The sequence below is a fragment of the Asterias amurensis genome, chromosome 15 (assembly GCF_032118995.1).
Source record: "Asterias amurensis chromosome 15, ASM3211899v1".
In the NCBI taxonomy this organism is placed as follows: domain Eukaryota; kingdom Metazoa; phylum Echinodermata; class Asteroidea; order Forcipulatida; family Asteriidae; genus Asterias; species Asterias amurensis.
In genome coordinates, this window is record NC_092662.1 from 1379607 (window position 1) to 1840912 (window position 461306).

Consider the following 461306-nt stretch of genomic DNA (forward strand, 5'->3'; position numbering starts at 1 on the left):
ACATCGGCAGTTGTGGTACCTTCAGCTGTTGTAGTTACATCAGCAGTTGTTGTAGCTTTAGCTGTTGTAGTAACATCAGCTGTTGTGGTAGCTTCAGCTGTTGTCGTAACATCAGCAGTTGTGGTAACCTCAGCTGTTGTAGTTACATCAGCAGTGGTGGTGGCTTCAGCCGTTGTAGTTGTATCAGCAGTTGTGGTAGCTTCAGCTGTTGTCGTTACATCAGCAGTTGTGGTAACCTTAGCTGTTGTAGTAACATCAGCAGTTGTGGTAGCCTCAGCTGTGGTAGTTATATCGGCAGTTGTTGTAGCTTCAGCTGTTGTAGTTACATCAGCAGTTGTGGTAGCTTCAGCTGTTGTAGCTACATCAGCAGTTGTGGTGACCTCAGCTGTTGTGGTTACATCAGCAGTTGTGGTAGCTTCAGCTGTGGTGGTTACATCAGCAGTAGTGGTAGCCTCAGCTGTTGTAGTAACATCAGTAGCTGTGGTAGCTTCAGCTGTTGTGGTTACATCAACAGTTGTTGTACCTTCAGATGTTGTAGTAACATCAGCAGTGGTGCTAGCTTCAGCCGTTGTAGTTACATCAGCAGTTGTGGTAGCTTCAGCTGTTGTAGTAACACCAGCAGTTGTGGTAGCCTCAGCTGTGGTAATAATATCAGCAGTTGTGGTAGCATCAGCTGTTGTAGTTACATCAGCAGTTGTAGTGGCTTCAGCTGTTGTAGTTACATCAGCAGTTGTTGTAGCTTCAGCTGTTGTGGTTACATCGGGAGTTGTGGTAGCTTCAGCTGTTGTAGTTACATCAGCAGCTGTTGTAGCTTCAGCTGTTATAGTAACATCAGCTGTTGTGGTGACCTCAGCTGTGGTAGTTAAATCGGCAGTTGTTGTAGCTTCAGCTGTTGTAGTTACATCAGAAGTTGTGGTAGCCTCAGCTGTTGTGGTTACATCAGCAGTTATGGTAGCTTCAGCTGTTGTAGTAACATCAGCAGTTGTGGTAGCATCAGCTGTGGTAGTTAAATCGGCAGTTGTTGTAGCTTCAGCTGTTGTAGTTGCATCAGAAGTTGTGGTAGCCTCAGCTGTTGTTGGTAACATCAGCAGTTGTGGTAGCTTCAGCTGTTGTAGTTATATCAGCAGTTGTGGTAGCTTCAGCTGTTGAAGTTACATCCGCAGTTGTGGTAGCTTCAGCTGTTGTAGTAACATCAGCAGTTGTGGTAACCTCAGCTGTTGTAGTTACATCAGCAGTTGTGGTAGCCTTAGCTGTGGTAGTAACATCAGCAGTTGTGGTAGCCTCAGCTGTGGTAGTTATATCGGCAGTTGTTGTAACTTCAGCTGTTGTAGAAACATCAGCAGTGGTAGTAGCTTTAGCCGTTGTAGTTACATCAGCGGTTGTTGTAGCTTCAGCTGTTGTAGTTACATCAGCAGTTGTGGTAGGCTCAGCTGTTGTAGTTACATCAACAGTTGTTGTAGCTTCAGCTGTTGTAGTAATATCAGCAGTTGTGGTAGCATCAGCTGTTGTGGTTACATCAACAGTTGTTGTAGCTTCAGCTGTTGTAGTAACATCAGCAGTTGTGGTAACCTCAGCTGTTGTAGTTACATCAGCAGTTGTAGTAGCTTCAGCTGTTGTTGTTACATCGGCAGTTGTGGTACCTTCAGCTGTTGTAGTTACATCAGCAGTTGTGGTAGCCTCAGCTGTTGTAGTAACATCAGCTGTTGTGGTAGCCTCAGCTGTGGTAGTTATATCGGCAGTTGTGGTAGCTTCAGCTGTTGTAGTTACATCAGCAGTTGTGGTAGCTTCAGCTGTTGTAGTTACATCAGCAGTTGTGGTAGCTTCAGCTGTTGTGGTTACACCGGCAGTTGTGGTAGCTTCAGCTATTGTAGTTACATCAGCAGTTGTTGTAGCTTCAGCTGTTGTAGTAACATGAGCAGTTGTGGTAGCCTCAGCTGTGGTAGTAATATCAGCAGTTGTGGTAGCATCAGCTGTTGTGGTTACATCAACAGTTGTTGTAGCTTCAGCTGTTGTAGTAACATCAGCAGTTGTGGTAGCCTCAGCTGTTGTAGTAACATCGAAAGTTGTTGTAGCTTCAGCTGTTGTAGTTACATCAGCAGTTGTGGTAGCGTTAGCTGTTGTTGTTACATCGGCAGTTGTGGTACCTTCAGCTGTTGTAGTTACATCAGCAGTTGTTGTAGCTTTAGCTGTTGTAGTAACATCAGCTGTTGTGGTAGCCTCAGCTGTGGTCGTTATATCGGCAGTTGTTGTAGCCTCAGCTGTTGTAGTAACATCAGCAGTAGTGGTAGCTTCAGCTGTTGTAGTTACATCAGCAGTTGTTGTAGCTTCAGCTGTTGTAGTAACATCAGCAGTTGTGGTAGCCTCAGCTGTGGTAGTAATATCAGCAGTTGTGGTAGCATCAGCTGTTGTAGTTACATCAGCAGTAGTGGTAGCTTCAGCTGTTGTGGTTACATCAACAGTTGTTGTACCTTCAGCTGTTGTAGTAACCTCAGCAGTGGTGGTAGCTTCAGCCGTTGTAGTTACATCAGCAGTTGTTGTAGCTTCAGCTGTTGTAGTTACATCAGCAGTTGTTGTAGCTTCAGCTGTTGTGGTTACATCGGCAGTTGTGGTAGCTTCAGCTGTTGTAGTAACATCAGCAGTTGTTGTAGCTTCAGCTGTTGTAGTTACATCAGCAGTTGTGGTAGCTTCAGCTCTTGTTGTTACATCGGCAGTTGTGGTACCTTCAGCTGTTGTAGTTACATCAGCAGTTGTTGTAGCTTTAGCCGTTGTAGTAACATCAGCAGTTGTGGTAGCCTCAGCTGTGGTGGTAATATCAGCCGTTGTGGTAGCATCAGCTGTTGTAGTTACATCAGCAGTTGTGGTAGCTTCAGCCGTTGTGGTTACATCAACAGTTGTGGTAGCTTCAGCTGTTGTAGTTACATCAGCAGTTGTGGTAGCCTCAGCTGTTGTAGTAACATCAGAAGTTGTGGTAGCTTCAGCCGTTGTAGTTACATCAGCAGTTGTGGTAGCTTCAGCTGTTGTAGTTACATCAGCAGTTGTGGTAGCTTCAGCTGTTGTAGTTACATCAGCAGTTGTGGTAGCTTCAGCTGTTGTGGTTACACCGGCAGTTGTGGTAGCTTCAGCTGTTGTAGTTACATCAGCAGTTGTTGTAGCTTCAGCTGTTGTAGTAACATGAGCAGTTGTGGTAGCCTCAGCTGTGGTAGTAATATCAGCAGTTGTGTTAGCATCAGCTGTTGTGGTTACATCAACAGTTGTTGTAGCTTCAGCTGTTGTAGTAACATCAGCAGTTGTGGTAGCCTCAGCTGTTGTAGTAACATCAGCAGTTGTTGTAGCTTCAGCTGTTGTAGTTACATCAGCAGTTGTGGTAGCTTCAGCTGTTGTTGTTACATCGGCAGATGTGGTACCTTCAGCTGTTGTAGTTACATCAGCAGTTGTTGTAGCTTTAGCTGTAGTAGTAACATCAGCTGTTGTGGAAGCCTCAGCTGTGGTCGTTATATCGGCAGTTGTTGTAGCCTCAGCTGTTGTAGTAACATCAGCTGTTGTGGTAGCCTCAGTTTTTGTAGTTACATCAGCAGTTGTTGTAGCTTCAGCCGTTGTAGTTACATCAGCAGTTGTTGTAGCTTCAGCTGTTGTAGTAACATCAGCAGTTGTGGTAGCCTTAGCTGTTGTAGTTACATCAGTAGTAGTGGTAGCTTCAGCCGTTGTAGTTACATCAGCAGTTGTTGTAGCTTCAGCTTTTGTGGTTACATCAGCAGTTGTTGTAGCTTCAGCTGTTGTAGTAACATCAGCTGTTGTGGTAGCCTCAGCTGTTGTAGTTACATCAGCAGTAGTGGTAGCTTCAGCCGTTGTAGTTACATCAGCAGTTGTTGTAGCTTCAGCTGTTGTAGTTACATCAGCAGTTGTGGTAGCTTCAGCTGTTGTTGTTACATCGGCAGATGTGGTACCTTCAGCTGTTGTAGTTACATCAGCAGTTGTTGTAGCTTTAGCTGTTGTAGTAACATCAGCTGTTGTGGAAGCCTCAGCTGTGGTCGTTATATCGGCAGTTGTTGTAGCCTCAGCTGTTGTAGTAACATCAGCTGTTGTGGTAGCCTCAGTTGTTGTAGTTACATCAGCAGTTGTTGTAGCTTCAGCCGTTGTAGTTACATCAGCAGTTGTTGTAGCTTCAGCTGTTGTAGTAACATCAGCAGTTGTGGTAGCCTTAGATGTTGTAGTTACATCAGCAGTAGTGGTAGCTTCAGCCGTTGTAGTTACATCAGCAGTTGTTGTAGCTTCAGCTTTTGTGGTTACATCAGCAGTTGTTGTAGCTTCAGCTGTTGTAGTAACATCAGCTGTTGTGGTAGCCTCAGCTGTTGTAGTTACATCAGCAGTAGTGGTAGCTTCAGCCGTTGTAGTTACATCAGCAGTTGTTGTAGCTTCAGCTGTTGTAGTAACATCAGCAGTTGTGGTAGCCTCAGCTGTGGTAGTTATATCAGCAGTTGTGGTAGCATCAGCTGTTGTAATTACATCAGCAGTTGTGGTAGCTTCAGCTGTTGTGGTAACTTCAACAGTTGTTGTACCTTCAGCTGTTGTAGTAACATCAGCAGTTGTGGTAGCTTCAGCCGTTGTAGTTACATCAGCAGTTGTTGTAGCTTCAGCTGTTGTGGTTACATCAGCAGTTGTGGTAGCTTCAGCCGTTGTGGTTACATCAGCAGTTGTTGTACCTTCAGTTGTGGTAGTAACATCAGCAGTTGTGGTAGCCTCAGCTGTGGTAGTAATATCAGCCGTTGTGGTAGCATCAGCTGTTGTAGTTACATCAGCAGTTGTGGTAGCTTCAGCCGTTGTGGTTACATCAACAGTTGTGGTAGCTTCAGCTGTTGTAGTTACATCAGCAGTTGTGGTAGCCTCAGCTGTTGTAGTAACATCAGCAGTTGTGGTAGCTTCAGCCGTTGTAGTTACATCAGCAGTTGTGGTAGCTTCAGCTGTTGTAGTAACATCAGCAGTTGTGGTAGCTTCAGCTGTTGTAGTTACATCAGCAGTTGTGGTAGCCTCAGCTGTTGTAGTTACATCAGCAGTTGTGGTAGCTTCAGCCGTTGTAGTTACATCAGCAGTTGTGGTAGCTTCAGCCGTTGTAGTTACATCAGCAGTTGTGGTAGCTTCAGCCGTTGTGGTTACATCAACAGTTGTGGTAGCTTCAGCTGTTGTAGTTACATCAGCAGTTGTGGTAGCATCAGCTGTTGCAGTTACATCAGCAGTTGTGGTAGCTTCAGCCGTTGTGGTTACATCAACAGTTGTGGTAGCTTCAGCTGTTGTAGTTACATCAGCAGTTGTGGTAGCCTCAGCTGTTGTAGTTACATCAGCGGTTGTTGTAGACTCAGCTGTTGTGGTTACATCAGCAGTTGTGGTAGCCTCAGCTGTTGTAGTTACATCAGCAGTTGTGGTAGCTTCTGCTGTGGTGGTTGCATCAGCAGTAGTGGTAGCATCAGCTGTTGTGGTTACATCAACAGTTGTGGTAGCTTCAGCCGTTGTAGTTACATCAGCAGTTGTGGTAGCTTCAGCTGTTGTAGTTACATCAGCAGTTGTGGTAGCTTCAGCTGTTGTAGTTACATCAGCAGTTGTGGTAGCCTCAGCTGTTGTAGTTACATCAGCAGTTGTGGTAGCTTCAGCCGTTGTAGTTACATCAGCAGTTGTGGTAGCCTCAGCTGTTGTAGTTACATCAGCAGTTGTGGTAGCTTCAGCCGTTGTAGTTAAATCAGCAGTTGTGGTAGCTTCAGCCGTTGTGGTTACATCAACAGTTGTGGTAGCTTCAGCTGTTGTAGTTACGTCAGCAGTAGTGGTAGCTTCAGCCGTTGTAGTTACATCAGCAGTTGTTGTAGCTTCAGCTGTTGTAGTAACATCAGCAGTTGTGGTAGCCTCAGCTGTTGTAGTAACATCAGCAGTTGTGGTAGCTTCAGCTGTTGTAGTTACATCAGCAGTTGTGGTAGCCTCAGCTGTTGTTGTTACATCAGCAGTTGTGGTAGCTTCAGCCGTTGTAGTTACATCAGCAGTTGTGGTAGCCTCAGCTGTTGTAGTTACATCAGCAGTTGTGGTAGCTTCAGCCGTTGTAGTTACATCAGCAGTTGTGGTAGCTTCAGCCGTTGTGGTTACATCAACAGTTGTGGTAGCTTCAGCTGTTGTAGTTACATCAGCAGTTGTGGTAGCATCAGCTGTTGTAGTTACATCAGCAGTTGTGGTAGCTTCAGCCGTTGTGGTTACATCAACAGTTGTGGTAGCTTCAGCTGTTGTAGTTACATCAGCAGTTGTGGTAGCCTCAGCTGTTGTAGTTATATCAGCAGTTGTTGTAGACTCAGCTGTTGTGGTTACATCAGCAGTTGTGATAGCATCAGCTGTTGTAGTTACATCAGCAGTTGTGGTAACCTCAGCTGTTGTGGTAACATCAGCAGTTGTGGTAGCTTCTGCTGTGGTGGTTGCATCAGCAGTAGTGGTAGCATCAGCTGTTGTGGTTACATCAGCTGTTGTGGTTACATCAACAGTTGTTGTAGCTTCAGCTGTTGTAGTAACATCAGTAGTTGTGGTAGCCTCAGCTGTTGTAGTAACATCAGCAGTTGTTGTAGCTTCAGCTGTTGTAGTTACATCAGCAGTTGTGGTAGCTTCAGCTGTTGTTGTTACATCGGCAGTTGTGGTACCTTCAGCTGTTGTAGTTACATCAGCAGTTGTTGTAGCTTTAGCTGTTGTAGTAACATCAGCTGTTGTGGAAGCCTCAGCTGTGGTCGTTATATCGGCAGTTGTTGTAGCCTCAGCTGTTGTAGTAACATCAGCAGTAGTGGTAGCTTCAGCTGTTGTAGTTACATCAGCAGTTGTTGTAGCTTCAGCTGCTGTAGTAACATCAGCAGTTGTGGTAGCCTCAGCTGTGGTAGTAATATCAGCAGTTGTGGTAGCATCAGCTGTTGTAGTTACATCAGCAGTTGTGGTAGCTTCAGCTGTTGTAGTTACATCAACAGTTGTTGTACCTTCAGCTGTTGTAGTAACATCAGCAGTTGTGGTAGCCTCAGCTGTGGTAGTTATATCAGCAGTTGTGGTAGCATCAGCCGTTGTAGTTACATCAGCAGTTGTGGTAGCTTCAGCTGTTGTGGTAACTTCAACAGTTGTTGTACCTTCAGCTGTTGTAGTAACATCAGCAGTGGTGGTAGCTTCAGCCGTTGTAGTTACATCAGCAGTTGTTGTAGCTTCAGCTGTTGTGGTTACATCAGCAGTTGTGGTAGCTTTAGCTGTTGTAGTTACATCAGCAGTGGTGGTAGCTTCAGCCGTTGTGGTTACATCAGCAGTTGTTGTACCTCCAGCTGTGGTAGTAACATCAGCAGTTGTGGTAGCCTCAGCTGTGGTAGTAATATCAGCCGTTGTGGTAGCATCAGCTGTTGTAGTTACATCAGCAGTTGTGGTAGCTTCAGCCGTTGTGGTTACATCAACAGTTGTGGTAGCTTCAGCTGTTGTAGTTACATCAGCAGTTGTGGTAGCCTCAGCTGTTGTAGTAACATCAGCAGTTGTGGTAGCTTCAGCCGTTGTAGTTACATCAGCAGTTGTGGTAGCTTCAGCTGTTGTAGTTACATCAGCAGTTGTGGTAGCTTCAGCTGTTGTAGTTACATCAGCAGTTGTGGTAGCTTCAGCCGTTGTAGTTACATCAGCAGTTGTGGTAGCTTCAGCCGTTGTAGTTACATCAGCAGTTGTGGTAGCCTCAGCTGTTGTAGTTACATCAGCAGTTGTGGTAGCTTCAGTCGTTGTAGTTACATCAGCAGTTGTGGTAGCTTCAGCCGTTGTAGTTACATCAGCAGTTGTGGTAGCTTCAGCCGTTGTGGTTACATCAACAGTTGTGGTAGCTTCAGCTGTTGTAGTTACATCAGCAGTTGTGGTAGCATCAGCTGTTGTAGTTACATCAGCAGTTGTGGTAGCTTCAGCCGTTGTGGTTACATCAACAGTTGTGGTAGCTTCAGCTGTTGTAGTTACATCAGCAGTTGTGGTAGCATCAGCTGTTGTAGTTACATCAGCAGTTGTTGTAGACTCAGGCTGGGTTGTGGTTACATCAGCAGTTGTGGTAGCCTCAGCTGTTGTAGTTACATCAGCAGTTGTGGTAGCTTCAGCTGTTGTAGTTACATCAGCAGTTGTGGTAGCTTCAGCTGTTGTAGTTACATCAGCAGTTGTGGTAGCCTCAGCTGTTGTAGTTACATCAGCAGTTGTGGTAGCTTCAGCCGTTGTAGTTACATCAGCAGTTGTGGTAGCTTCAGCCGTTGTGGTTACATCAACAGTTGTGGTAGCTTCAGCTGTTGTAGTTACATCAGCAGTTGTAGTAGCTTCAGCTGTTGTAGTTACATCAGCAGTTGTGGTAGCTTCAGCTGTTGTAGTTACATCAGCAGTTGTGGTAGCTTCAGCCGTTGTAGTTACATCAGCAGTTGTGGTAGCCTCAGCTGTTGTAGTTACATCAGCAGTTGTGGTAGCTTCAGCCGTTGTAGTTACATCAGCAGTTGTGGTAGCTTCAGCCGTTGTGGTTACATCAACAGTTGTGGTAGCTTCAGCTGTTGTAGTTACATCAGCAGTTGTGGTAGCATCAGCTGTTGTAGTTACATCAGCAGTTGTGGTAGCTTCAGCCGTTGTGGTTACATCAACAGTTGTGGTAGCTTCAGCTGTTGTAGTTACATCAGCAGTTGTGGTAGCCTCAGCTGTTGTAGTTATATCAGCAGTTGTTGTAGACTCAGCTGTTGTGGTTACATCAGCAGTTGTGATAGCATCAGCTGTTGTAGTTACATCAGCAGTTGTGGTAACCTCAGCTGTTGTGGTAACATCAGCAGTTGTGGTAGCTTCTGCTGTGGTGGTTGCATCAGCAGTAGTGGTAGCATCAGCTGTTGTGGTTACATCAGCTGTTGTGGTTACATCAACAGTTGTTGTAGCTTCAGCTGTTGTAGTAACATCAGTAGTTGTGGTAGCCTCAGCTGTTGTAGTAACATCAGCAGTTGTTGTAGCTTCAGCTGTTGTTGTTACATCAGCAGTTGTGGTAGCTTCAGCTGTTGTTGTTACATCGGCAGTTGTGGTACCTTCAGCTGTTGTAGTTACATCAGCAGTTGTTGTAGCTTTAGCTGTTGTAGTAACATCAGCTGTTGTGGAAGCCTCAGCTGTGGTCGTTATATCGGCAGTTGTTGTAGCCTCAGCTGTTGTAGTAACATCAGCAGTAGTGGTAGCTTCAGCTGTTGTAGTTACATCAGCAGTTGTTGTAGCTTCAGCTGCTGTAGTAACATCAGCAGTTGTGGTAGCCTCAGCTGTGGTAGTAATATCAGCAGTTGTGGTAGCATCAGCTGTTGTAGTTACATCAGCAGTTGTGGTAGCTTCAGCTGTTGTAGTTACATCAACAGTTGTTGTACCTTCAGCTGTTGTAGTAACATCAGCAGTTGTGGTAGCCTCAGCTGTGGTAGTTATATCAGCAGTTGTGGTAGCATCAGCCGTTGTAGTTACATCAGCAGTTGTGGTAGCTTCAGCTGTTGTGGTAACTTCAACAGTTGTTGTACCTTCAGCTGTTGTAGTAACATCAGCAGTGGTGGTAGCTTCAGCCGTTGTAGTTACATCAGCAGTTGTTGTAGCTTCAGCTGTTGTGGTTACATCAGCAGTTGTGGTAGCTTTAGCTGTTGTAGTTACATCAGCAGTGGTGGTAGCTTCAGCCGTTGTGGTTACATCAGCAGTTGTTGTACCTCCAGCTGTGGTAGTAACATCAGCAGTTGTGGTAGCCTCAGCTGTGGTAGTAATATCAGCCGTTGTGGTAGCATCAGCTGTTGTAGTTACATCAGCAGTTGTGGTAGCTTCAGCCGTTGTGGTTACATCAACAGTTGTGGTAGCTTCAGCTGTTGTAGTTACATCAGCAGTTGTGGTAGCCTCAGCTGTTGTAGTTACATCAGCAGTTGTGGTAGCTTCAGCTGTTGTAGTTACATCAGCAGTTGTGGTAGCTTCAGCTGTTGTAGTTACATCAGCAGTTGTGGTAGCTTCAGCTGTTGTAGTTACATCAGCAGTTGTGGTAGCTTCAGCCGTTGTAGTTACATCAGCAGTTGTGGTAGCTTCAGCCGTTGTAGTTACATCAGCAGTTGTGGTAGCTTCAGCCGTTGTAGTTACATCAGCAGTTGTGGTAGCTTCAGCTGTTGTAGTTACATCAGCAGTTGTGGTAGCTTCAGCTGTTGTAGTTACATCAGCAGTTGTGGTAGCTTCAGCCGTTGTAGTTACATCAGCAGTTGTGGTAGCTTCAGCCGTTGTAGTTACATCAGCAGTTGTGGTAGCCTCAGCTGTTGTAGTTACATCAGCAGTTGTGGTAGCTTCAGCCGTTGTAGTTACATCAGCAGTTGTGGTAGCTTCAGCCGTTGTAGTTACATCAGCAGTTGTGGTAGCTTCAGCCGTTGTGGTTACATCAACAGTTGTGGTAGCTTCAGCTGTTGTAGTTACATCAGCAGTTGTGGTAGCATCAGCTGTTGTAGTTACATCAGCAGTTGTGGTAGCTTCAGCCGTTGTGGTTACATCAACAGTTGTGGTAGCTTCAGCTGTTGTAGTTACATCAGCAGTTGTGGTAGCATCAGCTGTTGTAGTTACATCAGCAGTTGTTGTAGACTCAGCTGTTGTGGTTACATCAGCAGTTGTGGTAGCCTCAGCTGTTGTAGTTACATCAGCAGTTGTGGTAGCTTCAGCTGTTGTAGTTACATCAGCAGTTGTGGTAGCTTCAGCTGTTGTAGTTACATCAGCAGTTGTGGTAGCCTCAGCTGTTGTAGTTACATCAGCAGTTGTGGTAGCTTCAGCCGTTGTAGTTACATCAGCAGTTGTGGTAGCTTCAGCCGTTGTGGTTACATCAACAGTTGTGGTAGCTTCAGCTGTTGTAGTTACATCAGCAGTTGTAGTAGCTTCAGCTGTTGTAGTTACATCAGCAGTTGTGGTAGCTTCAGCTGTTGTAGTTACATCAGCAGTTGTGGTAGCTTCAGCCGTTGTAGTTACATCAGCAGTTGTGGTAGCCTCAGCTGTTGTAGTTACATCAGCAGTTGTGGTAGCTTCAGCCGTTGTAGTTACATCAGCAGTTGTGGTAGCTTCAGCCGTTGTGGTTACATCAACAGTTGTGGTAGCTTCAGCTGTTGTAGTTACATCAGCAGTTGTGGTAGCTTCAGCTGTTGTAGTTACATCAGCAGTTGTGGTAGCATCAGCTTTTGTAGTTACATCAGCAGTTGTGGTAGCTTCAGCCGTTGTGGTTACATCAACAGTTGTGGTAGCTTCAGCTGTTGTAGTTACATCAGCAGGTGTGGTGGCATCAGCTGTTGCAGTTACATCAGCAGTTGTTGTAGACTCAGCTGTTGTGGTTACATCAGCAGTTGTGGTAGCCTCAGCTGTTGTAGTTACATCAGCAGTTGTGGTAACCTCAGCTGTTGTGGTTACATCAGCAGTTGTGGTAGCTTCTGCTGTGGTGGTTGCATCAGCAGTAGTGGTAGCCTCAGCTGTTGTAGTTACATCAGCAGTTGTGGTAACCTCAGCTGTTGTGGTTACATCAGCAGTTGTGGTAGCTTCTGCTGTGGTGGTTGCATCAGCAGTAGTGGTAGCTTCAGCTGTTGTAGTAACATCAGCAGTTGTTGTAGACTCAGCTGTTGTGGTTACATCAGCAGTTGTGGTAGCTTCAGCTGTTGTAGACATATCGGCAGTTGTTGTAGACTTAGCTGTTGTGGTTACATCAGCAGTTGTTGTACCTTCAGCTGTGGTAGTAACATCAGCATTTGTTGTAGCTTCAGCTGTTGCCGTTGTCTCTGCAGTATAATATATGAGCAGTACAAACTTTGTTTAACCAATTAACAAGGGTTTTTGTGTGGTTTAATGCTTTTGTTTTATTAAATTAGCTCAGGTTTACAACCATTTACTACATTATGTTTAACTGCAATCTGTTTAGACAACAACTGATCCTCGTGTTTAATATTAAGTTGTTTCTTGACAGTAAGGAGCATGGATAAACTACTTCATGGGCATGCCCGCGATTCGACGAGTTCCTTGAAGTGACAACTCAAACAAAAGAAAACCCGCCAAGCATTCATTTTCCTGCAATTGCCGGGTCTCCAGGGAAATCACTGTTTAACCAAGGAACAATCGTATTGGCCAGTAATACCTCTGTGTAGTGTGGGATACAAGGGCTAGACCTCAAACATTAACCCTTCACTCCTCTGGCGCTACTTAAGCGCTGCCTTGTCCGTGTAGTCTGACCAACAAGGGGCACCAACAATAATGAGTTCGATGATGAGGGAACTTTAAAATCACTAGCGTGCTAAATCCATCTGGCACAGGCCCATGACAATTTTGGAACGGCGACCCTGTTCTTAATATATCCATGGTCCTTTACTGATTAAAGGAAAGACACATGTTAGGATACAACTGTTTAATTAATGCAAGTTAACACTTACTTGGTTAGAAGTACAGCAGCCCTCAATCGTACAAATAAAGCTCTTTCAGAAGCTTTTCACTTCAAAGTAATGTGGTAAATGACAAATATTTTCGGATTTATTTATTTAGGATAAAAACAATGGACGGTTCAAAAAACCAATGGTTCATATTTTCTTTAAAGGATTGTCCGGTAGCCATTCGAACGATCAAATTTCAGCAGTGACTCAACATAATAATTGATGTTAAATATTATTGGAGATAAAAAGTACTACTTGTAATTTACTTATACACCATTGTTCAATCGTAGTTTTCAAGAAGTGTCACATGGTTACACCACAATCAACTGCCCCCCCCCCCTTAATTAATGGAATGACCTATGTTTTGGTGAGTGTGAGGAGCTTACAGAAGAGCCCTTGTGAGGTCTTTAAAGGTTGCATGTATTTTTTGTAGGACAAAAAACACAATGTCCACAGATTTACACTAAACTTACACAGTTTGAAGATAGTAGAAATCTTCCCTGAAAATATTACGTGCTAAGGTGCTGTAGTTTTCGTGAAATGAGTAAAACAATGTCATGAAAATTATTCTAAGCATGTACAAACGTAATTTCATGACATTGTTTTAATATTTGAAGGGAAGCTTTCCACCATCATCATCTTCAAACCCAGTAAGTTTAATGTAAATCTATGGACATTTTGAAAAAGTACCCAAATCCTTTAACACAATGGAACAAAAGACCTAACAAGAAAAATCTTTGTTGAACTTAGACCAAAGAAGAGAAAATCCTTGAGGAAAAAAAAACAGCTGATGAAACTTTGTTTTCCCTCTTTGTACAAAAGTAGGCACAATGACAATCATCTCTTTTAGTCGCAATTCACCAAAAAATGTGTACCTTTCTGCGGAATGAAAACGCAGTGCAAAAAAAACTAACTTATTTACTCAAAGCATATTGTGCATGGACTTCAATGAAAACTTTCAAATTGGTAAAACATGACAGTCATATGGGTTATGTGAATAGTAATAAAAACTTATAAAAAGCTGGTGTCAAGAAAGACAAGTGACTGCTGTACCTAGAGGAGATGGTTAATAAAGGTCTGTGTGAACTGGAGATTCAGTGTTTACAAAGTAATACCAGTGTGTAAAACGGTATAAGTTTTTTTACAAATGGGCAGTTCCTGGTGTTTTTTTTTTTAATTAAGTAAAATGTTTTTATTTCATTTATTGAGGAATTTTTTGGTAATTCATCAAGTGTGCTTTCTATCGACTCTTATCTCTCACCCATAACAAATTCAATCAGAAACTGCCCCCATAAAATTTCAGTTAGTAGCTGACAGTTAGGCTGAAAGGCAGCAACGTTAAACATAATTTTAGTTTAGAGTAAGAAATGCAAAGAGAGGTAAATAATGTTAACTTTAATAACGTGCTTCAGAGTTAAAAAGAATGTTGATGTTAATATTGGTGAAGTATCGAATCATAGTGACACTGCATTTTTGTTAGAGGTGTTAGTCTAAAGATTTTTGTCACAACGAAGGTTACTTTGCAACTTCATAGTCAACCACCACCAAAGGAAATCGATAAGGTTGCATAGTGGATTTTGTCTTCATTTGCTTGGTTTTTTTTTTTTTTTGCTTTGTTTTCACATATTTATGTGTTCTTTAAGCGCAAACAGAATTCAGAGACACAAAAACAGTGTAAATCTAAGCAAAACTATTTCAAACTGAAATTTCAGAAAACGGGTACATAATACTTGAACACCTGAACAATTAAAAAAAATGAATATGATTGACTATAGAAATTATATCAAAGACCTACAAATCACTCTGATAAAGTCAGTTAAAACAATTAACACTCTAGTCTTATTTGATGTAGAAACAATGACAATGTCTTTTATATCACCAATTTACCAAAAAAACTACATCACCAAAGAGAGTTTCTGGCTAGTGGGCAGTTTGAATTTCCAACATCTATCCTACTATAAGTGTTATTAAGTTAACATCACTAAAATTCAAACCTCCACTAGACCAGCTCACTTTGAGAAGTTTGGGTTTTTTGGCATTGCCAAAGAGCATTCCATTAGGATAATATTTATTTAATGAAATCTGTTTTGACAAATATTGCACACATACGAATGGATTGTTGCTTGCTGTGATTAATGAACTAATAAAATTTTGATGTGTGTGCTATTATAACAAACTATTCGAACAAGCGTAAAAAAAACTCACCTGAGCTAACAGAAATGGTGGTAGGTTCAGCTGTTGTAGTTACATCAGCAGTTGTTGTAGCTTCAGCTGTTGTAGTAACATCAGCAGTTGTGGTAGCCTCAGCTGTGGTAGTAATATCAGCAGTTGTGTTAGCATCAGCTGTGGTAGTTACATCAGCAGTTGTTGTAGCTTCAGCTGTTGTAGTAACATCAACAGTTGTGGTAGCCTCAGCTGTGGTAGTTATATCAGCAGTTGTGGTAGCATCAGCTGTTGTAGTTACATCAGCAGTTGTGGTAGCTTCAGCTGTTGTGGTAACTTCAACAGTTGTTGTACCTTCAGCTGTTGTAGTAACATCAGCAGTTGTGGTAGCTTCAGCCGTTGTAGTTACATCAGCAGTTGTTGTAGCTTCAGCTGTTGTGGTTACATCAGCAGTTATGGTAGCTTCAGCTGTTGTAGTTACATCAGCAGTGGTGGTAGCTTCAGCCGTTGTGGTTACATCAGCAGTTGTTGTACCTTCAGCTGTGGTAGTAACATCAGCAGTTGTGGTAGCCTCAGCTGTGGTAGTAATATCAGCCGTTGTGGTAGCATCAGCTGTTGTAGTTACATCAGCAGTTGTGGTAGCTTCAGCCGTTGTGGTTACATCAACAGTTGTGGTAGCTTCAGCTGTTGTAGTTACATCAGCAATTGTGGTAGCCTCAGCTGTTGTAGTAACATCAGCAGTTGTGGTAGCTTCAGCCGTTGTAGTTACATCAGCAGTTGTGGTAGCTTCAGCTGTTGTAGTTACATCAGCAGTTGTGGTAGCTTCAGCTGTTGTAGTTACATCAGCAGTTGTGGTAGCCTCAGCTGTTGTAGTTACATCAGCAGTTGTGGTAGCTTCAGCCGTTGTAGTTACATCAGCAGTTGTGGTAGCCTCAGCTGTTGTAGTTAAATCAGCAGTTGTGGTAGCTTCAGCCGTTGTAGTTACATCAGCAGTTGTGGTAGCTTCAGCCGTTGTGGTTACATCAACAGTTGTGGTAGCTTCAGCTGTTGTAGTTACATCAGCAGTTGTGGTAGCATCAGCTGTTGTAGTTATATCAGCAGTTGTGGTAGCTTCAGCCGTAGTGGTTACATCAACAGTTGTGGTAGCTTCAGCTGTTGTAGTTACATCAGCAGTTGTGGTAGATTCAGCTATTGTAGTTATATCAGCAGTTGTTGAAGCTTCAGCTGTTGTAGTAACATGAGCAGTTGTGGTAGCCTCAGCTGTGGTAGTAATATCAGCAGTTGTGGTAGCATCAGCTGTTGTGGTTACATCAACAGCTGTTGTAGCTTCAGCTGTTGTAGTAACATCAGCAGTTGTGGTAGCCTCAGCTGTTGTAGTAACATCAGCAGTTGTTGTAGCTTCAGCTGTTGTAGTTACATCAGCAGTTGTGGTAGCTTCAGCTGTTGTTCTTACATCGGCAGTTGTGGTACCTTCAGCTGTTGTAGTTACATCAGCAGTTGTTGTAGCTTTAGCTGTTGTAGTAACATCAGCTGTTGTGGAAGCCTCAGCTGTGGTCTTTATATCGGCAGTTGTGGTAGCCTCAGCTGTTGTAGTAACATCAGCAGTAGTGGTAGCTTCAGCTGTTGTAGTTACATCAGCAGTTGTTGTAGCTTCAGCTGTTGTAGTAACATCAGCAGTTGTGGTAGCCTCAGCTGTGGTAGTAATATCAGCAGTTGTGGTAGCATCAGCTGTTGTAGTTACATCAGCAGTTGTGGTAGCTTCAGCTGTTGTGGTTACATCAACAGTTGTTGTACCTTCAGCTGTTGTAGTTACATCAGCAGTTGTTGTAGCTTTAGCTGTTGTAGTAACATCAGCTGTTGTGGAAGCCTCAGCTGTGGTCGTTATATCGGCAGTTGTTGTAGCCTCAGCTGTTGTAGTAACATCAGCAGTAGTGGTAGCTTCAGCTGTTGTAGTAACATCAGAAGTTGTTGTAGCTTCAGCTGTTGTAGTTACATCAGCAGTTGTGGTAGCTTCAGCTGTTGTTGTTACATCGGCAGTTGTGGTACCTTCAGCTGTTGTAGTTACATCAGCAGTTGTTGTAGCTTTAGCTGTTGTAGTTACATCAGCAGTTGTGGTAGCCTCAGCTGTTGTAGTTACATCAGCAGTTGTTGTAGCTTCAGCCGTTGTGGTTACATCAACAGTTGTGGTAGCTTCAGCTGTTGTAGTTACATCAGCAGTTGTGGTAGCCTCAGCTGTTGTAGTAACATCAGCAGTTGTGGTAGCTTCAGCCGTTGTAGTTACATCAGCAGTTGTGGTAGCTTCAGCTGTTGTAGTTACATCAGCAGTTGTGGTAGTTTCAGCTGTTGTAGTTACATCAGCAGTTGTGGTAGCCTCAGCTGTTGTAGTTATATCAGCAGTTGTGGTAGCTTCAGCCGTTGTAGTTACATCAGCAGTTGTGGTAGCCTCAGCTGTTGTAGTTACATCAGCAGTTGTGGAAGCTTCAGCCGTTGTAGTTACATCAGCAGTTGTGGTAGCCTCAGCTGTTGTAGTTATATCAGCAGTTGTGGTAGCTTCAGCCGTTGTAGTTACATCAGCAGTTGTGGTAGCCTCAGCTGTTGTAGTTACATCAGCAGTTGTGGTAGCTTCAGCCGTTGTAGTTACATCAGCAGTTGTGGTAGCTTCAGCCGTTGTGGTTACATCAACAGTTGTGGTAGCTTCAGCTGTTGTAGTTACATCAGCAGTTGTGGTAGCATCAGCTGTTGTAGTTACATCAGCAGTTGTGGTAGCTTCAGCCGTTGTGGTTACATCAACAGTTGTGGTAGCTTCAGCTGTTGTAGTTACATCAGCAGTTGTGGTAGCCTCAGCTGTTGTAGTTACATCATCAGTTGTTGTAGACTCAGCTGTTGTGGTTACATCAGCAGTTGTGGTAGCCTCAGCTGTGGTAGTAATATCAGCCGTTGTGGTAGCATCAGCTGTTGTAGTTACATCAGCAGTTGTGGTAGCTTCAGCCGTTATAGTTACATCAGCAGTTGTGGTAGCCTCAGCTGTTGTAGTTATATCAGCAGTTGTGGTAGCTTCAGCCGTTGTAGTTACATCAGCAGTTGTGGTAGCCTCAGCTGTTGTAGTTACATCAGCAGTTGTGGTAGCTTCAGCCGTTGTAGTTACATCAGCAGTTGTGGTAGCTTCAGCCGTTGTGGTTACATCAACAGTTGTGGTAGCTTCAGCTGTTGTAGTTACATAAGCAGTTGTGGTAGCATCAGCTGTTGTAGTTACATCAGCAGTTGTGGTAGCTTCAGCCGTTGTGGTTACATAAACAGTTGTGGTAGCTTCAGCTGTTGTAGTTACATCAGCAGTTGTGGTAGCCTCAGCTGTTGTAGTTACATCATCAGTTGTTGTAGACTCAGCTGTTGTGGTTACATCAGCAGTTGTGGTAGCCTCAGCTGTTGTAGTTACATCAGCAGTTGTAGTAACCTCAGCTGTTGTGGTTACATCAGCAGTTGTGGTAGCCTCTGCTGTGGTGGTTGCATCAGCAGTAGTGGTAGCATCAGCTGTTGTGGTTACATCAGCTGTTGTGGTTACATCAACAGTTGTTGTAGCTTCAGCTGTTGTAGTAACATCAGCAGTTGTGGTAGCCTCAGCTGTTGTAGTAACATATGCAGTTGTTGTAGCTTCAGCTGTTGTAGTTACATCAGCAGTTGTGGTAGCTTCAGCTGTTGTTGTTACATCGGCAGTTGTGGTACCTTCAGCTGTTGTAGTTACATCAGCAGTTGTTGTAGCTTTAGCTGTTGTAGTAACATCAGCTGTTGTGGAAGCCTCAGCTGTGGTCGTTATATCGGCAGTTGTTGTAGCCTCAGCTGTTGTAGTAACATCAGCAGTAGTGGTAGCCTCAGCTGTTGTAGTAACATCAGCAGTTGTTGTAGCTTCAGCTGTTGTAGTTACATCAGCAGTTGTGGTAGCTTCAGCTGTTGTTGTTACATCGGCAGTTGTGGTACCTTCAGCTGTTGTAGTTACATCAGCAGTTGTTGTAGCTTTAGCTGTTGTAGTAACATCAGCTGTTGTGGAAGCCTCAGCTGTGGTCGTTATATCGGCAGTTGTTGTAGCCTCAGCTGTTGTAGTAACATCAGCAGTAGTGGTAGCTTCAGCCGTTGTAGTTACATCAGCAGTTGTGTTAGCTTCAGCTGTTGTAGTTACATCAGCAGTTGTGGTAGCTTCAGCTGTTGTAGTTACATCAGCAGTTGTGGTAGCTTCAGCTGTTGTGATTACACCGGCAGTTGTGGTAGCTTCAGCTATTGTAGTTACCTCAGCAGTTGTTGTAGCTTCAGCTGTTGTAGTAACATGAGCAGTTGTGTTAGCCTCAGCTGTGGTAGTAATATCAGCAGTTGTGGTAGCATCAGCTGTTGTGGTTACATCAACAGTTGTTGTAGCTTCAGCTGTTGTAGTAACATCAGCAGTTGTGGTAGCCTCAGCTGTTGTAGTAACATCTGCAGTGGTTGTAGCTTCAGCTGTTGTAGTTACATCAGCAGTTGTGGTAGCTTCAGCTGTTGTTGTTACATCGGCAGTTGTGGTACCTTCAGCTGTTGTAGTTACATCAGCAGTTGTTGTAGCTTTAGCTGTTGTAGTAACATCAGCTGTTGTGGAAGCCTCAGCTGTGGTCGTTATATCGGCAGTTGTTGTATCCTCAGCTGTTGTAGTAACATCAGCAGTTGTTGTAGCTTCAGCTGTTTTAGTAACATCAGCAGTTGTGGTAGCCTCAGCTGTGGTAGTAATATCAGCAGTTGTGGTAGCATCAGCTGTTGTAGTTACATCAGCAGTTGTGGTAGCTTCAGCTGTTGTGGTTACATCAACAGTTGTTGTACCTTCAGCTCTTGTAGTAACATCAGCAGTGGTGGTAGCTTCAGCCGTTGTAGTTACATCAGCAGTTGTTGTAGCTTCAGCTGTTGTAGTTACATCAGCAGTTGTGGTAGCTTCAGCTGTTGTGGTTACATCGGCAGTTGTGGTAGCTTCAGCTGTTGTAGTAACATCAGCTGTTGTGGTAGCTTCAGCTGTTGTAGTTACATCAGCAGTAGTGGTAGCTTCAGCCGTTGTAGTTACATCAGCAGTTGTTGTAGCTTCAGCTGTTGTGGTTACATCAGCAGTTGTTGTAGCTTCAGCTGTTGTAGTAACATCAGCTGTTGTGGTAGCCTCAGCTGTTGTAGTTACATCAGCAGTAGTGGTAGCTTCAGCCGTTGTAGTTACATCAGCAGTTGTTGTAGCTTCAGCTGTTGTAGTAACATCAGCAGTTGTGGTAGCCTCAGCTGTGGTAGTTATATCAGCAGTTGTGGTAGCATCAGCTGTTGTAGTTACATCAGCAGTTGTGGTAGCTTCAGCTGTTGTGGTAACTTCAACAGTTGTTGTACCTTCAGCTGTTGTAGTAACATCAGCAGTTGTACCTTCAGCTGTGGTAGTTACATCAGCAGTTGTGGTAGCCTCAGCTGTGGTAGTAATATCAGCCGTTGTGGTAGCATCGGCTGTTGTAGTTACATCAGCAGTTGTGGTAGCTTCAGCCGTTGTGGTTACATCAACAGTTGTGGTAGCTTCAGCTGTTGTAGTTACATCAGCAGTTGTGGTAGCCTCAGCTGTTGTAGTAACATCAGCAGTTGTGGTAGCTTCAGCCGTTGTAGGTACATCAGCAGTTGTGGTAGCTTCAGCTGTTGTAGTTACATCAGCAGTTGTGGTAGCTTCAGCTGTTGTAGTTACATCAGCAGTTGTGGTAGCCTCAGCTGTTGTAGTTACATCAGCAGTTGTGGTAGCTTCAGCCGTTGTAGTTACATCAGCAGTTGTGGTAGCCTCAGCTGTTGTAGTTACATCAGCAGTTGTGGTAGCTTCAGCCGTTGTAGTTACATCAGCAGTTGTGGTAGCTTCAGCCGTTGTGGTTACATCAACAGTTGTGGTAGCTTCAGCTGTTGTAGTTACATCAGCAGTTGTGGTAGCATCAGCTGTTGTAGTTACATCAGCAGTTGTGGTAGCTTCAGCCGTTGTGGTTACATCAACAGTTGTGGTAGCTTCAGCTGTTGTAGTTACATCAGCAGTTGTGGTAGCCTCAGCTGTTGTAGTTACATCAACAGTTGTTGTAGACTCAGCTGTTGTGGTTACATCAGCAGTTGTGGTAGCCTCAGCTGTTGTAGTTACATCAGCAGTTGTGATAACCTCAGCTGTTGTGGTTACATCAGCAGTTGTGGTAGCTTCTGCTGTGGTGGTTGCATCAGCAGTAGTGCTAGCATCAGCTGTTGTGGTTACATCAGCTGTTGTGGTTACATCAACAGTTGTTGTAGCTTCAGCTGTTGTAGTAACATCAGCAGTTGTGGTAGCCTCAGCTGTTGTAGTAACATCAGCAGTTTTTGTAGCTTCAGCTGTTGTAGTTACATCAGCAGTTGTGGTAGCTTCAGCTGTTGTTGTTACATCAGCAGTTGTGGTACCTTCAGCTGTTGTAGTTACATCAGCAGTTGTTGTAGCTTTAGCTGTTGTAGTAACATCAGCTGTTGTGGAAGCCTCAGCTGTGGTCGTTATATCGGCAGTTGTTGTAGCCTCAGCTGTTGTAGTAACATCAGCAGTAGTGGTAGCTTCAGCTGTTGTAGTTACATCAGCTGTTGTTGTAGCTTCAGCTGTTGTAGTAACATCAGCAGTTGTGGTAGCCTCAGCTGTGGTAGTACTATCAGCAGTTGTGGTAGCATCAGCTGTTGTAGTTAAATCAGCAGTTGTGGTAGCTTCAGCTGTTGTGGTTACATCAACAGTTGTTGTACCTTCAGCTGTTGTAGTAACATCAGCAGTGGTGGTAGCTTCAGCCGTTGTAGTTACATCAGCAGTTGTTGTAGCTTCAGCTGTTGTAGTTACATCAGCAGTTGTTGTAGCTTCAGCTGTTGTGGTTACATCGGCAGTTGTGGTAGCTTCAGCTGTTGTAGTAACACCAGCTGTTGTGGTAGCCTCAGCTGTTGTAGTTACATCAGCAGTAGTGGTAGCTTCAGCCGTTGTAGTTACATCAGCAGTTGTTGTAGCTTCAGCTGTTGTGGTTACATCAGCAGTTGTTGTAGATTCAGCTGTTGTAGTAACATCAGCTGTTGTGGTAGCCTCAGCTGTTGTGGTTACATCAGCAGTAGTGGTAGCTTCAGCCGTTGTAGTTACATCAGCAGTTGTTGTAGCTTCAGCTGTTGTAGTAACATCAGCAGTTGTGGTAGCCTCAGCTGTTGTAGTAACATCAGCAGTTGTGGTAGCTTCAGCCGTTGTAGTTACATCAGCAGTTGTGGTAGCTTCAGCTGTTGTAGTTACATCAGCAGTTGTGGTAGCCTCAGCTGTTGTAGTTACATCAGCAGTTGTGGTAGCTTCACCCGTTGTAGTTACATCAGCATTTGTGGTAGCCTCAGCTGTTGTAGTTACATCAGCAGTTGTGGTAGCTTCAGCCGTTGTAGTTACATCAGCAGTTGTGGTAGCTTCAGCCGTTGTGGTTACATCAACAGTTGTGGTAGCTTCAGCTGTTGTAGTTACATCAGCAGTTGTGGTAGCCTCAGCTGTTGTAGTTACATCAGCAGTTGTTGTAGACTCAGCTGTTGTGGTTACATCAGCAGTTGTGGTAGCCTCAGCTGTTGTAGTTACATCAGCAGTTGTGGTAACCTCAGCTGTTGTGGTTACATCAGCAGTTGTGGTAGCTTCTGCTGTGGTGGTTACATCAGCAGTAGTGGTAGCATCAGCTGTTGTGGTTACATCAGCTGTTGTGGTTACATCAACAGTTGTTGTAGCTTCAGCTATTGTAGTAACATCAGCAGTTGTGGTAGCCTCAGCTGTTGTAGTAACATCAGCAGTTGTTGTAGCTTCAGCTGTTGTAGTTACATCATCAGTTGTGGTAGCTTCAGCTGTTGTTGTTACATCGGCAGTTGTGGTACCTTCAGCTGTTGTAGTTACATCAGCAGTTGTTGTAGCTTTAGCTGTTGTAGTAACATCAGCTGTTGTGGAAGCCTCAGCTGTGGTCGTTATATCGGCAGTTGTTGTAGCCTCAGCTGTTGTAGTAACATCAGCAGTAGTGGTAGCTTCAGCTGTTGTAGTTACATCAGCAGTTGTTGTAGCTTCAGCTGTTGTAGTAACATCAGCAGTTGTGGTAGCCTCAGCTGTGGTAGTAATATCAGCAGTTGTGGTAGCATCAGCTGTTGTAGTTACATCAGCAGTTGTGGTAGCTTCAGCTGTTGTGGTTACATCAACAGTTGTTGTACCTTCAGCTGTTGTAGTAACATCAGCAGTGGTGGTAGCTTCAGCCGTTGTAGTTACATCAGCAGTTGTTGTAGCTTCAGCTGTTGTAGTTACATCAGCAGTTGTTGTAGCTTCAGCTGTTGTGGTTACATCGGCAGTTGTGGTAGCTTCAGCTGTTGTAGTAACATCAGCTGTTGTGGTAGCCTCAGCTGTTGTAGTTACATCAGCAGTAGTGGTAGCTTCAGCCGTTGTAGTTACATCAGCAGTTGTTGTAGCTTCAGCTGTTGTGGTTACATCAGCAGTTGTTGTAGCTTCAGCTGTTGTAGTACCATCAGCAGTTGTGGTAGCCTCAGCTGTGGTAGTTTTATCAGCAGTTGTGGTAGCATCAGCTGTTGTAGTTACATCATCAGTTGTGGTAGCTTCAGCTGTTGTGGTAACTTCAACAGTTGTTGTACCTTCAGCTGTTGTAGTAACATCAGCAGTGGTGGTAGCTTCAGCCGTTGTAGTTACATCAGCAGTTGTTGTAGCTTCAGCTGTTGTGGTTACATCAGCAGTTGTGGTAGCTTCTGCTGTGGTGGTTGCATCAGCAGTAGTGGTAGCATCAGCTGTTGTGGTTACATCAGCTGTTGTGGTTACATCAACAGTTGTTGTAGCTTCAGCTGTTGTAGTAACATCAGCAGTTGTGGTAGCCTCAGCTGTTGTAGTAACATCAGCAGTTGTAGCTTCAGCTGTTGTAGTTACATCAGCAGTTGTGGTAGCTTCAGCTGTTGTTGTTACATCGGCAGTTGTGGTACCTTCAGCTGTTGTAGTTACATCAGCAGTTGTTGTAGCTTTAGCTGTTGTAGTAACATCAGCTGTTGTGGAAGCCTCAGCTGTGGTCGTTATATCGGCAGTTGTTGTAGCCTCAGCTGTTGTAGTAACATCAGCAGTAGTGGTAGCTTCAGCTGTTGTAGTTACATCAGCAGTTGTTGTAGATTCAGCTGTTGTAGTAACATCAGCAGTTGTGGTAGCCTCAGCTGTGGTAGTAATATCAGCAGTTGTGGTAGCATCAGCTGTTGTGGTTACATCAACAGTTGTTGTACCTTCAGCTGTTGTAGTAACATCAGCAGTGGTGGTAGCTTCAGCCGTTGTAGTTACATCAGCCGTTGTTGTAGCTTCAGCTGTTGTAGTTACATCAGCAGCTGTTGTAGCTTCAGCTGTTGTGGTTACATCGGCAGTTGTGGTAGCTTCAGCTGTTGTAGTAACATCAGCTGTTGTGGTAGCCTCAGCTGTTGTAGTTACATCAGCAGTAGTGGTAGCTTCAGCCGTTGTAGTTACATCAGCAGTTTTTGTAGCTTCAGCTGTTGTGGTTACATCAGCAGTTGTTGTAGCTTCAGCTGTTGTAGTAACATCAGCTGTTGTGGTAGCCTCAGCTGTTGTAGTTACATCAGCAGTAGTGGTAGCTTCAGCCGTTGTAGTTACATCAGCAGTTGTTGTAGCTTCAGCTGTTGTAGTAACATCAGCAGTTGTGGTAGCCTCAGCTGTGGTAGTTATATCAGCAGTTGTGGTAGCATCAGCTGTTGTAGTTACATCAGCAGTTGTGGTAGCTTCAGCTGTTGTGGTGACTTCAACAGTTATTGTACCTTCAGCTGTTGTAGTAACATCAGCAGTGGTGGTAGCTTCAGCCGTTGTAGTTACATCAGCAGTTGTTGTAGCTTCAGCTGTTGTGGTTACATCAGCAGTTGTGGTAGCTTCAGCTGTTGTAGTTACATCAGCAGTGGTGGTAGCTTCAGCCGTTGTGGTTACATCAGCAGTTGTTGTACCTTCAGCTGTGGTAGTAACATCAGCAGTTGTGGTAGCCTCAGCTGTGGTAGTAAAATCAGCCGTTGTGGTAGCATCAGCTGTTGTAGTTACATCAGCAGTTGTGGTAGCTTCAGCCGTTCTGGTTACATCAACAGTTGTGGTAGCTTCAGCTGTTGTAGTTACATCAGCAGTTGTGGTAGCCTCAGCTGTTGTAGTAACATCAGCAGTTGTGGTAGCTTCAGCCGTTGTAGTTACATCAGCAGTTGTGGTAGCTTCAGCTGTTGTAGTTACATCAGCAGTTGTGGTAGCTTCAGCTGTTGTAGTTACATCAGCAGTTGTGGTAGCCTCAGCTGTTGTAGTTACATCAGCAGTTGTGGTAGCTTCAGCCGTTGTAGTTACATCAGCAGTTGTGGTAGCTTCAGCTGTTGTAGTAACATCAGCAGTTGTTGTAGCCTCAGCTGTGGTGGTTGCATCAGCAGTAGTGGTAGCATCAGCTGTTGTGGTTACATCAGCTGTTGTGGTTACATCAACAGTTGTTGTAGCTTCAGCTGTTGTAGTAACATCAGCAGTTGTGGTAGCCTCAGCTGTTGTAGTAACATCAGCAGTTGTAGCTTCAGCTGTTGTAGTTACATCAGCAGTTGTGGTAGCTTCAGCTGTTGTTGTAACATCGGCAGTTGTGGTACCTTCAGCTGTTGTAGTTACATCAGCAGTTGTTGTAGCTTTAGCTGTTGTAGTAACATCAGCTGTTGTGGAAGCCGCAGCTGTAGTCGTTATATCGGCAGTTGTTGTAGCCTCAGCTGTTGTAGTAACATCAGCAGTAGTGGTAGCTTCAGCTGTTGTAGTTACATCAGCAGTTGTTGTAGATTCAGCTGTTGTAGTAACATCAGCAGTTGTGGTAGCCTCAGCTGTGGTAGTAATATCAGCAGTTGTGGTAGCATCAGCTGTTGTGGTTACATCAACAGTTGTTGTACCTTCAGCTGTTGTAGTAACATCAGCAGTGGTGGTAGCTTCAGCCGTTGTAGTTACATCAGCAGCTGTTGTAGCTTCAGCTGTTGTGGTTACATCGGCAGTTGTGGTAGCTTCAGCTGTTGTAGTAACATCAGCTGTTGTGGTAGCCTCAGCTGTTGTAGTTACATCAGCAGTAGTGGTAGCTTCAGCCGTTGTAGTTACATCAGCAGTTGTTGTAGCTTCAGCTGTTGTGGTTACATCAGCAGTTGTTGTAGCTTCAGCTGTTGTAGTAACATCAGCTGTTGTGGTACCCTCAGCTGTTGTAGTTACATCAGCAGTAGTGGTAGCTTCAGCCGTTGTAGTTACATCAGCAGTTGTTGTAGCTTCAGCTGTTGTAGTAACATCAGCAGTTGTGGTAGCCTCAGCTGTGGTAGTTATATCAGCAGTTGTGGTAGCATCAGCTGTTGTAGTTACATCAGCAGTTGTGGTAGCTTCAGCTGTTGTGGTGACATCAACAGTTGTTGTACCTTCAGCTGTTGTAGTAACATCAGCAGTGGTGGTAGCTTCAGCCGTTGTAGTTACATCAGCAGTTGTTGTAGCTTCAGCTGTTGTGGTTACATCAGCAGTTGTGGTAGCTTCAGCTGTTGTAGTTACATCAGCAGTGGTGGTAGCTTCAGCCGTTGTGGTTACATCAGCAGTTGTTGTACCTTCAGCTGTGGTAGTAACATCAGCAGTTGTGGTAGCCTCAGCTGTGGTAGTAATATCAGCCGTTGTGGTAGCATCAGCTGTTGTAGTTACATCAGCAGTTGTGGTAGCTTCAGCCGTTCTGGTTACATCAACAGTTGTGGTAGCTTCAGCTGTTGTAGTTACATCAGCAGTTGTGGTAGCCTCAGCTGTTGTAGTAACATCAGCAGTTGTGGTAGCTTCAGCCGTTGTAGTTACATCAGCAGTTGTGGTAGCTTCAGCCGTTGTAGTTACATTAGCAGTTGTTGTAGCTTCAGCTGTTGTGGTTACATCAGCAGTTGTGGTAGCTTCTGCTGTGGTGGTTGCATCAGCAGTAGTGGTAGCATCAGCTGTTGTGGTATCAGCAGCTGTTGTGGTTACATCAACAGTTGTTGTAGCTTCAGCTGTTGTAGTAACATCAGCAGTTGTGGTAGCCTCAGCTGTTGTAGTAACATCAGCAGTTGTAGCTTCAGCTGTTGTAGTTACATCAGCAGTTGTGGTAGCTTCAGCTGTTGTTGTTACATCGGCAGTTGTGGTACCTTCAGCTGTTGTAGTTACATCAGCAGTTGTTGTAGCTTTAGCTGTTGTAGTAACATCAGCTGTTGTGGAAGCCTCAGCTGTTGTAGTTACATCAGCAGTTGTGGTAGCTTCAGCCGTTGTAGTTACATCAGCAGTTGTGGTAGCTTCAGCCGTTGTAGTTACATCAGCAGTTGTGGTAGCTTCAGCTGTTGTGGTTACATCAACAGTTGTGGTAGCTTCAGCTGTTGTAGTTACATCAGCAGTTGTGGTAGCATCAGCTGTTGTAGTTACATCAGCAGTTGTGGTAGCTTCAGCCGTTGTGGTTACATCAACAGTTGTGGTAGCTTCAGCTGTTGTAGTTACATCAGCAGTTGTGGTAGCCTCAGCTGTTGTAGTTACATCAGCAGTTGTTGTAGACTCAGCTGTTGTGGTTACATCAGCAGTTGTGGTAGCCTCAGCTGTTGTAGTTACATCAGCAGTTGTGGTAACCTCAGCTGTTGTGGTTACATCAGCAGTTGTGGTAGCTTCTGCTGTGGTGGTTGCATCAGCAGTAGTGGTAGCTTCAGCTGTTGTAGTTACATCAGCAGTTGTTGTAGACTCAGCTGTTGTGGTTACATCAGCAGTTGTGGTAGCCTCAGCTGTTGTAGTTACATCAGCAGTTGTGATAACCTCAGCTGTTGTGGTTACATCAGCAGTTGTGGTAGCTTCTGCTGTGGTGGTTGCATCAGCAGTAGTGGTAGCATCAGCTGTTGTGGTTACATCAGCTGTTGTGGTTACATCAACAGTTGTTGTACCTTCAGCTGTTGTAGTAACATCAGCAGTTGTGGTAGCCTCAGCTGTTGTAGTAACATCAGCAGTTTTTGTAGCTTCAGCTGTTGTAGTTACATCAGCAGTTGTGGTAGCTTCAGCTGTTGTTGTTACATCAGCAGTTGTGGTACCTTCAGCTGTTGTAGTTACATTAGCAGTTGTTGTAGCTTTAGCTGTTGTAGTAACATCAGCTGTTGTGGAAGCCTCAGCTGTGGTCGTTATATCGGCAGTTGTTGTAGCCTCAGCTGTTGTAGTAACATCAGCAGTAGTGGTAGCTTCAGCTGTTGTAGTTACATCAGCAGTTGTTGTAGCTTCAGCTGTTGTAGTAACATCAGCAGTTGTGGTAGCCTCAACTGTGGTAGTAATATCAGCAGTTGTGGTAGCATCAGCTGTTGTAGTTAAATCAGCAGTGGTGGTAGCTTCAGCCGTTGTAGTTACATCAGCAGTTGTTGTAGCTTCAGCTGTTGTAGTTACATCAGCAGTTGTTGTAGCTTCAGCTGTTGTGGTTACATCGGCAGTTGTGGTAGCTTCAGCTGTTGTAGTAACATCAGCTGTTGTGGTAGCCTCAGCTGTTGTAGTTACATCAGCAGTAGTGGTAGCTTCAGCCGTTGTAGTTACATCAGCAGTTGTTGTAGCTTCAGCTGTTGTGGTTACATCAGCAGTTGTTGTAGATTCAGCTGTTGTAGTAACATCAGCTGTTGTGGTAGCCTCAGCTGTTGTAGTTACATCAGCAGTAGTGGTAGCTTCAGCCGTTGTAGTTACATCAGCAGTTGTGGTAGCTTCAGCTGTTGTAGTAACATCAGCAGTTGTGGTAGCCTCGGCTGTTGTAGTAACATCAGCAGTTGTGGTAGCTTCAGCCGTTGTAGTTACATCAGCAGTTGTGGTAGCTTCAGCTGTTGTAGTTACATCAGCAGTTGTGGTAGCTTCAGCTGTTGTAGTTACATCAGCAGTTGTGGTAGCCTCAGCTGTTGTAGTTACATCAGCAGTTGTGGTAGCTTCAGCCGTTGTAGTTACATCAGCATTTGTGGTAGCCTCAGCTGTTGTAGTTACATCAGCAGTTGTGGTAGCTTCAGCCGTTGTAGTTACATCAGCAGTTGTGGTAGCTTCAGCCGTTGTGGTTACATCAACAGTTGTGGTAGCTTCAGCTGTTGTAGTTACATCAGCAGTTGTGGTAGCCTCAGCTGTTGTAGTTACATCAGCAGTTGTTGTAGACTCAGCTGTTGTAGTTACATCAGCAGTTGTGGTAGCCTCAGCTGTTGTAGTTACATCAGCAGTTGTGGTAACCTCAGCTGTTGTGGTTACATCAGCAGTTGTGGTAGCTTCTGCTGTGGTGGTTGCATCAGCAGTAGTGGTAGCATCAGCTGTTGTGGTTACATCAGCTGTTGTGGTTACATCAACAGTTGTTGTAGCTTCAGCTGTTGTAGTAACATCAGCAGTTGTGGTAGCCTCAGCTGTTGTAGTAACATCAGCAGTTGTTGTAGCTTCAGCTGTTGTAGTTACATCAGCAGTTGTGGTAGCTTCAGCTGTTGTTGTTACATCGGCAGTTGTGGTAGCTTCAGCCGTTGTGGTTACATCAACAGTTGTGGTAGCTTCAGCTGTTGTAGTTACATCAGCAGTTGTGGTAGCCTCAGCTGTTGTAGTTACATCAGCAGTTGTTATAGACTCAGCTGTTGTGGTTACATCAGCAGTTGTGGTAGCCTCAGCTGTTGTAGTTACATCAGCAGTTGTGGTAACCTCAGCTGTTGTGGTTACATCAGCAGTTGTGGTAGCTTCTGCTGTGGTGGTTGCATCAGCAGTAGTGGTAGCATCAGCTGTTTTGGTTACATCAGCTGTTGTGGTTACATCAACAGTTGTTGTAGCTTCAGCTGTTGTAGTAACATCAGCAGTTGTGGTAGCCTCAGCTGTTGTAGTAACATCAGCAGTTGTTGTAGCTTCAGCTGTTGTAGTTACATCAGCAGTTGTGGTAGCTTCAGCTGTTGTAGTTACATCAGCAGTTGTTGTAGCTTTAGCTGTTGTAGTAACATCAGCTGTTGTGGAAGCCTCAGCTGTGGTCGTTATATCGGCAGTTGTTGTAGCCTCAGCTGTTGTAGTAACATCAGCAGTAGTGGTAGCTTCAGCTGTTGTAGTTACATCAGCAGTTGTTGTAGCTTCAGCTGTTGTAGTAACATCAGCAGTTGTGGTAGCCTCAGCTGTGGTAGTAATATCAGCAGTTGTGGTAGCATCAGCTGTTGTAGTTACATCAGCAGTTGTGGTAGCTTCAGCTGTTGTGGTTACATCAACAGTTGTTGTACCTTTAGCTGTTGTAGTAACATCAGCAGTGGTGGTAGCTTCAGCCGTTGTAGTTACATCAGCAGTTGTTGTAGCTTCAGCTGTTGTAGTTACATCAGCAGTTGTTGTAGCTTCAGCTGTTGTGGTTACATCGGCAGTTGTGGTAGCTTCAGCTGTTGTAGTAACATCAGCTGTTGTGGTAGCCTCAGCTGTTGTAGTTACATCAGCAGTAGTGGTAGCTTCAGCCGTTGTAGTTACATCAGCAGTTGTTGTAGCTTCAGCTGTTGTGGTTACATCAGCAGTTGTTGTAGCTTCAGCTGTTGTAGTAACATCAGCTGTTGTGGTAGCCTCAGCTGTTGTAGTTACATCAGCAGTAGTGGTAGCTTCAGCCGTTGTAGTTACATCAGCAGTTGTTGTAGCTTCAGCTGTTGTAGTAACATCAGCAGTTGTGGTAGCCTCAGCTGTGGTAGTTAAATCAGCAGTTGTGGTAGCATCAGCTGTTGCAGTTACATCATCAGTTGTTGTAGCTTCAGCTGTTGTGGTAACTTCAACAGTTGTTGTACCTTCAGCTGTTGTAGTAACATCAGCAGTGGTGGTAGCTTCAGCCGTTGTAGTTACATCAGCAGTTGTTGTAGCTTCAGCTGTTGTGGTTACATCAGCAGTTGTGGTAGCTTCTGCTGTGGTGGTTGCATCAGCAGTAGTGGTAGCATCAGCTGTTGTGGTTACATCAGCTGTTGTGGTTACATCAACAGTTGTTGTAGCTTCAGCTGTTGTAGTAACATCAGCAGTTGTGGTAGCCTCAGCTGTTGTAGTAACATCAGCAGTTGTTGTAGCTTCAGCTGTTGTAGTTACATCAGCAGTTGTGGTAGCTTCAGCTGTTGTTGTTACATCGGCAGTTGTGGTACCTTCAGCTGTTGTAGTTACATCAGCAGTTGTTGTAGCTTTAGCTGTTGTAGTAACATCAGCTGTTGTGGAAGCCTCAGCTGTGGTCGTTATATCGGCAGTTGTTGTAGCCTCAGCTGTTGTAGTAACATCAGCAGTAGTGGTAGCTTCAGTTGTTGTAGTTACATCAGCAGTTGTTGTAGCTTCAGCTGTTGTAGTAACATCAGCAGTTGTGGTAGCTTCAGCTGTGGTAGTAATATCAGCAGTTGTGTTAGCATCAGCTGTTGTGGTTACATCAACAGTTGTTGTAGCTTCAGCTGTTGTAGTAACATCAGCAGTGGTGGTAGCTTCAGCCGTTGTAGTTACATCAGCAGTTGTTGTAGCTTCAGCTGTTGTAGTTACATCAGCAGCTGTTGTAGCTTCAGCTGTTGTGGTTACATCGGCAGTTGTGGTAGCTTCAGCTGTTGTAGTAACATCAGCTGTTGTGGTAGCCTCAGCTGTTGTAGTTACATCAGCAGTAGTGGTAGCATCAGCCGTTGTAGTTACATCAGCAGTTGTTGTAGCTTCAGCTGTTGTAGTAACATCAGCTGTTGTGGTAGCCTCAGCTGTTGTAGTTACATCAGCAGTAGTGGTAGCTTCAGCCGTTGTAGTTACATCAGCAGTTGTTGTAGCTTCAGCTGTTGTAGTAACATCAGCAGTTGTGGTAGCCTCAGCTGTGGTAGTTATATCAGCAGTTGTGGTAGCATCAGCTGTTGTAGTTACATCAGCAGTTGTGGTAGCTTCAGCTGTTGTGGTGACTTCAACAGTTGTTGTACCTTCAGCTGTTGTAGTAACATCAGCAGTGGTGGTAGCTTCAGCCGTTGTAGTTACATCAGCAGTTGTTGTAGCTTCAGCTGTTGTGGTTACATCAGCAGTTGTGGTAGCTTCAGCCGTTGTAGTTACATCAGCAGTTGTTGTAGCTTCAGCTGTTGTGGTTACATCAGCAGTTGTGGTAGCTTCAGCCGTTGTGGTTACATCAACAGTTGTGGTAGCTTCAGCTGTTGTAGTTACATCAGCAGTTGCGGTAGCCTCAGCTGTTGTAGTAACATCAGCAGTTGTGGTAGCTTTAGCCGTTGTAGTTACATCAGCAGTTGTGGTAGCTTCAGCTGTTGTAGTTACATCAGCAGTTGTGGTAGCCTCAGCTGTTGTAGTTACATCAGCAGTTGTGGTAGCTTCAGCCGTTGTAGTTACATCAGCAGTTGTGGTAGCCTCAGCTGTTGTAGTTACATCAGCAGTTGTGGTAGCTTCAGCCGTTGTAGTTACATCAGCAGTTGTGGTAGCTTCAGCCGTTGTAGTTACATCAGCAGTTGTGGTAGCTTCAGCCGTTGTGGTTACATCAACAGTTGTGGTAGCTTCAGCTGTTGTAGTTACATCAGCAGTTGTGGTAGCATCAGCTGTTGTAGTTACATCAGCAGTTGTGGTAGCTTCAGCCGTTGTGGTTACATCAACAGTTGTGGTAGCTTCAGCTGTTGTAGTTACATCAGCAGTTGTGGTAGCCTCAGCTGTTGTAGTTACATCAGCAGTTGTTGTAGACTCAGCTGTTGTGGTTACATCAGCAGTTGTGGTAGCCTCAGCTGTTGTAGTTACATTCGCAGTTGTGGTAGCTTCAGCCGTTGTAGTTACATCAGCAGTTGTGGTAGCCTCAGCTGTTGTAGTTACATCAGCAGTTGTGGTAGCTTCAGCCGTTGTAGTTACATCAGCAGTTGTGGTAGCTTCAGCCGTTGTGGTTACATCAACAGTTGTGGTAGCTTCAGCTGTTGTAGTTACATCAGCAGTTGTGGTAGCTTCAGCTGTTGTTGTTACATCGGCAGTTGTGGTACCTTCAGCTGTTGTAGTTACATCAGCAGTTGTTGTAGCTTTAGCTGTTGTAGTAACATCAGCTGTTGTGGAAGCCTCAGCTGTGGTCGTTATATCGGCAGTTGTTGTAGCCTCAGCTGTTGTAGTAACATCAGCAGTAGTGGTAGCTTCAGTTGTTGTAGTTACATCAGCAGTTGTTGTAGCTTCAGCTGTTGTAGTAACATCAGCAGTTGTGGTAGCTTCAGCTGTGGTAGTAATATCAGCAGTTGTGTTAGCATCAGCTGTTGTGGTTACATCAACAGTTGTTGTAGCTTCAGCTGTTGTAGTAACATCAGCAGTGGTGGTAGCTTCAGCCGTTGTAGTTACATCAGCAGTTGTTGTAGCTTCAGCTGTTGTAGTTACATCAGCAGCTGTTGTAGCTTCAGCTGTTGTGGTTACATCGGCAGTTGTGGTAGCTTCAGCTGTTGTAGTAACATCAGCTGTTGTGGTAGCCTCAGCTGTTGTAGTTACATCAGCAGTAGTGGTAGCATCAGCCGTTGTAGTTACATCAGCAGTTGTGGTAGCATCAGCTGTTGTAGTAACATCAGCTGTTGTGGTAGCCTCAGCTGTTGTAGTTACATCAGCAGTAGTGGTAGCTTCAGCCGTTGTAGTTACATCAGCAGTTGTTGTAGCTTCAGCTGTTGTAGTAACATCAGCAGTTGTGGTAGCCTCAGCTGTGGTAGTTATATCAGCAGTTGTGGTAGCATCAGCTGTTGTAGTTACATCAGCAGTTGTGGTAGCTTCAGCTGTTGTGGTGACTTCAACAGTTGTTGTACCTTCAGCTGTTGTAGTAACATCAGCAGTGGTGGTAGCTTCAGCCGTTGTAGTTACATCAGCAGTTGTTGTAGCTTCAGCTGTTGTGGTTACATCAGCAGTTGTGGTAGCTTCAGCCGTTGTAGTTACATCAGCAGTTGTTGTAGCTTCAGCTGTTGTGGTTACATCAGCAGTTGTGGTAGCTTCAGCCGTTGTGGTTACATCAACAGTTGTGGTAGCTTCAGCTGTTGTAGTTACATCAGCAGTTGCGGTAGCCTCAGCTGTTGTAGTAACATCAGCAGTTGTGGTAGCTTTAGCCGTTGTAGTTACATCAGCAGTTGTGGTAGCTTCAGCTGTTGTAGTTACATCAGCAGTTGTGGTAGCCTCAGCTGTTGTAGTTACATCAGCAGTTGTGGTAGCTTCAGCCGTTGTAGTTACATCAGCAGTTGTGGTAGCCTCAGCTGTTGTAGTTACATCAGCAGTTGTGGTAGCTTCAGCCGTTGTAGTTACATCAGCAGTTGTGGTAGCTTCAGCCGTTGTAGTTACATCAGCAGTTGTGGTAGCTTCAGCCGTTGTGGTTACATCAACAGTTGTGGTAGCTTCAGCTGTTGTAGTTACATCAGCAGTTGTGGTAGCATCAGCTGTTGTAGTTACATCAGCAGTTGTGGTAGCTTCAGCCGTTGTGGTTACATCAACAGTTGTGGTAGCTTCAGCTGTTGTAGTTACATCAGCAGTTGTGGTAGCCTCAGCTGTTGTAGTTACATCAGCAGTTGTTGTAGACTCAGATGTTGTGGTTACATCAGCAGTTGTGGTAGCCTCAGCTGTTGTAGTTACATCAGCAGTTGTGGTAGCTTCAGCCGTTGTAGTTACATCAGCAGTTGTGGTAGCCTCAGCTGTTGTAGTTACATCAGCAGTTGTGGTAGCTTCAGCCGTTGTAGTTACATCAGCAGTTGTGGTAGCTTCAGCCGTTGTGGTTACATCAACAGTTGTGGTAGCTTCAGCTGTTGTAGTTACATCAGCAGTTGTGGTAACCTCAGCTGTTGTGGTTACATCAGCAGTTGTGGTAGCTTCTGCTGTGGTGGTTGCATCAGCAGTAGTGGTAGCTTCAGCTGTTGTGGTTACATCAGCGGTTGTTGTAGCTTCAGCTGTTGTGGTTACATCAGCGGTTGTGGTAGCCTCAGCTGTTGTAGTTACATCAGCAGTTGTTGTAGACTCAGCTATTGTGGTTACATCAGCAGTTGTGGTAGCTTCAGCTGTTGTAGACACATCGGCAGTTGTTGTAGACTTAGCTGTTGTGGTTACATCAGCAGTTGTTGTACCTTCAGCTGTGGTAGTAACATCAGCAGTTGTTGTAGCTTCAGCTGTTGCCGTTGTCTCTGCAGTATAATACATGAGCAGTACAAACTTTGTTTAACCAATTAACCAGGGTTTTTGTGTGGTTTAATGCTTTTGTTTTATTAAATTAGCTCAGGTTTACAACCATTTACTACATTATGTTTAACTGCAATCTGTTTAGACAACAACTGATCCTCGTGTTTAATATTAAGTTGTTACTTGACAGTAAGGAGTATGGATAAATTACTTCATGGGCATGCCCGCGATTCGACGAGTTCCTTGAACTGACAACTCAAACAAAAGAAAACCCGCCAAGCATTCATTTTCCTGCAATTGCCGGGTCTCCAGGGAAATCACTGTTTAACCAAGGAACAATCGTATTGGCCAGTAATACCTCTGTGTAGTGTGGGATACCAGGGCTAGACCTCAAACATTAACCCTTCACTCCTCTGGCGCTACTTAAGCGCTGCCTTGTCCGTGTAGTCTGACCAACAAGGGGCACCAACAATAATGAGTTCGATGATGAGGGAACTTTAAAATCACTAGCGTGCTAAATCCATCTGGCACAGGCCCATGACAATTTTGGAACGGCGACCCTGTTCTTAATATATCCATGGTCCTTTACTGATTAAAGGAAAGACACATGTTAGGATACAACTGTTTAATTAATGCAAGTTAACACTTACTTGGTTAGAAGTACAGCAGCCCTCAATCGTACAAATAAAGCTCTTTCAGAAGCTTTTCACTTCAAAGTAATGTGGTAAATGACAAATATTTTCGGATTTATTTATTTAGGATAAAAACATTCGACGGTTCAAAAAACCAATGGTTCATATTTCCTTTAAAGGATTGTCCGGTAGCCATTCGAACGATCAAATTTCAGCAGTGACTATGCAACATAATAATTGATGTTAAATATTATTGGAGATAAAAAGTACTACTTGTAATTTACTTATACACCATTGTTCAATCGTAGTTTTCAAGAAGTGTCACATGGTTACACCACTATCAACTGCCCCCCCCCCTTAATTAATGGAATGACCTATGTTTTGGTGAGTGTGAGGAGCTTACAGAAGAGCCCTTGTGAGGTCTTTAAAGGTTGCATGTATTTTTTGTAGGACAAAAAACACAATGTCCACAGATTTACACTAAACTTACACAGTTTGAAGATAGTAGAAACCTTCCCTGAAAATATTACGTGCTAAGGTGCTGTAGTTTTCGTGAAATGAGTAAAACAATGTCATGAAAATTATTTTAAGCATGTACAAACGTAATTTCATGACATTGTTTTAATATTTGAAGGGAAGCTTTCCACCATCATCATCTTCAAACCCAGTAAGTTTAATGTAAATCTATGGACATTTTGAAAAAGTACCCAAATCCTTTAACACAATGGAACAAAAGACCTAACAAGAAAAATCTTTGTTGAACTTAGACCAAAGAAGAGAAAATCCTTAGAAGAAAAAAAAACAGCTGATGAAACTTTGTTTTCCCTCTTTGTACAAAAGTAGGCACAATGACAAACATCTCTTTTAGTCGCAATTCACCAATAAATGTGTACCTTTCTGCGGAATGAAAACTCAGTGCAAAAAAAACTAACTTATTTACTCAAAGCATATTGTGCATGGACTTCAATGAAAACTTTCAAATTGGTAAAACATGACAGTCATATGGGTTATGTGAATAGTAATAAAAACTTATAAAGAGCTGGTGTCAAGAAAGACAAGTGACTGCTGTACCTAGAGGAGATGGTTATTAAAGGTCTGTGTGAACTGGAGATTCAGTGTTTACAAAGTAATACCAGTGTGTAAAACGGTATAAGTTTTTTTACAAATGGGCAGTTCCTGGTGTTTTTTTTTTTAATTAAGTAAAATGTTTTTTATTTCATTTATTGAGGATTTTTTTGGTAATTCATCAAGTGTGCTTTCTATCGACTCTTATCTCTCACCCATAACAAATTCAATCAGAAACTGCCCCCATAAAATTTCAGTTAGTAGCTGACAGTTAGGCTGAAAGGCAGCAACGTTAAACATAATTTTAGTTTAGAGTAAGAAATGCAAAGAGAGGTAAATAATGTTAACTTTAATAACGTGCTTCAGAGTTAAAAAGAATGTTGATGTTAATATTGGTGAAGTATCGAATCATAGTGACACTGCATTTTTGTTAGAGGTGTTAGTCTAAAGATTTTTGTCACAACGAAGGTTACTTTGCAACTTCATAGTCAACCACCACCAAAGGAAATCGATAAGGTTGCATAGTGGATTTTGTCTTCATTTGCTTGTTTTTTTTTTTTTTGCTTTGTTTTCACATATTTATGTGTTCTTTAAGCGCAAACAGATTTCAGAGACACAACAACAGTGTAAATCTAAGCAAAACTATTTCAAACTGAAATTTCAGAAAACGGGTACATAATACTTGAACACCTGAACAATTAAAAAAAAATGAATATGATTGACTATAGAAATTATATCAAAGACCTACAAATCACTCTGATAAAGTCAGTTAAAACAATTAACACTCTAGTCTTATTTGATGTAGAAAGAATGACAATGTCTTTTATATCACCAATTTACCAAAAAAACTACATCACCAAAGAGAGTTTCTGGCTAGTGGGCAGTTTGAATTTCCAACATCTATCCTACTATAAGTGTTATTAAGTTAACATCACTAAAATTCAAACCTGCACTAGACCAGCTCACTTTGAGAAGTTTGGGTTTTTTGGCATTGCCAAAGAGCATTCCATTAGGATAATATTTATTTAATGAAATCTGTTTTGACAAATATTGCACACATACGAGTGGATTGTTGCTTGCTGTGATTAATGAACTAGTAAAATTTTTATGTGTGTGCTATTATAACAAACTATTCGAACAAGCGTAAAAAAAACTCACCTGAGCTAACAGAAATGGTGGTAGGTTCAGCTGTTGTAGTTACATCAGCAGTTGTGGTAGCCTCAGCTGTGGTAGTAATATCAGCAGTTGTGGTAGCATCAGCTGTTGTAGTTACATCAGCAGTTGTGGTAGCTTCAGCTGTGGTGGTTACATCAGCTGTTGTGGTAGCTTCAGCTGTTGTAGTAACATCAGCAGTTGTGGTAGCCTCAGCTGTTGTAGTTACATCAGCAGTGGTGGTAGCTTCAGCTGTTGTAGTTACATCAGCAGTTGTGGTAACCTCAGCTGTTGTAGTTACATCAGCAGTGGTGGTAGCTTCAGCCGTTGTAGTTACATCAGCAGTTGTTGAAGCTTCAGCTGTTGTAGTAACATCAGCAGTTGTGGTAGCCTCAGCTGTTGTGGTTACATCAGCAGTTGTGGTAGCTTCAGCTGTTGTGGTTACATCAGCAGTTGTAGTAGCCGCAGCTGTTGTAGTAACATCAGCAGTTGTGGTAGCTTCAGCTGTTGTAGTTACGTCAGCAGTTGTGGTAGCCTCAGCTGTGGTAGTAACATCAGCAGTGGTGGTAGCTACAGCCATTGTAGTTGTATCAGCAGTTGTTGTAGCTTCAGCTGTTGTAGTAACATCAGCAGTTGTTGAAGCTTCAGCTGTTGTAGTAACATCAGCAGTTGTGGTAGCCTCAGCTGTTGTGGTTACATCAGCAGTTGTGGTAGCTTCAGCTGTTGTGGTTACATCAGCAGTTGTGGTAGCCGCAGCTGTTGTAGTTACATCAGCAGTTGTGGTAGCTTCAGCTGTTGTAGTTACGTCAGCAGTTGTGGTAGCCTCAGCTGTGGTAGTAACATCAGCAGTGGTGGTAGCTTCAGCCATTGTAGTTGTATCAGCAGTTGTGGTAGCTCCAGCCGTTGTAGTTACATCAGCAGTTGTTGAAGCTTCAGCTGTTGTAGTAACATCAGCAGTTGTGGTAGCCTCAGCTGTTGTGGTTACATCAGCAGTTGTGGTAGCTTCAGCTGTGGTGGTTACATCAACAGTTGTTGTACCTTCAGCTGTTGTAGTAACATCAGCAGTTGTTGTAGCTTCAGCTGTTGTAGTTACATCAGCAGTTGTGGTAGCTTCAGCTGTTGTGGTTACATCGGCAGTTGTGGTAGCTTCAGCTGTTGTAGTTACATCAGCAGTTGTTGTAGTTTCAGCTGTTGTAGTAACATCAGCAGTTGTGGTAGCCTCAGCTGTGGTAGTAATATCAGCAGTTGTGGTAGCATCAGTTGTTGTAGTTACATCAGCAGTTGTTGTAGCTTCAGCTGTTGTAGTTACATCAGCAATTGTGGTAGCCGCAGCTGTTGTAGTAACATCAGCAGTTGTGGTAGCTTCAGCTGTTGTAGTTACGTCAGCAGTTGTGGTAGCCTCAGCTGTGGTAGTAACATCAGCAGTGGTGGTAGCTTCAGCCATTGTAGTTGTATCAGCAGTTGTGGTAGCTCCAGCCGTTGTAGTTACATCAGCAGTTGTTGAAGCTTCAGCTGTTGTAGTAACATCAGCAGTTGTGGTAGCCTCAGCTGTTGTGGTTACATCAGCAGTTGTGGTAGCTTCAGCTGTGGTGGTTACATCAACAGTTGTTGTACCTTCAGCTGTTGTAGTAACATCAGCAGTTGTTGTAGCTTCAGCTGTTGTAGTTACATCAGCAGTTGTGGTAGCTTCAGCTGTTGTGGTTACATCGGCAGTTGTGGTAGCTTCAGCTGTTGTAGTTACATCAGCAGTTGTTGTAGTTTCAGCTGTTGTAGTAACATCAGCAGTTGTGGTAGCCTCAGCTGTGGTAGTAATATCAGCAGTTGTGGTAGCATCAGTTGTTGTAGTTACATCAGCAGTTGTTGTAGCTTCAGCTGTTGTAGTTACATCAGCAATTGTGGTAGCCGCAGCTGTTGTAGTAACATCAGCAGTTGTGGTAGCTTCAGCTGTTGTAGTTACGTCAGCAGTTGTGGTAGCCTCAGCTGTGGTAGTAACATCAGCTGTTGTGGTAGCCTCAGCTGTTGTAGTCACATCAGCAGTAGTGGTAGCTTCAGCCGTTGTAGTTACATCAGCAGTTGTTGTAGCTTCAGCTGTTGTAGTAAAATCAGCAGTTGTGGTAGCCCCAGATGTGGTAGTTACATCAGCAGTTGTTGTAGCTTCAGCTGTTGTAGTAACATCAGCTGTTGTGGTAGCCTCAGCTGTTGTAGTTACATCAGCAGTAGTGGTAGCTTCAGCCGTTGTAGTTACATCAGCAGTTGTTGTAGTAACATCAGCAGTTGTGGTAGCCTCAGCTGTGGTAGTAATATCGGCAGTTGTGGTAGCATCAGCTGTTGTAGTTACATCAGCAGTTGTGGTAGTTTCAGCTGTTGTAGTAACATCAGCAGTTGTGGTAGCCTCAGCTGTGGTAGTAATATCAGCAGTTGTGGTAGCATCAGTTGTTGTAGTTACATCAGCAGTTGTTGTAGCTTCAGCTGTTGTAGTTACATCAGCAATTGTGGTAGCCGCAGCTGTTGTAGTAACATCAGCAGTTGTGGTAGCTTCAGCTGTTGTAGTTACGTCAGCAGTTGTGGTAGCCTCAGCTGTGGTAGTAACATCAGCTGTTGTGGTAGCCTCAGCTGTTGTAGTTACATCAGCAGTTGTTGTAGTTTCAGCTGTTGTAGTAACATCAGCAGTTGTGGTAGCCTCAGCTGTGGTAGTAATATCAGCAGTTGTGGTAGCATCAGTTGTTGTAGTTACATCAGCAGTTGTTGTAGCTTCAGCTGTTGTAGTTACATCAGCAATTGTGGTAGCCGCAGCTGTTGTAGTAACATCAGCAGTTGTGGTAGCTTCAGCTGTTGTAGTTACGTCAGCAGTTGTGGTAGCCTCAGCTGTGGTAGTAACATCAGCTGTTGTGGTAGCCTCAGCTGTTGTAGTCACATCAGCAGTAGTGGTAGCTTCAGCCGTTGTAGTTACATCAGCAGTTGTTGTAGCTTCAGCTGTTGTAGTAACATCAGCAGTTGTGGTAGCCCCAGATGTGGTAGTTACATCAGCAGTTGTTGTAGCTTCAGCTGTTGTAGTAACATCAGCTGTTGTGGTAGCCTCAGCTGTTGTAGTTACATCAGCAGTAGTGGTAGCTTCAGCCGTTGTAGTTACATCAGCAGTTGTTGTAGTAACATCAGCAGTTGTGGTAGCCTCAGCTGTGGTAGTAATATCGGCAGTTGTGGTAGCATCAGCTGTTGTAGTTACATCAGCAGTTGTGGTAGTTTCAGCTGTTGTGGTAACTTCAACAGTTGTTGTACCTTCAGCTGTTGTAGTAACATCAGCAGTGGTGGTAGCTTCAGCCGTTGTAGTAACATCAGCAGTTGTGGTAGCTTCAGCTGTTGTGGTTACATCAACAGTTGTTGTACCTTCAGCTGTTGTAGTAACATCAGCAGTTGTTGTAGCTTCAGCTGTTGTAGTTACATCAGCAGTTGTGGTAGCTTCAGCTGTTGTGGTTACATCGGCAGTTGTGGTAGCTTCAGCTGTTGTAGTTACATCAGCAGTTGTTGTAGTTTCAGCTGTTGTAGTAACATCAGCAGTTGTGGTAGCCTCAGCTGTGGTAGTAATATCAGCAGTTGTGGTAGCATCAGCTGTTGTAGTTACATCAGCAGTTGTTGTAGCTTCAGCTGTTGTAGTTACATCAGCAGTTGTGGTAGTTTCAGCTGTGGTAGTTACATCAGCAGTTGTGGTAGCCTCAGCTGTGGTAGTAATATCAGCAGTTGTGGTAGCTTCAGCTGTAATGGTTACATCAACAGTTGTTGTACCTTCAGCTGTTGTAGTAACATCAGCAGTGGTGGTAGCTTCAGCCGTTGTAGTAACATCAGCAGTTTTGGTAGCTTCAGCTGTTGTGGTTACATCAACAGTTGTTGTACCTTCAGCTGTTGTAGTAACATCAGCAGTTGTTGTAGCTTCAGCTGTTGTGGTTACATCGGCAGTTGTGGTAGCTTCAGCTGTTGTAGTTGCATCAGCAGTTGTGGTAGCTTCAGCTGTTGTCGTAACATCAGCAGTTGTGGTAACCTCCGCTGTTGTAGTAACATCAGCAGTTGTGGTAGCTTCAGCTGTTGTAGTAACATCAGAAGTTGTGGTAGCCTCAGCTGTTGTAGTAACATCAGCAGCTGTTGTAGCTTCAGCTGTTGTAGTAACATCAGCAGTTGTGGTAGCCTCAGCTGTGGTAGTAATATCATCAGTTGTGGTAGCATCAGCTGTTGTAGTTACATCAGCAGTTGTGGTAGCTTCAGCTGTTGTGGTTACATCAGCAGTTGTGGTAGCTTCAGCTGTGGTGGTTACATCAGCAGTTGTGGTAGCCTCAGCTATTGTAGTAACATCAGCAGTTGTGGTAGCCTCAGCTGTTGTAGTTACCTCAACAGTTGTTGTACCTTCAGCTGTTGTAGTTACATCAGCAGTTGTTGTAGCTTCAGCTGTTGTAGTTACATCAGCAGTTGTGGTAGCTTCAGCTGTTGCTGTTACATCGGCAGTTGTTGTAGCTTCAGCTGTTGTAGTAACATCAACAGTTGTGGTAGCCTCAGCTGTGGTAGTAATATCAGCAGTTGTGGTAGCTTCAGCTGTTGTAGTAACATCAGCAGTTGTGGTAGCCTCAGCTGTGGTAGTAATATCAGCAGTTGTGGTAGCATCAGCTGTTGTAGTTACATCAGCAGTTGTGGTAGCTTCAGCTGTTGTGGTTACATCAGCAGTTGTGGTAGCCTCAGCTGTTGTAGTAACATCGGCAGTTGTGGTAGCTTCAGCCGTTGTAGTTAAATCAGCAGTTGTTGTAGCTTCAGCTGTTGTGGTTACATCAGCAGTAGTGGTAGCTTCAGCCGTTGTAGTTACATCAGCAGTTGTGGTAGCCTCAGCTGTGGTAGTAATATCAGCAGTTGTGGTGGCATCAGCTGTTGTAGTTACATCAGCAGTTGTGATAGCTTCAGCTGTTGTGGTTACATCAACAGTTGTTGTACCTTCAGCTGTTGTAGTAACATCAGCAGTGGTGGTAGCTTCAGCCGTTGTAGTTACATCAGCTGTTGTTGTAGCTTCAGTTGTGGTAGCTTCAGCTGTGGTGGTTACATCAGCAGTTGTTTCAGCCTCAGCCGTTGTAGTTATATCAGCAGTTGTTGTAGCTTCAGCTGTTGTAGTAACATCAGCAGTTGTGGTAGCCTCAGCAGTGGTAGTAATATCAGCAGTTGTGGTAGCCTCAGCTATTGTAGTTACATCAGCAGTTGTGGTAGCTTCAGCTGTTGTGGTTACATCAACAGTTGTTGTAGCCTCAGCTGTTGTAGTAACATCAGCAGTGGTGGTAGCTTCAGCCGTTGTAGTTACATCAACAGTTGTTGTACCTTCAGCTGTTGTAGTAACATCAACAGTGGTGGTAGCTTCAGCCGTTGTAGTTAAATCAGCAGTTGTTGTAGCTTCAGCTGTTGTGGTAATATCAGCAGTAGTGGTAGCTTCAGCCGTTGTAGTTACATCAGCAGTTGTGGTAGCCTCAGCTGTGGTAGTAATATCAGCAGTTGTGGTGGCATCAGCTGTTGTAGTTACATCAGCAGTTGTGGTAGCTTCAGCTGTTGTGGTTACATCAACAGTTGTTGTACCTTCAGCTGTTGTAGTAACATCAGCAGTGGTGGTAGCTTCAGCCGTTGTAGTTACATCAACAGTTGTTGTACCTTCAGCTGTTGCAGTAACATCAGCAGTTGTTGTACCTTCAGCTGTTGTAGTAACATCAGCAGTGGTGGTAGCTTCAGCCGTTGTAGTTACATCAGCAGTTGTTGTAGCTTCAGCTGTTGTGGTTACATCAGCAGTAGTGGTAGCTTCAGCCGTTGTAGTTACATCAGCAGTTGTGGTAGCCTCAGCTGTGGTAGTAATATCAGCAGTTGTGGTGGCATCAGCTGTTGTAGTTACATCAGCAGTTGTGGTAGCTTCAGCTGTTGTGGTTACATCAACAGTTGTTGTACCTTCAGCTGTTGTAGTAACATCAGCAGTGGTGGTAGCTTCAGCCGTTGTAGTTACATCAGCAGTTGTTGTAGCTTCAGCTGTTGTGGTTACATCAACAGTTGTTGTACCTTCAGCTGTTGTAGTAACATCAGCAGTGGTGGTAGCTTCAGCCGTTGTAGTTACATCAGCAGTTGTTGTAGCTTCAGCTGTTGTGGTTACATCAGCAGTTGTGGTAGCTTCAGTTGTGGTAGCTTCAGCTGTGGTGGTTACATCAGCAGTTGTGGTAGCCTCAGCCGTTGTAGTTATATCAGCAGTTGTTGTAGCTTCAGCTGTTGTAGTAACATCAGCAGTTGTGGTAGCCTCAGCGGTGGTAGTAATATCAGCAGTTGTGGTAGCCTCAGCTGTTGTAGTTACATCAGCAGTTGTGGTAGCTTCAGCTGTTGTGGTTACATCAACAGTTGTTGTAGCCTCAGCTGTTGTAGTAACATCAGCAGTGGTGGTAGCTTCAGCCGTTGTAGTTACATCAACAGTTGTTGTACCTTCAGCTGTTGTAGTAACATCAGCAGTTGTTGTAGCTTCAGCTGTTGTGGTTACATCAGCAGTGGTGGTAGCTTCAGCCGTTGTAGTTACATCAACAGTTGTTGTACCTTCAGCTGTTGTAGTTACATCAGCAGTTGTGGTAGCTTCAGCTGTTGTAGTAACATCAGCAGTTGTTGTACCTTCAGCTGTTGTAGTAACATCAGCAGTGGTGGTAGCTTCAGCCGTTGTAGTTACATCAGCAGTTGTTGTAGCATCAGCTGTTGTGGTTACATCAGCAGTAGTGGTAGCTTCAGCCGTTGTAGTTACATCAGCAGTTGTGGTAGCCTCAGCTGTGGTAGTAATATCAGCAGTTGTGATGGTATCAGCTGTTGTAGTTACATCAACAGTTGTTGTACCTTCAGCTGTTGTAGTAACATCAGCAGTGGTGGTAGCTTCAGCCGTTGTAGTTACATCAGCAGTTGTTGTAGCTTCAGCTGTTGTAGTTACATCAGCAGTTGTGGTAGCTTCAGTTGTGGTAGCTTCAGCTGTGGTGGTTACATCAGCAGTTGTGGTAGCCTCAGCCGTTGTAGTTATATCAGCAGTTGTTGTAGCTTCAGCTGTTGTAGTAACATCAGCAGTTGTGGTAGCCTCAGCAGTGGTAGTAATATCAGCAGTTGTGGTAGCCTCAGCTATTGTAGTTACATCAGCAGTTGTGGTAGCTTCAGCTGTTGTGGTTACATCAACAGTTGTTGTAGCCTCAGCTGTTGTAGTAACATCAGCAGTGGTGGTAGCTTCAGCCGTTGTAGTTACATCAACAGTTGTTGTACCTTCAGCTGTTGTAGTAACATCAGCAGTGGTGGTAGCTTCAGCCGTTGTAGTTAAATCAGCAGTTGTTGTAGCTTCAGCTGTTGTGGTAACATCAGCAGTAGTGGTAGCTTCAGCCGTTGTAGTTACATCAGCAGTTGTGGTAGCCTCAGCTGTGGTAGTAATATCAGCAGTTGTGGTGGCATCAGCTGTTGTAGTTACATCAGCAGTTGTGGTAGCTTCAGCTGTTGTGGTTACATCAACAGTTGTTGTACCTTCAGCTGTTGTAGTAACATCAGCAGTGGTGGTAGCTTCAGCCGTTGTAGTTACATCAACAGTTGTTGTACCTTCAGCTGTTGTAGTAACATCAGCAGTTGTTGTACCTTCAGCTGTTGTAGTAACATCAGCAGTGGTGGTAGCTTCAGCCGTTGTAGTTACATCAGCAGTTGTTGTAGCTTCAGCTGTTGTGGTTACATCAGCAGTAGTGGTAGCTTCAGCCGTTGTAGTTAAATCAGCAGTTGTTGTAGCTTCAGCTGTTGTGGTAACATCAGCAGTAGTGGTAGCTTCAGCCGTTGTAGTTACATCAGCAGTTGTGGTAGCCTCAGCTGTGGTAGTAATATCAGCAGTTGTGGTGGCATCAGCTGTTGTAGTTACATCAGCAGTTGTGGTAGCTTCAGCTGTTGTGGTTACATCAACAGTTGTTGTACCTTCAGCTGTTGTAGTAACATCAGCAGTGGTGGTAGCTTCAGCCGTTGTAGTTACATCAGCAGTTGTTGTAGCTTCAGCTGTTGTTGTTACATCAGCAGTTGTGGTAGCTTCAGTTGTGGTAGCTTCAGCTGTGGTGGTTACATCAGCAGTTGTGGTAGCCTCAGCCGTTGTAGTTATATCAGCAGTTGTTGTAGCTTCAGCTGTTGTAGTAACATCAGCAGTTGTGGTAGCCTCAGCGGTGGTAGTAATATCAGCAGTTGTGGTAGCCTCAGCTGTTGTAGTTACATCAGCAGTTGTGGTAGCTTCAGCTGTTGTAGTTACATCAACAGTTGTTGTAACCTCAGCTGTTGTAGTAACATCAGCAGTGGTGGTAGCTTCAGCCGTTGTAGTTACATCAACAGTTGTTGTACCTTCAGCTGTTGTAGTAACATCAGCAGTTGTTGTTGCTTCAGCTGTTGTAGTAACATCAGCAGTTGTTGTAGCTTCAGCTGTTGTGGTTACATCAGCAGTGGTGGTAGCTTCAGCCGTTGTAGTTACGTCAACAGTTGTTGTACCTTCAGCTGTTGTAGTTACATCAGCAGTTGTGGTAGCTTCAGCTGTTGTAGTAACATCAGCAGTTGTTGTACCTTCAGCTGTTGTAGTAACATCAGCAGTGGTGGTAGCTTCAGCCGTTGTAGTTACATCAGCAGTTGTTGTAGCTTCAGCTGTTGTGGTTACATCAGCAGTAGTGGTAGCTTCAGCCGTTGTAGTTACATCAGCAGTTGTGGTAGCCTCAGCTGTGGTAGTAATATCACCAGTTGTGGTGGTATCAGCTGTTGTAGTTACATCAGCAGTTGTGGTAGCTTCAGCTGTTGTGGTTACATCAACAGTTGTTGTACCTTCAGCTGTTGTAGTAACATCAGCAGTGGTGGTAGCTTCAGCCGTTGTAGTTACATCAACAGTTGTTGTACCTTCAGCTGTTGTAGTAACATCAGCAGTTGTTGTTGCTTCAGCTGTTGTAGTAACATCAGCAGTTGTTGTAGCTTCAGCTGTTGTGGTTACATCAGCAGTGGTGGTAGCTTCAGCCGTTGTAGTTACATCAACAGTTGTTGTACCTTCAGCTGTTGTAGTTACATCAGCAGTTGTGGTAGCTTCAGCTGTTGTAGTAACATCAGCAGTTGTTGTACCTTCAGCTGTTGTAGTAACATCAGCAGTGGTGGTAGCTTCAGCCGTTGTAGTTACATCAGCAGTTGTTGTAGCTTCAGCTGTTGTGGTTACATCAGCAGTAGTGGTAGCTTCAGCCGTTGTAGTTACATCAGCAGTTGTGGTAGCTTCAGCCGTTGTAGTTACATCAGCAGTTGTTGTAGCTTCAGCTGTTGTGGTTACATCAGCAGTTGTGGTAGCTTCAGTTGTGGTAGCTTCAGCTGTGGTGGTTACATCAGCAGTTGTGGTAGCCTCAGCCAATGTAGTTATATCAGCAGTTGTTGTAGCTTCAGCTGTTGTAGTAACATCAGCAGTTGTGGTAGCCTCAGCGGTGGTAGTAATATCAGCAGTTGTGGTAGCCTCAGCTGTTGTAGTTACATCAGCAGTTGTGGTAGCTTCAGCTGTTGTGGTTACATCAACAGTTGTTGTAGCCTCAGCTGTTGTAGTAACATCAGCAGTGGTGGTAGCTTCAGCCGTTGTAGTTACATCAACAGTTGTTGTACCTTCAGCTGTTGTAGTAACATCAGCAGTTGTTGTTGCTTCAGCTGTTGTAGTAACATCAGCAGTTGTTGTAGCTTCAGCTGTTGTGGTTACATCAGCAGTGGTGGTAGCTTCAGCCGTTGTAGTTACATCAACAGTTGTTGTACCTTCAGCTGTTGTAGTTACATCAGCAGTTGTGGTAGCTTCAGCTGTTGTAGTAACATCAGCAGTTGTTGTACCTTCAGCTGTTGTAGTAACATCAGCAGTGGTGGTAGCTTCAGCCGTTGTAGTTACATCAGCAGTTGTTGTAGCTTCAGCTGTTGTGGTTACATCAGCAGTAGTGGTAGCTTCAGCCGTTGTAGTTACATCAGCAGTTGTGGTAGCCTCAGCTGTGGTAGTAATATCACCAGTTGTGGTGGTATCAGCTGTTGTAGTTACATCAGCAGTTGTGGTAGCTTCAGCTGTTGTGGTTACATCAACAGTTGTTGTACCTTCAGCTGTTGTAGTAACATCAGCAGTGGTGGTAGCTTCAGCCGTTGTAGTTACATCAACAGTTGTTGTACCTTCAGCTGTTGTAGTAACATCAGCAGTTGTTGTTGCTTCAGCTGTTGTAGTAACATCAGCAGTTGTTGTAGCTTCAGCTGTTGTGGTTACATCAGCAGTGGTGGTAGCTTCAGCCGTTGTAGTTACATCAACAGTTGTTGTACCTTCAGCTGTTGTAGTTACATCAGCAGTTGTGGTAGCTTCAGCTGTTGTAGTAACATCAGCAGTTGTTGTACCTTCAGCTGTTGTAGTAACATCAGCAGTGGTGGTAGCTTCAACCGTTGTAGTTACATCAGCAGTTGTTGTAGCTTCAGCTGTTGTGGTTACATCAGCAGTAGTGATAGCTTCAGCCGTTGTAGTTACATCAGCAGTTGTGGTAGCTTCAGCCGTTGTAGTTACATCAGCAGTTGTTGTAGCTTCAGCTGTTGTGGTTACATCAGCAGATGTGGTAGCTTCAGTTGTGGTAGCTTCAGCTGTGGTGGTTACATCAGCAGTTGTGGTAGCCTCAGCCGTTGTAGTTATATCAGCAGTTGTTGTAGCTTCAGCTGTTGTAGTAACATCAGCAGTTGTGGTAGCCTCAGCGGTGGTAGTAATATCAGCAGTTGTGGTAGCCTCAGCTGTTGTAGTTACATCAGCAGTTGTGGTAGCTTCAGCTGTTGTGGTTACATCAACAGTTGTTGTAGCCTCAGCTGTTGTAGTAACATCAGCAGTGGTGGTAGCTTCAGCCGTTGTAGTTACATCAACAGTTGTTGTACCTTCAGCTGTTGTAGTAACATCAGCAGTTGTTGTTGCTTCAGCTGTTGTAGTAACATCAGCAGTTGTTGTAGCTTCAGCTGTTGTGGTTACATCAGCAGTGGTGGTAGCTTCAGCCGTTGTAGTTACATCAACAGTTGTTGTACCTTCAGCTGTTGTAGTTACATCAGCAGTTGTGGTAGCTTCAGCTGTTGTAGTAACATCAGCAGTTGTTGTACCTTCAGCTGTTGTAGTAACATCAGCAGTGGTGGTAGCTTCAGCCGTTGTAGTTACATCAGCAGTTGTGGTAGCTTCAGCTGTGGTGGTTACATCAGCAGTTGTGGTAGCCTCAGCCGTTGTAGTTACATCAGCAGTTGTGGTAGCCTCAGCTGTGGTAGTAATATCACCAGTTGTGGTGGTATCAGCTGTTGTAGTTACATCAGCAGTTGTGGTAGCTTCAGCTGTTGTGGTTACATCAACAGTTGTTGTACCTTCAGCTGTTGTAGTTACATCAGCAGTTGTGGTAGCTTCAGCTGTTGTAGTAACATCAGCAGTTGTTGTACCTTCAGCTGTTGTAGTAACATCAGCAGTGGTGGTAGCTTCAGCCGTTGTAGTTACATCAGCAGTTGTTGTAGCTTCAGCTGTTGTGGTTACATCAGCAGTAGTGGTAGCTTCAGCCGTTGTAGTTACATCAGCAGTTGTGGTAGCCTCAGCTGTGGTAGTAATATCACCAGTTGTGGTGGTATCAGCTGTTGTAGTTACATCAGCAGTTGTGGTAGCTTCAGCTGTTGTGGTTACATCAGCAGTTGTGGTAGCTTCAGTTGTGGTAGCTTCAGCTGTGGTGGTTACATCAGCAGTTGTGGTAGCCTCAGCCGTTGTAGTTATATCAGCAGTTGTTGTAGCTTCAGCTGTTGTAGTAACATCAGCAGTTGTGGTAGCCTCCGCGGTGGTTGTAATATCAGCAGTTGTGGTAGCCTCAGCTGTTGTAGTTACATCAGCAGTTGTGGTAGCTTCAGCTGTTGTGGTTACATCAACAGTTGTTGTAGCCTCAGCTGTTGTAGTAACATCAGCAGTGGTGGTAGCTTCAGCCGTTGTAGTTACATCAACAGTTGTTGTACCTTCAGCTGTTGTAGTAACATCAGCAGTTGTTGTAGCTTCAGCTGTTGTGGTTACATCAGCAGTGGTGGTAGCTTCAGCCGTTGTAGTTACATCAACAGTTGTTGTACCTTCAGCTGTTGTAGTTACATCAGCAGTTGTGGTAGCTTCAGCTGTTGTAGTAACATCAGCAGTTGTTGTACCTTCAGCTGTTGTAGTAACATCTGCAGTGGTGGTAGCTTCAGCCGTTGTAGTTACATCAGCAGTTGTTGTAGCTTCAGCTGTTGTGGTTACATCAGCAGTAGTGGTAGCTTCAGCCGTTGTAGTTACATCAGCAGTTGTGGTAGCCTCAGCTGTGGTAGTAATATCAGCAGTTGTGATGGTATCAGCTGTTGTAGTTACATCAGCAGTTGTGGTAGCTTCAGCTGTTGTGGTTACATCAACAGTTGTTGTACCTTCAGCTGTTGTAGTAACATCAGCAGTGGTGGTAGCTTCAGCCGTTGTAGTTACATCAGCAGTTGTTGTAGCTTCAGCTGTTGTGGTTACATCAGCAGTTGTGGTAGCTTCAGTTGAGGTAGCTTCAGCTGTGGTGGTTACATCAGCAGTTGTGGTAGCCTCAGCCGTTGTAGTTATATCAGCAGTTGTTGTAGCTTCAGCTGTTGTAGTAACATCAGCAGTTGTGGTAGCCTCAGCAGTGGTAGTAATATCAGCAGTTGTGGTACCATCAGCTATTGTAGTTACATCAGCAGTTGTGGTAGCTTCAGCTGTTGTGGTTACATCAACAGTTGTTGTAGCCTCAGCTGTTGTAGTAACATCAGCACTGGTGGTAGCTTCAGCCGTTGTAGTTACATCAACAGTTGTTGTACCTTCAGCTGTTGTAGTAACATCAGCAGTGGTGGTAGCTTCAGCCGTTGTAGTTAAATCAGCAGTTGTTGTAGCTTCAGCTGTTGTGGTAACATCAGCAGTAGTGGTAGCTTGAGCCGTTGTAGTTACATCAGCAGTTGTGGTAGCCTCAGCTGTGGTAGTAATATCAGCAGTTGTGGTGGCATCAGCTGTTGTAGTTACATCAGCAGTTGTGGTAGCTTCAGCTGTTGTGGTTACATCAACAGTTGTTGTACCTTCAGCTGTTGTAGTAACATCAGCAGTGGTGGTAGCTTCAGCCGTTGTAGTTACATCAACAGTTGTTGTACCTTCAGCTGTTGTAGTAACATCAGCAGTTGTTGTACCTTCAGCTGTTGTAGTAACATCAGCAGTGGTGGTAGCTTCAGCCGTTGTAGTTACATCAGCAGTTGTTGTAGCTTCAGCTGTTGTGGTTACATCAGCAGTAGTGGTAGCTTCAGCCGTTGTAGTTACATCAGCAGTTGTGGTAGCCTCAGCTGTGGTAGTAATATCAGCAGTTGTGGTGGCATCAGCTGTTGTAGTTACATCGGCAGTTGTGGTAGCTTCAGCCGTTGTGGTTACATCAACAGTTGTTGTACCTTCAGCTGTTGTAGTAACATCAGCAGTGGTGGTAGCTTCAGCCGTTGTAGTTACATCAGCAGTTGTTGTAGCTTCAGCTGTTGTGGTTACATCAGCAGTTGTGGTAGCTTCAGTTGTGGTAGCTTCAGCTGTGGTGGTTACATCAGCAGTTGTGGTAGCCTCAGCCGTTGTAGTTATATCAGCAGTTGTTGTAGCTTCAGCTGTTGTAGTAACATCAGCAGTTGTGGTAGCCTCAGCGGTGGTAGTAATATCACCAGTTGTGGTAGCCTTAGCTGTTGTAGTTACATCAGCAGTTGTGGTAGCTTCAGCTGTTGTGGTTACATCAACAGTTGTTGTAGCCTCAGCTGTTGTAGTAACATCAGCAGTGGTGGTAGCTTCAGCCGTTGTAGTTACATCAACAGTTGTTGTACCTTCAGCTGTTGTAGTAACATCAGCAGTTGTTGTTGCTTCAGCTGTTGTAGTAACATCAGCAGTTGTTGTAGCTTCAGCTGTTGTGGTTACATCAGCAGTGGTGGTAGCTTCAGCCGTTGTAGTTACATCAACAGTTGTTGTACCTTCAGCTGTTGTCGTTACATCAGCAGTTGTGGTAGCTTCAGCTGTTGTAGTAACATCAGCAGTTGTTGTACCTTCAGCTGTTGTAGTAACATCAGCAGTGGTGGTAGCTTCAGCCGTTGTAGTTACATCAGCAGTTGTTGTAGCTTCAGCTGTTGTGGTTACATCAGCAGTAGTGGTAGCTTCAGCCGTTGTAGTTACATCAGCAGTTGTGGTAGCCTCAGCTGTGGTAGTAATATCACCAGTTGTGGTGGTATCAGCTGTTGTAGTTACATCAGCAGTTGTGGTAGCTTCAGCTGTTGTGGTTACATCAACAGTTGTTGTACCTTCAGCTGTTGTAGTAACATCAGCAGTGGTGGTAGCTTCAGCCGTTGTAGTTACATCAACAGTTGTTGTACCTTCAGCTGTTGTAGTAACATCAGCAGTTGTTGTTGCTTCAGCTGTTGTAGTAACATCAGCAGTTGTTGTAGCTTCAGCTGTTGTGGTTACATCAGCAGTGGTGGTAGCTTCAGCCGTTGTAGTTACATCAACAGTTGTTGTACCTTCAGCTGTTGTAGTTACATCAGCAGTTGTGGTAGCTTCAGCTGTTGTAGTAACATCAGCAGTTGTTGTACCCTCAGCTGTTGTAGTAACATCAGCAGTGGTGGTAGCTTCAGCCGTTGTAGTTACATCAGCAGTTGTTGTAGCTTCAGCTGTTGTGGTTACATCAGCAGTAGTGGTAGCTTCAGCCGTTGTAGTTACATCAGCAGTTGTGGTAGCCTCAGCTGTGGTAGTAATATCACCAGTTGTGGTGGTATCAGCTGTTGTAGTTACATCAGCAGTTGTGGTAGCTTCAGCTGTTGTGGTTACATCAACAGTTGTTGTACCTTCAGCTGTTGTAGTAACATCAGCAGTGGTGGTAGCTTCAGCCGTTGTAGTTACATCAGCAGTTGTTGTAGCTTCAGCTGTTGTGGTTACATCAGCAGTTGTGGTAGCTTCAGTTGTGGTAGCTTCAGCTGTGGTGGTTACATCAGCAGTTGTGGTAGCCTCAGCCGTTGTAGTTATATCAGCAGTTGTTGTAGCTTCAGCTGTTGTAGTAACATCAGCAGTTGTGGTAGCCTCAGCGGTGGTAGTAATATCAGCAGTTGTGGTAGCCTCAGCTGTTGTAGGTACATCAGCAGTTGTGGTAGCTTCAGCTGTTGTGGTTACATCAACAGTTGTTGTAGCCTCAGCTGTTGTAGTAACATCAGCAGTGGTGGTAGCTTCAGCCGTTGTAGTTACATCAACAGTTGTTGTATCTTCAGCTGTTGTAGTAACATCAGCAGTTGTTGTAGCTGCAGCTGTTGTGGTTACATCAGCAGTGGTGGTAGCTTCAGCCGTTGTAGTTACATCAACAGTTGTTGTACCTTCAGCTGTTGTAGTTACATCAGCAGTTGTGGTAGCTTCAGCTGTTGTAGTAACATCAGCAGTTGTTGTACCTTCAGCTGTTGTAGTAACATCAGCAGTGGTGGTAGCTTCAGCCGTTGTAGTTACATCAGCAGTTGTTGTAGCTTCAGCTGTTGTGGTTACATCAGCAGTAGTGGTAGCTTCAGCCGTTGTAGTTACATCAGCAGTTGTGGTAGCCTCAGCTGTGGTAGTAATATCAGCAGTTGTGATGGTATCAGCTGTTGTAGTTACATCAGCAGTTGTGGTAGCTTCAGCTGTTGTGGTTACATCAACAGTTGTTGTACCTTCAGCTGTTGTAGTAACATCAGCAGTGGTGGTAGCTTCAGCCGTTGTAGTTACATCAGCAGTTGTTGTAGCTTCAGCTGTTGTGGTTACATCAGCAGTTGTGGTAGCTTCAGTTGTGGTAGCTTCAGCTGTGGTGGTTACATCAGCAGTTGTGGTAGCCTCAGCCGTTGTAGTTATATCAGCAGTTGTTGTAGCTTCAGCTGTTGTAGTAACATCAGCAGTTGTGGTAGCCTCAGCAGTGGTAGTAATATCAGCAGTTGTGGTAGCCTCAGCTGTGGTAGTAATATCAGCAGTTGTGGTGGCATCAGCTGTTGTAGTTACATCAGCAGTTGTGGTAGCTTCAGCTGTTGTGGTTACATCAACAGTTGTTGTACCTTCAGCTGTTGTAGTAACATCAGCAGTGGTGGTAGCTTCAGCCGTTGTAGTTACATCAGCAGTTGTTGTAGCTTCAGCTGTTGTGGTTACATCAGCAGTTGTGGTAGCTTCAGCTGTGGTGGTTACATCAGCAGTTGTGGTAGCCTCAGCCGTTGTAGTTACATCAGCAGTTGTTGTAGCTTCAGCTGTTGTAGTAACATCAGCAGTTGTGGTAGCCTCAGCGGTGGTAGTAATATCAGCAGTTGTGGTAGCCTCAGCTGTTGTAGTTACATCAGCAGTTGTCGTAGCTTCAGCTGTTGTGGTTACATCAACAGTTGTTGTAGCCTCAGCTGTTGTAGTAACATCAGCAGTGGTGGTAGCCTCAGCCGTTGTAGTTACATCAACAGTTGTTGTACCTTCAACTGTTGTAGTTACATCAGCAGTGGTGGTAGCTTCAGCCGTTGTAGTTACATCAACAGTTGTTGTACCTTCAGCTGTTGTAGTTACATCAGCAGTTGTGGTAGCTTCAGCTGTTGTAGTAACATCAGCAGTTGTTGTACCTTCAGCTGTTGTAGTAACATCGGCAGTGGTGGTAGCTTCAGCCGTTGTAGTTACATCAGCAGTTGTTGTAGCTTCAGCTGTTGTGGTTACATCAGCAGTAGTGGTAGCTTCAGCCGTTGTAGTTACATCAGCAGTTGTGGTAGCCTCAGCTGTGGTAGTAATATCAGCAGTTGTGGTGGCATCAGCTGTTGTAGTTACATCAGCAGTTGTGGTAGCTTCAGCTGTTGTGGTTACATCAACAGTTGTTGTACCTTCAGCTGTTGTAGTAACATCAGCAGTGGTGGTAGCTTCAGCCGTTGTAGTTACATCAGCAGTTGTTGTAGCTTCAGCTGTTGTGGTTATATCAGCAGTTGTGGTAGCTTCAGTTGTGGTAGCTTCAGCTGTTGTAGTAACATCAGCAGTTGTGGTAGCCTCAGCAGTGGTAGTAATATCAGCAGTTGTGGTAGCCTCAGCTGTGGTAGTAATATCAGCAGTTGTGGTGGCATCAGCTGTTGTAGTTACATCAGCAGTTGTGGTAGCTTCAGCTGTTGTGGTTACATCAACAGTTGTTGTACCTTCAGCTGTTGTAGTAACATCAGCAGTGGTGGTAGCTTCAGCCGTTGTAGTTACATCAGCAGTTGTTGTAGCTTCAGCTGTTGTGGTTACATCAGCAGTTGTGGTAGCTTCAGCTGTGGTGGTTACATCAGCAGTTGTGGTAGCCTCAGCCGTTGTAGTTACATCAGCAGTTGTTGTAGCTTCAGCTGTTGTAGTAACATCAGCAGTTGTGGTAGCCTCAGCGGTGGTAGTAATATCAGCAGTTGTGGTAGCCTCAGCTGTTGTAGTTACATCAGCAGTTGTCGTAGCTTCAGCTGTTGTGGTTACATCAACAGTTGTTGTAGCCTCAGCTGTTGTAGTAACATCAGCAGTGGTGGTAGCCTCAGCCGTTGTAGTTACATCAACAGTTGTTGTACCTTCAACTGTTGTAGTTACATCAGCAGTGGTGGTAGCTTCAGCCGTTGTAGTTACATCAACAGTTGTTGTACCTTCAGCTGTTGTAGTTACATCAGCAGTTGTGGTAGCTTCAGCTGTTGTAGTAACATCAGCAGTTGTTGTACCTTCAGATGTTGTAGTAACATCGGCAGTGGTGGTAGCTTCAGCCGTTGTAGTTACATCAGCAGTTGTTGTAGCTTCAGCTGTTGTGGTTACATCAGCAGTAGTGGTAGCTTCAGCCGTTGTAGTTACATCAGCAGTTGTGGTAGCCTCAGCTGTGGTAGTAATATCAGCAGTTGTGGTGGCATCAGCTGTTGTAGTTACATCAGCAGTTGTGGTAGCTTCAGCTGCTGTGGTTACATCAACAGTTGTTGTACCTTCAGCTGTTGTAGTAACATCAGCAGTGGTGGTAGCTTCAGCCGTTGTAGTTACATCAGCAGTTGTTGTAGCTTCAGCTGTTGTGGTTACATCAGCAGTTGTGGTAGCTTCAGTTGTGGTAGCTTCAGCTGTGGTGGTTACATCAGCAGTTGTGGTAGCCTCAGCCGTTGTAGTTATATCAGCAGTTGTTGTAGCTTCAGCTGTTGTAGTAACATCAGCAGTTGTGGTAGCCTCAGCGGTGGTAGTAATATCAGCAGTTGTGGTAGCCTCAGCTGTTGTAGTTACATCAGCAGTTGTGGTAACTTCAGCTGTTGTGGTTACATCAACAGTTGTTGTAGCCTCAGCTGTTGTAATAACATCAGCAGTTGTGGTAGCCTCAGCGGTGGTAGTAATATCAGCAATTGTGGTAGCTTCAGCTGTTGTGGTTACATCAACAGTTGTTGTAGCCTCAGCTGTTGTAGTAACATCAGCAGTGGTGGTAGCTTCAGCCGTTGTAGTTACATCAACAGTTGTTGTACCTTCAGCTGTTGTAGTAACATCAGCAGTTGTTGTACCTTCAGCTGTTGTAGTAACATCAGCAGTGGTGGTAGCTTCAGCCGTTGTAGTTACATCAGCAGTTGTTGTAGCTTCAGCTGTTGTGGTTACATCAGCAGTGGTGGTAGCTTCAGCCGTTGTAGTTACATCAACAGTTGTTGTACCTTCAGCTGTTGTAGTTACATCAGCAGTTGTGGTAGCTTCAGCTGTTGTAGTAACATCAGCAGTTGTTGTACCTTCAGCTGTTGTAGTAACATCGGCAGTGGTGGTAGCTTCAGCCGTTGTAGTTACATCAGCAGTTGTTGTAGCTTCAGCTGTTGTGGTTACATCAGCAGTAGTGGTAGCTTCAGCCGTTGTAGTTACATCAGCAGTTGTGGTAGCCTCAGCTGTGGTAGTAATATCAGCAGTTGTGGTGGCATCAGCTGTTGTAGTTACATCAGCAGTTGTGGTAGCTTCAGCTGTTGTGGTTACATCAACAGTTGTTGTACCTTCAGCTGTTGTAGTAACATCAGCAGTGGTGGTAGCTTCAGCCGTTGTAGTTACATCAGCAGTTGTTGTAGCTTCAGCTGTTGTGGTTACATCAGCAGTTGTGGTAGCTTCAGTTGTGGTAGCTTCAGCTGTGGTGGTTACATCAGCAGTTGTGGTAGCCTCAGCCGTTGTAGTTATATCAGCAGTTGTTGTAGCTTCAGCTGTTGTAGTAACATCAGCAGTTGTGGTAGCCTCAGCCGTGGTAGTAATATCAGCAGTTGTGGTAGCCTCAGCTGTTGTAGTTACATCAGCAGTTGTGGTAGCTTCAGCTGTTGTGGTTACATCAACAGTTGTTGTAGCCTCAGCTGTTGTAGTAACATCAGCAGTGGTGGTAGCTTCAGCCGTTGTAGTTACATCAACAGTTGTTGTAGCTTCAGCTGTTGTACTTACATCGGAAGTTGTGGTACCTTCAGCTGTTGTAGTTATATCAGCAGTTGTTGTAGCTTCAGCTGTTGTAGTTACATCAGCAGTTGTTGTAGCTTCAGCTGTTGTAGTAACATCAGCAGTTGTGGTAGCTTCAGCTGTTGTGGTTACATCGGCAGTTGTGGTACCTTCAGCTGTTGTAGTTACATCAGCAGTTGTGGTAGCCTCAGCTGTGGTAGTAATATCAGCAGTTGTGGTGGCATCAGCTGTTGTAGTTACATCAGCAGTTGTGGTAGCTTCAGCTGTTGTGGTTACATCAACAGTTGTTGTACCTTCAGCTGTTGTAGTAACATCAGCAGTGGTGGTAGCTTCAGCCGTTGCAGTTACATCAGCAGTTGTTGTAGCTTCAGCTGTTGTGGTTACATCAGCAGTTGTGGTAGCTTCAGTTGTGGTAGCTTCAGCTGTGGTGGTTACATCAGCAGTTGTGGTAGCTTCAGCTGTTGTAGTAACATCAGCAGTTGTGGTAGCCTCAGCCGTGGTAGTAATATCAGCAGTTGTGGTAGCCTCAGCTGTTGTAGTTACATCAGCAGTTGTGGTAGCTTCAGCTGTTGTGGTTACATCAACAGTTGTTGTAGCCTCAGCTGTTGTAGTAACATCAGCAGTGGTGGTAGCTTCAGCCGTTGTAGTTACATCAACAGTTGTTGTACCTTCAGCTGTTGTAGTAACATCAGCAGTTGTTGTAGCTTCAGCTGTTGTACTTACATCAGCAGTGGTGGTAGCTTCAGCTGTTGTGGTTACATCGGAAGTTGTGGTACCTTCAGCTGTTGTAGTTACATCAGCAGTTGTTGTAGCTTCAGCTGTTGTAGTTACATCAGCAGTTGTTGTAGCTTCAGCTGTTGTAGTAACATCAGCAGTTGTGGTAGCTTCAGCTGTTGTGGTTACATCGGCAGTTGTGGTACCTTCAGCTGTTGTAGTTACATCAGCAGTTGTTGTAGCTTCAGCTGTTGTAGTAACATCAGCAGTGGTGGTAGCCTCAGCTGTGGTAGTAATATCAGCAGTTGTGGTGGCATCAGCTGTTGTAGTTACATCAGCAGTTGTGGTAGCTTCAGCTGTTGTGGTTACATCAACAGTTGTTGTACCTTCAGCTGTTGTAGTAACATCAGCAGTGGTGGTAGCTTCAGCCGTTGTAGTTACATCAGCAGTTGTTGTAGCTTCAGCTGTTGTGGTTACATCAGCAGTTGTGGTAGCTTCAGCCGTTGTAGTTACATCAGCAGTTGTGGTAGCCTCAGCTTTGGTAGTAATATCAGCAGTTGTGGTGGCATCAGCTGTTGTAGTTACATCAGCAGTTGTGGTAGCCTCAGCGGTGGTAGTAATATCAGCAATTGTGGTAGCTTCAGCTGTTGTGGTTACATCAACAGTTGTTGTAGCCTCAGCTGTTGTAGTAACATCAGCAGTGGTGGTAGCTTCAGCCGTTGTAGTTACATCAACAGTTGTTGTACCTTCAGCTGTTGTAGTAACATCAGCAGTTGTTGTACCTTCAGCTGTTGTAGTAACATCAGCAGTGGTGGTAGCTTCAGCCGTTGTAGTTACATCAGCAGTTGTTGTAGCTTCAGCTGTTGTGGTTACATCAGCAGTGGTGGTAGCTTCAGCCGTTGTAGTTACATCAACAGTTGTTGTACCTTCAGCTGTTGAAGTTACATCAGCAGTTGTGGTAGCTTCAGCTGTTGTAGTAACATCAGCAGTTGTTGTACCTTCAGCTGTTGTAGTAACATCGGCAGTGGTGGTAGCTTCAGCCGTTGTAGTTACATCAGCAGTTGTTGTAGCTTCAGCTGTTGTGGTTACATCAGCAGTAGTGGTAGCTTCAGCCGTTGTAGTTACATCAGCAGTTGTGGTAGCCTCAGCTGTGGTAGTAATATCAGCAGTTGTGGTGGCATCAGCTGTTGTAGTTACATCAGCAGTTGTGGTAGCTTCAGCTGTTGTGGTTACATCAACAGTTGTTGTACCTTCAGCTGTTGTAGTAACATCAGCAGTGGTGGTAGCTTCAGCCGTTGTAGTTACATCAGCAGTTGTTGTAGCTTCAGCTGTTGTGGTTACATCAGCAGTTGTGGTAGCTTCAGTTGTGGTAGCTTCAGCTGTGGTGGTTACATCAGCAGTTGTGGTAGCCTCAGCCGCTGTAGTTATATCAGCAGTTGTTGTAGCTTCAGCTGTTGTAGTAACATCAGCAGTTGTGGTAGCCTCAGCCGTGGTAGTAATATCAGCAGTTGTGGTAGCCTCAGCTGTTGTAGTTACATCAGCAGTTGTGGTAGCTTCAGCTGTTGTGGTTACATCAACAGTTGTTGTAGCCTCAGCTGTTGTAGTAACATCAGCAGTGGTGGTAGCTTCAGCCGTTGTAGTTACATCAACAGTTGTTGTAGCTTCAGCTGTTGTACTTACATCGGAAGTTGTGGTACCTTCAGCTGTTGTAGTTACATCAGCAGTTGTTGTAGCTTCAGCTGTTGTAGTTACATCAGCAGTTGTTGTAGCTTCAGCTGTTGTAGTAACATCAGCAGTTGTGGTAGCTTCAGCTGTTGTGGTTACATCGGCAGTTGTGGTACCTTCAGCTGTTGTAGTTACATCAGCAGTTGTGGTAGCCTCAGCTGTGGTAGTAATATCAGCAGTTGTGGTGGCATCAGCTGTTGTAGTTACATCAGCAGTTGTGGTAGCTTCAGCTGTTGTGGTTACATCAACAGTTGTTGTAGCCTCAGCTGTTGTAGTAACATCAGCAGTGGTGGTAGCTTCAGCCGTTGTAGTTACATCAACAGTTGTTGTACCTTCAGCTGTTGTAGTAACATCAGCAGTTGTTGTAGCTTCAGCTGTTGTACTTACATCAGCAGTGGTGGTAGCTTCAGCTGTTGTGGTTACATCGGAAGTTGTTGTACCTTCAGCTGTTGTAGTTACATCAGCAGTTGTTGTAGCTTCAGCTGTTGTAGTTACATCAGCAGTTGTTGTAGCTTCAGCTGTTGTGGTTACATCAGCAGTTGTGGTAGCTTCAGCCGTTGTAGTTACATCAGCAGTTGTGGTAGCCTCAGCTTTGGTAGTAATATCAGCAGTGGTGGTAGCTTCAGCCGTTGTAGTTACATCAACAGTTGTTGTACCTTCAGCTGTTGTAGTAACATCAGCAGTTGTTGTACCTTCAGCTGTTGTAGTAACATCAGCAGTGGTGGTAGCTTCAGCCGTTGTAGTTACATCAGCAGTTGTTGTAGCTTCAGCTGTTGTGGTTACATCAGCAGTGGTGGTAGCTTCAGCCGTTGTAGTTACATCAACAGTTGTTGTACCTTCAGCTGTTGTAGTTACATCAGCAGTTGTGGTAGCTTCAGCTGTTGTAGTAACATCAGCAGTTGTTGTACCTTCAGCTGTTGTAGTAACATCGGCAGTGGTGGTAGCTTCAGCCGTTGTAGTTACATCAGCAGTTGTTGTAGCTTCAGCTGTTGTGGTTACATCAGCAGTAGTGGTAGCTTCAGCCGTTGTAGTTACATCAGCAGTTGTGGTAGCCTCAGCTGTGGTAGTAATATCAGCAGTTGTGGTGGCATCAGCTGTTGTAGTTACATCAGCAGTTGTGGTGGCTTCAGCTGTTGTGGTTACATCAACAGTTGTTGTACCTTCAGCTGTTGTAGTAACATCAGCAGTGGTGGTAGCTTCAGCCGTTGTAGTTACATCAGCAGTTGTTGTAGCTTCAGCTGTTGTGGTTACATCAGCAGTTGTGGTAGCTTCAGTTGTGGTAGCTTCAGCTGTGGTGGTTACATCAGCAGTTGTGGTAGCCTCAGCCGTTGTAGTTATATCAGCAGTTGTTGTAGCTTCAGCTGTTGTAGTAACATCAGCAGTTGTGGTAGCCTCAGCCGTGGTAGTAATATCAGCAGTTGTGGTAGCCTCAGCTGTTGTAGTTACATCAGCAGTTGTGGTAGCTTCAGCTGTTGTGGTTACATCAACAGTTGTTGTAGCCTCAGCTGTTGTAGTAACATCAGCAGTGGTGGTAGCTTCAGCCGTTGTAGTTACATCAACAGTTGTTGTAGCTTCAGCTGTTGTACTTACATCGGAAGTTGTGGTACCTTCAGCTGTTGTAGTTACATCAGCAGTTGTTGTAGCTTCAGCTGTTGTAGTTACATCAGCAGTTGTTGTAGCTTCAGCTGTTGTAGTAACATCAGCAGTTGTGGTAGCTTCAGCTGTTGTGGTTACATCGGCAGTTGTGGTACCTTCAGCTGTTGTAGTTACATCAGCAGTTGTGGTAGCCTCAGCTGTGGTAGTAATATCAGCAGTTGTGGTGGCATCAGCTGTTGTAGTTACATCAGCAGTTGTGGTAGCTTCAGCTGTTGTGGTTACATCAACAGTTGTTGTACCTTCAGCTGTTGTAGTAACATCAGCAGTGGTGGTAGCTTCAGCCGTTGTAGTTACATCAGCAGTTGTTGTAGCTTCAGCTGTTGTGGTTACATCAGCAGTTGTGGTAGCTTCAGTTGTGGTAGCTTCAGCTGTGGTGGTTACATCAGCAGTTGTGGTAGCCTCAGCCGTTGTAGTTATATCAGCAGTTGTTGTAGCTTCAGCTGTTGTAGTAACATCAGCAGTTGTGGTAGCCTCAGCCGTGGTAGTAATATCAGCAGTTGTGGTAGCCTCAGCTGTTGTAGTTACATCAGCAGTTGTTGTAGCTTCAGCTGTTGTAGTTACATCAGCAGTTGTTGTAGCTTCAGCTGTTGTAGTAACATCAGCAGTTGTGGTAGCTTCAGCTGTTGTGGTTACATCGGCAGTTGTGGTACCTTCAGCTGTTGTAGTTACATCAGCAGTTGTGGTAGCCTCAGCTGTGGTAGTAATATCAGCAGTTGTGGTGGCATCAGCTGTTGTAGTTACATCAGCAGTTGTGGTAGCTTCAGCTGTTGTGGTTACATCAACAGTTGTTGTAGCCTCAGCTGTTGTAGTAACATCAGCAGTGGTGGTAGCTTCAGCCGTTGTAGTTACATCAACAGTTGTTGTACCTTCAGCTGTTGTAGTAACATCAGCAGTTGTTGTAGCTTCAGCTGTTGTACTTACATCAGCAGTGGTGGTAGCTTCAGCTGTTGTGGTTACATCGGAAGTTGTTGTACCTTCAGCTGTTGTAGTTACATCAGCAGTTGTTGTAGCTTCAGCTGTTGTAGTTACATCAGCAGTTGTTGTAGCTTCAGCTGTTGTGGTTACATCAGCAGTTGTGGTAGCTTCAGCCGTTGTAGTTACATCAGCAGTTGTGGTAGCCTCAGCTTTGGTAGTAATATCAGCAGTGGTGGTAGCTTCAGCCGTTGTAGTTACATCAACAGTTGTTGTACCTTCAGCTGTTGTAGTAACATCAGCAGTTGTTGTACCTTCAGCTGTTGTAGTAACATCAGCAGTGGTGGTAGCTTCAGCCGTTGTAGTTACATCAGCAGTTGTTGTAGCTTCAGCTGTTGTGGTTACATCAGCAGTGGTGGTAGCTTCAGCCGTTGTAGTTACATCAACAGTTGTTGTACCTTCAGCTGTTGTAGTTACATCAGCAGTTGTGGTAGCTTCAGCTGTTGTAGTAACATCAGCAGTTGTTGTACCTTCAGCTGTTGTAGTAACATCGGCAGTGGTGGTAGCTTCAGCCGTTGTAGTTACATCAGCAGTTGTTGTAGCTTCAGCTGTTGTGGTTACATCAGCAGTAGTGGTAGCTTCAGCCGTTGTAGTTACATCAGCAGTTGTGGTAGCCTCAGCTGTGGTAGTAATATCAGCAGTTGTGGTGGCATCAGCTGTTGTAGTTACATCAGCAGTTGTGGTAGCTTCAGATGTTGTGGTTACATCAACAGTTGTTGTACCTTCAGCTGTTGTAGTAACATCAGCAGTGGTGGTAGCTTCAGCCGTTGTAGTTACATCAGCAGTTGTTGTAGCTTCAGCTGTTGTGGTTACATCAGCAGTTGTGGTAGCTTCAGTTGTGGTAGCTTCAGCTGTGGTGGTTACATCAGCAGTTGTGGTAGCCTCAGCCGTTGTAGTTATATCAGCAGTTGTTGTAGCTTCAGCTGTTGTAGTAACATCAGCAGTTGTGGTAGCCTCAGCCGTGGTAGTAATATCAGCAGTTGTGGTAGCCTCAGCTGTTGTAGTTACATCAGCAGTTGTGGTAGCTTCAGCTGTTGTGGTTACATCAACAGTTGTTGTAGCCTCAGCTGTTGTAGTAACATCAGCAGTGGTGGTAGCTTCAGCCGTTGTAGTTACATCAACAGTTGTTGTAGCTTCAGCTGTTGTACTTACATCGGAAGTTGTGGTACCTTCAGCTGTTGTAGTTACATCAGCAGTTGTTGTAGCTTCAGCTGTTGTAGTTACATCAGCAGTTGTTGTAGCTTCAGCTGTTGTAGTAACATCAGCAGTTGTGGTAGCTTCAGCTGTTGTGGTTACATCGGCAGTTGTGGTACCTTCAGCTGTTGTAGTTACATCAGCAGTTGTGGTAGCCTCAGCTGTGGTAGTAATATCAGCAGTTGTGGTGGCATCAGCTGTTGTAGTTACATCAGCAGTTGTGGTAGCTTCAGCTGTTGTGGTTACATCAACAGTTGTTGTACCTTCAGCTGTTGTAGTAACATCAGCAGTGGTGGTAGCTTCAGCCGTTGTAGTTACATCAGCAGTTGTTGTAGCTTCAGCTGTTGTGGTTACATCAGCAGTTGTGGTAGCTTCAGTTGTGGTAGCTTCAGCTGTGGTGGTTACATCAGCAGTTGTGGTAGCCTCAGCCGTTGTAGTTGTATCAGCAGTTGTTGTAGCTTCAGCTGTTGTAGTAACATCAGCAGTTGTGGTAGCCTCAGCCGTGGTAGTAATATCAGCAGTTGTGGTAGCCTCAGCTGTTGTAGTTACATCAGCAGTTGTTGTAGCTTCAGCTGTTGTAGTTACATCAGCAGTTGTTGTAGCTTCAGCTGTTGTAGTAACATCAGCAGTTGTGGTAGCTTCAGCTGTTGTGGTTACATCGGCAGTTGTGGTACCTTCAGCTGTTGTAGTTACATCAGCAGTTGTGGTAGCCTCAGCTGTGGTAGTAATATCAGCAGTTGTGGTGGCATCAGCTGTTGTAGTTACATCAGCAGTTGTGGTAGCTTCAGCTGTTGTGGTTACATCAACAGTTGTTGTAGCCTCAGCTGTTGTAGTAACATCAGCAGTGGTGGTAGCTTCAGCCGTTGTAGTTACATCAACAGTTGTTGTACCTTCAGCTGTTGTAGTAACATCAGCAGTTGTTGTAGCTTCAGCTGTTGTACTTACATCAGCAGTGGTGGTAGCTTCAGCTGTTGTGGTTACATCGGAAGTTGTTGTACCTTCAGCTGTTGTAGTTACATCAGCAGTTGTTGTAGCTTCAGCTGTTGTAGTTACATCAGCAGTTGTTGTAGCTTCAGCTGTTGTGGTTACATCAGCAGTTGTGGTAGCTTCAGCCGTTGTAGTTACATCAGCAGTTGTGGTAGCCTCAGCTTTGGTAGTAATATCAGCAGTGGTGGTAGCTTCAGCCGTTGTAGTTACATCAACAGTTGTTGTACCTTCAGCTGTTGTAGTAACATCAGCAGTTGTTGTACCTTCAGCTGTTGTAGTAACATCAGCAGTGGTGGTAGCTTCAGCCGTTGTAGTTACATCAGCAGTTGTTGTAGCTTCAGCTGTTGTGGTTACATCAGCAGTGGTGGTAGCTTCAGCCGTTGTAGTTACATCAACAGTTGTTGTACCTTCAGCTGTTGTAGTTACATCAGCAGTTGTGGTAGCTTCAGCTGTTGTAGTAACATCAGCAGTTGTTGTACCTTCAGCTGTTGTAGTAACATCGGCAGTGGTGGTAGCTTCAGCCGTTGTAGTTACATCAGCAGTTGTTGTAGCTTCAGCTGTTGTGGTTACATCAGCAGTAGTGGTAGCTTCAGCCGTTGTAGTTACATCAGCAGTTGTGGTAGCCTCAGCTGTGGTAGTAATATCAGCAGTTGTGGTGGCATCAGCTGTTGTAGTTACATCAGCAGTTGTGGTAGCTTCAGCTGTTGTGGTTACATCAACAGTTGTTGTACCTTCAGCTGTTGTAGTAACATCAGCAGTGGTGGTAGCTTCAGCCGTTGTAGTTACATCAGCAGTTGTTGTAGCTTCAGCTGTTGTGGTTACATCAGCAGTTGTGGTAGCTTCAGTTGTGGTAGCTTCAGCTGTGGTGGTTACATCAGCAGTTGTGGTAGCCTCAGCCGTTGTAGTTATATCAGCAGTTGTTGTAGCTTCAGCTGTTGTAGTAACATCAGCAGTTGTGGTAGCCTCAGCCGTGGTAGTAATATCAGCAGTTGTGGTAGCCTCAGCTGTTGTAGTTACATCAGCAGTTGTGGTAGCTTCAGCTGTTGTGGTTACATCAACAGTTGTTGTAGCCTCAGCTGTTGTAGTAACATCAGCAGTGGTGGTAGCTTCAGCCGTTGTAGTTACATCAACAGTTGTTGTAGCTTCAGCTGTTGTACTTACATCGGAAGTTGTGGTACCTTCAGCTGTTGTAGTTACATCAGCAGTTGTTGTAGCTTCAGCTGTTGTAGTTACATCAGCAGTTGTTGTAGCTTCAGCTGTTGTAGTAACATCAGCAGTTGTGGTAGCTTCAGCTGTTGTGGTTACATCGGCAGTTGTGGTACCTTCAGCTGTTGTAGTTACATCAGCAGTTGTGGTAGCCTCAGCTGTGGTAGTAATATCAGCAGTTGTGGTGGCATCAGCTGTTGTAGTTACATCAGCAGTTGTGGTAGCTTCAGCTGTTGTGGTTACATCAACAGTTGTTGTACCTTCAGCTGTTGTAGTAACATCAGCAGTGGTGGTAGCTTCAGCCGTTGTAGTTACATCAGCAGTTGTTGTAGCTTCAGCTGTTGTGGTTACATCAGCAGTTGTGGTAGCTTCAGTTGTGGTAGCTTCAGCTGTGGTGGTTACATCAGCAGTTGTGGTAGCCTCAGCCGTTGTAGTTATATCAGCAGTTGTTGTAGCTTCAGCTGTTGTAGTAACATCAGCAGTTGTGGTAGCCTCAGCCGTGGTAGTAATATCAGCAGTTGTGGTAGCCTCAGCTGTTGTAGTTACATCAGCAGTTGTGGTAGCTTCAGCTGTTGTGGTTACATCAACAGTTGTTGTAGCCTCAGCTGTTGTAGTAACATCAGCAGTGGTGGTAGCTTCAGCCGTTGTAGTTACATCAACAGTTGATGTACCTTCAGCTGTTGTAGTAACATCAGCAGTTGTTGTAGCTTCAGCTGTTGTACTTACATCAGCAGTGGTGGTAGCTTCAGCTGTTGTGGTTACATCGGAAGTTTTGGTACCTTCAGCTGTTGTAGTTACATCAGCAGTTGTTGTAGCTTCAGCTGTTGTAGTTACATCAGCAGTTGTTGTAGCTTCAGCTGTTGTAGTAACATCAGCAGTTGTGGTAGCTTCAGCTGTTGTGGTTACATCGGCAGTTGTGGTACCTTCAGCTGTTGTAGTTACATCAGCAGTTGTTGTAGCTTCAGCTGTTGTAGTAACATCAGCAGTGGTGGTAGCCTCAGCTGTTGTGGTTACATCAACAGTTGTTGTACCTTCAGCTGTTGTAGTAACATCAGCAGTGGTGGTAGCTTCAGCCGTTGTAGTTACATCAGCAGTTGTTGTAGCTTCAGCTGTTGTGGTTACATCAGCAGTTGTGGTGGCATCAGCTGTTGTAGTTACATCAGCAGTTGTGGTAGCTTCAGCTGTTGTGGTTACATCAACAGTTGTTGTACCTTCAGCTGTTGTAGTAACATCAGCAGTGGTGGTAGCTTCAGCCGTTGTAGTTACATCAGCAGTTGTTGTAGCTTCAGCTGTTGTGGTTACATCAGCAGTTGTGGTGGCATCAGCTGTTGTAGTTACATCAGCAGTTGTGGTAGCTTCAGCTGTTGTGGTTACATCAACAGTTGTTGTACCTTCAGCTGTTGTAGTAACATCAGCAGTGGTGGTAGCTTTAGCCGTTGTAGTTACATCAGCAGTTGCTGTAGCTTCAGCTGTTGTGGTTACATCGGCAGTTGTGGTACCATCAGCTGTTGTAGTTACATCAGCAGTTGTTGTAGCTTCAGCTGTTGTAGTAACACCAGCAGTTGTTGTAGCTTCAGCTGTTGTAGTAACATCAGCAGTTGTGGTAGCCTCAGCGGTGGTAGTAATATCAGCAATTGTGGTAGCTTCAGCTGTTGTGGTTACATCAACAGTTGTTGTAGCCTCAGCTGTTGTAGTAACATCAGCAGTGGTGGTAGCTTCAGCCGTTGTAGTTACATCAACAGTTGTTGTACCTTCAGCTGTTGTAGTAACATCAGCAGTTGTTGTACCTTCAGCTGTTGTAGTAACATCAGCAGTGGTGGTAGCTTCAGCCGTTGTAGTTACATCAGCAGTTGTTGTAGCTTCAGCTGTTGTGGTTACATCAGCAGTGGTGGTAGCTTCAGCCGTTGTAGTAACATCAACAGTTGTTGTACCTTCAGCTGTTGTAGTTACATCAGCAGTTGTGGTAGCTTCAGCTGTTGTAGTAACATCAGCAGTTGTTGTACCTTCAGCTGTTGTAGTAACATCAGCAGTGGTGGTAGCTTCAGCCGTTGTAGGTACATCAGCAGTTGTGGTACCTTCAGCTGTTGTAGTTACATCAGCAGTTGTTGTAGCTTCAGCTGTTGTAGTTACATCAGCAGTTGTTGTAGCTTCAGCTGTTGTAGTAACATCAGCAGTTGTGGTAGCTTCAGCTGTTGTGGTTACATCGGCAGTTGTGGTACCTTCAGCTGTTGTAGTTACATCAGCAGTTGTTGTAGCTTCAGCTGTTGTAGTAACATCAGCAGTGGTGGTAGCCTCAGCTGTGGTAGTAATATCAGCAGTTGTGGTGGCATCAGCTGTTGTAGTTACATCAGCAGTTGTGGTAGCTTCAGCTGTTGTGGTTACATCAACAGTTGTTGTACCTTCAGCTGTTGTAGTAACATCAGCAGTGGTGGTAGCTTCAGCCGTTGTAGTTACATCAGCAGTTGTTGTAGCTTCAGCTGTTGTGGTTACATCAGCAGTTGTGGTAGCTTCAGCCGTTGTAGTTACATCAGCAGTTGTGGTAGCCTCAGCTTTGGTAGTAATATCAGCAGTTGTGGTGGCATCAGCTGTTGTAGTTACATCAGCAGTTGTGGTAGCTTCAGCTGTTGTGGTTACATCAACAGTTGTTGTACCTTCAGCTGTTGTAGTAACATCAGCAGTGGTGGTAGCTTCAGCCGTTGTAGTTACATCAGCAGTTGCTGTAGCTTCAGCTGTTGTGGTTACATCGGCAGTTGTGGTACCATCAGCTGTTGTAGTTACATCAGCAGTTGTTGTAGCTTCAGCTGTTGTAGTAACACCAGCAGTTGTTGTAGCTTCAGCGGTGGTAGTAATATCAGCAATTGTGGTAGCTTCAGCTGTTGTGGTTACATCAACAGTTGTTGTAGCCTCAGCTGTTGTAGTAACATCAGCAGTGGTGGTAGCTTCAGCCGTTGTAGTTACATCAACAGTTGTTGTACCTTCAGCTGTTGTAGTAACATCAGCAGTTGTTGTACCTGCAGCTGTTGTAGTAACATCAGCAGTGGTGGTAGCTTCAGCCGTTGTAGTTACATCAGCAGTTGTTGTAGCTTCAGCTGTTGTGGTTACATCAGCAGTGGTGGTAGCTTCAGCCGTTGTAGTTACATCAACAGTTGTTGTACCTTCAGCTGTTGTAGTTACATCAGCAGTTGTGGTAGCTTCAGCTGTTGTAGTAACATCAGCAGTTGTTGTACCTTCAGCTGTTGTAGTAACATCAGCAGTGGTGGTAGCTTCAGCCGTTGTAGGTACATCAGCAGTTGTTGTAGCTTCAGCTGTTGTGGTTACATCAGCAGTAGTGGTAGCTTCAGCCGTTGTAGTTACATCAGCAGTTGTGGTAGCCTCAGCTGTGGTAGTAATATCAGCAGTTGTGGTGGCATCAGCTGTTGTAGTTACATCAGCAGTTGTGGTAGCTTCAGCTGTTGTGGTTACATCAACAGTTGTTGTACCTTCAGCTGTTGTAGTAACATCAGCAGTGGTGGTAGCTTCAGCCGTTGTAGTTACATCAGCAGTTGTTGTAGCTTCAGCTGTTGTGGTTACATCAGCAGTTGTGGTAGCTTCAGTTGTGGTAGCTTCAGCTGTGGTGGTTACATCAGCAGTTGTGGTAGCCTCAGCCGTTATAGTTATATCAGCAGTTGTGGTAGCCTCAGCTGTTGTAGTTACATCAGCAGTGGTGGTAGCTTCAGCTGTTGTAGTTACATCAACAGTTGTTGTACCTTCAGCTGTTGTAGTAACATCAGCAGTTGTTGTAGCTTCAGCTGTTGTAGTTACATCAGCAGTTGTGGTACCTTCAGCTGTTGTGGTTACATCGGCAGTTGTGGTAGCCTCAGCTGTTGTAGTTACATCAGCAGTGGTGGTAGCTTCAGCTGTTGTAGTTACATCAGCAGTTGTGGTAGCCTCAGCTGTGGTAGTAATATCAGCAGTTGTGGTAGCTTCAGCCGTTGTAGTTACATCAACAGTTGTGGTAGCTTCAGCTGTTGTGGTTACATCAACAGTTTTTGTACCTTCAGCTGTTGTAGTAACATCAGCAGTGGTGGTAGCTTCAGCCGTTGTAGTTACATCAGCAGTTGTTGTAGCTTCAGCTGTTGTAGCTACATCAGCAGTTGTTGTAGCTTCAGCTGTTGTGGTTACATTGGCAGTTGTGGTAGCTTCAGCTGTTGTAGTTACATCAGCGGTTGTTGTACCTTCAGCTGTTGTAGTAACATCAGCTGTTGTGGTAGCTTCAGCTGTTGTGGTTACATCAGCAGTTGTGGTAGCTTCAGCTGTGGTGGTTACATCAGCAGTTGTGGTAGCCTCAGCTGTTGTAGTAACATCAGCAGTTGTGGTAGCTTCAGCTGTTGTAGTAACATCAGCAGTTGTGGTAGCCTCAGCTGTTGTAGTTACATCAGCAGTTGTAGTGGCTTCAGCTGTGGTAGTTACATTGGCAGTTGTTGTAGCTTCAGTTGTTGTAGTAACATCAGCAGTTGTTGTAGCTTCAGCTGTTTGGGTTACATCAGCAGTGGTAGTAGCTTCAGCTGATGTGGTTACATCAACAGTTGTTGTAGCCTCAGCTGTTGTGTTTGTTTCGGTCGTTTGTTCTGTCACTGTTGTGACAGAGGCCGTTGTCACCTTTGCTGTTGATACATCAGCAGTTGTGAAATATGTTGTTGCTTTGACAGAAGGAGATGATTGGATTGTAGATGTGGTAGATGTGGTCTCAGTTGATGTAAAAGCATCTGTGGACAAAAAAAACCATCATTAAACCGTTTGAACATAACTTTATGTATATACTTCTATCTTGGACTGTAGAAAACTTTTTTGTTGTGTTTGTTTTTCTGTTTTGTGGTTTTGGGGTGGTAGTTTTTCGCTTGGGGATGTTTGTTGAGTTTTTAAGTTGAACTCTTCAATTTAGTTTGTCTCAAAACTACACACATGTGAAAGTTTAGGCTTTGTTGATCATGGAAGTTTGAAGAAATTAATGAAAGAGAAAACACACATGCATAGAAAGGCTTCGGGTGTTGATTCAAGTTCAAAAGGATGACATTTTTCTCCATTCCTTCACAGTGGGTCGTTTCTAATCGTGTTAAGTTTCTGATCCTGTTTTGTAATGTCAATAGTTTCCACTGCTCTTTTTGTAATGGTCATTCATAATTACCTAAGACAGTGTTTATCCATTCGGATGGTCGAGAGGGCATCACGCGAGGGGTTGTTTGAACTGATGGTCAAAAGGGGCGGGGACATTGACAAGAATGAAGTAATGACCATTTAAGGTTGTCATTGCTTTATCTCATTCAACTAGAACCAGTAATTTTGAATTTTATGTTTTCATGGTATAAGTAGTGGTATACATGTAAGTTGCAATAATTATTTGATTTGTGTTTTGCACTCTTCAGTGATGCACTCTTTGAGTTTTTCGTTTCATATGCATCTTTATGTCAGTACATCATGGCAAAAAGGAGTTATTTTCTATTCAAGTTGTTCATTGTTTAAGCTCATTCAACTGAAATCGATGATTAATTCTTTAAGTTGTATCTTTTCATATAAATTTACATGTCAGAAGCAATTATTTGACTTAAAGCCATTGGACCCTTTCGGTAAACAGTATTGTCCAAGGGCCACACTTCGTGTATCACAACTTATATATCAAATAACAAACCTGTGAAAATTTGGACTTAATCGGTCATCGGAGTCGGGAGAAAATAACGGGAAAACCAACCCTTGTATCCGCGCGTTTCGCCGTGTCATTACATGTGTTTAAAATAAATCCGTAATTCTCGTTAACGAGAATTGACATTGTTTTACTGTTTTCTCAAAAAGTAAAGCATTTTATGGAATAATATTTAAAGAGAAGTATTTCACCACTACCTTCTGTAAACCCTGTAAATTATTTGTAAATCTGTGAACTTTTTCTGTACCGAAAGGGTATAATGGCTTTAAGTTTCAGGTCAGAACATCATTGCAATAAGGAGTTATGACCATTTAATGTTTTTCATTGTTTAAACTCATTCAACTGAAACCAGTGGTTAATCTTTAGTTTTATATTTTCTAATGAATCTACATGTAAGTAGCAATATTTGACTTAAGTTTCAAGCCAGAACATCATTGCAATCAGGAGTTATGAACATTTAATATTTTCATTGTTTCAGCTCATTCAACTTGAACCAGTGACAGAGAGTTTGATTTTTGTTTTAACAAATTATTTCAAACTTTAAGATTCTATTGAGTTTGATCTTTTAAATCCAGATGTCAATGTTTGAGCCTGACCAAAAAAAAAAAAAAAAAAAATCCAAAAACTTCAACATTATTTGAAAACATAGGTGTCACTCAAACATTGCACCCTGTCAATGACTATTGTGTATGAAAAGGAAATGCAATGACCAATCATTCCACATTACACTTTTATATGAGATTTGAGTATAATTTCTTATTAACATAAACATTGAATGCTAATGGATTGGCTTTCAATGACCAAGTAGAACTTACAAACTTGTCGGTGCCCCCCCCCCCCCCTAATTCAATCACCCTGCCCCTTAAAGACATTGGACACTATCGACAAAGACCTGGGGCCAATTTCATAGAGCTGCTTAAGCAAAAAATTTGCACGAAAATAGCTCGCTTATTTTACACATGTTACTGGCCAGAACTTCCTGCCATCACATTGCTTATGACTAGTATTAAGCTGTTGTTTACTTAGCATTACAATTGAGTGGGTCTTGGCCGGTAATCTGATTTTACTAAGCAATTATTTTTTTGCTTAAGCCAAATTTTGTGCTTAAGCAGCTCTGCTTAAGCAGCTCTATTTCATAGAGCTGCTTAACCACAAAATTTGGCTGAAGCAGAAAAAAACCTTGCTTAGTAAAATCTGATTACCGGCCAAGACCCACTCAATTGTCAAGCTAAGTTAACAACAGCTAAATACCAGTCACAAGCAATGTATATGGCATGAAATTTTTGCCAGTAACATGTGAAAAATAAGCAAGCTATTTTCGTGCTTAAGCAAATTTGTTTGCTTAAGCAGCTCTATTAAATTGGGCCCTGTCCTCTAATTTGGTGTATCTCAACATTGCGAGATAATAATGAAAGAAAAAACACCCTTGTCACACGAAGTTGTGTGCGTTTAGATGGTTGATTTCGAGACCTCAAATTCCTAATCTGAGGTCTTCGAAATCAATATCCTGGAAAATTACTTCTTTCTCGAAAACTATGGCACTTCAGAGGGAGCTGTTTCTCACTTTCATGCTAATAATTAATTTGAGTAATTACCAATGGTGTCCACTGCCTTTAGGATTTGGGGTTAGACATTTCCAGAGCAGAATGTTAAATTTGAAATTTTTTTAATATGATAATGTTGCCTTTTTTTTAACTGTTTTTATATTTACATGCAGCATGCAGACAAAATGTACTTCATTGTTACAATCACACCAGATCGTCTTATAAAACATAACATTTGAAGGCAGTGGACAATATTGGTAATTACTCAAAATAACTATCAGCATAAAACCTTACTTTGTAACGAGTAATGGAGAGAGGTTGGTAGTATAAAGCAATGTGAGAAACGGCTCCCTCTGAAGTGACGTAGTTTTCGAGAAAGAAGTAATTTTCCACGAATTTAATTTCAAGACCTTAGATTTAGAAATTGAGGTCTCGAAATCAAGCATCTGAAAGCACACAATTCCGTGTGACTATACGTTGTTTTTTTTCTTTCATTATTATCTCCCAACTTTGATGACCAATTGAGCTCAAATTTTCACAGGTTAGATATTTTATGCGTTCGTTTAGATACAGCAAGTAGGAAGACTGGTCTTTGACAATTACTAATGTCCAGAGCCTTTAATAATGGCGCTGAAACGGCAACGGAATTTTTGCAAAAAGAGCCCCCCCCCCCCCCATCGAAATAAATGTCGACCCCTTGTGCCTACAATTATTCCCTAGTTACGGCGCTGTATACATATGCAGATAGAGATCAGATACAGTCCATTTATGTCATCAATATAATTTAACTTGTCTTTTCCGTTTTCCCTACTTATTGACAGACACTTATTAGTTTGGATACAAAACAAACTAAAGAAAAGCACTAAAAACAAACTATGGGCATTCACTTGGTCTATACGTTGAGACGATCAATTTAAAACGAAACCCACCTGAAGTAATGCATCGTGGAACAGATAGACCCGTCAAAATGGCAAGGAAAAGGGTGAATTTCTGCGTAGACATTCTCCAACTTTCATATCTCCTCTAAGTTCCGGCCTCCATGGTTTTTAGATTATATTACTTTTTGCGATTATTTTGTTCTAAATGCAAGGCTGTACCGAACTGTACATTTAATACAAGGTTAACCTCTGTATTGATACAGTCCGAGGCTATTGAACGTCTTGGGTGTGGTGCATTTTAATGAATGGCCGTTACGTAAATGTATTTGTTCGTATTGTCCATCCGCTTAAGTACCTCATAAAAGATCATTCCTCTGTGGTCATTCAAAGCGCGGTTAAAGGAAGACCATGAAACTGACAGAAAAAAAAAGTGGGAAATGTTCAGTTTGGTTCTCATGTTGAAATCATTAGTTGGCCAGGAAGTGAACAAAAAAATCCTTTTCTCCAAGTGATTTTTGGGGGACCAAGAAGCTAAACCAGAATGACCCGACTATAACTTGTTTCAAAGGGAACCGTTGCCTTTATTTCCCTTGTTAATGCAAATCCATATTTCAAGCGGATTTAAGCCAGTGTATGTTGTTTATTGGAATGGCAGAAACAGTTCACACTTGTTGAAAGTTTTTAAAATTTGATGACCAACAGTTCAAAACTATTTTACAATGCATTTTTTTTAATGCCGAGCAGATTTGCTAACAACACCGCTTTTACCTTATTGTACATGAAATATTGACAAATTACTTCTTTGGAAATGAGTTTCCTCACAACAACAATTGCTGCGTCATTCTGTGTACGCATCTGTTTAATACGCATATCTTTGATGTATAAAGTAACAAGAGATTCGTATAGATTGTATTCGAATCTGCATGCGGAAAACTGTTTCAAACTACCTTAGCAGTCCCGATTTCTACCTCCATGGTTATATAGTTAATACTAGTACTCTTATTTGGTACCACGTGACGGACATTCCTCCAATCAAAATGACAAGGATCTACTAGGGTGTTATACAATTTATATTAAAATACAGTCGTGTATTGTCAAGTTAAATATTGCAATTAATTTGGCGCAAAAAAATATGTTTGTAAGAGAAATAGACAGTTTTTAGAAAGTCAGTTTACAACACAATATATGAAGAAAATAATCAAGTTAAATGGATGCAGTTGTGTACAGCTTTTTGCATACACATTGTACCTATTTGCGAACCTATACACCGTGTCGTCAATACTCATAATACAACAGTAGTCATCATGATCTTCAGAGGGAAATAACATTATTGGTCATTCTTGCTTTTTCGAGAAAGTGTGGATTTGTGGGGTAGGATTTATAATATCCGTTCCAAAATATGCTGCACGAGTGACTGCCGAGAAAAACACAATGATGGTTACGACGTGAAAAGGCTGACATTGTATCAATGAAACGCACAAGCTAAAAACTCTGGTCGACCATCGACTGACCATTGCTTCCAAATGATGGGGAAATTGCATACTTATTTAAAAAAGACAATAACTGTCGAAACGATTTCACTTGATACTTTGAATAATATTTATCTACAGCCAAAAGTTATCATGTAAGATCTTCGTATTCGTTTTTTGTCCATGTCTGCAAGTGATGCAATAACTAATCATAATAATTTATTGGTTTTCTTACTCTGGTCTTATATTGCGCTCTCTCCGGGACCAGCCTGTTCGAGGGCACATTGTTAAAGTAAAAATGGCATCAGAAAAATATGTACATGAATTCTCTACCTTTAAGTATGCTGGGATTGCGTTAAATACAAGATTAGCCCCAGCTCAAAGGATTTACAACACTGTTCGTTAAACACTAAACCCAGTAGAGAAAATAGGATTTGGTTTACTGCCTCCCATTCTTTGATGTACACGGGTTTTTTCAAAGATACACCAGCATAATGCCGACACCAGTGGAAATAATATTAAAGAACAAAAGAGTGTATAAAGCTCCCGTCTCAGTTATGTGAGTTTACACGTACACGCAAGGTCCGTGATCTATTTTATGATGATCTTATAATCTTGCAAAAAAATCTGAAGAGTAATCATTTCATTAAAAATCATTATGAGTAATCACTGAAATCGGCAATCAGTACAAATCAGAAATCAATCAGTTATCATTAAAAAATACTCATTTCGTAATGATTCCGAATTGTATCGATTTTGGTGGCGTTTCTAGGATATAGATCATAAAGCTAGGCCCCTACCTCAAGGTTTTGAACAACTGGAAACATTCTGTCAACGACTGCATGCGTCAACATGACAGTACTAACTAATTATTTGTTGGACCTACTGATGTTGCAACAAAACGGCTGAAACAAAAAACTGAGCTTCAATATTGGCGAAGTAGACAGGGCATTTCGCGAATAAAAGCACCAGAAGGATATTCCAAGGGATAGCTTTAAGCAAAGATCACTTGTTGCCGTGGACGTACAGTTTTTAATTGACTGTTTGTGAACAAGTTTTTTCATAAAATATATACAAATTTCAAACTTCTAAGTTCCCTATTGAAACTTACAGCTAATAAATAGCTTGTAAAGATCGAACCATAGAGCTAGGACCTAGCTCTATTGAACTATCCTGGGTTGAAAATTACATAATTGGCCTCCCCTTAGTTCACACCGAGCCGTAAGTTTATTATACTCTTAGCCTTGGGTTGATAGCCTGGTTGTCTGTTTTTAACAATATCTTCATCACATGGCTTACAGATTGTTTGAAGTCTTATAACTAAAGTTATTAGGTTCAAAGGCTACTATATGATGTTTAAGAGTGTTATAGATTTAGTTCACCTGTATATGATAATGTATTTGGAATTGTTACTAAATATTACAAAGCACCACACAATCATGACTTGCACTATTTCCCTTGGTACCACCATGGAGGAGGTACCACCAAGTGAAGCGAAAACGGACAGTTAAAATAACTAAAACTAACAACTTATGTCTCAGCTTTAATAATAGCACTTCCCAGGGTTAGGTCTAAGTGTTCTGATAAGAAAGGACACACACAACTGATAAAAAAAAGTTGTCTCAGTATTTCATAAGCACCAAAGCTTGACCTTCCCGACAATAAGTTTTATAGTACTTCAATATCATGCATTTGTATTATTTGAAGTTGTATTGTTATTTGCTCCAATTTTACAAATGTTGGAGATAAACCAGCTTATTTATTCAAGGGTAAGCTTGTATAGTCTAGTTCATTGTTCCACTGTTAGCGGGGGGGGGGGTGTGAAATATCGGACGGAGCGGAGGTAAAACAAACTAGGCTATGACAACAATCTACGGGGTATACAAAATCAATTTGTAGTAGTACTTTTAGTTTTTGTAGCGTTAGTCAAACCGCGCACTTGCTCTGTATTTTTTACTTTTCTTCGTAATAAAATTTCAAAGAAAATACATCAAACTTTGTTTTGATCGTTTTAAAGTCTGAAAAGATTAGACAATCATGGCCTTTGGCCTAAAGCATTTGCAAAAGATTAAAAAAAAAAATTAAAAAATACGTTGTCACTCTTCAATTATGTCTGCAATTATTCTAGTTCCACGCAGGAGTCCGTTTTACATGACCCATTTCAGAACTGAAAAGTAGCAGTATAGGAACTCAGAAAAATGTACTCCGTGGAAGAAGAGTATAGTTCTCAAGAGAACATATTCTACCAAGCAAGTACGATATACTTAAATCCCATTCGTTTCTTTTACGAATTCTTTCTTCAATTTCGAAAGTGTTTGGCACAACCGGACAGACATGCACAAATTAAAAATATTATCATGTAAAAAAAATTCTATTGTTTTGAGACATTTACACCTCCATAAACTTATCGAGATCAACTTAGCCTTTTTCAGTGATGAGTTTCTTGGTGTAAAGTTGTTGTTTAAGCCGATTGGTCATGTTACACAACTGCAATCTTCAAAAACGCCATTGGGACATACATCCAGCTTTCGTTTATGCAAGTAATAATTAGTTCGTTTTGAAGATAAAGATTTCTCCATGGATTTACCTTCTCCGTAAACTTAGTCGATCTTACACAAGTTACTTTGAATAATTACTGCTTAATTCGGTTCCATTATGCTGCCGCTCATTTTGTAATTTTCGCTGGCTCGTCAGTTTTGCACTATAAGACCACAAAAGATTACTCTGCACGTCTAATATTTGCTAAGGTGCTTATATATTTGCTGACTTGCCGTTACCTTTCACTTGTAGGGTGTGTCTTTAATCAACACTGCGAAAAGTTTGTTCAAACGATTAATACACAATCATGCATAGCGCGCACCCCCCAAAAAATGCGATGAGTGCAAGAGTTTTTCAAATGAAGTACCAGATAATCCTGCTTCGCTGCAAATATTGTGACTGATAATCTTCAAGGCAGCGTAAAGAGAAAAGTGAGCTTACAAAATCTGTGAAACTAAATGTTACGACATTTTCCAGAAAGAGTTTTGCGTAAGCATATTTTTCACCACCGTCACTCTGATGGAGTAGAGCGGGCAGGATAAACCCTACCCCTCCCCGCGGCTTAAAACCATTACCCCCCTCCTCCCACCGTCCACCACCAAAATGAAAAGGCTTGAAATATTACACACCAAACAGACAAAATTATGCCTTTGCCCCCTGCTTCCACCCCCCCCCCCCGATTGAAAGTGTTAAGTTTCGCCACTGCACCACTCGTTAGGAACGAAAATAATAGTAATTATTCATCATGCGACAATATTTACTAGCCCACGATTCCATAAAGCTGTACTTGAATCGGGGGATTTGGTTAAAAATCTTGCTGCACAAAAAGTGTCATAATTATAAGAAAAACTCGATGACAACTTGTTTCATGAGTCTTAGGTCAGTCTTGCCAATTGGTACACGACGGACAGGTTTTGTAATTGTCAAAGACCAGTAATCTCACTTGGTGTATTTCAACGTAAGAGATTAATACAAGAATAAAACAAACTTGTTTACAATTAATTTGTGCGCTTTCAGATGCGAAATTAAAGGAATCAGCTGAAGTAATTATTGTTGAAATAACCTCTTTCTCAAAAAAACTATGCTACTTCAGAAGGGGCCGTTTCTCACAATGTTTTAAACTATCAACAGCTATCCATTGCTCGTTAATAAGCAATGCTTACATTTTTGGTAATTACCAAATGCCAAAAACCAGGAAATAATAATAATTTCTCCGTTCGACTTTAATATGATCGACAGCAAAAAACAACTAGTTTAGTTACAAAAACATGTTTACTGCTGTTACGAAAACAGACTTATATAACTCAGCATAGTTAATTATGTGTAAACCAAGCAGTGAAAGTTTAATTCAATGAGGCCTTTCCGTTTCTTGGAAAGAATTGATTTATGTTTTATGTTTCGTAACATTGTTGCTATAGCTCTATGCTATAATAGTCAAGTCTAATGTCCACTATCTTGGCATATATGTACACGCGGGCATTGTCGGCTTCGGTTCACGATAGATTTTGGAGTTAACCATGTAGGAATATGATGTAATTGGGTCATGTTTAAGAATGATAAAGGAGTGCTCGGACGAAAGCCCGAGACCGAGCTGAAGAACAACTGACTGAGGAATTCAAACAGTCCTTGAGGATGCAGAGCGTGTCAGTCGCCCACAAACATGGTAGTTTCTTCCCCACAAGATGGTTTCAATTATTTACTATAGTGTTATTCCAACTGATGTATGACATAGGTAAAATGAGAAGCATGATGACTTCTACATGCGTAAACAATTTGGTTTAAGGTATGCCTGCGTATTGCGTCTTAAACAATCTGAAACACTATGTTTATTATGCAATGTAAATGCCCACAAGTTATATGTTTTAATAAATTGGAAAAGTACACTTGAACACCGTACACTTACCATGTTGTGCTGTAAATTGTAGTGATGTCAATATAATAAATACTATATACAAGATCCCCATTTGATGTACTCTGACGTTTTGTCTCGGGTAGTGTTGGGGTTATATCCGCCGTCCACGGATGTCACACTGATAAAATTAATTTTATAAGTTTCTCTTCATGGTTTAAGTTATAGTCCCGAGATGCATGAAGTAATACACAAGCGACGGCTACGTAGACCGTAAGTCAACTGATGCATTGAAGGCCGCTTATGGGGTTCAAATAGGATCGACTGGTATTACAAAAGCTGACTCTGAGTATTCGGGTACACGCCTTTCTTAGCAAACAATGTTTCACCATTAGAGCAACGATGCCTTAGCATATCAAAACCTATTATACCCAGAGTACGTAGGGCTTATTGTGCAATATCACGCGTGTTCTTGAGACGCCCATTGTGTGGGCGTATACGGTGCTCACTGGAGCATTTGGTCTTAAAGAGGTCTGCACAAAAAAGACGGGAAACTATGCAATCATGCAGCTCGGAGAACAGAAAATGCAAAAAGATCTTATAAAACAGTTAACCTCTATGCACACGAGCTGAACACACGGTGGACCTGCACCTAATGCAGTTCTGCATGACTTCATGATAAAATAGTGTCCCATTGTCAGATTTTCCCCCCTTGATGTGAAATTATTACTAACTGCCATTTTCTTTTCCTAACAAATCAACATATGTAATGGTTGTTTACGGCACTGGACACGTTTGGTGATTAAATACCAGTATTCTCTATAATTGGCGTTTCTCAACTAAATTATGCATACAATACAAAACCTCTGAATTGGCTCAATTGATTATCACCGAATTTGTAAGAGAAAATGATGAAAGAAAAAAACACATTGCTGCATTTTTTTTGTGCAGTTGAAATACTAAAACCATAAGGCTTCAGCTGAAGTATTTTATTTCAGAAATTACCTCTTTCTTAACATAAGTTACTTCAGAGGGAGCCGTTTCTCTCGTTGCTCGTTACCAAGTAAGTCTTATGCTAACAATTACTTTTAAAGGCAGTGGACACTATTGGTATTTACTAAAAATAATTTTTGGCATAAACCTTCCTTGGTAACAAGTAATGGGGAGAGGTCGATAGTAAAAAACATTGTGAGAAACAGCTCCCTCTGAAGTGACGTAGTTTTGGAGAAAGGAGTAATTTTCCACGAATTTGATTTCGAGACCTCAAGTTTAGAACTTGAGGTCTCGAAATCAAGTATCTGAAAGCACACAACTTCGTGTGACAAGGTTTTTTTTTTTCATAGTTATCTTGCAACTCCGACGATTGATCGAGCTCAAATTTTCACAGGTTTGTTATTTTATGCATATGTTGAGATACACCAAGTGAGAAGACTGGTCTTTGACAACTACCAATAGTGTACACTGTCTTTAACTAGTGTCCAGTGCCTTCAATTGATACCTCGTCAACCTCTTCTCACCCCCGGGTGCCCCCCACTCACTCTAAAAGGCACCGTCAGTCCGAAACGTAAACAACTACTTGGTGACGCCCTGACTCAAAATAATTCTTAAACGGACAAACAGTTCGGTTATGAAACCAGCCAAGTGCTTACTGAAGCCGAAAGCTCAATTTTGTGCTTTCAGTGAGGAAGAAAATGGAAAAAGCCTTGTAGATAAAAGATGCATGGACAATATTCCTCTCATATTGTGTCTGATGTCCTTCGGCGATATGGACACGGTCTTATTATTATTGTGTCCATGCACAACACTGGTGTTGAAGACTATAAAGACAAGCCAGCATCAATGTGTCTTTGTTGAAATTTCTTGTTAATATCATGCATTCAGAATATACACGGGGGAATGACACTGCCATTTTTCAACTAGGTTTCAGTTCCAGTCAAAGATCAAAACTCACTTTTTTACATTGTTTTCTTTATATTTTTGCCCTATACTTAATTTAAAGTCACCACACATTGCCACGAAGAGCTACAGCTCACCGCGCCTAGTACGGGCCCAGATGTAGATAGATAGGGGCCATACAGTATTCTATGGTTTGTAATGTACATGCTAGAGGAACATGTATCTGGAGGTGAATAATACAAAATTATGAGCATCGACAGGAACCTGTTGAGGCGGTGTCACGGGAGCGCGAGTCCCGGTGGAATTCTGCCGGTGTGGCAAGAGATTCTGATAGCGCCCTCTTTTGATTCATACTCCTCAGCCCATGATAATTTCCCATTGGGGACCAAACCAGAATTCACTGGGAGGAGGATTCAAAAGAGACCACTATCAGATTGAAGCAAAAGAGACTATAAATTCGTAATACATGTAATAGTAAACCTGCGGGTGTACAACCATGTACAATCTTTTGAGGGAGTGTTGGCTCTGAAAGAGCCGGTGTCGCATGCGATTTCGTCCTATATGCAATTCTATCCGGAGAACATTATTGCATATGCAATAATGTTCGCCGGACGGTTTTGCATATGCAATCGTGTCCGCCCGGACGCCCTGCTGCTAATGCAAGTGTGTCCGCCCGGACACATTTGCATAGACAGTTAAGTCCGCCCCGTGCAAAACCGTCCTTGCAGTGAATTAAACGCCACTGGTCGACGGAATACGTTCGCAATTTTTGTTTACAAGCTAAGTGCATGTCATGAATGACATGAGAAATGTTCGGCCGTTGGGTATTCGCTGCAATCATAAATACGTGAATATTCATGCTGCATATAGCAGTAGGTTCAGTTCATGCACGCTCATGTACAGTCATGTCCACCGGACGGTTTTTGCATAGCCCCGGACACGATTGTATGATGCAAACCGGGTCCGGAGCGGACAGTATTGCATGGCAGACACAATTGCATCTGACACCGGCCCCTGGACGTTTCGAACAGTACTCTGATGATTGATAGATCCCCCATGACCCTGTATGATACGAAGTACATTTTCAGTCAGTTGTGTATTAAATCCGTATAGGCCTAGGATACCCACGATTTAACTGGTTTGCATTAATCGAAACGTGTTCCCGGAATTTCTGTCTCAGCATAATAATGGACAATAATGCTGAATTATTGGAAAAGTTAGTTCAAAAGAGGGCGCTATCAGAAGAAGTTTGCGAATGGTAAGGGGTGGTAGCAAAATCTCTGAGAAGACAGAACCACACAGTTCGAAACAATCAATATTGTTAAAACCTTATGTATTGCTTTTACGTTTCCGACGGCTTCGGCTTCCCCTTTACCTGTTTGATGAGGCCTCTATACGAACCGCAAGCTCAAGCCGTGCAAAGAACAGCCCAATTTGTATATTGGGGGGGGGGGGGGGGCGGGATTGTAAAATCACTATTGTAATTGAGGGCCCTTTTCCCCAGTTCAATAGATGAATGTGAATAATTATAACTCGCCCCCTTTTTTACACTTTCTTCCCGTTTCATGGTATAATAGCTTTATCTCTGTACTCACTATTTCAACATGATTTCGAATTAGGCTGTCTTCCATGGAAGGGCCGTATGTGGCAGGAGATGTTGTCCACCCAGACTTTGTGGGTTTCTCGATGTTAAAGGAACACGTTGCCTTGGATCGGCCGAGTTGGTTTATGAAAAGCGTTTGAAACAGTTTGTTATGAAATGCATATGGTTAGAAAGATATTTTAAAAGTAGAATATAATGATCCACACAAGTATCACTCAAAATTGCACGGTTTTTATTTTACGTCGCGAACTAACACGGTCGGCCATTTATGGGAGTCAAAGTTTTGACTCCCATAAATGGCCGACCGTGTTTGTCGACGAGGTTAAACGAAAACCACGCAATTTCGAGGCATGTTAATTTGTGTAGATCATTGTATTATACTTTTACAACATCTTTCTAACCATATCGATGTTATAACAAACGGTTACAGCGAGTACTCGAATTCAAGAATCTAAAAGCATTTTTGTAATATTCTTTTCATTTATCTCTCGCAACTTCGACGACCAACTGAGCTCCGATTTTCACAGGTTTGTTATTTTTATGTAATATGTTGAGATTCACCAAGTGAGAAGACTGGTCTTTGACAATTACAAAAGGACAGGTGTCCGGTGCATTTAAGCAGTTCGCAACAACGTGATAGTAAATACACTGGGTGTCACAGACGTTTTTTTTTGAAATTTATTCTGACAATTTTAAAATATTTAGAGAGGGAAATTTCAGGCGATGTACTACAAAGTGAGGTTTTCCTTTTATATGACGGATATACTGTACCTACAATTTATTATATAGACTTATACTCATGGTGCATGTATATTTCTTATTTATGTACAACTTACTTCAATACTCATGCATGGTGTTTCTCTTTTACAGATTTGTTATTTTCAATAAAATGTTATGACCAGATACGTCTACATAATTACAAGTTTGAAAATATTTTTTGTTTTACAGTGTACGTACAAAAACTTCCACCAACGCCTGTGGCTGCATTTAATAAAATAAACTTAGCAAAATGGTGCAAGTTATTACTTATAACATGTACATGTACTTGTATTCATCTTAAAAGCAGTGGACACTATTGGTAATTACTCAAATTAATTATTAGCATAAAACTTTACTTGGTAACGAGTAATGGAGAGAGGCTGATAGTATAAAACACTGCGAGAAACGGCTCCCTCTGATGTAACGTAGTAATTTTCCAAAAATTTGATTTCGAGACCTCAGATTTAGAATTTGAGGTCTCGAAATCAAGCATCTGAAAGCACACAGCTTCGTGTGACAGGGGTGTTTTTTCTTTATTTATTATCTCGCAACTTCGCCTACCGTTTGAGCTCAAATTTTTACAAGTTTGTTACTTGTTGAGATATGTTGAGATACATGTACACCGAATGAAAAGACTGGTCTTTGACAATTACCAATACATGTAGTGTCCAGCGTCTCTAAAAAAGAAGATTACATAAAATGACATGGATATAAGTTTCAAATGAAATCAAAGATTTTAGGTTTCCGGGAAATCAAGAACTATATTTCTGATTTGAGACATCGCATGGTTGAGAAATGCAAATAATAATCCCGGTATTAAAGGGATGTGTGGTAACGAACGTAAAATCTATCCGTGACGGACTTGGTTGGAAAATTCTTTTTTAATTTTACAATGGCTACATTGCTCCCACTGCGTTGAAGCCATGATTAACAAATCAAAATGTCAAAAAAAATAACACGGTTTTCTATCTACATGTACATGTATTTTTTGCCACACGTAGCAGATAAACAAGACAAGTTGTTATCTGATTTATGTAGACCACCAGTTTTCACTATCTACTCTGTGGCGTGTTGTTAAAAAGTAGGACAATTTTGCACATTAATACTTTCTCATGGCAAACTAATGTCTTATCACATCATGTAACCCCAAACCAATAATAATCATGTTATAGCTCGATTACTGTTGCAAAATTACAAACAAATGATTGTCACATGAAAATGTTTAATGTGCTTTACAACAAAAAAAGGGCCTTGTAGCCTCATTTGTCATGTTTGCCATAACTTGTTTGACAAGTTGTCTCTTACGATGAATTTGGAGAGAGCCCCTCGAGGGGCAGTTAGTTTGTATAGCAAACACAGGAACACAACAAAAAATTGATAAAAGACCACAGCAAATTTCCAACTAATTAACCTTCCAAACAAAACTACAATTGCCTCGATGGTCTAGATTGCCTTGATGTAAATATCAGTAAAGTGCAAGATGAAATTGAGTCAATCTAATGAACAATAGAATTAAAACATTAACCTCATGACAGTTCACAGGTGATCATGTGTCAAAGATAAACTCCAACTAATTGTGTTTACTGTTTACATGTATATTGATTAAATGCTAATCTATCCAAACCAAAAATATTTTTACCCTCAAAAAGGATGCCATCTTTCATTATTTTTTGTTAAACTTCTCGAGCTCCTTGTTTAACATGCAATGTAAGATTGGTAATTACAATGTTGATACCTATTTATATCTTTTACAAATCATACATTTTGAAAAAGGAAATCAAAACTGTACAAACTAAAATTATAAGCTTTACAAAACTAATAAGATTGAAAGAAAAATTCATTTCTAGAAATGAGTGCCCACTGTGCTTTCATTTGATAACATTAATTGTTTTTTTGTATCCTCCTGCAGTATAATTGACATCTGATCTAATCAAGGCCACATTTTATTGTGTTTTTTGTTGTTTCCACTCAATTAACTAACACATCTGACCTGTTGAATAGTGTGTAAAACGTTGATTGAAAATCTGGAAATGATCTACTCTTTGAAGTTCTACTAGCAACTAACAAATATAAATAAAGCGCCTCTGAAAAGGAAATCAAGTAAAATATGATTAAAATAAACTACTTTAAATTCGAACAAATTTTATGTTACCTTGATTACTAATAATATTATCTACACCATTCTTACAAAAACCCAATTCATACAAATTTTGACTTACAAATCACCCAATAATTAATTTCTATACATAAAAATCATTGTCTGGTATCCCTGTATTGTTCTTGAACTAAACGCAGGACTAGAGAATTAAATTATATATGTTTACCGATGAAGTGCTGAACGAACACATTTACTTTTTATCTGCACTCTATTTATTTCAAAATTAGCCCTATTTCATAGAGCTACTTGCCTTGGATCGGACGAGTTGGTCTATAAAAAAGCGTTTGTTATGAAATGTATATGGTTGGAAAGATGTTTTAAGAGTAGAATATAATGATCCACACAAGTATAACTCAAAATTGCACGATTTTCATTTTACGTCGCGAATCAACACGGTCGGCCATTTATGGGAGTCAACTTTTTGACTCCCATAAATGGCCGACCGTGTTAGTCGACGAGGTTAAACGTAAACCACGCAATTTTGAGGCATATTTGTGTAGATCGTTGTATTCTACTTTCACAACAGCTTTCTAACCATATCAATTTTATAACAAACGGTTACAAACGCTTTTCAACGACCAACTCGACCGATCCAAGGCAACGTGTTCCTTTAAGCAGGGAATAATGCTTTAAAATGTTCTGCTTAGCAAAAATGAGCAGCATACCAATCACAAATGGTACATTTGAAAGGGTGTTTAGACTGGTTGCCTCTTTGTGCTGAGCATAATTTTGTTGTGCTCAGCAACTTTGTTTGTGCAGAATGAATTATCCAAACCAGAACAATTATCCTCCCACCTGACCACTGTCTGGTTCCCTTTATACACCTACACATTGTATTGGTGCTTTAGTTCCCAAAAATATGCGGGTACCCGGAGATTCAATTTGGACTCAGTCACTGGCTGAAAGTTGGGAAAGTAATCTCTCTCTTCACTGCGTTAAGAAACCATTTGTAAAAATATTTCACAACAAATAAAAAAGGCCCCATTCCATGGCTCTATTTATTATCGGATTATGTGCTTACTGACGGTGTAATCACATGCTTTTACAGGACGCCATAACACAGTAGTTATACAGGTAGGATGATGGAAGTTATAAATAACCCAAGGGCTAATTGCATTCCATTTATATTTAAAACATGATCATGGCTGAACATCCATAAAAAAGCGCAAGAGAGATTGTGTCCAAGAAATAAACATTACAAACAAATATAGGTTTCTATCCCCCACGCTGTCAATGCACGCTTTTACTGTCCCTTGCAGCATAGAAAACATAAAGACAACCAATAGATTATGAGTATGTACAAATTGACAGCTCTGATATCCAAAATGCGAGTCATGCGAATAGTTTTGATATTACGACTTGTCAGGTTCGCTTGGCTGGGACACAACCACAGTTTGTGGTAACACTGCTGTTTGAATAATTGCCTGGGGTGCTCTAGCGGGTGCAATCGCCACTGGATGTCTGGCCCTTTTGTGGCGAGCCAAATCGGACTTTCGGCTGGTTCGATAAGTGCATAGGTTGCAGCGGAGTTTAATTTTACTGTGTTGATCTTGGATGTGACGTACCAATGAGTTAGCCATGTCGTACATTTGCCCACACTCTTTACACTGGTAGACGACTTTCATCATCTTCTTCTGGGTTTGTTTGGGGGCATCATTGGTGATGACAACTTGGATGTTGGATGTGTTAGTTGTTCCATCATTCTGTAGGAGAAATTTGTGAGAAACATGTGATGAGTAAGAAGAAATGTTAATGTCTTTTTTTAAAGTTTTAACAATGATTTGTAGAAACTTGGTAAATCTTTGTAAGACTGAGGTCAAAGTTCGTTATCGTTTCATTTTCATACTTTTAAGTATCTGTTTAAAAACAGATTTCAATATAAACCACAAGGGAAACTGACTGGGTAAATTTTGAAATGATTTTTGGGGTTGAACAAAGAATTGACTAGAGTGGGATTCGAACCAACGACCTCCGAATTAACGTGCCGGCGCTCTACCAACTGAGCTATCTAGCCCTATATTGGCGGTGTCCCTAAAACAGATTTGTGCAACTTTTGGTTCTAATAAAAAACTTTAAACCAAAAAATTTTTGTCTTTACTTAATTGGCTGATATTCTGTACCCCCAAATTTGTGGAAAATTACAATTACACACATCTGCACTAGCATGTACATTGGGGAAAACCTAGAGAGTACAAAGAAGAAAGAAAATCGACTTCTTTTTTTGTAAATGTTTGTACTAGTTGTACAATGGTTTAAATCGTGAACCATCAAGGCTTGGAGTCACCTCTTACAGTTTACTCATTCCGTTTGGGGGAAGTTGAAAATTTGCAGGTTGGAAGTATAACTAAGAGAGGTTTTCGGTAACACCAAGTGCACATCTCTTTTGCTAAGTGTTGGTTCTAAATAGAACCAGTGATTTATGACTCCCGACTCGTGAGTCATTAACCACCGGCTCAATAATGATGCAACATGGTGTCACCGCAAACATTACATTAAAACTTCTTTATAGTTTATACTCACATTTTGATCTCCTTGGATCAAGCTTCCTTGTATTTCTCCTTCACTAATCGTCTCTGAGACCTGACCACTCGTTCCTTCCCCATCAGTATTGGGCAAAATATTCAAAACCGATATGCCTTGCATTGCAGCAGATTTAGAAATCGATATGGGGTTGACTCGTTTACTAGCAAACCACAAAGGATGACTTCGGCTTAAATGAGCCTGCATTGTGCTTGGACGCATAAAGCCCTTGTGGCATTTAGGGCAGTAGTATCTGTACCGCCCCTGGTGGTCGCGTAACTCGTGTTCTCTCAGCGTGGAGCTACGGTAGAATCCTTTACAGCATGTGGCACATCGATAGCTTGCTTTGTTGTGTAAGTCTGTGTGTTGATCTAAATGCCGGGCATGTTTGTATTCCCTATTACAGAGGACACAGTGATATCGCATGGTCTCATCACCAGGATGACTTGACTTTGCATGCTTTACAAGCTTTGCTACTGTATCAAACGGTTTCTGGCACAATGTACACTTGTAGTTCAATGAGGGTACAAAATTAAGAATTGGCGAGTCCCCTGGATCTTCCATATCGTCTCGATCTGCATCATGGCCCTGCTCTTTGACTGGCCCTTGAGTGTTTGCATAAATATAGATATGCTGCTGAAGCTGGTCATCGTTCATGTTGTTTGTTTGATTGAGTACATCAAGAGCCCTTGTCTCCTGGTTGACTAGTGCTGACTCAATGGCCACAGGAAATGGCAATGAGTCATTGTTCAACTTTGTCCAGTTTTCTGTTGAATTTGATGCATCTTCCGACTCAATTAACTCATGCTTGACTGCACGAGTGACTCGACGTGGTCGGCTTATTGTCTCTCCCAAGGAGCTGGAATGGTTTGGGAACGAAGAAGAATCCTCAATGGTCCCATCATTGCTTAGCTCTGCATCTTCGTCAATCACACTCCCATTCTGGTTCTGACTCTGTACACCAAGATGAGATACTGGTAGACCAGTCACTCCAGATACCATCACCTCCCAAGGCTGCTTGGATAATCCTTTGTCCATGTATTGTAGGTTGAGGGTTCTTGTGGCATAGTACTGACACCCAGAGTGGTCAACACTGTCTTGTAGCTTCACAAGAACTTCACAACCGGTTTGTACAGACAGCTTGTGAGCCTACAACAAGGGAAAGAAAAGTAAAGGAAGATCTTATAAGGTTATTTTTTAATTGAACACTTATTTTAACAAATAACAGTAGCAAATATGGCAAGGTGGAACTTTACATTTTCTTTAAACCATTGTCGTGGTTGATTTTTACATTATCTTTAAACCCTTGCCTTGATGACAATTCTAGACTATAACAAATCTTGAACCTATTGGTCAACTGCCATCGATCATAATTAACAAGAATTCTTGTCAGACAACTTTAAGGCAAGTAGGCAACTAACTCAGCGCCGTGCTGCATTTGAACACCTTGGGTGAACAACAGGCATTATTTATTATCAGTATCTTACTATCTAAGAAAATATTATATGAACATTCAATATAAATGTTCTCTCTTTAAAGGAACTAGACGACTGTCAAAGACTTTTAAACGGGGCACCGAGGCAAAGACAATCTTGATGAGCAACCGTGGCCATATCCTCTCCCAGGCCTCCAAGTAATTTCAGGCATGGTGTATGAACCAAAACTTGAACTTCTAAATCTTCATTACCATTTGGAATATGGAGACTCGAAGTTCTTCCTTGACCCACTCACGAAGAGCTGTGTTCTCAATATACTTCATGATGTTTCCAGTCAGTCACCTGATGCTGTGAGATATTGTGCACTGTAGATTCATTGAAACAACGGATGTTTTAAACACTGCAGATAGTTCATTCTAAGCGGAAACAAATGGTATATCCTGCCACCACTTTTTCATTTGTTAAAATAAATTGGTATATAATTTCTCAAATGAAATATTCCTTTTGGTAAAAATGTGTGAAACAGTGGTGGCAGGATGATACAGAAATCTTTCCATTAATTATGAATATGATAATAATTTCATAATGCTTACTTACTTACTTACTTACGATTGATGGGAGAAATTGTTTAGGCTTATGCCTTTGTGACCCCATATCCTATCATTGATTCCTTCCAATAGGCATCAAGCTCTTTCTTGAATGTTGACACTGTTTTGGCATTTACTACTTTGTGTGGGAGACTGTTCCAATACAATTAGTATTACAACACTAAACACTAACACTAAACAGCACCACATCCAAAAATAAGACTTGTGAACTTGTAAAAATACACCAATTATTAACTTGGCAATAATAATTGATTTAAAAAAGGATTGATCTGCACGACTGCAGGTCTGCATTTTCATTTATTTATTTTTTTGAAAAAATGAAAGCGACCTTGTTTTTCATATTTGAATAAATGTAGATTGTAGGACAACCAAGGTTTATAAAACCAGTGACCTTTTAAATTGATACTTACTGATTACTCAATTCCAACTACATGCAAATACAACAATTTGATTGCTTGGCATGCTTTTGGGCGTTAGTGTCCGGAAATTGGGCAAACCGTGTACGTTTACATACGGTAGCGTAATTTAGTAAAGCGGTAACTTTATTTGCACGTTTCATTTACGAAAAGTAAAAGTCAATGAGTTTCAGAATAAATACACATTTTGAAAGTTAGTTATTTAAAGTCCTGGACACTTACCAAATAATATGAATAGGACTGTGGTCCCACAGAAACCTCGCTAACGCCTACAAAAATGACAGAAAAATGACTTCATCGATCGTGACTTCCGTTGGAGAAACGCAAACTACTTTTTAATAAAACCGACGCACGTATCTGGCGCCCTCAACGTCCGCAGATGCTTCTTGATTCCTGCTACATTTATTGTTTTTTACTAGAAAGTGAAAACAAGTTTTGCGTTTACAAGTGAATCAAGAGCTATCAATTTTTGTTAAATGTTAGTATTTGTTTTAAGCTGACCATCAAAATCTTAATGAGCTTTTGTTAAAACAATTCCTTTTACCGTTTTTACTGATTTTTCACACTACATACAAAACAATTAACTTAAAAAAACTTCTCAACAAAACAAATTGAGACAATAGTCGAGGGTTTCTTGTTTTGATCCAATATATTTATTTTCTTCAGTGGTTACATTTAAACCAACAAAAGTTATTTGTAACATGTATATTTACTTGAATATTTTGTCATTTATTCGCCATTCGTGTTGAAACAAAACTTCACAACAATGAAAAATAGTATCCCGCTGTATTAAAAATTTCACACTCAGAAAAATTGTAAAGGTGTTCATTAATATTCATCACAAGCTTCATAAGTTCAAAGTTCATAGACTAAGGTGCCTAAAAAAATTATAACTAAACTGCAAAGGTTAAACCAAGTCTTTCCCAAGAAATAACTATAATGCTAATTTTAATTACAATCATGAATAGACCTACTAATGGTTGACAATGTCAGAGAGTTGCGCACTATATAGGCAGATTGAGCACAAATGCGTATACATTATGTTGCAGGGTTAACGCTTTAATACAACTGGCCAGCAGGACAAGTTAGTTTGTCATTTTACGTTCAATCTTTCAAATGAAATAGAGATGCTTTGCAGCACTGAACTTAGTCTGCTAGACAACTTGGAGAGAGTTCTTACTAGTCCTCATCCAAGTGCTGTTTTAACCGACATTTGGGCAGTGGTCCACTAAAGAGAGAACACAGTATATGCCACCATCAATCAGCCCCATACAAAAAGGTGCGATGATCACTCATATATTGCCAACCCGGGCCCAATTTCATATCGCTGCTTAGCGGCCGATTTTGTGCTTACTGTGCAATTTCGATTTCATAACCGTAAGCACACACAAAGGCAAGCTAACCTTCCGGTGCTTACGGCAAGAAAGTAAATGACGTCACAATGCAAATCCACGGTAAACACGCAATGTGGCCGCCCAATTTTTCTGCTAACCTGTGAAATATTAATTTCACTTATTATTCTAAGGCTTAAGCAAATTTTTCTGCTACAGTAAGCATGCAAATTTGCTTACCGTTAAGCAGCGCTATGAAATCGGGCTCAGTAGTGTTAGTATAAGCTGCATGATGTAGGCCTACATATTTCTTGGTATAGGACAAATGTTTAAGTACAGGCAGCAAGGGACTAAAACATTTAACATAAAAATCTGTAGAGAAATTAAAATTCAATTCATAAAATAAGGTGCAGGGGGATACATTCATTAAAACGTTCATGGCTACATATCAGGGGCCAATTTCATAGTACTGCTAACATTTTGGTGCTAACTGTAGCAGAAAAATATGCTGATGCGTAAGCGTATTTCACACGTTAGCAAGAAAATTAGGCAGCCAGCTTGCGTGTTCACCATGGCATTAAACTTTTACATCATTCATTTTCATACAATTAGCACAAAAATGTTAGCCCAGAAATGTTAGCCTTTAAGTAGGCCGACCGTCAAGCAGCTCTATGAAATTAGGCCCTGACAATTGACTTAAGTCGAAATGATGTACATTATGCTCATGTATAAGCATTGGAGATAGGATACACCACAGCTTAACACTCCAGTGACCCAAGTCACAAACATTTCTAATTAACGGCCTCTGACTTTTGACTTTTTCATGATCTTTCCGCCAAGAACCTTCTTGTTGTTTGTCTTAGAAGGCCTTCCTCCACCTCGGTCTTTATTCCTGAACTTTCTGTCCATTGGACCACCCTTTTTATCAGAATATTTTCCAAAGTCCCCTGATTTTCTTCCAGTTCTCATAGGCGTATCTTTCCCAAAGCGTTTCATTCCTCGAGGGGATTTATCGTCTCCTCTCCTGTTGCCCTTGTTTTGGCTCTGGAATTTGTTGTCTGGGCGTCCTGGTCGTCCCCCTGGCTTAGTGCCGTACTTGAATTTCTTTTCAGGAAGAGTTCTGCTGTTGCCAGATGATTTCCGTTTATCCATTCTTGGTGGGTGATTTCGTTTCGGAAAAAGTGCTGAAGAGAAAATTATAAAGAAACATCCATAATACTTAGTCTTTTAACACATCAGTAGGCTTACAGGATAGTCATGTAAAATTGTAATTTTAAAACTTAGTTGGTATGACACTGCTCTAGAATTGTAACGGTCATGGGTTCCACCCAGGTAATATGCCTTTGTTTTGTTTTCACAGGACTTGGGAAAAGTACCGAGTACACAGTGCTTACGTACATCGATGTATAATGGGTACAACCAAAATTAAAATGCAAATCTTGCTTTCAGATATTATTTTTTTGCTTAGGCTGTGTTTCGGGTGTTTTTTTTTTGTTTTTTTTTTGTGGGGGGGGGGGGCGTGGTTGGTTTGGGAATTAATCTCTGTACCTGGATCTGGGTCCTCTCCTACTTCTTGCCGATAATACTCCAAGTCATCATCCTCTTCTGGCTGCTTCCCTTCTTCTACAACTGAAGTTAAATACAAAACACCAATCATAATACAACTTACTTTACAGGGCATTTGAGTCACTACGTAAATCACAGAGAGACTGTTCATCCGAGTTCCAAACTTACCATTTTTTGTGAAATCATCTTTCTTCTTTTTCTTCTTGATTCCTTCTAGAGACTTGTTCCTGTTGTTAAAAAGCAAATCAAGAAATTCATAACAGTCCAACAAATATGGTGATGAACTTGTCAATTCAACTTCACAACTGATTGTGCCTGTATATCCCGTATTGTGCGCTGTTTAATTACAGGGTGTTGTTTCCTTAACATGTTAACTCTTGGTTTTTGTCTGTCCGATAGGGAAAAGTACAAAAGCTTTTGCTTCACAATTTTCCTACACACCAACCTTATAATGTTAGTTTACACTACTATCTGTTTTCTTGTTGCTGTGTTGTAATGTTGAGTATTGCTATACTACAATGTGAACATGACATGTTGTTGTCAGTGTGAAATAAATTTTGTGTTTATCTATCTAGATCAATCTATCTTAAGCGAGGGTCTTTGAAGTTAGATATACCAAAACTTGCACAGTCTATACAGCTTAATGTTTGACAATCACTACTTAATATATGTTGGTGTTTATTTCACAGCACAGCCTTTCAACCAATCTTACTGTCAACTAAGGGTCTACATTGGGCAAGTAGTACACAGAAAGAACACTCTATAAAGCCAATCAAAAGCATCTTCAGACTTACTTGTGATCCTCTTTTTGTTTGACCTTTTTGTCCAAGTTGGCTTTCTGTTGCATCTTACGAGCCTCCTTAGCTTTCCTAAAATATAAACAAAAATATTTAATTAGTTTGATTCATTCAAACTGACAAACCACAACCTTAAGAAAAACAAACAAGACCTAAGGGTTCTTCTGGTTTTGATCTCATTCTTAACATAATCATTAACAACTTAATCTATAATTGCAATCTTGAAATGTGTTTTTGCACCACAACCACTACATTTGGTAAAATGAAATAAAAAACATGATCCCAAGGATGCCTTCAATGATTTCATCACACCACACCAACAAGGATGCCCACCATTGTGCTGGAAGAGTCAAGTCCAAGAAGATGTCCTAATTCCACTTTGTGAGACAGTGCCACGAGCGCCAAACAGACTTGAAATTGAATGGGAATGTTATCCAAGGAGACCTAGGACACCTTGTCCTAAGCAACTAAGTAGTAAGTAGGTAGCAATAATAACAATAATAATAATATTGAAGTCTTATATAGCGCACTTATATACCAAACAAGGTACATGTACTCAAGGCGCTGAGTACATATACAAACTTTCAGAAAGACTGGTTATTGCAGTGATGAAACCCAATTATGTAGCACCTTATAAGGGTTTAAAGGTGCTACAGCGCATACAGCAGCCACAGCCAGGCACACAGGGGTAATAAGTGCACTGGGCTTTTTAACAAGCGTTACACAACACAGTGGACCAACGCGTTTACGTCCCATCCGAAGGACGAAGCAATGTTTAAGTGTCACGCTTAAGGACACAAATGTCACAGCTGGGGAATCGAACCCACACTCTGCTGGTCAGACATCAGAGTTTGAATTTGGTGCTTTTTTTTAAAACCGCTTGGCTGCAACACTTCCAGTAGTATCTCAAAGATTAGGTCCAGAAAAGAGCCGACTACTATTCCACCTGATCAGGAACTATTTGAGTTTGTTTACACATTTGGTTTTGTATTATATGATGAATCAACCACACTTACTTTTTCTGTATCCGGAGCTTCCGAGCTGCAGCAACCTCCTGCAATGTCTTCGTAACTGCAGACGAAAGAAACAGGCAGGGTTATAAAATATTCATTAAAATGTTTTGGATGAACAAAGAAAAATTTACTGAATGGGGACTTGAACCTGCGACCTCCAGATCAATACGCTGGCATACCACCAACTGAGCTGTCTGCCCTATAATGCAGACTCCCTATTTTGTAAATTTTTTTGTACAGGGTGCTGATCAGAAGCCAGTTAACATTAAGCTTGGGCGGTTCCTTCGGTTACCCGGTTGGTTCTACCTGGTTCCAAATTGAGAACCGGACCCGCGGGTCCACTCTTCTGTGGAACAGAGTCCCAATTTTCTGGAACTGCCCAAGCTTAGTGAACATGTATACCGCCATAATAGCCCAGGATCACACCAAAGTTTGCAATACAATCTGGAGATGATGCGTCAATTTTTTAATTTTTTTTAATTGGCAAACTGCACAGGGAAACTGGCAAAATGTTTTCTTCTGAAGTTTGATGAAAAAGAGTGTGAACTTACTGAAGTGATGATACATGACCTCTCCTTCACAGAGACCCTCTTCGATCTTAACAAGTTGCAGCTTCATTCTCGGACCAATCTGCCAGAAAACGAAATGAAATACATCAATGATCATTGATCATGATGTCAAACTGGAAAAAACAAGTGTATAAAGTTTTCATTTGTGCTTCCTGGTATGGCTGGCCAGCCAGCCTTCTGGGCCTCAATGGGTGTTGGCAAGTGCAAACTCCGTCAGCAAGTGAGGTTTGCGGTAGCACCTTGTGAAAATCTCTTTTGAAAAGTGTTCTGAAAAGAACCGGTGGTTGACAACTAAAGGTTTCGATCAATTTGCTCTGATTGTCTTCAGGAGAATGTGCTGGACTCTGTTGCTAGACGCTGCCTAAGTACTGCCTTTGAGATTAATATATATTGAGGTATAATGACCATTTATATTCATCGTACCTCTACTAGTCGAATGGCACTCTTCTGGGTAGCTATATTGCCTCTGGTGGTCATTTCCTGTGGAACAGTCACTTCATTGTGAGGGCCATCTTGCTCAGCCTCACTTTCAGACAACTGACCAGTACTAAGAGGATAAAACATTAAGAAATTGTATTTAGTCTATCAACATTTCATGGTCGGATATGCCTAAACATGTTCAAATTTATTTAACTATTTATTCGATTTGCTACCCGTCTCCACCAAAGATTTAACACAATATGTAAAAGGCAGTTGAAGCAAGAGGCTGTATGTCAACTGCACCAACTAAACCACGTAAAACTCACAAAATCTCAAAAATTTAGCTACTAAAACTATTAAACTTTAAAACACAAATCCACAAATAGTTTGTTGAAGAAATAGTCCCTACTTCATGGCTGAAATCACTTATACTGGTTGAATTTGATCAAATAAGTTTAATTTCTGGCTTCAACCAGTTTAAAAAATGCTCTTATTTTACACGACTCAACTTCTTTCTACCACTGCGAACAACAAAGGCACTTGATCAATGTGCACATTAGGCCCCATTGTTTACCAAGCACTGTGTGTAATGGCTAATGGAATAACTTATGTGAAGCTGCCTCAAAATTAATACGCAACACAGTCACATTGTCTGGGGTCGATTTCACTAGTCCTAGGAGATATACAAATTGCATGGATAGTCCTAAGTTAGGACGAGTAACTGGTCCTAACTCGAGATAAGACTAGTCCTTACTCTTTGTGAAATCCACCCCTGGTGCCTTAATACAGTTAGGATGCCTCGGATTTGTTTAGTGAAGTATACAAACCGAAAAAAAAAGAGATGGGTGCGCCATTATTTCTAAAAAGTGCCGCACCTGAACATTTGATTACACTTACTTCAGGAAGAAGTCACTGACGTCTTTGTATCTACTGAGATCTGGTACCTTGGTCTTCATAAGCTTCTTGACGCTGCGGCTTATTCCAACTGGAACAAGCTTAATGGAGCTAAACAAACAAATATTGATCACAAATTAATGAGGGTTTATGAAAATTAACATGACAGGGAAAATTCTTTCCACATTTCAAAATAGTTGAATAAAGGGTTATTTTTTTAATATTAACGTTTACTTACTAGTGTCTGAACTCAATGAGCTTTGTTTCTGGGTCGTAGTTGAACAGCACACAACGACGGATTTTATCCAGATGTACCTTGAAGAGAAAGTATCCAAAACAGTCATTAATTAATATCATAACATCTGATGAAATTTGGTTCATACAAAACCGATGGATATACTAGCCTTAAAGGCAGTGGACACTATTGGTAATTACTCAAAATAATTGTTAGCATAAAACCTTACTTGTTAACGAGTAATGGGGAGAGGTTGGTAGGATAAAACATTGTGAAAAACAGCTGCCTCTGAAGTGGAGTAGTTTTCGAGAAAGAAGTAATTTTCAACGAATTTGATTTTGAGACCTCAAGTTTAGAGTTCGAGGTCTCGAAATCAAGCATCTGAATGCACACAACTTCAAGTGACAGGGGTGTTTTTTCTTTCATAATTATCTCGCAACTCCGACGACCAATCAAGCTCAAATTTTCACAGGTTTGTTATTTTATGCATATGTTGAGATACAGCAAGTGGGAAGACTGGTCTTTGACAATTACCAATAGTGTCCACTGGCTTTAAATAATTTTCTTTCCTTATTAAAGTGAAAGTTACTTCTTGTTTTCCTTTCTCTTGTTGAGAAAAAGCTTGTGACCCAGTCATTTCTCCACATCACAGCCCTAGGAATCAGGATCAAGCTTACCTTGTGTACATTGATAGACGGGAACATGTTCTGAAGGACTGTTGCAGCTAGCTTTAGATGGGGTTCGTCTTTACTGAAGTTGTTGAGTACTAGGAGAGGATGGTGTCTAAACTGTTGTGCATACATGTTTGGTCTCTTTATGGCTGACTGGACATCTTTGACTAGAGAGTACTAAAAATGGAGAATATCCTTAAAATTTCAGATTTTATAGGCAAGCGCATAGCGAGGGAGGGCTGGGTTTTTTGGTTTTTTTCGTGTTTGGCAGATTGAAAAGTAAGAACAATGAAACCACCATTGCAACTAATGTTCTACTACATACTGCACAGTGTACAAATAACCATGACATATCAAAATTCTGCAACTGTTCGTATCAACAACCAACAGTGTGTGCAGTAACTTGACCTACAAACAAGTAGACTCTGCTGTCATTGTTGTGCCTGGCATCTAACAATGCATGAGGTTTTGCAGCTAAAATTTGATGAATTTTGCAGAATGAAGAATAAGAATTGTTTGTAAAATGCAGAACAATATATTAACAAACTTACCTCTTTGACTTTGAATGTGATAGTAGGACCCCTTGGTATTCTCATGATTCTCTGTAAACAAAAGTTTTGAGAAAAAAAAAGAATTCAAATGAGAAATATTTAAATTTTAAAACAAAGTATTTACAAGTAGTTTCAGAACAAGATTTCCATGCACACACAGCATAATCAAAATATTTATGGAAAATTGCTACAACAAAAAATCCTCACGTATTAATGCATGCTTGCAAATTACTTCAATATTATTATCTTAATATCCATGCAATCAAACAAACATGTAAAACTTACCATGTTTATGCTTTTATCTGATTTTGTAAACACCATAAAATGTGTAACACCAAGAGAACTAGCAACACTGACAAAGTCCTTCAGTATGTTTTTCTTCCTTGCCTAAAAAAGAAGAGCATTTACACAAATTAAAACAATGGAATAGTGTATTAAAACAACAGTCAAGAGTAAACATGTGAAAAGAAAAGCATTGTGTTTCTAAAACTGCATTAGGCCCACCAGACAACCCCCCCCCCCCCCCCCCCCCGGTTAAACATCGGAGGCACCACCTGAAACCATGTTGAAATGAACAAAAACAGTTTTCCCAATACAAAGTATCAGCCACACCGCCCGATGTAATAAAAACCAGAAAGTTCAAACAATTTGCTGCAATGCATCTTAGAAAACTAAAAGTTTGTTGTGCCTTTTTTATGTTAAAGTAACAACAATTTGACGCGCGACTAGTCAAGTATTAATTTTAACAGTCAGCCTAGTCGTTGTGGAGGCCACAGCACAGGTAACAACACAATATTTCTCTGCACATTAGTCAAGTCATTAACAACATACTCGTAAATTGGATGCTGTGTATGGCTCCATTGTCCGTCTCGTATCCAGCAGAAGTTGAAAGACACTCTTGCCAACTACGCCTCGGTGAAACACAAATGTGTGAGGCGCTTTGCCATACACGCTTTCTGCAGACACCACATTCTGTCTGGCTGCCTTTGTGCCTCTCCCCTGCTGTATAAAAGATACAATTGAACTTTGAAGTCATGATCATTTTTAATACATCGTGTATGTACATAGCCTTTTATTAAAAAGTACATCAAATTGATTTTATTAAATTAACAAAGGATTCCGTATGGTGCCACCACTTTTTCATTCAATATGAAATAATATAGTAAATTAGAGTTATCTAATTTACCTCAATGAGAGATTCCTTTTTGTAAAAATGAGTGAAAAAGTGGTGGTGCCATACGGAAAGTAATCCTTAAAAAATCGCTCAAAATTGGGTCTACTAAACACAGTTTTTAAAGCCATTGGACCCTTTCGGTACAGAAAAAAAAAAAAAAGTTCACAGATTTACAAATAACTTACAGGGTTTACAGAAGGTAGTGGTGAAATACTTCTCTTGAAATATTATTCCATGAAATGCTTTACTTTTTGAGAAAACAGTAAAACAATATCAATTCTCGTTAACGAGAATTATGGATTTATTATAAACACATGTCATGACACGGCGAAACGCACGGATACAAGGGTGGGTTTTCCCGTTATTTTCTCCCGACTCCGTTGACCGATTAAGCCCAAATTTTCACAGGTTTGTTATTTGATATAGAAGTTGTGATCCACGAAGTGTGGGCCTTGGACAATACTCTTTACCGAAAGGGTCCAATGGCTTTCAGCCAAGATGGCATCTGACCGTTCTCCGTGTAAGTTCGATTAATTTTTCTGGTTAAAAACTCAGATTTTTCGTGAAGTTTTGCCTTGACATATCTGTTTATGTAATTTTAAAAAAACATGTCTTTGGTTTATTTGCTGTTTTTGAGATATTTAAACTTGTTGTCGCGTGTTGTTGGCACTCTGGACTTGTTGTCGGCTTTTAATTTATACTAAAAAAAGTGTTTTAGTAAGGAGGACAGCAAAACTCAACTGACAAAAGTGTTTTAGTAAGTAGGACCGCAAAACTCAACTGACACCCTCCGCTCAACAACTCAACTCAATCAAAGAACATAACAACCACCAACCATGGAGGTAGCACCAACCAACCAATCCTCCAATAAATTCATCACATTATTTTACAACAATCCCCCATACTTTAATATTAACTACACGTACACAACTGAATCCATGGACCTGCATGCGTTCATGATCGCTTCCATTGCAGCCCGTTTTTTACATAATAATCCAATCCCCACCCACGAAAGAATCGACTGAGCCGAGTGTATCCAAGGCAAAAACAAAATGTACTTCCGAGTGGCGGGGCATTCTGCAATTACTCCAATAAAGCTTAATAATTATACGACACACATAAGCGGTATATTGCATTTGTTCTGATTTAAATACCTTTCTTTTTCTGGCCATGTTGTCGACGGTATGGTCGTTTTCCACTCGAAGGTTGAGTACGAACAACACGTGTGTGTGAAAGTGCGCCCTCTGTCGGTTGGAAGCGTTGAACTGGTGCACTTATCCAAATATGTAAAGATGCGTACATGTAGTCTGGGTTTCTGACTACTCTAAAGGGGCGGGGAGCGCAGGGAAAGCAGGGGGGGTGAACAAGCCAAAGCTCTTTGAATTGTTATTATTATTATATTGTACCCATCACCCCACCCACACTTATCTTTCTAATTATTGGCTAAGTAATCTCGCCAAATTATTTTATTTTCTCCCTTTAAAAAAAAAGTAATATTAGGACGGGATGGAGAGTGCTTCGCCATCCAAAAACCCTGTCCAGGGGTGGATTTCACAAAGGTTGTCCTAACTTAGGACTAGTCGTAGGCAATGCTTAGAGATAGGACTGGTCCTAAGTTAGGACCATAAACTCATCCTAACTTAGGACCAGTCCTAACTCTTAGCATTGCCTAGGACTAGTCCTAAGTTAGGACTACCTTTGTGAAATCCACCCCAGTGCCATTAGTATTTACATGTATTTGGTAGTTTCTCCAAAAACAAACATACAACGAAGAGTCTTTAAGAAGGAAGTCAAAGTTTGCCTATATTTAACCCGTTTCTTTGGTTTTTCAATCCACGCCCATCCCCCCCCCCCGCCTTCCCCCACATACTCCCCATCCCCATCCAACCGCACAATAATACACATTATAACAAAAAATAACCCCACCAAAAGCACAATTCCTTTTAACAACACAGGGAAATGATTTCAAGACACAGCAGCCATGTTTTCAAAACAGTTTCAGTACATGTATTTGGTAAAGTTTATTTCACACGCACTTATAAAAAATGCCTCATAATGCGGTGACAAGACAATAATAAATTATATAACTTTTCACACATAGAGTTGGTGTTCACATTTTGCAAAGGGTACACCAAATCCATGAAGACCGTACAATTTAAACAAAACACCAAAAAATTTAAAGAAAAAGACTTTCCCTCCTGCATGTTATGCATTACAATGATGATGATTATGCACGTTCAAGTTCCTTCGAGTCTATCATCAATATTCATGATAAAGCTATCAAAAAGTTTCCAGCTTTGTATTTCCCATTCTGTTCTCTTGCACTAGTCGATAACACCGGGAAGAAAAAAACATTATGGCGCCCCATAACAAATTTTCTTCTTGAGAAAATATGAAGGAAATTTGCTCAAGGAGAAAATTTGTTATTGGGCGTCGTTACAAAAAGTGAAATTGATGTCATTTTTTTCTCAAAATGTTTTTAAGAAAACATGAAGGAAATTGGGTTCCGATACCAAAAGCAAACCATCAGGCACCCTGACCCAAGGGGAAATTTAATTACTGTTTTATATAAAGTATTAACGAGTGGTTGGCTGATTTTATTGGCCAAAAGGATCAAAGATCAAGTGTTTGAAATTTGAAAAAAAGCCCATTACTTCAAATTTTATTCACGAATAATCGAATATCATTGTACATGTATACCAAAGTAGAATTTGAGACGGGCTTTCAAAATATCTAGAAATTAATCAATCTAACCAGGTCTAAGGCAAAATGCAAGAAAGAAAAAAAAGTAAAATAATTTACCTGTTTATAAATCATAAACTGTTAGATTTGTTCATCAATATTCCTAAAACATTAGGACAAGTTCAAAAAGGTCGCAAGGAGAATCCTGAATATTCAATCCAACAAAGAATGATAAAAAATGACCATAACATTTGTCAGATTTATTCCCTGCAGTTTTGTGAAATCACTCCCAAAACAGAGTTGGATCCATGGACTAAATTTTAAAGGTCCAACAAGTTTTCAACATAACGATCTCTCAAATGTTGATTAACAAAACTGTAAATCTACATTTGAAGAGAGATCTGATTAACAGCCAACAATTGGCAATTTAGGTTTCCCTTTTTGCATCAAAACAAGATCTTTACTCAGCAATTATTGCCAGTATATTGCCGTTTTTTGGGGGGGTGGGGGTTTCTTTCATTTAAAAAAAAAAAAGAAGATGTGGCAACAAATTGCTATGACACTTGCTCCTGCCGTCTAAAGACCTTGCTGATGAGTATCTCTCCTCCGATAACAATTTTTATGAGTCTCTTGGCTCGTCTAGTTTTGTTTATAACTCATCCTTATCATATTCATCTTCTCCTTCCTCACCCCCTGGTGGTGGGGCCCCGCCAGCTCCTTCGTATAATTTACTGACGATTGGTGTAACAATATCTTCCAATTCCTTTTTATGTGCTTCAAATTCTTCTTTGTCTGCATCTTGATTTGCGTCAAACCATTCGATTTGCTCATCGAGAGCTTGATTAATGGTTTCCTTCTCCTCTTCGGATAGTTTTCCTCCTAATTTTTCCTCATCTTTAATTTGGTTTTTGAGTGAGTATGCGTAGCTCTCAAGTTCGTTCCTTGCCTCAACCTTTTCCTTAACTTTAAGATCGTCATCTGCGAATTTTTCAGCATCGTTGATCATGCGCTCAATGTCCTCGGGTGTGAGGCGGTTCTGGTCATTGGTAATGGTGATCTTTTCTTTGTTTCCTGTGCCTTTGTCTTCAGCAGAAACTCTAAGGATGCCGTTTACGTCAATCTCGAAGGTGACTTCAATTTGGGGGACACCACGTGGGGCTGGTGGGATGCCGTTCAGGTCAAACTTTCCAAGAAGATGGTTGTCTTTTGTCATTGGTCTTTCACCTGTAGAATAGAGAATAAATCATTAAATGTTTTGATCTCACTCAGCCAAGGTTCTCCCTTAACAGTGGTTTGCTTGCAAAAATCCAGTGAAAAAGCCCGAGGACCAGTCAAACTATCTGCAAGTTGGCTGGCTAAGTTAAGTTACAATTGAATCAAAATTAGTATTAAAGTCGGACTAGTGAATGGCAAGTAATTAACTGGTCCTCAGGCCTGTATGCTTCGTTGTTGAAAGGGCAAGGGCACCAAGGCATTTTCGCCTTGATGAAGGGTACTCTTCAGGAAATTGTAAACTTCTACTGGAGCATTTCAAGGGAACCAAGGCAATGACCAGTGGCATGTATTGTAGGCTCAACACTTGTTGGACATGCTGGCTAGTTTAAAAAAATGTAAGGGTCAACAATGTAAGCTAAATCAAAGTTCAAACAAAGCAAGCCAAAAGTACACACCAATTCTCATGTTGAAGTCATCTTCATGATATTCAACAAGTCAGTAGAAGTTTGTATCTTTTGATGGCATACAAAACAACACACTTCATCATCTACTATAAGGAATCTAAAACTGTACACTCACACGATTAACTTTCACAACATTTTCTTACCTTCAAATACTTGGATGGTTACAGTGGGCTGGTTATCTGCTGCTGTAGAGAAGATCTGTGATTTCTTGGTGGGGACGACGGTGTTCCTTGGAATCAGTTTGGTCATTACACCACCAACAGTCTCAATTCCCATGGTCAAGGGGTTGACGTCAAGAAGAACAAGGTCACCTGAATAACAACAAAATATATCAGTTATACTAAAGATGAAGCAGATTTAGTTCAGTCGCAACTGCAGTGCCGAGGAAAAGTACAGACAAATTTCACAGGGGCAACATGATCCAGAAAATGCTTACTATGCATCTAGTGTTTACAACAATACACTTGATACATTTCTTTTGATCAAGAGAGCTACATAGGGAGTTTTGGTCAATTACAAAAACACAACTAGTAAAGGTTGCACTTGGTTTGCATGTAACCACCTAGATACAAACCACCTGTATGACTGATTGCATAATTGTGCAAAGGTAAAATTCAGGCTTGGAATTTCATATTTGAGAGGGCAGGGCCATTTTCATTTTGCAATGGGCACTTCCATTGTAAAATGATGTCTATGGGAAAGTGTTGAAAGGGCACCAAGGCCAAGACCAGGGGCAACGGAGGCCAGCCATGACTTCTGTGGCCTCCATGTTAACTCTAGGCCTGACAACTGCAGGGCAAATGTCGGAATGAAAACAAAATTTTAAGAATTATGTACCTGTGCCATCATCTCCACTAAGTACACCAGCTTGTACAGCAGCTCCATAAGCCACAGCCTCATCAGGGTTGATTCCTCGGGAAGGCTCCTTTCCCTTGAAGTATTCTTTCACGAGGGCCTGGACTTTAGGGATACGTGTTGAGCCACCAACGAGGACAATTTCGTGAAGTTCATCTATGTTCAGGTCAGAGTCATCCATTACACTTTTGACTGGTTTCAAGGTTGAGCGGAAGAGGTCCTGTGATGCAAAGGATTGAGCATGTCAGCGAATTCAACACATTGAGAGTTTGGGGTTGAACAAAAAAAAATTGACTAGTATCGTGGGACTTGAAGCATCCAGTCAGTGTCCCTTGTGTTGTATAATTTTTTTATTTTAAGTTTTTGTCGGACAATTGACGAAAAAGGCAGGCCACTATTAGGTAGCTTCGTTTTTCAGAAAAAATTTTTTGCAACTATGAAACATTGCTTGGTCTTCATTTTAAATCTGCAATGAATTTATGTACAAATACATTGTTTGTCTCCTGTTTCTTGTGAGCCAAGTCGGTATAAATCCTACTTACTGCATTCAGTTCTTCGAACTTGGCTCTGGTGAGTGTCTCAGAGAAGTCCTCGCCATCAAAGAAAGACTCAATCTCCACACGGGCCTGATGCTGTGAGCTGAGGGCTCTCTTAGCCTTCTCAACTTCACGTCGGAGCTTCTGGACGGCACGGTTGTCCTTGCGTACATCCTTCCCCTTCTTCTTCTTGTACAGTTTGATGAAGTGCTCCATGACACGTTGGTCAAAGTCCTCACCACCTGTAGAAATAATGAAAAACAAAAACACATGAAATATTTTTCACATAAAGTTTCATTTTTTCTTCATACCCCCAACAGCTTCACTTATATTTTCAAGCAACTTCAATATTTTTCACCCAATGCAAATGATGTTGCAATTTGACTTGACTAAATTCACGTCTTCAATCATTGACTCAACCAAGAAATCTGTGCACTGACCCACGTGATCGTTTTGGTTCCCTGCGTAAAAATACATTCAATGTGGCCACAATTAAGGACAGGTGTAACACTTACCGAGATGAGTGTCACCGTTGGTTGATACTACTTCAAAGACACCGTTATCAATTGTCAGAAGAGAGACATCGAAAGTTCCACCGCCGAGGTCAAACACCAGGATGTTCTTCTCTCCTTCACGCTTGTCAAGACCGTATGCAATGGCAGCAGCAGTTCTGTGTACACAAAAAAGAAATATAATGATTCACTGTGATTTATAAAAGGTGTTGGTTAGTCTGAATTGGTTTGCCCAACTTCAAAGCTGAAGGTGTCTTTCTCATTCAAAAGCATGCTGATTATCAAGTCTGGAGTTATACAAAGGCCACAAACGACATAGCCTCTGTAGCACTGGTCTTTGAAATTCTGCCAACAACCTAAGATTATCCAGCAGAAGTGTCCTTTCCAAAATGAAAATGGCCTTGCACTCTCCATACAAAATTCCAGACCTTAATTCAGCACTACGTATATCTCATTGAGAGAAGCGGGCCATTCAATTAAGGTATAAGTTTATGATATTAGTCCATTTATAAATAGCCAAGTACCTAATAAAAAGGAGGAAGTTGTTGATATTTGGCACTTGTGTAATAGAAGAGCCAAATATCAATAACTCCCGTCTTTTTTCATACTCTTATTGTAAGGTACACTTACGGCTCATTGATGATTCTCATTACATTCAGACCAGCGATCACACCAGCATCCTTAGTGGCCTGGCGCTGGGCATCGTTGAAGTAGGCTGGAACAGTTACCACAGCGTTGGTCACTTTCTTACCAAGATAAGCCTCAGCAGTTTCCTGAAAAAAGGGGCAAAACATCGACAGTCAGTGAAAAATTCATTATTGTATGCATCAGATCAACAAGTAAACAAAACAGATAAGTATGGGCACTGATCATGTAGAAATTAAGAAGCTCCTTACCTTCATCTTGAGGAGGACCATTGCGCTGATTTCCTCTGCAGCGAAGAGTTTCTTGCCATCCCCTACATTGACCTCAACGTGGGGCTTGTTGTTCTTGTTCTTGACCTGAGATGAAAATAATTCAAACAAAGCTATAAGTGACCCCCATAAATGGCCGACGTGTTAGTCGACGAGGTAAAAGGAAAACCACGCAATTTCGAGGCATGTTTGTGTGGATCATTGTATTCTACTTTTACAACATCTTTCTACCCATATGCATTTTATAAAAAACGGTTACAAACGCTTATCAAAGACCAACTCGACCGATCCAAGGCAACGTGTTCCTTTAAGCCTGTAGTTTAAGCACAAAATTAGCTTAGCACAAACGGCTTTTGCGCAGCAAAAAAAAGGTTACCAGCCAGAACACCATACAGTAACCATTGCTACAGCTTTATGAAACTGGGCCCAAAACACTCGAGCAAATCCAGCTAAATGACTGAAGACTACTTTCAACGCCTAACGTACCTTGAAAGGAAAGTACTTGAGATCATGCTGTACAGCTTTGTCGTCCCATGTACGGCCAATCAATCTCTTGGCATCAAATATGGTGTTTTCAGGATTACTAGTCAGCTGGTTCTTGGCGGCATCACCAATGAGACGCTCTCCTTCAGCGGTAAAAGCCACGTACGATGGTGTGATACGGTTACCCTGGTCATTGGCGATAATTTCCACTCGGCCATTCTTGAAGATACCAACACTGAAAATACAAACCAAGTAATTAATTGAAATTAATTGTTTTTAAATGGCCAATGGAGATATGCATTGACGTCATCTGGCTGTCATCTTAGAAGTTAAACGGTGATGAAACAATGGAAACACCAAGCTATGCATGTGTGGCTCTCAGGATTGGCCACTGATTTTGATCCCTAGCCTGGGGCAACCTACTCAAATGTTATCATGTGCACATGTCTATTGGTTCTATATTAGTTTACTTTGATGAGAAAGTTGATTTAACCATAAAAAAATCCCCTTTGTTAGTCCTAATTGGACTTTAAATTGAACATCCTTTTCCTGTGGTGAACATTCTACTTGGAATTTAAAACACCAATGCCCAAAAAGCCAGTAAGCCACCGAATAGTATTGCTAACCTGAAACAAGGTTACCAGCCAAAATAACATTAAGAGTGACTGGTGTTCGACTCAATTTTTGCTTAGCAAAGAAATTTGTCAAGCAGTATTTTCTGCTTTATTATGAAGTAAAAGTGGGCCCAGATGTCATATATGTGGAGAACTGCTTCTTGAATCATAACAACTCATTCCTAAGATTCTATTCTTACCAGGAATATGTTGTTCCGAGATCGATACCAACAACTGTTCCAATGTCATTCTCCTTTTCCTCTTCTTCTTCATCTTCCTCTGCCCTCACCATCATGAGGGCGTTGAGGCAGAACACCACAAAGCACAAAACTACAAAAGCTTTCTTCATGGTGAAAGTTCTTCAGTCTGCAATCAAATGAGAAGGTTCATGAAATACATCTGTGCACTTGACAAAGTATTTAGTTGTTTCCAATTCATTAACTGAATATTCCAAACAAAAGGGAGGAAACAGTACTAATAAAATATGAGCTATGACTGTGGCAATCACTTTTTTTCCCTCAACCTTATTTAAAATTGTGCCTACTCATGACGTTAATGTTCGTGTCAACAAAGTACTTGCTATAAAACTGCTAATTTTGTGTAGTTATGATGATGGATGGAAGTAGAAAAATAAATGAGTGATTAAAATACCAAAAACATCCGCTTCAAAATTTCAGTGAATTGACATGGTCATTAACTCATTAATTGATTTAAATCCACTCCATGTTTGCTAGTCCAAAACTTCAGACACTGACATTAAATCCAAGTCAAGACGCTGGCATTTATTGGCAAAGACCTACACTTTTTGTGACAGACCAAACGCCCAACCAAAACCATGAAACATGATTTTTTATTTAAAAATTAAAATTGTAACAAATTTTGACCAGCTGCTCAATATGCTTCAATTTAGAAGGGAATCCCCACTTTATTTCGTGTAAATCGTAATTAAGAAAACACTTACTTACCACAATTCTTCTTCGGCTCAAATCTTCAGTAAAATAGACAACTTTACTCGAATAGCGTCTAGCAAATCATAAATTAACTCGTGTTTTGAAGATCTACCTCCAACAAAATGTATGTTTAACGACTCTTGCATGCGCGTGTGTGGTGACGATGTGCTACGTGTTATTTTTGCACCGTGCACATGCTGCTATTTTACAGTGACAATCTGATCGTGGCCTTTTGTGATTGGCTAAAAACCGGCATTGTGGCTATTTCTGATTGGTCCACATGTAAATACACGTCAGTAATATGTATTGCGTCAGGGATAGTAGTGTGATTCATTATTCAGCATTGTCAAAGTTCAGTTCCGCCTACTTTTTTTCTTAGAATGAATAATAATAATAATATACAAAATCAGTCTGGAATTTTATGACAGAACCAATTAAAACCCACCCTAGTGTTTTTTCACATTTACATGCTAATAATATCACGAAATTGAACAGGCTGATGCAATAAAAACTGTACGTTCAGGGTTTAAAATGAATTGGCGATAATATTTATAAGGTTCCAACAAAAAACTAATTTTTTGATTTTTCATTCATGATATTTTATCATAATTATTCTATTAGGGACCTAGTATTCATTATTTATAGTTAATGTAAATAATTGAGTGGCGTGCCAGCTGATGAATGTGACAGTTGTGACACTGTCGGTGTCCCCCGTCGGTGTCCCCCGCCGTAGTCTATCTAGCTATAGACAAAACAATGGCGCTCTCATGGAGGTAGTCTACCTCCATGACATGACCTATAGGCGAAATTGCAACAGAAACGATTTGTTTGCCAAATTCTGTTCACATCCTCCAAAACAACATACACAAAAAACAAAACAAACCAAAAAGTAACGGGGAAGTACAATTTGCATTAGTTAAAATTTTCGCCTCTTTTTCAAAAATGTTTGTATATGTATAACGGTCGGATTTTTAACATCAAGACACGTTGCGAAATTGTCCAGACCAGTTTTCTCACTTGGTATAACAGTGTACAAATTTGAGCTCAATTGATAATCGAAGTTGCGAGAAAATGATGAAAGAAAAAACACAATTGATAGACGAATTTGTGTGCTTCAAGAAATTACCTCTTTCTCAAAATCTACGTTACTTCAGAGGGGGCCGTGTTTTATACTATCAACAGCTGTCCAATGCTCGTTACAAAGTCAATTTTGAAGTTAATATTTGTTTTGAGTAATTACCAAACGTGTACCTTCCCTTTAAAAATGCTCCATCCAACCCCTCCCCTCCCCCCTTTTTTTTTCTTCGGCAGCACCCCCCTAAAATCCCGACCCGAAAAAAAACCCGCCAAACAGGACCGCGGTCGGTGGTGGCGCCCACCACATACAAAACTGGTACTAGTGTGACTAGGCCGTGCTTTATAATCGTGAACTCGTACTTGATTAGTACACCAGTGACTCCCTATATATACGGCACACGTGGCTCATGCCAATTTGTTTCTCTGCTGTTCGTGATGTGGTGTGTTGTCCAGAGGTAAGCCCAATCGCTGAAAATAAGTGTCTTCTAAAATCCATTGACATCGGTTTCTTTTTCAGATTAAATATACAAATACACTTCTTATTGTAATTATAAAGGACTTATCATACAAGTTCATGTGAATATAGGGTGATTTGTTTGGTTTTAAGATATTTTTGCTAGGGTTTTTGGCAAGCAACTGTTAAACATTTGCGTACTTCACTTCTTTTAATTTCTGGTTATTAAAACTGTTGTGAATCATTTTTGTCGTATTGAAAGTAATAAATTCTTTACAGAGCCACTTTAAATGACCAATGCTCCCAGGATTTTGCATTAATTTGAGGGTGGAACTTGACACTTTTTTGTTCGGTGATGATGTCTGATCAATGATATCACCACGTGACCATTTTTTTTTTTTAATTATTATGTTTAAACTTTAACTAAAACAACTAACACACTGTCACTAGCGCCCTCTTTCTTTGTTTCTTTAATTGATCTGTGATCAAAAGATGCGAAAATGAGAACTGTAAAAATTGTTTTTAAAAACATTCCATTCCAATCCCATTCTGTTAGTGTTAAAGGATTTGGGTACTTTTTCAAAATAAAATGTCCATAGATTTACATTTAACTTACAGGGTTTGAAGATAATGATAGTGGAAAGCTTCCCTTCAAATCTTACTTACTGAGGTGCTGTAGTTTTTGAGAAATGAGTAAAACGTCATGAAAATCCGTTTGTAAATTATTAAAATAATTTTCGTCTCATGAGACGAAAATAATTTTCATGACATTGTTTTACTCATTTCCAAAAAACTACAGCACCTCAGCACGTAGTATTTTCAGGGAAGCTTTCTACTATCATTATCTTCAAACTGTAAGTTTAGTGTAAATCTGTGGACATAAGTTACATAGACCCTTTAAGCTTCACATGGTTACTGGTAAAGCAACAGCGGTTTCACTAATCATTTATTTTATGAATGAAAAGTTTGAAATTGCAAGTATTTAATGCTTTGGAAAGATTTCCTTATCCTACTAGTCTACCACTTTTTCCCTCTTTTTACCATCAAATTTCTTATTTGTTGAGTAAAATAGAGAAATTTATTTCCTAACTAATGAATAAGAAGTTAAGTTAGGCCTACAAAAAATTTTTATAAACCTAATTTACTATAATAAAAAAAAAAATGATGAATTTCTTTTAGTTTTCGTAAAAAAAAATAAGTGAAAATACTTGGGGAAACTCATTTCGGCTCCATTTGTGAACAGCCCGGCATTTCTTGGCTCGAACTTAATAGGTTTATTTTCCAGTGAAAAACTGATGGGTTCCTAACCGATTGCTCAATGAATGATAACAAATATGTAAATAACACGATTTTAAGGGCTTCGGCTTCCCAACAAAGGACTATAATTTTTTTCAAACTATTTCATAGCCCTACCCTAACCGTGTCTATTTTGCTTTCCCTATTTAAACTTGCACAAATGATGACTTAGATAAGATAACTGAGAGTCCATGATTAGAAAGTTCTTAACAATGGATCGATAGGTCTGATGTGCTTCCCCCGTCTTCCTTGCCCCTGCAAGGTATCTGAAGTCTGATGTTGACTTAAAAACCAACTGTTCAATAAATCACAAATTTTAAGTTGATTTGTTAATTTTGCTTTTCTCACCAAATGTACAGACCTGTGTTACTGACCAAGCTCAAAGATGTTTGTCCATACTTCTACTTAAGCTAAAAAAGGTAAGACAGTAGATCTAGCATCATCGCTTATATTATCTTGTTTTTTGTTTTTCTTTGTTCTGCAAACCCCAGCACAAATGATGATTACTAGATAGGGACACTTGATTAATCATGATGATAAACATCTTTTTATACAGTGGAATCAATACTGATGTGCTGGTCTAAATTTATGATAATACAAAAAAAATGCTGTAAATTGGCCAATTACTTGTTTATTATAAATGGTTGATGATTTTTATAAACATTGCTTTTTCTTTACTGTGTAAGTGTTGAACATGGCATTGCTCACACAAATTTCTGATTTATTTTTAAGCTTGCAAGGATGGAAGAAGTACTTTCACACAACAGAATGGGCATTTGGAGATCGACAAAGAGCCACCAAACATTGAACATGTAAGAATGTTTAAAAGCAGATCATTTATAAATAAAGTTCAAGTAACTCGGATGTAGAAGTACCCCTTGTTTGTTTTCAGTATTCCCAACTTGTGGACTAGATGCTTAAATTGGCCCATGAGGATAATACTTCAGCCAACTTAAAAAGAATGGGGGGGGGTTGTTTGATTATGGTGCTTGTGATGATTCAAGTCGCTCTTAGTTTAACAACTGTGATGACAAGTTTAAATGTAGCGACACTAGGGCGGTCTGAAGCACATGATTACAACTGCTTTTGTATGTAGTATTTGTTAAGTTGAATTTTGAATACTGACATTGATTTTTACCAAAGAAATGTGCCTGACTTTCTCCAATTGTTTTTTATCCAGTTGCAGTCACTGTTGGTTGGAATCACAAGTTCTGGTAGATGTTGTTCCTCTGATAAATAATAGAGTCTGAAGGTATGTTTCATGGTTTAATGATTTTTGTAGTGATTAATGATATATATTTTTTGTTTGAATGTGCTAGTGATGATTCAAGTCGCTCTTAGTTTAACGACTATGATGACAAGTCTAAATGTAGCGACACTAGGGCGGTCTGAAGCACTCCGTTACAGCTTTTCGACATTTTTTTTTTATTATAAATAATGATACACATTTTTATTGAATAAATGTGCCTTGTTTTCTTTCCAGTTCTATCCAGTTGCAATCTCTGATTGGCTTAATGGCAATATCTAGTTGTTTCGCCTCTGATGTAATTAATAAAGGTAAGTTTTCCTGTCATCTTTGTGGCCATAACTAGCTTTCTGTTTATTTGAACTGAAGATTGTGCTTGTGATGATTCAAGTCGCTCGTAGTTTAACGACAATGAAGACACGTTTAAATGTAGCGACACTAGGGCGGTCTGAAGCACTTAATCAAAGCTGTCGAGTTACAAAATTGCAAGTCTTTTGAGTCGTAAGTTTAAAACAAATCGTTTGGTATTTTTTGTTAGGTGCAGAGCAGACTGACGTAGGGTGTTCCCATGGTGATAGTCTAAAGAATGCAGAAATAGGTATGTAATTTATGTCATTCTAAATCAAACATTTACATTTAAAAAAAATATATAATAATAAGTTTTGAAAGGTGAGGTTTACATCATGTGTGTCGGTGATGACAATATTTGCTACTCTTGACAGTCTGGATGACGACACACATTGACTACCATCAAGATCTCTGAGACACATACACAGATGTAATCCTTTGTTGAATATGATGCACCCCCTCCCCTCTATATTCTGAACGGAATGTATTAGGTTTTATGGTATGTTTAATTTTCAATCATTTTGTTTCTTCAGGTCTATTGGTGCATCCTTCTTGAAGCACAGTCTTGCATGCAGAGAAGTCTTGAGCAATGGTAAGTCCTTGGTCCAGATGTATTTTGTTATTTCAAAAGTCTTGTGAAGCTGATTTTGAAAACAGAATCTTTTGCTATAGTTATTTCAGTTTAGATTCCGGTCTTGTTATTAATACTGGGGTTATGATGAGTACGATGATTATAAGATGCTGAGTTTTCAAACGTTGATTATATCATCATTAGCTACTAGACGGACTGAACCCCAGTGAAATCGGTCAACCAGCTGTTGCACACAAAACTTGTTATATTGTTGCTCATATCTGTACCAGAAATTAAGACATAATTCTGTTTTATTTCATACAGCCATCTTCTTTGATGTGTAATTCCAAGTGGTTGCCGTCATCTAATGCTGAAAAGGTAATTGATAATATCTTCGTGCTCACAATTGGGTTTTTTGGGGGGGGGTTGAAAAGAGGGAAAAGTCATGGGGCGAAATTTGTATGCATGGTTGGTTAAGCTTTTTGCCTTGAAGTGATGACTGCATAGTTCAGCTGATAACTGTGATGAGCTCTAGAGTAAATTAGTCTTTCGCTCCTATCTGATCCTGGTAAAAAGCTTAACACGTCCATATTCATTCATTCATTCAAACTGATATTTATTTCCATCAGCTATGCCGTGACGAAAACCCTCAACATAATTGCGTTTACTTTCTTTTTTAAATAAATAGTTGTTTCTATTTACAGGAATGCAAGAAGAGTTTTACATTAGCAACATCAAACAACCGGGATCATCTTAGAGAAATTATGTAAGTCACTATCATTTTCTACAATTTATTGCTTGTTAATTTTTTTATTTTTTTTTACTTAAAAGTTAATGCTGGTATAGCCAATATTGCCACATCAAACTTTCATCCGATGAAAGATAGTTGATTCCAGAATATGGCTTATACTAAAATGATGGTCAATGAAGCGGCAAGATGTTTAATTGATCAGCTGTGCCGTGCCGAAAACCCTCAACATATGTATCCAGCAACTAAATGAAGGTCATTGAAATGGATTATATTCATTGCGTTTACTTTCTTTTTTTAAATTAATAGTTGTTTCTTTTTACAGGAATGGCGAGAAGAGCTTAACATTAGCAACATCAAACAACCGGGATCATCTTAGAGAAATTATGTAAGTTACTATCATTTTCTACAATTTATTGCTTGTTAATTTTTTTATTTTATTTTTTTACTTAAAAGTTAATGCTGGTATAGCCAATATTGCCACATCAAACTTTCATCCGATGAAAGATAGTTGATTCCAGAATATGGCTTATACTAAAATGATGGTCAATGAAGCGGCAAGATGTTTAATTGATCAGCTGTGCCGTGCCGAAAACCCTCAACATTTATCTACATGTGCAGCATCCAGTACATCAAATGGACTTTCTGCAATACTTTTTTTTAGATTTTTATTAACTTATGGTAATTTTGTTTTGTTATGTTATTTCCAGTAATGACGGGAAGAGTGTTCTTTGAAACCGCAAAAGCACTCCAGAATCATTGCAAGGTAAGACATTTGTGACCTTTTGGTTTAAATACTAAGACATAATATTTAATTGAAAAGTTCTAGGTATTGAAAGGTTCTAGATTGACTGATGTGATGAAAACACACATTAAAGCCAGTCTTGCTTCTGACCATTACTGCTGAGTTGTGCCCTCTGATTGGTTAATATAGAACCTGATATAATTTTTATAGTGTTGTGCTATCAAGTTAAAACAATAATTTAATACTGCAAAAGTAACCTTAATTTATATATTTTCTTTAATTGTTTTCAGGAATGATGAGTATAGTGCACATCAGAGTCGCAAACGTTGTGGAGACATTGCAAGGTATGAAGTAAATTGAAAAGAAAGTCGAATTACTGAGACATTGAAAAAGTATCTAATTGATAGGTTTGGTTATATTAACCTACATGATGAAAACACACATTAAAGCCAGTCTTGCTTCTGACCTTTAGTGTTGAGTTGTGCCCTCTGATCGGTTAATAAACCTTTTATGTGCTTTATCAATTACAAGCTAACAAACGATCTCGACACTGAAAACAAATAAAGCTCGCCTCTGTTTTATTTTCAGACTTTGAAACCGCAAAAGCACTCCAGAATCATTGCAAGGTAAGACATTTGTGACCTTTTGGTTTAAATACTAAGACATAATATTTAATTGAAAAGTTCTAGGTATTGAAAGGTTCTAGATTGACTGATGTGATGAAAACACACATTAAAGCCAGTCTTGCTTCTGACCATTACTGCTGAGTTGTGCCCTCTGATTGGTTAATATAGAACCTGATATAATTTTTATAGTGTTGTGCTATCAAGTTAAAACAATAATTTAATACTGCAAAAGTAACCTTAATTTATATATTTTCTTTAATTGTTTTCAGGAATGATGAGTATAGTGCACATCAGAGTCGCAAACGTTGTGGAGACATTGCAAGGTATGAAGTAAATTGAAAAGAAAGTCGAATTACTGAGACATTGAAAAAGTATCTAATTGATAGGTTTGGTTATATTAACCTACATGATGAAAACACACATTAAAGCCAGTCTTGCTTCTGACCTTTAGTGTTGAGTTGTGCCCTCTGATCGGTTAATAAACCTTTTATGTGCTTTATCAATTACAAGCTAACAAACGATCTCGACACTGAAAACAAATAAAGCTCGCCTCTGTTTTATTTTCAGACTTTGAAACCGCAAAAGCACTCCAGAATCATTGCAAGGTAAGACATTTGTGACCTTTTGGTTTAAATACTAAGACATAATATTTAATTGAAAAGTTCTAGGTATTGAAAGGTTCTAGATTGACCGATGTGATGAAAACACACATTAAAGCCAGTCTTGCTTCTGACCATTACTGCTGAGTTGTGCCCTCTGATTGGTTAATATAGAACCTGATATAATTTTTGTAGTGTTGTGCTATCAAGTTAAAACAATAATTTAATACTGCAAAAGTAACCTTAATTTATATATTTTCTTTAATTGTTTTCAGGAATGATGAGTATAGTGCACATCAGAGTCGCAAACGTTGTGGAGACATTGCAAGGTATGAAGTAAATTGAAAAGAAAGTCGAATTACTGAGACATTGAAAAAGTATCTAATTGATAGGTCTGGTTATATTAACCTACATGATGAAAACACACATTAAAGCCAGTCTTGCTTCTGACCTTTAGTGTTGAGTTGTGCCCTCTGATCGGTTAATAAACCTTTCATGTGCTTTATCAATTACAAGCTAACAAACGATCTCGACACTGAAAACAAATAAAGCTCGCCTCTGTTTTATTTTCAGATCTTGTGAACAGATTCACCAAGAGCAGATTTTCCTGGTAGGTTCAGAAATTTGTATGATTTAAAGGAGGTTTTTGTGCAACAGATTATTTACTTCAAAGAGAGTTGATTAACCGATGTGATGAAAACACACATTAAAGCCAGTCTTGCTTCTGACCTCTAGTGCTGAGTTGTGCCCTCTGATTGGTTAATCCTTAATTTTGTTTCCACTTCCTGCAAATGGCAATGCAAACAAATGGCTATTTGACTCTAACTGTATCTCTTCTTCTGATCTCAGGGAGTACAAGATTTCCCAAGTCCAGTGATGAGTTTTTAACTGGTAAGTTGAAGTTCAAGTTTCATTTTGTGATAGTGCACAACAGTTTTTGTAAAAGCTGCCTTGTTAATGCTTCTTGAAAATAAAGTATGAAAACAACAAGTTATAGCTCATTAGCCACATCAAACTTTCATTCCATGAAAGTATCGATGCCATAATGAGGCTTAGATTAAAATGGTGGTCAAATGAAGCGGCAAGAAGTTCTTTAATCTCCTATGCCGTGCCGAAAACCACCCACAAATACCACGCCTATTATTTCCTTAAAAGGAGGGTTCCACTGAATCTTTTTAACTGTGACCCCCTTGTTTTCTTTTTTACCAGATGGGGGCAATATGGTCGAGGACTGTACTAGTGGAACAAGGTGGGCTGTGTTTCAGGGGTAAGTACAAATTGCATTTCTTGTTTTGCCTCTTGATGAAAAAAGTTTGTTCAAAGTTCTGCTCCAAAGATTATGGTTTGCATTTGTTTTGAGTATTTGTTCAATAAGTATCATTTATTAAGTTTTTTATAAATGGATTGGAGAAAAGAGTATTACATATATCGATTGAGTCACACAATCTGCTGCTGGTCAATTTTTTGGTATTATATTCCAACAAATATAACCAAAATATTAAGAAATGCTATAATGATGACAGCATGTATTATCTGATCTATTGATGAAAACAGGTCTTGTTCCACTGAATGGCATTTCTCACAACTCTACGTAGTTAGGACATTGTTATATACAAAGTCGCAAGGTGAATCACAAGACCAACATTGGAAATGCATTTCAGGGTTTATGTAATAAAATATTTCTTCTTTTTTACAGCTATCAACAAAAATGCCGAAGATCTTTAATATCAGGTTCGTTATACTTCATAATAAAAAAAATTAGGAACGATTGAATGATGTACAATGATGACAATATTGAATGCCCCAGTCTGAAAGTCATGATTGATTATTCAACAGTCAAATGCCTTCTGAGTACATCATTCATGTAGAGTTTTCTGTGTCTCCAGTTATCACTCATTTTTATGTCGACACTTAAAGACACTGGACTCTATTGATGAGATATTCATAAAATAACTTGCCTGTGAAAAATGAGCTTGTTAAGTTTGAAAATAACATTGAAACACTAGACTAGAAAACAAGTCTCCCCATAACTCATGCAAGCTATAAACACCAACAGGGAGCAACATGCAGAGTATAAGTAATTTTATCGCTTACTTGATAAAAATTATTTTGAGTGATTACCAATAGTGTGCACTGCCTTTAACCATTGCATCTATTTATCTGTTTCAGATGTTGACAAGTTGCTGTCTCCAGAGCAGAAGGGTTGTTGCCGTCTCCAACGAAGGTAAGTTTAACATAGATTTAAGTGTTGTGTTTTCTTTGTTGAACCCAACTGGACAAAGTATGCTCTCTTTTTGGTCCTTTCACTGCATTTTAATTGAAAATGAAACTAAAATTCTTTAGAGCTGCTCAAATGGTTCGTGTCGACAAACTTTTAGTTTGTTTGTCTTGTACCAATGATGATTGTTATGATTCTGCCAACCGGAGCGAGCCAATGAGGTCAAGTATAACCCGTTAAATTTCTGAGGTACAAGAAATGCATTCTTTTTCATGAGAAAGGACAAACACTAATTGATCAAAGTTTATACCTGCGGTTTTCATACTAACTTTGCTGTGTTTTTTGTTAATGCAGATTGTGTCAAAGACATCGGCTGGCTGAAAATGGATCAGTGAGATCAACTTGATATTTCAGGTGTGTGTATTTCTTTGTATACAAATGTAAATGCCAAAGAAAAATACGATTAATACCACTAAAACTAGCTTGATTTTGCAAATTGAAGAAAAAGCCATGTCAGATATTAGGCCAAAGTATGCATTGACAACCGGGGTCAACAACAAAATAAGGAGGCAAGATTGTATACCCCACTCTGATTTTGTAGTTGTTTTTGCAATACATTATTCTTCAATGATGTACAATGATGACAATATTGAATGCCCCAGTCTGAAAGTCGTGATTGATTATTCAACAGTCAAATGCCTTCTGAGTACATCATTCATGTGGAGTTATCTTTGTTGTTGGCTTAATTTGGGGTCGTTTGTTAACCATTGCATTTATTTCTTGATTTCAAAGGTTTCTGGTGGAGAGCAGGATGATTGTTTGCCATCTCCATTGCCAGAATTTAAGGCAAGTTGAAATTTGTATGTGTTTTGGTTTTTGTTATTGGGTTGCCAACTTTTGTTCAGAGTTTGTATTGTACCGATGATGATTGTTATGATTCTGCCAACCGGAGCGAGCCAATGAGGTCAAGTATAACCCGTTAAATTTCTGAGGTACAAGAAATGCAACTCATGTAACTAAAGAAAAATGTGTATCTGCTGATCAAATTTTGAATTGATATTCAAATACTAATTTTGATGTTTTTTTGTCGTGCAGTGTTGGAAGACTTTGCCGTACACAGTTTAAAAGATCATCGGGCTTGGAATCTCAGGTATGTATTTCATTGTATAGGAACCCTGTGGGCCTAAATATTTATATTGGAAGTGACCTTTGCAAAGAAAATATGCTTGCTGTTCAAAGGGCATGGTTAACTCTTCTTTTTTTTTCTACTTTTTTTTTTAAAGATCTGAATAACTTAAATTTAATAGCCAGACTCTGCCTGATATGTCTCTATAGCAAACACCATGTGTACTGGTCTTTTCTTGTACTTGATATAATATTCCTACTTTTCAAATCCTATATTTCTTCTTTTGTTCCACAAATATGATGCCTGCACAAAGATGAACATCCATGACTGTTGGTGTAATTTGTTTTGGCATTCTGAAGATGATGAGTTTGAACTTGTGGGAATCTCTCTGAAATAACCATGTAGAGTAATTTTACAATGTTCACTGATCCAGATTTGCCAGCATTGGGGTATTTTTTTACTTGATGTTTAAAAAAAAAATAACTGACTTGACTCGATCGTTGATTATAACTCCCTTTTACTTTTTATGTTAGGTTGTTTCCAGTGAGGGCAATTTCAGTCCACAAGCAAAACCATGAATTATCCCTGGAACAGGTGTGTAAAATGTCTACTTTGGTTACAAGGTAGTGGACACTCATGGTAATTACTATGAAAAAAAGTCGCATAAAACCTTACTTGGTAATGGGGAGAGATGGATAGTATAGCTCCCTCTGAATTGAGCTCAAATTTTCAGTTTTTTTTTATTTTATGCACATCTTGAGATAAACCAAGTGATAAGACCTGGCTTTGACAATTACCAATAGTGTCCAGTGTCTTTAAACTCTTAGGTTTGTTTATTTACAATTTTTCTTTTAACTTCCCAATCCCAAATCCAAATTTGTGGCATGGGGAAAATGATGATAACTTTTAAACACGTACTATTGAACTCTCTAACTGAAGAGAAAGGTTTCACAGCTAATCTCGATGTTGTGTTCAAGTTCTGATTCCCCTCTTTCAAAAGCGAATTACATAGGTATTGGTCGACCCTTCTATTGAGGATCTGCCTGAGATCAATTTAGTTGATCCAAGAAAAGCGTTTGTTATAAAATGCATGGTTAGAAAGGTGTTTTAAAAAGCGAATAAAATGGTCCACACAAGTATCAATCGAAATTGCGTGATTTTCCCTAAACGTCGTGAATTCACAGTCTGCCATTTTATGGAGTCGAGTCAAACCTTGACTCCACAAAATGGTATTCTTTGTCCCGTCTACTCCTGTCAAAAGAGAGTGGTGCGATTTTTTTCAGCGGATCTCTATGTAGCATTAAAAAATCCAATTCCCCTTGAAGATGAACCAGGCTTAGCCCCTATGCCTGTATTGAACATGGACAATGTGTATCAAGTTCGTCTTGGTAGTATTTTGTTGATATGATAGTGATGACCTTTTTTTTTCTTTCTGTTATCTGCAGGTTTGAAGCCAAAAGGATCAAGTGCAACTGAACGGTTATCTTCCCAATGTTCACTGCCTGTCATTGCTTTAATCAAAATTAAACAAATTTGAATTATTTCATCTTCAGTACATGTGTAACTTTCTGATTAGAAACATAATTTCGATTCGAGTTGCTTCAATAAAATAAAATGAAGTGAAAGTATCTGAGCTTGTTTCCTGTATGTTAATTTGTTTTGTGTTTTGACTTTAATAGGGGAGATGTATAAAACAAATGCATGTACATGTAACAGTTGTACATAATGATATTGGCTTTGACACTAATGTAGATGGTTACTTAATGATTTAAAGCCATTGGGTAGTGGTGAAATACTTCTCTTGAAATATTATTTCATGAAATGCTTTACTTTTTGAGAAAACAGTAAAACTATCAATTCTCGTTAACGAGAATTACGGATTTATTTTAAACACGTGTCATGACACGGCGGATACAAGGGTGGGTTTTCCCGTTATTTTCTCCCGACTCGATCCGATGACCGATTAAGCCCAAACTTTCACAGGTTTGTTATTTGATATAGAAGTTGTATACACGAAGTGTGGGCCTTGGACAATATTGTTGACCGAAAGGGTCCAATGGCTTTAAGTCTCAAGATGGCAACAAATATTAACTGTCTGCACATTCAGCATGGGTTTTGTAGGGGTGTCTAAACAAATCTTTCAAGGTAATTTTGTTGGGGGAGTGGGGTCATAGTGTTATCCCAGGAGGGGTGGTGCAAATCCTATAAACAATATTATCGACCTTAAAAATAATGTGCCTGTTAGGGATTGGGTAATGAAGGTTGTGTATGTTTGTTGCATGCACGTCTTATCTAACTTTCATTATCGATGAATATTTTTAGGTTGAGCAGATTAAAGAAAGCAAAATATACTTGTGTATAAAACGCAAGATTCTAATTTTTGCGGGTTAATTAGTGGCTAAAGAGGGCGCCCTTTCAAAACAATAGTTGCTGCCCTGACCTAAAAGACATGTCTGTGGTCCTGACTCATCTTTCAACAAATGACGTGTTAAGGAATAAGCGGAAATCATTTACTTGCCGAAGGAGACATGTAGTCTACGCACACGTGTTTTGAGGTCAATGTGTCGTCGTGCCTGTTTCGATCGAAGGCGGGAGGTAGGGGGAGCGCTGTCTGTGCAGTTAAAAAGGAACTTCAAGTCTGAAAATCTGCTGTGGGCGGATGGTGGAGACTAGGGAAAGATGGCATCCGACGTAGAGAAGCAGGAAATGCCTGATGAACTTATCGAGGTTTTCACCACGAAGAACAGGGGGAGAGGTGTCCGAGTAACTCGTGAAGTCAAGGCAGGGTGTCTGTTGCTGACTGAGGAGCCGTTTGAGTTTGTCGTCAAGAATGGGGAGAGGGGTTACTACTGCGACCAGTGTCTCGCAAAACGGTACGTTATGTTTAAATAAACTCAACTGTCAAGTTCAACGTTCTTCCTCCATGACCATGGGTTATTAAGTTAACTGTGTTAAAGGTCGCAGGTGACGGATTAAAATAACACACTGCAGAAACTCTTTACTGCTGGTGGGTTAGTTAGTTCCTCCATGGTAGAGCATGTAGAGAAGGTAGACCCAGCACCCAGTGACTGGGGCACTAGATTCTTTTTTTCGATATTTGGACATTTTACTAGATGACAGATAGGCCTAATGTCAAAATTTCGAGGAAAACAAATCTAGACATCTAGTGCCCAGTCACTGGGTCTAAGAGAGTAAGGTAGAGCATAGAGAAAGACTTAGACTTTTTTAGAGTACCTCTTGGTTTGGGGGGGGGGGTTACCTCCATTGCACTATGGCATGCAGTGTTCTTTTCCAGTGTCTTCCCGGGTGATGGTACTAGAAATTATAAGTCTCGAATAGAGGACGAGGTAAAAAATACAGCATGGCAGTATTTAGTCAAATGGGATTGCTTTTCTTTGGAATGATTTAGTAATGAGTGAAAAAGTGGTGGCCAGATTTGGACATTTTTCATTTTTCCACGGCGCAAAGGGTACAAAAGATCAATTTTAACACAAGTTGAAGTTGAACACACTAACGTAATGGTAAAGCACGATGGTTACAGAGTGATCGTGTACTACTAGGTTATGTGGTTGATTGATTAGACCACAGAGAAAGAACGAATGATTAGACAACCCTAACTAACCCTACCCTCTACTCTACTCTACTCTGTACATCCATAATTATGCCTAATTGATAAATGAACAGGTGTTCTGGAAAATGAGAGAACTAAACTAGGATTGTGATTAAATCAGAAAGTGATACTGATAGGCGGGCTTACTAATACTCCCAGAACTATGTTTGTGGAGACGATAACGGAATGAACCTCATATAGTTCTAGAAGTAGGCGGGGCCTAGGCTTTCAATGTAAAGAAAGTGTACTGTTTTGTTATAACTATTTTGTGGACATTGACAATGTATGATTATAAATTATAGAACTTGTGTTTTAAAAACATATAATATATTTGTTCATGACCCAAATCCTACTGATAAATGAATCTACTGATGATGATTAGATGTTTTTTTATTCTAATGAAGAATGACTCAGTGGATTCTACTAAATTAATTTCCACCGATTTGTTTAATGTACTGCAGGGATGATATTCTTCACAAGTGCTCAGCCTGCAGGTTTGCATACTATTGCAACCGAGATTGTCAGGTAGAGAAACCTTATTCTTCTTCTCTTCATTTCGACATTTAAGTTTCTTCTGTTGAACCTGTCATCTGTACATATAAAGTATCCGTTTCTTGTGTTAATCACATTTGCCTATAATGACTTACCTCTTTCAGTCCATGTATGTAATCTGTATCTCGTTATAGTATATTGTAATGTATTTAGAGAGGTTTACAATCATTGCAACTAAATTTAGTTAAACTGTCGAACAGGCCTGTATGCTTTGTTTTCAAACAGGCAAGGGCCCAAGGCATGTTTATCCTTGTTAAAGGGCACCCTATGAGGAAGTTGTAAATTTCTACTGGAGCATTTCAAGGGAATCAAGGCATTGACAAGGGGGGCACTGAGGCAATCACCTTCGTTGCCTCAGGGAAGTATCAAGCCTGGATTATTTAATTTACTTGTGACTAATTAAATCCTCTTTGGGGATAGAGGGTTCCAATTTTGGAAAATTTATTTCCTTTAGTGGAGATAGCATTTGGTGTGAAACTTCATTAAAATATTTAATCTGTGCCAATTTTATAACCCACAGAGAGCAGCTTGGTCTTCACACAAACTGGAATGTGAGGGTATAAGTAGGGTCACTCCTAACGTTCCTTCAGACCATGTCAGACTCATGTCTAGACTAAGTCGCAAAAGAAAGGTAGATATTTGAAGCAAGTTCTGTGAACATTTCTTAAACTGTTTTGGGTATATCTTGGGTTATCTGTGCTGTCGGTCGATCGCATTGTGTTATCGGTTGATCTCAATGTGCTATCAGTCAATCTTCCTGCAACTATTTTTTGTTTCTAAAAAAAATGTAAGTCCCAGATATCCTACAGAGTCAAATGATCGTGCAACACAACAACCGATGGCGTGGTTTGACTGATCGCTTCCAACATAGATATTTTTAACACATGCTAATCTTTCCAAATCTTCAAAACTATAAATTATGCTTGCTTGATCAAAGGTTTAATTACCGGTACCTAACAATTTAACTTTGTTCCCCTCTCTAGAAACAACCTGCTGCAACAGTTAATGGATCTGTGACTTTCCCTACTCATATCGACCACCTACAATCGGGTAAGATTTGAATTTTATTAGCTTCTTCTGAAAATAACAATAAACAAATAACAATACTAATAACTGTATTTGTAAAGCGCCAAATTGCCAAAGGATACAAGGCACTGAAGAAAGAAGGGGAAAAGACAGAAAAAAGACAAAGACGACCAGCTATGAAGAGGGAAAAAGGTGGGTTTTGAGAGCACATTTGAAGAGACACTGTTGGAGTTGCCTGATTGTTTGTTCAGTGACATAACTTGGGTTGGGCTTTCATCCAATTAAAAGTAGGGTGGAATTAGAGTTGATTTGAATGAAGGAAAGCCAAAATTATATTTTGTAAATTGACACAGTGTTTTTCTACAGAAACCTGTTAACGATGTGTTGGTCAACTCTTGATAAACACAAATACACACATATAGCATATATTTAAATGAATGTAAAGGTATTAATAAGTTAATGATTATATTGAAATCACTTTACTGAAACAAAGTTAAAATGTGTGTTTTGTTTTTCTCTTTGGCAGTTCCAACAGATCTCCGTGGAGACACACAGCTAGAGTTCTCTAGTTGGTTGTATACATTACGACGGTTCATGGGGGAGGAATCCAATGTCATGCTACCAGCTGAGGTCTTGGAGTTGTTCGGAAGGATGCGATGTAATACATGTGATATCTCAGATGGTGAACTACAAAGCTTAGGAATTGGATTATATCTTAAGTGAGTCCAAACTCTGTTTGAAGTTATACTATGGCGCCCTTGAATGGCATTTTCTTTGTCAGATACTGTGCGCTCTATAAGTGATGTATATTATTATTATTACTATGGCAGATTTATTGATTCAATTCTTTGTGGGTGATACTGTGAATTAATGAAGCATTTGATCCCTATTCATATATTTTGGCTGTTGGTTCTTTTTCAGTTTTGATTTCAAAATCTTTAACTTAACGCTTGAGACAAAACCAGAACTGAAGTTCAGTAGGCTAGATTCTTCTGCCTGAGTACTCAACATAATGATACATAATGCAACTACTTACAGTTTGCTTGTTTTTCTTGTTGTATTGCCACAGATTTTCCATGTTTAACCACAGCTGTGACTATAACTGTGTTGCTATCCATAATGGGACTTCAATGAGTGTCAGAGCAACAAGAGATATACTTGCCAACAAAGAGGTGAAGTTAAGAATCTTAAAAAAGAGTCAACTCAAATTTTCAAAAACCAGGAATTCTTTATCTTTCTCTTCACTTTATTAAACTGCATATTTTTACTCTTTTTTTTGTTCCAGTGTTTTGTGTGCTATGTTGATGTGTTGAAACCAACCGCATCAAGAAACGCCATCTTGAGAAATGTCTTTCAGTTTATGTGCAAGTGTCACACGTGCAGAGACACAAAGAGGGTAAGAAGCAATATATATAAACTTGTTTATGCTTAACAATTTGTTACTCTTCTTATATTTCAAGTTTTATTTAGTCATTTGGTAAGTTATACAAGGTCAGGCAATCAACTTGTCAGATGATAAGATGATTTCCTCATTTTTTTGTTTCTTATCTGTACCATTAAAATCTTAAAAACACAGACTACAAAGTTTTGTTTTGCCGGGATCTTTTCTCGTTTCTGACAAACCGCAGTGACAAACCTGCAAGGTGCTATACAAAATATATAATGTAGCTCTGCTTAACTTCTGTTCAAAACAAAACTTTTCTCGTTTGAATCATAAAGAGTTGACAACAACCATTTCCATTTAACCAACAACAAATTAGACTTTTCATGCGATTGTTGCTTTCCAGTTGTGTATTACTGGGTATATTTAATCTTTGTTTGGTTTTCCTTCTTAAAGGAACAACTTCGTCACAGTGTAAGGTGTGGTAACCCTGAGTGCAGAGAAGCTGTCCTTTTAAACCCAGGTAAGCAAAGTATACCGTTGAGCAATATTAACACAACACAGATGTGACCTCTGACGTCATCACTCGAAAACCATAACATAATTAGCGCACATACTTCCGGGTAAAACCTTTGTGTTTTGGCAGCCAGCTAGAAAGCGTATGCAATATTACCATGACTACGCATCTTTTTGCCCCGTGAAATATGACGTGTACAGTGTTTTGTCGACAGAGGGCGGTTGGAATATAAGCATAGGTCACATTGTCTATATAAACAAATTTATTAAGATTAATGTGGACAGTTGTGTCACCATTCACAAGATGGGCAGTTGAGTTGTCTTAAATGGTTTCTCAGTGTCCGAGAGTAGGAGTGTTTAACATGATGGTATGAATTTATTGAGAATAAATGTAGAATATATATCTTCCTATTTTACTCTCACAGATGGCAGTGTCAAGAGGTGCAGTCAGTGTACATTTGATGGTTTCCCTCCTGATTTCTCCGAGCAGCTGAAACTAGTGGAACAGCAATGCATGGCTAAACTATCAGCAGCTGAAGAGATTATGTCATTTGGAAATATCCTCTTTGTATAATTTTACTCTGTTTATTCTTAGATACTTTCCCTCTGCTTCTATAAACATGTTTTGTTAAAACCCTTACCACCTAAATCAAAAATCTTGTGCTTAAATTTTATTAGTACTATACCCCAAAGTACAAATTCTTAGCATGGCACAAAGCATACCTCTAATCAAAGTCCATACGTTTTTGACATTTAATAGTGGCTAGAGCTGTCCAGCCGTCGATTTCATTAAACTCTTCCTAACCTAGGATTAATCTTAGGGCGAGTTCCAGCCCCGCACTGTAGCATGCAAACCTTAAGATTAATTCTAAGTCTCGTCCTAACTCGAGATAAAATGTATCCTAGGGCTTCGTAAAATAGGCTGCAGGTCACAACCTTGTGACAGGTTTTTATTTAGAGTGTTTAAAGAGTAGGCTTTGAAAACGGCTGCTGGATCCTTCAAAGTTCTTGTTGTTATTTTGTAAGATATGATCTATTACCTCCAAACCACCCTCTGTCAGCCTTAATCCAGGCTTAGTCAATAACATCAAGAGTCCAACGATTTGGGCATTAAGGGGCGTTCCAAGAAGGTCTCTACCCAATGACACAAGGGTTAAAGTTAATGGGTTTGGGGTTGTGTCTTTTGGTTTTGTTCTTCAACAGAATTTCCTTAACTTTACATTTCACATTGGCTGAAGATTCTTCAACTGAGTGAGCAGTGTTTAACCTTACAGAAGGGTATACTCCACCCATACCATCACCTGGTACTAGAGACACTCCACTATGCAATGGATGCATGTATTCATCTTGAGAAATGGGAGCTAGCTCTTGAGTACGGGCTACGATCTATTGAACATATTGAGTAAGTTTCAAAAGCGTTCTCCTTATTTCCAAGAAAGAAATATTGCAAGAATCCATCGGGTAACAATATGATAATATCTGTCTTTGAAATGTAGTAAAGTAGACTGTGAACTGCTGGCTTTGCTTTCATGAGAAGATTGTGGGTTCAAATAGCTGGCTTTGAGGTGTATATTATTTGATCACTCTGGATCTTATCAATTATACTAATTCAAATTAAGATAATTGAATTGTATTTTGTTGCCTTTTCCAGTTTTCATTGCCCAGGTAACAATCCAAATGCTGCCATCCAGCTGATGAGAGTTGGGAAACTACAACAATACTTGAAAATGATCCCAGAAGCGACAAAGAATCTGCAGAAAGTAAGAATGATGACCAATTTCTCATGTAAAAATCAAAACAATTTCTTGCTGTGATGTTGACAAATCTATCACAATTTTTTTCAATATAATTTTGTTGGCTGATAGTGAAAGGTTGAATGCGTTTTGTAATACAAAGGACACCCGGCCCTCTTCAGTCCATATTTTATCAGGTTGCCTTACTTTTTCTTTCTCGCTACTTTCACTCATTCATTGTAGCACTGTCCTAGTGCCTTTTTCAATGGCATTACTTTTCCAGTTTCCCACATGGACATGTTAACAATAAAGACTTCCTAATACAATTTTGAACCCCAGGGTTGAACAATGACAAGTTAGTAGAGGGGAACTTGAACCTGGTGACCTCCAGATAAACGTTCCAGAACTTTACCAACTGAGCTTTCAGTGGTCTCTCTATTTCTCTATTTTGTCAACATCTTTGTTCAGGAGTGCCAGCCAGAAGCCACTCAACCTGAAATGTTTCAATGTTAAATAAATACTGTATGTTTTCTTGAGAAAATAAAAGATTGCAATGATTTGACTTTATTAAAACATTGTCAGAATGATAAGTTTTTATTTGTTTGTTTATTTAGGCAGAGAATATAATGCTGATCACCCATGGTTCAGACCATCCTCTGTTTGCCAGTCTGAAGGAGATGCTGGCTGCTTGTGCGATCGAGAAAAGACAGACGTGTAGACTTGAATCAATAGAAGAAGCAGAACCTGACCTCGAAGTTGAACACTTAAAAAAATCTATGGAAATTGTGGAGATTACAGATAAGACTGAGGATGCCTCTCAGGACACTGAAAGTGGACTAAAGGATAGTAGCGGGGGTGCCTTGAAAATGGATGATGCAAATGCTTCACAACAATTAAAGGAAAGTGCTGCAAAAAGTACTGATAATGATGCTGCAAAGGTCAGCAATGACCACACATGAAGAAATTGCCTCAAGTAAGCTGAACTTAAAAGTAACTTTTATCCTTCTAAGATGCTTTTGTGTGTTTCCTTAGGTGTAAATACGATTCTCTCATCTGCAAGATGTATATCTTATAGTTAACTGACTTTGTAAATCATGTTGAGGATTTTTTTTTTTTTTTTTGAGGAAGCAACACTGGTTACATTTGGAGTTCTTTTTTATGTACATGTTTGAAGAAAAGATAAAAGTTACTTTGAAATTGAATAACCAATACATAACTTCAAGTGTTGTGTACGAAACTCATGCAACTATAAGAAAATTACCTTCTGACTTATAGTTATAATCATGAATACCTAACCATTCACAACAATTAAAGGAAAGTGATAATTTAGTATGCTGCATGGTAATAGTGCTAATTAGTTAAAATGTCTTTTTGCTGGCCTATGAAGTAAGTTGGAATACAGCTGGTTTATAAAAGTAATCACAAAGAAAATTGCAGTCTTTTTGTGTTCCTGTTGTTCTCCCATTCCTGGCTGATGGATAAGTATTTTGAGGTCTAGCAAATTTTATAAATTATAAAAAGTTTGTTCTTTTTCCTTTATGGTCAGTCGCCATGTGAGAAATCAATTTAGTGCAAAATGCATTGAAAGTATAAACTGTATTCACGAGAAAAGTGTATAATAAATAATACCTACAAAAAATAACATATTTGGTAAAAATGTGTGGAAGTTGTATTCAATTTTGGAGAAATTTGTATGCTTTTTTACACTGCCGAATTCTTGCCCTTTTGTCTTGGAACAAAAAGACAGGCCCTCTGAGAAACATATTTTCCACAAGGTAATTTGTAATTCGGTCGCAAAAAGTATAAAATCTTAAAAAACCTTGCACCGTTTTGCATGTTTTCTATTTTACATTTGGCAGTGATTTGATTTTTTTTTTTTTTTTCGTATTAATGATATTTGATTTGAAACCATTACAGCACCTCATTGTTCATAATGATGTGATTTTGAAAGAGAAATGAAAAGCAAATGTGAAAATGGTTTTTGTGTTGTAGATATTTGTAAAGTTTTGAATCGTACATATCAATGCATGTTTATTATCATATTGATATACAAGTATAAATACTATTTTTATATATACTGAAAATATTTGTAAAAAGAAAAATTTTCTTGAGCATTATAGCAGTAAATGAAAAATCATTGACAAAAAGAGTCATTATCGAATGCATGTAAAATATTAATCCCGTGAAATAAGTTTTTGTTTTTTTCCTCTTTTCATATTTTTGTATCATATAGGGTTGATAAACAAGAATAAAGCAAAGTATTTTCTGTGCGATAGTTTTTTCTATTCTTCATAGTCATTTATTATGTTTATATGTTTTATACTAGTATGAAGTGAACCCCTCCATATCCCGAAAATAATTTCGTTCACAAACGTTAGTTTGAAATTCATAGCTCTTAGTTTATCTTGGTTGCTTTTCCTTTTGAAAGTGTCACAAATAGTTGTCAGGAGGGGAAGAAAATATGTACACATAAAACTGCCGTCGGTCGATATTGTTCGCACACCGAATGAAATAGTCGTTGGGCGCATGGGTCTGATATGGTTTGGGTTTTAAAAATTTGGGTGGTGAGACTGAACATCGTTGCAGAAAAGGATAATACTGCAACGCGTACACACGTGAATGGAGGTATTGTACAAATAATTAGTTTGTTATATTTTATTTGTCATTAAGGGCTGTCGTCTCCCCCTGGGCTTGACTATTTTTATTTTGTACAAAATATCAAAATATAAAAAATTACAGCGTTTCAATTATGTTGCATCTAATTCGTGAGAAATATTACATGCAACTTATAATATCAAAAAAAAGGCAGTAAATAACTTGTATTTACAGAAAACAACCACCCACTTTATTATTTATTGATCGTTATTTGTGTTGTGAATGATTTTTTTTTATGCCCACTCGAAACTTTAGTTATAGTTATTACTTTGTATACTTTATAAAAAATATACGGAAATACATAGTTGTGGCAAACATGATTGATACAAAGTTGTGGCATGGGGGAATTTATTCCTGCATGGTTGTGGGTGATCTGGCCGGAAAATGGCAGGGCTGATTTTGACATCCCTGGCTTAACAATATACTTGTTGTTGAAAGTTAAATGCACTCAATCTGTTAAAGATTTTATTTTAAGATAATGTCTACCTGACCAGGTGAGAATTGGGTAGCAAACTTAGCTGACACTTGTTTAGTGACACCCATAATCATAATGCATTTCATTTAATGTTCTCATTCCTACTGTTTTTTTGTTGTTGCTATTTTCAGGGTTCAACTTGTAGCTAGGAGTTCCTCCCTCCTGACCTGACCTCATCTAGTGTTGTAGAAAGGAGCTGCTCAATTGTTCCATCAGGATTGAGATGAACAAAGATTTTTCTGCATCAAAATGCGGTTTATTGAGAATCCTGAGTTAAGAGAATGGGTGAAAGAAAACTTGTGCAGGACAGTCTTTCAAAAGGTTAGTTGATTAAAAAAAAAAGAGTTTTCTAAATTGTCTCTTGTACCTCTCCAGACATGTTCAGCTTATTTCATCTTTTTCCCCCAAAGAATGACGTTGAAAACTAGGGGTTTAGGGCTAAGAGTTAAGTTTGATGTAAAAATTGTATACAATGTTTAGTACCGGTACAGACTGCCTTCACAGTGCAAGTTAGCTCTACCTACAATTTGATAGTTTTGGTTGGTTTTTGTGGGGGGGTTTTCAGGAAAATATAGTGATTTGAAAACTAAAAATATTTACGTTTGTGTGTTTTTTACTTTCTAATTACAGGCACATGAGTTGGCTGTGCAAACTGGTTGTGAAGTACTGGTCAAACTACAGGATGGAGCTAACCAATCCGGCCAGTATTATGCCACCAAGGCCCTTCATCTTTTGTACAAAGGGAAAGGATTGACCAAGCAACCATGGGAGGTGACGGTATCAGGGATCACTGGACTTCCAGAAACCGTCTTGGTGGACAAAAGCAGCCAAAGTGACGGATGGACGGAGGATGGGGGTTCTAAGGAGGATGCAGTGAAGGTTGTGTCGGGAGAGATGACCTCATCTTCATTAAACTCGGAGGACTACCAAGTAACATCTGCTTCAAGTGTCCTCAATGGTCAAAGTGTTTGCTGTATGGATAATGACCAAGCTGTAACTAGAACTATTAAAGAGAGTATAGAGGGATCTGTTATTGTGAAAGAGGAACATGAACTTGGACAGTTTGCAGAGCCCTGCTCCTCGTCAATCCATTCACATAACCATGATTTTGGAAGATTTAGAGTACTTTCAGAAAACAAGGGAAGCTTTCCTGATCAGTATCAACCAAATGATGAGTTGAACTCTCTTTGTGATTCTAACGGTAATGATAATGAAAATGGTCTGACTTTAGCCAAGTCTGATGATACAATGAATCAAACTCTGTTCCAAAGTCAAAATTGTGCAGCCTTTGTAGGAACAGATCAAAACCAAACTGAGATTCATTGTGCTGAAACTGAAACAGTAGTGCCAACTCCTAGGCCATACAAGTGTGGAATCTGTAGCAAGACATTTGGTAGTATCCAGATACTGAGCCGGCATGCACAGATAAACCATGGAATGGAGAGGCAAATGAGTTTCTTCTGTGATGTGTGCGGGCAGAGCTACAAGTTGGCACAACATTTACAGCGCCATATGCACATGCATCGCACTGTGATGCCTTACATTTGTTCCGTATGCCATAAGGGTTTCTTCAATGGGACTAGCTTGATCAAACATGAGAAGGTTCACCAAAAATTCAGTGACAAGGTTCACACAGTATTTCACTGCCAGATCTGTCCGAAATATTTTCCGCAGGTGTCCGAGCTGGTTGAACATGCAAAGCAGGTTCATGGTAGCCGAAGATGTGCTTCAGGTGCTCCATCATCTCAGCATGCTTTCCCCACACCAACAGCGATCACATCTGAACACTCTCACCTCTCACCTCTTGGTGAGGAAACAACTGATGAAATCACAGAAGGAGACACTCAAGATATTTTAGAAGAAACCTTTCAAAATGATAACTTTCTCTCCGACACAACTGCCCTGCCTCGCGGTAGTTTAAGACCAGTGTTTCCACAAGTCATTCATGACTCCTCCAAGAATTCTGGCTCTCCACATTCCAAAACAGAACATAGCAAAAAGAAAGATGACAACCAAGAAACTACCCCTGGTAGCCCCATCAGCAGCATCGCTGATATTTTTAGCAATGCCCCAAACACAAACTCAGGGATTCGTCTGGCCTTTAAAAGAAACATTGGACTGTTATCAAGCGGGAGTCAATCCTCCAACTTGTTCAGATTGAATAGACATAATTGCAATATCTGTGGGAAGAGTTACAAGTACAACTTCTCTTTAAAGGAACATCTTCTCACTCATGCCAGTGTGCCTCAGTTTTCTTGTAAGATTTGTGGAACTAAGTTTACCCGAAGACGTCAGTTAAGAGATCACATGTTCCGACACAGTGGATTGTACCCCTACCATTGTGAGATTTGTGGCAAGGGATGTATTCGGCCATCTACACTGAAAAGACACCAGACAGAACGTCATCGGATGCTCAATGAGGAACTCTAATTACAATCAACGTCAAACTCTTCTCTTGTTTTTGAACTCGATGTGCTCAGGTTTTGTTCTTTTTAGTATAGATCTTTATCATGCTGCCTCCATCTTGGTCATGTTCCTTGTATCGAATAACAATAATGAATGCTTATAATCATTATGCAAATAGAAACCAGACTATTTTGTTCTTCAAGCCTCGGAATGATTACATTGATATCAATGGGGAAATTTCAAGATGGCTGCTCCATGATAAAGGTCTATTGGGAACAAGATCCTAGTGTGTGATTTCATCTATGAAGGGTCAAATGTTAGCATGAAAGTGCACTAACGGGTATTATAAACATCATATATTGTTGCATTTTAGTCTAAAATCCTACTTAATATTATGGAGCCATATATTTGGTAAAACTAAATCTGAAAACAGTGCTGAAAATGGTTCGTGGTTTGTCACATGTACACTGCGCTATTCTGTCAGCTCTACCAATTCTGTGAAAGACATTCAATAATTGTTTTTTAGTTCAATGACGAAGAGCCCCTAGGACAAGATGATACATTTTTTTTTTTTTTTTTATTCATAAATGTGTGGGACAGTTTATCAGACAGGAAATGAAAAATTTACTTAAAAGTTTTACATCTTTTCCAACATTATTTTAAAAGCTATTCAACAAAAAGGGCATTTATGATCGCGAATGAAACTGAGTAGTAACTCGGTCTTTGGGGCGGTTAAAACCTGCAGGTTCGTGGGTGTGTGATAAAGGACCTTGACATTCACCTCAGTCCTTTATCGCTCAACCTCTACCCTTCCAGTTTTAAACAACCAGTTGTGACCTTGTTGCTACTCTTTTAGTCTCTTATTTATTTATTTATGTATTTATCAATGTATGTATTAATCAACAGGTTTTTTTTTCAGCATTATCAGCTTGTTTCTGATTGGATAGATTGCTGTTATCAAAAGAGATTGTACGGGTAGTAATTTATCCGTTTGTGCCAGGAGGCTCCCTCCTTTTTTTCTTTTACTTGAGGACTGAAATGCAGGGTTCTCAACAATTACATAAAGGTGAAAAAAGTGGGGTTTGGGGTTTTAAATTTCTTCCTTTTTTTTCGGGCGGGAGGGGGGAGGGTTGGGGTAATTTTGGGTTACAGAAGTTCTCTCTAACTTGTCACTGGGAAAAGCTTTGTAACTGACCAAATTTTAAGTGTAGTGCAGCATTTTAATTTCTTCTTTCTTGTCCTCTATATGCTGTTTTCATTGGTTGGCACACTATCTCGTCTTATGACTGGCTCACACACAGCTCTGTGTATGATGTCACTCTTCCCTCCACAAACAAAAGTTCAATGGGTTTACAACAAGGCCAAGGGAGAATTTCTTAAACCAATAAGTGCAGTATTATAAGTAATGGATTATGAAGCCAGTATTTGAATTGGAAATCAATTTGAAAATGAATAAATTAATATATTATACAACGGTCTCAATTTGTATTGTGTGTTTCTTTTCAATGTAAATACACTAAGAGATAATGTATTATATTGGCACACAGGCACTAGTAGTGCTAATGTGATGGCATGAAATATTGTAGTGTTGTTTTAAACAAAATTAGTAAATACTGTTAATAATACTAGTTATCACACAGAAAAACATGTGTATGTTTTTTTATCTAACAAACATCACATATACAAAACACAACTATAGATCTTTGCCACCCCCCCCCCCTTAAATGTCTGGTTACCCCCATTGAGCAAAAGTGGCATTGACTTGCCTCCCCCCCCCCCTTAAATGTCTGGTCACCCCCATGGAGCAAAAGTGGCCTTGACTTTTCGTTTGGAAAGTGCCAGAGTGGAACTTGAATGAGTCGGTGTGCCATTGTCATTAGTAATAATACCTACAGCATGTCTGCTGTATTATTATGGTGACATTGCAGTGGAAAACAGACTTGTGTGGTAGCTACAGTTATAGTGGCATTTTGACCTTTGGGGTGTAGTGTGCGAGTGCTGTGAGCATTGGTAGAAAGACTATACCACGCGCAGGTGTACGGTATACTGCCAAGCTCTAAAATACCATCCTTTCAGAATCCAAGTCCAAAGGTAACCATTCCTTTAGCAGTGAGCAAGATGTTCTTCAAGAGCTCAACAACTTGTCTTCTGTTTCTTAGCTCAGTCTGTGTCCAGATCCACATTTCACATGAGGAGCTGAGTACGGACGTGGACGAGGCCAGAGAGTTTTTGGCAAACTATGGAGCCACGGCTAAGGTGGTGTACTTTGCAAGTAATCTGGCTAGCTGGTCATACTCTACTAACATCACCGATTATAACCAGCAAAAAGATGTATGTATTCTTATTAATTCGTTCAAAATGCGTTTTTTTTTTACAGATCATAGAGTGTCCCTTGCTGTACTATAAGATCATGAAACCATTGATAAATGTTCATAAAAGAGTTATGTAGAGCTTTGATTCCTGGTCGGGGTTGACTGACAGGCACGATTTTAGATACAAATCTGACATTAGAGATCGCACTGGCTGATTTTTATAAACTTTTCATATTATATAAAAACTTGTTCAGCTGCTTTGTACCTCTTGAATGCATGCATGACATAGTTTCCAATTTGACCAGGGGTGGATTTCACAAAGGTAGTCCTAACTTAGGACTTGTCCTAGGCAATGCTAAGAGATAGGACCAGTCCTAAGTTAGGACCAGTAACTCATCCTAACTTAGGACCAGTCTTATCTCTTAGCATTGCCTAGGACTAGTCCTATAAGTTAGGACTACCTTTGTGAAATCCACCCAGTCTTGCCTATCAGAAAGTTCATGGAATGCAAGGTCATGTTGACCTATTCAGTCTTGGTTGGCAAACTGGTTTATGGGCAGTTGTGGTTGTGTCGGTGTGTGCCAGTGCATTATCAATCAGGAAAATAGGTGGGATAGCTAGTTCGCACTTATTAATCTTCATATACACCATGTACTGAGTTGATGGGTTTTAAATGAGAAAATAAATTGGTCGGGTTAATTTTTCAGTTGGAAGCCGGACTAGTCGCAGCTGCCTTCGACAGGGAAGCCTATGAGAACGCCACCAAATTTGACGAGACAGGTTTTCCAGATGACATCAAGAGACAACTTCAGAAACTCAAAGACATAGGATCTGCTGCATTGGAGCCTAGCAAAGTTGAAAGGGTAAGATATTGCATTAACTATGTGGGTTTTTGTATACTTCTGTTTTCATCTCCTATTAAAATTGTGATCAGAACCCGGGACTAACTTTCAGGGTCCGGGCAGGCATTATTTCCACACAAAAAGGATTTCCCCTCCCATAATATGGGAGGGGTTGTGTCAAGGGCAAAAGAGCAAGGTCACTTGACTTTATGCGGACAAATAAGTGAAACTCAAGTCCAATAAAAACGGATAAGACAAAGTGGGGCAATTTCAACTGGTGTTGTTTCACTTCTCAAAAAATTGCTTCAACTGTACCGTAATTTAGTGTTCACTTTCTCAATGGTATCTTTCTTTTTATAGTACAATGAATTGACCAGCACCATGTCTGGGAATTACGCCTCTGCTTCGGTATGCCGACCGGATAATTCAAATGAATGTCTACAGATCGAACCTGGTAAGCCCGCAGTAACTATACTTCCTCTATATTATTGTTATTTCCCTATAATTTAACAACAATGGGTCACAATAATTTGGAACTTTCCATAACACGTGTTTTTAAATTGTAACTGCATGATGCTTTCTTATCAGGTTTGGGTAAAGTCATGGCTACCTCTGAAGACTGGGAAGAGCTATTGTGGGCCTGGCAAGGATTCCGAGATGAAGTCGGGATACCAAACAAACCACTCTACAAGGAATATGTGGCACTTGCCAATGAAGCTTCTCGTCTCAACGGTACGTTAAGGCCGCGTCCAAAATGGCCGTTATGGCTACGGCTACGGTTGCTCAGGATGTATATATATAGCCCTGACGGCCCTTATACTTTCGTATTATACTACAGTATCTGTGTATAGAGGAAGAGTCATATAATAGGACTCGAAGTAAAGGAAGTCATCAGAAATGTTCACTCTTAATATGAAGAGCATCATCAGACCCGAAATTTATTATAGTGATCTCTGGTGCTGTTTTGGGGGCAACGATGACACTAAATATCCCCCGGGAAAGTAAGGTATCTTGCAATGATATAATTGATTTATGCACACAATTTCGATTTACTAAAATAATGTGTATTTCATTCTAGGTTTTTCTGACAAGGGCGATTACTGGAGATCTGAGTACGGGGGTGATACCATTGCGCAGGCGTATGAGCTTTATAATCAGATCCTACCATTATACAAGCAGCTTCATGCCTACGTCAGACGCATCATGAATACCAAACACAGCGATCACGTGGATCTAACTGGACGTATCCCAGGCAACCTACTCGGTGGATATGGCTAACATTTTTATTTTCATCATAAAGAACATAATATTTTTAACCTTGAATAGTTTATTTAAGTGAATGTACTATGCGTGTAAAGTAAAAGATGTCCAATAATCCATCTCAGTTGAAGCATTTCAACGAACTAAATAAAATGATTCGTTGTGCTATCTTGTGCAATAATGTATCATTGCTGCACAAAGTATACCGTAACCGGTATTAATCTAACCTATTTAGGTTCCCGATAGGCGACATTTTTCAAGCAACAACTGGGTTCGGCTTTGAGCCGTATAACGAGCCTTTTCTCGCAAGGTATTTTAATGTTAAAATCTTGACAAGTCACGCGGAAATTATGTTCTGAATAAACGAAATCACAAACGGGGAATATTTCCTTTAGCCTTTTATGTGTCATTTACAATCCATCTTGCGTTTTATTTTATTATGGGCACTTTTGTGAACTATTGTTTGAAGTGGACTAATCTGTTTTGTTCACAGGAGACATGTGGGGTCGCTTCTGGGGCAACATCTACAGCCAAGTTGTTCCTTATCCGGATGCCCCAAATATTGACGCCACGGACTCCCTTAGGGCAAAGGTAGTGATTGTAGTATTATAATAATACCCTCTTGGGATAGGTTCCAATAAGAGTATGGTAAGACCCCAATTAAGATATATAAAATGAGCGATAAAGTCTTCACATTTTGCTGGCTGTTCGTTACAACGGGAAGTCATTCTATAGCTGAAGTTAGGCTTAAACGCAAAAGGACAGTAAAATGTTTTTTCTTTTTCTTTTTAGAATATCACTCCACTCCAGATGTTTCAAATGGGCGATGACTTCTTTGCTTCTTGCGGATTGTCGAGAGTTAATGACAAATTCTGGATTAATTCCATGATCGAAAAGCCAACAGACGGCCGGCAAGTCGTGTGCCACCCATCAGCCTGGGATATGCAGAGTGGCGATGATTTTAGGCAAGTAACCGGGCATTTGTAATACCGGTTCACCCGCAAACTATTCGAAATGAACAATTAAAGGTCCTCGGACAAGAAATCTACAAACTCCCCGGTTTTGTCCCGGTGGGGTGAGTCATCATCTGACCCTAAAAAGGAAAGATGGGACTTTGACTCAAATTCGTAATTTTGACCCATTTTTTGTCCATTTCACATATTGACGGGTTACACTGACCCAGTATTGGGTCACACCCCATGGTACCCAGATACGCGTCAGTCTGACCCGAATTGTTTTAGAGTTAATAAATGAATAAAAAGTGTCAAAACACTGACCATATTGGCCTAAAAGTGTAACTCTAAAAGGATAACCTTTGTAAAGGATTTTCATTTTTCTTGTTCAGTATAGGATCAAGATGTGTACAGAGGTTACAATGGAGTATTTTCAAATCATCCACCATGAGCTTGGTCACACTCAGTATGACATGCAGTATAATCATCTCCCTTTCTTGTTCCATGACGGAGCAAACGGGGCCTTCCACGAGGCCGTGGGCGAAGTGATGTCATTGTCCGTTTCCACGCCTGCGCACTTGTCCCATCCGGATATCGATCTCTTGGACACCGCATCAGGGACTGATTTTGGCGAAGGTAAAAGTTATTTAAAACCAATGTGTGTTAGCACGTTAATTATGTAGGCCTACTTTCCAAATAAAAGCTCTCACGAAAAAAATAAGAGTGCAACAAAAACCCTCGCCTACGGCTCGGGCCTTTATCACACGACCGCCACCCTGCCGGTTTTAAACGGCCGTTTAAGGATCGTCACTACCCTTTTATTTCCCTTATTTACTGTTTACGGTGTTAAATTTGCATCGGGGAAAAAATGCTTTGTTTTAGGCCCTACCCACGCGTGTTTGAGTTTGTAAGGCATCCATTTCATAATAACATTAACGAGATATACTTTTGTTTATGATATTAAATAAGTATTTTATGTTGTCAGAATTTTAAAGTTGAAATAAAACACTACCGAAAACCTCCTTTCCAAATCATTGTATAACCTTTTAGAGACGGATATCAACTTTCTACTGAAGACAGCGTTGAATACAATTGGTACCCTGCCCTTCAGCCTCGCTTTGTCGCAATGGCGATGGGATGTATTCGCTGGTAACGTCACTGAGGATAAATGGATGGAAAGATGGTGGCAACTCAAGTGAGTTGAGTGTTCTGATCTTCTTGAATGTTCTTATATTAAGTAAAATCATTCGGTCCGTAATATAGCGATTTCCCTCGACATGGCACTGTGTGTTTGAGGAAAATAACAAAATAGGTTTTTGCTAATAAAACAGTTGCTTGCAGTGTGGGGCCTACGCACTTGTCCGCCATAATACATTAACTGACATAAACTGACAAACCAAACTGAAGTTTGGGATCGACCGGCTATCTGGGTCACAATAAAATAGTGGGGGGAAAACGGTTACACATTTTTGCATAACATCGATTTACAACAAAATTAGTTAAACGCTGACAATAAAACGGGAAATTAGTTTAAATTACTTCTCATCAAATATTTCAGGGATGTAAAGGGATGTTTTGTTTTATTATCATCGTTATTTACCGTGGAGGTTTTATGTTAATGTTTTGTTCTATAACCAATTCTGTAATTTCCTTAAAGCCTCTTGGTTATTATGTTTCATTATCCAGGCAGGACCTTAGTGGTGTACAGGCTCCAGTGACACGGACAGAGAATGACTTCGATCCGGGTGCAATGCACCACTTTCTGGTCGATTACCCGTTCATTGGGTAAAACAGCAGTTAATGTTTTATTAAATAATAATTTGGATGAAATATTGGCAGACCTCAAATCTTAAAACCCTCCCAATTTTGGCAGAGCCTTCTGACCTCCCCTAAGTTCAATCATCCAAAAGGGGTTAGGTTGGTTTGTTAAATGTCTGCGAGTGCACGAATATGGTGCATAAACACCATTGAAGGTTTTCTTCATTCGATTTTCTCAAACACTAACATCTGCCTAACTTATCAATACTAAGTTAGTACTACAGGAATATCTAAGGTTTGTTTCTACCATTACAGTGTGGGGGAATATAACGGGGTAAATGTTTCATGATTCTGTAAAACGTTTGGAACTAAAAGTGGGTGAATTTTTATGAATGTCATTTTCTTCTTTTCTTAAAAGCTATTTCATCCGTACGATCATCCAGTTCCAGTTCCAGAAAGCATTGTGTGACGCAGCGGGACATACGGGACCTCTACATCGATGTGACTTCTACAAGTCGCAGGAGGCAGGCCAGAAACTCAAGTAAACCATCATTATTTTCCCCCACATTTCCAAATATTCTAATCATTCAGTCTTTGACCTGTCCATGGAATATAATAACTTGTATTTGGTTGTTATTTTGTGTTGGGTTTAAATATTTATCAGCTTCAAAATAAACGATTTTTAATAATTATTTTCAGAGCTATGCTGAGTTTGGGATCAAGCAAGCCCTGGCCAGATGCAATGGAAGCCATTACAGGTCAAAGGTTAATGAAAGCAGACGCCATCAACGCCTACTTTGCGCCATTGAAGACATGGCTCGAAGAGACCAACGAGAAGAACGGAGAGAAAATTGGATGGGAGACTCAGGGTAAGTTGTTAATCAATCCCTTTAATTTTCAAGACGTTACAATGTTTTTGCGGAAAAGTTTCCGTATGGCGCCACCACTTTTTCATTCGAAATAAAATAAAATAAAATAATATAGTATCTAATTTACCTGATTGATATATCCCTTTTTGTAAAAATGAGTGAAAAAGTGGTGGCGCCATACGGAAAGTTATCCGTTTTTGCTTTCATTTTGCTAGCCCTAGTAGGACGAAAATCTCATAACAGACGAGTCAAACCTGGGCTAGGGTTTTGCTATCATGTGAAAACTACCACAGTGTCAAATGTTTTTATTGTTTTTACGACTTCAATTGTTAAAAGCAAATGCAACCGTCCACGTGCACAGATTATTATTCAAATCGTTCGTTCAAACCGTCAATGCTTTGTACTCTGTTGGTTTTCACAGATCCTGGTACGGATTCAGCTAATTCCATAGCGACGATGTCGCTGATTTTGCTGCTACTGTGTCTGGTAGCTTCACGGTCCATCCGAATGTAGTTGGTATATACTCAATGGAAATATCGGGGTCGGTCCTTAGATTTAACATAGGTCATAGAGGTACTCTGATAAAATCTTCGATGTTTACCGAAACAAGTTCGGTGAGCCAGCATTCCCAGCAAACACTCTTCCATTTAAATGTAAGAACTTATATTAAGTCTTTAATTTACAAACAACTATTAAACTTGAAGCAGACATAACGGGTCGAACAAAGAGAACATGACTAGTAAAGGAAACATGATACTGATATTAAAGGTGAATGTATTTTATTCAAAATTAAAAAGGGAAGTACTTATATTTTTAAACTGTTCACTGTCCAATTCGATCAGCACACTCTATTCGACTTGGAAAAAAGGCGATCCTGCACAAGGGGGTCGATTCAAAAGCTTAGATTCATTTTAACCTGTGTACAAATCTTAATTGCTGAGCAAAGTGTGACATCACAATAAAAATAACTTTGTGGTGATATTGTCCACCCAACATAACAAACTTATTTTGTTGCCCATTTTTTTCTGGCGCTTTTTTGTTTTATACTCGAAAGAATTTATTTTTTAAAGATATAATGTGATGAAATGATCGATTTTCAAGGACTTGCCTCGTAACCACTGAATAATTATAACTGTGTTATTCACTAGACATTAGCTTGATTAAAAAGTTTTTATTACAGGTAGGCCTAAATGGATTAGAACACTGGTGTTGCGACATCGTAGCTTAGAATTTAAATGTATTTGACAAGATTGGTAATGACATGGCTGTTTAAAGGAAGGTACACGTTTGGTACTTGTCAAAGACCAGTCTTCTCACTTGGTGTTTCCCAACAGAAGCATAAAATAACAAACCTGTGAAAATGTAATGTAAATTGGTCATCGAAGTTGCGAGAAAATGATGAAAGAAAAAACACCCTTGTTGGACGAATTTGTGTGCTTTCAGATAGGACTAAAAGACTTCTAGCTAGAAGTCTTTTAATATTTTCGTGGGAGAAATTACCTCTTTCTCAAAATCAATGCTACTTCAGAGGGAGCCGTTTCTCACAATGTTTTATCCTATCAACAGCTCTCCAATGCTCATTACCAAGTCAGTTTTTAAGTTATATTTGTTTTGAGTAATTACCAAACATGTACCTTCCCTTTAACTTTAGTTTGGAGGCTTGCCATTTGTAAAGGTTATAATAGAACCATGAGGGAAATATTTCCCTCTAAAATGAAGTCATATTCGAAATATTCGAGAAATCTGTATCTTTAAGTTACCTTTAAGTTTAAACTGAACATAACGGATTATACAATGATTTTCTGCGATGCTTTGAATTGCATTGTAAAATATTTCAGTTTCGCATGTGATGGCTGAATCTGCAAACCATGTCCTTTCGTAATAATAACTTTGGTTGGTAACAAGTTTCCCCCAGAGAAAATTATAAATATGATATACCGTATCCTTGGCAACAGATTTTGAACTGTCCATATCACCTCTTGATGAACCTGTACAGGTAGCGCCCTCTATAGGTCACCTTTTGCCAGATGATATGATCTCGCCAATTCTACCAAGAATGCTGGCAAGGAGGTCAAATGTGTACTTGGCAGACTGGAGGACCTAAGAAAAAGTTAAATTAAATTATTACTTGAGAAAATAAAGTTAGCTGTTGCAAACTGCTTATCAACCAAAATGACCTCAGTACAAAAGCAAACAATATAACTTATAAGACACAAAAAACCATAAATTGATTTCGTTGCGGTACCTGCTGCGGTACCCGCTGCCAAAACATGGATTCGAACTGCCTCTAGCTACCGGGCAACCTCGGTAGTCTAGTTCGTAAGACAATGCTCTAGAATTGCAAGGGTCGTGGGTTCGAATCCCACCCGAGTAACATGCCTGTGATATTTTTTCACAGGACTCGGGAAAGTACTGAATATACAGTGCTAACAAACATCGGTGTATGGGTAAACAAACAAAATTAATAATAATTTTATGGTATTAGTTTTAGTAGGATTTGAAATTTTGCATGGTGTAAGTACAAGTAGGTGATGTTTGCCGTAGACCATGTGTAAATATCTTTTTCAGCTTTAAAACATATTATTCAATAATGGATTTTATATAACACAAAATAATACTGTGTCTTTATTGAATGTTAACTTTGATACGTTTTTAAAACCATACCAAATTCTTATATAGCGTACAATCTATCTTCAAGGTATTCAAGGGCTTAGTATACATATACATTTATAAAGAAAGATAGGTTATGGAAGTTATTATTTCTGAGACTCAATTAGTAGCACCTTATACGGGGTTGTGACGTGCAGCTGCAGCCCGTTCAGCAGCCACATCCAGGATGGAGTAAACCCCTTCTCTTTCCGATAAGTGCAATGGGTTCTTTTGTATCATGAGAACAACTGAAATAATAGTGCCTAGGTTTAAATTGTGAAACACTTTTTTGTTTTTCTAAACCGTAAGACGATACACAGGACACTTAAGAGTGCACGCCAAGTAAGTTAAATGCCTACCTTGTATTGCTCTGCAGGGGGCATCTGAGGTAGATCCTGACCTCCAACATTTAGTTTCACTGTCATCTGTTTTTTCTCTGATACAGCTGTAATCAGAAACACATTTGTTGATCAGGAATGCTATATGAAACCATGGAGGTAGAATTAGAAGTGGGGGTCGTTCCTACTTCTTCAAATTCTACCTCCAGGATGTAACCTTGTTAGGGTTAGGGTTGGTCCAAACAATTGAATACAAACTAGACTTGTACAGTCTAATGAGAGCCTACCTTGTACTTCCGCCTGAGTTGCTTTCATCTTAAGATCATAATGAGCCTTGGACATATCTAGGCATGTATGAAGAGGTTGGAGGTAGGTGGTCTGTAGCCAGTCTACCCGGGACCAGATTCCTGTTGCATTCTTATCTGGTGTGTCTCGTAGAAACAAGTAGCGAAGGAAATTCAAGGCGCCCATATGCCTACAAACAAATCAGAAGGAAACATTTTTATCTGAAGAGCTCGCATGTCATTAATTGAAAGCGACCTCTCTGAATCCATCAAAATTTGTTTTTGTGATATTGAACTCAAAAGATGAAACAAAATACACTATGTATTATTTTAAAAGAGCAGCCATTTTGATTTATTAAACTTTAACCATGTCTGATATATTGGCATCAGCAGTGGCTTTGGCTAGAACATGTAGTAACACAATAAACTCCTACTCTTCATTGTAGTCATTACAACCAAAAGACGTAGCCGCAGCCGCAGCCATTGTTATTTGAATTAGTAGTTAGTACAACTCCATAAAATTAAATAATCTTTTTGAGGAAATCCTGTGAATTTGAACGTCTTTACTGTCTGAATATAATCCCGGTTTTCAAATAATGAAAACAATCTACAAGTGTTGTGTACTTACTTGTCTGCTTCATGCAGTAAATCCGACTGGATTCCTTCGTCCAACTTGAAGATGATTGTGAACAACTTATGAATGTGGCATCCACCAAACCATTCATTGCTCGATTCACTCTGAAATGAAACCATGTTACTGTTACTCACAACTGCAAGATGGACCACAATTATGTACAATAATTTTCAAAGATTTGCCATCTTATATGGAGAGGTTTGCGCTAACACCATGTAATGACTATCTCTGAATGAGTTGGGGCGGTTCTGAAAAGAACCGTTGGTTTCAACGTGATGTTTCAATCAGTATGCTCTGATTGTCTTCTGGAGAAACCAATTGACAAAATAAATAAATCCAACCAAAAATTAATGTATAAAAAATGAGGCTGGGAAGAAAAAACATCATGATCATCTTGTGTACTAGAAACCTGACTAGGATTGATATATGTAGGTTTACATTTTCTGATTATTGATAGCTGTACAAGAGAATGTACGTATATATGAATGATGTCCATTCAGTTTGGCAGCTCATATTTGTATACAATAAATTTCTATAAGTCAAGAGGATTTAAAGTACTGACTTCCAGTAATTATTTGTACCTGCAATGAGCAGTGGACATAATCTTTGATTTTCCCGATGAGCATTCCTCGTACACCTGAATGTTCGGAGCTTAGCAGGAGGGATCGTAGTATGTGGTAACGACCTTTCCAATTGAAACAATCGATGTAGGAAGGCAGGATGGAGACGGCTTTTCTTCTCTGATGAAAACAAGATGAAGGGTAAGAATGAGGTTTTAAAAGAGAATTGTTAAATCTCTGACGAAACTTTGCATGTTTCTTCTGCAAATAGATATTTGACATTAACCAATTTCCCCAACATTATTTAATATTATTTTGAGATATAGATTTAGAGTGAACATAATATGTATTTTGTTTGAGTAATGAACAGAAACAAAAATTGCAAAATAACCTTCTGGGTTATACTGAGCCAACTTCTCATTTCACGATGAATGACTAGAACAAAATATTGTCGTCAATTACTGAATCACAATTTATTGATTTGTGTTCAATTCATAATAATAGATGTTAAATCAATGTTTGTAAAAGAGAGATTGGCTATTGCTATCTTGGTGTTTATATCCCCTTGTGTGAGCTTTGCCAAGTTCCCTCGTTGAAAAATTATAAAAACAAGCAAACAAACAAACACTGTCTGATGAAACACCTGTTGTTTAAACACCTGTTGTTTAAACACCTGTTGTTTAAACACCTGTAAATACTTACAATTGACTTTGAAGGGCACATGACCATGATTTGTACTAAACACTGTGGGACCAGTAGCAAGTTCTGCCTTGTGTCAATGAGGCTGGAATCCAGTGATTGATCATCTAGCCTCTTCACCAGCGACGCAAGAAGCTCCTACACCAAAATAAATTTGCAAGTTTGTAAATGTTGCATACTAAGAAAACAATATATGTCAAGACTCATAATTCGGCTAAACATCAATATTGATATCTCTGAAACAACTTTGAACTTGGTTTGCAGATGGAAAAAATTGACTTAGGTTTTTCTCCCACATCTAAAGCTGAAACTTCCTTCCTTGTCTGCCCTCCACAGGCTTCTTAGCTAGTATAGTGAATAAGTTTGCTTTTTGAGAATCCTTGACTTCAATGAAATGAAAGATTTATCAGACAGTAAATACTTACAAGGCCCTTAAAGATAATAGATTCCTCCGGTCGTCTCAGCATTCCCTCAACATATGGCATTATCATCTCCAGCATATAGACTGCACTGCAGAGAAACAACATAGAATTCATCAATCAACAGTTCACAGAATGTGAATATGAGGGCACAGAAAAAGATCAACAACTGCAGAATTTTGAAGTTAGAATTTGAAACTTTGCATGGTGGAAGTATAACTAAGAGATTTTGCAGTAACACCATGTGGAGTCGTGTTTGTTCTGAAAAGTACCGGTGGTTAACGACCAAGGATATGCAAACCACCGCTTCTTTTCAGAACCAACACTACTCAAAAAGAGATATCCACATGATGTTACTTCAAACCTCCTTCATTTTTAAAAGTTATTAGAGTAGATTGATTTCATACCTGTATATACTTGGCATACGGTTTGTCTCATATCCCTCTACTAGGAGTATATAAGCAAAGCAGCCAAGACCAAGAACAGGGAGTGTCTTAACTTCCTCCTCCTCTTCCTCCCCATCATCCTGATCATCTTGCTTTTTCTTCTTTGCTTTTCTTAGATGCTGCTCTTCTAATGTGTCTAGATTCAGAGCATGTTGGTTGGCGTATAGAAGCAGGCTCATGAAACTACATCCCATGGAATCTAAAAAGAACTGTTCAACATTGATTGCTATTTGAGAAGTTGCCATCCATGCTATCTTTCTACTCATACACAAGGTCGGTGTACACATTCTTAGTGAATATCCTTAGGTCAGAATATCATCCGAGTTTATTAACCAGTGTCCAGTTTGATAGAGTTGTTTAAGCAAAAACTATATTGCTTAAACCATTTCTGCTAAACAAAAGATTGCCCATGTCCGAGCTATGGCTACTGCTTGTATACACGAGCAGTATAAATTGTATGTTATATACATTGTGCAATGTTGTTACCCCCAGTTTTACAAAGTAGGCAATAATTTACGCCCTTTGTTCCAAGTAACTCACCATACACTGTTCAGCAGAGGTCTTGCTTATTGAGTGCTCCTCATTTCTGAGTGCAAGTCTTTCTCGAGCTTCTTCATCCATTCCTTCCAATTCCTTCATTTCCTCTTTCTCATCTTCATCTGCATCATCACTGTACTTGAACTCCATCTCAACGAGAGGATGCTCAAGAAGATTCAACACACTGTCAACAACAAAAATCCTTTGAAATGTTTTTCTTTTTATAGAAGATACCCAATTGTTTCGTACTATAGAAACATCTCCTGCAAGTTTTACGGAAACACAATCTTGGGGTCAACAAGTGTTTAGAGACTGATCGACCACATTGAGAGAATATTTCACAAGAAATTTGAAAAGCCAGCTTTTAATAGATTTTTTTTTTTTTTTACACTCACAATTTCATTATCTCTGTTCTTGTGCCTTCAATTTCAGTAATTTCCTGAAAAGAAAAAAACAATTTTTTAGAAAATATATAAATTGGCAAACACAACATTAGCACACTCAAAAGCTTTTTGTTTAAAGTCAGCTCTGGGGTCTTTACAGCTATTTCCCTGTGGGTCTGCTTCTGGTCTTTCTTTGGCCTTCCCTAGGATCAACCCTTGGGTCTGCCAAGGGGTTTGTTGAGGGTTCTGTCAAGGGGTTTGTTGAAGATTCTGACAAGCCATTCTCACCTTTATAGTGTACCTTTCAATTTCCTCCTTGTCAAACACCTGCTGAACATCCCAAACTATTGGCGTAAGGAATTCCAACAGCGCCACCAAGGTTGTCTCAACCTTTGAGAAGTCTGGATCTTGGCTTAGTAGTCTCCTCTCCATTACACCCATTCCACTGACGCTGGGTACCTTCAGGACCTCCATATGGGTATACAGGGTGGATAGTAACTGCTTGTAGTACAGAGGTTTGGACAGGCCAAGACGTCTCATAACTTCAAAAGTGAAAATACAAAAAAAATTGTATAATTATTTTGTTTGCCTTTAGAGTGACTACTTCAATCACCTCAACAAGAATGTTAAATTTAGCCTTCTTTGACAACGGAAAAGCACTGACAATACAAACTGTCTGAAAAGATTTACAAATAAACTTACTGCAACATTCACTTTTGCAAATTATTACTTACAATTCAATATAATATTCACTCTTTTAACCCTCCAATTGTTTGACTGTTAAATACCATCCACTATAGTTCTTTAAAATAGATAATTTATTAAATCAATTGATGAATGTATCTACACAGTTTACACATTTACACAGTAAATTCTGTACACAATTGTGCCACCATGCACAGCCTGTAGAGTTGAATGGTTTAACCACTTCCTCCATGGTTTAACAGTGGAGGAGCTATTCAGATTCTGAACTAAGAACACTGAGCTATGCAGAATTGAAATTCAAAAGCTCCAAACACAGCCAGCCTTGTAATGGATGCCTAGGGGCAAAACAACTGCTATTGCCATTGTGTTGGTACGGTTATATTTTAGTCAGTTTGCTGGGCTTAAAAGGAGGGTTGGGTAAGTTACCTGTCTGCAATGGTCTCAAGAAATCAACAACAGTGTCTAGGAATCGATTCACCTGTTCCAACAATCCAATGAACATCTCTTTGGGACTACCAAGCTGTACGGGGGAAAATAAATCAAAACAAATAACAACTTTGAATGTCATTTGGAGAAGCAAAGTTGTTTACATTGTATAGAACCGAAACTCACACAGTTTCAGCAGTTTCCGCGAAGGGCAGGTACAGCCTAAAGTTGTCTAAGTCCTTGCTCACCCTTTCTTATTCATCCAAACAATTAGTGAACAAGAAACTCACAGAAATTCATGTCAAAATTAAGGCTTCCAAGACAATATGATTCGCACTTGTATAACTCAATTTCCATCAGCAACACCCTAAGCTGCACTGGGCTAACATAATCACAGGAGTTTAAAGATTCACAACAATTATGACTTGCTGGACATCTTATGATTTACAATACCTCTGCAAGACGGGTGATTATCTCAATGCAGTTTCTATACATCTCATCATTCTGTTCTTTCTCAGATAGATGAGGACAAACAAGAGGTAGAAGATCCCACGCTATGTACTCCACCAAACCCTGGAGATCAAGGAATCATTGAAACTTTTATGTACAAAACCAATACAAAAGTTCAACAAGATTAATGATTTAATCTATGTTCAATTTGCATCAGGGTTAAAGAATATTCATTTTGTATTTTACCCATTGTACACTGTTGTGTTTTAGCAATGTGTACTCAGTACTTACCCAAGTTCTGTGGGAAAAAATTAATGATGCATCGAGATAAAGAATTTTATTTGAATCTGCCATTGCAGCGATGTTTATTAGTTAAGCGCTGTACACTCAGTACTTTCCCGAGTCCTGTGAAAAAAATCCACAGGCATATCGCTTGGGCCCCTAGTTGGGGACTCAAACCACGACCTATGTCAGGCTGGAGCAGATGTCTTACCTAGTATTCAAACTGCCTCTAGCCACCGGGCCAGCTCAGTGGTCTAGCTGTAAGGACATCAGATTCATAGCAACCATATGCCTGTGAATAGTTTTCACATGACGCAGGGAAAGTATCAAGTATACAGTGGTACATGCTGTGAAGGTCAAAACTCAAAATAGGAAGACAAAGGAGCCAAGTATAAACAAATTACTTTCTTACAAATACAGAGTGTACTGACCTTAAATTCTTCATCACAGATGATATCCTTGAGTTGATTAGAATTTCCTTGATCCATACACTCCTTGACGGACGATAAGACGATGAATGTGTCTTCATGGCGGCTTTTCAACGACTGCACAGACAACCCTCTCTAGAAAGTGACAAAAAACAAAACATCATTTTACTCCACGTGGAATTGTTATAATGCATGGGCTCCATGAGTGCAACATTCCTTTCAACAGAATAAAACCAAAACTAAGAAGTAAGATAATAATCTTCTTACAATACTCTTATGTTTAAATTGTTTCAGTTTCTTAAACTTAAAATATCCTCTAGAGTCCAAGAGTTGTCCACAAAAAACAAGGATGCTAAAAGAAATCAAAATAAATTTTCAATTTTGTTTTAGTAAAGCTTTACTTTCTTTTCTTTTACTAAAAAAGTATATATAAACATGTATAGGGCTTAACTGATGTATGCCGATTTATTAATGTTCTAATCTAATAGTGTCCGAGTCTGACTGCTAAATCAAACTGAAACTGAGTTTTTAAAGTAAAGTTTTAATAGTTTTACTTTCTTTTCTTTACTAAATTCTCAAAAATTATAAATAGTTATATTAATGTTCTTGTCTTGTGTCTGACTGCTAGTGCTATGTATTGTTATTAATGTCTATGAAAATCTAGTAGTACTAACACAACAGCACAGTTTGATGATTATAAATATAATGCATATCCGTTCTTTGGTGGATGCTGTATGGTATGGTATGGTAAAACAAATGTATTCGTCCGTCCGGAATCTAGGCAACATATCTATTTTAGTGCTATACACAATGAGATGAGAGCGATGGTTACAACTTGAATAACTCTACATCACTTGATTAATTATGCCACTTTGTAATAGAAAATACCAAACAGCGATCCGTTAAATAACGTCAAAATAACTTACGAAACCTTCAACGGAATCCGTCAACATGTTGACAATTGTAGTTGTACGCAATTAAGTCAATTGAGGGCGCCCTTCTCAGATTTTTAGAGGCTGTTGGAGCAGCTGTCACGAGCTGAGCGCACCGGGGGTGACCCCGCCCACCTCCCTGAAACCATTGCCTAACATTAGTTATGATCATGAGGAAAACTGAGCAGCCTTTATATTTGCAGAACTATTCATGTGACAGGGAGTTCAGCCACAGGCCTACTAAAACTACCCTATGACGATCCGCTGCTAGACACAGCATCATGAGCTCCCCTAATTACCACCTCATCTTCCTAGTTGGTGATGAGGCGTAGTATAGCGTAGCCAACATCTTGATGAAGCAGACGGGCGCCAGCATGAATTTTTCTAGACTTGCGATCCTTCCAGCAATTACACTGAGGGATACCTATCCACTGTATTTGGGGGGGGGGGGGGGCTGCGAAATTGAAGCCATCAGGCAAAACAGTCACCGTGGTCAAGTGGTTAGACTGCAGAGAACTTGCAATCACAAGAATGTGGGTTCGAATCCCCAGCTAACCGCTGATTTCACAATGACTAGAATGATATATTGTCGTCTAGCTACTGAATCACAATTTCTTGATTTGTGCACTTCATAATCATAGACGTTAAACCAATAATAGTATGAGAGAGATTGGCTGTTGTCAACTTGGGGTTTATATCCCCTTGTGGGAGTTTGCCGAGTTCCCTTGATGGGAAGATCATCTATTACAAACCAAAACCAACTGAAACCCAATACTTTTACCCTCCGCTGTGTCACAGTTTTGACCTCTCACACCAAGTCTGCTTTTCATTAAAGGCTTTGGGACCAGATGATCATTATTAAAAAATTACTGGTATGGAAAATTTAATTATGGCACCATTGAGATACGAAAGACGAATGTGTGTGCGCAAGGCTCTTATGACAGCAATAAACTTGTGTAAAGTTCAGTTGGTTGTTATGTAGCCTGTATTAGACTTGTGGCCATGTCGTTTAATGTTCGTGCAGCAGCAGTAGACCAGTACGGGACCAGAAGTCTTGCGAGCACGGTATGAGGCTGCAGGAGGAGCTGTTACGCTACACTGCGATAAACATTTAACGACTTGTTCACAAGTCTAGGTCCGTGTCAATTGAACGGAAAACCAGATACCCGCATGATCATGAGCACTATGCAAATAAACACATTGTCGGACAAAGTCACAACCTAACCCAACATCTGGCAGCTTCGATTTTAGGAGTCGGGGAAGGTTCCATACGCAGGAGCCAACAAGATGTTTTCCTACTATTACTGTACTTATATCCTCTTTATTTGTGTAGTCTCTTTACAAGTCAACCTATCACTTGGAGATGAAGCGCTTATAACGGACATTGATGAGGCGAGGGCGTTTTTATCCCGCTACGAAGAAAGTGCCAAAGTGGTATACTATGCCAGCTCTCTGGCTAGTTGGAAATTCAACACAAATATCACCGATTACAATCAGCAAAAAGATGTAAGTAAACACACGCATTGATTGTTACATTTTGACAGTGTATGACTAGACCTATAGTTTACTGCTTGTATAGACCCGGGGAATTCGGCCTATAGTCTATGTCAATCTAAAGCATATGTTGTATGTTGTACGAAAGTTTGGAACCTCCCTATCATCTTCTGACCCATTGGTGCCCGGTCCAACATCCTTTAAATGAGCAGTCAATATAGCATTTCTTGTTCATAATACGCACGGTACTTTAAAATTGGCCCTTTTTTGATACTTGAATATTTTCGACATTTATTTTGTTTGAGAGGGTCTACTGGCTTCAAGAGACATTTGCATGAAAATTTGATGTGACAATCAATTCTACAACTATCAGGGCGTGTGCACACATTTACATTGGTAAAAAAAAATAGTCGAAAACGGCAATTGTTAATTTAAGCAAATAATGCATACGTCCCGTACTTCCTTTTTTCTACTTTTTGATATGATACTTTGTTTTGGAGGGTTTATAGAGACTTTTGCATGCAAATTTGATGTTAAAATTATATCAAGTTCACTATAACCAGGGCGTATGTATACAAAACATTAGTGGGAAAAAGAGGCGAAATATACTCTTTTGATATGTTGTTTTGGAGGATGTGAAAAGATTTTTGCAAAAGAAAAATCGTTTCTGTTTCTGTTTGCAATTTTGTCTAGGTCAAACCATAGATTGACTAGACGTCTATGCCGGAATACACATAGGGAGCCTACCTGTTCTTTTTACAAATTTCTGATTGACTTAGTATGAATGAAAACAAATTCATAACTCAATAATATGTAAATTGTTGTATTCTAACTCCATTTGAAACGAGGATTGGCTTTAAAGGCTCTGGACACCTTTGGTTAATGCCAAAGGCCAGTATTCACTTGGTGTATTCCAACTTGCAGACAATAACAAACCTGTGAAAGTTTGGGTTCAATCGGTCATCGGAATTGCAAGAGAATTTTGAAAGAATGACACCCTTGTTGCACAAATTTGTGTGCTTTCAAGTGCATAAGAAAAGGCTTGGAGTCTTTTGTTAGAAATTACCTCTTTCTCAAAAGCTACATTAAAGAGTAGGGAGATGTTATGCTATCAGGCTATCAGCAGCTCTCCATTGCTCGATACCAAGTAAGTTTTTACAGTTTTGTTGAGTAATTACCAACAGTGTTCACAGTGCATTAAATGCAATTTGGCTTATGTGTCCTTGCTCTATGCTGTGACGGAAAGGTTATTGGCATGGTATAGACTTGTGGACAAGTCGTGAAAGTCGAGTTGTGGAGGTGCTCTCACGAGATCACTGCTCTCGCGCGAACTGCTGGTTGCCCGACTTCTGCTCCTCACTCATTAACGGGAATAGAAGTCGGGCAACCAACAGTTCGCATGAGAGCAGTGATCTCGCGAGGGCACGCCACAACTTGACTATTTCCACCGAGTGGGACCATTAACGACTTGTCCACAAGTCTAGGCAAGAACCAGTCCAAAAGGTGGCTCCTGTTACCCTGGACCTTCCCCTCCCAATTTATGATCGAAATAATTCATTCCTCTCGATGATAATCATGAAGTATCATTCTGATACATGGGTCATTATGTCAAACTTGATCAAACAAAACCAAAATAAGCGATCTCTTATGTAAATAGCGCCTACAAAGTTTGCTGTTTGCACAATCCCGACTACCTTTTTAGTTGAAATTAAAGGGAAGTCACGTGAAAGATAATGCAGTATATGACGCACCAAAAGGTCGCAACCGCATTAAATCAACCAATTCACGACTATTATCTTATCTATCGTGTTTTATGGTCGAAACTAAAGGGTTTCATGATAATAAAGTTCGGGTACTTGCATATCAGTTATCGACACTTAAAGTAGAATTTTAAATTGAACTGTAATAATTTATTGCCACTTCATTCCAACGCCTCCTCCCGATCCCCATACTGCCCACAAATTGTATTATGAATAATATTTTGATTTATATTATACCCCTCCCTTTTCCTGAGTGTACCCCTGAGATTCAATTTCAGCCATAAGTAAATAATGACATTAATTTTGTGTCGAGGCTTGAACAAAACAATCGTTTATATTCTTCCCAGCTTGAAGCCAGTCTCGTTTCAGCCGCTTTCGGAAAAGAAGCTTACGACAATGCCACCAGATTCGACGAGACTGGTTTTCCAGAAGACATCAAGAGACAGTTCCAGAAACTCAAAGACATTGGATCTGATGCACTGGAGCCTAGCAAAGTTGAAGAGGTAAATATTAATTTCTTGCCCACTTATTTACACCTTTTGAAACCTAATTGCAGAATGTTCACTTTCCTTACTTTTGTTTCGTATTTAGTACAACCAGGTCATTAGCAAAATGACCGACAACTATGGCAAAGGTACGGTGTGTAGACCGAATGATGCAAGCGACTGTCTTCAAATTGAGCCGGGTAAGCCTGTACTAGTGCAGCTCACTTTTTCCATTTTTCTTGAAACTCGAAACACACTTTTGTGATGACGGTTCTAATGATTTCAATTTTGGACTTTGTGTCGCAAGATTTGGTAAAGTCGAATTTATAAAATTGTTAAAGTAATACGTATGTCCTGTAGCTATTGCTTACCGGGCCGTTGTTTATACCCATGTTCACTGTAATTAAGTTGTGTTTGTCCCGTTCTGCAATGGTTTTCCAGGTTTGGGTAAAGTCATGGCTACCTCTGAAGACTGGGATGAGCTATTGTGGGCCTGGCAAGGATTCCGAGATGAAGTCGGGATACCAAACAAACCACTCTACAAAGAGTATGTGGCACTTGCCAATGAAGCTGCTCGTCTTAATGGTATGTGCTTTAAAATTTCTCATCATTTTTATTATTATAATTGAATGCTTTGCTCGAAATAATGGGAATAACCTTTAAGATCATTAGCAATCTCCGTTCAAACGATGGTCGGCCAACCATGGCTTTAATAAAATGATTAAATAATATTGAATTTTTCTTTAAAATTAGCATCTAGCGATACTTTGGAGTATTTTGTACCATGTGCTTTCAACCAGTAAAGGACTGTCCTATGCCTACTTCATGCCTTACCAAACATAGGCCTATATCATAGTCTGCTTGACTGAATACGTTTCAATTCTCGTCTTTTCTCCAGGATATTCTGACATGGGCGAGTACTGGAGATCCGATTACGAGAGTGAAACCATCATTGCGCAGGCGTATGAGCTGTATGATCAGATCCTACCATTATACAAGCAGCTTCATGCCTACGTCAGACGCATCATGAATACCAAACACAGCGATCATGTGGATCTAACTGGACGTATCCCATCCAACCTACTCGGTGGGTTGATTTATTACCACAAGTTTGCCTTCAGAATGATGCAAAATCGGCATATTATAAATAAAAGTCATTAAAAAATATAGGCCAATGGCGATATTTGTTAGAAATTAACACTTTGTGGCAAACCCCACTGATTATTATAGTATTATGACGCACAAAGAAAACGACCGTCGTCATCACAAAAACCTTGGTTCATAATATTAATTGGGGTAAAAGAAAAACTGTGTGTTATATCATGGAGGTAGGAAAAGTGTATGTGTATGGAGGTAGGAAAAGTGTTTGTGCGCATTTTGGGCGACGTGATAATACATCACAGATATGGTTTTTTTTTAAAGAAATTCCAAAGTCTGAAACTTTACCGTTTTCTTGTAGGCCATTTATATTGCTAAGCTGTATTTCATGACTAAACTGCTGCACTTTCTTTACAGGAGACATGTGGGGTCGCTTCTGGGGCAACATCTACAAACAAGTTGTTCCTTATCCAGACGCCCCAAATATTGACGTAACCGATGCTATGATTGCAAAGGTAAATAAAAGTAGTCAAGTGCCTTGAACTCAAGTTGGTTATGTTCCAAACTATTAATAATAACTGGTTTAACATTATTTGAGAACCGATCGCAAACCTATTGCAATATTTTCGGAAACTACTTTACATTTTACCCTGCACTCCCAGGTCAATGGACCCAACTAGGGTCACGATGTGCCTTGTGCATTTTTTGGTCAGGCTGCCCTGGAAACTGGTTTTAAAGGTAGAATTAAACTCGTAGTTAACGTCTTTTGAGCCATTTCTGGGTCATTTTGACAGATTCTGCGTTATACTGACCCAGAAAGGGTCGAGCCCACGGGTCCTGGAATTTTGGTCATTGTGCCGGGCGGTGTCCCGAAATTCTGTCCACCTGAGATTTATGCCCCTCGGCGAAAATGTACGTTGCCTGATGGAGGAGAATTCAAGAGAGGGCGCATTCAAAAGGGGTTTGTACACAGCCTCGACAGGGGTCCAAATCTCCGGGGGGGGGGGGGTGGGGGTCCTGCCATACTAGTGTTATAGTGTGGTCAACAGCATGAATTGATTCGATGGTTGAGGCAATAAACAGAATCGACATGAAATCTAAAATCTGTGTTTTATACTGTAGGGGTTAACTCCCTTGGAGATGTTCGAAATGGGTGACGATTTCTTCGCTTCCTGTGGCCTGATACGAGTCAATGATGCCTTCTGGAATAATTCAATGATTGTTAAACCTACTGATGGCAGGGAGGCTGTGTGTCACCCAACAGCATGGGATATGGGCAACGGTGAAGATTTTAGGCAAGTGAACAATGTATACTTGGTTCATGCTTGATTCTTTAGCTCATACCTCTCATAGAATCGAATAATGTGCCAAAAAAAAGATACCCCAGGGATTTTTGTAAACAAAGGAAATTTTTCAAAGAAGTTAAACAGCTGAGCAGGCCGAACAGAGTTGCCCATCATACAAACTACATGTTCCTGTTTGCCTGAATAATGTGATTAAATAATACCCCAAAATCGATATTCAAAGTTCTTTTAAACTATGTATCTTTTTTGTCAAGCGTTTTTTGTTTTTTTGTCAACAGAAAGTTTCACAAATTTCTTTTATAATAACTTCAAAAATAATTAGGCCTAGCCAGGTTTAATAAGTGATTGTTTTACGCCTTCATTGTAGAATTAAGATGTGTACCGAGGTCAACATGGAGTATTTTCAAACCATCCATCATGAGCTTGGCCACATTCAATATTACATGCAATATAAAGATATCCCATTGCTCTTCCACGGTGGTGCCAATGGGGCCTTCCACGAGGCCGTGGGCGAAGTGATGACACTGTCTATTTCTACGCCTGCGCACTTGTCCCATCCTGACGTCGCACTTCTTCCCCCAGGGACTGGTGCAGATAAAGGTAAATAATGACATTATTATAACTTCGAAGCCGGAAACAAATCTCTTTGTTGGGCAGAAAAAAAATGTGATCGCCAACTGGGCATAATTATTATGTTATTTTATGTACATGATTCTGAAGTAAGCAAGTTTGCAATATACGATGTGACCTGTGACATCGCATGTTTACAAGAGAGCCACAGAGCCTGGACTTCCTGCAGGCATGATTTGTACACACCTCAAACATAAAATCTTGTATTAATATGGAGATTGCACTGTCTAATTCCTATCAATTTTTGATATGATGAAAGGGGCTCATCTCAAAAATTGTCAAGCTTTTACTTTCAGGATTTTATGTGGAAATATGACACAGTATGTCAACTTTCCCATTACCCATAGGGCCATTGTAGTATACTGCCTGCCAGAATACTCAAAGAATGCTACAAGTTCACACTTATTGTAAACAAGGTTCACATGGTCTATACTCTCAGCAAACCTTTTGTGCCCATTACCTGCTCATGGAAATTGAAATAAATACAATTTTGCATGAATACGAAAATAAGTCACTACAATTTACTAACGTCGATCACTCTATAAAGTACCCAGATGGGGGATTTCTTTTAGATAAAAAACTGACACATTTATTTTCCTTAAAATTAATACATTCAGAGACTGATATCAACTTTCTACTGAAGACAGCGTTGAGTACAATTGGTACCCTGCCCTTTAGCATCGCTTTGGATCAATGGCGATGGGATGTGTTCGCTGGTAACATCACTGAGGATAAATGGATGGAAAGATGGTGGCAACTAAAGTAAGTTGAGTTTTCTGAAAACAACTTTATGCAACTGTCATCCATTTTCGTTTTGAGCAAAGTAGGTGGAAGGTTGCAATAGCTTATTCAAAACTTTTTTATTTACTGGTGTATTGACTTTCTTGTCATACTTTCTCCAGGCATGATCTTGTTGGTGTAAAGGCTCCAGTGACACGGACTGAGAATGACTTTGATGCCGGTGCAATGTATCACATCGTCGTCGCTTACCCGTTCCTTGGGTAAGTATAAGCTGCGTCAATAGCCCTTTTTGAAATCACGGCTTCGGCTTGGGTTCCGGCTTTAGGCTCCGTTCTCTCGTGTGAAGCCATGCGCGTACGCAAAGCACGTACAACTGTCAAAACAACCGCACGGGGCCAAGCTAGCCTAAGCCGAATCTGGAGCCGAAGCCGTTGATTCGTAAACTTTACACCCTTTACGGTAGGGTGTGTGATTTATAGTTTGGTAGTTCTGTAGGCCCCTGTGGCGTGAGCAGCTTATATTTACATACATTTTATTCTACAGGTATTTCATCCGTACGGTCATCCAGTTCCAGTTCCAGAAAGCATTGTGTGACGCAGCGGGACATACGGGACCTCTACATCGATGTGACTTCTACAAGTCGCAGGAGGCAGGCCAGAAACTCGAGTAAGATTGATAAGTTTGTTTTTATCCTAAACAAGTTGCTATTACTGCAATCGCAGTAGGCCTACTGCTGTAGCCTCGGTATTGTCTCTTTCGGGTAATGACGTCATATCTCTTTGAAATCATTCTACCTTGTGATTACGTTTAAATTTAAAAAAAAAATCTTCTTAAATATATTGAAGTAATTTCTATTGCATTTTTGTTGTTTTTAACTAATTTTGTTATTTTTTAGAGCTATGCTTAAGTTGGGAACGAGCAAGCCCTGGCCAGATGCAATGGAAGCCATTACAGGTCAAAGGTTAATGACAGCAGACGCCATCAACGCCTACTTTGCGCCATTGAAGACATGGCTCGAAGAGACCAACGAGAAGAACGGAGAGAATATTGGATGGGAGACTCAGGGTAAGTTTAGGTCCCGGTCAACATTACATGGTTTGAAAAAATTAAGTTTTCATATAACGCACTTACTTTTGCATTTATCATTTTTGTGTTGTTGATCTTTTGTTTGCCTTTTTTAGAACAAGTAATGTAAACGCTGACAAGAGTGTTAGTGGGTAATGTGAACTGTTTTTGTGGGTTCTGTGAAGGTTTGCATGATTTGAAACACAATAAAATACGTTTGTAATATTCCTATCACAGTATCAACTTTGTTTTATGGAATCCTTTGGCACGGTTTCAGTGGAACCTGTCGATCGTTGGACCTCTGTGCCTGGCGGTGCTTAATAAGTAAAGCACGAATATAAGCATGGAACCTGTTTGTGTATTTGCCATTATATTTTCTCAATCCATTTCCTTTTAACAAAAAATGTTGGCACTTTATTTTTACGTGTATGTTGCACATGGCATGGCTAACTAACTATCCACTGCTATTTTTCACTCTGGTTATAGCAGCTTCACACTCGTCCACGTACATGCAACTGTTTTTCAAATTTTCCAACTGAATCGATCAATAGCGCTTATGCATAAGCGTATCCTTTAAACAAAATATACCGCAAATCATCACAGGAAACCGAGTACAGTTAGAATAAACTCAGCTGCCCAAATGGATGCCATGTTTGAAAGCTGTGTACGACCGTGGTTCTCCGTTTCTAGCTTGGACTCGGATTTCACCCAGAATCCTTTGCACGCCGATCATGCGCAATGGGAAATGTGGGTCATTTCTCTCTTAAGTACATGCACGGTTCCCTTTTTAACTGTCTATAACAAGATGTTGTTTTTGCTATACACAGAACCTGACGCTGGGGATGGTGCTTATTTACTACCTGGTGTATCCATGCTGTTGCTGGTCTTATGTCTGATAGCTACACGGTTACAAATGTAAAGCAAATGTGGGGCCAATAGTTTGATAAGGGTTCTACACTTTATCACTTCTACTGAGGGTTGATCCGGGTCCCGTGGGCCTGACACACTTCTGGATCACGTGATCCAAAAATGGGTCAAAATTGACCCAGAATGGGTCAGGTCCCATACGACCCGGGATCCGGGTCAATTCTTAACAGGGAATTCTAGAGTATATCTTACCAGAGACAGTTGCGGGAACAAAATTGAGCCAGTGATGCAATCTTGTAACTTCATTTATTTTAATCATTTTAGTCATTGTTGCTCCTCATTTTATCTACATGCCAATTAAATCTTAAGATGACTGTGTTTGAACTGCAATAATGTACACGAATTGGTTTTGACTTTGTTTGGAAGCATACCTCATTTATTTCCACAAATGATGCTAGTTCAGTGTATCAGTGTGCATCTACCGTTAGTTTTAGCTTCATGGCAAACACAGCTCCCCTACCATTATTAGTTGATTATAATATCTGTTACATGATACTGGAGCCCGTAGAGGGCGTGCACAACAGCTCACCCGTGTTTTATTTCTATGGTTTAAAACTAACTTTGAATAACACAGGACTCCTATCAGACTAAGGCCACAATACAAAATAAGTCCAACTGTTAGTAGATGATCACAACATAATAATTAATGAAAATTAGGAAGTTTTAGTTTCATATTTGTCACAATAGTAGTGTCACAACCCTAAAACGACTCATGGTCACATTGCTGCATGCTGAGCATAGTATGCTTTTATCTGTTCAGATTACACTAATCAATATTGCAAACTATTAACTATTAGACGGTCCGATTTAATGATTGATGTATTCCTGTAACACATTAAATCTTGGCTGTTACTTAATATGTAGTTTTGCCTATAGTGTAACACTATAGAGCCACCTAGTCGCCTATATCAGCTCCGTTGCGCATTGAATTTTAATAAAAATGGAATAGAATTATTTACCATTATAATGTAGTCATGGAGCGCTAGTCAACACCGGCTACACGGATAAAAACAAAACCCTTCGGGGAAAGAAACGTACAACCAACGCGGCAAAATTAAAACAGTGTGTTTTACTGAACCCTAACGGTGCAACCAAAACGGTGCAAATGTAAAGTATAACTTTGATATTTGGAACTTCCTACACAATCTGAGAAACGATTCGGCAAGAAGCGTTTCTCATATTATTTTGTTTTTAATCCCTTACTCTAAAACCACAATTCCTTTGAAGAGAAACTTTTCTCAAAATGTTGTACATTATCATCAGCTGCGGTGCTTCTTATATAAATGGAACCTATTATGGCGATTCATTTATGTAGCAATTACCAAAGGTACAGTCCCTTTAAGCTTGATCTGTAAGTTTCCCGTTTCGGATGAATACTGAATGCTGTATTAATTCTCCACATGAGTTCATCTGAATCTGAGGAATGGATACAGTTTAGGTCTCGTACATCGTCGTCTTCTTTTCGCCATGGGGAACTTGATTAGAGGAGGCAGGCGATCCTTCCAGTCACCCTGGTTTTAAGAAAGAAAACGAAGTTAGAAAGATATATCATAATTTTTTATGTAAATACATGGTTTCTGTCATCACACTACAAAAAGGTTTACATGCTTATGTTTTCCTATTATCAATATACACACATATTTTTTTACTACACAGTAGAAAACGGTTGCATATATTACGAGCTTTTGTAAGGGTTGAATACATTAAAAACAGCTGTTTTCATGACGTTGATAACTTATGCACGCATTTACCGTTTAATTTGTTTAGGCTATCTGTAGTGCTAGGATTACCCTAAGGAGGAATTGTGATCAAAATGTGAATTATTTGACACTCGACAAGAACACCAACTTTCGAGAAAAAAAATATCTGACTGAAACGCAGATCCTCCCAATCGATTTGCAGTAATATTATTGGTTAAACGTGACTCACATGGAATGGTTGCCCAGACGACCTGAGGCACTCCATGTCTATTGGCGCCTGATCTATGACGTATTGCCATAGCAATTTGACACTCGGTGTCCAAGTGATACTTTGAAATTGCCTGGCCACTGCTGCCGGAGAGAGGGCTTCAGAACGTTTGTTGTTTTTACCCCTGGTGAGTTCAATTTAAAAATCAAAGTAGATTTAAAGTATAACAATGAAAACCAATCGGTTATTATCAAGTTGTTTAATTATTGTTAGGTTTGTACACTTGCCTTTACATCAAGTTCTTGATTTACGTAAAGGTTTTAATGTTAATTTATTTAAAATTACGTTAAGGATGACTAGTGGGTGTGACACAATAATAGTGTCCAGAACCGTCCATGTTAAAGGAGTTCTCAATTGAATTTTCTTACCCATTTACGAATGTGAAGAACGCATCCAGTGCTGTATTGGAAACAGTACTTTTGCAAACCTCCAGACCACTGCTAGGATAGTAGTGCATGTAGTTAACACACATCTCGTCTTGTATCCCGAATCCACCCTGATGCAATACACAGAATATCAATGAGAGTTTAGTTTAGTCTGGCTACAGACTCACTGTGATCATGACGACAGTGCACCTTTAAGCAGATGGGTTATGTTTGTTTTTCTTTCTTAGAGAGCCTTAAATAATCTCGTTTGTAAATCATGCTGTACTAAATTTACAAAGGTTTGGTAATGATGCTGATTATCATGAAAATGTAATAAGCTCTTACAAACACATCACTTAATTGTTTTAAGTGAAAATTCATTGCTGACAAAAAGTCTGAATCATAGGATCCACATTAATTGTTATGAGATGTGTTAAAATAGTGGCATTTTCACCTTTTGGTAACCCTTTACACTAAATATCCTCAGTATTGCAGAAGATCAAGAGCAAGATTTATGTATAATTTGGACAAAAAGTTTGAATTCAGACAAAAGTATAAAAATACTAAAAATCTCTTCCCTGTTAATATTATTATAATATTAAGGCGTTATCCTTACCAGTGTTGTGTTTCTTCGTGATGATGTATCATACCTGCATGTTGTAATCAGAGCATCTCCCTACGGTAAAAACCAGAAACAATACAAAGATTACAAACCCACCCAAATCTCATTCATAGTACATCTAAATTTAGATCGATAAAACGGCATGTTCTAAGTTGACATTTGTCCTACGGTCATCGATTTCACACTTGCTGGTGGATGTTGATGTAAATCGGTTGCTATGGTTACACACGCACTTACAAACCCATCCCTAGAGAAGTTACAGCTTATACGGAGTGCGTTTGCGATTCAGGTTGAGAAAGTGAATATAGATTGAATAAGAGTTACCTCATTACAAGATGTGAATATAAAAAAGAAATATAACGATTTCTTGAACCAGTCCAATTCTCCTAAGGTCATTCTATACATAAATTTCTCTCGATTCCCCCTCAGTTTGTTTCTTATAAATACTAAAGTATAGTCAAAGGCAGCTTACCGGGTAAACAGTGACATCTTCTTTGAGTAAACGAATTTCCTGAACAAAGAGGAAAATCACATCTCATAAACTTATTAAGAAAATTTAACTAATGCAAATTTATTTGATTTTTAAAGGGAAATTTTGCGATTGGAATTGTTTGGGGAAAATAGTTTATTCCATCCTCTAGTAAGTTCTAGGTTTGTTTGAATGTCTGTGTTAATTGAATTTAATAATTATTTTTAAGGGGAAACATTGGTTTTGGATTGGAGGTTTGGGGGAAAGCAGTTAATTTGTCATCCTTTGGTAAGTTCTATAATGGTTTATTTGAGTATGATATATTTTACCTGAAACATTGAGTCGTAATGGTTATCTCTATTGAGTTCGGGTATCTCTACTCCATTTCGGACATGTTTGGTCCAGACCCCGGTGCCGCTAAGATGAGTGTGAAGCTGGGACGCAAACACATGGATACCTTCTCTGGGAATTCCCTAAAGAAAGATTTGCAAACACATTTAAAAGTTGCCATCCTGTAAGAAGGGGATTTCAAGTTTCTTTGGACTATTCTGATGCAAAAGGAGCCAAGACGGAAGGGCATTCATGCAGCAAGTGACTTCAGTGGCATGTTTAACTGTTTGACCAACTTGTCCACCACATAATGTCTTGCGTATTGTTGTAACAAAATTAACTACTCTAGAATTATGAAGTTTAGTCGTCAATACTTATAACTTTACAGTGGATTAGTCTTCTTTATTCAGTGATGGCTTCTTGATTTCTTAGGTTGATTTGGCGAGTACATCCAGGATGTTATAAAAGTATGACGCAAATTACGTGTGGTTAAGGGTTTATTCGAAACCACGTCTTTGCTTTGGAGTCCTGCTTTTTAGTGCGAGGTTTCATACAGGCAGACGGGGTCTAGGCCTGAGCCTGTAAGCCTAAGCCATGGTTTCGAACATGCATGCAATTCACCAACCTGGTGAGTGCAGTCTGGGGCACAGTATCCAGTGAGATAGAAACTAGTAGATGTAGGAGGTACGGAGAGGTTTGGTGAGTAGGTGGCTCCAACTTCTAGGATACCGGCATCGTGAGGTCTTAGAAATGGCGTGTAGTGAAACCGGATTCCAGAGCTGTCCAAAACCCCTAAATGAGCAAAAATGAGTAGAATTTCGTCATTTCATCAATAAACATTTTGAGTGAATCGTTGCTTTGTGTTGGCCAAAATATCATTTTACAACGGTTTTAGTGGTTTGTGCTTGTGTGTGATCAGTTTGATAATTTCCTTCCTCCATGGTTTGATTTACGAAGGGGGACAGTCCCGTAGGAAAGACCTTTTGATTGACAACATGGATAAGATTAAGAAATAAAAAAGGACGTATGTTTTTCGCATATCTAATTACTAAGATATATCTGAGCCCGTTAATTGACTTACGACCGTAGACCTTATCTTCAACATGCCTTCTACTTTACCACCCCCCGCCCCTCCTTTATAAATCACCCTTACCCCGACCCTTATCTACCTTCTCTGTGTCCGAGGTTATTGTAATGAACTTGGAGCATGACGTAGCTGGACTTCCCAGATCCACCAATCGGCACGCCGGCCTCTTTCGGGTACGAAAATGCCTGCCATATATAAGAGATAACTGCTATTATTGAATCGTCATCATAACCATTTCAAAAACTTTGTTACATCTTGGAAATTGACTTTATATTGTTTTAAATTGTTTATTTTTATGTAGGCCTTTATTAACTCAGGTTCGTTAATATGGAGTCCCGCAAAAAGAACTTTCATGTAGGTTTGTTTGTAAATTGACTCTGTGTTAGGCCGTATCCGAACTGTCGACATCTAGGACTGGTGTTAAGGGTGTTGCTAAGGACCATATTAAGCTAAGGACGTCATATACTGCAACCATGGAGGTAGAAATAGACTACCTCCATGCTGCAACGCACGTGACGCAAAAAGTATAGCCATTGCTAGCCGTAGCTTCATCAACCGACCATTCGGACACGGCACGACAATATGCTGGATGGACCTACCCCCCTAAAAACATCCACAAGTGGGTAATAAAATGGGCCGGAGAAAAACACAAGGGGTAAGTTTAGCATTGTTATCCAATTTGGGTCAAAAATTTAAACAATCACAATGAGTAAGTCCACATTTTGGTCTAATTTGGGCCCCCAATTTTTTTTTTTAACAAGCGTTGAGATGCAATCGAGTGGTGTTTGATTAATGTTTTTCTCACCGTTGCACCCATTGCCCATGCGCCAATGACTCTCTTACATGGCTCCAGCTCAGAAGGTTGATCTTCATCCTCGCACTCACCGTTGTAGTCTGGTACTTCGACCCCTTCTGGAACGACACAATGGAATACCTCCATGTGGTGGACGACATCTTCGTTGCCAGGGGTGATCACTGACTCGTACTAAATATAGACCACGATTTAATCACATGTAAACGATGAGGTCGTTATTTTGGGGCATTGAAAGGTGAAGATACAAGGCTTTATTAAAAATGAAGCCCCCCAGAACATGACTGCTGAAACGTCGGTAAGACAACCAACATGAACATCAATCATTGCTATAATTCTTGAGGCTCATGTTTGCAAGGTTGACCAAGTCTTCTTAAACGAATGTGCTTTATTTCTTGCAGATTGCTTGCATTTAAATCTTTGTTTAAATTTCAATTTAGCATCTATAACTAAGGCATACCTTAATGATGTGATGAATATCTTCAACATCCGGGAACTTTCTCACTCTGCACCAATACGTAGTTACTTGGTTAGGTATTTCAGTCTGAATGAAATTAGAAATAAATTTCATAACAATTAATTGGATTTAAACATTTTATTGTTTATTTTGTACATACAGTGCACTCCATTTACACTGACATCAAAGAGATTTTATGCAACTCAAAATTGTACTATTTCTTTTTGCCTTTTGAAATGATTGATCTAAAAAATATTGTGTTCATCAAACATCGTTGCCTGATAATTTCTTCTCAGCATTGATAAAATAATCATCGTATTCTATCTGGGAGTCTTAAGTTACATGTCTGCCAGCAGCATATTATTTCACTCTGTCGGTTCTCGTTCTCTGTTTTTCTATTACCTTAGTCTTGGTCTCAAGCAGTGTTTTTTCTAAAGTGGTAACATCTGACAGGTGATATCAATGCACGTGTACAGTGATGTCCACGAAGGCACGAAGCAAGGATAGATGTTTCTATGAAGGTTTCATTTCAGTGGAGGCTGATGCTCGAAAAACAATTTCAGAGGTACATCTTATCCGAAACAGAGCGTCTTCAAGGACAAGTGACTGCTCCAGACAATAGGGCAATAATGTTTCAAGATGTTTTATGCGGTATTGGACCATCGATTGGTACATTCTCAAGTGTTCGTTAAATCAACTGGTTTGATAGTTTATATTCTTTGTTCGTGATATCTATAAATTACTGTAGTTTTTCATTAAATTCTTGGGATGCACTTAGGATGTACAGTCGCATCACCTTCTAAGATCTCGGCAGTTTGAAATTGATTATTTTCTGTGGGACAAAAATATTTTAGGGAGAATGTAAAAGAAGAAAGCTCTCTCAAACGCTTGTGATCATCCGATAAAAAGAGATAATCTGTTTGCAAATTGTTATTGAAATGATTGGTATGTTACGGCTAAATTTCGGTAAATGGCAGCTTTTCATAAGATGTTATGTTAATTTTCTAGAACGGGTTAGCCCTTGTTATAATACAAGTTCTACTCACATTGTGCATGGTAATATCTGCAGATTTGACATCTGACGGTACAGGGGGTGCTCGTCTTTTACTCTTTAGAAGCTGGACCCGCCGACTAGCTAGATCAGCATATTCTGGATTGATAAGTCCCGATGAGATCGTGGAGTGGTTCCCCCGGAGATAGATTAAATCCACGGTCCCACCCTTGCAATGATACAAACCATAAAAAAGCATATAAAAGCTACTTTATATAAAACAAACTGTGATTTCCACGTTAATTACACAATTTTATGTGGACGCGTACCCCTCGTTCCCCGCATGTCAATTGAAGTGTGTTGACGCAAGAGTCGCAAAGTATAAGAACCATGTCATAAAAGAACACTTTGCTATTTCTTGGCTAAGAAAAAGAACTGTAATTGACGTTACAATTACAGAACTTTCTATGGGCATATATAAACATTGAAGTGTGATTTTGACGCAAAGGAAAGTTAGAAAGTTTACATTGATCATTTTTTTATATAATTATTAAACCGTTTTTAAATGCATAATTACATCAATTTGATAGTCATGGCGATCACACGTGTCAAACTGTCGTCTGAAGTCGATCTCAAGATGCGCGGGTGATTGGTCGTAGAGCCCACCTCCTGTCACTCTCGATCCCAGGAGAACATAGTCGTCGTTGCCGCCATCTTTAAACATCACACCTTCGCTGTTGGTATACGCTTCCTTCCAACAACAATTAATATAAAACAATGGATTTCAAACTGCCTTTCATTTCAAAAACACAGTGTTTTTGATCTCCAAACCTTAGTTGAAATAACGTGAAACAATGGAGGGGAAAAGACATTGTGGTGAATTGGCTGTTCTAGGATGAGACTCAATTAATTTTGTTTTCTTTTTGTGTTGTATTTTGATGTTTTTTGTTTCATTAGGCTATTTGCTTTTCTTTAAAAAAAAAAGAGGGCCTATAATCTGAAGCTTGGATTCATCTTGATTCATCTTGATTCATCAGATTTATAACATGATATTGTCCATAATTATATAAAAGCGCATGATTTCAACTCTTTGGTGTAGTTAATATCGTTACTTTCAAAAAGTAATTGCAAAATTCGCTAAAATAAATCATGACATTTTCCTTCTGAAATTATGCCGTTGACCCGAAGCAAGGTATGTGATATGTGAGATTCGGTAACGCCGAGAATCGATCGCTTCGTGCGAGTGTTGCTAGTTTATTTAGGCCGTCTGCCAAGTCTTCTGGCCGGGATCATATCGGCAAAGATACGGCCAAGATATTAATTTTCGCGTTAAGAGTTCATTTATACTTGGAAACAAAAAATATTATAAAGTATTGAAGTTTTAACCTGAAATACTTGTGATTAAGGTGTTCAACTTTGTGAAACGTTTATTTGAATATGCAGCACAGTCATTTTAACAAAACAACACAAACCGTGGAATTTGTTTCGTAAAAGTTAAAACAACATACCAAAATTCCACAAGGGAACTAATCGTTAACACTGTCACAAATATATTTCTTTCTTCTTCTTTTTTTTTTGGGGGGGGGGGTAATTCAGTCAAATATAAAACCATACATTTGTTTCTTTATCAAACTGTAAAATCGCAAATTCATTTTTGGAACATTTTTTTCTTTTGGTATTATGGGGTTTCAATAAATGATTATTTTGAGCTCAGATCGAGAAAAAAATTATGCATATATTATAGGGTAGCCTATAAACACCTAAATATTTAATGTATTAAGTTACACTAAAACTATTTCAACGGAAACGGTTAGTTGGTTTGGGCATACAGAATTAAAGGACTTCGAGAAGTTGACTATCGACAACTGAGCCTTCAGTAGCGTCAGTACAGATCGATTTAACACCCAGTCTGTTGGGGCCCGTTTGCTTCGGGCACGGGGGGGGGCATTAAGTCATGATGCCTGAGCCACAGTGAGGAAAAATGAAAAGGTACTGTCAGTTTTACGGGAGATCCAGAGGGTAGCAAAAGCCCCTCTGGGTTTCAGAAGGTCTAAATTAAGTCAGTATTTCTGTGACGGCAGGGCATGTGATGAAGTCAATCGTACTGCGCCTTGAACACCCAGCAGGGTGGATATGTGCGCATTACAAGTCTTATTATTATTATTATTATTATTATTATTATTATTATTATTATTATTATTATTATTATTATTATTATTATTATTATTATTATTATTATTATTACAGGTCGAATGACCATAGTCACACTATGGTCACGGTTAGGGCCTAGGGTTTATTTCAAAGGAACAGAGAAGCGATATTTGTAAATATTATTGTCATCTAGTTTCACTCTGGTTACGTCGTTGATAACTTCTCATTAGAACTTGATAATTCTTGGCAGTATGCCTCTGAAAAGCGTATGACGTGTGTATTTTAGGAGGGAAATTGCATCACAATTTCAGACAGTGTTTACAAAGTAGTCAGTTGGAAAGCAATTATAAACTTACCGTTACTTTCAAAATGCCACGTGGAAAGCAAAACACCACAAGATCTGCCTTAACCAGTGATCCATCAGGTGACATACCGAAAGCGAACCATTCTCTGTTGTTTCGCGGTCGACTCTCTCCGTTTATCAGCGGGACACTCAGCCTAAAGTCGACCGTCTCTTTCTCAAAATCGACGGCCCAAGATAAATCGGCCGCACGGTCGCTACCCTCCCCTTCCGGAACGAGTAAAACGTGGTACGGGAGGTTAGAGTGCTGGTAACCGTCTGTCATAGATAGTAAAAATCCATGTACAAAACAAAGACAAACCAAGTATGTGCTTATCATCTTTGAAATCAGTCTCGAAAATGCGGTTCAATGTGATTTTTTTTCTAAATAATGATGTTGCGACTGCCATGCACCGCCCTAAATACAAGAAATCAGTTTGCTCCGATGTGAATTCGTGAATGTAGCTTTAGCAGTTAACTTCATTCTTAATTTTCTTTTTTATCATCATGGTCACTCTAGTCACGTGTGCCGTCCGTAGTATGAAATCAGTGATCTTCGATCGTTTTCATTAGTTCAGAAAAAATACGTCATCACGAGGCGAAGACTATACGCCCATCTAATTGGGGACGGCAGGATAAAGGGGCTATGGTTACTTGCGAGATGCGTCAATGGGGAATTTTGAACGAATTGAAACTCACTTCAAGGTACTTTTATGAAATAGTTGGTTAATATTAAAGACACAGGAATATTCTTGGGTCCATTCTTAGTTTTATGTGAAGGTGAACCTTACGATTGCAACGAGGTACCAAAAGATGATATTAAATTTAGGGCCAGATATAAAACAGCAATTTCTTTAATTTCAAATTATTTACATTATCTACATTATTTTTCAATAATGAATGCAGGTGATTTGACAAAGATAGTCAAATAAGTGGATCTGGTTGGTTCTTGTATTCTTTACAATGAATCAGGCATACGTCCAGAGACCAACAGTTTGTTTCGTCATTCGATATAAGCTAAGCTGTCCTTACTCTATGATATAAGCAACATATTTACGATAAGTCTATTGATCACATGAACGAGGCGTGAATTCGTAAGTTACTGAAATCACTGTTTATAGTTTCTGACGACATAACCTTGTCTGCCATTAAAGATTCGTTAATTACTATTCATTGACTGTGGACGTTGTATGTCGAAATAATTATAAACCGTCGTTCGTGATGCATATTCCCGGCCCATGACTGACGTGACCGCCTCGCCAATTTACTTGCAATTCACTGTGGCCTGAGATTCTTTAAGTCAAGCATTAAAGACCTGGGCTTAATGACTTCGCCAGGAGATTGTCAATTACTAAGCTGACTTGATTAATTAATTATGTGATTAGTGACAATGGTAATTTTAATCATATTGTTTGTTGCGTGTTTGTGCATATTATAATTATGACGGCTTGGTTTGTAATAATCCGAACAACCGAAATTGAAATTTAAAAGCCATAAAAATAAAGTCTCACTAACACGCGTGGGTCAGAATCTACCCGGATCCCGGGTCCCGGGGTCTGATTGGTGGGTCAGGCTGACCACTCCGATTGTCCGTACGGTGGTCAGTTTCACTCATTTATATGGTCATTTTGACATGGATTCTGTGACCAAAATGGGTCAGGTCCCTGCCAAGGGACCCATAGGAGGTTTTTATTTAGAGTTTTTAAGAGTACGTATAATATAATACAGCAGCATCGTTTTAAAACTCACAGGGCACTCTAACAGGATCACCAAGGAGTATCTTCCCTCATCACATGGGCTGGACACCAAAGCATGGAAGGAGAAACAGGGGAGACAGAAGCTCAGCTATACAGATGTAGTTGCTGTGGGACATTGGGATGCTTCCAGCTGATCTTTCCAACCTAATGAGAGATCGACAGGGATGGGCAAGCCTAATTATGATTCCGGACCTCGGTCGACTATAGAGAGAGGGAGTGATACATTATTATAACTTTCTTGTGACATACAACCTGTGGTCAGACGTTCTTGTTTTTTAAGGGCATTGGCAACTCGTTCATGAGTCCGGCTTGTTTTAATAGATTGCAGGTATAGGTAAGCAACTGTCTGTGACTGGGTTTTTTCTTCAAGTTGACGATTCGAATAAGGCCTGATATTGAGTGTCGATTGAAACTATTTTATTGTATTGATTACCGCTTCTATAATTGATTGTCACTCAATCGTTTCACAAATTAATTTATCAGGACTGCCAACACTCTTGTTTTGATTCATCGTGTTCAGCCGACATTGTTTCGGTTCTAGGGATTCTTCAGACAAACTGACGCTGAGCCATCGTCCACAGCCTTGTATTGAATCTTAAGCGATACTTTATATTGAAGGCAAATATTAATTTCCTGAATGAGTTGTACTACATGGTACACGAATCCGACAGGAAATATTACATCCCTGTAACTCTTCACTAAACTAGCCTGCGGTCGTCTTGGCGGCCCGGTGCTGCCTCCAGCTCGACATGTTTGTTTAGAAGTCTCAAATTAGTTTTGCAATAAAACAGAGAAGGAGGTAATTAAGTTTTGGAATGAATGGAAACCTACAAACCACAGGCTGTCATTGTAATCTTTCCATTCGTTGAATTCCTTTAGTGTACTTTGAATATGAGTGGTGGTTTAGAAAACACTTTAGTCAATGTTAAGTATGTTCAGGGCCTTTTTGGTTTGTATGGCAATAAAGAATTGAGAACAAAAATCGTGAAGATCACAAATTAACCCCGTTTGCAAAAAAATAAGTCGTTTTTTTTCATCCGTGACCCAGATGGCGCGGCCGATCGATCTCAAACTTCTAGAGATTTGTTAGTTTGGTATGGTGGATTATTTAAAGTGTTTAGACTGCCAGCAACTGATTTGTTAGCAAATAACAAATATGTAGTATTCCGTTAAGTATCTATTTGAGGTTTACCCTGAGGATCTATCTCCCCATGTTGTAGGCAGCCCCCCCCCCCCCCACCTCTTCCCGAAATCCCGTAATTGTTACTGAGCGCCCTCTGTTGACTAAACATGTTTTTCATCTTGAGACATGTCCCCAGTCGTCATTGCACTAAATTCAACGTGTATGTACGTGAGACTGGTGTGCACACATGCTGTTATGTCATCTGTTTGACTATGCAATCATTTGAGCGTAGATGTTGAAATATAACGTAACTAGATCTGCCGGTACTTTTTGTAAAGCTGTGTGACCCAGTTGTGGATTTGCCCAGGAGTTGCTCAGCTCTTCCAGTGAGAACTCATCATGGCAGAAGATCCAAGAGTCGTAATAATCACCGGTGCCAACTCGTGAGTATTAATTTATTAATTTAATTGCCACAAGAGAGCAGAACTTGGTGTCAAAAAGGGGGAGTGTTCTTACTCGATAAAAATAAATGTTGGCCTTCATAGCTTGTACTTGTAGGCGCGGCGGGCCGGGGGTTGGGGGCGCTAAGCTCTGCGAGGTGAGGTCTCTGAACCTTGAAATGAATGGCCTTCTCTACAACTTCAAGTGACAGGAACGTCCATACCAAAATCGCCTTCAAATGATGTACAAAATCAGATGCAAGTTGGTTGACATCCCCTGGCCTGGAGCACATATCTGTCACATTCCACCACATCATCAATTTAGAGGTATGTCATGGCTAGCTCCCGATCCATATTCCTGTCCACCTCCCTGTTTATCCTTCTGTGTATGTACCGTCCCTTGACGCCTTCAAACTGGTGTTAAGGGACCCCTGGCTGAAGTAACCTCATCTCATGATCTCCAGCTTTTTACTCGCACCTTTACATAATTCTAACTTCACCTGACACAAGTCCTGTTGTCTAAGCCAACCCATGTGCTCGCACGCAGTGTGTACATCTTCAATCATTTGAAGGCTGCACTTTACTCAGAGAAAAAGAAGAAGAGCTCCCAAAGAAACCCTCAACTTAATGCCTTTCCTTCATTCAATGAAAGGGCATTATTGGACCAGGTTTGTGTTACATGGGTGTGGCTTAAACTTAAAGTGGAATTACAACACCCTAAGTGCGATAGACATTGAGTGTTGAAAACTTACTTGGCATAATTTGTTTAATTTGTTGCAGAGGTATTGGTCTGAGTTTTGCCGATCGTCTCTTGGCCATTGATCCAACAATAATCTTATGCCTGGCCTGTCGGAACCCAAGCAGAGCAGACACGGCGAGAAAAACGCTTCTAGACAACCATCCAGATGCAAAGATAGAACTTGTACGATTAGACACGAGTGACATCAAAGGAATATACGAGACTGCAAAGAGTATTAAAAGAAAGTAAGTGTTTTGAAAATGATAGACCTACCTACCAGACAAAACTGCAACTTTGCATCCTTACATTAGACCCCAAACTACATCTTATTTACCCAGATAACACAATTACTTTATTTTGTTTTTAGTGAGTGAAAAACACATGTCTTTGCCTTGTTGCCCATTATACTCTCTCGAATGGGAAAGAGCATTGCAAACTCAAAAATTGATTTCAAACTTTTGAGAAACATTTGCTCTGTAAGAGTAATCAAGATAGAACACCTTCCGAGGTCACTTACAAACTCCCCACCCCGACAAACTGTTCCTGCCTCATGATTACTTTTCTTTCTTCACCATGTGGCTCTGCTGCTTCTGTCTGGTCTGTGCTCTTTACTTAATGTACAACCTGACTGCTCGCTGTGTTTTTATTATTTATTTTCTTTTATTGTCTAATTAGATACACAAGATTGGACTTTCTATATCTGAATGCTGGTATAATGCCGGTTACACATTTGAACTGGAAGAACATGTTCAAAGCAATCTTCACTCCGTAAGTAAATCTTTACATTTTTTTCATTTTTAAAGGCAGTGGACACTATTGGTAATTACTTAAAATAATTATTATCATAAAACCTCCATTGGTAATGAGTAATGGGGAGAGGTTGATGGTATAAAGCATTGTGAGAAACGGCTCCCTCTGAAGTAACATAGTTTTCAAGAAAGAAGTAATTTTCCACGAATTTGATTTCGAGACCTCAAGTTTAGAACTTGAGGTCTCGAAATCAAGCATCTGAAAGCACACAACTTCGTGTGACAATGGTGTTTTTTTCTTTCATAGTTATCTCGCAACTCCGGCCACCAATCGAGCTCAAATTTTCCCAGCTGTGTCATGACAAATTTAAAAGATAGTAAAGTAGACTACAAAGTCATTCTGTGCCCAATACTTTTTTTTCTTTCTTTACAAGTTAGGCCTATAGCTTTATGCCTGATCTTTTGAATGTTTATTTTACTATTTAGACAACATAATTATGACCATGATTGCTCCTTCAGAAGTTTGTGTACTGTTTTTAAACTCAATTAATACGTTTGCAATAAATGGTGCAATATCTGGGAGTTGAATTTCGAAACTATCTGCTGGTACCAGAAACTTAAGGAAATATCAAAAATATAAGCTACTGTAAAATAATAAATGTGTTGTATTGTATTGGGAACAATTATTTTTTAAACCCTTCTACTGACTAACTGATCGTTCCATATCATCCACAAAATGATTTCAAATCACAGCTGTATTAAATGCCAGCCAGCCTGCAATGTGAAATCATTTGATTCATGCATCACAGTACACTGATTGTTTTGTGTATTTGCTTTACAAATATCATACACAACATATGTTGGTTAATGGTTTTAAATTCCTGTCTGGCAAAGAATATGGAAAGTAGATGGGTTTAATATAAATGTTAAATTTGCATTTTACCTTTATCACACATCAGTGTAGGTAAAACACAACAAATGGGCATAGTGATGAAATAATGTTTGATTAACGACGTAGCTGTGCTTTTTATAACATGTTATTTTCTGCTCTCCTATTAGACTAAAAATCACCCCATCAACTAAACTAGATCAACACTTAAGTGACCGTCACAAAGGTTGACTTTTTTCCCATCAAAAAAGATTATATTTGATAATAATTCAGTTGACCTGCATGTACTCCAATTGTTTATTTATAAAGAAACAACTTGATCCAAAATATAAAAGTACAAACAAAAATTGCTTCAATGCTAAAAATTGTGCCACTGAGTTTTTAATTGGATGATCCAGAAAAAAAATGTTATTAAATACAATACGACCTTTGATTTCCAAACTGTTTGTGTGTAAATTTATACATAAACTATATGGCAGCTGACTTTTTTCATATAATTTGTCTGTCTGACATTTATTTATATTGCAAACAATCATGTTTAGGCCTATTCTTGTAAATTCAATAAGTGGAAGTTCAAGCATTACAAAGTACAGCTTTTTGTTCTGGGGAATATAATACTAATTTGAATTTCTGTTTCAGAACCCAATTATTTGAGATGCTGACCACAGGGGAGGGTTTATTGAATCTTCAAGATAACATGACCAATGATGGCCTTAAGACAATATTCTCAACAAACATCTTCGGCCATTTTGTGCTGGTAAGACTTTTTTTTTTTTATTCTCCTGCTATTTTGTCTATCCTACAACCTAGACTGTTCGTAAGAGGATTATCTATTCCTCACAGCTTTTCTGTATCATCATCTTAAATTTTCCCTTCATGCAGCCCAATACCTTTATTTTTTTAGTTTAGTTTTTTTAAGCTTTACACTGGCATAAAAATATACAAATCAATAATTAAAGCAACAAAGAAGCTAAATAGATAAAATACCAAGCTCAAGAGTGGCAAGGAGGAACAGGTGACCAGCACCTTTACAAAGCCGTCCTGCCACTATATAAAATATTGTTTGGGGTGTACTTGATTACACAAATTAAGATGATACAGTCAAATATTTTTTTAGAATTTTGTATTTCATAACTTGAAACAGTTCTTTGCAAAGCAGAGTATAGGAGTTATAATTATCTTATTGCTCATATTGGGGGTCAAACCAGTGCCAATCATCCAGTCCATATGAAAAATTTTCATGAAACACTCTCAAAGTTGACCAAATATAATCTGTAGACCCCTTTTTTAATTTGATTGCCTTAAAAGTAAAAGTGCACCAAATTCATTACAATGCACAACCATTATTTAGTTTAGCTGTTTTTAATATAAAAACAAACCATTCTTTTATTACAAGTACTCTTTATTAAACCAAACGAAATAACTTTTTTATTTTTATCAAATTGATTCTATATTTATCTAGAAGTGAATGAGTTTAATCTTCTAAAAACCAACAATGTAATCTATACTAAAAATACACCTTTGTTTTTTTGTTGATTTATCAGATAAAGGAATTGGAAGATCTTTTATTTGAATCAAAAGGACGGATCGTATGGACGTCTTCCAGTAATGCAGACCAATCAAACTTCAGCCTCCAAGATGTACAACACAAACATGGGTATGGAAATATCTTTCTATTAAAAGTAATTACAGAAATATTTCAAAAATAGTTCAGTTCAACAAGTAGCTCTAGAAGCAAACAAACAAATAACATAGGAACCATTCAGCAATGCTATTCTATGAATGCATTTACAATTGACTGTTAATTCATACAGGGTTTTTTTTTTCTTCCATATGTTTTGCTTTTATCTTGGTACTTGTTGTATATTTTTCTTTTAGGGCTGGTACAATTAATTGATTACACGTTTAATCAAAAACAAACAATGAAACCCATTTCTAAATTTCCTTTTTGGTTAGACCAAGCCAAAAGTTTTAAATTGTGGTGTGTATGTTGTATTTTTTAAGGCTTTCTATGAAACCTCATAAAGAATAAATGAAACCTCATATAAAATAAATAAAAACAATAATTAATTTGTAAAAGTCTGTAATTTGTTTGTAGTTCTCAGGGATACAGCTCATCAAAGTACGCCATTGATATTCTAAATGTAGCACTGAATGAGCAGTACAACCAGCATGGTGTTTATAGCCATTTGGTGTCTCCAGGAGTTGTGGCTACAAACATTACCAGCACCTTTTTTCCAGCTTGGATGTGGTCGATGTTCTATCCGATATTTCTACTGGTAAGTCACGCTTAAATTCATTTGGTGCTTCAAACTAGACGGAAATGCTTATTAGATTATGTACACTTGAGTAACTCAAATGACTGAACAGTATGACAAAACAAACTAAGATATAACAGTGATGTCCAAGACTAGCAGGACACTCAAACAGAAACATCAATGAACCCGTCTTTCAGCTTATCACCAGGGGTTAATTTCATAGAGCTGCTTAAGCACGACAATAGCTTGCTTATTTTACACATGTTACTGGCAAAGATTCCGTGCCATAAACATTGCTTGTGACTGGTATTTAGCTGTTTTTTACTTAGCATAACAATTGAATGGAGTCTTGGCCGGTAATCTGATTTTACTAAGCAAGGATTTCTTTTGCTTAAGCAAATTTTCTGCTTAAGAAGCTCTATGAAATTGGGCCCTGGTCACCAGAACATGGTGGTAGAAATAGAGGAGACAGAAGCTCAGCTACACAGATTTAGTTGCCAGGGACATCTGAGCTCCCACTTAAAATTATGAGGGATAAACAGGAATGGTAAAATCTTAACATGATTCTGACCTCAGTCGACTAGATCGAGGGAGACTACATCATGTCATTAATGCAGATGACTTTTAAACTAACTGTTCAAAGGGAAATTAAATTTGCATTATTCAGTTCATTGTCAATAAAATTGGTTTTTGATTAACTTGTTGTTACCTTGTAGATTCGTGTATTTGCTCCAAGATTTGTCATTGAGCCTCATTTAGGAGCAGAGTCAATGGTAAATATGATTTTACTGATTTTTTTTTTCTTTGTACTGTTTAATAATAAAACAGAAATGGGTACACTGGAGACAATAATATTCCCTGCAACCCATGAACTGATTTTCCTGGAAGTTTGCCTCATAAAAACGTTTTGAATTCACAAAGGCAAAACACTCTTTTAGCTGTTGGCCAATGATGTCCCCCAATAAGTATTGAAATTTCTCTCATTAAAAACTGCATGGTTTTAACTTTTCAGTCCAAACAGTTGTTTTGTAAATATCTTTGTTTTCTCTTTTAGGTTTGGGTATTTGAGGAGGATAGAATCTGCATTCGTCCAGATCGCAAATACACAAGTTATAGCTCGGGATTAGGACATAGCTACGTTGTACCCGAAGAGGTAAATCATTCACCAACTCAGTATTTTTTGTTTGTTTACTCTGTAGACTCAGGAAAATATTTCAAGACGAACACAACTGTCATTCATTTACTTTACTCATGAACTCAGTTTATTGGTTTTCCACGGCTTGAATATTAAACTTTACTGCAGACCTAAGGCCAGTCATGCTACAGTCAGGCCAGTAAGTGCTTAAAGGCAGTGGACACTATTGGTAATAATTACTAAAAATAATTAATAGCATAAAAACTTACTCGGTATCAAGTAATAGGGAGAGGTTGATAGTATAAAACACTGTGAGAAACGGCTCCCCCTGAAGTGATGTAGTTTTCGAGAAAGAAGTATTTTTCCACAGATTTTATTTCGAGACCTCAAGCACACAACTTCATTTGACAAGGGTGTTTTGTCTTTCATTGTTATCTTGCAACTTCGACGACCAATTGAGCTCAAATTTTCACCGGTTTGTTATTTTATGCATATGTTGAGATACACTAAGTGAGCAGACTGGTCTTTGTCAATTACCAATAGTGTCTAGTGTCTTTAACCAGAATAGTCTGGCCGTCTTGTGTTTTTCAATTGGATATCAATTCATGTATCTCATTTTTTGTCTATTACAAAAATGACTTGTCCAGTAAACATTGTGAGATACAAGCCCTGTGGGATTTTTGTCCCTAAATCAAGCCCTGTTATCTGTTTAGTACAATGCAAACTTTCCTGAACCTCACAAGACTTTTTTTGTTTTTACCATCTTTGTTTATAGGTTGAATATGAATCAAAGGCCCCTATGCAGTTATACAGCCAACTTGACAAACTCTATAAGATGTTTACGGATAAGTACACAGGAAGAGACAACAGAAGTGACAACGAATAGATTTAAAATAATAGGAATGGACAAAACTAAAGCGTATAATTTTTATCAAATGGGGCGTCACATCTGTGGGTTTATGGAAGAGTAAACTCGATTGTTTACAAGAATTTGATCAAATGAAGTGTTTGTGTTTTAAACAAAGAAAATAAAAGAATTGTTACAGATATTTTACACATGATAACTTGTTATCATGGAATTAAATCAGGCAACAGTTTTGGTGTGGTTTTATCTCTTGTTTTTTTTTTTCGTTTTTTTTTTTTCTTCTCAATTTCAATATAATGAATTGATATACATGTACTCACCTCCTTATTACTCGAGTAGTAAAGATATTGGACTAAAATTAAGCCATTGCCAAATCAAAAATTATTAAATATTATATTGATATGTCAAGGCAAAACACTTGATTTTTATATAATCAGGTTTGACTGGTTTGAAAGGAAGCTATTGGGAATCAGTGCCTTTTTATCTTCAATTATGAAGTATTTTGTAAAATTTTACCATTTGTAGATGTGACAATTTAAGTCTCTCTAAAGACTTATTTTATAAATTAATATCATAATAATGCTATAACCAAAATGGAACATTCCTGTTACTATTTAAATATCTAACAATTTATAATGTGCAATGTAAATCATAAATTCTTAAAATTGTTTTAGCCACTCTTGTCTTCCAGTGACTTACATAACAAAAGTATGTATTCATTAGAAACCATAACCAGTATTCTTATTTATGAAAATGATAATTTTAGTCTGCATGGGAATACACCGATCCATTAGGCCCCGCCCACGGCGCATGTATGAGCAAGAACACATGAGCTTCTCCAATGCCATTCTGCACAACTCTGCCGCGCGCCGAGCATATGCGCTAGCAAGCTGGACTTTTTAGTGTCAGACTTTTGGTTGTGCAATGGGTTGTGATTGGTCAATATGCAATGGGGCGGAGCTTAATGGATCGGTCTATTGCATACCAGTTGTTCTTCCAAGGGTCATGTCACAACAGGCAATTTACAGGCAACCAGTTCCAGGCAATCTCCACGAAGGAAAGGCACTCACATTTGAATGTTCACATATTATTTAGGATCATAAGACATTATTTTTGAGAGGTACTCCTGTGCTACCAAAATGGTCCTGTAGCATGCACTGCAGTTGGTTGCCTCCAAGTTGCCTGCAAAAGTTACCTGTAAAAGTTGCCTCGTGTCACAAGGCCATAACACATGGATCTGGTAAACAGCTGAAAATTTGATTCCTCCAAACAATTATTCCTTTCACTGATAAATGTTTGCATTCTTTTATTCCAGTAAGTGATTTTCATTAAGAGAGGCTATCATCAAATTATAACTATTCAAGTTGGTGCTTCAATTCAAACTGAGTATATTTTGCCAATCAAATTGCAACAATTTAGCAGGTAATTTTTTAGGGTTTTGTGAGTTTGGTTTTGATACTGAAGATTTAATTTGGAATTAAAAGTGTTTGTGTGAGGAATAAACATAAATTTGAGAGACATTTTAGAACGACTTCTTAAATTCAAATAGTGGTTTTGTCTTCTCTTTGTGGATTAAACCGACTTTACTTGAAACCTTCTTACAGCCAGAAACTGAAAACATTGGCCAATCTTCTGGGATGTAAGTCATCTGATCTGCCACCCACTCTAATCGCTCCTCTGTGATTGTTAAGTTGTTTCTACTTAGGCTTTGTTTTGCACACTCTTTAATGTGAGATCTTTCAAGGGGGAGGAAGGGGATACGAATGAAGGCCCCTGGTGGCAACCATGTCCAGAAAGGATCCTGCTTGTCAAGGCTTGCTACAAGATGCTTCCAGGGTTCCTGCCAATTAGGGTGTGGGAGTGTCAGAGACTGACGATCTTGTCCTCGCTTCATATTCACTACGAGGAAATCACTGATGGATTGAGAACCAATCAATGTCATAATAATGATGACTTTGAGATGTCGAGACTGCGCTGGCGAGTCTTGGGTGTCGAGCTGTGAGAGAGTTTGGCCGAGAGTTTGAATCAAATCCTGGGGAATGTCATCTCGAAGCTCATCAAAGATGAAAAAAGAAATGCAGCATCTATTGTCCTCTTGTATAGGTCTGTTTACCCAATCTTGAAGAATCTTCATGTATGTTTCTTTCGACTGAGTTGTCTCTGATCTTAAAAACAAATCAACACTCAATAGATTAATGCAAGGCTCTTTCTTAGTATTACTCGAGATGCTCTCTGCTATTACGTCCGCAGTAAAGCTCTTACCTACTCCAGAACTGCCATGGAAGAACATAATAAGAGGTTTGTTGCTACCAGATTCTCCAGATGCATCCAACGTGTCCAAGATAAAATTCATTGCAACAGGCTGCCCAACAAGATTTCTTTCAAGTTCATTTTTGACATGAGAAATGTTCATCTTTTGACAATTCTCACTAGTACTGAAGAAAGGCACAAGGCAACCAGATGGTGACTTTGAGCACCAAACCAGTATTGTTATTGCAAGCAGAAACAACACAATGATGCATGTGAGAAAGCAGCACCAAGTTCCTAGGATACCACGAGACAGTGTCTCTTCAGGGTGGTCTTGCTCTAAGATGCCACTGTAACGATCCGCTTTGCTAAGATTCCTTCCCGGTTTACCATCTCTCCTGGTTTTTCGTTGGCCTCGATTACGAACTGTGGGGTCAAGAGAACCAGGATCAGCTATTTCAGTGCTTCCAAGGGTGTCACTGTGAAGTTTATCAGGAGTATATTTTCCTTTGCTATTTTGAATTCTCATTTCTGGTGATGTCTGCGTTACTAACGAGACATTCTGATCTCTACCCAGTCCGCCTCGCGGTGACGGAGTCGCGGCTTTTCTCTCTGAACCTACTCCTCCACCTCTTGGAGATGTAGTGTCAGCAAAAGATTTGTACTTTGAGGGACTTGGAGATCCTCTTCTTGAACTTGTGCTCTGGGTCTCATCTGATGGTAAGGTGTAGCAGCGCGTCTCCTGAAGACAGACTGTCTTTTGTCCTGAAGGAGAGTAGAAGACAAGAGCTCTGGACTGACGATATACTGAGGAATCAGGAGACTGGCCGTTTGGCAGAACATTGTCTCTGGTTGTTGGTGAAGTACTCAAACTCTGCAATGAAAAACAGGGACAAATATTTGTTATATAAATGAAATGCAATGTTAAACTTTTTTTCTTTTTTTTTCATTATTAATCTAACATGATTGCCACAACATTTCCTAATGAAAAAACTTAACCCCCTAACAAAATATAAATAAACACGTCAACAGGCAATGAGAGACCACAGATTTTGTGAGCTTAGAATTATATACTCCTTGAACGGTGACTGAGGTTCGTTCTGCTGTCATCTCCACGTGTAAATGATTGCTGAACAAAACTCATAAAATCATAGTTTTAACTTTAAGTTTTAGGAATAAGAATTGTAGTTCTCCCTTACCCCTGGCTTGTTTTGGTTGTCATTGTGCCATGTGAGAGCCAAGCATTCGTTTGGTGGACTGCCTTGTGCTGATGAAGGTAGCATGAGAACCGGGGAGTTTGGCATGTCCCTCTCTTCAAGTGCCTGCACTGGTGGAGGTGTGTTCCTTGGACTGCGATCGTATGGGAGAAACATATTGGTGATGACCACTTCTGAAAGATAACCAAACAAAATTCACAAATTGTGCATGATATTTGTTAAACTTTCACAAATTATTGGTCATCTTCAATAGTTTGAATCTACAACAACTTTACTATAGAGGTAAAATTCCCTTCCACGCAACCATGCATGGAGGCTGGAAAGAACCTCCATGAATCAGCACGCGCAGCACAGACAAAGTCCACAGGGGACATACAAATGATGACAGATGACTGAGCTGAGTAAATTATAGACAGTTAATAAAACTTTAAAAAGTTTTGAGACTAGCTAAATTGGTTGACACTTGACTTGATACGTCTAAATCTAACGCCTACGCGGTTAACGTTTCATGGTTTAAACAGTAACTCAGGCACTCCAGACCGTTTGAAAACACTCAAGTTTTATAATAGTATCAATCTTAAACAACTTAATACATTTTTGTCATTAGCAATTATGATAGTTACCGTCAATGCAGAGAGGATGAAAACACCGGTTTTCCCCGTGTGGACTTCGCAAAGTTCGCTAACCTAATCGGTTGTGAGTTAGGGCGCCCTCTTTGAATTCAATCAATTATCGAGCATTGGCAGTTTTATGTCTTTATTGACAAAAAAATAAAACAGTCGTTGGGTCTCTGCTATCATAAACAATGTGGTTGCCCGGCAGCGTTACGGTATCGTGAACTTGGATGGCAAGTTTTTACAGAATATCCACCTTTGACGTGTTGTTTTCCGATTTATATGAAGGTTAGTTCTGAGATTATATGTCATAGTAAAGTTATAACTACTTTGTATGTTTTTTTTTAATGTAGTCTAGGATTTTAATTGACTCTGACTCTGGCTGAGCCGCTGTACCATGGAGGTGGCTGTACCGTCTCGAGTGCCATTTCTTGGCCGGGGCGGTGCGGCGCGGCGCGGCGGCGAGATGGAACGAGCAACTACCGGAAAAGGGTACGGGCACAGAAATGCACGGCACGGAAATGCACGGCAATGTAAATTATGATGGAGATGTAGAAGCACGAACATCATGCAAAGGTATACTGGAAAAGATAAACCGTATCCTGCCACCACATTTTCACAAACATTTTCAGAGTTTTTCATAATGAGTGAAGTGACAGGAGTATCACTATCAGGATTCAGATCAGGATAAGAAGGATTTGAAACTTTGCATGGTGGAAATACGATATGGAAAGGTTTGCGGTAACACCATGTAGTGACTATCTCTACTGAGTTGGTTGGTTTGGACTCAACGTTTCGATCAGTATGATCTGATCTTTTCTCCAGAAGACAATCAGAGCATACTGATTACTGATCGAAATGTCGAGTTGAAACCAATGGTTCTTTTCAGGACCACCCCAACTCATTAGAGATAGTCATTACATGGTGTTACCGCAAACCATCCGTATGATTCCTACCTCCATGATAGGATAGGATACTGATATTTATCCATTGACCATGGGGGCTCATGACCTTTTTATAAACACAGTGGAATGTTGTATATGGTTTAATGATTTATCAACTCGATAAAAACTCAATGTCTTTTTCTTCAACAGAAAGACTGAAATAAAAGTGAAACCATGGACTGCTGAAACTTTTTTTCAAAGTGAAGAGGAAGTCGACAACAGGTGCCATCCTGTACGTTTTAGATCTTCAGGCCATCCTGACTGACACAGCATCCAATCAATTAAGATGGAGTTCCAACACAGTGCCAGCATGGCAAGTCTGCCGAGCATTGCTGGCTTTAGTGAACCCATAAGTGAAGCTGAAGAAATTGAAAGTGTAAGTAAAATTCATAAGATGGATGTCGCCTACTCATAGAATTATGAGGTTCGTTCCGCTCTCATTTCCACGAACAACAATATCAAACTATTGTTTTTTTCATAGGTCAAAAGACTACAGCAGGAAGGTGATGCAGCGTTCCGCAATAAAGATTTTGCTACTGCAGCAGCATGTTACGGAGAAGCTTTAGAAATAGACACAGATAATGCACAGCTACTGGCCAGACGAGCTGTCTCCAACATTGAGCTCAGAGAGTACGCTGAAGCAAGAAAAGATGCAGAGAATTTGATCAAGTTAAACCCTCATGTACCTCAGGTGGGTGTCAAAACAATTATTAGCGTAAAACCTTACTTGGTAACAAGTAATGGGGAGAGGTTGATAGTATAAAACATTGTGAGAAACCGCTCCCTCTGAAGTAACATAATTTTCAAGAAAGAAGTAATTTTCCATGAATTTGATTTCGAGACCTCAGAATTAGATTTTGAGGTCTCAAAATCACGCATCTGGAAGCACACAACTTCGTGTGACAAGGGTGTTTTTGTTCTTCCATTGTTATCTTGCAACTTCGACTACAAATTGAGCTCAAATTTTCACAGGTTTGTTATTTTATGCATAATGTTGAGATACACCAAGTGAGAAGACTGCTTTTTGACAATTACCAATATTGTCCAGTGTCTTTATCCGTAATGATGTTGAATTTTTGTTAGAGTGATAAAGGGTGTTAATTGCTCAAGGAAGTTAAATGTATTTTTAAATGATGTTTTACTTTGCATTTTTTTACAGGGACATTATCTCTTAGCTGTGAGTCTTGATAACCTGCAGTTCTATGGCTTAGCAATAAGTGCCTTCTTAAATGCCTTACATTATGATGTCAATCACCGGGATAGACTCGCAGATAATGTTGCTGTAGTCGCCGCTAATCTCTGCAACTTTCCTGAAGAGACTCTTCAGAAGTTTGTCGGTGAGTATCAATGTTTTCAGACTCAATCAATACATGGTTGCTGCATGGAGCTATAAAAAGGTTGCATGGAGCGTTGTTGTAAGGCTAGGATAGTTTGTCCTTAAAGTGTACCTTAATGAGGGAAATATACCTTTGTTCTAGAACATTTAAAGGGGCACAAAGTTCCCTAAGTGATGGGGTAATATGTTCTCTCAAGGGTGTGGAACATATTAAAGGAACTGCACTATTTTGTAATCTTTGAACTCTGTCCAATTCATATAAGGGTTTTTTGTTTTTGTTTTTTTTCATTGTATTTAAAGCCACTGATTACTGTTTTGATTTATTTCCCAGGGTTGTCACCTGCGGAAAAACTGCTAGAGGTTGGAGCCAACCTAAAACAAGCCAAACAGAATGTGATATGCATTGAGGTGTTACAGAGTGCCCTTGATCTAAAAACCCTAGATGAACACTGCCAACAGAGGGCGATATACAACATCGGAGCGGCACACGCTGGGAAAAAGGATTATGAATCCGCGAAAGACTACTACAAGCAGGGTCTGTCTATTGCGCTGAAACTGAAGAACCAAAGCTATGAGGCTGAAATCTACTGTAGACTGTCTGAAGTGTATCTCCAAGATGGTAACCTGGACCAAGGAATCGTCTACTATGAGAAACTACTCTCAATCTGCAAAGACTTAGAGTTGATGGAAAATAAAGAGGCAGAGTTTCCTGAGTATCTTGATGAAAATCTGCAACGCCTAGTACATGAGACTCTTAGTACTGCATACAATGCAGTTAGTGATTTTCCACATGCTTTGAAGCATGCTAGAGAGAACTTAAAGGTACTTGCTGCTGATGGAACTGACGGAATTAGCAGCAGTGAACTTCTCGGGAAGGCTCACTTCACTGTGGCCTCTTTATACGAAGCCACAGGAGATTTTGAACTATCTCTTGAGAACTTTAAATCTTACCTTGCAATCACAAAAGCGTCAAAAGATCGAGGAGGTATGGGGAGATCTTACGGATGCTTGGGAAGGGTCTACCATAAGTTATGTAACTATGTTCTTGCCCAGAGTCTCTATGAGCAACAACTGTTCATAGCAGAGAAATTGTCTTACCACACCATGCAGGCCACAGCTCTAAGAAGCCTTGCTAAGATTCATGAAGATTTGGGAGACTCGGACAAAGCTTTGGAGTACCTTCAACGCTTTCTACAGATCAGCCGCAAACTTGATGAATTTGAGACCGAAATCGAAGCTTTTATTTGTATGGGTGAAGTTCATCAGGGGCAAGGAAGGTCTCAACATGCACAACATTACTTTGAACAAGCTTTAAGTCTTGCAGAACGAGCCAAGGAGATCGACCTTGCTTACAGTAGTAGAGGTAAACTTGCCCAAGTATTACTCATGTCGAGAGAAGAGAAGGATCTTGAGAAAGCTCGATTTTTAGCTGAGGAAACTGTTGCTTACTGCAGTCGAGGTCTTGAAGACAGTAAGCAAAGGAAGGAGGATCTTACATGTCTTCTTCAACAGAGTAACAGCATTGTCCAAGTTGCTCTGAAGAAACTCAAAAGACCCTTTGAGGCTCTGGAATATGCAGAGACTCAAATGAGATGTGAGTTTCTTAAGACGGTAGCGAAGAACATTGCCAGCGTTGGTGACAGTAGAGATGCCTTGGATCATTCATTGAACAGTAGTGCAACAGTTGAGGACATGTGTAAAACTGTCAACAGACAATCGGCAGTGGTTGTTTATCTGTCTCTTTGTCGTTCCTGCGTTCTCAGCTGGGTCTTAAGACCTGAAGAAGGCTGTCTAACAAGCAAAGATCAGACGATGGTAGACAATTGTCCTCAGTATGTCCAAGAACTATTGTCTTTAATTAGAGCTTCCCCTAACCAAGACGGAGAGTCATATGAGACCGAATACCGAGCTCTGCCCCTACAGGACTCTAAGATTCACCAATTGAAGACTTTAAATCTTGCCAAGTCTAAAAGAAAAACCATCAAGGGTATGTCTTCATCCCCTAACAGTGAAGAAGAAAAACAAAACTCACTTAAAATGTCTCCCTCAAGAAAGTTGTATGAACTTTTGTTTTCTTCAGTTGAGAGTCTACTTAAAGGGGTCAGCTCTGTTGTGATTGTTGCAGACAAAGTCTTAAGTCAAGTTCCTTTTGATGCCTTGGAAGATGAAGAAGGGGGTACATTTGGTGACAAGTTCCACCTTACTATTCTCCCTTGTATTGAAGCTCTCAAAAATGTTAAAAGCATGGAGAGGAAAGTTGATACGCAAGTACAGACGCAAAGTAGCTCATCTCATCTGCAATCATCACCAACGCATCCCATATACTTGGATCACATGCTTAGAGTTGTCATTCCGCCTAAAGAGCGCCCCCATTCAATCATCGCAGAACGCAATCTTGATGCCCCCAAAATGTCCCAAAATAGTGCCAAACCAAGTTATGTCAGTTTCGACAGCAACTCTTACTATATTTCTAAAAGCCCGAAGAATGAAGTTGCTCTGATGGAGAAGCGATTTCTTGAGGATAGAGAGGGGACCAGTAGCACTCTTATTTCTAACACCTGGAGTGGCCTCAATCTAAACTCAGCAAACCATGGGAAGATTCAGGAGTACCAGCTTCAGAGTGTACAGCAAAGAGCTCTAGTCGTCGGAAATCCTGAAATGCCTGCAAAGTTGAAACTTCATGAGAAGGTGGGTACTTCCATTTAAGTTTTTACATTGAAATACTTTTTTTAAGCTTGTGTATCAGATTGTCAATGAATAACTTTAGCACCTTGTGCTTGTCAGATTTATAAAAGTGTTTTTTTTTTCTTCCACATTTTAAAGGATTGAGTACTTTTTGTAACACAAAACACAATGTCCACAGATTTACATGAAACTTACACCGTTTGAAGATAATGATAGTAGAAAGCGTACCTTTAAATATTAGATGCTGAGGTGTTTTAGTTTTTGAGAAATGAGTAAAACAATGTCATGAAAACACGTTTTTACATGCTAAAATAATTTTCGTCTCATGATCAGTGAGACAAAAATTATTTTCATGACATTGTTTTACTCATTTCTCAAAAACTACAGCACATCAGTAAGTAAGAATTTCAGGGAAGCTTTCTACTATCATTATCTTCAAACTGTGTAAGTTTAGTGTAAATCTGTGGATATTGTGTTTTTTTGTCCATCAAAAAGTACATAGACCCTTTAAACTTCTTTATCATCTTCTCTACAAATTTATTCATTTATATGTGTCGAGACATTGTTGAAAATTCCTTTGTTACAGTATTCAATTAGACAAAAATATACCAAGATGATTTGAACAAAATCCCAGGTTCCAAAAACCTTAAGATGGCACGACAATAAAGTATTCTTTGATTCAATCATTTTTTCCAGGTTTGGGAACCACTTTCTGAGTTGAAGAGTGCACAAGCAGAGGCTCACAAGGTTGCCCACCAGTTAGACACAGAGGTCATGGTGGGTTCAAAGGTCACCAAGGAGTCGCTACTGTCTGAGCTTCCCAAAGCAACATTGGTGCATCTTGGTAAGATATTTCAATCTACTATTTATTCATAGGAAGTTATGAATCATTTACCAATTCATACTCATGTTCAAATTTCTAGAAAATGTTATTTGAATCATTTTCTTTCATCTGATCTGACCTAGTTCACTAGGTTCTCAAAGTGAAATGCACTTTGGTGAAAAATATTACAATATAATATTTTTGTTATATGTCTATTTTCCCACTTTTACTGAACCCCACAGCAATGTATGGTTCCTGGGAACAAGGTAGCCTAGCCTGTACACCAAACCCAACCTCTCAACCACTTGCTGATGGTTCATATAACCAGAGTGCATACATGATTGGAGTAGATGACATCCTTGGTTTAAAACTCCAGGCTAAGATGGTTGTGATGAGCTGTTGCTATGGAAACCGCCACCGAGATGTCCAATTTCAACTTCCTCTAGCGTTCCTTGTTGCAGGTACTTTTTTTTATACCAATGTTGCTTATAAAGCAAATCTAAAAGGATTTATGTGTCTACTGTTATAAATATTTACTGTTCATACCAAAATCCCTCACCAAATTATGGTCTTCATTGCTTAACTTGCCTTGGGACAACTCTTTTTTCTCTAGGGGCGGAGTCAGTTATACTTCTCCTGTGGTCAGTACCGGACGTAGTTAAGGATAAGTTCTGGCATCATTTTTATGCTGCTCTTCAAGAAGGCAGCCGTGTGACGGAGGCGGTAGCACAGGCCAAGAGGAGCATCAGACAAGATGACAGGTTAGAAGAAGAAGAAATAATGTTATGCAAATATTGAAAGCAAACAAACTGATTTATATTAAGTTTCAAATGAAGAATGGTTGAGTGCAGAAGGTTAGAACTTCACAGTTTTTACTGTTGGTTTGGTAAAGAGAGATGAGAACTTTTAGGTAAAAAAATCTGTTCATTGTTCATTTCAGAAAGATGAATGGATTTTTGTGAATATGGTTGCCTCATAACTACAGCCATTGCAAACTAAAACACACTTTGTTAATGATGCTTTTCACATTTTAGTCAAAGGTTGACTCACACAAATCTTGGGAGATCAATGCCTTGGGTGCCCCTAGAAATTCTCCAGAAATCCCTCGTAGAGATGCCCATTCAAAAGGAAAACTTTTTGTCTGTAATACATGAAATAAAGATGTATCATGCTAGGGCTTCTTTTGATTTTATTTGGTTTTGTTTCCCCAGGTTCACATCCCCACGATACTGGGCAGCCTTTTGTATCCTTGGAGGTGATCCATACATCAATCTCCTTGAAGTCAAACGTGACATGCTGGATCAACTTCTTAACTCAACCGAGTCATCTTATCTCAACAGCCAAAAGACTGATGTGCTCAACATAAGAAAAGAATCAAGTCAAGGTAAGGGAATTATTTGTATCGTCGTCATTTTTGGTTTGCAAGTTCGCCCCAAACAAAGCTAAAAGCCACGCTTGGTATGGGGCTAAAAGAAGAACAGTTATTTAATGTGAAAAGAACTCGTGGAGCTGAAGTTAGGAAATGATATTCCACTCAAAACAGAATAACGCTGTTTGAATGGCTCATTGTTCTATCTCAGCAAAACAAGACTGTATGAAAGTCTGCTTTCAGAATGTGTACACTCTTTCTGAATTCATCTCTCATCCCTCCAGATTTTCAAGATTTTCTTGACGATTTCTTTTTGATGTCTCGCCCTCTTTGAACCTTCAAAAACCTTTCTACTACTTACTTCTCTCAACTTACTCCTCAGTTCTTACTCCTCAGTTACACATCCTCCCTCCCATAAGCAGTTGTTAACCTAATATCATTCCATTACCTTATTTTATTTTCCCCTAAATATTTGAATATTTCCACGCTCAAAATTTTATTCAGATGTTCATTCTCTTTCTCCTGAAGTTGGTGATGCAGCGTTTCTCTTTGAAAAGATCAGACAGCACTTGTCTGGTCTCCTGTTACATCACTCCAAACATCCGGATGTCATCTCCCAACTGGGCAAGCTGGTGAGGCCATAACATATTTACTTTATTTCTGGGGGTTTTCAACATTCAAAATGATGATTAGGCTGGTAGATTACATATAGTATCATGTAGATGTTATAAAACTGTAGGGGAGATGAGCTTAGCTTTAGATTCAACCGGACGTTCGTCAGAGGCAAAAACAAGTACATAAACGTTTAACATGTCCATTTGTAGCAAAAAGAGGAGCAAAGGATTAAGGGAAGGTATCCAGAAAAACAAGCTGGACAAAAATATAGCCATCAATCAAAGTTATTAGTTTACAAACTAGGTGGTGGCTGAAAACCGATAAGAGTTAAGTAGTGAGGACAAAGGATGTTATAGATGGTATCAACAATTTGAGTTTTCTTTTTTTTCTGCAGGTAAACCATTGCCTGAGCCTGATAGATCCACAGAATGAGCGACAACCATCACCGTCTGTACAGCCTCTCCCAGAGTCTTTCATGACATCACCATCAGCCATTCCACTCCTTAATCAGATCGGGTTTCACTTTCAGCCCGGTAGCTCTAGTACTCTAAATCCTCAGGTTGTTTACCCACAATGGGACCCTGATGCATTGATTCAACCAGTTCAACAGGCTCTCATGGGATTAAAAGGTGAATATTTCTTATTAACGAGAAAATATAATCAGCTATTTCAATCTGCTACACAAAAGATCTCCTATAGAATAAAAATAGTTAAATGCCTAATGTTTCAACCCTTGCAAAGTCTTTCTCGACACGCATAAGTAGGTAAACTAGTGGAACAGAAGCAGTCAAGTGGGAAAAAATGAAAAGAGAGAGGCAGAAAGAAGGGATGCTTTCTGTTTCTCTGTCTTTTCATTTCTTGCCTCTTGTCAATTAGTCTTCGAGAATGACTCAGCTAAGGTAGAATTGTCAGCTACTAGACTATTGCGAACAGGTTTCTGAGTTAATTTTGGTTTTCTTTTCTTTATTTCATTCAACCTGCCAAGCAGGCCCCCCAAGAGCTACAAGATACAAATTATATCCCCCTAGCAATAAATAATTGTTATCTTAAAGCATTCATCAACAGACTCTCAAGTACCAAACTTCATTTGAGATTGCTCTTTTTCAACACTGTTTGTCATCACAAAGGATTAATGAGAAATAATTTGTTTTGTATTTCATCAGATATTTGTGAGAATGGAGAGTGTGCCCACAACCTTGCCAGAGTCTTAGAAGCAAAAGAGCCTCTCCTCTCTGGCCTCATTGATGTGGTAAGAAAAAGGCAGTTTTCTTAAACCTTTTACCTCTTTCAATTGCCTTAAAATTTCCCTTGTCTTCCTGTTTTGCTTCTTTCAATGACATTCCCTGCCAATCTTTTCTTGGGCATCTTTAAGTATTTTCTTTGTTGTACTTTTTCAAGGTTGCGAGCCATAGATTATGTTTCCTATTAGATACATTTTTCATTTCACATTTCGTTCCCGCAGATAAGTTTCACCAAGCACATGCCAGAAGTTCAGCTGAAGGTCAGTGATACAGGGGTCAGCCACTTGTGGGGTCATCATCAAGCGAGGGCACTGTTGGTCAGCCTTGGTTTTTCTCAGGTCAGCCAGCTTCTGATGTTTGACGGCACAACTGCTAATAAGTAAGTCACAATGAATAATATGTGCATGGTTGTTGAGGGTTTACTATAATCAGATGATGCAGAAGTGTTCCTCGGTTATTTTCATCTTCATCATTTGGCCTAGACTTGTACCTTTCATCCTCGAGTTGTAAAGGGGCGCATTCCTGCATGGAGTCACCGCTGCTATTCTCTATTCTCGCACACTTCTACCATTCCACATTGTCTATCTATCGCAGCTTAAGGTTGTCTCTGCCGTGACTTGTAATCATCTTTAAGTACGTGGCGTAGACCGACCCCTCTGTTAATAACTTATTTTCAATCTCTTTCAGGACTCTTTTAAATGCTGCTCTTCTGGTTCTCTGTTCCGTCATGGGTGAAAAGGGACGAGCCATGCTACACCGTCTTGACATCCGTTACCTTGGCATCAGCACCAAATCACCCATCACCCGCTCCGCTCATAAGACCCCAATCAAGTCTGCAATGAGGTCAGCAAGTACGATTCGAACTCTGACCCCAAACATGTTGAGATCACGTACTCCTACAGCTGTGAGGCTGCGGACGGCACCTGTCATCAATGCTGATCCAAGTCCAATGAAATCACTACCGTCATTAAATCCAGTCCAAGTTTCCAAGGAAAAGGTGAATTTTAAAAGCTTATCTCAATCCAACCTCACCCAACCCCAACTTTAACATTGCCAGTTAAACCTAAGAGATGGCCATACTCCTTACACCTCTATGAGACTCTGAAGGGCTACAATTCAAGATGCTAAATTACCATCACTACAAACGCCTATTTTTGTTTAATAGTTAATCATTCTATAATTCAAATGATTTGCATTTTCTAGCTGGAATTTTCAACCCCATGGTGGAGCCAATCTGTGAAGTCACCAGAGATGAAGGACAAGATGAGACTAGCAAGAAGGTATGCAAGAAGACTTTAAAATGAATATTCAATTGTTATATACGCATATATAAGCTTCTTACAGTTCGTAAATATGGTAATGAGTTGGGATATTAGGCCATGTTGTATCTGTACAGGTATTTTCTTTGAAATTTTTCTTTGTTTTATTTTATGGTTTGTCATGACCGAGTGGTCTACTGCATCAGACTCAAGTTCTGATGGTTGAATCAAGTCTCTGGCATGGCACTTGTGTCCTTGAGCATGGCACAATCCATAATTGCTTCTCTTTACCTAGGTGTATAAATTGGAACCTGAGAGAGGGATGAGACAGTATTGTATTGGATTAACCTCATAGCACTAATTTAAGTAGCTTGGGGTTGTATGTTCCCAAAGGGATGTTTGCCTAATGAACAGGGATAATAATACCGTAACGTCTCTTGGGTATATAAAGTATGCCTTTGGCTATAACCAATGGGAGACTTTGGAACGCTAGGTGGCAGCAGACTTGCCAGGTAATTTCCATTGTGTACGTAGTTCTGAGCAAGCGCACATTACAGAGAACAATAAATTTTACCTGGTAAGTCTGCTGCCACCAAGCGCCCCAAAAGTCTCCCATTGAGAACCAATTATTATCAGTGTTAAACTTATTGTCAACAGCTTAAGTGATCTTCATTTGGAATATGGCCGCCACGTCAAACACGCTCGTCACTGGCAAGTTGACTCAGTCACACCACAAGCTCAGAAATCCTTATCAGCTATTGGTCGACCCAAGCCCCGACCACAGGTCGTCAAGGTCAAGGCTGGTACTACGCCATCATGCAATCGGGAACCATTAAACCAGGCGGTGGAGTTGAGCATGGAGGCCATTGATCAGAGGAGAGATTATGGACATTTCTTGTTGCATGCTCGGAATTCCGATATACAGAAACGTCATCTGGATGCTGTGCAGAAACTCTTCCAGCCTTATGTCAGTAGAAAATCAGCCCATACTAAATAACTGAATCAAATATTTTCATTACTCTATTTAGGCAAGGTGCTGTTCTTGAGTGTTTAAAGGAACACGTTGCCTTGGATCGGACGAGTTGGTCTATAAAAAGCGTTTATAACCGTTTGTTATAAATTGCATATTGTTGGAAAGATGTTTTAAAAGTAGAATACAATGATCCACACAAATTTGCCTCGAAATTGCACGGTTTTCCCTTTACCTCGTCGACGAACACGGTTGGCCATTTATGGGAGTCAAATTTTTGACTCCCATAAATGGCCGACCGTGTTAGTTCGCAAAGTAAAATGAAAACCATGCAATTTCGAGGCAAATTTGTGTGGATCATTGTATTCTACTTTTAAAACATCTTTCCAACCAAATGCATTTTATAACAAACGGTTACAAACACTTTTCAAAGACCAACTCGTCCGATCCAAGGCAATGTATTCCTTTAAATTCTCAGTGGTCCAGAGACCCTATCGGAGGAAGGGCTTAATATTGAATTATTTAAAACCCTACCAAAAGGGAAGTTTTCTCAAAGTATATTATCTTATTTTACTATTTGCTTTTATATCATGAAATGCAACAGTAAACAATTCTCTAATTCAAAACGACCAAAATAATTTGCGTATATAATATATAGTTTGTGTATTTGTTACAATGATTATGCACTTTTGAAAACCAAGCTCTGTCGAGGACTTTTTTTCACTTGGCATTTTAAATTGATTGAAAATATGTTAACTTTTTTGTATGTTCCAATTTACACCAATCATGTATACAAATTTATCAGCTTTTCTTGTGTGCACAAAACTTTATTTTTGTATATACATTGATATTTATTTAGTTGTAAAATCATTGGAATATGCAATTAATAATTTTGAAGCCAATTTCATTTGTTAATGTTAGATCATATACTCTAATTTTAAATAAATACATTCATAATAGTCATTAACAAAATGGAGGAATTTATGAGTCCACACTTATGAATGTCAAAAGAGTTACAGTGTATTTATTGAACCTTTCTTTCTCTCTTTTCACAAACCCCCCAAAAAAACAATTTTCTCCCTTATTTGAAAAGTAGCAAAATTATTCTACACAAACATTCTGATTCTACACAAACTTTGAGCAGATTTTTGTTGTGACTACATGTATATAGCTGGCCAAAACTGCCCCAAGTGGAGGGACAACCAGTAAATTTGCATACTGAACTGAGCAGATAGCCCAAAGTAGAACAAGAATTTTAAATGATCGCAATCTTGATAGATGAGTGGCAGCAGCACAGATACATTGTTCATGGAAATATTTCTAGAGATAACACCATCTGCTCTTTCCATAATCCTTAAGATATATTTTCAATCTGATGCCAGATGATAAAGTTTTTGTGCCTCTTTACTGCATCTCCATCATCTCTTTTCGCTTGGCCTTTCCTCTTAAAATGGCCGTCTTGAAGAGCTTACAATAAAGCTCGACAGCAGCGGGGGTATCATCATTCCCAGGTACAGGATATGATATCAGGTTAGGGTTACAGTTAGAGTCAACAATCCCAACCGTTGGGATGTTCATTTTAGCAGCATCAGTGACCGCTAAATGCTCCGTGAAGGTGTTTGTTAGTGTATGAAGAAAGATGAGAAGGTCAGGGAGTCGTGTACCAGGACCATATTGGATTGGTGCATTAGTGAAACAACCTCCCTGCCAATGACGTGTGTGTGCGTACTCCCCACACTCCTTAGCTATGTTCTCGGTGAGAAATGAAAACTGTGGTGTGCGATTGATGAACAGGATGATGCCATCACGGTAAGCGATATGGGCTGTGAAGTTCAACGCTTCTTGAAGAAGGTCCACTGTTTGGTCAAGATCTAAGATGCACTGGTTCTGTCTAATGCCAAAGATGTACTTCTTCATGTGTGGGTTGATTAGGCCGTCTTTATGGCCGATGTGTACCCTGGAGTCAAACAGCTCTTGAAGTTTGACAAGATCCTTCACCTTGAAGAAATCTGGGTCCTTTAACGGGTCGGTGACATCACTTGTAGGTTTAGCTCCTTCGACATCTGTGAAAAAAATAATGATACGCATTTATCAAGGGAACATTCAAACAGCAGGAGTGTCATTTATGATAAATACTTTTTTAAACGCCATGTTTTGCTATTTTAATATAAAGAATCAGATTTACCAGAAAAGTTTTGGATTCCAGGTACAGTGTACCTACTACTTTCAAATCTTAAACAAATATTTGCCAATTAAATTTTAAACCATTGACAAATTATATGACTATTACACTTTATAATGTAAGTGAAGTTTAGTTTGTTAATAATTAATAGAAGTTAAGTTCATTAAAAACTGGACGTACATTTTTCGGCTGTTTCTACTTTCAAATCAAGTGATGATATCTTCTGTGTTGAAAAACTCTTCGCAATTGAATAAACAGATCTACTGTAACTTGAAACACCACCTGCACAACATGACAAAGAAAGAAATCAAGATTAGTAACGTTATGGTTATGTATACATGCCTCTGAAGAAGGTCCAGTTTGGATCGAAAGCTAAGGCGGAAAAGTTTCCATATGGCGCCACCACTTTTTCATTCGATATGAAATAATATAGTATCTAATTTACCTCAATGAGATATCCCTTTTTGTAAAAAAGGGTGAAAAAGTGGTTGCGCCATACGGAAAGTTATCCGCTAAGGCCATCTAGCCTACAAATTATTAAATATTATTAATAATATTATAAGATTATAATTAATAAAACATGAAAAATGATTTGTTCGAATGTTCATGACCAATTCAAATTAAAAGTAAACTGACAAAATCCATTTGACCAACTCAACCATACCAGTCTTTAGAGCAATATTAAAATTCAAATGACTCATGTTGAAAACAAACCATAATAATTTTTATTGACCAAGCCAAAGATGCCAAAGCAACCCAAGCAAAATTGCAAATGAGGCAGCGAGCATGCGGATGCGCGCCCAGCCAGGCAATGTTACATCATGTTTTTAAGCTAATATTATGCTAATCAAAATATCACATTCATTTACAAAAACTGTTATTAAAGTAGTGATATGATGTTGGATAACCCATTCATGGTTAAATCCTAACAAATACATACTTTTTACACGAAAACCTTGCATCAAAATTTGCCGTACATGCCGGACGGAGGCCGCCATTTTGAAAATAGTTTCGTCACATGAGGGCGCTAAAATAAAAACTTTTTGATGTAACTTTAAGTTTCCTGATGTCATCATCAGCGTAGGGCTTAAAAAGGTATAAAGAATGAAACTTGAATTGGTTTCCTATTATAAAGTTGGTCTTCTCCTCAAAATTGTTAAGTATTTATTGTTTTTTGTTGTGTGATAATTTATTGGTTTTATAATTAAACTTTGTTAATTTTGTTGCGCCCTCTCTAGTTTGCTTTGCCACAGTTTAGTCAGGCGCGCCATTTATGAGAGAGTTTTGAAGTTTGACGGTGAGGGTATTTCCCTGAAATCTTGCAATAATGAATCTCCTATGACTGAAAAGATCATCCAGATAGTGCTTCAACTTCTTTCGTGTTGTTCATTAAGGGTAGGTTTTGATCAGGATAACTTTCCGTATGGCGCCACCACTTTTTCACTCATTTTTACAAAAAGGGATATGTCAATCAGATAAATTAGATACTATATTATTTTATTTCGAATGAAAAAGTGGTGGCGCCATACGGAAACTTTTCCTTTGATCACCTGACTCTTCATTAACAGGGTAAGCTGTAAGTGTTAGTTACATTCTGGAGATTAGTGTTGTGTTCGTGTGGAGTCTGTGTTTCTCGTTTCTGTGTTGTGTACTTTGATTGAACACAACGTCATGTTTGTACAATGTATGTACTCGTGACTGTTGAAACTTGCGGAAGTTCATTCAGCTCATGGAAACCTTGTTTAATGGCCATGAGGCTGAATTAATATGAAACGATGTGTCGACAAGAGAGAGATTGACAGATGGACTTTATTAGGTCCCTTTACTTTACTTGGTTTTTTTTGTTATCAATTAATATTAAACCCGAAAAGTACTAAGTAGACTAGACTACAAATAGTGTAAGTACTAAACTAGAATATTGGAAAATGGAATAGGAAAATACTAATTGATGTGCTGGGTCTGCACAATAATAATGTCAAATGGTGATGGTCAATGCATCAGTAAATACGAAAGTTATTAGGAGAGTATAACATACCTCATACATATTTATGACCAAGATCCAGCAAGAAAGTCATGTTTTCTTGTTGTCTTTTTTATTTTGTTTGCTCACCTGTGAATCAGTTAAATCTATGTGTATTTGTCGTGAAAATTTTCCCCTCTCAACAAGATTGACACAAATAATTTTTGAACATATCTGTAAAAAAAACATCTTTTATTGGCCCACATTTGACTAAACAAAGCTGGACTTACTCCATATGATTTTTTTTATATTATGACCTAGACCTATTTTTAGGTGGCCAAAAGTAAAACAAACAAAAGAATATTTTAAAAAACTACTAAAACCCTGTTTTATTATTGGCTCTAGTTAAATTAAACGACATCAGAAAAGACCACTACATCATTCTATGCCCTAAAATCGCACCTCGTAAATTAGTCAAAATTTAATAAAATTACCTTATGAGTTTTTTTAATTTTCGGCATATCTTTCAACTTAAAAAAAATTGCAATATCTTCCAAAATAATGCTTAGATCTTTGTCCGGCCCAGTTCGATAAAAATGCACAAGAAAAGCCTAATGAATTAGAGCCTAAACTTGCACCTTAAAAAAATGCAGAAATTTGGGTAAAACTGATGGACTGTCTTATGGTTTTTATTTTGTTTTCTTCAAATTTATACAAATTTTTCAAGTTACAAAAAATTGCACTAACACAAAATACTGGTTTTATCTTGGCCCAAGTTTAATGAAAAGGCATCGGAAAAGCCTATTTCATCAGTTTAGAGGATTAAAGTGAAGCTTCAAAAATGAGCCGAATTTTATCAAAATGCTGGACTTATCCATTTATAGTTTTTTTAACAAGTTTCGCCCTACTTTTCATGTAAAAAAAACAACTCCCTAATTACTGCTTATATATTGGATTCTGTTCCATAAAATTGCTTCAGAAAAGCCTACTGCATCATAAGAGCACAAAATTGCACCTTATAAAATAGCCAAAATTGATAAAAGTGCTGGACTTCCCCCCCCCCCCTTTCATGATCCTTTCAAATTTCGACCAATAAAAGGATGCCGTTCGTACTACGTCACGCGCATGCACCCTCTTACTCCCCGCGGCCATTTTATTTCTGAGCGCGGGCATGGTGTGTTCCACGTGTGTGTGGTGAAAAGGCTGATTTTTTGCAACGTTTTACATCGAAAAGCGACATCAAATTTCAGCAACTTCCACGACGATAACTGCACGGATGTTCGTAGGATCTTCTAAATCAGGTAAATAATTCGTGTGTCGATGCAAAAGGAGAGATTTGAGGGGTTTTCTGAGACGTCAGGGGAAATAGTGTCATGTAAATGTGGTGCACTGCTGCATGCTGTTGCTTCAGCCAATAATATGTAACAGTCAAGACCAATCGAGGAAACATAGATTGTGTTAACGGGTTTATAAAACCACTGAATTCTTGTCTTGGAAAAGTTTCCGTATGGCACCACCACGTTTTCATTCCCCATCTAATTAACCTCAGTAAAATAATATATCGCTTTTTGTAAAAATGAGTGAAAGTGGTGGCCCATACGGAAAGTTATCCCTTGTCTTGATACAAGTGAGGAAATTGTTAGGGACGGATATTTTGTTGAAACTTTGAACCACGTAGATTTTGCTGATGACACCAAATGCTTTTTTCAAGACTCTGCACTGTTTTTGTTTTTCTCCAATTCCTTCAATGCAAATGTTCCGAGTAAAATCACATTACTCCCACATATTTTCCCTTGAATTGTTTTTCTTGGGGATTTGGCATTGGATTTGAAGACATTAATACATGAAAATTAGACATCTTTTTTAAGAACCCCTGAACTGACGTAAAACTTTCCAATGCATACTTTCTGTATCCCCTCATATGTATGAACAATAATTGACATCCATACTCTAAAAAATAATTGCTGTTCTTTTTCAGAGTTCGTGAAATCTGATGTTTCCCTTCCATCAAGCGTATGCTGCCTCCTCCAGCATGTTAGCGGTCTTTCCAGCCACAACAGCAGTCACTGAGATACAAAGCCTCAACCGTTCTGTAAGGCAACCAAAATGTATGTTTCTATTAATTCTCGCTGTAGGGCCATAATAATATACCAACAAATTTGCCAAAATCTCTCTCATACTTTTTTTCATCAAAGACCCACGTTATTTATGGATTATATTTTTTGTGGGGCATCCTAAAAAACAGTTAAATTCTAGTAAAAACTTTCAATTAAGTAAGTCCTTCTCAATGAAATATTCATAACTTTTCCCTCAAGAGCCAAAGATCATGCATGTATTACAGGCTAAGCATTTTTTTTTTTTTTTCATTCTAGTTCACCAAAAGGAATGATTGCACTGTATTTCTATGGAATTACGGTTTATGAATAATATGTAACTCTACACAACCCCCCCCCCCCAAAAAAAAAAAAAAAAAAGGATTTTGAAAACAATATTAGCTTTATAATTTTGAATGCATCCTCTTAAATATAACAGTACACTTTATCTGATTATTCTGATTATCAATTTTGAGTAGTCCAAGGCAGGGTATACTTGGTAGTTACTCCACAAATAAATTACCTTGAAAACGTTAAAGCACTGGTCATGTTGATGTTAAAAAATGTTGTTGGGAACAACACCCTTTAGGGTAAAATGTAGTTTTAGGGAAAGATTTGTTTCACCCCAAAAAACTTGAATCTTAGAAAGGCTTAAAGCATGAAGCCTTTCTCATGTAATTCTATGCATGGAATGTGGGTGTTTCTTTCTTAGGTTTATTATTATTTTATATATTTCTTGTGGCACACACACCAAGTGAGGAAATGGGTCTTTGATAAATACCAAAAGTATACCCTGCCTTAATTATTTGTTTAAAGTTACTTTTAATTAGTTCATCACCACCAAGAAGGGAATCATCAAAGTTATAAGCTGTTCATAGAACCAAATATCGTCCAAATATTAGGATTCATCAGAAAATAATTAGAGCAAATCAGACTGGATTATTTATTTGAATCTTTCAATACTTTATTTGAACAAACTTTCAATAAGTTCCAAAGAAAGAAAACAGATACATCAATTAGTACATCCAAACTGTTAGAAATTACCCCACCCACCCCAACCTCCAGAACTTGATTATGCCTATGTATGTTATGTTTACTGAATTAAAGAAATGTTTGTTTTGGGGTGCTTTGGCACTCCTATTGCTTCCTTACTATTCATTTGGATAGTTGCTTAAATTGATGGTTGGAAATATGCCAGTTGATGTATAATTACTTGTTGCAACCCTCATTGAAATTATTTCAAAATGTCTGTCATTTTTTGTAATGCACTAAAATTGTATTTGTAAAATCAGATACAGCTTTCAATTCACACTTGTTTTTATTACAAATGTTGAAAATGTCAGTAGTTTCAAAATTCAACTTAAAAATAAAACAATTCAGAATTTATCCTAAAAGAAATATCAGCTGGCAAATGACAACCATAGCTAAGAAATATAAATGATCAACCAAGTAAGAAATGTAACCTGTTATTTTCTAAAAGGAGTCCACATGGCTAACAAAAAACTAGTCGCATGAAAACATGAACTAACTATTTGGTTTCTGCAAACTTGTAAAATAATTGTTTTTGTTTTTTTGTTCATCTTCCAAGAACTCAGGATATTTCCAGAATCAAAGCGGGTTTTGTTTCTGTTCAAACAAATGTAATTCAATTTGACTCCTTTATGGTTTACAGTTTACATTTCTTACTTATAAAGAAGGTACAACATTGGTATTCATTTACTGCATATATAGAGTGCGCAAATTTTGACTCAACAAATTTATCTAAAACTTCCAGCGTTTCAGAACAAATTTCTCAAGTTATTGTTTCACTCGACCAAATGTTTACATCAAGTGGACATTCCGATGAAAGTTTACTTGCGCGCTTACAAAAATTTAAGGCAATGTATGTTCACTAAAATCCTGCATTCAGTTTATAAGTTCAATTCGCAATAGCATAGCTACCAATGTTGTATCTTCTATAAAGGCCGCATCTTATAGCTTGTTCCGTGACTTTATACACCTCCATCTTGGAAAGTTTTATAAGTAAAAAAAATGGCTAAGTGTTTTGGTCAAAACATGACTAAGTCCACAAAGGGACAAAGAAAGTCAAAAATTACTAAGTGTTTTTGTAAAAGAATTACTAAGTACAAAAATGCCTGAGTGTTTTACTCAAAAAATTACTAATTCCAAAAATGAACTAAGTATTTTTGTCAAAAAATTGGCTAATGCTTTGGTCAAAAAATGACTAAGTCCACAAAGGGACACAGAAATTCAATAACTACTCTGCGTTTTGGTCTAAAAATGACTAAGTACAAAAATAACTAAGTACAAACAATGGCCAAGTGTTTTGGTCAAAAAAATGACTAAGTCCACAATGGGACTCCATTTTATTGTTATTTAAAGTCACAACAAGCTATAAGACGATACCTTTAATAAGGGGCTGCATTCCATTTTGATGTACCGAGCAATATAATCTAATGGTAATTTGAATTTGACGCCATGTATAAGTGTCATGTGCAAATTTCTAGTTGATTATATTGTTGGTGTACATTACTATGGGATACAGTCTCTTCTGCACCCCTATAGGGGGTGCACTTGGTTGATCATGATTTTAATAATAGGGGGGGTAGGGCCAAAGTTTTTACGCAGTTAATTTCGAACCGTACAACGGCACGAGAAATATTTTTGGCTGACTTAGTCTATATAAAAAAGGCATTTTTTAAGGGATTTTTTTTTATTTTTTTAAGCACCACTGAACTGTAGAAGCAGCAGAGTTGTGCAAACGCGTGTGCCAGTCAGTGTGGCCAACTACTATCTAGAAAGTGAAGCGACTTAATGATCTAAGTATTAATGGAAGGAAAGCATTTTATTAAGTTAAATCAAGTTAATGTTTCATTGATAGTCTGTTTTACCGAAGTCCTGCCTTACATGATTGACAAACTAAAAAGATTGTTTTTTAAAGTCCGAAGCCAAAACAAACTAAAGATTTTCTTTTTAAAGTCCAAAACATAAGTCGGAAAGGATTCTAAGTTGCCCGTTCAAATGTTTGATGAATCTGAATCAAGTGTACCGTCGGACGTCTCCCCCTGTTCGGGCAAACACGTCACTAAGTTTTTGGAGTAAAGTTTCAAGTTTGAATTTTGGTTGAAGTGTAAAAGGACGTTTCCACTCCGTCACCGATTGAGTCCTGTACCATCAGAATAACGAAGACTTCAACCCAGATGATGATGCGCTGATCAGAGAAACAAGATTCCAACATGGCGGCTGAACTTTACAAATTTTTTGCATTTTGTAACAAGCAACAACAAAAAAGAACAAAATACGCATGTTCTTTTCAATATTAACAGCATACTCAGGAATGTATTGGTTTCACTTGCATTAGAAGTACTACACTTCGTAAATTTTGTTTCAAATCAATCAAAGTTTTGGATTTGTTAAAACATCGCAACATTTTAACAGTGTGTGTGATTACGTGTTCAAACGACATTCAGTTCACACAAATTTCAAAGTCCAAAGTGTGGTGGTACATAAACATCAGATTTGCATCTTCATTGCACTGAGTATCATTACAGGAGATATTGCAGATGACATTGGGTTTATGAAGGAAAACTAGACTGAGAAAAAAAACTGTTTAAGAAAACCTAACCTATCTCTAAACAAATTCTAAACTCCTAAGTACAACAAAGTTTCAAATCTAACGCAACTACAACTTGCTGATAAAGTCCCAATAAAGTATTGAACATCTAGGATCAACAACTACTCCTACTGATTAACTTCATATAAATCTGCAAACCAAACACTGCACTCTAATGATTTTGTACCAATTTTTAAAACATTGTTTTTGCATAAAAATAAGTCCGACGTCAATGTCGGAAAATTAAGGTTTTATCAGTGACGATCAGATCACTGATAACTTGGTGTATTTTCCATCTAGACAGACACCTGTGATTCTGCAAACAGTTAAACAGTGCTTGAATCAAGTAACAAAGTGACGTCTTATTTAGAATACCTATTCCTGATGTGTCTCTTTGGCATAATGTTCATAACAAAATCAATCAAACAAGCGAATTGAGAAATAACTAGTTTAGTTTTGAAATTATTTAATTTAATAGTTCTACACTAATACTGGACTAGTGTGTATGCTTCCTTAACCTATAACTACCTAGCCATGTGACAAATTACTAAGGTTGGTTGTTTAACTGAATACGTCTACACTAATACCGCTAATTTGCTAATAAACACCTAGTTTGATCCATTGTACACTTCGCTGTTGTACATGTTTAGACATTCTCATGTTTACCATGAATGAATTTAAATCATTGTTAGACGTCGCACAAAATTTGTTTCGTTTGAAAGAGATCTAAAACAAAATACAATAGTTATACATGTACTGACAAACCATTTGCATTTGTTCCTAACAGTTCTACAGGTTTTATATCACAAACTTGCCTACTCTTTTTAGAACCTGTCAAATAATTAACGAGCTAGTGTCTTTGTCTCTGAAACAGCCTGAGTGATGACACCATGCAGCAAAAGGGTCAACTAGTTGAAATTTCTTTTTTAAATTATCAAATGATGCCCTGAAGGAACTAACACAACCTACTGCAGCTAAGTACTGCATAAATGCTAGGTACTACATAAATGACAAATTTATACAAATCATGCACAGCGGCAGGATATGTGACTTGTAAGAAAAAGGGGAAGTGTCTATCGGTCAACATCAGATGAAGTGTACAACATTTCCTCAAGTGATATCGTTAACATACCTACTCTAGAATCTGTCATAGAGCTGACCACTCAAAACCTATAATGAACAAACCTAGTAAAAACCTACAATGAACAACCTAGTAAATTGGTCACTTAAATAGACTAACAGTGAATGTTGTAGACTGAAAAACGACGAGCAATTCAGCAGTACAGCGATTTTAAGTAACTCTGAAATCTTAACACTATTCTAACTTACGAAGGGGTGTAAGTACAACTTACTGTGGCTGAGAACTAAATTGGTCACAAGTACATAATGCACAACAGCATCTTTCTAATGTTTCTTCTACAATAAACGGCCCTGTTTACATCCTACACAATCCCAATGTCATCTTTGATATCTCCTTTTGACACAGTCAAAACTTCTTAACGCAAGTGAAACCAATGTAAAACACCTGAGTACCTGAGTGAAATGTGAATAGCCATGTTCAGAATCTCGTTTCTCCAACCCTCGCACCAACATCTGGGTAGAAGTCTCCGTCATCCGTCAAGTTCAGAGGCTCCCTCAGATCAGAAGAGGATGTCCGGTGTACAAAAGTTGCTCAAAAAGTAGACCTGTTTACACAGGAACAGTATAGAGAGACGGGTACCAACTTAGGATAACAAAATGATCAGGTAAAAAAGTGAAAAAAAAGTGCAATGGTCCTCAGTCCTTGACACTTTTGATACAGGCCCCCAAAGACTTCAACAAGCAACTGAATCCTTTCTCTCTTAGGTTTTGATTTTTTGTCGGAGATCGAGAAGTTGAAATAGTTTGTCAATCATGTAAGGTAGGACACCGGTAAGACAGACTACCAGCGCCACATCAACAAGATTTCACTTAATAAAATGCTTACCCAACCATTAACTCTTGGATCATTAGGTCGCCACACATTCCAGATAGTAGTTGGCCACACCGACTGGCACACACGTTTGCACAACTCTGCTGCTTCTACAGTTCAGTGGTGCTTTCTATAGCATTTAATGAATGGTAACCAAATAATTTAAGAAAACAATTTTTCAAATTATAAAAACAGCCAAGTACAAGATTTACTATCCTTGAGTTGAAATGAAGGTTGTCCCCAAAATAAGATTTTGTTGCATCAGCTGATGCCAAAAACCTATATGAATTTAAGAGCTGTTAACCACTACTGTTGTTTTTGATCAATTCATTTTAAATTTTGGACAGGTGTGCATCACACTTATCCAATATTTTCCGCCGAACAAATCTGATTAAATTAATAGCAGCATGAATATGTCATAAAGTTTTATACTTTTGCCCCAACAGTGTACTTTACTGAAGATGTGTTTTGCTTGCAGAAATTGTCTAACTGTGTTGAGTGTAAGTTGTACTTGGCTTCACAATCATCAAAGTATAAATAATTTAGAACAAGAGGCACTCCCACAGTATGAGCCACAAGCAGACTTTACATTAAATGAATTTTAGTAATGTAAAGAAAAAAATGGTTTCCATTTTGAGGAAACCGATTAAACATATTCCAACTCTGGGGAATTTAGAAAAGAAGAGGTTTTATTGAGTAAAGTTTTAAAAATATTTGTACAGTAACAAACAGAAACTTGCCAAAAGAGTTTTGCAATCTTTTCTGTTTGAAAACAAATTATATTTCGTATAAAGTAATGTGAACTCATTTTGTGGGAATGTCTTGACAAAATGGAAACTTTATGTAAAATACAGAAATGTTTTGCAGTTGTGACCTAAACTGACAAAAAAGGACAAATGTTTTCACAATTTGCTATTTTCTGTCTCAAAATAAAGTTTTACAGCCAAAATTTTGAATAGTTTCGTCAAAAATTGACTTTTTGTGAGTGTGTGTGGCAAGGATGATGAATGATAATTCTTCTTCTTTTTGTCAAGTTGGGTCACATATGCACTGAATGAACAATCATGAATAAATCTATAGAAACAATTCACAACACATGGTTCAAGATTTATCATTGTGTTTTTGCAACAAATACCCCACGTGGGAAGGGGCAGAGGTAAAATGGCAGGTGGCCATTTCTGACATACACCCGCAAAGATTTACAGTAACTTTACCCCACAGAGGAAGGGTCAGAGGTCACATGGCAGGTGGATTAGTATAAAGTACCAGTCATTTCCCCAGGAAGGAAGGGGCAAAGGTCATGTGTGTACATATGAACCTCAATATAAAGTCTGCTGTGACACAATCCCTAGCATAAAGGAATGGAAGTCACGTATGATGGTGGTGCTACAACAGCAAGTAACTGAACTAAAACTTTACTAAGTTTGCTGTGACCAAATCCCTAGCATAAAGGGATGGAAGTCATGTATGATGGTAGTGGTACAACAGTTAGCCACTAAACTAAAACTTCACTTAGTTTGCTGTGACCAAATCCCTAGCATAAAGGGATGGAAGTCATGTATGATGGTAGTGGTACAACAGTTAGCCACTAAACTAAAACTTCACTTAGTTTGCTGTGACCAAATCCCTAGCATAAAGGGATGGAAATCATGGAAGTGGTACACTAAACTAAAACTTTACTAAGTTTGCTGTGACCAAATCCCTAGCATAAAGGGAATGGAAGTCATGGAAGTGGTGCAACAGTAAGCCACTAAACTAAAACTTTACTAAGTTTGCTGGGACACAATCCCTAGCATAAAGGGATGGAAGTCATGGTAGTGGAACAACAGTTAGCCACTGCTAGCAAAAATGTTAGTAGGCTTTTAAGTTTGCTGTGACACAAACCCCCCTAGCAGAGAAGGACAGCTCTGTCATGTAAACAGGGCAAGTGCAAGAACATTTCAAGGGGCACCAAGGCAATGACCAGGGGCAAGGTTGCCTCCGTAATGCATCAGGCATTTCGTAGTAACAGTATCGAGGATGACATTTGTGCAATGACCAACTCTCAGGAAAAAGGGAATTTAAGTCTTGTCATGACCCATAAGTTACAAAGTATGCCATGATCCTAACCAGAGCTGGAAGGCTTTCATCATAGAAGTTGTGCACTCAAGTGTCTTGCTCGTTCTTTCGTTCAATCAACCCACCCCAGGGGTAAGGGGAGGATCAATCAATAACAACAATTTATGAAGGTAAACAATTCAATTGATATACACTGTGCTCGGGTTTTTTAAACTAGCTATACAGCATGAGTTATCACAAAGTAATGTAAGCAACACTGACAGTTTAAAAACACCTTTAACACAGTTCGGCCATTTTGTCTGGTTCCCCTTGTACCGATCAAATTCCGCTCAAAACTCTCAAAGTTTGAAAAAAGGAACCAGACTAAATTTGATGTCAAGCCTCATTTTGTTTCTTAAGACAATCCTGATGGCACTGTTAGTGATAAAGGATCCTGATCTTATTTAAAGTACCCATACTGTGATTACTACAGACGGATGGATGCTCGGCCTCCTCGACAGTAAGACATCTCTCTGGCATCAGCTGGTCGTCGTTGTAGTCGTCGCCGGTGGTGATGTCATCTCCTTGATCCAGTGAGCTCTTGCCTCATTTCCTCTCAGTGAAGACTGATACGAAGACGTTGATTCTCTTCAGCCTCGCCATCTTAGGAGTACTCAATCTCTTGATGCCTGTAAATCAAAAATAAATAAAAACATTACAATACACACAAGATTAACCTTTGACCCTAACCATCCTGGGGTCGATTTCACAAAGAGTAAGGACTAGCCCTAACTTAAGACTTGTACTAGTCCTATCATAGAACTAGTCCTAGGAGATATTAAAAAATTAAGGCTAGTCCTAAGTTAGGACGAGTATAAGACTAGTCTTAACTCTATGTGAAATCCACCGCAGATCCTTCCAAATCCAATTGCATGTTTTGTTTGATTCTGTTTCACTGATGGCTGCATTTGTAACCAGTTTGGCTTCATACACATGTCATGTGAACAGTCATTTTCTGCTTGAACACATCCTCATGTAGCACTTCAGTCATTAAGGGACGCTCGTGGCTCTTCAACAATGTTACCCCTGATCACTGGACCATTTATTTCATTCCTTAAACCATCTCAGCTCACTTGGGGGGAAAAACTGTACTGACCTGGCTAAATAAATCACAAGAACTATCTCTGCCCTCACAGCTACTAACCCCTGTGCATTCTATGCAAGTTGCATGATAAACCTAGAAGGGTCTACAAGCCTTGAGCCTGGTCTCCATCCTTCACGCAAATGCGGAACAAATTTTGTTCTCACAAACTCACAATGAATAAATTGCATTAGTTGAACTGTGTTCAACCCCTTCAAAACATTCGCTGCGAAAAGAGGGCTGTGTCGTCAAAATTCATTTTGCATTTGCATTTGCAGGAAGTATAGACCAGGCTTTAGTAGTGATTGACTTACTTGCATGATGGGCAGAAATAGAAGACGGTTTGTCCTTCATCAGCTGATCGTGTTTGTCTGGTGTGGAAATGAAGTCCATCGTGACCGCACTTAGCACATGCTCTGTCAATCTGAAAACAGACAGATACAAAAATGAAATTAAGAAGTGATAAAAAATAACCAAGCGTTGAAAAAACAAATTTGTGATAATTCACATTAAAGGAAGGGCCATAGGTTTGTTGTTTTGTCAATGATTAATGGACAAAATATAGAAAGATGAAATAAAACTGTAAAAGTTTCAGCAGAATAAGTCTACAGGTTCTACTTGCTGAGAAAACAGAAAGAAGCAAAAAACTGTCTCAGTAGCAACGAATCCATCAATGGTAGAGATTTTGATACACATTAGCTTCGCTGCAAAAAAATTCGCCAGGGGTTTCCTTACGGGTGGCGAACCCTTTATCACTGATTTTGGCTCTTCTGTTTCTGGTTATACATAGAACCCCTGAAATAAAACGAAACTGTATATCAAAATATTTGGGGGTTATTTTTCAACATTTACCAAGTGTCACCTTTTAATTTGAAGTGGTAGAACTTTCAATTATACACATTTAAAAATTGGCCAGGGATTTCCTTATATGGGTAAAGAACCCTTTGTCACTGATTTTTGCTCTTTTTAAAAGTATAAAACCTCTGAAATAAAACCAAACTATTTCTTACAAAATTACCAAATGATAAATCGCCTTTAAATATGAAGTGGTGCATTTTTCAACTATACACTGTTAAAAAATTGGCCAGGGGTTTCCCTACGGGTGGCGAACCCTTTATCATTGAATTATGCTGTTTTCAGAGGGGTGAAACATAAAACCTCTGAAAAAAATAAACAAAGAACTTGGGGGGTAATTCTTTTAATAATTTACCAAACGATAAATCACTTTACATCAAAAAGGTTATGCATTTTCCATTCAAACAATTTTAAAATTGGCCAGAGGTTCCCCTACAGGTGGTGAACCTTTCACGTCCATTTTTTCTCTTTCTATTTTTTTTTTCTTTCCTGAAATAAAATAGAACGGTGAAACTAAATATTTTTGGGGTTATAACTTTCAAAAGAAACAATATGAAATAAATCAGTAAAATATTTTAAACAATTGTATGTTTTTCTTTTCATAAACCAATTTTAAAAATGGCCAGAGGTTTCCCTGTGGGTGGTGATCCCTTTTCACATATTTTTACATCTTTTTTGTTCATTCAGAGTAAAAAAATAATATTAAAACCTTAAAAAAATAAAAAAAAAAATAAATGTTTTGGAGGTAGTAACAATTAAACAACAATACAATACGAGCATTTCTGTATGTAAACAACCACAGTCTTGACATCTCCTAAGATAAAACGCCAGTGTTACTCACCAGTGGTCCAAGGTCTTTCTGGCTGACGACCTCGTGACGACCTTCAACATTCTTGCGAGAGTTGAGACGCAGGTACGAGTGATAGACCACACCATGTAATGCAGCTATAAATAATGAAAGGAAAGAAAAGTGGTGAGTTTTCATTCATTCAAAATTCTGCTGTTGATAAGACATTGGACACTGGATCAGGTGTATCTCAACATATATGCATAAAATGACAAACTTGTAAATTTGAGCTCAATCGGTCGTTGAAGTTGCGAGATATGTAAGAAAAAACACCCTTGTCACACGAAGTTGTTTGCTTTCATATGTTTGATTTTGAGACCTCAAATTCTAAATCTGAGATAAGTGTGCAGATAATTCGCCAAATTTGTCCTGGGGAAAAAATACGCGCACGGTCGGGGACCATCGGCATTTAGTGTAGTGGTAAAACAGAGTAGTTGGGGACTGAATTACGATAAGAATTTTATCATTTTTGACAATTTTTGAGATTGCGTAGTTGATTTTCTGTCGCCCACAGGGCCAATGAGAGTTCAAAGGACACATACATAGAGCCTAATTTTGGCAAGATAAAAAAAAAAAAAAAAAGCAGACTCGTTTTGTTGTGAGATGTACGTCTTATGAGCTCTAGGAGTAATGACTAATGAGCCACCACCAACCAATGAATCAATGCAATCATTATTATTCATCCCATGAAAAGATGAATGATGATAAAGGCAATCATTAATCCTAAAGAAGTAGGCCAATATGCAAATAGTTGTGATACATTTACAAATACAATACAAATTGAAAACTAATTTCTACTCAAACTAAAAAATCACAAAACCCCAAAAGAAGTTTAAAATAAAATTAAAACAATTAAATTAATTGCAAATTATCAGGATTCAGTCACACACAGGCCATCAGAGTCAAAAACTCAAAGTTATTGACTATTGAGCTGAGCTGAGTTTGCAATTAATGACAATCAACTTTGGTATACTGTTCTGCCTCCCCTCAACGCCTTCGGGACCACGTCCCAACCACGCCTACCCCTTTTATTACGCACAAACAAGTCAAGGGGGCTAAATTATCATTCGATCACACACAATTTACAAGCCACGGTTTCCACAAGAATTATATATATTTCAAACTTACTTTTTGCATTGACTTTGTAAGGACATGTCTTACATTTCATAACTACCGTTCCATTTTCAGGAAACGGTAAAATGGAGCCACATTGCGGGCAAAATTCTCGCGAAGAAGCAAATGATCCCTCTCCGTCCATGTTTTTGAGAAATTCTGATCCAGCATGGGTCCCTTCTGCATAGGACGCACGTGATTTATCAAGCTGGACTTCATCCGAAAGTTCAGCGTTGAATTGGTAGTAGGGTATCTGACTAGGTATTTGAATCAGACTGGCGCCCTCTGGCAGCGGATTGTAGACTCTCCCGCGCAAAGTTTTAAGTTTTTTTTAATTAATTGATGCACCTGCTACTTGATGCGTGCCAATTTGTGTAAGAGGGACACACTAAAGACAAATTGAATTTTTATTAAGTAGGGTAGGGGAAGGGATTTCTGTCTTAGATAGTGATGAGTGATATTTTTAACCTGAGCAAAATTTCATCAAGATGAACAAAAACAAATAAATTTTATATTATTTTTGTTTAGTCCGTGAAAATGCTGACAAAAATAGTTTTTGCCCGCTTCTATTTTATGTTTGCAATATTGTCTTTTATTTTGCATAAAATGCATGTTTTTTAAGTTAACCACAGGGGTAAACCATAATAATAAAAACAGAAGGGGAATAAAAAGTAATGTTTTAGTTGCTGTGGGGGATCGGCGTTTTTGTTTTCTTGGTTTGAAGTTTTTCTAATTATAGAATATTATATTGCAATTCTCGGGTATTATTTTATCTGACTTTGGTGAGCAGACAATGGGAGATGAAGGAGAACGTTGGATATAGGCATGTATAACACGCCTACTATACATAAAGCAACTTAATAACGTTTTTTCACAAGCTTCCATCCTGCGTCTTTTGAATTTAACATCACCAACTTTATGTTGCAAATTTCCCCCAATTTTTAAGTTAAATGTAAATTAACACAACACTTAGCTTAGCACTGATGTAATGTTTAGTGAATTTTAACAACGCCTTGTGATTGATTATGGTCGAATGCCTAGTTGGGACTATAAAGAATTGTCAACATTATACGAAAACAAAATGCACACTAACTGTGTTCCTGTTTTTGTCCATAATTATAGCTTGATAGCAAAATGATACGTTTAATTTTATCTAAATAATATTACCAGTGCTGACAATACCCCTTTAATAACAGACTCGGTAAACAGAAGCGGGTGATTATCAGAGTCAAGGGTGATTAAGGTTGTAACCGTGCCTTCATATAAAAAATTTTTTGTTTGCATTGTGTTTTATCAGATTACGTAAATAGCTGGTATGAGCATAACAGTCTTGACTCGTGTACTTTGTGTTTAACGTAAACCAAAATTACAGACTATAGGGTGCATTTTTATGGCGACAGCGGCATATTGCAAAGTACTATGTATTTATAGCATTGTCACCGTCATTGCAACTGAGGTACTTGTTGCTACGAAAACGCACGCATGTAGTATTGTAGGCCCGCTACCTTCCTCATTAAACTTCGAAAAGCAAACAATCCATTTTCTGCACTCAGATCAATGATTCAGTTTGCTTGTGTATAAATTATAAAGAACCACGTAGGACGAAAACATACAATACACACAGCTAAAATATCGAAGTTGTGCCTTCCCCTAGTAAAAATAATATGAGCATTGATCGAGGTGCAGGGGAACACAATGTGGGCGACTGACCGGATCGATTCTACAGCGTATCCGTTGCCATGGGACGAGGGTAACTTTTGAACCCCTTGTAGGGGAATGCAAGGATTTTGCCCAAGGCTTACTTTTTATGGGACGCACAGTTATTGCAGTGGATCTAGATCTAACCATAGCTCCATGAGCTAACTTGTTGTAGGCCTACCACACGTGAGTGCATGACCTTCAACATTAGGTTGTCAAGTTGTTTTTTTCCTACAAGAAGGGGTTAGTGTGTGGAACTGCTGTGACATTCTTGCCGTCTTGCCAACCAGCCGAGTCAGCATGGTTTTACTTGGGTTCAAGCCATACTAACAATCCACTCATTTCGGATTATGACATCAATCATGAGTTGTTGTTGGTTGTATGTACACAATACAAAGCACGGTTGAGTGGTTGGTAATATCAAAAGCGGATCGGGTGTACTTCATATCGCAGTGTGAATTACAAATTGCTGGAGGAATCCATGTTGACACTCAACACATTGGAGTTACTGCACCGTGATAAATTCGCTTCTTGTTGGGGACAGGGCAAGCACCTCGACTTCAGATATACATGTACGTTGACTTGCTGGGTGAAATGACTTATTGCTCCATGAATGACTACATGAGTTGGATTGCATGATCGTGATAATTAGGTGGTTTACTGTCGGTAGGTAGTTGACAAACATGATACTTAGTCGTGTCTAATTAGCCGAACTTCTAGCAAGATTGGGTTGTCCAAGATGCAATCAAGAGTAGTGCCAACACAGTGACGAATATGGGTTCGTAGGTTTGTGGTGTCGTCAGGTAATTAGTTCCTCACAAAGAGAGGGAAATTATCGTCTGATTGCAACTTGCAAGCTATAATAACAAGCTCATTAGACATTTTTGGCAGATGGCTACCGAAATGCCTCCTGAAGATGCCGAGCCACCATCAACAGAAGACACGGATAAATCAAGTGATGAGGCGGTAGGTTCAGATGATGAGGTACCTAAGGAAAAGGTCAAGGTGTGTCCATCTCTCATCCACGACAACCGCCTCCAGAGGTCACTTCTTCAACTTGAAGATGAGGAGGAACTGAACGAGGCAGCGGTTGAGGCTCATAGTCTCTCCCTCAACCTCATCAAGTTCATGGGAGACATGTGTGGATGGGTGCCCGATCCGAGCGTGCAACACAGACGGCAGCCAGTGGAGAAACACCCGCCAAAAGCTGGGAAGACGAAGCCGGATGGTGCTGGAAGGCTGAGCGCTTCCCGGAGGTTCCAGCGCAGCACACACGGGCAAAACCACCAGACAGCTGCTACCCCAGACTTTGAGTTTAAACATTACAGCAATATTAAGAAATACAGTGAGCAATACCGTCGGTATCACACCTGTGGTGGCCCCTTGCAGAAGCTGACACATTCTGCTTTCGGCCGGTCCAGGACTATCTACTACGCCGGGGACGCAACGGCAGATGCGGGCGTGGAAGTTGGAGGTATTGTCACCAGGACGCAGCAGCCTCCGAACCGACCTGGCCTGGGGCATGGTGCTAATGTTGCCCGTGGCTCAACCGAGGTACCGAATTCCAACAACCAACCGCCTGTCACCTACAGTGATATATCAGTAAACTCCCCGCGGTATAATTTACTAGCAGACACTGGTCAACAAAGGAAACGCCCTCCTTCGATAAATTGGACACATCTCCAGAAAAACGGAGCAGGCCACCCCGGAGGCCAGCCCTGGAATATCGGCATGAACGACCAGACACTGACCGTCTATACCTCCCGGGCCCCAGCGCTCCCATCGCCCCATCATACCCCTGCCGCCTCCTCATCCAGCCCGCCAAAGCCACACTTGCCTTTCTTTCCAAGCCAACAACCATTGAAACAACTCCAAACTTCAACCACGAGGATGACACCTCCTGGTTCGAATCCCACTAATGACTTGCTGCACAGCGGATTTTCTTTGGATAAAACACTTGGGTAAGGAATTGAATTCCCCTTGCGTGTATTTCCTGCAAGCTCACCGCACACAAATCACCCGCCAATTAATATCCGATCATCATGATATATAACAAATGATACCACATCGATATGTAATGCTAAATATATACAACCAAACAATATTAAAACAAAACACACGTGCACATGGGTATAGAATCCTATTTCAGTAAAAAAGAAAAGGGGGTTATTTTGCTGGTAATGTTCGAGAGACCGTCCAAAGTTTTCAACTTGTTGTCGTACAAAGACCACTTCTTTTAAGGACCCCCTCCCCATGCACTCCCTCCGCCAAAGTATAGAACTTATCAACATTTTTCTTTCAATGCACATTTTTATTTAAATATTAACATTAACACCCCACTTGAAGACGTAAATGCCCCCCCCCCCCACCCTCACCGTCACATACTCTTTGAAAGATTGTGAAAATTTACACAATTTTGGACGGCTCCTAGAAAGCAAAAGTATTTTGTGCTTCGCCAATAATTGTTGTGACACAAACAGCTCTATTTGCTCCCTGATCACTTGGCGCTTAATCACAATGCCCTACAATGGCTTGACCCATCCTATGGTCCACTGTGAGTGTGGTATTGACTACCCTTCACATAATAATCATCTTAATGCTTATATACTTTGCATCTTAAAGGATTCACAATCCATTGTTGGGGATATACGAATTAATCGCAGATCAATAGTCTTGTTGAATAAACATACGTTTTGAACTATCCACCTCGTCTAGGCCAGATCTAATCTCTAGACTACCTCGATCTTAAAACTAGCTGCCAAAACTTCATTTCCAATTTGAGGGAGACAAATTTGCAAATTCCTTTGAAAAATATCTGTCGGGCTTTTGCAGTTTTTTTGTTTTTTTTCAGGAAAGGTTGCATTATACTTTCTTTCAGAAAGGAACCAACAAATTCAACAGTTTAGTGTAAGAAGTCTGACTGATTAAATTTATTAGGACGTGAGACTTTTGAGATGATAGCGTTCTTCAATTGAACTGTTTTAAATTGTTTGTTTCTTTCTTAAAGAAGGGGCTATATCATGTAGCCTTCCCGAAAAAAACTCTCAAAAACTCTAACAGACTTTTCTCAAAGGGTTTGGCAAAATGTTCTGCCGAAAATGAAACCGTTTCCTTTCTACTGTTATCGTCACAACGAAAAAGCTTGTGAGTGGGTTGCTTGTTATTGTCCCCAAAGCCTCCCATGATGTTGTTTCCCACTGATGAGGTTCAAATAGTGATTAGTTAAACAATTGAATATTTTTTGCAGTGTTTGTGATTATTTTATGATAGAAAATAGACACTACTGTTTGTAAAATTCTTGTTTTTTGTTTGTGTCATGCTTGTTCAGTTTCATGCATACGAGGTCTCAACCATTACGCTTGGATCGACGGGTAATATTCATGCGCCTGTTGTTTGATGGCCACTTGTGACGAACACTGGCCACACTGATTGGCTTAAAACACTCTGGTGGTGGGCCAATGGGAGCCTTGTATCTACATCACGAGGCACATAAGCCCCGCCCCTTCTCTCAAAGGCGGGGTTTACCAATTTGTGCACACTCTGGTGCTATTGTTTCACTTTCAACGCACCTTTATGTCATGTCACATTGCTATGTAAATTTCACACACATACGGGCACGGAAGCACAAATTTCATGACAAAAGAAGATGATCGACTCAGAATCCCTGTAAGGCCAAGTAGATGACGTCAGGATGACGTATGGTAATAAAGAACCTTCAGATATTTTTTAGCAACATAAACCCATAGAATAGCCATAACAAGTTGTGTGATTTTCGAATAACAAAAATGCTAATAAACATTTACAGCTTTAGCCACGAGTTGGATACCAATATAAGAATACTAAAGATATTTGCTATTCAATGCAATGAAATATCTTACTATACAAATAGAGTAATGAAATATTTAATATGAGATTGGAAAATATATGTAGTCGTTAGACAATTTCCATTCTTTGAATAAAAACAAGTAATACAATACAGTTTGCTGTACCAACTGTAAACATGATTAACTTCCATAACTCTCTTGCAAATCATAAAAACATAAATACTTTTTCCTGATAATATAACCCAGCTAACCTTTTCGCTTACAATGCGTTGGTTGTCATGACTTTTCTCGCTATGGTTCACTCGTGTGTTTTGAATTCTGAGCTGAGCATGTCAACAAACAATAACAACTATTGTTTGAATGTGATGTTGCCGTGAAGATTTATTCTTTTTTTTGCGTGTGTGCGTGATGTCTCAGTACTAATCTATACAACTTGTAAACCTTGTTTACAATAAGTTTGACCTTGTACATTCTTTGAGTATTCTGGAAGGCACAATACTGCACAGATCATATGGGGGAAAGTTGACATTTTGTTTCATAATTTCCACATAAACTAAGAGTTATGAAAGTAAAAGCTGGACAAGCTTTGAGATGTACCCCCTTTCATCATATCAAAAGTTGATAAGAATTAGACAGTGCAATCTCCATAAAAAATATAAAATTTTATGTTTTCTTCCATTGAGCTGTGTACAAATAATGCCTGCAGGAAGTCCAGGCTCTGTGGCTTTGTAAACAAGTGATGTCACAGGTCAAATTATCTATAAAAGTATTTCCAATACTAGACCTATCAGTCTACTCTAAAACAATGCTTTATTTATTCATTTATTCTTTACCCTGGGGAAACCTCTCTGTGAAACACTGTTTTTCATAGGTGCCCAGCTTACCAAACAAAAGGACCTATACGGTGTTAACTTTTTTGATGTTTTAAAAATGTTTTTAAACTTGTACAAATCATGTATTCAGCCTCTTGACTGTACGATTGATTCTAAATTTAATACATAATTTCAAATCAAACCAAATTGTAGAACTGTAAAAAATAGTTAGGCCTAATGGCCTTTCGTTTCAACAGTAAAACAGAAGGTAGAATCTTAGATTTGTGTATTATCACTAATAAGAAGGAAACTACAAAGCATGATTTGGAAAGACAAACTCATGGATGACGAAATGTGGACGGAAGCAAAGGGGATTTTTTGTTTGAAGTTTCATTATAATTGAGTGGGACTCTTCTCTTTACCACATTAATTTTAGTTATCATGTTTTCAGAACTCCCGTGACAAGCTCTTCGACTGGAATTTCACTTAAACCGGGCCCTCATCGGGACTTCTACTCACAACTCATGCACGCTGCCAACTGTCTGAGACTAGCCAACAATGTAAGTATTTAGATTTTCATATTCAAATTAATTTAGCTTTTCGACATTGAGTTGACAATTACAAAAATTGAATAGAGTATTTGCATGTGGAATAATGCAATGAGAGTTTTGTATTTGAAGACAAATGTTTCTTTTATGCAGTATTCATCCTCAGACTTTGAGTTTGAACTTCCACGCTGGCCAACTTTCACCATGCACCATGACGTGACCACCACCGCATCACAGCATAAAACACCCGGCAAGAAATCACCACAGTCCACGCCTCCACCCCAACAGCCAAACGTACAAGTGCACATCAAGGGACGTGGGGTTAGCACCCCTCCAACACACACCACCAAATCAGCCTCGCAGCTACACGCCACAAAACGCCACACAGCATCAAGTAAGACCACACCCGTCTACACAATAGCGGATCCCACTTCTGCAACTAAAGAGACTCATTTCATTACCATTGAAGCCCCGACTTGTTCGCCATTTGATGTAAGGTCAGCTCCAGCACATGCTAAGAGGACCTCACCAGAAGTGAACAAAACATCCTATCGGGTCACACTCAAGGAGAAGCCAGTTGAAGTGCCTTCCTCCATGGTGGAAGACAGCTCTCCTGTGGACATGGTTGCCAATTCCAACCGGCCAATTGCGGTCTGCGAAGTGGTAAGTTGCAGAATGAAATGTGCAAACATTTGTGTATGCCACATTTTTGGAAAGATTTGGTTGGAGTAAAGTTGGGAATAGCTGACAAACATGATTATTATCAAGTCCTGATGAACAGTCAAGTTGTGGTCTGCCCTCCTTGCACTTTACAGTGGTGAATTGGAAATACTAACTGCATACAAATAGTTATAAACATTTTTCAAAATGAATTGCTTTTAATTTTTAAGTTTATCTTATACCTCATATCTATTGAAATTCAGCTTTGTTTTATTCTTGTCAATTCCCAAATAATTCCATTTAATACCTCATTGGTAATTCTAACTAACATATTGGTATTGCCAAAACACCAGATAAATCTTAGTATTTTGTCTGTCTTCGTATTATGTTTGGTTTAAAATTGTGGTTGCTTTTTTAACTTCAATTTGTTTTTACTGTTTGTTTTTCTTGACAGACCTGGTACTGAGGTTATTCCGTCTCCAAGCAACACAGCATTCTTGCCATTTGTTAGACTGGAATCCAATATTGCTATCCAGTGAGGTAATTTATGTGTCATAAAGACAGCATTTGGGATCACTTTATTATTTTGTTTCATGAATTTTCTACATTTTAAGGTTTCTTTCAACCATAACAAAACAAAGTTTATCGTCTATAATCTTTGGGAATTGCCAAAAATTTAACGGCCAGAGATGACACTGAAGTACATGTCTTCTACAAATATTTCTCAAGGAGAAAATCTACGAGCCCTAGCATTTCAAAGGGCTACAAACTCCTTGGGTTTTGGAACACTACATCCATTCCAATCACTGTGCTTACTTTTAAAAATTTACCTAAATTTACCTTAATCAAAGTTATGTTTACCCTTCCCCCAAAACAAGATTAGAATTTTCAAAGTTGATAATCTAATGGGAATTTGTGACCACACACTGATCATATTTTCAGTAGCCATTTTAAAAAGTAACCAAAGCTGAACCAGATGCTCATCTTGTTGCATAATTTTACCACCTGAATATTGAGCATGTCCCCTGTAAATCACTTTTATATGGTTAATCCTTCAGAAAATCCCTCTTCATGAATAATCTGGGATAATCCCAAACACTTGTACACCCTGTGGTGTCCAAAAGCATGAAACTTTCATGTTTGCAAAACTTTCCAAGTGAACTATAAAGCTGCTAATCTTTCTTTCAAAGAATGGTTGGCCTTCATAAAAGGGCAGGGAAAGGGAGTTAGGGTGTAGAATCCGATTAAAATATCCATTGTGCAAACTTACTTGGGAGGCTTAAAATGTTCGTAGAGCTTATGCACAGAAATTGAGGATCGTGTTATCGCAAAGTAAAAGTTGGTTTTCAAAATGTTATGACACAGATGGGGGTTCAAAATATATCTGACCTTAATATTTAAAACACTTTGTAAAGCAAACAGTCCATTATTAGAGAGAAATAACTTTTGACTTATCGAAAAGTTCACAAGAACAAAATCTATCTGCAATTGTGAGTTTAAGGAACGTTACAGAAATGTTAAGAAGGCAAATCGTAAAGAACACAGATTCACATAAAACTTGCATGGTCTAATGCTGATGATAGTAAAAAAAATCTCTTGAAATATTTCTTTCTGAAATGTCATTTAATGAGGCGAAACAAATTTTCAAATTTCGCATTTGGAGTTTATCGCTCAGGGAGCGTTTTTCATTTTTGTTTTTGCATCAGTGTCATGCAAAATGTGCAATCGGTTTTAAACTATTTTCTCGTGACCCAGACGGCCGATCGCTCTCAAACTTCTACAGGTTTGTCAGTTTATGTATAAGGTGGATTACATCAATTGCTTACACTTTCAGTAACTGTTGTTTGCGAAACCAATTCTGTAATGTTCCTTAAATGTTTTTATTGACTGCCTAACCCACAGGGAAACCATTTTATATATCTGTGTAGTCATTTGTATAATCTGAAATTGCTTTTCAGACAACTCAGAAGGAATGGCTAGTTTTGTCTAAAGTTTGTAAACAAAGTAGTTTTTGTTTGTGTAGATGATCTATTATGTCAATGGAACTCTGTAAACTCACAGAAGGTGATTGACTTAATCAAGTGATAATATTTTGTTGCCATTTTGTTTGATTTTGAAGGTACACAGACACAATAAATATACACTTTCTTAAATATACTTCATATTTGTAGTGTCTTTAATTCTTAGACTCGTTATTTAATTCTGTTTTATGTAACACCCACATAATACAGTTCTGAAATAAATACGTTTTATTCCAGAAAAAATACTTAATACGGTAGAGACATGTACAATCATAAAATACTTCTCTACATCATTAAGTCTTTAAGTTTTAGTTCTGGTAATTTTGAGTGTTGTCCACAAAAAAAAGGATAAAAATTCTCTGCTATTTTATTTGCATATGCTTGTTTAGCGCCCTTTATGTCAACTGTGGACATATTGCTTCTAAAGGTAACTGCAGATATGCAGAGATAAACATATAACATTATCCAGGGTTTTAATTCTTTTGTGTAGCCAATAATTATAGAGCAAAAGACAGCGCGAGATAGGGAACTAAAGGTTGAGGTGAGGTATGCATTGGACGCCATTTCAGTAAGCAAGTCTTGATGCAACAATAGATCAGTGCAGACAACGACCATTGCTATCAATATTATAACAAAAGATTTGCTTACCGAAATGGCGTCCATGCACACTTCATGTTCCTTTGATAGATAAAGCTTCAGGTCCCCAACTTGTGCCTTCCTTGCTCTATAAATCATTGGGTTCAGCCTGTAATACTATATGATACACAAGTTGAATTCTTCACAAATTGAATGCTACATAAATAATTATGTACCAACTTGTTTGTAGCATCTACAATACTTTTGGATTTGTAAAAACGAACCTGATGTTAATCACTTTAAAGTCTGGCCGCTGATACCAAAAGCTCTGGAATATTCTTTTATATTTACTATTAGCGTTTTATATTGCCCACCCTAAAGAACTTGTAGGGACAATCAGTCATTAACTGTTCATACAGACAAACCTCAAGTAAAGTTGTTGAAGTTACCCTCTGTACCAAGGCCATCAGTGTGTCATATTGCCTTCTCTACCGAGGCCATTAGTGTTTCATATTAACCTCTGTACCAAGGTCATTAGTATTTCATATTTCCCTCTGTACCAAGTCCATTAGTATTTCATATTTCCCTCTGTACCAAGGCCATTAGTATTTCATATTGCCCTCTGTACCAAGGCCATTAGTGTTTCATAATGACCTAGCTGCACTCTCATTGCAGTTCCGTGCAGTTAGAAGGTAATAACAGGAGTACCTTCCTCTTCTTATTCTTTTACAAGTTCTCCCAGTTCCTCAAGGAGTTCTCTCTTGTAATCCTCAAAGTCTCCGTCGATCTCGTTCACACCCTTGTCCTCAACAACCCAAAGCTGGCAGTTGGTTTCAGTGATGAGGCGGGCGTCGTGACTAACAAGGATCACCCCTGGAGAAAAAATACAGAGAAAAAAATAAATATCAACGCATTCCACATTTGGGCCACAGTAGTAGTATTCATTCTGACATTCTGACATTCATTGAAGTGTTGTGGTGTTTCGTGGTGTTTTGTGGTGTCTTGTTACTTACCTCCCTGAAAGGCATTGATAGCATCAGCCAGGGCATCAATAGATTCAATATCCAGGTTGTTTGTAGGCTCGTCCTGAAAGTATGGGGGAAAATATTATTAAATATTTATACTTATTTCGTAACAAAACATTTGCTTGGAAAAACTGTAGCAGATAAGACCATTTATAATGGAAGTTTTTTTTATGATGACCCAATATTTCAAAGCTATTTTCAAGTAAGCAAATGTCCACCTGCTATATGACATAGTATGGTGACTGTATCTACACAGTTCACAGTCAATCAGTCAACTCTCTGATCATTTAGTATCACCCACTGCGGTAATGATTGATAGATAAGGTATGCCAGCCTGTGGTGTGAAGGCACCAACAAAGTACACAATTAATTTTGTTCCATCATACACAGCCCACAAAGCTAAATAATTTCAAACAGTTCTTCAGCTTGCTGGAAATAAAAATGTTTCAAATGGTTGATCAACTCACTGGAAAATGAGCAGAAAGATACGAGAATTACAAAAAAGCACAAGGTGATTAAACATAACTTACAAGTATGATGACGTCCGGCTCCTTTTTGCACATGTCGGCAAACGCTACTCGAGACTTCTGACCACCTGACAAGTCCTTGATTTTAATGGTGTGAGCGTGACTGATCAATCCAAACTGACCGAGGGTCTTACGAGCCTCCTGGTAGCCGAGATTGTAGCATCTCTGAAGAGGGGGAAGGGGGGGGGGTAAAGAAATAACACTCAATCAATTAAATTGTTTGCAAGTCAGAGAAGAACAAGAGGTCAAAGTCGAGGGGAGCATCAGGGTCGAGGTCACGTGACTTATGTAGACATACTACTAAGAAGGGACACTAGGTTTGTGGCAGCAGATGAAATATCTACATGCATTTTCTCAGTTTCTGGATATGCAATAAACAGTGTCTGGCTATGATAATCAAATATCTTTGTCGTAGTGAAAACATCTCTGTGATGCTACTCTCACCTGTAGATACTCCACGGCTGTCTCATCTAAATCCAGTTGATCTGCAGAGTGCTGACTGTAAAAACCTATCCTCAGTCGATGATTCTTTCTCATCTCACCAATTTCCTGTAAACATTATTTTAAAACAAATTCTTAAATCTGAAATATTTGTTCAGAAAATCCATCCACATCTTCAAAATGTTTATAGCAGTTTATATAACACTTTACCTTCAGACATTTCAAAGTGCTCATTATTTTATCACAGGCGTGACAAGCTTTACATTTCATGTGAAGGAAGAAGCAATTCAATTTCAAACAAGATGTAACTCACCGGAACTATGTTCCCCTTTAGTAAATTCAGTAGCGTACTTTTTCCGACTCCGTTCGGCCCAACGATGGCGACTGAAAGTGAATGAAGGAGACAATATCATTATCAGTAAACTTTCAGACTAAATCTAAACAAAGGCTTGAACCTTTACCAATCCTTTTATAATATCTTTAAAATTCACCCCCAGAACAAAAGATGTGGACAAAACAGACCATCGACATAGGGCTAGACAGTTCATTAATACGAAGGTCGTTGGTTCACATCCCACTCTAGTTAAAACACATTTTCCAACCAAAAATCAAGTTCTTGTTGGAAATAAAAAATGCCAGAATAAATTGAAACATTTCAGACACTTTATTAAGTAAAGAGGACTTACTTCTGGATTCCATGTCTATACCAAAGTCCAGTTTCTCAAAGAGCAGTTCTTGACCAGGATATCCAAAATCAACAGCTATTAACAAAAAATACAAACAAAAACAATTACACATCTGAAAAGTTCCTAGTCAATGCCATTTTCAAAATCAAGGCTTTGGATACAGCTAAGGCTTAAGGTCCGTCAGCTGCTCTGAAAATGAACACTTTTAGTGACAATGCAATTGTTTTAGTACAATTCTATTTCAAATGAATCATGTGTGCGATTGGCGGTCATTACCACTGAAACAGTAATTGGTTAGACCGCCGAGGCGCAAAATGGAACGGTCAGGGGATCACCAAGGGAGTCGTAGTTTTAACCAAAGCACGAGTTACAGCAGTCAATATTTGTTTTATAAAACCCTAACAGACTATTTATCATCTTGTTTCAGATACACAGATGCACAACTGATTGGGTTTGAGGTTGGTAAAAAGACGTCTGGGTACTGCAAGCCTGATAGTCGTCAGACTATCACATGGCAAACGATGCACTATCACACAGCAAACGATGCACTATCACGCAGTCGCCGTCTAGTAAAACTCAGACATATCATGTGACGCGCTCTAAACAAATGAAAAGGCAGAATATTTGTAAGGGGTGTTTATAAAGCCACATCAAGCATTCATACTTACAGTAGAGACCAAGGATCGGCGGGTTGAGTTTTGGAGGCTGGGGGAAGGTGAACTTGACGACATACTCCCGTGGTTTTTGTAGGAGTTCCACTGCCTCAAGCTCATCCTCTGTAGGGTCTCCCTTCTTACGGTTCTTTTGTTGTTTCTTACCCTGTTGAGTCTTCGTCTCCTTTTCCTGTTTGTCAACAACAACAACAACAACAACAACACAAGGTCAAAGGGGGAGAAGAGACATTGGTCAAAAAAATGGTTTGAACTCAATCAAGAAAATGAGTGAGGATTTATTCTTACATTAAAGTGCAGCAGTCGATTTCACAAAACTCTTCTTAACTTAAGACTAATCTTAGGACTTAGGACGAGTCCCAACCCTGCACTGTAGCATGCAGACCTTAAGATTAATCCTAAGTTAGGACGAGTTACTCGTTCTAACTCGAGATAAGACGAGTCCTAACTCTTTGTGAAATCCACCCCAGGATTGAAAATGATCCAAAAACATAAAAGTGATGTCACAGACCACATGGTCTAGGTCATAAAGGGCCATTTGTCTTTTAATGTGTTTTGTAGGGTTTTTACAAAATGCACTTACTGCGACTTTTGTTGACTTCCCTCTTGACTTGAGATCCTTAATTTTCTTTTCCTGTTGACATGAAATGAAGTAATAACAGTTAAAGACACTGGGCACTATTGGTAATTGTCAAAGACCAGTCTTCTCACTCAACATATGCATAAAATAACAAACCTGTGAAAACTTCAGCTCAATCGGTCATCGAAGTTGCGAGATAATAATGAAAGAAAAAACGCCCTTGTCACACAAAGTTGTGTGCTTTCTGTGCTTGATTTCAAGACCTTAAGTTCTAAATCCGAGGTCTCAAAACCAAATTCGTGGAAAATTACTTCTTTCTCGAAAACTACATTACTTCAGAGGGAGCCGTTTCTCACAATGTTTTATACTATCAACCTCTCCCCATTACTCAATACCAAGTTAGTTTTTATGCTAAAATATACACGTATAAAAACTCATAGCCTTCTCGAATTTCACTAAACAATAGTGACTTCTTATATAGCACTCAAATTTCGATCCGAAGAGCTTTTAAGTTCTAGCAGGATTTCCTCCAGAGCTTCCAATAACGACTGATCTTATTTTTTAAAGTCAGGTACCCAGACTCTTACCTGTTTCTCATATTCCTTGAGCTGTTCTTTCCTCTTCTGCTTGAACATTTTCTTGAAGGCATCTGACCAATTTAAACGTGAAATAAAAACGTGTTAGAACCAGGCAGTAAAACATTTTTTTTGTCAAATTTAATTTGAAAATTGAGCAGGCCGAATCATCTTTAACATTATACAAATAAATTATAACTTACACAAAGTCATTTACAACTTAACCCCCCCTACTGTTTGATCATTTAATATAATTTACAAACCAGATACTTTCAACTTACTGTAATTTCCCTTGTAGTATTGTAGTTTCTGCATATCTGAAAAGCAAAACGACAAGTTCTGAGTTACAAACGGTGGCACCCTATGCCAAAACAGGGCACATCTAGGAAATAATGAAACAATACAAAAAAATGGCAACACCAAGTCATCAGCCATCAGCCATGATTTCAAGGTGATGTCTTAATATTCTAAAAGCATCTACCTATTCTATTTGAACTTATCATGGGTGGGAAAAAACCATGCCACTAGGGTGGGACTTGAACCCAATCAGAATGAAAAAACACAAAGGGTAGTCAAGTAGGATTCAAATCTACACTCCCTGTATTCTAATTCAATGAGAGAATCTTCCTTTCAGTTCAAGCTGGATCTAGAACTAACCTAGATGGATCACATCCGTACAGACATCGTCAAGAAACTGCTGGTCGTGAGAAACGACGAGAAGCGTTTTCTTCCATCCTTGTAAATAGCTGGATTGAAAAAATAGAGGACATGATTGATAAGGTGGACAAACATCAACATAAAACAAAATTAGCAAGTGTGAAATCAAAGTTTGTAAACACAGCAAAAAATATTCAATGAGTGTATGTAATATGCTCTAGTTCAAATATGCTGAACTAGAACAGAGACCTTAGGATTAATTTATGTGTATCATGGCATAACAGTTAAGAGCACTGAAGGCAAGTTCTTGAGTTTCTGACCAGCAGAGTGTGGGTTTTAATCCTGGTCAAAACACTTGATCCCTTGTTGTTCATCCCTGGGGTTCATTTCACAAAGATAGTCCTAACTTAAGACTAGTCCTAGGAGTAACTATAAACTTAAGGCCAGTCCTAAGTTACATGTAGGACAAGCAACTCATCCTAACGCAGGATAAGATTAGTCTTAACTCTTTGAGAAATTAAAAAGAAACTTACTTGTTGAGCCAGATAACAGCATTAAGGTCGAGATGGTTTGTGGGTTCGTCCAGCATGAGTAATGTTGGTTCCATGAACAATGCTCTGCAAAGAAAGAAAAACTAGAAACTAGAAACGACAAGCCACTTAAAGACATAAAGATGAGTTCATTCTCATCGTTGATCGGCCGACTTGATACCTCTTACCATAATTAAGCGGGCGCATATAGTAGACCAAGGTGGTTTGAAGGCATACAGGCCCTTATTTGGAATGCGTTAAGACAATTTATAAAGAAGGGACATCCTATATATGCAGAAAACACCAGTGGAACATTGTTGACAGTCTTCGGGATAACTTTTAATTTTTATGATATTTGTCAGTGGGTTTGGCTCACCTTGCTAATGATACACGCATTCTCCACCCGCCGGAAAAGTCTTGTGTTGCTTTCTTCTGCATATCTGGTGTAAATTGCAAACCCTGGAACAAAAAACCCATAAAACATAATCAGTGCAGTCAGGTTTTAATTTTCACCGATTATCACTAATATCATTTCATCTTATCACAGCGTGCAAAAGAAAGATCACATTCGTTGTGCCCGTAACTCCTCGAGTTAAGCTATGTCCAGTAGCCATAGAGTGTAGAAGTCATTGGTTCTAATCCAACATTGGTTCTGAAAGTTAGTGAAGAAACTAAAGTAACTCACCGCCAGTATTCTTCTAGCTCTTGCTTCAGCAGAATGGGCTCCTATTGCCTCCATTTCCTCATAGACCTAAAAAAGTCAGATTTTTATTTTTATATATAGATTTTGTATGGATTTTGAATGGATTCTTTGATGATGAAAAGAACTTAAACTTTGACCAACCTGTTTTAACCGTTCACTGTGAGTATCGTCTCCTCGTTCACTCTCTGCTATTAATTCTTTCTCCTGTGAGGTGAAAAAAAATTCCATAAAGTACTCTGTTAATGCAAAAATATTAACAAATCACCAAATGGAATTGCACTCATGAAGATGAGAACAAGATGTTTTTCAACTGTGGGTTTTGAGGCATTGCATGAACGAGTACTCGTCCTAACTCGCGATAGGATTAATCCTAGCGTTTAGTGAATCATAGCTTGTCTGGCTATGCATTTACTAGCCTCGACGCTGAATTCACCGGCCTAGGGACAGTGGTCCAATATCAATTTCAAACCCTGTCAAACAGATTGATTTTAAAGAACACAAAACCACTGGGCTTGTTTAGTCATGAATTTACTTGCCTGCCACTAAAATGACTGGCCTGGTGGCCTGTGGTCCAGTATAGTCACTTTCAAGCACTGTCGAACAGATTGAATTAAGCAAATTTAGTTTGAAATGAACCCTGCCTACTTGCCTCTTTCATGAGCTTCAATCGTATTGTGTCTGAGTTCAGAACGGCTTCAAATGCTGGTGTCGCGTCAGCTTTTACCTCTACAAAATGTAAAACGGAAATCATTGCATTACAAGACAAACAGTGACTCAACGCGAAATTTTAGTTTAATGGTTTTGTTGTTATGTGTTTATATCACTGTATCGTAATTCATGGAATAGAAGGCCACAGGAATATAAGCCACAAGATCAGAAAATCTCAACAGGTCGTCGAAGTTGCGAGATGATAATGAAAGAAAATAACCCTGTCACACGAAGTTGTGTGATTTCAAATTTTCAAAACCTCAAATCTAATTCTGAGGTCTTGAAATCAAATTCGTGGAAAATGACTTCCTTCCCGTAAACTAGGTTACTTCAGAGGGAGCCATTTCTCACACTGTTTTATACCATCAACCTCTCCCCATTACTTGTGACCAAGTAAGGTTTTATGCTAACAATTATTTTGAGTAATTATCAAAAGTGTCCACTGCCTTCAAAGGCAAACCCTGACTAGGTTGTTTTGTATCCAAATCTGCTTACCCTGTTCACATAGTAGGCAATCTATATTTGGTGGAATGGCTAAGGCTCTTGTTGCAATATGATTCAGCAGAGTTGTCTTTCCCATACTGTAATAACAAATCAATCAGAAATAGCTTCAATCAGTATAGGAAACTTTACCATTTCAAACCAGGGGTCGGTTTCACAAAGAGTTAAGACTTGTCTTATCTTGAAATAGCACGAGTTATTCGTCCAAACTTAGGACAAGCAAAACGTCAAATATCTCCTAACTCTTTGAGAAATCGACCCCTGCTCACAATTGAACATCAATATGGAGTGTTGCGACTGTTTTTAGTGTTTGTCTTATAATCTCTCTGTCCACTGGAATGATTTGCTTACCCATTAGGTCCGACCAGGCCATATCGTCTTCCTTGTGCGATGGCTAATGTTGCATTGTTAAACAGGGTCTTCCCAGCTGCAGATATTGAAAACTTCTCTATCTGTGAAATTAAAACCATTGATAAATTGAAAAGAATACAATTTATTTCTAGTAAAAGCTAAAGCTAGGTTGTTAGATTGGTAAGTCCTCCAAAAATTATTGACTTGAAAAAATTACTTGGTAAGAAGCAATGCAGCTGTTGACAGCATAAAGTATTTTCTAGAAAAGGCTCCCTCCAAAGCAATATGGTTTGGAAATGTTTTACCCTAAAACAGTTTAATCTGATTTCAAATGGCTCAACAAATAATAGCTTACCTTGATGTCTGTGGCATTCTCTAGTAATGCTCCCTTGGTCGTTTTCTCTTGTTGTGATAGCGAGAATTGTGACAAGTCATCTCCGACGCTGGCCAACTGCATCGACTGCAGGAACTCTTGCTGTCAAAGTCAACAAAGAAAATCAAGGTAATATCCATCCTTTTTATTGGTTAACCATTACATTTTTTTCTAAATAATTTAGGGTTGAAAAAAGAAAAATTTACTAGAGTAGGACCAGCCCTCTACTAACTGACCTATCTAGCCCTATGTTGGCTGTCTCCCTATTTTGTCAATATCTTTGCGTGGGGTTGCCATTCAGAAGCCATTCAACCTGTGAGTGCCCTATAGCCAGGGATCAGAACAAGGACTTGAACCCACACTCTGCTGATCAGAAACACCAGAGCTTGAGTTGCAGCTACGACAGGCCACAATTATACGCCCCCTGAACTGACTTCAAATGTGGCTATTGGTCTGCTGTTTGCATAGAAAACGTTTTTACAACTTTCTACAATAAACATAACATACATACATGCTTCTTTTGTTTCTTCAGTTCTTTCTTGCTGATCTTCTTGGTCTTCTCTGCTGGCTCTGAGGTTGGCTTCGGCTCGGGAGAAGGATCTTGACCTGTTTCACAAAGAGAATGACAAACAAATAATACAAATGTTACTTTTCAGTGTGTGAACGTAAATTAATTTGACGATTAGACTGGCTGTGATTGCTACCATAAATACATCAGAAAGAGAAAGACACATTTATGACAAAACATGTTCAAAATCTGAGCTACCAAACTTTGCTTACTAGAACAGCTTAATAGTCTGGGCACAACTTCACAGAGCTGCTTAAGCACAACAGATAGCTAAGCGCAACAAAGTTTTGCTAACCAAAATTTGGTTACCAACCAAACTACTATGCGACGTGTACAAATTGTGATTGGTATCCTGCTGATTTCTAATGAGCAAACAAATCATAAGCAATATTTTGTGCATAAGCAGCTCTATGGAACTGGGCCCTGGTAGGCTACTTAACAAAAAGTTTCAGCGCAAGGCCTGTTGCCCAATGCTATGCCTTGTCATTCAACCTATACTTCCTTACTCTGTTCTTGTGCTTCGTCTTCGCCCTGGTCGTCCATGTCATCTTCATCATCATCTTCCTTTGTGCGACCTGCAGATACAAGGAAACAATTTACCATTATGCATATACAGAATCAAAACCAACAAAATTATAGAAACATCCAATGTTCTACTCACATAGTGCAAAATGTTAACTGGTGTTTTTGTATAAGACAAGGTTTCTTTTGCAAAGTTATGCTTTTGCAAAACTTCATAGGTAGAGCAGGTCAGTTTCGTAGTACAGCTATACACCGGCTGGCAGAGTATATATTCTATCAATCAAAACCACAGTGGATGATATTGAATGGTCAAACCATAGAGGGGGGTTGACAAGTCGTCAAGTTGTACCTTTTGTCTTTTCCTTCTTGTCTCTTCCCTTTGTCTTCTTTGGTTTCTCCTCGACTTCTTCTGTCTCCTCCTCTTCACTGTCAGGCATCTCATCTTCAAGAACACTCAGAGCAGCAAAACCTCCTGCAAAAAAACCCACAACAGTATATTTTATGACCCGTCGATGAAGACCCACAAGCCATTTTGAAATATGGCGGACACAATGCTACAACACTATAAGGTTTGGGTAAATTTGTGTGTATACACCCAAACCAAACAGTACACTCCTATCACGTCCGCCATACTTCAAAAAGGCTCATTGGGCTAGTTGCCTCCCCCCCCCCCCCCCAACACAATATAGAGAGCCTTACAACTTTGCACTTAGGGCATTCAATTGGCGCAGTGTTATCTTTCCCCTGCCATCCATCTCTAGGACTCCGGTTCTAATCCTGCCAAGGGGCACTATGTGGATTGGATTTTCAGTCCCAAACTGATTGCATGGGTTTCCTTGAAATAATTCTCTACGGTTTCTTCCAACATCTAAACCTCAAACTTCTTTCCTTGTCTTCTCACATCCAGAATTAATACAAAATACATAAACTTTTCTCCATCTCTACAAACATCAGCTCATGAAATATTATCTTTATGGGAATCTAGGCAGTTTTTGTTACATTGAATGCAGCACAAAAATCACAGAGACATTTACACAATCCTGGCAGTGGCAGAATTTTCAAAGTGTCACATTACCTTTTTTATTCTTTTTCGATTTTACTGGTGTAATATCCTCCTCATCATCCTCAACAGCTAGACTCTCCATCTTCTTTTCCAGCATCAAGTCTTCCTCGTCGTCGTTATTACCTTCTCCTGTCATCCAAGACTTGTCTTTCTTCTTCTTTTCTTTTTTCTTGGCTAGATTAATTCAAAAAGAAGTGTCACTCATCTCAACTTGGGCCAAGTTTAAGTTATTTTGAACAAAATGTTGGTGCATTTGAAATGTTTTCAGCATGCAGCAGGACTCAGGATTTAGGATATATCATATAGGAGATACTAGTGATAGCCCCCTAAATCCCCCCCCCCCCCAAAAAAAAAAAATGATGTAAACACTCCCCAATCAATCAGTAGGCCCAAATAAATAATATGTACGAAGCGCCCTCCCCCAGCGGGCCCCTTGGATAACTTTCCGTATGGCGCCACCACTTTTTCACTCATTTTTACAAAAAGGGATATATCAATCAGGTAAATTAGATAATATATTATTTTATTTCGAATGAAAAAGTGGTGGCGCCATACGGAAACTTTTCCGGCCCCTTTTCTGTCTGTAATTAAACCTAAGTAAACACAGAGAGTTACAGTAGCAGCCTCAAAACCATTAGTACTACAAAATACAATAACAATGTAGGGGATATACCCTAGATCGTCGTACCTTTCTTTGTTTTGCCAGCTGCGGCAGACTTCCCATCCCCTTCTCCACCACTGCCGTCTGCTGCTTCGTCAGCCCCGTTCGCCGTTGCCTTCTTTTCCGCTTCGTCGCCGTACCATTCCTCTTCAACAGCCTTTTTCTTGTCCTTCTTTTTCGGCATTTTTTTCTGATAAAAGGAGGATTAAATGTTGGTAGAACGGACTCTGACACCTTGCTGCACAACTTTCTTGATAACAAAAGTCACTGTTTTCTGCTATTTAAGACAAAAACAGTGTGATTTCGCAATCAAAATAATACAAAACGCAGACGGTAGAACATGTGTCCTCAGAGAAATATGCAAATTCGTACGTAGATTGGGACACATCTTCCCTGGTTTGCAAATGGACTGGTTCGTCACTACAAAGTGCGGGGTACCAGCGAGCGCTCGCCCGCCCTCTTGCGATAAAAAAACCACAACTAAATTCTTGAAAAAATATCCTCTCCATAATTATGGAGGTAGGATTAATCCTAACTCCATGCCATAATCAGCATTCCTTCCCTCAATTTAGACCCTAATTAAAGCTTTGTCTTCAAATCCCTTTTAAGAAATTTTAATGATTGAAAAACTTACAAACTAAGGAACAAGATGAATATTTCATTCAGGTTAATTTATTTTATTATCATATCACTTAAAATATAAAAAAAGTAAACAATTGTTAATGCCATTTTGGATAGTGAATTTTAATGGTCGAGAAAGGATCACTTTATGTGACAGTATGGAGGACGAAAAATTGCCTTTACACCTCTGATATCAGAATAGCAGAAAAGCAAATTTTATGGGGTTTTTATACCAATTTTTCTACTATCCTACTTTTCTGCTACTTTTCATGGACCCAAATATTTACAGAGTTAGTCAGGGCAATAATTCCTGGAAAGTTCTTGAAAAGGGGCTATATTGAATATATTTGAGTGTGGCACCATCTGCCAGCCCTCTCATCACCGGGCAAGCTCTAGCGAGTGAGAAACCTGCTCTAGACTGCGGCGCAGCGCAGAGCATCACGGTGTTGAATCCCATTCACTGACTCAGTTTTTCCTGAGGGTAAACAGAGCGCCGAATACAAAACAAAGGCCTGGCATTTCATCTTTGAGAGGGCAAGGTCATTTTCATTTTGCAATGAGCATCCCGATAAAATATCTTACGATCTATTGTAAGGGCAACAAGGCCAAGACCAGGGCACATACACCCTACCCTCTGTGCATTTCAGGCTTGAGTATGCCTCGGTTTTTCATACACCAGTCAGTATTCGATGATGATATCCAAAATATTGTTCAGTATCCCTGATGCAAGTAGTTCATCATTTCAAGTTGTGATGGACTTAAACATCTAAAGACGTCTAGGGCAACGTACTCCAAAGTGTTTATTTTGTGGCATCAGGAACTTTTAACTTGTATCTTGATGCGTAATACTCCTCTTCAAGTTCAAATAAATTCAATGACATTTCATCCCGTAGCTGCATGATCTTTTCATCGACTTCCGCTTGAACATTGCGAAGAAATCGTGTACGCTGAGCTATGGCTGCATTGGCTGAAGGGAAATCATTCAAGATGAGAAATTCTTTGATGTCCGAGACGAGTTTCATGAGAGACTCACCGGCACGAACCTGAAAAAGAGTGAAACACGAAAAAGCATTTGTTAAAGACAACTCCAAATACATCTTCAAATTTTAAACAGAGAAAAGTAAGAGTTTTAAAAACAGATTCAGGTCAGTTGAACTGTTAAAGTGTTCCTCTTGAACGATCATAGGACATAGTTCAGGCTTGATACTTCACAGAGGCAACGATGGGGATTGCCTTCGTGCTCTTGAATGCTCCGTTAGAAATTTACAATTTCATCATAGGGTGCCAAGAAGAAAATGTCTTGGTGCCCTTGACCTTTTACAAAACAAAGCATATAGTGCCAACACGAAAATTCTCACATGTAGAAATTTTCTTGTAGTTTGGCACAATGTCTTTGTCCAGCAGTTTAGAAACTTGCATCATTCAAGCCAATCCATTGATAAACCTACTATATTTGCTGCTCTGACATGCATTTCATTTTGTTCTTGCTCTCCCTGGGTCTGTCTCGCTACTTGTGTCTCCTCGTCAACCTGTAAGCGAATGAAACAAGAAATGTATTGCCTTAATATCAAACACCATTTTGTGGTCAATGAAAAAACTACACTACTAAGCCATCTTACCATCAAGTACCTTAGCATTATGGGGAAATATCTTTTCCTTTTGATTGATGTATTATAATTTGTGATATAAACCTACCAAAGGAAAGATATTAATTGAGGTAACATTGCTTTTACATTTATGTTTATGTTGGTTTACTCAGCAGGACCCATTGTACTGGCAGTTATTGTTATCAACTTTTAATTAAATATTTTTTAATTGGAAAAGTTTCCATATCCTGCTGCCAACATTTTTTAATTCGTTATGAAATAAAATAGTATCTTATTTACTCAAATGAGCTATTCCTTTTTATAAAAATTGTTGGGAAAAGTGGTGGCAGGATGCGGACAATTTTCCACTTGATTATTTGAAGCACAATGCATCAGCATCTTATTTCCAGGATCAATCACATTACCGTAACCTACCTTTGCAAGTTTTAATATTTCTGTAAAGTTATCCTGAATGGATTGAACATCTCCGCGAAGCCGTCGTGCGTACGTCTTAAGGAGATTGTCTTTACTTTGTGGTAGCGCCCTCTGAGAACCTGCTTGAGACATGCTGATTCTGCTATTAAAAGATGAACCTATAAAACAACAACAAAAGAAAAATGTATAAACAAAACAACATGCAGTAAACAGCGCCCTCACTCATCCAAATCTAGCCATGTATACAAAAACGTATCACTGTGTTTATTTTGCTCAAAGGCAGCAACTTTGACAGCTTGGATGCAATTAAATATTGTCATTCATACCTGCACTCCAATTTCAGCTGGCTGTTCATGTCCTGTTGATGGAAAAGTGAAATAAATGCACAAAAACACCCGATAATGGCTGACATAAACATTCACGATGACAAGTCCATAGCAAACACGCTGAGCGTTTTTTAGTCTGGCCCCGAAGTACATTTGCTTCCCTCTTTCGTTAAACGAAGTCAGACACATGACTCTCGGGTGCTTACTAATTTTCGAACTCTCGTGATTTCACACGAGATCGTCCTCTTTCCGTGGCAGCCAAAATGGTAGGATGGATGGTTGTCGTTGTGTTGGAAATTAAATCGCCTTTAAATCTCTAACATCGTTTAAAATTATCACATTAAATTGAAGTATTATACCCAACAATGGTATATCTGCAAATACATATCATTATTTGTATTCAACTATATTTAAAACAATCGTAAAATGCTACAAATATGTAACGTATGAGTATTGCAATGCGTTGGGCCATGACAATCTTTTTCTAAACCTGTTTACGAGGGCCATAACCTTAAAATGCTGATATTATTTGTCTGTTTGGGCTTCATTCTTGTGGGAATAACTTGTTAATAAGTTTATAAATTTGTGCAGAAAGTGGAATAACGTTCATATGACGACGAAAATGTAATATAAATTATATAAAATAAAAAAAAAATATTTGACCATTTTCAATTTCATTTTCCCAAACAGAATACACATGCATATTTAAAAAAAGCCAGGGCATTTAGTAATACATTTTTCAAAATTAATGTGAAATTGAAAATGTTGACTGAGACAGAATGTGAGGGTGCTTGGCCATTGGATGGAGTGGATTGCATTTGATTTTGAAGCTGGAAAGGAAATTAATTTAATGATTGACAAAATTATGAACTTCTGTTTGGGAATGTAATTTTGGAAAGGAGTGACAAAAAGTTCAGACTTTTCTCTGAAGATCAAGCAATTACACACCAAACTAGTTAGTAAACTCACAATAAATTGCTTTGACTTTTCAGCCCAAAGCCAAGAAAGCTCCGAGGGGTAAGAAGGTGGCTCCGGCCCCTTACGCAGCTCGCCAAGCTGCCCCCAAGAAGGTTGTCAACCCCCTTTTTGAGAAGCGTCCCAAGAACTTTGGCATCGGTAAGTAAAGATCAAAAGTAAATCCGACCCACCTTTGTTTTTGTTGATTGTATTTTCCTAACCATTTGGGAAAGCTTACAAGTTTGTATTCCGCCATTGACAAGTGGAAAAGTTTACTTCAGCGTGCTTTCCTGGTTACCAGTCAAAGTTTTTATGTTCTTGAATTATTAATTGATAACAATGGAAGTTCATTTTCAATTTCCGAAGGGAACTTCAATAGGAAAAGTGTATGGGAAATGTTTAGAACATGGGGCTACAGCCCGTGTAGTTCCAAGCCGAAAGACATTTTTAAAAACGACACTCTTATCATTGTTTTCAGGTCAAGGCATCCAGCCTAAGCGTGACTTGTCCCGCTTTGTCAAGTGGCCCAAGTATGTCCGTCTGCAACGTCAGCGTGCCATCCTCTTCAAGCGTCTGAAGGTTCCACCATCCATCAACCAGTTCAACCAGACCTTGGACCGTCAGACAGGTATAAATAGAAGCTTCATCCATCCTCTGCCTTATTTAGTGAACGATTCCCAATGTCCCAGAACAAAATTCTACACAACATTAGCATTTTGTGGGCACAAAATGTTCTGTCCAAATATTTTGCCATGCTTGTTCAAAATCATTCCCTAATCAACGAACAAGCGCACAGAATATTTATTGTACCCAAAAAGGAATTCCTCTATCAGTTAAATTCTTGAATTATTCCTGCAGTGATGTATTGAATTTCTTCACCTGAAGAGCCCATGGCTTAATGTGTGGATCAAACACCGAGCTTTTTAAATCTGAGCAGGATAATCAACAAAAAAGTTATTATTTTAGGCTAAAATGTCAAAATCACTAAAAACCTAGAATTATCTGTATCGTTAACTGTTTTATCTCCTCTCGCTTCCGCCCAATAGCCACCCAGCTGTTCCGTCTGATGAACAAGTACCGCCCTGAGACCAAGCAGGATAAGAAGCAACGCCTGCGAGCTCGTGCTGCCCTGCGTGCTGAGGGCAAAGAAGATGTCCCAACTCGCCGCCCCAATATCGTCAGGTCCGGGGTGAACACAGTGACTTCTCTAGTTGAGTCCAAGAAGGCTCAGCTGGTCATGATCGCCCATGATGTTGATCCTATTGAGGTATGTATGCGTAAAGGAGTGCAGAAGCGGTGGTATAGTTTTGGAAAAAATTATATCGCATTATAGAATTCGTCCCGTGTGTTTGCTGCATGGAAAACAAGCTAGACACGTCTCCAATGTTAAGAGTTTATGGATCTTGTGGCCAATTCTGGAGTTCTTACACGATTAGTTTTAAATAGGTGATGTTTGGCGTGTTGGATGGAAAGGATTTACAGAGTCTAAGTGCAAGCAATCCTCGCACCCCTCCAATTTTGTTGATTCTTTGTGACGTCTTCGTTCTGGACTGTAGATTGTGTAAAGAACTTGGTATTTGATAATTTTGTACTCCTGCAGTGATGTTTTGAATTTCTTCACCTGAAGAGCCCATGGCTTAATGTGTGGATCAAACACAGAGCTTTTTAAATCTGAGCAGGAATAAGATCAAATCAAATTAAAGTTTTTTACATTGTTGAAAAGCCACTATTCAATTTATTTGGTTCTATCTTTGTGGTAAGTTAAAGTCAATTATATTTTCATCTTTCTTTTTGTTAGGTGGTGATGTTCCTTCCAGCTCTGTGCCGCAAGATGGAAGTGCCCTACTGCATCATTAAGGGAAAGGCACGACTTGGAGCCGTCGTTCATCGCAAGACCGCAACGTGCTTGGCATTCAGCAATGTCAACAGGTAAAAACAGTCTTCCTCTATTCTGAAAATGTGCACTTGAAAAGCTCGAGTATGCCTCATGTGCAATCTGCTAATACTTGACAGTCTGATTTATGGTGGAAGTTGAAATAAAAGTTCTGTTTCAAGTTAAAGAAATGTGTTTACATGATCAGAAACCTCAGACTTTTATCTGAATTTTGAATATCTTGTTGTCTACCTAGTGAGAAAGAAAGCAACAAGTTTTGTTTAGTTATACATTTTTCCCAGGGAAATCTATAGCTCCGGAGGTTACTAGGGAGTTGAAAACTCATCATTTCAACATGCCTCCTAAAAATTAGATCCCCAATCATATTTTGTCGTTACTGATGCTCACTCCTGTACTTATAAAGTAGAATTGTAGACTAAGACCTGTAGCTAATTATCCTCCCCTCTTTTCCCCAGCGAGGACAAGGGCTCTCTGGCCAAGATCATTGAAGCAGTCAAGACCAACTACAATGACAGATACGAGGAGGTACGTACAAAGACATCTTGGGGAATTTTCTTAAGCATAGGTGGCGTCTTGGCAAGACTGACCGTAGAAACACGTTCCTGCGATGATGTATTGAATTTCTTCACCTGAAGCAATTGCTATGTGGATCTAATCATCGAGCTTTTTAAATCTGAGTAGGAACGTACAAAAACAAAGTTTGTCAGTCAGTAAACATTTTTGGTATCTACTATTGAATCCATTGGAATTGTTGATCAACAGTGGACATAATGAAGTTGTGCTGGGAATTGTACGATTGTGCCTCAAAAAAACATTTGTTCATTACTGGGCGTATCAATCTTACCAAAATCAAAACAGTTTGGTGTTAAGTGATCATAGGGTAGTGGGAGATTGAGGGTTGCATGTCGACGCGGCCCACAGGGAGCTCTCACGTTCCTAAAAATAATCAATGAATAACATTTCTGTCTTTACCTTCACTTCGCAGATCCGTCGTCACTGGGGTGGTGGACAGCTCGGCAGCAAGAGCAACGACAGAATTCGCAAGCTGGAGAAGATCAAGGCAAAGGAGCTGGCAAGCCGGACATAAACTTTAAGAAACACAACATTGAGCGCTATAAAAACCATACACCAATTCGCCAAAAATACTTGGGAAATCTTCATGCCTTCATCCTTGGAATATCTTGGCTGGTTTTTTACATTGGCCGCCAACTCTCAACCTTTTGTTTTTAAATCTTGAAACATTTGACAAGTGTTCACGAGAACGAGTGTAAAATAAAACCAAGAGATAGTGGAAGTAAATAAAAACAAAACAGTTACCTGTGGAAAACAATGGAGCATTTGTGTTCTTTGGTGTCGTTTATTTTGTATGAAGCTACAAGTTGACTTTCCATTAAGCTCTAAGCATTATGCTAAACAGCGTCTGCCTGCCCAATAGTAATAAGTCAGACTTATAAAGCTCCCAACTTGCATTTTGGCACTTGAATAGAGTTGAACAATGAAAATGCAGTTTCATAGGTAAACTTAACACTTCGTCTATAGCTAAATTCATTATTTTTTCAAATAATACTAAGTGGATAATTTTCATCAAGTCAAAAAGAGAGACTCCAAAGGTCAAAATCAGTTTTGTGATTCACTCATTTTCCAATAGAGTTGTTATGAAACTGGGGACAAATTGTAAGTCGCTAACCTTGTGTTAAAATTCTACCATATACATGTAATTGCACTTTCAATTAAAAAATTCAATAATGTTGCATTTCAAATTACAAGGTCTTGTGTTTTTATGTACAGAGAATTCTTGGTTCATTCCTGAATTTCTGTGGGGTTAGAGGCTTGTTATTTCCCCCTTTGTGAGGATTCTTCATTTGAAATTCAGTGCATCACAAGAACTGAATTTGACTTTGAAGGCCCTTATAGCCCTTTCACACTAGTCAAGTTCTCAGGAAAATTTGGTTGACAAAACTCTCTGAAAGATAAATCAGTGAGCTTTCAGACTAAACACTGTTGTTTACCCTTATTTTTTTTTTCAATTACCAACAATTTACTTTACTAAACAATAAAATATAGCATAAAATATATACTATAATATATCATCACTAGAGCATTTGAATCAATATATTCATTACAGACACATATCCATCCACTAGAAAACCTTATACATCTCATACAACTTTTCTTAAAAGGCACTGGACACTTTTGGTAATTGTCAAAGACCAGTATTCTCACTTGGTGTATCCCAACATATGCAACAAATCTGTGAAAATTTGGACTTAGTTTGTCATCCAAGTTGCAAGAGAACAATGAAAGAAAAACACCCTTATTGCACAGATTCCTAATAAAAGACTGGAGACCTGAGTTCTTATAATATTTGAGTGACAATTACCTCTTCTCAAAACAATACGTTACTTCAGAGGGAGCCGTTTCTCGTAATGTTTTTTACAATCACCAGCTCCCCATTGCTCATTACCAAGTAACTTTTTATGCCAACAATTATTTTGAGTAATTACCAATAATGTCCATGTCTTTAAAATATTAACAGATATAAACAAGTTTTCCTCACCAATAAAAACATTCCTAATATCGTCAAAATTTAAAAAAATTCAATAGCTTAGATTTGATTCTTCCTGAGTTACAGTGTTGTCGATCCCTGAGTCATCTTTTCCTGCTTTTAGTGTGACCAGTAGTTCCTCCGCCTTCAAGGTGACTTTGTGGTTACTGCCGTACGCAATCCTCATGCTCGTCAAAACCTACGAACGATGGAATTTTTTTTATAACACACCTTTTGCTGGAGATTTGCATGAGATTTGCACCGCCGTGAAATAAGACATCGAACTTGCATAATTTAGGGATATATTTTGACTGGTTAAAGTGCCCTCTCATGACATGAGCAGTGAACAGCAATTTAAAAACTCATTCTTTAAAACGGTCCTTTAATTGTTGAACTGCTTATTGTTGAATAAAAACAGTACAGTAATAAAATCTTTAAAACTCTCCACACACAAAATTATACAAGTTAGCCAGGTTCATTCTTCCTACGAATGCAAATGCAAAGTTTGGTGACGCAACAAAAAAAAGAACTGGCTTTACATCAACAAATTCTGATAATGAAGTTCATCTTCATCTAAACTCAGAAAATTAAACACCAACCTTTTCCAGGGTGTGAATCGCCTTCGAGCTGAGACCAAGCTGGGCCTGTAGCTGCCCAACACGCCATAGAGTGTAACACATGTAGGCATCACAGTCATCTAGCTGTGTTCTATCAGGGGGAAAATCACAAAAAACATCAGTCAAACCTCAAGTTATATCCATATTTTTATTTAGAGGGAATGGGAAGTTGCAACCTGTCAAAGTATTTGGGATTTGAGATCCTGTTGGAAGTAATAACAAGTGGTTCTTGTATCAGGCATGTTTGGTCCTTGGAACAAAGTAGGGACATTTGATTGAGTACAAGGGCTGACCTACATGTCTTAACACTACGTACGAAGGTGGACCTGAGAACAAAAGAGTTCACATAATGTAAGAACTTTAGACACTATGCAAACTTACACACATCCACAGTCTTTTTCAGAATTTTCACTACATTATTTTATTTCCTCAAAACCTCCAAAAATGGAGAATTTTTATTTTATAAAAATTACATCAAAAATACAGTACAAGGGACATAAACAAGTTATATAAAATGACACATTCAAATAATTCAAGGATGTAGGTTCAAATTCTTATATGTGTTTCTTTGCACCATACTGTACAATGTTGTTATACAAACCTTAAAGCACAAACACTTCGCAGTCCGTACTTCAACGTCATCTCATGCTCAGCATCATGGAAAGTCCGCAAAGCCGCATTGAAGGCACCCTTATTTAAGTTGTAGACAGACATGTGGTGTGGCTGGTACACGGAATCAAGAAGTGACACAAGTGGACCGCATCCATCCAAGAAGAGCGCATCATGTGCAAGATATAAGTTAAGGAATGTAAAAAGGGGGAACTGGTTTGCATAGAAAAGATCTGTTGTACCGTCAGTCTCTTAATAAAGACAAGAGAAGGGCGAAACATTAAGAGCAGCCCCCTTTCATAGGCAGCGCACCATATCGATACTTTTCGTCACTGACCCTGCATGTTTTCCTTCGGGTCAAAACCAGGTTTGAAATTTACACTAAACCGTACGCCTGAGGCCAGTGGTTTTAGCCTAGGGCCAGTAAACACTGGGCAAGACTTGGTCTTGTGTTTTTTAACCGACTAAATACATGTACATGTATACCTCACTGTGCAATTAGTTTGTAAACATCTTTTAATTGTGTAGCAAAGCATACTGAAAACCATAAGTTTACATAATACAATATGTTAAACTGTGTAAAAAATCTTTTCTGTTGCTCTGGTCTTGTGAAATGAATTATGCTCCAGTAACCCAGTAAAAGATTTAAGCTACAAGCCCTGTAGTCTTTCTCCCCCTTAAAGACACTGGACACTATTGGTAATTGTCAAAGACCAGTCTTTTCACTTGGTGTATCTCAACATATACATAAATCAACAAACCTGTGAAAATTTGAGCTCAATTGGTCATCGAAGTTGCGAGATAACAATGAAAGAAAAAAACACCCTTGTCACACAAAGTTGTGTGCTTTTAGATGGTTGATTTCGAAACCTCAAATTTTAAATCTGACGGCTCGAAATCAAATTCAAGGAAAACTACTTCTTTCTAAAAAACTATGGCACTGAGCCAGAGGGAGCCATTTCTCACAATGTTTTATACTATCAACCTCTCCCCATTACTCATTTAGCAAGTGAGGGTTTTATGCTGATAATTATTTTGAGTAATTACCAATAGTGTCCACTGCCTTTAATTCAAGCCATCAGTAACAAGAAAAGGATATTTCCATGGTTTGCATCCCAGAAGCTCTTCACTTTCTCCTCAGCTTCTTTGATCTTGTCTGGAAGATTACTTGTGCTTATATCAAAACCACATGCATCACATCCTTCAAAGTCCTCGTCTAAAAATGAGAAAAGGCGCAAGAGGGAGGAAAGAGCCAAAGCATGGAAGAGGAAGATAAAGGATTATGAGGAAAAGAGGTAAGAAAAGAAGATGACAATGGAGGGGGAGAACAAAAGAAAAGATAATGTATTAACAAAAATGTCCTTATTATATTGTAAAAATAAATAATAATGAAACACCAGTGGTACAATTGGTTAAAGGACTGGAGTTTTATTTCATGGAGCTAAAAGCAGAAGACACTGCTGCAATGTTCTTCGCTTGTTGACAAAATTGCAGGTAAGCATTCGCAATCAATGTACATTACATAGATTTTGGATGGTATCCTGTTTCTGAGCGGTTGTTTTGTACTGTTTGCTTGCTTGTTGTTTGTTTGTTTGTTTGTCTGTTTGTTTGTTTGTTTGTTTGTTTGTTTGTGTTTTTTTGGCAGGTTGATGTTGTTGATGTTGTTGTTGTTGTTGTTAAGGTTTGTTTTTTGGGGGGGGGAGGAGGTTGGGGGAGGAGGTTGGGGGAGGAGGTTGGGGGAGGAGGTTGGGGGAGGTGAAGGGGAGAGGCTTAGTAAAATGAAGTGCAAAAAATCTCTGTGGATACGGCCCCTGCACCATGAAGATGCCAGGTCCGATTTTTAGTAGATAAAGAGTTTTCTGAGGAAACTCTCCAAGATGTGTAATTGTTTTATAAATTTCTCTTTTTGGGAACAGGGGTATCATACTCATAACTATTCCTGGTTGACATGGTACCACAGTCCCCAGACAGTTCATCTGCGGACATTTTATAGCGTACATTAACCTATCCTGTTGCACAGAGTAAAAAAAGACAACAGACAAAACAAATGTGGAGGGAAAAACAAATCAAAACATATATTAATATACATATTCAAAAGGTCATGCATATTCAAAGAGCAGACTGTCAAAGAGCCATGCATATTCAACAGGTCATGCATTTAATACACCACGTACAGTATGTGAGTTAGACTAGTCCAATGCTACGATGGCTTTCATATAGTTTGTAGATGCCAGCTCGCTTCAGGATTACAAATTCTTTTCCTGCTACCCATGCAAGATTATTTTTAGTCTTGAGCCCGGTTCATACTTCCTGAGAATGTGAATGCCATACAAATGTTGACGTCACAATATTCGCAACAAATTATTCGCAGCAGTTGAACTGTGCTCAAACTTTTGCGAAACATTCACTGCGAAAACAGAGTTGTGACTTTCACACCAGATTTGCTTTTCGCATTCGCAGAAAGTATGAACCGGGCTTAACACTATTTTATCTCTCTATTTCACAACTTGTTTGTTCATGAGGCTCAGTTTGGACACCCATATTTTTTTGTTAGTGCTCAAAATGGTTAATAATAACAAAAGGACCCTTAAACATCCAAGCATATCATATTTTTGTAGTTTTCCCTGGCCAATTTGAGCAAAAATTAATTAAGTTTCATTACCAAATGCATTCCAATTTATGCATGTTTGACTACTTGGAATGGTTGACCAGCCTGTTGCTGCTAATTTGTCTATAGTTAAAAGATAATTGTAGTCTAATGAATTTGAATGATCTTATTGAACCAGTGAATGCTAAACTGTTAAAATTCAATTACTACCGCAAAACGTTGATGCGACAGCATTTATTTTTTCAACAATATTTTAATGAGCCGGATGTTTTGAATTAATTTTCTGTTGAAATTGGCCGGGAGAACCTACAGCATAAAATTGTTAAAATAAATAAAAATTGGAGTTGATGATTATACCTTATTGGATCCCTGCGTGCATCGTTTGCAGTCGCATTCAAAGTCGTACCAAATCCTGAGAGTATTTTGGCGAGCAGCGGCGGGTTTCATCAGATTCAGGTAGCTAATCACACACTATCAGGTTACCAAGGAAGTAAAAACATAAACAGCAGTTAAGTTGGATTTCAAAATTTGCATAGTGTTAGTATAACAGGGATGTGATAGGCCGCTTTTTTAATTGTGACCTTTTTCATGTTGTATGGCCAGGGATATTGGAATTGAAGGCCTTCGGGCTACAGTTTTTTGGTAAACTTTTTTAATTCCAGACATATGTACCTGGCTTTTGTTTTGTTTTGATTATGTTTGTATTTTGTATGTGTTTTATGTCGAATAAATAATAATAATAATAAATAATAGTAAAAAAACATTGCCAGAATAACACAAATAATACCAACCTCTTCTCCTGGGCTGATGGACTTCAAACTTCTGACCGACAAACGTACGCCGTCGAAAACAAATGTGCAGTTTGGTCGACAGTCGTGGTTAAACATTGCCAACCTGTAATAAAAATGTAAGAACCCCGTCAAATCCATGTTTGACAATGGATCACAAAAATATGGTGCCCAAGTTTGCTTTAAATTTAAAAGAGGGTGACAAAAAAGAATTCCATTCAAAGAAACAAAACATTTGAATCTAAGAAATCACTCATGTATGAATCATGTCTCAGATTTCTAAGGGTTGGTGTCCGGTCGCGTCTTCGGCTAGAGATGCGGTTGGTATCTGTTGTCACTTCACTAACAATGGAATCAGCTAAATTCGAGGATTGATTTGACATTCATGGAAAATACCATATCAATTGTACGTGATAGTCCGTCCAGGCGATTGTACAGTAACATCCAGATCCAGTTTTTGGCTGTTTTCTTAGCTGAAACTTTCACATGAGACTTTTATTGGATCTTTCTCTTTATTTTGCCAATAAATCAGCATTACATTGACAAACACCAATCTATATGACCCTACCTTTAAAACACTAGTTACACATCACTAACCTTGTGAACAGACCCTCACCAACTCCCTTCCATATCGTCTCGTCATAAATAGAGAATGTGTTTGCATTCAGGAGTCTCAGGCAGCGATAGACGCTCTCGGTGCCGATGTCAACGCCTTTAAGACCGGACAGGAAGACCAGTAGGAATTCCATGTCAGGACCCTGATCCGACGTTTCTTTCTCATGATCTTCTTCTTTTTCTAAAGAAACCAAGATAATCAAAGTGTTGTGGAGTCCGTTTTTGACACTGCTCTAGAATTGCAAAGGTCGTTGGTTCGAATCCCAACCGAGTAATATGCCTGTTAATTTTGTTTCACAGAACTCGGGAAAGTACTGAGTATACAGTGCTGACACACATCAGTGTGTATGGGTAAAACCAAAATGAATTTTCTTTATCCCCGATGCATTTGCAAAAATTACACCCAACATCAGAAGTAGGAGGGTTCAAAGTGTTAGCCAGATGGGTGTCTGGTGTCTTTTGGACACCCTGTTTCAAATGGCATTTACATGTAAACATATTGTAAATGGACAATTTGGACACCCAGTTTTTAAACTTCCAGCAAAGTTTAACAACTTTTTATTAGAAGTATGAACGTTTCATTGAATGAAAATGTTACACCTTTGTTTTGTTTGTCAATAGAGGCGGTTATATCATTTGCAGATTATGAACGACAAACAAACACTGAAGTTACAACTTACTTTCATACAGACCCTCTGGTCTCAATGGAAATCCCTGGGAGTTGAAAACTGAATTCTTTTTGGATCGCTTCTGCACAAGAGAGAGGGGATACACAAAATTTGAAACTTATGAATGCAAACTTTCGGAATGAAAAGCCTTCATCTATAACACATTATAGTCATCAGTTATAAAAACCTTTAAATTATGTTGAGTATCACTGTCACAGTATACTTCAATCAATCAATCATTAAATGTAAAGACTAATCCAACAGTCGTTGCTCATAGCGTCTTACAGTAAGCTTTCCTGATGTTCTGAGAAAGATGATTCCACATCCTAGGTGCTGCGATAGAAACTGACGATCCCCTGTGTTTAGTTCTTTGAATGTGAAAAATTGAAGTGTGGGAACAGAAACACAGATTTCTGACAGGTTCTTTGATTGACAATAAGTCAATGAGACATAAAGGGGCTGAGGCATTGAGGCAGCGAAACACATGTAGGAGGATCATACTTGCCCATTCTGTCAAATGAGATTAATTGTCTTTAAAGGGTCTATGTAACTTTTGTAGGACAAAAAACACAATGTCCACAGATTTACACTAAACTTACACAGTTTGAAGATAATGATAGAAGAAAGCTTCCCTGAAAATATTACATGCTTAGGTGCTGTAGTTTTTTGGAAATGAGTAAAACAATGTCATGAAAATAATTTTCGTCTCATGAGACGAAAATTATTTTAATAATCTACAAACATATTTTCATGACATTGTTTTACTCATTTCTCAAAAACTACAGCACCGCAGTAAGTAATATTTGAAGGGAAGCTTTCTACTATAATTATCTTCAAACCCTGTAAGTTTAATGTTAATCTATTGACATTTTCAAAAAAATACCCAAATCCTTTAAATCTTGCTGCTTGTTCAAATAAAACAGTTTCCGTACATCAGGCATGGATTTTAGTTTTTGGGGCCCAGCAATTTTCCTCTGGTAAGGGCACTTCTAAGAGGAAATTTTTGATTTTTATTCGGACGTTGCAAAGAGCACCACATCAAGAGCACAGGGCACCCTGGCAATTGCTGTTGGTGATGTGGGTTATTTCAAGTCCTGGTACTTAATTCTGATCTTGTGAAAAAAAACTTCTGGTCCAGTAAAAAAAAAAATACAAGTCCTGCAGTCTTGTGAGCTTTTCTCGGAAATTTGAGCCCAGACAACCTAACTTACCAGTTGTTTCTGCAGACACATCAACAGTAGCCTTGTTCGCAACTGGACATCACATTCTGCACCTTTCAAGAATTTACACTCATATTGATGGTTAGCATAGTTGGAAGACTGTCAAAGAAAATCAAGTGAAAACATTTTACCAGTTACTCCTAAATTGATTTATTTAATATTTAATCATATATTTTCCTTACTTTCATAGTGGTTATAAATTGTTTTTTTTTTTAAATAAAGAATTGTTGTTAATTCAGCCTTCAGTGGTGTGCTGCAACAACACTCGGACAGTTTTTCTTTAAAACCATTTACTCGGTCAAGCACACTGTCCGACACCAGTGACTGAGTGATAGTAACAGTAACGTCCGACAGCATTTGAACAAGTCAACTTAATATCTCACCTGACATTGTCGATCACAGTAAGACACATAGTTACAGCCACCACACTTCTTCAGTTTTTCTCTGCAAAAAAAGAAAGTTAAGTTAATTGACTCGATCTCATCATTTTTTTCGAAAATACCTCCATGATTTTTTAGGCATACTAAAAAGTATGCGTTAGAAATGGAGTGTTATGGTTTCACACATGATTGTTAAAAAAAACTTTGACAGATTCCACTGCCTTCAACTAATTCACATGGATCTGGCCGTATTCTGAAAAGGCTAGTTCCACCATGGTCCGCTATCGTTTCCACGCCACAGAGACAAAACCTCGATAGGTATTATGTACAGGTTTTCTTAAAATTAGGTCTTCCTACTTCCTACGTCCTTGGCTGATATTGTTATATAGGGCCTTATCAGACTAGGTAAGACTCGAGGAGTACCCGCAGCAGTGACCCGCAGCAGTTTTTCTGAACATTTTGGAGATCTTTGAATTGATGCGAGTTTGGTTTATTGTTTTGATTTTTTCTGACCAGTCTGACCCCCCCCCCCCTCCCTCCCACCACTTTTTTAAAAGTTACTTTAGTTCCATGACCATGGTTACATTTTTACAATTACAGTTCACTAATTTTTGTTTTAAAGATGTTACAAAAAAATGACGTTATTCACACCATTCACACCAACCAAAATAAGAAAAAGTGTTAGTGTGAACTGCAGTCAAATCAAACGAGGACAGCACTTTACATTAAATAACAGACAATTCAGAAAACATGAAAACTACTTTTATATAACATAAGAAGAGAAACGCATCAATTAAAAGTCATCAATCATCAAACATATGCCAGCCCGTCCCGTTTTGTTGAATCAACAAATGATCGACATTTTCTTGTCATGCAACTTTTCGATTTTTACCTTTTCTGAAAGCAGAAACTACACCGGTTTTTCCTTTCCTTGCCGTCCAAAACAAAAACGTAAGGATCCTCCTGACACAGGATAGTTCCTGGTTCGATAATGGTTGTCGCCCGAACCCCTCTTCCTCTATTTTCTTGAAAGAAAATCTCCACTTTCTCGCAGTCCGCTTCTAATTCAGACGCCATTTTCTACACGAATCTCCACAACAGTGATTTCGCAATCACGTGTGTGCACGTGTACAGTATCTGTCATTTGTATGCAATTACGCGCGAATCCAATAAGTAATAAGTAACCAACTTTACATCTGTGTGTTATTATGTGAAGTGAAGTTGGTTACTTATTACTATTAGATTATAAAGCGCCTATTACTTATTGGTGTACAACAACAAGATCAAGAAAAAGTAGCGAAAACAAGCGCTATTGCTTTCCTATGTTTTAACTAATATTTGTTGGTAACATGACACAGTAATTTCCACAGGTTATACGCCTCTCTTATATGCATGAGTATACGCCACAATTCCAACCCAAAACGAGGCGCAGGCCACATTTTGGGCAAGAATTATGACATCATGCAAGAATACCTTTATTGTATTAAAAACATTTGTCATTTATATAGGATTAAAACAATCAAATGGTCCAAAGGACCAAAGAAATACATGCCTTCAAACAAAAGTTTGTCACATCCTAGCTAATACAGATCAAAATTTCCATTTTGTTTTAAATATTGGATAGTGGGCTTTATGGAGATGGATATTTAATTAAAAACACTACTTCATATGGCTAAATAAAACTTAAAAGCAAAACATTGCTTGAGAAAATTGTGTAAAGAAATAGATTTGAACGTAACATGTCACCAGCGTAGATGGAATAATTAAATATAGGGTCATTGGCAATTACTTTAAAAATAAAATGACCTAAAAAACTTACTTGGTGAGAATCACTGCATCTGTTGATTACAAACTGTTCTAAGAAAGTATATTCCTTTTGTAGTAATATGGTTTTGATCATTTTTCATCCCAAAAATTTGAAACATGCATGAATCATGATTCTTTTTTGCGCTATGTAATGTTTTATGTAAACTACTTCTGCTATAAATATAAATTCACTCCCAGATCTGCTTAAGGATAAATTGTAATAAAATTTACCTGATAAAAATATAATATTTCATTTCACCACATTCTAGTATTCTACTTTTACAACATCTTTCTAACCATATGCATTTGATAACAAACAGTTACAGAACGCTTTTCACAAAGACCAACTCGACCGATCCAAGGCAGCGTGTATCTTTAACTGCAAATCAATCGAATTTGCTTAGTAAAATGTGATGTCAAAATACGAATCACTATGGCGATACTGACAATGACTCATCCAACGATGAATCTTTAATAGTGTTTAGTGAAATCGAGCCCCAGGGGTCGATTTCACAAAGAGCTACAATTGATCTTCACTGCAAGTCAATCGTAGTTGCTTTGAAAGTGTGATGTCACAATGCAAATCACTGTGCGATATACTGACAACTCATCTAACGATTGAATCTTAGTGTTTTGTGAAATCAAGCCCTGGTCTTATAAATGCCACACATAGCTCTGTATACAAAGTATAAGTGCTTCAGTACTATGTAAGAATTGCGTATAATATTTCATTAATATAACTATTATGGCAAACAGTTTATACAAAGTCTAACAAGTAAAACCATTTTTACTGTGCCTGAGTGAATATTTTCATTTTTGCCTAATTAATACTGCCATCGAAGGGCGTGGTTCCACTACAAATCTCTCCACTTCTTGAGTTTTTCTGCTGCTTTATCCAAAGTATGATCTTCCTAAAATAATAAAAAGATTACACAAGAACTTTTAATTCCAATCAAGATCAGGTTTTTCTGTTCTCCCAGTATAAACAGTGATCTGCTGGCCAAACATCAATTTTAACACCGGAGGAACACACAAAATTCTCTGTAACTGGTCCAGCTGGCAAGCTCAGGATTACTTCCTTCTCAAAAACTAAATGTATGTTACTTCAGAGGGAGTCGTTTCTCACAATGCTTTATACTATAAACAGCTCTCCTTTTTACCAAGTAAGTTTCTATGCTATAAAATTATTTTGAATACTTACCAATTGTGTCTGTTTTGTTTAATATGAAGCTAAGGGAAACCCCTAACGTGACATATGACCATGGGTCACAAGTGTTAATTTTTTCCAAAGAGAGGAAAACTAAAAAGTCCAAAGAAAAAAACATGGCACAGGAGACAACTCTCCTCACATCTGGCCCCAGCCAGGAATTGAACTGGGACCACAGTGGTGGAGAGGCAGGCGCTATACGCACAACTCTCCTCACATCTGGCCCCAGCCGGGAATTGAAACAGGGCATACAAATGGAAGAATAGGAACCCAATAAGTAACTATATGTTACCTTTATGAAGCAGAAACGAATAAACTTCTCTCCGATCGACTTGTGAGCCTCAGAATAAAATGCACTGCATGGAATAGTCGCAACTCCCTAGAAATTAAAAAAAAGGCAAACATTTTGTAAATAGAAATCATGTGCTTATTCAGACAAATTTGGAGTAAAACAAAAATATGCAAAAATCATGAGCCTGAAGTTCTTACCACTTTCTTGGTCAAATAACGCACAATCTTGTAATCTCTGGGCCCATCACCAGCATCCGACAAATCCATATCTGTAAAAAAAAAAGTTCTGAACCTTCAGACTTTCCCTCCAAGATTTCATGACTACTCTCTTTCTTCGAGAGAAACAACGCCTCCAAAAGACTATTTTCACAAAGTAAAAACTCACCAAGGTGCGAGACGTTAGCCAGCATGAAGTAGGCTCCCTGTGGGATGATGGGTGTCATCCCAATCTCTCTCAGCATAGCGGCCAGTTTGTCTCTCTTCTCCTCCAGCTCCTTTGCGAGGCTGACCAGGTAGCATTCCGGTTTGTTGAGACGTGAGAACTCCAGCTCTAAGCTGATGGCAAGGGCTTCCTGGGAAGGTAATAAACTGATACAGTAAGCCCAACTTGATGGTTCCAATAAAGTCCCATACCCCCTACACAAGCCTGGCATCATACTCTCATGGAGTCCAGCCAATGCAAGAGTGTAAGTGAAAGTGAAAGAGCAGGCTAGTCAAAACTGTGAGCTGTAAGACTTTAGGCCAGCATCTCAAAGTAATAATAAGTAATTTGTAACCCCCCCAAAAAAAAAGTACATTAGACTTACAAGGTTTGAAAATAATGATAGTAGAAAGCTTCTCTGAAAATACTTCTTACTAAGGTGATGTAGTTTTTGAGAAATTAGTAAAACAAGTCACAAAATAATTGTTGTCTCTATGTTCAAGAGCCTTGAGCACCTTATACATGGATCCCTGTGCATTTAAAGGGTCTGGATACTTATTTCTAACACAAAACACAATGTCCGCAGATTTACATCAAACTTACACAGTTTGAAAATAATATTTGTAGAAAGCTTCTCTTAATGTACTACGCCATTGAAAAAAAAAAAAAAATTCAGGGCTTACACTGCAATGGTCTTGGAGGCAAATGCAAGTAAGATTTGAACGACTTACCTGGAGGGGTGTGGCTGCGTTAAAAGTGCAATTCTGATGCACTGTTCTCAGGATGTCCATCAAGTGGGGAGGAGCAATCGTCCAACCAAGCTGCACAAAAAATAAACAAGCCTCTAGGTAGACAATTATATGTGGGTTTTGTTTTATTGCTTCAAATTTATATTTTTTACTATAATGCACTTTCGTTCATAAACGGATGTGAAATTTTTATAAATGTTAAATTTGCATAGGGGTAAGTACATAGGGGATAAAGAACATAATTTGGTTTTACACTCACACCGATGTGTGTAAGCGATGTGTGTAAGCGATGTGTACTCAGCACTATTCCAAATTCTGTTAAAGAAATCACAGGCACATTACTCAGGTTGGACTCATACCCACCCTAGAGCTGATGTCTTACCAACTAGACCAGCGAGATTGCCCAGTAGCTAGAGGAAGTTCGAATCCTATATTTTTTTAGCAGTGGGTATTGCAACGACTTAAAGTGATGTTAGGTTTACATCGGTGATAAAGAGTATTATTTGAAATTGCAATTGATGGCCTTATATCACTGAGCTGTCAATTGTTACTTTTTTTTTTTTACCTTGAAACCAGTTACACTGAAGATCTTGCCAGCACTGCAAATGGTTAACGTCCTGTCCCACATGTCAGGTAGGGTGGCTAGACAAACAAACAAAGAAAGCCAAACGAATTAATCAAAACATTTGAATCTGAAAAACGATTAAAGCCCGGTTCATACTTCCTGCCAATGCGAAGCGAATTTGACGTGAATTTGACGTCACAACTCCTTTTTCGCTCTATTAACCCATACACTAGAGCCAAGAGAAGGTCAAGTATCATTTGCTTATTCTCACCTATTCTGATGTTTTCATTCCAGAGTAAAGTCCTACCTTTAAATACAGTATAGAGGCAAGAGAAGGTCAGAGGTCATTTATAATCTCACCTATTCTGATGTGTTCATTTCCAGGGTAAATCATGTACTCATACACCTCATCACTGATACACAGTACATCATGTTTCTTGCATAGATCGGCAATCATCTCAAGTTCAGATCTCTTGAACACCTTCAAAATATTAACAATAATAATCACACGTTTGTAAAGCGTTTTCTGAAAAGATGTTAAATGAGACTTGAATGAGCTGATCGAAGATGAGTCACCGATGTGTAGAGGGAGCTTTTTCCAGCAAGTTGGTGCAGCTACTGAGAATGCTCTGTCACCATAGCGGGTGTTCATGTGTGGGCCATTGGAAACTGGTGAGTATAAGTTATCGATCAAAGGCTCATGGATAAGTAGGCAACTTTTGTGAGAGGAGACTATTGATGTATAAGGGAGCGAGTGCCCCTCTCTCATCACTCCTGGGGAAACTTTTCTTTCTCTCCGTCGAGTCCTTCCCCATGACACTCACTCCCCATCAAACTGAGAAAGGAGACTTCCTTCAACACTTTCAAAAATCAACTCAAAAGCCATCTCTTCTAGCTGCTTCTCCTTCTGCTTATTTTGTTTAACTAGTTCCTAGATGTTAGCTTGGTAAGGGTTCTTGCGCCAGGAGTGTCACCTGTGACAGACATGGCGCATTATAAGTTTTCTACATCATTTACCTTTCCCAGCGGGTTATTGGGCGTGTTGACAACAATTGCTTTTGTTTTCTCATTGAACATTCCAGCCAGCTCGTCGGGATCCAAGACAAAATCACCGGCAGACTGAGGATTCTCATTTGTCTGCAGAAAAACAGAGATTACAATTTCAGTTTAAAAGAAGGCATATATTTAAGGTGTTTCTAATGTGGTTCATAGCAAACACACTCATTTCTACCATCTCACTTTTGAACAATAGCAGGGTATTTTTTAAGACTTTCTTTTAGCCTTTGAAAAGACTCTGCTATGGTCAAAACATGATGTCAATGATAATTTCTTTTGCATTCACACCATTTGTTTTTTTGGGTAGGCAGTTTGCAAAACTATTTCTACAGGTTTCCTCAGCCTTCTTAGCTTCAATGATCAAGTTCATTTTTTAGGCATTCTTGATTCCATTACCAGATATTCACAATCATTTTCAAGGTTAAAGTTGAAGAAATTTGTCTGATTTTATGAAAGTTTGAATCTTACCGGTTTTAAAGGTATATATCTTGGGGTTCCCTGGGCCATCATGACCATTGGTTCATAGCAGTCAAAGAATGGCTCAATAATAATCACCTACAAAAGCAAACGAGAAAAGGACGAATAAAATCAGAAATGCTCTCATTCGAGATATGTAACGGAGCAGCTGCTTTTGTTATGATCCAATTAAAAGATTAAACTCCACTGTTTCATAAAGGAATTACATGAAGATAGCAGGTGTGAGTTGGTAAAGACTAAAGGGATGTATTATTCTGGCCTATTTCTGAAAGCACACAACTGCATGTGACAAGGGTGTTTTTCCTTTCATTATTATCTTGCAACTTCGACGACCAATTAAGCTCAAATTTACACAGGTTTGATGGGGAGATACAGCAAGTGAGAAGACTGGTCTTTGACAATTACCAATAGTGTCCAGTGTCTTTAATGGGGCTTAATTGGTCAAACTCTGTTTCACTTACCTCATCACCTGGGTTGATAAGACTCATGAAGGTATTAAAAAGTGACTGGTAAGCCCCCACGGTCACCAGGACATCACCCATGGGGTCGATATTTCTGCTCATGTGTTTCCCGTAGAGGGCCGCTATGGCATTCACAAGACGAATATGGCCCTAGAAGGTCAAACAAACAACAACCTCTTTACAGACCACATGAGTTTTGTTTGAAATAAACAGGACCTTAGAAATTGCTGGCCATTTCAGGCAGGAGATATTTTGGAAGTGTCGTGGCTGCGCGATTAAGAGCACAGAATTCAAACTCTGGTGTTTCTAATCAGCTGAACATGGGTTTGAATCCCTCAGTCGTGACACTCGTGTCAGTAAGCAAGACACTTAAGCATTGCTGCATCCTTCAGATGGGGACGTAAAACCATTGGTCCCATGTGTTGTGTAACACATGTAAAAGAAAATAACGTGGAAACTTGGTTGGTAATCCTGTTTTTATACTAAGCAAACTTTTGTGTTTTTAGCAGCTCTTTGAAATTTGGGCCCTGGTTGCCATATATGTACTAAATGTTGCAATGTCTAAAAACAACATCTTGAGGTACTCACAAAGCCTCTGGTGTACTGGAAGTGAAGAGGGTTAGAACTGTTGGCCACATCGACTAAAGCTTTGCGTATATGCTCCGGTGCTGCAGAATCTGGGAAACCCTAAAAAAAGGGGGGCCAAATCACAAAAAGCATAATACATAAAAGGTTGTATTAGCAGAATTTGAAATCGTGCGAGGTAGTAGTACACCAGGCGAGGTTTGCGGTGACACTATGTGTAGAGTCTCTTTTGAGAAGTGGTGGTTCTGAGAAGAACTAGTGGCTTGACAACTCAACGTTTTTGATTTGTATGCTCTGATCATCTTCAGGAGAATGCTGGACTCTGTTGCGGTATGCTGCTTAAGTACTGCCAAAGAGATTAACCGGTAGTCAGGCTAAACTCAAAGGCGGGAACTTGGACGGGATAAGCTGGGATTAGCTCGAAAGGGAAGATAATAGGGAAGAAATCTCACCTGTCCAAGATTGGTTGCTTTCGTCTCCGAGCATAACTTGCTAAACTCCGTCCTGTTCATAAAAATAAAACTTAAAATAACTTTTGCAGAGTGAAAGTTAGAAACATGACGTTGTTGGATTTTAACAATTATTGGGTCTACTTTACATTCCAAGAAGGAATATCTCGTCAGTCAAAAAGTCAAATTCAAGGCCTTTCGATTGAAAGTTCGCAATGAACCAATACAAACCCAATTTTCTCAGAATGATGTCATTGGATGTTTTAGATGTTAAAACTATTTGTCCCCAGGCTGTAATGTTATCAAATGGCAAATCACACAATTTTAACTTGAGGTTAAGGGACTTCAAATTTGTTCATCACTCACATAAGGTCTCTATTGTAAACAGAGTACCTCAAAAAAATTTGACACTTCAATTCTTTGCAACAGCAGAGTTTTATACCAAGGCCCAATAACATGGCTCTGCTTACCATACACAAAGAACCTGCACTTGCAGAAGCAGGAAATTGTGAACATTTGTCAAGCATATTTCATGGGTAAGCAGGGAACTCTGGCTTGGCTTGTGCATACTCCACGATACTAGGCATTCTTCGCTTACACAGCCAGCGCAGAAATTCAGGGCTCGCAAGTGAGCAAACAATGGTGATTGTAAGCGCAGAATTTGGCGGTAATCAGAGCCATGAAATTTGGCCCAGAAGCCACCATGATCTGACCCTACAAACGACAAAGTTTTAATAGTGGATAAAAACTTACCATACACTCTCCTTTTTTTGGCCTTGAAGTCTCTTGGCTGGTCCATGAGACGTCATATTGGACTGCAACAAAATAAACATGAATATTGTTGATCGTAACACTACAGCCAACAATAGTTTTAAAAGGCCCAGTGGTCAAATGCGCACGGGAATCAAGTTCTGATGGTTGAATCAGCAGATTGTGGGTTCGAATCCGGTCACGACACTTGTGTGCTTGAGCAAGGCACTAAAGCATTATTGCTTCTCTGTGGAAATAGCACAGCACAGTTACCATATTTGGAATCTTATTAACACAATACACTTTTCAAACTGCAATAAGTCAACAGATACAATGGAAAAGTTTCCGTATGGCGCCCCCACTTTTTCATTCAATATGAAATAATATAGTATCTAATTTACCTCAATTAGATATCCCTTTTTTTTTAAATGAGTGAAAAAGTGGTGGCGCCATACGGAAAGTTATCCGATACAATGTCACTGGATGAGACAGCACCAACATTTATTATCATAAAAGTATGCTTAGAAGTTTCCAGCTTTGAAGAAGATTTGAAGAAGAGGTAATGTCTCTCACCTCCTTTGAAAAGCAACGAAGCTGCTTCCGACGATGACAATTTTGACAGGCGAGAACAGTTGAACTTGCAGCTCTTCTGGCGTTGAGGTCACTTAACAATGGTCGTAATCTACACATTAACCCTTGTGTGGACACTAGAGGGATATAATAAAAATGCAAATATTTACTTAACTTAGCTTGATAACTGATTGCATGAAATAATTTCCTTTTCTTCATTTGTTTTTAGTTTGCTTTGGTTTTAATTGAATATTAAATCATGGATGTTTATTTTTTTAGCAAACTAAAATGACACAAGAGTCAAGACCAAGTTTAAACCAGAGAGTTTAACGAAAATCCTGTTTTGAGTATCTACTCTTCTCACTCATCTTATAGCCGATATATATGTAAAGTAATGATGATGATCACAGCCTACAAACACTGGTACGATTTGACTTAGGTACAAGTTAGCCTATCTTGTTCTGTTAAGGCTTTCTTTTAATTTTATCATCTGTCTTTATTACAGTCACCATGATGATAAGACCAATGATAAGAGAAAGCCATAACAGCCCAACAAGATGGGCTAGTAGGTAGGAGTTGACTTATGTACAGTTTAACCTTGGTCGGTCCGTTGTCAATCCGAGTAGGAATTGAACCAACTTTGGTAAGGTGGAAGTTTCCGTATCACGCCACCACTTTTTCATTCAATATGACACAATAAAGTATCTAATTTACCTCCTCAATGAGACATCCCTTTTTGTAAAAATGAGTTAAAAAGTGGTGGCAGGATACGGAAAGTTATCCGACCGATCATAAACCCTCCATCCTCCTGACGATCGAGGATGGAGGGATACGATCATCGCAACTAGAGTTATCCAGAGTAAAATATTGAACTGGGGTCTGACATGACTTGGTTGCGTGTTGTCGGTATGTGAAATGACAGTTGCGATAATAATCCTCCTACCGACAGTGAAGGAGGGTTACGTTATCTCAACCAATGAAATGAGTGAACCAAATTCCAGCAGCGAAACACAGGATGCATTTTAAACCCTGTAAGTAACTGGGACACTCTGTACTCTACTTCTTGAAATGATGACTTTGATGCAAAAGCCCAGATTACTTCCTGCGAATGAGAATAATTTGATATGAAATTTGAAGTCACAACTTGGCAACAAATAAACCGCAACAAATTTTCAAACTGTGTTGAACTCCTGCGAATCATTCACTGCGAAAACAGCCATGTGATGCAAAAATTTGCCTTCGCAATCGCATGAAGTATGAACTTGGTTAAACTCTGTTAGTGTTATAAAGAAATGAGTCAGCAGGAGTCCTTTCTCTATGGTAACACTTAAAGTGGAACGTAAAGTGGAAACAATGATGGATAACTTTCCGTATGGGGCCACCACTTAGCACTCATTTTTCCAAAAAGGGATAGGGCCTACTCATTAAGATGAATTAGATACTACATATTTCACATTGAATGAAAAAGTGGTGGCGCCATGCGGAAACTTTTCCTGGCCAGATGTAAATTATAATACGACCATCGAAGCAGAATTTAAAAACTTAGATAGATAGAAAAATACAGGGCTCCAGTTCTGAGTTCATCACTGATGAGTGGTTCTAAAATAGTAAAAATGCTATGTACACTACGGTGTAAATTAAATCAACTTTTTTTGAGACTGAGTTATGAGCAGACTTACGTTAAAGATGGGTTTGACTCTCACAAATCAAAGAAAAACTAATTGCTATTGCTACTGAGCATGCTAACAAAGAAGCCGTTTGAACAAAAACAAAAGTGCACACACTTTTAAAGGAAAACTGTTTTTTTGTTGCTAATGTTCACGAACTTGTCATGCTTGTTGAAGGCCGAGTGAATGATTTTTGTAACGCAACGCCTCTTTGTTACTGTAAGTCTTTATCGTGCAGCAGGGCAAAGTTCGTTCAGCAACCATTTGTCGACTAGGCCCTGTGATAATATGGCAGGATGGAAGGAATGCATTCGCAAAACAATTATATTAATAAGTTATTTTTTCGCAGTTTTTCTTGTTGTGGTTTTCCGTGTGAGTTTCTCCCTGACGTCCATTAAAGTTATCACAGGCCGCCGCCTCTCTATAAAAAAAAATAACAGACCGGCAAGATGAAGGACGCCCTCTGCCGTCATCTTAACTTAGGAGACCGATTTGTTCATTCAAATTCAAACACGTGGACGCCTGCTGTCAGCAAAACCACTAATTAGCACTCAAAATATTGCATTTACCCCCCCCCCCCCAATCCTTTCTTGTTACTTTTTCTTTAGCTAACCCTCATCTTTTGAATGTCCACTTACCTGCAGTAGTATCAGTCAGTCTTTCAGCAAAAATAGAGCAAGTTCGATGTAGCATGAATATTCAAGTATTATGATTGCAGCGAATACCCAACAACCGAACATTTCCCATGTCATTCATGACACATGCACTCAGCTTGTAACAAATGGCGAACATGTTCCGTCGACCAAGGGCGTTTAATTTACTGCAAGGACGGTTTTGCACGGGGGCGGACACAACTGCATATATGCAAATGTGTCCGGGCGGACACAATTGCATTATGCAGCAGCGTCCGAGCGGACACGACTGCGTATGCAAAATCGTCCGGTGAACATTATTGCATATGCAATAATGTCCTCCGGATAGTGTTGCATAGAGGACATAATTGCATGCGAAACCGTATCCTATGCTATGTGCTATGTTTTGCTATGTGCGGACTATGAGCCCCCGCCACCCCCCCTCCCCCCCCCCCCCCAGATAGAATGGTCATGTTTAATAATTATGAGAAGATGTTCAACTCACTTTTGTCAACAACTTTCCATGACAAAACATTTCAACTTTGGTTTTAGAGGTGTTTTTGCATGCGACACCATTGAAACCATAGTGAAAATGGCAGTGGGCAATGGAAGTGTGAAATGATGATCGACTCTAGAGGCATCCAAACGAGTTGTTGTTGGGGCGGGGTTGGGGGAGGGGTGTTACATCTCTGCACAGGAACCTTGCTAATCAGTGGTCAACCACAGGTCCCGTGTCGACTAATAATGTGGGCTCTCAAATTTGCTCTGTTGTTGGCATCCTTTACCATGCTCTATGGTTTAGAAAAAAACTTGTAGCGCACCAATCCAAAACATGCTGTAGACTAATAGGAGACTTTCCAACGATAGGTGGCAGCAGACTTACCGGGTAAATTTCCATTGTTTACGTAGTTCTGAAGATGCGCAGAATTCTGGGAACAATAGATTTTTCCAGTAAGTCTGCTTCCCTCTATCGTCCCAGAAAGTCTCCCGTTGCATAAAACAACACACTTGCACAACAACAACACACAACACTGTTGTAGTTCACTGGGTGTCCACTCTTTGCAAAAGTTTGCACAAAATGGCTCCTTCACTTTTACTGACATTATTTTGTTTTTAATTTCTTGACTTACAGTGCTTGTGACAATTATGATGGAACGGTCAAACGGAAATTGGATCGGGCTAATGTGGCTACTTTTACAATTGTTTGCTGCTTTAAGAATCTACAATTATTATCACTGTACATAATTATTCAATATTATTAATTGATGCATATATGCTGTTTTGAAGCCCATACAAAATGGTCAATTTAAACTATTTTCCAGTATGCAGGTTACATTTTTGTCAGTAACCCCAACCAAATCAAAGTTACTCCCGAATTGGGGTAGGGGGCACCTTTTAGAAAAAGCACAGTTATAAGAATATGTGTAATTTTATCAAAATAAAGGGCATGTCACATAGGGCAATTTACAGGCAACCAGTTCTAGGCAATCTCTGATAAGAAAATTCATTCACATTTCAGTTTCTCATTATTTTCTCGGAGAAAGTGAAATACTTCGCATACACTGCAGTTGGTTGCCTCCAAGTTGCCTACAAAGTTTGCCCTATGTGACACGCAAGAAGTGTGGAGATTTTCAGAGAAAAAAAAGATGATTGGCAAAGTCTTGTATTTTCCCCAACAATTTAAGAAACCAATTTTGGTCAGTTTAGTCGAAAAGGACTTTAGTCGAAAAGTCCCATGCTTTGCAAAAAAAAAAAAAAAAATATTTTTTGTCAGCTCATCTTTTTTTTGTAAAACCACACTTGTAAAATGACATCTTAAATCAGCATAAAACATTTAAAAGTTGATCAATATAACTTAACAGGGATAAAGTAAAAGTAGATGGGGCGGACACTCAAATCTTCTGGATCATTGTTTTAGGGCGTCATATTTGAAATGAGATCAGGATGTTGCGAGGGTGTGGAAGACTGCAATACTTGACTGTACAGTGCCATGTCTTTCATGGTTATCTTCTGTTTGCAAGTTCTAGGAACCAAATCAATTTGACAAACCTTAGGCCAGAAATCCATGCGTCCAAAATGTGTTGTGCGTAATGCGTAAAAATGCAACCACACGTCAAGTAATGCATATAATAAGGATACGCATAACGCACATAGCATGATGGACACATTGGTTTCCAGCCTAATGATCTGGCAGAGATAACAGAACCAAGGCCCAATTTCATAAAGCATGTAATAAGCATTCTTCCTTAGCAAAAATAGGTTACCAGTCAAAATACTGTACATTTACCATTGCTGTGACTGGTACCTCACTAATTTCTTGCTAAGCAAACTTTTCTGCTATACAGCTTTATGACATTGGGCCCAGATTTTTCAGTTGTGAAAATAATCCCATTAGCCTATTTGAAGGATGGTGAACACTACATGGGTGCACTAGTGTTTGATTTGGGTGTATACAGACAAATTTACCCAAACCTAATGGGCCGTAGTATTGTGTCCACCATTCTCAAAATGACTTATGGTGTAGAGGTTTATTCTACTGGATTCAGTAAGTTTAGCAAAATGTTTCTTAAATTTCGGAAAATTATGAGTTTGATACTTGGGGTCACACCATTAAATTTCATTATATTTTTTAAGCGTCATTTCACAGATTACATATCTACATAAAAGAGTTCCCATACACTCAGTTGGGGTTTTCAAATTTCCCCCAAATAATTATTTACAATTTGATATTATTTCTGTACATTTTACATATAAAAAAGAAGAGAAAAAAACAAAAACATGACATTTTATAATTACTAAAAACATAATCACAATTTCAGTCCATAGGAAATATTTACAGGTTTACAAACGCTGGAATTTCTCCGAATACTTATCACAATTATTTATACAGTTAAATATACTTAATCAAAGGTTTAGTTTGCTGATAAAATGATTGTCCAAAAGTAAAACCCTCAGCCCATCAGGTTCACAAAATGGCCATAAACATTGTGGTGCTACTGTCTATGCTTATATTATTATTTGCCGACTTTATTCAGGGCCCATATTCTTACCAGCATAAGGTTACCAGCCAAACTACCAAGCCACATGTACGATTTGTGACTGGTTTCCTGCTCATTTCTGCTAAGCAAAGTATTGATGAACGACTTACATGTGTATGTGCAACCCAACCAGCTCCGCAGAAATTATTGTGGAACGATTAACCAATGGTAGCGGACACCATTCATGAATGTGAATGACATGGCATTTTATAAAGAATATATTGGAAACTGAGTCCATCACAAAACTTTAGATGACCTTGGAGAGGCTCTTTAAAAAGCGCGATTGAGAACTAAAAGTTCCTAACCATGTTTGAATACTTAAAGGTAGGGTCATAGATTGGTAATTACTCAAACAAATTATTGACCACAAAAACTTGCTTGCTGAAAAAACACTGCAGCAGTGATAGTCTTTAACTATTTTGAGAAAGGATTCTCTTCGAAAAAAATGGGTTTGGAGAATTTTATACCCAAAACATTTGAATCTGAGAAACAAACCAATGACTCTACCTTTAAAGCAGACTCCCAAAACGAGTCCTGTCTATTCTAAAATATCTACCACGACATCTAAAATTATTTCTACACCAAGTGCCTCTTTACGTCAACCAATTTAACACGATCCGTTTTGATAGAGTGGCATTCGATCCACACGTGATGCACAAGACAATATAAAGTACCACCCATGACATAACAGTCAAAAGGAAAAACTATGGAAATGGTTGACGATTGTAAGGACTAGAAAGTGTAGTAGAAACACTTGTGTTCCTGTCGTGATATGTATAACAGTAATCGCCCCATTGAGAATTTTTTTTTTTTTTTAAGTATCAGCACTGTCTACAGATACCTAGGAATGACTGTTGCATAGTTAATCATACATAGAAGTGCCATACATAGAAGTGCCATAATGCAACCCATATGTCTAGCATTACAATTAGGACAGGGCTATGGCAAACAGCTGTTTGGCCAAGAATTCAGACTTGAACCAAATCTGCTAAGCTGCAATCAGCTACTAACAAGCATTTGAGCACAAAGAATTCTTTATAATCTGCTGAGCATGATTTCCGGCACTAAGCACATTTTTGTGGTTGAATGTTTTATGAGCATCAAACATTTCTGAAATTGTTTTCTTTCTTCAATAATACAATTGATAATTTTGATTCTGTGTTCCAATTCTTTGAGTCAAAAGTCTTTGGACTCCCTCTCAAGATGTTATAATTATTTCTGGTTGTTAATTCTGAGGTAACTTAGAATTTCAGTTTATACTTGTGACATAATTACAGTTTGACGCAAGGTAAATTCCACTTCAGCAAGCCCATATGTGCATACATTACACCAACTGTACTCAATTACTCATCAACTCTTAAAACTTAAAAAATAACTTAAAACCTACCTTTAAAAACTACTTTATAAGACAGACTAAAAAAGGCACATCAACAATGTACAGTGAGTGTTGGTGCAAAGTAATTAAACTTGGAAGCAGAGTTTGAAATGAACTAACGATCAAAGTGTATAGAGAATTTCGATGGATGGATGGATGGATGCAGGATGGTCTGCTGTCGAGGGTTTTTTTTTTTGGGGGGGGGGGAGATAATCAGGGGATAGGAATGAGGAGGGGCATAAATAGACCTTTATCACGCTGTCACCATCTTCGTTATATTCCCTGTTTCCAATAACAGTAATGAATGCTAACATTCATTGTGCATTGCACCAGACTATTATTTCGTCCAGCCTCACTTTAGTTAAAATGAGTTGGAATGGAGTAAAATCAAGATGACCAGAGTACACCAGATTCCTTTGGTGTGGTTTATTTTATTTTATTTTATTTATTAAGACTGGTTTTGAAGCCAAGAATTTTCAGAAAAGGGACTTTTAAATCACTCTACTAGCCTAGTGCCCCCATGTCTTTGTTGTGTGCTTGGAATCTCAGGAGCTATTTGGAGGATTTTAGGAGGAAAATAGTGAGTTAAAGTATGGGAACATTAGGAAGGTGCCCTGCCTCTGCCTCTATAGCAGGCCTTGGTATCAAAGAAGTTATCTTGTGTAGTACCATCCTCTGCTTATTAAATATTATGTTATCTTATATTTTGTGTATGCACAAAACAGAATCCTAAAGTAGCTTGCATCCAGTGAGGTACATTGCTTCAGCAGTCACTTCTGGTGGATTATACATGTATCTAATGGTGTCCAGAGTGGTAATGTTTCAGCTCATTCTGGTTAAGAAGGTGATGTCCAGGATCTTGTCACTGCGCTAGCTCAGATAAGTAAGTTTGCACTTGACGCACAGCTTAGCTCCTGTAACATATTGCTCCTGCTTGAAGTTAAGCTTAACTCACGATTGACTCTAAGCTCAGTTCCCATATGACGGTATTTGATGCTTTGCTATGCTTCCTTTGAACAAGCTTCCACCTCATATTTAATAATTTTGTAGCTAGGCTTCCTTTTGTGGCTCAGCTGATTATACACCTGATGTTAAGCTTAGCTTGTTTCCTGCTCGATGTTCAAAGGGCGTTTACCATTTTACATGGTGCCTTCCGCTCTACGAAATGACCGTTACTAAAACGCAGCATCTAGTCACCACATCTCTTGAATGTGGACCTTTCAATATTACATAACCTTGTTCCAAGGAGGGAAGAGTGCGAGTTGGCTAAAAATATTACTTATTTCTTTTCCTTGGGGCCGTTGTCGGCTCGTTGAGCGTCCATTCGCTTGGACTGGACGCGTTGTATCAGGGCAAAGAAATCCTCGTCTGGTACCGTTGGGGCAGGTTGCAAGACTGGGGGCTCACTCCGCTGGTCATTTATTCTTGACCCCTGCAAAAGTAAACAACAGTAAAAGAACACCATCAATAATGATATCAATGCCTATATTTTACTGTAATTAACCATGAAGCCATTTGTAAGTTGCTCTGGTCTTGGCCTTGGTGTCCCTTCAATAGTTTCCCATAGACTTTAAGATTTTCCAATGGAACCAGTGCCCTTATCAAAATGAAAATGGCCTTGTCCTCTCAAAGTTAAAGATAAAATTCCAGGCCTGGACCTAAAATTGAAAAACAAAGTTAAAGACACTGCAATCCGAGTCTCTTTCACAGAACTTAAAAACCTGATGGGTTAGTCCTACTGTTATTGCCTCACTAGTTTAATATATATTAATAATATTGATGTCTGGTGCCCTGGCAGTAAGCTGTTTGTATTTCTTTCATCAACCATGAACATTAAAACAGGTGCATTATGCATGAACGATATTAAGCAATTATAAAGTATCAATACTGTGGAGTAGATGAACGTGGGGTGTACAAGGGGTACGTTGTCCTTAGATCATACACCCAGTGCGCACATTTTTGTACTGTAACAGTACTGAGGCAATTAGTCATCAAAGTTGCAAGAATATAATAAATGCAAGGAAAAACACCATTGTTGCACAGAATTGTCTGCTTCAAGATGTATGAGACAGACTTCAAGGGTGAAAATGACTTCTTTCTCTTAAAGACACTGGACACTATTGGTAATTGTCAAAGACTAGTCTTCACAGTTGGTGTATCTTAACATATGCACAAAATAACCAACCTTCAGAAAATTTGAGCTCAATCGGTTGTCAAAGAAAGAACACCCTTGTCACACCAAGTTGTGTGCTTTCAGATGCTTGATTTTAAGACCTAAAATTTAAAATCTGAGGTCTCGAAATCAAATTTGTGGAAAATTACTTCTTTCTCGAAAACTACATTACTTCAGAGGGTGTCGTTTCTCACAATGTTATATACTATCATATCAACCTCTCCCCATTACTTGTCACCAAGAAAGGTTTTATGCAAATAATTATTTTGAGTAATTACCAATAGCGTTCACTGCCTTAAAATTACAATACTTCAAAGAGGGTCGTTTTTCATGTTTTAATATCAACAGCACTTCAGTAAGTAAGTTTTGATGGTCGTTAACTTGTGGAGAAATTACCCAAAGTACACCCTGCCTTCGAGAACTGTGAAGTACACAGTTGCAGATTTTACTATTGAAGATTTGTACCAAAAATGTTCTTTTACATAAAAAAGTAAATGCAAATTTATTTTTAACCCACCCAAATGCAATATCCCTAATTAAAAAGAATGGCGCTGATAATCTCCCATTACGTTTTTAATCAGTAAATGGCAACACAAAAAAAAAAAAAAAAAAAAAAAACCAGCTATAAAAATAAACAACCTTTGAAAGCAATTACTCATTACAATCCTTCTGTTGTTTACAGCGACAAAAACCCCCATAAAAATGCATTAAAAATATTGGCTATTAGCAAGACTTACACAACAAAAAGTACAATGACTGTTACAAATTAGTTCTGGTCCATTTCATCAGTAAAATCCAAGTGTCATTACTTGTTGCGGCCCGGTCACACAGGCCCCGATAACGAGAACGAAAACGATAACGATAAAAATGCACGCCCTCGATTGGTTGATTGAGCGTGGGCATAGTCTGCGTGGAGCAATTCAACCAATCGCGAGCGTGCATTTTTATCGTTCTCATTTCGTTATCGGTGCCTGTGTGACCGGGCCTTTATTCTTTCAAATCCAGACGTCTACAAAAGAAAGGACCCTATTGGTAATTGTAAAAGATCGGTCTTTTCAATTGGTGTTTGTCAACATATGCATAAAATAACAAATCTGTGAAAATTGAGTTTAATCAGTCATCGAAGTTGTGTGCTTTCAGATGCTTGATTTCGAGACCTCAAATTCTAAATCTGAGGTCTCGAAATCAAATTCATTTGAAAATTACTTCTTCCTCGAAAACTACGTTACTTCAGAGGGAGCTATTTCTCTCATTTTTTTGTCTAACCTGTGAAATACGCTTAAAATTAAGCAAATTTTTATGCCATGGTTAGCTTGAAAGTCTTCTTTTAAATACATATTCGTTCTCTCATATGATACCTCATCAGCATACAAAAGTCATTTGAATGTGCATTCATTTCCTCACCTGACATTTCTTTTCAGAATGAAAAGTTTCCGCCATAAGAAATGTTTGTGTCTTTTGGGGTAACATTATACACAAACTGATGCCAGCTTAGGACCAGAAGTAGCAGGCGCGGGACACAATGACTTATTATCAGGATAAATAACTATAAGGCATAGTCATGTTCAAAATATTCAAATTTTCTTGCATATTCATCAACTCACCTGACACCTCATTAGCATATCGAAGAAGTCATCATCGGGTACTCCCTGGCCCCCTTTATGAAGGAGTTGCCCTAAGACTTCCTCGTTGTTGGTCTTGAGACCAGGGAGGTTGCATATGCTGGAGCGTTGCTCGTTGAGCCGACTCCGCTGGAAGCTAGCTATCTGATTCATCAGCTCCTCTTTCATCGGGTAATCTGTAAAAATACAAAAAGACCAGATGACGTTTATAACACTGGACACTATTGGTTATTGTCAAGCGAGTCTTCTCAATTGGTGTATCTCAACATACGCATAAAATAACAAACCTGTGAAAATTTGAGCTCAATTGACCATCAAAGTTACAAGACAATGAAAGAAAAAACACTCTTGCCTCTCAATTGAAGACTCTAAAAATTCTTTATTTCGATTGAAATAAGCCCGTTGTAAGCATAAAATCAATCAGTAAAAATATTTTGTTAAAAAAAAAAAAAAGGGGAAGAAGGATTAACCAAATTTAATGAAATTTTTGCAACTTGGTTGTATGGTGTTGTTTACTGAACACAGGATGAAAATTAATTCACTCAGTCAACAAAATAATTAGAAGAAAGAAAAACTGTAAGAGTATACCTCTAATAAGGATAAAGATACAAGTAAACATACCCGATTTCTTGGAAGGTTTTTTCATGGTTTCACAAATGAGTGCTCAGAACCATCAAATGAAATCCCATATGAACAGATAAAACATCATAAGCTGGCTATGCAAGATGTGACAAAGTTCGACAACATGTCGGAAATCAAAATAAAATGCAGAAAAATGATGAAATCAGAAGACTACTGTCAGTTTAGAAACTACAGGTCTGGCAACGATCCTTCAAAGCTTGAGTAGATACATGTATATACGTTCGCTGACAGACACGACTAGTACTCAATGATGTCCCACAGTAGTGTTTCACTCGGTTCGGGATTCACTGTTTGTTTACATACAGTGATGACACACAACTTATGATGTATTTCTGTCTTCAACAACAGAACAGGGGCGGCCTTCTCCGACAGACATCTCTCGGAATCGCAGAACCCCTCGGCCGAACTGCAGATGGGGAAATGGATAATGGAATATTTTTGTTGATCTAGCTGGATGGAGTTTTCTGTTTAGTCGCTCTGAAGAAGAATACTAGTAGATCTATGCTCTCAATTATCCAACCGTAATGTAAGATTATTTTGGCGTTAATTATGACGAGAGTCCGCAAAACACAAAACACATTTGAAATACTCCTTGGCTTGAGTCCAACAATGGTGCGTGTAGTTTACTGACATTTGTGTTCACTCAGCAATGTATGGAATCCTGCTAAACGATCATGCACCATTTAACACGCCACGTATTCCAGGCACTCCAGTTGTTTATCTCCGTCAGGAGTTCAACTGATCCAGTAACACCGCTGCAAAAATCTCACCAAATCTCACTAAATCTCCATCGCAGATGAGAAGAGATCTCTCTCTTTCTCTTCCAGGAGGCTGGGTTTTGTAAATGCAGGGAGATTCCGTACGGGGAGCAGTGTACTGTTTATCGCCGATGATGAATCGCTGTGTGAGTTGTATGTCACAGCAGGTGTTCTTCAACGCTGGGTAGGAAGGCTGTGATGGCCATATGGCATATATAAGGCGGGGGGGGGGGGGGGGGGGGGGTTGGTAATCAAACACAGCTCACTTATGCACCGTGGAGTCAGGTGAATATATCCCCCCAAAGATAATAGTATCCTCACTTTCCAAGCAAGAGTCACTTTTAAAGTCAAGATTTTGAAGTTACCAAGAAATAAATTCAGCTTCAAATTGAAAGCTCACAGAACATAATATAATAACCAATACAAATCCTTCAGGGAAAATAATCCGTTTTGAAGTGCTGTCAAAGCAAAGTCCGGGAAAAATTTGAAGACTCGCAAATCAGCATCCTTTATTTTGACAGCGGTATATGTAAGCCAAACAAGATTCTGAATAAAATTCCTGAAAACAATTTCCTGTATGTGAGAATATGTACCTTCACAATAATTTTTTTCAGCGTTTTTGTTTAAACAGGAAGGCCATGAACTTGTAGTTTTCACATATGATGGTAGTACGGTGAATTTAATCAATACTGGAGGATGGTGTTAATTAATTTACTCCTCCAAAAATCGCTGATGTATAACCCCCTTTAAAGAAAGGTTCATTCATGATGAAACAACGATGAAAAAACAATCATTAGAGAGAGCATGAACCGTAATTAATGACTAATTAATTTCAATACACAAACAATCGATCGCAATGCGGGGGTTGCGACACAATGATTAACAAAAATGCAGTAATCCTGACCAGAGTTCGTGGGAGGGGTGATAAATTAAAGACGCCATATCTGTACTGAGCGCGTGCTGCTGCTCCATGTGCCCCCAGGATTGCTGAGAAATTGTTTTGGAATATCAATGTAAGGGAAATCGCTGGATCTTTTATGTGAAGAAACAGGTGCAATCGACAACTGTATGCCGGAACACATAAAAGCATTTAACATATCACTATTTTATTGTGTCTGTACAGGAAATAGCGTAGAGATCTTCCTACATTCAAAATTCCTCTTTCCAGATGTAAAAGGTAATAGTTCACAGATAAGGTGTACATATCAAGATAGGCTTAATTAATTATTTATTGTTTACACCATTTAGTGATAAGACTGCAAAAGTATTAAATTGTGTTCTGGAATGCGACAGACAAAAAATTTCTTCCTTAATAGAAACAAGATTACCAACCAAATGTCCACGTGATTTTTAGGATAAGCAAACAACAGCTGAATGCCAGTAACAAGCAATATGCAACAATGGTTGGTAATCTTGTTTTAATCAAGGAAGAAATTTCATGCTAAGCAAATTGTTGTGCTTACAGGCTTGATGAAATTGGGCCCTGGTCATTACCATTAACCTGCCCTATCCTTCCCTAGCTCAAGGACACAAGTGTCATGACCGGAATTCGAACCACCCCCCCCCCCCCCCCCCCTCAGATGGCTAAACCATCAGAACGTGAGCTCAATGCAGTAGACCGCTCGGTCACGACACGCCACGAAAACAAAGACATCTACAATAGTCGTCTTGGTGACCTGGCAACACTGCATAAATGACTCTTAATTACGTGGACAAATACTCCATCTAATCCGAGAAGAGTAAAAAACACACAAAGTTCAAGTCGCTTTAAGTCCGCAAACACCCGAGTATAAAGGTCTCAAATCAATTCTGGCATTTGGACGACACTCTGCCTGACACTCTGTAGAGCCGTGTGGGTAAATAGTTAACTCGAACGAACTCAATGACTTGACATGACCGAGTCCTTCCAGCAGGCATTTTTTGGGCTCCGCATAAGAGGGTAGTCTGGGGACTCTGCAGGCTCTAGGGTCTGACAGTGAAGTTATGCATGCCACCATTTGTCAGCCCTCTAGGCTCCAGACCAACCAAATGGTTTACTTTTCAATCAAGACTCTTGCAGTAAATTAACAGAGTCCAATTTTAAAAGATACCGATTAAGCTCACATATAGTTTGCTGTCCTTTCCGTTAAAACATTGTCATGGAATAAGAAGAATATTTCAAGTTTAAGTGACTGGAATGTAAAGACCCAAGTATTGTTAATATCCGATTCCAACAAGGTCATACATGTATATCAAATTTTGCTCTGAGAGAGAATCAAGTAACGTTACTGTTTACACTTTTTTTACCGAACCACTTCAGAGGGAGCTGTTTCTCACAATGTTTTATACTATCAACCTCTCCCCATTACTCGTAATCAAGAAAGGTTCTATGCGAATCATTATTTTAAGTAATTAACAATAGTGTCCACTGCGATGAGCCTCTTCATAACAGTCCTGTTTATATTAATGAGGGCTGACAGTATCTCGTTCAATTCCTGATTGGACTAGGCCAAGTCTATTCCTCTGGATATTCATCTGAAAACGTGGCCTGGGGACTCGACTCGGAATCCGTCGTCCGTCAGACTGGGAAGAAAATGAAAATGAAAATAGAGGAACCTGCCATGCGGCATTAATGCACATGACATGCTAATTGAATACGTCTGCGCCATGATCCCATTCATGGGCACAGTGGCACATTGAGCAAGCTTTGGGTCGTCCACAATCCTCACACCAACAAAATAACGAATCGCGGAATTGACCGACGGTAAACTTGTAACCCCCTCCGAATGACGTCAAACCAACCAACCAATAATCTCCTTGATAAGCTTAATTACGCAGGTTGATTAGTTTCTGCTGGTACAATGGTTACTGCTAAAGTTTTATGATGGAAACTACATGCACTAAGAAAATGTTTGCTATTATAAGAGTCCAATGATAAGTTAAGTTTTTACAACTTTTTATACCTAAAAAAACATTCAACTGAATACAAATTAAGTTGACTACTAAATATCCTTACAAAAAACACCATAAGGTTATAATAATATGAATAAAAACCCTACTTACATTGTGCGTTTTCCATATAAAAAATGCCTAAATGTTTCTTATATTCAGGTGAACTAAAATACTTAAAACAAAGAAAGAACCAATATCCTGGGGGAAAAAAAAAACAGTAGAAAAAAAAAAATGACAACACTTAAGTTATGCAAAATGTTAATAAGCGGATTGGACCAAATTCTTGGCTTAAATAACAACACCATCACTAAACCCACAATCTCTTGGATTAATTATTACTGTCATTGGTCATGCTTAAAAAAATACAAAACACTCTTAAATAAAACCAACATGAGCGATATGTTTTAAAGTTGCAGGGTTTAATTTATTTTAAAAGAATGTTTTTCTTTAAATTAACCATGACCCACTCGACTATAATCCAATCCGTGCACAATGGCGATCGTAGTTAATTACCGAGCTAGCATGTATTCTAGATTGCGCATATGACTGGGGGGAGGGGGGGAATGTAAATGTGAACGAACTTCGGTCTCCGAGTACTATTATTAAACCATGCCTTGGGCCGCCAATGGGGAAAGTTGTGTTTCGCCCGACATTGCCGTTAATCACTATCTGTGTTTCTCGTGGGAGCAGAAGACCCGTGGCCAGAGGGAGGGGAGAGGGCGGGCAGTGTTTCAGGAGTTTTTAAAGAGACTGAATGTCTTTCAAGGCTTTTCATGATGAATTCCAGACGACATATCAAATGTGATGGATTATTTCTTGACAAATTAGGTTATCGTTTTAAGGTGTTATAAAATTATACAGGATTGGTGGAGGTGATAAAACAGTCGTAGACAGTGTTCATGTTTTATGAGATCACCCATTTCTTCAAATAACACACCTGTGAACAAAATTGTGCTGAAGCCGTTGTGAGATCAAGAGAAAATAGTGAAAAACCAAGCACAATTTTTAGCGTGTAAAACACATTTTCCTTCATTTTGATTGCTATAATCAAACCAAAACTAGCAGTTGTGTCTTTTTAGGTTTCCAGATACAGTTTTTCTCCAATGAGGCTTTGTTTCAGTTCAGCAGGAAATATTTCACAGAAACAAAAAAATTGTTTTTAGTATAACCTTTATATAAGCACTATCTTTCCAACTAAAATAAATTGATGCTTTTTATATTTATCCTTTAAAGACCGAATTGGTTTTGGAACGATACATCACCAGGTTAATTATATTCAGGATTGGGTCTCAAACAAGGAAAAAATACAAGGAAAAATTGTACCTTTTCAACTTGTTGAATTTATTATTTAATAGTGCAAAACACGTGTTCATAAATTTATTACTTATGTTTTTGGAGTATCATTCATACATTATTGTCAACAAACTCTGTTGACCAACCCTGAAAAAAATATTTTCAAAACAAGCATCTCTACTCTGTTTACCAATTATAATTTGTTCTTAAAATCAATGACTAAGGAGTCCAATGTCAGTCGGGGCCAAGTGTTTGGACTCGTATTTCCCAATGAAAAAAAAGGAACCCTTACAAACAAGTCATTCAGTTCATAACAACGCGTCAAGAAAACCTGACACTGTGTTATCTTTTTTAAATAATCCATCCAAGGTTGTATCCATTTCCAATAACGCAGCCATCCGCACTTTGAGAACCAGTTCCTATATAAATCAATCAATACATTCCTTCAATGCTTGAGTACCTCCAGTGTATTATAAAATAAATATTGCTTCACGGACAAGGGTGACGTCAGAAATAAAAACCAACTTCAAGAAGAGTTGCTCCGAGAAAGCCTGCCATCCCAATTTCCTTGTCCGCTGATAGACCATTTAAAAGACGTCATCTGTTTCTCTCTGACCCCGGACTTGAGATGCAAAGAGGCTTGGCACAACACAAAGTGTTCACGGGGGACCAAGCTGTAATTGGTTAACGGCTCGCGCATGAGTAGCAATTGGGAAGGTGCTATTTTTGAAACTTATCCCCTTTTTAGTGTTGACCAAGAGGTGACATGTGGAAGATGTAATTCCCACGGGCGGATGGGGAGCATTCGTGAGATAATAACACCAACGCAAGGGTGTTGTGACGATAAAAATAAAACTACACATTTTTCCGCAATTAAAGGGGATTACGTTACATGTATCGTGCTGACAACTAGCACAATACATGCTTCTATTAAAATCTCATTTTACATCTCCATTTCACAATTCAGTTCAACTGAAAGGCCAGAATAATTTGTCATTGTCTTAAATTTACATGAATATTTATTCTTTAGCTTATAATATGTTACAGCCGTAAAAAAAAAAAGGTACACTCTGTCCGAAAAGCCATTAATAATTACTCACTGTCAATATTAATCTTTACAGCTATTTTTTCATCTTTTTTTTTCTTGTGTAGTTGTGGCAAAAAAATAATTGTCCGAAGGAGTATTCAAGTTTGAAACACTACAACCTTTGAGAAATTTAGTTTGAATATAATTTTCACAGATTTCACAGATACTTTGGAGTTTCTTCTCTGACCTATACTATTTCTTCGAAGCCATTGATTATGTAATAGTTTCAATGATTTGAATATCTAAATAAAAACTGTAGACCCGTAATGTGTACACATTAACAGTCAATGCTAACCTAATACTCATCAGTCATTTGAGTGTAGATTCATAACAAACTTGAGTGTAGACTCATAAAAAATAACTCACACTTTCGTCAACAGAGCGACATTACAGAAATAAATTAAACATGCGTAACATAGATGCCAGTTCTCCGCAGAACCTATAAATAATGTCATCTTGATAAGGTACTGCTCTAGTTAATGGCGCTACATGTAGCTGGCACTAGAGTGTTTTCTCGGATGCCAGAACGAATTACTGATGGGTGACTTAATACTTCTTCATTAGGACTTTAGCTGAAGGGGACAAAGTACACTTGAGGGTTTAAATGTTTGGAGTTCAAAGACATGCATAGATTTAGTGGAAGGTTTCAGGCTCTTTTTTTTTCTCCCCATATCATTTTGGACTAAACAGGACTGAAATGTATTTACATTGTATTTAGATTTATGCATAAATAGTAATGAATGATAATCAGTTCTTATACGTGTTATACAAAGCTTTTCTTCTCGGATATACAGTGTAGTCCTTGAAAAAATAGGAAGATTTTATCAAGTACATGTACAAGGCCTTAATAGATATTTCAGGCAGGGTTTTCCTTAGCATTTTTCAAAACTGTAGGGCATTCTGGACCCAAATATGTGGATGTTTGGATGAAACACACTGTGTTGAACAAGGTCTTTGGAATGTTTTTCCGAGGCCTACAAAGTCTGCACTCTCCAGGGGCCCTATTTCATAAGCACAAAAAGCAGCTAAGAACAACAACAACATGCTAACAAAAATATATGGTAACCTGCTAATTTTTGCTTAGCAGACAATATTTTTGCTTAGCAGACAATATTTTTGCTTAGCAGCTGCTTAGGCAGCTCTATGAAATTGGGCCCAGGTTGGACTCTCCTGTGTGTCAGTGCAGTGCAATAGAGACTGGCGTCCTAAATACCAGGGATACACACATGTTTACAATACTGCACGTATAGTTTGGAGAATGTCGTGAAAAAAGGCAGGCACGACGAGACTCCCAAATGTCACAGTTGAATATAACAGCTGTTCCAACCCCCACATATTAAGTCTCAAATCATACAGAGTAAGGAATAAATATATTAGTGGTTAAGTGAAAAACATGTCTCAAAAATTGAGAAAAGAGCACTTCCATTAGGCCATGGATCTGTTGACATGGCAAGTGCGTGTTAAGGTAGGGTCGTAGATTGGTCTACATAATTGTAAGAAAGACCTAATAAAAGTCACATGTGAAAGTTTCAGCAGAATACAGTGTCTACTTGCTGAGCAAAACAGTAAACAAAACTTTATAACAGTTTTTTTTACAAGCTTGCAAAATCCATTCATGTTTAGCCTCGTGAGAGCAAACACCAACAGCATCTCTGGTCGCAGCATTAATGAGCCAATCATGGTCATTTATGGCAATTGATTTTGGATAAGCATTCAAATTCGTTTTAATACATTACTCAAACAAAGATACTTGTCATTTGATATTTTTTCTTTACATTAAACACACAATGGACATTGAAAAAACTCACCAACCTCAATATTTTTAAAGTTGACGATTACTCAATAAGCTTAATAAAAGTAAACAAACCCAGAACATAACAGCGGGTAGGCATGGATATTAAAAAAATAAAACTATGTGATGTGGTTTAAACTTAATTATAAAATATATGTGAAATCAATGTTATCTTTCCTGGCTGTTGATTTTACTAGTGATGAAATGTGCACACAACCTCCAGCAAGCATGAAGCACTTATTCATGTATTCATAACAAAACATTTCCCCCAACATAGACATAGAACATTGAATGCTAAAAATGGAACACAGAGAATAATCAGCTGGAACGTTGCCTGTGTCTGCCGTGTAGCGCCCTCTTTGTCAGCTGTGGCCACTTGGCAAAATTAATCAGATCAACCAATTGGAATGCTGAAGTTTGCAATACAGGGGATTTTCCTGAAGTGAAAGGGCATAGCAATTTTCCTCTGGTAAAGGGCACTTCTAATCTATGAGGAAAATTCAAATTTGTTTTTAAAGGCAGTGGACACTATTGGTAATTACTCAAAATAATTATTGGCATAAAACCTTTCTTGGTGACTAGTAATGGGGAGAGGTTGATGGTATACAACTTTGTGAAAAACGGCTCCCTCTGAAGTGCCATAGTTTTCGAGAAAGAAGTAATTTTCCACGAATTTGATTTTAAGACCTCAGATTTAGAACTGAGGTCTCGAAATCAACCATCTAAACGCACACAACTTCGTGTGACAAGGGTTATTTTTCTTTCATTATTATCTCGCAACTTCGATGACCGATTGAGCTCAAATTTTCACAGGTTTGTTATTTTATGCATATGTTGAGATACACCAACTGTGAAGGCTAGTCTTTGACAATTACCAATAGTGTCAACTGCCTTTAAACTTCACAAGCACCACAGCAAAAGCACAGGGCACAAAGGCGCGTCAGGGGTTATTTCTAGAACTGGGTAAAAGCACAACTCTCAACCAATGATAGGTCTTCATTGACCTCAGTGTAGCCCTGTTTGGGTCCAGTGACGTCATATCCAAAAGCTCTAATGCCTCAAGATAATACACAGGGTAAGGAAAGCGTTAAACATTGTGAAAAAGTACAAACCTTTCTCATCGTGACAAATGAATGACAGACTTTCAACTTGATAATCTTTTGGGGAAAAAAAAACATTACGGTAAAGGAGGAGAAAATTCTGACCTCTATCTTCACTGTTCTCCCTCTCTCGTTGCTTGTCTTGAATCCGGTTGAAGGAGCACCGCTGCTCGTCCATCCTCTTCCCCTGGAAGCGGCTTAAGACGTCAAAGAAGCTGTCGTCATCGTCCATTATCTCGGGGGAGGCCCTCTGTTGAAAAAGACAGGAGAGATTATCAGGATTGACATGATGACGTTAGACATGAGTTCTGACAATTTGTCAAAAGTTGATATTAACTCTTGCAACCTTTAGTTCACGGATAATTGTCATATTATTTGTCTTTTCCTCTAGGATGCATGAAACCTGCCTCTTCACCAACGGTCAATCAGAAAGAAATGTTAAAACATTCACTACCAAATGCAGCGCTGCTATTTTTTGCATCTTGCAATCATGGATATTTTGTACAGATTTTTTAAAGATATTTCCTTGAGTCTGATGAAAAATACTATTCAATTCTATTGAGTTACAAAGTATACTTAATACCCATGAAGACAAATCAGATAAATCTTTTCTCTAATAGTGCTTCAAATGCAAACAATGAAATGCAAGTTAATCTGTGTCAAGCAGTTTGTCTCATTTCGGTCAAAATTATGGTTCAGCAAACCTTAAGAGCTGTTTTATTTAATCTTAAAAACAAAAACCTATACCAACCTGTGCAGGCGATACTTGTATATTAACATTCTCCGTCTTGACGATGCAGGATGCAGAATCCCCACTGCTGGAGCTGGTGCTGGATGTGTTGGAACTCTTCCTGCTCAGTTTCTCCTTGTTGGCCGCTTTCCTCTTGAACTTGGCTCCCATGGACTGCTTGGATTTGCCGTTGGCCGTGGCGCCAAGGACAGCATTCTGGTGAATTGTAACACAAACATTTTGTTTAATGCTAAAACACTTTTTAAACGACAGATGCAAACTGGAGTCCTTGGACTCGGGTGCAAGTTGTCTTGACCACAGGCGTTGGTCTAACTCAAACACAACCTTTGCAACGACGCCGAAACCAACATCCCTTGACACAAGGAATCAAAGGTCAACATTACTATTGCATGTGTTGAATACCAATCATCTTGCGTGCATGCGCGGTAGCTCTAGTTAAAACATGGTCCTTAAACTCTGAGTGAGGGATGTTCCATCGCCCAGACGACCAGCTGTGTTTTGTTTTTTTCGATGGTCTTTTTTAAGATGGTATGCTGAATCCCATTTTAAGTTCAGGGACCATCCAAAATTTTTAAACAATTATAGAGAGTAGTACCACACCCTGACGAACTACATAACAACTAGAAAAAAAAACCATTGGAAATAATCTCACTAAAAGTTGTAGTATAATTTACCTTGTCCGGTGTCATGGTAACCAGTTCAAGACGTTCCATACTTCGCCGACGTTGCCTGTTTTGTTCTGATAAGAAGAAGAAGAAAGAACAATTTGAAGAGCATTCTTATTTTTTAGGAAAAGGGAGGGAGGGGTTAAAGGTAGGGTCAAGATATTTGAAAGTAAAAATACAATAAAAAATCACTTGAGAAAGTTTCAGCTTGATAGAGTCTACTTGTTGAGAAAACAGTAAAAACTGTCACAGTATTTTTTACAAGAATGTCAAATCCATCCACGTTTGTGACAGTAGTACCAATCACATCTCTGGTCTTAGCATTCTCAGAAACGATCCAAACATGAATCCTTTCTCAATTCAAAAGTTCTTGGGAGAGAAATTATCCGAAACATATTACATCGATCGAAGAGAAACCTTACTCAAAATAGTTTCTACAAAATCAACAGCTGCTGCGCTTCTTACCAAGTAAGTTTGTACGTCATTAAGGATTAATGGTAATAAATTTTCGGAGTAATTACTAATCTACGAGTGATGACCCTAACCTAAACCTTTGAGGAGTGGATGAAGTGAGAACTCTGACATTTACTCTTTTTAGTGCTTAAAAAAAAAAATTGTCATCACTACAAAATTCTTTCTAACTGACAGACAGGTTCAGTCTTAGTCAAAAAATAATCACCTTGTAATCTTTATTGCTTAGCAAATTGTGCAAAGTTAATCTTACGAAAAAATCTATCTTCTTTTGCAACATGAGATGAAAATAATCTTGAGAAACGAACGGAAGGAGCCAGTCAGTTCTTAAGCCTCTTAAATGTGTGACTTCATCAAACAAATAGTCTTCTAACACAAGAGAAAAAAATGTCTTGAAAGATAAAGTTAATGGTTTTTAAGTACTTATGATTTTTAGGATTGATTGAGTGACTGTAGAAGAAAAAAATATAAATCTCTTGAAACTGACAGTGACTGTCACCTTAAACTGAAATTGGTTTCTTCTTTACTTCTGCAGATGATCCGAGCATACTGACAAAACACTTTTTGAAAAAACATTGCATCTCGGTGCATACCAACGTTTTGATAAACTTTAAAATTGTGCATAGATTAAGAGCTAATTTTTGCAGAGTAGATTTGTTCTCTGTGAACTTTTCTTGCTATTCATTCTACTGACGCAGAGTAGATTCAGAGTTTGGAGAACCACTTATTTCTGAAAAAAGCAGGACACTTCTTTTTAAAATGATCTTTGAGAATAGGCAAAAACAACTATCTACGACATATATTTCTTTATCTATTGTAATCAATACTCATAAAATGATTATTTATTCAAAGTCAGATTTGAGAAGAAGAAAAAATGGATTTTATTCATAAGACATAATCTGAGCTGTTGTCAATCTGCCAAAAACTGCTCCATCTTACCACTGAGATGCAAAGCAGAGGAAGACATAAGTCATGTAAAATTATGATCTATAGAGGAAGAGGTGCCAGAAATAAGTACGAGCCCAGACAAAATATGAATAAAATTAAGATCTGCCTGCCCTGGATGGAGCAATAAAATTCTAGTCAGTCTGTAGATTCTAAGAAGTAATTTGATCTGTCTGGCTTTAATGGGGTCCTTAAAAATGCACACTCATACTGTCGTTAATTGCTCTCTGAAGTAGCTTGGTTTCTTTAGTCCCCAATGTAAACCACGAGATGGAAAACTCTACCTTTTTCTTTAAGGGTCTTCTGATTGGCGCTTTGGAGAAGACCATCTTGGCTACAAGAGAAAAGAAATTGTCAGAGAAATTAGTGGGTGATAATTGCAGACTCAACTTTTCAAGTAGGTTCAAGTTGCTTTGTGTCGTCAGGTCGGGTAAGATGGGTGGGGGAATTTTTGTCCCCGCATTTTATAGAACCCATAGGTATGTGGCCATCTTGGCGACAGGAGCAGGGAAGAAAAGAAAATTAAATCAAAGAAATTAGTGGGTTAAACTATATATAAATAGGTGATAATTGCAGATTCAACTTGTCAAGTAGGTCAAAGTTGCTTTGAGTCGTCAGGTCGGGTGAATTTGGGAGATTTTTTTTGCATTTTTTAGGACCCATAGTAGGTCTGTCGCCATTTTGGCTACAAGAGCGCAGGCAACAATTTTTTAAAATTCAAAGAAATTAGTGAGCTTACTATATTAATGGGTGATAATTACAGATCCGGCTTGTCAAATAGGTCACATTTTGCATTGTGTCGTCAGGACAGGTTAGATGAGAGGGGGGGTTTCGTATTTTATAGGACCCTTTATGTATGTGGCCATCTTGGCTATAAGAGCGGGGAAAAAAAGGGAAAAATTTCAAAGAAATTAATGGGTTAACTTTATTAATGGGTAATAATTGCAGATTCAACTTGTCAAGTAGGTTAGATCTGCTTTGTGTCGTCAGGCCAGGTAAGATGGGGGATATTTCTGCATTTTACTGGACCCATGGGTCCACGTTTTTTCTGGATATGGTTTCGGACAATGAGGCGCCAGTTGAGGACTTATGACTTTGGAATGAGACAGTGTTTGGAATGCTACTTTTAGATTGTATATGAAGAAAAGAGGGTGTTAGGGGGAAAATAGGGAAGAATATCACCCCTAGAGATTGTCATAAAGATGACTTTGCTGTCAATACTTCTTAAGAAGCTTAGTTTCTGCTCTTGTTTGTCTTGCTTTTCCCTACCTGCCAGGGTCTTTGTCAAGTCCGAGTACAGTCCGTAGATCAGCCAGGTTCATCTGCGCTGTGAGTTCCCCTGTTTTGTCCCCCACCTACAATCAGGAAACACAGTCAATGATAAAAAGAAAAGCATGATGAGGAAAAAGGAGGCGGTAAAAATCAAGCTCCTTTCAAATGTCATTGAGGAAGAAAAGACTGGCCTTTGTTGGATGGCAGTGAATGGTGACCAGGTTTAGTTACATGTATTCATGTGTTAAAGGCACTGGACATGTTCAGTAACCAGTCACAATATCAGGAATGTTTTCTTCTTCTTGATAACAAGCAATGGAGAGCTGTTGATATCATTAATTATAGTGAGAAACGACTGCCTCCTTTCTAACATAGCTTTGGAGAAAGAGGTAATTTATCACTAGAATATTTGAACCTGAGAAAGACTTCAGGCCCGAAGCATTTCTCAGGCATCTGAAAGCACACAAATTTGAGTAACAAAGGTGTTTTTTCCCCTTACACTATTTTTTTGCAACTTCAATGACCAATTAAGCCCAAATTTTTAAAGGTTCATTATTTTGTGCTATTACCAACGGAGAATACTCTTTGACAATTACCAAAAGTATACCCTTCCTTTAAAGCAAATACATTTATAAGCAAAAACAACACAATTCTTATCAAATGAACAAATTCATCTTGTCCATATGGGACAAACATAAAAATAAATGCCTTTTCTTTTTGTTCAAGGAATTGGAATGAGATTTAGGGAAAGCTTTGACCATTCTCGCGGGTTGTAATGAAATTCTGTTATGCACGGGGCAAGGTTGAAATAAACACAGAGGGATTACCCCGGACAAAACAAGTAAAATATTTACGCCGATTGAAGCCCCGGGGCATTAGAAAATCTCATTGATTTTCAGATAGGAATAAAAGAGAGAGTAGAACAGAACCACCTCTGTTTTTTACTGAAGGTAAAGAAAAGAGCCGGGGTTTGTTTTTTCCAACTTGTAATGTTTTCGTAGCAGGCAGAAGATTTGATCATCAGCTTGACGAAAACAAGATTTGGAATGATTTAAATATTTGTAGTTGTTAATTTATTTATCTGCTACTTTAATTATTTATTTATGTAATTATTTATTGCATTACACATCCAACAGTGCAAGCGCCAATAACAAGATCGTGATATGGAATCGAGAAGATATGTTCCTTATTCTGTCTTTTAGACAGAAACAAACTTTTATACAGAAATACATCACAGTATTTTCACAAGAACGTTGAATCCATCCATGTTGAATCCATCCATGTTTAGGTGGTGCATGAAGTGTTTCTTAGATTCAAATGGTTTGGGGCAAAAAATATATAAACCATAATTTGTAATTGGAATCTTTACTCAAAATAGTAGAACATCAACAGCTGCAGTACCCCACACCAAGTAAGTTTGGTGTCTTTCGTATTTGGATAATTTACCAATCTGCAAAAAATATTGCTACTGACTTCGACCCCAGCAAAGTTTTTCTTTTTCTTTCAGCCTTCGATAAAGACCCTGCTAGGGTTGAAACGTCAGGCCATATTGCATTTATACAATAGGTCATTTTGGTTGGTGGATCAGTTTTATTTTCATATACATCGATATATGACACTGCATTTAAACTTTAATTTTTTATTTTATTTCAAGCATAGGTTGGTTCAAATAAAGAATATTGGTCCTGCACATTTACCAATGCTGTGGGAATTAAACTGGAAAAATTGAAAAAAATGTTGTTTTTACCTCTCTGGATATCTGCAGGTGAAGTGTTGCATAGTGCAAAGCCTTGTCGTGATTCTGTAGTGCTGTGTGTGCATTACCTAGACTCCAACATGCCCTGCCCTCTCCGACCCTAAAGATAAAAAAACCACAAACATCGGGAATTTATTCTCACCAGCTTTTCATATCTCTGAGATTCATCCCCAAATAGTGAATATTATAAATAATCATAGGGAACTGTTCAAGTCAATATGTGACGTAATCTTTATAATAATATTTGTTGTGCAATTTTGGGAGTCAATGTGTCAGTGTGTTATACAGGGTCCGCAGGTCAGGCATGGTTTTATTTTCTTTATTCTGATAAGTTTGACAAATGGATACAAATGCTCTAATGTGATACTGAGTATATAGTGCTAACACACATCAGTGTAGATGAGTAAAAACCAACATTAATATTTCTCTAAGCCAATATGGAAACTAGCCGCACATCTTACCTGTCTTTGAGCTTCTGTGCTATTCTATGATGTCTCTCATGATACTCCACGGCCGTGTTGTAATCTCTAAGAAGTGTGAAGGTGTTACCTAAGCTGTAGCAGGCCTGAGCCTCGATAGCCACGTCCCCTAACCTCCTGGCGATGTGCAAGGTTTTCCTGGAAGACAAAAAATCAATAGAAACTTTTTAGTCTGGATGGTTCCTCATAATATTTATACCTTGTGTCGACCCAAGATGAAACGATGCGAATATAGGCCGGGTTGCGTATATAGGCCAGTGCGCCCTCTAGTTCTTATACATAACTCTATGGGAAGAACCCAGAACAACCATCACGAAAGAGTACAGCTTAACCCTGGTGTTTCTGGTTCACACTAAAAACACCCTTGTTTATTTTTGCTTAGTGGAATTAGGGACTTCTTGTTATCAATATCACCGTTGCAGAGTCAGTTCTAACTAGTCTCAGCGTTCTGACTAGCCTGCTCTCATTGTCAAACCACGAAGCGAAGGTGAAATAGTAAATAAGCAGGACAGTTCTTTCCAAAAGTAAGTAGTCCCCCGATTTTAAAAATCTATTCAGCTAAGTAGATATGTGTACACATGGTTTTACAGCAAACTAATACATATGTATTTTATTTATATAATACAATTTTGTTTCTATAAACCAGATATTTTTAGCCTTTGGAATAATACGTGTGGTGAAGTAATTCAATAAGAGCGAACTGAAATGAAATTATGTTTTGAGTGGGAGGACAAAAAGCTTGCTGTATAATGTACACGACATTGATGAAGCAAACCTTAAATCCATTTAACCAAAACGAGTCAATAAAAAAATTTAGCGATTTTCTATTGCGGTCTTATATTTGAAAGTACAGTATAAATCTCTTAGGTACGTTAAGGCCCACTAAAAAAAAAGAAAAACACTTATTGGTGCTACGATATATGCTCCCATTACTTCATAAAAACACAACAATAAGAACACAACCCAAGGCAAGCTACTTTTGTTATTAAACACTGAGAGCACACCGACTTTGCTTCTGAAAGGCAGTCACACAAAAAACAAGCGCCACTGTTTTGGCATAACAGAGGCTTCAATTCAGCTGGTTGGAATTTCAAATTTGATCAGGTAGGAGCCATATCTAATTAAGAGTGCACAACACTCAGCACCCGGCATTATCCGCAGTCACTCAAGAGGAATAATCAGATGGGGGGTGGTGTGTGCTAATTTCTTTGGAAAATAAGCACAAAAGATTGTGTATACATTTTAGATGACAATGGGTTGGACAGCAATTATCTTTTGCAAATATTTGACCTCAGTGTGCCGTACGAGTATACGGTAAAGTAGTATAAAGTCTTAAAGCGCACGTATCTATCAGTACGGTACTATAGGCGCTTTAAGGAAATTGCTTAAATATTGAGACCAATTTATAGAGCACTTTAGAAGGGTCAACTACAAGGTGCTGTAGCGCAATTAGCAGCCACTGCCAGAGAGTATCAGGGCAAATTAGCAATAAGTATAAATGAGTGGTTTTACGTGCATTACACAACACAAAAGACCTACGGCTTTACATCCCATCCGAAGGACGAAGCAATGATGGTTAAGTGTCTTGCTTAAGGACACAGGTATCAAGACCAGGACTCAAACCCACACTCTACTGATCAGAAACACCAGATTTGTTTCTTCCCCTAACCGCCTAAAGAAGATAACAAAACACGGATCAAGCATGCTTGCTTGCTAAACCACATATTAGTAGCTTAGCAATGCAACGCAAAATTTAAAAAATCCTTTCGGTTTTTAAAAAAATTCTTACTTGTAGAAATCAGCAGCAGTCTCAAAATCTCCCATGAATACACAAGCGTTGCCAAGGTTACTATACGCCCTCCTCTCCGCAGCTTTGTCTCCGAATTCTTTGGCGATGGACAGCCTCTGATGGAGGAACAAAAGAAGATGTAATGACAAGCTAATCACTGTTTACCGACTGCTAATTAAACCCTAGATTCCCCCAGGGGGCAATGGACAGGTTGTGTGTTTTAAGTGAGCCAATTTATCCAACGCTGTGTTGGGGTCGATGAAGCGTCTATGCACAAAGAGAACCATGCAAGTGCAGATTTGCCATCATTTTGCCTCTTGCAATCAGGGAGATTTTACACAAAAATATGGGAGATATTTAGAATTACAATTAAAGGGAAGGTACACGCTTGGTAATAACTCAAATTAAATATTAACTTAAAAACTGACTTGGTAACGAGCATTGGAGAGCTGTTGATAGTATAAAGCATTGTGGGAAACGACTCCCTCTGAAGTAATGTAGTTTTTGAGAAAGAGGTAATTTCTCACTAAAATAATAAAATTCTTATCTGAAAGCACACAAAGTTGTCCAACAAGGGTTTTTTCTTTCATCATTTTCTCGCAACATCGATGACCAATTGAACCAAAATTTTCACAGGCTTGTTATTTTATATGATGGGATACACCAAGTGAAAACACTGGTCTTTGACAATTACCAAACATGTACCTTCCCTTTAACACATGTTTCCATAATCGGTGAGAGATTGTTAAATTTGTGCATCAGAGCATTTGGATCCAAAATGGCGTCCAGCAGCCACGTGATCAAAGCAAACTGTTCCCAGTCTATTTTATCCAAGGGTTGTCAAAACTCATGCTGTGCAAAGTGATTGAACCTTTGCCATGTTAGCACTCCATGAGGAAATGTGCACAAGCCTAATATCATTATTCTGTTGAATTGACTGAAACTCAAGGGGGGTGGGGGGGAGACACATTACACATCAACACTACAATACAATAAGCTTTCGGATCTAACCTTGAGTTACTCCTAAGTAATTTGTTATTCATGGGAGGTGGCTGGCCATCAATGACAAAAGGTGAGAATTCAACTTGATTCTAATAACCAACCCGACAGCAATGGGAAGAGAATTAATGTCAAAGTTTAATACCAGCCAGGGTTGCCTACCAAAAGATTGATCTCAGATCAAAACATTTTATGAAAAAATACCCTAGTTTACAGCACATAGTAGAATAATGTTTTGCTGAATAACTTTTCAATCTAGTTCCACGCAACGGAAAAAGGTACTAGATGTTGACTGGTTCATTGCAGATTGTTTCAAACAATTTGATTTCTGATTAGGCCGACGCCCAGTTACTCTTTGTTTTTCTTGTCCCACAGAGCAAAATGTTTTTGTTGCTTAGGGGCAGAGCGGGAAACCTAATTTGCGAGACCTGATGAGCGGAGTTGGATGGCTTCCAGTATGCTCAATCCCTCCAAGCCATCTGGTGGGGTCTTAATAATTAAGATTATATTGACACACTGACAGGAAGATCCGAGATGGACTTCTTAGGTTGTGCATTAATGGACAGATCCTTCCATGTGGCCTTAAAGGTCAGGTCCAGTGTTGTAGCCACGGTGGGCAGTGCCGGGCGGGCCAGCCCAGGGGTCGATTTCACAAAGAGTTAGGACTAGTCCTAGGAGATATACCAAACGTGTGGCTGGTCCTAAGTTAGGACGAGTAACTTGTCCTAACTCGAGATAAGACTAGTCTTAACTCTTTGTGAAATCCACCCCTGAACTTACAAATTTTGCCCAGCACTCTGATCAAAATACACTGTGCTGCTGCCCAGCACAAATTTACAAATTTCCCCAGATCGCACTTCAGCAATGATGACCCAACATCTAAACATGAATATTTTGTTGAACCACTCGCTTTTGGTGGACCTCATTTGATTTAGAGCTCACCACTAAAATTTGTCTAGCTACAACAATGGTCAGGTCATAGACTTTTTGGGGGCCATCGTACTGCTGATTTATAGGTGAAATTATAGAGAAAGACACAATAAAGTCACTTGTAAAAGTTTCAGCTGAGAACAGTGTCTACTTGAGAAAACAGCAAAAGAAACCGTCAACAGTACATGTTCACAAGAAGGTCAAATCCATCTACGCTAATAGCGAGGTTCAACTGCATCTCTGGCTGAAGCATTTGTGAACAGACGCCAACACTCAGAAATCAGAGAAACTATTCCTGCATGAAGCACTTCTCAGATTCAAATGTTGTTCGTCCCTTTCTAATCAATTTGCGAAACACCAAAATAAGTTGTTTTTTTTTTACACAAATATTTGTAAAACATTTGAGTTATTTTATCCCTACTTCCAACGCGTGTCTTCACGGAAAAATAATCAGCTAAAAATAAATTTGTTCATTCTGAAAGTGAATCAACATAAAAATAATCGAAGGACAAAACGTCAGATATCTTACCTCTTTATGGAATCCGATAGCCGTCTCAAAATTACCAAGCAAGTAGTGAGTGTTGCCTAGGTTACCGCATGCTCTACCTTGGGCCGCCTTGTCTCCTAGCGATTTGACAATTGTCAGGTTCATCCTGCGTAGAAGAAAAGAAATTTTTAATTGTTGGGCACAAGTTCAAAAAACATTTAAACAAAATAAAGCTTACCAGCATATGATTACAAGTCTAAAAACACATGCCATGTGTACAACATGTAACTGACACTCACTGCTATAAATGTGCTTGGCAAACAAATTCTTACGCATATCTCTAAGGTACATGTTTGGTAATTACTCACAACAAATATTAACTTAAAAACTGACTTGGTAACGAGCATTAGAGAGCTGTTGATAGTATAAAACATTGTGGGAAATTACTCCCTCTGAAGTAACCTAGTTTTTCGAGAAAGAGGTATTTAGTCTTTTATTCATATCTGAAAGCACACAAATTTGTCCAACAAGGGTGTTTTTTCTTTCATCAATTTCTCTCAACTTCGATGACCAATTGAGCCCAAATTTCCACAGGCTTGTTATTTTATGCTTTTGACGGGATACACCAAGTGAGAACACTGGTTTTTGACAATTACCAAACGTGTTTCAGTGCCTTTAAAGGAAGTGTCATACTAAAATGGTTATTGTTGACGCAATTCTGATTTGTAGGCACCATTATAACGCATCAGCTGTATACAGATTCCACTTAAAAAACTGTCCCCGTATTTCCTCAAAAACGTACAAAATCCACGCTAAGAATTCATCCACGTTTGTGAATACAATATAAACTACTTCTTTCTTCCTTTTGTAAGTGTTTCGAACCTTTCAAGAAAATCATTAAAATTCCCAAGAAATCCTGAGAAAGTTATCTAGAGGAGTGTGGGTGGGGGAGGGAAGCAGAGATGAACGTGGGGTAGGCAGGTCAAACACCACCCTACCCAGTACTACCCAGTCCCCTTCACACAGACACAAAACTTACTCGTAAAATTCCACAGCTTTCTTCAGGCACGCTATCACCTCTTCCGGGAAATCCCCAGGGTCCTGGTGCCCTGCTCGGCCAGCGTGCTTTCCCTTCGCATGGTAGACATTGCCAAGGTTGTACAGTGCCCTGCCTTCTCCAACCTGAAATAACAGATCAAGGAAATTTACTGACTATTTGCATTGTGTGTGTCATTTGTACACAATCACAATAGTGGGTATAAATTTTTATGAAAACTTTCAATTTTATGAACAAAAACTTAAAAACCAAATTGAGTGTTATCTCAATATTTTGTATACAAGTGTATATAAATAACATTGGGACCAATTAACAATCGCTGGGACAATGATGACAATAAAATTTCAAGCACTGTGTAAATTGTAAATACAGGCATCCCATGACATCTGTAAATAGCCAAAACAGATTGGATCACTTAGTGCATTTATGAACATGCAGTCAAAATTAGTGAATGTTAAAGAATATCGTTTGTTAATGCTGGCATCACTGCATTTAACCCCATGTTCAGGTCAGCAATATATGGGCCAAACATGTATGCCTCACATTCAAGGGGTCAAGCACATTTAAAAACCAAAAAAATAGTAAGCAAAATGTCAAAATACATTCACACCAACACATACGTATAAGCCCACCCTGCCTAACATTTCAGAAGTCAAAAAACATTTTAAAATCAAAACATTGATTGTGTGTGTTCAAGATGTCTAACGGATTTGAGGCATTGCACGGTGGGGTATCAATAAACATATTTGGTTTGCGGTAACACGTGTATCTTCTTGCCAGGTAGAGTTTGTTCTTAGAGAACTGTCTTTCTTTATTCTACTACCGCGGGGTAGATTTATCGAATGTTCGAAAGAGTTTTCAACAGGGACTTAAAACATTGTAAAGCATTAGCTTGGCGAATATGCACAGGAAGGCTATTCCAAAGAAACGGTGCAGCATAAGGAAAAGATCTGTGGCCATAAAAAATGGAAGAAGCTCTAGTAGCAGAAAGCAATGACTGTTGAGATGATCGTAAAGTCCGATTAGGGGAATAATGATGAGAAGAACTGTCCTGCTTTTTAACTTCTACCCTTGCGGAAGGTATAGAAAATTAGCTGAGACTACTACTTTAGCTTATATAGGATTGTAATTAACTGCACTACTAGTCAGTTCTTGAAATTGGTATCAGCGTTAGGACTACATAGCTTGCTCTAGTCATCATCAGGAGACTAGTATGTACATTCAGTGCACACACATAGAACCTTAATGTATGGTGTAGGCCAGCAAAATTACTTTGAGCCCATCCTGCCAAATTAAAACACATTAAAAAAAAAAAAAAACGTTGTACAGTGTTCAAGATGTCAAACTACATTCACACACAATGTGAACTGTCTACAATTTCAGGTCAAAGCATTAAAAAAAAAATTATTGGATGCTGTGTTATGTCAAACTACATTCACATGCGTTTAACCCTGTGTGCAGGTCAGCCACATAGGCAACCTGCCTTGTACATTCAGGGCATTAAAACACATTAAAAAACATTGTAGTGTATTCGGTTCAAACAACACACCCTGCTAGAAACACAGGGGCCCAATGCATAAAACAGGATATTACTCTCCATTAATGAAACAGCAGCCATTAATGACCTCATTTAAAAAGAAAAACAGTTGGTAGTTTCGACAGTGATTAGTTTCATCGAGTCAGCTATTATATCTGTAAAATACCTGTATGCAAGAGCCAAAGCATTGATGATAATTCTGCAAAAGACATCAGGGATAATTATAAAAATAAGCTGTTTTTACATACATGTAGCACTTTAGCCAACAAAGGGGATATCAAAGAGCTCATTCCTTTTTTTTAAACAGGATAAGCTGAGCTGTGTTTTGAACCATGAGACCCATGTAAGTTGCATCATCTAATTGGAACATAAAGCCATCCATTTTACATACTGTGCGCTGTGTACTTCACATAAGAGAACGCAGTTATCGCGAAGAGAAGGGGGTTTACCCCCTTGTTTGTGGCAGCGCCTACTGAATACGCCACAGTACCCTGTAAACCATTTAAAGGGCTACATAAATGGGTCTCATTAATTCAAAAACTTTAAAAACCTGCGCTTTGAGACGCACATAGACAAAGCACTTTATAAAACCTCATTAATATTATAATTAGGGGAGAATACTGAAAAATAATATCTGCAAATAGAATATAAATCAAATGCTGGCTCAGAGCACGACCCTGATCCCTTGGAATGTATTCACGGAAGGAAACTGATATAAATATTTCCAAAGCTGTTTACGTGAACTGCAAAAGTCTGAGATGAAATTCACAGATGTTAAGCCATGGGTGTAAGTGTGGTGATGATTATACAGAAATGAATGTTGTACAAAGGGTTATAAACATACTTTAACATTGTTTTAAAATGTTTTAATTGTTTAAAATTTACCCGTTTTCCCCTGTGGTTTATAAATTGACATAAACGCGCATACATGGCATAGGCACACGGAAAGCACTTTTTATAAAGAGTTTTGAGGGCCACATAAAAATTATTCCACGAATTCATTTGGGATATTTGTACTAATAGGCCCAAGTATACAATAACTAAAATGGCGAGATTTTTAAAAATCATTTTGTTTGATCTTTAAGAAATTTCTACCGAACTTGCAACTGTGTGCCACTCACACTGATCATTTTCTTTATGAACTGCAACATATCAATAAAAGTCAATTTAGCGAAATCCATTATCACCTGTTATTAGAGAGAAATGACCTCCACACTGCACACGGCACACGCCACCGCTCATGGACTTACATAGACTGCACATGTTTAACACTCTGTACCTTGGGAGTGCATTTGATCAAATGAAATGCACGGGAGCAAAATGTGAGACGTCTAACCCCGCAGGATAAACAGGGTATGGAGAAGGGGGGGGTGTCGGAATGGGACATGGTTTCCTCCTGCGTCCGCCGTTGGTCTGTAATTTGTCAGGATTTGTTCTCCCGTGAGCGCTGACGGCATTCTTCCGTTACTTGAGGAAGATGACGACAAGGCAGGGAGGGGAAGAGTGTCGTCTGAATGCAAATGGGAGGACGGGCCACAAGATGAGATGATAAGTTTTTTTGTGTCTCTGTGCACCTTGGCAAAAAGTAAACAAGGCGGCGGGAACAGGGGTAGAGGGAGGTTAGAGCAAGGGACAGATTTGTAGAGTTAAGGTGCGGGGAAGGAAGAATGAGGAGAGAGAATGATTACAAACGGATGAGCCGTGGTTTATTGTATCTTGTATCATGCACCTTGGCAAAAGGTAAACAAGACTTCAGGAAACACGGGCGGGCAGTTTGTTTTACAACAAGAGGTGCAATGAATATCCAAAGAGAAAAAGAAGAATATAAATTGAGAGACAAAATCAATCAGGGCTTGGCATATTGTTTTCTCTCTCTCCCAAAGAAAATGTTAATGCTCAAGGAGATTCTGAGAAAATCCTGAAAGCGGGGGATATCCTGAAAAATCACACCCTGTTCGAAGCAAAGCTGACATGGCCCGATAAGAGAAAGTGAACTGTAACTATAGCTCTGACATGTGCAATACGTTATAAATCCTTTTTCAGTGGATCCAGTATCATGCCCCTTGATGAGAATAAACACGACATGGCAAAGGGGATATTGAGTACTCCATTAAGTGTGGATTACAGGTCTGTAGAAGAGGTCGGGGGTTAATAAGATGGGGGTATGATAAACAGCATGGATGAGGTAAGGGGTAAGTATCCAAGTAGAGAGGATTGCATGAGTGATGTGAATTTTCCTAAACAGTGAAATGGAGCAGTGTTCTCCCTTAACAATGGTCTGCTGGCTAAATGCCAGTTAAAACATCTGAGGTCCAGTCAGAATTCTCACAAAGTTAGTCCACTATTTTCACAAGTACACTAAATGTTGAATTTATCCAGGGGGGAAAGGGGACTGGAGTTTAATGATGAATGGGGTAGATGATAAACAACATCGATGAGGTACAGGGTAAGTATTCAAGTACAAAGGACTGCATGAGGGTTGGGCATTATGTTTATTTTCCTAATAAACAGTGAAGAAGGAACAACGTTCTCCCTTAACAATTGCAGGCATGTATTCTTCGTACTGGAAAGGGCACCAAGGCATATTCTCCTTTGTAAAGAGCACCCTATGAGGAACTTGTAAGTTTCTAACAAGGGCACCATGGCAATGACCTGGAGGCATAGAGGTAATTGATTGTGTTGCCTCCATGAAGTATCAGGCCTGCGGTGGTTTGTGGGCCAAATTTAGTTCAACCTGTTAAGGCACTTGAGGACCAGTCGGAATTCTCTCCGGAGTGGTCCAGCTGGCTATTTCAAAGTTGAAAAGCATCCCTAATTAATATGAATGAATGGACTATTGAAAAAGCTTGACCATGGCTTGACCGACTAGCGGACCAGTGCAATGGTCCTCCTGGCTAGTCACTTGAAATGTGCAAACCCTGTTAACCATGTCCAATCCGAACTATGAGCTGACCTGTACAAAAAGTCAACATACTTTGGTGCTTTTATGGTCATTAATCAATTAACTTCACTATGGTTGTTGTCATTCTTGTTAGCGAGCTTACAGCATCATAATAATAATAGTGGCTTCTTATATAGCGCTCAGGTTCATCACGCAGTGACGCTCATGACGCTTTATAAAAATGTTCGAGTAGCTAATACCAATCAATGACCCAACATTTTACCATCAACTTATCAAATGATTTTAATCATTTGATTGTAAGAAAGTTGATGGTAAACATAATAGGTTAAACGTCTCTGCCCTAGACTGCATTACTACACTAAACCCTACGACAAAAAAATGAAAGAAAGCAGAGCTGGATCTTGAAGTGCTGCGTCAAGATGTGACTTACGCAGAGATAATAAGACAAATGGAGGTCACTTGAGAGATAAAAAAGTGAATGATGAGGAGCAGAGGCAAGGGCATAATTTAAATAGTGTACGATTTACATCTCCATGGAAGCACAGTACTGGTTGGAAAGCAGTAAACGAGGGTTAGAGGTGTTGATAAGAGGGAAGCTTAAAGAAGAAGCAAGTAGGCACAGAAAAGAAATGGTATTTTATCAGTTTATTGTATCAAGTACAAGTACTGAGGCACAACGTGGGTCTTTCCTAGGTTTTTAACCTTTTGTGAGCGGATGCCTTTCTGCATCGGCGCTCCAATTAGAAAGGAAAAAGCGCAATACTGCAGGCGATGTAGTTCAACATGTACACTGGACCAGAAATTTGTGTTTAAAACCAGAATCAAAAGGAGGAATAATGCCCCGAGAACTGATGCAGTTTAATAATGTTTATTTGAAAAATTACAATGTACATGAAAGCACTAACAAATCTTATCTGCCTGAGGTATTATTTAAAACAAACTATAGATGGTTCCCTTTAGACTTTCTGATCTTCTATGAGAAATGAATGCCCTTAAGACTTTTTCACACTTAATTAGAATTTGGCCTTGCCATTTAGACCTAGGGTGAAGAACTTTGAGCAAGGTTATGGAAAGTTGGGACACCGGTTTTATAACACTCGGTCTTAAATGTGAAACAAGAAAGAAACTTGGAAAAGAGAGGAATTTTTTTAGCAGCAGTTCTTGGTTCTAGTCAGGAGAGGGAGCTGTAACCAGCACTATTTCCAAAGTCTAGTGCCCAGCGGGCACCATTCCTGCAAACCACGCGCACGCAGGACCGTGTTTCAGCCAACCAGAATACAGAACAAGCAAGAGGTGTATTATAATCTGTGATAGTACACTGATCGTTGGTCCTAACCCAGACCTCTTGGCAATTTATCACAGGAGCTCTCTGTTTTACAAATCAATAGAGGGCTATAAATACATCCTGAGACTCTCTAACAGTCTGCAAAGGTCAGGAGGCCACGTACATGTTCACACATCTCATCCTGTTTGAGAATTCGGGATTCTGTTTGTAGACAGTGCAGCAGAGGATCAACATAAATTGGCTGCTTGTATTGAGCAACATGTTGCTGTGAGCAGTATGGTACAAAAACGCTTATGTCCTGATCGGATAGTATTATGTAGCAGACACTTCAATTGGTGTTTAAGAAAAATTTCCATCATGGAAACCAAAATGGTTTAAGGACTATTCACAGCAAAATGTGCCTTACTAGATAGCCAAACAGGTGTGAGGGAATATGCCCATAACAACCGATATAATACCCATAGCAACCAGAGTACTATACCCATAGTTTCTTGGTACTTATACATTGATTTTAGTGTTTCGAATGGGAATTTGTTTGTAAATGTTGTTATAAAATAATGAAAATATTTAAAAACTTAGTTAAATTCTGGTTAAATTTATATACGATTGGGAATGAATTTTTTTTTCTTTCTGACATTTTGTAAATGTCTGACACACTGTCAAAATGATGAATCATACATGAAAGTGTCTTAAAGATGTATCATGCATAAAAGCTTCCATAAAAAACAGTCTGTAAAGAGATGTAGATCATCAGTTCAGGCAAAATATCACTGTCCATAATAGGAACCCCTACGGATGACTATTTTTTAGATTCAATCAAGGCCAGAGAACAGACAAAAAACGACACTCACATTATTCTGTCCATCAATGAAACAAAAACCAAATTTTCTCTCAATTGATAATAGTGTTAAAAACTGTATCTTGCATAAAAGTTCCCATAACAACTCTCTGCATGTTCAGACAAATTGAAACTTTCCGTAATAAGAAACCCTTAGGTATGAATATTTTCACATCCAATCAAGGCCAGACAATGTATACATGTACAAGAACGGCGCATATCATTCTGCCCATCAGGGAAACCGTTCACAACACCAATTTTCCTCAATTGACAACAGTGTCTAAAAAATGTATCTTGCATAATTTTTTTTTCCATAAAAACTGTCTGCGTGTTCAACGTTTCATAATTAGAAACCCTACGGATAAACATATTTTCAGATCCAATCGCACATTAATTTTACACGAATGTCTAAAATTATGTATCCTGCATAAAAGTTTCCATACAAACTGTCTGCATATTTAGGCAAATTATAACTTTTTCCATGATTAGAAACCATTTTAATGAATATTTTACGATCTAATCAAGGCCAGACGACGTCCAAGAAGACACACACATTAACACACACATTATTCTGTCTGTCAGTCCATTGTCGGTGAAACACTACACCAATTTTCCTCTATCCTGCCAACCGAGCATTATGCACTAGAACTCCTGACGTTGCAAATGTTCCTATCCAACCACAAAACACTGATTGAAAATAGCAATCATTCACTACACTATGCATAGGGAAGTCAATTATGAAAGAGGAGGGGGGGGGAGGTCAGTATGAATAAATGTATTAGAAATAACATATCAATAATGTATTCTTCTCAGCATAAGGAAAGTCAGGTAGTCTGAAATTACTTGTTAAAGAGTCTTGGCTAAGGATATTTCAGAATGAGTAGATTCATCACAAGGTTTACCTTTGAAAATAAGTTTAGAGAGAATAAAATGTAATCTTGATAATTTGTACTCCAAACTTCTTTTTGGATTTAAATTAGGGAGGCTTTTGCCAATTAAAGACAGATCTGTTGTATCCCATAATCAGGTATGATATTAGGTTTTTTGAAAATAAATAGGAATATATATGAATACTAGAACTGACCTAAATAAAGTATTATAATACATCATGATCATGTCAGGTGATTTAAATTACAATTTTCCAGAATTTTTCAAGGGCTAAACAATAATCTGAAAACAGACTTACAAAGAATACCATGCCCGATAATGTTAGTCAAAGTAGTTACTTCTCAAAGTAGTTACTTCGTGTGTGTGAATTGTTATTTACAAATAAAAATTGAAGAAAAAGAAGGGGAAAAAATATTTTTAAAATGAACCTTTGCAAATTTTGTGTGAAATGGACTGTAAAATTGTCCATTAGCAACTAAGCTCGTTTCAAAAAGTAATTGCATATTTTTACTACTTAACCTTTTTGCTGCAAGGACAGCATGGAATTTTCTTTTTAAAATCCCTGCACTTAAGTGGTTAATGGGCAATAAATTTTTGTTACTAACAAGATTTATTGAGCGAAAAATTGAAAAACAAAAATGTCAGAGGATGAGTGTAAAAAAGTGGAGCGATGATAACAACGCAAGAAGGTTAAATGTATTGGTTGAGGTGACAAATGTCATGTTATGCGTGATGAACCATACACCTACGTGTACATGAAATAAACCGGAGAACATTATTTTGGGCTTAATCTACTGGATGTGAGTGAGGAGGAAATAGCGAATAACACTGTTCCTAATTTTTGATGTGGCAATCGAAATGCGCTGACATTTGCATTATTTTTAGTATTTTCTTTTTAGGCTGGGGGGGGGGGGTGGAATTCAGATACAGGTTTTCCAAAAGACTTATTTTCAAAGAGAAATATTTCGCTAGTATAATGGTTCAAGTATGAACTTCGTCAACAGTAAGGTTTCAGAAAGAAATTCAGGACGTTTCTTTTTTTTTCATTACCAATCTTTAATTAGACCTTTTACAATTATATAGGAAATAGTATAGAGAGAGAGCCTTCTTGGAAGGCTTTTTGAATATTAATGATGGTAAACAGGAGTGCGTTTGGGCAACCCCAACCAAAATTTGTTTCGGTTGTTGGTCGTTGGTTCTGCTGTTCAGACTGAACGATAACCGAGTTGTGAGCTCGGTTACCCTTTTGGTTATGACGTCAGAAACAGTTTTTGGTTGGGGTCGCCAAAACGCACTCCAGGCCATTCTGTTAAAAGCTTCCTATAAAAAAAAAAAAACAGCAGCAGCTCAACACACTAGCCATCTGCTCCACCTTAAAAGGGTCTGACAAATCACCCCCCCCCCCCCCAAAAAAAATGTCAATTGAGGAAGGGGATGGGTCTGCATGCACCTAAGGGCATAATGTGCCTGTTTAAAAACTCCCACCAGGTTGCCAACTGTTTTGTTTCCACTATTGTTGCAATTACCAGAGCCTCCACACCGTAAACTCCGAAACACACTTCAGGCAATGTAGCAAAACGTGTGTGGATGTGTCAAACCATCTGAAACAACCAACTGGCTCTTTTCAGAAGCTTTTTGATGATTTGCCGCAATGCAGACAGCCTAACGACATTTCCTCATTCAGAACCAAGACGTCCATACGACCCAAATAAAAAACAACTGTTAAAACCCCAGGTACGTCACTGTTTGCCGAATGACGACAATTGAATCCGTGAAATGTCAATCACAATTATTGCCATCTGCAAGAGTAAACAACTCGCATTTTCGACGTCTTTTGATGAGAAAATTAAGCGCCAAACTTATAAATATCTTCCTTTAGGGGAATCAAGCCGAGACGTGCATCTTCCTCTGCTACGTAATTTCATTATCAGTTTATAAATATGTAAATATCAACAGCGAGTCCCTTATAACCATGGTAACCAATCTATATAAAACCTTATTATTTGCCCACTTGCACAGGTAATTTGATTCTAGATCTGTTTAAAAGTGTTTGATTTACAGGGAGAAAACAGAAATCCTAAGAGAATTTCTTTTTCACTGCTGCCACCATCTTGGTCAAGTTCTCTGTATCCAATAACAGTAATGAATACTGATATTCCATGCACAAAAAAGGAACCAGACTATTATACCTCGAAGCCTGCAGAATGTTTGCATTGCTTAGATCAAGATGGCCTTACCATGGCCAAGGTCTCTTCCTCCAGTTGTGTACAATACAGCAAAAAAACAACTCAACAATTTTGTATCATGATTGACAGCACCACAACCAATCCAGTCTAACTGACTCTGATGCTGCATTTTTTTTAAAGCAATGAGATGACTTGGCTTAAATAATTTCTTGTTCATGTATTTTTCCCTTTTTTATGAACAGAAAATGGAACAAAACACAAGTTTATTGAGACTAACTGTTCACAAAAGAGGGCCTCCAAGGTCAAATTCAGTTTTGTGTTGCACACATTTGCCAAAAGATAGAGTCCTTACAAAAAGTTAAGCGTCTAACAACAAGTTACAATTTGAACTTGTTGTTAGACACCATTTATGGTGTAACTAAAATGTAATTTTAGCTGCCACTTTCACGCAAAATTTGACACATGATCAAGCATAAAAACAAACGAGTGTGTACAATGTACAGACCAAACAGGAATTTTTGTGCCATTTAAAAGGTCAAATCCAAAGGCGAAAGCCATTTTGATTGATATCTACAAAATTCAGGGATAAACTAAAAATTCTCAGCACAAAAACATACGGACCATATATATCTGAAATGTGACGTCAATGGTTCTTGATTTTGACAAGGATTGCAACTGAAGTGTATCAAGCACAGTGACTTCTCTACCTATTGGAAAATAAGCAGATCACAAAACGGAGCTCGACGTTGGAGCCTTACTTTAATAGATAAAGGCAGAAGCCTTTGAATACTGATTCTTAAGAAACTTCCAGGTTATAAATTGAGTGAAGTACATGTAAATCCCTGATAAGTGTTTGTTTGTGGCTGTGAGTTTGCAAAAAAATAACCAAAGCTGGCTGTAAATGGCATCCAGATTTAACAAACTCCCACTCAACTAAATAAGGTCATTCTTATGGTCATATTTCATGCTTATCGTCAGGAGCACGTCGGGTAGGCGATTCGTTTGTGCCTTTTTACTCTATGCTTTGATGTTTCAAGTATGGGATTTAGCACACAATCATAGAGTATGCCAATAGGAAAGTAGGGCCACAATGGCTATCACAGATTTGTCTATTATTGTTTTAAAAAAACAAGCAATTCTCAACATTTTCAAAATGACTCCCATTGCTTCTTTAGAATATATCAACACTTCTTCAAATACAAATCTGTGATGGGCCTATAGCCAATATAATTCTCAAGACATAATCTGACTGTGACAAATATTTAAAGCTTACCTACAAAATATTTAAGATCCCCTTATACCAAGAAATGCACGTACTACAGACAACATGTTATAAAGCTGTACCTGGGGGACATAGTACGTCAATGGTCATACAACAAATCCATGGGTTCTTAATGGGCTGTACAAATATTCATAGTACAGCATGCACGGACCGTGCGACGTTCTCAAATAAGCATTTTTGAATATGCGGTAGTACGGTGATTGAAATTGGAGGCTCTGATCTCTTCCTTGATTGATCCTAGACGTCAAACGACTCTGCGGGTTGAAGTCCTAAGCTGTCACTATAATCTAATCACAGGCATTCCACTCCCGGAGCAGCGCTTGATAAACTTATACACTCTGGCCATTCCCTGTGTACAGAGTACGACCTCTTAGCATGCCTGGTTTAATTCCGCTAACTGCATCTCTAATAGGGGCAATTACTCTAGGAGTTTGCTATTAGAGAACCACAGCTCTGCCATTTGCTTTTTTGCCTTCTTGGGTTGCTTAATAAGGTATTGGTGAAAGCTATGGGGAGACGGTACGAATACCGTCGAATAACAATGTAGCGATATTTTGTCATCACTTTTTCCAGCTGCATGAAGGGGCGACTAATACGTTTATTTATTCAAGAGAAGCGGTTTTTCTCTCAAGAAATGAAGAGGAAAAGAAAACCTTCAATTTCGATCATTTCATAATGTTTTTGTTTGCTTTTTAAGCGAAATAACCAAAAAAGAAATAATACAAGTCGACTGTGAACAGTTGAATAAACCAAAATTTGCAGTTGATTTCTGCAAGAACTAAACAACGACCTTGCCCCCAAATGGACGAACCGGCGGTAAAATGGTTAAAACAATGCTGCTAAGCATCTGAAGCATCCTATATCCATATGTAGGACTCCTATATTAAATTTGGGGGCATCGCGGCAGTAGACATACTGTACATGGCAAAATAAAGGGCGACAAAACTATGTGACAGTAAACAGTATAACAGAAACTATGTTGAGTGGTACAGCTTAGGATTTTCCAAGTTATAAGAGTTCCAAGTAACACACTCTGCCACGACTTAAATTTAAATGAAAACAACCCTTCAGACGTATTTAAAACTAAAAGTAATTCTAGGCCATTACCCTGTCTCCAAGCTCTCTCGATATGTCCAGGTGTCTTTGGCAGCAGACGATGGCCTCGTCAAATTTCCCCAACACCTTCAGCGTGTTACCGAGGTTACCACTCGCTTTAGCTTCCCCGATGTGGTCCCCCAACGTGCTAATAGGGACAAGAAAAAAAGTGAAAATGACTGTTAAAATGTATACTAAAAGCAGTTAATCTGGAAAATATATTGATTGAAGGAATGGAAATTGGGATGAAAAACTGCACAAATTTAGAAGCCAGTTGATTTAGAAAATAGTACGTCAGTTAACGGAATTGAAATTAGAATGAAAAACTGTACAAATTCAGAGACCATTCGTAGACATTTGTGTTTGCATTTGAAGCACATTGCTGTGAGTGAGTGCATGGTCTCTTGATTTTAAAAACAAGCTATCAAATAAACGATTTATTGTTCTACATCTGGGTTTATTATCAACTTCGCCTACGTGCATCTTAATAAGATTGCCAATTGTAAAATACACAGTAAATTACACTAATCCTGTGTTGTTTTCTGAAAACATTTACTCTGTATTTCCAAGGTAGCCAACAAATGATAATATCTATTACATTCAGCTCTTTTTTTTAATGAATGGATTAACGTTGCTGTTCCCACGGCAACCGTTGCTTGGCAACCTGGCGTAACTTTTGAGTTGAATTGGATCAAATTCAATGGAAATGAGATTGGGTTTTTTCAGTGGATGACATTTTTGTTAAAATGAAAGAGCAGCCGAGGGTTCAAAAACACAATTTAATTGGCTCAAACAAATTGCAATCTTTGATTAAATTTGTTCTTTTAAAGCATTTGGCATAGTTCCTATTTTGTTTAACACACACTAGGCACAACTCCATGGCTCTGCTTAACGCCAGCTTCTGTGCTTGCGATCACCATTCTTACAGGAAAGATGCTAGAATTCTGCCATAAATGTAGCTGTGTAAGCGAAGAATGCCTGCTAACAGGCAGGAATTTTCCTGCTAAGCTGTGAACTACACACAACACATGGAATTCCTGTTTAAGTGTTAACAACAGTGTGAGCATAGAGTAAGGACAGAGTGTGAGTAATTGTTTAAGTGACATCTCACAGTTCATTAAACACATAATAAGTAGGTTTATGACCTGGCAAATAATAAACACTGCATGCCTGAAACGTCATATTTGAGAGGACAAGGTAATTTTTACTTTGCAAGGGGGCACTTTCATTGCAAATTCCTTGAGTCTATGAAAAACATTTACAGGGGGCCAGGGGCCTGTAGCCTCTGTATAATTGCAGGAGTGACACTATGTATGCATTACTTATACTTTGTAAACTTATCAGGGCAAATGCAGATTTTGATCTTTTCATAGATTAATCTTTGTTTGTTTTGTCGTAGTAAACAATAACCGGTAAATAGTATGTATAATGAGTACTAGTGTGTTAAAGGTAGGGTCATAGAATGCTTTTGTCAATGCATAAATGCTGATTAATTTATCTAGGCAAAATTATAAAGAAAGATCACATAAGAACATTTCGACTACAGAGTCTACTCGCTGAGAAAACATCAAAAGAAACGTCTTCACAAGAACATCAAATCCATCCTTGTTTAGCAGGTTCCAATCTCTGGTTGCAGCATTCCTGATGGACACCAACCAACAGAAAACTGAGAAATATTCAAATTTTTAGCGGGTAACAAAAGAAATAACAAGTATCCAAACCATATTACTTCAAAGGGAACAGTTACTCAAAGTAGTTTTATAAATCAACAGCTACAGTGCTCCTCACCAGTAAGTTTTTATGATCATTAATATTTTGAGAGCACTACTTGACCCTACATGTACCTTTAAAATAAATATAATGTTCAAAGTACACCATTATGAAGTGTATGATCTACATAATGATAATGATAAAGTGGTGTTACATATATGTGTTATACATTTGCACTGGCATACTGCATTGTTTTTAAACTGGGGGAGACTGGTATTGTTATATACGTAGCACCTTGTAAAGTTAGAACCACAAATGCTGTGGAATAATCTGAAGCCAAGGCAAACAAAACCCTTCTCTTATGAATTCAGAGAATTAATGAGTTCTTTGCATTTAACACAACCAACAGGACCAAAAGTTTCAAGTCCCATCCAAATGACAAAGCATTAACTGTAAAGTATCTTGCTCAAGGACTAACGAGTCAAGACCAGGACTTGAACCCACACTCTACTGATCAGAAGCAGGGCTCGAGTCCAGGCACTTGACTGCTCGGTCAGTGTACCAGACTGTTGGACAGGGCCGTTGGCATATATTTTACACAAATCTCTGAAAGCACTAAGTGCTTTTCAAGCATTGGTTAGAGGGTAAAACCGTACACTTTATCCCCACTGCAGTTATTACATGTACATCATTTGTTATTTATTTTTTATAAAAGGATGTGATCCCTGGCACTATAAAGTAATTTACAGCAATTAAAGGTTGAATGACTTCTGTCTGGCATCCCAACACTTAATTTTCTCCCTCCTTTTCATGAGGACTCTATCTATATTAGAAAATGAATGGATCACAAAACTAAACTTGACCTTGGAGCCCGTCTTTAAAAAGTACCCTAACAATGATTTCAAAATGGAAGTGTTGTCACTGAAGGAAGAGGGACCATCCCTCTTTAGAAATGAATTTCCAGACTGCAGATTGCGACATAACTCAGGGAGTGTACTGAAAGGTACGTTACATGGATGACTTGTCTCTTAGTGTTATATAAAAGGACACAAAATATCATAGTAATTCTATTGTGATCAAGAGAAATAACCTTGAGGCAAATGCACACATTTACAGGTAGGAAAAAGTATACATCGAAGCAAACATAATTTTGTACAGTGGGCAATGCCACATTAATGGGCAAAACAATTTAAAACTTTGTAAGAGAGGCATCTGAGAGTGAGACAAAAGTGAACATTTTGTCAGTCTTTTCCAGTACATTCCAAACTGTTCATGATTGTTCATTTCAATTTTTTATTAAATCTGTGACATTTAGAAATTACAAGGTTATTTGAATGCATGATCTTTTATAAATGATTTATTTAGCTTAAAATATTCTTTTAAATGTCATCGAAGCATACCCCTGAATTGCGACATAACTTTCAAAATATTACAATAATTATTAAAAGCTTTACAATAGAAAATACATAAAGAAAATATGATAAAATCTCAAAATAAAGATTGGTAGAAATGTAATTAAAACCAGAAAAATTGAGCATCAAAAACATTAAAATGATTTAAGGTGTTCAAGAGCTTGGTGAGGTAGGGCAAGGGGCTATTTTGGAATCAGAATTTTCTCAGATTTCTGCATTTCTGAGTGTTGGTGTCTCATTGCGAGTGCTGCAGCAAGAGATGCAGTTGATACCTGCTGTCACCTCGCAAAAAGTGAATGGATTAAAAATTCCCATTAAAAACACTGTAACAATTTGTTTGCTGTTTTCGTACCAAGTAGACACTGTATTTCACAAGTGACTTTCATTGTATCTTTCTGGAGCCGACAATTCCGCCTATCAATCAGAATTACCGCGAAAAAAAAAAAAAAACAATCTCCGACCTTACCTTTAAGAAATTCTACCTTGCAATTTGATGTAAGACTACAACAGAAAAGGGGAGTTTGAATGCTTGCATTTATTTTCCGATGGAGTCAAGGCAGAGAATAATCCTGTCAGCCTACCTGCAAGGACTGTTCGATTGCAAAGCTATTGACTCTACAAACCATCTCGGACTGATGGGGATTGACAAATACTAACGATCTCACCTGGGACTGTATTTGGCTCTCAATGGATGAATAGCATTAGCCAAGGTTGACCAAAATGGCAGGCATGACAGGACAAAGTCAAGTACTGGCAACTTTTCGACAAAAAACTTGAGTGATTTTTAGCAAGGTATTTTTGATCTTATGTCTGGTGCAGAGCAGCTAACATTTTCATCTTGCAACGTGGGAGATCTTGTTTAAAAAATCTGGGAGATAATCAGATTTATATTAAACGTATGTAGGGACAAAGTTTCTATAGATTGGTTTATTTTTTCAGGGAACTTTGTGCGGAATCAGGGAGAACTGTCAGCTCTGCTCATGTCTAACGGAGCATGTCTAACTGAGCACTGAAAACAACAATGTTACACTTGAACACCGTCACGGTACACAACAAGTTTCTACAAGGCTGGGCATTCATGTGGAAATAAATGTGGGATGTGGGAGGACAACCCAAGACTCAATCAGTTAGGGACTGAAATCCCAATCCACATGCAAGGCTCTAGGTCTGAGGTTGGATTTGAACCACATTCCGCGCAAAAGAAATGTAATAAAAAAATTTAGATGAGCCAACCCGATTCCCTTAAATGATTGATGCCCCCAGGCATTTCCCTGATATCAATATTCTCATTAGACTTTTCTCAGGCCTTCAATCATTTCCCTGAGACCATTTTTCTCATTAGACTTCTCTCAAGCCTCCCATCATTTCCCTGACACCATTATTCTCATTAGACTCCTCTCAGGCCTCTGATCATTTACAGACAGCATGTGTTTGCGCGTTCTGCACACACAGCCAAATCGGCACGTGCATGTCCTCATTGATGGGACTAATGATTCTTAGTGTTGCACCCATTATGCCAAACGCACTTACAACCTTCAATCGAGTAGGGACAAGAGAACATGAGCATGCAATCACGATGATGCTCAGTGCACACAGCTTGACTATTTGCAGCTTGGCAAGTACTGACTGGCTCGATGAATTTCTGATCTTTTATCAGTGTTTTTTTTCCCCCAATTCTATTATAATTTTCAGATACAGATTAAGGCACACTTTCCTGTTTTGAATGTAGTCAAAACTGCCATGCTTTATGTCACTCGATAAGCCACAATACATTAAGCCGGAGAGAAAATCAAATCTTGTTTGATGAGAAAGTATTGTTAATTTGTTTTTAAGCTTGGGCGATATCGATTTATTTTTTATTCACGATATATCGCCGACAATATATCGCGATATCCGATATAATCGCGATTAATTAAATTTGACATCATCAGTCTTCGAACTCCAAGTGAAAGTTGTAGAAGAGACAGTCATAGCATAAGAGAGGTGTTCTAATGACCTATTCTTCTGGTTTTACTCCAAACCTATGGGGTGCAAGATGTCTCAGCTAGCAAATACATTGCGATATTTAATCGATATCGCGATATATCGCGATATATCGATATTTCGATTAAAACCAAATCCATCCGATATCGAAATCGTTTCCAAATTAATATCGCGATATTCGATAATATCGTGGTATCGCCCAAGCTTATTTGTTTTGCATACAGAATTTTAAAAAACCTTAAAAAAAACGAGCATTTTTAGTTCAAAACGTGAAGAAAAGCAAGCGCTGAAAGAGTTGAGCAATTCATCATTGCATAAAAAATACATGTTCACAAAATGTGTTCGTACATGATGTAAGTGCTTTTGGACAGACTGTCAAATTCCCATTTAGCCGATTGTTTTTCTGATGCGTGCTCAAGTGTGTGTATTTTTTATGATAATCAACATATTGCAGAGCTCCAATTTTACAATGGACAATAGCCATGAGGCCAGTGATTTCAGCATCGAGCTGGTTAACTCAAAACGGGACAAGTCTGGTCGTCAATTCAACATCTTGTTCAAATGTTGAGCTTGAGTCTCATAAATTTCTTCCATTTCTGCTGAGTATCACCCAAAAAACAGAAAAGATCAATCTTTTCTTCTTGTCTGTTCAAACATATTATGTTTAGTTGATAATATAACTGTGCTCTCATTTTTATTCTAGTATCTTCTCACTTTGATTCTAATCTTTCTAATTTTAAATAATGTTAATAAATAAAATTCAGGTCAAGTAAAGACTCTGTGATATAGATTACGATGTACTATGTGCACATAACAGAATGATATTTTTTATGAAAACTATGAGAGAGTTGAAGGAGAATGAGCGAGTCCAGGCTTGTCCTGGCATAATTTGATTGTCATATTCTGTGTATGTTATGTAGCAGGTTGGTTTGTACTTGTAAGAAGTAGGCATTTTTTTTATGCTTAAGTTGCCATTCAGAAAAATCAATGTTTGAAAATGTCGATCTCTCTTTTCGAAATTTGATATGGTAGAAAAACTTTGGAACGGTGGCAAACATCCTCTTGTTGTTGTGGTTGACTGACCAGTTAACAAGTACACAACCGGACATTCCGATGTAAACTGGCACAGGTGTGCGTGTTTAAGATTATATCCTTAACTTATTTTGTTAATAATTTTGGGTCGAAAAAAGAAAAATTTATTACTAAAGTGGGACTTGAACCTGCGCTATCCTGATTCACATTTGGGTGCTCCACCAAATGAGCTGTGTGGCCCATGCTGTTTTATTGTTGTTCGGGGGTGCCAGTCGAAAGCCATTTGAACAAAGATATTGATAAAAAAAAAGGGAGACCGCTAATGTGGGACTATTTTATACGTTATTTGGTAGAATTCCGGCATATTAATCTGGAGCTTGCAGATTAAAGTCCATTTGGCCTTGATCAACCCAAACCTATTTTTAAAGGTACCCTGTCAGTTTCCCTTGTGGATTACATCAAAGGATCCATGCATTGACCACCATCTTTGATGAAGTGGCACACGTGAAAGGCTATCATTGGTCGAGGGTCGTTCGCAGCGCTTTTCCATTGTTTCATATCAAAGATGTTGGGCAATAACGTTATGTGCAATCCATCTTTACTGGACAAATTTAATTCTTGGATGTATTGTTTTTATAAACTACCCCTATGAATGCAAATGGTACCTTTGCACATTCCCTATGAATGAGAAAACAGCTATTTACCATGCCAGCGTCAAGTCATGCCTGTGGTACTCCAGCGCCCTCGTGTAGTCCTGCAGATAAAAATAGGCATTGCCCAACTGGCTGTAGATGGCGCTGAGTGTCCGTAGGTCGTCCGTTCCCACCTCTACGGCAGCTTCGAAGTACTGGACACCTGCTTTGCAGTTGCCTGCTTTGCACAGCCTCTCTCCTTCAAGGGCGAGCTCCATGCACGAAGCATCCATCTGTGAAGTAGAATCAGAATTCAGAAGGAGTTTTTAAAAATTCATTGATTCACTGACATAGGCGCACCCAGGACAGCTTGTACTCTAGAATTGAAAAAAAGGGCAGCAAAATTGGTTTATACATTGGATAAGAGCTGTTCATCTAAGCATCTTGAAGATGTTAATATGCGTGGAAGAATATACACTAGCACACAGCTGTGTTCAGCTTGCTTTGAGTCAATTGAACTACATTGTACATTATACATGTACATGTACATGTACATTAAAATGCCAAGGTGTACATAATTTACCTTTTATGAAACACAGATATCGAAAGTGCTGTACTTGTGTCGTATTATGTCGACTGATGAGCAGGAAATGCAGTTAGTTTCTTATTCATTGAATAAAAGTCACAGGAGAATTCGACAATTTGTTGCAGACTGACTTCAAGATATGCACTGTCTGAAACTGTCTTGTAATCGTGTATATCATCATACACTTTAATATTGTGTATGCACGCACAGGCCCAAGCTAGAAATAATTGTCAAGATTGTTGCGATAAATTTCCAGTGTGCTCTTCATTTAATATTCAACAAAGCTGTCAGCACTAGACGTGCCGGCTTTACTTTACTCTCAGGTAGATAAAAACCATGGAAACAATTGATACTTTTTGAGCAAAATAGCGAAATAATTATATGTGAGTCTCACTTAATTGGAAGTTTTAAAACACAAGTAGCAATCGCCAACAGTAAATCTGGTAACAGACATGCCATGGCCCATTGTAGGTATTCAAACAGTAGTTAATCAGGAGTGATCTTTTCCGCAGACGGTCAATAACAAAATGAGCACTGCTCACTGTTCGAGATGAAATTAAAAAAAGAAAACGGATCGGGAAGGGGCTGCTTTGTTTGCACTGCCGCCTAGGCACAGTGGATGCTCAATTATTAATCTCACTTTACAAGCTGACGATTGAAGATGGTGTGACACTGATAGAAAGCTGCAGTACAAACAGCTCTGCCCAATGGATTTGAAAATGAAAAAAAAAAAAGAGAGATTCTGGCAGATGTTTCTATTTATATAAGGAAATTTACTTATAAATTGAAGAAACTTTACCATTAACCTCTACTTAAACACTGATAGACTGGGTAGGCCTTCTGTCCATTATACATGATTTATAAACTAAAGTTCATCAACTCAGCAAATTGGAGTTCATTGATCGAGTTTGTTGTTTGCCAAAAAGAAGTGTTAATTTTCCAAGAATTTTTGTTTGATTTATTTATCTTTTCAAATTTAATTTAGTTTAAACAGAGAACATTTGCAATTAAAGACCCTGAGAGGGCAAGACAATTTTCATTTTTAAAAGGGGCACTTCCGCTGAAAAATCTATGGGAAACCTTTGAAGGGGCACCAGGGCCAAGAACAGTGGCAACATGGGCCATGGCCTTCATGTACAGTATGGAAATTGAGTTGAGTGAACAAAATCTAAATTTAAAGTATCGGGTTGTGATTCACACGTAATGGCACACGATTTGCACGTATCGGTTCGCAATTCACATTTATCGGTCCGCTGTGCTAGCCGGTGCATGAGGTGAACACTGCATGAAAAGTTAACTATAGTTCTCACCCCACTGTGATCAATTTAAGCTTGATGAAATGTGAGGACTTTAAAACCACACACAGCCTGACACCATGCTCATCACTACATAATGTACCATGTAGTGTGCAGTAAGTAATACCAAAATGTATCAATTAAGAATTAACCAATTGGAGAAAGAAGGAGAACCTGACTGGTCTTCTTCATGTTGTGTGTTGTTTATACTTGAATGAACTGACCTTTACACATGTACATGCATTTTGCTCGTAGTCAAGTACAAGGGGTAGATTAGTGTAGTGTTATCACTGCAAATTGAATAATGCATGCCATTGAAATTGGTATGCAGCAATTTTATCGGTATGCTCTTGCACTGGGTTTGTTTTAAAATTACACGTGTACATAATGTACACACATGCACAAAAATAAGCACATCAAATCTTGTTTACATTTACAATGATATTTTAATGTTAAATCATTATGTACACGTATGAAGAAAAGCACTTTAAAGCTTGTAGTGTGGGTTAAAAAAAAAGTAAAATTCTAAGTGATTTTATTGTTAACCTTTTTCACAACATGTTAAGCTTGTAGTAATCTATAATGAAATACTATGTACATGTACACTCAATGCTTTATGATTACTCGGGCCCAACTTCAGTGAAAGCTGCTCACCACAAAAAGCAGCTAAGCATATTATAACAAATATGCTCACCAGAAAGTTACCAACCACAATAACATTCAACATTGATTTGTGACTGGTGTCCCGCCCAATTATACTCAGCAAAATTTGTTCAGCTCTATGAAAGTGGACTAGTGCTCAGCTTCTTGCAAAATAATGATAAATGGCATTTAAAATTGTAAAGGTCAGAGCATTGCTAACAGTAAGAAACCATCCATGTACATGTACATTGTACACACACAGTATGAATACATAATTGTAAATGTAAACAGATCATGTGTACACAGATGGACTGAGCTTCTTACCAGCCAAGGAAATGTTTATAATGTATTCTATTCAGCTATGTGTTGCTGTGAAACATGTGTTAATCACAAAATCATACAGACAGAGATGCAACTGGCTTTTGAAAAACAAGTCTGAATTTAAGTCTTATGCTAAAAAATGTATTATGTCCTGATTTTGGTAAAGGTCAGGATTTTGGGTAAAGTGACCCAGGCCTCGGTCAGTGACATATTCAAAGTGAAGGCAGCTGGCGGTAGAAGAACTGGGGACCAAGTAAATTGGAGGAAATTAGTAAATTACTCAATAATAACAAAATAATGAAATGATAACAATGATGTACATTATATCCGGGCTCCAATTTGGGTGACAAATTAACAGGTCTAAAGAACTACAAAGCCAGATTTACACATGGTGCTACCGCAAAACTCACTTGTTGTACTCCCACCGTGCAAAGTTTCAAATTGTAGCTCAGCATTTTTACTAAAGCAGAATTAATTTTTACAAGACCAGAATCAAAATAAGAAAAGCCTATTAACCATGAGGAGTCGCATGTGACACATTGTGTCACATTTTTAGAACAACACTAAGGGAAGATTTACTTCACTCGTAGTTTCAATTACACAGTTTAACGATGACACTTGAAGCCGTAGTATCATACTATTAATACTGTATGTCAACAGAAAATTCAAAAGAGATGTGTGCACAGTAGACCCCGTTAATAAAGTTGGTACTTTTCCTGTGACCACTTCAAACCAACTTCCAATAAAGACACAACCATAGACTTTCTGGTGTGGTGTCTTAACAATTAAATTTCGGACAAATATGTTTAGCAAACTAATGATGCCAAAGTTTCTTCATGTTTATTTTTTAGAAATCAATCATCCAGCTCTCCTTTGTCAACACTGAATAAAATATGCTTTAGTTTGTCTCTAACAGTTGGTCCTCAACGCAAATAAACACTGCTCCTTTTTCAAATATACGCCCCGATGACTGAACTGCCAGAATTTGAGTTCGGTGCACTAGACCGCTCGGCCATGACATGCCACTGTTATTAGTAGTTGATGTTGACTCAAAATTATTTAGAATCTGACAAGAGTTCCATACCCTGGTGCGGAATACAGGCTCTAGATCGCCGAGCCACTAATCACTGGTAAAGACACTGGGCACTATTGGTAATTGTCAAAAACCAGTCTTCTCACAATTTTGGTGTATCTCAAAATATGCATAAAATAACAAACCTGTGAAAATTTGAGCTCAATTGGCCTTCGAAGTTGCAAGATATAAACTATGAAAGAAAAAACGTCCATGTCACACCAAGTTGTGTGCTTTCAGATGCTTAATTTCAAGACCTCAAAATCTAGTTCTGAGATCTTGAAATCCAATTTGTGGAAAATTACTTCTTTCTCAAAAACTAAGTCACTTCAGAGGGAGCCGTTTCTCACAATGTTTTGTACTATCAACCTCTCCCCATTACTCGTTACCAAGTAAGGTTCTATGCTAATAATTATTTTGAGTAATTAAATAGTGTTCACTGCCTTTAACTCTAACTACAGCTCTGTACACAAAATGTAGGTTTTACATTACAGTTGTGCAAAGGCTAACTCTATTGACAAATATTCAAGTCTATGGAAACATTTTGATGAGGCACCAAGGCCAAGACCAGGGGCAACAAAGGGCCATTGCCTCTGTTCTGTGGACTCCATGTTATTCCAGAACCAGGCCTATTATGATTTGTTGTTGAAAGGGCAAGGCCACCAGGGCATTTTCTCCTTGGTAAAGGGCACCTTACAAAGAAAATCAAGGGCACCAAGGAAATTAGTAGAGGGGCATGGAGGCAATCGCCTTAGCTGCCTGCGTGAAGTACAGACCTGCAGACCTGTACAGGACATGTTTGAGTTTCAAAGGAGATTTTACCAAGCAATTAGACCTTTATCATGGTGTGGCCATCTTGATTTTATTCCATTCCAACTCATGTAACCAAACTGAGGCTGGACGAAAAAATAGTCTGGTGCCATGATGTTTGCGCAATGAATGTTAGCATTCATTACTGTTATGGAAACAGGGAAAATGACCAAGATGGTGACAACGTGACAAAGATATTGTTGTGTGTTTAGCGCCATGGTCACGTTATCCTTTGTTTGCAATCCAGATAACACAGCATGTAGCACACACATAACATTTAACATGTTTTTCTTGAGATTGTTTTTCTTCAACCAATTTCATCATTGACTCACAGATGCACGCACACACTTTAGATTGTGGCACATCAATACTTTCCTTAGAGCAATTCTGCCAGTGTAGGAGCATCTTCGGTTTACACCACAAGATAAAACAGTTGTATACATAATGGACACAGGAAACCATGTATACGCAAGCACCACCCGAGGATCCTGCTGGTGGTTGCTGGTTATGAGATGGCCTCTACTCGCTGCGGCTAAATTAAGAGACAAACGCCTAGCCGTTGGCTACAAGTGATTGAATGTCATGATTATTCTATGGGGAATGGGTGGTCTTCCCAATTCCTTCTGGTGAAGAGGGTTTAGGGTGACATTGAATGCTTGATCAAAAAGTTCACCTCAAGTCAGTTATTAATTGAGTGTTAATTACACGGTTTGTAACAATAATCATGAAATCGAATTAACGAAGTGTATCGTACCAATGTGTCTTTAAATAACTCCCTGATGGTAACAGAATGTTGTTGTTTTTGTTTTGTTTAAGTATTATGCAAATGCCAGGCAGGTAAACAATAAACATTGAAAACAAAAAGATAAATTACCAAACTATAATTTTAGGTGAAGGAAGAAAAGCAAATATTAAATGTATTGAAACAGGTTTGTTTTGTCAATGGTTTTAAATTATTCAGTTTGCACAGTGCATTATTTCCATTGGAACATCTTCAAGTCATCTTCAAAGTTTTGAAGGGGCACTAAGGCCAAGACCAAGGACAATTCCAGTCCTGGAATTAGTAGCTCAGCATCATGCATACAATTGGCTTGATTTACACACTTCATGTGATATTGAAACACAAAACAATACAGACATTGCTCTTTGTGTCAGCTTGATAGCCGTTTTGAGCAATCAGATTCTGATAGAGATATAGGCCTAGTTGCTTCATGCACATGTATCACACATTACATTGCAGTAATTGCACAATATTTTGTTGGACTTTTCTCATTTATTTGTTTTCACTCAATGCGTTACAATGGGAACATGGTGAGCCATTATCGCACATACAAACTGCACTTTGCACTGTATTTTTTTTCATTTTCACTGGCAAAACTGAGAGGTAATTCTGTCTTCAACTGAGAAACCCCCAACAGACCCATCGTTCTCAAAGTGATGTCACCGGGCAAATTTTGCCGGGCAGGTTTCAAAAACAATGAAAATTTACAACATTTACCACATGGTTTTAGAATTGAAAACCTGTTAGATTTTCCCTACCCAGATGACTCATGAGGACTATCTATTGGAAAATTAGTACATCATAAAATTGAATTTGACATTTCCCTTGCTTGCTCTTGATGTCTAAACATTCACAATCGCAGGAAGCATGAACCGGGGTTGACATAATGACATAATTACTAACTTGGCCCAGCCCATGTAGGCTACACACCAGACCAGTCTCTGATGCACATCGCCAAGTTGTATGCAACAATGAAGTGCAAACTGGATTAGTAGTTTAGTGTACTATAGTCGCACAGCCACGGTTACACCTTCCCATTTTTACAAACAATAATCTAGACTAGTTGCGATAACATAACCCTCCTCCCGACAGCGAAGCCGGAGAACGTCAGGAGCAACTAAATCCAGACCAGCAGTCGAACTTGAGGTTGAGCACCAAACTCTTCTGGAGGAGGATTACGTTATCGCAACTATTAAATAATTAGGATTAATCTATTCTTATTATTAGGACGAGTTCAGTTCCGTTCCGTATCCAAAGACGTTAGGACGGGTTACTCGATGGGTTACCTAAGTTACTCGTCCTAAATCGAGATAGAATTAATCCTAGCATTTCGTTGGCTAAGCAGGTTTTCAACAAAACTCTGTTTTGTAATTAATGTTTCTGTTTGTCGATACCAGTCGAAAATGTTCAATACTTACTTAAAACCTTAATTAACTTAATAAATAATACTTAGCAAACAATTACACTTCCACCACATCAGTTGGACCCCCATCATGGATGTAGCCCATATTAAAAGTGACAATCTCTTGAATCAAAGAACAAGTAACCATGGAGGTAGAATTAGAGTTAGACTAACCATGGAGCTATAGCTCCATTGACTAACCAACCACCATGTCAAAAAGTTTTGACATTCAACCGACCCTAACCATGCTAAACTAGATTTAGACTGCATGCAAAACATCAATCAATCCAAAACCTGAGAAATTGACAGCCCTTTTTGGACAGAAAATACATGATTATATCACAGAATGTTGCACAAAATAGTGAGTACTTACCATGAAGGCACTCATGAATGCCTTTTTCCACTCGGAAATAACAACCAGACTTTCCAGAGAAAACCGTGAGTTTGATTGCAATATTTTCACGGACGGACAACCAAAATACAGAAGGGTGAAAAATTTGTCAACAAGATGAACACTGCCACCAATTTATCGATGGCTCTGCTGATTGGTCGGTTCAACGATTACGGACCCAACCCTCCGGAAAATAAAAAGCCAGTTAACAGATGGACACATTTGCGGTGGTACGAATTAGTCAAATTTCCTCTAGCCAAAGGTCAAGAGAGGGCGCTTCTTTCACGAGTTACGTTATTTATTCGGTTTGTGTCAAGTGTTTAGTATTTAGTTTTTCAGTTTTAACACATTTAAAGCAAATTTTTAATTCTTCAAAAAAGCTAAATTTGTGGACGAAACAGCAGAGTAGAGGATGCCTATTTCGGAACAGCAATCAGAAGTCATTTTCGTGAGTATTTGTTGATGATATAAAATAATTAAATTTGTCCGTTTTAAACAGTGGTATTGAATCCAAAGTTGCATATTTCCGACACTATTTAGGAGTTTGGCCGCGGGGGGGGGGGGGGGGGGTGCCTTTGCAAAAATCATATTGTTGTATTATGATGATCTTGTAACCGAGACAGTTGTGTTTGTGTTTGTTATCTTAACAGTTGTTGTCTGGCTTGTCTGGTTCTGTTGGCAAGTCATGATTAACCAAACTTTACCAAATTCAAAATAATCACATTGGATTGGTAACCCAATAACTTGGGGGCTGTACTCCTTTGTACAAAATTTGTTATTTGACATTTATAGTGGTACAACAGTAGTCGACTGATAATGACAAATTTCGAAAAAAAGGCATGAAAAGGAGAACAGCGCCCCTGTTACGGGGCCTATTGCAGTGGTACCTTTTTCAATATTTTTAATATTAAATTACCATTTCTTGGCCTTTGGAGGTTTGGTTGGTTGATATTAAAATGAAAATGAAATACAAATTTGAAATCTGCGGTCACCCACGGCCACAGATGTCTAATTGTTGAGGAGTACAGTGCCCCCAAAAGCTATGTCAAGGCAGTAACATTTCTAATTAGAACATTCTCAATCTTAAGAGTCACATTAAATCTGTACTTTTCTCTTTTTGAAGGAGGAGGATGACCTTCCATATGAGGAAGAGATCTTGCGTAATCCGTATGCCGTCAAGTGCTGGCTTCGTTACGTCGAGCACAAAGGCACTGGAGCTCCCGGGCCTCTCAACCTTATCTATGAGAGGTCACTGAAAGAGTTGCCTGGAAGGTTTGTTCAAGTTGTAATTAAGAAATAAAAGAGTAGGCGATGAGGTCTTATTAATGGTGGTGTAAAACTTACAGGGTCGTGGCCGGCGAGGTCCTTATCGCACAGCCACGCGACCCTGCAAGGTTTGAAACGTCTGTTGAAGACCAAGTCATAAAGCTACCCTTTATCAATTAAGGACTGCCTTACCTCTATATAAGAATAAAATTATAACTCTGAACTTATACTGCTATTTCTTCAGATTAATTATTATTCAATTTATTTTGTGTATTTTAGTTACAAACTTTGGTACAACTACCTGAAGGTCAGACGGAAGCATGTCAAAGGTCGCTGCATCATTGACCCTGGCTATGAAGACGTCAACAATGCCTTTGAGAGAGCTTTGGTGTTCATGCACAAGGTGATAATTACAGGTCTATCAAAGCGTATGAAGAGGTTTAACTAAACTAGTACTGAGACCAGGGGTCGATTTCACAAAGAGTTAGGACTCCTCTTATCTCGAGTTAGGACGAGTAACTCTTCCTAACTTTAAGATTAATCTTAAGGTCTGCATGCTACAGTGCAGGGTTGGGACTTGTCCTAAGTCCTAAGATTAGCCTTAAGTTAGGAAGAGTTTTGTGAAATCGACGGCTGGTTCATGAAAATTTTACAGAGAGGAAATTAAGGTAAAAATATCAAGAACCAGGGGCTGATTTCACAAAGAGCTAAGATTAATCTTACATGCAAATCAATCCAAGTTGCTAAACTGACAGTTTGTCTAACGATGAATTGAATTGCTTTTTGAAATCAGCCACACGCCTCACCTTGTCTAAACAACTAGTTAAACACTAATTCAACACACTTTGACTCGCATTTATAAATATCTCTCTTTTCAAAACATTAAAAAACTCTATAAAATATGGGGGGGGAAAATACTCTTTTTCTCCATAGATGCCTCGTATATGGCTGGACTACTGCCAGTTCCTCATGGACCAGCGCAAAATCTCCCGCGTACGACGGACATTTGACAGGGCATTGAGGGCGCTACCCATCAGCCAGCACCATCGCATCTGGCCACTGTACCTCAAATTTGTCCGGATGTACCCCCTCCATGAAACGGCTGTTCGGGTTTACAGAAGATACCTAAAGGTACTAGTGGTTTTACAAGATGCTAAATTAATAGGTCTCATAATTAAATAAAAACTTCTTAACCTGTCTGGAAATAAATGCTGTAATTTGGGGTTGAACAGAGAAGTGTTGACTAGAGCAGGATTTGAACAAATGACCTCTTGTTTAATGTGCAGGCGGCCTGCCAACTGAGCATCTAGCCATTTATTCGGGGATGCCAGTCAAAAGCCACTCAACTGTTAGCTGCCTAGTAGCCAGGGATCACACACAGGTGTTTGAAACAGCAGTAGAATATGGCTGACATTTAATGCTCAAACAGCAGTAGAATATCACAAACTTTGAATAATTGGTATTGCTCTCCAACACATTTATTTTTGTTTTAACAGCTATTTCCTGAGAATGCTGAGAAGTATATCGAGTACTTGGTGTCCATCGACAGATTGGACGAAGCAGCGGTCAGAATGGCTGACATTGTCAACAACGCTAACTTTGTGTCAAAGGTTGGCAAGTCAAACCATCAGGTTAGTACATAGATGTTGCAGAGCACAGAAACAATTGTTTTTTAGTAGTAGGACAAATCAGTTACCAGCCAAAATTTGTTGTTGCAACTGGTTTCAGTGATCAAAATACCCACTGGACCGCTGAGTCCAGAAATGTTAGCGCTGGTGCCTGTAATTCCTTGAGTCAGGCTACGTCCTGTCAGATTTCAAGGGTCTTTCTCAGGATCCTTGCTGTTCCCAAAAGTGCTGCCTTCATTAAACAGATCTACCCTAACATTTATCCTTATTTCTTCTAGATTTTTCCCCAATGCTTGGAATGGAATGGAATGTTGTCAAACAATCCAACCACCACAAGGACAACTTTCACTATGGCCTTTTAAATCTAAGGAAGTTCCCTGGCCAGGTCGTTGTACTTCTAGATCTTTTCCATCTCCTTTAAAGCTACCCTTATTATTACCATTTTTAATATTACTATTATTATTATTACCTTCCAAACAGTTGTGGCACGATCTCTGCAATCTCATCTGCAAGAATCCCACCAAGGTGACGTCTCTGAAGGTCGATCCCATTATCCGAGGTGGCATCAAACGATTCACAGATGAGCGAGGAAAACTCTGGTGCTCCCTGGCCGACTACTATATCAGGAGCGGCCATTTTGAAAAGGTTTTCAAATTGTTTTCCTTTCATTCATAAGTTGCCATTCAATGTTATTAATATTACTTTGAGTATTGTTTTTTATATTGCCAAATACTTGAATAAACAACAAAGAACATTGCAATATGTCAGCCGAGCTTTTTTTAATCCTTGTGAAATTTTGACATTTTCTCTTTGACAGGCCCGAGATATTTATGAGGAGGCGATACAGACAGTCACAACTGTCAGAGATTTCACTCAGGTATTTGCCTTTTGAACATTTTAACTTCCCATCGCGACCTTCCCAATGTTGTATTCAAGTATTTTTCAGTCGAGTATCAAGTACTGCCAGGGACCAGGGTAGTACTTGAGTGCTAGTACTCAATAGTACTTGAGCACAGGTACTAAAATGTTACTTGAGTACAAGTATTAGTACTACACCACTGGGACGACCTTCAATGATTTATTATATCACCAGATAATAAGATTTTTTTGCAATGACAATTTCAATTATAGTGACATGACAAATGTCATTATATGATGTCAACTGCAGTTATAGTGACAATGACAAGTGACAGATGGTGCGATATTGATAAATGACAATGACTTTTAAGAAGAAGTGACTTGTGACACATGTCAATTGCAATGGAATGGACGACTGAGAATGACAATGACAATTTACTGCCACAGATAGGGACTAACTGATGTCATATAATCTGATCATTGTAGGTATTTGATGCATATGCCCAGTTTGAGGAGAGCATGATCAGCGCAAAGATGGAAACCACGTCTGAGTTGGGACATGCTGAGGAAGGTTGGTTTCAAAGAAAATAGACAAATTGTCTCCACTTGTGTGTTTACCTTTCGGAAATTGAAACTTGATTCATGAGAAACAAATATACATAATGGGTCACATAATTTATGTAAATTTACTTCTTGGGTTGTGCCCTGATTGGTTCCTTAGGAATGGATGGGGGGAAAAAAGGGAACAAAAGTTACCCAATGCTGCGGGATTCCGAGCTGGTCAAGTTGGTTAAATCATGCCATTGGAGGGCGCTGTTACAAACTATAACAATCGTACGATCCACTATCAATCCTTGATGACTTGAGCCAAGACTCGCCACCAAATTGTGAAACCTCCAAAAACACTCATAGTGAAATACCACCGAAATATTTTTTACAACTGAAATCTAAAACCATTCGTAAACACAAATGCAGACCTTGCATTCCAATACTAGCAGTTACTTACCTAATGTTTCATCGTTTCCTCATCAGATGATACAGACCTTGAGCTACGCTTAGAGCGCTACGAAGACCTGATGGACCGGCGCCCTCTACTGTTGAACAGTGTCCTGCTTCGACAAAACCCGCACAACGTCCACGAATGGCACAAACGGGTCAATCTGTTTGAAGGGAAACCGAAGGAGGTAATAAATGAAGGGGTCATTCTATCTTTAAAATTTTTGTTTTTTTACCAGATTAGAAGAAGTAATTGACAGGAAGAAAGGAAAGAATGGTACAACAGTGATCGCACCCATGTTTATGATACCTGGGAAGCAGCAGCACTTTTTATTTCAAATCTCAAGTAAAAAAAACACAAGGGAAACTAAGTATTTAAAAAAAATAAAAAATTTAAAAAAAAAATTAAAAAAATTTAAAGATAAGTTTGCACCAAAACCTCTAAAACAAGATTTTTGTTTGCATTGTTGTGGTTTTCTGTTTTTGTCTTTTCAGATTATTAATACATACACCGAGGCAGTACAGACCGTGGATGCAAACCAGGCAACCGGTAAACTGTACACGTTATGGGTGGAGTTTGCAAAGTACTATGAGAAGCATGGACAGATACCTGAGGTAAAAACAAACAGACAGACTGACAAGCAGACTGACAAGCAGAATGACTCTCAGTTAACTCAAAACTTCTAATAGTAGCATTTAGTCTTTTTTAGTGTAAGTATCTACTAATGAGGTACTCGGCGGTTAATAAAACAATAATTTTTAGAAAGGTTTTGAATTTGTTGTGATAGCTATTTATAAAGCACCTTGTAAAGGTTTACAAGGTGATGCGGTGTACTCAGCAGTCACTGCCAGACACAACAGGGGCAAACCTCTTCTTGTGAACTGGGTTCTTTTAGGTGTTTTACACAAACCATGGGACAAATGACTTTACGTCCCATTTGAATGACGATGCAATATGAATGGTTAAGTGGCTTGTTGATGACACATGTGTCACGAATGGGACCGGAATGCTCATTCTATTGATCAAAAACACCAGAGCTTGATTCTTGACCCCTCAACCCCTTTTTGTTATAATTAAATAAGTACTTTCTTCTTTCTCAATCTAGGCGCGGCTGATTTTTGAGAAGGGTACAAAGGTCAGTTATGTCAAAGTGGATGACCTCGGAGCAGTGTGGTGTGAATGGGCAGAGATGGAGCTCAGGCATGAGTAAGTTTTAGGTCAAAGGTCACCTGCCTTAGCTTAAATTCATTTATTGTTGCTTATAGTAATAAGCACACTGAGATCATGACCAGGACTTTATACAGCATACTCTGTTTCCCTTTCTCTGTCTTTCATATTGTTCTGACTTTTGTTTCCAGGAATTTCAGTGAAGCTTTAGTACTACTGAGGAGAGCAACAGCAACGCCAAAGAACAAAGCATCCTACTATGACAAGGTAGGGGAGCATACAGAATGTACACTAGTTTTAAATTTCAGGGGTTTTTTTTCTTCAAATTCTTTTGATTCACCTACCCACCCCTACTTAAAGAAATAAAGGGATTTAATTTGTGCCCTTTGAATTGGCGTGTTTGACTTGTTAATTTGTAGCTAGAGAACAAACCCAAGTTTAAAGGTACAACCTGGGAAGCAGCAGGAGAAGGATTATCTAATGGGAAGGCAATTTTATATTTCAAATATCAAGTAATAAACCAGAAGGAAAACTGACTGGGTAAATTGAACAAAGGAATTGACTGTTGATTGATCCAATCCAACTTTATCATTGTCAATTTTGACAGTATTTCAGATGTAAATATTTCTTTATAATTGCCAGTTGTGTGCGTTGTCTTTTTGTGTATGCAGAGTGAGCCTGTACAGAACCGACTCTACAAGAACCTGAAAGTGTGGTCCATGTATGCTGATCTTGAAGAAAGTTTTGGAACCTTCAAGGTAAGCTCAATTCTGCTTAGCAGAGAAAATCAGCCTTAAGAGGTTCCGATTATACTGAAGATAAACAAATAATACTCTTAGTAATTTCCGTCTGGCTTAGTTTTGATTGTGAATGTTTGGACTTTAACAAATGATGATACCATTAAAGCCTGTGACATAACGTGTATACAAAAAGAGCCACCGAGCCTGGACTTTCTGCAGACACAATTTGTGAACATCGTATTGGAAGGAAATATTAAATCTTATGTTTAATAGAAATTGCACTGTTTTATCGTATCAAGCTTGAAAATGATAAGCAACTATTTCTGCTAAATACGCAGAAATGGGGCACTGGTAGTAAGCCTATAAGTGCAGTAACGGATTTCTGCGGTAAGCACAGCCGTGAACTTTGTCTCGTTTCTGTCAAATATGAGTAATTTGTTTACATTTTTTTATACAGAGCACAAAAGCAGTGTACGACCGAATGGTTGATCTGAGAATCGCCACACCCCAGATCATCATCAACTATGGTATGTTCCTGGAAGAGCATAAGTACTATGAGGAAGCCTTTAAGGTGAGCTCTTCTATTTCCAGGGGAACTATATCAAGATTTTATTGCATTCTTAATTTGTTTTACCAACAGGCTTTTCAATTGCAAATCAAAGGTGGTTTAAAAAAACATTGGTGGGATAACTAAAACAAACAAATAACCAACTGAAGAAGAATCTTTAAGTGACCACTGAATCTTGTTCTTGGAGTGTTTCAAACATGTATACAGCTTCAAGAAATACATTTTAATCAATTTTATCCTCTGTAGTTTTATCAAAGTAATACTTTTCATGTATCAATTCCAAAAATCTTTTTCCTTCAGTTCATTGTAACTTGCATGTTTTTTTCCCCCCTTTTTTTTCAGGCATACGAGAAGGGCATTGGGCTGTTCAAGTGGCCAAACGTTTTTGACATGTGGAACACATACTTGACCAAATTCATCGAGCGATACGTAAGATATAAGAAAGTTGTTTTTGTAAACTTTTCCCCGTTTTCCATGGGTAGTATTTTATTGATAGGTTTAAATTGTTTAACACTATAAACGTAATTTTCTAAATAAGTCGATAATGGTAATTTTGAAGAAAATTTTCTTGCAAGCCATTAATTTGTTGATTTTTTTTTTTTTCTCTCTCTTTTGTTCAGGGTGGCAAAAAGTTGGAAAGAGCCAGAGATCTGTTTGAGCAGTGCTTGGATGGTTGCCCCAAGAAATTCGCTAAGGGTTAGTACTTATCTTAAGGACACAAGTATCAAGACTGGGGCTCAAACACACACTCTGCTGATCAGAAACATCCGAGCTTGAACCCGGTGCTCTTGACTGTCGGCCATAATCTGCCAATGAGTAATTCCCATTGTGCAGTTCTTTCTGTAAATCTGTTATATCTTGCATATGTTATAATGGGTTTTAAAAATGACCTGGTAAAAAAGAATGTGATAAGGTTACCTTGTTTTTGAGGAAACTTTCTTCTTCTTTTCTTTCAGGAATTTTTCTGCTTTACGCCAAGATGGAGGAGAACTATGGTCTGGCCAGACACGCTATGGCTGTTTACGAGCGGGCAACAGAGGGCGTGCTTCCTGAAGAACAAAATGAGGTCAGATTTGAAAAACCATAAATTGAAATAAATATTACGGGAATTTAGTGTGTGTGCGTTTTCAACAAAATAATAATAACAGTGGCTTCTTGTATGGCATTCAAATCCATCACTCGGTGACGCTCCACTATTGTTACCTCGGCACTAGGCCATCGTTAGATTTCTTAAACCAACTCGGCTCCTTATGGAGTAAACAGCCTGTGCTGCCAAGTATGTAGCACACCAAGTTAAAATCGATCCCAAGAAGTATCTCCGCCCTCACATGTTCCCATTTACCCATGGGTGAAGAGAAGAAATTGTAGTCAAGTATCTTGCTCAAGAACACGAGTGTCATGACTGGAATTCGAACCCACTCCTTCATGACGAACCACTCGGCCCTGACATTCCACATTTTGAGAGGACAATGACACTGAAAAAACTACTCTGCTACTCCTTTCAGATGTTCAACATCTACATCAAGAGAGCTGCCGAGGTGTATGGGGTGACACACACCCGCTCCATCTATGAGAAGGCCATCGAGGTCCTACCTGAGGAACAGTCTAGGAGTATGTGTCTACGTTTTGCTGATCTAGAACGAAAGCTTGGGGAGATTGACCGAGCCAGGGCTGTCTACGCTCACTGCTCACAGATGTGTGACCCAAGGGTATGTTTTTAGTAGTTGTTACTTGTTAAAATTTTCCTGTTGTATCTTTTTGAACTCGATTTCACTTAAACTTGACATTAATAACTAAAAACTGGACCTGAGTGATCTAAGAGTGAGACTCCTCGTTTAGAACTCAAGCCTTAGACTTGGCCATAGTTTTAAGATTGAGACTTATTGTTTGTAACTCATAACTTAGACTCATCATGAGTAACTCAAAGCTCAAATTGACTGTAGTGACTTAAAACTCAATCAGCTCTGCTTTGAGAATCAGACTTGACCTTGGAGACTCGAACGGAGTCTCAATATTTAACCTAGGACTCGAACACCTCATAAGTGACTCAAGACTGTGATGCAATGTACACAACTCTAGACTCTGAATCGACCTAGTGACTCATGATTAAGACTTGTGGGCTCGGATTCAACTGTATCTATTTAAGATAATACAAGTAGTGTTATGGAGTTGATGAAATCAACTGGCAAGTAGTCTCTTGATTTGAGTACACCAATTTTTACTGTTTCTGTATATCTGTTTGACTTTCGCAGACAACTGCAGCTTTCTGGCAAACGTGGAAAGAGTTTGAGATTAAACATGGAAATGAAGACACTGTACGAGAGATGCTAAGAATCAAACGTAGTGTCCAGGCAACCTTCAACACACAGGTTAGTACCCCCATCTTTTTCAGAATTTAGGTTTAAGCAGATCTTGTACTTTTACGTGAACTATCTAAATTATAAAATAAATCTAATCAACTTTGTTTGGTTTTTAATTGCCGTTTCTTACTGTATTTGTTGAACAGGTGAACTTCATGTCGGCTCAGATGTTAGCTGCATCCAAAACCCCATCTGGTACAGGTGAGAAAAACATCAATATTGTTTGTAATTTTTAAAGTTTTTGTTGGTCCTATTCAGACCCACAAAATTCAAAGAAGGATTTATGTACATTGTGTTTCCACAAACCTCAACAGTTTTGTATTTCCACCATGGAAAGTTGCAAATTCTACTCTAGTAACATTATCCTTTTCTCCATTTTTCTTTGTTAGTTTCTGATCTTGGATCTGGTGGCTTGGATGATATGAAGTTATTGGAGCAACGAGCTCAAGTTATGGCCGCCGAGGCCGAGGCTGATAAACCCAAATCAAAGAAAGATATTCTGTTTGTCAGGTAATATTATTAATGTTTGCTAAGAAAGAAGAAAAATGTTAAGCAACATTGTCTGCATTAAGCAGCTCCATAGAGATGCTTGAACACAAAACTAGCCAAGCATAAGTCATGCTTACTAGCCAAAGGTTACAAGCCAATTTTGCTTAGCTCAAAAATGGTCAGCAACATTTTCTGCTTAAGCAGTGGACTAGCCCTCGACCCGCTGCGAAAGAAACTGTACACTGGGCGTACCATTATAGAAATGGGGGTGTTGATTTCTACAGTGAGGGCGTACCATTATAGAAATGGGGGTGTTGATTTCTACAGTGAGGGGCTGCTTATGAGATCACGATCACTTTATAAATGAAATTGCTAGTTGGCAGGATTCATACACCGAGCCAAGGTTTTTTTGCTCGTGGGAGGAAATTGTCTTGAAAAATAATGTGAGGGCACTCTTCACTGTTAGAGAACCTGCACTGACCGACATCTTTAAAGTAAAAATTGACATTGTGATGGTGAATAATTTGGTTTTTGTACGCAGGGGGAACGCCAAAGCCAGCGATGCTGATCTGGCTGAAGCAGCACGGACAACCAACCCCGAGGAGATCAATATCGACATCGACGATGATGATGATGAAAGTGGGGACGATGTAGATGGTAAGTAAAGATGTCTTAAAGACACTGGACACTATTAGTAATTGTCAAAGACTAGTCTTCACAGTTGGTGTATCCAGTATGCATAAAATAACAAACCTGTGAAAATATGAGCTCAATCGATCGTTGAAGTTGCGAGATAATAATAAAAAAAAACACCCTTGTCACACGGAGTTGTGTGCTTTCAGATGCTTGATTTCAAGACCTCAAAATCTAATTCTGAGGTCTCGAAATCAGATTTGTGGAAAATTACTTCTTTCTCGAAAGCTACGTTACTTCAGAGGGAGCCATTTCTATCTATGTTTTGTACTTTCAACAGATCTCCCCAAGTAAGGTTTTATGCTAATAATTATTTTGAGTAATTACCAATAGTGTCCAGTGCCTTAAAAAGACGCGCTGCATTTCCATGGCAAAACAGCCCAACTCGAAAAATTACATTTAGAGAAAAACAAGTACAGATATAAGCTGTTTTGCCATAAAAAAACTGGATGAATGGAACGGCGGCGCGGCATAGCATAATTCATGTTAGCGACTCACAAGACGGAACAGGACAAGAAAGTATTTCCAGTATTCATGGTCTGTTCCGTTGAACTGCAATTACATTCCATTAGTACATTAACAATAATAATACGCATTTTCATTTTTTGTTTAGTTACTGACCTTTTTTTCCTGAAGCTCTTGGAAATAGTTTTCAATCATTGAGTTTTTACATCAGAAACTTGTTTCTGGTCGGTAGGCGCCAAAAACAGACCCCTGCTTTTCGTCCTGTAAATGGGTACTTCTATGAGGAAAAAACGGGAAAAAATTAAAAAGGAAACCACTGCATCGTCAAGGAGTACAAGTAAGGATACAAGTATCAAACAGTATCAAACTGATCTGTTGATCAGGAACACCAGAGCTTGAGTTTGGTGCACTAGGCCGCTTGACCAACTTACATTAACTCACTCTCTATCTATCTCATTTTGACTTTCCAGAAGTACAAGTAGAGACCCAAGCCGTCCCAACCGAGGTCTATGGAAACATTCAGCAACAAGAGTGATCAGATTTTCCAAGCTTCTCAACCTTTGTTAACTAACCCAACTCACCTGACATCATCAAAATAATTCTTGGTTGCGCCATTTTGGAAGTGTATGTCCGTGTATAGCATTATAGTGTACATTTTAGGCGACAACTTTCTACCCTTGTTGCAATTTTTCCGGGGCAATTTGACACCCAAAGTGGCAAGCAGTGTCTATATAAAGATGATGCAAAGGATCTATAGCACAGTTTTTGTAATTGTTTATCAAACTAAACAATAAATCTTTGTTTAACAAAAATGGATGTTTTTATGTTAAAGTAAGCACAGAAATTCGTTGAATGTCGAAAAGCTTTATGAAAATTGGGCCAAGCTTAACAAAAGCAGTGGGCAAGTTAGTATGCCTCTTGCTTTGAATGAATGAAAACTAAAATTAACTATGGATGCTTTTAAACACTGAACTGGACTTGGAGACAGTTTTGACTGGTCCTCGTTTTTTTTTACTGGCAATTGGCCAGCAGAACTGTTAAAAGAAAACGCCGAGTTAAAGGCACTGTACATGTTTGGTAATTGCTCAAAATATATATTAGCATAACACCTTACTTGGTAACAAGCAATGGGGAGCTGTTGATAGTATAAAACATTGTGAGAAACGGCTCCCTCTGAAATACAATAGTTTTTGAGAAAGAGGTAATTTCTCACTAATATAATAAAATACTTCTGGACAGAAGCCTTTTATTCCTATAAAACTAAACAAGGGTTATTTTCTTTCATCATTTTCTTGCAACTTCAATGACCAATTGAGTCAAAATTTTCACTGGCTTGTTATTTTATGCATGTGTTGGGATACACCAAGTGAGAATACTGGTCTTTGACAATTACCAGACATGTACAGTGCCTTTAAGCAAAAGTGTATTTTCCAAATTATTGTTTACAATGTTAATCAACCATTGTATAGTCCCCAGGGGGAATATGTAAGATCTCTGTGAAGTCATTGATGACATCATCAGTACCAGACTATTGTTTACAAATGCGCCTTTTTTAATAAGTCAAACATTTCACATTAAAGGCACTTCAATCTCGTATCCATATTATTATTATTTCAAAGCAAAGATGCTTTTGACAAAGCAAAAATATAATTTGTTGTAAGAATACAATGTCAACGCAGAATAAAGTCCATTGACAACTTGAAATATTATAACAGTTACGCGCAATTTGTATTGTTTTAAAGCTAAATCTGTCATACAAATTCATTACTTATTATGCAAAGGTATACATAACGTTATATTATGATAGACTGATAGATCAATTAAAGCCTGATCCAGAAGCTCCCCCCACCATTTAAAACAGCTTTCCAATCAAGAGTGATTGTGCAGGGGTAAACTTTGACACATAAAATGCATAACAATCCAAATGCAATAACTCAAATGAACAGAGCTTAAAGGCTCGGTCCCACTGTAGCAGTAACAACAACGATAACGACGCAAAGAGAACGCATTATATTGGTTGAATGAGCGTGAAGACATTACAGTTTCTCAAAAGAGAACAAAAATTTCTGGTGAAGGTTATGAGAATGCTGGCTGCTGGTACTTTGTTTACCCAAGGTTTCATCGTCACACGGGAAGTGTTTACGAGAGGTGGAGCTTATTGGATTGGTCTGTAGATTGGTCAAACTTTGAGCTGAATTTCCATCCAATGCTGAACATGATTATAGTGAGGAATACATTGAAAGTGGTAAACAATACAGTCTGAATTGGTTCAAATGGTGGCAAATACATCTGCTTTAAAACTTGGGATCCGTGCCCAAAATAAATAAATCTGAATCCTATAAATACATTTTTTTAAAGTTTGCACTGTGCTTTCATAATTTGTCGACAGGAAAAGAGCTTGCTCTTGTTGATGTGATGACTAGTCTCCTTTACTAGTCGAATTTTGCTTAAACAGGTTCTGTCCAGCAGGACCCGTTATTTGAAACTCTGGCAGCAGAGATTCAATGTTCATGTTTAACTGTGCTGCATCAGTCCCAAGAGATGACGACGATGACGCATGCCCGTCAGAGGAATCACTGGTTTGAAGAACAGCCCCCTCTCCAGCCAGTGAAGCCGCCAGCTCGGAGGTGGTGCTTGTCGCCGTCCTTGATGATCGGGCATGTAACTGGGATAGATTTTCGCCCATGAGTTGAGCAAGAGTGGCAGCATCCAACTTATTGGTCAAGTTAACCTGCTGGATGCCACTCCCCTGGTGTTGGTTTGTGACGTCGCCGGATAGCGTGATCTGTGGCAGCTCAACAATTTCGACAATGTCTGAATTCAGCGAATCTTGAGTGAGCGTCGTGCCGCCAAGCCCGGATCTTGTCATGCACTCTGTGGTGAGACTCGGAGCGAGAGACACGAGTATCTGCTGCTGGGTTGTTTGTCGGGAATCCCCGGCTCCGCCACCCCCATGTAGGAGTTGGTTCGGCAGCCCCGCCCCGCCGATAAGAAAATTCTGCTGGAGTGTCGGGATGGCCTGAATGATCACCTGGGTGGGCTGGCCGGCCGCCTGCTGCCGTACAACTGTGTTTTGTTGCTGATGTTGTTGTTGCTGCTGCAGCAGAGGATTCGCGGAGTTCAACACAGCGTTGCTGTTCAACATATTCCCGCTGTTGAGTGCATTCAGCAGCGTCACGGCAGCGTTGTAACTTGGTGGGGGTTGCGATGCTGTGGCTGTTATCGTCGGCGTAGCTGTGGCGGCAGCGGCACTCGTCCCGTTGCCGACACCATTAGGGTTGGGTATACCGAGCTGTTGCAGTTGCGGTGCCGTCATCTCACTCTGCATCTCAAGCAGCAGCTGGTGCATGCTGTTCTGCTGGACGTTGATCTGGTTTTGAATCTCCAGCAGTAGTTGTTGCATGTTCTGCTGCAGCAGCCTGCTGTCCATACCCTCCATGCCAGCTGGTGGCTGAGCCGCTGCAACTGTTGTTCCGGCAGAGGCAACTTGCTGCTGTTGCGCTGCCAGTTGCTGTGCAATCTGTTAAAGCAAAAACAGAAACAGTTTTAGAGGACTTTACATGTTTAATCTGAACTCAACACAACTCCATCATGCTGTAGCCATCTTGGATTTCTCCCATTCAATTCAATGTAACCAAACCGAGGCAGAAAGGCTCAATGAGTCTGCAACCAAAGTAGTGATCAAAAGAGTTGGGCGAGTCAAACAAAAGGTCCCATTGTGGTTCAATTATCAATTTCATAGAGTTTCTTAAGCACAAAAAGTAGCTAAGCATAGCCAAACTACTTTGTCACAAGAACAGTATGTTACTTGTATCCTGCTGATTTCTGCTAAGTAGAAAGTTCCTAAGCAATGTTTCCTGCTTTTAAGCAGCTCTGGACTCTGGTTCTTGATAATTCCACCGAGATGAAAGTCGAGGTAACATTATTGTAAAATACTCCTAGCTATAAAAAATATTAAAGAGTCACCTGTTGTGCTCCGAGCTGTTGTAGCAAGAGTTGTTGCTGGGCCGCCAGTTGAGACATCTGCTGCTGTTGTGTGGTTGCTTGCTGTTGTTGCTGTTGCCCGATAGCCTGCTGTGTATCCACATGTTGACGTGCTGCTGGCTGGGCAGCAACCTCTTCCGAGGACGCCTTCATGTACAACCAAAAGAACAGTCAATATTATTATTACTGGTTTATTTCATGCAAGTATAAACATGAAAAATTGTACAGCATTGCAACTAATAGGTTGAATTGCACTTACAAAAACAAGAGTTATATGGGAAGACAGACGAAAGTAATAAAATACTATCATAATAATATCATTATATCAGTCCAAATACATTATACATGACATGTTTATTTGAATTCTACAGCTGTTATCTTCTTTAACTTTCCAAGATTTACACCTGGGACCAATTTTATAGAGCTAATTAAGCACAAAGGGCGTCTAAGCACAACAAAATGTTGCTTACACGAAGAAGGTTACCACTCAAAATACCAAGTCATATGTACCATATATGTATTTTTTTTGCTAAGCAGGAAAATTTTAAGCAATATTTTCTGCTCAAGCAGCCAAATGAAATTGGGCCTTGGACCTCTGTCGTTGAGGTATGATGTTTATGGCGTGCGTGCAAGTGCAGCTTGTTTGACTGATTTCACAATTGTACGAGAAAACATGCACATATAGAAAATGCATACAGACCTGCTGCTGGTGGGCTTGCATGATCTCTTGCTGCGTCTCCGTCAGTTGCTGCTGCTGCTGTTGTTGCTGCTGCAGTCGTCGCCGTTGTACCTGCTGCTCCTGCTGTTGCTGGCGTTGTTTCTGCTGCTGACGTTTATGCTGCATGGCCAGCTTGTGCTGCTGCAGCTGCTGCTCTATCAAAGACTGCTGCTGAAGAACGTGGCGCTGCTGCTCCTCAAGTTGCTGCTGCAGGCGTTTAAGTTGCTGCTGCTGGTCTCGCAGTTGAGCCTGAAGATTATAAACAAAAGTAAACTTCATGTTTCTACTTTATTTAAATTGTTATTATACCTTACGCAATCAAAACACATCATTCCAATAAATGGTATTTTTTAAAACCTTCAGGTTTCCAAGTTGTTTTGACACTTTTTAGTGCACAATCATCTGATGCTCAATAGTTGTTTTACAATCTGGATCTTTACAGTCCATTTTAAGAGAATTGCATATTTTACCACATACAAGTATTAAAATATTTTGGGGTGGTCCCAGGACATAATGTGAAAGAAACAAACCCATTAACTTTAAAGGGTCCTCATGTTTGAGCATGCATCATAGTCTTTTTCAAAGTCTTGCATAGTCCATTGAAAATGTGCGATCTGTCTCTTTTCCAACCATTAGTCGGTTCAGGTGCTTATTTTTTGGTGTAAGCTTGGTCGACTAAAGTCAGAAGAGGGAATCAAATGCAGTCGACTAAAGTTGCCTATGGTAAGGAAAGATTTTAAAAAGACCTACCTGGGTTAAAGCAGGTGCTTCTACGTCCCCTGCGCCATTACTGTCCCCACTCCCTCCCCCACCGCTACCCCCTTCCGATCCAGTCTTCGGAGCCACCTTCTGCGTCTCCCTAGACCCTGTAGAGACCTCCTGCTCTAGGTCGCTGAAGCTCTGCTGTTGCCGTGGGTTGTTTTTCCAGTATTTCTTGAGACCGTGGGGAGGCGGCTCCCTGTCCCCACCGGTCTCCTTCATCTGAGAGGCGACACTTTGGATGGTGCTCAAGCTACAGCCGGTGACCAGAGTGATGAAAGTGGCGCAGTTAGAGACTTTGCCTGTAATACATACAAATTGCCTTGCTTGATTTACATTGGTCAGATTTGTCATAATTTTAAACTGATGAAGGGTAAAGTATGATGCTATCCCATTTGTTGAAGTCCTTACTTGAACGGGTAACCACGCTCATGGTGCCAATACAACATTTTTGCTATGAGCCTTAATATGTTTTTGTACTGAAATTATCAAAATGGTGAAGTGTCTTCCTTAAGGACAACAAGTGTCACAACCGGGACTTGAACACACACTCCCGTGATGAGAAACACCAGAGCTCGAGTCCAATGAAGTTGTCCGCTCGGACACAACATGCAACACCTTTTGAGTGATGAGTTCTGTCATCTGCATAAAGTACAAAACAATATATATTGTATTGAATGGTTCAAGGGTCAAAGGGTTAACATCAGCTCACCTGACGGCGTTAACATCTCAGCAAGTACTTTCCTGGCCTCTGCCTGGCCAGAGTTGGCCCTTTCTCTCCAGGTCTTCAGCAGGACAGCGTGAGTATGAGCCATCTGTTAGATCAACCAACATGAATTATCATTCTTTTTAATAACAATGGCTTCTTATACAACACTCCAATCTGTCACAGTTACACTCATTGAATTGAACAGACTTTCGTCATGGTGCAGCCATCTAGATTTTCTCACATTCAAATCAATGTAACCAAACTGAGGCTGAAAGGGAAAATAGTCTGGTTCCTTTCTCTCAAATATATACCAGCATACAACACTGTTATTGAATACAGGAAACATGACCAAGGTAGTGGCAGGGGCAGTGCAATGACTTACCATAACACACTCCCCCTCGCAGCATTTCAGCTCATGTAAGTCAGCGACATCCTTGAGTCTCCCCAGCGCCATCTGACCCTTCGTCCTCTTGATCCTCTCTCGTTGCTCGGGCTCCGTCTTCAACCTCTTGTGCAGGAAGTTGTTGGAGTAGCTGAGAATCCGCTGGCACGCTCGCTCGCAGAATTTCAGATTGTTGCGCAGATTCTGTCGGTTGGTCAGGACGAACTCCTCGAACTCTTTGGAGCGCTTTTGGCCGTTGCCGAGGCCGACCTTGCGAAATCTGTTGAGGGTTTAATAAGAATTGTTTAAAGGTAGGGCAGAAACTGGAAAAAACTTACTTGGTGAGAAGCACTGTGTTAAAAGTATAAACTATTTTGAGTAAGTAAAATTCTGTTTATCTGGCCAGTGTTTCAATTTTTTTCATTTTAAGATGACCAAATCCTTTGCCGCTGATTGATAAAATGGTTCTTACTTTTTGCCTTTGGTGAGTAGCTCTTCGACATTATAGGATTTTTTATCTTTCAGCTTCTTGGCGTCTTTGATCATCTTGAGGAGTTGGCTAGCACGATCCCTCGACTCCTCCATGTTGCCTGTTTATCAAGTAAACAATCTTATCAAAATCCTATCAAATCAATTAAATCAGTTAAACGCTGTTGGCATGTTAAAGGTAGTACACAGGATTGGTAAATTTAAACAAAATCCTGAAAGCCTATTTTTCATGAAGTTCTTAATACAAGAACCATTTTTTTTTTCTGTAAAATATTATATTGAGAAACTGTACCTGAGAACTTTAAAAAGGCAACAACTGTTCCATTAAGATGTTTGTAGAATAAACATGAAAATTTAGGACTTACCTTCAGCGATAATGTACCTCTGCATACAGCCACAGGGCTTGGAGGAGATGTGCAAACAAGCCAGTCTGGCGGCTAAACAAAGTTTCAAATGAAAAATTGCAACGATTACACAATGCAAAATGACAAATTTTTGTACAACATGAGGTTTCCTGAATGTGGCATTCCTAAAAAAGGCTTGCTAGTCTGGGTTCCCACTTGTTCCAGACAGGGAACCACCATAGAGTTATATCTAAAGAACTAGAGGGCACACTGGCCTATATATGTGACCTGACATGCGCGCAAGCGGCCATTTTCTAGGTTGCGGTCCCGTCGCGTTTGTGCAAGAAGCATCACCAGTGCGCCCTCTAGTTCTTATATATAACTCTATGGGAACCACCATGATATTGCAAGAAGGTTTACAAACAACAGGGTTGTACACACAGTGGACCATTTCTTTTGTCCTTTATCAACTCCTCTACTTCATCCAAGAACATTCTAAGGCTCCTTGTGCTGAGTTCACATAGAGCCATTGCTAATCAAAAGTTTGATGTCACAATATAAATCACCATGGTAATTGTAACAACTTAGCTTAAGACGAATCTTAGTGCATCGTGAAATCAATCCCAGGAGATTTTAAGCAAAACCTGAAATCATGAAAAATTTTGAAAAAATCATGAGCTTGCCAATTCATCTAAAGTAACTTCTACTATCTATTTTGAGAACATTTTGATGGATTAATGCCAAATATGCCTTGAAGATGTGAACCGGATCAGTAGGGATGCCAGTTTAGTACCACCATGGCGAATAGCAGAGATGGTTGGAGGGCTACATTGAAGTGCCAACTGACCAAGAAGAAGGCGATGCCACTCGACATTTTCATATCCCCCCCCCCAAAAAAAAAAAAAAATTACCATCAGGGTCTTTAAGTCCTTCCACGAGGGAGGAGGCAAATCTTCCTGCATCTTCCTTGTATTTTTTCTTATCTTGCTCCGTTGCTCGCGGTGGTTTGTATCCATCCTGGTTCTTCTCCATGCGGTCAAACTGAAGACCTATGCACAAAAACACAACAAACTGTGACATCACATCCTTGCAAAACGACCCCAAATGTCAAAGGTCAACGGTCAAATGTCTGATTACAGAGCAAACTCATAAAGTGTTTGATTTTTCCGGCGCAGCAAAAACCAAAAGGCAAAGAGAAAAAACCTTGTGGCATAGGAGAGAACCAAAAACATAAGCAACACTCATATTATGGCCTGCGAACCACAGTGGTAAGAGACAAGCACTTTATGCATGAGCCACCCATAATTGTTAAAAGTGTCTTACTAAAGGACACAAATGTCACTGCACTCTCGGGATTTAAACCCACACCTGATCATCTTGCCATTAAAACAAAAATCTGTTAACTCGACAACTTACCACAAGCATTACACAGAGTCAATCTTTTCTTGGTGTTAGGGTCCACCTTATAGCGTATTCCGATGATTCTTCTCCTTCTGAGTGTATTGGTCTTTGGGTTTAAAAATCTTGTTGGCTTGATGATGCTGTTTGTACCGCACTTGTCACAACAAAAAGGAGATCCATCTGTTTGAAAATCAAGTCAAAATATAATGTTTGTGAAGTGGGTTATAAGATTAATTTTGTTTAGATGGGACAATCGTCTGAAAAGCATACCTTGGTTCACATCTGGTTGGCCTGGCCGTCTTGGTAGGTAAGTTCTGGTGTTGAGTTGTCTCCTTTGTGTTTCTTGTACCTCGCTTATGAAATGCCGGGCAGGTGTTTTCGTTCGGCAGCTACGACGTGTTTGGTGAACCTGCTTGCAAACAAAAAGTGTTCAACAAAATGTTATATGCCGCACACGAGCAAGGGTGGGGTGGGGTGGGTTGGGGTGGTTTTTTTTGGGGGGAACACAAACTGTAATCCGCACCTGTTCATTGACGGTTTCCATATCAGCAGAGTCGTTAATGTCTACTTCAGATTTGGTGTTGTCTACTGTGGGTTCTGGTGACGATGACACAGCATAGTTCTTATCTTGGTTGCTTAAATCTTTACCTGTCAGCAAAATTTATCAAGAAAATTAAGTTAATTTATGAAGCGATAGGTTTACAAGGTGTTTTGGCCACCACACTTTACTGGTCAGAAACACCAGGGTTTGATTTACTACTGCTAAAATGCGTACAAACAACCTTTTTTACCCTTGTTCGATATTTTGAACTTGAAAATTTGTGATGCAGAGTCTTTTCTGTGAAAATAATGAAATTTTGTAAAAATGATTCGGCGGTAGCTTTCAGAGCATGCGGGCGGTGGACGCAAATCCGTTATTTTCATTCTCATGGCCTAATGTAATAATATAATAGGTTAGACTAGGCTTTACTTAGTTAGTATGGTTTAAAGCCATTGGACCTTTTCGGTAAACAGTGTTGTCCAAGGCCCACACTCTGTGTACCACAACTTCAATATCAAATAACAAACCTGTAAAAATTTAGGCTCAATCGGTCATCGGAGTCAGGAGAAAACAACGAAAAACCCCACCCTTGTTTCCGCGCGTTTCGCCGTGTCAAAAAAATCGGTAATTCTCGTTAACAAGAATTTTTATTGTTTTGCTGTTTTCTCAAAAAGTAAAGCATTTCATTGACTAATATTTCAAGAGAAGTCTTTCACCATTGCCTTCTGTAAACCCTGTAAGTTATTTGTAAATCTGTGAACTTTTATTTTTTTTTTCCGAACCGAAAGGGTCCAATGGCTTTAATTAGACTTATTTAGACTAGAGTTCTGACGATTTCTACTCTACAGTTTTTACACTGACAGTAACACGACTGTCACTAGATAGACTAGACTAGAGAAAGAAAAAAGCAATCATTGCTCTACACATAAACAACAAGAAGTTAAAACAGAGATAAAACATATATCTCATTTCAAATTGACAACACGGCATTATCTTTCATTTGAGTTTCAGTGCTTTTCAAGACTGTTAATTAGCTGCCGACAGCCCGTAGGCCAAAAGTTTTCAATGGCTTGATACGTGAGGTATGGAGAATTGTGAACATCATCTCCAAATTGAGCTCTAGACAGCTGCACATACCACGACTAACTCTGCCCTTTTGCTTCATCCGTACGGCTTGAATTCGTGTGGACTTTCTCCCACGAGGTGCGGGCGGGTGCTGTGATGAAATTTTCATCGATTCTGCAGCTCCCGAAAGGAGAAACTCGCCGGTTTCGGCGACTTCGCCTTCAGAACAAAAGAGCTCAACCAACGTCGCCATTTTTGATTTCTCCTTTCGGACGTTTATGCAGATTATGAATATTCATGATAATGTAACGATTCCGGGGTGGGGTATGGTTCTTATGAATTTAACCAAGCCGCCACTCTGGAATCTGAAGAAGTCACAGGGGAAGGATGAAATATAATATTGGGGGGATTGTCCTTAAACTCTACTGATGAGGCACATTGAAATAAATCAGTGTTTCAAACAGAGGGTTGACATTAACCGCAAGGAACTACACAGTGTGTATTTTATTCAATCATGTTCAATCACAAAATGTACATAGCGCCCTCTCTTGATTTAAACGGTATTAACTTAAGGGATTCTGTAATCAATCAGTTCGCTGGTTCGTTATTCGCACGCAGCAGTACTTGGTAGCGTGGCTGCTCGTGTAGTAACTATCTACTGAGAATCGCCAATGAATAAAGTGAGTAGCATCATTTTGCGTGTGTGTGTGTCCTTAGATGGTCTTGAGTTCTTGAGGTCTTGAATGGTCTTGAGGTCTTGAGGTCTTGAGGTCTTGAGGTCTTGAGTGGCGATCTCGAGTCTGGAAGCGACTGAGCCCCGATCTCTGGTTTTCGTCCCCTTTTATAGCCTAGCAGACCTACGCGCTGCACTAAGCCAGAGAACCGATTGGTTAACTATAAGCGTTAAGAAAACAAAATGTTAACACCTTTGGTAGCGTGCGCGCTAGCAGTTTGTAAGCGTAAAGCGCACGCGAACGCACAGCCCAATACGCACAACCAAATGTGTGAACACTAAATTTAGCTGAAGATAAACTTACAATAATGGTGAATTAGCAAGACATTATAAATAAAGAGATAGCATTTAAGTAGTCTCAACAACTCTATAATTAATTCTAAAACGCAAGGCAGTTTTCGCCACACTACCCCCGTCTAAAAAAAAAAGAATGCGTCCTCGCATTGTATCCGCAACAAGAAAATTTGTACATTACTCTGAAAAACTGGAACTCAACTTTATGAAACTTTCAAAACTAGCTAAATACTAACTTTCTATTAAATATCAATGGAACATTACATCACTTAGCAAAAATTGCTCTTGCTTAATTAAAATGGAAGTTATCTTTCTTGATCCTTCCTTAATTTTTAAAATCATTGCATCCAAATGCAACCATAAAATTCCACTTCGTCAGACCATCTTATTTCCATGGTCCATTACTCTAAACTAATAAAGGGAGAGAGAGCGCGCTTTTAAATAAATAATAAATTATTTTAATGTTGGCCCATCTAGACCTTCATTAAAACCACAAAATTCCATTACTCTGCTTCTTAAACACCTTAATTTACCTTTAAATACTCCACTTTAACTGTGCCTTTGCCTCAATAAATTAATTTAATCTTTAATGAAAAGGGGGGGGGGGTTCCACCGCGGTCGCGTCGTTGATGCCTCACTCCTGTTCCTGTGGTTCCCTCAGAGGAGATACCGTCTTGCCAGGGCGTCTTGGCCGTGGAGTCGTCTTGGGTTCCTCTTGCATGGGGATGAAGTCACTTGGGAGGGGTCGTCTTGACGTAGAGGCGTCTTTGGGTGAAGTCGTCGACATCGCCGGAGTTTCTTGTCTTTAGTCTTTGATTATTACCATTCTTTCACCAGTAATAATGTCAATCTGCTGAGCTGATGGTGATGCAAACATCCACCTTACACGTGGGTATACTATTGGAGATTCTCTTCCTATGTCTCCTCTCTTTTTTTTTCTTCTTGATTTCGTAGATGAACTGTCTCGAGCAACTCCTTATTGCTCATTTTCTTTACTGTTGCTAGTTTTCTCTGCTTTTTCTTTACAATTTTACACTGCAACTATACTGGATCAATAACTTGCGGTCTCTCCGCAAAAACGTATGAGAACGCCCTCCATAATATCCACTCACTCCGTGCGTGCGCGTTGCATCCAAGCACGAGTAGTATACAACATCCAGCATAACTTGATTAGGTCTCTACTCAGGTCGAAGGTGTTGGGCATACTGACGTCTTGAAGAGGCTTGCTTTTGATGATAACCGCTAAAAACAAAATATCCTCTTGGGCTTTTGAAACAGTGATCAGTTGTTTCTCCCAAAGTCTATTGTCGCTTATTAATCATCCTTGCTGCATCAGCCGTCTTGGCGTCATCTTTGTGCTCTGTTTCCTCCTTTGCCTTTGCAGTCGTCCATATCTTTGCAATAGTCTTGATTAATTCTCTGCGGGCTCTTTTCACTCCAGCCCTTTATTCTTGAGTTCATCTCTCTTTGTTTACGTGTTTTCCATCTTTAAAAAAAAAAACTTCTTTTGCATCATCAAAGGCCTTGTATTTTCTCTTTATCTGTCTCCATATCTTGCCGGTGGCCGTCTTTCTCTGTGACTGCGACGCGCCTCGCAATTGTCTTGTTCCAGTCCCTCATCTTTCTCGAGGTTGTCCAACTGGTTTCTCTGCTGGCAAGGCTTCTCTTTATTTGTCTTCGCCGTCGTCTCCATGGTTTCTCTGTCTTGACTTAGACTTTCACTTTCATCAGTCTTTTCCGTCATCTCCATGGTTTCTTTATCTTGATGTCGATTGTCACGAGTATCTTGCCGTCGTTCTGTACCATTTTCATCTCCATCCACCGTTGCTGGAGTTCGTGCCCTTGCCGTGTCTTGATACCACGTTGGCGCATTCTCTCCAGTGTAAGGTTTCAGTCTGTTGTAGTGTACAATTCTTGGCTTTCCCTTCGCTCCTTTCTGAATTCGGTAGGTGACGTCACTCATACACGTTGTTACCACAAATGGTCCATCCCACGGTAATTGGAACTTGGGGCAATGACCTCGTTTTCGTTTTGGGTTGTACAGCCATACTATGTCTCCTTTGCTGTATCCCCCATGGTCTGCTTTGTGGTCATAGTTGCGTTTCTGTCTGTCACTTGCAATTTGAAGATGTTCTCGTGCGTATTGATGGACTTGCTCCATACATTCCTGGCGACGAGCGACATATTCAGTTTGATTTTCTTGCTGGTCATCTTTCGGTCTCTCCATTAGTAAATCGACCGGCAGTGTTGCCTCTCTTCCCATCATCATCTCATTGGGTGTGTAGCCGGTTGTTTCGTGATCAGCAGATCTATAAGCCATCATGACATATGGCAAATAGATATCCCAGTCTCTCTGGTTATTGTCTACAAACGTGGCTAGCATCCCTTCAATAGTTCTGTTCGCTCTCTCTATCATCCCGTCCGATTGAGGATGCAGTGCCGATGTTCTTGTTTTATCAATGCCAAGTAGTTCACATATTTCTTTGAAAAGGTGAGACTCAAAGTTTCTCCCTTGATCTGTATGGAGCTGCATCGGGACGCCATATCTGCAGACGAACTGTTCAACAAAAACTGTTGCTATGGTAGCGGCTTCTTGATTCGGTATTGCATAGGCCTCGGTCCACTTGGTGAAGTAGTCACCTATAACCAGAATATATCGGTTGTCTCGATCAGTCTGGGGTAGTGGACCCAACACATCCATAGCTACTCTTTCCATGGGTACTCCTACGTTATAGGTTTTCATTGGGCCTCGGCGGGTCTTGTTTGGAGACTTTCTTGATGCACACTTGTCGCATGTTGAGACGATGAGATTCACATCTCGTTGCCATCTGTTCCAGTAATACCTGCTTCTGACTCTGCCCCTTGTCTTGTTTTGTCCAAGATGACCACATGTTTTGTCGCTATGTAATCTTGTTACAAGAGTCTTCCTTAAACTCTTTGGAAGAACAATCTGCCACTTGATGATATCGCCAGTCACGGTTTCCCATCGTCGGCATAGGACGCCGTCTCGAATGTGCAATCTTTCCCATTGTGCCCAGTAGCTCTTTACTTCTGCACTTTCAGGTGAAACATCAGCCCACCGTGGTCGCTCGGCTGAAGTTTCCTTCCATTGGAGTATCTTGCATACACTCTTGTCTTTTCTTTGTGCGTCTTTAAGTTCTTCTTCCGTTATAAACTGTTCCTCGTCGTCGTTTCTTTCACTTGTTTGCTCTTGAGCATTTGTCGTGACGATTCCACAAAATGGTTGATCAGCAATCTCTACAGATGCACCATCAACAATTGGTCTTGTACTTTCACTTGTTGTTTTATGCTGTCGGGGCTTTCTCATGCTGTACTTTATTTCTTGTGCTGTGCTGTATTTCTCCGCCTTGTCACATTGTTTGCATTCATTGGCACAAGGTTTTCTTGACAGACCGTCAGCGTTCCCATGTTGCTTACCAGGACGATGTTGGATATCAAAAACATAGGCGCTCATAAGTTCCAACCATCTTGCCATCTGTCCTTCCGGGTTCTTGAAATTCATTAGCCACCGAAGTGCTCCGTGATCTGTCCGGATGAGAAATTTCCTGCCATACAAGTAGTGATGAAAATGTTTGGTGGACGCAACCACTGCGAGTAATTCCTTTCTTGTTACACAATATTGTCTCTCTGCTTTAGCCAATGATCTGCTGTAGAATGCGATGACTTTCTCATTTCCATCTTGAACTTGTGATAACACTGCCCCTACTCCTTGATTACTTGCATCTGTGTCTAAGATGAAGGTTTCGTCACTTGAAGGGTACACCAGTATTGGAGCGGTTGTCAGATCCCTCTTGAGTCGTTGAAATGCATCTTCACATTCCTTTGTCCACACAAAATGAATTTGCGTCTTCTCTGTTAGGCGGTGCAGAGGTCTTACAATTTCAGCAAAATTTCTGACGAATCGTCTGTAATATGAGCAAAGTCCTAGAAAGCTCCGAACTTCAGTCACTGTTCTGGGGGTGGGCCATTTATCAACTGCCTCTGTCTTGACCGGATCTGTCTGTATACCTTGACTTGAAACGACATGTCCCAAAAATGTCACGCTCTCCTGAAAGAGATGACACTTCTTTGGACTCAACTTAAGGCCAGCTGTCCTGAGTCGCGTCAGTACTTCTTGTAATCTTTGAAGGGCTGCTTGAAAATGATTTCCATAAACGATGACGTCATCAATGTAGAGTAAGCAGGTCTGCCATTGAAGTCCGGAGAGCACTCGTTCCATCAGGCGTTCAAAGGTTGCGGGCGCATTACATAAACCAAAGGGCATCACCTTGAATTCGAATAGCCCCTCTTTGGTAATAAAAGCAGTTTTCTCCTTATCTTTCTGTGCCATCTCCACTTGCCAGTACCCACTTGCCAAATCCAGCGTTGAGAACCACTGAGACCCGGATAGTGTGTCCAGTGAGTCGTCGATTCTTGGTAAAGGGTATGAGTCTTTGATGGTTGAGGCATTTAGTTTTCGGTAGTCCACACAAAATCTTGTTGATCCATCCTTTTTCTTGACTAAAACGATGGGCGAAGCCCAGGGGCTTGACGATGGTTCAATCACCCCTCGCCTTAACATCTTGTCGATTTCTTCTTTTGCTACATCTCTTTGATGTATTGGGAGTCTCCTGGATGGTTGTCTGATCGGCCGTGCCCCACCAGTATTTATCTCGTGCTTGACAATTGAAGTCTTTCCCAGATCACTTGAGTCTTTTGCAAAAACATCTTGAAACGTCGTCAAGACTCTTGATAATTGCATCTTTTGACTTGGATTTAGCCTTTCACTACTGATCTTGAATAATTCGGTCAAGTGCTCTGGAATTTCTTGTTCCGACGCTTGCTTGTTCTCTTGTAATATAGTTACACGACGTCCCTCTTTTTCTTGCACGATTTCACCACTCTCTACGGGTTCACACGTGGCCAACACTGCACCCTGGTAGATTATTATAGCTTCATCTTTAAGATTGAGAACTCTGATCGGTACCAACTCTTGTTGGACATCAACCAAGGTTTTGGCAACCATGACCTCGTGATTTCTGACGAATCTCGGCTCAGGTTCAACAATGCCAAACTTCGAATTTCTATTTCTGTGTTTCAGCTTGCCAGGCAGCAATATCTCTTCTCCTGCTTTGATTGTAATAGTTCGGTCGGCTATCACTCGGGTGCACTTTTCAGCAGACGCCCGGTAAACATGACATTTTACTTGCTGTCCTCCAATCTGCATTTCGCCTCTTCCCAAATTCAGTGTACAGTCGTACGTTTCAAGGAAGTCGTAGCCCAGAATTCCCTCAGGCTCAATGTCAGCTAGGTATACGTCTTGACTTATTACTTTACTTTGTTCTTTAACTTGAAATTCTAGCTTGAGTCGTCCTTGTCCCAAACAAGGGGCGAGTTCTCCATTGGCCATGGCTACTTTTACGTTTGTCGAATCTAGTCTTGGTCTTGAACTTTCGGAAATCTTGTAATACATATCTGGGCGGATGATAGTCAAGCTTGCCCCAGTATCCACTAGAAAGTTTACTTGAACGCCTTCAACTCGAACAGTTACTTCTATGCCTTGATTAATTACTGCACGCTTTAATGATGGGGGTTTGCTTTCTTTTGGTCCGTCTGTCCTTAGTTTCCCAGCCGACCGTTGGACCTCGAAATCGGCTGCTGTCCGTTTCCCTGCTGCATTGCTTGTTGGCTCATATTATTGTTGTATCTGTAAGAATTCTGTCTTGGGTGCGGACACTCACGTGCAAAATGGCCTAATTCATTGCAATTCCAACATGCAGGGGGTCCTCTATTGTTTCTTTCATGGTGCCTCCAGTTCGGTCCATCTTGCCTGTACTGGTTCTTTGCTTGGTTGCGTTGATCATATGCCGGTGATGACGTCACTTTATCGGTCTGGGTAAACCCAGCACCCTCTTTATGCCCACTGGTCATGTTCTTTAAAGCCTTGGTTAGAGCGCCAAGTTCATCAGACAGTGAGAGAATCTTGCCTTGTATGTCTTTCATTTCTTTACTTTGCTCCGATTCTTTGTCTTGTTCTGGTACGATAACTCTTGCCATTTTCCGAGTTACCCCACGCTGGCGATCAGCCGCCTGGAAAGCCTCTAGTTCCACTGCTATGCGGACTGCATCAGCCAGAGTTTCTGGTTTAGATTGGAACACACGCCATCTTATCTCACCATCGGTCAGAGCGTCAATAAAATGTTCTTGAGACAAAGTTTCTTGTAAAACGTACGTAGCTGATGGGTACGCAAGCCGTGTGAGTCGTCTAATTGCTTGAGCCAACTCAGGCAATGTTTCTTCCCTCTTTCGTTGTCTGTTCTTTAACTGTACTCTAAATAATTCTTTCTGGTTATTTGAGCCGAACCTGTTGTTCAAAGCGGTTACCAACGCTGTGTAGTCATGACGACTGTTATCATCCAAGTCACCCAAAACGCACTGTGCTGAACCTCTTAAATTGGCTGCGAGATACATAGCCTTTACTTTGTCACTCCAGCCATTCATTTCAGAAAGCATTTCAAATTGAACAGCATAGTCGTTCCAACAACTGGATCCGTCGTAGCTTGTAGGTTTTATCTTCATTTTTGCACCACAACCTCCGTTTTCTTGATTTCTTGTTTTCATGTTTTCTTGGTTGGGCCTTGTTTCTTGATCGGGTCTTGTTTTCTTGATTGGGTCTTGCAACTGTGCTCTGTATTCTTTTAATTGTTCTCTTTCTTCATTTGCGCAATCCAACTCTCTCTGAAGAATTTCACATTCTGCCCTCATTTTGTCTAGAACTGCTTGTCCCTGTTTGATTACTTTCTTTTCCGGAGAATTATCACTTGAAGTTGACTCTGATAATCTTGAATCACCGCTCTCTGTAATCTTTATTTCATCCCTAGAACTTGCCGTGGAAATATTACTTTCATCTTCCCCTGAAACTTCATCTAAAAAGGATTCGTTCTGGATCTCTTGTTGTACTGGACTTTCCATCTTTATAAATTTCTCTTTTCGTCACTTTTAAACTCTTTAATTCTCTTTTCTTGATTCGAAGTTCTTTAATTCACCAGTCTTGAGATCCCACACCGCTGCCACCAAAATGTAACGATTCCGGGGTGGGGTATGGTTCTTATGAATTTAACCAAGCCGCCACTCTGGAATCTGAAGAAGTCACAGGGGAAGGATGAAATATAATATTGGGGGGATTGTCCTTAAACTCTACTGATGAGGCACATTGAAATAAATCAGTGTTTCAAACAGAGGGTTGACATTAACCGCAAGGAACTACACAGTGTGTATTTTATTCAATCATGTTCAATCACAAAATGTACATAGCGCCCTCTCTTGATTTAAACGGTATTAACTTAAGGGATTCTGTAATCAATCAGTTCGCTGGTTCGTTATTCGCACGCAGCAGTACTTGGTAGCGTGGCTGCTCGTGTAGTAACTATCTACTGAGAATCGCCAATGAATAAAGTGAGTAGCATCATTTTGCGTGTGTGTGTGTCCTTAGATGGTCTTGAGTTCTTGAGGTCTTGAATGGTCTTGAGGTCTTGAGGTCTTGAGGTCTTGAGGTCTTGAGTGGCGATCTCGAGTCTGGAAGCGACTGAGCCCCGATCTCTGGTTTTCGTCCCCTTTTATAGCCTAGCAGACCTACGCGCTGCACTAAGCCAGAGAACCGATTGGTTAACTATAAGCGTTAAGAAAACAAAATGTTAACACCTTTGGTAGCGTGCGCGCTAGCAGTTTGTAAGCGTAAAGCGCACGCGAACGCACAGCCCAATACGCACAACCAAATGTGTGAACACTAAATTTAGCTGAAGATAAACTTACAATAATGGTGAATTAGCAAGACATTATAAATAAAGAGATAGCATTTAAGTAGTCTCAACAACTCTATAATTAATTCTAAAACGCAAGGCAGTTTTCGCCACAATAAATTTATTCGCGTTTTGAATGGACTGTCACATTTAACTCACAGGGGTGTCAAATTTTGATGAGAAATGTTATAGTCGTCACTTCAAAGCAAAATTCCAAAATAGTAAGATTAAATGCACAAAAAACATTAGTTGAACTGTTCAAATAATTATTTTATGAAAAAGCATGTAAAAAAATGAGACAAATTACCTGGTAATATTATTTCATGCACTTCCTGAAAGTGGAATTACCAATGTTGAAAGTAGATATAACCCAAGATGGCAGCCTCCATGAGAATTTAAAGAAAGGTAATCTTTCCGAAAAATCAATAAAAACAGAGTATTGCTGATCATCTTATGTAAGGTTTTGACAAAAAGATAGTTTCTACTTGATTTCTACACTGCTGTGATTTTTTACTTTGAGATCTAGATGACGGAATGATTACAAATTAAGCAATGAAACTGACTTTTGGTGTTCACGCTATCTAAAAATGCTCAGCGCTAAGCGATTGGATCAGCCGTTGAGGGCGCTATTCACCTCATTTGGAGTAAAAACAAGTGTTTTGAACGATTTTATTACAGGTACACATTTGTTGAAATAAGAAAACATTAATCAGGGAATTAAGTTGAGGTCATGGAAAAGTATTCATAGCAAATTCATAAAAAAATAATATGACATTTGTGAGCGATTTTGTCAGTCAGTGTTTTTGCAGGTTTCTCAGAGGCAGAGACGGAACTGAGGTTGAGAATGTGTACAGTAAAGATATGTTTTGATATATCTTGAACGATGTCCAAATTATTTTCAATTGCACTCTTTTAAGTATGCCAACTGTGACTTTAAGTTTTTTAACATGTTTTTCTTTGTGTGTAGATGTGATTGGTGGGAGTGTATCAACATGATCGAAGCAGTTCATTTTTGACAAGTAGTCTAAATAAGTTCAGCGCAATCATGAGACGTCAATCACGAGTATCCAGTCATGCTTCCCTACCGGAGCACAAATCAGAAGCAGCTTCCAATGAGAGATCAACACGATCTCGGACATCATCAGAAGCTCTGGTTGTTCTAGATTTACCCAAAATGATTAGGACTAAGAAAACGGGTCATCATAGACCTGGAGGCCAGGGTCAAGAGACGATTAAAAATGGCAAAGGGAATTCAATTATTGTTCCAAGCGTGGAGGGGGAAGTTTCAAAAAGAGGTTTGCGAAGTACAGATCATTCTATTGCTAATAATAAAGACATGACAGTTGCCGTTGACCACCTTGCTGGAGGGGATGCTAATAATTCAGGCCGCTCTAGAAGGAGGTCTGGAAGATTGAGCACCACCCAAGATGTTAAGGAAGACTCAGAGAAACCTCTGGCATTGCCGCTCGGCGTGCAAAAGGAAAGTAGGTCTCTAAGACGGAGAACCAGATCAGGGACAGTAGTGGAGCCTGTTGGAAATGGTCCGTCAGGACGACAAGCTACAGACAGTGATTCAGATTATCTGCAGTGCGATCACCAGGAGACTAGAACTGAAGAATCCAACCAGGTGGACGATTCAAAAGGAAGCGCAGATGCCTTGACGATTGAACGACAGCCGGAGCTGAGAGACTTACCTGAATCTACCTCATTTTATGAACACATAACAAACTCTTCCAAATCAGGAGAGATGGAACTTCATATCGAAACTGCATCAATTGCTTCCTCAGGAGTCGACGGTCTTGCTGAGCGGCCTCACAAGCTCAAAGAGAAGGCATCAAAACATGACTTGTCTACCACCTCCACTGAAGGACTGCTTTCCAGGACCAGTCCAAGACGTGCAAGGCAGGTTCAATCCCTCTCATCTGAGAGCAAAGATAATTTTGATACTAATACGAAAGACTTGCCAGATGAGGAGGAGGCACAAACTCATCCAAGAAATAAGGTCAGGGGAGAAAAGACAACTCCCAGGAAAAGGACGAGGAGCACCAGTAGTAGCATCTCCCCGAAGAAACCACTAGAGAACCAGGCGGCAGATCCTGTCCTGCCTGGTTCGCCTAAGCGTCGGAGAACCGCTTCAGTGTGTAGGGACCTATCCCAAGACTTCAATACATCCAAACCGGCAGATTCAGAGACACTCACTCCCTCTCTCCAACAAACTGAATGCAATAGCGAACTCATACCTGACCCTCCAGATGCCTCCAACGGTGATCAAATCCAGGAATCAGTCAGCGATGCTATCGATAAAATAATTTTAAAGAATAACTCTGTAGCTTCTATTGAAACCTCTGCCCTTGTCCAACGTACACGACATCGTAGTGGAACTTCCCCGCGGGGCACCCCTCATAAACACACACAACTTGACCTGACAAGATCTCCAACTAGACGTGGTCTACGATCAAGTGGGACAGTATTGGAAACCCCAGCTTCGGAAACCCCTTCAGAAGTAACTGTGACCCAAGGGTCAGAGGAGGTCACACCCTCCTCAAGCCCTGTTGTCACCCATAGGAAGTCCTCCAGCAAGAAGAAGAGCTCCAAGAAGGATGTGACACATGAGAAGGCTGACTCTAAGGGCGAGGAGCAAGGAGGTTTAAGGATCAGGGTCAGCAGAGAGGAGGTGGACTATCAGGCGGAAGAGTGGTTCGAGGATGTTGACGAGAGCGAACCTTTCTACTTTGAATCAGACCACATGGCCATCAAAGGAAACAAAGAGTAGGTGGTTGGTGTTTTGTAATGCAGTAGACTTACCTTGAAATAATCGACAATGTTGTCTCAGGCATTTGGGCTTGCTTTATCAACCATTATTCTTGCTTTGAAAAAAATGTTTCACTTGTAAAAAATATCTATATTTATCAAGTGTGTAGTAATGAGCACTGTATACTTTTGATGTATAGCCAAAGTTACGTTGTTTTTTTATAAAGACCCATAGACTTACTTTGCTACAGCTGATATGTTGGTGGCATTAAAAATTTAATTTTCTGGCAAGATGCAAATTAGACAAATTTTCAAGCAAACATTTTTCAAGGCCTGGTTTTAAATGTGATTTTTGAAAATGTGTTACTAATTTACTCCTGTGCAGTTATCGAATGCTCCTTCGTACACTCACCACGCTAGAGGCGCAACGGAAGCAAGCTGTTGTGGATCTAGACAAATTGTTGGAATGCAATGACAAAGCCCTGAGAAACCCAATCAAGTTTGTGCACAAGCTCCAACATAAGGTGACTAAAGAAATCTGAGAATAACCCATTTATGCGTCCCATTAATGCGTGGCACAGTTGTCGCGTGTGACGTGTGTGCAAGGGTACTCAAACTGGACTGTATTTTATAAGAACCAAAGGAACCAAATTTCACAATGTATCAATATAAAATTAGATTTTTAGTGGTAAAAACAAATTATATCATTGCAGCCAAAGGTTTATGTTAAGGATGCTCACACTGATTTTACAAAAAATAATTCAAACAGAAAATACAACAAGGAAATAAAGGAAATAAAACACAGAAAGCAGTAAAAAAAACATCAGAACTGGACCAGCTAATTTACTAATACAGTAAAACAGTCAAAACTTATATTTCGATGTCCCTACTTATACTTTGCCCTTTTCTCTCCCCCCTCTCTCTCTCACTCTTTGCCAGGATACACTACATCTCCCCATCTCGCAGCGAGTAGTGACTTTGCCGGAGATCGACTGGGCTCGGTATATCGGAGCCCCCGAGACGAGCGAGTTACTCGGCCTGGTGCATCAACCAAGGAGTATGAGGCCATCTACTAAGACCACTAGCAACGCTGGTAGGTTTTTTAAAAAACTGAGGTGTCTCAACAACAACAAAATACTTTTGAAATGGCAGCTGAATAAAAAATATATGGTTCTGGGGGAAAAGGGTTTAGATGTATGGATAGCTTATGGACTAAACTTTCATATGACACAATAAGTCTGTAAAAAAAATATATGCTTGATTGAGAACTGCTCCCTGAAGAATACGTAGCCGACATCTTGGATTGAATTTTGTAAGTTTCAAAGGACTTATTTACCTCTCACAAATTAGAAGGCTAATTCCTGCGCAGCCTAGTTGTCAAACTCTTTACAAAAGTGAGCGGTACTCACCCAAGCACGAGTACAAAACTCAAGTGATTTTTTTTAACTCATGAATATTCAGCACCCGTCTCTGCACCTTCCTCGACAACCCAAACCAAGCCGGCGACCATGGCACCCCCAGCAGTACCAGCCGCAGTAACAGCAGGAGTACCAGTCAATCTTGACATGGATACACCGTCTACGAGTAGTACACCAGACCTCATGCAAAGTGTCGATGCTGTGGACTCCAAACACGATCTGAAGGTACTTGTAAACTATAGTAGTTTCAATAAAACTAAACCCCCAAAAGCGTATGGATTATTGTTTGTTTGTTTGTTTGTTTGTTTAGATGATCTTCTGAACAAGGGACCTCTGTAAAACTTTCACAAGAGGGTATAAACTATAAGCTGGCAACGCCAAACTTCTCTCATACAAACATAAGTTGAACGCCTATGATTAAGAATTGCACAAATCGTGACTCAGTAACTAGATGAGATTACTTATTCTAGTCATTGTGAAATCGATGGTTAACTTGGTAGGGTTCAAACCCACAACCTTGAGATTGTAAGTCATGCAGTCTAACCACTTGACCATGTTGACACTTGTCCAATCCAATCCTTATCAAGAATAATCGTATAACCAATCTGTCCAAAATAACTGATGGAAGTTTCAAAAGTAATAACGTTACAATTTGTGGGCAACTCTGCTTTTGAGTTGGGTTACCGATATTAAGATTATCAAATTTAAATACATGAATATTCATGAGACACCTAATGTTTAATTCATCAGATTGAGCTGATTCGAGGTCGTCCAGCAGATGAGAGCAAATCGGCAACTTTCAACCAGCTATGGACAAGACATGAACAGGTAGTCAAACAAATTCAAAATGTTAGCCGCAATTTATTATATCATTCGTAGGTGTGACGTATTTCAACTTTGGGCCATGCCCACTTCACGCAAACTGACTTTACCGAGTACAGAAACCTAAGTTTTTCTTTCGTGATTTTTGATGGGGGTTTAATACATGTAGTTGTACTTGGTGTACGTCTACATTTCAATACACTAAGGTTTGCATGGAGCTACTTTTTCTTTGGTGGTTTTTGCAAAAAAAGATTAATAATTGGACTTGGCTTATGTCTGTTCTTCAAAACACTTTGGTCTTCTGAAAAACACCTGTTAGTTGTGTATAAACCATGCATGCATAGGGTGGGGTCTAGCATTTAATAATTTTTTGAGAAAGACGTGACAAAAGTGTCTGGTGAATTGTACAAATAATAATAATTTAACAAACATAATGCGCAGTTTATGACATAGGTCGTAAAATGGTTTGAATAATGAAGGTCACATGACCAACAATCATCCAATCAGGTTATCTTGGATGTTCCATTCACCGGTGGTTTTATTTTTTTGTAATGTTTTGTTTTCGCTTGAACTGAAGCGGAGGTTGGAGGAATGTCTTCTAAAATTCCCGATGGAGGATGTGGAGGCAAGACGATGGGAAAAGATAGCCAAGGCGCTTGGAAACCGAACTTCACAACAGGTAAAAACAAAATTCTGTGAGGGCTATATTTACACTTGAGAGGTTTAGATGTATATTAAGGTGTAGGGAATGTCTTTAGTGTCTTGGAGAGTTGTGTGTCTTTCAATGAGTAAAACTATGGCTCTCATAGAAATAATGTTTGACGGAAATCCAACAAAAATTATTTGACATCGGAGAATTTTTTGCCGACTACCTGTCCTTGATTAATTTGGTCAAGACCTCTAAAAAATATTACAACATTAGAGGCATTACAAGGTTTATCAAAAGTTCTCTTAGCAAGTTGAATCTGGTCTCATTTCCTGGTTTGAAATAATAATAATAATAACAAAAAACATTCTTATTTAGCGCATATAACCATGAGGTCCCTGTGCGCTGTAAACAAGTAAATATGAATAGCTCAGAGAGCTGAATGTTGTGAGATGATGGGGACTGCATTTTCGGTATTGTGGACCTGTAAAATAATTTTCTTTTTATACGTATTTTTGTAATAGGTGGCTAGCAGAGTACAAAAGTACTTTATCAAACTGATGAAAGCTGGTATGCCTGTGCCAGGAAGACTACCAAACTTAACAACATACCAGAACAATAAGAAGGTAAGTTTTACAACCAATGTACACATGTTGTTTGGTGACTCCTGGCTCCCACTTGAGTCCGAGTAAGTAATATTTTCTGACGATTCAAACTCGGACTAGAGTCACGATGGTTAATGAGTCAAGTTCGGATTTGGACGAAACCACCTTACTTATAAAACTTTCTTTGTCACCCTGTGGTATTATTTTTTGTTAACATCTGTCCCACTGAAAAATGAGCCTAACTCTGGTGGTATCAGTAATGTTTTGATCTTTTCAGGAGACGGACACCTCTAACCCTGTCTCTGTCGAAAATCTAAACTAACTGGAAAAGCAACCATAGACACAAAACAACAATCCCATTCAAAACACGAAAAGCGGCATTCAAATGATGGAATTTTATCTCGTACTAAAGTTATCCATTTATTTATAATTCATTCCTTTTTTGTTCTCATTTCTGTTCTGTTTCTGTCTCAAAAAGACGGGCAAGAGGATGCACCCCTTCACCAAGCCGCTGTACCAGCCCTCCACATTCCTCCAGTCTGTCCTGCCCCCAGTATTTATGTCCGATGATGACCCCTACAGCTATGGTTTTGACGATGGTTTTGATGATGATGATGATGATGACGATGATACAATATCGGTGAGTGGTCCAGATTGAAACGGATTTGTTTTTTTCTTGGATTTGTTTTTTCAAGGACATTTTCAAGGTCATTTGTTAAAATTCTGGTTGTGAATCCAAGGATTCTCAGAAAAGCAAACTTAAGCACAGTACTACCCACGGACCCATTGGAGAGAAGACAAAGAAGGAAGTTTCAGTTTTAGATGTGGGAGGTAAGACCAAGAGTATTATTCCAGGGAAAACCGAAACAGTCGGGTAAGGATTGAACACCCAATACACATAGGGCAAACACTGAATTTCTGCGCTAGTTGTGTAAAACAAACAATGTCTTAAACTAGAAGTACATAACTATGCACGTACGCACAATGATGAGGTGTGTATTTATATTTAGCGCAGCTGTGTTTAAGACGAGGTTTGGATAATACGAGGAAAATGGGCCAGTCCGACGGACCTTGTATTACCGAGAGTGACTGTACACAAGAAGCGCACAGGCAAAACTTCCTCGCTAACCTGTTAAATATGCTTGATGCAAACGTAAAATTACCTGCTTTCTTAGAGGACAGGCCAACGCAACCTAACCTTCTCCCATTTGTTTCTTTTCTTTGGATAGGATGACGAGACGATTCCTTCAGTGTTAAGGAGCACCCCAGAATATCAGGAATTACTCAAACTCAAGCAAATCAAGAAGAGGAAAATCAGGGTTCAGGTCAGTAGAATATGAGTTTTTATTTTTCTTCACAGCCCATCTTTGAAATCTTACTTTAAAATTGGGGCAGAATATTTGAGGGAACTGTGCCTTTGGTGATACAAGCATGGAATTTGTCAAACATATTGTATTACAAAAAAGGGTCATCGCAGAATTGAGTTTTCTGAAAAATAAAGATAGAATATTAAATTGTCCAAAATTCCTGGGCCGCTGCCAGGAGTCTATACTCTAGTGACCCATACAGATCTGTGCTACTTCTAACTAGCTGTTTGAAGCACCACAACGTATCAGGGTTAGATACAACGCATTACACATCAAATCATTACACATCGTATCTTGCATTGCATCTTAAGAACGACTTCACCGATCTTCCCAAATTTGACTTTTGTTACGTTTTGTTTTTAGGGCCACGCTGGGTATCGTTGTGATGGGTGTGAGATGGAGCCCATCTTTGGCATACGGTGGCATTGCACGGAATGCCCAGAGGAAGTTTCCACAGATCTTTGCCAAAACTGTGTCGACTGGTGAGCAAAAGTAGTTTTCAAATATCTTTAACTTGCCACATACTTGGGTTCCCTCATGTAAAGGATCAGTCATTGACAGTCATTGACAGTAACTGACCGTCAAGTTCCAAATATTACGCCAAAGGATCAGTCATTGACAGTCATTGACAGCAACTGACCATCAAGTTCCAAATATTACGCTGACGATGGCACAAAACAACAAACTACATTTGTGTGGGTTTGAGATTGAACACACTTGACAAAACCCTTCACCAACAGAAGTAAAACATCCAATAAAATTCAGGAAAGCAGCCATTCATTGTATTAGCTGTACAACTCAACAGTTTTTTGCAAGTTCCAGCTGAAATGAACTTGAAGTTTAGTCACAATTTTTTTCAGAAGTTCAGCAAACAATGCAACAGGTTTTGTTGACATCCTATTTGTGACCAGCACATTTGTGTTGCCCCTAAAAATCTATTTATACTATTGAGCATTTTTCCCAAGCAACAGTGAACAGTATTCTTTCATAATTCCCAAGACAATATCCACTCTCACAACCAACAGCAACTTCAGCTCCAAGCACCATTCCAGCACACACCGGATGGAACCAGTTCATACCAGTTACAGCCAGGGCTTTGTTGATGGTGACTACACCAGTTTCGAGCCCAGTGTAGGAGATTACAACTATCTAGACCCCAACTATAACCCGGCGCAAACGACCTGATCAAGTTGACGAGAACTCTGTTAAATACACAATTTGATTTGTTATATTTGTTCGTTTGTTTGGATGATATTCTCAACAAGGGAACTCGACAAAGCTCCCATAAGGGGATATAAACGCCAAGCCGGCAACAGCCAACCTAATACAAACATTGGTTTAAACATCTATGATCAATATGAATTGCGCAAATCGATGAATTGTGATTCAGTAACGAGACAATAATACTAATCCTAGTCATTATGAAATCAGTGGTTAGCTTGGCTTGATTTGAACCCTTAACCTTGTGAATGCAAGTCCTGCAGTTTATGACCAACTGAGTATAAAGCAATGGTTAATGATAATATAACACTCACGCTGTTACATGTAAAATTTAAATTGACTTGGAAACACTGCAGTCTGGAATGCTGATGATCTGATCATGTACTGCAGACAGTTGTATCCGACATATGGGTATTTGGAGCAAAAGAGACCTCCTTAATTACGAGTGGTACATGTTTTTGGCCCAGGCCTCAATTGTGTGGATTTATGTTGTTGGTAAAAGCAAAATGGCCGCCAGATTTGTCAGCTTTTTGGGGAATAATTTCTAATGGTTTCTCTCATCGGGAACTCTGGTTAAGAATATCTTGAAATGTTTTAGATCTTTATAGAATAATGTTATTTAAAGGATTAAATGTTATGTTGTGCGTTATTGAACAAGATAGAGAACAAGATGCAGAAAGAAGTATAATAGTTGAGGTGTAATAAATAATGGGCCAGAATTTCATAATGAATTGAAAAATAATACTGTTTACCTTGATGTAGAACAGAGCTAATTGTGGATGGAATTTTTGGGGGCTGCTGTCTTCTTTGCCCTTCTCTTGGCCCTGTTAGTTGCCTTGGTGTCTCTTAATTATTCCCCCAACAATCTGCCTTTCATAAGGAAGTGTTCTGTTCAGATAAAGCCTGCCCTCACCTGTGCAAGACCATTAGACTTGTTGCAGTACAGTAGCACAGTATGGGTTTCACTGGTATTTGGGTGTGTTTTTCAGTCGATGTACATGTACTTTATTTAAAAAGCAAGCATGAAATATTTTGATAAAATTTGAGGATTCAAAATTAATTTTGATATTTGAAGAAAAAAAAATGCACCCCACAGGTCAACGGTCCAATATTAAGAAGTTGTTAAGCAGAATGTGTTACCTAGCAAACAAATAACAGGGCACCAGTTACAACAATGAATAATATGTCATTTTAGCTGGTTCCATTTCATGTAAAAGCAAGGGGGTTACAAGCTGTATGTAATTAGACTAGGGTCCAATTTGTAAAAAAACATGTTAAAGCAAATTAATTTGTTTAGCACAGAAAATATTTCTGCTTAGCAGATTTGTTACCAGGTACAATTTATGACAATAAAGTTACCATGACATTTTCAGTGTTTTCATTTCCTTTTCTACTATTTTTATACCAAATTAACTGAGGGCCTTGCGCTGTTACTACCCATGTTTGGATCAAAGGCATTCCCGACACCATCTCCTTAGCATTAATGCAGTCCTGGGCTCAATTTCACAGAGCTACTTAACAGTAAGCAAACTTTCCTGCTAACTGTAGCAGAAAAATTCTGCTAAAGCATAAGCAGAGCCTTGAAACTGGGCCTGGAACTTGGAATGTTCAACTGGAATATTTTTTAAATCAAATTGTGCACCATTATTTGAGGCTCTCTTCCTCTTGTCATAAATCACCATCTCAAAATAGTCTGCTACCTTTGTTGTGTTCTCTCATATGTAATGATAAACACTTGTATTTCTTCAGGGGACACAACCAAGATGGCGGCAATGTGAAAAGACTAATTACTGTAGACTTTTTTCTGTTCATTGTTACATATTTATTTAGAAACATGACAATATGGCAAGGGGTTACGGTTTTTAAGATGAAATATAATTTTCAATACAATAGTACTTTGAATAGAACAATGTTAGAATCAATTGAGAGATACATTTGTCATGCATTTCAATTCTTTTTAAGCCCTTCTTGTTTTATTTGTACAAACGAGGCTGAAGGTTAAAAATAGTCTGGCTCCAGTTTGTGTTTGATAACCAGACTCTGTATTGTTTGTGTGTTCAAGGAACCTGACAAAGAATCAATGCCATACATCAGAGTCAGTCAGTGAAATGGAAATGGCACAGAGATGGCACAAAATAGGCTGCTTATCAGCGCGATGAAGTTGGACCCTGGTCTATGTAGGATCAAGGTTTTTGAAAAAATATTTACAAACAAGTGAATCAAATACAGACCAAGAAATTAACAGCACATTTATCGGGAAAGCGGGAATTTTGAAACCTGAAATATTTTGGCCGAATCCGTAATCCTCTGTATGACTTGCTGTATACTGGATTATCAGGATTACAATGTAGTAAAGAGTCCACCAAAATCGAGCAAAAACGGGGCTCGATTTCATAAAGAGCAATAAGATTGATCTTCAGTGCAAATCCAGGGCTGGAGTTTTAATTTTAGAGAGGGCAAGGCCATGCCACTTTCGTTTTGCAGAGGGCACTTCCATTGGAAAATCTTAAAGTCTAAATGGAAAACTTTTAAAGGGCACCAAGACAAGGGGGCAACAGAGGCCAAGGCCTCTGTGCAATTCAAGGCCTACGAATTGCTGAGCAAAGCGTGAAGTCACAATACAAATTATTACGGCAAGCCACTTTACAGAAGATTCTTCATGCTTTGCGAAATCAAATTCATGGTACTCATTTGTCGTCTTCAGATAATTGATTGCAGAGCAATTTTTGGAAGAAAATAGTATATTGAACTAGGTGGAATTCAAAGGAGAGGCGTTGTGAGTCGTATTCTCTGTAGTGTCTCCTCGGGCATACAGTAGACAGGGTTCACCGGTTTGATCTGGTCTGAGTAGGAGCCGAGTAGAGACAAGCCAGCGATTCCAAAGAGGGTGTGAAATGGGTCCACCTGGGGGTCAAAAATGGAACTGATAATAAAGCAAAGACAGCATTATTGGTGCCATTGTGTGGCTGGGTAAAGCACTTGCCTCTCACCACTGTGGCCCTGGTTCGACTCCTAGCTAAGGTCTTAATGAGAGTAATGTTGGGCGTTGTTCTCTCATATGCCAGAAGGGTTTTTCTCCACGCCCTCCAGATAATATAGACCTTTTCTTGACCAATATTCGGAAATATGAGGGAGCGGGATGGGACCCTACTTCATGGGATCAAATAAGCTTGAATTCTGGCATCTACCAGCTTTTTTTTACGCTACTCCACATTTTTCTACCAGTGTGCCATTTACAACGCTACTAGGCCTCCAATATTTACCTATCGCTGTGCGTAAAAGTCTATAGAAAAAAGGAGTACATTACTCGGCCACAACTATCGGCACAACGAAAGACAGAAATCTCACCATATCCCCCGGTCTGTCGGCAAATCCTCCTGTCTCGTCATCTTGACATGCAAGGATGAACATCTCCAGTTTCTTCTTGTCGATCCAGTGTATCCTACCGATGATCTTGAGGGAGGCTAGAACCCACCAGGAGTAACAGACATCGGGTAGCTTCTCTGGTCTCCCTGTCAATAGAGCAATTCCAACAGAAAATTTGAGTATCCAACGAATAGACAAGGTTTCTTGATTATTAGAAACTTGAATTAGCTAGGCATAGTGGGGGCAGATTTAGATTGCAGGGTGGTGAGGACTGGCTGGGTGTTTTGAGGACAGGCAAGCGGAAGGCAGGGGCCTGAATTGAGACTGGCACTCGTATAAAGACTGTTCGATCCAAAAACTTAACGTAGGAATTTTTCTTAAGTTCTTCCATCAACACATTTTCAAAATCATATGACATTAAGTACAGAGATCCCCCTAACTACAGACAGATAGTAGTCTAGCCCCATGTCCCCAATGCAGCAAGGTCGTACCATTTAGTCCACCAGAGGGGAGTTGCCTCTCACACAGCCACCAGCCAAGCTGATCAGCATTGATGTGGTGCAGATTACCGGTGATTGCAAGCATACCAACACAGCAATAAACCTGCAAATAAAAAGATTTCTGAAATCAGAATGAGCTTGGTGATTATGGTCTTGAATGCCTCTTGACTTTGAAATTATTTAAAACAGAAATATTTACCTGGACAAAAGCACTGCTGAAATTTTGTTTTTCAATTAAAACTACTAAATAAACATCTTGATTGGTTGAAGACTGGTCACATGGTCAAATAGGGCTGGCCATTTCTTGGCAAAGTCCATTAACAGTGCCCAGCCACCACCCAGGTCAAAGCCAGACAGTAAGACAGGGTTACTCCCACTTTTATTTCCTAATTATCACTCAATCAAAACAAACCAGTTCTTATAACCTGGCTGAACCTACCTGCCCTGAGTGGGATTCCGAGCCTGGCCTACACCCAAAGCCACCGTCAAAATTCATACACGATAAGACGTAATCCACAGCTTTCTGTACATCCACAGCATCAAGTCTATTCTGTATGTGTTGAAGCAATAAAAGTTTATAAATACAATAAAAGATGGCATGGTTCAAAGACCATCTGTGAGAGATAAGAAGTTTAGGGGTCAACTGTCTGCGTTTTGCTTTAAAAAAACAATTAGGGGTTACAGTTGTACAAAAGTATGATGTTTAAAACCGTAATGAATTTATCAAAAATGCATATCATGAAAACTGGCTTAAACTTTTTTTTATTTTTTTTTCCAGTTTTCTGACAATTCAATGTTTCCAAAGATAGTCATGACAGCTAAAAGAAGTTTGCCCGGGCAAGCAGCCAGACTATGGCTTTAGTTTTCTTACCAGTAATGCTAGGCATGCAACAGCACAAAATGAAAATCTGGTGTCCACCTCCCCTACAGGAAAGACAAAGATAGAAATTATTGATCAAATTGATGCTGCAAGAAATGTGACTCCTTCAAAATCTCTAAGTGATCATCCAACATTCAAGAAGTTTTTTTGCTTGCTGCAGTGTATGAATAAAGCTAAAGATGGCATCTTTCCAAGAACACCAAAACAGTAATTTCTTAGAGAATAAGAAGTTTTGGGGTCAACTGTCTATGTTTCACTTGAAAAATGTTATGAATATGGCCAGATCGCTGAAGAAGTATATTATTTGCTTCACATCTTCACAACTTCACATCTTCACAACTTCACATCTTCACAACTTCACACATTCAGAAACAGCCTAAGAAGCTACAAAGACACTTAAACTCTAGTCTTTTTACAAGCCGCTATTTCTCACCCCATTTGTCTCCCGTGAATGAGCCATCCTGTAACTGTAGTCCCTTCACATACTCAACAACTTTTTCTACATTTATGGCATCAACGGCATCGAAGATTGTCAAAATCTGAAGATAAATTTGAAACATTAAGAGTCGTCACAAGATGACTTAAAAGTTAGGGGTAATAAATTGTTAACTACTCAAAAATTAATGCTCCAAAAAACTTACTTGGTGAGAAGTACTGCAGCTGTTGGGAGTATAAACTATTTTGAGAAAGGAATCCCTTAGAAGTAATATGGGTTGAACAATTTTCACCCAAACATTTGAATCTGAGAACCATTTAGTCTATAAGAGAAAAAAAAATATAAAAAAAGAGAGAAAACCACAGCAATGGGAGGCTTTCTGGGACGATAGAGGGCAACAGACTTACTGAGTAAATCCGTTGTTCTCAGAATTATGCCCATGTTCAGAACTACGTAAACAATGGAAATTTACCCGGTAAATCTGCTGCCACCTAGCATTGGAAAGTCTCCTATTGATGTGGTGTGCCGTGGTCATTCGTGGCCTGAGGTAACTAACCTGTATTGCACTGAGTGTATACAGCAGATGTGGGTCATGGTTAACGCTAGCTCCGAGACCACCGCATTCATGCTGGCAGCTGACAACAAAGTCAACTATATCCTGCTTGTCCATGTGTTCTAGGTGCTTCATTAGATCCATGACTGTGATTCCCCAATAGATTCCACTCATTCTGAGGTACTCTGTCATTATGTATTCCTAAAAAAGGGATTGGGTAAAAGGAGGGAACTTGCATTACGTATCCCTATACAATTTAATGGCACACCATGTCTCCCTATGAGACTGGATTAACAGGCTTTCGAGCTACAGTGTTTAATTAGACTTTTGTTGATCCTGGCCATCACATTAGGGTTGTTTTGTAATTTCCTGTGCCCTTACTGTTTGTCTTGCTTTGTATTTACTTTTGTTTTTATATTATTTATTTTGCATATTGTCTGCTTGTATTTGTTATTGTTTAACGGCCAAATAAAGAATAAGAATAAGTATCAGAACTCACACGCTTACACCATTGACTCTTTCTAAGATGACCCAGCCACAAGAACTTGAGTCTGACACTCTAAACTGCTCGGCCATGTAAAGTATGTATGTCAGATAGATTTGTTATCATTTCGATTGTTCCTGTCTCCTTGAGACATTCCTGGTTCAGAAAAAGTTTTATGCAAACAAGACCTGAAGTCTTGTGTAACTATCAGTTTAATACAAATGTAGGTCAGCATGCGCAACACACAATGTTGGTGTCAGTTTTTGTTCACATTACTTGTCACAGTGGAACGAAAAACCATCACTTTTCGTGGAAGAAAGGTGCAATGCTTAGGCCTATAATCAAAATTTAAAAAGTAGTACAAAGAGAGAAGAGGTAAACAAGGAACAATCATCCTTACGTAATCATCTTTCTTTGAGCTGTAGCTGGCAATGAACTGGATATGTTTCCCTAAGAGCAGAGTCTTTGGAGCATCTGGTTTCAGCGTCACATCTTTGACTGGAGTTCCCTGTGAGGCAAAGAAAAGAGTCAAGGTTAGAATTAACCCTATTAAAAAAATGTTGCGTCCAGTGTGTTGTTAATTCACATAAAAAAGACTCAAGAAAACACTTCTCGCTTAAAGCCATTGGACCCTTTCGGTACAGAACAAACAAAAAAGTTCACAGATTTACAAATAACTTACAGGGTTTACAGAAGGTAATAGTGAAAGACTTCTCTTGAAATATTATTCCATGAAATGCTTTACTTTTTGAGAAAACAGTAAAACAATATCAATTCTCGTTAACGAGAATTACGGATTTATTTTAAACACATGTCATGACACGGCGAAACGCGCGGATACAAGGGTGGGTTTTCCCGTTATTTTCTCCCGACTCTGATGACCGATTAAGCCCAAATTTTCACAGGTTTGTTATTTGATATAGAAGTTGGGATACACGAAGTGTGGGCCTTGGACAATACTGTTTACCGAAAGGGTCCAATGGCTTTAATAAATAAAATGCCGAGACATCTGAGGCCATTTTTGCTTCTGATGGTAATTTGTAGTAGTAGTAGATTGTAACTAGTCGACATTTATTTCTGTGAACACTTGACTTAGTTTAGTAACATGTAACACACAGCCAGTTCGTCCCAGTTCAGCATGTTTGACCCACTACGTACTTGTATTTTTGTTCTATTTTTTACAAAGCTGGCAGCTTGTCTCTGTACCTTTTCAAGGTTGTCTTTATTGTTTTGTTTTTTTCGGAACTAATATTATCTGACACAGACAGACAGCAACTAGCAATTTAGCCGTCGGGAGGAGGGTTACGTTATCGCAACTACTAGTACTACTAGTACTACGTACTAGCACTGCAGTGCAGAGAGGAGGAGTGCAGTCCTAGTGTAGTGTATAGTGTGTTTATCTCAACAATTGTAAGGCTAGCATCCCCAACAAAAGGAAAACAAATTCCGTATGCTGGTGCGTTTAATTAATTATAGAGGAATGGAACAAAGCGACAGCAACAATGACAATGTTTTTCTATTTAATTTTCTTACCATTTCCCCAGGATTATTTTACAGCTTCAGTTAACGGTAACGAAATTGCATGTCATTCGGTAAAATTGCAGTCCTGTTGTTCAATGGATTGTATTGTTGTGTGGTACCTAGACTTCCTTCAAAACTCAGCTGTTATTGTGTCATGGATATCTTTGTTTTTGTAACACTTACAAGGAACCCGACTATAACTCTAGTATCCATCGGTTTGCAGGTTGTTAATCCCACCACACGAGGGCGCTATGTATTACCAACGGTCACCACACTTTTAGAAATTAAAAGGAACTTGACTTTTTCATGGAATTTTTGTTTTCAAATTTGAAGCAACATGATGCATTTTTAAGTTACAGGTAGATTTCACCTTAGTCTGGCTCTCAAAGAATGCGTGGTCGTCTAAAACACCCCCTCCACATTAAATTCTGCCACTTTATTGTGCGGCCTCAATTAGATCCTAAACCACCCGTGTACCCTTTCGTGTTGAAGTGTTTGCCCATCAGATTCATGCAGCGCAGCCCATCATAGCAACTTTCCATATAACCAGTCCGCTCTGTGGAACCAAGCTCACACATCAGGCCTGGAAGTTCTCTGTGAGAGGGCAATGCCCTTTTCATTTTAAGAGGGCACTTTAATCCCCTGGATAAATAACAGCCCTGGGGTCGATTTCACAAAGAGTTAGGACTAGTCTTTGAGTAAGGTTACTCGTCCTAACTTAGGACTATGCATACATTTTGTATTTCTCCTAGGACTAGTCCTAAGTTAGGACTAGTCCTAACACTTTGTGAAATCGACCCCTGGAATTTCTTTTTAAAGATCAAGAGGGCATGCAAGGCCATTTTCATTATGAATAGGGCACTTCCACTGAAAAATCTTAAAGTCTATGGGAAAGTTTTGAAGGGGAACCAAGGCCAAGACAAGGGCAACATAGGCCAGGGCCTCTGTGAAATTCCAGCCCTAACACAGAGACACAACACATCAATCTAAACGACTGAATCTATTAAAAATATTTACCAGTTGTATATATAATTCTAACAATCAATAAAACCACATTCATTTTGTTTTATACTGAAACCTTTATTAGTTTTAAATAAAAACAAATATTGTTTACATATTGTTTTAGCAATTACTTAATCACAAACATTAATCAAGTTTTAAGCTTAATTTTGCTTTTCTTTAGTAACAATTTTCAAAAAAAAGATAAAGAGCAAACAGATGAAAAGAGTAAATTCCCTGAATAAACTATTTCTGAATTTGAAAAAAACAACTCACTGACTTTGAAATCTCTGTATAAAAACACACCAATCTATAGACCCTTGCAAATAATGTCACAAGCTCAATATGTGCCCTCAACGAGGTCAAATAAAAACCTATAATTGGGTGAGAGTCGCACATTAAAATTGTTTGACCTCGGTTCTAAACCGTTTGTTTCCCCAACTTTAAATTAACTGTTAATCATACAGGGACATAGAGTGTTGATTTGCCAACAGTTTTAAGGTATTACAGGCACTGGATACTTGGGTAATTTTCAAAGACCAGTCTTGTCACTTTGTGTATCTCAACAAATGCACAAAATAACAAACCTGTGAAAATTTGAACTCAATCGGTCGTCGATATTGCAAGACAATAATGAAAGAAAAACACCCTTGTCGCACGAAGTTGTGTGCCTTCAGACGCTTGATTTCGAGACCTCAGCTGAGGTCTTGATTTCAATCTCTTATCTTGTTGCACTTTCATTTGGTGCTCCCTATGTGGCATGGTGTATAGGCCCCCCCCCCTCACCCTCCCCTTCCCCAATTGCGTCTTCAAAAACTTCAGGGATTCTCTGGAAAATCTTAGAGGATTTTAAGGGGGGGGGGTTCTGCCCAAGAATAGTGTGTTGAAGCATGGGAACGTTTGGGGGGTGCCCTCCTGTCTTATTTTGAGCATGGATACACACTTCTGAGTCCCACATTCATATGCTGACCCATCATCAGTGGTTCTTTATCTTGAAACAATTCAGAAACGAGAGGGTTAAGAGAGTTACCTGTTATAAATTTTTCTTTCCGGTGGACTACAGAAAAAAATGTCTAACTTCAGTCGAGCATCACACATTTGGTGCGAACACGCAGCTTGTGTTAAATCTTCACATCGCATCAATTATGCATACGAAGACATTTAGGGGCAACTTGCCAATATTTAAAATAAGCACCACTTGAATCCAACAAAGTCAGGTCATACTCGAACTGCTGAACTGCTGGCTACAGCTATTGCTACAACTGTTGCTATAGGATGCTATATTACATCATGACGCAGAAATCCTGTCGTAGCCACAGCTGTAATTACCAATTTGGACACGGCTTTGTCACTGTCATTGTTCAAATGTTGTCCAATCCAACAGTATCGACAATGACTTTGACAAACATTGTGTCGTCTTTGATGAAACTGTCAGTTGAATCCAGGACTTCCTGCGCAATGAAGAGCGGACATCCGGAAGCCACATTCATGTCACTGTTGGGCCGTTTGAACGAGGAGCTTGCAGGGTCTGGTCTAAAGGCGTCAATGACGTGCTCCCGGTTGTTCTGATTCATCAGCATGAAGGTCACCTTCTGGTGGAAAGGCCACGGAAGGAGAGCGTCATGGCGCCCACGCATGACCACAAAGAAAAGCGACATGTGCGTGTGCTTCCCTAACCCATCTCCATTCAAGTAGATCCTTGCAGAGAGCTTATAGCCATGTCGGCTGGTGTAGAAAACAGGCGAGTAGAATGAAGTGGTTTTACCCGATACTCCCTCTTGGCGTCGGCGTCTGACCTCATTGATCTTCCAGAGCAGCACCCCGTCGTAGGATGATGCCTCCAAGGCCTGGATACGCAGCTCCTGCTCGGCCAGGGCAATGTTCTTGAGCGTCAGCATCTGGTCCTGGGACTGCAGCCTCTTCTCCTGTTTCTCAGTGAACTCCTTCAGGTAGGTGTTCTGCTGCTGAAGGGCGGACACCTTGGAGTGCACTGCCTCCAGCTCGTTGCTCAAGACAGCCAGCACCTGTTGGAGTGTCTCTGTCCTGCGGTCCAGGACGGCGATCATGGATCCAGTCTTCTCGTCCTTCTCCTGGAAATTATTATGTAAACTCGCCACCTTCTTCTCGATGTCTCGACTCAATTTGCGGATTTCCCTTCTACTTTCTTCCATCTGCATATTCAACATGCCTTCAAATGCTGTAAGATCTACACCACCATTAACAACTTTTGAGCTGTTGGATCCTTTCGAATCCTCTACCTTTCCAACAACCATCTCCCGGAGATTTCCCGACAACGCAGCTTCATCAAAGTAGAGCCCTTTGGCTTTGCTGATTTTCTCTGATCTTTCAATCATCGGTAATGCTCCTTTACTTTCCCCCTTAAGAAAACTAGTGTTGGAGAGAGTGTTTACAATCTGCCGATTATGTTCCACAACATTTTTAGCGAGATGCTCCTCCATACGGCTGGCGTCAAGCTGAAAAGAAAATAACAAAAAAGAATAATTCATCAGTGACTTATTAGTGACATTAAGTATTGTTTGAAGCTTTGCATGGTGTGGAGAAATAAGAGGAAACTATAAATAAATAGTCAACTTGGGGGTACAACCATGAGTACCTATGTACACGTACATCTATGGGTACATGGTATGGGCAATTATACATGAGCACCAATATTGCACAACAATCAATGTTTGTGAACAAAATGCGACAGAAAAGCAAACAGACCATTTCATCATCTCCACTTTCCTCTTCACTGCTACTATCCTTAAACGGAATCGCTTCCCCTGCCTGATTAATTGACCTCATTTTGTTGACAACTGTCAGACTGATCAATTTTTACCACAAATACCAACGACAAAGAAACGTTTTGTCAATTGCGACACAACAGATGTAAAAACAAACAACAGAGGGCGCTGTTAACTGTACCGTTACATATAAAAATAGCACATTGGGTGACTTCACAATAAAAATGCTCGCCTCCAAAGGTGAAACACGTGTCGCACAATGGGGCTGACAAACGAGGGAGTCAAAGTTTATATTTTCATTAAACGACCACATAACAGATGTTGACAAAAGGTAAGTGATGCGATAAAAACTATTGACGTTTTTAAACAGACCATGAAAAATTTCATGAATGCTTATTCAGGCTAGTAATGTGTAAACTAAACTGTGCAAATGCTTTTTGTATTTGAGAAAATAGATTAAGCTGTTGCAAACTGCTTACCAACCAAAACGACCTACATGTTTAGTATAAATGCAAATTGTTTTTAATGCTTGATGTTTTCAATCTTAGCAGGGTCTTTCTCGAAGGCTAAATGAAAACACAACATCATACATCAACAGGTATCTAGAAGGTTTTTGCTTTTGGTGGATCTGGTTTTGCAGTTTCCAATCAAACTTTCTAAAGATCTTTATCATGGTGCAGCCAACTTGAATTTCTCCTATTGATGACAGCGTTACCAAACTGAGACTGGAAGAACAAAATACATAGTCTGGTTCCTATTTGCAAAATGATTACCTATTAGTATTCATTATTGTTATTCGATACAAGGAACATGACCAAGATGGAGGCAACCTGATAATGGTCTATTGCTTGACCTCAGCCATGGCAGCCAATGCAGGCGGGTCTATTCAAACTTGGAAAATGAACCATGAATGAACATTCCCATTCTAAAAACTTTACTGATTAGGCATTTTTGCCAGCGTGTGGCCTCTCTTCATGTCACTCCACAATACTAACCAAAGTGTTTGGTCACTGAAGTTAGACTGCAGGACTTGCAATCACAAGGTTGTGGGTTCAAACCCCCCAGCTAATTACCGCTGATTTCACAATGACTAGAACAAATATTGTTGTTTAATTACTGAGTTTGTGCAACTCATAATCGTAGGTTAAACCGATGTTGGTATGCTTTGCCAGCTTGGTGTTTTCTACCCCTTTTGGGAGTCTGCAGAGTTCCCTTGATGGGAAGATCATTCAAACAAACAAACAAACAAACAAACAAACAAACATACTTCGATAAGATTGGAATCCCGATCCCATGATAAGAGATTGTTCTTTGGGCATAAATGCCCTCCTTCTAAAACCTTCATGTTTGCAATTGGGTTTGGATTTTTTACTTTCAACTACAATGAACCCCATGGAAATTTTAGGGAGAGGGAAATCCCCATCACATGGTTGCATTTTGGCGGGAAAGCCAGCTGTGTAAAATCCATAACACAAGAGGGGGCTATACAAGGTGACCATATTACTGTGGTTGAACTGCATTACATATGGCGCCAACGCCCAACGATCAACCAGCACTGAAAGAAAACACTAATACCACACCGCAATAAATGTTTACAAGTGCGTCACTCATAATTCTCTTGTTTTTCTGTTTTGATTAGCATATGTGGGGAATAAATGCACTATGTTTTAATATTTTTAACAAAAAGTTTTTTGTGGTCTGTGGGGCAGATGCAATTTCTATTCAATCCTGAATAGATAACTGGTCATGCGTATATTATGTGCATTATGTAGTAAATGTTTCTCCCCGAGTGGGGGGGGGGGGGGGGTTTACTTCATGCATCTACACCATATCAAAAGTGATTTTATGGGTTTTTGTCCCTAGAGTGGCCTTGTACTTCAGCTTTTTGTAAAGTAGTCCACAGTGAATTTTACTTGTCCCATTGGAAGTTTTGTCAGCCAAAATTGAAACCATTTATTTCAACAAACCAGACCTTTCTGATGTACCAGAAACAAGTTTATTGGTCGAATGAAAACATTCACAGACTCAAACATTTAAAGGTTGTTTTGTTATAAACAGGTAGATTGAACAGTTTATAGTAGCCCACAGGGCAAGTTGAGAAGAGGTGTGTACACTACTAGCGCATAACAGTTTTTACTAGGTAATGTACACCATCTAAGTTTACTTTTCCCTGAAACATGTACAACCTTTTTGCAGCCGTGCATACAGAATCAATAGCGCCAAGCTGCTACAAACAATTTTCAACCGGATCTTTTATTAGCTTATTTTTAGAGCAAGCTCCAGTCATCCAGAAATGCAAAAACAACTGTTTTACTACGTATTGTGATTGCAATGTTAAGTGGGCGGGAAAACCACTTTTGTTTTTTGAAGAATGTCAAGGGTGAATTCCAGCGGATTTGTTACTAATCAATTTTTGGCCTCCTCTCATGTTTCCAGTGCAGTGAAAGAGAGTTATTGCTGACAACAAGTCTGATACTAGGATCCAAATTGTAGGTTTTTTTTTTTTAAAAGATCGCATTTCCCCCTTTTTCATAACACCCTTCCATGAAACAATTGGTGCCCATCAGCGTAGAACTGCCCAGATGCTTTCCCTCCAATATAATTAAACAGGCAGTCACAGTTCACAAGTCAAAAACTATTTTGGATGATACTGAAAGGTCAGTAACCCTCGTTGGACTCCAACAGGGAACCCAACCTTGAAATAAACCTTCCAACACAATCGGCTGTTTTCAGAGGCAGTAGTAGGCTTCCAACACAACTTTTATCGGCTGAATTTTTTTTAAAGATTTAGGCAGTATGCTTCCAACACAGATCTTATCGAATGATTTTGGAGTATTTAGGCTTCGAAGACGACTTTTATCAGCTGATTTCAGAGGATTGGGGTAGGCTTCAAAAGTTCCAACACTACTCATAACGATTGATTTAAGAGGGTTCAGGCAGTGTGCTTCCAACACAACTCTTATCAGTTGACTTCAGAGGATTGAGGCAATAGGCTTCCAACACATCAGTTGATTTAAGAGGGTTCAGGCAGTGTGCTTCCAACACAACTCTTATCAGTTGACTTCAGAGGATTGAGGCAATAGGCTTCCAACACATCAGTTGATTTAAGAGGGTTCAGGCAGTGTGCTTCCAACACAACTCTTATCAGTTGACTTCAGAGGATTGAGGCAATAGGCTTCCAACACATCAGTTGATTTAAGAGGGTTCAGGCAGTGTGCTTCCAACACAACTCTTTACAGTTGACTTCAGAGGATGAGGCAGTAGCCTTCCAACAAATCAGTTGACTTAAGAGGGTTCAGGCAGTGTGCTTCCAACACAACTCTTATCATTTGACTTCAGAGGATTGAGGCAATAGGCTTCCAACACATCAGTTGATTTAAGAGGGTTCAGGCAGTGTGCTTCCAACACAACTCTTATCAGTTGACTTCAGAGGATGAGGCAGTAGCCTTCCAACACAAGATCTTATCTGTCGATTTTGATCCTACCTAAATTTATATTGATTTTGGAAGGAATTTTAGGCTGTTTTCACGAAGAGAGTTAGGGTTCTAGAATGTTTGTGACAAACTTTCTCATCTTCATCAGTTGCTTATTCCATGTATTTCTTTCACAAAATAAACTGAGAGGCAAACAAAAGGCTTGAACACAAAACCTGAAATCAGAGAAAGAAAAACACACAACAAATCAGGGAAAAAATCCTCAGAAATCCATGGAAGTTGCACACAAATACGTACCTTTGCTGTGCAGCCAAGAGGAAAATACATGCATCTGATTTTTAGTTTCGGACAATCCCCTGTGTCAACATCCAGATGACTTTCCATCTATTGAAAAGGAAAAATATGTCTACTTTGAAGATCTACTTTGCTATATTAAAAGACATGTCTGTAACAAAAGAAAGGTTGAGGAATGGTATAGAGGACTAGTATTAAAAGAAAAGGTTTGGGGTTTGTTTTTGAGGGAGGGGAGGGGAGGACGAGAAGAGGGGTGGGGTGGTGACTGTAGAGTGAAGTCCCACTGCACATATTAACGCCTCCCTTCCCATTTTTGCAGTCACAAAACAGACGCATTTGCTCGGAGCAAAGACTAGGCAACAATGTGAAGGGTGCCCTCCTGCAGGGATGTCATGTGCGTAATTGCGTCTATACAACCCTTTGACTGAACTTGCATTTCTAGAGCAATGTTGGAGGTCAGCTATGCTGGACTACTAAGCACATGTAGTATACAAACGAGTAGCTGTACAGCGTTGCGTTTTGCTGAGCCATTGGACCTGTAACTGCCCTGTAGCCAGGAATCACACTCCAGTTTATGATACAACATGGGAAGTGGCAGCAGAGGGATCTTCTTAAGGGGATGCGACTTTTAAAAAAACACTGATATGATTTTATGGGTCAAATACTACAGCAGAAGGTCTTAGCCTTTTTGAGGTATGGCGAACACTACAGGAGTGCAGTTTGGTTTGGGTGTATATGCAGACAAATTTACCCAAGTGTCGTATGAATGTGTTTACCACATCTCAAAATGGCTTATGGGAGGGTGCATCATCGCAAATACATACCTGAGTTCGTGGAATACGTTTATTGCAACTGCTACATGTTATCAGTGCATTCGAACATTCACTGGCATGTTTCTGTGGCAAGACAAGATAAAAACACGGTTCAAATTTCTTAACAAGACCAAGGGTCTTAGAGACCTCGTTTATACTAGTGGTGTTAACATGACTTCCAGTGTTAAATGGTTCATTATTCTGTAAAACAGGTATAAATAAACACAATGTAAGAGTTTTAGAGGATTTTGGAAGTAGAAACTAGTTAATAGATGTTCAATTTGTATCAGGGATGAAGAACATTTCTTTGGGTTTTACACTTTCCAAAGTTCTGTGTGAGAAAAAAGAAATTGGAATTCCTAAAATCTAGGATTCAACCTGCCTCTAGTTAACGGGTAATCTTGATGGTTTAGTTGGTAAGAAACTTCTCTAGAATTGCAATGTAATATGGCTGTAATTGTTTGTGTACCGAGTATACAGTGCTTACACATATCGGTGTATGAAAGGGTAAAACCAAAATTTATACAGAAAATAGTTACATAAACGAGAAAATCACCTTTGATTCTTTGTAAGGGTATTGTTTCTTGCACTGTTTACACTCTACCAATCTCATCGGACATTCTTTCTCTAAATGATGACTTAAATCTCCTCTTTTGACAGTTTTCCCACATCCTGACTTGAGACACTTTATCTTCTGGAACGGACAAGCATTTTCATGCTCCTGTAAATGAAAACGATAATATCAAACAAAATATAAATGTTTTAAAATCAAATTTTATGGAGGCAAAAACAAAGTAGCTTGAAAAGTTATCAAGTAGGATTTGAAACTATGTATGATGGTAGTTTATATCTAAGAGGCGTTTGCGGTCAACACCATGTGAATATCTCTTTTGAGTAGTAATGTCGGCTCTGAAAACAACCGATGGTTAACAACTCAATGTTCCGATCAGTATCTCATACAACATACCTGAACATATTGGTGGGCACTTCCCCTCCAATCACAACCTTCAATGAAGCAAACCACTACGGCTGTTCTCAGTTCTCTTCTCGCAACAAAGTCGGGACACACCTGGAAATACGCAAGTACATTATAATACAAAAGAATCGGCCAACAAACTAAATAGATAATTGGAGTGAAACCAAAACTGTTTGCGAGATTTTGTGGGGATTTACATTTTACCAATATTTCACTTTTGAGTACATAATCTACAATACACTAGCATTAAGGTAATTTTTTAAAACAAGATCACACAATTAGTTGGGATTTTTTTACGAAGTGGGTAGTATTGTGTAATGTATGAGCCACTTGAAAGTTATATTTGTATACTGTTTGGTACAATGACATGCCTGATCACAAGTCACTACTTTAAATTTGAATTCCTCAGGGTATAGAGATAGTTGCTATGTGACATGATTTGGAGCAAGCTTATGCAGAGTTATAAAAAGAGATGATGAACACCCATACACATGAATTGAGGTGTATGGCACCATGGTACCAGGGTTTTCACATTTGGAGATTGCTATACAAAAGCTTGCCCGAAAGCATTTGACATAGCAACTGCCTCTTTAGTCTGAGGAATTCAAATGTAAACGGTAACTTATGACTAAGCAAATCATTGTACAAGATTTTATTGAAACCCAACTCGCAAATTGCTTGTGGAAAGATAAGAGCTATTATTTACTCGCCAAAGAAATTGCGAAACTGCTGAACAAGTGGAAGTGACTCACTACTCTTGAAATGCTACAAGCATTTTTTTCGTGAAACTACAATCATTTTTCTTTGAAGCAAAGAAAGGGTTAGGGTTACGGTTAGGGTTAGGGTTAGGGTTAGGGTTAGTATTTCGTAATTAACAGCGAGTAAGCCATCAACAGCTTGCGAGTAACTTTTGAAGGTGCACCAAGGCAAACTTTGCAGGTGCACCAAGGCCAAGACAAGGGCAACAACCAAGGCAGTGTAATTCCAAGCCTGTGTTATTAGTGTACCAAATCTAATGTCAAAATTTTGTTAACAATACCATCGATAAAAGCAGTGGTTTCAGCTGCAGTTTTGTTATAATGTAAGCACTACTTTAAATGTTCTTCTTCATCTACGTCAAAAATTATAATAGTGGCTTCTTGTATAGTGCTCAGGTTCGTCATGCAGTGACGCTCATGGTGTTTCGTTACCATGGTAACTCCTTTCACTAATAAGCAGGTATAAATATCCATGCTCTCAGAACATATGTTTGTTTTTGTTCTAACATTCTAATGAGCTTTGTGTTCACCGAAGAGTTAATTATTTCGCAAAATTAATTAATTAATTTTTTTTTTCTCTTCCACACTTTTTATCCAAATTAATAGTTTCTATGCCCAGTGTACTTTGCCAATGGAAATTAATACTATAAAACATATTTACTAAAATATCAAAGAGTGAAACAAGTGTATTTTCATAATTTGTAATCCTTTATACCAATGAATGTTGGTGACAAATTGGGCTGCCGGAGGCCCATCTAAGCCTTTCCTACTCTAATTTAAAATTACTTATCTAGATACGCTTCTGTAGAAACAGGCATTATACAAGATGATAAATACTGAGTCATGCAGTAGTCATCTAACCAAGTCACCAAAACTGCTGACGGAAAATGATTTTGGCAAAATTGAAACCCTCCATCTTCTTTAACCTGTGTTATGTGAATGCATTGTATACAGTCTTTCATAAACAAGGAAATATTATTGCCATTATTAAAGTGATATTACAGAATGGAACAGAAACAAAATAGAGATTATGTGTAAATATCTAACAAGGCCCAAGGCAGAATTTGATATGGATCACAGGCGCTAAATTTCCCATATTCATTGAGCGCCTGTGTGATAAAGGGTTTAATTTTGTTGGTGTATCTTCAACCCCCAAAAATATCTAAACCATATTTTTCGCAAGGAACCCTATCTCAAAATAGTTTATACGTACTCAACAGCTGCAGTGCTTCTCACCCACCAAGTAAGTTTTTATGTTTATTTATATTTTAAGAAGTTACCCATCTATGACCCATCTTTATCACTTACCTCATCCACTATTAAAACTCCCTCCGCGGAATTTTCTGGACAAGCAGGGCATCTTATTTCCTCTCCTTTTCGACTGGTAAAAAAAGTTCAATAATGAGCTTGAAATTAATAATAAACATAAAACATTTTAAATAACATTTAATACAAATTTAAAAAACTAGTTTCATAAAGATTTTGTATTATGAGCCCTGTTTGTGTAGCACTTTATAGGATTCACAAGGTGCTGAGCTGTGCATTCAGATGCATCTATCAGAAAACCCCTGTAATGTTTTTAACGAACGACCTTGAACATAAAAAAGAAACCAAGTCGGCACACCTTTGTCACTTTTAAATATTTAGAACCCTTTGTATGAAGAATAAACACAATATCTCAGGCAAATTGATTGTAATTTGAAAGCAACTACATAAAACTTAAATGACAAATAGCTTTCCTAATAAATAGATTTTTTTTGCCGAGAAGGCCCCCCGTACTTTTACCAACCACTGGGGAATTCTCTAACTGGTTGCAGAGATGGCTGGTTGCAGAGGTGGAATTTGTTCTCAGAAGTGGAACTTGGTTGTAAAAGTAGAATTTGGTTGCAGAAGTAGAATTTGATTGTAGAAGTGGGATTTGGTTGCAGAAGTGGGATTTGGTTGCAGAAGCGGGATTTTATTTTGCTCATTGTATTCTTTAGTTACAAGACTCCAAACTATTCACATGAACTGTGAATCAATTGTAGGCTTAGAACCACCACTGACTATATCAGCTTCATATTTCAAGTATTTTCCCTTAAAAAAAGTTTGGAAAAAAAGTATGATCTTCAATTCTTACTTCTTAATCTGCTCCTTGATACAGCTATCACAGTAACGGTGGCCACAGGGACTTTGCACAGCATCACGGAACACCAACAGACATATTGAGCAAATGAACCTCTCCACAATATTCTTATCACTGAAGATCTCTTTTGGTAAACCAGGCATGGTAGTTGTGTTTACGTTATTTCAGTGGTGTAAATTAACAGCACAACAAGTGATTGTCCGTAAGCTAATTTAACAAATCTGGTTCTGACATTCGTTTTGTGGATTGTTGCTAAATATTTGATGAAAGATTCAACTGTTTTAATTTGCATTAATTCGAAAGGCAATCGATCTTCACCACATTGTGCTCTGAAAAGAAAGACAATAAAGTACAATTATTATGAAAACAACAATAACAACAGTGTTCTTCATGGTCAATAATGTAACAAACTACTGGTTTAAAAAAATTTTTTTAGAGGGTTTCTTAAAGGAACACGTTGCCTTGGATCGGACGAGTTGGTCAAAACAAAAGCGTTTTTTATATAATGCATATGGTTGGAAAGATGTTTGAAAAGTAGAATACAATGATCCACACAAGTTTGCCTCGAAATTGCGTGGTTTTCCTTCTACTGTGCGAATTAACACGGTCAGCCATTTATGGGGGTCAAAATTTTGACCCCCATAAATGGCCGACGTGTTAGTCGACGAGGTAAAAGGAGAACCACGCAATTCTAAAGCATGTTTGTGTGGATCATTGTATTCTACTTTTACAACATCTTTCTACCCATATGCATTTTATAAAAAACGGTTACAAACGCTTTTCAAAGACCAACTCGACCGATCCAAGGCAATGTGTTCCTTTAAAGAGATTTTCTCCACAAATTGTAAACAAAATTGAGGAAAGTTTTGAAATGCAGGCCGTTACAAGCCTGGAGTTTCACAGGGGCCGCGAAGGTCATTGCCACCGTTTTGCCCTGGTCTTGGCCTTGGTGGCCCTTCTAAAGTTTCCCATCGACTTCAAGATTTTCCAAATGAAGGTGGAAAATTAAAAAAAACTGTGGCAAAGTAAAACAAGTTTAAGTGGGACTGGTAATTTAACTAAAAAGAATAATTGCACATTTTTAATATATTCAAAATAAAAATAGACCACACAAATAAAGATAATTTTATTTATTCACTTTTGAACCACCTTTCCAATAATTGTTTTAAGAAAAACTGTATTTATTTCATTGCCAAAATTGCCCAATAGTTAGTCTGAGTATACTCTCCGAATGTGGAGGACTAGAACCTAGGTTGTTGGTATATGGAAAGATGGAGGGCAAATTGACTAAAGTAGTAACCCTAATTCTAACTCCATGCTACCTGGATACTTCTATTCTACCTCCCCAAAGAAAGTGACCATGGTACTACATGGTACTACTAGCTACTATTATAACATCCCTTGCAAGTATTCTGCCTGCGCATTGGTTTAGAGCGCGTCACATGACATGTCTTAGTTTTGCTAGACGACGGCCGTGTGATAGTGCGTCGGTTTGCCATGCGCTGGTCCGAAGACTAGCACACGGCGTGCAGTACCCAGACGTCCGTTGCGTGTACGAGGATGATAAATTAATAGTCTGTAACCATTTCGGATTGCACGACACTACATGCAGCACAGTAAAAGTGTTTGCAATCTGTATTCGCGTCGTCCGTGGATTGTAGCATTCAGGTCTGTAACTTAATAATAATAGTACAGTATTCAGAAATGTTTGGGGTGTTATAAAACATATGTTGACTGTTTTTACTCGTACAATGGTTAAAAACTATGACTCCCTCGATGATCCCCGGAGCGTTCTTTTTTCCCGAGGCGAAGCCGAGGGAAAATAGAACGCTCCGGGGATCACCTCGGGAGTCATAGTTTTAACCATAGCACTCGAAGCAGTCAATATTTGTATACTAGTACTACGTACTACTACTACTACTACTAGAGTACTACTACTACTACTAGTAATGTACTACACTAGGTAGTACTACCTCTACTACATGTACTTCACTAGTCTACTGTATCTGACTACTCCCTACCCGGCTTCATATGCCTACAACAAGTATCTTTCATCATGGAGGTAGATGCTTTCATGATTGATAACGAACTGTATTATTTTAATCATGAGGTCGTGCGAGCGGGCGTCGTACGAACATCAATATTTAGGAGTTTTATTAAACATTTTTAACTTTTCTGTCTATCTGGAAATGATGCCCAGGTCAAAATTCCAGTTGAACCTAGTTAAACTGGGTTTAACTGGAACTAGTTGAAACCAGTTGATAAACTAGTTAAACACAGTTAAACCAGTTGGTTTAATATGGAAAATGGACAGAAACCAACTGGTTTATAATTTCAACCTAGTTGAACAAAGTTAAACCTAGTCCAAACCAGTTGGTTAATATGGAAAATGGACGAGTTTGATCACTATCCAGTTGAACCAGTTGACCCCAGTTAACTAGGTTCAACTGGAATTTTGACCTGGGTGTTCAGATGTAGAGAAATATAATGTTCTGCCGCTGCCACATCTTACAATTTTTTATGCATTAGGATATTATCAGCAAAATACCATACCAGAACACACCAACACACAGTCTCCTGATGATGAAGGAGGCGATGGGAGCGAAAAGATCAACAATATAAGTTCTGAAATTATTACACGTGCAATGTCCTATGATTCCTGCATTGTCCTTCCTCTCTATGATATGCTGCATATAAAGATTGACAGATGTTAGTTTCCAAACGCCAGAAAGGAGTCGATGCTTCTCGAAAGGATCCGATGTAATAGGGTAGTCATCGAACTGAGCAGTAATACGTAGACTCGCTACAATTCCTTGAGCTTTTTCTCCCTAAGATTTGTTTGTGTGTTTTTGTATGGTAGATATACCGATGTTTTTGGAGTTTCGCTCTTTAGTTCAGACATTTATTTTATCTATTTTTATTCACTACCATTATTATACAAAAGGGTCATGTTTTATTGCTGATTTTTAAAGTTTATTTTCAAGATTTTTATATTTACAACAAAGCAATGCGTATCCACAGAATACGAACTCTTCATCAACTAAAAGTGGTCGATTTTTAAATCGGTTTATCAATACGGTATCATTCAAGATAAGCCAATCAAAGACTGCCATTCCCTATACAAAGGATTAATGTAGCATTCCTGATTTTATCATATTTTTTATAAAGCTCCATTATATGTATTTCAGATTTTTGAAAATTAAAGACCACGAGTCCCTTTGCAGCATACTGTGTGTGTGTACAACACTGCTGTGCGTACAGTTTACAATTTCATCAACGCCACGGGTCGATTTGTAAGACGGTTTATCAACACGATATCATTCAAATTATGCCAATCAAAGACTGTCACTATGTAAACAAAGCAGTCATGTAACAATACTGATTTTATCATAATTTTGTAAAGCTCCGTTATATTTATTTCAGATTTTTGAAAATTACACACCACGAGTCCCTTTGCAGCATACTGTGCGCGTATACTATACTGCTGTGCGCACAGTTTAAGATTTCATCAACGCCACGGGTCGATTTGTAAAACTTTTTATCAATACGGTATCATTCAAATTAAGCCAATCAAAGACTTCCATTCCCTATTCAAAGCATTCATGTAGCATTGCTTATTTTATCATATTTTTTTATAAAGCTTTATTATATTTATTTCAGATTTTTGAAAATTAAAGACCACGAGTCCCTTTGCAGCATCCTGTGCATGTGTACAACACTGCTGTGCGTACAGTTTACAATTTCATCAACGCCACGCCACTCGTGGTGTGTAATTTTCAAAAATCTGAAATAAATATAGCGGAGCTTTATAAAATTATGATAAAATCGGTAATGCTACATGAATGCTTTGCATAGGTAATGACAGTCTTTGATTGGTCTAATTTGAATGATACCGTATTGATAAACCGTTTTACAAATCGACCCGTGGCGTTGATGAAATCTTAACAGTGCGCACAGCGGTGTACGTTGTTTACACACGCATAGTAGCCTATGCTGCAAAGGGACTCGCGTGGTCTTTAATTTTCAAAAATCTAAAATAAATATAATGGAGGTATATAAAATTATGATAAAATCAGTAATGCTATATGAATGCTTTGTTTAGGTAATGACAGCCTTTGATTGGCTTCGTTTGATTGATAACGTATTGATAAACCGTTTACAAATCGACCCGTGGCGTTGATGAAATCGTAAACTGTGCACACAGCGGTGTTGTATATACACTCGCACAGTATGCTGCATTAAGGGACTCGTGGTCTTAATTTTTAAAAATCTGAAATAAATATAATGGAGCTTTATAAAATTATGATAAATTCAGGAATGCTACATGATACTGTTTTCTAGGTAATGGCAGTCTTTGATTGGCTTCGTTTGAATGATAACGTATTGATAAACCGTTTTACAAATCGACCCGTGGCGTTCATGAAATCTTAAATTGTACGCACGGCACACAGTGACTTGTCACAGTATATGAAGCAATTATAGGGGGACTCTCGGTCTTAAATATTTAAAAATCTGAAATAAATACCAGACAGCTTCATAAAAATATAATAAAATCAGCAGAACTAGATGAATCTCTTGTGTACTGAAAGGGAATAGACCAGTCTTTGATTGGCCTTAACTTGAATGATAACGTACGTTCGTGTTGAGAAGTTTTGCAACGTGGAGAGTGATACGTACGTACCCACCCCTGCAGTGGGTCCCATCCACTCGCAACAAGAGAAATGCTGGACTAGCCTTGATCAAGGCGCTACAGCCAGCCGCGATCTGCAAAATCCCAGTCCCCATCACTGAATTCCACCAGTGCACCCCCATACATAACACAGTGCATATAATACGTATACAGCGTATGTACACACATACGTACTGTACATGTACATGTACCATCTGTATACGGTACACTTAGGTACATGGGTACTTCTTAAGTAGCGCCTTGATGGTTTTGTATCTGCCAAAATTAAGGGCGGAGCTCATTATGCTAATGTTTACTAACAACCCGTTCTCATTGGTTGTTGGTTGACCTATAACCTCTCGCTGCGATGTCAATCACAACGTTCTGCAAGCACTTGCACACACGTGCTCGTCGACGTAATTGTAAACAAACCGTGGTTGTAGTTGCAATGGCGGCGGGCGAGGGAGAAATCCCTACTAGTAAAACAAAACAGTAAGTCGCTGGAAATCAGTGGTGTATAATTTGCAACACAACTACAGAAACTTTCAACAAAATACAACAACCGCGTTTAATGCATCAATCATGGGTTTAGAAATAGAAGGAAGAAAATTAGAACATGTGAAATGTGTTTGAGAAAGGTTAAAAAAGTATCCAGGTGTCATGGGTTTCCGGCAAGATGGCTACTTGGTAAGAATTCTTAGGTGTTGGGCATATGACAGTACAACACACCCCATCCCCTTGAAGCACAAACACAGACCAGATGAGATAAGAAACCCAGCTGTTTATTTTGTCTTAATGTAGACATATATTATTTATTACGTTTCTCGCGGTAAATCAAAGTTGGGGATCGAAAATATGTGTTGTCGAAAACATACCAGACGGTAGAAGATGGCGTGTGGCTGAACATGTGGCTGAACAACAACTACAAGTAAAGTTCAATTTCATAAACTAACTCTTGCCATACTACTAGTACTACACTACAACATTACACTTATAGTACAGCAGCTTTCAATTCAGGGACAAATCTACCAGCTACGTTGTAATTATGATGCTAGTCCTCGTGTTATAATGAAACGCAAGACAACGGAAGTTGTTCGAAGTTGTTCAACACCATTACCGACCGGGCGAGTCTTGTCCGGCTCACCCGTCCGGCAGCGCATTCAGACCCCTTACAATCATAGCTAATATACACACCACGCTCCCGACACTGCTATAAAAAGCACGTATTACAGTACATGTCCATACAGCTAGCGTACAGCGTACACACACACACACACGCATGCATGCATGGACGTGGCATGATTGCTTGCAGTAATACGTCATTCTCAATCGCGCCTGTGATTGGCCAATGTTTAGAATGACACGCCCACATCATGAATACCCTTTTATCGGAATTCCGATAAAGCTTTACAAACCCATCAAGGCTGTTGTTTGAGCCACGTGTGCGAGGTTGAAAGTAGAAAGACACGACCGTACTCACGACTACGCTGTACTGTTCTCGCTGTACAATGTATGGTAATGTACATTTGTGTATGCACTGCATGCGTGTGCAGCGAACCGGGCCGGGGAACAGTACGTCAACAGCCTTGATCAAGGCTAATGCTGGACGGACTTAGTCAAGTCTAAAAGCGTTCTCCGGTCACTCAGGCCCCGATAACGAGAATGAAAACGATAACGATAAAAATGCACGCCATCCATTGGTTGAATGAGCGTGGGCGTATTCTGCGTGGAGCAATTCAACCAATCTCGAGCGTGTATTTCTATTGTTATCGTTTTCGCCTGTGTGACCGGGCTTTAATAATAACCAGTGTGGTTATTTCGGATCCTTTTCACGTGTAACGATCGACTCCTGGCGTTTGGAAACTAACATAATTATACGGGTACACTATGGAAAGCCAGAGAGGCAAAAACTCCAATCAACTGCATGCCCCCCTTTTTTCGTTGACCCGTCGTTAATTTATTGGTTCACTCCACTAGAATATATTCTATTTTAGATAGATTCGACAACCCAAGAAAAGAGTCACATTGTACAAATTGTCCAATTGTTTAACAATAGGCCTACCTGGGGTTTTGACTTAAGCTTGAGGTATGTTGGATAAATTATTTGCACCAAAGATCAATAATTTCTCCTGAGAAGATATAAAATAAATATAGTGACATCTAGGCCTACTAGAGATCAAATATAGACCAAATAATGGTAAACTCGTTATATGTCTTCACTTGGGATCAAGAAGGTGTTTACAATGTGTGTGCTTAAAGGAACACGTTGCCTTGGATCGGTCGAGTTGGTCTTTGAAAAGCGTTTGTAACCGTTTTTTATAAAATGCATATGGGTAGAAAGATGTTGTAAAAGTTGAATACAATGATCCACACAGACATGCCTCGAAATTGCGTGGTTTTCCTTTTACCTCGTCGACTAACACGTCGGCCATTTATGGGGGTCAAAATTTTGACTCCCATAAATGGCCAACCATGTAAGTTCGCACAGTAGAAGGAAAACCACGCAATTTCGAGGCAAACTTGTGTGGATCATTGTATTCTACTTTTAAAACATCTTTCCAACCATATGCATTTTATAAAAAACGGTTACAAACGCTTTTGTTTTGACCAACTCGTCCGATCCAAGGCAACGTGTTCCTTTAACGTAACACTGGGTAGGTTTAGCTGCAAGTTCCGTGTAAACGTGAACGGGAAACGTCAGAAGAGTGAGTCGTATACAACTTCACGTTTTTAGAATACGTGAAGTTCCATTTTTGGCGACGTCACCCAGAAACAACACCATTTTGGACGTTGGTGACGTTTACGTATTTTGCTCGCGTAACGTGTAGCTAAACCTCGCTATTAAAATAGACCTGGTTTGACTGTGTTTAACACTGGTCTTTTGTCTTCGTGTCAGATATTGGTTTTGGTGGTTTTAACTGCACTCCTAAACGCAGACCGATGCATACAAAATTGATTAGATTTAATATCCAGCAAACGTTTGAAGGAAGTGATCATTGGACGTTAAAGGCAGTGGACACTATTGGTAGTTACTCAAAATAATTATTAGCATTAAACATTTCTTGGTGATGAGTAATGGGGAGAGGTTGATGGTATAAAACATTGTGAGAAGCGGCTCCCTCTGAAGTGCCATAGTTTTCGAGAAAGAAGTAATTTTCCACGAATTTGATTTCAAGACCTCAGATTTAGAACTTGAGGTCTCGAAATCAACCATAAACGCACACAACTTCGTGTGACAGTGGTGTTTTTTTCTTTCATTATTATCTCGCAAGTTCGATGACCGATTAAGCTCAAATTTTCACAGGTTTGTAATGTTATGCTTATGTTGAGATACACAAGTCTTTGACAATTACCAATAGTGTCCACTGCCTTTAAAGGAACACGTTGCCTTGGATCGGTCGAGTTGGTCTTTGACAAGCGTTTTTAACCGTTTATTATAAAATGCATATGGGTAGAAAGATGTTGTAAAAGTAGAATACAATGATCCACTCAAACATGCCTCGAAATTGCACGGTTTTCCTTTTACCCTGTCGACTAACACGGTCGGCCATTTATGGGAGTCAAAATTTTGACTCCCATAAATGGCCGACCGTGATAGTTTGCGACGTAAAAGGAAAACCACGCAATTTCGAGTGGTACTTGTGTGGATCAATATATTCTACTTTTAAAACATCTTTCTAACCATATGCATTTCATAACAAACGGTTTCAAACGCTTTTAATAGACCAACTCATCCGATCCAAGGCAACGTGTTCCTTTAACGTAAACTATAACTTGTTTGTCGCCTCGGCAAACATTCACCCTTGGCCAACATTGTGCTTGAAGCTTATCGTGTGAAATGCGGTTGCATCACTGTCTCACTCCTATAAACGAAACGGGGAAGTACCTGAAGTTTTTTTCATTCACAAAAAATGATTGTGTGTCGCCCGAGACTTACCTGAACAAGTGAGTGTCCTTGAGAGTTGACTCACAAGGAATCCAGAATGGGCTGGTTGTTGTGGAGGACAACATCATGACTGGTTGCTATATATCTCTATTTGGTTTGCGTTTGTTTGTTTGAAAAAGAAGAAAAAATTATGTTCGACAAGGTAGAACAAAAAGTTGAAACAAAATATTCATCAATAAACAAAATAGCTCACAATTCAAAAAAAAGGTAAAATTAACTAAAGAAACACGTTGCCTTGGATCGGTCGAGTTGGTCTTTGAAAAGCGTTCTGTAACTGTTTGTTGTAAAATGTATATGGTTAGAAAGATATTGTAAAAGTAGAATACAATGATCTACACAAATATGCCTCGAAGTTGCGTGGTTTTCTTTTTACCCTGTCGACTAACACGGGGAAGTACCTGAAGTTTTTTTCATTCACAAAAAATGATTGTGTGTCGCCCCGAGACTTACCTGGCTGAACAAGTGAGTGTCCTTGAGAGTTGCCAATTACAGTTGAAACTTGGTTTGGGAACATTATTGCTACCACTTACTATGACCTCGTTACTGGGTGATGAAGTGATTTTATTCATCGTTTAAAATGTGAACTTTCCTCCGATACCAATTCTCTCCATAACTGCAGGAAACGCATGCCACTTGATCACTCAATCTCTATCATGCGTGGAGCAACGATCTGGCTTTGCACTTGGCATTGTGTCTGCTACCCATCAATCAATCAATCAAACATAATTTGTATAGCGCCTAAATCAAAAGTTTGCTCAAAGGCGCTGAGGCACAGAAGAAATAAAAAGTCATTGATGGTATGCCTCCTGAAACAAGTGGGCTTTCAGAAGTGCTTTGAATGTGTTGAGTGATGTTGTGTCCCTGATGTGATTTGGAAGTTTATTCCAGAGTTTGGGTCCATATACCGAGAAGGCTCTATCAGCAAAAGTGATGTGACTTGTTCTTGGAACTACAAAGTATGGTGAACAGGGGCTGTTTGACCGAAGGAGTCTCCGTTCAGCACCAACTTTCAGAATGTCTATGATGTAATGAGGGGCTTGTTGATGTAAGGCCTTGAACATGAGAACGATGACCTTGAAGTCGATCCTTTGTTGGATTGGGAGCCAGTGTAGTGTGATGAGTTCCGGGGTGATAGAGTCGAACTTGCGTTTCTTTGTGCTCGCACTCAAAATGGGGAAATCCCCTATAAAGTGAATGACCGAGTGTCGCCCTTAGCCTTTACCTGTCCAGTAAGTGCCTCGAGAGTTGATACATTTTAATATCAGAGGATCTCCATGGAAAGCAAGATTTTACGTCCGTGTTCCTATCATGTATACAAATGGTGCCTGCATGAACTCCAGCCTCTGACGGTGGCTTATTATAGTAAACATTGTATTGTCCCAGGTTACAACTGGCGCGATGCACTTGGGGAAATCCCCAGTTTAATGCCGGCAAAAACTGCTCGAACACCACCTGTTAATCAAATGTTTGTTCTGTTTAAACAGAATTAAATAAACAGTTCTGGGGTGAAAATACATACCGAAACAGGGATGGATGATTTTCCAATCGCTTCCAGAAGACAACTCATTATTTATATGCCTCCACAATATTCGTCCAAACATACACTCCCAAATGTATTCCATAATCAATAACACAAACCATCGGTTGAACTCTTTCTGATCCAGGCGCAAAGTTCATCTAATTTTCCCGGGTGCCAATGTCAACACGGCACAGTCACAATTGGCCACATGATAATAATCATCTTCAACTGCATCACAAACCACCGGGTGAATCGCAAGTACGCCTAGTCCATCTCATTTTAATGTCGACATGCCTATGAAAACATTAAAAATAGTCACGTTCGATCCTCAACACACACGGCGACTTCTGCTCAATCAAAGCGCAATCCAATGTCAATGTCAACACCATGCGGTCTGATCGCTACCGGTGTCACACTATCAATGTTGATAATATACTACGATAATACGGTCCCTATCTCCAAGTGTCGACAATTTATGGAGAAATGAAAACGCCCTCACCTGGTAATTACAGACAATAATTCCATTAGTGTGGACCCGATTTGGGGGTGTTTTGGACATTCGATATTGTGTGTATCCAAATTTATGACACACCGGACGTGCCTCTCTCACTGGTAGCGTTTCCACGACAACCAACGGCCCAGATGAACTCGTCGGGAGGGTAGGCTACAGGTTGCATTTCCGGAATGGAAGTCCAGCTAAATGTTCGTAAATATTGGGTATTCATGGGGTACGTTTACCACGCCCGGCCTGACCTACTTTATGGAGTGTGGACACAGTGTGTGTCTAGTACACCGTTAGTGTCACACTTTATCATTATTGACACAAAGAAAGAGTAATTGCTTTGTTATGATCGATTATGATGTATGGCTCAGATTTTGAGTTGTGCGGGCCGTCACCGATAACTCAACGGTTCAGTTTAGGCAATGAGCAAAGTGGTGATCAGGCACATTGTTCATGCGTAAAAACCATCTATATAGGCATATATGCCAATATTTTAAAAGACAGCAGCTGATGATATACCGGCAATGGTTTTAACAGTGACCACATTTTTTCAGTGGCCGTTTACGAAATCGCGGCTTGGCTCCTAGAGCTCCTAGAGGTATCCTCCACCCACTGATGCACCGGAAGTCAGTGTTCGTTTTCGACAAAGAGCCAAAGTCAGGTTCTAAGTTGCTTCATATAAAAAATCATTTCAAAGTTGCTATTTCTGGTAATGCGAAACCAGGGATGCACGTAGGACGTCTCGAGAAGTCCACGAGTGTTCAGGCCTACAAGAACACATGCACGTCCGTGTCAAGACACCGGGAATCGAATCCACACTCTGCTTTACACCAGAACACGGCAAGCCACAAGGCTGGCAGAAAACAAATCAATGGTCGGTACTAAAACAACTGATGGAACTTACCCGCCAGCATCTCGCAGTAAATTTGTGTTATTTTCCTCATTTGGAAACATTTTTTAAATGTGAAGGACAGGTTGGTGCTTTTAGAAGATTAATCCATTTAATCCTGTTATGCCATCGTGTGAATAGGCCAGTCAGGTCTGCTCCTGTGATGAGTGGGCATAATGAATAGACCTACCACGTTTCCTAATGTGGAATGACCATATATAGCTCAATGGTAAAATAACTCCAGGGTACAGGTCAAATACGATATTACAACAGACGAAAGACGAATACTTCCGCAGCATGGGAAGGGGATTTCCCGTCGGCAAAAATAAAAAACATCCATGTTTAGCTCCCGGGGTGAAACAACTCCAGAGTAAAATCAGGTCAAATACGATAACAGCAGACGAATACTTCTGCAGCGTGGGAAGGGAGTTTCCCGTCTGTACAGTCAAGAACTTATGGAATGTGAGGAATGTTTCTATGTGTTCGATCAATCAGCTCGTACAACAGTTAACCATTATGAAAGTTCGTAAAGCACAGACGGTAATAATTATCCAATGCAGTTGTTGTTTGTAAATCAACTGGGGGCGTTGACAATCGTTTCAGACTGGTCAGCTGGACACCTGTGGCACAACCAGCACCGGTACAACAATGGACCGTTCCGGCTTTCCACTAAGCTCCGCCCACCGCGCACGTGAGCAAGACACGCGTACAAGCACTCCCCAATGACATTCTGCACGATTCTGCCGCGCGTGCCAAATATACGCGCACGCATGACCGAGTTTGTCCGACCACAATCATTGCTGTGATTGGTCAAAATGGGTGAACGCGCACAGTTAAATTGACAGGCCGGATCGGTCCATTGTTGACTCTTGAGACCCGGCATCACAAATTACTATTATTATGATCATTCTCCGAGCATCTCCTCTGCTGAGAAAGACGGGCCAAGTGTATTACACCTAATGAGCGTATACAAAAGTTGTACAAAATATGCTTTAACCACAGTAAAGTTACCAGCCAAAATAATGCATCGTGACTGTGGTATCCTATACATATTATTTTTTGCTTGGCAGAATTTATTAACACGCAGCTGTTTATGTCAATATGTAGCTCTTTACGTTGTTACAATGGAAAACTAGTGTCCTTCATACCCGCAACTTTCCCTCAATGTTTGGAACAGAAACAGCGGGGCAAACCGCATGTCTGAAATTTATGGTGAGCTTTTGCAACACATACGGAAGAATGACTGCACATTGTGACCGGTCCCTGAACTCAACTATAAATAGGAGGGATCTCCCCCGATTTCGCAATCATATATATGGCCCTTTGTTTATGCAATTTGTTGCTTTATTCATCCATTTTTCGTCACTTAAGTTCTCGCAAATCATAAACCTGTTCAAAACGTCAACATAAAATCTGCAATTAATTTACATTATTTATATTAATACGCAGCTGTTTATGTCAATATGTAGCTCTTTGAAACTGGACCTGGGATCAACTACACTGATTCCATAGAGCAGAAATTACTCACCAGAATGTATAAGACCTATAGAAAATACGCACAGGTTAGATACACTATATCCGCCCCCTCAAGCACCCCCCCCCCCAATGCTTATGCCACTCCCGTAAACATGTAGACGACTTTTAATTGTAGTAACTCGGGACCGATATACCGATATAATTTCCAAACGTATACTGTATGTAGGGTCCTACTGTAAAAGTCCACAAGGCATAAAAGGTTTCACACAACCCAATGGAAGCAAGGCACTGTGAAATTACGGTAATCTTCGGTAATAAGAGTGTCCAAACGGGCCCTAGTCGCAAAGCACTCTTGCGCAAACAGTTTTTTTTTACCCATCTGGGTAAAAAAAACAAAATTAATATGCTTTATCCCCGATGCAAATTTAACATGGGTAAAAAAAAAAATAATAATATTCTTTATCCCCGATGCAAATTTAACATCTCTTATTTATATGATTACGGTAGTTTCGCGGCGTGCCATACTTTTTGGCCAAGTGAGTAATATTATTTGGAAATTTCAACACAGATATTCCCCGTGACTTGAAATTTGGACTTAAAATAATTATTGCCATAAAACATGTCTTGGTGACGAGTAATGGGGAGAGGTTGATGGTATAAAACATTGTGAGAAACGGCTCCCTCTGAAGAGCCATAGTTTTTGAGAAAGAAGTAGTTTTCCACGAATTTGATTTCGAGACCTCAGATTTAAAACTTGAGGTCTCGAAATCAACCATCTAAATGCACACAACTTCGTGTGATAAGTGTTATTTTTCTTTTATTATTATCTCGCAACTTCGATGACCGATTGAGCTCAAATTTCCACAGGTTTGTTATTTTAATCATATGTTCAAATACACCAACTCAAGGCTAGTCTTTGACAATTACCAATAGTGTCCACTGCCTTTAAGTGGTTGCACCCGTCAAAATGCACAACAATAAAACTATAGAGTTTTAAAAAAGGTTCAAGTTTTTTTTCTACTACGATCATAGCATAATCCCTCTCGAAAAAATGGAGCCGATTTTCCTAGTCGTCACGGGTCTGCAACAAACTAAACCCACATTCGTCACAACTAAAAATAAAATTGTGTTTTTCACCGTATTCCAACATAAAATACTCTGTAGGTCGAATTAAATATTATGTGCGGAATGGACAAAGATTGCGCAACGTCAAGCCATCATGATCAATGTAGACCCATTGTATTTGACCTCGACCGTGACATGGGGGCGGCAAAGGTGGGGCGGCAAAGGGCAATGTTTTGTTTGTTTGCTTGTTGTTGGGTTTATTTTTTATTATAACAATAAATTATTTCGAAAAACCCAACCTAAAAATGAACTAGAGGAGCGATACAATTTTTGTTCACTATGTTGATGATACTCAACAGCATTATTATTTTGTACTGAACAATGCCGCGTTTTTAATTGCAAATTTTCCGCTAAAAGAATTCGAAAAACCACATTAATTTCAAGTGTGTCGAATTCCACCCCACCACCGGGCCCAATTTCATAAAGCTACTAAGAACACAAATTTGCTTATCATGAAATGTCTTCCTTGATAAAAACAGGATTACCCAACCAAATTTTCACGTGATTTTCAGAGTAAGCAAACAACAGCTGAATACCAGTAACAAGCAATATGCAACAATTCAAAATTTGGTTGGTAATCCTTTTTTTGTCAAGGAAAACATTTCATGCTAATCAAAATTTGGTTGGTAATCCTTTTTTTGTCAAGGAAAACATTTCATGCTAAGCACATTTTGTGCTTAGCAGTATGGGGCGCCGTCTGTCAATTAATTGTTTGGCACTTTTAAGGCATGTTTTTACCATGGTTTATAGCAATTAGATGTAAACCATAGAAAGTGTTGCCAAATCCTTTTTATGGTTTACATACCAGTAGTATTTGATGTGTGTAAGTTTATGGTTTACAAACCATGAACATGCAACAAACATTTGTAAAGCATGGTTCATAAACCATGGAAACTTTACGCATCTTTAAAACATGGTTTATAAACCAGAAAAATTAAGCATCAAATTCATGGTTTACAAATCATGGTTTATAAACCATGAAAATTGGGTCATCTTTAAAACATGGTTTATAAACCATAAAAGTTGAAGCATGAAAATCATGGTTTATAAACCATAAAAATGGGAGCACGAAAATCATGGTTTAAAAATTATGGTTTATAAACCATAAAAATTGAGGCATTTAAAAAACATGGTTTATGAACCATGAAAATTGAAACATGAAAATCATGGTTTACAAATCATGGTTTATAAACCATAAAAATCGTAGCATGAAAAACGTGGTTTACAAATCATGGTTTATAAACCATGAAAGTTGAGGCATCTTGAAAACATGGTTTATAAACCATGAAAATTGAAAATTGAAACTCATGGTTTATAAACCATGAAATCGGAGGCATTGTAAAAACATGGTTTGTAAACCATGAAAACTGAAGCATCAAATTCATGGTTTATAAACCATGAAAATTGAGGCATCAATATAGTTTACAAATCATGGTTTATAAACAATAAAAAAATGTGCACCCACAAATCATGGTTTATAAACCATAAAAAATGTGCACAAATCATGGTTTATAAACCATAAAACCTGAACGTGGGTTAATTGTGTTCAACCTCCTACCCTAAGCATTCTTGCTGATCATTCTTGCTGCAATCTAGACTGGCCCCTGTCTTTATCCGTCGCTGCCGCTAGATCTAGTGATTCCCATTGGATACAATGCACGTGCAGTGACGTACATAGATGCCCAAATAGTCACTGCTCTCAAGTCCGCAATGGAATTTGACTGCATATCTATACTGGAAATGACAGAGGTCAGAGGTTAAACTACACGCATGTTTTACAATATTTTTGGAGCCCGGTCTCTGGCGTTATTCACGAGCCTCATGCAACAGTCAGCAGTGGGCAACCGTACACACATGCCTCAATTTTTATGGTTTATAAACCATAATTTTTAAACCATGATTTTCGTGCTCCCATTTTTATGGTTTATAAACCATGATTTTCATGCTTCAATTTTTATGGTTTATAAACCATGTTTTTAAGATGACCCAATTTTCATGGTTTATAAACCATGATTTGTAAACCATGAATTTGATGCTTATTTTTTCTGGTTTATAAACCATGTTTTAAAGATGCGTAAAGTTTCCATGGTTTATGAACCATGATTTACAAATGTTTGTTGCATGTTCATGGTTTGTAAACCATAAACTTACACACATCAAATACTACTGGTATGTAAACCATAAAAAGGATTTGGCAACACTTTCTATGGTTTACATCTAATTGCTATAAACCATGGTAAAAACAGGCCTTAAAAGTGCCAAACAATTAATTGACAGACGGCGCCCCATATAGCAGCTCTATGAATTTGGGCCCTGGTCGTCTTTTAGACTCATTGGGGGGGGGGGGGGGGGGGGGGTGGGCCTTTCAATTTTGTTTTTCTTGAGCGATACAGCATAATTCCAAGTGTGCATTTTATCAAAAATAAATAGATAACAGAAAAAAAGAATATATGGCTACAGGCCAACGTAATGGTCCAAAATCGATTGAATTTCTTTTTGGTTTGTATCGTAGTATGCATTTCGTTGTTACAATGGAAAACTAGTGGCATTCATACATGCAACTTTCCCTCAATGCTTGTAAATGTAACCGAAAGAGCGGGGCAAACCGCATGTCTGAAATTTATGGTGAGCTCTTGCAACACACACGGAAAAATGATTGCACAATTTGACCGGTCCTTGAACTCAACTATAAATAGGAGGGATCTCCCCCGATTTCGCAATCACGGTGTGGCCCTTTGTTTATGCAATTTTTTGCTTTATTCATCCATTTTTCGGCACTTAAGTTCTTGCAAATTATAACCTGTTCAAAATGTCAACATAAATCTGCAAAATGTAACATTTGGGGCTTTTGTTGCGTTTACTAGAGAGAATTTGGAGTTTAGCGAGGGGACAAACATGTTTTTAAATTTAACATGCGCCGCCTGGCGTTTCGCAATCAACGCGGGTTTTCCCCAAAGACTGCCCCCGCAAACACTGTTTTTGTTATCAATGGCCTCAAATAATAATATGCGGACGCGACATTCAAAACAGATGAGAAATAAAGTAATCTGCTTATTTATGACTCAAAAAGATATCGTATTACGACAAAGTCATACATTAGTATCTCTAAAGGACTCGAGTAATTTATTTTTCAAATATTTTTTTTCTTCTGCCCGCTACACCATGCATTCCTTGCAGTGACAGGTCATCTCTTCATGGTTTTAGCGTGTATGATTGTGAACTTTGCCTTAAGAAACTGTGATTCATTTGACAGCGAACTGACAGGCGACGGTTCAATGCTTTGTGAGGTTTCGAGGCCACATTCATGTGATTGCAAGTTTAGATGAGCATGTACAATTAATTACTCATATAGTTTTATCGAGTCATAACATATTTTATGAGGTCACGATAATGAATTGTTTTAAAAATATTTCTCTCAATACCCCTATTATATAACGCTTTCGTATTCAATTTCGAAACCAGCATTGGTGTAAACATATTTGTCATAGTGACAAAATGTTCCGTTTTTAGGAAGAAAAACAAATCGATTATTTCTGGGGAAAAAAAGGCAGGTAACCTTAAGTTCAACGAACATCATCGATGGAGACGAGGAACAGAAAGAAAAAAAAAAATACACGTACGTAAAGTCACATCCAGGTCAAACCACAACATGACCGGCACCACAGCAATGCGTATTGTTAAGAGCACTTTTTCTTAGTCAGAGGGCATAAAACACCCGGATAAGATTTTAAAACGGAAACTCGTCACCGCGTGAGAGGATGCCGTCATCTTTTGGTTACTTTGTACAAACTTTCAATGACTCAGAAACCCACTGAAAGTTAATCATTTCCATAAAGCAAAGTCTCTTAGCCTCCTACTTCAGTAAACATTTTTGTAATTCAGCCTTTTTGCTGCGAGGACAGTTTTTTAAATAAACCATTATATTTATCCATCGATCCAATTCTATCGCTTCAGACTTTGGCCTAAGAGACTTTGATTTCTGTATTTGCACTTTCTTCATCTAAGGTTATTCTACAAGAGGCGCGCTACTGACCATATTATTGCCAGAGAACTTGGATCAACAAATTTTTCGAGAACGGGAATTGAATTTGAACACATATTCCCTCAAGTCTTACCATAAAGCAAAGTCTCTTAGCCTCCTATTTATTTTCAGTTTTTATATTAATGTAAACATTCAGCCATTTTGCTGCGGGGACAGTTTTTTTTAAGAAACCACTTTATCCATCTATCCAATTCTATCTCTTCAGACTTTGGCCCAAGAGACTTGGGTTTCTTTATTTGCAGGTACTTTTCATCAAAGGTTATTCTACAAGAGGGTGCCCTTCTGACCATATTGCCAGATAAACTAGATCAATAATTGGCAATTGAATTTGAAAACATATTGCGACTGACACCCGCGTGATTTGCATAATAGACATCCCGTGTAAGATTCTGTCCCCCCATTATGGTGAACCGTGTATAAAACTGCTGATAGCGCCCTCTTTTGAAAACTCCTCAATCAGCCCACGCTACTTTGCCACAAGGTGAAAGAATCTGCCTGAATTTAAAGACACTAGACACTACTTGTTTTGGCAATTGCTCGAAATAATTGTTAGCAAATAAACTAACTTATTAACAAGTAATGGAGAGCTATAGTATAAAACATTGTGAGAAATGGATCCCTCTGGACATAGAGAAATAGTTTTTGTGGTAGAAGTAATTTTGATTTTTTTTTTCCCACCCCCGAGACCTCAGAATTAGATTTTGATGTCCCGAAAACAAGCATCTGAAAAAACACAACTTCGTGTGACAAGGTAGTCTTGGCCCAAGACTTTGGTGCTTGATTTTGGATAGAGTACTACTGGCAACCCAGTAGTCTAGATTTCAAGCAGTTTACTAAATCATACCGTGGTGGGCGCGCATTGGCGATTTACAACTGCACGTGGTACACTATCCAACATCAAACACCATAGTCTTGGGCCAAGACTAGTGACAAGGGTGTTTTTTCTTCCATTATTTTTGTTCACCAATTGAGTTCTAATAATTAACATCTATTTAAAATACTGTACAACTTATAGTCTCAATATATGTATTGTTATAACAAGTAGGCCAACTCAAAATAACTCAAAGACCACTCTTTATTCTGATCCTTGTCATTTGTTTTAATGGGAATCCTTTTCAAGAAATATTGGACTTAACCAAACGGTAAAAGGGGCAATGCTGTACATGATCATTTGTTGGAAGATATTTCGGATCTCACAATAAAAATAACTCAACTAAAAGGACAAATAGTTTAACATATGACGATGTAGAGTTGATTTGAATGCCAATCAATAGAAATAAACAGTTTGAAAACAAAAAATCGCAGATTTAAAAATGGAACTCGAATTCTTCTCAAACAATTTTGCAAGAGGTCAACAAATTGGAACAAAAATTTCAGTGTTGTAAAACACTTTGAAATTTGACAGTTGTTTCAAAAGGCAACAAAGATAAAGAAGTTGAAAGAGATAGAGATTGCAATGAAGTTTAAAGTTCCCTTCAACAATTCAAAATATTGTTTGGATTGACAAATGATCTCTAAAATTCACACAACTTTATTATTTAGAGAATACTTACCGAACTATTGTCTAAATGCAGCTTATCGGTTTTATTTCAAGGGAAGAAAAAATATTTTAAAGGCAAGCACAAATTCAAAACCAGAGCCAACAAATTCAGCACAAAACAATGGTAAAAATTACATTTAATAATCCAAGCAATGAAAAGTAAAATACAATTGTTTCAGTAAACGAAACCCCTATAATAAGACAATGCAGTTGGTTTACAATACACTTCATAACAATACAGATTTAAATGTACAGAAAGAATAATGTAATCAATATTTAATACCCCTTATGGAAAAGTTATCAAATCACTAGAATTGATCAATAAGTGAAATAATAAACACCGCAATAAATTCTTCAACGTAGCAAATTTTCTACTAGCTTTTATGTGACACAGCTTACCCTTTTACGCGTGGCCAGTCAGTTGTTCTCGGGTGGTAGAACCAGTGCGACCCCCAATGCTTCTGGCAGATCACCTTTGACCTCGTTATGACCTTAAGTTGACCTGTTAGAAAACAACTTATCCTACCCGAGTCCCTTAATACATAAAAACAGTGTGAAATTCACATCTTTAGTAGGCGTTCGACAGAAAAATCAGATCACTTTAAAAGATACACGTTTATAGCCACAAAAGCTTAACCCAGTCCTTCCTAAAAACAACTATTTTACATTGGTCATATTTATATTTAGTTTGTCCATTTACAACATATAAAGCATCACATATGGTCAATAAAATATCAAAAAAATTGAAAGCAATGATCGTCACATGGTAATACGCATCACAAGTAATATGCAAATTAGTGATTGAAGTGGCAGTCGTTTACTTACGGTTTGCCGACAGAAGAGCCGCCATTTTGAATATTAAAGCCACCCCACCTAGAATGTTCATAACTGGAAGAACATATGCGCACAAAAAAGCAATGCTCATAATAAACAAAGACATATCAAAATAGAGAATCAAAGTCATCCATGAGAATTCCACATGAAAATTTTGACAAGTTCTGAAGTTTTAGCAAGTCATTAAAAAAAAAAACACAACACAAGAAATCTGTGAAAGCTGAATAAATGCAACCTGTTCATGACATTTCAAGTTAACATGAAATAAACAAAGCCAATGTGATGCAATATAGTCTTACATTATCTTTGATTAGCACAAAGAATTAGTATACATGTACATTTCTAAGGTTCTGAATTGAAATATTTATCACTATTTTCTTGTTTGCAAGTCCTACCGTTTCTTCTTGCTGCTCGCCCAGTTTCCGAACTCTCCTGTTTCAGACACAAAGTTCTTTATTACGAATAAACACTAATCAAGATAGTTTAAAAGCTGAACATATCTACAGAGTGCTGCATTTTATTGTAACAATTTTAACATGCTATACACAATAAAACTATCAAAATCTGGTTTTTGTAATCCCCAGCCGTAGCACAAAAAACCCAAAAATAAATTCAAGGCAACTTCAGAAGTTGCTCTTATCTTTGAAGATACAAAAAAAAAAAACCACATGAGTAAACCTAATGCTAAAGGAACACAGAAGTGTAACTAAACGAATAAACCAAAATTACTCGTGAGACAGTGTTGTCGAAAACCACTTACAAAATCTCCACACATCGGAGAAAAGGGCGGAGTCTCGCTTGTAGGCCATCGGTGAAGATGTGTCGGACCAAAAGCCAATCGAAGTTCTCTCTGTTGTATAATAAACATAACTCCTGCCCTATAGAGAATAAATTCTATGCGATCTTTTGCTCTCTTGATAGACATTAAAAAACACAATAAAATTCACCACAAAAAGATTCATTTTCAATTGTTTCTTTTCCAAAGGGATATAAAAAAAACTGTACCAACTAAAAAATTCAACGGATGTTTCTAGAAAATGGAACGTGATAACTTTTGTCCAGACACCGATGGCAGGAAAAAATGTACAAATCTTGGCTAAATCATTCATTTGTAAGCTTCAGAATAAATGGAATATTATACACTGTTGGTGAAAATTGACTGTTGTTTTATAACAGGAAATATCCAAAGTTGAATTTGGTCAGACAATTGAATGGTTGGTGCTTATTCCACAGCCGACCCAAAAGTCTTTGCATGTTTCGAGTACTACCCAAAAGACCAAAATGCTGCACCCCATTGTCCTGTTCCACACTCAATATCTGATTCTTTTTTTGTTCGGACAACTCTTCATCCTCAAAACTTGCTATGAATAATATTGGTATCTGGACTGAACTCTACAAACAAAAAAATCAGCGGTTTGTTTATATTCCTTGTCTTTGTACAACTGTCTGTAATTTCAATGTCAACTACATCAAAGCTCAAATCGGTGTTGGAGATGACAAAATATTGGCGACAAATTTTGTGATAATACACTTGGATGGGAGATTTATACAGTTGGCGGAGTCTGTGGACAAGAAAATAGTAGGGAAAACAAGAAAATACACAAGGATTGTAATGGTTTATAAAAATGAGTCCCTACGTTAATCAAACGCTGGGATAGTTTTACTTAAAACACAACACACATAATGCAGATGAAAAACCATATAAATGGTTAGTTAGTGATGTGGCATAGTAAATAAATAAATGGTATAAAAACAAGGACAGTGGAAGATACACAATGGAAACAATGAACAATTGAACAAAAATGTACTTAATCTTAACAGAGTCATCAATAAATCAATCAATCAATCATTCAATAGTTCATCAATAAATCACGCATTCAGAAAGCAACAACATGGAATGAAATTTAAGTTTGGCTTCAAATTAAAAAAAAAAAAATTATTCCCGCCTGCAGAAGAAAAAGAAGGTGGCAATAAAAGTCCATATAAAGAAATATGTCAAAAATTCAAGAATAAAAATTATGCAAAAATACATCAGGTGTGATATCATCATTCATAAAAATGTTCATAACAGCATCATGAATATGCACATAACAAATACACAAATTTGCATATGATATGAGTCAGTCTATAATTTGCATATAAGAAAAAGTTTCAACAGTCATTGTAAAGTATCCATGCACAAAAATATTCTTCGAGATATTACAATTTCAACTCAATCAAAAAGCAATATATGTTTCATCAAAAAAGATCAATCAATAAATAAAATACATGATGTTATCTATTAAAAATATATATATAAAAAAAAAACACAAAAAAAAAACAATTTTTCAAAAAGAGATTTATTTTGCAATATACATTAAAGTGTGAACAATCAAGTAAGCAGATCATGGGATTTTGAAGGAAGACAAAGAAAACACATTTGGGAAGACAAGAAATGCAATCTTTCAATCATAGAAAACACGACAGTAAATAATGTTTTAAAACCACACAAAGACATTGAGGTGATGAAAGTCACAAATATTGGGGTGTGTGATGACAACTCACCTGAAACTCAAGACTTATAGAAGATGGTACCCGGAATCAAACTACTGTGGGTAACCGGCAGACTAAATGACAAAAGAGATAAACAATCATACAATTATATTACTTTATAAGAAATGTTAAATTGGCATCGTGGATAAGAATATTAATTTTGGTTTTTACCCATACACCGATGTGTGTTAGCACTGTATACTCAGTACTTTCCCCCGAGTCCTGAGAAAAAAATCACAGGCATGTTACTCGGGTGGGATTGGAACCCATGACCCTTGCAATTCTAGAGCAGTGTTGTAACAACTAGACTACCGAGGTTGCCCCCCTCCCAATAAAAAGGAAAAGAGCATAAGGCAAACAGGCGAACAACATTGACCTTTGCGTCCTTTTAAAAGTAGGGCACTTTACCACGATTGCTTCGTCCTTCGGATGGGAAGTAAAGCTGTTGGTCCAATGTGTTGTGCACTTAATGTAAAAGAACCCAGTGCACTTAACATAAAAAGAAGGGGGTTTGCTTAATGATCCTGGTTTGTTTGGCTGTATATTGTACATCAGCACCTTGTAATCAATTACATGGTGCTGTGTAAAATGAGTAGGTCCGGTACTTCAAGTGAAGTCCCACTTACCTTGCAGGTAAAAGCATTTCAACAGATAGTGTTCATAGTGTGAACAACTATACACATGGAGCAGCAAATATAAATAAGTAAATATGGAATGAGCCATCACCATTCAACTTTCGTTTTCCAGCAGACAGCATGAATTTGTAATCTCAGACGCCATGTATAATCAGCAAAAATCATCCGGTAATTCCAGCTATATTTTGTTGGCGTTTCATCATCGATTATGCATGAATACAACTTAGCGTCACAACGTGACGGATATCAGGGTTATATAAGAAGCCCCTGTGATGAACTTATCATTTTAGGGACAGATTTGATTTGAATTCTCACCTGATTGGGCTGCTGTCCTGGCTGGCCAGCCGCTTGGCCAGCTGCGGCCGGGTTCTGACTGGCGTACATCATCTGTTGTTGTCTGAAGTACTCTGCCCAGGCTGCGCTGTAGTCTGGCTGGGCCTGACCGGTCTGGGCTTGTCCAACAGCAGCTGCGGGTCGGGAGAGAGAGCGAAACAGAAAAAAAAAACGGGTTACCTCCAAGTGGTTTCTTAGTTAAGATACTATACAGGGGTGTGTGCTGCGAAGTTCAACATTCACTGATCAAAACAAAACTGTACAGTGTGAGAATATGCGATGAGCCATCACCATTCAACTTTCGTTTTCCAGCAGATGGCATGAATTTGTAATCTCAGACGCCATGTATAATCAGCAAAAATCATCCGGTAATTCCAGCTATATTTTGTTGGCATTTCATCACAGATTATAATCTATATCAAGGTAATGCACGGCTGTAACTATAGAGTAATATACAGGATTGGTGGAGCTGACAAAATAGTTTTTACAGACGTGGTTTATGTGATCATCCATATAAATGAAATAACACTGTTATGTGAGCCAGTAGAAAATAGTGAAAAACTAGCCTTATCTTTATCTTTTATCAGAGAAAACATAGAAAAACTATGCAAAATGTTCAGCATTCACACACATGGACCCTCTTTTTTGTTGTAAAAACCAAAATCAACATATTTTCTTTTAAGATAAAGTTTTCTCGAACATGACTTCATTTAAGAGGCAAGTATTTCACAGATTTTTTTCCTTCTTATATGAACTTTATAATCAGCAGTAAGCTTTTAGAATAAACAAAGTTTTTCCCCCTTACCAATCCTGTATATTTTTTAACATTTCTCTAAGTCTTAAAGCTATCTATCCCTTTATAGGCAGTCTCCCTATTAGGTCAATATCTTTGTTCGGGGGTTTAACTCCATACAACCGTCAGTTGCTGTGAACAGTCTTATGGCTTAACTATCATTATTAAGTTATTAATTAAGTCACAAATAAAATTGTTACCAATAACACAAAAACAATGGTTGAGATGTGCAAATAGGAAGTCATCGGAAAGGTTATAGAGGTCTTTGTGCAATTTTAAGATCCTGAAGCGCAGAGATAGTTGCTTCTTGGAGGCGTCGTTTGTTTTGGTACCTTCGTCAGAACCTAAAGTAAAAATGCCAACGGGAAGGACCTACCTTGTTGCTTGTAGTAATCCGCCCATTGGCTGGAAAAGTCTTGCTGGCCGGCCGCCGTCGTCGAGGATTGGCCTGCTAAAGAGCGACAAACAAGCAAAACACACCAAAGGGTGGACCACTAAGTATGAGAGACTGCCCCTGAGTACTACCTACTTTAACTGACCGCCCCATCAGCATGGGCTTCAAGCATGGGCTGCCTTTTTGCCCCAATCTGCTGAAGGGGCGGTCAAAACCTCCAAGTGAAATGAGAGCCCATAAGAAAAGGGTACACATCTACCTTCTTTTTTTCCCCTTCTAAATCGTAACTACATTTCTCAACTTAAGGTAAACAAGTTGAATTTTGTTGATCACAACATTTGGAATAAAAATCCATTTCTGATTCATGTTTCAACGGTGCCTTTTCTTCCAATGTATCGCCCAAGGTTTTTTTTTTTTTTTTTTTTTTTTTCAAGATTCAAATTTTGAAGTGTCCTCCCTTGGTGGGACGATGGATGGATGAATGAAATGGAACTCAAAAGAAGAAAAGATGAGTGATGAGGGAGTTGAAATGTCATACCTTGTGATTGTGTTGGTGTCTGTTGTGTGCCGGCAGCAGACGGTTGCGGCTGGCTAGCCACAGCGGCCTGGGGCTGGATGCCCTGCCCTGGCTGAGGGTAGTACTGCTGCTGCTGGTAGAAGGCCTGCCATGCTGCCTCGTGAGACTTGCTCTGGTCCTGGCCTTGCTGCTGCAGGAAGTAAATATTCAATACAAATCTAAGCAATTTTCTTGGTGAATGAAGAAGTTTGTCAAAAGGCAGGACCTTAAATACTCTGTTGCACTGAGCTGCATTTAAGAGGATTCTGCATAGCTGCCTAGGCTTGTCAATCTGTAATCCTGGTCCTTTGGAAAATGTTAAGGCATATTGGTGCATTATTTGTTACCATCCAATTGTGTAGACCAATGCACTTCACAATGCAGAAGAACCTGGTGCTGCGTTTTATTTAGCAGGGTGTTCATTTCAGCAGGGTGCTAAGAAAACACATGATGGTGGTTAAGGTTTTAAAGTAATATTTTCTATGAAATAAAACCTTAATACTCTGTTTCTTTTTGAGGCGGACTTCAATACGCAGTAACCATTGGAACTTTTAACTATTAACAATTCTTCAAATTGTCAACATAAACTTCTGTAGCTAGGCCTTCAACCACAAGTCAGTCGGGTAAAGAAAATATTCTTTTTTGACTCATGAATAACCAAGACGTAGCCTCCAATGTTAATGTAGCATTCATTCGACACCCACTACCCACGATTATCAATGGCATTGGGCTCTAATTGAATGCAAAAGTACTACATATTAAGCACAAATTGCTTGCTTATTTTACACATGTTACTGGCGAAAATTTCATGCCATATACATTGCTTGTGACTGGTATTTAGCTGTTGTTTACTAAGCATAAAAATTAAGTGAAGTCTAATTTTACTAAGCAAGGATTTGTTTGCTTGAACAAATTTTTGTACTTAAGCAGGTCCATGAAATTTGCCCCTTGGGCAATTTTGGGTCAAATTACACAAGAACGTCTACCAGCTTTGGAGGAGGTAGCAAAATCTTCAAACGTGCAGCCGATATGCGCGCATGTGAAAGGACTGAAAGAAAGAGTAAAGAGAGTTTCTTACCGGTTGTTGCTGCTGTGGCTGCTGTTGTCCCCAACCACTACCGCCATCACCACCACCACCGCCGCCACCTCCATAGCTGTTGTTACCCCATCCACCTCCACCGTTGAAACCTTGGTTTCCTCCTTGGCCGCCACTACAAAGGGGTTACAACAATTCAAGTTATCTTGCTTAGTTCAGTGACCACCATGACAGTTTCCAATGTAGCAATGTTTGCTTACAAAACCATTCCGAAGAAGTTACTACCTTAAGAAATGTAGCCGGGTCTACTATCAAACTCCACTCATGGGACACAAGGTCCTTGTGGCGTTAGCGAAAACAAGGCTAGGGTTTTACTGTAGCACCCAGAATACGCCCGGCACCCACTGAATATGGATGCAGGGTTCTAGCAGGGTGCAGAGGAGACATAGTAGGTAACTCGAAGTGAAAATCGCTGTGTCTGGCAAACTCTTCCATGTATATAAAATGAAAGGCGTTACTTCTTACTTTTGGTTGTACCCTCCTCGGCCACCGCCGCCAGGACCACCTCTGCCCATGCTTGGCTCCTGTATGAATAAAAAAAAGAGAACAAGTGAAGTTACTTCATAACTACTCAAGTTGTTGTTTTGGATCCTACTGGGTTAAAATGTAGTCTGTGATTTTACTGTCTTAGGCTACAGTTGCAACCACTTGCTGCAGCAGTGCCAAGATTCATAGAAAACATTACCTACTAATTTTCTGCTTAGCAATAGTAGAAAGGATACCAGTCATCAAATGAACATGTAAAATGGTATTATGCCGGTAACCTCATTCTACTGAGCATAATTTTGTTGTGCTTAGCTACTTTTTGTGCTTAAGCAGCTCTAGGAAATGTGGCCAGGTTGCAGGGTTTAAGCCGACGGATTATTGCAGCTATAGCCGTAGTCAAGAAAACTAAATGTAGCCGGGTCTACTATCAAACTCCACTCATTGGACACAAGGTCCTTGTGGCGTTAGCGAAAACAAGGCTAGGGTTTTACTGTAGCACCCAGAATACGCCCAGCACCCACTGAATATGGATGCAGGGTTCTAGCAGGGTGCAGCTCTCCTTCATGTTCATTATTGAAAAACTAATATTATAAATAAACAAAGTGAGTACATACACGTTTTAAGTAAACGACAGCATTCCATTTTGCACAAAGAACAGCCTGAAGTTTTTTTTTTTTTTTAAATCAAGAATTTCATGTGTAAGTCTGGATCATCCCGCCCAGAAAAAAAGAAAAAGAAAACAAAGAGGTTCTTACGTTGAGCTTTTCCCTGATAAGCTGTTCGGCCGATTCAATCTGTTCAGGTGTACCCTGGATGGTGAAGATTTTGTCGCCCTCCTGGTTCAGCCGTTGTGTCATCTCAATACGAGCACCAGACTTGCCCTTAATAGCCTGGATATTGGCTCCACCTAGAATGAAATATCAATAGATGACCCTCTGGTTACTAGACTTGTGGAAAGGGTTGCGGTGATAGTGAACAATTTATCACAGACATCTTGCGAGACTACTACTCCGTTCGATACTACTGCTATCTATCACTGCAACAGTAATTTAACGACTACTGGTTGTGCTTAAGCAGCTCTAGGAAATATGGCCACTTAGCAGTGATAAAGCATAAGCCGATGGATGATGGATTGATGAATCTATAGCCGTAGCCAAGAAAACTTAATGTAGCCTTGTCTACTATCAAACACCACTCACTGGACACAAGGTCCTTGTGGCGTTAGCGAAAAACAAGGCCATGGTTTTACTGTAGCACCCAGAATACGCCCGGCACCCACTGAATATGGATGCAGGGTTCTAGCAGGGTGCAACTCTCCTTCACGTTCCCTCTTGTTACTAGACTTGTGGAAAGGGTTGCGGTGATAGTTAACAATCTATCTCTCAAATTGCACAACACTGGTCGACACATGCGGACATTGACTTCTCAAAATTACACAACTTAGTATTTTGTTGACTACATAGTCCAGTGATTAGCAAGACTCACCTCTGCCGATGATCAACCCACATTTGTTGAATGCGACTGGCATCTCTCTCATCTCACCACCGCCTCGGCCGCCCTGGAAGTGGTTGTCCCTCATCATACCACCCATGAAGCCGCCGCCACGGTTTCCGAAGTTATTGGGGCCGCCACCCCTTCCGCGGCCCCGCCCTCTCATGCCGCCCATCCCCCTCTCCATATCGCGTTGCTGCATGGGTTAGAAACAATACTCAATTCAGGTTTTGTCTTGATGAAATTTTCAAAGGGTGGTGATGGGTAGGGTGTTTCCAGTGAGGATGAAAAAGTTATAAACAAGTAACAGCATGATAAAGAAATGTAGCCTGGTCTACTATCAAACTCCACTCATGGGAAGTTATTCCTTGTGGCGTTAGCGAAATCCGGGCTGGGGGATACTGTGGCACCCAAAACACGCACGGCACTCACAGGAAAAGAGTACAGGGTGGTTCTGGTAGGGTGCTCAGAGCAAGATTAACAAAATGTTGACTTAAACTCTCCGGACAACAAAGATAAAATTTGTTTTCTTGGCAGGTATATTTAAAACTAACCTCGGCTTCCATAACGATGCTGTCGATGATGGTCCGCGCACGCTCTACAGCAGGAAGGGAACCCGTAACAATGCAGACCCTGACGTCACTGCCGTCATCGTCATTGAACTGTACCCTGGCACCGGTGTCCTCCTGGATGCTACGGATCATGTCACCCTTCTTACCGATGATGATGCCTACTGTAAGCCTTGGTACGGTGAACTGAACGAAAAAAAAAAATCAAGAGGTGTGATTAGACAAAAGAAAAGACAAAGTGAGACTTAAGAAAAGAAATCTTTACATTGTTTGTTTAAATGATATTCCAATAAAAAGAACTCGGCAACATTGGGATATAAACGCCAACCTGGCAACAGCAATTATCTCTCAAACAAACATTAGTTCAACGTCTATGATTATGAATTGAAGAAACCAAGAAATTATAATTCAGTACTTAGACGACAACACTTATTCTAGTCACTGTAAAATCAACGGTTCGCTAGGGGGATAAGTTTATTGCAAGTTAAAGTATGTAGTCTAACAGCTGCACTCAAGAACTGGGACTATTTTAAAGTAATACCCAAGAGATCCGAGTCATTATGTTTTGATGGAGTTTGGAAGATGTGGTCAAAAACTTACCTCTCTGCTCTCACTTCCACCAGCCCCATAATTAGGTTGGGGTCTCTGCATTCCCCCGGAGTTATTATCGTATTCTTGTTGTTTCTATTGGGTTGGAGAAAAAACAACGAAGTAGGTATCCAGTAAGTAGTGCAATATATGTCGTCAATAATAGGTAAACATCTTAGATGGATTAAATATGATCATTTAGCGTTTGACAAAATGGAAAGATTCACAAAGTTTTTTGGGTTGAAAATGACTAAAAAAAAACTCAACGGAAAAATACCAAGTGTAGCCGGGTCTACTATCAAACTCCACTCATGGGACACAAGGTCCTTGTGGCGTTAGCGAAAACAAGGCTAGGGTTTTACTGTAGCACCCAGAATACGCCCGGCACCCACTGAATATGGATGCAGGGTTCTAGCAGGGTGCAGCTCCTTTACACTCATTAAAAAATGATACAAAACATAAAATTAATATTAGCAGTAAACAAAGTAAACCCATACATGTATTTAGTTCAGCATTCAAACTTTTTTTAATGACCAGCTTTAAGTTGTTTTTAAACAAAGAAGTTTGTGTGCAAGTCTGGCTAATCACGCATTCTTATCCGCAGCAGCTTTTTGCAGATAATTAATACGGATTCTTAACGACTCAGTGAGTTCTCACGAGAAGACTAACTAATCAAGAAACCGGATCTCACTGAATTTAAATGCTATATAAACTTGCATGCCTCCATTTAAATTGACTGCCAGTTTCAACTAACAGACAAAATGGGTTTGATATGAAGGCATGAAAGAGACATTGGCTGGGTTTTTTGTTCGCCGAAATATGACCCAAGGAAAAAAAAAAAAAAAACTTACATCCAGTAACTCCTGAATCATCTCCTTGGCTTTCTGCAAGAAAATAAGAAAACTAAGTTTGTGAGTAACATAAACAGAAGAGAGTCTGCTTTGAAATGCAAATGTCTAGGGTTTGAGGACTAATTTCACAGAGCTTGGGAAAGTGCCACGATCGCCTCCAAAGGAGAGTTTTGACATTAAATTGATGTCAAATTTGCATCGCATTTGCACTGGGCTGAAGGGTAAACAAAAATAAAAAACAATAATATGGTTTGCCCACTTACATCGACCTGGTTCTGGTCGCCGGTGATTTTCAGTGGTTTTTCCAGACCTGTGTTTATCGTGCTGTCTTGGATCATCATCATCTTTGCACCAGACTCTTCCTGTAGAGATTAGACAGAAATGCAGACAAGTTGAAGCACAGAATCAGTGAATATTGATAACAACAAAATCCCATTTTTTCCTCTCTTTCTTTTATTTCTTTTTTCGCGGGACTCGGGGAAGTACCGAGTATACAGTGCTACACACATCGGTGTTTATGGGTAAAACCAAAAACAATATTCTTTATCCCCTTCTTTTACATCGTTTGCAGTACCCGCTGCTAAAACATAGGATTCGAACTGCCTCTAGCTACCGGGCAATCTCGGTGTTCTAGTTGGTATGACACTGCTCTAGAATTGCAAAGGTCGTGCGTTCAAATCCCACCCGAGTAATATGCATGTGATTGTTTCTTAGAATTCGGGAAAGTACCGTGTAATCAGTGCTTATCACACATTGGTGTAAGAGTAAACCAAAAAAAAACCTTCAACTTACCATCATTTTTCTGATTGTCTCGCCCTTCTTGCCGATGATGAGACCCACTTTGTTAGCTTTGATCAAAAGCTGTTCTGTAACGGCCTCCTTTGAGTTGTACACAATGCTGTTAAGTTCCGCTTTGGCTCTCCTAAAAAAAAAACAAGAAATTACACATGGTGTTACTGCAAACCTCTCTTAGAATTTTGTTTTATATTGTTGCAGCACACACAGGACAAATTTGGGAAGCCAACCGGAAAAATTTAAATTTATCTCACATCGAATCATAATCGATCAGATGTATCATTTCATCATGATGATTTTGAATAGAGCTTTGAAAATATGAGTTAAAAAAACAACACTTGGACTTACTGTAATGCGTCTGTCGAACCCGTTAATGTACATGTTCTGACTTCTGGATTATCCACATCGTTTTCTGTATGAGAAAAACGGACAGAAAAAATATTAATAACACATAAATCTTCACATCAGAGAAATAACTTCATTCAGGTTTATCAGATATGCAAATTTGTTATTCCAAAAATGAAAAGAAATAAATAAAATACACTATGAAACCAGTTTTCCTGCCAAGAAGATTTGTAGTTGAGGCAATGTTACAAATTATTTCTTCAAAAGCATGGTTTTTTTTGGAGAGAGAAATTAATTTATAACAAGAAATTATGCAGAACTGTTTATGATGTAAAGTATTACTTACGAGCAGCTACTTGAACTTTACAACCGGATTCACTCTGAATTTTTGTTATCGTTTCACCACCTCTACCGATGACTGAAATACAAACACATTTCATAATTAAGATGTATAAATAAATGGCAACAGATTGTTAAAGTCATATGGCAAAGACATCCGACATGTCCAATCACTGATCTACTGCACTGTGCTGCATTCACCAAGGTTCTGCATGGCCATGTGCAATTCCAGTCCCATGCAAACTGCACAGCAAGCATATTGGTGCATTTAGCAGGGTAATTGCCCAGGACAAGGGCTGGCGTTAAAACCAGTTCAAATCACAAAGCAACAATTTTGGTACATTGAGCAGGGTTTTCGATTCAGGGCGTCTAGAAAACACATGATGGTGTTTTGGGTGAACAAAACACTTATTTTCATGAAATACAACCCCATTGCTTCTTTTCTGTAGAGTCCGACTTAAATACTCGGGAAAACCATTGGTGTTTTTAATCTAAAAAATCTCCAAAGAAAGTTCTGTAGCTTGCCCTTCAATCAAAAGTCAGTGGGATAAAGAAGTGATTCTTTTGTGACTCTTGAATAACCAAGACGAAGCTTTCAATGTTAATGTAGCATTCATTCGACACCCACTACCCACGATTATCAATGGCATTGGGCTCTAATTGAATGCAAAATAAGAATTAAAATTAATAAAACAGTTTTACATGTCCACGTTTAGAAAATTCTGCTAAGCAAAAAATAAATGGGGCATCAGTTGCAACAATGTAAACTTTACAGTTTTGGGCCGATAACCCATATCTGCTTTAAAAAAAAAAGGTTTGTCTTTGCTTTGCAACATTGGTTTCTACAGGCATAGACTGTTAAACAACAAATAATGCTTAACAGTTGCCAGCTAAGCCCAAATTAGCAGGATTTCAGTTACAGATTATAGTTGTCAAACGGTATTTTTGCTGGTTATCTCATTCTAGTTTAGCTACTTTTTTTTCTTACGCAGCTCTTTCAAATTGGGCCAGGTCAAAAAGATACTTACTTAAACCAACAAGACTGCTTGGAACCTTGTAGTCTTCGGTTATATTACCACCAACACTAAGAGGAAAAAACGAATAAAGATAAAAATAGTAAGTATAGATTTTAAAATTGTTTAGTGCAACAACTGTTTCGAGCCAAAGTACAATATTGGTATAGTTGGACATTTCAGGCTAATCTCGTGCCATGTTAGGGATGGAATGTTCCATTTCTGTCGGCTTAGTCTCATGAAATGGAAGAGTCTAAATTTCATGTTGTGTTATATTCTGCGATATTGTACTCATGAATCCATAATCTTTATATTATGAACTTGTTCAATAGTAATGACAATACTATTTTTATCAAACTTTCTTACCCTGGCATGACTGGTTTCATAGAAAACATGCTGTTTAAGGCTGGAAAAAGAACAAAATAAATATATATTATCATTATTTTTGTGGCGACATGAGTTTTGCTTTGAGAAACAAGGAGTAAAATAGTATAATTTTTAATAAACGCTCAACTCTAAACATGTACATATTTTCGTTAAAGTAAATCTTAATCTTTACAAACTTTATAATAACCCAACCACACAACTGTCTAAAGTTTGTTTCCAGGCCTGGAATTTCATCTTTGAGAGTGCAAACAAAGGCCATTTTCATTTTACAGAGGGCAATTCAATTGAAAAAGCGCTTGATGGGTCACAAAGACCAAGGGCATTTGATTCAGGGCCTGCGGTTTTCCAAACAATTTTTTTCAGACAGAATTCAAGATTAGAAAGGAGTTTTGTGCATAAATAGCACTACAGCGTAGTCGTCTTTTTGTCTGGTTCCATGCCTACAACGTCAACAGCAGCTGTATTTTTGCTTTCCAGTCTCAGCCCATGAACGAAATGGTGCCTTTGGCTACACTCCCCCTACAGCGTTGGCTGAATCAGCATGTCTGCCAGTGTTGAAGAAAAGGCAGACGCACACGATCTAGCCATACCTGAAGCTGTAGTCGCCGTTTCAGTCAAACTTGTTTCAGACTTGGCCCAACTTTGACCAAAATTGGTTGACACCTCTATCAACTCAGACTCGGAGGATCGAGTACGCCAGTAACTTACGATCGTTCATGCTTTGGAAGGCCATGTTCTTTTTTCTATCTGGTTCCTCTCCGCTGAAGTCCTCAAGAGGTCTCTTCAGTCCACCGCCGAGTGGATCTCCTGCTTGGCCCGCAGGTACGGATGCTCCTCCGATCTTTGCTGCAATCTGATCAGTACAACAACACATCTAATATTAATTAAGTTATTTTATTTTTTACAACAAAGTCACACACTTTTCCTTGAAAAAATTGTCTGTCCCGCCAGCATGGCCAGTGCCACCAATTTGTCATTCGTTACAAAATAAAAAATTATCTAAGTTTACACAACAAACAAAATAAACACAAATGAAATTAAAACAAAAGTGAATTTTAACTTGTTTGGTAGGAAGTTAAAATTCCACATATTTTTTATTTAGATCAGAACAAATTCAACAATTCAATTTAATTTTAGAAACAAAATTAACAAGTTAATAAACACCCTCTAAGTCTAGACCCAGTAACTGGGGCGCTGTACTCCTTTTCAACAATTTTTGACTTTATCTGTCGTACTAGCGCCCCAGGGAATGGCACAGAATTTTAACGAATACCCAGTTTTTCGCGACACCCAGCCACAAAAAATGCCTCAAAATGACATAAAGACCAAACAAACTAGCTCAAAAATCGCCTACTCTATTCTCGATACGTCTAGGATGTAACATCAGGCATTTAATTGTACTCACGATCATTTTTTAAACTCCAAATCGATGATTTTTAACTCCGCATCGTGGAGCGATTGACAAGTCTGCGATTTTCGGATGTGTATGGTAACGAAACATGGCGTCGCGTTGTGGGTGGATGTCCATCAACGGCTGTTTAATGCTACACTTGTTACAGGCGTTGCAGCGAATGCTATTGTACACGGGGATGGGTACAGGCGCTGCAGCTAGCGAGTGCCCACGTGCGTTCAATCATGGTCAACGTAACTTACACGGTGCCGGGTTGTTGGAAAATTATCAGAAAGGGGGTGAAAGGTTCTCAGAAAGGGAATATTGTCTGAAAGAGGGGATTTTTCTGGTCATCGCCCCCCAAAAAAAAAGAAAAAAAAAAAAAAAAGGGGAAAAATATGATAAATAAATAAAAACCGCTGTACTTCATCTAGGCCTACGATTTTTGTGCATGGTTAAATTGCTTCTTATAATGTTTAGTGCTGCCAGTGTCACTGTAGAATTTTTTTTTTATTTATTTATCATCTTTTTTTCCCCTTTTTTCGTTTTTTCCTTTTTTTGGGGGGGGGGGGCGATGACCAGAAAAATCCAGACCAGCAGACTTCATCCAGAACCATCCAGCTTCATCCAGCAGACTTCAGACCAGAAAAACAATATTCTGATAATTCTTTCTGATAATTTTCCAACAACCCGGCACCGTGTAAGTTACGTTGACCATGATTGAACGCACGTGGGCACTCGCTAGCTGCAGCGCCTGTACCCATCCCCGTGTACAATAGCATTCGCTGCAACGCCTGTAACAAGTGTAGCATTAAACAGCCGTTGATGGACATCCACCCACAACGCGACGCCATGTTTCGTTACCATACACATCCGAAAATCGCAGACTTGTCAATCGCTCCACGATGCGGAGTTAAAAATCATCGATTTGGAGTTTAAAAAATGATCGTGAGTACAATTAAATGCCTGATGTTACATCTTAGACGTATCGAGAATAGAGTAGGCGATTTTTGAGCTAGTTTGTTTGGTCTTTATGTCATTTTGAGGCATTTTTTGTGGCTGGGTGTCGCGAAAAACTGGGTATTCGTTAAAATTCTGTGCCATTCCCTGGGGCGCTAGTACGACAGATAAAGTCAAAAATTGTTGAAAAGGAGTACAGCGCCCCAGTTACTGGGTCTACTCTAAGTCTAACTCCAATGGCCAAAAAATTTGGAAAAGTTTCCGTATGGCGCCACCACTTTTTCATTCGAAATAAAATAATATAGTATCTAATTTACCTGATTGACATATCCCTTTTTGTAAAAATGAGTGAAAAAGTGGTGGCGCCATACGGAAAGTTATCCAAAAATTTAAAGGGAAGAGTAGGGGAAGTCTTTGAGAGGGCGAGTTTGTAAGTGAGGGGCGACTTCGCTTTGAGCGAGTTGACTGTTTCCGGCTGGACCTCATTCTTTTTCGGCTTTTCAACTGTTTTTTTTTTTTGGTGTAAAATAAAGAAAGATTGATCATTTTTAAAATTAAATGGACTTCTTTTCACTTTTTTCCACTGACACAATGGGGTGACACCAAGAAATATTTCAGTGCAAGGGGGAAGTAATGGTAGTGTGTGACGGACGGCCTATTTCTCTTTCTGAATTAATCCTCAATCTCAGTTCCGTCCATGACCTACGGTCTCACTTTTTTCAGACAACAAAATTTACAACGCGTGCCTCATGCCGAGTCCACGCTGCACGAACAATGCATTTTCGTACATGTGGAAAAAACGTTTTGCAAGGTTCAACTTTGCCGCAAATAAATATACATTTTGACAAAACCTAGAATACAAACCTGCTTGGCTCTTTGTACTGCGTCAGCAAAGGCCGCTTTTCCGTCGGTGGAGATAGAAACTGGCGGGGCTACGGCCTGAAAATCGGTCATTTTTCTCCTAAGATCAGGTTGTAAGATGGCCTCTTTTCGGCACTCAAATTATCGAACGTAATGAATTGACCGTACTAAATGCGCACGCAGCATGCACACGCGGGCTAACAATATGCAAAGTTTGACGTCAAACAATAATTTGCATAAGTGTTTTGACTACCTTTTTAAATCTCCAAATTACATTTCATTTTCAGACATATAAACTTTACGTAAACGTTGAAGAAAAATCAGAAGCAATCTATGGATATTTTAAAACAATATATTTCGTTTTATGTAATTATGTTACTCAACTCTAAATTGGTAAAATCTTTCCATTTTATACGTTGGCCGTACTATCAACAGAGGGCGCTCTACAAAATTAACACTTCCTGGCAGTCAGGTACCCATAATCTAAACAACAGCATACAGCGTTATTCAAGTTATATTTTCTTTGAAAAAATAGGTACCATGCAAAAATACGGGTGGCATGCATGACACACACGAAAGAACAAACTGAACTGAAAGTGAATGGATGAACTGACGTGTCTGGTCTGTGTGAAAATAATGTGATATAAAAATATAAATAATGTCAAATCTAACACTAACTCTATGTTTGTTGGTGTTAAATGTTGTAATTTGTTTGTAAAAGGCTGAACTATTTGTGGGAAATGGGAGCAGAGAGTAGCATTCTTCAGGGATGCAAACTCGAGGAACCGCTGGAGACTCCGTCATGTTCGGATTGGCGACTCCACCCAGCGAAACGTAAAGACGGGTCACGGGTTTCAGTATTTGTACACAAGAAGTCCGAGCAAGAAGATAAACGCCTGGAAAATGCGGCCAAGGTACTGATGAATAATGCATGAGAAGAACTTAAGACGATAATATTGGTTTCAAGAAATGTATTGCACATAGTACAGTCATTTGACCAGTTCGGGATCATTGACCAGTTCGGGATCACTTCAACTTTGCAATAACCAAATAATTATATCATTTCTCATTATTACCAATTTCTGTTGATAAATGTGAAGATTAACATCCATTAAACCAACAAACCCAAAATAAGGTGCCAAACATCATCAGCAAATAAATTATGGCCGTTTTCCTGAAGGTTGTCTGCAAAATTTGTCATTTTTTTGTTGAAAAATGTTGGTTGAAAAACACTGTTAAAACTTCTTACCTTTAGAATTGGAGTGCCGGGGCAAAAAATATTTATGTAAAATGATAAGAATGTGTAAAAAACATTCCTGTAATTACTGTGCAGTCATCTTGTTTCTTTGAGGAGACAAAGTTATCAAAATCTTCTTTGAGGGGGCAACTTACCCTTGACCAGTTCGGGATCACTTAACATCTCATTGCGTCAAATGGTGCCGCACTAACTTACTAAGTCTGGTAAAATCATACTACTGCAGTAGAAAGTTTATTTAGTTGATTTTGAGAAACATTACTTCAACAAATTCTTGTAGATTTTTTATTTTGTGAGAAAATTAAGCTTGGAGGGGTCAATAATGCTTTTTAGGTTCGCTTCACTTTTTCATTTGCCTTTGCTGTTGTTTTGTGGTTTTGTCGCTGGTTTTTTGCGCTGCTATTGAAGACACTTGCATGACATTCACTAAAGAAAGGAAGTCCAAGTCCATGCCAACACACCTCTGATGTGTCGTGTCCTTGAGAGACAGTTTTATGAATGGGAGTATGGGTTTGCAATAAAGGGCACTCTACTGATTCAGAATAGATTCAACTGATCCTGAACTGGTCAAACAGGTGACGATACTTTTCTCAAAGCCTCTTCAAAAGAACTAATCTTTTTTTGTCAGTGAATACTTGGTGAGTTTTATGACATGTTTAGGTAAACTGATAAACTTTTTTGTTTAAGATATCAAAGAGATTGCAACAAAAAACCATGTGAATTCAAGAAGTGATCCAGAACTGGTCAAACGACTGTAGTTATTGTCAAAAGTAAAAACAAAGAATTTAATTGAAAACAATTTAATTTTATTATTTGTTGGGTAACATTAACAACTTTCCGTGGCGCCACCACTTTTTCACTAATTTTTACAAAAAGGGATAACTCATTGGTTAGGATGAGGTATTACTAGGTACTATATTATTTCATATCAAATGAAAAAGTGGTGGCGCCATACAACATTTTTCCAGTTGTCAATGAAATTATAATTTTTCCATAATAAAATGAAAATTATTAAATCAATTTTATGAATAATAAAAAATTGAAATTGAAAAAATAACTTTAATATTATAAATACTAGTATTAGTAATAATTGCTTAATGAAATATAAAAAATTGCTTTCAAGACCAATAATGTGTGATGTGGCAATTTTATATGAGAATGAAAAGAATAAATTAAAAATAATAAAGTTTTTCCCCCCTGAAACTTTACTTTGTGAATTTAATATTTTTCAAAAGCCTTCTTAGTGATTAATTGACTAATTCCATCGTTTATTTATATTTATGTAACATTTTAATAACTTGGTTTCTTCATCAGCAACTGAAAATTCTTCGCCATCCAACCATCTTGAAGTTCTTCGCATCCTGTGACAATGTTGAAGGCACGTACCTGATCACGGAGCAAGTGCGCCCTCTTGAGTTGGTGTTGGACACGCTTACTCCCGAGGAGATCTGTGCTGGTTTATACAATGTAGCAGAAGCACTCAGCTTTCTACACGATAGGGTAATAACATATAGGCCTTGATTGACACCCACACCACCTAGCAATTGCCATAGTGCGCTGTGCTGTGGTTTCAATACAAATTAACATTTTCCTTACCAGAGGCCAAGGCCTGGTAATAACTGGAACCTGGACAAAAATGCTGAAATGTATTTAAATCAAATGTTTATACATGGCTGTTATATTATATGCTATTGTAATAATGTGTTCCCTCTGCAAGATATACATGATCAGTAGAACTTACAAAATAGTTGAAGACAGTGTTTATATTTTGTGTAATCAACCATATTATGTATGCATAAAATATGAAATAACAGACATTTGGACAAACCGTCTTTACCAACATTAATGATGTTGGTAAGGATGGCCAACTAAGAAAGAAACACAAGTGTAAAGATACAAATTCACCAATGTCTTGACTTTATTCAAATCTAGGGAGGAGCATCTCACAACAATGTCTGTCTCTCCTCAATCTACGTCAGTTGCCAGGATGGAGGATGGAGACTCGGAGGGATGGAACACCTCTGCAAATTTGAAGATGCCACAGCGCAGGTAAGATTGATTCACCAAGTTACTTGTAGCTCTATGCAGTGTAGCCCAGTTCATTTGGCCAAAATTGTATAGAGTTCTTTCAGCAGCAATTATTGTTTAAAAATCTTCTGCTTGGTGAAATTGAGCAGAATACCAGTCACGGATGTTACATAATATGGCTGGTAACCCAGGTCTGGAATTACACGGAGGCCATGTCCTCTGTTGGGCCTTGATTGGTTCCCCTCCAAAAATTTTCCATATACTTTGAGATTTTCCAACGAAAGTGCCCTTTGCCAAATGAAAAGCGCCTTGCCCTCTCAATCGAAGAGGAAATTCAAGCCCTATTAGCCATAAATGCTTGTAAGCACAAGTTTGTTGTGCTTTTGCAGCACTGTGAAATTGGGCCCGTGTTCTTAATTCAATAACTATGGTGTAAGATATTTCTTGATCACAAATGCAACTAGAAATGACCAAATCTTGCTCCATAAAGGGAACCTTAAAAACGGTTGTGTCTCTGACGGATCACTTCGATGACCGACCAATTCCACACAGACTGGTAATTTTGAATCAAGGGTCATAGCAATACACAACCAGACAATTGCAAAATGTAGTTCATTTGAAACCGTCTCCCACAAAACTAGTACAATCTCTAATTTTCCACCTCCTTGCTCAATATGTATTTTTTTGTGTTTACCTCTTTTAGTTTCTAAAAAGAAGCCAGCCTTTACGCAATGAAGACTCCATCCCTCCAGAGGAGCAAGAGGATAGTAAGTCATCGACGGCACCCCAGTACGGCCATGCCAGGGATGCCTACGCTTTTGGGATCTTAGCTCAGAATATGCTGGAGTATTTGACTGATCTAGGTGTGTAAATTATAACCGTAACCACCCCTAACCCATCAAAATGATTATTATTGTTATATAATTCTGGTAATGAGAACAGGGATGCATCATAAGTGAACTTGATCACTACTGTAGCTCACAAGCCTGAGGAAGTCTGTAAACAAAGGTGCTGCTAATGTGAACCAGAAACACCGGGGTTAACCCCAACTCTTCTTTAAAGTGTTTTTTTATGTGCACTACCAGTCATAGTACACGAAACCTACGGCTTAATTTCCAAAGCAGTTAAAAATATCTTACACAAGGACACAAGTGTCAAGGCCAGGACAAGACAAACTGATGAGAAATACCAGAGCTTATGTCCAGTGCTCTTAATTCGTCAATCACAACATGCCGCTGTTATAGTGTCTTGCTCCATCATGAAATCTGTCTGGATTGTTGTTTATTTCCACAGGTTCAATGAGTGCCACCTTTGAGCAGCGGATTAATGAAGAATTCCTGGACGACGACCCGACTGTAAGACCCAAACTCAACACCTTGCTCAAGGATCAACTTTTCAAGTAAGCCTCAAGGAACAATGTGTAAAACAAAATGGATGAATCTAAAGACCGATTTGTGTTTAAGAACCCCCTTGCTGTCACAGACTGATTTCAATAAAATTTCAAGCACAAAATATATTTGGCTAAGCATAAAGTGTACAGTTTGTTACTGGTTCCCTGCAAATTTTTGCTTAGCAGTTACCAACTTGACCAAAACAATACAATGAAGACAGGGAGATTTTCCAAGATATTGAGCAAAATAGTTTGAACTTATTTCCATCACAGTTTTCTGGCACTCCCATAACAAACCCGTGATAAAATAATTTTTGTTCAAAACTTTTTTTAGAAATGACTTTCTCGAAATCACCAACTTCCTAGTCCATCTGACCGTCAAACCGGAAGCAGCCAAGAATGCTTTCTTTGAAGGTCTGGCACCCAGACTCCACCGGCTACCAAGGCAGCTAGTGGCAAACCGTCTGACTCCATTGCTCCTGTCTAGCTTTGTCATGGCAGAGCCGATGGCGGTGTCAGCAGTGTTACCGCACTTTATGACTCCTGTGAGAGGTAAGGATCTTGTGTTAATGTAGGGATACTGGATAGAGGCCGGTCCTGAAAGGGGACAAGCACAACCAATAAATCACATTGGTCCAATTTTATAAAGCTGCTTTGGTGCTGCAACTACACGATGGCCAGAAAGGCCCTGTCGCCCTATGTCTTGGCTTGATGTCTCTTCAAATATTATTTCCCTTTGACTTTCAAGATTTTCCACTGGAAGTGCCCTTTGCAAAATTAAAATGGCGTTGCTCTCTATGTGTCCCATAAGTCTTGAATCAAAGTTGTCTTTTTATCCTATTTCAGAATCAAACAGCAAGCGGAGGGAGTTCCTCACAGACCAAATCAACCCGTTGTTCTCCGAGGATCTGTACAAACAGTTCGTCATACCGGTCATCATTCGGCTGTTCCCGTCTCGGGAGATGCACGTACGGATTTGCCTCCTCCAATACTTCTCCTTCTACGCCCACCTCTTCGATGTAAACATCCTCAGGAAAGGTGTCTTACCTCAGGTGAGATTTCCATTGCAGGGAACCATTCTCAAGCATTGTTCATCGCATTATACACTGGCTGGTAACCGATATATCTGGTAAAACAATAAAATCACATCTTACTTCATTCTAGGTAGGATTTGAAACTTGGCGGAAGCATAATTAAGAGATGATTGTAGTATCACCAAGTGGATATCTCTTTTGAGTAGTGTTGGACCTCATAACGATAACCAACGGTTCTTTTCAGAACCAACACTACTAAAAAGAGATACTCACATGGTGTAACTGAAAATCTCTCTTAGTTATACTTCTTTCTACTTAATTTTTCAGGTGTAAATATTTCTTTTTGGTGAAGACAATCATATCTGAAGTTAATCATCATTTCTGTGGTGTTCGTTTGTGAATGATGTGGCCAGAGTTGTGGTTAAAACCAGCTGCTTCCTCATAAGACATGAATTGATGTGACAAGTTTCAAGACAATACTGTGACAGTTTTCATTGCTGCTATCTCAACAAGAAGACACTGTATTCAGCTTTCACACATGGCTTTTAGTGTGTCTTTCTTGATAACTTTGCCTATAAACCAGCATTAAGTTGGAACAAAAACAAAAAAACAGGTGATGATCCACCCTTTAAAGCGACTGGTTTCTCAGATTATTCTTATTTTTAATTTGCAAACAGCTTCTGATCGGACTGAAGGATTGTCAGGATGAATTAGTAGCAGCCAGTCTTAAGGCTCTTGCCGAGATTGTGCCGATCCTTGGCGCTCAGCTCGTTGTGGGTGGTGAAAGAATCAAATACTTTGTGGAAGGGAGACCCAAGGTAAGGCTCTCTTTCTATTAGAGTTGTCGTCATCAGTTGTAAGCCAAGACTAACATCAATGAGAGACTTTTGGGAACACTTGTTGGCAGCAGACTCACCATATCAATCCTTTTTTGGGTCGTATCCCAATTGGGGGCATGAGTTACGGCTATGACTGTTGTCAAGTGTGTTGCTAATACACAATCATGTACTTCAAAGCATGATGACGCGGAAATCTAGGGGAGCTGTAGTCGCTGATTCAGACTCGGGCCTGAGTGGAATATTTAAACAGTGGAATTCAGATTTTCAGGGCCAGACGATATTCGTTTGCAAGACTCTGCAAGGGTACACAATTTTGGCCTTTAGTTCTTTGATTGCAGTAAAAAGTTATTTTGATTTATGCTCATTTTTCCACTCAGTTCTTTAGTAAAAAAGAGACCCCCCTCAAAAACATGGACAACGTGACAAACTTGACAGCCGTCAGTGGCGTCATCACCCTCCCTTCATTGGATAAGACCCCGCCCACTAAGCCTCCATTGCCACCATATACTGATGGGACACCATCTGATACTGTGGATGAGACCGGGGTGGCTGGGCAAGATGAGGAGGAAGCGGCAGCTGTTGCTAGGCGTCGCCAGCAGGAGAGAGAGCGGAGGAGGGAGGAGCTGAAAGCGAAGAATGAGCAGAGACGACGGGAGAGGGAAGCAAAGAGGAACCAGGGTAGTGGGAAAGGTGAGTTTGGATAATATTTAAAAAAAATGTTTTTATTGCATTGAGTGCAACCAGGCTGATAATTCACGGAGGCAACTAAAGTGATTGCCTCCATGCCACCTGGTAAATACCTTTGTGCCTTTAAAATGCACCAGTAGACATTTACAATTTCCTCATAGACTTTACCAAGGAGAAAATGCCTTGGTGCCCTTGCCCTTTCGAAAACGAAGCATACAGGCCTGTGCAACAATGAGAATAATATCATGCGTTGAAAGATGGACTGTTCCATTCCATGAAGTGAGATTGAATGGAACATAATTGATCAATTTATGAATGAAAATATGTTCTCAATAACACAATTTATATCATTGTCATTTGATTGGTTCATAAATCTAAAAATTACACAAAATTTACAAAAAGTTATTTTTTCTTTCTTTAACAGTGACATTGTTATCCATGACTGATTTGAGGAAAGACCCTGTGGAGTCAGCTGGAGATGTTCCCTTGGACGAAACATCGCCACGATTTGAGAAAATCAGTTTCCCTGATGACGTTGAAGATAAGTTGGAAGAGCTAGAGCTAGAGGAAGCATCTAAGAGTGAAGATGATTGGTCAGACTGGGATGATGTCAGCCAACCAGAAAGCTTTTTCAGCCCAGACCCGGAGGCTAACCAATCAGGAGTGGTGTTACATGCAAGAGGAGATCAGCAAGAACCGGTTGGAACCAGTGCAGATGCTCAGGTGGACTCTGATTGGTCCAGGGTCAATGATGACTGGGGCCAGACTAATATGGCAGATGAGAAAGGACATGCCTCCTCCAAGAAAACAGCGAAGCCTTTACAGCTCAAAAAACAAACCGTCGCTAAAGAATCTGCTGAACCAAAGACAGAAACCCCCAAACCAGCAACAAAACCAGGCAACGCCAAAACATTTCCGAAAAAACAACTCCGTACCACCCCGAAAAGCACAGAACTTGGCAGTGAGTTTCTCATTCCAGACATTGTCGCAACACCCAAAGTGAAGAGTCCGGAACTTGACTTCTTTGCCGATATGGAGCCCTCATTTTCTTTCACACCTTCCTCGAAAACAACGGACAATAAGAAAGGAAAAACTGCCAGCCAGTCACCAAAAGAGGATGAAACAAAATTGTCTTTCACAATGAATAATCCCTCAACGGATATGGAATCTGTAAGTAAACAAATAATTAAGAGGGTAATGGAGAGAATATTTTTTACAATATGATAGATGGAATGTTCCATTCAAACAAAGGGAAGCCTAGTTGAAAGGATCATTCAATGTTTCCATGGAATTAGGGAGTTTCTTAAGATGCTCTCCGACTGTGTGCCAATGTCCAATCTTGAATCATCCAAGGCATGATCCTATATGAAAGGCAAGGCCATGATTCCTGCGTACTATGGACAGCATTCTATGGCCAAGGCCACTTCACACTGCAGCGATTACAAAGACGATAATGCGACGCAAAGAGAATGCATTCTATTGGTTAAAATGCTCCACGCAGAATATGCCCACGCCACACCCACGCTCATTCAACCAATCGTTCTCGTTATCGGGCCTGTGTTGACCGGGCCTTTATTCACAAGATATTCTACAATTGTTCACAAAATTATGAGAAGTTCCACCATAGTTCCACTAAGCACTACTGCGCAGGGGCGTGGTTAAGATCTGTTAAAACTTAAATGTGAAGTGGTTAACTTTAATTCCTGGGACCTCTTTTCATAGTATTCACAAATAATTTCTTTTTCTCTTAGGGTGATGGTTGGGGAATGGAGGACGACTTCAACTGGGACGACACGGAGAGTTGATCGCTGGTTTACTTGTTATCCTAGACCATTTATCTCACAATTGAATTAATATATATTATCAAATCTATTTTATCAAATTTATGGTGACTACTCTATGTTCCGACAGCTGTATGTTCAGACACTCCTCTGTTCGGTTAACGTCTTGTGATGTACATGCTATGGTTTGGAACAAAGGGGTGTTAGAACAAAGGAGTGTTGGAACACAAGAGTGTTGGAACTTAGAGGTGTCGGAACATTGGAGTGTTGGAACTTGGGGGTTATGGTGCATAGGGGTGTTGTAACATTGGAGGTTCGGAATATAGAAAAACTGGAACACGAGTTTTGGAACTTAAGTGTTTCGGAACATAGGAGTGTTGGAACTTTGGGGTTTTAGAATATAGGGATGTCAGGACATTGGAGTGTTGGAACTTGGGGGTGTCAAAATATTGAGGTGTTGGAACATAGGGGTATACGAAACTGTTTCACCACTTGATATAGAAAAACTGGAATACGAGTTTGTAAACTCGTATCACTTTCACAACAATTCATTGCATCAGTCACTGTCAGTGCAGAAACTGTGTACAAGTTTTCCCGTTTAGCCAAACAATTGTGCAAAAAATGTTCTGCGCTAAAGAAGTGTTGCAGTTAAATTTCAGAGCCAATCAGTGTCGTCTGTCGGCACCATCCTTCCAGGGATTCGTTGACAAGATCGATATTTAGCCCTAGGGAAGAGGTTGCATCGTACTTGTACATGTAGGTTGTCCCTTTTTTTCCATACTGCTCTTTAAATCATTATTAAACCCGATGTTCTTTGTGCTGAAATATCGAGTCCAAGTGTAGTATCATGTTTCTGTAATTAAAGTTGTTATTAAAGATGCTATGTTAGATTTTTGGCCCCAAACAATAAAAACTAGATATTTCAGAGTATCACCCGCTTTAACGAAAAAAAGTTTAACTTAAACTTTTAATGGTCAGGAACCATACATTTTTTTTAAAAAACATTTCTTATAAAACACATAAGAATTACTCACATGATATATTGTCGGGATCCCGACAAAAACTAAGTTTGAGCCCTTTATTTAACTGCTACTAATAATTGGCGGACTTTTTCGAGCAATGGCTCAAATGAAAGCTTGTAACTTTCTCGACTCCATCAAAATACCCATTTAATTTTAACTCGAATTTTTTTGGTCATATCTGCCAAAAATCTGACATAGCATCTTTGAGCCATGTAAATGATATAGAGTTCTTTAATATAATTCGAGGGTACAGTTGAGGAAAGGGCAGACCGATTGTATAACACCAGTTTACCAACACAACGTTTTGTAATTTACTCGTACCCATGGCTTCGGTGGGTTGTTGCAGTAATGTATGTGTAACTCCATGTACTCTATGGATAGCGCATGAACTTACCATAAAAGGGAAAGTTTGATTTTTGGATGAGTAATTTCTTTCCTTACTCGCCCCCCCCCCCCCCAAAAAAAAAAAAAAACCAAGACATTTCCAGTCCCAGTGAAAAAAGGCACAAGGGATTTATCAGGGCTATTTTATTATATTGACTTTTTTTTTTGGGGGGGGGACACCCTTTCTACAGAGAATGGCGACTTGTGGGACTGTTGTAAGGTACAATATGCATGTTGTCAGCAAGCCGTTAATAAAGTGAATGAAATGCTTTTCAAGAGATTGTTTTTCTGGATATTGTTATCCTAAAATACATAAAATTGCACTTTCCGCTCATTGTTTACTCAACTATTTGCCGATTTTTTTAAAGAAATTAACGGTGGGCATGTCCAAGACATTTAATTATAATTTTTAAATTGAATTTATTTTTGGAAACATTTTTGAAGGAATAATGAAAAGAAAACAAAACCCAAAGACTGGTTGCGATGAATGTGTGCGTCAATGCCTGGCAGCTAATAATATTAAATACTACATGAAAATATTAAAGAATAGAAACATGTGAACAAAGTTAATTTTGTGGTTTGTGTCCCTTTCCTTTTAACTGCAATTTCCGATGATAGTAGGCATGAAGTGCTGAAGTGTCAAAAATTAGACATAGCCAAATACATGGGGCAGAGGGCATCTCCAAAACATGTTCACATACATGAACAGACTCCTATATTCAAATCCGCAAATGAATTTTTGAGTTGACAATTGAGCACGCAATAGTGGGGGGGGGGGGGGAGGGAAGTACCACCATGCCACAGATGAGGCACAAAACGGTCAACAAGCGGGAGGCTATTAACTGCAAGACAAAAAACTTTAAAGAACTCATCCGAGACACATACAATATTCCCTGCATCAGTTTCGACATTTATTTTCATTTGGTTCTCATGATACCATTCATAAAAGTGTTGCTGCATAAAGGGGGGAAAAAACCCATAATATTAAACCATCCTGGTCAAGTTGTTACATCATTTATAGTTTAGGTAGTAGTTTCTTTCTTGGAAGGATATTTAAACTTTTCTTATTCCTGAAGTTGTTTGGCTCGCAGGAAGGATGCCTTCTTCAGACGGACACGGTCCTTGCGCTGGGAAAGGGACATCTTGGCTCGGTTCCACCTGTAATAGACACACAAACAAAGAAGTTGTTAAGACTGTTGTTACGGGAAAATAGTTTTGTGATACACTTCCTTTTACAAGACTTCAAAAGGAAAAGTGTGAAAATTAAGGAGCGTCTACTAAGCTTGTATTTCCAGCAGGTGGCCAACAAGGGCGTTCTTTTGCACCTGAAACCTGCTCGCCTTTGAAACGCTCCAATAGTCGCATACATATACTTTGAATTATTTCTTTCAGAAGCCAAGTCTAATCAAGGAAAATCATACGGTAATTCCAGCTATATTTGTTTGGCATCTCATCACAAAGAAATTTGTCCGATGTTTTAGTTTATTTTAATTTTAAGTAGTATCATTGGATCTTGGCTTTTTAAGAGGTAAATCTTACCTCTTGGTCTTCTTGACTTCCTTCTTCTCCTTCGCCTTGTGTTCGGGATCAGCGCGGATTGCCTCATGCGTCTTCTTGTACATCTCTTCCATCTAAAACAACAAGGAGCAAGACCTTATCACTCAAGGTATTCAACAAAATAAGTATGATACAATACAGATGCCCACTTTTGGTAACACCCCCTTTCCATTTATTTTACACATGTAGGTATTGTAAGTTTGAATTTAGATCAAACATCAATACTCTAGCATCTAGGCCAGCAACTGCAGTTGGTTAAAAAGAAGAGAAAAAAAAGAAAATCTCCTGGCACAGCATGACTTTGACCGTTTTGGGAAATTGGAAATGGTAGTAGGCAGTAGACCTAGGCATTTGCATTAATGATACATGGTCTGTTGTTTATATATTCTTTCAGAAGCCAAGTCTAATCAGGGAAAATCAGCCGGTAATTCCAGCTATATTTGTTTGGCATCTCATCATCAAGAACAGAAACAAGACAAAGTTAATTATAAAATGAGTTTCATGTACACTGTGCACATGACTAAACAATTTGCTTAACTTTATCCCAGCCAAATACAACAAAATGCGCCAAATTGTAAGACTTGTATTTTTTTGCAGTCAACTAAAATCCCATATTCAGTAGCACTGGGCTTCATTTAGCATGGTCTGACATAGCCTTAACATGTCCATGTGCAATCTGAGTCCCCAGCAAACTTCAATGCATATTGGTGCATTAAGAAGGGTTAATGCCCAGTACCAAAGCTAGTGTAAACCATTTTTTCACTTCACAATGCAACATGATCTGCTGTTGGAAACCTACAGGATCACTCGGAACTATCTTTGGCCACAGAGGAATAGTTTTTTATTGTCTTTCTTACCCCGTCAGCTGTGATACCGAGCTTGATGTACTGAGAGAACTGTCGTCTGTAGGCTTCGTCATCCTCCTCCGCCAGGGATCTCATGTAGTCGGAGACGTGTCCGCCCATGATGTGCTTGCGGTGGACATCAGCGTTGAACTCTTTGCTGTCGGCGTCGAAGCCGGGGAAACGTTTGTTGCTGTTTGGGAACAATACAGGCAGCAGTTTAAGTACAGCAAAATCATTAACGTTGGGAACCAGGCAAAAACCAAAACCCTAAAAACAGAAACCTAAGCCCCCATAGAGGCGTTGTTTTTTTCTATTGGTAACATTCAAAAATCCCAAAGCCAAAATCAAAATAAAAAATCATGATTTCACTGGAAGCCAAAAAAACGCCCCAGTCCAATCAGTTCAGCTGAGCCACACAAACCTACCACTAGCAAAACCTACTACTACAAGTGGCTAGGACCCAAGTGATTTCATAAATGATACAAAATCTTTAGGTGCATATTCTTTCAGAAGCCAAGTCTAATCAGGGAAAATCAGCCGGTAATTCCAGCTATATTTGTTTGGCATCTCATCATCAAGAACACTAAGAAAAACCACAAATTTATCCAAGAATTTTTATTTGTTTTACACTTTGGATTGCTCTGGGGCATCTAACAGGCCTGGATTTCATCTTTGAGAGGGCAAGGCCACTAGAAAATTGGAAACTTTTGAAAGGGCACTTTTGAAGACCAGAGGGCAACCGATGACATGGCCTCCATGACCTATGTAATTCCAGGCTTGATCTAAGGGAGATTGAGTAAAAAACTCACCTGTGTGGGATGTCGATGCCTCCATCGCTGGCGCCCTTCAGCACCCCAAAGACACGGGCACCGGTGGTGGTTCTGGCAAGGCCAACGTCCAGGTAGCAGCGGAAGGCTCCAGCCTTACCCTCGACGCTCTCGACATGAAACTCCTCCCCTGTGATCTCCGTCTCTCCCTCATACACGGTGTCAAGGTTGAATTTCTTCAGGATCTAAAAACATGAGAGTGGCACCTCCACATCATTAAAACTCCTAGGGAGAACACTCATGATTATTACAATCATTTAGGTGTTGAAACAAAATCATCACAACAAAAGATTACCTAAAGCGCCAAGATACCTGGCAAGTTGGAAGTAGTTTTGGTGCATCTTTGTTAATGTAAAAATATTTGACAGGGTTCGAAAGTAGCAGTTGCCAAATAGGAGTGAAAAATAGCGACGGGCGAGTCAAAAACTTTCCTTCACAAGTAACTATGGAATAAGCCACCATCAGTCAATTTTACCTTGCCCAAAGATGGCATGAATTTGTAATCTCAGACGCCATGTATAATCAGCAAAAATCATCCGGTAATTCCAGCTATATTTTTTTGGCATTTCATCACAGATTAGAATCAAAATCAAAGCTATGCACAAATGTAACGTAGCTGTAGTTAAAGGCATTTTACAGGATTGGTGGAGCTGAAAAAAGGGACAGTGTTCATATTTGTGTCATCAAGGTTATGCACGAAATAACAAACCAGTGAAAACTTTGGGCTTAATCTGTTGTGCGCGTCAGGAAAAATCAGTGAAAAATAAAAAAACAAAAACAAGTTTCAACATGGACATTTGGGTAACCCAGGGCTCCCTTTGAACCCCAAATAAAAAATTAAAACGACAGAACCTTGAGCAGCTTACCCTGCGAGCAAGCAGGAGCCCAGTGCAGTAAGCTGCGGCGTAGTTAGTCAGCCCGACCTTGACGCCATACTTGGGGAGCTCATGTGCGTATGCAGCACATACGATGATGTCTCCTTCAACTCTGGCGTACGCTATCTGCAGAGAAAAACAAAAGAGTACTTTGTAACAATAGTTTGACAATAGTTATGGGTCTGTATACTTCGCTTTTTGAACGCTATGGTAAAGGGCACCCAATGAGGGGATTGTAATTGTCTACAGAGCACTTCAAGGGCACCAAGGCTCTGACAAGGGAAATAGAGGCAATCACCTTTGTTGCAAAGGAAGTATCAGCCCTGAATAAGCTGTTTTGTTTCTAATATGACAAAGTGAGGTATTAATCACTCAAATGAAAAGCACCTAACTGTCAGACTTGCCCTGTCAGGAGTTTACTTTCCAAACATTAAAATCACTGGCCTTGGGCTAACGATATTAATTTCGAACCCTGGACTTGAAAAGACTTTATTGGTTCTCTCAGAGGCCACGTCTAATCACAAAGAATCATCCGGTAATTCCAGCTATATTTGTTTGGCATATCATCACTGAGAACAAAATCCCGATCAAGGGAGTCACACCGAGGTTTTGGATCAGGGTCCCAGCAGGGTCTAATTGAAATTTTCCAACCCTGAAAAATATCTGAACAACAATAGGATGCAACCACCCCAAAACAAATTGAAAGTAATAAACCACAAGGGAAACAGTATGGGGAAACTTCAAATAATTTGGGGTTGGGAAAAAAAAAAATGAACTGGAAGACTTCAACTTGCAAACAAACGAAACATGCTAGCTTTTTACTAACATGACAAACTGGGTAACTACCAACATGAGGCTGGTACAGCTCAGTTATCTAGAGGGTGCAGGTTTCAAGTCATGCTCTAGTAATCTTTTTTTGTATTAGTTCAATCCAAATGCAAAGTGGTCACAGTCTGGTTTACCAATAAAAGTTTTCTGAACTTCCAGCGTGTTACACTTATAGTTACGACGAATTTAGACTCCAAATTCTTGCAACAAAAGGGAAAACTAGAGGTGACAATTCCCATACTTCCAAGGCCAGAGAAAATACCAAGCAAGCTGAATCTACAAACCTGCGTAACGATATCCTTGTTCGTGAAACGCACAATCAAGCGGTACTTTGGGGTGTTGTACTTGTTCTTGTCCTGGACAACAAGGAAGCGCCTTGCTTGGTAGTCGGTCTTTCCCTCACGACGACGCTTGAATTTGACCTGGTAGCGCTTGAAGTAAGCCTTGTTCTTGACGACCTTCACGAACCCCTGCAAAGGACGGAACAAATGTGAACATGAAATATATTTTGTGCCCTGTAATAGATTTTAACCATAGTTATAATAATGTTGTGCTTATTTGTTTATCACTTTGTAAAAATAGTGAGGAAAAAATACTCCATCCGAGTTGTGAAATTCTCTCAGAAGCCAAGTCTAATCAGGGAAAATCATACGGTAATTCCAGCTATATTTGTTTGGCATTTCATCACAGAGAAAGAAAAATTTAATTAAAGATAAACTAAACTAAACTGATATTTGTAAATAAAATGAAAATGTTCCCCCCCCCCCAGACTGAATCTCAGAAATTCACCCCAAAACAAACGCAACATATTGGCAACATAGACGTTACATATTCCCGACAGACTGATTTTGCTGATTGCCATAAGGCACCGACACTGACAGTTTGGGAAGAAAATTGGCACGACCACAACAAAAATTGTTTGCATCCCACGATCTCTTTCGGCCACTCAGCAAAATCAGCCAAGCAGATTGGCAATAAAAAGGTCTTAAAAGGCCAGCAAAAAGGGCTTATCAGATAATCCTGTAGCCAGGTTAAAAAAAAAAATTGTAAAATTAAATAAAATAAATATGCACCACATCTAAAAGTTTTGTATCGATATACATGTTTCTATTTCTACCTATTTTATCACAAACAATATTCAGAACCATTTTAGTGGAAAGTTTTCAAAATTGTTGCATCACCCTCCACTCCAAAATAATCCAGGTTAACAAAATGTTAACCAGCTCACACACACAACCACAGCACAGCTGCTCTACAAAAATGGTCGAATATTGTCAAGCAATTGAATTTTTAACCACTTCAAACAACGATCAAGTTTTTTCATTAAAACAAACAACAACATTAATTAAAGAAGTCTACATACGAAGGGTTAGTTAATGGAAAGTATCACACATGCATAAGTTGTGGGAGAAACGTTCCAAAACGTTTCATTGAGCTCGTTGAGGGTTTTCGGCCACGTTGGAACCTTCAACTGGAATGTGTGCAATGAAGGCAATGACAAGCAAAACTATGAAACATTACCATTACAATCTGACCCATCCTGCAAAAATGAGTTTATATTTTCCATAAATTTTTGGTTCATAATGTTAACAATGGATTAAAGCACATATCTTCATCATATTTTAACAAAAATATCATACCATTTTGCGAAACTTTTGCCTATTTTTACACAGGCACTTGTGATAGCCTCGGCTGGGGGCTGACCTAAAATGGAAAAGGCAGACTGAGCGCATGCGCCGTCAAAAATAACTTCTTTCCTTAGGTGACACATTCGTTATTTTAAAAGTAAAAATGCACCTTTTAACCTAATATAAAAAAAAACATAGACTTAATTAACACTTTACTATAATATTTGTGTACTTTAAATTCAACTCGGAATGAACAATTAAGAGAGATATTTCACCATAAATTGTCACGGATGAGCCAGAGTATCGTCATTTATCAACCAATCAAATTCGAGGAATTTCATCACTTCAAAATGGCGGATTTGTATAAACTTGTTTTGCAGACGACAATACATTTCTCCGAACAAAATGTTTAAATTGTGGACCTTTAATGAGTATTTACAAGAAACTGACGTACATGTAAGTGTATTAAAGACGCCGACAAGTTTAGATTATTTCTGTCAAAGTGAATTTATGTTAACCTTATTTTTGCAGTAATTTCTTTCCCCACCAATCCACCAACAAACAAAACACAAACCAAAAAAGCTTCTACGTGAACACAAGAGGGCGCTGTTTCAACATATGTGTAATGGGAAACTTTGCAAACTTTAAAGTTACAACTTTGCACACGCATTATGTGCGTAATATATATTGTTATAAAATACAGTGATTGAATTGAAAATCAAACAGGCCTGGACTACAGTACGGTGACATGCTTTGGCTGAGCTGTTCACTCAGCTCAGGTGAAGACAGTTCAGTGGCAGTGCCAGTGGTTGTTGTTAATTCATTCATGAAGAAAAAGAGCACCGGACAACAGGGCCCAATTTCATATCATAGCACCACTGCTGCCATGAGTCATGACTGCTTATAAAACGGTAAGCACCTTTTTGCGCTTACTGTAGCAGAAAAATTTGCTCAGGTGCAAGCGTATTTCGCAGGTTAGCAGAAAAATTGGGCGCCCGCATTGCGTGTTCACCATTGATTTGCATTGTGGTGCCATTTATTTTTGTGCGGTAAGCACCGGAAGGTTAGTATGCCTTTTCGTGTGCTTACGGTTAGTAATATAGTAGCGGCGCTACTATACTATGAAATGAAGATCGCACAGTAAGCACAAAATCAGCCGCTAAGCAGCGCTTTGAAATTGGGCTCTGACCTGAGGCTGAGTCAAGCTCTGCTCTGTCTTGGCATGGGATGGTCTGGGCGTCTGGGATTTTGAAAACTATTTTATTAGCAGAGTGTGCATGGGTTCATGAGAATGGAGATAGATAGAATTATACCTCCATATGACCGTTCATAGACTCAAGAGGAGACCATCATTTGACTCCCAGTCAAGGCTCTACTCAATGACATTGACAATAGCCCAATATTAGGCCTGCTCGATACTTTCTGAACTCCAAAACTTTTGTGAGCAAAAATCCACAGGACAGGTAAATAACTTGTTTGGTTGGATTCGAACCCACAATAAACACTAGACAGACTGACAGGACCTCTTTGGTTTTCTTGAGTTACTGGTGCAGTTGTTAAAAAAAGGACTCTGGCAATAAGTAGATGCGATAACATAACCCTCCTCCCGACGGCGAAGAGGGTTACATTATTGCAACTAATGATTCTGTGGATATTTTCTGAAATTAGAATTAGAGACACAAAAGGGGCCAGAAAACTACCCTGACAGATACCAATTAGATTTCACCACCCCCCCTTTTTTTTATCAAGGAAATTTAAATCTTACTTTCTGTCTGATACCAATAGGAGATAATCAAAGACAATAATGGAGAAGGAAGAGACAGATGGAGATCTCATTCTAAGGAATGTTCAAAACATCCGGAAACGTTTGCTCCATACAGAGAGAAGTCTTCAGCAACTGCAGACACCCAGAGGCAGAGATTCCAGGTTAGTAGTAGTGTGAAAATAAAATGCTGTCTGTTTAAATGCACCAGTCGTTGTGGTGTGACGTGGCCTAGTGGTTATAAGCACTGGACTCGAGCTCTGATATTTCTGATTCTGATCAGCAGAATGTTGGTTCGAGTCCCGGTCATGGCACTTGTGTTGCCGAGCAAGATACCAACATGTCGTTTGGAAGGGACACCCAGCCATAGGTCCATTGTACTAAGATTAGTAGTATCAATATAAACCACAAGGGAAACAGTAACTGACTGGGTAAATTTTTAAAATGGTTTTGGGGGTTGAACAAAGAATTGACTAGAGTGGGATTTGAACCAACGACTTTCGGATAAACGTGCCAGTGCTCTACCAACTGGGCTATCTAGCGTTTTGTTAGCGGTGTCCCTATTTTGTCAATATCTTTGTTCTTGGGGTGCCACTGGCAGTTGAGCGATTGTAATGGCTTCTGACTGGAACACCCCTCCTCTATGCTCAAATACCCCCTAATCAACACCCTCCTCCTCAACAACCTTACCCCAGCACCTCAAATCAAAATAGCTCCTTCATTATTCTGAAAGGAACAAGTACTTTAGGTAGGCCTATGTCTGAAGCCTAATATTGATTATAAATCTCCTTATTTTATATTGTACAAATCCTTCTTGCAAACTGTACTGTGTGGAACTTCGGTTTTTTTAAATTGAATTTTTTTTGTTCAAACCCAAAATTATATTTAGTGTGATGTTTTTGTGTTAACCAAATTACACACTTAAATCACTTTAGGGACAGAAATCAATGTGCAGATCATCACTTGTAAACATAACATTGTATTTAATATGATAAATAGTGTACCTATGTAGGTCTAAATAATAGTAGGTGCGAGTAACTGTTGAGTATGCTTCAGTGATTTCTCGAGTGGTGAGGTATTTAGTAAAAAAACATAAATATTTAATTTTAGTCTGAAAGCTTGCTGATTATGAAGTTTTAATTATAATTTTTTTCCCAATGAAATACATGTATTTCCCTCTGAAACAAAGTTATATGCAATTAGAGAACCTGAACCCACCACCCCCAAAAATAAAAAATAAAAACAACTGATTTTGGTTTTCCACTAAATCACTTGACTCACACAACGGATTATGCAAAATTCTGCACAGGTTTGGTTTTCCATAGTTGATCACACCAAAAACAATGTCTGCTACTTTTTCAGCTCTACTAAACTTGTCCGATAGGCCTTCACTTAATTTTTAAAGTGTTCGTTGACATGCACCTGTAGGCATTCTCTCCTGTTTAAAAACATAAAGAGCTTCCAGAGTTGTCTTTCGTTGTTACCTGAGAAAATCAATTTCCTCTAGGGGGAAATTGCCCAGCGCTTGTAGACAAGGCTTCTGATCAATCACACCTCATCAACAGGAAATCATATTTCTACCCTCTGAAAAGTACAGGTGTTTTCAACGTCATGAATATTTAAAAATTTAGTAATTTGCATATTTGTGCTATCTAGAGTTGGTTGTGAATAATTGATATTGGCTGCAGCTTGTTACACACAACTCATTGCGGTTGCTACTGTGACTCACTTCTTCTTCTTTGAGAGGAAATCAGAAATATTATTGCTGCAAAATGCAGGTGGTTGATTGTGTTGGACTAATTTGCATATTTTGTGCATAATGCCAGTTACACATTTGAGAAAAATATTTGTAGCAAATGTTCCATTTATTGATGTTCTGTTAATCAGGGTTCTCCCCCCCCCCTGCAAAATCTAAAAGCTAGACAAAAACTACTATCACCCCCTCGTTTTTTTTTTTTTTTTGGGGGGGGGAGGGGGGAACTTGGGGAGATCAAATTCACCAAAAATAATAAAGATAAAACCATTTGAATGCCACATATTGCATAGTTGAGCTTTTAAACCAAAGATAAACACCAAGAAAAACATTCAGAGGATGTCGTTTTAATTCAGCATGCTTGGCAAAACTTCCAAAATTTACCTCTAAAATGTCCTACAATTTTGAAAATCATTAGGAGAACCCAAGTAACAACAAGACCTAAGCTTTAGGCCTATATTGCATAAAAAGGTATTTTTGTTTGTTTGCTTGAGTAAGCTATTAAAGTTGTTTTACAATAAGAGACTTATCATCATTGTCATCACACAAATCTGATTTATTCTAGAGGTCAAATTTTCGTTTTAACTGCTCAGCAATATAAGTTACACAAATATACACTTTATTAATAATAAACTGCCAATACATGAGTTAGGATTTAAAAAAAAAGCTCTTTTATGCACAAAATTAAACCAAATCCATAAATTATTATAAGCAAATTAGCTGAAATAACTAATTGGCATAGGCATACTTGTGAAAAAAGTCAAAATCTCTGATCGGTTGTCAATGACTAATGTAAACAAAGAGCACAATAGCGTAGTAGAAATCTGACCCTATACAATCTATAAACACCACTCCTCATTGGCTAGTCATATTGACTTCATCAAAAATCAAAAGCCTGCTAAGTATTCAATGTGTGGAGTTGTGTACACTAGCGTGAGCTTGGCGTGGGTAAACAGGTAGACGCATATGGGAAATATGATAGTTGGCATGGTATTTATGTAGGCTGTTTTTTGTCTTTATTTGGCGGAGAGGTGTTGGTAGGGTCAGTTGGGGGCACGAGTGGTGTTAAATAACCGCCATTGGTGTTGGATATCTGAAAGGCAAGTTGAATTCGTTTGATTTTGTTTGACATTCCTGTGGTGTTAACAGTTGGTGTACTTTGATTTTTGTTATGAACGTACTGGAATTACCAAGGTATTATGAAAGGCATGGCTTTCTAAAAGTTGTAAATTTAGGACTCTTGTTGTTGAAATAATTATTCTTCTGTTAGGAAATGAAGTATCTCTCAGTAAGAATGAATTCTTGATCATCAAAGATTCTTTTCTAAATGAACACGTTAAAATGTCACTATTTGCACGGAGTGAACTTTGACTTTAAAAACGTTTTTTGTTTGCACTTTTAGATTGATAATAAATTTAAAGTGTTATTTATTTTTTGATATGGTATAAATTTGTGGTGTTTGGTTTTGCATTTTGTATTCAGAGTGTTTCTCTGTCTTGTTTTTAAAAGTGCCTTTGGTTTGAGCCTCTTAATCCTTACATACTGCTTGATAAAGAAGTGAAATTCTAAAAGGGCTATAAATTTCAATACTCTTTGAAGGGAATCACTGTAACTTTCTTCTAGATTTTCTATAAAAAAGTAAAAGCAACCGCTAGTATTCCTGCCATAAAATATTGGCCTCATTCTATGAGTTGACTAGATATTGCTGTTAAATTCTAAATTTCTGTGATGCTGGAGCCAGTTTCATATTTCATAAATCGTGTATGCAAATGTTTTCTGTGTAGAATGGAATAGTTCTTAGCACAGTGAACTATTTTATAACAGTTGCTTATAAATCTGTATTATTCTCGATCCATTAGCTAAGCAAATGCGCACAATTTGTACTGCGTGTTCTAGTAAGTATACAAGTGACAAAACAATTGGTTACTGGTAAACCAGCTTTATAAGACTGGGCCCTGGGCCTGGATGGGCCCAGCTTCATACTAGAGTCAGCTTCATCACAAAAAGTAGCTAAGTGTGACCAGCCAGACTTGTTTCTCTTCACTGCCACGCCCTTGTATTTATACAAATTGATTGTTATGTACTAGTACAAGTATAGATAGCATGCGATGTGTTCACATTATTTTACGGCGCCGTCAGCGTCTAAGATTGTACACACTAGCGCCCTCTTTAGTTTGTTTACGCTTTTCCTTAATTCGCAAATTTCTTCAAGCCTTTAGTTTGCTTTGTGCTTGTTATTAATTTGCGTAATTTTTTCAGCTGTTGTATTCATGGGATGATACATTCCTAGAATACCAAAATCGTACCTGGGGATAGGCAAAGTGGAGGTAGCTGCAGCCAAACTCACATTTTGGCACAATTGCGGCCACAAGAAAGATTGCTTCAGAAAATGGTGAAGCATCCTAAATGTATCATGTTTATAACCATAGCTCAGGAGAAAACTCAAGTAATATCCAACTCATATTTTTGTTGATCACAGGTATGCATATTCATCAGATGGTGACTCCCAAGTGGATGAGACACTGCAACCTTTGACCTTGGATGACCTTACAGATGACTTCTTAGATATAGGGTCAAGTGAGGGAAGGTATCAGATCCCACATAGTTCCCGTCTTGAGACTGGCATCATGCAAGGGGCTCATCAGTTTGATGTTCCTCATCAGGTTCAACCGCACAAAAGAGTACATAATGTAAGTCTAAAATGTAACTGAATTTTGTTTTCGAGAGCAGAGTCAAATGAGAAAATGTCTTATCTACTAAATTTGAATAATAAGCTTTTGGTTTATTTGAACTAGCGCCGATGAGAGAATATTCTTATTTGACTTAAATACTTTTGCCACTTTGAAAACCACGACTTGAGCTCAGTCTCCGTTGTTTTGAAAGATACCTAAGAAAGATTTGTGTTCTCTTGGTTCAAAGAATGGTGCAGTGCAAGGATCCAAGGCATCCATCCACGATATGGAGAACGAGTCTCTGAGAAAGAAGCTGCAGACACTGAGAGATGAAAACTCAAGCCTCGTCACGAGTAATCACAAATTACTCACCGAGTTGGAGAGTACAGAGTATGAGCTACGCACAACTCAAGGCCAGGTAGGCATCATGTTATTAATGTCATTACTCATTTGAAAATGGTTGCTTTAAAATTTGAGTAAAAACAACTCTAAAACTCACATCTTATCAAAAGTTACTCATTGAACTGATGAGTAGAGTATGAGACCATTTCAACTCAAAGACATCTTGTTAGTACCAATGATTGCTATAACCACTCATTTAAAGATATTTTCAATCAGGGAATTCAAAAGTGAAAATGTACTTCACTCAAGTTATTTTGACTACAAAAACTTACCGTTCTGCAGAAAGTTCCTTAAAAATGTACAAATTTGTCCATATGTGTTGACGATCAAGCTTGAAAATCTTTAAAAAATTTGGAAAATATTCCCTAGTACATGTATGTTGAATGTAACTACAAAAATTTACCGTTTTGCAAAAGTTCCTTAAAAATGTACAAATTTGTCCATATGTGTTGATGATCAAACTTGGAAATCTTTTAGAAATTTGAAAAAAGTATTCCCTAATATGTTGAATGTAACTACAAAAACTTACCGTTCTGCAGAAAGTTCCTTAAAAATGTACAAATTTGTCCATATGTAATGACGATCAAACTTGAATTTGTTTTTTTTTTAATTTGAAAAATATTCCCTAATATGTTGAATGGAGCTCTAAATATCTCCCTGATTGTTGTACATTAGCTCCCTGGTTACAAGATGCAAATGTTGGCAGTTCAATTGACTTTTGTTAAATGCTGTGATTTTTACTTGACAGCTACAAGTTGTAAGTCATGACCTGGAAGCTAAGAATGAAGAAGTTCCATCGCTACGGGACAAAGTAGCTCAGTTGGAGTCCAGCATCAAATTGGATGATGAGGCACTAAGGTAAGTTTCTGTATGATTAGGGTTTGGTTCGTCTTGAGATTGATTGTCTAGCTAGCGTCATTGTAGAAACTTTGAGAATTTGGGTGTAGGAGTTTTATAAACTGGTCAAGTATCTTGCTGAAGGGCACACGTGGAACTGGAACCCACACTCTGCTGATCAGAAAGACCAGAGCTTGAGTTTGGTGCTCTTAAGTGTCAGCCATACCACATCACAATTCACAGCACTTGCAAATTTTCCTTTGTATGTGAATGTTTCAATTTCTTTTTAGGACTGCTGACGGGCGCCTGGTTGAACTGGAGTGTGAGATTAAAGAGAAGGACTCCCTCCTGAAGCAGTGCCGAGAAGAATCCAAGACCATTAAGGCAGAGTTAACGTATGAAACACAACAGAGAAAAAGGTAAGTGGGAAAGAGGCTCGCCTCGCCTTGCCTAGTTTTGAATTCCATCCGAGTAATATGCTTGTGGATTTTTGTTCGCAGGACTCTGGACAGTACTGAGTTTACAGTGATTACCAACTAATATTATTTTTTATTGTTTCTCCTCTTCTTAGGGCTGAGAATCAGCGAGATGAAGCCATGCAGAATCTTGAAGAACTCAGTGATCAACTTAACGAGTACAGGTCCAAGACCAAAGAGAAACTTAAAAAGGTGAGTCCGCAACCTGCATACATGTACAGTACTCGCCACCAGATTCTCATACTTACACTACAAAGCTTTAGTCAACATTGAACTAAACCATCATCATTATGCATTTTATTTTTTATTTTCTTTGGATTTAGACTCAAGATACTGAAGATCATTTACGAGACAGTCTTCTTCACTGTGATAAAGAGAGGGAGGACTTACTTGAGAAAGCCACCGCTCTAGAAGGAGAGCTTCAAGATGCTAGAGAGGACATGAGGTAAAAGTATTTCTAGTCAAAGGCCAAGTTTGAAGTGGGATGCAGATTGCACATGTGTATGTTTGGTAAAAAAAAAAAAAAAAAAAAAAAAAGATCTTGTCAATGATAAGGCATTGTTCTTTTAACAGGACGCTAAAGGAAGAGTCCATCGTGAGTATGGAGTCCACAACCCAAGACCTACAGTCCACCGTCTCAAGCCTGAACCAGCAGCTCAGTCACCTCCAGCAGGATCTGGACACCAAGACCAAGGAGAACAGAGACTTAAAGGAGCTGACTGAGCGACAGAATGAGAGACTCAGAGAATGCCAGCGAGACATAGAGGCCAGTCACACCGAGCTGAAGCGTCTGGAGGAGATGGCACGGAAACTACAGGAGCGAATGGTAAGTCGGAAAGTTACACCCTTAACCCTGTGTGACGTTATACAATTGTTGCACGCTATGATGGGGTCCATGAGGGCAAATGGCACCCAATGCAAAGCAGAGGGTGCCATTTACCCCTGAGGGTGTAAAAACCCATAGACCCTTTCTGGATTAACATGCTGGCGCTCAACTGAGCTATCTAGCCCTATGTTGGCAGTCTCTGTATTTTGTTACTATCTTTGTTTTGGGAGTTCCAGTCAGAAGCTATCCAATCGTTAACTGCCTGTTGCCAAGGATCACACCAGAATGTTTTTTGAGCTAATGCTAATGTTTGTTTTTGGGGTGTTCCAGAGAAACTCGGGAGACTCTGCCCTCATTCACTACGACATTCCCCGCCCCGTCCGGACAAGCAGCCCGGCATCAGACCCCGGCCTCATTGCGCACACGGGACGCAGAAACGCCAGTCCTACGCGGAGCACCCTCTCTGCGGATCAGAGTTACGACACTAGCTGGAATGATGAGGTGGAGCTGGGAGGGTTAGTGGGCGGGGGAAGCAACCGAGCCCTCGTTGCAGAGTTGAGGTTTGTTCTTAACTAGGGCCCTGAGTTTCGTAACATATTTTGTAAACTTACTTTTTCAATGATTTACCTTTCCCTTTAAGATGTTTGTATGCTTTGGTTTTGTGTTATTTTAACACATCCAACAGTGCAAGCGCTGATAACAGGATTAGTAAGAAAGCAGAAGAAACAATCAGTTTTGGAGAAAACTTTTTGAGAAAATTTTGTCACCGACGCCACAAACTGACACGCTAAAACCACTTTTTTTTTTTTTTCACTTCTTTTTGTTTATACCCGAGGCTTATTTCATTAAGTTTCGATGCTTCAAGATTATTTTACTTTTTTAGTTAGGGTTTCAGGGTTTCATTGTAAAAAAACAAAATATTTCGCCAGTTGCAAAACACATTTATCCCATCCAAGGGCGTGGCAGCATTTCAGAAACCCTGAGGCTAAGTGGTTTTTGACGCCATTTGTTTTTTCTTCTCTTGAAGGATGAAGTTAGCAATGAAGGAAGCTGAGAATCACAGATTACAAGCAGCTCGGCAGCGAGACACGGCCGGTGTGTCTTTATCAAGTAGCGGTACAATGGATGGGCTTAGGTCAGAATTTACCGCCCTCGTCGAAAAAAACAAAATCGGTGAGCGAACAATACCAAGCAGTAAATGAGGACTGTATTGCAGAAACGGTATACCCAATCCTTTCAGGATTCAATTTGTGCTCCTTTAAGGAAGGAAAGTGAATCGTTGTTGTTTGATGAAGAAGGAAAGTAAATTATTGTTGTTTGATGAAGTTTGATGAACTGTACTCCTGGGTGAAGGGAAGCAAATTATAGTTTCTTGCTGTAATATCAACCAGGTGGGTTGCTCATGTTCAAATCGGACCCTATTTATCATCACCCCTAGCATGCTCCAAGTTATACTCCTGGTTGAAGGGAAGCAAATGATTGTCTTGCTGCCTCACAGTAGCGATGTCACCTCTAAGGTCACAAATCAATCCAGCCACTTACTTGAAAACCCAGTCTCTGGCTTGAGGAGTGGTTTTTGCGACCATAACCAATAACTGTTTTGGTCATTGGCTAGTGACTAACAAATGTCCAATTCAACTGAAGCAGTTTTTGGTTGCACTAGCGAAAATGCACACCTGGCCATGACACTCAAAGCAAACATCCTGAATTCATATTCCCCCTTTTTTGCATCATAAATCACCACCAGGTGACCGTAAGGCCCAGGAGCTAAGTAACATCATCAATCGCCTTGAAGAGGAGAGGACCAGGCACGCCGGGAACCTTGTGCGCCTGCAGGAGCGTTTGACTGAGCAGGAGGCTCACAGTACGGCCGTGGAGTCCCAACTTGACCATTACAACACCCAGCTGAAGATACTCCATGATGAGATTGAGAAGAAGGAGAAGCAGGTGTCTACGCTCAAGGCAGAGGTAACAGAAATAATATTATTAAATAAAGGGTCCTTGGTAGTAGAATATAAAGCAGGACAAGTTCTCGTAATCTACCGAGCAATTAGATACGCACATGTGTTACCGCAAACCAAATATGGATACCTCACCATGCAATGCCTCAAATCACACACAACTAAAGGATCTTCATTACTTTTTATTGGCCTCTCCCAGAAAAAAAAATTACAAATAAAAATCTGTGTGCCGCTTATTTTTCAGAACTGTTTCAAAATACCGTTTGCACAAAGAAATCCTGACTTGACAAAGGAAAGACAATAAAAGGTTCTCATAAAAGCACTTGGATTTGTTGTTTTTGTAAGCTTTCATCGTGAGTACGCATTCATGTCAGCCTTCAGACTGACTGCAACAAAATTGAGGACGCTTCAAAGTCGTTCGGGGCAACAACAAAAAAGAAAAGTTGGCATTCATGCACATCTTCCATGGTAAAAAAAAAAAATACATTAAGCACTAAGAAATTTGGCTGGCCTCTGGCATGGTTGGCACCTTAAAAACCTTTGATACATAGTGCTATATTAGTGGTCTCATAATTCAAACCCAGCTCTGCATAGGTGGTAAAATAATGTGTGTTTTCAGACACCCTTCAGATTGAGCACCATATACAAACTGTGTTGTATTAATATTACATTCTCTAAAAATATATTTTAGCTTGAGAAGGAGAACGGCTTAGTAGCTCATCTTGAGGAACATCTTGCTGAGAAGACTGCATCTGTTGATGAAGCTACCTCCCACCTGGCTAATCTAGAACACCAACTCGATGAACAGACCTCGGAGCTCAGGGAACTACAGGTACAGCACAACTAGATCTTGACCCAATTTCATAAAGCTGTTAAGCAGTAAATCCTGCTCAACAAAATTCTTTGATAAGGAAGAAGTGAGTGGGATACCTGCAGTCACAGCAATGGAAACTGTATATTTGCTAAGCAAGCGTTTTTTGGGCTTGGATGTAGTTGGTCCCTGTACTTTATTAAAGTTTTCGATCAGTTTTCTCTGAGTACAGTATTAAGTGGCAGGATTGTATACACAAAAGTAAAAAATATGATATTCTGAGAAAGAAATTGTTTACTGCTGCTGAATATTATACTTGCATCTACTTTTTCTGCCCTTTTTCTAATTATAGGGGTGGATTTCACAAAGAGTTAGGACTAGTCTTATCTCGAGTTAGGACCAGTTACTCGTCCAAACTTAAGACTATCAATGCAATTTGTATATCTCCTAGGACTAGTCCTAAGTAAGGACTAGTCCTAACTCTTTGTGAAATCGACCCCTGGTCCTTTATGCACTGTGCTATTTATACAATGCTTATCCCATTTGGGATGAAGGTGCGGTCATCACCAATAGCAGAAAAGGGTTCCAGTTACAATAAAAAAATATCCGGAATGAGTTTTGGTAGCACTTGTATCTGAGCAAATATTTACCAAAAGAAGTGATTTATTGATTGATCGATTCTAATATTTATCCATCGACGGCTTACTTGATATAGTTTATCAAGTAAATTGTTTGATTGATTGATTTAAATAATTATTATTGACAACGTCATTGATTGATTAATTGACTGATTGATTGACTGAGTAATAGATGATAATCAATATTCTTTAGAATGTCTTAGAGAGGAAGACGGAGGAGTTTGAACAGACCAATGATGCATTATCCACAGTGAAGGAGCTTCATGTACAACATTGTCAAGAGATGCAGCAACAGATAGAAAATGTAAGTTATTTTATAAACATTTCTCCCCCTTGATTGAAAAAAAAAAAAATTGTCATCAAAAATTTGTGAGAATATATACATCATATTTTGTCTTCTTACCTTGCTTTGTTTTTGTAACTGTAAGTTAAACGTTGTCAATAATAATTATTTAAATACATTCAGTTTTGACTTGTGAAATGAATTGTTTATTAGTTAATGTTTTTTATTATTGCTTCACGCTCAAAAGAGATTGTCTCTATATGATTTCAGATAATTTAATATTGACTTAATACCATACAACTTGTTTGTCTCTCTCTTAGTACATATACCAAACAACGGCCTTGACAAATGTTTTTAGTTGTAGGGAATAACAGTTTGAAATACGTTTGTGGTTTTTTTTGCATTTAGCTACTGGAAAACAAAGACACACTGTCAACCGATCACCTTCAACTCAGCAAGACTGTCGACCAACTGCAAAGTGAGCTTACATCCCAAAAATCACACAGCGAGTTATTGGAAGCAGAACTGGACAAAGTCAAAACAGTAAGCAAACTGAAACATAAGTACTCTTAAACCTGAAACATAGTGTCTGAGCTGTCCAGGGCGATAATTTGCTGAATTCATGTTCGAATCCTGACCTGTTCAGTTATAACACTTGAGTTCTTAAGCAAGGCTTTATCATACTGGATAGTCCATGGCTGCCTCATCCTCAAGTTGTAATCGCGGCGCATTCCTGCAGTCGCACTGCGCAAGGCACTTTGTCATAAGTGCTTCTCTCCACTCACAAGTACAACTAGGTACTGGCTTGAGCTGGGGAGTAATCAACAAAGGACTGGAGTTCTATTAAGGGGAATATCAATATATTCTCAGTTGTTTCATGCCAATGAAACCAGGGGTGGATTTCACGATTTCACAAAGAGTTAGGACTACCTAGGAGATATATAAATTGCATGGATAGTCCTAAGTTAGGACGAGTTGCTGGTCCTAACTCGAGATAAGACTAGTCCTAATTCTTTGTGAAATCCACCCCCGATGTCATAAACACCAGACTTTTTTGCTTAAATCTAAATTCTGCTTACTAAATTCTGCATGGGTAATATCTTCCACAAGCTTTATGAAATTTGTCGCTACCAATTATTTACACATCTTGATTCTGATTGCCACATCTCCAAGGAATTGGATGCGGAGGTCAGAGAGCTTAGAGAGAGCAAAGAGAGCCTTGAGATTAAAGCCAACGAGGATGGTCAGAGAGTCTCTCAGCTGGAAGCAGCTCTGCTCGTCTGTAAGGAAGAGCTGACTGGGTATATTGATAAACTAGATGGAATGAGAGACAGACATGAGAAGGATCTACAGAGTAAGAAGACTGAGGTAGGTGAAGCAGGCTTGGTTTCCTTTTGCAAGGTCAGTCTGGGGCCAATTTCATAGAACTCCTGCACGAAAATAGCTCGCTTATTTTACACATGTTACTGGAAAAAATTTCTAAAAGTGTAAGATAGTTATGAATAGGTGCCCCAAATGATTTTTTTGGTTAGCAAAGAACTTAGTCTTTCAAAAAGGCTTTGCGGATAAAGACATCATTCAACGTGAATTGGTTAATATCCAGGCAGTTAATTGACAACTGATGAAGCTACCCTGGTTAAATAAGACAAAATAAAAAAATTCATACAAATTACATATTCCAGATGAAGAAGTTGGAGAAGGAGTTGAAGCAGGCTAAGGAGGAGTTGGAGACGGTTGCAGACCAGGTTCTAGAGTTAGAGCAAGCCTTGAACGAACGACAGCAGATGCTGCAGCAGAGTGCCTCTCGTATGGCTGAGCTAGAAGACAAAGAGGGACAGTTAGAACACCAGGTCAGGCTCAAAGATACATCACAGTATCCTGTCTGTTTGTACGATAAAACCTGCCCACTTTATACAGCGAAGCTCCAGTGTTTATCAGAACCCAATAAAAAATGCATTCGACCCTTCTTGCCCCTAAGGTATTTTGCATGGAAGTAATCAAACTGTTCAACTAAATTCAATACAATTTAGCAAATATTTATTTGTATTGCCCTCACATGTGTCTTGTGTGATTTTCAAATGGCAGTACTGACAACTCATCTTAAGATGACTCGTTTTGCTTTGTGAAATCGGGCCCTCTACAAATTGTTAAGAGAGGGGATAAAAGATGAAAATCATGGGTTAATTTTCCGGCCATTGAAACACATTGTTCTTATCATAGGTGTCTCATCTTGAGAAAGGTTTAAATCACATCACTACAGAGGCTGAGAACGATGCTGCAATGATCGAGAAAAAGCTTCATCAAGCATGTATGGATCTTGAAGACAGGACCACCCAGCTCACAGAAATTACTACAACTCTAAGGTAACTAACACAACTAAAGTGTCAAGAGAAGTGAGGAAAATGAGCATAAAAAAACAAGCTAGGCAATCATTTATAGCGGCAGAAACATAAAATATTAGACACTTATTGCACAGTTACCATCTTGGTATTTTTGACTCATTCAAATCAATGGCATGAAACTGACACATGAAGGGCAAAATAGTCAGACACCTTTTGGTACAATGAGACTTAATATTTATGAATGTAATTTCAAACGGGGTACATGCAGAGACGACTGTATCATAGAATATCCACAACGAGGCAGGAGATACAAGAAATAACTTCTTTATTTTTGTGTAATAACAGCCAAACACAGTCGGAGCTCGCTGAGGCCAACACACGGTCCGCTGACCTTGAGCGACAGCTCAGCCAAACTAAGAAAGACTGTGATAACCACGCTAACAAAGCAACCCACCTGGACATCGATCTGAGAGAAGCAAAGCTACAACTCGATCACAAAACTGAAAAGGGTAAGATTCAGGAGACCATCCCCCCTAGCACAGATAAGACCAAATTCATAAAGCTGTTAAGCAGAAAATACTGCATATCAAATTTTTATGCTAAGCAAAATATTATTGGGGCACCCAGTTGCAACGCTGTAAGCTTAATCAAGGTTTTTCTTTCAGCAAGTTTTTGGGCCTGGGCTAAGGGACAGTGTTTATGTTATAATTACTTTGAATATCCGCTTAAAAGAGTCAGCTTTAAAGAGTCGGCTTAACAGAGACAGGATAATACTGGTGTTAAAAAACTAAGAAGAGTTTCACAAAATTATTTATCTTTCAACTTAACAGTAACAGATCTTGAGAAGTCCCTAGCGGAGGCCAGACAGGACAACAAACAACACGGAGAGCGTTTCCAGGATCTAGACGGCGAGCTTCGCAAAGCGCAGCTTGAGATGCAGACTGCCACCAAGCAGCTGTCTGAACTACAGCGATTGCTGCAACGAAGCCGGACAGAGACCAAGCAGAAACAGCAGCAGATGCAAGAGCTGAATGAAGAGCTGCGGTGAGAAATTGTGTGACTAGTTATTTATTTATTTATTATTCCATTAGTTGGGGAGAGACTCAAGATAAGTCTCACACAGAAGTGAGAAAAAAGGGTCTGATTAAGGGTTGTTGAAATTTTTCAGGCTTTTTGATCGATCACAATAACGATAGAAGCTGAAAACCTGTTGTATTTTAATCATCAGCTTCATCAACGTCATTGTCATCATAGTGCCCTTTTGTCATTAATAATAACAAACAGCATTTATAAGGCACATTATGAATCACAGATTCCTCAATGCGACTAACATTAAAAAGATCCAACAATGCAAATAAAAGTAGATACATTGTCACATAATGTCATTGTCATTTCTCTGTTAACCATCTTCTATGATAATATCACTTTCTTTGCCATCCCTGTTTTGTTTTCATCTCAACTGACATTGTCACGTATTCTTCACGATTGTCATTTTCATCCCCACCTATGGTCACTTTAATATTCTTTCCCTTTGTTATTGTCTCCTCTTCTTTAGTCGCTGTCACTATTTATACTCCCTCTTATCTCCCTCGTCACTGTCACTCATTAATATTCTCCTTAATCCTCTTTGTCATTGTCATTGTGTACTGAATTTTGTATATTTTGTTCTGCAGACGTAGCCAAGAGGAGTCAAGGAGTCGGAATCAAGACATTGTTGAGATGGATGAAGCACTGAAGAGCAGTCAACGAGAGCTTCATCAAAGAGCATCACAGGTAGGAGACCAGAAAGGGGGAAAAATCAGTTGAAAATTTGACAAGACTTCATATAACAGACTTTGAAATAACTAACGGCACCCACAGCAATAGACCGATGCATAAGGCCCCGCCCCATTACGTATTGACCAATCACAACCCATTGCGCAACCAAAAGTCAACCCATTGCGTAACCAAAAGTCTGACAAATAAAGTTCCGACATGAGTGTGTGTATGCTTGACGCACACGGCAGAGTTGTGCAGAATGGCATTGGAGTGGCTCACGTGTTCTTGCTCACACGTGCACCGTGAGCGGAGCCTAATGGGTCGATCTATTGCTCGATGCCCTGCGCTTTTGAGGTGATACCCTCTGCAAGGTTCCAATGCACACTTACACTTTTCTCAGAGAAGTGACCATTACAAGAGGAAAATTGCTTTACCCCTTCAAGAAAGAAGTTCAAGACCTGGGGCATATTTCATAGAGCTGCTTAAGCAAAAAATTTGCTGAAGCATGAAAATAGCTCTCTTATTTTACACATGTTACTGGCCAAAATTTCATGCCATATACATTGCTTGTGACTGGTATTTAGCTGTTGTTTACATAGCATAACAATTGAGTGGAGTCTTGGCCGGTAATCTGATTTTACTAAGCAAGGATTTTTTTGCTTAAGCAAAATTTTGTGCTTAAGCAGCTCTATGAAATTTGGCCCTGATATTATTGTATTGTTGTTATTGCGATCACAGGTGAGCCAGCTTGACATGGTGGTGAAGGAGCATCAGAGTGAATCAGAGCAGAAGATTCTTCAGTTGGAGAGCAGCTTGAATAAAACTCAGTATGAGCTGAAACAATGCTCCAGGCAGGTAGGTTACAATATATGGGATTTGAGGCATTGCATGGTGAGGTATCAATGTAGAATTGGTTTGTGGTAATACTATTGGTATATCTACTTGCTGGGTAGGTTATGTTTATTTGAAAACTTGCCTTGCTATATATTCTACCACCTTGGAGTAGATTTTCAGTATTTGAGAGACTAAAGATAACCACAAGAAAGTGATTTTACAACATCTGAAAATATCATTTCAAAAGGTTGGTGCGTACATGTACATGATGGGAAGACAAATCCCTAGTTTATATCGCTCCAAAGGTTTTTTCATTCACAATGTTAACCTCTACCCTCGCAGGTACCCATTTATACCCCTGGGTGAAGAGAAGCAATAATAGTAAAGTATCTTGCTCAAGGACACAAGTGTCACGACCGGGATTAGAACCCACACTCCGGTGATTTAGCACCAGAACTTGAATTCGATGCTCTTAACTATTCGGCCATGACACGCTACTATCGAAAGCTGCTGTAGGTGTCTAACCAAAGGTTTTTATTGCCACAAATTTTAAGAGTGATTATCAAATCTTTTCCTCCTCCCATCTTTTAGATGACTGAGGTAGATGATAGATGCCAGGAGCAGCAGGAGACGTTGAAGGAGCGTGCCTTACAGCTGCAGCAATTAGAGCAGGTAGTCGCCAGGCAGAAGAATGAAATCAACCGCAAGACCATGGAGATTACACAACTCCAGCAGGTTGGTTGCTTGTCTAGAGATTTGTTTCTGCTGTGTCCAATGTTTTCCCTTGGACTGAGCTAAAGTTCGCTAGTAGACAATATGGTTATCAGATGTTGTTGCAACTATGCAACTGTATCATCAGGGCCGAATTTCATAGAGCTGCTAAGCACAAAACTTTGCTTAGTATGAAATTTCTTCCTTGATAAAACAGGACAGAACATACTTTTTGCTTAAGCAGCTTTATGAAATTGGGTCCTGGATATGGCTGCTTATGGTTCTAAGCACAAAAAAATTATGCTTACCAAAATAATTCTTGTGATAATTTTGTTTTGTTTCTTAGAGGGTAGATGACTTGATGAGACAGTCCAGTAACTACCGAGAGGATGAGTTGGCTCAGGGCCAGCAGCTACGTCTGGCTAGAGAGCAGATGCAGCGTCACCATGTAGAGCTGACTGAGGCTAGACGGCAGCTGGCACAGGTGCAAAGAGAAAAGGTATTTGGATTTTGCTGATTAAATTTAAGTCTGTGGTTTGTCAAGTTTTTGATTTGGTTGTCAAGATATGGACAAACCAGGGAGACCGTCAATATTGGGCTAGATACCTCAGTTGGTATAGCGCTAGTACGTTAATCCGGCGGTTGGTGGTTTAAATCCTGCTCTAGTCAATTTGTCTTTGCATGCTCAACCCCAAATCATTTAAAATTTACCCGGTCAGTTTCTCTGTGGTTCTCTGTTTTTGTCCAACTGCAAAACTTGATTAACAATCTCTCCAGCTTTACAACTTTCTTTTAGGAAGTTGAGTTAGCATCTTATTTTTTAGGAGAGAAAAAGAACCAATTTAGTTTTAATGACAACTTCTAGATTGTGTTTTTTCAAGTTTGTGTCCTTTTTTCAAAATTTGATTTACAATCTTTATAGTTTTTCAAGCTTCCCCAAGAAGTTGAATTGCATCTAAGGAGGAAAAACCCAATGCAGTTTCAATGATGATTTCTAGATGAAAAATCTCACCCTCCAGCTTTACAAATGTAGGCCCTGATCGCAACATCTTCTCTTATCTTTACCAGGACCAGCTCGCCAGAGAGTTAGAAGACACCCTGAAGCTCTGTCACTCCAAGGATGAAGACCACGCTAGGCTAGCTGAGGAGCATGGTGCCATCATTGCACGCGAGACCGAGACAGAGACCAGGTTCGGTGCTGAGCTTGAGCGCATACGTGATCTTCAGATGAGGGAACTGGACGAGAAAGAACGCGAGGTATAAACTCATTTCATAAAATTTGTTTGTGTTTATAAATACCTTGTAGAATTTGTGCACTCATTGGTAAAAATGTTGACAATATTTAAATTTGCATGAATTGATCTCCTAGTTGACACAGCTACGAGACAGTCACTCAGCCCTTCTGGCCTCCAAGAACCAGCTAGAGGCGAGTCACCGTCTGGAGATCAACAGAATCAAGGAGGTTGAGATGAGGAGTAAGCAGGAGGCGGCGTCGAGCAGGGAGAAGGCAACGGGTCTAGAGAATGAGCTCCTGGCTCGGAAGGAGGTGATTGAAGCCGCCAACGAGGCTATCGTCATCAAGGTGAGAAGGTTTGAATCCAACTTCAGACCGGAACCTTTAGAGAGTTTCAATCTGGTCCTGAGGAGAGACGAGGGTACTTTGACGATTATGATATGAAGAATACAAATTGTGCTCTGATTTCTGCCCCGGTGCCCCTTACAACATTTCATTTCATTCAGTTTCTGGTGGTGAAGATTATGACGATCACAGAAGCAAACTTAATCACTCTACAGCCAAAAATTCCATGGACAGAAGACAATGAAGAAGTTTTAGGGTTAGATGTGGGAGGAAAAACCTACACAGTCGGGTAGAGACTTTTAAAAACCCAATCCACATACTGCCCCCCTGTGGGATTCGAACCGGGGTTTCAGAGGTGGAAGGGGAGGAACGACACCACTACGCCAACCTGACTGCCCTGGAACATCTTACTATTTTCTCAAAAAGGTGGTGAAATCAATATTTGATTTTTGTTTTTGTTCTCAGGAAGCTGAGGTAGCCCGCCTGAATGCCCGCATATCCGGCTACGAGAGGGCAACATTCGGAACCCCGTTTACCAATCAGGACGCCCAGAATAACCCATCACCGTTTGCTCGTAATAGGAGTGCCCCGTACCTCATGCCATCACTTTTACCCGGATCCCATTCCCAGGTCCAGTCCCCTCGGACCGTCCTAAGACGAAGCACCTCAGACCTCTACCTGGCGTCCGTCGGGAACGACCCCTTACTCCAAAACGGATTCCACGTATCTGGAGAAACTCACCACGATCCCTTCATTCGTTCAGGTCCTAAGAAACATTCACGACATCTTACAGACACTGGCTACCAATCACGCGGGGGGCTATACGGCAGCCAGGACTACCATCAACCTCCGACGACTCACACTCCGATACGCTACGACCCAAATGACTCTCATACACATGATAGGGTTCTGAATGATCCCGACCGACTCGGGCATTTCTCTGATACAGACAGCGCGGACGATAACTTTGAATCGTTCCAAGGGATGCTTGCAAATGTGAATCATCAAATGACGAATCAGCAACAACAACCTCAGAGCGACCCCCATGCTATGAACTTCAATATTTCAGGTATCGCCGGTGATCAATCACACTCCATAGCAAATTTAACTCTAGAGGACTCAGAATTAAAGTTGAATCTCTCCGAGCTGCAGGAGGGTGGAGGAGAAAGTCCAAGGAAATCGAGACCTGGTGCGAGGATGTCTTCAGGAAATCTTGGAAGCAGACCTGGGGCTTCTCCATCGTCAAGGGACGGGGCTGGTAGATCTCCAAGACAGAGTTCCTCGCTTGGTCATAGACCGAAGATCATGCAGTCTCCATGTAAGCATTTATTCTGATTAGATTTTGTTCGTATAGATATCTTGGGGGGGGGGAAAGTAGGCAAAACCTTCCTCTCTAGTCGTAATTTGACTGCCATCCAGTCTGTCTCTTCGTATCCCTCGATCACAGTGATTTAACACTTATGATATACTTGTATCTTAACATTTAATGGGTTGTCATGTCTTGGGTTTTTATATGTAGGGGTTTTATTATATCTTATTAAAAAAGAAGGATATGTGTTTCAAGGTTTGATTTGTCTATCTTAAGATATCTTTGGTTTTTATAACATATTGGGGTTTAATGACATTAAAAGTTGTTTGTAGACACAAATCTGAAGGGCTTATGTTAAATCTTATATATAGGTCTTAGGGTTTTATGATATTTCAGGTATTTGTGATATCTTAGGGTTTTATATCAAAGGATTCATGCATTAGGCTTTTTATGCTAGGGTTTTAGGATGTCTTGGGGTTGTATAAAACCTTAAAGGGTTGTATTAATGGTTGTATAATATTTTTTAGTTTAATTACACACATAGCATTGGGTTTTATGGCATCAAAGAATTTTGTTTATATCATTAGGTTTTAAGACAGTAAAGTTTCAAAATATTTGTCATTTGCACAGTTGGTGCATCACCTCAGAGTTTGCCACTGAAGAAACGCCTAGCATCGCAGCGAGCCAAGATGGCCGCTCACAAGTCCACGACAGAAACTCCACTCAAACCAGAAGATTGGTAGGAACTAGCTTCCATTTTCATAAAATGTAAAACTTTTGTCAAAAATATCTTTGGTCAAATGATATTTCTGCAAAATGGAAGTATTTCAAGAAATGTATGAAATTAATTTTTTTTTTACAGCATGGCCGATCTGCAGGACAGATTACGCGCCAACGACGTAAGACGACGTCGCATCGACGACCAGTTGTACAACATGAGAGACCACGCCCGCAAAATCACCAATCGTATCCTTGGAAAAGACGAACCGGAAAAATGAGAAGCAGTTTTAGGCTGACGCCTTGAAATGAAAAGTTCCAAAGTCAACTCTATGATGGTTTGTATTGTTGTCAAATCTACTGGATCCCTAAGCGTCCCACAGCATTGTATTCCAGAGCTTCCGACTCTCTCTGATTCTGCAGAAAGTTTCCAGAAAATAAACCAATATTTCCAGTTCCAGTTAGCTATTTTGTTGTATGATTTGAAAGGTTCACAACATTTTGCTTAGCATTTAGAAAATTTAAGCAATGAATTGTGTGTCTTTCAGTCTTCCAATCAAATGACAAGGATCTACATGTACCTGGGCGTTATATAATATTAATTATCTTCAAGTAAGCGCTAATCCTTAAATCAGATTCGCAGAATGGAGTGGTGATAAAAACCTATATTGCACGGCTAATATCACTACCTGCGTCTTGTGTGTTCTATGGTTACACGCCAAGTTTGCTTGAAGACAAATCTGTTATCACACGCACACTCGTGAAAATACGGAAAATGTAGCGCGTCTGCGTCCCGTATCCAACGCGCTATATTTTTCCGTATTCCACTCGCGCTTGTGTGATAACTTATACAATTGCACTACCAGATAGTTCATTATTATTGAATGCCAGCAGTGACTGGCATCGTTTACTGAAATGTTTGAATTTTTTATTTTATTGAAGTAGACGTTTTTGTACAACTGTAGTTTAATAATTGTGGATAGCAAATACAGATATCCTATGCCTTAACTAGCCTTAGACTTGGTGCCAACTACCATATTTTTAAAGTATGGTTTTGTATATAATTGGTTTTTGTGTATTTATATGAGATATTATTACTACATTCCAGTGAAGAAAGTTACGGTCCTAATATTCTAGGAATTTTTGATTTTTTTTTTGTAAGATGAACTTGGCCTTGTAGAATGTAGATACTGTAATATTCTTTAAGGTGATCTTTACTTATTGTCGTGGTCAAACGTCTTGATCGGATTTACAAACTGTGTGCCTATACGTCTGCCGCTGGTGCATATGCCAAAGGAGCTGAGAATGTGGTGTTTGTGGCCGAGCACACTAGGCTAAAGCTCTGATGTTTCTGTAATGTAATAGATGTAAAATTTGCATCGGGGATAAAGAATATTAATTTTAGTTTTTACCCATACACCGATGTGTGTTAGCACTGTATACTCAGTGCTTTCCCGAATCCTGTGAAAAAATATCACAGGCATGTTACTCGGGTGGGATTCGAACCCACGACCCTTGCAATTCTAGAGCAGTGTCTTACCAACTAGACTACCGAGGTTGCCCGGCAGCTAGAGGCGCTGTTGTGTAAACCTAATGCAGCCAACCTTGCCAGAAACTCCAGGACAAACCCAACTTTTACGACAAGTGTCTGTTTTTTTTGTTGGACCAACAGCTTTAACAGCTTTACTCCCAACAGCTCACTCCCATCTGTTGGTTGAAGCAATTAAAGACACAAGTGTCAAGACTAGGTTTTGAATCCCCACCATGCCGATTAGAAACACCAGAGCTTGAGTCCAGTGCTTGTGATCGCTCAGCCACGACAGGACACAGCCATAAGAAGTTAGTGAGGGTACATCAAGGGTTCATTTGAAGAGTTCTTGATTAAACAGAACTAGTTTGAGAACGGATCAAAGGTATTTTGCTAACTTAAGGTTCTTGATTGGTCTACCCTAGATTCACTCTTACACCAATGTGTGATAAGCACCATATAATCAGTACTGTTTTAAGTCTTGAGTATTCTTGGTATAAAAAAAGGCATATTTAAATTTATGCAATAAAAACACATAAACTGTTTTTCAGTTGTCAAATTCCAGTATCCCTTTATTTATCAAATTTTCCATTGTATTTTACAGTGCTATTATAATGTACATGGTGACTTTGTATAAAAAAATAAGTTTTTGCCTTCAGAGTGTATACAGAAATTGATTTGATTCTTTAAAAATTGCATAAATTACTTAAATTACAAACAAGGAATTGCTGTATTATCACACTGACCCGAGTCACACTGACCTGAGTCACATGACTTGTTATCAATGCAGAATATTCTTTTCTTTTTTTTATATCTTTTTGGACAAATATGAAATTAAGGTCTCGGAAGGTCTCAACACAAGACCCTGATTCGATACCGAGACCTGCCTGAAAAGCGCATCTGTAAGGTTGCATTCCTTTTCACGTATGTGTTGGAAAAACACTTTTTCTTTGTTTTAAAGGGAATGTACACGTTTGGTAATTACTCAAAACAAATTTTAACTTAAAAACTGACTTGGTAACGAGCATTGGAGAGCTGTTGATAGTATTAAACATAGTGGGAAACAACTCCCTCTGAAGTAATGTAGTTTTTGAGAAAGAGGTAATTTCTCACTAAAATAACAAAAGACTTCTAGCTAGAAGTCTTTTATTCCTATCGTACAGCACACAAATTGGTCCCACAAGGGTGTTTTTTCTATTATCATTTTCTCGCAACTTCAATGACCGATTGTGCCCAAACTTTCACAGGCTTGTTATTTTATGTTTATGATGGGATACACCAAGTGAGAACACTGGTCTTTGACAATTACCAAACGTGTACAGTGCTTTTAATAACCCATCAATATTTGTGAAATGGACCATTTTATGAAACGAAGGGTACTTACGCGCACTCGTCCTCTTCGAGAGTCAAAATGTATACAAAGAAGCTGACCCCCCAAAAAAGGCAGAAATTGTAGATGTTCATTTTCTCTTTAAAGCCATTATACACTTTCGGTAAACAGTATTGTCCAAGTCCCAGACTTCGTGTATCACAACTTATACATAAAACAACAAACCTGTGAAAATTTTGGCTCAATCAGTCATCGGTGTCGGGAGAAAATAACGGAAAAACCCACCCTTGTTTCCGCGCGTTTCGCCGTGTTATGACATGTGTTTCAAATAAATCCGTAATTCTCGTTAACGAGAATTTATATTGCTTTGCTGTTTTCTCAAAAAGTAAAGCATTTCATGGAATAATATTTCAAGAGAAGTCTTTCACCATTGCCTTCTGTAAACCCTATAAATTATTTGTAAATCTGTGAACTTTTATTTTTTGTCTGTACCGAAAGGGTCCAATGGCTTTAAGGTGTGTTTCTCCTTAAGCAATGGGTCAATAAAATCAAGTGTCCCCTCCCTCAGCTACTCTAAACGATTCCCTATCTTTTCATTTACAACACTTCACTAGGTGGTGATCTCTTTTAACATTTTAAGTGCCTTTTTTTCTATGGGTCAGTTTCTATTATTTAAGTATCATTGTACATTATATACAAATTGAGAACATTATATACAAACTCAATTTGGCACATGTCCACAATTAAAAAACAATTGCACTTATTTATAATGAGCACCAATAATTTTATATTTAATTTAAATTTCATCGGGTTCTTTCTCGTTTGCATAGATAATCTATCCTGTAATCAGGACTGGAAAAAAAAGCAAAAAAAAGAACACTATTGGTAATTACTCAAAATAATTTTTTGCATAAAAACTTACTTGGTAACTAGGACCGGAGAGAGGTTGGTAGTATTAAACCTTGTGAGAAACTGCTTTCACTGAAGTAACGTAGTTTTCGAGAAAGAAGTAACTTTCCATGAATTTGATTTCGAGACCTCAGATTTAGATTTTGAGGTCTCGAAATCAAGCATTGAAAGCACACAACTTCGTGTGACAAGGGTGTTTTTTCTTTCATTATTATCTCGCAACTTCAACAACCAATTGAGCTCAAATTTTCACAGGTTTGTTATTTTATGCATAAGTTGAGAGAGGAGACTGGTCTTTGACAATTACCAATAGTGTCCAGTGTCTTTAACCAGTTCACTTTGGAGGATGTAATAACGAGCAAAACTCTGATGCAACACACACAGCTCTGTGTTGAGGTCACTGTGTGGACATCCCTTTGTTTAGTACACTTGAAAAAAACTATTCTTCAACACTGTGTGGACGTGTGTTAAGTCCACATAGTGTTTGTAAGTTCCTACATTATGTGGACTTATTTTGTTCTCAGGTCCACCCTTCGTATCTTAAAAAACAGCAGTGGTCTGATGTCATACAAATTTCTGTGAGTGTTCGCCCCCAAATTGAGAAAATAATCCTGCAAAGATAAAAGATTGTAATTCCCACAGCATGTTTTCTCCCCCTCAAATACATAATGGTGGTATCACACACTTGAATATATAAAGCATTAAATCAAAGTTGCTCAGCAGAAATCAGCATGGACCGGTCAAAGACTGATACATATTATACAGTATTCTGACCGGTAACCCTATTACCATGCTTAGCAGGTTTGTTTACTTAGCGGCTTTATAAAATCTTGCCCGTAAGCAGTGGCTGTTTGCGATTGGATAAACATTTATCACTGCTAAACAATTAGAATTAAGAATATTTGACATTAGATGATTATAATATGTACTGCATATTCTGCATATTCGAAAAAACATTCATTTGCATTTTTTGTTTGCATGTACAGGATAAATGATACACAGTCGCTTACTCATATCATGGAATGTTTCTCTCAAGCAAATTGCTTAGCTAAAAATTTACACCCAACATGTTTTATGCATACTGAATGATAATATTAACAATACAGGGGTCGATTTCACAAAGAGTTAGGACTCGTCTTATCTCGAGTTAGGACGAGTAACTCATCCTTACTTAGGATTAGTCTTAAGGTGTGCATGCTACAGTGCAGGGTTGGGACTCGTCCTAAGTCCTAAGATTAGTCTTAAGTTAGGAAGAGTTTTGTGAAATTGACGGCTGTGTTCTTATATAGCGCTTTATCACACCCCTACGGGTGTATCAAAGCGCTCAGTATTTGTTTTTCAACAGGCTAACCACAGCTATGTTTCGACTCATAAGAACCACTGACATAGTACCTTCTAATGCTTTACAAGGTGTTGCAGCGCATTCAGTAGCCACTCCCAGAAACACCAAGACAAAACCTTTCTTAAGAAGTAAGTAACTGTTTTTGTTACAATTTGCATAGCATTACTATGCTGGGAAATCATTCCCTGCATGTGTTCGGTTGCATAAAGGTACATGTGTATAATATAACAATAATGCATAAATTGTGCATAAAGAAGATTCTCATACACATGTCTGGGCTTGGAACGATTTCATCCGGCAATTTTGCATGGCAAAATATTTCGACCGAACAGATAGTGTGCACAGTGAATGGTGATATTGAGTACCAAATGCCTGTCGTTGGTCTGGTTTAGTTTTTATTCTTATGTTGCCCTCCCTTTGTTAATGTTAGGCGCTCTGTTCTTTGTATAGCGCCGTATAAATGCTTTGAATTATTACTTTTATTATTATTATTATTATTATTATTATTATTATTATTATTATTATTATTATTATTATTATTATTATTATTATTATTATTATTATTATTATTATTATTATTATTATTATTATTATTATTATTATTATTATTATTATTATTATTATTATTATTATTATTATTATTATTATTATTATTATTATTATTATTATTATTATTATTATTATTATTATTATTATTATTATTATTATTATTATTATTATTATTATTATTATTATTATTATTATTATTATTATTATTATTATTATTATTATTATTATTATTATTATTATTATTATTATTATTATTATTATTATTATTATTATTATTATTATTATTATTATTATTATTATTATTATTATTATTATTATTATTATTATTATTATTATTATTATTATTATTATTATTATTATTATTATTATTATTATTATTATTATTATTATTATTATTATTATTATTATTATTATTATTATTATTATTATTATTATTATTATTATTATTATTATTATTATTATTATTATTATTATTATTATTATTATTATTATTATTATTATTATTATTATTATTATTATTATTATTATTATTATTATTATTATTATTATTATTATTATTATTATTATTATTATTATTATTATTATTATTATTATTATTATTATTATTATTATTATTATTATTATTATTATTATTATTATTATTATTATTATTATTATTATTATTATTATTATTATTATTATTATTATTATTATTATTATTATTATTATTATTATTATTATTATTATTATTATTATTATTATTATTATTATTATTATTATTATTATTATTATTATTATTATTATTATTATTATTATTATTATTATTATTATTATTATTATTATTATTATTATTATTATTATTATTATTATTATTATTATTATTATTATTATTATTATTATTATTATTATTATTATTATTATTATTATTATTATTATTATTATTATTATTATTATTATTATTATTATTATTATTATTATTATTATTATTATTATTATTATTATTATTATTATTATTATTATTATTATTATTATTATTATTATTATTATTATTATTATTATTATTATTATTATTATTATTATTATTATTATTATTATTATTATTATTATTATTATTATTATTATTATTATTATTATTATTATTATTATTATTATTATTATTATTATTATTATTATTATTATTATTATTATTATTATTATTATTATTATTATTATTATTATTATTATTATTATTATTATTATTATTATTATTATTATTATTATTATTATTATTATTATTATTATTATTATTATTATTATTATTATTATTATTATTATTATTATTATTATTATTATTATTATTATTATTATTATTATTATTATTATTATTATTATTATTATTATTATTATTATTATTATTATTATTATTATTATTATTATTATTATTATTATTATTATTATTATTATTATTATTATTATTATTATTATTATTATTATTATTATTATTATTATTATTATTATTATTATTATTATTATTATTATTATTATTATTATTATTATTATTATTATTATTATTATTATTATTAT

General features: G+C 39.1%; 30 protein-coding genes, 1 long non-coding RNA gene and 5 other non-coding genes across 53 annotated transcripts; 18 read left to right on the forward strand and 18 right to left on the reverse strand.

Annotated features, from left to right (window-relative positions):
• Window positions 1-86384: 86384 nt before the first annotated feature.
• LOC139948087 (uncharacterized) lies at window positions 86385-91165 on the reverse strand. The gene is made up of 4 exons (XM_071946117.1): window positions 91049-91165; window positions 90054-90167; window positions 88367-89515; window positions 86385-87549 (listed from the first exon to the last, which is right to left on the reverse strand). The coding sequence occupies exons 2-4, from the start codon at window positions 90123-90125 to the stop codon at window positions 87199-87201; spliced, it is 1572 nt and encodes a 523-aa protein (XP_071802218.1). The 5' UTR covers window positions 90126-90167; window positions 91049-91165; the 3' UTR covers window positions 86385-87198.
• A 309-nt stretch (window positions 91166-91474) lies between these two features.
• On the reverse strand, window positions 91475-101276 carry LOC139948415 (suppressor of SWI4 1 homolog). The gene is made up of 14 exons (XM_071946561.1): window positions 101202-101276; window positions 99705-99875; window positions 99159-99260; window positions 98874-98924; window positions 98329-98499; window positions 97655-97731; window positions 97420-97527; window positions 96526-96649; window positions 96085-96163; window positions 95537-95591; window positions 94518-94592; window positions 93892-93950; window positions 93706-93786; window positions 91475-93341 (listed from the first exon to the last, which is right to left on the reverse strand). Exons 1-14 carry the CDS (start codon window positions 101217-101219, stop codon window positions 92953-92955), a joined length of 1560 nt encoding a protein of 519 aa, XP_071802662.1. The 5' UTR covers window positions 101220-101276; the 3' UTR covers window positions 91475-92952.
• A 755-nt stretch (window positions 101277-102031) lies between these two features.
• On the reverse strand, window positions 102032-109463 carry LOC139948227 (endoplasmic reticulum chaperone BiP-like). Of its 2 annotated transcripts, none has more exons than XM_071946314.1 (10): window positions 109288-109463; window positions 108523-108688; window positions 107712-107943; window positions 107208-107312; window positions 106942-107084; window positions 106315-106469; window positions 105806-106041; window positions 105246-105483; window positions 104552-104719; window positions 102032-103953 (listed from the first exon to the last, which is right to left on the reverse strand). In XM_071946314.1, the coding sequence occupies exons 2-10, from the start codon at window positions 108669-108671 to the stop codon at window positions 103379-103381; spliced, it is 2001 nt and encodes a 666-aa protein (XP_071802415.1). In that variant the 5' UTR covers window positions 108672-108688; window positions 109288-109463; the 3' UTR covers window positions 102032-103378. The 2 variants fall into 2 exon arrangements, with proteins under 2 accessions (XP_071802415.1, XP_071802416.1); XM_071946315.1 differs by having other exon boundaries at window positions 109284-109463.
• Window positions 109464-110744: 1281 nt separating this feature from the next.
• Window positions 110745-121954, forward strand: LOC139948314 (uncharacterized). Of its 2 annotated transcripts, XR_011787432.1 has the most exons (26): window positions 110745-110804; window positions 112459-112518; window positions 112832-112911; window positions 113280-113351; window positions 113583-113656; window positions 113884-113943; window positions 114227-114285; window positions 114589-114642; window positions 114969-115030; window positions 115338-115400; window positions 115723-115778; window positions 116048-116101; window positions 116346-116383; window positions 116653-116706; window positions 116951-116988; window positions 117258-117311; window positions 117556-117592; window positions 117832-117873; window positions 118192-118249; window positions 118679-118713; window positions 119152-119206; window positions 119555-119614; window positions 119993-120046; window positions 120296-120350; window positions 120860-120920; window positions 121772-121954. It is a non-coding gene; the product is annotated as an uncharacterized lncRNA (long non-coding RNA). The 2 variants fall into 2 exon arrangements; XR_011787433.1 differs by lacking the exon at window positions 114969-115030.
• LOC139948552 (small nucleolar RNA SNORD24) lies at window positions 114034-114112 on the forward strand. The gene has a single exon (XR_011787460.1). It is a non-coding gene; the product is annotated as a small nucleolar RNA SNORD24 (small nucleolar RNA).
• LOC139948558 (small nucleolar RNA snR60/Z15/Z230/Z193/J17) lies at window positions 114748-114835 on the forward strand. Its single transcript, XR_011787465.1, has one exon. It is a non-coding gene; the product is annotated as a small nucleolar RNA snR60/Z15/Z230/Z193/J17 (small nucleolar RNA).
• A 953-nt stretch (window positions 121955-122907) lies between the features above and the next one.
• LOC139948301 (histone-lysine N-methyltransferase SMYD3-like) lies at window positions 122908-131323 on the forward strand. Its single transcript, XM_071946413.1, has 12 exons — window positions 122908-123199; window positions 124398-124461; window positions 125009-125119; window positions 125472-125538; window positions 126041-126233; window positions 126584-126686; window positions 126800-126910; window positions 127352-127418; window positions 127837-127968; window positions 128639-128813; window positions 129063-129171; window positions 129759-131323. The coding sequence occupies exons 1-12, from the start codon at window positions 123006-123008 to the stop codon at window positions 130101-130103; spliced, it is 1671 nt and encodes a 556-aa protein (XP_071802514.1). The 5' UTR covers window positions 122908-123005; the 3' UTR covers window positions 130104-131323.
• LOC139948299 (uncharacterized) lies at window positions 130000-136097 on the forward strand. Of its 2 annotated transcripts, none has more exons than XM_071946412.1 (3): window positions 130000-130117; window positions 132406-132595; window positions 132905-136097. In XM_071946412.1, the coding sequence occupies exons 2-3, from the start codon at window positions 132524-132526 to the stop codon at window positions 134702-134704; spliced, it is 1872 nt and encodes a 623-aa protein (XP_071802513.1). In that variant the 5' UTR covers window positions 130000-130117; window positions 132406-132523; the 3' UTR covers window positions 134705-136097. The 2 variants fall into 2 exon arrangements, with proteins under 2 accessions (XP_071802513.1, XP_071802512.1); XM_071946411.1 differs by lacking the exon at window positions 130000-130117 and adding an exon at window positions 131681-131769.
• Window positions 136098-136697: 600 nt separating this feature from the next.
• LOC139947995 (angiotensin-converting enzyme 2-like) lies at window positions 136698-143235 on the forward strand. The gene is made up of 13 exons (XM_071945940.1): window positions 136698-137011; window positions 137700-137855; window positions 138195-138288; window positions 138423-138566; window positions 138913-139098; window positions 139588-139685; window positions 139887-140059; window positions 140445-140683; window positions 141098-141242; window positions 141734-141832; window positions 142224-142346; window positions 142505-142674; window positions 143096-143235. Exons 1-13 carry the CDS (start codon window positions 136799-136801, stop codon window positions 143185-143187), a joined length of 1932 nt encoding a protein of 643 aa, XP_071802041.1. The 5' UTR covers window positions 136698-136798; the 3' UTR covers window positions 143188-143235.
• Window positions 142874-152877, reverse strand: LOC139947993 (glomulin-like). The gene is made up of 15 exons (XM_071945937.1): window positions 152841-152877; window positions 151918-152049; window positions 151208-151327; window positions 150755-150848; window positions 149912-150165; window positions 149636-149679; window positions 149244-149424; window positions 148665-148912; window positions 148264-148348; window positions 147842-147976; window positions 147161-147319; window positions 146574-146683; window positions 145949-146136; window positions 145683-145768; window positions 142874-144774 (listed from the first exon to the last, which is right to left on the reverse strand). The coding sequence occupies exons 1-15, from the start codon at window positions 152865-152867 to the stop codon at window positions 144688-144690; spliced, it is 1950 nt and encodes a 649-aa protein (XP_071802038.1). The 5' UTR covers window positions 152868-152877; the 3' UTR covers window positions 142874-144687.
• Window positions 152878-154064: 1187 nt separating this feature from the next.
• On the forward strand, window positions 154065-164088 carry LOC139947994 (angiotensin-converting enzyme 2-like). Of its 2 annotated transcripts, XM_071945939.1 has the most exons (14): window positions 154065-154352; window positions 156448-156603; window positions 156692-156785; window positions 157027-157170; window positions 157484-157672; window positions 158101-158198; window positions 158806-158978; window positions 159355-159587; window positions 160235-160379; window positions 160520-160618; window positions 160902-161024; window positions 161254-161423; window positions 161540-161575; window positions 162251-164088. In XM_071945939.1, exons 1-13 carry the CDS (start codon window positions 154134-154136, stop codon window positions 161551-161553), a joined length of 1857 nt encoding a protein of 618 aa, XP_071802040.1. In that variant the 5' UTR covers window positions 154065-154133; the 3' UTR covers window positions 161554-161575; window positions 162251-164088. The 2 variants fall into 2 exon arrangements, with proteins under 2 accessions (XP_071802040.1, XP_071802039.1); XM_071945938.1 differs by lacking the exon at window positions 161540-161575.
• LOC139947996 (dopamine beta-hydroxylase-like) lies at window positions 163721-172307 on the reverse strand. Its single transcript, XM_071945942.1, has 13 exons — window positions 171958-172307; window positions 170028-170201; window positions 169506-169679; window positions 168463-168546; window positions 167997-168176; window positions 167274-167376; window positions 166730-166896; window positions 166104-166247; window positions 165778-165816; window positions 165300-165359; window positions 164687-164814; window positions 164280-164442; window positions 163721-163861 (listed from the first exon to the last, which is right to left on the reverse strand). Exons 1-13 carry the CDS (start codon window positions 172279-172281, stop codon window positions 163757-163759), a joined length of 1845 nt encoding a protein of 614 aa, XP_071802043.1. The 5' UTR covers window positions 172282-172307; the 3' UTR covers window positions 163721-163756.
• A 2820-nt stretch (window positions 172308-175127) lies between these two features.
• Window positions 175128-181939, forward strand: LOC139948297 (3-keto-steroid reductase/17-beta-hydroxysteroid dehydrogenase 7-like). Its single transcript, XM_071946409.1, has 9 exons — window positions 175128-175264; window positions 176042-176245; window positions 176676-176768; window positions 178278-178395; window positions 179183-179295; window positions 179737-179917; window positions 180613-180669; window positions 180951-181049; window positions 181807-181939. Exons 1-9 carry the CDS (start codon window positions 175221-175223, stop codon window positions 181915-181917), a joined length of 1020 nt encoding a protein of 339 aa, XP_071802510.1. The 5' UTR covers window positions 175128-175220; the 3' UTR covers window positions 181918-181939.
• LOC139948296 (uncharacterized) lies at window positions 181132-186065 on the reverse strand. 2 transcript variants are annotated; one of them, XM_071946407.1, is made up of 3 exons: window positions 185984-186065; window positions 185343-185533; window positions 181132-185017 (listed from the first exon to the last, which is right to left on the reverse strand). In XM_071946407.1, exons 2-3 carry the CDS (start codon window positions 185514-185516, stop codon window positions 183419-183421), a joined length of 1773 nt encoding a protein of 590 aa, XP_071802508.1. In that variant the 5' UTR covers window positions 185517-185533; window positions 185984-186065; the 3' UTR covers window positions 181132-183418. The 2 variants fall into 2 exon arrangements, with proteins under 2 accessions (XP_071802508.1, XP_071802509.1); XM_071946408.1 differs by having other exon boundaries at window positions 185343-185530; window positions 185984-186034.
• A 104-nt stretch (window positions 186066-186169) lies between these two features.
• On the forward strand, window positions 186170-197373 carry LOC139948425 (uncharacterized). The gene is made up of 16 exons (XM_071946572.1): window positions 186170-186262; window positions 187069-187294; window positions 187400-187609; window positions 188078-188255; window positions 188586-190942; window positions 191636-191783; window positions 192005-192223; window positions 192376-192523; window positions 192974-193146; window positions 193660-193763; window positions 194141-194375; window positions 194910-194995; window positions 195209-195366; window positions 195675-195984; window positions 196191-196267; window positions 196904-197373. The coding sequence occupies exons 2-16, from the start codon at window positions 187205-187207 to the stop codon at window positions 197241-197243; spliced, it is 4833 nt and encodes a 1610-aa protein (XP_071802673.1). The 5' UTR covers window positions 186170-186262; window positions 187069-187204; the 3' UTR covers window positions 197244-197373.
• A 307-nt stretch (window positions 197374-197680) lies between these two features.
• LOC139948154 (small ribosomal subunit protein uS2m-like) lies at window positions 197681-200404 on the reverse strand. The gene is made up of 3 exons (XM_071946207.1): window positions 200339-200404; window positions 199579-199680; window positions 197681-199279 (listed from the first exon to the last, which is right to left on the reverse strand). The coding sequence occupies exons 1-3, from the start codon at window positions 200394-200396 to the stop codon at window positions 198621-198623; spliced, it is 819 nt and encodes a 272-aa protein (XP_071802308.1). The 5' UTR covers window positions 200397-200404; the 3' UTR covers window positions 197681-198620.
• Window positions 200405-203847: 3443 nt separating this feature from the next.
• On the reverse strand, window positions 203848-215153 carry LOC139948155 (DNA-directed RNA polymerase I subunit RPA12-like). Its single transcript, XM_071946208.1, has 4 exons — window positions 215024-215153; window positions 213890-213993; window positions 212508-212617; window positions 203848-211741 (listed from the first exon to the last, which is right to left on the reverse strand). The coding sequence occupies exons 1-4, from the start codon at window positions 215151-215153 to the stop codon at window positions 211717-211719; spliced, it is 369 nt and encodes a 122-aa protein (XP_071802309.1). The 3' UTR covers window positions 203848-211716.
• Window positions 215154-216640: 1487 nt separating this feature from the next.
• Window positions 216641-224683, forward strand: LOC139948018 (uncharacterized). Of its 2 annotated transcripts, none has more exons than XM_071945986.1 (4): window positions 216641-218667; window positions 221779-221902; window positions 222044-222553; window positions 223005-224683. In XM_071945986.1, exons 1-4 carry the CDS (start codon window positions 217598-217600, stop codon window positions 223014-223016), a joined length of 1716 nt encoding a protein of 571 aa, XP_071802087.1. In that variant the 5' UTR covers window positions 216641-217597; the 3' UTR covers window positions 223017-224683. The 2 variants fall into 2 exon arrangements, with proteins under 2 accessions (XP_071802087.1, XP_071802088.1); XM_071945987.1 differs by having other exon boundaries at window positions 216643-218667; window positions 221794-221902; window positions 223005-224681.
• Window positions 224684-224708: 25 nt separating this feature from the next.
• LOC139948017 (ATP-binding cassette sub-family F member 1-like) lies at window positions 224709-236655 on the reverse strand. Its single transcript, XM_071945985.1, has 24 exons — window positions 236317-236655; window positions 235641-235802; window positions 234915-235037; window positions 234550-234618; window positions 233987-234081; window positions 233458-233577; window positions 233103-233203; window positions 232746-232831; window positions 232192-232268; window positions 231684-231746; window positions 231525-231590; window positions 231216-231298; window positions 230843-230926; window positions 230310-230398; window positions 229934-229969; window positions 229665-229726; window positions 229081-229131; window positions 228495-228669; window positions 227827-227901; window positions 227454-227524; window positions 227144-227248; window positions 226703-226864; window positions 226161-226233; window positions 224709-226020 (listed from the first exon to the last, which is right to left on the reverse strand). Exons 1-24 carry the CDS (start codon window positions 236471-236473, stop codon window positions 225866-225868), a joined length of 2340 nt encoding a protein of 779 aa, XP_071802086.1. The 5' UTR covers window positions 236474-236655; the 3' UTR covers window positions 224709-225865.
• A 300-nt stretch (window positions 236656-236955) lies between these two features.
• LOC139948060 (mediator of RNA polymerase II transcription subunit 22-like) lies at window positions 236956-239409 on the reverse strand. Its single transcript, XM_071946067.1, has 4 exons — window positions 239258-239409; window positions 238932-239089; window positions 238359-238439; window positions 236956-237953 (listed from the first exon to the last, which is right to left on the reverse strand). Exons 2-4 carry the CDS (start codon window positions 239061-239063, stop codon window positions 237711-237713), a joined length of 456 nt encoding a protein of 151 aa, XP_071802168.1. The 5' UTR covers window positions 239064-239089; window positions 239258-239409; the 3' UTR covers window positions 236956-237710.
• An 822-nt stretch (window positions 239410-240231) lies between these two features.
• Window positions 240232-243435, forward strand: LOC139948377 (large ribosomal subunit protein eL8-like; the record flags this gene model as incomplete). Its single annotated transcript, XM_071946517.1, has 6 exons — window positions 240232-240373; window positions 240693-240842; window positions 241261-241481; window positions 242013-242143; window positions 242564-242633; window positions 243094-243435. Coding segments are annotated over 6 exons (816 nt in total), but the record flags the coding sequence as incomplete, so codon positions are not given.
• On the forward strand, window positions 241067-241152 carry LOC139948550 (small nucleolar RNA SNORD36). The gene has a single exon (XR_011787458.1). It is a non-coding gene; the product is annotated as a small nucleolar RNA SNORD36 (small nucleolar RNA).
• Window positions 241809-241894, forward strand: LOC139948551 (small nucleolar RNA SNORD36). Its single transcript, XR_011787459.1, has one exon. It is a non-coding gene; the product is annotated as a small nucleolar RNA SNORD36 (small nucleolar RNA).
• LOC139948549 (small nucleolar RNA SNORD36) lies at window positions 242711-242790 on the forward strand. Its single transcript, XR_011787457.1, has one exon. It is a non-coding gene; the product is annotated as a small nucleolar RNA SNORD36 (small nucleolar RNA).
• Window positions 243436-243583: 148 nt separating the features above from the next.
• LOC139948059 (histone-lysine N-methyltransferase SMYD3-like) lies at window positions 243584-253235 on the reverse strand. Its single transcript, XM_071946066.1, has 12 exons — window positions 253051-253235; window positions 252162-252222; window positions 251770-251877; window positions 250571-250640; window positions 249873-250071; window positions 249279-249381; window positions 248845-248958; window positions 247807-247888; window positions 246977-247095; window positions 245872-246053; window positions 245253-245361; window positions 243584-244852 (listed from the first exon to the last, which is right to left on the reverse strand). The coding sequence occupies exons 1-12, from the start codon at window positions 253233-253235 to the stop codon at window positions 244706-244708; spliced, it is 1479 nt and encodes a 492-aa protein (XP_071802167.1). The 3' UTR covers window positions 243584-244705.
• A 310-nt stretch (window positions 253236-253545) lies between these two features.
• Window positions 253546-263891, reverse strand: LOC139948293 (kynurenine aminotransferase-like). 5 transcript variants are annotated; one of them, XM_071946402.1, is made up of 16 exons: window positions 263225-263636; window positions 262489-262647; window positions 261549-261682; window positions 260979-261040; window positions 260229-260280; window positions 259780-259878; window positions 259192-259341; window positions 258722-258808; window positions 258215-258334; window positions 257558-257678; window positions 257198-257274; window positions 256615-256704; window positions 255848-256034; window positions 255661-255731; window positions 255464-255550; window positions 253546-254875 (listed from the first exon to the last, which is right to left on the reverse strand). In XM_071946402.1, exons 3-16 carry the CDS (start codon window positions 261663-261665, stop codon window positions 254819-254821), a joined length of 1377 nt encoding a protein of 458 aa, XP_071802503.1. In that variant the 5' UTR covers window positions 261666-261682; window positions 262489-262647; window positions 263225-263636; the 3' UTR covers window positions 253546-254818. The 5 variants fall into 5 exon arrangements, with proteins under 5 accessions (XP_071802503.1, XP_071802504.1, XP_071802500.1 ...); XM_071946403.1 differs by lacking the exons at window positions 262489-262647; window positions 263225-263636 and adding an exon at window positions 263851-263891; XM_071946399.1 differs by lacking the exon at window positions 262489-262647 and having other exon boundaries at window positions 263372-263636.
• A 4791-nt stretch (window positions 263892-268682) lies between these two features.
• Window positions 268683-319440, reverse strand: LOC139948099 (G-protein-signaling modulator 2-like). Its single transcript, XM_071946130.1, has 15 exons — window positions 319321-319440; window positions 312111-312331; window positions 305282-305417; window positions 293239-293381; window positions 292242-292365; window positions 289784-289899; window positions 287977-288132; window positions 287507-287615; window positions 285757-285842; window positions 284772-284821; window positions 283081-283145; window positions 282407-282601; window positions 281761-281905; window positions 272035-272228; window positions 268683-269689 (listed from the first exon to the last, which is right to left on the reverse strand). Exons 1-15 carry the CDS (start codon window positions 319333-319335, stop codon window positions 269537-269539), a joined length of 1908 nt encoding a protein of 635 aa, XP_071802231.1. The 5' UTR covers window positions 319336-319440; the 3' UTR covers window positions 268683-269536.
• Window positions 319441-319624: 184 nt separating this feature from the next.
• On the forward strand, window positions 319625-332955 carry LOC139948520 (pre-mRNA-splicing factor SYF1-like). Its single transcript, XM_071946695.1, has 23 exons — window positions 319625-319786; window positions 320462-320610; window positions 320884-321007; window positions 321538-321735; window positions 322101-322235; window positions 322713-322877; window positions 323050-323109; window positions 323577-323661; window positions 324123-324274; window positions 324582-324701; window positions 325193-325293; window positions 325446-325521; window positions 325926-326012; window positions 326452-326565; window positions 326905-326991; window positions 327183-327258; window positions 327519-327628; window positions 328068-328271; window positions 328815-328931; window positions 329069-329123; window positions 329312-329432; window positions 329953-330068; window positions 331040-332955. The coding sequence occupies exons 1-23, from the start codon at window positions 319751-319753 to the stop codon at window positions 331102-331104; spliced, it is 2553 nt and encodes an 850-aa protein (XP_071802796.1). The 5' UTR covers window positions 319625-319750; the 3' UTR covers window positions 331105-332955.
• A 31-nt stretch (window positions 332956-332986) lies between these two features.
• LOC139948518 (uncharacterized) lies at window positions 332987-341241 on the reverse strand. 2 transcript variants are annotated; one of them, XM_071946690.1, is made up of 13 exons: window positions 341034-341241; window positions 339879-340003; window positions 339626-339767; window positions 339371-339535; window positions 338866-339003; window positions 337976-338047; window positions 337594-337711; window positions 337122-337401; window positions 336743-336845; window positions 336022-336332; window positions 335254-335520; window positions 334536-334700; window positions 332987-334089 (listed from the first exon to the last, which is right to left on the reverse strand). In XM_071946690.1, exons 1-13 carry the CDS (start codon window positions 341212-341214, stop codon window positions 332989-332991), a joined length of 3168 nt encoding a protein of 1055 aa, XP_071802791.1. In that variant the 5' UTR covers window positions 341215-341241; the 3' UTR covers window positions 332987-332988. The 2 variants fall into 2 exon arrangements, with proteins under 2 accessions (XP_071802791.1, XP_071802792.1); XM_071946691.1 differs by having other exon boundaries at window positions 339626-339764; window positions 341034-341240.
• A 7809-nt stretch (window positions 341242-349050) lies between these two features.
• Window positions 349051-360340, forward strand: LOC139948519 (uncharacterized). 2 transcript variants are annotated; one of them, XM_071946693.1, is made up of 12 exons: window positions 349051-349443; window positions 350755-352556; window positions 352924-353062; window positions 353478-353631; window positions 354000-354181; window positions 354707-354784; window positions 355356-355457; window positions 355949-356050; window positions 356508-356669; window positions 357259-357354; window positions 357760-357878; window positions 358422-360340. In XM_071946693.1, the coding sequence occupies exons 2-12, from the start codon at window positions 350833-350835 to the stop codon at window positions 358579-358581; spliced, it is 3018 nt and encodes a 1005-aa protein (XP_071802794.1). In that variant the 5' UTR covers window positions 349051-349443; window positions 350755-350832; the 3' UTR covers window positions 358582-360340. The 2 variants fall into 2 exon arrangements, with proteins under 2 accessions (XP_071802794.1, XP_071802793.1); XM_071946692.1 differs by lacking the exon at window positions 349051-349443 and adding an exon at window positions 350163-350192.
• A 119-nt stretch (window positions 360341-360459) lies between these two features.
• Window positions 360460-366463, reverse strand: LOC139948521 (geranylgeranyl transferase type-2 subunit beta-like). Its single transcript, XM_071946696.1, has 9 exons — window positions 366370-366463; window positions 365237-365344; window positions 364356-364553; window positions 363797-363902; window positions 363355-363407; window positions 362923-363033; window positions 362475-362586; window positions 361966-362129; window positions 360460-361521 (listed from the first exon to the last, which is right to left on the reverse strand). Exons 1-9 carry the CDS (start codon window positions 366370-366372, stop codon window positions 361378-361380), a joined length of 999 nt encoding a protein of 332 aa, XP_071802797.1. The 5' UTR covers window positions 366373-366463; the 3' UTR covers window positions 360460-361377.
• A 980-nt stretch (window positions 366464-367443) lies between these two features.
• LOC139947855 (TNF receptor-associated factor 2-like) lies at window positions 367444-413731 on the reverse strand. 4 transcript variants are annotated; one of them, XM_071945672.1, is made up of 9 exons: window positions 387565-388935; window positions 387106-387201; window positions 378494-378828; window positions 377683-377755; window positions 375608-375709; window positions 375197-375361; window positions 374653-374724; window positions 373832-373918; window positions 367444-369830 (listed from the first exon to the last, which is right to left on the reverse strand). In XM_071945672.1, the coding sequence occupies exons 3-9, from the start codon at window positions 378640-378642 to the stop codon at window positions 368718-368720; spliced, it is 1761 nt and encodes a 586-aa protein (XP_071801773.1). In that variant the 5' UTR covers window positions 378643-378828; window positions 387106-387201; window positions 387565-388935; the 3' UTR covers window positions 367444-368717. The 4 variants fall into 4 exon arrangements, with proteins under 4 accessions (XP_071801773.1, XP_071801772.1, XP_071801771.1 ...); XM_071945671.1 differs by lacking the exons at window positions 387106-387201; window positions 387565-388935 and adding an exon at window positions 413650-413731; XM_071945670.1 differs by lacking the exon at window positions 387565-388935 and having other exon boundaries at window positions 387106-387215.
• LOC139947854 (far upstream element-binding protein 3-like) lies at window positions 399288-415645 on the reverse strand. 3 transcript variants are annotated; one of them, XM_071945667.1, is made up of 20 exons: window positions 415459-415645; window positions 412953-413097; window positions 412224-412263; window positions 411873-411928; window positions 410852-410923; window positions 410509-410572; window positions 410158-410287; window positions 409629-409727; window positions 409366-409398; window positions 408527-408610; window positions 407912-408112; window positions 407352-407553; window positions 406622-406773; window positions 405846-405904; window positions 405363-405495; window positions 404267-404435; window positions 403711-403782; window positions 402524-402675; window positions 401586-401647; window positions 399288-400603 (listed from the first exon to the last, which is right to left on the reverse strand). In XM_071945667.1, exons 1-19 carry the CDS (start codon window positions 415546-415548, stop codon window positions 401627-401629), a joined length of 1974 nt encoding a protein of 657 aa, XP_071801768.1. In that variant the 5' UTR covers window positions 415549-415645; the 3' UTR covers window positions 399288-400603; window positions 401586-401626. The 3 variants fall into 3 exon arrangements, with proteins under 3 accessions (XP_071801768.1, XP_071801767.1, XP_071801769.1); XM_071945666.1 differs by having other exon boundaries at window positions 403711-403785; window positions 415459-415644; XM_071945668.1 differs by lacking the exon at window positions 403711-403782 and having other exon boundaries at window positions 415459-415644.
• A 395-nt stretch (window positions 415646-416040) lies between these two features.
• On the forward strand, window positions 416041-426445 carry LOC139948072 (protein-associating with the carboxyl-terminal domain of ezrin-like). The gene is made up of 11 exons (XM_071946093.1): window positions 416041-416369; window positions 418025-418210; window positions 418643-418759; window positions 419442-419601; window positions 420032-420137; window positions 420463-420680; window positions 420975-421180; window positions 421840-421980; window positions 422379-422691; window positions 423113-423858; window positions 424440-426445. The coding sequence occupies exons 1-11, from the start codon at window positions 416196-416198 to the stop codon at window positions 424491-424493; spliced, it is 2421 nt and encodes an 806-aa protein (XP_071802194.1). The 5' UTR covers window positions 416041-416195; the 3' UTR covers window positions 424494-426445.
• A 319-nt stretch (window positions 426446-426764) lies between these two features.
• On the reverse strand, window positions 426765-432540 carry LOC139948073 (large ribosomal subunit protein uL18-like). The gene is made up of 7 exons (XM_071946094.1): window positions 432448-432540; window positions 431092-431277; window positions 429971-430105; window positions 429087-429289; window positions 428290-428467; window positions 427415-427506; window positions 426765-427033 (listed from the first exon to the last, which is right to left on the reverse strand). Exons 1-7 carry the CDS (start codon window positions 432538-432540, stop codon window positions 426940-426942), a joined length of 981 nt encoding a protein of 326 aa, XP_071802195.1. The 3' UTR covers window positions 426765-426939.
• Window positions 432541-432788: 248 nt separating this feature from the next.
• On the forward strand, window positions 432789-459680 carry LOC139948085 (uncharacterized). Its single transcript, XM_071946115.1, has 29 exons — window positions 432789-432891; window positions 434221-434361; window positions 438430-438640; window positions 438870-439040; window positions 439773-439882; window positions 440152-440280; window positions 440433-440529; window positions 440661-440782; window positions 440911-441163; window positions 441494-441723; window positions 442191-442336; window positions 442911-443131; window positions 443816-443956; window positions 444767-444877; window positions 445265-445399; window positions 446030-446224; window positions 446539-446706; window positions 447077-447219; window positions 447544-447707; window positions 448029-448242; window positions 448872-448971; window positions 449695-449811; window positions 450382-450525; window positions 450848-451000; window positions 451570-451758; window positions 451871-452083; window positions 452546-453398; window positions 454020-454128; window positions 454252-459680. Exons 2-29 carry the CDS (start codon window positions 434240-434242, stop codon window positions 454385-454387), a joined length of 5097 nt encoding a protein of 1698 aa, XP_071802216.1. The 5' UTR covers window positions 432789-432891; window positions 434221-434239; the 3' UTR covers window positions 454388-459680.
• Window positions 459681-461306: the final 1626 nt, after the last annotated feature.

Coding starts and splice junctions, on each gene's coding strand:
- LOC139948085 (XM_071946115.1), top strand. CDS start 434,240: ATGGAGAAGGAAGAGACAGATGGAGATCTCATTCTAAGGAATGTTCAA. Junction 439,041..439,772: donor TACGCACAACTCAAGGCCAG/GTAGGCATCATG, acceptor TTTACTTGACAG/CTACAAGTTGTAAGTCATGA. Junction 446,225..446,538: donor TACAGAGTAAGAAGACTGAG/GTAGGTGAAGCA, acceptor TACATATTCCAG/ATGAAGAAGTTGGAGAAGGA.
- LOC139948521 (XM_071946696.1), bottom strand. Junction 363,903..364,355: donor ATACACTCAGTGCAATACAG/GTTAGTTACCTC, acceptor ATTTATCTTCAG/ATTTTGACAATCTTCGATGC. Junction 363,034..363,354: donor TTGCATGCCTAGCATTACTG/GTAAGAAAACTA, acceptor CAACACATACAG/AATAGACTTGATGCTGTGGA.
- LOC139947995 (XM_071945940.1), top strand. CDS start 136,799: ATGTTCTTCAAGAGCTCAACAACTTGTCTTCTGTTTCTTAGCTCAGTC. Junction 138,289..138,422: donor ATGTCTACAGATCGAACCTG/GTAAGCCCGCAG, acceptor CTTTCTTATCAG/GTTTGGGTAAAGTCATGGCT. Junction 140,684..141,097: donor AGGGACTGATTTTGGCGAAG/GTAAAAGTTATT, acceptor ATAACCTTTTAG/AGACGGATATCAACTTTCTA.
- LOC139948299 (XM_071946412.1), top strand. CDS start 132,524: ATGCGGTTTATTGAGAATCCTGAGTTAAGAGAATGGGTGAAAGAAAAC. Junction 132,596..132,904: donor GCAGGACAGTCTTTCAAAAG/GTTAGTTGATTA, acceptor TTCTAATTACAG/GCACATGAGTTGGCTGTGCA.
- LOC139948301 (XM_071946413.1), top strand. CDS start 123,006: ATGGCATCCGACGTAGAGAAGCAGGAAATGCCTGATGAACTTATCGAG. Junction 126,687..126,799: donor ATATACTTGCCAACAAAGAG/GTGAAGTTAAGA, acceptor TTTTTGTTCCAG/TGTTTTGTGTGCTATGTTGA. Junction 129,172..129,758: donor CGACAAAGAATCTGCAGAAA/GTAAGAATGATG, acceptor TTGTTTATTTAG/GCAGAGAATATAATGCTGAT.
- LOC139948293 (XM_071946399.1), bottom strand. Junction 260,281..260,978: donor CAAAAAAAGGAGAGTGTATG/GTAAGTTTTTAT, acceptor TTTTATGAACAG/GACGGAGTTTAGCAAGTTAT. Junction 254,876..255,463: donor TTCGTTTCTGCTTCATAAAG/GTAACATATAGT, acceptor TTATTATTTTAG/GAAGATCATACTTTGGATAA.
- LOC139948227 (XM_071946314.1), bottom strand. CDS start 108,671: ATGAAGAAAGCTTTTGTAGTTTTGTGCTTTGTGGTGTTCTGCCTCAAC. Junction 106,042..106,314: donor CAACGGTGACACTCATCTCG/GTAAGTGTTACA, acceptor TTATTTCTACAG/GTGGTGAGGACTTTGACCAA. Junction 105,484..105,805: donor AGTTCGAAGAACTGAATGCA/GTAAGTAGGATT, acceptor TTTGCATCACAG/GACCTCTTCCGCTCAACCTT.
- LOC139948415 (XM_071946561.1), bottom strand. Junction 98,925..99,158: donor CAGATAAAAGCATAAACATG/GTAAGTTTTACA, acceptor TTTTGTTTACAG/AGAATCATGAGAATACCAAG. Junction 97,732..98,328: donor CGTCTATCAATGTACACAAG/GTAAGCTTGATC, acceptor TTTCTCTTCAAG/GTACATCTGGATAAAATCCG.
- LOC139948072 (XM_071946093.1), top strand. CDS start 416,196: ATGGGAGCAGAGAGTAGCATTCTTCAGGGATGCAAACTCGAGGAACCG. Junction 416,370..418,024: donor GCCTGGAAAATGCGGCCAAG/GTACTGATGAAT, acceptor TTTCTTCATCAG/CAACTGAAAATTCTTCGCCA. Junction 420,681..420,974: donor CTTTATGACTCCTGTGAGAG/GTAAGGATCTTG, acceptor ATCCTATTTCAG/AATCAAACAGCAAGCGGAGG.
- LOC139947855 (XM_071945671.1), bottom strand. CDS start 378,642: ATGCCTGGTTTACCAAAAGAGATCTTCAGTGATAAGAATATTGTGGAG. Junction 377,756..378,493: donor ATCAAGGAGCAGATTAAGAA/GTAAGAATTGAA, acceptor TTTTTTTACCAG/TCGAAAAGGAGAGGAAATAA. Junction 369,831..373,831: donor CTCTTGGCTGCACAGCAAAG/GTACGTATTTGT, acceptor TTTTCTTTTCAG/CTTGACGCCAGCCGTATGGA.
- LOC139948154 (XM_071946207.1), bottom strand. CDS start 200,396: ATGGCGGCCTCCGTCCGGCATGTACGGCAAATTTTGATGCAAGGTTTT. Junction 199,681..200,338: donor GCAAGGTTTTCGTGTAAAAA/GTATGTATTTGT, acceptor CATGTTGTGCAG/GTGGTGTTTCAAGTTACAGT. Junction 199,280..199,578: donor AGTAGAAACAGCCGAAAAAT/GTACGTCCAGTT, acceptor TTTTTTTCACAG/ATGTCGAAGGAGCTAAACCT.
- LOC139948296 (XM_071946407.1), bottom strand. CDS start 185,516: ATGTTTCTCCCATACGATCGCAGTCCAAGGAACACACCTCCACCAGTG. Junction 185,018..185,342: donor ACAACCAAAACAAGCCAGGG/GTAAGGGAGAAC, acceptor TTTTCATTGCAG/AGTTTGAGTACTTCACCAAC.
- LOC139948073 (XM_071946094.1), bottom strand. CDS start 432,540: ATGCGCTCAGTCTGCCTTTTCCATTTTAGGTCAGCCCCCAGCCGAGGC. Junction 430,106..431,091: donor ACAAGGATATCGTTACGCAG/GTTTGTAGATTC, acceptor TTTTCTCTGCAG/ATAGCGTACGCCAGAGTTGA. Junction 427,507..428,289: donor TCGGTATCACAGCTGACGGG/GTAAGAAAGACA, acceptor TTGTTGTTTTAG/ATGGAAGAGATGTACAAGAA.
- LOC139948059 (XM_071946066.1), bottom strand. CDS start 253,235: ATGGCGTCTGAATTAGAAGCGGACTGCGAGAAAGTGGAGATTTTCTTT. Junction 251,878..252,161: donor ACTGTGATCGACAATGTCAG/GTGAGATATTAA, acceptor TTTCTTTGACAG/TCTTCCAACTATGCTAACCA. Junction 248,959..249,278: donor CCATCAGCCCAGGAGAAGAG/GTTGGTATTATT, acceptor GTAACCTGATAG/TGTGTGATTAGCTACCTGAA.
- LOC139947993 (XM_071945937.1), bottom strand. CDS start 152,867: ATGTTGACGGATTCCGTTGAAGGTTTC. Junction 150,849..151,207: donor TAATCACCCGTCTTGCAGAG/GTATTGTAAATC, acceptor TCCCCCGTACAG/CTTGGTAGTCCCAAAGAGAT. Junction 146,137..146,573: donor TTACTGCATGAAGCAGACAA/GTAAGTACACAA, acceptor ATTTGTTTGTAG/GCATATGGGCGCCTTGAATT.
- LOC139948520 (XM_071946695.1), top strand. CDS start 319,751: ATGCCTATTTCGGAACAGCAATCAGAAGTCATTTTC. Junction 325,522..325,925: donor AAGCATCCTACTATGACAAG/GTAGGGGAGCAT, acceptor TTGTGTATGCAG/AGTGAGCCTGTACAGAACCG. Junction 330,069..331,039: donor AAGTGGGGACGATGTAGATG/GTAAGTAAAGAT, acceptor TTGACTTTCCAG/AAGTACAAGTAGAGACCCAA.
- LOC139948519 (XM_071946693.1), top strand. CDS start 350,833: ATGAGACGTCAATCACGAGTATCCAGTCATGCTTCCCTACCGGAGCAC. Junction 353,063..353,477: donor TGCACAAGCTCCAACATAAG/GTGACTAAAGAA, acceptor ACTCTTTGCCAG/GATACACTACATCTCCCCAT. Junction 354,182..354,706: donor ACTCCAAACACGATCTGAAG/GTACTTGTAAAC, acceptor TTAATTCATCAG/ATTGAGCTGATTCGAGGTCG.
- LOC139947996 (XM_071945942.1), bottom strand. CDS start 172,281: ATGATAAGCACATACTTGGTTTGTCTTTGTTTTGTACATGGATTTTTA. Junction 165,360..165,777: donor AAGATGTCACTGTTTACCCG/GTAAGCTGCCTT, acceptor TTTTTACCGTAG/GGAGATGCTCTGATTACAAC. Junction 163,862..164,279: donor CGTCTGGGCAACCATTCCAT/GTGAGTCACGTT, acceptor TCTTAAAACCAG/GGTGACTGGAAGGATCGCCT.
- LOC139947994 (XM_071945938.1), top strand. CDS start 154,134: ATGTTTTCCTACTATTACTGTACTTATATCCTCTTTATTTGTGTAGTC. Junction 158,199..158,805: donor CCGATGCTATGATTGCAAAG/GTAAATAAAAGT, acceptor TTTATACTGTAG/GGGTTAACTCCCTTGGAGAT. Junction 158,979..159,354: donor GGCAACGGTGAAGATTTTAG/GCAAGTGAACAA, acceptor CCTTCATTGTAG/AATTAAGATGTGTACCGAGG.
- LOC139948099 (XM_071946130.1), bottom strand. Junction 293,382..305,281: donor CGAGAGAGCTTGGAGACAGG/GTAATGGCCTAG, acceptor CTGTTATTTCAG/GTTGGAGAAGGCAGGGCACT. Junction 287,616..287,976: donor GCACAGAAGCTCAAAGACAG/GTAAGATGTGCG, acceptor TTTTATCTTTAG/GGTCGGAGAGGGCAGGGCAT.
- LOC139948518 (XM_071946690.1), bottom strand. CDS start 341,214: ATGGCGACGTTGGTTGAGCTCTTTTGTTCTGAAGGCGAAGTCGCCGAA. Junction 339,768..339,878: donor TGGAAACCGTCAATGAACAG/GTGCGGATTACA, acceptor TTTGTTTGCAAG/CAGGTTCACCAAACACGTCG. Junction 336,846..337,121: donor GCGAGGGGGAGTGTGTTATG/GTAAGTCATTGC, acceptor TTGATCTAACAG/ATGGCTCATACTCACGCTGT.
- LOC139947854 (XM_071945666.1), bottom strand. CDS start 415,548: ATGACCGATTTTCAGGCCGTAGCCCCGCCAGTTTCTATCTCCACCGAC. Junction 410,924..411,872: donor AAGCAGTCTTGTTGGTTTAA/GTAAGTATCTTT, acceptor TTTGTATTTCAG/TCATCGGTAGAGGTGGTGAA. Junction 405,905..406,621: donor TTATCAGGGAAAAGCTCAAC/GTAAGAACCTCT, acceptor TTATTCATACAG/GAGCCAAGCATGGGCAGAGG.
- LOC139948018 (XM_071945986.1), top strand. CDS start 217,598: ATGGCTACCGAAATGCCTCCTGAAGATGCCGAGCCACCATCAACAGAA. Junction 218,668..221,778: donor TCTTTGGATAAAACACTTGG/GTAAGGAATTGA, acceptor CATTAATTTTAG/TTATCATGTTTTCAGAACTC. Junction 221,903..222,043: donor GTCTGAGACTAGCCAACAAT/GTAAGTATTTAG, acceptor TCTTTTATGCAG/TATTCATCCTCAGACTTTGA.
- LOC139948060 (XM_071946067.1), bottom strand. CDS start 239,063: ATGTCTCAAGCAGGTTCTCAGAGGGCGCTACCACAAAGTAAAGACAAT. Junction 238,440..238,931: donor AAATATTAAAACTTGCAAAG/GTAGGTTACGGT, acceptor ATTCGCTTACAG/GTTGACGAGGAGACACAAGT. Junction 237,954..238,358: donor ATGTCAGAGCAGCAAATATA/GTAGGTTTATCA, acceptor ACTCTTTTTCAG/GTTCGTGCCGGTGAGTCTCT.
- LOC139948087 (XM_071946117.1), bottom strand. CDS start 90,125: ATGAAGTATATTGAGAACACAGCTCTTCGTGAGTGGGTCAAGGAAGAA. Junction 89,516..90,053: donor GAGTCTCCATATTCCAAATG/GTAATGAAGATT, acceptor CCCTTGTTGTAG/GCTCACAAGCTGTCTGTACA. Junction 87,550..88,366: donor TGATCCAAGGAGATCAAAAT/GTGAGTATAAAC, acceptor TTTCTCCTACAG/AATGATGGAACAACTAACAC.
- LOC139948155 (XM_071946208.1), bottom strand. CDS start 215,153: ATGGACGGAGAGGGATCATTTGCTTCTTCGCGAGAATTTTGCCCGCAA. Junction 213,994..215,023: donor TTACAAAGTCAATGCAAAAA/GTAAGTTTGAAA, acceptor CATTATTTATAG/CTGCATTACATGGTGTGGTC. Junction 211,742..212,507: donor TATTTCTGCCCATCATGCAA/GTAAGTCAATCA, acceptor TTTGATTTACAG/GCATCAAGAGATTGAGTACT.
- LOC139948297 (XM_071946409.1), top strand. CDS start 175,221: ATGGCAGAAGATCCAAGAGTCGTAATAATCACCGGTGCCAACTC. Junction 175,265..176,041: donor ATAATCACCGGTGCCAACTC/GTGAGTATTAAT, acceptor AATTTGTTGCAG/AGGTATTGGTCTGAGTTTTG. Junction 179,918..180,612: donor TCTATCCGATATTTCTACTG/GTAAGTCACGCT, acceptor GTTACCTTGTAG/ATTCGTGTATTTGCTCCAAG.
- LOC139948017 (XM_071945985.1), bottom strand. CDS start 236,473: ATGCCGAAAAAGAAGGACAAGAAAAAGGCTGTTGAAGAGGAATGGTAC. Junction 235,038..235,640: donor ATCGAAAAAGAATAAAAAAG/GTAATGTGACAC, acceptor GTTTTTTTGCAG/GAGGTTTTGCTGCTCTGAGT. Junction 227,249..227,453: donor TAAAGGGGAACATAGTTCCG/GTGAGTTACATC, acceptor TAATGTTTACAG/GAAATTGGTGAGATGAGAAA.
- LOC139948425 (XM_071946572.1), top strand. CDS start 187,205: ATGGAGTTCCAACACAGTGCCAGCATGGCAAGTCTGCCGAGCATTGCT. Junction 187,295..187,399: donor AAGCTGAAGAAATTGAAAGT/GTAAGTAAAATT, acceptor TTTTTTTCATAG/GTCAAAAGACTACAGCAGGA. Junction 196,268..196,903: donor AAGATGAGACTAGCAAGAAG/GTATGCAAGAAG, acceptor TATTGTCAACAG/CTTAAGTGATCTTCATTTGG.